The sequence below is a fragment of the Pituophis catenifer genome, unplaced genomic scaffold (genome assembly GCF_029215685.1).
Source record: "Pituophis catenifer annectens isolate HBS135680 unplaced genomic scaffold, rPitCat1.0.hap2 SCAF_5, whole genome shotgun sequence".
Classification (NCBI taxonomy): Eukaryota; Metazoa; Chordata; class Lepidosauria; order Squamata; family Colubridae; genus Pituophis; species Pituophis catenifer.
The window spans coordinates 63,836,752-64,413,467 of record NW_027256885.1 but is presented as its reverse complement, the minus strand read 5'-3'; the positions used below and the strand labels follow the sequence as shown (position 1 = coordinate 64,413,467).

Below are 576,716 nucleotides of genomic sequence, written 5' to 3'. Positions count from 1 at the left end.
TATGCTGGGATCCAGCTAAATAATAGGTAGAGATATAGAAGAGAATATGCTGCAAAACAGCCAAAACAAATATGCTGGGAAGCTGGGAATCAGCTAAACAGTATTAGGAGGTATGGAGGAGAATATGCTGTAAAACAGCCAAAACAAATATGCTGGTAATCAGCCAAACAAAAGTGGGAGGTATGGAGGAGAAATGCTGGAAATCAGCCAAAATGGAAATGCTGGTAATCAGCCAAACAATAGTTGGAGGTACGGAGGAGAAATAAATAATGGGAGATATAAAGAGGAGAAATTTATTTAATATGAAATGAGATGAATATAAAATGATTCTGTGTTAAATAGAAAATGTAATAGATGATAAATACAAGAAAATTAGATTTTAATTAATGGAGTTTAAAATTAATAGAATTGATGAAATGGGTTTAGAGATGAAGGAGGATATACAGAATGGGATTTGTAAATGGATATACAAATTGTGTTGTGTTTATCTGGAAATTAGATTAGTGGTGATAAAATAATGGTAAATGTTTAAACAATGATGCTAGAATATTTGTTAAAATTTGTGTTTTGATTTTGATATTGAAAGAAGTAATAGAAGAAGTATTGGAAAGAGCTGTTAAAGAAATTGTAAGCGATGTACCTATCAATGACCGGATCAAAACATTGTTCTCAAAAGATGTATTTTATGTTTATGTTTGTGGGAAAAATAAAAAAATATTTTACAAAAAAAAAATCACATTGAAATCTTCTACCACACAAATATTTTCATATTCTAATTCAGTAATTTTCTTATGCAATTTTTCATAAAAATTTTCTTGTTTAAAATTTGGTGCATATATTGCTACCAAAAGATATATTCTCATTGTGCCCAGAGAGAGAAATATCTGCCTCTACCCAGGATCGAACTCACAGCCTCCTGATTGTGATGCGAGAGCTCCACCTCTAGGCTACTGCACCGCTCAGACTAGAGTTCTGAATAATGGTGAAAAATGCAGTGTGAACTTTTCTACTTGCATTTCATCACTAGCAAGGCTGAAATAGATTTTTATTTTTGTATGAAAGCTGTAATGCAGCCAGCTTGCATATTGAATCTTTTGGCGGGAAAATCATGGGTGTTCCATTGCACTGTTGAAAAAAAAAGAAAAAAAGAAAAATACTTCTATTTGTCCTGGCAATTGCCAGGCGTCAATACAGAATCCAGGGGATTAAAACAAAAAGTGTTTGTGTACGACCCTCCCCTTCCCACAGAAAAGGATCGCCTGCCCAATCCTGCAATGGAGTGAGTGTTTGTATGTGTGTTTGTGTGTGTGTGAGAGAAAGAGTGAATGCTGCTGCCTGCCAACGCAGCCCCCTCCTCAGCGTCTTCATGGAGGGCCTGATCCTGGGCTGAGCATCCCGCTGCTGCTCCTGACCCTCCTACCACAGCCACCGGCCAGCACCTCCACAGCTCGGCAGAGGCCCACCCCTTGGAGCCCCGATTGGCTACTGGGAAGCATGGCTGCTTGTCCCTTGGGGAGAATCACTGGAGTACAATGGTTCCTCTGTGAAACACCTGCGATGGGGGGATGGAGGTGGAGGGCTGGGGGTCCATTGGCATTGGAGAAATGCCAGCAGAGGTCCAGCTGAGTCTGAATGCTCACTGTCAATTGGCTGTGGCTGGAGGGCAGGGGTGAAGGGGGTGCAAGCATGTGGCAGAGGCAAAAAGTCCTAGACCCATTGGAGCTTTTCTTTTACAAGAAGGGGAGAGAAAAAGCAGCCATGCACCTTCTTTTCCAGAGCCCTGACTGCCTCAGAATACAATTATGACATCTTCAATAAGGAACTCCTTGCTGTCAAATCAACGTTCCAAATCTGGAGACACTTCTTAGAAGGTGCACGCTTTCCTATAGAGGTCAACACTGACCAGAAGAATCTACACACTGTGCAAGAAACCAAACCACTTTTGCCCAAACAAATAAGATGGTGTCATGACCTCATCGGATCCTGATTCAGAGGAGGAGGAGGAGTTGGAACTGGGACCATCCGTCGGGAATGGCACCCCTCCCCTGGAATGTCTGGAGAGTATTTATTGTGGTTATTGGTTTTCTTTTTTAATTAAGTGTTGAATATTATCCCAGAAAGCTGGTTCTGCCTGGTGTGCAATGCCCAATGAAAAAACACACCGACGGGGAGATTACAAAGACTTTATTCTGTGCGGAAAAAGGACAGTGGGGGATCACTCCCACTAGGCCTCTGCAAAGGCCACTCCTTCAACAGTACAGTTTTTATAGTTACATTAAGCCAACACCTTTTAGGTCATCCTATGACCTTATCTATGTTGCCTGAATTCAGCCAATATTGCTTAGCTGGCATCAGCATTATCTAGCAGCAATCAGCACATTTGTCCCTAATTTCCAGTAACAACTAGCACATTATACCATAATTAGTACATTACCCCAAGTTCCTCTTTTCCAAAGGAGTTGTCTTATCCTATTATTGGTCTTGGGTTTCACTTGAGCAAGCATTATTCGGTGGCGGAGGTGATGTCACGGCAAGAATGGTGAGCTTTCACGGGGCTCCGTGTTAAGCCACCGTATTCTACCTGACAGGAGGTCCAGTTGGATTCAGTTGGACCCAAGCTGCCTTGGAGAGGTGGCAGAGGCAGAGGGGGAAGTTTCGTCGATCACAGGGAGCCTGCAAACTCACTGTCTGATCCCGGAAAACTCCTCATCCTGACGGGGGAAAAAGACAGCCATTAAGCTGGCCAGACCGAGGCTGTGACAGCTCCGATGAAAGAGCAATAAAGGAGAGGAGCTGAAAACAGCATGTGTGATCTGGGTAAGCTATTCGTAATTTCCAACTACTGTTGAGGAATTTACCCCAGAAATTAATTTATTTCTGAAAATGAGACTCTAAAAGAGAGGAGGTGGTCTTTATTCACCCCTCTAGAATGGCAGTGACTAAATCCATGAGCTGCTGACAGACCCAAGCGAGGGAAAAGAAAGCACTTGGTAAAAATAGACCTTTTTTTTTCCGGAATTTTTTTTATTTTTAAACAAACAATTCATCATTAATCAATCAGTGTAACATCTGGGTACAAATTTTTTTTGTGTCATCATATTCAACATTTATCATCATTTTCTTAGTACTTATTTATCTTTCCTCTTACATTTAAATTTAATGTATTACAACATATTTTCCCCATATTTCTTATTTTTACATTGCCTATTGTCTATATTCAGTCTCTATCCATTGATAAAATTGCCCCCATATGTTGTAATACTCCGATTCTTCCTTCCCTCTAATTGCTAATGTTAATCTACTCATTGTCAGCATTCCAGAAAAACCCCAATTCCAAGTAAAGACGCAGAAGCAAACATTTTCCAAAGTTCTCTTTACTAGAATAGGCAAACTGGCACATCTGGGAAAACCCAAATCTGAAAAGCCCGGGTTTTCCTTCAGTAAGTCAAAGCTTCCAAAACCATCCCCTCACACCCCAGTCGGTCACATGCTCCAATCAACGTCCGCTCCATCTCAATCCAGCCCCCTGACCACTCCTTCTCCAGATGCTGGATCGCCCTGATCTTGACCGACAGGAAGAATGCTATTATGTCTACTAACAACCCCTCTCCTTAATCCCCCCTCCTACTTTCCCACACACGAGAAGGTAGCAGCATTGGAGCTTCCGGCCTAATATGGCTTCCAAAGCTGACACTCATTTCTGCACATTCTAATATTTTCTTAATTAGCTCTCCCTTTGTAGGAATTTTTTCTGCTTTCCAATTTTGTGCAAATACCATTCTTGCTGCCATTATTACATGTATAATCAAATATATATTTTCTTTACTAAATTTCTCCGGTAAGATACCCAACAGGAGCAGCTCCAGTTTAAGATCAATATGTTGCTTCTGTGGCTTGAATAAATTTCCTCCCAAAGCCCATCTGTTGGAGCTGTAATAACATAAATCGCCAGTTCACATTATCAAAGGCTTTCTGTGCATCCAAAAACATCAGAGCCATTTGCTTCTCTGGATGTGCCTCATAGTACTCCAAAGTGTCTAGAATTATCCTCAAATTATCACTGATCTGCCTTTTTGGCAGAAATCCATTTTGATCTGGATGTATAAAATTATTTAAATATCTTTTAAGTCTTTCTGTCAATATTGTAGCAAAGATTTTATAATCTGAGTTTAGTAGAGATATAGGCCTATAGTTCTTGACTTGTTTTGGGTCGGCATCTTCCTTTGGGACAAGTAAGTAAGTAAGTAAGCTTTTACTGCGGTCAGAGACCAAATTAAAATAGACAAAGAAAGGGAGCATATTTTACAAATATGGATAGATCATGGGACAGTACACCATCTACTGCCTCAAATACAATCTGTACTGTCAATACTAGTGATCCTCTGCCGTCGGGCTTACCCGTCTCTTTTCCCGTTTTTTTCCAGCCACGACTGCAGCAAAAGATTTTGCCACCTTTAGAGTTATATTGGGGTCTGCGTCCTGGAGTAGGAAATAAAGGCTGAACATATCAGGTGAACCAGGGAATCTCTGGGAAATAGGAAAAATGAGTCTTGATCTTATATCCCGGTAGTGGGGACATACGAATGTAATATGGAACAGGGATTCCAGGGATCGGCTGTCACATGTACAATGGATGGATTTTACCCCCCCCCCCCCGAAAGCCTACTGTCGAGGACATTCGAGGGGATCACATTAAATCGTGCCTTCATAAATGCGAGCCTGTGTTTGATAGAGTGTAACGCGGAGAGGTAAGGCGGAGGGTGAGACGAGGGAACAATACCAAGGGAAAACGGTGAGCATGTTCCCAATCCATGTGCCAGATTTAGTTGTCTATCAATGTCGTCCAGCCGTTGAAAGATCAACGATTTGGCAGCATCAGGGCCTAGAGTAAAAGCTTCAATGGGGGAAATTCCGATCTTCAAAAGTTTTGTATGGATATTACGGGCCCAGGGACTATGAAAAGGGTCCCGCCATAGGCATTGGCCTAGGTAATAGCCTGGGAGTCTGGTCCACAGGGACAACCAATAGCCAATTGCACATTTCCACAAGATTGTTGCAAGTGAGGATATGCCCAGTTCCAAATGAATTGCGGCGTTACTTACGCAGGGGGGGACTCCCATCAGACGGCGTAGGAACTGGCTGTGAACAGACTCAAGAGAAGGAATGTTGGATTGGACCCAGAGGGAGGCGCCATAGGTGATAGCAGCTATCACCTTTGCCCTGTAGACTTTTAATGCTGAGGGGATGTGATGAGCTCCCTCAGTATGAAAAAAGTGCAGGAGGGCATGGTTGGAGATCTTAGCCTTATTACAGAGGGACTTAACCTGCGCAGGCCACTTGGTATTGGATTGAAAGAGGATACCTAGATATTGGAATCTGTGGACCTGTTTCACTGGGATGCCATCAAGGTTCCATTGATAGATTTTCCTGCTTCTTGCAAAAATCATGATTTTAAACTTTGAGTGGTTTATATGCAGTTGGTTAGCAGAGCAATAGGCAGAAAGGATTTTTAAGGCTCTAAGTAGGCCCACCCGGGAAAATGAAAGTATTGCAGCATCGTCAGCGTAGAGCAGGAGCGGACATCTATAATCAGCTAATCTAGGGGCATGGATGTAGACCATGTGATCCGAAAATGCCTTTCTCCAGTCACTGATATATAAATTGAAGAGAAAGGGTGCCAGAATACATCCCTGCCTAACCCCCTTGTTAACGGGGATAGCGTTAGAGAGATCCCCCTGCGGGGTAAGGCGCACTTTTGCTTCTGTTCTGTCATGCAGTTGGGAGATAAGCCAAAGTAATCTTTTGTCAATACCCCAGGCGGAAAGTTTGGCCCACAGCTTAGCTCTAGGGATGCTGTTGAAGGCAGCCTTTAGGTCTATAAAGGCAACGCAGAGACGACCCTTCCTGGGGGTGGAATATTTTACGGCAAAATGATGAAGGATCAGGGCATGGTCAATTGTAGAATGGTCTGGACGGAACCCCGCCTGCTCATATCCGAGCAGGTCGGCCTCTTCAGCCTAGCACTCCAGTTTGGACAGGAGATAACGGGCATAGAGTTTCCCCAAAATTGAAAGAAGACTGATGTTACGGAAGTTGCCGGGATCGGAATGGGCGCCTTTCTTATGTATTGGGATAATTATGGCATCCTTCCAGAGCTTGGGGATGAGGCCCGTCTGGTTGATAGCATTAAATACCTCGGTGAGAACCGGGGATCACCAGTCCTTATGGGCTAGAATGGTTTCGGCTGGGATGAGATCCGGGCCGGGAGCTTTTCGAAGTTTGAGTTGTCCGATTAGTTTGGCAATCGTGGATGGTTCCACAGGAGGCCATCTGGGAAGGTGGTTAGGGAAAGAGCCTGAGGTCAAAGAAACTGGCACGTCGGTGTCGTAAAAGACTCGGCGTAGAAAGAGTTCCCATGTGGTGGCAGAGATGGAGTGAGTGAGCCTACTAGTTGGCCTCCTGTTTAACAGACTCCAGAAATCTCGAGGGTTGTTGGATTTTGCAGCCTCTAGTAGTGCATTCCACCTTAGCCGGTGCCAGTCTTGCTTGGCTCTTGAAAGGGCTAGCTTGTATGCCTTCTTGGCCTCGAAATAAGCGGGGGGGGGGGGGCGTCGATGAACCTGTTCGTTTGTGAGCAGAATATATAAATCTCATATGGTTCCTGGCTTGTTTGCACTGTGAGTTAAACCAAGGGGCTCCCTTCCTCCGGGAAACTCTACCAGGGGTAAGAGTGGGGGGCTGAAAGGAGGCTATAGGACCACTTAAACAGTCAGTGAAGGCGGTCAGTAACACACTAGGTGTAGCCTTTGTGCCAATTAAGGCTGACAAAGTATTGGCTGCTTCTTGATGATAAAAGCGTGCGTGAAAAAGGGCCAGAGACTTTGACCATTTCGGCAACATCGGGGAGCCTCTGGGATTAGAGTCTATTGAGACAGCGTGAGCAGAATGGTCTTGAGGTCTATATAGCCATGCAACCGTAATGAGAGGAAGGTGATAACTGAAAATCCTGTCATCTACTTTAAAGGAGGAAATGTATGGCAAAAAGGCTCTCCAAACCAAGGTATAGTCTATTGTACTGTTGCCATTTTTGGCCAAGTGGGTAAATTCCCCGGGGACATCCAGGGCACATCTGCCATTAAGGGGGAAGAGGTCTAGTTTGACGGTAAGAAGAGCTAGACAAGTCCCCGCTTTGTCAACTTTCCGATCCTTGGAGACTCTCCCTTTCAAGGTATCCAGGGGGTGGTCATCCCTAGTCGGGCCTGTCCACCAACGAGAGGCAACCAGGGTTTCCCAAGTCCCCGCAGTGCGGGCGTTTAGATCCCCCGCCAGAAGAACCAGAGAATGAGGGAATCTAAGTGTGATGGTAGCGAGAAAGTCTTCCAGACTGGCCCACAGCTCATCCAAGTCCCGGTGAGAGCCCCCAGGAGGAAGATAGACATTAAACACCAGGAGCGAGAGCTTCCCGACGGATATCAAATTTGCCTGGGCATAAGGGGGAAGAGAGTCCACAGGAGTCACGTTTGCATGCAAATCCAGGGAGATACCTGTTGCAAGGCCAAGGGACAAGTGTAATATATACTTCCAACCATGAATTGGGTATTTCCATCTTCGACATTACTTCATTCATAACTTCTAACAGTGGGAGACTCAGTGAATCTTGTAAAGTCTTATAATATTCCACTGGCAAACCATCTGGGCCTGGCGCCTTTCCAATCCTTTGTTTTTTAAGTGCTTCCGTCAGTTCCATCATCATTATGTTTCCATCTAACATCATCTTGGTGTCTTTAGGAATCTGAGGTAAATTTGCCTCGAGTAGATATTGATTAACACTTTCTTCCTCTATGTTTTCTTTTTCATATAATTTTTTATAGTAATCTTGTACAATATTTTTCTTCTCTTCATTCCCAAATCTAATTTGTCCTTGATCATCTACTAAATTCATTATTTTTCTTGATTCTCTCTCTTTTTTCAATTTATATGCTAGCCATCTACCTGGTTTATTGGCTTCCTCAAAGTAGTTTTGTTTAGCATTTCTAATTTTTTGTGCTAGATCTTCTTTTTCCAATAGTCCCATTTTATGTTTAGTTATGTCCATTTTCAGTTTAATATCCTTTTTTTGTGGAAACTTCTGTAGTTCTTTTTCAAGTTCCTTATAATCATCCTCTAATGTTTTATAACTTTGCCTCTTCTTTATATTTCTTTTTCTTGTATAGTCAATTATCAGGCTTCTGGCATAAGCTTTCATAGTGTCCCACAAATTTTGCATTGATGTATCCTCTTTTCTATTTTCTTTTAAAAAAAAAATCTAGTTCTTTCTCCATTTTCTGTACAAAGTCCTTTTCTTTTAATACTGTAGTGTTTAAAGTCCATCTGAACCTTCTCCTTTGTCCTTTCCATCTCACTATCATTGGATTATGGTCTGCCCAGGTATTGGCTTCTATATCAATTTCTTCTATATTAGAGGTCAATTCCATTGTCATCCATATCATATCTATTCTAGACCATGATAAGTGTCTATTAGAATAAAAAGTATATTGTCTCTTTTTTGCATTTCTTTCCCTCCATGCGTCTTTTAAATTCATTTCCTCTGTCATCTTAAAGAAGGATTTCGGCAGAGTTTTCCTACTTTGTTTTGTTACCTTCTCTGTGTTATAGTCCATTTTCCCATCTACTATGCCATTAAAATCTCCCACCATACAAATATTTTCATAGTCCAATTCAATTAATCTCATATGTAGTTTTCTATAAAAATCTTCTTGATTGTCATTTGGAGCATATATTGCTATTAAGAGTATTTTCTTATTGTTATCTATCATTTCCACCATCAAAATTCTTCCCTCTTCATCTGCATAATTTTTTTCCGCTGGTATTGTATCTCTGATATACAGTATAAAACCACTCCTCTTTTCTTACATTACAGTAATGAAGTAAATAGTTTCCCTAGTTTTGGCTGTATCAACATTTGTACATGTTGCTTTTTAATATGCACTTCTTGTAAGCAAATTATATCCAATTTTAATTTCTCTAATTTATGAAATACCTTTCTTCTTTTAGTTGCTATATTAAGTCCATTTATGTTTATTGTTATCAATTTTTTCTCATCCATATTTATACTTTATATGAAGGATTTGCTGCTCTAGTGGATCTTGGTTCACGTTGTCCTTTATAGTCTAATATGCCCCCTACTGCACCTTCCTCCTGTTCAATCATTGCCAAACTTTCCTCTTGTAATTCAACCAATGGCTTTTCTCTTCTTAACTCTACTTCCTTCTCTCTAAGATATTCAGCGTAAAATACTTTGGCTTTATCAATTGAATCTATTTTGAATCTTTGCAATTGCCATGTAAACACCAAGCCTTCTGGTGTCAACCATCTGTAATTCACACCTTTCTGGAGCAATATTTTCATCAGAAATTGATATTCTCTTCTCATCTCTCTCGCTTTTCTCGGTATTTGCTTCAGAACCACACTTTCCTTGCCCTTGTATTTCAGTGTTTTCTCTTTTGTAATCTGCAATATTTGCATTTTAATTGATTTCTTGGTGAATCTTATATGAACTTCTCTTGGTAGTTTATTTCTCATTGCGTATCTTGTGTATACTCGATACATCTCATCAATGCCATCAAACATTTTTTTCTTTGATGATTTATAATGCTTCTGCCAGGATTTCTATCATTTTTTCTGCCAAGTTTTCTCCTTTTTCTTCTTCAACATTTTGAAATCTTAGATAAAATTCTGATTTGTCCATCTCCCATCCTATTCCACTCTTGTCACATTCAGCCTCTTCTAATCTATTGTCCATATCTCTAATTTTTTTGTCTCTTTGTTCTTCTTTTCCTTCAATTTTTTCAAGTCTGTCTTCGTACTTCTTCATCATCTGTTGTATGTTTTCCACTTTTCCATCTGTTTCCTCTGTTCTTTGTTCAATCTTTTCTATTTTTAACTTTATATCTTGTATTCCTTGCAAAATCATCTGCATTGTTGCATCCTTCTCTTTCTCACATTCCTTCTCTTTTTCCTGCTGCAACATCGCCTGTATTGATCGTTGTCCTCCTGATGGTGAAGAAGAAGGAGTCGATCCAGAAGAGCTGATAACTGCTGCATTTTTACTCATGTCTATAAAGTAGTTACAAACTATTCAAATCAAAGGATATCTTCAGGTTCTTCTCAACCCTAATTCATTTTTATGGGGGACAGATATTATCCCAAATAACCATAAGGAAAAAACCAAAGAAAACAATTTTCAGGCTCTTGTGTGCCCTAATCCAATTGAGTAGAGAAGTAAAAACCAGATTAACAAAAAATAATTTCTTCAGGCTCTTGTGTGCCTTAATCCAATTAAACAATAAAGTTTTATGAGAAGGGAAAAAGGAAAAGAAAAAAAGAAAAAAAGGAGAAGAGAAAAAAAAGAGGAGAAAGTATATTTCAAAAACTTGAAAATACTAAAAATCTTCTAAAAGCAAACATAGTCCAATTAAAAATAGTTGAAAGAGGGAGAAGTGGAATAATAAAAAATAGTGCCCACACAAAAAAGTTAAAAAAGAAATTTTTCTACCTAGTGTAAAGATCCACAACTGTGTAGTATCCAAAAGTTCTTTTATATGTCTCCCTCAGTTTTACAGCTCTCTTTCCAGAGTCGCTGCAATCTTCTTCTTTCAAGTTTAAACCGCCTGCCAATAATAGTTTCTCCGAAGAGCACCTGAATAAACAATCCTGTGCACACTCTTTGATGCTCTTCTAAATCTTATCTATAAACAGGCTCAAAGACCTTGAAGTAAAACACAGTTGCTACTTTCTTTCACCAGTGAGGAAAAAAAAAAGATACAATGTTTCAATCCACTAGATGGCAGTGTTTCCTGCTCCGTCCACTCTCCCTCTATATCCAATATACAATAAAGCTGAAGAAAAGTAAACAATTAAAATTAAAATTTAGCCAAAAAAGGAGGTAACAAAACTAATCCAAAATCTTATAAACTAAAAAGGCACCAAAAATTTAATAATTAAACAAGTCAAAAAGAGAAATCTCCCTTCCGATCCAGTCCAGTAGAATTAAAAAAAAAAAAAAACTCTCCACAAGCATCCACAAAAAAGAAATAAATTGTATTGCAGGAAAATTAACTTAAATTCAGGCTCAATTCCGCCGCTTAACTTCTTCTATCTCCAATTTCAATTATCTTTTCACTCCATGGTGTTCTTAAAATCTATTTTAAAAGTCTCCCACCAAGTCATCACACTTTCACTCATTCTCTTCCGTTCCGGAGCTGTCCCAACTTCAGCAGCTTAATGGCTGCCTCTTCACTGCCAGAAAAAAGGGCTTCTCCTGGATCAACCAGGGACTTTGCGGTGTCTCTGGGATCAACAGAATGTGCCCTCCTCTATCACTGTCTCTACAGGACAGTGAGGTCCAAACTGGACCGTCCAGTGGTGGAGATATCAATGGTGATCTCGGAGCACCGAGATCTTCCTGCTGTACCATCGCAATGTCAGCTCCTCCCCCCCCCCCCACAAGTAAGAACTATAGAAGCTATATATCTGTTCTGCCCCAGCTCCGGATTCCCAAGGATTGTGACACACACCAACAGTCCTTATCAAAGTTATAACGTACCAAGAATAAACAAAGTCTGGCAAAGGTTGGCAACCAGCCCAGAAAACAAGATACGATAAGACACTCACTCTCAAAAATGCTCTGTAATAATTACATGTTGTCTCCAGCAAGAAATTACTAACTGCATGGGACTTAAATAGGCTAAGGGAGTGGCCAATTATCCTCAAACCTTACTCTCAAGGAGACCTCCTCCTCCTGAGTAGCCACTCCTGCCTTTTGGCAGCCCTGCGTGCTCAAGCATTGAGGAGAGGCTCCTCCACTTCGCTCTCTCCACTTGAAGGAGCCTCTGGGGGTTATGAAGGCCCTGGCTGAGTCTCTGCCTGTGGCACCACATCCTCTTCAGCCTCCTCGCTGTCCAACGCGAGCGCTGGCTGCGCAGGCTGCTGGCGCGACCCCACACCAGCTTCCTTGTCATCGGGATCAGCCATGATCTGCGCAGGCCGCTGGCAGGCCACAACAATATCATAAACAAACAGCAAAAGTAATGATAAATGGAGAATTGACTGAATCTATTGAAATACAAAAAGGAATGAGACAAGGTTGTCCACTGTCACCACTGTTGTTTGTGTTAACACTAGAAGTATTAAACAGAAACATTAGAGAAGAAAAAGAAATAAAAGGAATGAAAATTCAAAATCAAGAATATAAACTGCAAGCATTTGCTGATGACCTGGTGTTTATTTTGGAAGATCCATTTGAATCAATAAATAAATTAATAGATAAAACAGGAGACTTTGGAAAGGTTGCTGGTTTGAAAATAAAGATAAAACGAAGATTTTGACAAAAAATATGCTAAATAAACAGAAAGAAGAATTGGCGAAAGTATCAAAGATGCAGGTCACAAACAAAGTTAAGTATTTAGGAATACATTTATCAGCAAGATGCAGTACACTTAAGGAGAATAATTACAATAAACTTAAACAACAAATAGTGACAGATTTGGCTAAATGGGAGAATTTGCAATTATTATTGGTAGGGAGGATATCAACTATTAAGATGAACATATTGCCTAGAATTTTGTATTTGTTCCAGACAATTCCAATTAGGTTAGGAAAAGATTATTTTGAAGATTTGAATAAAATTGTGTTAAAATATATTTGGCAGGGTAAAAAAGCGAGGATAAAATTAAAATTGTTGCAAGATGTTAGATCAAGAGGAGGTTTTGTCTTGCCGGATTGGGAATTATATTATCAAGCAATTAATTTGATGTGGATTAAAGAATGGATAAGAAATATGATAAGAAATGTTAAGAAATATTAGATTGTTGACTTTAGAAGGACATGATTTGCTGTTGGGCTGGCATGCTTTCTTATGGTACAAGAGTACAAAAACACAGGGGTATTTTAGAAGACATGTTATACGAGAGTCTTTGTTATCCAATTGGGAGAAGATTAAAAGACATTATTATTTAAAAATTCCAGTCTGGTTATCTACCATTGAAGCATTCTCATACTCAATAACATTTAGAAAGGAACAAATTGTTAGATATAGTGAATTATTGAATGAAAAGGGTGAATTTAAATAGAAGCAAGAATTAGAAGAACAAGAGATAAAGATGGATTGGGTTTCATATATGCAAATACATTCTAGATATGATAAAGAAATTAAGACAGAGGGTTTTTATAGTAATTTGACTAATCTAGATAAAATTTTAACAGGTTCTGATGACTATGTAATTAAAAAATTGTATGGTTATTTATTAGAGGTAAAATTGGAAGAAGAACAAGTTAAAGAAACAATGATTGCATCTTATTTTGGTTATGGAATTGATTTAGAGAAATGGCAAAAATTGTGGTTGCAAAATTATAAAACGACAATGTCAACAGCATATAAGGAGAATTTGTATAAGATGTTTTACAGGTGGCATTTACCCCCGACGAGAATTGCTAGAATGTTCAAGAACCTTGAACAAGAGCCTTGGTGGCGCAGCTGACTAAGTGCTGTTAAAGTAGCACCAGCTGCCTGCAATTACTGCAAGTTCAAATCTCACCAGGCTCAAGGTTGACTCAGCCTTCCATCCTTTCGAGGTAGGTAAAATGAGGACCCAGATTGTGGGGGCAATAAGCTGACTTTGTATATATATAAAAAAAGAACACCGCTTAGCGGGGGGCGAAAGCCCTACTAAGCAGGTATATACAAAAGTATGAAGGCTATTGCTTAACACATTGTAAGCCGCCCTGAGTCTCCGGAGAAGGGCGGCATATAAATCGAACCAATAAATAAATAAATAAATATAAGGAGAATTTGTATAAGATGTTTTACACGTGGCATTTACCCCCGGCGAGAATAGCAAGAATGTTCAAGAACAAATCAGAACAGTGTTGGAAATGTCATCAGACACCGGGCTCATATTACCATATGTGGTGGACATGCATAGAAGCTAAAAGATATTGGACTAAAATACACACATGGTTGGAAAAAATGACAAAGAAACACATTGACTTTAAACCAGAGATATTTTTATTAGGGATTTTACCAGAAATATATAATAGAGAACTGAGATATTTAATTGTGAATGTTTTAACAGCTGCTAGAATTGTATTTGCTAGAAATTGGAAAAAGGAGAAAATACCTACGGAAGATGAAGTTATTAAGAAAGTTATGGAATGTGCTGAAATGAGTAAATTGACATTTGAAATTAGAGAACAGGAAGACAAGCAATATTATATGGTATGGGATTTATTTTATCAATGGCTAGATAAGAAAGCATGGAAATGAAGTATGAAATATGAAATAAATGTAATAATAAAATATATGATATGATTTATTAGGGGATAAATGCCATTGTTAAATAAATGTTAAATGAGAATAATAACACAATGAGATATAATAAATTGACAAATACCGTATTTTCCGGCATATAAGACGACTGGGCGTATAAGACGACCCCCGACTTTTCCTGTTAAAATATAGGGTTTGGGCTATACTCGCCGTATAAGACTACCCCTCTTCCAACGCACACCAAATAAAAATTAAAAAACATCAACTGGCTCACCCACAATGTAAAAGCAGCTGTGCTAGACCCAAAATGGCCCCTGCAACAAGCAGGAACCTCACACAGCCACAAAAAGCCCAAAAATACAGCTTTGTGAGATTTTGTGTGTTTGTGTAGTTAGAGTGAAACACTACAGAAACACACTAAATCTCAGAAAGCTGCACAAATATTATTTTATTTTATTTTTATTTTTATATGAAAGCTAAATTTAAAACTTCCTAAACTTTAAATGGCTAGGTCTAAAAAAGAACAACTAAAAAAACCCCCAATTAACTATTTTTTTAAAGCTCCCAAAGGGGAAAAAAACTTACCCAATAGAACAGGGGTCTCCAACCTTGGCAACTTTAAGACTTGTAGACTTCAACTCCCAGAATTCCTCAGCCAGCTTTGTTTTGCTGGCTGAAGAATTCTGGGAGTTGAAGTCCACAACTCCCTGCCTGCTTGATTGCAGGCAGGGAGTGGCTTGCTGATGGAATGGATTCAGGCAAGCGAAGCAAGGCAAGCGTTGCAACTAGCAGCTAAGGTAAGCAAGCTGGAGGGGGAAAACTTTTTTTCCTTTTACATGGCTCTGGCGATCCCAGCTGAGTTGCCTGATTAGCAGGCAACTCAGCTGGGATCGTCAGAGCTTGGATCGCCAGAGCCATTTAAGGCTTGTCAGAGCTTTTCGGGCTGGTCTGCCTGGTTACAGGAGAACGACACCCGGCGTATAAGACGACCCCCGACTTTTGAGAAGATTTTCATGTGTTAAAAAGTCGTCTTATACGCCGGAAAATACGGTAATTTATAAATTTTGGATATGGGATTAAGCACAAAAGAATTGTAACCGATCGACACACTTTCTGTAATTGTAATGGATGATGGTTGTTTTTATGTTTTGTTTAAAAAAAAATTCAAAAAAAAAGATCAATATGTTGCTGTGTCATTTTCTCTAGCCATATTCGAATTTTTGCCCAATAATTTCTCGCTTCTGGACATGTCCACCACATGTGATAGTACGATTCTGATGTCTCGTGGCATTTCCAACATTTAGTTGATTTATCTTTGAACATTTTTGCCAATCTTTCCGGTGACATGTGCCATCTATAAAACATTTTATACAAATTCTCTTTATATGCTGTAGTCATTGTTAATTTGTAATTTCTTTCCCATAATTGCTGCCATTTATCTAATTCTATTGTATATCCAAAAAATTTTGCCCATGCTATCATTGTTTCTTTTACTTGTTCTAATTTAACTCCAAGTAAATAACTATAGAATTTTTTAATCATTTTCTCATCTGTTCCTGTGAGTATCTCATCCAATTCTGTCATCTCCAAATAAGAACCATATAACTTTGCATCTTTTTCATATCTCGATTGTATTTGCAGTTGTGTATACCACTCCATAACAATCCCTTGTTCTACTAGTTCTTGTTTTGTTTTCAATTCCTCCTGTTCTGAGAAAATATCTTTATATCTGATAATATTCCCCATATTAATAATATTTGGATGTACCAATGCTTCCATTGTTGAAAGCCATGTTGGTATTTTCAAATAATGTTTTTCTCTAACCTTCTCCCATACTAATAATAAAGCATTCCTTACATAATGTCTTTGAAAATAGCTATGCATCTTATTTTTTCCATACCATAAAAAATGTGAGAGGAAAAACCTCTCAGCATGTTGCTGCAATTAATTGATTGATTGGTTTGAACATTTTGAATGAGCTAATCAGAGCACAGCTTCCTGGCTCTGAGTTTCCCGCACTTTCCAATGGTCAGTTGGTCAGTATATAAGTAGCAGCAGAATTGCAGCCACCTCAGAGCTGCAGAGCTGCTGAGCTGCTGAGCTGCTGAGCTGCTGAGCTGCAGAGCTGCTGAGCTGCTGAGCTGCTGAGCTGCAGAGCTGCTGAGCTGCTGAGCTGCAGAGCTGCTGAGCTGCAGAGCAGAGCCTCTCACGCAGACTCTCACCATGAGACTCTCAGATAGAACCTCCAGAGCTGAAGTCACTACAAAGAGCTGAGTCACTGCCTTGCTCCTGAGAAGACTGACAAAGAAAACCTCCCATGCTTCGGAAGAAGACTAGAGCGAATGGACTTTGCTGAGAGGAGAATCTTTTGGGCTGTTGATGCCTTCTTGTAGGTTTTGTTTTTATGTGTTTTTATTAAAGTAGTTTCTCTAGACTTCTCAGTCAACTTCCATGCTAGTGCGTTTGTGTGCGTATTGGGCCACAGTCCATTCGTTTACAGAACCCTTTTCCTTCACAATTGGTAGCAGAGGATGGTTCGATGGACCTGATCTGTAGCACAATGCACTAGCATGCCCACAATTAAACCAATGCGACAGGATAAAGTCGAGACCCGGGCCTTTACCAAGAGTAAGCAACTCCAAGGCCGATTGATGGAAGAACAAGCCAGGATGACTTCAGCTGGATGACTTCAAGCAACGGCCAGGCAGGAGAGCGAAGAGGCTGTGAGTTTTGAAACAGACACCCCAGCTCTCGAGATGCACGTTTCAGAAGGTGATTTTCCCCCGCTTGGAGGAGCAGTAAGTGGATGGGTATCCCCTAAGACAACGAGCGGAAGATCGATGGGAGAAGATGAACTGAGGTCCATAATACTTCAAACCTTCGGTCTCCCCACAACGTCCCAGAATCCAGCTGCTGATTTCAGCTTTTTAATGCAAGCCACAACTACACAAGCAGCAGTTCGAGAAAGGACTGAAAACACCAGGCCAGTAAGAGATTTCCAAACTTCTCCTGTAACCCCCCTCGCTGGCTGTAGACCTAAGTGTTCTGTCCCCGTCTCACACACACACACAAACAGTCAGCCAGGAGTTAAATAAAACTTGCAGACAATAAATTCCTTCGATAACAGGATTGGCAGCAACCCAGTATCTGCTTGCCAAGAACTTTACTCACAGAGAACCAAAACAAATACACAAAGCCACAGAATTGTCAAGTCCAGTCCGTATTAAATCCAAGGCAGACAGATAACGTAGTTTCAGAGATACAATGCGACTCGCTAGTTGTTTAGTTTTGTCCGTCACAGAGCCTGAATGGCCATCACACCCCCTTTTATCCCCTGTGGGGTGTGGTCCAGTGACTCAGCTTAATCTCTGGCACCCCTCCTTTTCTGCTGCGTGCGCTTCTCTCTCCGACGCTGGTGTGGATCCAGCCAAGACTTATCTCTGTCACTGTCCGACTGAGACTGCTCGGCGATACCTGGCTCCTGGCCAATCTCTTCTCCTTCGGGAGACACCTGAGGCATTGCCAGAGAGGAGGGTCCTGGAGAGGGAGGCCTGGCCAACTCCTCTCCTTCATTTTCGGAGACTTCTCCCTCCGATAAGACGGGCTTGGGGGTTGGAGTCACAACACTAAGGCAGGAAACAAAGGACTGCCTATTTTAAATCTCCCGCCAAATGTAATGGCGCTATCTACTGCCCAAACTGTTTTAGATCAGCCAGTTGAAAGTTTTACCCCCCCCCCACTGCAGCATCGTTAGCTCCGGTTGCATCTCAAATGCAGCCAATGCTGCCTGGGCGGGTTACTACTCAGATGACCAATACGGTGACGGCAGGCACAGCCTTGAATGTAAGGAATTCACCTCCTGAATCCGAGGTTACGAGTGCCATTGAGACATTAACTGCGCATTTTGGAACTGATTTTCAGTTGTTCCTTGCTCAACGTGAAACTGCAACTTGTGTTAATACTTCCTCGATATCTATGACCTGTTCTTCATCTGTTGCAAATGGGGTGGGCACTCCCGTGGTCCCCCCAGTTTTTGGAGCTACTCCCAGGACTATGCCAACTGAAGTTGATGTTCCAGGAGAACGCTCAAGATTTTCTGCGGGGGGGGGCAGCCGAGGAGGTCTTTGCATTCTGCATCACAGGCACAGATGATTCCTGAGTACATACAGCCTGAGAATTTGACCCCCCCCCATTGAAGGGGGGCCACCATAGAGTGACCAATCGGCAGTTTTTAGGCCAACTGCCGTGATTCCTATGCCCTACTGCCAGTTTAAAAATTTGCGGCATCATGGAAGGCAGCATTTTTCTAATCCTATGCCTTCAAATGCAAATATTTTGCCATCCGGTTTTAAAACCTTCTTATTAGTGGAAAGAATTTAGAGGAATGGTCTAAAAATGTACAGGTTATTCTAATGAGGGAGGATGTGTTATCGTTATTGCTTGATCCCCCCCACAAACCCTGGACCATGGAAATTGATCTTTTGCATCACAAAGCATTTTGTGTTTTGCTATCAGCCATTGACCCTGCTTTGTATCCCAGTATTCCACATGGTTTAACTATATGTGAAGTTTGGCAAAAATTGTTTAAACTGTTTTGTTGCAAGAATTCAAATGCAACAAGCAGAATTTCCAGGGAATTTCATTCTGCAAAATTGAAACCTGGTATTGATATGAATGCACACCTTTGTGAACTTAATAAAATGAGAGAGGAGTTAACCTTAAGGGGACAGCATGTAGATGAACAGAGTTTGATTAGTATCATAATTAACTCCTTGGATCCTAGTTGGGATAATTTTGTGTCCCGACTAGACAACATTAGTCCTGAAAACATGTCCCTGGAAGTTCTGTCTGGTAAATTAATTGCTGAAGACAATTTGAGGAAAGATAGGGCAACTTTCCATGGGAAGGATAGGCAAATGAGAAGGTCAAAAAGCCCTGAAAAGGTTTATATTGTTGGAGAATGTTTTAATTGTGGGTCTAAGGGTCATTACAAAAGGGATTGCCCGCGTAATGCTAGAGCACACCAAAGGGCGCCCTCTGGTGGTCGGTATAGGAAAAGATCACCCACCCCACAATGGAAGCCACAAAGTAATACTTCTAGTCAGAGAAGGGGTAGATGGTCGAAGAAAGATGATAAGAAGGACAAATTTGATTTTGCTGACAACTTTGTTACTGTGATTGAGACATCTGAATCAGATCTCTCAAGGAAACAACATGCTAAACTATGGTTGTTGGATAGTGGGGCCAGCAAACATATTGTGAATAATCAAAGGCTGTTTACTGAATTAAGGGGATATAAATCTATGGTTAAGGTTGCAAATGGTAAAAGGGTAAGAGTTACTGGCATTGGTAAGGTTTTTATTCCTGGGCTTGGGGAAGTTGATGATGTTTTATATGTACCTGACATTGATCATAATTTACTCAGCACTGTGAAGATAAGTGAGAACTCTAAGATATATTGTTCACAGAGGGAACTGCTGTGGTTACCAATAATAAGCATGTGGTTGGGAAAGTGTTGAAAATCAGCGGTTTGCCCTATTATTCTCCCATCTCAAAAGCTGAGGAATCTGATGTTACTGTTGTGGCTCCGTTGCCTGAGCCTGGGCTATCAACAGATGCAGACTCTGAGAGTGCAGGGGAGGAGTTGGCAAGGCCTCCCTCTCCAGGACCCTCCTCTCTGGCAATGCCTCCGGAGGACACCGAAGGCCAAACGATAGGCTCAGAGCCAAGCATGTCCCCGCAGCCACAGGTGGACAGCGATGAGGAAAATAAGTGCTGGCTGGACCCTCGCCAGAGGCGCAGGGAGAAGCGTGCACAGCAGAGGGGAAGGCGTGCCAGAGATTAGCTGAGTCACTGGACCACACCCCACAGGCTATAAAAGGGAGTGTGGTGGCCATTCGGACTCTGTGATGGACAAAGCCAATCTCTGGCGAGGCACTTTGCACCTTCGGACACAACACCTATTTGCTGTGGATTTAATTACAAACTGGACTATTCAAACTGTGTGTATTTTTGTCTGTGTTATCGGAGGAAAAGTTCTTGGCAGGCAGCCACGGAGTTGCTGCCAAGTTCCTTATCACTGACGTTGAGTGTTTGAAGAGTTTATTTAACCCTCGGCTGGCTGGTTGGGTGTGTGTGTGGTACGGGGACAGAACAGTTACTAACTAGGTTACCACTTTTGACAGTGGTGATGATGAATCTCAATTTGATTCAGATGATGTTTTTGAAGGTACACAAGAGGAGGGGAATTTTAAAGGTAATTGTAAAAATGTTTTAAGCAGTAAGAAGTCTGTAAGTTTTAACTTAAAACAGGGAAGGAGTGAGCCTGAGAACGCCAATGCAATCTCCATTGGCAAGCCATTACATGATGAATGTGCTCATCTTATGCATCGTAGACTGGGTCATGTAAGTTTTCCAGTAGTACAAAAGGTATCTGAATGTTCAAATGGAACTAAGGTTAAAGATTGTAACGTTTTTCTGGACTGTTCTATTTGCAGAATTGCGAAGTCAAAAACAAGTCCTGCACCCAAAAAATCCCTGAGATATTCTGAACACATATTCCAGTTGGTACATATGGATCTGGTGGGTCTCCTGAAAGCTTCTTTTAGTGGAAATGGTTACTTTCTGACAATTGTGGATGACCATAGTAGGTTTGGATTTGTTTACCCTATTAAATCTAAGGATTAGACATTGTCTAAGTTTAAGGAATTCTGCCGCCTAGTGGAGAACCAGCATAAGGTCAATATTCAAAAGATTTTGACTGACAGAGGAACTGAATTTAACTCAGCACAGTTCTCTGATTGGTTAAAACGGAAAGGCGTAATACATTTACAAACCTCGCCTTATTCACCATTCCAGAATGGAATTTTAGAAAGACGGAACGGTGTACTGCAGACAATGGTAAGATATGCACTTGAAAAACTTAAGTTTTTCATATTGGGTGGAAGCTGTTTCGTATGCAAATTATACGCTCAACCGGGTATGGTCCAGTGTGGTACAAAAGACCCCATATGAGTTAATGTATGGCCATAAGCCAAAATTGGCACATCTTCATGTTTTTGGAGTAATGGCTGATGTCCACATCCCAAAAGAACTTAGAAAGAAGGGAGATAAAGTCTCAGCCAAACTGAGGTTTATGGGCTATGAGACTGGGTCTAAGGCCTTTAGGTTTGTGGACTCAAATGGCAGAATTGTAATATCCAGGTCAGCCACCTTTTATGAAGGCACTAATTGGAGCAGGATCCATGCAAATGAGATCCTAGGTCAAGATCCCCCTTGTAGTAGAAATAAAAACACAGAAAAAGTGTCTGAAGGCCTATCTACTGATAGTGACACTTCTGGTTTTGGAAATGAGGAGGACAGTACACCTCCCAAACCCTTGAAGGGAATTTTAAAGTGGAAGATGGAGACAGCATGGAAAGAAGGGCATCCCACTTTAAAGGTAAAGAATGGTGATGGTGAGGAGGACAATCTATCAGATAGTACTGAAGTGGATGAAGAACCAGTTAAAAGGCCAGTTCGATCCACTAGGGGGAAGAAGCCAAAAAGGTATGAAGGTTTTGTCACTTCTGTTGACCAGGTTTCAATCATACCCCAAAGATATGAAGATGTTTTAATGTTATCTGATAAAGAACAACAGAATTGGTGTGCTGCGATGGATACTGAATTGCAGAGTTTGAAAAAACTAGAGGTATTCACCCCAAGGGAGTTACCAATGAACAAAAAGGTAATTGGCACAAGATGGGTCTTTAAGACCCATCCGTGCCCTGAAGACCTTTCTTTTTCAGCAAGCCGAGCTGGCTTAACACATTTTTAAATGTTTTTAATAGGTTTGTTATTGTTTTTTTAATTATGGGGCCAAACGCATATATATATATTTAACTGTATTTTAATGTTTGTATTTATGTTTTTACTTTGGCTGTGCACCGCCCTGAGTCCTCCGGGAGAAGGGTGGTATATAAATCTGAGAATAAAATAAATTTTTTTTAAAAAAGCTCATTGAAGATGGGAAGTTCATTTACAAGGCGAGGTTGGTTGCACAGGGTTTCTCACAAAGATTCCCTGATGATTATGTTGACACCTTCTCGCCTACAGTGTGGCCTGAAAGTGTGAAAACCGCACTCACCATAGCTGACATACAAGGAGAGAGTGTGTATCAATTTGACGTACAAACAGCATACTTACACGCCAAGTTAGATAAGAAAATATATGTTAAAGCTCCTCAAGGTATAGATCACCAGGGAAATGATATTTGGCTTTTAAACAAAAGCCTCTATGGTCTTAAACAATCTGGCAGAAGGTGGTACGAATGCCTTACCAGTAGTTTATTTTTTTATTTTATTTTTTTAATTTTTTATTATAGTCCAACATACACAGACAAACACAGACATTTAAACAAACTATACATAAACTAACTATACAATAAAATCAAGTCCTGGGACTTGAGCTTTGAAGTAGAGTTACATCGGTAATTATATATCAATATATCTGTACATATTATACTTCATCATATATCAGTATTTATATAATGATATTTCATTTTATTTCTGTATTTGGATATAGTTGGATGGTATTTCCTTAATTCGTGTCCTTTTTTTCTAACCAGTTATACCATTTTTGCCAAATTAAGTAATAGTCTGAGTCTTCTTTTCCCTGAATTTCTTTGGTCAGTTTATCCATTTCCGCACATTCCATTGTTTTTTGTATTACTTTTTCCTCTGTTGGCGTATTTTCCAATTTCCACATCTGTGCAAAGGCGATTCTGGCAGCGGTTAGGATGTGTATAATTAGGTATTGTGTCTCTTTTTTATAATCTTTTGTGAGTATTCCTAATAAGTATGTTTCCGGTCTGAGGGGTACTTTTTGGGTGGTGATTTCTTCCAACTGACTTTGAATTGTTTTCCAAAATTTTTTAACTTTTGGACATGACCACCACATGTGGTAGTAGGTCCCCTTCTGTGTTTTGCATTTCCAGCAGTTCTGATTAGTATTGGGGAACATCTTTGCCAGCCGTGCAGGGGGGAGATGCCATCTGTAAAACATCTTATATGTATTTTCCTTATAGGGCACGGACATTGTCAGTTTAGTATTGACTTTCCACATTTTTTCCCATTTTTCTAGATTGATATTATATCCAAAATTTTTAGCCCAAATAATCATATTTTCCTTCACCACTTCTTCTTCCAGTTTGTATTTAAGCAAATAATTGTATATTTTAGTTATTAATTTATCATCTGATTGCATTATGATTTTGTCTAATTCATTTCTTTCTTTTTGGATTCCAAATTTTTTCATATCGCTTTTATATCTTGATTTTATCTGTAAATACGTCCACCAATCAATGTCCGTGCCCTGTTGTCTCAATTCCTCTGTTGTTTTTATATCTCCCTCTGTATTCAGCAATTCGTCATAGGTCTTCATTTTATTCATATCCATTGTGTTCGGGTAGATTTGTGCTTCCATGGTTGATATCCATCTTGGAATTTTATCATAATGTTTCCTTCTTATTTCAATCCAGATTTTTGCCAGTGCTCCTCTAATGTAGTGTCTCCTAAAGTGCTCATGCTGTCTGGGCTTTTCCTCCCATAGGAATGCGTGCCAACCTTTGAACAGATCGAATCCTTCTAGAGCTAATATTCGTTTGTCTTTGAGTGTCATCCAATCCTTGATCCAAGTTAGGGCTGTTGCAATGTAATATGTTTGCCAATCTGGCAATCCCAGGCCGCCTCTTTCTTTGGTATCTTGCAGGTGTTTCAATTTAATCCTGGCTCTCTTCCCCTGCCATATATATTTGGATATCATTTTATCGAGGTCTTTAAAATATGTTTTCCCCGGATTTATCGGTATTGTTCTGAATAAATATAACATTTTTGGTAGAATAGTCATTTTAATTGAAGCAATTTTGCCTAATAATGATAGTTTTAATTTACTCCATGCCTCTAAGTCCTTCTGTATCTGTTTAAGCAATTTAATGTAGTTATCTTCTTTTAATGATGATACTTTATTGGTGAGCCAAATTCCTAAATATTTTATTTTGGTTGTTGTTTGTATTCCTAATGCCTCTTCCAGCTCTTCCTCCTGGGGTTTTGTCAAATTTTTAGTTAGTAATTTAGTTTTTTGTCTATTAATTTTCAAACCTGCCACTTCGCCATATTGTTCTATCTTCCTTAATAAATTCAATCCTGAATGTTTCGGTTGCTCTAATATAAATACTACGTCATCCGCGAATGCTTGTAGTTTATATTCCTGGTTTTTGGTTCTTAATCCTTTTATTTCATTGTCATTCCTAATTTCGTTCAGTAGGGGCTCTAGTGCTAATATGTATAGTATAGGAGAGAGGGGGCATCCTTGTCTCACTCCTTTGGATATTTTAAATTGGTCTGTTGTCTCTCCATTTATCCATATTCTTGCAATTTGATCTGAATATATTGTTTTGATCATATTAAGAAATTTCTCGCCAGTTCCCATTTTTTCTAGTTGCAATATTAAGAACCCCCAGTTAAGATTGTCGAAGGCTTTCTGTGCGTCGAGAAAGAGTAAGGCCATCTTTTCATCTGATTTTTGCTCATAATATTCCAGTATATTAATTATTGTTCTTGTGTTCTTGTTAATTTGCCTATTTGGAATAAAACCATTTTGGTCTGGATGGATATAGTTCACAATAATTCTCTTCATTCTCTGAGCCATGATCGATGTAAATAATTTATAGTCTGCGTTTAGAAGTGATATGGGTCTGTAGTTTTTAGTTTGAGTTAGGTCTGAGTCTTCTTTAGGTATCAGTGTAATGATTGTCTCTATCCATGATTTAGGAATTTTCGCTTCTAAAATCGCTTCGTTCAGGACTTGTAATAGAATGTCATCCATTGGGTGATTCTCGATTTTGTAGAATTCTGCCGGGATGCCATCTGGGCCTGGTGTTTTATTGTTGTTCTGCTTCTTCTTCGCTTCAATTAATTCTAACATCGATATTGGTCTGTTCAAGAGTTCTCTTTGAGTTTCTTTTATTTCCTGGATATTGGCTTTGTTTATATATTCTTTTACTTTCTCCAATTGGATTTCTTCCTGCGTATATAGTTCCTGATAGAAATTCCTTACAATTCGCTTTTTTGCCTCATTCATATGCTGTAGTTGCCCTTGTTCGTCTTGTAGTTGGTGTATTAGTCTTTTCTCCTTTTCTTTCTTTAGTTTATATGCCAACCAACGTCCTGTTTTATTAGCGAATTCAAATTGGTTTTGCTTTGCCATTCTAATCTTCCTAGCTATTTCTGTTGTTGTTATTAAATTTATTTCATGTTTGATATGGTTTATTTTTTCCTTAATCTCTTTCCCATCTGGTCTATTCTGTAATTCTGCTTCTTGTTTTCCGAGCTCAGTCATTAGGTTATTCCTTCTTTGCTGTTTCTCTCTGTTTTTCTTCACCTTGAATGAAATTGTTAATCCTCTTATATATGCTTTTGTGGCATCCCATAGAATTTGTAATGATGTATGTTCCTTTTTGTTTATTTGAAAAAATATCTCCATCTCTTTCTTTATCATCTCTATGTATTCTTTGTCTTGGATAATTTCTCTATCCATCATCCATCTTCCTCTCTTTAACCGGCCTTTCCAGACTATTGTTATAGGACTGTGGTCCGCCCATATGTTCGGTGTGATTTCAATTTCTTTTATGCTTTCTCTTAGTTCTGCCGTCATCCAGGCCATGTCTAGTCTGGACCAAGACTGATGGGGATTTGAATAATATGTATACTGTTTTTTAGTTTTATTCAATTCTCTCCAGGCATCTTTCAGTTGTAACTCTTGAGTCATGTCCCTAAAAGTGTCCGGTAGTGTCTTTTTCTTAGATTTGTTTTTTTTGTTACTTTGGTAGTCATAGTCCATATCTACAATTGCGTTATAGTCCCCTATTATACATATGTGTTCGTAGTCTAATTCTTTAATTTTGTCGTATAGCCTTTTGAAGTATTCTTTTTGGTTCCCGTTTGGAGCGTATATTGATACTAGTAGCATATTTCGGGCCTCCGTCTTGATGTTGACCATTAATATCCTACCATCTCCGTCTGTGTAAATTTGTTTTGCCTGAATATGGTTTTTAATGTATATTGCAATGCCTCTTTTTTTTTGGTCTGATAATGAGGTAAATAATGATCCAAGTTTTCTGTTTTCTAATAATTGTTTGTGTTGTTTTTTAATATGTACTTCTTGTAAATTGATAATGTCTGTATCTAATTTTTGAAGTTTTTTAAAGGTATGTGTTCTTTTGGTTGGTAAATTAAGGCCATTTATGTTAATTGAAATTAATTTCAACTCTTGTCCCATTTCCTTTAGTTTCCCTTTGTTAGTTTGAGTTTACTTGTGTTTCTTGTTACCATTTGTGTTTTCCCCCTAGCCCCTTCTCTTTCAATCTTCTCCCTTTCCCTAGACTCCTTTTCTTCCTTTCCTTTTTTTGTTTCCCCCGTGAGGTGGTCCTGGTTTGTATTATCTGAGTCACACCTAGTTTCCTGTTCTTCTTCTATTATGAAATGTGTGTCAAAAAATTCTTGTGCCTTCTCTATCGTATCAATTTTATATTTTTTGTCATCCCAGGATATTAAAATTCCCTCTGGCACCAGCCAGCGGAACATTATTTTATGTTGGTTCAGTAGGGTTGTCAAAAAATTGTAGTTTTTCCTATATTCTCTTATTCTTCTTGGAACTTGTTTTAAAGTTATTATTTCTTTCCCTTTGTAGCATGGTTTCTCCTCTCTCATTAGTGTATAAATCTCTTCTTTTACAGTTTTACGTGCAAATCTGACATGTATTTCTCCAGGTAGTTTGTGCCTACGGGCATAATTCGTATGCACTCTATAAATTTCGTCGATTTCCCTACTAATATCATTTTTTTCCTTTTGGGAAGCCTCAACTAATATCTCTGTCATCAGGTCTCTTAGATCTTCTCCCTTTGTTTCTGCAATATTTTGAAACCGTAAAAAGAAAGATGCCTTTTCTAATTCTAAATGGGTAATTGATTCTTCAAGTTCTCTGTTTACCTCCATTTGATTTTGTTCGATGTTATCCATCTTCTTCTCCGATTGGACCATTTTGGCTTCCATATTTTGAATTCGTTCTTCGTTTTTAACTATGTTTTGTTGTATTCTTTCAATCTTATCGTCCATTTTTTTTATATTGTCGTTTATTTGTCCTACTTCTAATTTCAGTTCCTCATGATTCTTTTTTGTTTCTTCATGGTTATTCGCAATTGTTTCTTGGGTCTTATTCATCCCCTCCTGAATCATAGCCAATATAGATTGTATATTCTGTATGTTGTGTGCAGTAGCAGCTTTATCCTTGTCTGTAGTTAGCATCGTGTCTATGGTTTTTTGTTGTGCAGGTGAAGATTGTGTGGGTGCTGGTTTTTTCCCTTGTTTAGTTATTGTTATTGAGGATGTTGCCATCGTTTTTTGTATTATTTTTTTCCAAATTTTCATACACTGATTGGGGGTATTTGAAATATCGTTATATAGAAGTCAAATTGATTAATTCAGTGGGGTTAAGGGGAAATACAATGTTTTAGCAATTCATTTTCCTATTCTTATTCCTAAGCAGTATAATATCGTCAATGTTTAAATGCCAATTTATATTAATACTGAATCACATTAATGATCATACTTATTCCCAATACTTAAATTCACTTCAAGCCTAAACAATTCATGTATACCTTTATGTAATAAGCCTATGTAGTCTAAGATTCCCTATAAATCGTATAAAATATTCTATTAGGTTCTATATATATTTAAGTTATATCACAGTTGCCAATATGTAGTACTTATATTAATTATCACAATTATTATTCCTTATTATTCCTTAATATTATCTATAACAGTCTCTTTACAATGTCTATATTAATATCTAAATTTCCAATCAATACCCAATATAATTCTCTTAATCAATATATTACTATAAAATCTATTATCTTATTTCAGTGGGGTGGGGAACCATAGAATAATAAAGAAGGGAAAGAAAAAAAAAAAAGATTAATCTTAAGTCAATTGATATATATTATATTAACTTCAAAGTTGGTATTAGTATTATTTAGACAAAGTTAATTAAACTGTAGTTGGATTTTGTGATATAAATAAAATAACTATCTTTGATAATTAATGATAAAAGTTCTCCATTAAATCACTTTCAGACCAATTAGAATTACTTCCTTTCCTTCTTCCTTTGTTCTTCAGTTCGCCTTCAGTTCGCCCAGCTTTCACAGTTCTGTTGCAATAACTTCCGTTGAAACAGTAAGATAATTGTTCCGATTTGTAGCAAGTTATAACTCCTCTGCCAACAGCATCAATGTGTCCAATGTCTTATTACAAGTCCTTTATCTGTGGTTTGGATTTATTATTACTGCTGGATACAAAGTAAAAAAAAAAAAAAGAAAAAACCTCCTTCACCAAGTCCTCGATCCTCAGTCCACCTTCCACTCCGTTCAACTGATTCCCTTTTGCCCGCAACAGTCTTAAAGAGTCTTAATTCTTAAGATTCACTTTCTACTATCACTTTCTCAAATAGTCTTTGTTCTTGTTAAATCAAAACGAGTTATTTATAAAATTATAATCCACCGCTTGCTTGTAATCCTTTCCTTCCGTCTCTCGTCCTTTCGCCAGTCAAATCTGCGCTGTCACTGTGAGTGTTAGTTCCGCTCCGATCACTGTCTCTCGCCGCTTGCCTGGCGATCTTACCGCCGCTTTTAGGAGTCCTCTTTTCGCCAATGTTTTAAGTCCTTAAATCTTTATAAATATACCTTCACTTTTCAGATGGTTTAGTCCAATTACCGATGTTTCTCTCTGCAATCTTCGCTTCCACGCTTATCGGTTGACAGCGCTCCGGCCAGCCAAAATGACTGGTTTTTTCCCGGTTGGAATTAGGGGGTTTTTCTCTGAACCTTCGGGGTGATTGCTGTCACTCCGAGGTCCTAGAGAGTCCTCCTTTTTCTATCGACCTCTCCGTGGTCGATAGTGCCAAAAACGGCTTCCAATTCAAGAAATTTGGAACTTCAGAAGGTGGTACGAATGCCTTACCAGTAGTTTAAAACAGATGGGTTTTACAATCTCGTCAGCTGACGAATGTGTGTTCATTAAAAATCACCAGGGTATTAAAGAAACAGTCCTGGTTTACGTGGATGATATTTTGTATGTCTGCAAGTCTGAGGATAGATATAAGTTGTTCTCCAAGTAGTTAAGCAAGAATTTTGCCCTAAAGCCTCTGGGTTGGATCAATAAATTTCTAGGAGTCCAATTCGTGAAAACGGAGAAGGGATATGAACTCTCCCAACAGGACAAGATTATAGAATTGGTAGAAAGATGCAACATGACAGAGGCCAAACCTTGTGACGCACCCATGCAGACAGATTTCCTCAAGAATATGTATGCTGAAAGTGAACCTTTTGAACAGAGGACCCTTTATAAATCAGTGATAGGATCATTGCTGTATATTGCAAGCTGGACTAGGCCAGATATTAGTCTGATCGTAAACGTTCTGTCCAGGCATTCTGATAATCCCACCCAATACCACTGGAGCGGAATCAAAAGAGTTTTAAGGTATTTAAAGAACACTGTTAAACACTCACTTTTGTTGGAGCCAGATATATCAGATAAACTAAGTTTATGCTGTTATGCAGATGCTGATTGGGCAGGGGACATTAAGTCCAGAAAGAGTACCTCAGGTTATGTTATATTTCTGAATGGGAGTCCCATCCATTGGTACTCAGGTAAACAGAAGTTAATTACAACTTCCACTGCTGAAGCAGAATATGTGTGTTTATCAAAAGCATCTAATGATCTGGTGTGGTTTGATGATCTCCTAATAAACTTGTGGGAAGAACCAGTGTATCCTATTGACATTTATGAGAACAACACGGCTGCTATTAATATCTCACAGGCTGATGCAGTGGGACAGAGGTCACGTCACGTTGACATCAAGTACAAACATGTTAGACAATTAACTAAGATAGGTTTTGTTAGGACAGTCTTCTGCGAGAAAAAGGAACAAATAGCAGACTTGCTCACGAAGCCATTACCTAGGGATCAACATCAATATCTTTTGGATAAGATATCTATGACTAAGTAAGACTGTATTTCATACTACTGTAATGCATATGCTCATGACTTGTATGTACATGTATTTCTGTAATCAATTATTGCAGAGAAGGGGATTGTGAGAGGAAAAACCTCTCAGCATGTTGCTGCAATTAATTGATTGATTGGTTTGAACATTTTGAATGAGCCAATCAGAGCACAGCTTCCTGGCTCTGAGTTTCCTGCACTTTCCAATGGTCAGTTGGTCAGTATATAAGTAGCAGCAGAATTGCAGCCACCTCAGAGCTGCTGAGCTGCAGAGCTGCTGAACTGCAGAGCTGCTGAGCTGCAGAGCAGAGCCTCTCACACAGACTCTCACCATGAGACTCTCAGATAGAACCTCCAGAGCTGAAGTCACTACAAAGAGCTGAGTCGCTGCCTTGCTCCTGAGAAGACTGACAAAGAAAACCTCCCATGCTTCGGAAGAAGACTAGAGCGAATGGACTTTGCTGAGAGGAGAATCTTTTGGGCTGTTGATGCCTTCTTGTAGGTTTTGTTTTTATGTGTTTTTATTAAAGTAGTTTCTCTAGACTTCTCAGTCAACTTCCATGCTAGTGCGTTTGTGTGCATATCGGGCCACGGTCCATTCATTTACAGAACCCTTTTCCTTCACGAAAAAGCATGCCAACCTCGCTTTTATATGGTATAAAAATACAAAAATACAGGGTTATTTTAGAAGGCATATGATACGAGAATCTTTGTTATTAAATTGGGAGAAGATCAAACAATGTCATTAGTTAAAAATTCCAGTCTGGTTATCTCCTATTGAAGCAGTCTCACACTCAATAACATTTAGAAAGGAACAAATTGTCAGATATGGTGAATTATTAAATGAAAAGTGTGAATTTATGTCGAAGCAAGAGATTGAAATGGATTGGTTTTCATATATGCAAATACAGTCTAGATATGATAAAGATTCTAAAATGGAGGGTTTTTATAGTAATTTGACGAATTTAGATAAAATTCTAACAGGTTCTGATGACCATGTAATTAAAAAACTGTACGGTTACTTACTAGAAGTAAAACTGGCAGAAGAACAAGTTAAGGAAACAATGATTGCATGGGGGAAAAATGTTGCTCACGGGATTGATTTAGAGAAATGGGAAAAACTGTGGTCGCAGAATTATAAAATGACAATGTCAACAGCATATAAGGAGAACTTGTATAAGATGTTTTACAGGTGGCATTTACCCCCAGCGAGAATAGCAAGAATGTACAAGAACAAATCAGAACAGTGTTGGAAATGTCATCAGACACCGGGCTCATATTACCATATGTGGTGGACATGCGTAGAAGCTAAAAGATATTGGACTAAAATACACACATGGTTGGAAAAAATGACAAAGAAACACATTGACTTTAAACCAGAGATATTTTTATTAGGGATCTTACCAGAAACATACAACAGAGAATTGAGATATTTAATTGTGAATGTTTTAACGGCAGCTAGAATTGTATTTGCTAAAAACTGGAAAGGAGAGAAGATACCTACAGATGACAATGTTATTAAGAAAATTTTGGAGTGTGCTGAAATGAGTAAATTGACATTTGAAATTAGGGAACAAGAAGATAAACAATATGCGCTAGAAGACAGTTAAAGTAAAGCTGCGAACCAATTAATATATAGATTAGGAGTGGAGGAAAGCATATACTGGGTATTACGAGAGCAAGGAATAATTTTAGATTGGTGGACCTACTCTCAAGTAAAATCCAGATATCAGAGAGACAAAGAACAATACGGTTTAGAACTTGGACCAAACGGATTGGATAAAGTCCTGATGGGAACAAATAAAAAGATTCTGGCAAAACTATACAATTATTTATTAGGCGAGGGTAAGTTCGAAGATGTCACAAAGAACCAAATAATTGCATGGGAGAAAAATATAGGGCGCGATATAAATTTTGGGGAATGGGAGGAGGCATGGAACAGAAATCTTAAACTTACTAGAGCGGTGGCATATAAGGAAAACCATTACAAAATGTTGCATAGATGGTACCTAGCCCCGGCCAGACTAGCAAAGATATATCCCAATATACATCCCAACTGTTGGAAATGTGGCCATGGTCAAGGCACCTTCTTTCACATGTGGTGGACATGCCTGGAAGCGAAAGGATACTGGAATAAAATTAGGAGGTGGTTACAAGAAATAATTGACGAAGATATTGAACTAACACCAGAGATTTTCCTCCTGGGAATAATAAAGAAGCCATATAGAAAGGAAATGACACATTTAATGATCCACATAATTACAGCCGCTAGATTGGCATACGCACAGTACTGGAAAGAGAAAACTCAACCACCAGAAGAGCTTACAATTAAGAAAATACTCGAGTGCGCAGAGATGACTAAATTAACTTACGAATTAAATGATGAGAAGTCAGTTTACTATATGGTATGGGAAAGGTGGTACAAGTGGTTGCATGACAAAATGAAAGAAAGATCTAAATGTGTGTTAAATATTGGTTAAAAGTGAGTTGAAATGTCACCAAGTACTATTTATGTAAATAGTTAAAACACTGCACATCCTATACTAATTGAAAATGTTATCATACTTATGTGTTTTATGTTTTATGTTTCTGTTTGAATGTTTGTTTTTCCTTTTTCTCTTTTTTCTCTTTTTTTATTTTTTTTGTTTTGTAAAAAAAAACCTCAATAAAGTTTCTATAAAAAAAAAAAAAGAAAGCATATACTGGGTAACAGCTAAAGCTAAACTGTGAACTAGCCAAAAAATATAAAGTTAGGAGTGGAGGAGACTATACCTGGGGAACAATTGAAATATAGTTGTGAACCAGTTAAAAATAAAGGTGGGAGCGGAGGAAAGCACTGCTGGAAAGCAACTATTTAAGTTGTAAACCAGTTATAAAATAAATATAGGAGGAGTAAAGGAGAAAGGTTGGTGTGTAGTTAAAATCATACTGTGAACCAGCCAAAATAATTTAAGGTCAGGAGTGGAGGTAAGCCTTGCTGGAAAGCAGCAGATCAAGATGTGAACCAGCTAAAAAATAAAATTAGGAGGAAGTGGAAGAAACTTTACAGGAGAATAATAATATAACTGTGAACCAGTTAAATAATCAGATTGGAGATATATAAACTACTAAGAGAAAAGGGAAATTGAAGATCAGGAAGGAGACCTACAAGACGCAAGCATTTGCGGACGACGTAGCTCTAATCCTGGAAGACCCCATAGAATCGGGACCTAAAGTATTAGAGGAATTAAGTAAATATGGAGAGGTGGCAGGCTTTAAACTGAACAAAACAAAAACCAAAGTATTGATTAAGAATACAACTGAGAGCCAGAAGAACGAGATAGAAAAAGTATTAGGATTACAGGTTGCCAAAAAAATTAAATACCTAGGAATTTGGATTACATCAAGATGCTCGACCCTGAAAGACGATAATTATACTCCCCTAATTAGAAAAATGAAACAAGACCTAGATAGCTGGAAAAAAATAAGACTATCACTTCTGGGCAAGATAGCCACAATTAAGATGAACATCCTCCCTAGAATATTATTCTTATTCCAAAATATACCGATAAATTTAGATAAAAATTTTTTTTTAGAATTGGACAAAATCATCAGAGAATTTATATGGGAGGGAAAAAACCCGAGATTTTCTATTAAAATTTTAAGGGGCAAAAGAGATATAGGTGGATTTGGACTCCCGGATTGGGAAACATACTACAGGGCAGCCAAGCTAGTTTGGTTAAGAGACTGGATCACCCTGGAAAATGAGAGGATTCTCACTTTAGAAGGATATGACTTGCAAAAAGGCTGGCACGCCCACATTTGGGACACGGAAAAGAAAAGGAAGACACATTTCCATAGACATAAAATTAGAGACTCCTTGATACAAACATGGACTCAGATTAGGCAAAAATATTACAAAAAAATCCCAAATTGGCTCTCAACGATGGAGGCCCTGACCCACCCAAATAGGTGGGAGAGGGAGAAAATGGGCAGATACAAAGATATTTTAGACGAAGGAGGGAGGCTTAAATCAAATGACACCTTACGAGAGCAAGGAATAAATTTAGATTGGTGGACCTACTCACAAGTAAAATCCAGATATCAGAGAGATAAAGAACAATATGGTTTAGAACTTGGACCAAACGGATTGGATAAAGTCCTGATGGGAACAAACAAAAAGATACTGGCAAAACTATACAATTATTTATTAGGCGACGATAAGTTTGAAGACATCACAAAGAACCAAATAATTGCATGGGAGAAAAATATAGGGCGCGATATAAATTTTGGGGAATGGGAGGAGGCATGGAACAGAAATCTTAAACTCACTAGAGCGGTGGCATATAAGGAAAACCACTACAAAATGTTGCATAGATGGTACCTAGCCCCGGCCAGACTAGCAAAGATATACCCCAATATACATCCCAATTGTTGGAAATGTGGCTATGGTCAAGGCACCTTCTTTCACATGTGGTGGACATGCCTGGAAGCGAAAGAATACTGGAATAAAATTAGGAGGTGGTTACAAGAAATAATTGACGATGATATTGAACTAACACCAGAGATTTTCCTCTTGGGAATAATAAAGAAGCCATATAGAAAGGAAATGACACATTTAATGATCCACATAATTACAGCCGCTAGATTGGCATACGCACAGTATTGGAAAGAGAAAACTCAACCACCAGAAGAGCTTACAATTAAGAAAATACTCGAGTGCGCAGAGATGACTAAATTAACTTATGAATTAAATGATGAGAAGTCAGTTTATTATATGGTGTGGGAAAGGTGGTACAAGTGGTTGCATGACAAAATGAAAGAAAGATCTAAAGGTGTGTTAAATATTGGTTAAAAGTGAGCTGAAATGTCACCAAGTACTATTATGTAAATAGTTAAAACACTACACATCCGATACTAACTGAAAATGTTATTATGCTTATGTGTTTTATGTTTCTGTTTGAATGTTTGTTTTTCCTTTTTCTCTTTTTTTTATTTCCTTTTTTTTTTGTTCTGTAAAAAACCTTAATAAAGTTTCTATAAAAAAAAAAAAATTAGGAGGAAGTGGAAGAAACTTTACAGGAGAATAATAATATAACTGTGAACCAGTTAAATAATCAGATTGGAGATATATAAACTACTAAGAGAAAAGGGAAATAAATTTTTGATAAGATTTGGATATTAGTTGTGATCAAGAAGAGGTGAAATATAGATTTGGTGTAATGGGTCTTAAATTGAGAAATGTATATGAAATATTGATTGTTAAAATGATAGAGATTTAGAATGGTGTTTATAGTCTAGAATGTTGGGCAAAATAACTAAATGATAAATGTTTAGAAGAAGATTTTTTTCTTTTTTTTTAAAAAAAGATGTAATTGGATAAAAATGGGAACAAAATTGATTGTGGGAATCATAATAATTGTACTTATTATATGACGGAACAAGCAGCTGCTCTAAAAGGATGTATTTTATGTTTTGTGTTTTGAAAAATAAAAAAATTTTTGGAAAGAAGATAAACAATATTATTTGATATGGGATTTATTTTATCAATGGTTAGACAAGAAAGCATGGAAATGAAATATGAAATATGAAATGGATAAAATAATAAAACATATAAAGAGGGGTTTATTTCCCTTATGGAGGATAAGCTACTGTCAAATAATTGGTAAATGAGAATAATAATGTAATAAATTGTTAAATAAGAAAATGTTGGATTGAGGATTAGGCACAAAAGATTTGTAACCGATCAATACACTTTCTGTAATTGTAATGGATGATAATTGTTTTATGTTTTAAGTTTTGTTTAAAAATTAAAAAAAAATTCAAAAAAAAAAAAGCATGCCAACCTAATTGTAAATCGTGCCCCTCCAAAGTCAATAACCTTGTATTTCTGAATACAATCCATTCCTTCATCCATGATAGTGATGCTGCTTGATAATATAATTCCCAGTTTGGTAGTCCAAATCCTCCCCTTTGTCTTGCATCTTGTAACATTTTCATATTGATTCTCGCTTTTTTCCCCTGCCATACAAATTTCATTATCATTCTATTCAGGTCTTCAAAATATTTTTTTCCAGTTTTATCGGTATTGTTTGAAATAAAAACAACAATCTAGGTAATATATTCATCTTAATTACCGCTATTCTTCCCATTAATGATAATTGCAAATTTTTCCATCTCTCCAAATCTGTCTCGATTTGTCCTTTCAATTTATAGTAGTTATTCTCTTTAATCGTTACACACCTTGCTGTTAGTTGTATTCCTAAATACCTTACCTTTTTAGTAATCTGAATATCTAGTTTCTCCATTAAATCCCTTTTCTGTTTCTTTGTGATATTTTTCACCAATTTTTTTGTTTTATCTTTATTAATTTTCAACCCTGCTACCTCTCCATATTCTTCTATTTGTTCTATCAGTCTGGGTCCTACTTCTTGAGGTGCCTCTAAAATAAACACTAGATCATCTGCAAATGCTTGTAGTTTGTATTCTTCTTTTTTAATTTTCATCCCTTTTATCTCTTCATTTTGTCTTATATTTCTATTTAACACCTCTAATGTCAACACAAATAGCAATGGGGATAGAGGACATCCCTGCCTTGTTCCTTTCATAATAATAACCTTCTCTGTGATATCTCCATTTATTATCACCCTTGCAGATTGCTTACTATAAATTACCTCAATCATATTTATAAATCTTCCCCCAAAGTCCATAGTCTGCAATTGTTTTATCATAAATTGCCAGTTCACATTATCAAAAGCCTTCTGTGCGTCGAGAAACATCAATGCCATTTGCTTTTCTGGGTGTACTTCATAATATTCCAAAGTATTTAAGATTGTCCTCATATTGTCTCTGATCTGTCTCTTTAGTAAGAAACCATTTTGATCTGTGTGAATAAATTCATTTAACAATCTTTTCAATCTATTCGCCATTATTTTTTTTTATTATTGAAAAGTTTTACAAAAAAAACCAAAAATTTTCTTCCCCCCCATATTCCCCCCACCCTTTCCCTCCCCTCATCCCACCCTCCCCCCCAGACTTCCCAGAGCAAAATACAAGGTATTTCATTTAACAATCATAAACTAGATTAACCTATTTATCCTCAGACTACTAACTCCCCCCCGAAACCTTAACTTCACTATAGATAACATAATACTTCTAATACTTAACGTTCATTCATAAGCTATTTGATATTTTCTTGTCTGATACTTATTTTGAATATAGTCAATCCATCTTCTCCATTCCGATACATATCTTTCTTGTGTGTAGTCCTTCAAGTACGCTGAGATTTTCGCCATTTCTGCTAGGTTCGTTACTTTCAGTATCCACTCTTCAATAGTAGGCAAAGAGTCCTTCTTCCAATATTGCGCTACCAACAGCCTAGCTGCTGATATTAGATTCAAAATCAATTTAGTCTCTGATACTGTACAGTCCGTAGTTATACCCAATAGGAACAATTGAGGAGTAAATTTCAACCTTCTTTTCAGAATATTCTGCATCACCCACCAAATTTTTATCCAAAATGCCTTGATTTTCTTACAGGTCCACCATATATGATAATAGGTTGCATCATTACATTCACATCTCCAACATTTAGCTTGCAAATTAAAGTACATACATGATAATTTTTTAGGATCTAAGTGCCATCTATAAAACATTTTATAAAAATTCTCTCTCAAATTTTGTGCTTGCGTAAATTTAACATTTCTGACCCAAATCTTTTCCCACGTTTCCATTATCACTGGTTCCTGAAAGTTTTGTGCCCATTTTATCATACAATCCTTAACCAATTCCGTTTCTGAATCTATTTCCAATAATGCATTATACAACCTTTTAATATGCATCTGACTTTGATCTCTAATCTGTTTCACCAGATTTTCCTCATTTTGCATAACACCAAATTTTTGATCTTCCCTCCATCTAGCTTGAAGCTGACCATACTGAAACCAAGTATAAATTATCCCTTCTTCTTTTAATTCATCGAAAGATTTCAGTTGCAACTTACCCCTTTTCAAAAAAAGAAGCTCTTTATAAGTAATCACCTCTGTTTTTTGCTCTATACTTATATTTTCTATTGCATGTCTGGGATTTGCCCATATGGGTATCTTATAGTTTAGCTTATATTGGTACTTTTTCCAAACCCTCAACAACGCATTTCTAAGTATATGACCCTTAAACACTTTATCCACTTTTTTTTCATATAACAAATAAGCATGCCATCCATATAACAAATCATAACCTTCTATGTTTAACATTCTTTCTTCAGTTAAGTTAAACCAATCACTAATTTGTGATAAAGCAGCTGCTTCATAATACAATCTTAAGTTAGGCATTTTAAGACCTCCTCTCTCACGTATATCCTGTATAATTTTCAGTTTCACTCTTGGTTTCTTCCCAGCCCAGATGAAAGTATTAACCCCTTTCTGCCATTCCATCAAATTTCCATCTTTCTTAAGCACTGGTATCATTTGAAACAAAAATAAAAACCTAGGTAGTACATTCATTTTTATTGCTGCTATCCTTCCCAGTAATGATAGTTGTAACTTTTTCCAATTTTCCATTTCTTTCTGTACTTTTTGCCAAAGAATTTCATAATTATTTTTAAACAATTTCGTGTTTGAGGCTGCACTATATACTCCTAAATACTTAACCTTTTTAACTACTTCAAACCCCGTTATTCTCCCTAAGTCTTCTCTTTGAGTTATGGACATATTTTTAGTTATCATCTTTGTTTTATGAAGATTTACTTTAAATCCAGATACTTTGCCATATTGAGCTACTATGTCCAACATATAGGGAGCCGCTTCTATAGGTTGAGATAAAGTAAGAAACAGGTCATCTACAAACGCTCTTAATCTATAATCCTGCTGTCTAATTACAATTCCTTTTATTTTATCAGAGTCACGTAACTTATTCAACAAAACTTCTAAAGTTAAAATAAACAACAATGGCGACAAGAGACAACCCTGCCTAGTACCTTTCTCAATTTTAAACACATCTGTTAAACCTCCATTAACTATTATTTGTGCTGTTTGTTCCTGATATATTGCTCTAATTGAATGTATAAAATACTCCCCAAAATGCATTTTTTCTATTATCTTAAACAGGAATTGCCAGTTCAATCGATCAAATGCTTTCTCTTCATCCAAAAATATGAACGCTGCAGGGACCTGGTTGTTTTTTTCCAAATATTCCAATAGGTTTATAATTTGTCTAACATTATATTTCATTTGCCTCCCTTTTATAAAGCCTGATTGATCATTATGAATTGTTTGTTGCATAACTGGCATTAGTCTATTCGCTAATATCTTAGCAAAAATTTTATAATCTGTGTTCAAAAGTGAAATTGTCCTAAAATTTTCAGGTTTAGTACAAGTTTGATCTTCCTTCGGGATCAGTGAAACAAAAGCTGTTCGCCAAGAGGGTGGGACTCCTCCCCCTAATTGAATTTTACAAAATAGAACTCTAAGCGGTTCTACCATTTCAAGATGTAAATTCTTATAATAAACAGCTGTTAATCCATCTGTTCCTGGAGCTTTCCCTACTTTTAATTGCTTAATTGCATCAGTAATCTCATCAGAAGTTATTGGTTGATTCAATCCTTCCCTCTGTTCCAACGTTAATTCAGGAATATTCCCTTCCTTTAAGTATCTATCTATATCTATACCTTGTATTGAGTCACTAGCATATAACTTTGTATAAAATTCTAAAAAAGCCTTTTTGATCATATTGTGTTGGTAAACTTGCTTACCTCTAAATTCTATCTTACCAATGACTCGTGATTTCTGCTTTTTCCTCAACATGTAGGCCAACCACCTGCCTGGTTTATTGGCATTACAAAATGTATTATGTTTAGCATATTGTAAGCTAGTTGCCACCTGATCAGCCATTAACATACTAAATTGCTCTCGTAGTATATTTATTGTTTCTTTTACTTTCTTGTCTCCTGGATTAAGTATAAGTGATTGTTCTTTCTTTTTTATTTCTTCCTCTATCTCTTTCCACTTCTTTTGTTGTTTTAGTCTATGTTTATTATTCATGTGTATTAACATACCCCTCATATAAGCCTTACTAGCATCCCAGACCATTTCCATGGAAGTACCCTTATTCATATTAATTACAAAAAATTCTTTCATTTGTTTTTTAAGCTCTTTCACATTTTCTTCATATCTAAATAAATTTTCATTTAACCTCCAAGACCTCCTTTCTCCCCTCTCCTGTTCAAATTCCACCCAAACCGGGCTGTGATCAGTTAAAGTTCTTGGACATATCTTCGTCTTCTTCACCCTGGAAATAAAATCATTTGTGGTTAGTATAAAATCAATCCTGGAGAAGGATTGATGTCTATCAGAAAAAAAAGTAAAGTCTCTTTCCTCCACATTACGTTCTCTCCAAATATCTCTCAGTTCTATATCTTCCATCATATCAAAAAAAGATTTAGGTAATTTTTCACGTGTTGATATCTTTGATAAACTTTTTTTTATCTTTCTGTGTGTCTATTACTCCATTCCAGTCACCCATTAATATAAAAGATTTATAATCCCATTGTAATCTATTCGCCATTATTGATGCAAATATTTTATAATCCACATTTAACAAGGAAATCGGTCTATAATTTTTAACTTGTTGTAAGTTTGTGTCTTCTTTCGGTATAAGAGTAATATATGCCTCTATCCAATAGTTGGGTATTTTTGCATTTACTAAAAGTTCATTAAATACTTCCAACATGGTATTACTAATTACGTCCTGTAATATTTTGTACAACTCTGCTGGCAAACCATCTGGACCCGGCGTTTTACCATTCTTTTGTTTTTTAATCCCCTCTGTTAATTCCATCATCGTTATTCTTTCTTCCAAAGCCTTCTTGTATTTTTCTGGTGTTTTAGGTAATTCAGACTTTTCTAAGTATTGCTTTATCTTCTGTTCAGATATTGTCTCTTGTTTATAGAGTTTCTTATAGTATTTCTGTACTATTTTCTTCTTTTCCTCATTTTGATAGCATAAAGTGTCACAAGTAAATGCCTTATTCTCCAATATGGAAACTGTATATACTCAGGGTATTAGGGGTTAATTTATTCTTCCTCCCTTAATATATTCATATGTAACCACTCCCATACTTTACTCCGCCTTGTGAATATAAAAGAAGCTGTATGCACCTCCTCCTTGCTTCTATCTGCGATTACTCAGTGAATATAGAATGCCTACTGTAAATAAACAGTGTTATGTTTGAATACTTTATTCTTAGATCAATTATTGAGTCTGATCCTTAAAATTACGCAACAATCTGGTAGCAGAGGATGGTTGAATTGACTCAATAAAACTTTAGATATGCCTAAGAGAGAAAACTCCAGAAACAAAAGAGAAAGACCCAACACCAGGGCACACAGTAAAGAAATGGAAACGGATCAAGAAATGATCGATGAATCCACAACTGCAATATCGAGAGAATCTGAAGACTGCACTACAGACAACGAGGAGATAATGGATGAAACTGATGACCAAGAAGAGAACGAAATAGAAAACAACGAACTCAGGTCAGAGATACTGAGACTCTTGAAAAGTCAAAAGGATGACGAAAATCTCATCGCGAACCTCCAAGACATAATAAAAAACAACGGAGCAGTGAGAGAGAAACATATCGCAACAGATGAACCTAAAGAATCAAAAATGGTGAGCGAATTACCTGTAGATAAGAATATAACAAAAAAGAAGACTAACAGTCCCACACAAAATTTTGAATGGCAGCCATCTTGGTTCCAACAGACCACTAAGATGAGCGAAGCAGAGCCAATCAGAAAGCAGAATTCAAAATATCTGGCGCGAAAAGCCTTACATGATGCAAAAAACAAAAAAGAGAAAATTTACTCTTCAGAAGAATCAGACATCGAAGAAACTTCAATAGAAATGCAAATAGAATCAGCAATGAAAACGCTTTTTGCAACATTCGGTCCAAAATTAAGAATTACAAAAGAATCACCTCAACGAAAAGAAACGAGCGCCTGCTGTCACCTGGACACCCAAGATCGAATCGGAGACCAATTCATCGGAAGAGGAACGCTACGAGGGAGCTGCAGCAACGAGAACCTCTCCTGACAGCTCCAGAAGCGAAATGAGCAACGCGCATGTGCAGACCTACGCAGACAACTACGGAGGACATGAAGAGGAGAGAGAGCCATTCAGACTCGTTGCAAGCATACCCACACCATTCTGCAACTATCAACACTTGCAAGATCACGGACTACCTCCAGTTGTAAGTAATGGATCTAACAGTATTGGGAATTTGCCCAATGATTTCCCAAAACTGAGAATAGATGGTATTAATTTGCAGGAATGGTGTCAACAACTTCAGGTTGTTTTTCTAAAAGAAAACTTATTATTCTTTATTACTAACCCCCCCAAAAGACCTTGGACTCTAAAATTGGACTGCCTACACCACAGAGCATTTTACTTATTAATATCCAGTATATCTCCTGCTATGTACCATAGTATTAAGCACAATTTGACTGTCTCAGAAATTATTCAATGCATGTTTAAATTGTTTCATAGTGAAAGTGTAGCGACTACTACAAGGATGTCTAAAGATTTCTTCTCAGCTAGGATAAAGCCAGGGGTTACTATAAGTGAACATTTAATATCTTTAAACAAAATCAGAGCAGAGCTGCATTTAAGGGGAGAGATAATTTCAGATCAAACAATGAAGAGTGTTATCATTAACTCATTAGACCCATCATGGGATAACTATATATCACATTTAGACACAATTAATTTAGGATACTTATCCATAGACAATTTATCAAATAAGCTAATAGCTGAAGATAATTCAAGAAGGAGTCGCTGTAATAACCACATAGAACAGAGACAATATAAGAGAGTAGCATTCCAAGAAAAATATCGTGAATCAATTGAATGCCACAACTGTGGGTCTAAAGAACATTGTAGAAGAGATTGTCCTAAATTCCTTAGAGAAAGGCAAAAAACTGACTATAGAAGTAGATACCATAACAGACAATCATCCATTGATAGACATAGATATAGAAGCTCACCCAACTATAGAGAACATAGAGGGGGCAGGGATAATTCAAAAGATAGAAGGTCTGGTTCACTAAATGGATTAAACAAACATAATACATCTAACATACAACAGTCAGGGGACAATGATTGGCTCATTGATTCTGGGGCAACTAATCACACTACACATAACAAAAGTATATTATCTTCATTTATAGAAGATAAATTTGTAATCAAAGTAGCTAATCAAGAAAAAGTCCAAGTTATTGGTAGAGGAAATGTAAACTTACCCGGTCTAGGAAAAATAGAGGGGGTATTACTAATACCAGAAATACCTCATAACATACTTAGTGCAATAAAACTAAGTAGAGATTCTGACATAAATATAGTATTCTCAAAAGGAAAAGCAACACTAGAGAAAAACAAAACAAGCTTAGGTAGTGTGATTATCAAAGGAGGTCTACCATATTTAATCATAAAAGAAAGATGGTTACACAACATTGATTCCAACATGGATGATAACAATGACATAGATAATGGAGACAATAGCAATAGTGATAATGAGGAACATGAAACAATTCATAGTCACAAAGACACATCTATTAATGACACATCCAATAACAAAAAACCTACGATTGGAAAACCAATTCACGACGAATGTGCGCATATTTTACATAGGAAATTAGGGCATGCTAGTTTTCCTGTAGTACAAAAGATGATTGAACATGCTGAAGGTGTTAAAATAAAAAATTGTAAAAACTATTTGGAATGCTCAGTATGTAAGTCCACAAAACTCAGAACTAGCCCCAAACCAAGAAAGTCAACAAGATCAACTAATCAAATTTTTGATTTGGTACATATGGATTTGGTTGGTCCATTAACACCATCAATCACGTATAGAAAACGATACTTTCTGACTATTGTAGATGACTATAGTCGTTACGGATTTGTCTACACTTTAAAACACAAAGATGAAACCTTTCAGAAATTTAAAGAGTTTTACAAACGTGTAGAAACACAACATAATATTAAAATAAAACAAATCATGACAGATAGGGGATCTGAATTCATGTCAAAAGAATTCTCCCAATGGCTAAAAAACAAAGGGATGCTACATTTCACGTCTAGCCCTTTCTCTGCATTTCAAAATGGAGTAGTAGAGAGAAAGAACTCGACATTACAAACCATGATTAGATGCACATTAGAAGATGCTGGCTTAGGAAAACAATTCTGGTCAGAAGCATTACAATATTCCAATTATACACAAAATAGAACTTGGTCCAGCATTATAAACAAGACACCATATGAATTAATGTACAGTAGAAAACCCAAAATAGCACACATGCACATATTTGGAGTCACAGCGGATGTACACATACCAAAACAATTGAGGCGTAAAGGAGAGAACGTGTCCAGAAGACTTAGATTCATGGGATACAAAACAGGCACAAAAGGGTACAGATTTATTGATAATAATAACAAATTTATAATTTCTAGAACAGCTGTATTTCATGAACAGGCCAACTGGTCTAAAATACATCTTAATGAAATATTCCCAATCACAAATTCAGACACTGAGCATCAAGATAAAATGATAGAGAAGAATGCAATCACAACACACATAAAAACAAAAATAAAACATGGACAAACAGTCAACACAGAATAAAGACAGATTCGTTAACAAAAAAGGAGGCAAGATACTTACATGATAACGATAGTAAACCAGAAAAAACAATCAGATGTAACAGAAATCAAGTGCCAAGCAAATACAAAGATTACGTAATGTACATGGATAGTGAAACATCAACACCAAACACATACGAGGAAGTATTAAAGCTTCCCACTGAAGAAAGAAGAAAATGGGAATTAGCCATGACCAAGGAGATGGACAGTTTACGAGAGTTAAATGTATTCACACCTACACCTGCACCTAAGGATAAAACTATTATAGGCACCAGGTGGATATACAAAATTAAAAATCTAGAAGAAGGCAACACATTATACAAAGCTAGATTAGTTGCACAAGGTTATGCTCAAAAATATCCTGAGGATTACACAGACACATACTCTCCCACAGTAAGAACTGAGAGTGTCAAAACAGCTTTAGTTATAAAGGAAGAGGATGAGTATGATTGGAGTTACTCCACGGGGGTGGGAGCCTCCACCCTGAACGTGCTACGTGAGAAATTCGGTGAGGCAAGCTTCAAAGACGCCCCCTCCTGGCAGCCGTGGGCACTAGGGCAGGATGCCTGGCAGGGGCTGGGGGAGACTCGGAGCAGTACGGAGACCCGGTTCCATCTCGCCAGCCCAAAGCTCCGTATCGAGAGAGGAGTGAGCCGCCCTGGAAGGCGGGATAATCCCCCTGTTGGGTCAGCCTCGTTATCATGGGGGGGACCTTTGCATGGAACGACCGAGCACCGGCAGGGCCCCCACCTTATGGGTCCCTCAATTATCCGTAACCATTCAGGTCCGCCGGCTGGCGGGGTGGGCGCTGTCCCGGATGCTCGGGGGGCGGGGCCACCTCATTGGGGGTTGTCCGGGATGGGCCAACAGCAACTGCCCTGGGGCCCTCCCCCTATACAAGCGACCTTCGACGGCAGCGCGGATAGAGTATCCTTGTTTCTCAGTCAGATTTTGAGTTATATGGACCTCTATGGTCATTTATACCCGTCCCAGTGGGCGGTCGTGGTTGCCATCACTACTGTCCTCACAGGCGAGGCAGCGGATTGGGTCGCTGACCTTCACAGCGATCATGCAAAAGAGTTGGCAAACGTGGGGTTGTTCCTGGAAGCACTACGTGCCCGGTTCGAGGACCAGTCGAGAACACAACTTCTGGAAGGGGAGTTGGTAGCGTTAAGACAAGGAGGACGCCCTGCTAGACAATATGTTAAGGACTTTCGTACTGTGGCCGGCCGCTTACGATCTTGGCCCGAACGCCTCTTAGTTCACCAGTTCCGGATGGGGATGGATAGAGAGCTAAGACAAGCCTGTGTATACAGAGGCTTGCCACCGAAGCTGTCAGAGTGGTTTAGTGCCGCAGTAGACCTGGACGTTGGTTTAAAAGAATTTCATGCACGTGGGGTGGTTAGCTATCCGCTCCCTCCCCAACGTAACATAGAGAGGCCAGCGCCTCAGCGCGGGGTGAGCTCATCCCCGCCTCGCTCGTTAGTACCTGTTGGGAGAGGGACAATCCGTTGCTTTCGCTGTAATCAGTTAGGCCATCGAGCAGCTGACTGTCCCGCACCAGCTGTCGCGTCTACCACCACATCCCGAGTTCCATCATCGGTTGGCAGAGGACGGGAGAGAGCCCGGTCTTCGTCGGATTGGTCCAGACCAACGACGCCGACGGTGCCCGTGGTCCGCGGACGGAGCCTGAGACGCCTGCTGGGCATGAAGTGGTGCAGGAGGCTTCTGATAGCAGTGGAGAAGACGCTCCAGTAGACCCTATGGTGAGCGATCCGATACACCCTTTTGTTATCCCTATCGTACTCCGACATCCCCAAACAGGGAGGGTAGTCCAACAACACGCCTTGATAGATTCGGGCTGTACCCGCTGTCTCATCCGGGAAGCAGTAGCAAGAGAATTGGGTTTGCGGACACTAAAATTGCAGACCTCCATTAGGTTTGAACAGATGGATGGGTCCCTTTTGGGTGGTAAACCGGCGACACGAGTAACTGAGCTGGTGCGGTTAGAGATAGGCGAACATTGGGAGAGCATCCGTTTTGTGGTGGTGGATGATATGGTTGAGCCTGTTATACTAGGATTGGCATGGCTTGATAAATGGAGACCTAGAATATGGTGGGAGGGGGGTTTCCGACGGCTCCGCCTAAGCATTGGCCCGGAACCAGAGCCAGAAGCCCGTGTAGACCAAGCAGCCGTACAGTGTGAGGTTCCCGATAACCCTTCCCAGCTAGGGTATCCTGATGTATATGAGGATTTAGCGGACGTGTTTAAAGAGGAAGAATGTGAGGTGTTGCCTCCTCATAGAGCCACCGACTGTGCCATAGAGCTAAAACCGGGTGTCAAATTGCCCAAGCCGCGTATGTATGCCATGACCAGAGCAGAGTTGGAGGAACTCAGACGGTATATTGATAAGAATTTAGCTAGAGGCTTTATCCAACCGAGTCGTTCGCACTTGGCCGCTCCTGTGTTGTTTCGAGAAAAGAAGGATGGGGGCCTATGTTTGTGTGTGGACTTCCGGGGATTGAACGCTGTGTGCGTCGAGCATTTATACCCCCTGCCTCTGATGAAAGACCTGTTGTCCACCTTGTCAACTGGGAGAGTATTCACCAAACTGGACTTACGAGAGGCCTATTATAGGGTGCGGATAAAGCCCGGTGATGAGTGGAAAACTACCTTTAACTGTCCCTTGGGAAGCTATAAGTTTCGCGTGATGCCCTTCGGCTTACAGGGTGCCCCGGCCGTGTTTATGCAAGTAATAAACGAAGTGTTACACAAGCACCTATACCGAGGTGTGCTCGTTTATCTAGATGATATTCTGATTTATACCAAAACAATGGAGGAACATATAAGTTTGGTGAGACAGGTGTTAATCAAACTACTTCGTGCAAAACTGTTCGTGAAACTCTCGAAGTGTGAGTTCCATCGTACAGAACTAGATTACTTAGGGTATCGCATATCCGAGGCTGGTATAGGAGTAGACCCGAAGAAAGTGGATACGATATTAGGTTGGCAGGCTCCGAAAACACGAAAACAACTACAGAGTTTTCTCGGTTTCGCCAATTTCTACCGTCAGTTTATCCCCGCATTTGCCCATATAGCCCTTCCATTAACCGAGTTATTACATACAAAAGCAACGGGCTTAAGAGCACGACCAGGCCAGGTACTGCTCTGGACTCCGGATTGTCAGAAGGCTTTTGACGGATTGAAAACTATGTTTTCGCAAGCTCCTATATTACGACATCCCGACTTCACGTTACCATTCGTTGTGCAAGCAGACGCTAGCGACGTTGCGGTAGGTGCAGTTTTGTTGCAAAAAGATCCGAAAGGCATGTTATACCCATGTACTTATACATCTCGTAAATTTACTGTAACTGAGAGATGCTGGGCCATCTGGGAAAAAGAGGCTTTTGCGGTACGATGGGCGTTACTTACCTGGAGGCATTTGCTAGAAGGCAGCGGTATCCGATTTGAGGTGTGGACAGACCACAAGAATTTAGAGGCTCTCCAGAACCCTAGGCGGCTGTCACCTAAGCAAGTACGGTGGGCCCAGTATTTCCAATGTTTCGATTTTGATTTAAAATATGTGCTGGGAGGGAAAAACTTTTTGGCCGATGCACTGTCACGGTTACCACAATATGCTAGTAAACGAGAAGAGGTGGTGCAGGCAATGATGCCAGGAAAGCAACAAGTGGGCCGAACGTCGCAGACCAACCTGTCCTCCACATGGAAAGATGAGTTACAACGGGCCTTGGCTGCAGATGAGTGGCTGTTAAAACACCGAACTATGATCACACACCGTAACGGGTTTGCCTGGGTTGGAGATAAATTATACGTTCCCGCGTCATTGCGACAGGCCGTATTGACTAGATGTCATGATGCAAAAACAGCCGGCCATTTCGGCTTTCTCAAAATGTTACATCTAGTACGACGACAGTTTTGGTGGCCATGCATGCGGAAAGAAATCGAACGATACGTGAACAGTTGCAAGACATGTACCACGGCGAAACCATGGCCAGGAAAACCTCTCGGCCTCTTGCAGTCTGTTGCAGAACCAACAAGGCCCTGGAATGAGATCGGTATGGATTTTATTGTGGACCTTCCGGAAAGTAACGGGAATACTGTGATATGGACCGTAGTTGACCTTTTTTCTAAACAGGCCCATTTTATTCCCTGTCACGGCCTACCATCAGCTCGATGGCTGGCAAAGCTGTTCATTTGGCATATATATCGACTACATGGAGTGCCCCGACGTATCATCTCTGACAGGGGGGTTCAATTTACCGCTAGGTTTTGGAGAGAGTTTATCCGGATGATAGGGTCGTCACAGGGGCTGAGTTCAGGCTTCCATCCAAGCACTAATGGGGCAGCCGAAAGGGCTAATGCCATGGTAGAACGATACTTACGCAGTTACGTATCGTATCAACAATCCGATTGGTCGGAATTACTCCCGTTCGCTGAAGTAGCGTATAATAATGCGGTCCATGGTAGTACCGGAGCCACCCCTTTCCAGGTCGTGTCAGGAAAGGAGATTTCTGCCATTCCCGAATTAGATACACAAGATCAAGAACCGGTGTCTCCTGATACGTGGGCCCTTCGTATCGGAAACCAATGGCCACGAATAAAAGAGGCGTTAGAGAAAGCAGCCGAAGCATACAAAACGCAAGCAGATAGGAAGAGAGCAGAACACAAGCCGTTTGCTGTAGGAGATCGTGTCTATCTGTCTACGAAATACTTAAAGATGCGAGTGCCTAGTCGTAAGCTGGGACCCAAATATATAGGACCCTTTCCTGTGATAAGAGTCATTAACCCAGTAACTGTGGAGTTGAAATTACCACCACTGCTAGGCAAGGCTCACCCTGTATTCCATAGTAGCCTATTAAAACCAGTGGATAATGTTCGTGAACAGTTGGAAAGACCTGGCCCGATAAACGGAGACCAATATGAAATAGAGGAGGTGTTAGATTCTAGGTTTAGCAGAGGTAACTTACACTATCTAATCAAATGGAAAGGGTACCCATTTGAGGACGCATCCTGGGTGGGGGCTAAGGATGTACATGCTAACCGACTTCTTAAACAGTTCCACAAACGCTATCCACAGAAACCTGGTCCCTGGGGTGGGAGTCTAAACCCTTAACCAGATGTTAATATGTTCCTTTGTATCTTCCAGGAGCAGCCTTGGTAGGGGGAGCCGCCTGTCGAGATCCCCTCGACATCATGATCCGTAGCGGCATACATGACTCCCTGGCTGACGTCCAACAACACCGAAGGACCTGGCAGGGGGTGGATGGGGGGGTGATTGGCAATTTATATGCACCTTGGTGGTGGTGGGTGTTCTCCTTTAGGCGGTCAGTCACGTAAGCGGCCGGCATAGGGAGGGTCCTCTTCAACTACCTTCCGTTGATGGGGCTGCGGAGGAGACGCTGCGCGCATGCGCCCTTTATCACCACAGCCGGAAGGGCGTTATAGCGGCTGGCGCGAGTATTTAAAAAGCGTAAGGAGGCACTTGCTCCTAACGCCGACTTTGTGCTGATCGCATTTCGTACCACTTGTTACCGCTCGCTGTTCGAACAGATTAAACTACTGAAGCAATCAACTGCTGTCCATAGCATTTTCTTCTCGTTCGCTCCAAACGCAGCGGCAAGTTGACAACATGTGTTAACAGCAACCAGAATCATGTTCGCACAACTTTGGAAGGGCGAGGAAATCCCCACAGAAGAAAAGATAATAACAAAAATTTTAGAATGTGCAGAAATGAATAAAGTAACATTTGAAATTAAAGAAAAGGAAGACACTGAATATTTTGAGATATGGGATCTCTTTTATCAATGGTTAGATAAGAGAAACAGGAGTTAGAACTTCTAAAATTACAAGAGAAATAATAATTTTATTATTAAGGTTGATTACTATAACTTATTAATTTTGATTAATTTTGATTAGTATTAACAATTAATATGTATTAATATTATGAGGGAAAGACACTGTTATGAGATTACTATTAGAGAATACTATTATTATTACAATGATGAATATTACTCAGAAGAATTGTAAGCAGACAATACACTGTATATGGGTTTTGAACATGTTGTGCTTTCTATTTATATTAATAAAAAAAAAGCATTATTTATTACTTTTGTTTTTGTAAGCATTGTTTACCATTTTTGCTCACTAGCAGGCTCCTGAGGATCAAGGCCTATCTGTTTTTAGATTTTAGTTTCTTAATATAAAGATATTAGGGGAGGGGGCTTTTAGCCTTTCCTTCAAACAGGTCACATCTTAAACTTCTTTCAGCTATTAATATATTATTTATTTATTTATTTATTTATTTATTTATTTATTTATTTATTTATTTATTATTGCAATTTATATGCTGCCTTTCTCCCGAGGGACTCAAGGCGGCTTACAAAATGACAATTTCCAATACAAATCACAATAAAATTAAATTAAAATCAACAGCCCAATTAAAACAGTTTAAAATTATAACAGTGGACACCCAAACGGATCAGTTGAGTTGACGGAAGAGCCACGTCTTCAGCTCACGACGGAAGGAAAGGAGGTCGGGGGCTCTCCTGAGCTCGGTGGGCAATCCATTCCAGAGGGTCGGGGCTCCCACAGAGAACGCTCTCCCCCTGGGGGCCGTCAGACGACATTGTTTGGCCGATGGCACCCTGAGGAGACCCACTCTGTGAGAGCGCACGGGACGATGGGAGAGCGGCAGGAGATGGTCCTGCAAGTACCCTGGGCCTAAGCCATGAAGGGCTTTATAGGTAAGCACCAGCACCTTGAAATGAATCCGGAACACCACCGGCAGCCAGTGCAGCTCACACAGGAGAGGTGTTACACAGGAGTATCGAGAAGCCCCCGTAATTACCCGTGCAGCTGCATTCTGGACTAGCTGGAGCCTCCGGACGCATCCCAAGGGCAGCCCCATGTAGAGGGTGTTACAGTAGTCCAACCTAGAGTTAACGAGGGCGTGAGTGACCATGGCGAGGGCATCCCGGTCTAGAAAAGGGCGCAACTGGCGCACAAGATGCACCTGTGCGAAGGCCCCCCTGGTTATGGCTGTCAGATGGTCATCCAAGGACAGCCGAGAATCCAGGAGGACACCCAAGTTGCGAACCCTATCAGAGGGAGTAAGGGTCTCTCCCCCGATCACTAAAGATGGAACCTCCAGATCCCGGGATGCCGGCATCCACAGCCACTCAGTCTTGGAAGGGTTGAGTCTGAGTCTGTTCCTCCCCATCCAAACCCGCACCGCTTCCAGGCAGTGGGACATCACAGAAAGGGCATCCCTAGGGTGGTCAGGGGTGGAGATGTAAAGCTGGGTATCATCAGCATATTGATGATACCTCACCCCAAAACCACGAATGATCTCACCCAGCGGTTTCATGTAGATGTTAAAGAGCAGAGGGGAGAGAACCGATCCCTGAGGCACCCCACAAGTGAGGGGCCTCTGGGAGGATCCCTGACCCCCCGCCCAAACAGACTGCAAGCGACCAGAGAGGTAGGAGGAGAACCACTGTAAAACAGTGCCTCCTATCCCTATCCCCCCGAGCCGCTGCAGCAGGATACCATGGTCGATGGTATTGAAAGCCGCTGAGAGGTCAAGAAGGACCAGGATGGAGGAACAGCCCCCATCCCTGGCCCGCCAGAGATCATTTACTAGGGCGACCAATGCCGTTTCCGTGCTGTGACCACACCTGAAACCAGATTGGTAAGGATCGAGGTAGTCTGTTTCCTCCAGGAATTGAGGGAATTGCTGCGCCACCACGGACTCAACAACCTTCACTAAAAAGCGAAGGTTGGAGACTGGACGATAGTCACTGCGTTTTTGTATTTACCAGATGAGCTCATATTTTTGGATTTTCAGACTTTCCGTAGCTTGCTAAGTTTCTTATCAGTAAGCTAACTGCGCATGTCCACATTCCTTCACTTTCTTCTAAAACTTTCTTTGTTCTCCTGCCAGGAGAGGTCCGGCCAAGAAGAGGTGGCCGGGATCTTTGCCAAAATGTAACTATTTTAGATAGTAAGATGTTTTATTTTCTTTATAACAAATAAATGAGTTTTTCTTAGAAAATATCTCTTCAGGTTTATTTTCTTGTTTATTTTCTTAAGTATGCTTCAAGGGAAAAGTCTCGATCCACATCTCTAAATCAAGGTGCGATTACCCAAAAGCAGAATGGGATTAATTAGCACCCTGACATTAAGAACGTCAGGATCCAGGCTAGGCTTCTTAAGGAGGGGTCGAACCACCACCTCTTTGAGTGCAATGGGGAAGACTCCTCCCTTTAACGAAGCATTGACAACAGCCTGGATCCAGTCTCCAGTCACCTCTCTGGCTGCAGAAACTAGCCAGGAGGGACAAGGGTCCAATAAACACGTGGAGGACCCCAGCCTACCCATAATCCTGTCCACGTCATCCAACGAAACAGGCTCAAATTCAACCCAGATGTCCCCATCAAGACTAGCCCCAGTCTCCTCAGTGGACTCTGTCCAGTCAGAGTCCAACCCGGTCCGAATCTGAGTGATTTTATCTTGCAGAAACTGTGCAAAATCCTCAGCTCGGCCCTGCAAGGGGTCCTCCCTCACTCCCTGATTATATTATATATTATATATTAATATAGGTATATTAATATAATACTGGAAAAAGTCTGGTTAGTCAAATGCTCAGCACTTTTAAAAATAGAGTGTAATATACAGAAACAAATACAGGTGTGGGCATTTATTTAAACACAGATTTCACGAGTATGCTGTGCAAGAATCCTTTCATTTCCTCAGTGCAGACTTTGTAAGTCATGTTTAAGAAGTGGAAAAATAGTCTAGTGGGTAGCAAAGGGAAACAGCCATACCTTGAGACAGTCATGCCTCAATAATTACATGCATTAATGCAAGTCATTAGGGACAAGGGTAAGAACAGACAAAACAATTGGCAATTATTCAAAGAGCTTCAGAAGCTACTATATAAAAACAATTTGGTTATAATCATACACACACTCATCTGGGAGTAAGACTAATACAGTAGCTGTGTATATGCTGCATATATTCACAGAATGTCCATTAAACCATAAGGTGCATACCTCTCGCTGTTGGATGAGAAGTTTGCAAGAAATCCGAAAGAATAAGACAATCATTAGTTCCTATTGACACAGAATCAAATTGTATTCATCATCATCATCATCATCATCATCATCATCATCATCATCACAACTGACAGACTGACAGACTGACAGGCACTTGGTCCACAACACACCTGACACAACAATAGTTGAAAAGAAAAAAGTATGGTTCATTGACATTGCAATACCTGGTGATGCACGGATTGAAGATAAGCAGCAAGAAAAAATCACAAAATACCGGGACTTGAAAATTGAAGTTGAGTGACTGTGGAAAAAGAAATCATGTGTTGTCCCAATTGTAATTGGAGCCCTTGGAGCAATACCCAAAGGGCTACCTCACTATTTAGAAATTCTAAATTTACCGGACTTGAACATTTTGACTCTACAAAAAACCACTTTACTCGGAACAGCTTACATCCTCTGACGATACCTTAACAGTTCCTAGGTCCTTGGTTAGGACTCGAGCTGCTGAGTTATTAACCAGCCTCAAAGGCTGTGAATCTCACCAAAGATTATTATTATTATTATTATTATTATTATTATTATTATTATTATTATTAATAATAATAATAATAATAATAATAATAATAATAATAATTTTATTGTCATTGTACGTGTATACACAGTATACCCATACAACGAAATTCACTTAACACCCATGTCAGCTCCAGTGTGCTGTTGGCATGGAGCTGCCATTCTTGGGGGGAGGAACGTACAAACCTCGTTTCAGCCCAGCATCTGCTTCATCGAGCCTCCCAGGAACTGATAGGATTGACGGGAAGGAATAGCTGGGGGATGACATCATCATGGCCAGTCGGAAATAATAAGTGGATTAACTGTTTAGATGCTGGTTGTAAATACTCAAGAATTAAACATGTTAGGATATGGTGTAAGCCTAACAGGTTGTCCAGGCAATATATGTGTGCTATAACTTTAAATGCGTTCTGTAACTTTAAGATGTAATGCTGAGTAATTGTACTGATGAGTCATTGTAATTGACTGCTGACTGACTGCTGACTGCAATTATCCTAATTGTACTGTTGAGTCATTGCACTGCTGACTCCACTTATCTTAAGTGGATAATTACTAGTGTAAACTGTATATAAGAAGAGAGCCGAGCTATAGTCATTGTTGGTCAGAATTGGTTGAACTTGTTGGAACTGTTACTGTCGTGTGTGAAGAAGCTCTCATCGTGGATGGATTTGCTACCATCGTGATTTGTTACCAGCGTTGAATTGCTGTTTATTACCTACTGCTGTTTTTCTATGGTAAGAAGATTTCTGTAACTTCGGACTGATTTGAATAGCTAAAGACTTGGATTGATTAAAAGACTATGCAAATGTTTTTCACTACAAAGTAAAAGCTTTGTTAAACCAGTTTGTATGTATTGTATTCATTGCTCTCAGTACCGTTTCTCTGTGCACTTGCTCTGCTGGTTGGTTAACACAACAATATCCTTAACAAAACATAAGCCAACTTCCGGGTCACATGGGAGGGAGCAGCGCACGTGATTGGTTGGGTGGTGATAACTAATGGATAAATGGTGGGAAGCACAGGGCAGTAGCCCTAACAAGATTTTCATCTGTGATTGTCAGTGAGTGCCAAGAAGTGATTAAACTAAGGTAGCAGCCATCCAGGTTTGTCTCCTTTTATTTCCTTCTGTTTGGAACCTGACAACCCAAAGACCAGGTCCAACACACATAACAATCCCCAAACACACTCCCACCCACAATTCCCCACCCCTAAACCACCCAAACATCCACACAACAGACCAAGTAATGCTGTCCAACAGCTCACTGATGGTGGCCCTTTAGTTCATTGTTGAGTGCAATTATAGCTCTGGGATAAAAATTATTCAGAAAACGTGTGGTCCGAGTTTTAATTGTTCTGTATCTTCTGCCAGAAGGCAACAGTCCAAAAAGATTGTAAGCAGGATGGGAAGAGTCTCTGAGAATGTTATGCAACTTCCTCAAACAGCGAGATTTGAAGATGTCGTCCAGGGCTGGTAGCTGGAATCCGATGGTATTCTGGGCAGTTTTAATGATTCTCTGTAGAGCTTTTTTGTCCGCTACCGAGCTGGTCCCATACCATGCAAGAATGCCCTATGTCAGGACACTCTCAATGGTGCTGCGATAGTAGGACAGAAGTAGATGCTGAGATAGCCTCTTCTGTGCCTTTTTCACAATGTTAACATTCATAGTCCATGAGAGGTCCTTCAAGATATAAATGCCCAGAAATTTAAAACTACCAACCCTCTCCACTTCCTCACCATTTATGTACAATGGTAAATGTACATCTCTCTTCCTTCTGAAGTCAATTATAAGTTCTTTAGTTTTTTAGGTGTTAAGTGTAAGATTATTTTCTTTACACCACAATGTCAGCCCTTGTACTTCCTTTCTGTAAGCAGACTCATTGTTCTTATTAATGAGCCCCACCACTGTTGTGTCATCTGCAAATTTAATAATTGCGTTGGTGTTATACAATGGAGTGCAGTGTTATACAATGGAGTGCAGCAGTGGTGGGTTTCAAAAATTTTTACTACCGGTTCTGTGGGTGTGGCTTGGTGGGTGTGGCATGGCTTGGTGGGCATGGCAGGGGAAGGATACTGTAAAATCTCCATTCCCACCCCAATCAAGAGGAAGGTTACTGCAAAATCCCCATTTCCTCCCAATCAGCTGGGACTTGGGAGGCAGACAATAGATGGGGACGGGGCCAGTCAGAATTTTTACTACCGGTTCTCCGAACTACTCAAAATTTCCGCTACCGGTTCTCCAGAACTGGTCAGAACCTGCTGAAACCCACCTCTGAGGTGCAGTCATGTGTGTACAAGGAATAAAGGAAAGGGCTTAGCACACAACCCTTGGGGGGGCTCCTGTGCTTAGTATCAGAGTAGAGGAATGGTGAGATCCCATCCTTACTGACTGTGGCCTATCTGTCAGAAAATCCTTTATCCACAAACAAATCCTCTGATTTATACCCAAATTGGACATTTTAAGAAACAATTTGTTGGGTAAAATGGTGTTAAAGGCAGAGCTATAATCCACAAATAACAGCCTCGCATATGTCCCCTGTTGTTCCAAATTATTCAATACAGTATGGACAACAAGAGACATAGCATCGTCAGTTGATCTATTACTCCTATATGCAAATTGTTATGGGTCCAAAGTAGATGGAAGACTAGCCTTAATATAGTTCAACACCAGCCTCTCAAAACATTTCATGACAACAGATGTTAAAGCTACTGGACTATAATCCACGTGGCTGGCTCCAGAGGATTATAAATGCTTCTCTGAGAGAGGGTTTCTTGCCTCCCGCCTTGAAAGAGGCGGTGGTGAGGCCCCTCCTCAAAAAGCCTTCTCTGGACCCGGCCGTTTTGGCAAACTATCGTCCGGTCTCCAACCTTCGCTTTGTTGCAAAGGTTGTGGAGAGTGTGGTTGCGCGACAGCTCCCACAGTTCCTGGATGAAACCGTCTATCTAGATCCGTGCCAGTCCGGCTTCAGGCCTGGGTACAGCACGGAGACGGCATTGGTCGCATTGGTGGATGATCTCTGGAGGGCTCGGGACAGGGGTTGTTCCTCTGTTCTGGTCCTGTTAGACCTCTCAGCGGCTTTTGATACCATCGACCATGGTATCATGCTGCGCCGGCTGGAGGGACTGGGGGTGGGAGGCACCGTGTTGTGGTGGTTCTCCTCCTATCTCTCTGACCGGTCGCAGTCTGTGTTGGCAGGGGGGCAGAGGTCGACCTCGAGGCGCCTTGCTTGCGGGGTGCCGCAAGGGTCGGTCCTCTCGCCGCTCCTGTTCAACATTTATGTGAAGCCGCTGGGTGAGATCATCCGTGGTTTTGGGGTGCGATGCCATCTGTACGCTGATGACACTCAGCTGTACATTTCCACCCCAGACCACCCCAATGATGCCCTCGAAGTGATGTCCCAGTGTCTGGAGGCCGTGCGGGTCTGGATGGGGAGGAACAGGCTTCGGCTTAACCCTTCCAAGACCGAGTGGCTGTGGATGCCGGCGTCCCGGTATAGCCAGCTGGTGCCATCTCTGGCTATTGGGGGCGAGTCACTGACCCCCACAGAGGGGGCTCGCAACTTGGGCGTCCTCCTGGACACACGGCTGTCTTTAGAAGAGCATATGACGGCCGTGGCCAGGGGGGCTTTTTATCAGGTTCGCCTGATATGCCAGTTGCGCCCCTTTCTGGATCGGGACTCCTTGTGCACAGTCACTCATGCCTTGGTTACGTCACGCCTGGACTACTGTAACGCTCTCTACATGGGGCTCCCCCTGAGGAGCACCCGGAGGCTCCAGCTGGTGCAGAATGCGGCCGCGCGGGTGATTATGGGAGCGACGTGGCGCTCCCACGTAACACCTCTCCTGCGCGAGCTGCATTGGCTCCCGGTGGTCTTCCGGGTGCGCTTTAAGGTGTTGGTTCTCATCTTTAAAGCGCTCCATGGCTTAGGGCCAGGGTATTTGCGAGACCGCCTGCTGCTACCGATAACCTCCCACCGGCCAATACGCTCTCACAGAGAGGGCCTCCTCGGGGTGCCGTCGGTCAGGCAATGTTGGCTGGCGGCCCCCAGGGGGCGAGCCTTCTCTGTGGGGGCACCCGCCCTGTGGAATGAGCTGCCTCCTGGAATACGATTGATCCCGGACCTCCGGACCTTCCGTAAAGCCCTGAAGACGTTTTTATTTCATCAAGCCGGCCTAGCCTAAATGGTTTTTTAATTGGGATTTTAAATTTTATGGATTTGGGGTTTTAAATTTGGGTAGCCAATGATTTAATTCTTTTAATTATCTTAACTTTTGCATTTGTATGTTTTTTAATTTTGGCTGTTCACCGCCCTGAGTCCCTTCTGGGAGAAGGGCGGTATACAAATTAAATTAATAATAAAATAATAAAATAATAATCATTAAGGGATACCACTACTGTCTGCTTAGGGACTGGCACTTGTCTGGTGGTAGTGACAACATCAATGCAGCTTTTAATATAAAACAGTACTGTTGAAGTGTAAGTATCAATATTGTCCTCCTCAAACAGTGCCCAATCAGTGCTCCCAAAGCAATCTTGAAGTTGCTCCAATGCACCCACTGGCCACACTTGTATTTCTCTAATCGATGGTCTAATTCTGTTGACAAGAGGTCTATATGATGGGATCAAGAACACAGATATATGATCTGACTGTCCCAGGTGGGGTAAAGGCATGATGTTACTATATACCTGATCCAAGGTATTTTTCCCTCTAGTGGGACAGTCTATGTACTGATAGAACTTAGGGAGGACAGTCTTTAAATTGGCTTGATTGAAATCACCAGCAACCACCAGCACTCCATCCGGGTAGGCCTGTTGCTGTTTGCTAATAGCAGTTAACAGGTGACTCATGGCTGTGGTCGTGTTAGCATCAGGAGGTATATATACTGCAGGTGTTATTACAATGTTAAACTCACGAGGCAGATAAAAGGGGCGGCATTTCACTGCCAAGTATTCCAAATCAGGAGAACAGTGAGTGTCCATTATTTTAACATTTGTGCTCCAGTTGTTATTTATGTAAACACAAAGTCCCCCTCCTCCTGGGTGGGAGGGGCAGATATGGTGGAAGCAGGGGGCCATATCATGTTATGGGAGTGCGCTCTCGCTATCTTCGTGTGATTGCGCACTCCGGTCCCCAAGGCTTTACTCGTTCCCCAGGTAGCACAGACTCTCAGGGCCTGGGCCTTCGGCTGATGTTGTGCAATGCCAGATCCGTGGTAAATAAGGTCCCCCTCATCTACGATCTTATTCAGGAGGGGGGAGCGGATCTGGCGGGTATTACGGAGACCTGGTTGGGCCCAGAAGGGGGGGTGCCCCTGACTGAAATGTGCCCACCGGGTTTCCGGGCGTTTCATCAGCCGAGGGTCAAGGGTAAGGGCGGGGTGGTGGTGGTTATTATTAAAGAAAGTCTATGTCCGAGGGAGACCACTGTACCTCAGATAGCCGGATGTGAGTCCCTCCTTGTGAAGTGGGGTCGTGGGGTGCAGATGGGCCTGCTGCTTACGTACTTGGCTCCCTGCTGAATGGCAGCGGCCCTGTCCGAGCTGCCTGACGTGATAGCCAGGGTGGTGGTTGATACCCCCAGGCTTATGGTTATGGGGGATTTCAACCTGCCATCTGTCGGTGAAACGTCTAAGGCAGATCGGGAGTTCTTGGCTTCCATGACGGCCTTGGACCTGAGCCAAGTAGTTCAAGGCCCTACTCACATGGGGGGACACACTCTGGACTTGATTTTTGTCTCTGGTCAGTGGCAGAGTGATCTGGAAAGAGGGGATTTAGTCATCGAACCCTTGTCATGTTCTGATCACTCCCTCCTTCGCATGGACTTTCGAACCGCTACACCTCGCCTCAGGGAGACGGAACCGACCAGGTGGTTCCGTCCCAGGCGCCTGATGGACCCGGATAGGTTCCTGACGGAGCTTGGGCCATTCCCTGAGACTCTGGCTCATGGCACGACTGAAGAGCAGGTGGCTGCCTGGGATAGAGCGGCCGCCGGAGCTTTGGATCGTGTCATGCCTTTGCGGCCTCTGACCCGGTGCTGATCTCAATTGGCTCCCTGGTTCTCCGAGGAGCTGAGAGAGATGAAGCGCCGGAAAAGATGCCTGGAGAGTGATTGGAGGGCCAGTCGCTCCGAATCTGACCGAACACTGGTGAGGTCTCATATTAAGATCTACCTAGTGGCGATAAAAGCAGTGAAATTTAACTATTTTCCACTCTTATCGGGTCTGCAGAGAACCGCCCAGCAGCCCTGTTTAGGGTGACCCACTCCCTCCTTCACCTGGGAGCGAGGGAAGACCCCTTGCAGGGCGGTGCTGAGGATTTTGTGCAATTCCTACATGACAAAGTCACTCAGATTCGGGAAGGTCTGGACTCTGATTGGGTAGATCCAGATGGAGTGATGGAGGTGAATCTTGAGAATGTTATCTGGGAGTGGTTTGACCCTGTGACTCCCGAGGACATGGACAGGATTCTGGGGAGGCTTAGCACTGCCACATGTTTGTTGGATCCGTGTCCCTCCTGGTTGGTGCTGGCCTCCCGGAAGGTTACACGAGGTTGGCTCCAGGGGATTATTAACGCTTCTTTGAGTGAGGGTTACTTCCCCTCCTCTTTGAAAGAGGCGGTGGTGAGGCCTCTCCTCAAGAAGCCTTCCCTGGACCCGGCTACATTAGCGAATTATCGCCCAGTCTCCAACCTTCGCTTCGTGGCGAAGGTTGTTGAGAGTGTGGTAGTGCGACAACTGCCCCAGTACCTGGATGAAGCCGATTATCTAGACCCGTTCCAGTCGGGCTTCAGGCCAGGGCACAGCACGGAAACGGCATTGGTCGCATTGGTTGATGATCTCTGGAGGGCTCAGGACAGGGGTTGTTCCTCTGTCCTGGTCCTATTAGATCTCTCAGCGGCTTTTTGATACCATCGACCATGGTATCATGCTGCGACGATTGGAGGGGTTAGGAGTGGGGGGCACCGTGTTGCGGTGGTTCTCCTCCTTCCTCTCCAACCGCACACAGTTTGTGTTGGCAGGGGGGCAGAGGTCGACCTTGAGGAGCCTTGTGTGTGGGGTACCGCAAGGGTCTGTCCTCTCGCCTCTTCTGTTCAACATTTATGGGAAGCCGCTGGGCGAGATCATCTGTGGTTTCGGAGTGAGATTCCATCAGTACGCTGACGACACTCAGCTGTACATCTCCACTCCGAACCACCCCAATGATGCCCTTGACGTGATGTCCCGGTGCCTGGAGGCCGTGTGGATCTGGATGGGGAGAAACAGGCTCAAACTCAATCCCTCCAAGACTGAGTGGCTGTGGCTTCCGGCGTCCCGGTATAGTCAGCTGGTGCCATCGCTGAATATTGGGGGTGAGATCTTGGCCCCCACAGAGAGGGCTCGCAACTTGGGTGTTCTCCTGGATGCACGGCTGTCTTTGGAAGAGCACATGACAACCATGGCCAGGGGAGCTTTCTATCAGGTTCGCCTGATGCACCAGTTGCACCCCTTTCTGGACCAGGATGCCCTGCGCACAGTCACTCATGCCCTCGTCACATCCCGTCTGGACTACTGCAATGCTTTCTACATGGGGCTCCCCTTGAAGAGCACTCGGAGGCTCCAGCTGGTCCAGAATGTGGCTGCGCGGGTGGTTATGGGTGCGACTCAGTGTGAGCTGCACTGGCTCCCGTTGGTCTTCAAAGTGAGATTCAAGGTGTTGGTTAGTTAGTTTAGTTAGTTAGTTTATTTGATTTGTATACCGCCCTACTCCCGAAGGACTCAGGGCGGTGAACAGCCAACAATAAAATACATAAATACACAAAATTTAAAAACCCGATAAAATCAAATTAAACTTTTTGGCCCAGACAAATTAAAATACCCCAATAATTTAAAAACAGATTAAAATTTACATATTTAAAAAGGGAAGAGATCAGGCCAAGCCCGCTTGATGGAATAAAAAGGTCTTCACAGCACGGCGGAAGGAGCGCAGATCCGGGATCCTCCGTATCTCCGGGGGGAGCTCATTCCAGATGGTAGGTGCCCCCACAGAGAAGGCTCTCCCCCTAGGGGCCGCCAGTCGACACTGTTTGGCTGACGGCACCCGGAGGAGTCCCTCTCTATGAGAGCGTACTGGCCGGTGGGAGGCTATTGGTGGTAGTAGGCGGTCCCGTAAATAACCAGGCCCTAAGCCATGGAGCGCTTTAAAGGTGGTAACCAAAACCTTGAAGCGCACCCGGAAGACCACCGGGAGCCAGTGCAGCTCGCGCAGGAGAGGTGTTACATGGGAGCGCCATGTCGCTCCCATTACCACCCGCGCGGCCGCACTCTGCGCCAGTTGGAGCCTCCGGGTGCTCCTCAAGGGGAGCCCCATGTAGAGAGCATTACAATAGTCCAGGCGGGAGGTGACGAGGGCATGAGTGACCGTGCGTAATGAGTCCCGATCCAGAAAGGGACGCAACTGGCGAATCAGGCGGACCTGATAAAAAATCCTCCCGGTCACGGCCGTCAAGTGCTCTTCTAAAGACAGCCGTGAATCCAGGAGGACACCCAAGTTGCGAGCCCTCTCCGTGGGGGCCAATGATTCGCCCCCAATAGTCAGTGATGGCGTCAACTGGCTATATCGGGACGTCGGAAACCACAGCCACTCGGTCTTGGATGGGTTGAGCCTGAGCCTGTTCCTCCCCATCCAGATCCGTACGGCCTCCAGGCACCGGGACATCACTTCAAGGGCATCGTTGGGGTGATCCGGGGTGGAGATGTACAGCTGGGTGTCATCAGCGTACTGATGGTACTCCACCCCGAAACCACGGATGATCTCGCCCAGCGGCTTCACATAAATGTTGAACAGGAGAGGTGAGAGGACCGACCCTTGCGGCACCCCACATATGAGGGGCCTCGGGGTCGACCTCTGTCCCCCTGTCAACACAGACTGCGACCGGTCAGAGAGAAAGGAGAACCACCGCAACACAGTGCCTCCCACCCCTAACTCTTCCAACCGGTGCAGCATGATACCATGGTCGATGGTATCAAAAGCCGCTGAGAGATCTAACAGGACCAGGACAGAGGAGCACCCCCTGTCCCGAGCCCTCCAGAGATCATCAACCAACGCGACCAATGCCATTTCCATGCTGTACCCGGGCCTGAAGCCCGACTGGAACGGATCCAGATACGTCGTTTCATCCAGGTGCTGGGGGAGCTGTTGCGCAACCACACTCTCAACAACCTTCGCCACAAAACGAAGGTTGGAGACCGGACGATAATTTACCAACATTGCCGAGTCCAGGGAAGGCTTCTTGAGGAGAGGCCTCACCACCGCCTCTTTCAAGGCGGCAGGAAAGACACCCTCACCCAGCGAAGCATTTATAATCCCCTGGAACCAGCCTCGTGTCACCTCCCGAGAAGCCAGCACTAACCAGGAGGGACACGGGTCCAATAAACAAGTGGTCGCGTTCAGTCTACCCAGAATCCTGTCCACGTCCTCAGGGGTCACAGGATCAAACTCATCCCAGATAACATTCTCAAGACCTGCCCCAGTCCCCCCCCCTGAGACTATCCAGTCGGAGTCCAGATCTTCCCGAATCTGAGCGATTTTGTCATACAGATATTGAACAAAATCCTCGGCTCTACCCTCCAAGGGGTCCTCCCGCGCTTCCTGGTGGAGCAGGGAGCGGGTCACCCTAAACAGGGCGGCCGGGCGATTATCTGATGACGCAATAAGAGCAGCAAAATAGCTACATTTCGCTGCTTTTATCGCCACTAGGTAATTCCTAATATGAGCTCTTACCAGTGTCCGGTCAGATTCAGAAAGACTGGCCCTCCAACTACTCTCTAGGCGTCTTTTCCGGCGCTTCAACTCCCTCAGCTCCTCAGTGAACCAAGGAGCTAAATGAGATCGGCACCGGGTCAGAGGCTGCAAAGGCACGACCCGATCCAGAGCTCCAGCGGCCGCCCTATCCCAGGCGGCCACTAGGTCTCCAGTCGAGGCATGTGCCAGAGCCTCAGGGAATGGCCCAAGCTCCATCTGGAACCTATCCGGTTCCATCAGGCGCTTGGGGTGGAACCATCTTACCGGCTCCGCCTCCCTGCGGTGGGGTGTAGCGGTTCGAAGGTCGAGACGAAGGAGAGAGTGATCAGACCATGACAAGGGCTCGGTGACTATATCCCCTATCTCGAGATCACTCAACCACTGTCCAGAGACAAAAACCAGATCCAGCGTGTTTCCCCCCGTGTGGGTAGGGCCATGAATTAACTGGGTCAGGTCCATGGCTGTCATGGAAGCCATGAACTCCCGAGCCACCTCAGATGCCTCACCAACGGACGGCAAGTTGAAATCCCCCATGACCATAAGCCTAGGGGTCTCAACCGCCACCGTGGCGATGACACTGAGTAGCTCAGGCAGGGCTGCTGCCACATGGCAGGGAGCCAGGTATGTGATCAGCAAACCCATCTGAACCCCGTGGCCCCATTTCACAAGGAGGGATTCACAGCCGGCCGTCTGAGGAACAGTGGCCTCCCTCGGTCTCAGACCTTCGTTAATAATAACCGCTACCCCCCCCGCCCCTACCCTGCAACCTCGGCTGATGGAATGCGCGGAAACCTGGTGGGCACATTTCAACAAGAGGGACCCCCCCCTCTTGGCCCAACCAGGTTTCCGTAATACCTGCCAGGTCCGCTCCCCCCTCCTGAACAAGATCACAAATGAGGGGGGCTTTATTTACTACAGACCTGGCATTGCATAACATCAGACGGAGGCCAGGGCCCTGAGGATCTGCGCCACCTGGAAAACGAGTGGAGCTTTGGGGGCCGGAGCGTGCCACCGCTCGAAGACAGCGGGCGTGCGCTCCCCTAACACGATATGGCCCCCTGCTCCCGCCATATCTACCCCTCCCACCCACAGTACTGATGGTAAAAACCTTATCTGGATGAACTTTATCCCCCCTCTCGACCCCGGGCCCCCCACCCCCCATGCCGTGCTCCACAGCCTTACCTGGCCCTCCCCTTAGTGGGTTATCCCCCATACCCACGGCCTTACTTCTGATCCAACCCTCCCCCCCCCCGGAACCCCTTAAGACATTTGCTAACACTTTATATAAAAAACCCCTCAACCCCCTCTTCGCGACATGCCACCTCTCTGGGTTCCAAAGCCCTTCATCGAGGTAGGCCTTCGATAACATGGAAGGCCAGGCTTGCGAGAGGGGGGAGTCTCGCAAGGCAAAGAGCTCAGCCGGTGAATACATTCCTGCAAGTTCGCCTGGGGAAATAGAGTCAGGCTAAGGATTCAATGATGGTACATTTAAAAGTCCAGGAGAGACAGTTCACCATTTTGGCGCGGATCAGAACCGGGGCTCCACTGTCCTCTCACGGCAGTGGAGAGGAGTCTCAAGCTGATGTCCTGAGAAAACAATGACCAAGCCAGCCTCTCACGGCGGCTGGTATCGACAGGTCTAATTCAGTGGCAATAACAGCAAGGTGACTCCCTCGGTGACCACACCCAGGCTTAAGCCTCTCCTCACAGCAAGGCATTGTAAATGTGACTGGGACTGATGATATAGCCGGAAACCGGGGGTCAATTATAGTCAGGTCAGGTCAGGGGTCCAATAAGTCCAATGCAGTCCAGTGCCGGTGCAGATAAGGTCCAGATCAAATGGCCACGGCCCCGCCCACGCCCATAACCAGGCCGCGGCGGGGAGGGGAAAATGGATACAGGCCAGGGGGAGGCAGGCCAGTCGCCCAACTTTGCCAAACCCCCAGTCTCCATAGGGTCTTCTAATCCCCTTTAAGCCCCGGTCTTCAGGGGTCTTCAGAAGTCAGCAACCAGTTAGACTGCATTCTTCCCTTCCTCCCTCCGCAGTAAATAACCGACCCTGGTAAAAAGGTCTAAAGTCGGTCTGAGAACAGCCAGGATAGCGCCGTTCCACCCAGCACCGCCCCAGCGGCCGTCGTTTCATCCCCAGCCGCCGCAGCCGCCGCTCCAACCGTCGCGGCCGCTGCTGACAGCTGGGAACCATATCGGGGTGCTTTTCCGGGGGGGACGCTCCAACGAGCCGCTGTCTCCCCACACCCCTCCCCGCTCCTGCCAACACTGGGAGGGCGCCGCTGGGGGGGGCGCCGCTGGGGGGGGACGCCAAGGCAACCCGGCACCGCCCCGACCTTGCTCCAGCCTCCCGTTCACCGCCACCATAGCCTCGTGGCGTTTTTCGGCTCCAGCCGCCCACGCCGATCATCCAGGGGAGCTCAAAAGCTCGCGACAGGCCGCCCACACATTCCTCTTGCTGGGCGGGGGCCAACAGCTGATATTCGGCCCCCCGAAAGTCCTCAGTAAGCCCTACTTCTCCTCCGAGGCATCGGAGCTTCACCTACGAGCCGCCATCTTCGCGCATGCTCAGTATGATTACTGGTCACCACCTTTAAAGTGCTCCATGGCTTAGGACTGGGATACATACGAGACCACCTTCTGCCATCAACAACCTCCCACCGGCCAATACGCTCCCATAGAGAGGGGCTCCTCGGGTTGCCGTCGGCCAAACAATGCCAACTGGCGACACCCAGGGGGACGGCCTTCTCTGTGGGGGCACCAGCCCTTTGGAATGAGCTGCCCCTAGAGCTTCGTCTTAGCCCCGACCTGCGTACTTTTCGCCATGCCCTAAAGACCTTCCTGTTTCAGCAAGCCGGACTGGCCTAATATGAATTTTAAGTGGGTGTATGTGTGTTTTAATTGAGGGCTAAATTGTATATATTTGTTTTAATTGGTTTTAAATTTTATAAATTCATGTGTTTTAATGTGGCTGTACACCGCCCTGAGTCCCCTGGGAGAAGGGCGGTATAGAAATCCAATAAACTCTTAAACTCTTAAACTCTGCTCTTCCTGGAGACCATGGTTCTATCTGCTCTGTAAACTGAGTGTCCTTGTAATTCAATAGCCTCCCCTGGAATGGTAGGGTCAAGCCACGTCTCTGTAAAGACCATAACACAGCAGTCCCAAATGCTTTTCTGCAGAGAGATAGTAAGTTCCAGCTCCTCAATCTTATTAGGGAGAGATCTAACATTTGATACAAAAAGACTTGGCAGTGCAGGCTTGTGAGGATTTTTTTCTAACCTTACATGTAGTCTGGCTCTACAGCCTCGTTTCTGCCTGCGTTTTCTTCATCTCCTTCGTTTCCTTTGCTCTCTAGCAGGGAGAGTTGGAATGTGTGGGAGTAGGAACACAGACGGGAAGCCAAACTTCCAGCAGCAATGTTTATTGCAGATAATGACTCAGTAAAACCAAGATGCAATTTCCGGCTGACACCCCCTTTTAAAGGAAAACTGTCAGCCTTTAACCAATAAATTTAAAATATGCCCTGCACCTGCGTGGCAGAAGGAAAGTCTCTGCTCACGCCTGCGTGGATAAACACCCCTTCCCCTTCCTCTGGGAAACTTTGTATACCACAAACATAATCATCCAGATACATTGGTCTACGGCGGCTTCACGTCGACTGGCGGCTCTCCTATATTTTGGTTGGGCCCTCACACATCAACTGCATTCTCAACAATTCTTCAACTACATCAGATGGCTTACAAATACTCTCTGGGGGCCCCCCTGAACATATCCCTCAGTTGGAGATGGGGAAAAGCGAGACAAGCTCCGCGGCAATGGACCCTCAATAACAGGTGTTTCATTCTGCACTGGCCTCAGCCCTTCAGATACCCTTTCACTGCATTGTTGTCCCTCTCGCTCTTCTGAATTCCCACCCCAGTTTATTTCTTTCAGCTCCCTAACAGCTGTCTCCCTCACTCGGCTCCGAAGCTGATCGATATGTCGGCGCCACAGGCGCCCATCTTTGAGCTCCACCTGGTACGAATGGGGACCCGTAACATCTGTAATCTGTGCCGGCACCCATATGGGTTGACCAGTATAATTCCGGGCGTATACTAGATCACCTTGCTCAAAGGTTCTGACTGTACTTTTCCAGTCTGTGAGGGTTTCTGTCAAATAATCGGGGTGTATTCTATCTAAATTTGTTCTCAGCCGGTGACCCATAAGTAATTCGGCTGGGGTCTTTCCAGTGGCTACACAGGGAGTGGCATGTTGGTTGAACAAATACTTATCAAGTTTCTTCTGATAGTCCCCTGGACCCATTCGAGTCAAGGCCTCTTTCGTCGTTTGCACCATTCACTTCGCCTGCCCATTACTCGCAGGGTGAAATGGTGCGACCAGGGCGTGATGTATTCCTCGGTTTACTAGGAATACCTTGAATGCCGTTGCCGTAAATTGCGGCCCATTGTCCGATACCAACACGTCTGGCAACCCATGTGTCACAAACATTTTGTTTAATACTCTAACAGCAGCGTCCGTCGTGGTTGACCTCATTATGGCCACCTCCAGCCATTTGGAATAGGCACCCACAACAATTAGGAAGGACAACCCCTTTATCGGCTCTGCAAAATCAAGATGTATTCTAGACCAGGAGCCTTTTGGTGTTTCCCAGTCCCATGGTGGTGCTGCAGGAGGTGCCAGTCTCGATTCCTGGCATGCTTGACACAACACCACCCACTCCGCAATATCTCTATCTATATTTGGCCACCACAGATAACTATGGGCCAACGCCTTCATCCTTAAAATTCCGGGGTGGCCTTCGTGTAGAGTCTGTAATAATGATTTCCTTAGCCTTGAGGGTATCACTACCCGATTCCCCCACAATAGGCAACCCTTCTGCACTGAAAGTTCGTATTGCCTTGCCCGGAATGGCTTAAACTCTACACTCCCTGTCTCTTTAGGCCATCCCCTCCACACCCAGTTTAACACTTGCATGGTCGTTCAGTCTTTTCTCAACTGGGTTGCCACTTCTGCTTAGGCCATCAGCATGGCCCAGTTATTTAAATAAATAAATAAATAAATAAATAAATAAATAAATAAATAAATAAATAAAAATTCTATGCCGGGTCGATGTATAGGTCAATAACTATATGCTGCTAAGAACTCTGTCCAACGCGTCATTCTTAGGGAGAGGACCTGCGGTGTTTGCCGGTCCCCCGCGATTAGTCCCAAAAGTGGCTTATGATCTGTCACTAAATCAAATCTCCTTCCATAAACATATTTGTGAAATCTCTTAATTCCAGCCACTGCAGCCAACACCTCTTTATCAAGTTGGCTGTAGTTTCTCTCGACAGATAATGTCCTGGAAAAGAATGCTATTGGAGCCTCATGATTGTCTGGAAAGCGATGACTCAAAACTCCCCTGACTCCAAACCGGGATGCATCACATGTCAGGACTAACGGCAGACATTCATTAAACTGAACTAAGATGCTATCCAAGGAAATTAATCTTTTTACCCCCACAAATGCAGCTGCTTCTCTGCGCCCCCATACCCACGGCACCTTTTTCCCCAATAGTCGTAGTGGTTCAGCGACAGATGCCTTTTGTCGCAAAAACACACTATAGAAATTGAGGAGCCCTAAAAAGGCCTGGAGTTCCATCTTATTCCTTGGTGTTGGCGCAGCCTGGATTGCTTGTACTTTCTCCTTGGTGGGGTGCAATCCGGACGCATCAACCAGGTATCCCAGAAACTCAACTTGATTTACTGCTACTTTACACTTTTCTTCCTTTACCTTTAGTCCAGCCTCTTGAAATCTTTGTAGCACTAGTCATAGTCGTTCAAATAATTCCGTTTTATTGGTAGCAGAGATGAGCACGTCATCGAAATAGGGCACAACCCCAGGGATGCCATATAACGAACATTCCATCAGGCTTTGAAACAACCCTGGGGCTATGCTCACCCCAAAATGTAGGCGGCGGCAACAAAACACCCCCTGATGCATTATGATTGTTTGGGCTTCGTCAGTGGCATCATCTACAGGGAGCTGCTGATACGCTTGGGCAAGATCTAACTTTGCAAAGATCTTAACCCCCCCGCCCCCCCAACGAATGTAACAAGTGCTGCACCACTGGTAATGGATAAGCATTATGTTGAAGAGCCCTATTCAACATACATTTATAATCCGCGCAAATTCTGACCAACCCGTCTGGTTTCACTGGCGTCACGATAGGGGTCTCCCACTTGGCATGGTCCACTGGTTCCAGTATGCCTTGCTGAATCAATTTATCTAGTTGTTCGTCAACCTTGGGCTTTAGTGCAAATGGCACCCTCCTCGGTTTCATTCTTATTGGTGCCACCTTCAGGTCCAAACTGAAGGATATCAGGGTACCCCTATATTCTCCCAACAAGCTCCGTTTTTGTTGCGTAATTTTGAGGATCAGACTCAATAAATGATTCAGGAACGAAGTATTTAAACAAAGCACTATTTATTTACAGTAGGCATTCTATATTCTCTGAATGATCGTAGATAGAAGCACATGGGAGGTCCATACAGCCCCTTTTATATCATTGAGGCGGAGTAATGGATGGGAGTGGTTACATATGAATACATTAAGAAGGAGATATAAGTTAACCCCTGATATTCTGTGAATATACATTTTCCTCATTTGAGAATAAGGCATTTACTTGTGACAAATCCCCCTCTAAATGCCGATTCGATATACAACAATAATTGCATTCAGATTCAGAACAATATAAAACTTGTAGTTTAGAAGTTAAATATTTGTGTTGTTTAGATGGTAAAGGCTTAGTCAATATGTCAGCTATTTGTTCTGAGGTTTCGCAGTGAACGGCTTTAATAAATCCATCTTGAGATAATTGTCTTACGTGTTTGAATTTGATATCTATATGTCTGGATCTTTGACCAATAGCATCAGATCTAGATATCTCAATAGCAGCTTTGTTATCTTCATGTATGATAAATGGTAATGAAGGATTTTTCCAAACATCTGATAATAAATCATTAAACCATACAAGATTATTAGAGGCTTTAGACAAACAAACATATTCTGCCTCGGTTGTTGATGTGGCTACTAAATCTTGTTTTTCCAGTATACCAGTAGACTGGACAATTATTAAGAAAGAATATATAACCTGAGGTGCTTTTTCTGCATTTAGTATCACCTGCCCAATCCGCATCAGCGTAACAAGTGAGGATGGGCTCTTTAATATTATTGGGTTCCAGTAGTAGGCAGAAGTCTAAGCTGTGCTTTAAATACCTTAATATTCATTTAATGGCTTCCCAGTGATACATTAAGGGTTTACCAACATATCTGGATAACAGATTAAGGGGTAAAGCAATATCAGGTCTAGTCCAATTAGATATATACAAAAGGGAACCAATAACTGATCTGTAAAGTGTATTATCTTTAAATTCAGGGGATGATTCATCCATGTTTCTTAAGAAATCGGCCTGCATTGGAGTATCACAAGTTTTGGCATCATTCAAATTACATTTGTTCAGGAGTTCTATAATTTTATCTTTTTGAGAAAGTTTAAATCCTTTTTTGGTTTTACTGATTTGAACTCCAAGATATTTGTTTACTTTTCCCAATGATTTTAAAGAAAAATGTTCATTTAGTTTTGTTACAAATGTATCTCTTTTCTCTTTATGTTTACCGATATATAAAATATCATCCACATAAATTAACACAAATTCTAATGAGTCACCTTCCTTTTTAACAAAGAAACAATTGTCTGCAGTTGTGGCATTGAAATTCATAGTTTTGAGTACGTTGACTAAACATTCATACCAACGTTTGCCAGATTGCTTTAGTCCGTACAAACTTTTATTCAATAACCAAGTTTCATTTTTGTTTGTGTATTGGCTATGAGGTGCTCTTACATATATCTCTTTATCAAGCTTTGCGTGTAAATACGCGGTCTGTATGTCATATTGAAAGACATCAAGATTAAGTGCAGATGCTATAACTAAAGCTGTCTTAACACTCTCAGTCCTTACTGTGGGAGAGTATGTGTCTGTGTAATCCTCAGGATACTTTTGAGCATAACCTTGTGCAACTAATCTAGCTTTATATAATGTGTTGCCTTCTTCCAGATTTTTAATTTTGAATATCCACCTGGTGCCTATAATAGTTTTGTCCTTAGGTGCAGGAGTAGGAGTAAATACATTTAATTCTCGCAAACTGTCCATCTCTTTGGCCATGGCTAATTCCCATTTTTTTCTTTCTTCAATGGGGAGCTTTAATACTTCCTCGTATGTGTTAGGTGTTGATGTTTCATTATTCATGTACATTATGTAATCCTTGTATTTACTTGGCACCTGATTTCTGTTACATCTGATTGTTTTTTCTGGTTTGCTATCGTTATCGTGTAGATATCTTGCCTCCTTTTTTGTTAATGAATCTGTTTTTATTCTGGGGTGACTATTTGTCCATGTTTTATTTTTGTTTTCATGTGCATTGTGATTGAGTTCTTCTCTGTCTATTTTGTCTTGATGTTCAGTGTCTGTTTTTGTAGTTGGGAATATCTCATTAAGATGTATTTTAGACCAATTGGCCTGTTCATGAAATACAGCTGTTCTAGAAATTATGAATTTGTTGTTATTATCAATAAATCTGTACCCTTTTGTGCCTGTTTCGTATCCCATGAATCTAAGTCTGCTGGATACGTTCTCTCCTTTACGCCTCAATTGTTTTGGTATGTGTACATCCGCTGTGACTCCAAATATGTGCATGTGTGTTATTTTGGGTTTTCTATTATACATTAGTTCATATGGTGTTTTGTTTACGATGCTGGACCAAGTTCTGTTTTGAGTATAATTGGAATATAGTAATGCTTCTGACCAGAATTGTTTTCCTAAGCCAGCATCTTCTAATGTACATCTAATCATGGTTTGTAGTGTCGAGTTCTTTCTTTCTACCACTCCATTTTGGAATGCAGAGAAGGGGCTAGATGTGAAGTGTAGCATTCCTTTGTTTTTTAGCCATTGGGAGAATTCTTTTGACATGAATTCAGATCCCCTGTCTGTCATGATTTGTTTTATTTTAATATTATGCTGTGTTTCTACACATTTGTAAAACTCTTTAAATTTTTGAAATGTTTCATCTTTGTGTTTCAAAGTATAGACAAATCCATAACGACTATAGTCATCTACAATAGTTAGAAAATATCGTTTTCTATATGTGATTGATGGGGTTAATGGACCAACTAGATCCATATGTACCAGATCAAAAATGTGATTAGTTGATCTTGTTGCCTTTTTTGGCTTGGGATTAGTTCTGAGTTTTGAGGACTTACATACTGAGCATTCCAAATAATTTTTACAATTTTTTATTTTAACACCTTCAGCATGTTCAATCATTTTTTGTACTACAGGAAAACTAGCATGTCCCAATTTTCTATGTAATATATGTGCACATTCATCGTGGATTGGTTTTCCAATCGTAGGTTTTTTGTTATTGAGTGTGTCATTAATAGATGTGTTTTTGTGATTATGATTTGTTTCATGTTCCTCATTATCACTATTGCTATTGTCTTCATTTTCTATGTTAGTGTCATCTTCCATGTTTGAATCAATATTGTGTAGCCATTTTTCTTCTATGACCAAATATGGTAGACCCCCTTTGATAACCACACTACCCAAATTTGTTTTGTTTTTCTCTAGTGTTGCTTTTCCTTTTGAGAATACTATATTTATGTCAGAGTCTTTACTTAGTTTTATTGCACTAAGTATGTTATGAGGTATTTCTGGTATTAATAATACCCCCTCTATTTTCCCTAGACCGGGTAAGTTTACATTTCCTCTACCAATAACTTGGACTTTTTCTTGATTGGCTACCTTAATTACAAATTTATCTTCTATAAAGGAAGATAATATTTTTTTGTCATGTGTTGTGTGATTAGTTGCCCCAGAATCAATGAGCCAAGCATTATCCCTTGAATCCTGTATGTTAGTTATATTATGTTTATCTAATCCATTTAATGATCCAGACTTCCTATCTCTTGAATTATCTCTGCCCCCTCTACGCTCTCTAAAATTAGGTGAGTTTCTATATCTATGTCTATCAATAGACAATTGTCTGTTATGATATCTGCTTCTATAGTCATGTTTTTGTCTTTCTCTAAGAAATTTAGGACAATCTCTTCTACAGTGTTCTTTGGATCCACAATTATAACATTCAATAGATTCTCGATATTTTTCTTGAAATACTACTCTCTTACTTTGTCTATGTTCTATGTGTGTATTACAGCGGCTTCTTCTTAAATTATCTTCAGCTATTAGCTTATTTGATAAATTTTCTATGGATAAGTATCCCAAATTAATTGTATCTAAATGTGATATGTAGTTATCCCACGATGGGTCTAATGAATTAATGATAACACTTTTCATTGTTTGATCTGAAATTATTTTTCCCCTTAAATGCAGCTCTGCTCTGATTTTGTTTATAGATATCAAATGTTCACTTATAGTAACCCCAGGTTTTATCCTAGCTGAGAAGAAATCTTTAGACATTCTTGTAGTGGTTTCTACACTTTCACTATGAAACAATTTAAACATGCAGTGAATAATCTCTGAGACAGTCAAGTTATGCTTAATACTATGATACATAGCAGGAGATATACTAGATATTAATAAGTAGAATGCTCTGTGGTGCAGGCAGTCCAATTTTAGAGTCCAAGGCCTTTTGGGGGGGTTAGTTATAAAAAATAATAAGTTTTCTTTTAGAAAAACAACCTGAAGTTGTTGACACCATTCCTGTAAATTAATACCATCTATTCTCAGTTTTGGGAAATCATTGGGCAAGTTCCCAATATTATTTGTTCCATTACTTACAACTGGAGGTTGTCCATGATCTTGTAAATGTTGATAGTTGCAGAATGGTGTGGGTATGCTCGCAACGAGTCTGAATGGTTCTCTCTGTTCTTCATGTCCTCCGTAGTTGTCTGCGTGTGTTTGCGCATGCGCGTTGCTCATTTCGCTTCTGAAGCTGTCGGGAGAGGTTCTCGTTGCTGTAGCTCCCTCGTAGTGTTCTTCCTCCGATGACTCGGTCTCCGGTTCGATCTTGGGTGTCCAGGTGACGACTGGCGCTTGCTTCTTTTCGCTGAGGTTGTTCCTGTTGAGGTCTCTGGCCCCTGGAATCGTCTGCGGCATGGGGGAGTATTTACAGGGTTCCCTGGGCTCAGGCGTTGGTGTTCTCACCGTTTGGATAGAAGCGGGTAGATTCCGAGACGTTTGCTTGCTTGCTTGTCTTTTCTTTATTCTTTGATCGCCAGCTTTCGTTGATTCTTTTGTAATTTTTAAATTCGGGCCAAATGTTGCAAATAGAGTTTTCATTGCTGATTCTATTTGTAGTTCGATTGAAGTTTCTTCGATGTCTGTATCAGATACTTCTGAAGAGTAGATTTTTTCTTTTTTACTTTTTACACTATGTAGGGCTTTTCGCGACAGACATTTTGAATTCTGTTTTCTGATTGGCTCTGCTTCACTCATCTTAGTGGTCTGTTGAAACCAAGATGGCTGCCATTCAAAATTTTGTGCGGGACCGTTAGTCTTCCTTTTCGTTATATTCTTATCTACAGGCAATTCGCTCACCATTTTTAGTTCTTTAGATTCATCTGTTACGATGTGTTTTTCTCTCGCTGCTCCGCTGTTTTTTATGATGTCTTGGAGGTTCGCGATGAGATTTTCGTCATCTTTTTGGCTTTTCAATAGTCTCAGTATCTCTGATCTGAGTTCGTTGTTTTCTATCTCGTTCTCTTCTTGGTCATCAGTTTCATCGATTATCTCTTCGTTGTCTGTAGCGCAGTCTTCAGATTCTTTTGTTATTATAGTTGTGGATTCATCGATCATTTCTTGATCCGTTTCCATCTCTTTATTGTGTGCCCTGGTGTTGGGTCTTTCTCTTTTGTTTCTGGAGTTTTCTCTCTTAGGCATATCTAGTTTTTTATTGAGTCAGTCCAACCATCCTCTGCTACCAGATTGTTGCGTAATTTTGAGGATCAGACTCAATAAATGATTCAGGAACGAAGTATTTAAACAAAGCACTATTTATTTACAGTAGGCATTCTATATTCTCTGAATGATCGTAGATAGAAGCACATGGGAGGTCCATACAGCCCCTTTTATATCATTGAGGCGGAGTAATGGATGGGAGTGGTTACATATGAATACATTAAGAAGGAGATATAAGTTAACCCCTGATATTCTGTGAATATACATTTTCCTCATTTGAGAATAAGGCATTTACTTGTGACAGTTTTCACTGGCAGAGGCACTGCAGGCTGGTCTTTTGCTGTTTCCAGGGCAGCTCTGTGGGCCAGATCTAAGCACCCCACAGGCCGGATTCGGCCCACGGGCCTTGAGTTTGACACCCCTGGTCTAATCCTATCAGTTTGATTTAATCACTTTCGGCTTGCTTCTATTGTACTGCTGGTGCTGTACTTTCTGAGTTAATGGGGGAGGTCTGGTTTTATGAATGAAACATTGTTTCTATGAATGAAACTTAGTTTCATTCAGGCTGTTTGCTTGAGGCTGTTTCTGGAGGCAGAAGTGGAGATCGCTCTCCCACTTATTGGTGAATTCCTTTCTTAAACTTCAGACTATTTCTGGAGCTGTAAAAGAGGGATGAAGCAAAGGGGAGGTGTCTTACCACAGTATCTTGTTAAACATTTCAATATTGTCATTTTGTACATAATAGGCACTATGCATTTCAAAATCACTACACAATATAACTAGACAAATGACAGGTTTTTCATTTTTCACATCTCAGAGGCACAATTTCAGAGTAAGAAGGCTGTAAATATGAGGATATTCAAATAACTAAATACCTGACATTACATTACATTTTTATTTTTAAAATTAATGTCAATATGATTTTTTAGTTACCAGATTCTCACTTCTGTTGAATCTAGTAAGAGGACACAGCTATCTTTTATCTCATGCCATCCTGCTTTTCTAAGGAGTGATTTAAAAAAAAAACTTAGACACTTCTCCAAATTATAGGGATCTCTCTTTTTTTGGAAAAGTTTTTCAGTTTTATTTCTTATACACATAATATAAAATGTACATTTTCTTATACATAATGAATCCTACATAGCATTAAAATAAAGCATTTTAATTACATTCGGAGTTGCTCTTCTACTCTTTCTTCCCTCATTTTGCAACAACCCTTCTTCTTTTTCTTCTCCTCTTTCCCTTCCCTCCCTCCTCTCCTCTCCTACTTTCTCTTCCCTCCTCTCCTACCTCATCCTACTTCCCCTTCCTTTCCCGCACTCCTCTCTTCTTTTCCCCCTTCTCACCTTCTCTCCTACTCCTATCCCCTACCCTTCCTTCCTCTCCTTTTCCCTTTCTTCCATTCCTCTCCCTCCCTCCCTCTCCTCTTCCTACCCTCTACTCCTCTCTCCTTTCTATCTTCTTTGCTGTGGAATATTCTCCTTGTTTGGTATCCGAACAACTCCTGTATTCTAATAGTATATACTTTCTTTCAATTTCTTTTCAGACTTATTCTATCACTATTATCATCATAATTGTACACTTATTCTTATTATCTTCTTTCTTTTCCCCCCTCCCATCCCCCTTTCTCATTTCGTTTGTAGTTTTTAATATAAGGGCCAAATTTTTAAATATATTTTAAATTGTTTTTAAATTTTGTGGGTATATGTTGTTTTAATATGGCTGTACACCGCCCTGAGTCCTTCGGGAGAAGGGCGGTATAAAAATTTAATAAATGAAATGAAATGAAATTTACTCTGGTGTCATCTGAGTTTCTATTTCTTTTTTATCCTCTCCCTCGTTTAACTTTCTATTATCTAAATCATTTATCTATCCTCTTATCTTTATGTTTCTTTTCTAACCATATATAAAATCTTCCCCATGTCTTGAAATACACTGATTACTCTTTATCTCTTATTCTTAGAGTTAATCTATTCATTTCCACACAGTCTAAAATCTTTTTTATTACTTCACCTTCTGACGGATTTTTTTCTGTCTTCCAATTTTGTGCAAACACAATTCTTGCTGCTGTTATTAGATGTATAGTTAAATACACATCTTTACTATATCTCTCTGGGAGAATACCCAATAAAAAAAACCTCTGGTTTTATTTCTATAGATTTATGTAATATTTCTTCCAACCATTTCTGTATTCTAGACCAATAATTTTTTGCTTCTAAACATGACCACCACATATGATAGTATGATCCCGGCAAATGCAAATATTTCCAACATTTGGCTGATTTATCCTTAAACTTCTTTGCTAATCTTTCTGGTGGCATATGCCACCTATAAAACATTTTATATAGATTTTCTTTATGTGCAGTTGACATTGTCAATTTATAATTCCTTTCCCATAGTTGTTGCCATTTCTCTAATTCTATTGCACATCCAAAATTTTTCGCCCATGTTATCATTGTCTCTTTTACCTCTTCATCTTCCAATCTAATTTGCAACAAATAATTATACAGTCTTTTAATCATTTTTTCATCCTTTCCAATCATTATCTGATCCAACTCTGATTCCCCCAAATTAAAACCATATTGTTTCAAGTCTTTATCATATCTTGATTGTATCTGCAGCCGTGTATACCAGTCAGTCTCAATCCCTTGTTTTTCTAAATCTTGTTTCTGTTTTAATTCTCCCTTCTCTGTTAAAATGTCTTTATATCTTACAATCTTGTCCATGTTAATCATATTTGGGTGTGTCAACGCTTCTATTGTTGAAAGCCACATTGCTACTTCCATATAATGTTTTTCTTTCACTCTTTCCCATACTACCAACAAGTCATTCCTTACACAATGTCTCTGGAAATATCCGTGAATCCGATTTTTTCCATACTATAAGAAAGCATGCCATCCTAGTTGTAGGTCATGTTCTTCCAAAGTCAATAGTCTTGTATTTCTCAATAAGATCCATTCTTTAATCCAAGTTAACATCACCGCTTGATGATACAATTCCCAATTTGGTAGACCAAATCCTCCTCTAAACCTGGAGTCTTGAAGCAATTTAAGGTTAATTCTCGCTTTTTTTCCCTTGCCATATGTGTTTCCACATCATTTTATTCAAACTTTCAAAGTATTTTTTCTCCAACTTTATCAGAATTGTTTGAAAAAGAAACAACAATCTTGGCAATACATTCATTTTGATTAACGTTATTCTCCCCATTAAAGATAATTGTAAATTTTTCCATTTTTCCAAATCTGTTTCAATTGATTTCTTAATTTATAATAGTTATCTTCCTTCACTGTAATACATCTTGAGGTTAATTGGATAACCAGATATTTCACTTTTTTCACTATTTGAATATGTATCTTCTCCATTAATTGCTTCTTTTGTTTTTGAGAGAATAAGGATTATTCCTGTAAAAAGTATAACCTGAGCTACGCCATTTTAAGTGCCTTATTTTACCTTGTATAACCTGATTATATAATTTAGCTAAAAGAACATAATAAGATTTAGGAACATGAGAGAAGGAACTGTGTAATTCCTGTGTATGTTCTTAAATGCTGATGTATGTTCTTAGAATATGCTTGTTTTGCAGGAAATCTTCTGGGTCAACGTGCCCTCATTAATAAGGGAAAGTACGCATAAAATGATATCACAAGCATACTATCTGGAACGAGCTCCCCCCAGAGATACGGAGGATCACGGATCTGCGCACCTTCCGCCGCACTTTAAAGACCTTACTATTTCACCAGGCGGGCCTGGCCTAATTTTCTCCCTCTTTTATAAAAGATTTTTAATTTTTAAATATCTTTTAGTATTTTATACATTCAATTTTAAATTGGTTTTAAAAGTTTGGGGTTTTAAATTTGTCGGGGCCAAAATTATTTAATTTGATTTTATTCTACTTTTAAATTTTGTATGTATGTGTTTTATTGTTTGGCTGTGCACCGCCCTGAGTCCTTCGGGAGTAGGGCGGTATAGAAATCAAATCAAATAAATAAATAAATAAATAAGCAATATCTTTGTGTAGGGTATTTTTTACTGGAAAGGTGGGGATTTTCCGGGGGCAGAACATGTGCTAAATATGTTATATAAGATTTGAAACTGGACTCTAGGGACATACTTACATCCTGTTGTATCCTGTTGTATCAGACCTGTGTATCCTGAAAATTGTATATAAGATCTGTAAGAAGAAGGCTTAATTACTTTTCTCTTCCTGTGAGAGAGAAGTCACTTTGCAAAGTTATAATAAAAATCCTGTCTTGCATGTTCATAGTCTCTGTCTTTTCATTCTTAATAAGATAAATGCTGGTTTCCTGAATACCACAGTTTTTCTCTCATATTTTTAACTATAATTTTTGTTTTATCTTTATTTATTTTCAATCCAGCTACTTTTCCATATTCCTCTATTTGCTCAATTAACTTTGGACCCGTTTCTATTGGTTCTTCAATAATGAATACTAAATCATCTGCAAATGCTTGTAGCTTATACTCTACTTTTTTAATTCTCATCCCTTTATTTCTTTGTCTTGTCTTATTTTCCTGTTTAAAATTTCTAGGGTCAGAATAAATAATAGTGGAGATAATGGACATCCTTGTCTGGTTCCTTTTCTTATATCTACTTTCTCTGTCATTTCACCATTTATTATTACTTTAGCCGATCGGTCTTTATATAGAGTCTTAACCATATTGATAAATCTGTCCCCAAAATCCATCTTTTGTAATTGTAAAATCATAAATTGCCAATTCACATTATCAAATGCTTTCTGCACATCTAAAAATAACAATGCCATTTGTTTCTCTGAATGTGCCTCATAATATTCCAATGTATCCAAAATAATTCTTATATTGTCTCTAATTTGTCTTTTAGGCAAAAAACCATTTTGGTCTGGGTGTATAAATTCATTTAACAGCCTCTTCAATCTTTCTGCCATAATTGATGCAAATATTTTATAATCTGCATTTAATAGTGAAATTGGTCTATAATTCTTTATTTGATGTAAATCTGTTTCTTCTTTTGGTATAAGAGTTATATATGCCTCCATCCATGAGTTCGGTGCCTTGGCTTCTATTAATAAATCATTGCATACTTGTAACAATATATTACTTAGTACATCTTGCAACTTTTTATATACTACTGCTGGTAGCCCATCTGGTCCTGGGGTTTTTCCATTCTTCTGCCTTTTAATTCTCTCCATCAATTCCATCATTGTTATTCTTTCTTCTAATGCCTTTTTAAATTGTTCTGATATTTTAGGGGTCATTACCTTTTCCAAATATTGTTCTATCTTTTCTTCTGCTATCTGCTCTTGTTAATATAATTTCTTATAATATTTCTCAATTATCTTTTTCTTTTCCTCATTTCGGTAACATATCTTTCCCCCTTGATCTAATAATTGAGTTATCAGTTTCCTTTCTTTTTCCTTCTTCATCTTGTATGCCATCCACCTTCCTGGTTTATTTGCATTTTCAAAAAAGTTTTGCTTTGATGCTTTTATTTTCCTTGCCAGGTCTTCATTTTCTATTAAATTCAATTTATGTTTTCCCAATTCCATTAGGTTTTTAATTTTTTTGTCTTGTGGATTTTTTGCAATTCTTTCTCTAACTTCTTATATTCCTGCTCCAACTTCTTTTGAGTTTGTCTGTCCTCTTTGTTTCTTTTTCCTGCATATGTCATTGCCAAACCCCTTATATATGCTTTGCTAGTGTCCCATACATTTTGCAATGATGTATCTTCTTTTCTATGATTTTCATTTGGAGCATATATACCCACAAGTAATATTTTTTATAGTTCATTACAATTTCTACCATTAATACTCTTCCTTCCTCATCCTCATATATTTGTTTGGATTGTATTGTCTGTTTGATGTAAAATGCTACTCGTCTTTTGCTTTGACCAGCCAAAGTTGTATACAATGTCCCTAGTTTTATTCGCTTTCTAATATGCACTTCTTGTAAACATATAATTTCTAATTTTAACTTCTCTAATTTATTAAACATTTTTCTTCTCTTTATTGCCGAATTTAATCCATTTATATTCAATGATATTATTTTAATTTCTTCTTCCATTTCTTATTTATTTATTTGCTTTGTTGATCTAGTCATTCTTATCTCCCTTAGTTCCTTAACTTCTTTCACCCTTGCTCCTTCTCTTAACGCTCTCTCTTCTTGTTCTTTTGTTGTCTCTCTTGGCTGTTCTCCTCCTGTTGTTCATCCCCTTTTTCCCCCTCAACCTTCCTTCCTCTTGGACAGCTATGTATTGTTTATAAAATAACACTGCTTTCTCTACTGAATCTAGTCTGTATCTTTGTTCTTCCCAGTTCACCAATATTCCTTCTGGAATCAACCATCTAAAATTTATTCCTCTCAAAGAAATGTTTGCAAGTTGACAGAGGAACAGAAAGAGACATTGAATAGACCAATCTCTGAAACTGAATTTGGAATGGCAATGAAAAAACAAAAAAATAATAAGACCCCAGGCCCAGATGGATTACCAATTGAACTGTACAAAAAATATGATAGAACAGACTGGAGAACTTATGTTAGGAATATTTAATGAAGTATTGCAAGAGACAAAAACACCCAAATCCTGGTCAGAAGCTCTAATTACATTGATCCATAAGGAGGATTCAGACCCACAATTAATACAAAATTATAGGCCTATCTCTCTATTGAATTCTGATTACAAATTATTTATGTCAATAATTGCGGAAAGACTAAAGGTGATTTTGAACAAACATATACATTTGGACCAAAGTGGATTCCTGCCAGGACGGCAAATTAAAAATAATACACAGACGATAGTAGATATACTAGAGTATTACGAAGTACACACAGAGAAACAACTTTCACTGGTTTTCCTTGTTGTGCAAAAAGCCTTTGACAATTTGAACTGGAATTTCATGATACAATTAATAAAGAAATTGGATTACGGACAAAAATTTGGACAAATTATTGGAAAAATTTATTCAAAACAGACGGCAAAATCATTGGTTAATCAGGATATGACAAAAGGCTTTGAGATAACAAAAGGAGTAAGACAAGGCTGCCCACTCTCCCCACTTCTTTTTATTCTAGCACTGGAGCCACTCTTAAATAGAATTAGGGAAGACTAAGAAATAAAGGGCTTGAGAATTAAAAGTGAGGAGTATAAAGTCCAGGCATATGCAGATGATATGGTTTTTATAATTGAGGAACCGTTAGAATCTGGCCCCAAATTGATTAGAAAAATAGAAGAATTCGGTGAAGCAGCAAGTTTAAAAATTAATAAGAATAAATCGAAATTACTAACTAAAAATCTTACAAAAAATGAGGAGACAGAATTAGAAAGGATTATGAATATCCAAGTAACAAAAAAAATTAAATATTTGGGAATTTGGCTCACAGCAAGAAGTTCCTCAATTAAAAAAGAAAATTATGATAAATTAACTGAGCAAATTAGGAAAGATTTGGAAAACTGGACAAAGTTGCAGATCTCATGGATGGGAAGAGTGGCAGTGATAAAAATGAACATCTTGCCAAAAATTTTATTCCTCTTCCAGGTTATTCCGATAAAAATGGGGAAAATTTTTTCGACTTATTAAATAGATTGACCACAAAATTTATTTGGCAAGGAAAGAAACCAAGAATTAGATTAAAAGTACTACAAGATACCAGAGAGAGAGGGGGAGCTGCCTTCCCAGATTGGGAGACCTACTATCAAGCAGCAGGATTAGTTTGGATAAAGGAATGAATAGAATTGGAAAATAAAAGACTGCTAATACTAGAAGGACATGATTTAACTATAGGGTGGCATTCATATTTGTGGGGGGGGGAAACAAAATACTTATGGATACTTTAGAAGACACACAATTAGGAATTCTTTACTAATAATTTGAAATAAAATTAAAAAACAACACTATATACAAATCCTGTCTTGGATCTCTCCAGAGGAAACTTTAACACACCCAAACTTAGTAGACTGGACAAAATTAATTAGATATAGAGATATAATAAACAAGAGGGGAATATTAAAAACCAGAAATGAATTGGAACTGGACTTAGGAAGAGAAGTGCAATGGTGGACATATCTACAGATAAGTTCAAAGTATACAGAGGATATAAAAAATGATCAAGTTTGATTAGAACAAACAGAATTAGACAAAATCATATTAGGGAATGAACGAAAACTAATAAGTAGATTATACAAGTTTCTAATATGGTATAAAATGGAAGAGGAAACAGCGAAAGACACGATGATCAAATGGGCACAAAATGTTAACCATGTGATAGAATTAGAGAAGTGGGAGAAGATGTGGAAAACGAACATGAAATTGACAATCACGACAGCATACAAGGAAAACCAGATGAAAATGTTTCATAGATGGCATCTTCCACCGGCCAGAATTGTGAAAATGTTCCCCACCAATTCCCTGAAATGTTGGAAATGCAAGACTGGCTACGGAACATACTATCATCAATGGTGGACCTGCACGATGGCACAAAAATTTTGGACAAAAATTAAAACTTGGATAGTAGAAATAACTCAGAATCCAATAGAGGGAAATCCGGAACAGTTTCTGTTAGGAATTTCGATAGAAAATTATACTAAAGAAATACAGTACCTTATATTGCATATACTGACAGCAGCACGTATTGTATATGCGCAATATTAGAAGAAAGAAACCTTACCATCGGAAAAGGATTTAATTAAGAAAATCCTGGAATGTGCAGAATTAGATAAATTAATGAAAGAAATTAAGGGGAAAGAAGAATCGAAGTATTATTAGGTCTGGAGTAGATGGTATGAATGGTTGAAAAATAAGGAAATAAGATAAACGAATGAAGAAAGGAGGGGGGAAATGTGTATGATCTTTTGATAGTAAAGAAGAAATGATATAAAGTAGAAAATGAACGTCAAATAAGTTAATACTTAAATATCTGTAAATATTGATGTATAGAAAGAATAGACCGCTGTACATAGCTGAAAAGAAAAGTGATTTTTTTCTTTTTTGTTTCACTTTTTGTTCTATGTATATGTTTGATTTTTAATGTGTTTAAAATAAAAAACTTTAAAAAAATAAATAAAATTTATTCCTCTCTTTATCAAACATTTTGTGAGAAATTGATATTCTTTTCTCAAATCTCTCACTCTTCTTGGAATTTGTTTCAGTGCCACTACTTCTCTCCCTTTAAGCTTTATCATCGTGTTTCTCATCAATTGCAATATCTCTGTTCTCAGTGTTTTCTTGGTGAATCTGACATGAATTTCTCTAGGTAGATTATGTCTCATCTCCTATCTTGTGTGTACTCTGTATATCTCGTCAATTCCACTTAATATCCCTTCCTTACTTTCTTCCATTGCTTCTGCTAATATCTCTGCAATTTTCTCTGCTAAATTTTCTCCCTTTTCTTCTTCAATGTTTTGTAATCTTAGATAAAAATCAGCTTTATCCATTTCCAGGGTTATAATTGTTTTTTCCTGATTTTTATCAGTAATTGTAAGTCTATAGTCCATCTCTTCAACTTTTTTCTCCGTTGCTTTGGCTTTTTCTTCCATTTGCTGCAATCGTTGTTCATTTTTCCCTATCATTTCTTTAACTTCTTTCAATTCTCCTTCCATTTTTTCCATTCTCCCATCTACCTTCTCTAATTTTGTCTTAAGATCTTTGTATATAGTCTGTAGTATATTTTTAAATTCTATGTTTATTTTCTCTTGCTGTGGTGTGGGTTCTGTTGTTTTTTGCCCAATAGTACCAGATGCTGCAGATATTGATGGTGATGATGAATGTTGTGTTGTTTTCTTCATCCAAATATTCGATTTCTTCAAATTCAAACTGCTCACTCAGACTCTTCAGGTTCTTGCTACCCTAATCCACATAGATTTAATTCATATAGGATAAAAAAAGGTAGAAAGACTAACTGAAAAAACAACACCAAAAACAATGAAAAATCAAAAACAGCCAAGATACCCCAAAAAGGCAAAAAAAGAAAAAGAAAAAGAAAAAGAAGGAAAAAGAAAACCAAAAGAGAAAAAAGTTTTTTCAAATTTTACTACCCAGTTTTATAATCCAAATACTCAATTTCTTTAGATTCAAAATGCCCAATCAGATTCTTCAGGTTCTTGATACCCTACTCCATGTAGATTTAATCCATAAACTATACAAAAAGCCAAGTACAATCAAACAGCCCAAAAGGAAAAAAAAAAAGAAATAAAAATTCACTAGTCCAAAACTCAGGTATTTGCCCAAAATATCCAGCCAGGTGATAAAAAGATGAAAAAAAATGTATCCAGAATTTATAGCCCCATCAAACGAAAGGAAACAACAAACAGCTTTCCTTCTTCTTTTTTTCTTCTATATCTTCCCCCTTCTATTACAAAGTCACTAGACCACTTCTTATCAAAATCCTCTTGCCAGTTTCCAAAATATCCCAAGGTCACTCCCTTCTCGTCTTTTCCTTTGTCCAATTTATCTCTTTAATTTCCTCTGCAATCCAAAATAGTCTTAAAGAAAAAATAAACCCCCAGCTTCAAAACTCCAAACTCTGATTTGCAAATTACAGTTCTTTAGCCAAAAATGCCTCTTTTCCCAATCTGCTTTCAGTTTATTAAATTGCTTTTTCAGCTTTTGTTAATTAGCTTTTATTAATGGCTTCTGCTTCTTCGCCGCTGTTCCGGAAGTGGGAAGGTAGCCTGTTTCCACTCCCTCCCCTCTCTCTTTGCCAATTTTCTTGAGTAAATAGTTTTAAAAGTTCAGGAGTTAAATATATAGAGGAATCTTGTTTACAAGACCACCGTCTTACCCAGATAATCGCCTTCTTCTTTTTCCTTTATCTTCTTGCGTGTGACCGCCTGGCTTTTGGCAGCTCCTAATGGCTGCCTTCCCACGCTGCTAGGTCGAGGGCTGATGCAGACACTACAGAGAATTTGCGGCTTCTCTGTTCATGCCTGCCTGTGCCTTTGTTCTTGTTAAGGAATATGCACAGAGTAACCCTTGAGTAGCAAGGTTGTGCACATGAGAAATGGCTGAGAGTGATTGTGAATAAGCACTGTCAATACACAGACACACTGAGTTGTGATATTCTCTTACTTTTAGGAAAAAGCAAAGCAAAGTCCAATAAACAATCCAGGTCATACACAGATAAAGATAGTTAAATTGTCAATCCAGGGATATTCCAAGAACAAAGTCTTCTTACCAGTTGTTGTAGTCATATGCAATAAAACACTTCTTTTTGGAGTTGCAAACAGGAACAAGTACAGCAGTAAAACAATCAGTAAAACAGTAGAAAACAATAAGTAGCAATGAGCAAGCAGTGATCATGCAGAGAGAACAGGCAGAGAGGAGCAGAGGTAGCAATAATAATGTAATAAGAACAAGAAGCCATGATTCAAGCTTCCTCTTAAGTACGTTGGCTACAGAGCTAGCCAATCAGAATACAATATGATGCAATACAGCATTACAGTCTTAAAGCTATACATTACATTTTGACTGCAAACATGCATTGATGGTTTATATATATTGCCAACCCAACCAGTTAGGCAATAGCCATTCCCTAACAGTTCTTCACTGTTCCTCCAGAACAGCTATCATCATGAGGATCCCTTAAAGCAGCTGAGATATCAGCATTTTCCAGGAGCCCCCGGAATTTGCTGTATCGCCACTGGCCCTGGCCACACCCCTCCCCAAATTATAGGGATCTCTATCCCCTTTATAAACAAACTAGCAAGGACTCTCCAGTTTATATTTAAAACAAAAGATCTGAAGCTTGAACTTTCTGGGGTGGCTGACAAAATGACCGAGTTAGTGGATGAATTTTATAGGGTTCTGGGGTTTGGTGATTGAGATGCTCCAGGGGGTTGTACAATTTAGTGAGCCTTGTATCTTTTGCTATTCTAATTGTTCTTGTTGTTAGTCACAAAGTTATGTCTGACCCATCGCGACCCCATGGACAACATTCCTCCAGGCCTTCCTGTCCTCTACCATCCCCTGGAGTCCATTTAAGCTCACTCCGACTACTTTAGTGACTCCATCCAGCCACCTCATTCTCTGCCGTCCCCTTCTTCTTTTGCCCTCAATTGTTCCCAGCATTAGGCTCTTCTCCAGTGAGTCCTTCCTTCTCATTAGGTGGCCAAAGTATTTGAGTTTCATCTACAGGATCTGGACTTCTAAAGAGCAGTCAGGATTGATCTCCTCTAGGACTGACTTGTTTGTTCACCTTGCAGTCCAAGGGACTCGCAGGAGTCTTCTCCAGCACCATGGTTCAAAGGCCTCAATTCTTTGGTGCTCAGCCTTCCTTATGGTCCAACTTTCACAACCATACATTGCAACTGGGAAAACCATAGCCTTGACTATATGCACTTTTGTTGGTAGAGTGATGCCTCTGCTTTTTAGTATGCTTTCTAAATTTGCCATAGCTTTCCTTCCCAAAAGCAAGCATCTTTTAATTTCTTGGCTGTAGTCCCCATCTGCAGTGATCTTGGAGCCCAGTAAAATAAAATCTGTCACTACCTCCATTTCTTCCCCATCTATTTGCCAGGAATTGAGAGGGCCGGATGCCATGATCTTAGTTTTTTTAATGTTGAGTTTCAAGCCAACTTTTGCACTCTCCTTTACCCGCATCAAGAGGCTCTTTAGTTCCTCTTCACTTTCTACCATTAGAGTGGTATCATCTGCATATCTGAGGTTGTTGATATTTCTCCCGGCAATCTTAATTCCAATTTGTGATTCATCTAGCCCCGCCTTTCTCATGATGTGCTCTGCATATAAGTTAAATAGGCAGTATACAGCCTTGCTGAACTCTTTCCCGATTTTGAACCAATCAGTGGTTCCGTGTCCAGTTTTTACTGTTTCTTCTTGACCCGCATATAGGTTTCTCAAGAGACAAATAAGATGGTCTGGTACTCCCATCACTTTAAGAACTTGCCACAATTTGTTGTGATCCACACAATCAAAGGCTTTCACATAGTTAATGAAGCAGAAGTAGATGTTTTTCTGGAACTCCCTAGCTTTCTCCATGATCCAGCGTATGTTGGCAATTTGATCTCTAGTTCCTCTGCCACTTTGAAATCCTCCCTGTTCTTCTGGTAGTTCTCGATCCACATACTGCTGGAGCCTAGCTTGTAGGATTTTGAGCATAACCTTACTAGCATGTGAAATGAGTGCAATGGTGCGGTAGTTTGAACATTCTTTGGCATTGGCCTTCTTTGGAATTGGAATGTAAACTGACCTTTTCCAATCCTGTGGCCACTGTTGAATTTTCCAAATTTGCTGGCAAATTGAGTGTAGCTCTTTTACTGCATCGTCTTTTAAGATTTTTAATAGCTCAGCTGGAATACTGTCACCGCCATTAGCTTTGTTATTGCTCAGACTTCCTAAGGCCCATTTGACTTCACATTCCAGGATGTCTGGCTCAAGGTCAGTGACCACCCCAATGTAGTTATCAGGGTCATTAAGCTCGTTCTTGTATAGTTCTTCTGTGTAATTTTGCCACCTCTTCTTAATCTCTTCTGCCTCTGTTAGGTCCCTGCCATTTTGATCCTTTATCATGCCCATCTTTGCATGAAACGTTCCCTTCATATCTCCAATTTTCTTGAAGAGATCTCTGGTCCTCCCTATTCTATTGTTTTCTTCTATTTATTTGCACTGTTCATTTAAGAAGGCATTCTTATCTCTTCTAGCTATCCTCTGGAATTCTGCATTCAACTGGGTGTATCTTTCTCTTTCTCCCTTGCCTTTCGCTTCCCTTCTTTCCTCAGCTATTTGTAAAGATTCCTCAGACAACCATTTTGCTTTCTTGCCTTTCTTTTTCTTTGGGATGGTTTTAGTTGCTACCTCTTGTACAATGTTGCGAACCTCCGTCCATAGTACTTCAGGCAAACTGTCTATCAGAACTAAATCCTTAAATCTATTTGTCACCTCTACTGTATATTCATCAGGGATATGATTTAGTTCATACCTGAGTGGCCTAATGCTTTTCCCTACTTTCTTCAGTTTAAGCCTAAATTTTGCAACGAGAAGCTCATGATCTGAGCCACAGTCAGCTCCTGGTCTTGTTTGCACTGACTGTATAGAGCTTCTCCATCTTTGGCTGCAGAGCACATAGTCAATCTGATTTCTGTGTTGACCGCCTGGTGATGTCCACGTGTAGAGTCATCTCTTGGGTTGTTGGAAAAGAGTGTTTGCTATGACCATCGTATTATCTTGACAGAATTCGACCAGCCTGTGCCCTGCTTCATTTTGTACTCCAAGGCCAAACTTGCCTGTTATTCAGGTTATATTTTGGCTTCCTGCTTGAGCATTCCAATCCCCCATGATCATAAGGACATCATTTTTTGGTGTTAATTTTATAAGGTGTTGTAGGGCTTCATAGAGCTGGTCAACTTCAGCCTCTTCAGCACCAGTGGTTGGGGCATAGACTTGGACTACTGTGATGTTGAATGGTTTGCCTTGGATTCGAACTGAGATCATTCTGTCATTTTGGGGATTGTATCCCAGTACTGCTTTTCCTATTCTTTTATTGACTATGAAGACTACTCCATTTCTTCTGCGGGATTCTTGCCCACAGTAGTATACCTGATGGTCATCTGAATTAAATTCACCCATTGCTGTCCATTTTAGTTTGCTGATTCCTAAGATGTCAATGTTCAGTCTTGTCATCTCTTGTTTGACCACGTCCAGCTTGCCTTGATTCATGGATCTTACATTCCAGGTTCCTATGGAGAATAGATCTTTACAGCATTTGACTTTCCTTTCACCACCAGATTCATCCACAGCTGAGCGTCCTTTTGGCTTTGGCCCAGTCGCTTCACTCTGGCATTACTAGTACTAGCCCTCTGCTCTTCCCCAGTAGCATATTAGACAGCTTCCAACCTGAGGGGCTCATCTTCCAGCGTCATATCTTTTTGCCTTTTGGTACTGTCTGTGGGGTTTTCATGACAAAGATACTGGAGTGGGTTGCCATTTCCTTCTCCAGTGGTCACGTTTTGTCAGAGCTCTCTGCTATGACCTGTCCGTCTTGGGTGGCCCTGCACGGCATAGCTCATAGCTTCATTGAGCTATGCAAGCACCTTCCCCACAAGGCAGTGATCCATGAAAGGGGCTATTCTTTTTTTAAAAAGTTTTGTATTTTTTACAAACACATCAATGTGTGAACAGTGTGGCACCTGAGTGTCGTACATTTTAATACAAATAAAATAGTATTAATCATATTTGTTTCATTTAACAAGCTTATATAATCCTTGTAATAATACACATATTTTTATTAAATTATAATCTTTCATTATTTAATCATTCAATATTTCAATTTGTCATTTCTATGCCAATCACCCTGTTCTAAGTATCATACCTTTTAATACAAATAGAATATTATTAATCATATTTATTACTTTTAACAAGCTTATATAATTCTAATAATAGTACAAACATTTATGCTAAATTGAAATCTTCCATTATTTGCTTGTTCAATTTATAATCCTTCATTATTTAGTTATTCAATATTTCAATATGTTATTTTTATGTCAATCACCATATTCTGCATGTCATACATTTTAATACAAATAAAGTATTTTTGATCATATTTGTTACATTTAGTAAACATACACCTATTCATATTGAATTATAATCTTTCATTATTTATTCAATCAATAGTTCGCTATATTATTTTTATGCCAGTCACCATATTATTTAAGTATACTTAGTAATACCATCATTCAAATTCTAATTTCCCCTCTTACTATTACTTCTCCTTATTATATAAAAATGCGTATTTTATTAATCCCCCTCTCTCTAGTTTCCATCCCTATTCTAACTTTGATTATGCCACTACTGTATTTAAACATATTCCCTTTAACCATCATCTCTTACCCGCTTTAAAGCTTTAATTGTTCATTCCTTAGCTTGCCTTCCATATTCCTCTCTTGGATCTTTATTTCTGTCTGCTTCCACATCTTGGCTATTCATTTTAAACATTTCTCCCTTCTCTGCCCTTCTCCATTGTCCAGCTTCCAAAATATCGATTCTTGCCCCTATCTCTCTCCCATAAGAATCCTCCTGGTTCTCCGGTTCCTTTTTTAATTCCCTTAGGATACTCTCCCCTTGGCTTGTGTCATCAATCCTTATTATTTTTGTTATTATCTCCTCCTTGTCATCTTGTTTCATTTGTTTTGTCTGTTCCATTTTTTCATCTACTTTTTCAGTTAGTTCCTCCTCTTCCTGGGCATCTTGATCACTCATTGTCCTTTGTGTTATGTTTCCTAGCATTCCATCCATGCTCTCTATTCGATTCATTATTTCCTTAAAATGCCTTGTCAGTGTCTCCCTTGTACTTTGAATTGCTGACACCATCTCTTCCCAAGTTCCAGTCCTTTCTCCTTGATGAAGCATCTCGTTAAATGTTATTGCATCCCTCTTTTGTCCAATAGTCCAAAGACCATATATTCAAACCTATAGTCACTTCTCAAAAGAATTCAATATTCTTGGTTTTTGTATCCCAAAATTAATCAACCTGTTCCTCTGGATAGTCCCATAAGTTTTCCAGAACCTCCTTAGGTAACCTCCTCTATAAATTCAGTCTTGTATTGTAATCTTCAGTGGTCATTTTAATGATAAAGCCTTTTGTATTATCACATCTAACTCCCAAATAATCAAATAGTTCCAAGATTTTGGCAGTATGTTGTTCTTCCTTTCATCAGCAGGTGGCGCTCTTAGATTGGATTTCAATATTAACCAGTTTTCATTTTCCCACAATGTAAAAATAATGTTGATTTTTTTTATCTTTATTAATTATTTACAAATAAAAAAACATATAATGTAATTTTCAAACAGATATAAGTTATATATAGGTACACAACACATAAAGACAACCACAAAGATAGACTAACCGGGGGTCATATCGAACCCCCAGATACTTATTCATAGTTACATCCCGGTAAATCCTTTTGTTCAAATAGCGTTGACTATTTTAAATACCAAACGCTATCTCGTTATAACTAAGTATATATTTAATACTATGTTATTTATTCTATGTTTGTCCTCTTCTTTAGCCATGTATACCAGCGTTCCCAGTTACTGTAGTATATGGATTCTTTTTTCTCTCTTAGGATATACGTTAATTTGTCCAATTCGGCACAATTCAATATCTTATTTATTATAAGTTGATCTGATGGTGTATTTGCATTTTTCCAATGCTGGGCAAGTGCCATTCTCACTGCTGTTGTAATATGGATGAATAGGTGCCAGTCTTGTTTGCCCACGTCTTTTAGTTTGATTCCAAGTAAGTAAGAATCTGGAGTTAGGGGGAAACTTGCACCTGTTATCTTGTTCAACCATTTTTGAATCTTTTCCCAAAATTTCCTGATCTGAGGGCAGGTCCACCATTGGTGAAAGAAAGTACCCCTGGCCAAATTACACTTCCAACATTTGTCTGAAAATCCAGGGAACATTTTAGCTATCCTATCTGGTGGGAGGTACCACCTATAGATCATTTTATAACTGGGTATCCCTTTCGAGAAAACACATATTAACGGTTGAGGGATTTGATCTTCACCAAGGCTGGCATTCAGCTTTGTTGGCACAACAAGGAAAACAATCTAAATATTTTACTAACCACTATATTAGAAGAACTTTAATAAAAATATGGGAAAAGGTGAAGAAACAAACTTATACCCAAGTTCCTAAATGGGTGGTCCCATTGGAGATGGCAACCTACCCGACTGTTTATAATATAAAAAGAAATTGGACCTACAATATCCTGATGGATGGAGGAGGGAACTTAATATAATAATGTTGATTTTTAAGTAGATAACTCCAGCATTTCAAAATGCCTAGCCAAAGCTGTGCCTATCCAGTTTAAAAGTCCAATTTTCTGTATACCTGTCAGCTCTAGATGGATTCAAATCACCAGGTCCTGATGGACTACATCCCATAGTTCTGAAGGAACTGGCAGACATGATTTCAGAACCATTGAAACATATCTTTCAAAGTTCTTGGATCACTGGGGAACTACCTGAGGACTGGAAAAGAGCTGATGTGGTCCCCATCTTCAAAAAAAGGGGAAAAAAGCAGATCCAGAAAATTACAGACCAATCAGCCTGACATCAATACCTGGGAAGATCTTGGAAAAGATAATCAAGCAACAAATCTGCGGACACCTAGAAGCAAACAAGGTTATAACCAGAAGCCAGCATGGGTTCATCAAAAACAGATCATACCAAACAAATCTTATTTCATTCTTCGACAAAGTGACTAAATTAGTGGATCAGTAAAATGCTGTGGACATAGTATAGTTAGATTTCAATAAAGCATTTGATAAAGTAGACCACAACCTACTTCTTAGCAAGCTAGTAAAATGTGGGATAGACAGCACCACCACCAGGTGGATTTGTAACTGGCTGACAAATTGTACTCAATGTGTAGTCCTCAATGGAACTACATCCACATGGAGGGAAGTAACAGTGGGGTACCCCAGGTTCAGTTTTAGGCCCAGTAATCTTCAATATCTTCATAAACAATCTAGATGAGGGAATAGAAGGGGGACTCATCAAATTTGCACATGACACTAAGCTGGCAGAAATAGCCAACACCCCAGAAGACAAAGACTTGAACACTGGGCCCTATCTAACAAAATAAAATTCAATGTAGATAAAAGTAAGGTTTTACACTTAGGAAAGAAAACCCAACTGTATAAGTATAGAGTAGGTAAAACTTGGCTTAATGCCAGTAACTGTGAGCAAGATCTTGGAGTCCTAGTGGACCATCACTTAAATATGAATGAACAGTGTGTGGCAGCAACCAAGAAAGCCAATGCAATCCTAGGCTGCATTAATAGAGGAATAGCATCAAGATCACGTGAAGTTCTAGTACCACTTTACCAAGCCTTAATAAGACCACGCTTGGAATACTGCATCCAGTTCTGGTCACCATGACATAAAAAAGGTGTTGAGACTCTGGGAAGAGCAAGAGTAGGGGGTTGGAGGCTAAAACATACGAAGAACAGTTACAGAAATTGGGTATGTCTAGTCTAATAAAAAGAAGGACTAGGGGTGACATGATAGCACTGTTCCAATATTTCAGGGGCTCCTATAGAGATGGGGGGGGGGTGTCAAATTATTTTCCAAAGCACCAAAAGGCAAGACAAGAAACAATGGTTGGAAACTAACCAAGGAGAGAAGCAACCTAGAACTAAGGAGAAATTTCCTAAACATGAGAACAATTAACCAATGGAACAGCTTGCCTTTAGAAGTTGTGGGTGCTTCATCATTGGAGGTTTTTAAGAAGAGACTGGACATCTACTCTTCTCAAATTTTATAGGTTCTCCTGCTTGAGCAGGGAGTTGGGGACTAGACAACCTCTGAGGTCCCTTCCAACTCTATTATTCAATGTTCATTTCCATCAACTGTCAATTGTCACCAGCCACTTCATCAGGGAACTAAAGTGAAGCAGAGCTACCATCAACTCTGCCGAGAAGCTGTTTTAATCAGGTTTCATTATGCATCTTCTGTCACCTGGCAAGCAGAACAGAAGGACCACTCAGTGGTGAAATCCAATTATTTTTACTACCGGTTGTGTGGGCGTGGCTTGGTGGGCATGGTGTGGCTTGGTGGGCGTGGCTTGGTGGGCATGGCAGGGGAAGGATACTGCAAAATCTCCATTCCCTCCCCACTCCAGGGGAAGGATATTGTCAGGTTCCATGCTAATAATAATGAAGGACACAAGCAAACTAGGTTTGCTGCTGCCTTTTCTTTATTTCTGGCACTCGCTGACAATCCAAGAAGGAACTATTGTTAGGGCTAACAGCCCGTGCTTCCCACCAACTTTTACATGTTAATCCCCATTTAACCTCCACCCAATCATGCGTGTTGTTTCCTCTCCCTGTGACCCGGAAGTGCTGCACTTCCAGGTCTGCCCGTGCAATGCCCCTTTCTACGTCCCATCACATGCCACTCACAGGAGAGCCACCCACTGCGCTGCTCATCAGTCCTGGCAGGAAAATTCAGTCTGAAGGCAGAGAGGGCGACAGCAGCTTTTCCCGATCATGCCGATCTGCCTGATGACATCATCGGTGTGCGGCCGCCTCTCAGCTGTGCAGCGGCCATGCTACAGCCCTGTGGAGTGGAGGTATGGGTTCGGGGGATTCCGTGGCTTCCCCAGGCAGTTGGTCGCGCCACACAGAAATGTTCAGCCCTCCTGGGACTTTGGCAGGTGGGTGGTCGCCTCCCCTCCGAATGGCAGCCCTGGGCCGGCTGGAACGCTGGGGCTGACATGCAGCCCCCTCTACCACGGGGAGTCCATCTGTAACAGAAAGACACCGATGAGTCACAGGATTTTGAGACACATCCACTCCCAGTTTCCCTGGATACTTTTTGTGGAACCTAGCAACCAGTCTGGGAGCATGTACCCCATCTTCCAGAACCCATGTGGCATCAGCCAGGGGATATACTTTCCATAGGAGCAGGTATTGGAGCTTATTCCTATGCCATCGAGTATCCAGGATTTTCTTCACCTCATAATGTTGTTTGCCATTCACCATTATTGGTGGAGGGGCTGAGGGTTTGGGTTTTCTTAGTTCAGAGGGGATAGCTGGCCGTAGTAGACTGCAGTGAAAGACAGAATGTGTTTTTCCCAACAGCCGGGGCAGCTGGAGCTGTACAGACACTGGATTGATTACCCGTACCACTGGGAAAGAACCAATGTATTTGGGGCCTAGTTTTTTACTCGGAAAGCATAGTTTAAGGTATTTAGTAGACAGGAAAACCCGTTGACCCACATAGAAGGGGGCCTGAGGTTGCCGGGTTCTATTGGCCTGCCTATTGTACCTCTCGGCTGCCTGGTGTAAAATGTCCTTAACGTCCTTCCACACCTGCTGAACACGAGACATCCGCTCTTCCACGTTTGTACCCTCCACTACCTGCCTAGGGCATTCAGGAATAGGAACAAACTCCCTCCCAGTAACTATCTTAAAGGGGGTGAATCCTGTACTGTTGTGTACAGTGTTGTTATATGCCACCTCAGCAAAGGGAAGGAGGTCGGTCCAGTTGGTTTGCTGGTGGTTCACATAACAACGCAGGTACCTCTCCACCATTGCAGTCACTCGTTCAACGGCCCTGTTTGTCGCCAGATGGAATGCTGAGCTTAGCCCCTGTTTGCTTCCCACCCTGTCCAGAAAGCTCCGCCAGAACCTAGCAGTAAACTGTACCCCCCTGGTCAGATATTATTTTGTGGGGATCCCATGAAGGCAGTATACATGTGTTATAAATAACGGCAGTCCAGGACAAGCAATAAAATGTGCCTGCTTCGAAAATAAGTCAATGATCATCCAAATAATAGTATTCCCGTGACTGCTGGGAAGGTCAACTATGAAGTCCATGGCTATGTCTTGCCATAGTTGGTTAGGGTTGGCCACAGGTTGTAAGAGGCCTGGGGTTTTGCCAGGCCTGACCATGGTGGTACACACCACACAGCTATGCACATATGCTTCAATATCCTTCTGCATGTGTGGCCACCAAAACTGTTGGTTCACGAGATGCAACGTTTTCAAAACCCCGAAGTGACCGGCTGAATGAACATCATGACAACGTTGCAGCACAGTCAACCTTACTGTTTCTGGAACATACATCTTCAACCCCTTCCAGGCGAACCCCTCCCTTTGAGTCAGCCATGATTGATTCCCATGGAACCAGACATCAGTGGCGAGGGCCTCCCGAATGGCTTGTGGTATGTCTTCGTTTAGGTGGTCTGCCTTTGTGGATAATGTGGGTCGGACTGCCCATACTGGGATCAAAGCCTATATTACTTCCTCTTTGCCACTGCCATATTGCGGTTTCCTGGACAAAAGTGTCCACCAGAAAATTCCGCCCTCCTGGAATGTATTTTAACCAAAAATTGAATCTCCTAAAGTAGAGGGCCCAACGAACCTGTTTTGGTGACAACTTGCGTGGGGATTGTAAAGCCTCCAAGTTCTTATGATCTGTCCAGACCTCAAAGGGGACACTCCCCCCTTCCAACAGGTGCCTCCACGTCAACAAAGCCCAACGCACGGCAAATGCCTCCTTCTCCCAAATGGGCCAATGACACTCCATGTCATTCAACTTTTTTGAGGTGTACACACAAGGTTGGAGGGCCCCCTCCTCATTGGCCTGGAGGAGCAATGCACCCACAGCCACGTCACTGTCATTCGCCTGCACCACGAATGGGCGTGAGGGGTCCGGATGTTTTAAAACAGGCTCTCTCCTGAATAGAGATTTTAATAGCTCAAAAGCATGTTGACAAGCGGGGTCCCACTGAAGTGGACACCCTGGCTGGGGTTTTTTGTTTAAGTGTTTTGTGCATAACAAATTGGTCAGTGGAAGCGCTATCCTTTCAAAGGAGGGGATGAAGTGGCGATAAAAATTAGCAAACCCCCAAAACCTCTGCAGTTGTTTTGGGGGCTTGCCAATCCAAAACCACCTTCACTTTATTGGGGTCCATTTCCACCCCTTTTTGAGATATTCTAAAGCCAAGATAGTCCAGTGAGGTCTTATGGGACTCACACTTGGAGAGCTTTACATACAAGTGTGCGTCCAGTAATTTACAGAGTACCTTTCTCACCAGCTGGACGTGTTCTTCCATAGAGCGGGTGTAAATAAGGATATCGTCAAGATAAACAAGAACCCCCTTATATAAGTGTTCATGCAGCACCTCATTTATTAACTGCATGAACACTGCTGGGGCCCCCTGAAGCCCGAATGGCATTACGTGAAATTGGTAGCTGCCTAGGGGACAATTGAAAGCTGTCTTCCATTTGTCCCCAGCCTTAATACGCTTATTCTGTAATACGCTTCACGGAGGTCTAATTTTATGAAGTAATGGCCTTCTGACAGCCTTGCCATCATGTCTTTTAAGAGCGGTAGTGGGTACAAATGTTCAACGCATACTGCATTGATGTCCCTGAAATCAACATATAGTCGTAAACCCCCATCTTTGTTCTCTTGGAATAAGACGGGGGCTGCAATCCTAGACTGTGCGGGCTGAATAAAGCCTCGTTTGAGATTCTTCTCAATATAGGCCCTCATTTCAGTCAACTCCTGGGGGGGTCCTCGAATACATCTTAGGTTTCGGCAGCGACACCCCAGGGACAATCTTCACCCCACAGTTGGTGGGCCTGTGGGGTGGTAAGATGTCGCATTCCTTTTCACTGAATACCTACTGTAAGTCAGTATATTCCCTCGGGATGGCTAGCTCCGAACATGTTTTACATTGGATAGGACCTGTTGATTGTGGTAGGCTCTCATGGGGTGGTGGATTGGGTCCTAGGCCTATTCGGAGATGGCAGCAACCGCCACCCCACCAGATAGTTGGACCCCATTTGTCCAACCATGCTAGGCCTAAAACCACATCCTTGGTTATGCGAGGAACTACTACAAATCTCAACTCCTCCCTATGTTGACCTAGTTCCAGAGTCACTTTACTAGTGATGTGTGTTGCTGGTTTGCCCCGAGGAGGGACCCGTCCATTTGCTCAAACCTAATGGGTTGGGCTAACTTGTGCAGGCAGACTCCCAGGTTATTCGCTACCTCGAGGCTCATGAGGCATCGGGCGCACACCTGGTGTTCTCTTGGTGGCACCATCATCTGTACAGTTGGCGGCTTGGTGTCCTGGTTGACCACACCGGAAACACATCATTCCCGCTCTAGCAGGTGGGACCACAGCTGTAGGAGGCATTGGACACTGGGAAGGCTGCTCCACGGGAGTGAGACTGGCTGGCTGGGGTGCTTGTCGTTGGTCTCCGTTAGCCCATTCTTTCTTTTGTTGATTATCTCGAAACTCAACGTCCAGTTTTGTCAGGTTCCTAACAATTCTGTCAGGTTTTGGGCTAATAAGAATGAAGGACACAAGCAAACTAGGTTTGTTGCTGCCTTTTCTTTATTTCTGGCACTTGCTGACAATCCAAGAAGGAACTATTGTTAGGGCTAACAGCCAATGCTTCCCACCACCTTTTATATGTTAATCCCCGTTTAACCTCCACCCAATCATGTGTGTTGTTTCCTCCCCCTGTGACCCGGTCTGCCCATGCAATGCCCCTATCTACATCCCATCACATGCCACTCGCAGGAGAGCCACCCACTGCACTGCTCATCAATCCTGGCAGGAAAGTTCAGTCTGAAGGGAGAGAGGGCGACAGCAGCTTTTCCCAATCATGCCAATCTGCCTGATGATGTCATCAGTGCACGGCCGCCTGTCAGCTGTGCAGCGGCCACGCTACATCCCCGTGGAGCGGAGGGATGGCTTCTCCAGGCAGTTGGTCACGCCACGCAGAAATGTTCAGCCCTCCCGGGACTTCAGCAGGTGGGTGGTCGCCTCCCCTTCGAATGGCAGCCCTGGGCCGGCTAACATGTCGGAGCTGACAGATATTGCAAAATCTCCATTCCCACCCCACTCTGGGGCCAGCCAGAGGTGGTATTTGCTGGTTCTCTGAACTACTCAAAATTTCCGCTACCAGTTCTCCAGAACCTGTCAGAACCTGCTGGATTTCACCCCTGGGACCACTCCTCTATTTAAACCCTTTCCACCCCAGATGATCATCATAAGATTGTTGTATTAAGAACTAATGGTTGAATTTGCTCTTTGCTTTCCCCTCCCAATTACCTTTCCTTTTGTGTTGGATTATTTTATAGTCCAAGGTTGAGGAAGAAAATATTGGCCTTTGTAAAATGGAAAGTTTTTCTAGTTAAAGCCCAGGACAAAAATCCTGAATGTAAATACACACCAGACGCTTCCATTGATGGAACTGAATGTAAAGCATCTTAAATCAGTTTATGACATAACATAAATAATATTTTTAGGAATATCAAAAGTTGTTAATGAACTATCGGGTCTTTTTAAGGATGGTTTGATAGTTAAGATGAAAATGTACTAGTGAACACAATTTTAAATTATTACAGTAAGCAAACTAGTAATGTTCTTTTTTTTGTAATTTTATTTATGGGTTTGTTTGTTTTTCTTCAACATACTTAGTGTTGTCATACTTGTCTGAGTCAATTTTCTCTATACAAAATACTGGTAACAATAATAGTATTATTTAGATATACATAATAATAATCTTTCAGCTTCTAAGATTTACATATACAGTACATTGTAGTTATAATGTATTATATTTTGTAGCAGTATACATAGTAGTGTTATCCCAATTTCTACTTTCTGTCTCTTATTTCTAACCCCTAATACAACAATTCCTATATTAGTGGGATGTATTAAAAGTGTTATGTATCTATCCATCATCTCTTATTTTTTACTTTTTAAGCATACATAATAGTAGTCTTAACTCCTAACATTTACTTATACATAGTAACTATAGTAACTATCTATTGTGTAATAGTATGCATTATAACATTTTCCTAATTTTTAATTTCTAGCTCTATTTTCTAATCTTCAATAAAACAAATCCCATATTAAGATGTATTCTGTATCTATCCATCATCTCTTACCCTTTTTAGTATTTCAACTCCTATGTTGAAATACTAAATGTACTGCACACTGGGATCGTTCTGAGAAAAGTGAAAGTCCTGGGCCCTGTGGATAGTCCGAATGGTAGGGCTCTGTATTGATAATGTCGCCCAGCATAATGAAATTGTAGAAATTTCTGATGAGATGGAAGAATAGGTATGTGTAGGTACGCCTCCATGAGGTCTATTGATGTTAAGAAGTCGCCCTCTTGGATACTCCCCACTATTGACTGGAGGGTCTGCATTTTGAACCTTTTGTAATTTATGTGTCTGTTTAATCTTTTCAGGTCAAGGATTGCTCTCCACCCCCCGAGGTGGGAAACAATTGCAGAGCTTTTTAGGGTTCGCCAATTTCTACCATCGGTTTATTCCAGTATTTGCACAGGTGGCCCTACCACTGACTGATCTTCTCAGAACAAAAGGCATAGCTGGGAAACCCTGACCTAGTAGTCCATTGTGCTGGACTATTCAGTGCCAGCAGGCTTTTGAGCAGTTGAAAGCTCTATTTGCAAGGGAGCCGGTGTTGCATCATCCTGATCCAGCTATCCCTTTTGTAGTCCAGGCCGATACCAGCGATGTGGCAGTGGCCACAGTCCTCCTTCAAACCAACAAAGAGGGGACCCTCCAACCCTGTGCTTACACATCATGAAAATTAACAGAAACCAAGAGAAATTGGCCTATTTGGGAAAAGGAGGCATTTGCCGTCTGATGGGCATTGACTATGTGGCGACATCTGTTTGGGGGGGGGGTCTGCCATTTGAAGTGTGGACAGACCACAAAAACCTTGAGGCCCTGCAAACCCCACTCCGTTTATCACCAAAGCATGTACGATGGGCTCTCTACTTCAGAAGGTTTAATTTCACCCTGAAGTATATACCAGCAGGCAGAAATTTCCTAGCTGATGCATTGTCCAGGAAACCCCAGTATGGTGGTCCTGGTTGTGCGCAAGACCCCGGCTCCACGGGAGGAGCCCATGGAATTAGGAGCAGCCAGACCCCATATGTCAGTGACCGAGAAAAACAGATGGCACTTGGGGGGGAGTGTTTCTATTGCAGGGAACCTGGGCACATGGCCACCTCTTGCTCCAAGAAGCGACGAGGGGCATCGGCCACTGGGCCTGCCCCACAGCCACAGAAAACCCTGTCGGGAAACACCCTGAGCCCAACCTAGGAGAGACCCTGGGTCGGGCGTGCACCAACACCAAGTCACACCCAGCGGACGTGGCCCCTGGACCCCCCCGGCATGTGATCCTGGAGGCACGAGTATCTCTGTCCAGTAGTTCACAGAGGATTCTGGCACACGCCCTGGTCAAATCTGGGGCCACAATGAACTTTATGGACATGGCGTTTGCAGCCAAATATGCAGTCCCTCATTGTCTGGTGGATCCCCCTCTGCTTGTGGAGACCATTGATGGCTGGGTGCTTCTTTCTGGGCCTATTAAGGCCACCATGCAACACTTTCGCCTGGCCATCAGATCTAATGAGGAAGCTATCCAGTTTTATATTACCTGTGGCCTGCATTTCCCCATGGTCTTGGTCTTGGCTTGGCTCCAGACGCACGATCCGCAAATCTACTGGCCCCAGAACCTCAACACTTTTCCGAGCTTGCAATGTGTGGACCACACCCACCAAGTCTGCGCAGGCCAGTTGCTGAATCCACCCGGATGTCTTTTCCCTCTGACCTAGCGGAATTTGCAGACGTCTTCAGTGAGCAGGAGGCAGACCAATTGCCCCCACACCAGCCATACGACTGCCCCATTGATTTGATTCCAGATGCGCCACTCCCAGTGGGGCATTTGTACTCAATGTCGGACCCTGAGTTGGCCACGTTATGGGACTTCCTGGACAAAAATCTGGCTCGGGGTTTTATCCAGCCCTCGTCATCGCCACTGTCTGCCCTGGTCTTGTTTGTGAAGAAGAAGACCGGAGACTTGAGGCTTTGTTGAGACTACCGCAAATTAAACGCCATCATAGTACACAATTGGTATCCTCTGCCCCTTATTCACGAACTGTTGGAACAGCTTTGAGAGGCTACCGTCTTCACCAAATTGGACCTGCGTGGAGCTTTTAATCTAGTTCGGATCTGGCCTGGGGATGAATGGAAGACAGTGTTCAGCACCAGATATGGACATTTCGAGTATACCGTCATGCCGTTTGGGTTGACCAATGCCCCCGCCGTCTTCCAACATTTTATGAACAACATCTTCCGGGACTTCTTGGATCAGTTTGTTGTGATTTACCTGGATGATATTTTGATCTACTCTTCCTCTCGGGAGAGCCACCAACAGCACCTACGCCTGGTTGTGCAATGGCTCCGGGAGGACCGCTTGTATGCAAAACTGGAAAAATGCCAGTTTTTTCAGTCCACCATCAAGTTCCTGGGGCATCACATCTCTCCTGAGGGCATTGCGATGGAGCCGAGCAAGGTCGAGTCTCTGTGCAGTTGGCAACCTCTTCGGCGAGTGAAGGATGTCCAGCAACTCCTTGGGTTTGCCTTCAGAAAAAGATCCCATTCTGGTGGAGTACCCCCAAGCAACAGGTGTTCCAGGCCTTGAAGCAGGCATTCATGAAAGAGCCCATCTTGAAACATCCTGACCCCCACCGTCCGTTTGTAGTGGAAGCGGATGCATCCGATGTTGCTGTCGGAGCAGAGTTACTCCAGGCTCACGCGTCTGGTGGTACCCTCTTCCCTTGCATGTACTACTCACAGAAACTAAACACCTCCGAGCGCAATTACACCATCTGGGAGAAGGAGCTACTGGCCATTAAGGTAGCGTTTGAGACCTGGAGACATCATTTGGAGGGGGCCCGACATCCAGACGGACCACAAAATCTTGGAGTTCCTGCAGACCGCCTGGAAACTGAACCAACACCAGATTCGGTGGTCCCTCTTCTTTGCCAGGTTCAATTTCCGCGTCACCTACATTCCAACTGGTCACAACCAAAGGGTGGACATGCTCTCGCAGAAACCGAAGTACTCCCACACCAAAGACCAGCTCCCGTCCCGGACAGTTCTGCCTGTAGAGTCCTTCTCCACAGTTCAGGAGCCAGTGGACATACGGGCTCAGATACAGGAAGCACAGCGGCATGACACTTGGGTGGAGCAATGGAGGGAAGAGGTGGGGCCCGTCTCTCCATGGACGTTCACCGAGGACCTGTTGTGGTACCGAGACAGGCTATATGTGTTGGTGGGGCCGCTCCGGGGACTTATCCTCTCACAGTGCCATGATAATCCTGTGGCGGGGCACTTTGGCCTCTTCAAGACCTTGAACCTGGTTTCTTGTAACTTCTGGTGGTCCCGATTAGGACACAATGTCCAACCTTACGTCATGTGCTGTGTACAATGCCGGCAGGCCAAGTCGGCAACGGGAGCTCCCCCAGGACTGCTCCAGCCATTGCCGACATCGGAGAGACCATGGGGTGCCATTTCCTTTTTTTTTTTTTTAATCAAGTTTTATTGATTTTTTTTCTTTCACTCACACCCACGTATCTTATGAACAGAGTATTGACCATATCATATCTTATACAACTTATCATCTCCAAATACATTTTACATAGTTACAATTTCTGCCAAAATATTTTTCCATACTTTTTTATCTTGTCTTAATACTTCTATGCTTATTATATAAAAAGCATCTTCTTCCGCCCTTAAATTCTAATTTCTTCATTATTAATCATATATATTTTCTTTTCACTTTCATATTAATTCACTCTTCATCCTAATAAATTTATACATGTTCAGGATAGGCCTTTTACCATTTCATCTTTTTTATTTTACAACAATCCTTCTCCTTCTACTCTCTTTCCCTTCTCTTCCTTCTTTCATCCTTTCCTATTTTCTTCTTTCCTCCTCTCCTACTCCTTCTCTACTTCCCCTTCCTTTCTCCCCTCCTCTTTTCTTCCTCCCTTTCTAACCTTCTTTCCTACTCTTATTTCCCCTCCCCTTCTTCCTCTCCTTTTCCCTTTCTTCTATTCCTCTCTCTCCTTCCTCACTTCTCCCCTCCTTCCATCCCTCTACTCCTTCTTTCCATTCTCTCGCCATTGCTGTATTCATTTTCAATTCAATATTTTCCTCTATGGTGTCCAGGCGCCCCTGATTTTTTCAATTATTATATATATTTCTCAAAATCCTCATCCCATTTTTTAATTGTTAACAGTGTATTTCAACTTATTCCATTTTTACCATGAAAGCTTTTAACTCAATTAACCTTCCACCTCTTATTTTCTTTAATTCCTAATTTCTTATTTCCACATCAATTAATTATTTCCATTTACTAGCATTTCAATTTTATAGCACAATTTCAGTTATTTTCACATTTAAACCAATCTATCTTTCACATTGTATCTGCTAATCCATTTTACAATAAACAATATACTTCTTCTTTTTGTTTCTTACATATATCATTTACTAACATTTCACTTTTATTTTCTTAATTTCAATTAATTATTCCATTTTACTGTGATCTATATACTTCTTCTAATTTACTTCTTACATACAATTTTTACTACTAATACCATTCCTTTAAATCAACCAATAAATGCTTTAATTCCCTTTCTACTATCCAATTATTCTTCTCCTTTTAACCATTTTCTTTTGCTCTCTCCAAAATTCCATTTCTTAATATTTTTCTCCCTTTCTCCCTTTCTCTTATTTTCTTCTTTTTCTTTTTCTATTTATTGTATCTTTCCCCCTGAATCCTTTCTCTAGTTTTTAAAATTGTTACACTCTTCATTCTCCCCCTCAATCTTTTCCCATTTCCTTCTCTTCCCCTCTTTTTTGTGGAATATTCCCCCCTTTCCATTTTTATTTTATCACTGTCAATCCCAGTGTAATTGTCTATTTTTTTTATCTTCAATTGTTTTCTCTTCAATGTTATGTTCTTGCTTTTCATTTTTATTCTTTTTTCTTTTTTTCCCTTCTAACCAGTTCTCCGCTTCTTTATTTCCCTTAAATGCTTCACGCACCTTCTTAAACATCTCCATTAGTTACTCATACTCCCAATTTTCCATATTGTCAGTTCAAAGAACCAAAAAAAAAGAAAAAAAATAGTTTATGTACAGTATAGTTCAAATTCAAGTCCATGTGATGTCTCTTTTTTCTTTCCAAATAGTATCCAGTTCAAATATTTATTTGGACCATTCCAGTTTGAGGCGTTATTTTTTCCAGTTTTTTCAAAATCGTGCTCCAGCTGTTTAAACAAATACTCCTTAAACAGTTTCCCATGGTTATCTCACTCCTTTATTTCTTCAAATTTTAAAATGATTGTTGTGCTTCCTTTCCACCAGCAGATGTCTCTCTCCGATCCACAAATCTCCAGACAGCAATGTATCACTTTTAAATCCACATAGAAAGTACTTTCACTTCAATTGCTTCCCTTATTGTTAAAAAATGCTTTCACTCAGTTTTCTTTTTCTCATATTGTTTTTAATTTCCCCAAATCCAATTATAAATCCAGGTAGAAAGTTTTCCTTTTTGGGCTTTAGTCTTTTAGGTTCCTTTTTATTTTTCTCTTCACTTTAAATTCCCAAGTGCCAATTAGCCGCTTATTTCATGTTGGGACCTCTTTTAAACTTTCAAAATTTTTCTTCTTACCTGTGAGTTGGCCAATCACTCACCTGGTAATAATACTCCATTCAAACATCGCTGCTGCACAAATCTTAGTCCGGTTGCCCCAGCTTAGAGCAGTTGTTTTAATGGCTGCTACCCCCACCGCCGGATCAAAGAGATGCCTCCAACCCTTCGAGGAACTTGCCTGTTCCTCTTGGTCTTCTGAGGCACCTCTCTTTCTCCCCTGTCCCTCCAAGATGGTTCTGGTCTGAAGACACCCCCCCCCCGACAGTGGTTTGTCTGGCTGGATTTTTGCAAAGCTTGTCAGAGCTCACTATTTTCCAGCCAGTATCGCCGCAATGCTTCCGGTTCCTCCCTGGGGCTCCATTTCCATGGACTTCTTGAAAGATTTGCTTCTGTCTTCTGATATCAGCCTGGCCACTCTCCAAGCCTGATAAAGGTTGGTAATTGTGAACTATCTTGAAAGACTGGGAGAGGAAAGACTTTGCTGGAGAGGAATTCACTGTAAATTAAATAAAAGGGGTTTATCGGGACAAGGACTCGGCTTCAGGCTGCTGGGGAAGCCTAGGTCAGAACACCAGGGAGAGCAGCTCAGCCAATACTGCAATGTTTCCAGTATGGCCAAATGGGCCACTGTGAGGCCGAATGCCCAGCCCCTACTCCTCAGGCTAAAGCAGGACCTCCTGGGCCAGGGAAGACCAAGAAGTCACCTTGGAAAACCCCCAAGAAATCCAGGGTGGCACACCAAGCAGTGGTGGCCCCCACATCACCAGCAGAGGAGGGGGAGGCAACAGTGACAGGCAAGTAATAGCTGACCTCCTATGACAGCGAGGACAACAGGGAAGGAGACCCGATGGTGAGTGAGCCCATCTGCCCCTTTGTCATCCCTGTGACCATAATGGCCCTACAGCAGCGGTTCTCAACCTGGGGGTCGCGACCCCTTTGGGGGTCAAACGGCCATTTCACAGGGGTCGCCAAAGCACTCTCTCGCCCCCCCCCCACGCCTTCACTCACCCTCACCCTCTGCCTCTGTTGGATCGCCGGTCGCCAGTTCGCTTACCCCGCCCACTCCCAATCTATTACTGCCTCCTGAGTCCCAGCTGATGGCTAGAGGGAAACAAACCATTTAAATTCTTGCCACGGGGCTTCAAAGGGCCGCCCTACAGCTGATCAGTGTTAAAAGAAAACAAATGAGAAGACCGGTGCCTGCAAAAATAGCAAAAAACAGCCCCTTTCAGCTTCAGCATAGGTTAATTACCATAAGTTGATTTGATCAGCCTCCGGACTCTCAGCTGATTTGCTCTCAGCTGTTTTGCGCAGGGCTCTGTTGCTAGCTGCAAAGAGAGGAGCAGATTTTTTCCCCCCTAGCTATGCTGAAAAAACGAAACTGAAAGTAAAGCAGGGTCTTTGCTGCAACGTGACAAAATGAGGCAGAGAGAGATTTCCTTTACTTTTTCTTTTTCCTCACCAAAAAAGGTAGGTGCAAAACTGCAAACAATGGGAAATTTAGGGCAAAAGAGGAGGTTCAAGATTTTAAAACACAAAAGAAAAAAAGCTCTATTTAACTAGGGAATTGTAATAATTGAGATACTATTAATTGTATATTGTGTTGAAAGCAGAAATGGTTAAGTTGTGGTTTGGAGGAATATATGGGGGAAATTATTTGGTTTATTATTATTGGTAAATATAATTAATTGATTTGTAAGAAATTGGATTGCATGGAAATAATTGGAATATTCATGTTCATATTGATTAATATACAAAAAAGGTAGTTATATAACTATTTGATTTATATTAAAATGTTGAATTTATATTAAACAACTGTATTACATAATTACATAATTAACCAATGTGAGGATGGATATAAAAATAGATGACAATGGGAAGGGGTATAATATAGAATAGAAGGGAAAAATTGAATTTGATTAAGATTAGAGATGAGGATGAAGGGTAATATTGGTTTTTTAAAAAAACAGATGAGGAATAAATATGGCAAAAAGAAAATATAAAAATTGTAAATTTAATTGAAATGATTAAACACTGTTTAAATTTGTGAACCGGCCAAATACTCTGTTCAAAGAAAATACATTGTATGTTTGTATGTTTGTATGTGTGTTTCTAATTATTGCTATTTATTCATATTTGTTCTCTTTTATTCTTTAAAGTTTAACAATTCATTCTTTATCTTAATATCTTTATATTTGTTTGGGGTTGGTTTTCTTCCCTTTCATCTTTTTTATTGTACAGCAATCTTTCTCCTCAAACCTACCACCTCTCTCTTTTCTTTCCTTCTTACTTTCTCTTCCCCCCCTCTTCTTCTCCTTCCTACTTCCTCTTCCTTTCTCCTTCTCCTCCTCTCTTCATCCCTCTCTTACCCTCACTCCTACTCTAATTTCCCTTCCCTTCCTTCATCCCTCTCTATTGCTGTATCCTTTTATGCATATGGACTACTCCGAGGGCTGAAAAAGTTATTTTTGACTGGTCCTCGCACTTTTGACCAGTCCTCGAACTTACGACTGTCCTCACATTTTACGTTTTTGCCCTATCTTGTCACCATGGTGAAGAGAAGCAGTTGTGAAATGAGTGACACGGTTGTTAAGAATGCTACAATGGGCATGATGACCAGTCATAAGTGCGAAGACCGGTCAAAAGTGCGAGGACCTGTCAGAAATCACTTTTTTCAGCCCTCTGGGTAGTCCTTTTGTGCACATGGACTACTCAGAGGGCTGAAAAAGTTATTTTTGACTGGTCCTCGCACTTTTGACCAGTCCTCGAATTTACGACTGTCCTCACATTTTACATTTTTTGCCCTATCTTATCACCATGGTGAAGAGAAGCAGTTGTGAAATGAGTGACATGGTTGTTAAGAATGCTGCACGGGCATAAATGTGAGGATGGTCATAAGTGTGAGGACCAGTCAAAAGTGCGAGGATCTGTCAGAAATGACTTTTTTCAGCCCTCTGAGTAGTCCCTATACACATAGCCATGGCCACCCGGTCACATGACCAGCTAGCCACACCCGCCCAGTCACATGACCTCCAAGCCACGCCCACAAAATAAGCCACGCCCACAGAACCGATAGTAAAAAATTTAGAACCCACCCCTGGTTGGGGGTCACCACAACATGAGGAACTATATTAATGGGTCACGGCATTAGGAAGGTTGAGAACCACTGCCCTACAGGCTGGTCGGAGTGGCAGGTATAAGGCCTTAATTGACTCAGGGTGCACCAGGTGCTTGATCAGTTGATTGGTGGCTGCTGACCTGGGGATATGGGTTAGGGAGATGCCCAGACCCATGAGGTTTGAGCAAGTAGATGGATCTTTGTTTGGGGGGGGTCCCAGCCACCCATGTTATAGAGCAGGTGAGGTTGGAGATGGACCAACATTGGGAGATGATATGGTTCATTGTAGTACCTACAATGACCAAATCCATAATCTTGGGGTTAGCCGGGATGGACAAGTGGGGCCCCACGATATGGTGGGAAGGTGGGTATCAGAAACTGAGAATAGGAACCAGGCCCAGGCCCCCTGCACACAAACAGGCCCTAAGAGGAAGGGAGAGAGTGACGGATGATGGGGGGGTGGAACAACCCATGCGAGCCCAGACTCTGGCCCACCCCTCCTTTCTCTGGGCCTATGCAGACTTGGCAGAGGTGTTTAGCGAGAAGGAGTGCAATGTGCTGCCTTCATACCACCCAACCAATTGTGCCATCAAAATCCTCCCCGGGGCAAAACTACCAAAGCCTAAAATGCAGGGGTGAAATGCTACCGGTTCGCACCGGTTCACGTGAACCGGTAGCGGTGGCAGCGCAAAGCTCCGCCCACCCACCCGGATGTCATTTTTGACCATCTGCACATGCACAGAAGGCTTTGCGCATGCACAGAGAGTCCAAAATCGCACATGAAGCGAGCACGCACTTCCAAACCGATAGGGAAGGTAAGTAGATTTCACCCCTGCCAAAATGTATTCGATGACACCAAAAGAGATGGAGGAGCTGCAAAAGTATATAGACAAGAACTTAGCCAGGGGGTTCATCCAACCTGCCCGCTCACGGATTGCAGCCCCCATATTATTCAAGAAGAAGGATGGAACAATGCATGGAGTTCAGGGGCATCAACAGGGTGTGCGTAGAGAACATGTACCCCCTACCCCTCATGAAGGACATGTTAGCCCATTTGGCGAAAGGGAGGATCTTCACCAAGTTGGACTTGCAGGAGGCATACTACCAGGTAAGGATTAAGGAGGAGGATGAGTGGAAGACCACCTTCAACTGCCCCTTGGGGAGTTATCAATTCTGTGTGATGCCCTTCGGCCTGCAGGGTGCTCCTGTTGTGTTTATGCAGCTGATCAATGAGGTGTTGCACAAGCACCTGTATAAAGGGGTGCTTGTGTACCTCAATGATATCATCTATACCAACACCATGGCTGAGCACACTCAGCTAGTCCGGCAGGTCTTGCAGAAGCTGTTGGCTGCAAACATCTATGTGAAACTGTCGAAGTGCAAGTTCCACTGAACCCGGTTGGATTACCTGGGATATTAAATATCCAGTACCGGAGTAGAGATGGATCCTACCAAGGTTCAGGCAGGTGCCAAAAACACACAAGCAGCTGCAGAGTTTCCTAGGCTTTGCTAATTTCTACCAGCAATTTATTCACTCGTTCGCTAGCAATAGCAATAGCAATAGCACTTAGACTTATATACCGCTTCATAATGCTTTACAGCCCTCTCTAAGCGGTTTACAGAGTCAGCATATTGCCCCCAACAATCTGGGTCCTCATTTTACCAACCTCAGAAGGATGGAAGGCTGAGTCAACCTTGAGCCTGGTGAGATTTGATCTGCCAAACTGTTGGCAGCCAGTGAACAGCAGAAGTAGCCTGCAGTACTGCACGCTAACCACTGAGCCACCACAGCTCTTATAGGGTGGCTAGGATGGCTTTGCCATTAACGAACCTATTGAAAACCAAGTACACGGTGGCTAAACACTGACCAGGGTAGCTGCTCCAATGGACAGTGGAATGTCAGTGAGCCTTTGAAACACTGAAAGCATTATTCACCAAAGAGCCCATCCTTAAACACCCGGACCCTGAACAGGCTTTTGTAGTCCAGGCTGATGTCAGTGACGTGGCGGTGGCCGCTGTCCTTCTCCAGGCAAACGAACGGGACAGGTTGCAGCCCTGCACCTATACCTCCTGTAAACTCACTGAGACAGAACAGCAGTGTACCATCTGGGAGAAGGAGGCTTTCACGGTCCGGTAGGCACTAATGACATGGCAACACCTCCTGGAGGGGAATAACGTGCCGTTCGAGGTGTGGATGGACCATAAGAACCTCGAGACTCTCTACGCCCCATGGCAATTGTCACCCAAACAGGTGCGGTGGGCGCAATATTTCTAATGCTTCTGGTTCACTCTTAAGTACATCCCTGCAGGGAAAAGCTTCTTGGCAGACACCTTATCCCAGATGCCACAATACAACAGCCACCAGGAGGAGGAGGTGCATGCCATTATTCCCCCCCTCTCCACAACAAGCCACTCAGGTTTTGGCCCAGTGTCTTGCCGCAAATGCAGATGAGCTGACCCGTAACCTACAGACTGAGTTACTAGCCAACCCCTGGTTCCTAGAGCACTGGCAACTGCTTACCCAATGAGACAGGTTAGCGTGGAAAGGCAGTAAATTATACGTGCCACACACCCTGAGGCCACAGGTGCTACGGAGGTGCCATGACATCAAACAGGCCAGACACTTTGGGTTCCTCAAAACCCTACATCTAGCCAAGAGGCAATTCTGGTGGCCCTGGATGAAGCACGAAATAGAGGACTATGTCAAAAGCTGTCTGGTCTGTGTGATCATGAAACCCCGCTCATTATGAGATTGACCACGTATTGGATTCCTGGATACATAGGGGAGGTTTGCAATACCTGGTACGGTGGAAAGGATATTCCATCGCAGAGGCCTCCTGGGTGACGAGTTGTTGTGGGGCAGAACACAAGTAGGAATATTAGGGCAGCCCGACTGATAAAGAAATTCCACAAAGAACATCCCCAGAAACAGGGGAGGGACATGGGAGGTCGGGTGTGATGGCCTGCTAACATTTGTGCTTACTGCTTACTGCTTATGCTTACTGTCTTACAGGTGCAGCCCTGGTAGAGGGTAGCCACCTGTCAAAACCCGAACCCAGGGTTTGCCGTACCTGGGGGAGGGACCCCTGCAATGATGGTGGGAGACCGTCCTGACCTGAGGCTGCCGTGGCGAAGATCATGGTGCCGACAAACAGCTGATCCCAGCCAGACAAGATTCGGCCAAAGATCAGCTGTTCGGAGGGTCTGCATACAAACCAACAAGCATCTAATTATGTCTGACAACGATCAACCGATCAGGCCTGACTGAGGGCCAGTTGCTACAGCAGTGGGAGAGCGCAGCTCTAGTGCCTCTTAAAAGGCACTGGGAGGCAGAAGCTCCCAGCACTGACTTTATTCCTGTATGCCTTTTTTCCCTTTGGCTACTTGCTTGGAACTCATTGTGTGCCGAGAGTCTGACTCATTAAATCCTTTGGAACTCAAAACGTGTGGCATCTTGATACTGATTTAGGTCCAGAGCTCGGACCATTGAGAGTCATAAGGTGAAGCTGGAGGACCAATGGTATGCTGCAAGGGCATGGCTGTGAAAGTGACCAACAAACTTTCAGTTCTCTTGTCCAGGGGCACCCAGAAGAAGCAGCTGGGGCTATCAAAACAGGAATGGAATAGGCAAAATTATGCTGATCCTCCCATGGTGCATTGCACAAAAAAACCAAGGGAACTGGACCTGAGAGCATCAACCAGTCAGGGCAACAGTGTAGTGTTGAAAAATTAATAAAAGTAGTAAAAACAGTAAATGTCTGGCTCTAAGAAACTCATTATCTGACACATCCAAAAAAATAAATAAACCACCCTGTAATACATTTAGTAATGGCAGAGTCAGAAATATATAGGTGGCAGAACTGAACTTTCCTTCCCAATATAATCTTGAAAGAGGCGGTGGTGAGGCCTCTCCTCAAGAAACCTTCCCTGGACCCGGCAGTGTTGGCAAATTATCGTCCAGTCTCCAACCTTCGCTTCATTGCGAAGGTTGTTGAGAGTGTGGTAGCGCGACAGCTCCCCCAGTACCTGGATGAATCGTCGTATCTGGATCCGTTCCAGTCGGGCTTCAGGCCTGGGTACAGCACGGAAACGGCATTGGTCGCGTTGGTTGATGATCTCTGGAGGGCTCGGGACAGGGGTTGTTCCTCTGTCCTGGTCCTATTAGACCTCTCAGCGGCTTTTGATACCATCGACCATGGTATCATGCTGCACCGGCTAGAGGAGTTAGGGGTGGGGGGCACCGTCCTACGGTGGTTCTCCTCCTTTCTCTCTGACCGGTCGCAGTCTGTGTTGACAGGGGGGCAGAGGTCGACCCCGAGGCCCCTTGTATGTGGGGTGCCACAAGGGTCGGTCCTCTCGCCCCTTCTGTTCAACATTTATGTGAAGCCGCTGGGTGAGATCATCCGTGGTTTCGGGGTGAAGTACCACCAGTACGCTGACGATACTCAGCTGTACATCTCCACCCCGGACCACCCCAATGATGCCCTTGAAGTGATGTCCCGGTGCCTGGAGGCCGTGCGGATCTGGATGGGGAGGAACAGGCTCAGGCTCAACCCATCCAAGACCGAGTGGCTGTGGTTTCCGACATCCCGATATAGTCAGTTGGCGCCATCACTGACTATTGGGGGCGAGTCATTGCCCCCCACGGAGAGGGCTCGCAACTTGGGTGTCCTCCTGGACTCACGGCTGTCTTTAGAAGAGCATATGACGGCCGTGGCCAGGGGGACTTTTTATCAGGTCCGCCTGATTCGCCAGTTGCGTCCCTTTCTGGATCGGGACTCGTTAAATACGGTCACTCATGCTCTTGTTACTTCCCGCTTGGACTACTGCAATGCTCTCTACATGGGGCTCCCCTTGAGGAGCACCCGGAGGCTCCAGCTGGTCCAGAATGCGGCCGCGCGGGTGGTTATGGGAGCGACGTGGCGCTCCCATGTGACCCCCCTCCTGCGCGAGCTGCACTGGCTCCCGGTGGTCTTCCGGGTGCGCTTCAAGGTTTTGGTTACCACCTTTAGAGCGCTCCATGGCATCGGACCGGGGTATCTACGAGACCGCCTTCTGCTACCAATAGCCTCTCACCGACCAGTACGCTCCCATAGAGAGGGGCTCCTCAGGGTGCCGTCGGCCAAACAGTGTCGACTGGCGGCCCCCAGGGGGAGAGCCTTCTCTGTGGGGGCACCTACCATCTGGAACGAGCTCCCCCCAGAGATACGGAAGATCCCGGACCTGCGCACGTTTCGCCGTGCTCTCAAAACTTTTCTATTTCAGCAAGCTGGCCTGGCCTAACTCCCCTCTTTTAAATTCTTAAATTTTAAATTTTTGAATTCGTGATTTTATAAATTGGGTGTTTTAATCTGTGTTTTGGCCGAAATATTTAATAATTTTAAGGGATTTTTAATATTTGTATTGTCTGTATTTTATCTTGGCTGTTCACCGCCCTGAGTCCTTCGGGAGTAGGGCGGTATAGAAATTTGATTAATAAATAATAAATAAATAAATATAAATTTTATTTTATTTTACTTCGAATTTATATACCGCCCTTCTTCCTGGGAACTCAGGGCGGTGTACAGCCAGATAAAAACACATAATATAAACATTAAGAACAGATTAAAAGGAAATATCTCAATTTGGCCAAAAATTAAAAAACATACAAATTTAAAATCATTTAAAAGGCATTGTTAGGCCAGCCCGGCTTGTTGGAAAAGGAAAGTTTTAAGGGCACGGCGGAAGGCACGGAGGTCTTGGATTCTCCTTATCTCTGGGGGCAGCTGATTCCAGAGGGTGGGTGCCCCCACAGAGAAGGCCCTCCCCCTGGGGGTCACCAGCCTGCATTGCTTGGCTGATGGCACCCCGAGGAGGCCTTCTCTGTGGGAGCGCACGGGTCGATGGGAGGTCGTCGGTGGCAGAAGGCGGTCTCAGAGATAACTAGGTCCTATGCCATGGAGCGCTTTAAAGGTGGTAACCAACACCTTGAAGCGCACCCGGAAGACCACTGGGAGCCAGTGCAGCTCGCACAGGAGCGGTGTTATGCGGGAGCGCCATGCAGCTCCCATAATTACCCGCGCGGCCGCATTCCGGACCAGTTGGAGCCTCCGGGTGCTCTTCAAGGGGAGCCCCATGTAGAGAGCATTGCAGTAGTCCAGGCGAGAGGTGACGAGGGCATGAGTGACTGTGTCAATTGACCTTTTGTGCAGCACAAAATTCAAACAGTCTTTCAAAAGAATATCAAACTGGTGTTGAAATAACATTCAATGCTCTTTTTCATGACCAGAAAACCTACATTTAAAAGAAGCTTGTCAAGGGATATAGAAAGCATCAGTGAGGCTTCCATACACAGACACTTCTGTAAAAGCCAGGTGTTGGCTCCTGTCTGCCACTCCAGCCAAAAGGACCTTGGAAAGAATGCATCAGAAGATTCTTTCCTGTGCATGCTCGAAGATGGCGGCTCGTGGATGATTCTCTGATACCGGGGGGTAATGAAATGGCCTTTATGGATTCTTGGAGGGGCCGAATGCCAGCTTTAGGCCCTGGCCCAGCAAGATGAACATGAGGTCGGTCCGTGGAGAGCTTCTTTAGCTCTCCAGAATATTTGTGTGGCTGACTGGAGCCGAGGAACACCGTGGAGGAGCTGAGGAACGTTATGAGGCTGTGACGGCACCGGGAGATTCGATTGCGACCGGGGCAGTGTCGGACTGCTCGGCGTCCCCTCAGCGGTGGCCGGAATGGTGGAGGGGGGGGCGGTGGCGATGGTGGCTTGTTACAACATCGCTGGAAACCCCCCCCCGAAAGCTCGCGGCTGCCAGCAGCAGCGGTGGTGTTGGTCGCGGCGGCAGTGGCGAGTGAAATGGCGGCCGCTGGAGACACCACTGAGGGGAATGGCACTGCCCTGGCCGAATTCTTCGAATTTTTGACTCTTCTCGACCTTGGGTCTATTGGCAGCTGTGGAGAGGAGAGCAGTCGGTGCAGGCTAATTAATCTGGAACTGCCCGGTTGGTGGCTCTTCCGAAGGTCTGGGATTCAAGGGGGGGGGGGGTGGAAGATCTGGTTGAGACTGGTGGGACTGGGAAGGGCTGGGTGCGGGTGTGGGACTGGCCTGCCGTCCTGGCCCGTCTCCCCCTCCCCCCTCCTCCCCCCCGCAACCCAGTTGTGGGTGTGGCCGGGGTTGCTACCACCTGGACGGGATCCTGCCTGCATTTGGACTCACCTCCCCCCGGACACTATCACAGCTGATCCCCGGTTCCGGCCGTACCATCTGTTCCCATCTGCATTTGCACTTGTACCATCTGCATCTGCAATGCCTTGCTGTGAGGAGAGGTTCTTGCCTGGGCGCGGGCGCCGAGGGAGTCAATTCGTGTTGCCGCTGTCTATCAGACAGGATTCCAGCTGCTGAGACCAGTGTCGAGCCTCGGTTGGGTCTCGCCATCAATGGGGAGGACAATGAGGAGGGGGCGAGCTGCTGGACTCTCCGAGGGCGTGTCATCAGCTGTTTGAGAAGTCTTTACCACTCGCGCACAAAACGAAGCAAACGCTTTCATCGGAGATCGGGGGGGCATGGAGTATGCAGATGACGCTGCCTTGTGATGTAACAGAGGCGCGCTCCTCCTACAGGCCAGCTAGGGAAAGGAGGGATGATGTTGACTGTTTGATTGCAAATTGATTTATTGCGCTCCTCCTACAGGCCATCTAGGGGAAGGAGGGGTGATGTTAACTGTTTGATTGCCAATTGATTTCTTGCTGCGTATATAAAAGGCGCTACACTGCAATTGCGTGTAGCGCTAACTTTAAACCTTGTTTCTGGCTTGTGCCTTTCTCCTGCCTGTGTTTGCTGTGCCGAACCTAATTAAAGAAATTGCAACCGCTTTATTCCGTTCTGGTGGTGGCTTGTTTCCAGTGCAGTTGGGTGGACTTGCCGAGAACCAGTCGATGTGAGAGGGCGACTAGGTTATTGCTTCTCCGGGGGCAGCGGCCTGAGACTCCTCTCCACTACCGTGAGAGGATAGTGGAGCCTGGTTGACCCGCACCGAAATGGCAGACTCTCTCCCTAGGACCTTGTTGTTTAGACTATCACCTTTGAATCCCTGGCCTTATTCATTTCCCTGGCTGATTTGGGATGTATTCACCGGCCGAGCTCTTTGCGCTGTGAGATTCCCCCCTCTCACAGGCCTGGCCCTCTACGTTAGCAAGGGCCTACCTCAATGATGGGTTTTGGGACCCCGAGAGGTGGCATGCGGCAAGGAGGAGGGTGAGGGTTTTTTTAAAGAGGGCTTTTAATGAGTTTTTAGGGGGGTTGGGGGAGGGTGTGGGTGGGGATAAAAATGGACCTGGGGGGGTCCATGGAATTTCAGAACGACAGAGTGAGTCTGAGGGTCATGGCGGGAGGAGGGGGGGAGAGGGTTTAGAAAGGCTGCCGGGGGAAGAGGTGAAGGGCCAGTCCATTAGCACGGTGGGTGGGAGGGGTAGATATGGCGGGTGCAGGGGGCCATATTATGTTCGGGGGGTACGCACCCGCTACTTGCGAGCGGTGGCGCGCTCTGGCCCCCATGGCGCTTCCTGTAACCCCGGTTGCGCAGAGCCTCAGGGCCCAAGCCTTCGGCTGATGTTGTGCAATGTCAGGTCTGCTGTAAATAAAGCCCCCCTCATTCATGATCTAATCCAGGAGGGGGGTGCAGACCTGGCAGGGATTACGGAAACCTGGTTGGGCCAGGAAGGGGGGGTTCCCCTCATTGAGGTGTGCCCACCAGGTTTCCATGCATTTCATCAGCCGAGGGCCCAGGGGAGGGGCAGGGGGGGGTAGCGGTGATTATTAAGGAAAGTCTGGATCTGAGGGAGGCTACTGTTCCTCAGGTAGCTGGTTGTGAGTCCCTCCTTGTGAAGTGGGGTCATGGGGTACAGATGGGCCTGCTGATCACGTACCTGGCTCCCTGCCACGTGGCAGCAGCCCTGCCTGAGCTGCTCGACGTAATAGCCGGGGTGGCGGTGGAGACCCCCAGACTTATGGTCATGGGGGATTTCAACCTGCCATCCGTCAGTGAAACGTCAGAAGCAGCTCGGGAGTTCATGGCTTCCATGACGGCCATGGACCTGACCCAGTTAGTTCATGACCCCACTCACATCGGGGGACACACACTGGACTTGATTTTTTCCTCTGGTCAGTGGCTGAATGATCTTGATTTAGGGGAGTTAGTCATTAATCCCTTGTCATGGACGGATCATTCGCTCCTTCGGATAGACATTCGGGCCGCTTCCCTTCGTCGCAGGGAGATGGAACCGACCAGGTGGTTCCGTCCCAGGCGCCTGATGGACCTGGACAGGTTCCTGATGGAGCTTGGGCCATTCCCAGAGGCTCTGGCTCATGACTCGGCTGAAGAACTGGTAGCCGCCTGGGACAGGGCGGCTGCCGGAGCTTTGGACCACGTCGTGCCTTTGCGGCCTCTGACCCGGTGCCGATCTCAATTGGCTCCTTGGTTCTCCGAGGAGCTGAGAGAGATGAAGCGCCGGAAAAGACGCCTAGAGAGTGATTGGAGGGCCAGCCGCACTGAATCTGACCGGACACTGGTGAGGTCTTATATCAAGACCTACCTAGTGGCAATAAGAGTGGCGAAATCTAATTATTTTTCCACTCTTATTGCATCTGCAGAGAACCACCCAGCCGCCCTGTTTAGGGTGACCCACTCTCTACTGCAGGTGGGAGCACAGGATGATCCCTTGCAGGGTAGAGCTGAGGATTTTGTGCAATATCTGCATGATAAAATTGCTCAGATTCGGGATGGCCTGGACTCCGATTGGGTAGCCTCGGATGGGATGATGGGGCGGATCTTGAGAGTGTTATCTGGGAGGAGTTTGACCCTGTGGCTCCCGAGGACGTGGACAGGATTTTGGGGAGACTTAACACTACCACATGTTTATTGGACCTGTGTCCCTCCTGGTTGGTGTTGGCCTCCCAGGAGGTTACACAAGGCTGGTTTCAGGGGATTATAAAGGCTTCTCTGGGTGAGTGTGTCTTCCCAGCCGCCTTGAAAGAGGCGGTGGTGAGGCCCCTCCTCAAGAAGCCTTCCCTGGACCTGGCTGTATTAGCTAATTACCGTCCGGTCTCCAACCTTCGCTTTGCGGCAAAGGTTGTTGAGAGTGTGGTGGCGCGACAGCTCCCTCAATACCTGGATGAAGCTGTCTATCTAGATCCATGCCAGTCGGGCTTCAGGGCAAGATACAGCACGGAAACAGCATTGATCGCATTGGTTGATGATCTCTGGAGGGCTCGGGACAGGGGTTGTTCCTCAGTCCTGTTCCTCCTCGATCTCTCAGTGGCCTTTGATACCATCGATCATGGTATCATGCTGCGTCGGTTGGGGGCACTGGGAGTGGGAGGCACTGTGATGCGGTGGTTCTCCTCCTTTCTCTCTGACCGTACGCAGTCTGTGTTGATGGGGGGACAGAGGTCGACCTCGAGGCACCTTACTTGTGGGGTGCCGCAAGGGTCAGTCCTCTCGCCCCTCCTGTTCAACATTTATGTGAAGCCGCTGGGTGAGATCATCCATGGTTTTGGGGTGGAGTGTCAACTGTATGCAGATGACACGCAGCTGTACATTTCTACCCCAGACCACCCCAATGATGCCCTTGGCGTGACGTCCCGTTGCCTGGAGGCCGTGCGGATCTGGAAGGGGAGGAACAGGCTCAGACTCAACCCCTCCAAGACCGAGTGGCTGTGGTTTCTGGTGCCCCGATATAGCCAACTGTTACCATCGCTGGCTATTGGGGAGGAGATCTTGTCCCCCTCAGACAGGGTTCGCAACTTGGGCATCCTCCTGGATACGTGGCTGTCTTTAGATGATCATATGACGGCTGTGGCCAGGGGGGCTTTCTATCAGGTTCGCCTGATTTCCCAGTTGCGTCCCTTTCTGGATCGGGATGACTTATGCACGGTCACTCACACCCTTGTCACTTCCCGTCTGGACTACTGTAATGCTCTCTACATGGGGCTCCCCTTGAGGAGCACCCGGAGGTTCCAACTGGTCCAGAATGTGGCCGCGCGAGTGGTTATGGGAGCGACTCGTTGCTCCCAGGTAACACCTCTCTTGCGCAAGCTGCACTGGCTCCCAGTGGTCTTCCGGGTGCGTTTCAAGGTGCTTGTCACCATCTTCAAAGCGCTCCATGGCTTAGGACCGGGATACCTACAGGACCGCCTTCTACCACCGAATGCCTCCCACCGTCCGATACGCTCTCTCAGGGTGCCGTCGGCCAAGCAATGTCGGCTGGCGACCCCCAGGGGGAGAGCCTTCTCTGTGGGGGCTCCTGCTCTATGGAATAAGCTGCCCCCGGAGGTGAAAGAAAACAGCTGCTGCAGCAACAGCTGTTAGATGGGTGATTAAGTAATTCTCCTAGCCGGGACTTCCTCCTCCAGATCCACCTCTATCATTCCTTTGTAGACATGAGGCAGGGGGAGAGGCAGAGAAAAAAAGCATAGCTAGGCAAGGTGAAAGAAAACAGCTGCTGCAGCAGCAGCTGTTAGATGGGTGATTAAGTAATCCTCCTAGCTGGGACTTCTGATGGTGACGTCACAATGAAGCAGAGCAGGGAAATGGGGCTCCGTTTTTCCTGCCAGATTTTTCCTGCCAGGAGACCCAAAAAGGGCAGTGCTAACCCTGGAGGGGCAAGTAGGATAGAGGAGAAGCCTTGAAGACAGTGCGGAGAAGGGTGGTCTCCCACTGAGATAAGGGAAAGCTCCTCGGTGGTGGGGGGAAAGAAATTGGCCAATATGGCGGATCTGGAGTGATGACAGCCAGATGTGAAATAGGAAGAGAGAATGAAGAAGCAGCGTGACTATACCGGTGAGGATTTATATTTCTAAAACTTTGCAAAAAGACCATATGGACTTAGGATAGAAGCAGTGAAAGTGAAACTCCCAAAGATTGAAATAGCGGCGACTGACTGAGTGGCTGGAGCTTTTGACAGCCTTTGACAGATCGGGAGAAAAGTGCAAGAGAAATACTAAAATAGAGAGAGGAGGAAGCCTGGACTAATAGCTAGAAAATATATTTAAATATTTATCTATATCCCATTTTGGTGGATTTGCTGATTGTGACTGAGTAAAAAATTCAGGAAGAAGTTTCCTAGGAATAATATCAAGAAAGAACAAGAGCGCCATCTAGGGGTAAGAAGTACTGCTGGAATAAAGTAAAGTGACTGATGCAATACTTATAACAACTAAAGAAGGATATTAATGATATTCTGTGGACATTAAAGAGAAAAAGGGATTTTGGACAAACCTGGAGACCCCATAGATATTTGGATACAGCTGTGGAACCTGTGGGGACTTGGGCCCATATGGATTAAAAGTTTTACAAACTTGAGGATTGAGGATTGACGAAAGAGCGATAATGACAACAACGATAAATGGCAACTGTTTAAATTATATATATGCACCTGAATTGATAAACGCTGCTTACTCCATAGGTGATTATATTATATTCATAACATTTCTATACTATAGTATACAGGGGTGAAATGCTACTGGTTCGGACCAGTTCAGGAGAACCAGTAGTGGAGATTGGGGCTGGTTCGCCCAACTGGTACAAATCGCTGGCTGGCCATGCCCCTGAACCAGTCCGTGGCACGCAGCCCTGCCATGCTTGCCTGCCTTCCACGCTGCCTTCCCGGCAGTCCCCCACACCCGCTTGCCTTCTGAGGTCGACATCCAGCCCAGTCTGGCCAGTGGGTGAGCAGGCAGCCCTTGGTGGAGACACAGCTGCTGCTCTGGGGCTGAGAAGGGCAGCAGAGGTGGCGGTGGTGTTCCGCAAGGGCGAGGCTGTGGCCCTCAGCCTTACCAACCCTCCCTGTCAGAGGATCCCACCACTGGGTGGTTCTTCCCCTCCCCCTCACTCTTTGCCTGCCCTGAGAAGAGAAGGGTGACTGCGGTGGATGGAGACTCGCTCCCTATTCCAGAGCGGGAACAAAGCATCCCTCTACTTGCCTTTTTCCAGCCTCTTATCTCTCTCTTTCTCTGATCTTTCTCTTTCTCCCTCTCTCGTTTGTGCCTGTGTATGCATGCGCACGCGCGTGCGTGTTGCCTCTTGAACCATTTCCAAAAACAGGCAAGGGTTGGGTTTGTTTGGGGGTTTTTTGCTGATGTTGTTCTTTCTTCTTTGGGTGCTTTTTACCATATGATTTAAATCAAAAGTCATTTCAGGTTCCCAGATAAATGAAGCTCTTTTGTCCCCCTGCTGTGGTTCCCTGTCAGCTGGCTGCTCCCCCCCCCCTCGTCCTTCCCTCCCCCTCATTCCGTGCCTTGAGACCATACAAGAACAGGACTTAATGATGGCGTACTTGACTGAACGGTTGTTGGAGGAGGAGCAGAAATTGCTAAAGAGGAGATCAGGAAAGGGACAAGAGAGCGTTCAGCACAAACCAGCATCTGCAACAGTCCAGGATTCCGGCAGAGCAGCTGAAAGAGTTAACTGGGAGGAGTTTGACGCTGTGACTCACGATGATGTGGACAGGATTTTGGGGAGACTTAGTGCGGCCACATGTTTACTGGACCCGTGTCCCTCCTGGTTGGTACTGGCTTCCCGGGAGGTTACACGAGGCTGGCTCCAGGGTGTTATCAACGCTCCGCTGAGTGAGGGCCACTTCCCCGCTGCCTTGAAAGAGGCGGTGATGAGGCCTCTCCTCAAGAAGCTGTCCCTGGATCCTGCAATATTGGCCAACTACCATCCTGTCTCCAACCTTTGCTTCATGGCGAAGGTTGTGGAGAGTGTGGTCGCGCGACAGTTCCCACAATTCCTGGAGGAAACATCTTATCTAGATCCATTCCAGTCAGGTTTCAGGTCTGGGCACAGCACGGAAACGGCATTGGTCGCGTTGGTTGATGATCTCTGGAGGGCTCGGGACAGGGGTTGCTCCTCTGTTCTGGTCCTGTTAGATCTCTCAGCGGCTTTTGATACCATCGACCATGGTATCATGCTGCACCGGCTGGAAGAGTTGGGGGTGGGAGGCACCGTGTTGCGGTGGTTCTCCTCCTTTCTCTCTGACCGGTCGCAGTTTGTGTTGGCAGGGGGGCAGAGGTCGACCTCGAGGCCTCTCATCTGTGGAGTGCTGCAGGGATCGGTCCTCTCGCCCCTTCTGTTCAACATTTATGTAAAGCCGCTGGGCAAGATCATCCGTGGCTTCGGGGTGAGATACCACCAGTACGCTGATGACACCCAGCTATACATCTCCACCCCAGGCCACCCCAATGATGCCCTTGAAGTGATGTCCCAGTGCCTGGAGGCTGTGCGGATCTGGATGGGGAGGGACAGGCTCAGGCTCAACCCTTCCAAGACTGAGTGGCTGTGGCTCCCGGCATCCCGATATAGTCAGTTGACTCCATCACTGACTATTGGGGGCGAGTCTTTGGCCCCCACAGAAAGGGCTTGCAATCTGGGAGTCCTCCTGGATATGCAGCTGTCCTTGGAGGAACATCTGACAGCTGTAACCAGGGGGACCTTTTGTCAGGTTCGCCTGATTTGCCAGTTGCGGCCCTTTCTTGATCGGGATTACCTGTGCACAGTCACTCATGCCCTCGTCACCTCTCGCCTTGACTACTGCAACGCTCTCTACATGGGGCTCCCCTTGAAGAGCACCCAGAGGCTCCAACTGGTCTAGAATGCAGCAGCGCAGGTAGTGATGGGAGCAGCATGGCGCTCCCATGTAACACCGCTCCTGCGCGAGCTGCACTGGCTCCCAGTGGTCTTCCGGGTGCGCTTCAAGGTGCTGGTTATCACCTTTAAAGCGCTCCATGGCACCTTTAAAGCGCTCCATGGCAAACTTTGCGAAGAGATGCTACACGTGTGGTTCTACTGAACATCTCCAGAGACGCTGTCCTGAGAGGAGGAACAGAGGGGCAGCGAGACAAGGGAGTAGAATTGATCAGCGAATGTGGAGCGGTTCTCCAGCGTTGTTTTCCCTGACAGCGTCAACAACTGAACACAACAGGAATATATGGTTGTTGGACAGTGGGAAAAGCCAACATATTGTTAATGATCCTGTCAAGTATTTGCAAGCCATTGGCACATATATCATACAGACATTAGTGGAGGCAGGAAGTGCCCCCACCCCTATGTGGAGAGGAGGGGCTTACACTGAGTATAAAACCCCCTCTAACCTTTCCACCTTGCTCTCTTTTACGTTTGTTCTCCATGAGACATGATCTTTGATAGGGGTAGTCACACACGCTGTGTGCCCCCTACCCTAATGGATATTAAGACAGCCTTTGTATATAGTTAATATGTTTTGTTATATGAATAAATACATTTATCACATTTATTCATGCATCTGCCTTTGGACTCTTCTATGCTCCTGGGTGTTTTCTACGATCCCAATTTCCACAGAATGGTAGCAGAGGGAATGGTAGCAGAACTCCACTCCAGGAGCTGTTGAAAAGGCGAGATGCCCTCCAAAATAACCTGTGAGAGAAGCTCCCCTGTTGTGACCAGAGGCCTTCAACGGAGGAGAACTTCACAGCAGCCCCAGACTGAATCAACGATGGAAAACATTGAAGGGGGTTTCCATCCTGCTACACCCTGGCAGCCAGAGGCCACCCAGATGCAGCAAGAGATCCGAGGGGCCGAGCCAAGCGATGCTGGAGAAGGCTTCTTCAGCACTGACGAAGAGGGGGCAGAAGGACCAGATGAAAGCCTGGACAGGCAAGTGGCTGAGATGTCAGAAGAGGAGTGCAGAGCAGCGCTCGCCTGCCTCCTGAAGACAAGGGCAGCAGCCAGAAAGAGGCCTGAGGAGGCAGCACCAGAGATGCCTGCCATCCCGGTAAGGACTCCCCTGCCTGATCTCTCCAAGATGGCGCCTGCCGCCAGAGAGACTGCCCCCCCACCCAGTTTCCCGCCAAACAAAATGGCCGCCAGGCCACTTCCGGAGGCAACTTCCTCTAAGATGGCTGCTCCCCTGGGCACTTTGCCAGCACCACGAGCCAGGCCCTCCCCAGCCCCACAGCCCAGGCCTACAACGCCAGCCAGTCAGTTCAGCCTTCCAGTGGCCCAGAAGACCACTCCGAGCCCACAAGGCCCTTGCCAGGCCCCGCCTGCCATGGCAAACATCAAAGACGCCATAGAGGCCCTGGTCGCTGCCCTGCAACTAATGGTGCAACCACCCACTGGCTCCCCCGAGGCCCCAGACCCAGCTGCCCACTCAAGGAGGGCCCCAAATCCAACCTCCCACCCCCGGAGGAACCCAGATGGACCTGCAGCCTCCCACCCCCCACTGCAGAGGCGCTCACCATTCACTGAATGCTCCAGGGAGGCCCAGGCTGAGGCCTCCGCACCTTTCCGGCCCTGCTGGGATGATCCGGAGCTGCAATCCTGCTCCTCTGATGGAGAAGAGGAGATCCAGAGACATTTCCAGGCCTACCCAGCCCATGGACCTCATCTGATGGGCCTCCAGTCTCCAGAAAGATCTCCAGGCCTTCTTCCCACTCCTCCAAGGCTTCCCCACCACATCGCTGATGTCCGGCCCTATTCTGAGGCTCCAGCCAGACCTGACTTCAGAGCTCAGAGAGGGAGATCGGAGCTCCAACAAGAAAAGGCTTTGGAGCATGCTCCATTTCCTGCACGTGCCCAGTTGCTTCAAACTACAGAAGGACTACAAAAAGGAGCCAGACCTAAGCAATCAATCCCAGGCTTAGGGATCCCAATGCCATTCACATCAGGATCTTTTCAGCCATTTGAACAACTCCCCATGCAGTTTAATGGCAATAATTTTGTAACTTTGCCAAATAATTTTGAAAAATTACATTTAAGTGGTCAGAATTTTAAAAAATGGTGTAAAGAGATTCAGATAATTCTCTTAAGAGAAAATACTCTGGACATGATCAAAAGACCACCCCCTTTACCTTGGAGCCCTGAAATTGAGTTCCTGCATAAAAGAGCTTACACAACCCTGTTAAGTTCTATAGACACAGCTCTGTATGCCAGTCTTTCAGATGGCCTCACAGCTCAGGAAGTTTGGACTGCCCTATATAATTTGTTCCATAGTGACAATATGGCTGCAACCAGCAGATTGTCAAGAATTTTCCACAACTATAAACTCAAACCTGGTGTCAAAATGGGGGAACATTTGGCAACGCTTAAAGCCATGAGGGATGAGCTTATACAGAGGGGGGAGCCTGTTTCTGAATCCACTTTAATTAGTGTGATGTTGAACTCCCTAGACAAATCCTGGAGTCCCTTTATTATTTCTCTAGAAGGGGTTTCTAGGGAACAAAGAAATATAGAATACTTTTCTGGCCGCTTTATTGAGGAAGATTTAAGACGCAGAGATGAGGAACAACAAGAAATGAAGGAGGCATATCACAGGCCTAGGCCTCAGAGGAGGCGCCAGGACACAAGTGAAAGGATTAATACCCTTCCCACCTGCTTTGACTGTGGCATACAAGGTCACTTTAAAAGGGAGTGCCCTCGCTCTAGGGCCAACACGGCTGGACTTAAGCACAGTAAAAATAAAAGAGGCCGTGGAAGAGGGGGAGGTGGTCATAAAGGATACCAATACTGTAGTGTCACTAGTGACAATCACACCTCCCAAGTAAAGGATGCTGAGGGGCTGTGGCTTCTTGATTCAGGTGCATCAACGCATATAGCCAACACGAAGCAACGATTTAAGGTTTTACACCCACTCAAGTCCTCAGTAAAAGTTGCCACTGGGGACAAGGCAGAGGTAACTGGGGAAGGCGTGATCAATGTGCCTGGTATAGGAGATGTCACAGAGGCACTGTATGTTCCCTCAATCAAGAACAACCTTTTAAGCATCTTAAAATTGACTGAGGATAAAAATGTAAAACTGGTTTTTGAGAAGGGTGGAGGTTATGTTTTCAAAAATGGGGGTGTTGTTGGCGATATTGTAAAAATCAACAATTTGCCTTATTTTTCCCCAAAAGCACAGGTCAAAAGGCACAAGAAACCTAACAAGAGGGCTCAGGGAGCTAACGCCCAGATAGAGCAGAAAGCTTCTGTGCCAGCCCCCAGGTTGTCCAAACTCAAGGACCCTGGACCTAAAACCAATGAAGCTTTTAAACCAGCTCCTAGGACATCCAAAGCCATTAAGGCTGAGCCCATTAAGGTCACAACTCCTCAGCCAATCCTGAGGAACTCTAAGGTGACCTTTAATCCAGTGCCTACTCTCATTACTGAACAGACCAAAGCTTGTAATGGTAAGATACATAAGGTTGACAAAGTATGCATGGGTAAACCTTTACATTTGGATTGTGCTCATATATTACACCGCAGGCTTGGCCATGCCAGCTTCCCGGTTATTAAGAAAATGCAAGATTTTTCTGATGGGCTTAAGATAAAGAATTGTAATACCTATTTGGAATGTGCCATCTGTAAAGCAGCAAAATCTAAAACTGCTGCTATACCTAAGGTCTCTTCCCGTCGTGCAAGGTACCCTTATCAGCTGGTACACATGGATTTGGTTGGTCCTTTTAGACCCTCCCTTGGTAGGGGGCGTTATTTTTTAACAGTAGTAGATGATTACTCTCGTTATGGCCATGTATTTATTTTAAAGGACAAAACTGAAGTCTTTACCAACTTCAAATATCTTTACAACCAGATCCAAACGCAACACAAGGTGTGCATCGCTCAGGTGCAGAGTGATAGGGGGACTGAGTTTACATCCAAGATTTTTGAAAAGTGGATGAAGGAGAGAGGTATCCTCCATTTTAAATCATCCCCTCGAACTCCGTCCGAGAATGGTATTTCAGAAAGGAGAAATGGAGTGCTGCAGAATGTCATGAACTGCCTACTTGCAGATGCTGACATGAGCCAAGTTTTTTGGGCAGAAGCGGTCAAAATGGCTAATTATCTAGTCAACAGGACGTGGAGTAGTGCCATTAACCAAACCCCATACTTCCTGGTCCATGGAAGGAAACCTAGTCTCTCACACTTGAGAATTTTTGGTTCCTATGCCTGGGTCCATATTCCCAAGCACCTCAGAAGAAAGGGGGGCAAGGCATCAAGGAGGCTCAGATTTATAGGTTATGCAACCGGCAGCAAGGCCTCTAGGTTTGTAGACAAAAATAACCTTGTCATTGTCTCTAGATCAGCTTCCTTTGAGGAGGGGTCAAATTGGTCAAAAATTCATTCCAATGAACCCGGTTATTCCCCTATTAGAAGCGACACTGAACAAGCAGCACCACCTGAAGAGGATGAACCAACAAACTCCAAGCAACTGACCAGTGAAGATCCAGATGGTGATGAATCCCTACCTGACTCTGACGATTCAGACAAGGAATCCCTGGGTGACTTCACACCTCCTGCCTCACCTAAACGACCATATCTTCGCAGCGCCTGGGACAGAGGCCCGCCCCATTTTGATTGGAAAGATACTTCCGGCAGCTCCAATTCTGACACCGATGCTCCGGATGACAATGATGATGGTGAGTGGCAATTTCCCAGACGGTCAAAACGCTCCAATAAAGGGGTGCCACCCAAAAGGTTGGACATTGGCTGTGTTGCCTCGGTCAACAGCGTTACCATGGCCCCAAAAACGTACTCAGATGTCCTTCAGCTTCCCGAGGAAGAACAGCGCAGGTGGAGGGTGGCAATGGAGCGGGAAATGGACAGTCTCAAAAAATTGAAAGTCTTCATCCCCATGGAAGTCCCCAAAAAGAGGAAAGCAATTGGCACCCGTTGGGTCTACAAGGTCAAGCCAATGCCCAACAACAAACTCCTCTATAAGGCCCGGCTGGTAGCACAAGGCTACGCACAGCGCTACTTGCAGGACTTTGATGAAACATACTCCCCCACCGTGAGAGCGGAAAGTGTGAGGGCTGCTTTGGTCACCGCAGCAGCACATGGGGAACACATTTTTCAATTTGATGTGCAAACTGCTTATTTACACGCACATCTAAAACAAGAAATTTACGTCAGAGGTGCCCCCGGATTTCAACGGCAGGAAGGCCACACCTGGCTTCTGAAGAAAAGTTTGTACGGCCTCAAACAATCAGGCAGACTGTGGTACAAATGCCTGACTAAAACTCTCAAATCACTGGGTTTCCATCCATCTCCAGCTGATAAATGTACCTTCACAAGGGATACCAAAGGGGGGCTGGAGAAAGTCCTAGTGTATGTCGATGATCTTTTATATATAGGGCCTGACAAGGGGGGAAGTATTATATTTGCCAGGACCCTACAAAAAAAGTTCACTCTAAAGTCTTTAGGATATGTGGACAAGTACCTAGGCGTACAAATCATCACTACACCAAAAGGTTTTGCTCTCTCCCAAAAGGAAAAGATAGAGGAACTCTTGGTGAAATGTAAAATGGAAGATAGCAAGCCAACGGCTATCCCAATGCAGACCGACTATTATGGATTGGCACACAAGGATAGCCCAGAGTTCCAAAATAATACTCTATTTAGGTCAGTGATTGGCTCATTACTATATATAAGTAACTGGAGCCGTCCAGATATTGCCCTGGCCGTAAACCTGCTATCTAGACAAGTGGAACATCCTACCCAGTTCCACTGGTTGGCCATTAAAAAGCTATTAAGGTATCTCAAGACCACAGCAGATTACGTGCTTCGCTTGGAACCTGAGAATAGAGACAAGGCCCAATTAAAATGCTTCGCAGATGCGGACTGGGCCGGAGATACCAAGACACGTAGGAGTACTTCAGGCTTCTTGGTACTATTAAATGAGGCACCCATCCATTGGCATGTGGGGCAACAGAAATTTGTTTCGTGCTCCACCGCTGAGGCCGAATATGCATGCTTATCAGAGGCAGGGAACGATCTGATATGGTTTGATGCCTTAATTTCTAGCATCTGGACACCACCGACTTTGCCCATCCAAATTATAGAAGACAACACCGGGGCCATAGGCATTGCCAAAGCCTATGCGGTGGGAAAAAGGTCCAGACATATCGACATCCGCTATCAAAATGTTAGGCAACTAGTAGAGATGGGGTTTATATCTTTATCACATTGTCAGACCAAATATCAAACAGCTGATATTTTCACAAAACCTCTACCAGCAGATAGGCACAAAGATCTGTGTAAAAAGTTATGTCTCACAGGGTAAAATCTGTTGTGCATTGCATTTGTATGTTTGCATGCCATTGGCTCGCAAGGAGGGGAACTGTCAAGTATTTGCAAGCCATTGGCACATATATCATACAGACATTAGTGGAGGCAGGAAGTGCCCCCACCCCTATGTGGAGAGGAGGGGCTTACACTGAGTATAAAACCCCCTCTAACCTTTCCACCTTGCTCTCTTTTACGTTTGTTCTCCATGAGACATGATCTTTGATAGGGGTAGTCACACACGCTGTGTGCCCCCTACCCTAATGGATATTAAGACAGCCTTTGTATATAGTTAATATGTTTTGTTATATGAATAAATACATTTATCACATTTATTCATGCATCTGCCTTTGGACTCTTCTATGCTCCTGGGTGTTTTCTACGATCCCAATTTCCACAGATCCACATGTGTTTTCTGGTTTGAAACCAGCAAGGAAAATGTGGGTTAGTCTGGCTGATGGACAGAAAGCTGCTAGATCTTCCGGTTGGTGAGCTGCGGCGACATGGTGCTGAGTGAGTGATCGCTACTCCTCAACACCGCCTGTCACCACGTTTTGGGGATCCCTTCGGGGGCGCGGGACCTGGAGAGCCCCGCGGACAATAGAGGGAGTCCGGCGAGCGAGAAAGTGAAGCGCAAGCACTTCTTGCAAATCCGGGCGGCTCTGTCAAACCAGCGTGAGTGTGTCAGCCTTTTAATGGCTGACTTGAAGCTGTGGGGAGCTGACAACTAGAAGGAAGCAAGGAAGATCGGAGGTGGCAGTGGCGTGATCGAAACCTACTTACCCTGCCTATGTGGATTTAAACATCAAAAAGGGGTCGGCGTAGACGAGATTGAGGGGCTCAGAGTGGAAACGAGCGGCGCTGGAGATCAAAGAGCAGTTTGCCAAGGCACAGAGCTCGTCTAGCCGGCGCAGAAAAGTAAAGTCTGAGGGCGCTGAAACTGTCTGCGTAAAAAGAGGTTTGGTGGAGCAAGGAACACATAAGAACTCAGAAAAAAATTGTTCCTCATTTGCTGGCCATAGCAGGAAGGTGAATTAAGCTGAAGATTGGATTTTACTTGCCTGTATCGGAGAACAGGAAGTGCAGCCATTAAAGAAGCCTGACAGAGCAAAAGCTGAAAAGGACAGGCATAGAGACAATCTAGCTGCGAGATTTACCATAGAGCTTCGGCTGTGGCTAAGGAAGAATTGGAGGAGATTGGAGGAGATTGCTGACTGAGTGAAAAAAAAAAATCAAAATCAAAAAACTTCCTCTTTGTGGAAAATACCATTTGTCCCTTATTGTATCTTGATAGCCTTCCTCTTTATTCTTTTTACTCTTTATAACGCTGTCCTCAACCCCCTGACCCTCTGCATAGTAATAGTGTTATTAATAAGAACTGTTAATTTTTAGGCTATTTAAGTCTTGACTTTACTTGCCTACAAGATATACTATTATACAGTGTTATTTGATCTGCACTCATTTAATTAATTATCTAAGTATACTCACTTCTATCTATAGTAACTCTGCATATTTTATATATCAACTTATTAATATTTAGTAATATAAGAATTACAGTATTTTCTTGGTTTACAAGAGAGTATACATAATATACTCTCAAGCTATGATATTTTAAATCTTCTATATATATTCCGCTGCTTAGCATTTATAGTATTTATTAGTATTTTTATAGTATTTAAAACTGTAATTGTATTTAAAATCAAGTATTCAAAAATTTCCATTTACAGCATTTATAGTACTTTAAGCATTTAAAAGTACAATATTTAGCCAAATTAATTGCTATATTGATATATTGATTGTGACTTGTTGATTAATTGATATATTGATTGTATAGTATTGAATTGTCTAACCCATATCTACTAAGCTAGTTATATTTGTTTATAAATTTAGAAGGAAAAATTAGGTATACGAATATATATATATATATATATATATATATATATATATATATATATATATATATATATATATATATATATATATTTAAAAAAAAAAGATAATAGAGGCGCTAACTGGCGAATGAGAATTTGGAGTAACATTGATAGGATAATTAGAGAGCAAAAGAAAATTTTGAAAGAAATGACAAGCATGTCATTCACAGCGGGGAAAACAGGAAAAAAGACTCCCTCTAATCCCACTATAACGACAACCTCTCCGGTGACACAAAAATCAACAGAAAGCCTGGCAATGCAAACTCTGCAAGCATCATTAACCCTGATCCAAGAAACGATGATGGCAATGCAGGAAAAACTGTTAAATAACCATGTCGAATTAAAATCAGACATACATGCATTGGACCAGAAAATGAATGAAATCCAAACATCAATCGTTAATAATGAACAACGAATCCAAAAAGCTGAAACAAGAATTGACCAAACTGAAAAGAAATTAGATATTGTGGATCAAACATTAACAAGTCAAAATAAAGAGTTAGAAGACTCAATAATCCAATTGGAGATGGACCAGGCTTCCTTCTACTTGCGATTTCAGAATGTTGTCGAGGACAAAGAGGAAGACCTAGGTGAAAAGATGGCGGAGCTGATAGCTGATGCACTTCACCAAGACAAACAGGCGATAATTAGGGAGCTGGACGACGTATACAGGGTCCAGACTAACTACGCAAGAAGGAACAAGCTTCCTAGAGAAGTACATATCCGCTTCGCACGGAAAAAAGTTAAAGATATTCTATATAACATGGCAAGAGACGAACAGATAACATATCGAGGAAAAGAAATAATAATCCTAAAACAGATACCAAGAAGAGTCCGGGAGATGAGGAAGGGATACAGATTTTTGGCCATACAGTTGAACAAAAGAAAGATACTATTCACGTGGCTTCTCCCAGAAGGGATGCTAATAACCTGGCAAGGAAGAAAAATCAAAATAGAAAGCCTGAGTACAGCACAAGATTTCCTTGACCAGTTGAGAGGTGTGGAAGAAGAGCAGGGTAGCAAGGAAGAACTAGAAACAGCAGTAGTGGAGGAGGAAGCCCTACACCAACAGAATACGAACGAAGCAACTGCAGAGGAGAAGACAGAAGAAGAAGAAGAAGCCAAAGAGAAGAAAACAAGACCAGTAAGGGCCGTAAGAAACAAACAAGAACCAATAATCAGATAGAGGTATAGAGATGAATGACTTGAAGCTAATATCCGTAAATGTCAATGGACTAAATGATTACAAAAAGAGGAAAAGAATTTTAACAAAATTAGGTAAACAAAATGTTGATATAATGTGTTTACAAGAGGTACACGTAAAAAAAGAAGAGAGTAAATGTTTAGAATATAAAAAATTCGGTCAAACATTCGATTCGCTGGCAGAGAAAAAGAAGAGGGGGGTGGTAATTTACGTAAAAAAAGGAATTGAAGCAGAATTGAAATTCAAAGATACAAAAGGTAGAATCCTCATGATTGAAATTAAGAGAGGGAATTCCAAGGTATTATTAGTGGGCATTTATGCCCCAAATAAAAAACAGGGAGAATTTTTTAAGAAACTCCATGAACAATTAGTGAAAATGGCATATAACGAAATCTGTATGATAGGGGATTTCAATGGCATTGTGGACCCGGAGAAGGACCACAAGAGCAATAAAGAAAAAAAAATAAAACGACAAATTTACCGAGAGCTTTTTTCGAGTTAGTCGATGAATTAGATTTAATTGACATTTGGCGTACCTTGCATCCAAACGATAGGCAATATACCTTCTTTTCAAATGCACAAAAGTCGTGGTCCAGAATTGACATGGCATGGGTTAGTAAGAATTTGGGGTTAGAAATCGGAACAGCAGTAATTAACCCAAATGATTGGGCAGATCATAATCCGCTAGAAATTAGATGGAAGCTTGTTCAGAGGAAATACCAACGGGGGTGGAGGTTAAATGCTAAATTATTGGGCGACAAAGACTGTATACAAAAATTAGTTCATGCTGATCTGATTGGTCCTATGACACCCTCTTTAGGAGGTGCGAGATATGCATTAGTCATAGTGGACGATTACAGTAGATATGGATATTGTTATTTACTGAAAAATAAGACTGAGGTTTTGCAACAGTTCAGGAAATGGGTAACACTTGTAGAATGACAACATGGCTGTAATGTATGTCAGATTCAAACAGACAGGGGGACAGAGTTTATGTCTGAGAAGTTTCAAAGGTGGTTAAGCAGTCTAGGCATAAGGCATAGAAAAACAAACCCATATTCACCTTCTGTAAACTGTGTGGTTGAGAGATGAAATGGTGTACTACAGACAATAAAAGAGGCTTTGCTTGCTGATGCAGGCATGAGTAAAATAAGATATTCTGGGGAGAAGCCATATTAACAGCGAATTATATCGTTAATAGGTTATGGAGCAAGGCAATACAGGAAACACCATATTTCCTGATACATGGTAGGAAACCGTCTTTAAGCCATGTAAGAACATTCGGTAGTTATGCCTGGCTGCATATTCCGAAAGCTACTAGGAGAAAAGGTCAGACAAAGTCCAGAAAGCTTCAATTTGTTGGGTATGAGCCAGAAATGAAGGGGTACAGATTTACAGATTTACAGATCTACAGATTTACAGATGGTACTAAATGGGTTGTAATCTCAAGGTCTGCTAATTTTTCAGAGCAGAACTTGAGCAAGATACATGCTAATCATGAGATGTTCATGCCAATACAGTCTCGGAAGCTGAGACTGAATCAGATAAAGATGTAGAAGAGGATAGATTTATGATAAAAAGTGAAAGTAGAGATGACATGATATAGAAGAGGAGAAGCCTGAAACGGTTACACAGGAACACATAATTCCAAGGAGATCAGAGAGGAGTAACAAAGGTGTACCTCCTGAACGGTTCACTGCAAGTGAGGTGAGAACATACAGTGTTAAATATGAACCTCAAAGTTACCATGAAATGTTGTTTTTGAAAAATGTTACTGAAAGACATGTTCCAGTCTTTGAGGACAATGTTGCATGTATAACAATGGCAACAGGAGATTGCATTAGGAATAGAAGTAAACATGTAGACATTAAATACTGTAACGTTAGAGAAGCTGTAAAGGAGAAACTGATCAAATTTCAGCATTGTTCCAGTGATTGTAATTTAGCTGATATGTTAACCAAACTTGTATCTGTAGAAAAATATAAGAACTATGTTAAAGAGTTCGGATTATCAACTGTACAGCTTTAAATGGAAGGAGTGTCAGGGAATATAGATTTAATAGCTGTAAACTGATGTAAGGTTGTAAGCAGAGGCAACTGAAAACTGATGCAACGGGAATGATTCAGCATCTGGCATCGGCAGTTTAAGACTCTGGTGGGGTCCACACAAGACTGCTACCCTTTTAAGAGGTGTCTATATATAGGTGACCATTAGAGAGTGTATCTCTCTCGTCGTGTATCTCATTGCTCTTTCTGTGTCTGTAGCTGTATGATAAGGTATCTACCACGTATATGTCTGTATATATTTAGTTGTATATAAAACCACTGTTAATTATCTAAAGGCTCTGTGTGCTGTGTGCTGTGTTTTGCTCCTGGGTTCATCTCATAATACTAGTCACTCTGCAAAACTCTGACACCATGTCTAGTGCCAGGGTTTATGGTGCTTCCTACCTCTTCTCCCTCTCTCTCTCTCCCTCTCTCTCTCTCTCCCTTCCTTCCTCTTTCTTTCTTTCTTTCTTTCTTTCTTTCTTTCTTTCTTTCTTTCTTTCTCCTTTTTCTTTCTCTTTCTTTCTTTCTTTCTTTCTTTCTTTCTTTTTTCTTTCTTTCTTTCTTTCTTGTCTCTCTCTCCCTTCCTCTTTCTTTCTTTCTCTTTCTCTCTTTCTTTTTCTTTCTTTCTCTCTTTCTCTTTCTTTCTTTCTTTCTTTCTTTCTTTCTTTCTTTCTTGTCTCTCTCTCTCTCTTTCTTTTTTTTTCTCTCTCTCTCCCTTCCTTCCTTCCATGTGCAGCAGCCCCGGGACATCTGCCTGCCCTCCCGAAGCACCGCTGCCGCCGTTCACTTTTGTTTCACAGCGGGAGAAGGAAGAAAGTGAACAGTGGCGCCGCAGTGGTGCTCTGGGAGGGTAGGCAGATGTCCCGGGACTGCTGCACATGCGCCCCACATGTGCATCACCAGGACATCTGCCTGCCCTCCCGGAGCACTGACGCCACCGCCCCTCTCAGCCCCAGCACAGTGGCTGCATCTCCACCAAGGGCTGTCCACCCACACATTGGCCGGGCTGGGCTGGACGCTGACCTCAGAAGGCAAGCAGGCATGGGGGACCACTGGGAAGGCCATGTGGAAGGCAGGCAAGCTTGGCAGGGCTGCGGGGCAGGGTGTAGGCTGCTGGCTCCCTTCCCCATGGCTGGGCAGCCCCAACATGCTTGCCTGCCTTCCACGTGGCCTTCCACTTGCCTGCCTTCACAAGCTGGCCACGGGGACACCAGGAAAACTGCATGGAAGGCAGGGAAGCATGGCAGGGCTGCGGGCCTCAGGGAAGGGAGTAGGGGAGGCAGGCTGGGATGGTGGAGGGGGGCAGGGGCAGCTAGCTAGGCTGAGACTCACAGACTTACCTGGCAGGCAGATCAGGGCTGCTCAGTTGGGGTGTAGAACTTCAGGCAGGCAAGCTGCAGAGCAGAGACTGGGCGGGCTGGGGCAGGGTGGGGCAAGCGAGAGGGGACCTGGTGACCAGTTCGGGGGTGTTGCCAGCCAGCGGTCGCTACCAGTTCGGTGACCCAGGCCAAATGTCCACTACCGATTTGCCTGAACAGGTTGGATTTCACCCCAATCTATAACATACCATACTCATATAATTATATATTTATATACATATTTATATCAATTTACATTTACATTTATTTATACTTATATTTTTATAACATTACTATAGAACAATATAATAACAAGGTGTGGAGGAGGTACAGCAGAGAAAGTGGGGAGACTCCAAAAGGGAATTACTAATTACTGTATGTTATTGGTGAAAAATACTTTTAGATTTTTGAAGATGACAAGTACAACAACCATTACAAAAATAGGAAAGAAAACATCATTGACCCCTGCGTCAGCAACATCATCACCATCAAACCAGCATTCAATAGACAGCATGCTCAACGTGAAAAAGTCAAGTTCCGCACAAAGCATGCAGAACATGCAGACAATGTTACTTATGATACAGGAAACCATGACAAAGACCCAGGAGTCTATAACAAGAAACCACGAGGAGATGAAAAATGAGATGGGAGAGATGAAAGAAGATATTTGAAAGATGGACGATAAAAAAGGAATATCCAACAAACAATAATCAAGAATGAACAGAGAATACAAATGGTGGAATTAAGAGCTGAACAAACAGAAAAGAAGATAGAAGCAATGGAACAAAAATTCAGCCTGGCCAACAGAGATTTAGAAGAGACAATTGTCTTTCTTGAAATAGAAAAGGTAGCTTTCTTCTTGAAGTTCCAGAATATCATAGAGGATAAAGAGGAAGACCTAGTTATGGTTATGACAGACCTGCTAGCAGCCACTCTACAGAAAAACAAACAAGACACACAAGGAGATATTGATGAAGTCTATAGAATACACACAAATTACACAAGAAGACACAAATTGCCAAGAGAAGTGCACGTGAGGTTCACTAAAAAGACAATAAGAGACATAATATATAAAAGAACGAGGGAGGAACCCATGATGTACAAAGGGAGAGAAATTCAAATTCTAAAACAGGTATCTAGGAGAGTCAGGGAACAGAGGAGACAATATCAATTCTTGACCACGCAGTTGATCAAATACAATGTGATGTTTAGATGGTCGGTACCAGAAGGAATCCTGATCTCATGACAAGATAAAAAATTTAAGATCGACACACTTGACAAGGCACACAAATTTTTTGAACATCATTTTACGACGGATGAAGATCAGGAGAGTAAGAAGGAAATAGAAAGTAAGAGCCAAGAAGAACAGCAACCAGAAGAAAAGGAGGTAGAGCGAGAAGAAAGAATGAGGGTGGAAAATGACAGAGGGGAATGAGAAGGCGCAAGAACAAAAATCCAGAGAGAGACAAGAACAACTAGAAGAGAGAGACCAATATATAAATAGAAACCCCCAAATATATCCCCTGCACCCATCAGTCCATCACATGGTCTAATCACCATCCATCCCATATTGAGACATCACTCCAACCACTCCTTCTCCAGATGCAGGACTGTCATGACCTTGACCAGAAAGAAGAATGCTATTTTGTCTAACTACATTCCCTCTACTATATCCCCCCTCCTACTTTCCCACACACAAGAAGGTGGCAGCGTGGAAGCTTCCGGTGCTAATATGGCTTCCAAAGCTGACACAAACCCTGATAAAATTACAAAGATTGAATCTGGACATAGTCTGTCTCCAAGAAGTCCACATTAAGGATCAATATGGTAGCTTATTAGAATCCCCTAAAATTGGGAAGCTATGCATATCTTTAGTGCATCAAAAGAAAAGAGGAATAGTTCTGTACATCAAAGAATGGTTCAAACCCAAACAAATATACACGGATGATGAAGGAAGAATATTAATGATGGAGATATCAACAAATCAGAAACAAATGCTTCTTATTGCAATATATGCCTCAAATAACAAACAGGAAGAACTTTACAGGAGACTACATAAACAAATAATACAAACAGATGAGAGAAAAATGAATTATTCCTGTAAAAATCATAACCTAAGTAACGCCATATTTAACCTTCATATAACCTGATTTATATAACCTGTGAATAGGACATACGTAAGCATTATATTCTGGGAAGGAGAAGGGAACTGTGATGCTTGTTTTGAGGAAATAGATGTTTTGGTCCTGTCGAGTCCTGCCGGAGCTCGCCATCGATGGGGGGTGTGGGAGACGAAGGAGTGGAGATAAGCAGCTGCAGCGAACACACAAACAGTTCCTGGATAGCAGCATTCAGGGCGATGATTGATGATGTTGCCGGGCCTCTCCGATTCTGCTGTCCTCGCTGCTCTGGTGCTCGCAGCTGTTACTGTTAAGGGAGTGGGGGGTGCTTGATTGATAATCACCGGATGTATGTTTAAGGGGCTGAGTTTTTGTTAAATAGCGCTGTGGTGTGATTACACCCAGCGCTGACTTCAAACCAAAACACCGACTTGTACTTTACTTTTGACTTATCATTGCCAAAGTAAACCCTGATTCTCTGTGTGTTACTGGTGATTATTTCCTATCACAGTTCTGAACGAACGACAAGCCGAGAGAAAGTCAGCGCTTGGTTCCTTTTCGCAAGAGGTGAGGAGTCCCTGTGGCTTTGCAGCAAAGGGGGGTATGGCAGAAGGGACGGCCTTGGAAGAGCAGGAGTGTGGTGGAGATGTGGAGGGGGAGGAACCACTGATAGAGGAGGTGAAGGAGAGTGTGGAACAGTTGGCAGTGAAACCAAAAGTCAAGCAACCCAAGAGCGCCCCGCCCCGACCGGAGGAGGAGAGTTTTCCAGGACAACGGGCTCGGACGGGGGATTGGTGGCACAGCTCTGTTCTCCTCGGGCCACGGATGCCAATGCCCCCTCGCTTGGGAGCGTCTTTCCAGGGCTGGAGGGAAAGACGATGGACTGAGGAAGATGAAGGGGATTGGGGGTATCCTGCCTCATCCGGTCCCAGCACCATGGATACGCTACGTGAGCATTTTGGGGAATCTGGATTTCGTGACGCCCCATCCTGGCAGCCCTGGGTTGCAGGGCTGGAGCCTCCAGGTTCTTCTTGGCAGGATACAGGGGTGACCGCTTCGGAGACCCAATTCTGGCTCACAAGTCCTAAATTGAGGATGGAGCGGACCTCTAGACGATCCATGGACCAACCCCCTCCAGAACAAGACCAAGGTGCCTCATCAGGAGACCTTGGAGCCGGTCCTGAGCCCCAACCAACGCAATTGGCAGGGGGCTTACCTGTTGGGGGTCGCGGGGCGATGAGGGACTGACCTAGGCAAGACAGGAGAGCGACTGGAGCAGCGAGGACCCCAGGCCCCATGCCTTGGCCTCCGGGGGCCCCGCCGGGGCTGTGGGTCCCGCAGGCCGTTTGGGGACCACCTGCCCTGCAGACTTCCTTTGACGGAAACCCTGAACGAGTGGCTATTTTCTTAAGCCAGGTGATAAGCCATATGGACCAATATGGACAGTGGTATCCCTCCCAGTGGGCTATGGTGGTTGCTGTTACGGGGGTCCTGATGGGAGAAGCGGCTGAGTGGGTGGCAGGCCTCCATGCTAAACATGCAAGGGAACTCGTGGACCTGGGACGATTTCTGGAGGCCTTCGTGCCAGATTTGAAGATGAAACAAGCGCCCAGGTTGCAGAGGGGGATTTGTTTGCGCTTAAGCAATGGGGCGTACCAGCAAAGGAATATGTACAGGAGTTCCGAAAGATTGCGGCTCGGTTGGTGGGGTGGCCAGAACGTCTTCTGGTGCACCAATTCCATAAAGGACTAGACCGTGATTTACGGCAAGCCTGCGTGTACCGGGGCTTGCCCCCCAAGTTGAGTGTGTGGTACAAGGCAGCCATCGAATTGGACGTCGGTCTCCGAGAATTCCGTATACGGGGTGAAGGGGTTGCAAGTCAAGGAAAACGACCAGCAGAACGCACACAAACACCCAAGGAGACTAAACCGAATGCTGGCTCCGGCTTGGGGGAAAGGATCCAGCGGCCTGCGTTTCGTTGCTTCAGATGTAATCGCCTTGGTCATCGAGCAGCCGACTGTCCTCATCCCATGCCCCGCAACTTGGACCAAAACCCCCCTCCTAGAGCTGTGTTGAGAGGCAGAGGCCGACCAACATCCGAACGGTCCCAAATGACTCGAACATCCTGTATGGAGAGGGATCCCCTGGCTACAGATACTAAGAAAGTGGTGGCGGAAAAGTTCCCGATTGTGGCTGGGGATAGTGATGACGACGATGAGGACCCACACGACCCGATGGTGAGCGACCCCATCCGACCTTTTGTGGTACCAGTCGTACTCCGAAACCCACGGGCCACCACTGGATGCCGATATGAGGCATTGATTGATTCAGGGTGTACTCGTTGTTTAATTCGTAGGGCAATAGTTGACGAACTTGGGCTGCGGGTTGTGCGGTTGAGAACCCCTATTACCTTTGAACAAATGGATGGTTCATTGCTGGGAGGGGCACCAGTGACTCATATAACAGAAAAGGTGCACCTTGATATTGGGGAGCACACCGAAACTATTCGGTTTATTATAGTGGAGAAAATGTTAGAACCAGTGATTTTAGGATTAGCATGGTTGGACAAGTGGGCTCCTACGATATGGTGGGAAGGGGGTTTTCGCAAACTTCGATTACCGTTGGGACCTCCCCCTACCAAGGAGGAAAAGGAGCCAGCAGGGGGAATAGAAGCAGAGAGCCCACCAGCAGACACGACGTATCCTAATGTGTATAGGGATCTCGCCAGAGTCTTTAGTGAGGAGGAATGTGAGACCCTGCCCCCTCACCGGCCTACGGATTGCAGTATTGAGTTAATACCCGGGGCGAAGCTACCCAAGCCCTGGATGTATTCAATGACACAACCCGAACTAAAAGAATTACGAAAATATATAGACAAGAACTTGGCCCGGGGTTTTATCACACCTAGTCGATCAAAGATGGCTGCCCCTGTCCTGTTTCGTGGGAAGAAAGACGGGGGTTTACGCTTATGCATTGACTTCAGAGGTCTCAATGCAGTGTGTGTGGAGCCCCTCTATCCACTTCCCTTAATGAAGGACCTGTTAGCTGCCCTAGCCACCGGTCGTATCTTTACGAAACTCGACCTACGCGAAGCGTATTATAGGATACGAATCAAACCAGGGGATGAGTGGAAAACAACATTCAATTGTCCCTTGGGAAGCTATCAGTTCCAGGTCATGCCGTTCGGACTACAGGGCGCCCCTGCGGTGTTCATGCAGTTCATCAATGAAGTGCTGCATGAACATCTGTACAGGGGTGTCCTTGTATATTTGGATGACATCTTAATTTACACGCAAACTGAAGAGGAACATATATCTCTGGTCCGACAGGTCTTAGACAAATTATTAGCTGCTAAGCTGTACGTGAAACTATCCAAATGTGAGTTTCACAAAAAGAGGATAGATTATCTAGGCTATAGAATATCAGAGAGTGGGGTAGAGATGGATCCCAGAAAAGTCCAGGCAGTGCTTGAATGGCAGGCCCCTAGAACCAGAAAGCAATTACAGAGCTTTCTAGGCTTTGCAAACTTCTATCGGCAGTTCATTCCCAGATTTGCTGAAATAGCCCTACCACTAACGGATCTGTTACGGACCAAACTGGCCACGGCTAAACCAAAGCCGGGACAAGCGTTGACGTGGTCGTCAGCGTGTCAAATGGCTTTCGAGCAGTTAAAAACACTCTTTGCTCAAGAACCAGTACTCAAGCATCCAGACCCAACGCAGGCATTCGTAGTCCAAGCAGATGCTAGCGACGTGGCTGTAGGAGCAGTACTCCTACAAAGAACACAGCAGGGAGGGTTACAACCTTGTGCCTATACGTCTAAAAAGTTAACCACGACAGAGCGGGCATGGGCGATCTGGGAAAAAGAGGCATTCGCGGTCCGTTGGGCGTTGATGACATGGCGACATCTCTTGGAGGGGGCGTCTCATCCTTTTGAGGTATGGACGGACCATAAAAACTTAGAAGCCTTACAAACGCCCAGGCGACTATCTCCCAAACAGATAAGGTGGGCACAATATTTTCAGCGGTTCTCTTTCCGGTTGCGGTATGTTCCTGCTGGGAAAAACTTCCTGGCTGATGCGCTGTCCCGGATGCCACAGTATAATAGCAAGCGAGAGGAAGTGATAGAACCTCTAATTGCACCTTCCCAAACCCTATTAAGACTTACAGAAGTAGATGGTCACTTACGTACCGAGTTTAAAACAGCTTTACAACAGGATCAATGGGTAATCCAAAACCCCTCTATGGTTAGCTATAATGATGGAATAGCGTGGAGGGAGAATAGAATATATGTTCCAGAACGTTTACGGAACGTAGTGTTATGCAGGTGCCATGATGCCAAATCAGCAGGCCATTTTGGGTATTTAAAAACTCTACACCTTGTGAGGAGGCAATTCTGGTGGCCACGAATGCGTAAGGACATAGAAACATACGTAAAAGGTTGCACAACCTGTGCAACCGCCAAACCCTGGTCTGGACGACCGTTAGGACTATTGCAGACAGTCGCGAATCCTAGCAGGCCTTGGGAAGAGATCGCTATGGATTTCATAGTTGATCTCCCCCCTAGCCATGGCCACACTGTAATTTGGACGGTGGTAGATCTGTTTTCGAAACAGGCCCACTTTGTGCCATGTAAAAGCATACCATCCACGCGACAATTAACCGAACTCTTTTTGCAACATATCTATCGTCTCCATGGAGCACCTAAGAGGATTATATCCGACCGCGGTGTTCAATTCACCTCTAAGTTTTGGAGACGATTTGTCCGTTTAATTGGGTCCTCTCAAGGGTTAAGTTCAGCATTCCACCCGAGCACTAACGGGGCGGCTGAACGGGCCAATGCCATGGTCGAAAGATATATCAGATGCTACGTTTCATACCAGCAGATGAATTGGTCAGGACTCCTGCCTTTCGCCGAAGTGGCATATAACAACATACCCCACCGCAGTACTGGGTTCTCCCCTTTCCAAGTAATATATGGCCAAGAGTTTTCAGCCATTCCAGAGTTAGATCCCCCTATGACAGACGGTGACACGCCACGCAGTTGGGCCGATAAAATTAGTAATGTATGGCCAAGTGTAAAAACAGCATTACAAAAGGCAGCAGACGAGTACAAAAAATATGCAGACAAGAAAAGAGCTGATCCAAAACCATTCCGGATAGGAGACAAAGTATACTTATCTACGAAATACCTTAAACTCCGACTGCCCAGTAAAAAATTAGGACCTAAATATATAGGACCATTTCCCATAACACAAGTCATCAATCCTGTAACCGTAGCTCTTAAACTTCCCCCTCTGTTCAGTAGGATACATCCCGTATTCCATAGCAGTTTGGTGAAACCGGTGACGATAGAAAGGCCAGGTACCTCAACTACTCCACCGGGTCCCGTGCATACCAACCAATATGAGATAGACCGAATATTGGACTCCAGGGTTCGTAGGGGGATGTTACAATATCTTGTGCAGTGGAAAGGATACCCTGTAACACAGGCCTCGTGGGTGGCAGCACCCGATGTTCACGCTGCCCGATTGATACAACGGTTCCATCGGAAATACCCAGACAAACCTAATGCAGGATCGTAACAGTGACTAACATCTGTATGCTTTCTATTTATAGGTGAGCTCCTGGTAGGGGGGGCCGCCTGTCGAGTCCTGCCGGAGCTCGCCATCGATGGGGGGTGTGGGAGACGAAGGAGTGGAGATAAGCAGCCGCAGCGAACACACAAACAGTTCCTGGATAGCAGCATTCAGGGCGATGATTGATGATGTTGCCGGGCCTCTCCGATTCTGCTGTCCTCGCTGCTCTGGTGCTCGCAGCTGTTACTGTTAAGGGAGTGGGGGGTGCTTGATTGATAATCACCGGATGTATGTTTAAGGGGCTGAGTTTTTGTTAAATAGCGCTGTGGTGTGATTACACCCAGCGCTGACTTCGAACCAAAACACCGACTTGTACTTTACTTTTGACTGCAAGCTTATCATTGCCAAAGTAAACCCTGATTCTCTCTGTGTTACTGGTGATTATTTCCTATCGCAGTTCTGAACGAACGACAAGCCGAGAGGTACATTCTAAGTTGGGTCAGGCTGACCTAAACTCTATTGAAAAAGAGGAAGAGACTAAATGATCAATTAAAGAGAACAATACTAATAATGATGAAAACATATTTAAACGGTATTTTTGGAGGGTCATTTTGGAGGGGAACTCCAGGGCGGAACATGTGAAGAAAGCCAAAATGTTATATAAGACCTGAAAACAATACCATGCGTGGGCGTTTGAATTGTATTGCTGAGCATCGAAAACTGTATTTAAACCATGTAATCGAAGTGGTCTGACATTCTCTCTCTTTCATGGGAGAACCCTTTTGCAAAAGCTTGAAATGTATATATAGCTTTATACAGTATATATATTTTTACTAAATCTGCTTTTTACTTGTTCATGGTCTCTGTTTCACTTTTTATGAGGTTTGCTGGTTTTTTAAATCTCACAATTGGCGCCCGAACAGGGACTTGAAGACTTCCATCTGGAGAAGGATTATCGCGGACTGGAGGTACCATCACTGATTTTAGTGATCCGAGATGGGTAATTCTTTTCCAGAGGGACTGCTCTTCTTTAACCTGATGTGACGGGGACCTGAACAACTACTGAGCAGGGAAGTCTGAGCCATGCAGGACCAGGAATACAGTGCACTGACCCAGAGTGAGTATAAGTACGGGGTACTTATAGGGTGTCTCGCTGGGGTGGTCTGACTCCTTGAATGTCTGGTGCTGTGTGTATGTTGAGATGCATTAGACGTGATTAGTACTCACGTTGAACATGCTAACCTGAGCTTTCCTCTGCGGTTCCATTTTCTAGGCGACTGGAGTGGCCAGAGGCTAAGCGTGTTGAGTGGATATTTTTTAAGGGAAAAGGAGTTCAAGGAGGGAAGTATCGGCTTTAACTATAAATAGATAAGTAACTATGGGGTCCCGACATGGAATATTTGTTAAGGATCCTGAGAAATTTACTGAAGAAAACATAAGGAAACTCCTATGTCCCTCCTATCCCTTTTACTATGTTGATGGAGGGAATTTTGGTTGAGTTCATACACTGCACAGGATAATAATGTAATTAATTATTGTTTGAAGAGATAGAACATCCCCAGGGCAGAAACAGGTAGTCCGGTGCTTAAGGGGATGGAATAATAGGGGTAACTTTAAGTAGGAGTGAGAAGCTCACTAAAACAATTAGGGAAGAAATATCCAGTGGGAAGATTCAGATGTTGGGGCTGACTAAGGATGATTTTGCTTCATGCTGTTATGGGTGGAAGGAGTAGAAATACTGCAGTGGTATACAGATCTTTATCATTCTTGAAAGAGGCAGAAAAGGTTTATTGTTCTTCCTACCTGAGGTTAAATGGGAATAATTTGTCTTTGATTAATGTGATGTGATTTCTCTTAACCATTCTTGGGTGCATATTTATACTTGAAGTGATAGTGATATGTGTGTGCCGGCAAATTAAGTAAACTTCTTGGCTTGAGCTTGGAGCTGTGGAAAACAGGTGGTGGTTAGGGCCCAAAATCATGTTTTTGATTAGAAACCACATCCTAAGGTTTTCCACTGCTTGAAGAATAAGCTATAAGATGAAAAGGATGGAAACAAAATGGGAATCTAAAGGGATGAAACCTTCCCAGGTTTTATTCCAGGTCTACAAATGTTGTTAAATGGTATGTACATGTGAAGGCGTCTGTGTGTAATAAAAAGTTGATTAAGGAATAGAGCTTATTGGCTTGTAAAATAATAATAATAATAATAAAGCTCCCTGAAATAATTATACTGACTAGTTGGAGAAAGCATGTGTGTATGTTAGTGTACATTAAAAGGTCTGATTGCAGTACAAATGTGAGTGTGTGTGGGAAGCTCTCACACAGGAGTGATAAGGTGATCCTGACACTTGTGAATGACTGCGCGCTGAACACCCCCCCCCGAGAGATCTCCTTTTGTATAAAGAAGTGGCAAGGGTTTGTTGTTGTTGTTGTTGTTGTGAAGGCAATAGCTCTCTACATGGGGCTCCCCTTGAAGAGCACTCGGAGGCTCCAACTAGTCCAGAATGCAGCTGCACGGGTGATTATGGGGGCGACACGGCGCACCCATGTAACACCTCTCCTGTGCGAGCTGCACTGGCTCCTGGTGGTCTTCCGGGTGCGATTCAAGGTGTTGGTTACCACCTTTAAAGCGCTCCATGGCTTAGGACCTGGGTATGTACGAGATCGCCTTCTGCCACCGATAGCCTCCCACCAGCCAATACACTCCCACAGAGAGGGACTCTTCAGGGTGCCGTCAGCCAAACAATGTCTACTGGCAACACCCAGGGGGAGAGCCTTCTTTGTGGGGGCACCTGCCCTCTGGAATAAACTGCCCCCGGAGATTCGTATGATCCCTGACCTACGTACCTTTCGCCGTGCCCTTAAGACTCTTTTGTTCCAACAGGCTGGGCTGGCTTAGAAAATGAATTTTAGTTGGGGGTTTGTAGCTTTTAACATAAGGGCCAAAATTTCTATATATTTTAAATTGTTTTTAAATTTTATGGGTATATGTTTGTTTTAATATGGCTGTACACCACCCTGAGTCCTTCGGGAGAAGGGCGGTATAAAAATTTAATAATAAATAAATAAATAAATAAGTGTTTGAAGGTAATAGCAAGTGTTCAAATGAGAAAGAGAGATGAGAAAGAGAGGGATGAGAGAGATCCCACGGAGAAGTGGGAGAATTAGAAAGAGGTATTTGCGATGTTGAATGGAGAAAGAAGTATTTTTCCTCCCTGTATTTCCCCTTTCTTTTTGTCTTGGAAGAGAGAAGTAGGAAAGGGGGGGGAAGGTGCGGTTTGTTTTCCCTTTTACACATTTTTTTTTCCTTTTTCCGAGTCTGTCTGAAAGAGAGAGAGGCGGGGTGAATGGGTGACTTGATCCTGCAGCATTGCTTTTGACTGCATATGGCAGCTACGCAGATATATTTCCTGTCCTGCTCTGAATTGCGATTTTGATTTTATTTTTTTTGTGAAATGTTTGAGGTGTTTAAATAAACTTATATAATAGAGAAGGAACATTAAAGTTTGATTAAATATTTTTCGGAGTAGAGACCCGAAATACCTCCTTTAGGTGATTTTTTTTACTTTTTGAAGGAGTTCTTTTTATCACCCTCTTTTACGTCTTTATGTCTGTGCATTTTGAATGCTAAGGTGTTAAGGAGATTTCTAGGATAGCCTGGATATTGAATAGCCTGGTGAATAGTTAACTAAGATATTTTAGCTTAGTGTTGCCCAGGTAGGGAATAGATTTTGAGGATTTTAACCCAGAAGTGGTAAGGAAAGACTACTGGCATATTTTTCTAAAATGCTAGATCCTACCCTAATGGATGTTCCCTTGAGGGAAGAATTATTTACTAGTAGAAGGTAGAGATGGACTTTTGTTCTGGCTAGCTAGGAAGTTACCTGTAAGTTAGTCTGTACAGACTTGTGAATTAAATCAAGCTTTGTATTTCTCTGAAGCTTGTGGAAATAGTTTAGCTGACTTGTGATAGAGATGTGATTCCCCTGAAGTGGGGAGAGTTCAGGGGTGAAATGCTCCCGGTTCAGACCGGCTCGGGCGAGTAGGTAGCGATGGCAGCGGGCAGTTCAGAGAACTGGTAGCAAAAATCCCTGCCCCCACCCCCCATGCCCAACTGAGCCGCGCGATCATCAGAGGCTTTTTTTCTTTTAAATGGCTCTGACGATCCAAGCTCTGACGATCCCAGCTGAGTTGCCTGCTAACCGCTAGCAAAAATCCCTCCCCCCACCAGCCTCCAGCTTGCTTACCTTAGCTGCTGGTCGCAACGCCTGCCTTGCTTCGCTTGCTGTAATACCTGCAATCCATTGCATCAGCAAGCAACTGAAACTCCCTGCCTGCAATCAAGCTCATCGGTGAGCAGCTCTATCTGCCTTCCTGCCTTAAGACTTGTGGACTTCAACTCCCAGCAAAGCTGGCTGAGGAATTCTGGGAGTTGAAGTCCACAAGTCTTAAAGTTGCCAAGGTTGGAGACCCCTGTTCTATTGGGTAAGTTTTTTTCCCCTTTGGGAGCTTTAAAAAAAATAGTTAATTGGGGTTTTTTTTAGTTGTTCTTTTTTTAGACCTAGCCATTTAAAGTTTAGGAAGTGTTAGATCAGGCTCAGGAAATGAAGACGTGACCAGCTTGATACATTTAGTAACTTTATTAGATACAGTAACAAGACTGGCTGTGCGCTGCCGGAGCTCTCCTTATATTCGCTCCGGCAGACGCACCGCCCCTGACAGCAATTCAAACTTCCAGGCCGATGGCTGGCAGCCAATCCGGGCGGATGTCCTTATAAGGACATAAAACTCCTCCCCTCCTAGTTAGAAAACAGTCACTCAGTTAATGAATGTCACGTAATCGCGCAGGTACGTAGGACGCCTCGGCACCCTAGTTGACCTGCGCAGTCTCACTTCTTCGTCGATGCCGACCTGGACGGACGGGGCTCCTGTGTCTCCTGGTTCCCTCCCCGGAACCGGGCTTGGTTCGGCTGGCAAGTGTGCGGGGTCACTCCCAGCGCCTCCGGCTGAACTGTGGACCTCGGACTGCTGGTTCTGATGGTCTTCCTCCTGGCCTGCGCATCGGTCGTCTCGGTGTGGCCACTCAGTGCCGACCTGGGAAGAGCGTCTGAGTCTCGGTAAGACCCTGGTTGTCACTTGCTCCTCCCCGGTCTCCTGGGCTCTGCGGTTCGGCTGCGGTTCGGTTTCTTGTTGTCGGGGGGATGTCTCGGATCGGTGCCCTCGGGCCCGGTCTCTCGGCGGTGGGTGGTGCTGACTTTGGTCGTGGGGTCCGACCTCGCAGGGGTAGTGCAGGCCTCCTTGGTTGGGGTGGCGGAGGCCTTCCTTGCCGGGCTGCCATTGGCCTACCCCGTCGGGTCGGCGGTGGTCGTCCTGGTCGGGTTGTTGTTGTGGGGCTACCTCCGCGGGGCGGTGGAGGTCTCCCCTGCCGGGGTGGCACTGTCCTCCCTGGTCAGGGTATTGTCGGCTTTCCCTTCGCCCTAGTCCCTGGTCTACCGCCAGTCGGTGGCTGGGGTCTTCTGGGCTGGGGTGTTGTTGCTGGGCTGCCCTCTGTGCTGGGTGGAGGTCCCCCTCACCGGGGTGTTGTGTGCCATCCTCACCCATGAGCTGTGGTGTGCCCACCTCGGGTGGTCCCTGGTCTACTGCGGTCCTTGGCTGGCAGTCCTCCTTGCTCTGGGCCCGTCTGCTGCCCCAGCCGGGTGGCCGGGGTTCGCCCTGGTTGAGAAGTCCCCGGTCTACTTCTCTGGCATCCCGCTGTCCTGGTCGGTCGGGTCTTTGCTTCCCCACCTCGCCGGGGTGTTGTTGGCCTGCCTTGCTGGGGTCTGGTGGGCCGACCTCGCCGGGGTGCTGTTGGCCAGCCTCGCCGGGGTGTTGTAGGCCTACCTCGTTGGGGTGTTGTAGGCCTACCTCGTCGGGGTGTTGTAGGCCTACCTCGTCGGGGTGTTGTAGGCCTACCTCGTCGGGGTGTTGCAGGGCTACCTCGTCAGGCTGGTTTTGTCCTACTTCCCTCCACCTTTTCCGGAGCTGGTCGATGTGACGTCTACAGACCTGTCCATCTTCCAACTCCACTGTGTAGGACTTCGGGTCGGTTGAGCTTTCTATCTTCCCCTTCAGCCACTTCGGAGAGCCGTGGAAATTCAGTGTGAAAACTGGATCTCCTATGCTGAAGGCGCGGAGCGGGCAGCTGGCCGTTGCGGTCACTTCTGGGCTGTATTGTGGGTGCAGCTGGTCCAGTGGTGACCTCAGCCTTCTGCCCATCAACATCTCAGCTGGGCTCTTATGGGTGGTGGCATGCGGCGTGATGTGCTGGGTGAGGAGGAAGTTGTCAATTCTTTCCTGCCAGTCGCCTGTGCCCATCTTGGTGAGTGCCTCCTTGGTGAGTCTCACCATCCGTTCAGCCTGTCCGTTCCCAGCTGGCCTGTAAGGGGCGGACAGGGCATGGCGGATGCCCAGTCCGGCCAGGAATGCCTCCATGGCCAGGGACGTGAGTTGGGGCCCATTGTCAGAGACCAGCACATCCGGTAGTCCATGGGTGGCGAAAAGGCGGCGTAGGGCCCGGATCGTCGCTTCCGTTGTGGTAGATGCCATGGGTACCACCTCGAGCCACTTGGAGAAGGCATCGACGACGATGAGTAGGTGGCGCCCCTGCATCGGACCCGCGAAGTCGATGTGGATCCTCGACCAGGGGTTGCTGGGGGTCTCCCACTTCGCTGTTTCGGCTTGGGGTGGCGCTGGGCGTACTTCTTGGCACGGGTCACATCTGGAGACCCATTCTTCGATGTCTCTGTCCAGTGATAGCCACCAGACATAACTCCGTGCCAGGGCTTTCATGCGGACGATGCCGGGGTGCCCATTATGCAAAGTCTCCAGCGTTCTTCTTTGCAGAGTGCTGGGAATCAGCACCCTGTCTCCCCATAGCAAACAGCCTCTCATAGTGGACAGCTCCTTTTGCTTCCTGACGAATGGGCTGAATTTCTCCTCTGCCTTTTCCGTCGGCCACCCTCTGAGGATCCAGGATCTCACTTGGCGGAGTGTGGGGTCCTTTTGAGTGTGGACGGCCACATCTGCAGATGAGACTGGGCAGCTGTCGTCATTGTCGATATGGAAGAGATCGAGCGTGGGGGCTGGGTCTTCCACCGGATCCTTTGATGGGCATCTGCTCAGCGCATCGGCGTTTCCTATGGATGTGCCCAGCTGGTGCACGAGCCTGTAGGAATAGCCGGCTAGGAAGATGGCCCATCTTGTCATCTGCGGGGACATGAAGGTCGGGGTTGGTTGGTCGCCTGCGAGGAGTCCCAGGAGCGGCTTGTGGTCGGTCACTATGGTGAAGCTCCTCCCGTAGATGTACTCGTGGAACCGTCTGACCCCTGCGACGATGGCCAGAGCCTCCTTGTCCAGCTGGCTGTAGTTGCGTTCTGCGCTGGACATTGTCTTGGAAAAGTAGGCTATTGGGGCTTCTGAGCCATTAGGGAGTTCATGGCTGAGGACTGCCCCCACCCCATATGGTGATGCGTCGCAGGTGAGCTTGATTGGAAGCGTCTCGTTGTATTGTATGAGGACGCTTTTGGATGTTAAGAGTCCTTTGATGGCCCGGAATGCTGCTTCCTCCTCTTGGTCCCACTTCCAGGAAGCCGCTTTCCCCAGCAGGCGGTGGAGTGGCTCAGCAACTGTGGCTTTCTGTTTGAGGAACATGGCATAGAAGTTAAGCAATCCAAGGAATGCCTGAAGCTCCGTTTTGTTTTTTGGGCTCGGAGCTTCATGGATAGCTTTAACTTTTGATTTGGTGGGGTGGATGCCAGTGCTATCTATGAGATAGCCCAGGAACTCGACCTCCTGTACTCCTAAGATGCATTTATCTCTCCTGACTCTCAAGCCCTTGGCCTTGAAGCGCTGCAGGACGAGCCTGAGCCTTTCAAGGAGTTGTGCTTTGGACTCTCCGGAGATTAGTACATCGTCAAAGTATGGCACCACCCCAGGAACGCCTTGGAGAAGGCGTTCCATCATTGATTGGAAGATAACGGGGGCGGCGCTGACTCCAAATTGGAGACGGTTGCATTTGAAAGCCCCCCTGTGGGTGACTATTGTTTGGGCCTCCGCCGTTTTTTTGTCGACTGGCAGCTGCTGGTAAGCCTGGGCCAGGTCCAGTTTGGCAAAAATTGAGCCAGTCCCCAGAGAATGCAGCAGATGTTGCACCACTGGGACTGGGTATGCGCTCTGTGCCAACGCCTTATTGATTGTGGACTTATAGTCGGCACAGATGCGCACAGATCCATCATGCTTCATTGGGGTCACAATGGGGGTTTCCCATGAAGCATGATCGATAGGTTCCAGAATGCCCTGGGCGATCAGCTTATCTAGCTGCTCGTCTACTTTTGGCCGCAAGGCAAACGGAACCCGGCGGGGCTTCAGCCTAATTGGGGTGATTCCCTTGTCCAAATTAAAGGAGATTGGCCTCCCCACAAATTTCCCCAGCTTACCATCGAAGACTTCTTTGAACTCTTTGATGAGGTTGTCGAGTTCATCCCTCTGGATTTGATGGATGCCTCCGATCGATAACCCTAGCGGCTTGAACCACTCCACTCCTAGCAGGTTCGGTCGGCTGTGTTCCACGACTGTGATAGGAAGCTTGCCTTGGAAGTCCTTGAAGGTGATGTGGAGAGTGGTTCTGCCCAGGACTCCGATGGGGTTTCCACTGAAATCCACGAGCCTCGACCTCAGGGGTTTTAGCTGGTTCTTTTCACAGGATGGCTTCAGGCGCTTCAGCTGTTGCCAGTCCATAATGGAGTAGATGGAACCTGAATCTACCTCCATTGTGCACGGTGACCCCTCTGCCAGCAGTGTCATGTTGAACTTGGTGGCACCGTCGTCGCTTGTGTGGGCGATTGTGGTCTGGTGCACTGCTCTGCTGTGGGAATATTCATCGTCTCCGCGCCTGGACTGGTTCGAGGACCGTTTGGATGTCCTCTGGGTTTCTCTGCGGTTTTCGCGGAATCTTGGCCTGGGTGGTTCCGGGGCTGGATCTGCTGCTCTGCATGCTTCGGCTATGTGTCCCCTCTTCAGACAGCGGCGGCAGGTCGCGTCCCTCCATCTGCAGTTTGCCCTGGGGTGGTCGCCTTTGCAACTGCCGCATTGTTCCCCCCGGTCGCCATGTTGAGGATTTTCCCGCCTGGGGGGGTGGGAAACCTTGTGGACGGCCATTTCCTCCTCGGATTCCAATGGCGTGGTGGAGTCATCTGAGGAATTGGGGCCCGACTTGTGGATCTTGTGGACCCCTCTGGCCTTCACCATCACGGCGGCCGCTTTCTCGGATGTCTCGGCGGCTGTGGCTTCTTCGAGTACTTCCTTGAGCGGGATTCTCTTGCGGCTCAGGAACTTCTTCTGGAGCCCCACATCTCGCATCCCGAAGACGATCCGGTCCCGGATGGCATTATCCACATTGTCGAATTCGCAATTGGCAGCGATTTGGCAAAGCACCGCCATGAATTCTTTGATGGATTCACCTTCCCGTTGATTTCTTTGCTGGAAGGTGAATCTGTTGGCAATATGGGTGCCTGTGGGTGCGTAGTGTTCCTGCAGGACTTCCTGCAGGTCACTTCAGGACATCTCTTCAATGTCCCTGGGCGCCACGAGGTCAATGGCCATCTCCAGGATGTTGGAACCGCAGTGGGCCAGGGACAGGGCTCTCTTGCGCTCATCGTCGAGGTTCTGGTAGCCGTTCCCTCGGAGGAATTGCCGGAACCTGACCATGTATGATCTCCATTTCTCTCTTGCCGGGTCGAACGGGTTCAGCGAAGCGATCGGTGCTTGCGGGGTTGCCATTTGTGCGGTTGAGTGACTTCAGCTCGGTTAGGCGATCGTGCCACGAGTCTTGCTCAGGTTCTCTTCTCTAGTCCTTCATCACCAGTGTTAGATCAGGCGCAGGAAATGAAGACGTGACCAGCTCGATACATTTAGTAACTTTATTAGATACAGTAACAAGACTGGCTGTGCCCTGCCGGAGCTCTCCTTATATTCGCTCCGGGAGACGCACCGCCCCTGACAGCAATTCAAACTTCCCGCCCGATGGCTGGCAGCCAATCCGGGCGGATGTCCTTATAAGGACATAACAGGAAGTTTTAAACTTAGCTGCTTTTATATAAAAATAAAAATAAAATAAAATAAAATAATATTTGTGCAGCTTTGTGAGATTTTGTGTGTTTCTGTAGTGTTTCACTCTAACTACACAAACACACAAAATCTCACAAAGCTGTATGTGGAATTTTGTGTGTGTAAAGTGTGAAAGTTGGTTTTTTGGGCTTTTTGTGGCTGTGTGAGGTTCCTGCTTGTTGCAGGGGCCATTTTGGGTCTAGCACAGCTGCTTTTACATTGTGGGTGACCCAGTTGTGTTGTATTGCGTTGTGTGTGTGTAAAGTGTGAAAGTTGTTTTTTGGGGCTTTTTGTGGCTGTGTGAGGTTCCTGTTTGTTGCAGGGGCCATTTTGGGTCTAGCACAGCTGCTTTTACATTGTGGGCGAGCCAGTTGTGTTGTGTTGTGTTTTGTAGGTTAAAAAAGGGCAAAGAAGTGACATTGACTTGGCCACGCCCAGGGCCGGATTTAGATGAAAAGAGGCCCTAGGCTATTCCACTTATGAGGCCCTTTCACCAGTGGTGGGATTCAATTTTTTTAACAACAGGTTCTGTGGGAGTGGCTTAGTTGGGGGCGTGGCTTGGCAATCATGTGACTGGGTGGGCGTGGCTAGCTGGTCACGTGACTGTGTAGGCGTGGGTAGCTCGTCATGTGACCAGGTGGGCGTGGCTATGTGCATAGGGACTACTCAGAGGGCTGAAAAAAGTCATTTCTGACTGGGCCTCGCACTTTTGACCGGTCCTCACACTTATGACCATCCTCACATTTATGCCCGTGCAGCTTTCTTAACAACCATGTCACTCATTTCACAACTGCTTCTCTTCACCATGGTGACAAAATAGGGCAAAAACGTAAAATGTGAGGACAGTCGTAAGTTCGAGGACTGGTCAAAAGTGCGAGGACCAGTCAGAAATAACTTTTTCAGCCCTCTGAGTAGTCCATATGCATAAAAGGATACAGCAATAGAGAGGGATGAAGGAAGGGAGGGGAAATTAGAGTAGGAGGGAGGGTAAGAGAGGGAGGAAGAGAGGAGGAGAAGGAGAAAGGAAGAGGAAGTAGGGAGGAGAAGAAGAGGGGGAGGAAGAGAAAGTAAGAAGGAAAGAAAAGAGAGAGGTGGTAGGTTTGAGGAGAAAGATTGCTGTACAATAAAAAAGATGAAAGGGAAGAAAGCCAACCCCAAACAAATATAAAGATATTAAGATAAAGAATGAATTGTTAAACTTTAAAGAATAAAAGAGAACAAATATGAATAAATAACAATAATTAGAAACACACATACAAACATACAATGTATTTTCTTTGAACAGAGTATTTGGCCGGTTCACAAATTTAAACAGTGTTTAGTCATTTCAATTAAATTTACAATTTCTATATTTCCTTTTTGCCATATTTATTCCTCATCTATTTTTGTAAAAAACCAATATTACCCTTCATCCTCATCTCTAATCTTAATCAAATTCAATTTTTCCCTTCTATTCTATATTATACCCCTTCCCATTGTCATCTATTTTTATATCCATCCTCACATTGGTTAATTATGTAATATTAGTTGTTTAATACAAATTCAACATTTTAATATAAATCTATTAGTTATATAACTACCTTTTTTGTATATTAATCAATATGAACATGAATATTCCAATTATTTCCATGCAATCCAATTTCTTACAAATCAATTAATTATATTTACCAATAATAATAAACCAAATAATTTCCCCCATATATTCCTCCAAACCACAACTTAACCATTTCTGCTTTCAGAAATATACAATTAATAGTATCTCAATTATTACAATTCCCTAGTTAAATAGAGCTTTTTTTCTTTTGTGTTTTAAAATCCTGAACTCTCCTCTTTTTCCCTAAATTTCCCATTGTTTGCACCTACCTTTTTTGGTGAGGAAAAAGAAAAGAATTCTGCCTGCCTAATTTTCCAACCTTGCAGCAACAGCAAAGCAGTTTCAGTTTCGTTTCTCAGCATAGCTAGGGGGAAAAAATTCAGCACTCTTTGCAAGGAAGCAGAAGAGCCCTGAGCAAAACAGCTGAGACAAATCAGCTGAGAGCCGGGAGGCCAATTAGCCTATGCTGAAGCTCCGTGGGCCAATAAAATTACAAAAAAAACACCGAACCCTTTGTTAAATTGCTGGCTCCCCCGCCTCTCGCCGACCACTATTTATTGGCAATAAATAGTGGTGCGGAGGGGTGGGGCAAGCCAGCAATTTAACAAAGGGTTCGGCTGCACCACTGGCTCTAGGGCGGCCCTTTGAAGCCCCGCGGCAAGAATTTGAAGGTTTTTTTCCCTCTAGCCATCGGAGGCAGCAATAGATTGGGAGTGGGCGGGGTAAGCGAACGGCCGGCGATCCAACAGAGCAGAGAGTGAGGGTGAGTGAAGGCGTGGAAGCTGCTTTCTCCATCCTGCTCTCTTGCGTCCGGAGCCGGTGGGGAACCACGTGGCAGCCCACGTGGATCCCAGGCAGTGGAACTCAGGCTAGGGAAGGGGTGGGCAATTGTGGCTCTTTTACAACCTGTGGACTTCAACTCCCAGAATTCCTGAGACAGCCAAGCTGTCTCAGGAATTCTGGAAGTTGAAGTCCACAGGTTGTAAAAGAGCCACAATTGCCTACCCCTGGCTACAGTAGGCTGGCGCCGCGCGGTTGGGAGGCGAGGGGTGGGCGAGCCAGCAATTTAACAAAGGGTTCGGCCGAACCCACTAGAACCCCCAGAATCCCACCACTGTGTAGGCCCCTCTTGATCTTGAGGCCCTAGGCTGAAGCCTAGTTAGCCTATAGGAAAATCCGGCCCTGGCCACACCCACCCAGTCAGCTTACCACCAAGCCCCACCCACTAATTAAGCCACACCCACAGAACCCGTAGCAAAAAATTTCAGATTTCACCCCTGGGAGAGTTAAGTATTTATTGATGATACCTGTATGAGAAATCGCTGGAAGAAAAGCCATGGGAAGTTTTTGGGAAGGAAGGTGATGAAGATAGGTTTGAAGAGTTGAAGAAAGCAATGATACAGGCTCCAGTGTTGAGCTTGCCTGATTTAAGGAAAATCTTCCACCTGTCTGTAGCAGTGGAAGATGGCATAGCCAAAGGAGTGTTGGTTCACATATGGGCTGGGAAGAGGAGACCTGTAATATTTTTGTCAAAATTGATGGATCCTGTGGTGCAAGATTGGCCCTTGTGCATACAAGCTGAAGCTGCCACTGCACTTTTGGTGGAGAAGAGTAGAAAATTAACCTTTGGTGGGGCATTGGTGGTGAGTAGTTCACATCAGGAATGGACAAACCTGATGCAGATAGCCCAAAGGTGGCTCACCTATGCTAGGCTTTTGAAATATGGGATTATTTTATTGTCTCAAGAGAATTTGGTTCTCTTGACCGATACGAATTTAAATCCAGCTGAATTCCTGTCAGGGGAGAAAGAAAGGAATGGGACAATGTGGAACATAATTGTGTGGCTATTTATTGATGGGTCTTCCCGGGTGGAGAATGGGAAGAGGATGAATGGATATACAGTAGTGAATGGGGACACTGTCGAAGTACTGGAAACTGGAAGGTTACCATTTGAATGGTTAGCATAAACATGTGAAGTCTTTGCTTTATTACAAGCATTACAATTGTTAACCAATGAAGTAGGTAATATTTACACTGATTCAAAGTATGCTTTTGGTAAAATATGGATTGAACGGGAATTAATATCAAGTAGAGGGAAGGAACTAAAACAAGTTGATGTTTGCAAGGCTCGTTATTACACATGTTGAAGCACATAGAAAGGGAACATCTAAATTAATTGTGGGAAATAGGATGGCAGACAAAGCAGCAAAAGAGGCAGCGTTAGTAGGGGAGGCATTAATGATTTAATCCCTGCATTGGATTTTGATGTGAAGCCTGTATTTACAGATGACGAGGAAAAACAAATGATGGATGATGGGGTGCGTAAAGTGGATGGTAAATGGATGATTAAGGAGGGGGTGCAAGTGCTTAATAAAGCAGTTATGCGGAATGTGATTGAGAGTGTGCATGAGGGAACTCATTGGGGAACCCAAGCTCTTATTGATTTTGTTAAACAAAAATATGTTTGTAGGGGTATGTATGCAATAGCTATGCAAGTGTTACGAAAGTGTATACATTGTGTAAGGATTAATAAGAAGGTGATGTGTAAGCAGATAGTGGGAGGTAGAGATTTAGCTGTTTGGCCTTTTCAATGAATCCAAGTAGATTACATTGAAATGTCAGCAGTGTGAACATTGAAATATTTGCTGGTAATAGTGGATTATCTTACTGGATGGTTTGAAGCCTTTCCTTGTGCAAAGGCAAATGCTCAGATGACTGTTAAAATCATATTGGAACAAATAATACCCAAATATGGATTGGTTGATATTATTGATAGTGAGAGGGGTACACATTTCACTGTCCAGGTAATAAGGGTAATGGAGCAATTGGGGATTGATTGGCAATAAAAATATTGGCAATAGAAACATTAAGTGAAAAGGTTAATGTTGGAGCTCCAGGTTCTTTGGACGAAATGTTTGCCTTTATCTCTTTTCCATCTAAGGAAAAGATGTTTTACCATATGATATGATATTTGGTTTATCTTATACTGAGAGTATGGGACGGCCTAAAATAGAGCTTAAAGATGTCTTTCTTAGAAAAAATATACAGGGACTGTCCCAGTGTTTTTCTCGTTTAAGGTCTAAAGGACTACGGACACAAACTCCACCTCTTGATTTCCAAGTGCATGATTACAAAAGTGGTGACTGGGTCCTGATAAAGTTTATAAAGGAAAAGAAATTACAGCCAGTGTGGGAAGGACCATTCCAAGTGTTTCTAACCACTGAATTGGCGGTGAGAACTAAGGAACGGGGCTGGATACATTACTCCAGAGTGAAAGGACCAGTGGATTTGCCTTATGGATGGATTGTATGAATAGATGCAACAAACCTGCTTATATTAACCTTCAGAAGACAGATATCCGACAATTGATGGAGCTTTCCAATGACTGATGGAACTTTGGGCAGTTGATTTGAACATTTGGTTGGGAGTAATAAACATTTTTATTGTGTTATTGATTGTATTAAGAAAGGAGACAATTGAATGGTGTAAATCAATGCTGTGGTATCCGGTGGATGTAAGTTCCCTATGATCAGCTGAAAGACTTGAAGTCTAATGGTAAGCTTTTAAGCTTTTACACATCTAAAACATACTCTAAACAGGGGGCCTAGTCCACTAGGAAAATGGGGTTTGTTGTGGTAATATTCATTACTTTGTGGAATCTTATACTACAGGTGCAGACAGGAATGGGGACTTTGGCTGTATTGCCTAGTTGTACCATAACATGGCAGCAGCTGTGTTTCCATACCGAACTTGAGCACCAATATTCCCTGATGCAGAAGCCACTAACCCTGATAGAAACTACAGATGAAGCTGGAATTCGTATTAAATCATCTTTTGATGATGGTGTACCTTTGGGGAAATACCCCAGGTGCAACCGTACATATGCAATAGTTTCCCAGTATTATATTATTATTATTATTATTATTATTATTATTATTATTATTATTATTATTATTATTATTATTATTATTAATTAAATTTATATACCACCCTACTCCCGAAGGACTCAGGGCGGTGAACAGCCAAAAGATAAAATACACATAGTACAAATGTTAAAAAACCATTTAAAAATACATTAAATACTTTGGCCCAAAACAAATTTAAAACACCCCAATTTATAAAACAAATTTAAAAGCAATTAAAAGGGAGGTTAGGCCAGACCAGCCTGCTGGAATAAGAATGTTTTGAGGGCACAGCGGAAAGTGCGCAAATCCAGGATCCTCCGTATCTCCGGGGGGAGCTCGTTCCAGATGGCAGGTGCCCCCACAGAGAAGGCTCTCCCCCTGGGGGCCGCCAGTCGACATTGTTTGACCGACGGCACCCTGAGAAGACCCTCTCTATGGGAGCATACTGGTCGGTGAGAGGCTACTGGTGGCAGAAGGCAGTCTCGTAGGTACCCCGGTCCTAAGCCATGGAGTGCTCTAAAGGTGGTAACCAAAATCTTGAAGCGGACCCGGAAGACCACCGGGAGCCAGTGCAGCTCGCGCAGGAGGGGAGTCACATGGGAGCACCACGTCGCTCCCGTAACCACCCGCACGGCCGCATTCTGGACCAGCTGGAGCCTCCAGGTGCTCCTCAAGGGGAGCCCCATGTAGAGAGCATTACAGTAGTCCAGGCGGGAAGTGACGAGGGCATGAATGACTGTACATAACGAGTCCCGATCCAGAAAGGGACGCAACTGGGGAATCAGGCGAACCTGATAAAAAGTCCTCCCGGCCACAGCCGTCAAATGCTCTTCTAAAGACAGCCGTGAGTCCAGGAGGACACCCAAGTTGCGAGCCCTCTCCATGGGGCCAACGACTCGCCCCCAATAGTCAGTGATGGCACCAACTGACTATATCGGGATGTCGGAAACCACAGCCACTCGGTCTTGGATGGGTTGAGCCTGAGTCTGTTTCTCCCCATCCAGATCCGTACAGCCTCCAGGCACCGGGACATCACTTCAAGGGCATCATTGGGGTGATTCGGGGTGGAGATGTACAGCTGAGTGTCATCAGCATACTGATGGTATTTCACCCCGAAACCATGGATGATCTCACCCAGCGGCTTCAAATAAATGTTGAACAGAAGGGTCGAGAGGACCGACCCCTGTGGCACCCCACATACAAGGGGCCTCGGAGTCGACCTCTGCCCCCCTGTCAACACAGACTGCGACCGGTTGGAGAGAAAGGAGAACCACCATAACATGGTGCCCCCCACCCCAACTCTTCCAACCGGTGCAGCATGATACCATGGTCGATGGTATCAAAAGCCGCTGAGAGGTCTAATAGGACCAGGACAGAGGAGCAACCCCTGTCCCGAGCCCTCCAGAGATCATCAACCAATGCAACCAATGCCGTTTCCGTGCTTTATCCAGGCCTGAAGCCCGACTGGAACGGATCTAGATAAGCCGATTCATATGGATCTTTCAAATAGAATGGAATTCTTATACAATCAGTACACTGATATGGTAATTATACTCCTTCTTATAAGAAGTTTAGGATTATAGAGGAAGGGCTACATTTACCATATATTGAATTGAAAGCTCCCTCCAAACTTATGTTTTTATGTGGAAACATAGCATTGGCTAAATTACCTTTTATATGGAAGGGTAGATGCACTGTTGGCTATCTTAAAGTACCAACAAGGTATATTAGACAAGTGAGAGAGCCTAATAAGGAGGAAGGGAATATTTTTCTGGACTTGATGAAAGTAGCTCTCAATAGTTCATCCTTTTGTATACAAAGGGAGACTTCAGTCTCTGATATAATGTCAATATGTTTTGTGGGAGTGCCAGTTCCTGGGAAGTTTTTATTTGAAGAAGCACAAAATACCATAGAACCTATTAATTATAATTTATGACAAGTGATTTGGGCGTCCACAAAAGCCTACTAAATGGACTAACCAGAGGAAATTGGTAATTGAAGTGAAAACCATATTGCCAGTTTATGATTGTGTGGTATATAAACATCCTGAGAAAAATCAGGAGAAAGTAATATATGTTCCTGTGCCTACTGAGCATGTGTTTACCTGTTCTGAAGTGGAGGAAATAGATGCTACAGGCCAGGTTTTATATTTGCCTAGAGGGTGGTTTCTCTTTTGTGGATTGTATGCTTATGCTTATATACCCGCACATGCAATAGGTGGTCCTTGTACCATTGGACGTTTAACCACTGTAATGGCAGTTGCACATATAAGGGACATAAATCATAACACAGAATTCTATTATGAAATGATGAATACTAGTCTTTATCATAGTAACCGTGTTCCTCAGAAGGTGGCTACAAAGGTGATTGTATGTATACCACATGATGGTATGTTAGAAACTGTAGATGAAGCACATGGACATGAACATGGACATAAAGGAATACCTAAGCCAGAGAAAGAACCACATTTAGCTATATATGCTCCTGTAGAACCTATTAAATGGCATATAACACCAATAGAATCTTATGACCATATGGGGGATGGAGCATAAAGAGGAATATATAGGGGTAAGAGAGCTACATTACATGAAGCATTTGATGCTGGATGTAATGATGCGGTAGTGATATTAAAGAAAGTATAAGCAGGGCTTTGGGGAATGTTTCCCTGGATGGCTACACAATATAACCAGTTGCAACTTGGACATCTTGCCTGTGCTTTAGCAAAAAGTATAAATGAAACATCATTTGCTATTGCTGCACTGGCTGATGAAATGGGAGAAATCAGAAAAGCTCTATTACAAAATCATATGGCTATGTTGTTAAGGATGGGACATGGATGTGAGGAATTCCAAGGTATGTGTTGATATATCCAATAAATCACAATTTATCCAGTCTAAACTGCAAAAATTGCATAACATTACTATACATTTAACATATATAACTGAAAACACTGCTTTTAAAGGAATTTGGGATTTGCTAACTTCATGGTTACCCAATTTTGTATGGTTAAAGGAGTTGTTTGTAGGTAACATTATCATTGTAATCATGTCTTATTTCTTGTATCTGTATCAAATGTGTACCTGTATGCTGTGACTGTTGGAAACATTGTTATCGTGTGATAAAACAAAAGGAAATAACAGGAGGATCACATGGAAGATTAGGAAGACAGGAAGTATCAATAATGTTACAAGACATACGCAATTTACAGGAATAAAACTGATAAAAAGGAAAAGGGAGGATTGAGAGAAAAATGAATTATTCCTGTAAAAATCATAACCTAAGTATTTAACCTTCATATAACCTGATTTATATAACCTGTGAATAGGACATGCGTAAGCATTATATTCTGGGAAGGAGAAGGGAACTGTGACGCTTGTTTTGAGGAAATAGATGTTTTGGTACATTCTAAGTTGGGTCAGGCTGACCTAAACTCTATTGAAAAAGAGGAAGAGACTAAATGATCAATTTATTTATTTATTTATTTTATTTATTTTATCATATTTATATACCGCCCTACTCCCAGAGGGACTCAGGGCGGTGAACAGCCAAGATAAAAATACAGTAACATATAAAAGTTAAAAACGACTAAAAAAGATTAAATAATTTGGGCTCAAGAACAAATCTAAAAACATCCAATTATATAAAACATTTTAAACCCAATTTAAAAGGGAGAGTTAGGCCAGGCCAGCCTGTTGGAATAAAAACGTTTTTAGGGCGCGGCGGAAAGTGCGTAAATCTTGGATCCTCCGTATCTCCGGGGGGAGCTCGTTCCAGATGGCAGGTGCCCCCACAGAGAAGGCTCTCCCCCTGGAGGCCGCCAGTTGACATTGTTTGGCCGACAGCACCCTGAGGAGCCCCTCTCTATGGGAGCGAACTGGTCGGTGAGAGGCTACTGGTGGCAGAAGGCGGTCTCGTAAGTACCCTGGTCCTGAGCCATGGAGCACTCTAAAGGTGGTAACCAAAACCTTGAAGCACACCCGGAAGACCACTGGGAGCCAGTGCAGCTCGCGCAGGAGGGGAGTCACATGGGAGTGCCACGTCGCTCCCATCACCACCCGCGCGGCCGCATTCTGGACCAGTTGGAGCCTCCGGGTGCTCCTCAAGGGGAGCCCCATGTAGAGAGCATTACAGTAGTCCAGGCGTGAGGTGACAAGGGCATGAGTGACCATGCGTAACGAGTCCTGATCCAGAAAGGGACGCAACTGGGGAATCAGGCGAACCTGATAAAAAGTCCTCCCGGCCACGGCCATCATATGCTCTTCTAAAGACAGCCGTGAGTCCAGGAGGACACCCAAGTTGCGAACCCCATCTGTGGGGGCCAACAACTCGCCCCCAATAGTCAGTGATGGCACCAGCTGACTATACCGGGACATCGGAAACCACAGCCACTCGGTCTTGGATGGGTTGAGCCTGAGTTTGTTCCTCCCCATCCAGATCCGTACGGCCTCCAGGCACCGGGACATCACTTCGAGGGCATCATTGGGGTGGTCTGGGGTGGAGATGTACAGCTGGGTGTCATCAGCGTACTGGTGGTACTTCACCCCAAAACCATGGATGATCTCGCCCAGCGGCTTCACATAAATGTTGAACAGAAGGGGCGAGAGGACCGATCCTTGCGGCACCCCACATACAAGGGGCCTCGGAGTCGACCTCTGCCCCCTGTCAACACAGACTGCGACCGGTCGGAGATAAAGGAGGAGAACCACCATAAAACAGTGCCCCCCACCCCCAACCCTTCCAACCGGTGCAGCATGATACCATGGTCGATGGTATCAAAAGCCGCTGAGAGGTCTAATAGGACCAGGACAGAGGAGCAACCCCTGTCCCGAGCCCTCCAGAGATCATCAACCAATGCGACCAATGCCGTCTCCGTGCTGTACCCGGGCCTGAAGCCCGACTGGAACGGATCTAGATAAGTCGATTCATCCAGGTACTGAAGCAGCTGTCGCGCAACCACACTCTCAACAACCTTCGCAACAGGACGATAATTTGCTAACACAGCCGGGTCCAGGGAAGGCTTCTTGAGGAGGGGCCTCACCACCACTTCTTTCAGGGCGGCGGGAAAGACACCCTCACTCAGAGAAGCATTTATAATCTCCTGGAGCCAGCCTCGTGTAACCTCCCGGGAGGCCAGCACCAATCAGGAGGGACACGGGTCCAATAAACATGTGGCCACACTCAGTCTGCTCAGTATCCTGTCCACGCTTTCAGGAGTCACATGATGGAAAAAGAAATGAAATTCTTCTTTAAAGAAAACAGGAAAGAAGAAACAACATTGCAAAATGTGTGGGATACAGCAAAAGCATATATTCGAGGTTTAACAATAACATACATGGCAAGGAGAATCAAGAAAAAGAAACAACAGCAGAATGTCAGGGTTCCAATGAACACCCCCAACGAAATAAAGCTCTGAGGCCTGAGGTTCCTCAAAGCTCCAATTTATTAGAGATGTCATGTTGGCACATCTGGGAAAACCCAAATCTGAAAGCTTTCAGGTTTCCTCCACCCAGCTAACAGTTCACAGCCCTGCCCCACACCCACAAGTTCATCACATTGTCCAATCAACTCTTCACACTCAACTGGATACAATCTTCTGGCAGTCTCCATCAGACACAGGCAAAAGTCCTTGAATATGGAATGTTGTTATGACTAACTTTCTACCGCTCCAACAACAACCCCCTCCCAACTTCCCCAGTTAAAATATGTGGCAGTTTTTTTTTTTATTTGATTTATATGCTGCCCTTCTCCAAAGACTCAGGGTGGCTTACAATGCATTAAGCAATAGTCTTCATACATTTGTATATTTATACAAAGTCAGTTTATTGCCCCTACAATCTGGGTCCTCATTTACCTACCTTAGAAAGGATGGAAGGCTGAGTCAACCTTGAGCCTGGTGAGATTTGAAATTGCAGTAATTGCAGGCAGCTGATGTTAATAACAGTGCTTTAGTCTGCTGCGCTACCATGGCTCCAGGGTTAAGAAGCAAAAAAGAATATTGTCTTCCAAAACTGACAGGCTTCCCCCCCCTCAGGAAAGGAACACATCCTGGGACAAGACTGAAGTCAGGGGTTAACACAATTAGCACATTAACCACCTCTTCCTCCCACCCCCGGAGGACCCTTAGGCTTATCAGGGAATTTATCATGAAATTGCCTAACTAAGGTGTCTGCCTGAACATCCCAACTCTTCACCCACGTGGCTTCAGACAAGGGGTATCCCTTCCAATGAACCAAATATTGCAAACGTCCCCTCTGCAATCTAGAGTCCAAAATCTTCTTCACCTCATAATAAGTTTCACCCTGCACCACAATCGGCTTTGGGGGAGCAGCAGGTTGAGGTCTCAATTTAGATCCCACAGCAGGCTTTAACAGGCTGCAATGGAAAACAGGATGAATTTTTCCCAGTATGCAGGGGAGATTTAACTGTACAGTCACTGGGTTAATCACTTTCACTATGGGGAAGGGACCTAAATATTTTGGTCCTAACTTCTTACTCTTCAAACTCAAACATATGTATTTGGTGGAAAGATACACATGATCTCCCACCCGAAAGGGGGTTTGGAGAGATCGGTGCTTGTCTGCTTGCTTTTTGTATGCTTCGGCCTCTTCATTCAGGGCTTTTTTGGCATTCTCCCAGCCTTTCTTTAATGACTCCATCCATTCATTCAGAGTCATGGAAGAAGGCTGTTCTCTCGGCAGTTCTGGCATAGGGACAAATTCCATGCTGCTCGTAATCCGAAAAGGCGTCAGTCCTGTACTACTATGCACCACATTATTGTAAGACACTTCTGCAAAAGGAAGCAAGTCAGCCCAATTATCTTGCTGGTAATCCACATAACATCTGAAGTATCGTTCCACCATGGCATTAGTGCGTTCCACAGCTCCATTTGTACTCGGATGGAAAGCCGAGCTAAGCCCCTGAGATGACCCAATGGACCTCAGGAACTTCCTCCAGAACTTAGCGGTGAACTGAACTCCTCGATCAGAGATCACCCATTGTGGAACTCCATGCAGCCGGTGGATCTGTTTGACAAACATCTTGGCTAATCTCTTAGCTGAGGGAAGTCCAGAACAAGGAATAAAATGGGCCTGTTTGGAGAACAGGTCTATCACAGTCCATATTACAGTATTTCTGCCACTTTCTGGGAGCTCTACTATAAAGTCCATAGCTATTTCTTCCCACGGGCGGCTGAGCTCAGCTACCTGTTGAAGCAAACCGGGAGGCTTCCCCGGTCTTGTCTTATTGCTGGCACATGTGGCACAACTTTTGACATAGTCCTCCACATCAGCTTTCATCTTTGGCCACCAAAACTGCCGTCTAATCAGATGAAGGGTCTTTAGAAATCCAAAGTGACCAGCCAATCAAGGATCATGGCTACCCTGGAGCACCAGGAGTCTCATGCTGTTGGGGACGTAAATTTTTGAACCTTTCCAAGCTAGTCCATCACAGGTCGTCAAAGTGTCTCGATTGTCGGCTAGCCATGGATCAGTAGATAGTGCTGCCTTCAAGTCGGCAGTTAGCCTCCCATCAATGGGATCAGTCCACCTGCTGGCCTGACTCTGGGTAGTGACTTGTGCTGCACTCTGCGTGTCCGGGATGATGGCATGGATGACGTCCTCCCTCTGGCTGTCATATTGGGGTTTCCTTGAGAGGGCGTCTACAAGCAGGTTCTTCCCCCCTGGGATGTATTTCAGCTTGAAATCAAACCGCTTGAAGTACTGCGCCAAGTGGACCTGTTTGGGGGAAAGCCTTTGTGGGGTCTTTAAGGCTTCAAGGTTTTTATGGTCTGACCATACCTCAAAGAGGATCTTGGCTCCCTCTAGGAAGTGCCGCCATGATAGAAGAGCCCAACGAACAGCAAAGGCTTCCTTCTCCCATACTGCCCATCTCCACTTGGTGTCTGTGAGTTTTTTGGACACATATGCACAAGGAAGCAGCCGTCCTTGGGGGTCTTCCTGGAGGACCACTGATGCCACTGCAACGTCGTTGGCATCAGCCTGGACAATGAATTGCCTATCTGGGTCCGGGTGCTGAAGGATGGGCTCCTCTGCAAACAGCCGTTTCAAGTTTTCAAATGCTTTTTGACAGCTTAGCATCCAGGCTAACGGTTGCGTTGGCCGCAGCTATGCGGGGGAGGGTCCTGTCTTTAGCAGTTTGGTAAGCGCCAGAGCCACTTCCACGAAGGCTGGGATGAATTGCTGGTAGAAGTTAGCAAACCCCAGGAAACTTTGCAGTTGTTTCCTGGTGTGAGGGGGCTGCCAGTCAAGTACGGCTCGCACTTTCCCAGGATCCATCTCTATGCCTTCGTTCGACACTTGGTAGCCCAGGTAGTCCAGAGAAGTTTTGTGAAACTCACATTTGGATAGCTTCACATAAAGTTTTGTGGCTAAAAGTTTCTTTAGTACTTGTCGGACTAGTTTCACATGTTCTTCTAATGCAGTGGTTCTCAACCTTCCTAATGCGGCGACCCTTTAATACAGTTCCTCATGTTGTGGTGACCCCCAACCAGGGGTGGGTTCTAAATTTTTTTACTACCAGTTCTGTGGGCGTGGCTTATTTTGTGGGTGTGGCTTGGAGGTCATGTGACTGGGTGGGCGTGGCTAGCTGGTCATGTGACCGGGTGGCCATGGCTATGTGTATAGGGACTACTCAGAGGGCTGAAAAAAGTCATTTCTGACAGGTCCTCGCACTTTTGACTGGTCCTCACACTTATGACCATCCTCACATTTATGCCCGTGCAGCATTCTTAACAACCATGTCACTCATTTCACAACTGCTTCTTTTCACCATGGTGATAAGATAGGGCAAAAAACGTAAAATGTGAGGACAGTCGTAAGTTTGAGGACTGGTCAAAAGTGTGAGGACCAGTCAGAAATAACTTTTTCAGCCCTCTGAGTAGTCCATATGCATCAAAGGATACAGCAATAGAGAGGGATGAAGGAAGGGAAGGGAAATTAGAGTAGGAGTGAGGGTAAGAGAGGGAGGAAGAGAGGAGGAGAAGGAGAAAGGAAGAGGAAGTAGGGAGGAGAAGAAGAGGGGGAGGAAGAGAAAATAAGAAGGAAAGAAAAGAGAGAGGTGGTAGGTTTGAGGAGAAAGATTGCTGTACAATAAAAAAGATGAAAGGGAAGAAAGCCAACCCCAAACAAATAAAGATATTAAGATAAAGAATGAATTGTTAAACTTTAAAGAATAAAAGAGAACAAATATGAATAAATAGCAATAATTAGAAACACACATACAAACATACAATGTATTTTCTTTTGTAGGAAGTTAGCACCCACCCCTTTCCTGGAAGAGTGAAATATTTTAGGAAATATGAAAAAGGCAGAATATTATATTTCCCTGGGATAAGCATGTTTTGAAGCAGCTCCCATCTTCCTGCCCCCACCCTTTGTCAATGGGCCATTAAGGCCTGGGCCAGTCTATTCTACATAACAAAGATCTACCTCCTTCAGGCAGAGCCATAGTAGGAATTGCCCAAGATCCAATAAAGATAGGATTAGCCCTCTACCCATCTAGCAACAGAAACTCACCACATGTGACCTGGGAAGCACATGTGACCATCAGCCACAGCAAGGCTAGCTAAGACCCCCACCCCCTGGGAGTCTGACAACCAATCAGGATGCTCTTTCGGGGCCCCAAGAAATGCAGAGCCAGAGAGAGCATAAAAACCCGAGGATTTACTGTATCTGCCCTTTTCTGTTCAGGAACTCAAGCCATGTGAACCTGTCCACTATTAAACCATCTTTCCAAACAGTCTCCATGTTTCCAGTGTCTTTTTCCCCACTTGGAGCAGAACCTAGAAGGAGATTTCTTCCAACACTTTGAACAGAGTATTTGGCCGGTTCACAAATTTAAACAGTGTTTAGTCATTTCAATTAAATTTACAATTTCTATATTTCCTTTTCCCCATATTTATTCCTCATCTATTTTTGTAAAAAACCAATATTACCCTTCATCCTCATCTCTAATCTTAATCAAATTCAATTTTCCCCTTCTATTCTATATTATACCCCTTCCCATTGTCATCTATTTTTATATCCATCCTCACATTGGTTAATTATGTAATATTACAGTTGTTTAATATAAATTCAACATTTTAATATAAATCAATTAGTTATATAACCACCTTTTTTGTATATTAATCAATATGAACATGAATATTCCAATTATTTCCATGCAATCCAATTTCTTACAAATCAATTAATTATATTTACCAATAATAATAAACCAAATAATTTCCCCCATATATTCCTCCAAACCACAACTTAACCATTTCTGCTTTCAACACAATATACAATTAATAGTATCTCAATTATTACAATTCCCTAGTTAAATAGAGCTTTTTTTCTTTTGTGTTTTAAAATCTTGAACTCTCCTCTTTTCCCCTAAATTTCCCATTGTTTGCACCTACCTTTTTTGGTGAGGAAAAAGAAAAGAAATCTGCCTGCCTAATTTTCCAACGTTGCAGCAACAGCAAAGCCAACAGCCTGCTTTACTTTCAGTTTTGTTTTTCAGCATAGCTAGGGGGGGAAAAAACTGCTCCAGCAAGCAAACAAGCAGCAGAGCCCTGAGCAAAACAGCTGAGAGCAAATCAGCTGAGAGTTGGGAGCCGATCTAATCAAGGGCTAATTAGCCTATGCTGAAGCTCCGTGGGCCAATAAAATTACAAAAAAACACCGAACCATTTGTTAAATTGCTGGCTCGCCCGCCCCTCGCCCACCACTATTTATTGGCAATAAATAGTGGTGCGGAGGGACGGGGCAAGCCAGCAATTTAACAAACGCAGAATCTCACCACTGGCTATAGGGTGGCCCTTTGAAGCCCCACGGCAAGAATTTAAACAGTTTTTTTTCCTCTAGCCATCAGCTGGGACTCAGGAGGCAGCAATAGATTGGGAGTGGGCGGGGTAAGCGAACGGCCGGCGATCCAACAGAGCAGAGAGTGAGGGTGAGTGAAGGCGTGGGGGGGAGAGAGGGCTTTGGCGACCCCTGTGAAATGGCCGTTCGACCCCCAAAGGGGTCGCGACCCCCAGGTTGAGAACCGCTGTTCTAATGTCTCAGTGAATATGAGAATGTCGTCCAAGTAGACTAGAACCCCCTTGTATAAAAGTTCATGCAGCACTTCGTTAATCAATTGCATGAATACAGCAGGGGCTCCTTGGAGACCAAAGGGCATGACTTTGAATTGGAAGCTACCTAATGGGCAGTTGAAAGCAGTCTTCCATTCATCCCCTTCCTTTATGCACACCCTGTAGTAGGCTTCTCTCAAGTCAAGTTTAGTAAACAATTTGCCTTTTGAAAGGTAGTTCAGTAGGTCTTTCATGAGGGGAAGGGGGTAGGTGCTTTCCATGCACACCACATTTATATCATGAAAATCCACACAGAGCCTCATCCCCCCATCTTTCTTTTCCTTAAACAGCACTGGGGCGGCTACTCTGGATTTTGCAGGTTGGATGAACCCTTGGGCTAGGTTAGTATCGATGTACTTCCTCAGCTCAGCCATCTCTTTTGGGGTCATTGAGTACATCTTTGGTTTAGGGAGTTTGGCCCCAGGCTCGATCTCAATTGCAGTCAGTGTGGCGATGGGGGGGGGGGGGGGAGAAGGATGTTGCATTCCTCCTCACTGAATGCTTCAGCCAGGTCCCTGTATTCCTTGGGGACCTGGGGAGTCCCAGGTTGGACTTCGATGGCCATCATGGCCATCTCTCGTTGGTGGGGCCCCTGAGGGCTCGTCTCAGTGGGTTCGGCTTCAGGAGGGATGGGCGGCAAGGGGCCCACCCCTATCATGACTTTTCGATAGCCATGCTCCCATTTGATTGTAGGGGCCCATTTGTCTAGCCAGACAAGTCCCAGGATGATAGACTCTGCCATTTTTGGGGCTACTATGAATCGAATGAGTTCTGTGTGGATCCCTAGTTCCAATCTGACAAGCTCAGTGACCCGTGTAGCATGGGTGCCACCTATTAAGGTCCCGTCTACTTGTTGAAAGCGTATGGGGCGGCTTAAGAGGTGTGTCTTTATGCCTAGCTGCTCAACAATGGTGAAGCTAATTAAGCAACGGGTGCAGCCGGTGTCTATTATTGCTGCTACCTCTCCATGCACCCCTGTCTCTGGCACTGTCAGCTTGACTTTGACCGCAAAGAGGTGGATGGTCCCACTTACCATCGGGTCATCTTTGCCGCTGCTACTGCTGGCCAGTCCAGGCAGCAGGTCTTTAGCCGAGGTCTCTTCGCTCTCTCCAGGGGGAGGGGAAGTCTCAACTGCCTGCTGGGCAATTCTGCTGGCATCCGGGGGCTTTCATGGGTCCCTTCTGCCTCAGGCTGATGTGGTGGGGCGCGGTTGTGGAACTGGCACAGGTGCCAGACACTCCGCAGCTCGATGACCCACTTGTCTGCAATGGTAGCATTTGATTACCCCTGTAGATTGAGCAGGAGGGGTTCCAGTAGGGTTTGTCAGAGGATGTCTAGCCAAAGTTCTCCCTGGGGACCTCTCAGCTGAGGGGTTGTGGCATGGGTGAACTTCTCTATCAAGAGCTATTGACATGGTATACCAGTCTTGCAGTCGCTCTGGCACCCCCTGGATTCCACAGGCGGTTTTGACTTCTTGATCAATGGCTACTTTAAAATAATGCAGAAGTATTCTGTCTGGCCAATGTCCAAGGTTCCCCGCGACCCATCTAAAGTCCCATACAAAGTCCTTTATGGGTCAATTTCCTTGACTCATCACCTTTATCTTGGCTTCACTCTCGTTGATTCGGTCTCGGTCTTCGAATCTGGCCCAGAGCAGCTCAACAAAACCTTCAGCATCATTTAATTCAGCAACCCCCTCATTATGCAGCTGGGCTATCCAGTCAGCAGCATCTCCCTCATTCATCCCCTCTGAGATTGCAGATACTAAGTCGCGGTCTGTTTCGTATTGCTTTCCATACTGATCTATATGAGCCCATACTCGGCTGAGGAAATCGGCCACTTTGGTAGGCTTACTGTCAAACATCGCTCTAAACCGTGGTGGCGGGGCCCTTGCTGGCGGAATTGCCATGGCGACTGGAGGTGGGGCAGGGACCTGTTGGGGTGCTGCGGCAGGCAGCAGGGTGAATGCCAGCAGCTGAACTGGAACCTGCAGCAGCGGTGCTGCTGGCTGCTGGATCAGACCCCAGAGCAGTGCTGGGATCGTTGGGGCAAATTGGGTCCATGGTGATCCCATAAGAGGGGGGGCAGACAGTGCTGGCATCCACTGGCACTGGACCCACCCCTGGCCGGGATAGAATCCCCAGCCTGGGGGGATAAATTCCGCAGGGGGTAGCATGAAGGCAGGTTGACAAGGGCTGGATACAGGACGACATCCAGGCGATCGTTCTTTCGGTCCCATCTTCGGAGTTGGATCAGGCTGGTAACTTTTCCCGGAATCCATCTCCATGGACCGAGTGCCTAGGCTTTGCATCGTCTCTGCAGCTTCAAGGCCTCATGCCATGCCTTCAGAAGAAGAATACTGGGTCTTGATAAATCTTCTGGTATGTGCTCCCATGGCTCCCTCTGCCATCTCCTCTCTCCCTTCCATCTTTGCTGAATCTTCGTACCACCCAAGCTTTAGGTTGGTGCCATTCAGCCCCCTTTCGCGGTGCTGGTTAGTTATTTAGGGGATTCGGGTTAATGTCAGGGTTCCAAGGAACACCCCCAATGAAATAAAGCTCTGAGGCCTGAGGTTCCTCAAAGCTCCAATTTATTAGAGATGTCATGTTGGCACATCTGGGAAAACCTGATTCTGAAAGCTTCCAGGTTTCCTCCACCCAGCTAACAGTTCACAGCCCTGCCCCACACCCACAAGTTCATCACATTGTCCAATCAACTCTTCACACTCAACTGGATACAATCTTCCAGCAGGCTCCATTAGACGCAGGCAAAAGTCCTTGAATACGGAATGTTGTTATGACTAACTTTCTACCGCTCCAACAACAACCCCTTCCCAACTTCCCCAGCTAAAATATGTGGCAGTTAAGAAGCAAAAAAGAAAATTGTCTTCCAAAACTGACACAGAATATGTTACAGGATGAACTCAAAAAACTGGAATTAGATCCACAGAAAGAACCCCAAAAAATAAAATAAAAGAAAAAAGAGACTTAATAAAACACAGATTAAATTTAATGGAACAAGAAGAAATGGCACAAAAAGTCAAAATGGTGAAGCAAAACTTTTTTGAGTGTGCAAATAAGCCAGGGAGATGGTTAGTTTATAAACTAAAAAAGGAAAAAGAGAAGAAAATAATACACCAACTACAGGATGAGAAGGGAATCCTCCATCATCAGAATGAAGATAAAAAGAATATAACTCAGGAATTCTTTAGGAACCTATACAGTCAAGAAAATATACCAGACGATATCACCAAACAGTATCTAGAAAAAGCTGGTCTAACCAAAATATCAGATACAATGATAACGATGTTAAATGAAAGAAGAACGACAATGGAAATAACTGAGGCAATTAAGAAACAAAAAAACAATAAAACTCCTGGCCCGGACGGACTACCCGCAGAATTATACAAAACCATACAAGAACCGTTAGAATCCTTATTGTTGGAGGTATATAATGATGCACTATCAGAGGCCAAATTACCTAAATCTTGGTCAGAAGCATACATCACACTAATACCAAAAGAAGACACAAATCATCAACAGATAAAAAATTATAGGCCAATATCGCTATTAAATATTGACTATAAAATATTCACCTCCATAATCTCAGAAAGATTAAAAAGATTTCTAAATGAATTTGTGCACCCGGACCAGAATGGTTTTCTACCGAAAAGACAGCTGAAAAACAATATGAGAACTATCATGAATGTCCCGGAGTACTATGAAGCACATTTCGGAAAACAATTGGCATTAATTTTTTTATTTTTTTTAAAAAAAATAGATCTTTATTAATTATTTACAAATAAAAAAACATATAATGTAATTTTCAAACAGATATAAGTTATATATACAGGTGAAACTTGAAAAATTAGAATATCGTGCAAAAGTTCATTTATTTCAGTAATGCAACTTAAAAGGTGAAACTAATATATGAGATAGACTCATTACATGCAAAGCGAGTTAGTTCAAGCCTTGATTTGTCATAATTTTGATGATTATGGCTTACAGCTCATGAAAACCCCAAATTCACAATTTCAGAAAATTAGAATATTGTGAAAAGGTTCAATATTCTAGGCTCAAAGGGTCCCGCTCTAATCAGCTAATTAAGCCATAACACCTGCAAAGGGTTCCTGAACCTTTAAATGGTCTCTCAGTCTGGTTCAGTAGGAATCACAATCATGGGAAAGACTGCTGACCTGACAGTTGTGCAGAAAACCATCACTAACACCCTCCATAAGGAGGGAAAGCCTCAAAAGGTAATTGCAAAAGAAGTTGGATGTTCCCAAAGTGCTGTATCAAAGCACATTAATAGAAAGTTATGTGGAAGGGAAAAGTGTGGAAGAAAAAGGTGCACAAGCAGCAGGGATGACCGCAGCCTGGAGAGGATTGTCAGGAAAAGGCCATTCAAAAGTGTTGGGGACTTTCACAAGGAGTGGACAGAGGCTGGAGTCAGTGCATCAAGAGCCACCACACACAGACGGATCCTGGACATGGGCTTCAAATGTCGTATTCTTCGTCAAGCCGCTCCTGGACAACAAACAACCTCAGAAGCGTCTTACCTGGGCTAAAGAAAAAAAGAACTGGTCTGTTGCTCAGTGGTCCAAAGTCCTCTTTTCTGATGAGAGCAACTTTTGCATCTCATTTGGAAACCAAGGACCCAGAGTCTGGAGGAAGAATGGAGAGGCACACACTGCAAGATGCTTGAAGTCCAGTGTGAAATTTCCACAGTCTGTGTTGATTTGGGGAGCCATGTCATCTGCTGGTGTTGGTCCACTGTGCTTCATTAAGTCCAGGGTCAACGCAGCCGTCTACCAGGAGATTTTGGAGCACTTCATGTTTCCTTCCGCAGACGAGCTTTATGGGGATGCTGACTTCATTTTTCAGCAGGACTTGGCACCTGCCCACACTGCCAAAAGTACCAAAACCTGGTTCAATGACCATGGGATTACTGTGCTTGATTGGCCAGCAAACTCGCCTGACCTGAACCCCATAGAGAATCTATGGGGCATTGCCAAGAGAAAGATGAGAGACATGAGACCGAACAATGCAGAAGAGCTGAAGGCCGCTATTGAAGCATCCTGGTCTTCCATAACACCTCAGCAGTGCCACAGGCTGATAGCATCCATGCCACACCGCATTGAGGCAGTAATTGATGCAAAAGGGGCCCAGACCAAGCACTGAGTACATATGCATGCTTATACTTTTCAGAAGTCCGATATTGTTCTATGTACAATCCTTGTTTTATTGATTTCATGTAATATTCTAATTTTCTGAGATTGTGAATTTGGGGTTTTCATGAGCTGTAAGCCATAATCATCAAAATTATGATAAATCAAGGCTTGAACTATCTCGCTTTGCATGTAATGACTCTATCTCATATATTAGTTTCACCTTTTAACTTGCATTACTGAAATAAATGAACTTTTGCACGATATTCTAATTTTTCGAGTTTCACCTGTACTTATTCAAAGTTACATCCCGGTAAATCCTTTTGTTCAAATAGCGTTGACTATATACCAAACGCTATCTCATTATAACTAAGTATATATTTAATTTCCTGATCTGAGGGCAGGTCCACCACTGGTGAAAGAAAGTACCCCTGGCCGAATTACACTTCCAACATTTGTCTGAGGATCCAGGGAACATTTTAGCTATCCTATCTGGTGGGAGGTACCACCTATAGATCATTTTATAAAAGTTCTCCTTAAATGCCGCTGATGTTGTCAATTTCATTGATCTATTCCATATTCCCTGCCATTCTTCAAGTTGCATCGGTCTTCCTAAGTTTCTCCCCCAGGGAATCATTGTATCTTTTACTATCTCCTCAGCTGTATAGCTTGATAGCAAAAGATTATAGGCCTTAGATATAAATTTTGTTTCAACACCCAGAAGGAGTCTATCCAGCGGTTGTGTCGTTTGGTAAATACCATACTCTTGTTTGTCTTTTCTGAATGTAGCTTGAATTTGGGCATATGACCACCAATCTATATCTATTCCTTTTACTTGAAGTTCCTTTCTTGGTATTAAGTTCCCTCCTCCGTCCATCAGGATATTGTAGGTCCAATTTCATTTTATATTATAAACAGTCGGGTAGGTTGCCATCTCCAATGGGACCACCCATTTAGGAACTTGGGTATAAGTTTGTTTCTTCACCTTTTCCCATATTTTTATTAAAGTTCTTCTAATATAGTGGTTAGTAAAATATTTAGATTGTTTTCTTTGTTGTGCCCATAAAGCTGAATGCCAGCCTTGGTGAAGATCAAATCCCTCAACCGTTAATATGCGTTTTCTCGAAAGGGATATCCAGTCTCTTATCCAAAGAAGGGATGAGGCTTGGTAATATAACTCCCAATTTGGGAGCCCCAAGCCCCCCCTCGTTTTGTGTTCCTATAGCATTTTTCTCTTAATTCGTGGTTTTTTCCCTTTGCCAAATAAATTTGCTTATTGCCTGATCCAATTTCCTAAAGAAATTTTTATCCAAATTTACAGGAGCCGTTTGAAATAGAAAAATCCACTGTGGGAGGATATGGGCTTTGATTGCAGCAACTCTGCCCAAAAGTGAAAGCTGTATATTCTTCCATCTATCTAGGTCCTCTACTGTATCAGCCAATAGTTTAAAGTAATTGGTCTCTTTAATATTAGAGCATTTGTTTGTCAGCCAAATCCCTAGGTATTTTACCTTCTTCGTAAATTTAAGTCCCATGGCTTCCTGCACCTTATTTTTTTGATCCTCTGTTAAGTTTTTGGATATCATTTTAGTTTTATCTTTGTTAATTTTTAATCCTGCTACTTCTCCATATTCTTCAATTCTCCTTAGCAATATCGGACCTGAAGTTAGAGGATCTTCCAAGATGAATACAAGATCATCAGCGAAAGCTTGGAGCTTGTATTCTTCTCCCCTAATCCTTAGACCACTAATATCCTTGTCTTGCCTGATTATGTTGAGAAGTGGTTCCAAAGTTAAAACAAATAATAACGGTGAGAGAGGGCAACCCTGTCTGGTACTTTTGGAGATTTTAATCTCATCGGCAATTGTTCCATTAAATAGCAACCTGGCCGACTGTTTAGTATATATAGCCTGAATTGCATTTATAAATTTAGGGCCAAATTCCATAATTTTTAATTGTTGTGTAATAAAATTCCAATTGACCCTATCAAAGGCCTTTTGGGCATCTACAAATACCATTGCCATACCTTTGTCTGAGTGCCTTTCGTAATACTCCATTACATTTAAAATTACTCTTACGTTGTCTCGAAGTTGTCTATGAGATAGAAAGCGATTTTGGTCCTGATGGATGAAGTGGGAAAGAAATATTTTGAGTCTTTCTGCTAGTACTGTCATAAAGATCTTATAATCGACATTTAAGAGCGAGATTGGTCTGTAGTTCTGAATTAATGATCGGTCCGAGTCAGGCTTTGAAATCAATGAAATATAAGCTTCCCTCCAGGATTGAGGTATCTTGGCGTCTGTTAAGGCCTCGTTAAATACATCTTTTAGTTGAGGACTCAGCAGATCAATAATACCTTTGTATAATTCACTTGGGAGACCATCAGGCCCAGGGGTCTTTCCCCCCGCTTGCTTCTTAATAGCTCTTTCAATTTCGCCAATAGTAATCTCTTTATTTAAAGTGTGCTTAAAAGAATCGGGGATCGGTTCCAGTTGAAGTCCCTGGAGATATTCCCCAAGTTTATTTTCTTGACATCTTTCTTCTCCATATAAGGAGCCGTAGAATTCCTGGGCTATTTTTACTTTTTGATCCCTATTAACTGCCAAATTTCCGTTTTTGTCCTGTAAGTATTCTATTTTTCTTGCTTCTGCCTCTTTCTTTAGTCTATAACTTAACCATTTCCCAGGTTTGTCCGCATGTTCAAACTGTCTTTGTCTGCTTTTCCTAATTTTGTCTGCCAACTGTTTTTTATAATGATTTTAAATGCATTGTGAGCCGCCCTGAGTCTTCAGAGAGGGGCGGCATACAAATTGAATAAATAAATAAATAAATAAACTCCTTTTGGTCTATTAATGAAATCTCGTGTCTAATTAACTCTATTTTCTCTTTGGATTTAAGATTTCGTGGGTCTAATTGCAACACCTCTTCCATTTTTTCTAACTCTGATAGTAGCTCCACACTTTTTGACCTTTCTTCTTTCCACTTACGGGCTAAGTGTTTTATTACCAATCCTCGCACTACGGCCTTAGCAGTGTCCCAAGTATTTTGTAAAGAAGTGTCCTCTCTTTTGTTTTCCATAAAAAAGAATTGTAGTTCTATTTTTATCATATTAACAAAATCCTCGTCCTTCATTAATTCAGCTCTCATGGACCATCTCGCTCTTTTTTTTTTTAACCCCTGCCCATTTGATTATTATAGGATGGTGGTCTGCCCATACATTCGTACCTATCTCCAATTCTTTAATCGCCTCTTTAATCTCTGAGGTTGATCAAAACATGTCAATCCGTGACCACGACCAATGCCTGGGGGAGAAGTAGGTGTATTGTTTTTCTTTAGGATGTAGATCTCGCCATACATCTGACAGTCCTATTTCAGTTGCCAATTTGTCCCAAGTTTTTGGTAGTGTTTCCGGTGACATCAAAAGAGCTTTCGGTGACGTCACAGCAGCTGGAGCAAGCAAGGGATTCTCTCCCAAAGCTGATAGCTCCATTTGCTGCGTCTGGCGGCTGATCAAAGCCATCCTCGAGCGGGAAAAGCTCGGGGAAAGTGAGGGGAGCATTCCAGCTCCGAAGTAGAGGTGCAAGCTACTGGAAGAAGCTGAGGAACTCCCTGGGGCAGACGCATCAAGAGGATGCCTGGAATGGCATCCCAAAGCCGTGACTACATCTAAGCAGGAAGTCAGGACATCTCGGTAATCGCATTTAACTTGATTCAGTTTTAAATTGGAAGAAAAACAAGGGAACTTTGAAAGGCATTTCTACCATGAACTTTGATTTTGCTCATCATATTTAAGCTAAAATTAAGAAGGTTGGCAAAAGGGTTTTGGAGGCGAACTGAAAGAGAGAGAGTGACATTGTCTTGGATAAGATCGTAAAAGAGGAAGGCTGGACTTTGTTATTCTTAATAAAACAATTTCTTTGCTGTTCGTAAATCTGGGCTCTCTGAAGATCTGGTGAAGGGGAATACCGATTCGTTCAAGCTATTTTGGAAATTTACCCTGGAAGCTACAAGTAAGACACCATTTGCGTGAGCTGTCAATTTGGAACAGCCTTCTGAACGCGAAAGTGAACATACGTTGCTCTTCGATTGCCATCTAGTGGTCAATCCTGGGATTTACTCTACAACTAACTTAACCCTCTTTTCTTTCTGAGAAATTATTTATTGTGATTGGTCTGGTAATTATTATCTATGGGTTATTATTATTGTTGAACATTTGATAGATATTAAATGAGAATTGTTAATTATTAATTGATTACTCACCTCTTGATTGTAAAACTACAGCTTATTTGCCTTAATTAATTGCTTTTCATATTTATTATATCAAAGACAAATAGACTTTTAGAGCTATTAATTGATTATTTACTAATTAATTGTAAAACTACAGCTTATTTGTCTTAATTAATCGCTCTTCACATTTATTATATTAGACATAGATAGACTTTTAGAGTTATTGATTTCAATTCAAATATTGAGATAAAGTAGTCTTACTACCACGAAACTGAACGATAGTGACAAAGAAACGTGGCAGTGCATGATTGATTGGAGAGATCTGTTAGGCCTATCTAAAATGGCTACGACTACGACAACACTTAAGAAGAAGACGTTTACATCTTCCTCCTCCCCCTCTGATAACAATTCCACAGATGCTAAGGAAATCAGCAGAAGATGTCTCACCCTTGGGTAAATCCCCAGCTATATCCCGAGAACTGCAAGACATTCTCAAATCCATACAGGATACGGTACTCAAGAATCAAGATACACTAGTTAATAATCAAGAAAGTACTTCTAAAGTACTTGAGGAATTAAAATCGGATGTGACAACATTAACAAACGAGACAAGGCAATTCCACACAAGATTTGAAGAGATCCAGAATACCTTAATCAACCATGAAGAGAGACTACAAACTATAGAGGTTTAAATAGGTTTAAAATTGGCTTTACTAGTAATTATTTATGCTCCCAATACTGATAAAAAAAAAAAGTTTTTAAAAAACTGTATAAGAAGATAGCTGATCTCGATTATGAAAATGTATGTATTTTGGGAGATTTTAATGCAATCTCAGATGTAGGTAAGGATTATGAACCAGGGAGGGGATCCCAAAAATATGCAAAAGGACAGAGAAAAACACTACCAAAAACTTGGCATTAATTTTTTTAGATGCACAAAAAGCATTCAACAATTTGAGTTGGCAGTTCATGACATTACAACTAAAAATTATGAACTTTGGGGAGAAATTTGAAAAGATGGTGCAAGCAATATATTCTGATCAAACAGCAAAGGTGATAATAAATAGAGAGACAACAGACAAATTTAATATAAATAAAGGGGTAAGACAAGGTTGTCCCCTATCACCTCTGTTATTCATCCTAACTCTAGAAGTGCTACTTGGACAGATTCGACAAGACCAAGAAGTAAAAGGTCTAAAAATAAAAAAGAAACAATATAAAGTGCCAGCATTCGCAGATGATTTGGTTTTCATTTTGGAAGAACCATTGGAAAGAGGACCCAAATTGGTTAAGAAAATAGAAGAATTCGGTACGGTGGCTGGACTTAAAATAAATAAGGATAAGAGCAAGGTAATAACACAAAATCTTACAAATAAGCAGAATAATGAACTGAAGGGAAAAATGGGCATGCAGATAACCAAAAAAGCCCAATATTTGGGAATCTGGTTAACAGCAAGATGCTCATCAATCAAAGAGGACAACTATAACAAAGCAATACAGCAAATAAAGAGAGATCTGGACAAATGGGGAAAATTACAAATTTCATTAACTGGAAGAATAGCCATAATCAAAATGAATATTTTACCAAAAAATTATTTCTATTTCAGGTAATCACAATAAAACTAGAAAAGAAATTCTTTGAAGACTTAAATAAACTAATAACAAAATTCATTTGGCTAGAACAAAAACCATGAATCAAAGTTAAAATGTTACAAGATAGTAGAAACAAAGGAGGATTTGGGCTACCAGACTGGGAGCTGTACTACCAAGCCGCAGCTCTCACATGGATAAAAGAATGGATAAACTTAAGGAACAAAAGGATTTTGACAATAGAAGGACATGATCTACAATTGGGATGGCATGCATTTATATAGGATGGAAAAAGTAAAACACAGTTATTTTCAAAGACATTAAATTAGAAATGCTGTGTTAGTAATATGGGAAAATATCAAACAGAACCATTATAGTAAAATACTGGTCTGGTTATCAACAATGGAAGCATTAATATATCCGAATATGTTGGATCTAGATAAAATTTCAAGATACAAAGACATACTAAATGAACAAGGGGACATAAAAACAAAACAGGAATTAAAGAACCCGAGAATAGAGCTGGACTGGTGGCCCTATATGCAAATCCAGTTGAGATGTAAGAAAGATGCAGAAAGCTATGGGTTTTATAATGAACGACAAGAATTAGATAGGATATTACAGGGGACAGATGAAAAATTGATAAAAAAATAATACAGCTACTTATTGAGGTTTAAAATGGAAGAAGAAACAGTAAAGGAAAGTATGATAACTTGGGCAAAAAATGTTGGTTATACCATAGAATTAGACAAGTGGGAAAAATTGTGGGGAAAAAATTATAAATTGACAATGTCGGCAGCATATAGAGAAAACTTATACAAAATGTTTTACAGATGGCATTTAGCACCAGCACGACTAGCAAAAATGTTTCCAAATAGATCATCAGAATGCTGGAGATGCAAACAGGTACAGGGAACATACTACCACATGTGGTGGACCTGTCCTTTGGCAAAAAAATATTGGATAAGGATAAAAAAAGTAGTTAGAGGAAATGGTAAAGCAGCAGATAGAGCTAAAACCGGAATTATTTCTATTAGGCATATTAGCAGAGAAATATAGTAAAAAAAAAACCCAATATTTAATGTTACATGTAATAACGGCGGCTAGAATTGTATATGCTCAAAATTGGAAGAATGGAAATATACCCTCTGAGGAAATGGTAATAAAGAAAATATTAGAATGCGCTGAGATGGATAGGTTGACAATGGAAATAAAAGACAAAGAAGACAACACAGTTACTTTCAGAGACACTTAATTAGAGATGCATTACTACAAACATGGCAAGGGATAAAAAAGAATCATTATGATAAAATCCCAGAATGGTTATCTACAACGGAGGTGCAAATTTATCCGAATGTTCTGGACATCGACAAAATTAAAAGATACAAGGATTTATTAAATAGTCAAGGTGAATTGAAATCACAGCAAGAATTAAAAGAACAGGGTAAAGACATTGATTGGTGGCCTTACATGCAAATACAATCAAGATATAAGACAGACTTAATACAATACGGATTCCAAAAAGAAACACATGAATTAGATAAAATGCTTCAAGGCACAGAAGATAAATTGATTAAAAAATATATAATTATTTATTAAGATATAAAATGGAGGAGGAGGTAGTCAAAGAAAATATGATAATTTGGGTGAAAAATTTCGGATATAACATTGAATTAGATAAATGGGAGAAATTATGGAATAAACATTATAAACTGACAATGTCTATACCCTATAAAGAAAATATGTATAAAATGTTCTATAGGTGGCATTTGCCACCAGCACGATTGGCTGTTTCCCAATACCTTATCAACCTGTTGGAAATGCAAACAACAAAGGGGCACATACTACCACATGTGGTGGACGTGCCCCAAAGCAAAACAGTATTGGAGTAAAATTAGATTACAATTAGAAGAGATAACCAAACAACATATTGAGATGACACTGGAAACATTTTTATTAGGAATACTCCCAGGGTCTTATGAAAAAAAAATACAATATTTAATTATTCATATTATCACAGCAGCAAGAATAATATACGCACAGAATTGGAAAAACAATAACATACCGACCGAAGATAATTTGATTAGAAAAGTTTTGGAATGTGCAGAAATGGATAAACTTACAAAGGAGATACAAGAAAAAGAGGAAACAGAATATTATATAGTGTGGGAGAAATGGTACGAATGGCTAGATGAGAAAGATAAAAGGCAAGGAAAGATAAAATAAGGAAGATATAGGAGTAGAAATGTAACAACAAATAAGAGGAAACAGAAAAAATGCAGTTTGTAGAAATGAAATTGTGTACACTGTTATTTATATGTATAGATGTAAATAAATCAATATTAGACTTGTATGTATAAAGGGTACATTGAAATAAGGGAGAAAAAATGGATAAGTAAGAAATGTTTAACCATTGCAAAACTGTTGGAAAGAAACTATTGTTTAAAGAGTCTTTTTTGTTTTTTGAAAAAATGTTTAATAAAAATTATTTTTTTAAAAAAAAGACAAAGAAGAAACAGAATATCATTTAACTTGGGATATATGGTATAACTGGCTTGAGAGTCGATGCAAAGATTAGAAAATTTACAATGAAAGACAATTAATGAAATAGAAATTAGAAATAAGTATAAGGAGCCCTGTGGGGATAGTTGCTTTCTCAGTAGCTGGCAAACCACGCTGAGGAATGCAACGTCAGCACAATGATCCTTAATGATCCTTCTTTAATAAGTGTGAAACATGAGATTTGGCACGTAGGCACATCACATCACATGACCCCGACGTGATTCCCCCTGCACTCATTCGGCCGGACGAGCCCAGGTGCACCACAGCGAACTTCGCTCCCAAAAATACGTGAGTATGGGGGGGGGGGGGGAACTGTCAGCTCCGCAGAAGCTTCATGCAAAAGAGCTACAGAAAATACTTAAAAACAATGGAACAGCAGGAATTAGTTTAAGTGATTTAGAGCAGTTAGTAAATGAAATAGGTTGTCAATGCCCATGGTATCCTGAAGCAGGAACCTTAGACTTGCGGGATTGGATAAAACTTGGAATACATTTGCATTCGCCACCACGAGCACCAATACAACATTTGTTGCTGTGGCAAAAATGTAAGGAAGCAATTGAGGTTATGGGGACTCATAAACTCAAGGCACTGTCACCATCTCTCTCTTTGCTTCCTGAGGAGGGGTCTGCTTCCCCTCTGCCATATATGCAGCTGACTCTGCTGGCAGCAACTATGCTGAAGCCAGTGGAGCCTAGCTCCCTGACTGCTCCCTTACCGATCACTCTTTCACAGGAGCCATTTAGCGCAGTCAGAGCAGGGTTTCGGGAAGAGCAGCAAAAAGGAACCCTCACTGGGATAGAACTTGCAGAGGGTCTCCAAGCTTTTCCGGTCACACAGACAGCCAATCCACAAGGGCAAGCTCAATATCAGTGGAATCCCTTGCCATATCAAATTTTGAGAGAGCTGCGGAAAAGTATCACAGAGACAGGTTTGCGTTCCACCTATACTGTTGGAATGGTGGAAGGCATATCTAATGGTTATAATTTGATCCCACCAGATTGGAAGGATTTGTTTCGCATGCTTCTCACACCAGCACAGTATGTTGTTTGGGATTCAGAATACCAGAGAGAGGCAATTCATGTAGGAAACAATTCAGGAGGTTTATATATACCAGACCAACTGTACGGAGTTGGTGCTTTTACTACAATACAACAACAAGCCACAGGCACACCCCCGCTAGCCTACTCCATGATAGAGCGTTGTGTGATCAAAGCATTTAAGAGAGTGCCAGTTTCAGGCAAACCTAGCAAGTCTTTTGCAACAATTCTGCAGAGTGCTGGTGAAACATATTCTGATTTTATTGATAGATTGCAAGAACCTATTCAGTGGCAAGTAGATAATTAGGAAGCTAGCGGAGTATTAACGAAAAGACTAGCCCTATGAACATGCTAATGCTGATTGCCACCGCGCATTGCAATCCGTTGTTAATAGAGGAGATTACACCTTGGCTGATATGTTGAAAGCATGCGCTGATATAGGCACAAATGTTCATCAAATGGATGCCTTAGCAGCTGCCTTACAAAAAGGAAAGTTTGGCAAGCCCAAAGGTAACTGTTTTAATTGTAACAAACCTGGCCATTTTAAACAGCAGTGCAGAGCCCCTGGTGGTGGAGCCCACAAAGGCAATGGGCCAGGAGGAGGTCAAGTAACTAAACCAAAAACTGTTTGCCCTAAATGTAAGAAGGGGTTTCACTGGGCTAATCAGTGCAGAAGTCAGGGAAATAGTCAGGGAAACTAGAGTTCGGGCTCACGGCAAGCCCCGGCCCAATTGCCGCAACTACTATCAAAAATTCTAAAGCAGCTACGAGAGGTAGTGCAGGTATTGATTTGATTAATCAAAAAGATAAATTCATTCCTTTCCCTGGAGTTGTTACCTTAATGTCATCACAGTTGAAAGGACCATTATCTGATAACACTGTGGGATTGGTCCTCCCTCGATCCTCTGCAGGAACCAAGGGGATTTTTGTCATCCCTGGAGTCATTGACTCAGATTATGAAGGAATAATTATGATACAATTTGAAACAAATGTGCCCATGACTTTAAAACAAGGAGATTCTTGGGCACAATTGGTAATTGTTCCATATGTAGGACCAGCAGGAGGTAAGCAAATTAGTAGAGGAAGTGGAGGATTTGGTTCTACCAATCCTATCTGCTCCCTACATCCTAGCATTATGGCAGTAACACAATCAATTCGAGAAGAAAAACCAAAGCGTATATATTTGTTAAATGGCAGATCTTTTGAAGGAGTCCTCGATTCTGGCGCAGACGTCTCTGTTATAGCCACTGACAATTGGCCCACAGATTGGCCTACTACAGAATCACCCTCCGTGTGGGGAGTTGGAGGACCCCAAGCAGCCCGACGCAGCACCAAATGGCTTACGGTAACAGCTCTTGATGGCAAACGCACAGCCCAGTTAAAGCCAGTTATACTCTAAAGCCAGTTTTTGTAATAAAGAAGAAATCTGGTAAATGGAGGCTTCTTCATGATCTCAGGGCCATTAATGCAATCCTACAACCAATGGGGCCACTACAATGTGGCACCCCAAATCCAAACATGATTCCTAGGGAATATCAAGTTATGATCATTGATTTAAAGGATTGTTTCTTTACCATTCCATTGTGCAAAAAGGATAAGCCTCTCTTTGCCTTCACAGTTCCAGTATTAAATGCTGAACAACCCACAGAAAGAGATCAATGGACTGTATTACCTCAAAGCATGTTAAATAGTCCTAATCTCTGTCAGCAATTTATGCTTTGAAGCCTTTTAGGAAAAGATATCCTCAAGCACTGGAGGCAGCATTTTGTCTGTCTTTGTGCTTTTAATCAGGCTGTACACCGCCCTGAGTCCTTCGGGAGAAGGGCGGTATAGAAATAAAATAAAATAATAAAATAAAATAAAATAAAATAAAATAAAATAAAATAAAATAAAATAAAATAAAATAAAATAAAATAAAATAATAAAATAAAATAAAATAAAATAAAATAAAATAAAATAAAATAAAATAAAATAAAATAAAATAAAATAAAATAAAATAAAATAAAATAAAATAAAATAAAATAAAATAAAATAAAATAAAATAAATAAATAAAAAATATCATTATATGGATGATATCTTAGTTGCTGGACCGCAAATTCCTCCATATTAGCTAGAACATCTAACACGAGATCTGGATGCATATGGTTTGCAGATAGCACCAGAAAAAGTACAGCTACAAGAACCATTTATTTATTTAGGTCACAAGTTATTACAGACATATTCACACCCACAAATTCCTCAATTGAGGATAGGGGATAAAGTCTCCTACGTTCAATTACAGCAACTTTTGGGTTCAATTAATTGGTTGCGACCATACGTAGGCCTTCCTACTAGTATGCTTGGTCCTTTGTTTGATGCATTAAAAAATAAGAAAGATCCATTGTCAACTTGCAAAGCTTTCAAGTTGCCATGAGCAGGAGGGAGGGAGAACTGAAGTGAATTCCATACATTCTTTCTCACTGCAATCAGAAGGAGGGTGTTAGGTTTCACAACCAGCCAAAGTGGTTAATTGGAGAATGTGATTTATGACATGGCCAGAGAGGAGGGGAGAGACAGGGTCATAGGGGAACGTACATCTACGTAGGATCAGTCCTAACTGCATCCAAGTATTGCCAGAATGTTGCTCCTAAATAAATGACTATATTTCCTTTGAAGTTTGGATCATGGCTCATGAATTAATTAGGGCATCTTTTGGAAACTTGACATCCATCTGAATTGATAACAAACTCAAAAAGCGGTCTTCACAAAAATTAATGAAACATTGAAATTGGTTTGGGTGGATAGATGCCAGGAAAATATTCCCTTGATAATGATTATCATTCCAACCGCAAAACAACCTACAGCGGTATTAGCTCAGGAAATACAACAACGGAGCAAGAATAAGCCTTCATTATTAATAATTGAATGGCTATATCTCCCACATAGCCCAAGTCATACTATTAACGTACCAGCACAAATGCATGCAGAATTAATTTTTAAAGGACGAGAACGATGCAAGGTACTTATCGGTCAAGATCTTATCAATATCATAGTCCCCTTGCCATTGAAAGATTGGGAGTGTATGGTTAGCCTTTCCTCATCTTTACAAGCTGCGCTGACCGATTATGTTGGGAAACTTTCTTACCATATTCCTGCAGACCCGCGCCTGCTTGCCTTTAATCAAGTGGAAATCATAGTCCAAAATGGTATTTCATTAAAACCTTTAGTGAATGCCCTCACAGTCTTCACTGATGGGGGGCCAAAGTGGGGTGCAACTGCCTGGCTTGAACATGGACACTGGGTTGCGAAAATTACACCTCTGCAAAAGTCCGCTCAGTGTGCAGAGGTTGCAGCCGTAATTTTGGCCTTGCAAATCTTTCCAACTCAAGACCTCAATATTATTTCAGATAGCCAGTATGTCTGTCAAATTGTCACCTCCCTCCCTGGTGCATATGTTACACCATCTTTAGATGATGATCTCCTGTCCCTCTTTTTGACATTACAACAACTTTTGCAACTTAGAAAGAATCAACTTTACATCGCACATATTAGAAGTCATCAGTCTTTCCCAGGCATGTTGTCAGAAGGAAATGCTGTTGCAGATGCCGCAACAAAGCAGCATGTTCTGTCTGTTACTCCATGGGAAAGTCATTCTATGTATCATCAAAATGCCAAGGCTCTTGCAAAACAATTTCACATTCCTCTAGATCATGCTAGTGCAATCATACAACAATGCCCTCAATGTTCTCAAATCACCCCATCTCCCTCCATTGGGGTGAACCCGAGAGGTCTTAAAGCAAACAAACTTTGGCAGATGGATGTAACCCAATACCCCTCTTTTGCCCCTTGGAAATATCTTCATGTAACCATTGATACTTTTTCTCATTTTATTTGGGCTACTCCTCAGAAAGGAGAAGCCACCAAACATGTTGTTAATCATTGTATTCGAACATTTGCTGTCATGGGCCTACCTTCTACGTTAAAAACAGACAATGGCCCTGCATATTGTAGCCGCTCCTTTGCTGATTTTTGTGTCAAATGGCAAATTGAACATCTTTTTGGCATACCCTATAACTCTACAGGACAGGCCATAGTGGAGAGGGCAAATTTTACATTAAAATCTGCTTTGGATAAACATAAACAAACAGGAGGGGTTTCCATAGGTCTCTCTGGTAAACAGGAATGGTTGAATAAAGTTCTGTTTACTCTGAATAATCTTAATATCACAAATTTATCAACTCCAGTAGATAATCATTTTGGAAGTAGAATGAGTCATACCCAGCCACAGGTAATGTATAGATTATTGCCTAATCCCGAATGGCATGGACCTGTTCCTTTATTGACATGGGGATGAGGGTATGCTGCTGTGCTTGCTCCTACAGGTCCAGTGTGGATCCCTGCTCGGTGTGTGAAACCGTGGAAGGATGGCGTGGCACCAAGGACTGAAAAACCCGATCCCGAACTTCTCACTCAGCCTGCAGAACCCTCAGCAGGATCGGGACCGAGCACTTCATCAGAAACATCAAGTGACCTGGGGACAGATTAAGGCCCTCTCTGCGCAGTCTACAAAATTGTTACAGGAAAAGGACATGCCACAGACACCAGAGAACTTTTTGGTAGCGGCATTTGCTTGTTTAAATGCTAATTCTGTAACTATTATTATGTGTATTCTTTTTATGTGTATCTTTCCTCCTGGCATGGCTACAGTGACTTTGCAAGATGAAATTCCAGAGCAAGGACTTTGGGAACGAAATTCCTATATATGGGATGTGCAAAATATCTCTCGATTAGTAAACAAGACAGATTGCTGGATCTGCATGCACGTTCCCCCACAGACCAAAGGAGGACTTTTAATACATGCTATTCCTTTTAATGAAACCGGATGGAATCAACATCCTTGGATCCCTGGAGCGCTACAAAATGAAAATGTTAATTATCCTATTTTAGCTATTGGTAGCAGGCTTCAAGAAGTAGTGGCATATTGTTGGGAATTCATCAACCATACTAGGAAGGCATCTGTTGATGTTGGAAAGTATTAGTATTAGTATTTAGTATTTAGTATTTATTAAATTTTTATACCGCCCCCTCTCCCGAAGGACTCGGGGCTGTGAACAGCCAGAATTAAAAACACACAATACAAATATTAAAACACATTAAAACAAAATTAAACTATCTTTGGCTTCTCCAATTTAAAACCCCTTACCCATAAAATTTACCCAATTAAAAATTTAACCCAGCCCAGCTTGCTGAAATAAAAAAGTCTTCAGGGCCCGGCAGAAGGTCCGGAGGTCCGGGATTAGTCGTATCCCTGGGGGTAGCTCATTCCAGAGGGCGGGTGCCCCCACAGAGAAGGCTCTTCCCCGGGGGGTCACCAGCCGACATTGCCTGACAGACGGCACCCTGAGGAGGCCCTCTCTGTGGGAGCGTGTTGGCCGGTGGGAGGTTATCGGAGGCAGAAGGTGGTCTCGTAAGTAACCGGGTCCTAAGCCATGGAGCGCTTTAAAGATGAGAACCAACACCTTGAAGCGCACTCGGAAGACCACTGGAAGCCAATGCAGCTCGCGCAGGAGAGGTGTCACGTGGGAGCGCCATGTCGCCCCCATAAGTACCCGTGCGGCCGCATTCTGCACCAGTTGGAGCCTCCGAGTGCTCCTCAAGGGGAGCCCCATGTAGAGAGCGTTGCAGTAGTCGAGGCAGGAAGTAACGAGGGCATGAGTGACCGTGCATAGGGAGTCCCGATCCAGAAAGGGGCGCAACTGGCGTATCAGGCGAACCTGATAGAAAGCCCCCCTGGCCACGGCCATCATATGCTCTTCTAAAGACAGCTGTGCGTCCAGGAGGACACCCAAGTTACGCGCCCTCTCCGTGGGGGCCAATGTCTTGCCCCCAATAGTCAGGAAAGTATCCCTATTGTAACACGACATTTGTTCTTAACACCACTATTGAGAAAAATAATACCTTTTTGAATGCCACTATAATGGAACATCTTCATAACTTTACCTCTTATGGATGTACATACCAATTAACTGGGTGTCCAGTGGTGGTGAGTGGAGGGTGTCCGACAAGTGCGACCACCGGAAGTCTCTCTTTATGTAATTTGGTAAGATCAATGGTCAAACAATTAGCAGGGAGTGATAATCAAACAACTAACACATTAGGTAATGTTTGGATGTTATGTGGTAGGCGAGCATATCAGCGTATCCCTGCATGGTGGTCCGGTCATTGTACCTTGGGATATATTGCCCCCTCCATAGTGATATCTGATCATCAACCTAAAGGACGGTTACAGAATCTAGAAATATAGATGTTCAAAATCCCATTAATCATTATACTGATACCATGATAGCAAGGGGTATTATTCCTTCTTTAGGAGTAATGATGAATTATAGAGATTTACATATCTTATCAAATTGGACTACTGCTTTATTTAATGCTACCATCAAATCCTTAAAATTGATAAATGAAGAAATGTCACAAATTCAAGAGGTAGTTTTACAAAATCGTTATGTTTTAGATGTTATTTTAGCAGCCAAGGGTGGTGTATGTGCTTTAATCCATTCACAATGTTGTATATATATCACTGATTATAAAGCAAATATTTCGGCCACCATTGAACACATGGAAAACATGATTGCGGATAATCCAATTGGTTCCAATATCCCACAATCCCCATGGGAGTGGTTATGGTCTTGGCTCCCAGATTTTGGATGGGTGCGACAAATAGTGCCCATTGTTATTTTAGTTATCATTGCCTTAATTTGCTGTTGCTGCTGTGTGCAATGTTTGCCTGGTTTGTTGATGGTGTTTCGTCTTCCTGCCTGTGCGTTTTTCTTCATCACAACAACATCACCCTGGTAGCGCAGCAGACTAAAGCACTGTTATTAAGCACTGTTATTAACATCAGCTGCCTGCAATTACTGCAAGTTCAAATCTCACCAGGCTCAAGGTTGACTCAGCCTTCCATCCTTTCTAAGGTAGGTAAAATGAGGACCCAGATTGTGGGGGCAATAAACTGACTTTGTATAAATATACAAAAGTATGAAGACTATTGCTTAACGCATTGTAAGCCGCCCTGAGTCTTCGGAGAAGGGCGGCATATAAATCAAATCAAAAAAGAAAGAAAAGAAAAAAGTACAGTATAAAGCAGTGGTGAAATCCAATTTTTTTTACTACCAGTTCTGTGGGCATGGCTTGGTGGGCATGGTGTGGCTTGGTGGGTGTGGCAGGGGAAGGATACTGCAAAATCTCCATTCCCACCCCACTCTGGGGCTATCCAGAGGTGGTATTTGCCGGTTCTCCAAACTACTCAAACTTTCCGCTACCAGTTCTCCGAACTGCTCAAACTTTCCGCTACCGGTTCTCCGAACTGCTCAAACTTTCCGCTACCGGTTCTCCAGAACCTGTCAGAACCTGCTGGATTTCACCCCTGGTATAAAGAAAGATGAAGAATACTTATTGTATATAATATTAGATTACGGCAAGATGTCACAAAAAATGTAAAAAATATTTAGAATGATAAACATATAATGTAAATACAATAGTATATATCCATGATGGTGAACCTATGGCACGCGTGCCACAGGTGGCACGCAGAGCCATATCTGTGGGCATGCGAGCCATTGCCCTAGGTCAGTTCCAGCATGCATGTGTGCTCCGGCCAGCCGAAAATCAGCTGGCCCCACCCACACCACCCCTCCCAGGAGTCTCCATGCGGCCCGTTTTGGATGCCAGGTAAGTACAGGGCTCGCGTGGTGGCTCTGGGAGGGTGAAAAACAGGCCTCCCAGAAGTTTGGAAATGGGCTGTTTCTGGCCTCCGGGGGGCCGGGGGAAGCCATTTTCACCCTCCCCAGGCTCCAGGAAAGCCTCTGGAGCCTGGGGAGGGAGAAAAACAGGCCTACTGGAAGTCCGGAAATGCGCCATTTCTGGCCTCTGGAGGCTTCAGGGAGGCCTGCTAGGCCCAAAATGGGGAGGTTGCGCACACATGCGTGGGGGCAGGGCAGTGGGGGGGGTTGTGCACACACGTGCGGGGGGTGGGGTGCATGGGGGGTATTGCATTGTAGGTGTGGGCATGCGTGCGCATGCGATAGCGCACGCACGCTTTCAGCACCCAAGGAAAAAAAGGTTCGCCATTACTGGTATATATAAATGTAAAAAAAAAAAACTGTGCATACAAGCCAGTATAGAGACGTTGCAAAGTAGAAACTGTACTGTAAAACAAACAAAACAGTAATTCTCCTAGCCTTTTCTTTCCCCTCTCACTTCTTCTTGTGTCTCTGTTTGGTTTCTATTGCTCCACTCTTGGACTTTTGGGGAGGGATTTTTTTTCCGCTTGGAAGGAAGTTGAACGAAAACCAGAGGTGTTCCGGAAAACACAAATTAGGTATCGGTTCTACTGAACCGGTGCGAACTAGCTGAATCCCACCACTGCTTATCATCCTGGAGGAAGGCAGCAGTGGAAACAAGGCTAGCCCCTCTTCCTATTGTAAACAGATTTGTTAGAATGTGCTAACTCCCTTTTTCTTGTTGTGGATAAATTAGCTAGAAAAATTTACATATCAGTCTTATCAGTTAGGGACAGAGGGGTGAGGGCTGTAATGTTTTAGTAATGAACCCACCTTCTGGGAGGGCCAACCTCTATAGGGGTGTGAATACTTTGTTGCTTATTGCCTATTGCTTACTAATGATCATGTGCCTTTGTTTTCCAAAAGTGTATGAAAGCTATGCTAATTTGTGTATTGGGGCTCTTGATTTGTGATTTGTGATATAGTCCCAAGAGCACACCTCTTTACACTGTACAGAATAAACAGTTTGAAATTTCCTGCCTTGTGTGATGATTGGCTACTTCGCACCAGGGAAGAACAAATCCAGCATTTGCTTAGACCAATTCATGGATTAGCCATCAATTCTGCTGCATAATGCCTTCTGTGCGACACAGGATAAAATAATTGTGATTGGTTATTCTTTCTATTCATACATGCTAATTGTTTAGCAGTTCTTTTTCCCTCCCCCAAGGCCAGGAGTTCTGAAACTTTTTGCCATCACACCTCCCTTTATTAACACCTTAAGGTACACATCCCCCTAAAAATCCAAACACCAAAATGAAAACAAATGAACACTGCACAATGTACATTGGGAAAGGTGGATTTATTGTAACAATGTAACTAAAAGGTTCTTTGTGCCTCCCCTGGACTGTCTGCACCTCCCCACCTCATAGTTTGGGAAACCTGGCCCTAGATTTTCACATGCAAATGTTATTTGTGAGATTCAGAAATATTGGAACTGAATAGGAAACCATGATTTTGCATTCATTACAGAACAAGAAATAATCTTGCATTGCAAAAGCCTTCTCCTGAGAGTCTGTCTTGGCTGCTGCTTCTCCACAAGCGGTTCCTTTTTTCACTTTATTCCAGACACAGAACCTTCTACAGGTAAACAGAACATTCTTATACAAGACCACTCAAAAGGAAATCCTGTGTCATGGCCCCATCAGATCCCAGTTCAGATGAAGAGGAGGAGTTGGAACCGGGACCATCCAACAGGGATGACACATCTCCCCTGGAATGTCTGGAGAGTCCAGGGGCTGAGGACAATGCTGTCCCAGGTCCCTCCAGCATTGGGGGAGGTAGTTGACCGGACTGGGAGCTGCCTGCCCTCACAAACGCAGGGGAGGATCGACTGTGGACAGGCAGTGGTGATGAGAGGCAGCAGATCGCGTCTGATAAGGAACAGCTGTCTCCCCCACCTGATCCGAGGGCACGGAGAGTGGAGTGGAGGGAATGTCAAGTATTTGCAAGCCATTGGCACATATATCATACAGACACTAGTGGAGGCAGAAAGTGCCCCCACCCCTATATGGAGAGGAGGGGCTTACACTGAGTATAAAACCCCCTCTAACCTTTCCACCATGCTCTCTTTTACGTTTGTTCTCCATGAGACATGATCTTTGATAGGGGTAGTCACACACGCTGTGTGCCCCCTATCCTAATGGATATTAAGACAGCCTTTGTATATAGTTAATATGTTTTGTTATATGAATAAATACATTTATCACATTTATTCATGCATCTGCCTTTGGACTCTTCTATGCTCCTGGGTGTTTCTACGATCCCAATTTTCACAGAATGGTAGCAGAGGGAATGGTAGCAGAACTCCACTCCAGGAGCTGTTGAAAAGGCGAGATGCCCTCCAAAATAACCTGTGAGAGAAGCTCCCCTGTTGTGACCAGAGGCCTTCAACGGAGGAGAACTTCACAGCAGCCCCAGTCTGAATCAACGATGGAAAACATTGAAGGGGGTTTCCATCCAGCTACACCCTGGCAGCCAGAGGCCACCCAGATGCAGCAAGAGATCCCAGGGGCCGAGCCAGGCAATGTTGGAGAAGGCTTCTTCAGCACTGACGAAGAGGGGGCAGAAGGACCAGATGAAAGCCTGGACAGGCAAGTGGCTGAGATGTCAGAAGAGGAGTGCCGAGCAGTGCTTGCCTTCCTCCTGAAGACAAGGGCAGCAGCCAGAAAGAGGCCTGAGGAGGCAGCACCAGAGATGCCTGCCATCCCGGTAAGGACTCCCCTGCCTGATCTCTCCAAGATGGCGCCTGCCGTCAGAGAGACTCCCCACCCACCCAGTTTCCCGCCAAACAAAATGGCCATCAGGCCACTTCCGGAGGCAACTTCCTCCAAGATGGCTGCTCCCCTGGGCACTTTGCCAGAACCATGAGCCAGGCCATCCCCAGCTCCACAGCCCAGGCCTACAACGCCAGCCAGCCAGTTCAGCATTCCAGTGGCCCAGAGGACCACTCCGAACCCACAAGCCCCTTGCCAGGCCCCGCCTGCCACGGCAAACATCAAAGAGGCCATAGAGGCCCTGGTCGCTGCCCTGGAACTTATGGAGCAACCACCCACCGGCCGCCCCGAGGCCCCAGACCCAGCTGCCCACTCAAGGAGGGCCCCAAATCCAACCTCCCACCCCCGGAGGAACCCAGATGGACCTGAAGCCTCCCACCCCCCACTGCAGAGGCGCTCACCATTCACTGAATGCTCCAGGGAGGCCCAGGCTGAGGCCTCTGCACCTTTCCGGTCCTGCTGGGATGATCCGGAGCTGCAATCCTGCTCCTCTGATGGAGAAGAGGAGATCCAGAGACATTTCCAGGCCTATCCAGCCCATGGACCTCATCTGATGGGCCTCCAGTCTCCAGAAAGATCTCCAGGCCTTCTTCCTACTCCTCCAAGGTTTCCCCGCCACACCGCCGATGTCCGGGCCTATACTGAAGCTCCAGCCAGACTTGACTTCAGAGCTCAGAGAGGGAGATTGGAGCTCCAACAAGAAAAGACTTTGGAGCATGCTCCATTTCCTGCACGTGCCCAGTTGCTTCAAACTACAGAAGGACTACAAAAAGGAGCCAGACCTAAGCAATCGATCCCAGGCTTAGGGATCCCAATGCCATTCACAACAGGCTCTTTTCAGCCATTTGAACAACTCCCCATGCAGTTTAATGGCAATAATTTTGTAACTTTGCCAAATAATTTTGAAAAATTACATTTAAGTGGTCAGAATTTTAAAAAATGGTGTAAAGAGATTCAGATAATTCTCTTAAGAGAAAATACTCTGGACATGATCAAAAGACCACCCCCTTTACCTTGGAGCCCTGAAATTGAGTTCCTGCATAAAAGAGCTTACACAACCCTGTTAAGTTCTATAGACACAGCTCTTTATGCCAGTCTTTCAGATGGCCTCACAGCTCAGGAAGTTTGGACTGCCCTATATAATTTGTTCCATAGTGACAATATGGCTGCAACCAGCAGATTGTCAAGAATTTTCCACAACTATAAACTCAAACCTGGTGTCAAAATGGGGGAACATTTGGCAACGCTTAAAGCCATGAGGGATGAGCTTATACAGAGGGGGGAGCCTGTTTCTGAATCCACTTTAATTAGTGTGATGTTGAACTCCCTAGACAAATCCTGGAGTCCCTTTATTATTTCTCTAGAAGGGGTTTCTAGGGAACAAAGAAATATAGAATACTTTTCTGGCCGCTTTATTGAGGAAGATTTAAGGCGCAGAGATGAGGAACAACAAGAAATGAAGGAGGCATATCACAGGCCTAGGCCTCAGAGGAGGCGCCAGGACACAAGTGAAAGGATTAATACCCTTCCCACCTGCTTTGACTGTGGCATACAAGGTCACTTTAAAAGGGAGTGCCCTCGCTCTAGGGCCAACACGGCTGGACTTAAGCACAATAAAAATAAAAGAGGCCGTGGAAGAGGGGGAGGTGGTCATAAAGGATACCAATTCTGTAGTGTCACTAGTGACAATCACACCTCCCAGGTAAAGGATGCTGAGGGGCTGTGGCTTCTTGATTCAGGTGCATCAACGCATATAGCCAACACGAAGCAACGATTTAAGGTTTTACACCCACTCAAGTCCTCAGTAAAAGTTGCCACTGGGGACAAGGCAGAAGTAACTGGGGAAGGCATGATCAATGTGCCTGGTATAGGAGATGTCACTAGGGCACTGTATGTTCCCTCAATCAAGAACAACCTTTTAAGCATCTTAAAATTGACTGAGGATAAAAATGTAAAACTGGTTTTTGAGAAGGGTGGAGGTTATGTTTTCGAAAATGGGGGTGTTGTTGGCGATATTGTAAAAATCAACAATTTGCCTTATTTTTCCCCAAAAGCACAGGTCAAAAGGCACAAGAAACCTAACAAGAGGGCTTAGGGAGCTAACGCCCAGATAGAGCAGAAAGCTTCTGTGCCAGCCCCCAGGTTGTCCAAACTCAAGGACCCTGGACCTAAAACCAATGAAGCTTTTAAACCAGCTCCTAGGACATCCAAAGCCATTAAGGCTGAGCCCATTAAGGTCACAACTCCTCAGCCAACTCTGAGGAACTCTAAGGTGACCATTAATCCAGTGCCTACTCTCATTACTGAACAGACCAAGGCTTGTAATGGTAAGATACATAAGGTTGACAAAGTATGTATGGGTAAACCTTTACATTTGGATTGTGCTCATATATTACACCACAGGCTTGGCCATGCCAGCTTCCCGGTTATTAAGAAAATGCAAGATTTTTCTGATGGGCTTAAGATAAAGAATTGTAATACCTATTTGGAATGTGCCATCTGTAAGGCAGCAAAATCTAAAACTGCTGCTATACCTAAGGTCTCTTCCCGTCATGCAAGGTACCCTTATCAGCTGGTACACATGGATTTGGTTGGTCCTTTTAGACCCTCCCTTGGTAGGGGGCGTTATTTTTTAACAGTAGTAGATGATTACTCTCGTTATGGCCATGTATTTATTTTAAAGGACAAAACTGAAGTCTTTACCAACTTCAAATATCTTTACAACCAGATCCAAACGCAACACAAGGTGTGCATCGCTCAGGTGCAGAGTGATAGGGGGACTGAGTTTACATCCAAGACTTTCGAAAAGTGGATGAAGGAGAGAGGTATCCTCCATTTTAAATCATCCCCTCGAACTCCGTCTGAGAATGGCATTGTAGAAAGGAGAAATGGCGTGCTGCAGAATGTCATGAACTGCCTACTTGCAGATGCTGACATGAGCCAAGTTTTTTGGGCAGAAGCGGTCAAAATGGCTAATTATCTAGTCAACAGGACGTGGAGTAGTGCCATTAACCAAACCCCATACTTCCTGGTCCATGGAAGGAAACCTAGCCTCTCACACCTGAGAATTTTTGGTTCCTATACCTGGGTCCATATTCCCAAGCACCTCAGAAGAAAGGGGGGCAAGGCATCAAGGAGGCTCAGATTTATAGGTTATGCAACCGGCAGCAAGGCCTCTAGGTTTGTAGACAAAAACAACCTTGTCATTGTCTCTAGATCAGCTTCCTTTGAGGAGGGGTCAAATTGGTCAAAAATTCATTCCAATGAACCCGGTTATTCCCCTATTAGAAGCGACACTGAACAAGCAGCACCACCTGAAGAGGATGAACCAACAAACTCTAAACAACTGACCAGCGAAGATCCGGATGGTGATGAATCCCTACCTGACTCTGACGATTCAGACAAGGAATCCCTGGGTGACTTCACACCTCCTGCCTCACCTAAACGACCATATCTTCGCAGCGCCTGGGACAGAGGCCCGCCCCATTTTGATTGGAAAGATACCTCCGGCAGCTCCAATTCTGACACCGATGCTCCGGATGACAATGATGATGGTGAGTGGCAATTTCCCAGACGATCAAAACGCTCCAATAAAGGGGTGCCACCCAAAAGGTTGGACATTGGCTGTGTTGCCTCGGTCAACAGCGTTACCATGGCCCCTAAAACGTACTCAGATGTCCTCCAGCTTCCCGAGGAAGAACAGCGCAGGTGGAGGGTGGCAATGGAGCGGGAAATGGACAGTCTCAAAAAATTGAAAGTCTTCATCCCCATGGAAGTCCCCAAAAAGAGGAAAGCAATTGGCACCCATTGGGTCTACAAGGTCAAGCCAATGCCCAACAACAAACTCCTCTATAAGGCCCGGCTGGTAGCACAAGGCTACGCACAGCGCTACTTGCAGGACTTTGATGAAACATACTCCCCCACAGTGAGAGCGGAAAGTGTGAGGGCTGCTTTGGTCACCGCAGCAGCACATGGGGAACACATTTTTCAATTTGATGTGCAAACTGCTTATTTACACGCACATCTAAAACAAGAAATTTACGTCAGAGGTGCCCCCGGATTTCAATGGCAGGAAGGCCACACCTGGCTTCTGAAGAAAAGTTTGTACGGCCTCAAACAATCAGGCAGACTGTGGTACAAACGCCTGACTAAAACTCTCAAATCACTGGGTTTCCATCCATCTCCAGCTGATAAATGTACCTTCACAAGGGATACCAAAGGGGGGCTGGAGAAAGTCCTAGTGTATGTCGATGACCTTTTATATATAGGGCCTGACAAGGGGGGATGTATTATATTTGCCAGGACCCTACAAAAAAAGTTCACTCTAAAGTCTTTAGGATATGTGGACAAGTACCTAGGTGTACAAATCATCACTACACCAAAAGGTTTTGCTCTCTCCCAAAAGGAAAAGATAGAGGAACTCTTGGTGAAATGTAAAATGGAAGATAGCAAGCCAACGGCTATCCCAATGCAGACCGACTATTATGGATTGGCACACAAGGATAGCCCAGAGTTCCAAAATAATACTCTATTTAGGTCAGTGATCGGCTCATTACTATATATAAGTAACTGGAGCCGTCCAGATATTGCCCTGGCCATAAACCTGCTATCTAGACAAGTGGAACATCCTACCCAGTTCCACTGGTTGGCCATTAAAAAGCTATTAAGGTATCTCAAGACCACAGCAGATTACGTGCTTCGCTTGGAACCTGAGAATAGAGACAAGGCCCAATTAAAATGCTTCGCGGATGCGGACTGGGCCGGAGATACCAAGACACGTAGGAGTACTTCGGGCTTCTTAGTACTATTAAATGAGGCACCCATCCATTGGCATGTGGGGCAACAGAAATTTGTTTCGTGCTCCACCGCTGAGGCCGAATATGCATGCTTATCAGAGGCAGGGAACGATCTGATATGGTTTGATGCCTTAATTTCTAGCATCTGGACACCACCGACTTTGCCCATCCAAATTATAGAAGACAACACCGGGGCCATAGGCATTGCCAAAGCCTATGCGGTGGGAAAAAGGTCCAGACATATTGATATCCGCTATCAAAATGTTAGGCAACTAGTAGAGATGGGGTTTATATCTTTATCACATTGTCAGACCAAATATCAAACAGCTGATATTTTCACAAAACCTCTACCAGCAGATAGGCACAAAGATCTGTGTAAAAAGTTATGTCTCACAGGGTAAAATTTGTTGTGCATTGCATTTGTATGTTTGCATGCCATCGGCTCGCAAGGAGGGGAACTGTCAAGTATTTGCAAGCCATTGGCACATATATCATACAGACACTAGTGGAGGCAGAAAGTGCCCCCACCCCTATGTGGAGAGGAGGGGCTTACACTGAGTATAAAACCCCCTCTAACCTTTCCACCATGCTCTCTTTTACGTTTGTTCTCCATGAGACATGATCTTTGATAGGGGTAGTCACACACGCTGTGTGCCCCCTATCCTAATGGATATTAAGACAGCCTTTGTATATAGTTAATATGTTTTGTTATATGAATAAATACATTTATCACATTTATTCATGCATCTGCCTTTGGACTCTTCTATGCTCCTGGGTGTTTCTACGATCCCAATTTCCACAGGGAAGCTCAAAGGCGGTCTGTGAGGCTGCTGGTGAGGAGGCTGCCCCACCCCTCCTCACAAGAAACACCTGGTTTGAGCTGATTTAATCAGAGGCCAGGGGAGGGTGTCTTCATCAGGAACAATTGTTTTGTTTCAGCACGTACTTCCCCAGCCTTTGTAAACTCTGCTTCGGATCGTGTTTCTGCCCTGTGGACTCTGACCTTGTTTGTGGACTATGGGCCTTGCCTTGTGGACTTTGCACCTTGTTTTTGGACTACAGACTTCCTCCTTGCCTTGTGAATCAGCACTGGTGACTATTGACTTTAGTTTGTGGGACTGTATTGCATTGACTGTTGTTAGGAAATGATTTTACCTAACTTGTTGGGTTGGCAATATATAAACCATCAATATTTCTTTAAGACTGGACTTTATCCTTGGACTATTGTTTTACTATCTACTGCTTTATCTGTGTATGACCTGGACTGTTTATTGGACTGTGCCTTATTACTATTTCCTGAAAGTAAACACAACTCAGTGTATCTGTGTGTTGGCTGTGTTATTCCTAACGACTCTCAATCACTTTCATGTGTACACCCTTGCTACTCAAGGGTTGCTCTGCAAATTCCTTAACATTGGTTATGGGCCCAGGATACTGAGAGTTAGTGTAAATACACAGTACCATATTCAGACAGCTGTTTTTGTGGTTTATTTTATGAAGATGGCACAAGAAGAGTCAACCAGCATATCTCTGATAACCCGGTTGGATGGAACAAACTACATTTCCTGGTCTATGAAGTGCAGCCTACTTCTGCGTAAGGAAGGACTATGGGCTGTAGTTCATGATCCACCAGATGTAACTGCTTGGAATCCAGCAGATGATAAAGATGCAAAGAAAATAGCCAAATTTAACTGGGATAATGAAAGGGCTCTTTGTATAATCGAACTGACACTGAGTGACCAGCAGCTAGTCCATATTCGTGGTGAGGAGTCTGCTGCCAAGTGTTGGGACACTCTGAAGAGGATTTATGTTTGTGATAGTGTGGGTGCACACATACACCTTACACGTAAACTGTTTAGAGCTTGTCTTCTGAAAGGTGGAGATATGTTAGCTCATTTGGAGTTTATGAAAAGAACTTTACAAGAGCTACATGAAAAGGAGCTGATTTTCTCAGAGCTTCATCAGGTCTATATCATTCTTTCCTCTCTGGATGAAAGTTATGATGACTATGTATCTTCACTGGAAGTCCTGACCAGAGATGAACTGACATTGACTGGCATAACCGGAAGATTGTTAGAAGAGTCCAGAAGAAGGCAAGATAAAGACCAACTGAGAAAGAGACAACCACAGGAAGAAAAACTTTCTTCAACTGCCTATACTGTTAGAAAATGTTTTTCTTGTGGAGCTAAGGGTCATAACAGCTAAATTCTGTAAAAAGGGCAAGAAATTGAATAGTGGTAGTCAACAGAGAGCTAAAAAGGATGTTAGTTTAGCTATATCCAGCTCAACTACAACTGTAAACCATGATTTGTGGGTAGTTGACAGTGGAGCATCGCAGTCTATAACTAATAGTAAAGAGAGGTTTGTTAACATGACCAAGAGTAAACAACATGTATCATTAGCAAATGGATGGAAAATGAAAATATCTGGAGAAGGTACTGCATATTGTTCATGTATAAATGTGCATTTACCTATGTTGTATGTACCTAAACTAAAATTTAACCTGCTATCTGTGAAAGCATTGTTAAAAGCTGGGTTTGTAGTAACATTTAGGGGAGATAAATGTATGATAGAAAAAGATGGTACAAGTGTTACTGCAAAGTTAGAGAATGATTTGTTCTGAATGATGATCCATTAATCATGGCTAATGCTAACTCAGTTTACGATAACACGAAGCCACATGATGAATGCATTCACTTGCTTCATAGGCGTTTGGGACATGTAAACTTTAAGATGTTAAAGAAAACTGTGGAATTATCTAATGGGATAAAACTAAAACCTTGTAAAAATATTTAAACTACAATGCTTATAGTCAAGAAAAGAGTAAGGTAACTCGTGCAAACAGAATTAATGGGTTTACAACCAATGAACCTTTAGAGGTAGTATTTGCAGATATAATTGGTCCTAAAAAACCTAGTTTAGGAGGAGCCTGTTATATATTGAGCATAATAGACCATTTTTCCCGTTATGGTTTCTGTTACCTTATGAAAACCAAAGCAGAAACATTCCAGCATTTTTCAAACTGGCTGAGGTTTGCTGAGAGGAAAAAGAAACGCAAGGTTCTTTGCCTGGTAACTGACAACGGTACTGAGTTTACCAATAACAGATTTGTAACTATGTTACAGAAAGCTGGCATTGAACACAAGCGTTCTGCCCCTTATAGACTGCAACCTAATGCGTATATTGAACGCAGAGGGCAAACTTTGCAGGCTATGGCTCGAACCACGTTATCTGATTCTGGTTTGCCTGAGACACTTTGGGGTGAAGCAATAATGTGTGCTAACCATGTCTTGAATAACATAGTTAATTCAACAACTGGTGAATTACCATTCACATGTTGGCATGGTAGAAGACCAGAATTGAGTTATTTGCATACATTTGGAGCCCCAGGATGGGTTCATATCCCTTCGCAATTGAGGCAAAAGGGGCAACATAGAGCAAAGAAGCTGTTTTCTTTTTAGAGTTTTTTTTTTATTTTTTTAAAACATAAAACATAAAATACATCTTTTTAGAGCAAGGATTTGATCCGGTATAAAGTAAATACAATTACTCACATTCCCTCAACCAATTTTGTTCCAAATTTTATCCATTTACATCTTAAAAAAAGAAAAAGAAAAATCTTATTCTAAACATTTATCATTCTACTATGTCACCCTAAATTCTAAACAATTATTTCCAAATAGACATCATTCCAAATCTTTGTCATTTTAACAATCTATTTCATAGATATTCCTCATTTCTAAGACCCATTACATCGAGTCTATATTGTACCTCTTTTAAATGGCAACTAGTATCCATAATCTTGACAAAGAGTATTTTTCTCCTCTCTTAATTGTTTCTAAATCAATCAACATTTCCATCTAGAATTTGTCACTCCCAAAATACTTTATTTTAAAGTCTAATATTTAACTGATTCATAATTTAAATAGCTATTTCCCAAGAGTGTTTTCCGCCACTTCTATCTCTATTTATTTAACTGGTTCACAGTTTGGCTTAACTATTCTCCAGTATTGTCTCCTCCATTTCCTCCTGAGTTTATTTTTTGGCTGGTTCGCATCTTGATCAGTTGCTTTCCAGCGATGCTTTCCTCCACTCCTAACCTTACTTATTTGAGCTGGTTCACAGTATAATTTTAATTGCATACCAACGTTATCTCCTTCAATCCTCCTAAATCTATTATGAAACTGGTTTGCAACTAAAATAGTTGCTTCCCAGCAATGCTTTCCTCCGCTCCAACCTCTATTTTTCACTGGCTCACAACTGTATTTCAGTTGCTCTCCAGGTATATTTTCCTCCACTCCTAACTTTTTATTTTTTGGCTAGTTCACAGTTTTGCTTTAACTGTTACCTAGTGTATGCTTTCCTCCACTCCTACCTTATTTGTAAGACTAGATCACAGCTTTACTTTCACTGTTCTCCAGAATCATGCTTCCCTCCACTCCTAACTTCATTTGTTTAACTAATTCATAACATTTTATTTTAATTATTGTCCAGCTTTATGTTTTCCTCCATTTCTACATCTCTTATTCAATTATTTAACTTTAAATTTGTTGCAATATTTTCAGGATCAGACTCAATAAATTATATAAGAGTTAAGAGTTCAAATATATTTTCTTTTATTTACATAAGGCATTCTATATTCACTGAATATTCACAGATAGAAGCAAAGAAGAGAGTGTGTGCAGCTCCTTATATATACAATGGGTGGAGCTAGGTATGGGAGTGGTGAAATATGAATACATTAAGAAGTGAAGAATAAATTAACCCCTGATATCCCGTTCATATACTATTTACATATTAGAGAATAAGGCATTTACATGTGACAAATCCCCCTCTAAATGCCGATTTGATATGCTACATTTATTACATTCAGATTCAGAACAATATAATACATATAACTTGGAAGTCAAGTATTTATGTTGTTTAGATGGCAAAGGCTTTGTCAATATGTCAGCTAATTGTTCTGATGTCTCACAATGCACTGCTTTAATAAATCCATCTTGAGATAATTGTCTCACATGTTTAAATTTTATGTCTATATGTCTAGATCTCTGTCCAATGGCGTCAGATCTAGATATTTCAATGGCTGCTTTATTGTCTTCATGCATGACAAAAGGTAGGGCAGGTTTTTTCCAAACATCAGAAATTAGATCATTAAACCATACAAGGTTATTTGCTGCTTTAGATAAACAAACATATTCCGCTTCTGTCGTTGAAGTGGCCACTAAATCTTGTTTGCCAGTGTACCAGTAAACTGGACAACCGTTTAGGAGAAATAAGTAACCAGATGTACTTTTTCTGCATGAAGTGTCTCCAGCCCAATCTGCATCTGCGTAACATGTGAGTTTTGGTTCCTTGACATTATTAGGTTCTAACATTAAGCAAAAATCTAAAGTATTTTTTAAATATCTTAATATTCTTTTAACAGCTTCCCAATGATACATTGTTGGTTTGCTGACATGTCTGGACAATAAATTGAGGGGTAAAGCGATATCAGGCCTTGTCCAATTAGAAATGTAAAGAAGTGAACCTATGATTGATCTATAGAACGTGTTATCTTTGAATTCAGGGGATGATTCATCAGCATTTCTTAGGAAATCAGTTTGCATTGGAGTGTCACAGGGTTTTGCATCATTTAGATTACATTTGCTCAAAAGTTCTATGATCTTATCTTTCTGAGAAAGCTTGAATCCCCTTCTAGTTTTACTAATTTGAACACCAAGATACTTATTTACTTTACCTAAAGATTTCAATGAGAAATGTTCATTTAACTTTGTTACAAATGTTTCTCTTCTTTCCTTATGTTTACCTATATATAAAATGTCGTCCACATAGATCAATACAAATTCTATGTAATCATTACCCTTTTTAACAAAGAAACAATTATCAGCAGTAGTAGCATTGAATTCCATAGTTTTAAGTACTTTTACTAAACAATCATACCATCGTTTACCAGATTGTTTTAACCCATATAGACTTTTGTTTAATAACCAAATCTCATTCTTGTTTGTGTATTGACTGTGAGGTGCTCTTACATATATTTCCTTATCTAATTTTGCGTGTAAATACGCAGTCTGTATGTCATACTGGAATACATCGAGATTGAGTGCTGATGCTACAACTAGAGCCATTTTGACACTTTCAGTTCTTACTGTGGGGGAGTATGTGTCAGTATAGTCCTCTGGATATTTCTGTGCATAACCTTGTGCAACTAATCTAGCCTTGTATAGAGTATTGCCTCCCTCTAAATTTTTAATTTTATATATCCACCTAGTGCCAATAATTGTTTTGTCCTTTGGTGCAATTGCAGGTGTAAATACATTTAATCCTTGTAAACTTTCCATCTCTTTTGCCATTGCTAATTCCCACTTTTCTTTTTCTTTAGGAGGAAGTTTTAACACTTCCTCATATGTGTTAGGTGTCGTAGATTCTCCATCCATATGCATTATATAATCTTTGTATTTGTTTGGCATTTGGTTTCTAGTGTTTCTAATTGTTTTCTCAGGTTTACTATTATTGTCATGCAAATATCTTGCTTCCTTTTTTGTTAATGTATCTGTCTTTATTTTGTGTTGACTGTTTGTCCATGTTTTAGTTTTGTTTCTATGTTTGTTGTCATTTTGCTTTTCTACAGTTCTTTCCTATTGGGATTTTGTATCTGTGTTGTTGCTTGGGAATATTTCATTAAGATGTATTTTAGACCAGTTGGCCTGTTCATGAAACACAGCTGTTCTGGAAACTATAAATTTGTTATTATTATCAATGAATCTGTATCCTTTTGTACCTGTCTCATATCCCATAAATCTAAGTCTTCTAGACACATTTTCTCCCTTTCTTCTTAATTGTTTAGGTATGTGTATGTCTGCGGTGACTCCAAATATGTGCATGTGTGCTAATTTTGGTTTCCTATTATACATCACTTCATATGGTGTCTTATTTACAATGCTGGACCAAGTTCTGTTTTGTGTGTAATTGGAATATTGTAGGGCTTCTGACCAGAATTGTTTGCTTAAGCCAGCATCTTCCAAAGCGCATCTAATCATGGTTTGTAATGTTGAGTTCTTCCTCTCTACAATTCCGTTCTGGAACGCGGAAAATGGGCTAGATGTGTAATGTAACATTCCTTTGTCCTTCAGCCATTGGGAGAATTCCTTAGACATGAATTCACATCCCCTATCTGTCATTATTTGTTTTATTTTGATATTGTGTTGTGTTTCTACGCGTTTGTAAAACTCTTTAAATTTCTGAAAGGTTTCATCTTTGTGTTTTAATGTGTAAACAAATCCATAGCGACTATAGTCATCCACAATAGTTAAGAAGTAACGTTTTTTATAAATGATTGATGGAGTTAGTGGACCAACCAGGTCCATGTGTACTAAATCAAAAATTTTGTTAGTTGACCTTGTTGATTTTCTAGGCCTGGGACTAGTTTTTAGTTTTGTAGATTTACATACTGAGCATTCCAAATAGTTTTCACAATTTTTTATTTTAACACCTTCTGCGTGTTCAGTCATTTTCTGTACTACAGGAAAACTGGCATGTCCTAACTTCCTATGTAAGACATGAGCACACTCATCATGAATTGGCTTACCTATTTTTGGTTTTTTCTCATTATGTGCATCCTTGTTATCATGAGCTATTTTACATTCATCATTGTCACTGTTGCTAATGTTTCCATTATCTGGTTCAATACAATCTTCCATATTTGAATCAATGTTGTGTAACCATTTCTCCTTAGTTATTAAATAAGGTAGGCCTCCTTTAATCATTACTGTACCTATATCTGTTTTATTTTTCTCCAAAGTTGCTTTTCCTTTTGAAAACACAATATTAATATCAGAATCTCTGCTTAGTTTTATGGCACTTAATATGTTATGAGGTATCTCAGGTATCAGTAATACCCCCTCTATTTTTCCTAGACCAGGTAAGGTTACATTCCCTCTACCTAATACTTGGACCTTTTCTTGGTTAGCTACCTTTATTACAAATTTATCTTCTATAAATGAAGATAATATATTTTTATTATTAGTGGTATGATTGGTTGCTCCAGAATCAATAAGCCAATTATTATCCTCAGTTTGCTGTATGTTAGTGTTGTCTTGCTTGTTTAGTCCATTTAGTGAACCAGATTTTCTGTCCTTTGAATTATCTCTGCCCCCTCTATACTCTTTGTAATTTGGTGGGCTTCTATATCTATGTCTATCAATGAAAGACTGTCTATAGGTGTATTTGTTTCTGTGTTCTGACCTATGTCTTTCTTTTGTAATTTTGGGACAATCTCTTCTATTGTGTTCCCTGGATCCACAATTGTGGCATCTGAATGTTTCATTATATCTTTCTTGGAAAGCTACTTTTCTATATGGTTTGTGTTCTATGTGATTGTTAGAGCGACTCTTCCTTGAATTGTCTTCAGCTATTAACTTATTGGATAGACTTTCTATGGATAAGTATCCTAGATTGATTGTGTCTAAATGTGACATATAATTGTTCCATGATGGGTCAAGTGAGTTGATGATAACACTTTTCATTGTTTGGTCTGAAATCACCTCCCCCCTTAAATGCAGTTCAGCTCTTATTTTGTTTAAAGATATTAAATGTTCACTTATGGAAACCCCTGGTTTTATCCTAGAAGAAAAGAAATCTTTAGACATTCTTGTGGTGGTAGCTACACTATCACTGTGAAACAAATTGAACATGCATTGAATAATTTCTGAGACAGTCAGATTTTGCTTAATGCTGTGATACATGGCAGGAGATACACTAGAAATTAATAAGAAAAATGCTCTATGGTGTAAGCAGTCTAACTTTAAAGTCCAAGGTCTTTTTGGGGGATTAGTGATGAAAAACAGTAAGTTTTCTTTCATAAAGACAACCTGGAGCTGCTGATACCATTCTTGTAAATTAATGCCATCTATTCTCAGCTTTGGGAAGTCACTGGGCAAGTTTCCGACATTATTAGGTCCATTACTTACAACCGGAGGTAGTCCGTGGTCTTGTAAATGGTGGAAATTACAAAACGGCGTGGGAATGCTCGCGACGAGTCTGCAGGGTCCTTTCAGCAACTCATGTCTTCCCGGGCCGTCTGCGTAGTCTCGCGCATGCGCGTTGCTCATTTCGTTCCTGGAGTCGTCGTGAGAGGTTCTCGTCGTTGCGGCTCGCTCGTTCAGCTCCTCCTCAGATGAATTGGTCTCCGGCTCGATCTTAGGGGTTCTGACGATGGCGTTTGTTCTTTTTCTTCTCTTGAGAGCGTTGGTGCTTGCATCGGTCTGCGGTGTGGGACGGTATTTGCAGGGCTCTCTTGGTTCAGGCGTCGGTGCTCTCGTCGTCAGGATGGGAGCGGGTAGATTTTGAGACGTTGGCTTGCTCGTTCGTTTTCTGGTTGACTTTTTGGTAATTTTTAGTTTTGGTCCAAATGCAGCAAAAAGCGTCTTCATTGCTGACTTTATTTGAGTATCTGTTGAATCACCTTCACTTTCTGATTCTGATTCTTCTGAGGTGTTTGATTTTTCTTTTTCGTTTTCATTATCTAGTAGTGCCTTTCGCGCCAGAAGTTTTGAATCAAGTTTTCTGATTGGCTCTGCTTCGCTCACTCTGGAGGTCTGTTGAAACCAAGATGGCTGCCATTCAAAATTTTGCGCGGGATCACCGTTTTTCTTCTTTATAGCGTTCTTTTCTGTAGTCGTGTCACTTACTATTTTTGAGTCTTTTGACTTTTCGGTAGCGATGTGCTTCTCTCTCGCTGCTCCGCTGTTTTTCAACATGTCTTGGAGGTTCGCGATGAGGCTTTCATCGTTTTTCTGGCTCTTTAATAGTTTTAATATTTCTGACCTGAGTTCGTTGTTTTCTATTTTAATTTCCTCTCGGTCATCATCTTCATCTATTATTTCTTCGTCTTCAGTTGTGTATTCTTCAGATTCTCTCGAAATTGCATTTGTGGACTCATCTATTATTTCTTGATCCGTTTCCATTTCTTTGCTGTATGCCCTGGTGTTGGGCCTATCTCTCTTAGACATATTTAAGTTTTTATTGAGTCAATTAAACCATCCTCTGCTACCAGCTTGTTGCAATATTTTCAGGATCAGACTCAATAAATTATATAAGAGTTAAGAGTTCAAATATATTTTCTTTTATTTACATAAGGCATTCTATATTCACTGAATATTCACAGATAGAAGCAAAGAAGAGAGTGTGTGCAGCTCCTTATATATACAATGGGTGGAGCTAGGTATGGGAGTGGTGAAATATGAATACATTAAGAAGTGAAGAATAAATTAACCCCTGATATCCCGTTCATATACTATTTACATATTAGAGAATAAGGCATTTACATGTGACAAAATTAATTCACAATATATTACTCATATTCATTTTTAAATCCATTCTCCTCCATATCTTTAACTGATTTAAAATAAAAAAGTATATTGACAAATATCTTAGCTCCTATTCTCTCCTAGGCTTTCTCCTGTGCCATATTTATTTCCAGTGAATATCAACATTTTAAATCACTTTAAAATCAATTTTCCATAATTATTAAATCTGTAATTAATTCTTCTTAATATCCAGCACCTTAGAGAACATTTTCTTCTAAATTATTAGGTCTGTAAATAGAGCTTAAAAATTCCAAGTTTAAAAAGGTATTAAAACATCAAAAAATCATAATTTTCAATCATTTATACTCATTTTTTCCTAGTCAAATTGTTGTATATTCATAAAATCAACTTAGATAAAAATAATAATAAAAGAGAGAGAGAATAGTAACAATATTAATAATAGTTAAAATAAAAACAAAAGAAAAAACAAGAATAAAAATAGGAAAAAGAATAGAAATATAACAAAAGAAATTGAAAAGAGAATTTTGATGATCTTCAGTGCATGCTCAAGATGGCGACGGTTGCCGAGATCACGGCTTGAGGATGGGGACTGACCTACCCATTGGGGTCTTTTGGGGGTCGTTGTGAAGATCTACGACCCCAGGCCCGGTTAGGAGAACTCTCTGTCTACACGGAGAGGGTCTTCTCTCCTCCGGATATTGAGGCTGGGCAGAGAGAGCATCGGGTGATGTCGGGAGCAGCGGACTGCGTCAGCTGGGCAACAGCTGCGTTTTCCTCCAGCTGGAGCCCACCTGGGCGTCAGAACGGCATGGTGGCGTTTTTGCCTGGGGTGCTTGCTGCACAGCAACTTCCCAGGCCTGAGGGTTTGCCCGGAGTGCTGCGGGAGTTGCCGGGTCTCCCAGAAGATCTCTGGGATGCTGTCAGACCTTTTGGGTGTAACGGCGGCGACGGCAGCGATGGTGTGACGACGGCAGCTGTGATGGCCATGCAGAGGGCCTGGCAGGGAGGAGACCCCCCCCCACGACATTGGGGATGGGGGGAGCAACGAGGCCGGGAGATCATCCGCCTTTTGGGTTGGGTGAGGACCTGGCATGAGATGCTTTTTAGACCTTGGGAGGCCTCCATTTGGTTGTGTGGGGGCTGGGGGGCTAGAGATAACTGCCCCTGTTTCTCCCCAATGCTTCTCTACCAGGACTATGCCCACCTTGGATTGTCGGCTAGCCTACTGATTCACCTGACACCTGACGCCAAGCTTATTTCCATCTGGACTTTCCCTAACTGTGGGGAGGACTATTTAAATCTGAAATGGGGGCTGGTACATGGCTCCATCCCATCAGCTGAGGGGGCTGGGCATCAGTTTAAACCACTGTGAGAAGGTGGCTCTGATGTCGGGGCCCCTGGGGGCTGAACTGGGATGATATCAAATCTTTTTGCATTTGCCAGCAGAGGGGACTTGACCATCGGACCAACCGCCGTGAGAGGGCAGTTTGGACCTGAGCCCCGGGTGCTGTGCTGTCTGCATTGGTTCATCGCTGCCATCTCACCACAAGAGGGGGTTGACTGGCTGACCGGACCACTGTGAGAGGGTGGTTGGATCTATCCACCCCCTTGGATTGTGGTCAACCTGGAACTTGACTTTGTCCTCTGTTGTGAGGGGACAGTGGACCTGGTCTTGTGAAAATGTTTTTGAGACTCCCATGTCTCTCCCCTGGACCTTTTTTATGGACCCCTAGGATATGGTCACTCCCATCTTCTATGGTCAAGATGTATTCAGCAGCGGAGCTTCTTGGTCTGCGAGACTCCCCCCTCTCGCAGGCTTGGCCCTCCACTCTATCGAGGGCCTACCTCGATGACGGGTTTTGGAACCCCAAGAGGTGGCATGCCGCAAAGAGGGGGTTGCGGGGTTTTTTAAAATTGTCTTTTTGTAATCTTTTAAGGGGTTTAGGGCGGGGGGTGGGGAGGGAGGGGTATAGGTCAGGCTCAACACAGGGGCATGGAACGGAAGGCGGGGAGCAGGGTGTGGAGGAGCTCAGTGCTGATAGGGTGGAGGGCGATTCTATCAGGACCGTGGTTGGGAGGGGCAGATATGGCGGGAGTAGGGGGCCACATCAGGTGGTGGGGGCATGCACCCACTATCTCCAAGCGGTGGCATGCCTCGGCCCCCATGACTCTTCTCGTTTTCCCAGCTGTCCAGAGTTTCAGAGCCCAGGCCTTAGACTGATGTTGTGAAATGTCAGGTCCATGGTTAATAAGGCCCCCCTCATTTGTGAGCTAATACAGGAGGGGGGTGCGGACCTGGCAGGTATTACAGAGACCTGGTTGGGCCAAGAGGGGGGGTCCCCCTCGTAGAGATGTGCCCACCAGGTTTCCGCGCATTCCATCAGCCAAGGGCCCAGGGCAGGGGTGGGGGAGTGGCGGTCATTATAAAGGAAGGTCTTGATCCGAGGGAGGCCACTGTACCTCAGATAGCTGGATGTGAGTCTCTCCTGGTGAAGTGGGGCCATGGGATGCAGGTGGGCCTGCTGATTGCGTACATGGCTCCCTGCCACGTGACAGCGGCCCTGCCCGAGCTTCTCAACGTTATTACCGGGGTGGCGGTTGATACCCCCAGACTTTTGGTCATGGGTGATTTCAACCTGCCGTCTGCCGGTGAGGCGTCTGGGATGGCTCGGGAGTTTACGGCTTCCATGACAGCCATGGACCTGACACAACTAATTCTTGGCCCTACTCACGCGGGAGGATACACTCTGGACTTGGTTTTTATCTCTGGTCAGTGGCTGAGTGGTCTGGATATAGGGGATATAGTTATTGAACCCCTGTCATGGTTGGACCATTCTCTCCTGAGGCTGGACTTTTTGACCGCTGCACCCCACTGCAGGGAGGCGGAACCGACCAGGTGGTTCCGCCCCAGGCGCCTGATGGATACTGATAGGTTCCAGAGGGAGCTTGGGCCAGTTCCTGAAACTCTGGCTCATGACTCGGCTGAAGACCTGGTGGCTGCCTGGGATAGGATGGCCGCCAGTGCTCTGGACCGAGTCGTGCCTCTGCGGCCTCTGACCCGACGCCGAACCTGCCCGGCCCCTTGGTTCTCCGAGGAGTTGAGGGAGATGAAGCGCCGGAAAAGACGCCTAGAGAGTGGTTGGAGGGCTAGTCGCTCCGAATCTGACCGAACACTAGTTAGGTCTCATATTAAGACCTATCTAGTGGCGATAAAAGCGGCAAAGTGTAATTACTTTTCCGCTCTTATTGCATCAGCAGATAACCGCCCAGCCACCTTGTTTAGGGTGACTCGCTCCCTACTACATCAGGGAGCGCGGGAGGACCCCTTGCAAGGGCAGGCTGAGGACTTTGCACAGTATCTGCACGATAAAATCGCTCAGATTCGGGAAGGCTTGGGCTCTGACTGGGTAGATCCCGGCGGGGTGACTGAGTCCGGTCTTGAGAATGTTATCTTGGACGAGTTCGACCCTGTGACTCCTGAGGACGTGGACAGGATCCTGGGGAGGTTAAATGCAATCACATGTTTATTGGACCCGTGCCCCTCCTGGCTGGTACTGGCCACCCGGGAGGTAACACGAGGCTGGCTCCAGAGGATTATAAATGCTTCTTTGAGAGAGGGTTTCTTGCCTCCCGCCTTGAAAGAGGCGGTGGTGAGGCCCCTCCTCAAGAAGCCTTCTCTGGACCCGGCTGTTCTGGTAAACTACCATCCGGTCTCCAACCTTCGCTTCGTTGCGAAGGTTGTGGAGAGTGTGGTTGCGCGACAGCTCCCACAGTACCTGGATGAAACCATCTATCTAGATCCATGCCAGTCCGGCTTCAGGCCTGGGTACAGCACGGAGAAGGCATTGGTCGCATTGGTGGATGATCTCTGGAGGGCTCGGGACAGGGGTTGTTCCTCTGTTCTGGTCCTGTTAGACCTCTCAGCGGCTTTTGATACCATCGACCATGGTATCATGCTGCGCCGGCTGGGGGGATTGGGGGTGGGAGGCACCGTGTTGCGGTGGTTCTCCTATCTCTCTGACCGGTCGCAGTCCATGTTGGCAGGGGGGCAGAGGTCGACCTCGAGGTGCCTTGTTTGTGGGGTGCCGCAAGGGTCGGTCCTCTCGCCGCTCCTGTTCAACATTTATGTGAAGCCGCTGGGTGAGATCATCCGTGGTTTTGGGGTGCGATGCCATCTATTTATTTATTTATTTATTTATTTATTTATTTATTTATTTATTTATTTATTTAAGTTCTATACCGCCCTTCTCCCGAAGGACTCGGGGCGGTGTACAGCCTAATTAAAAACACAAGGACAGACAAAATTTAAAAATTAAAATTATTAAATAATAGGCCCAATTTATAAAACCCCAAATTTAAAATCCCATTTAAAACCAATTAAAATCTTTACATTGATAGCCCAGCCTGGCGGAACAACATGGTTTTGAGGGCACAGCGAAATACACGGAGATCAGAGATTTTACGAATTTCTGGGGGCAGTTCATTCCAAAGGGCAGGGGCTCCCACAGAGAAGGCCCTCCCCCTGGGTGTCACCAGCTGACATAATTTGGCCGATGGCACCCTGAGGAGACCCTCTCTGTGGGAGTGAACTGGCCGGTGGGAGGCTACTTGTGGCAGAAGACGGTCTCAAAGGTATCCAGGTCCAATGCCATGGAGCTCTTTAAAGGTGGTAACCAACACCTTGAATCGCACCCGGAAGACCACTGGGAGCCAGTGCAGCTCGCGCAGGAGGGGTGTCACGTGGGCACAATGAGTTGCGCCCATAACCACCCACGCGGCCGCATTCTGGACCAGTTGGAGCCTCTTGGTGCTTTTCAAGGGGAGCCCCATGTAGAGAGCATTGCAGTAGTCCAGTCGGGAGGTGACAAGGGCATGAGTGACCGTGTGCAAGGCATCGCGGTCCAGAAAGGGCTGCAACTGGCGGATCAGGCGAACCTGATAAAAAGCCCCCGTGGCCACGGCAGTCATATGTTCTTCTAAAGACAGCCGTGCATCCAGGAGGATGCCCAGATTGCGGGCCCTCTCGGGGGGGGGTAAAGACTCACCCCCAATAGTCAGCGATGGCACCAGCTGTCTATATCGCGGCGCCGGGAACCACAGCCACTCGGTCTTGGAGGGGTTGAGTCTGAGCCTATTTCTCCCCATCCAGACCCGCACGGCCTCCAGGCAGCGGGACATCACATCAAGGGCATCGTTGGGGTGGTCTGGGGTGGACATGTACAGCTGAGTATCATCAGCATACAGATGGACTCTCACCCCAAAACCACGGATGATCTCACCCAGCGGCTTCACATAAATGTTGAACAGAAGGGGCGAGAGGACCGACCCCTGCGGCACTCCCCATGCAAGGCACCTCGGTCGGAGAGGAAGGAGGAGAACCACCGCAAAATGGTGCCCCCTATTCCTAACCCCCTCAACCGCTGCAGCATGATACCATGGTCGATGGTATCAAAAGCCGCTGAAAGATCTAACAGGACCAGGATAGAGGAGCAACCCCTGTCCCGAGCCCTCCAGAGATCATCAACCAATGCGACCAATGCCATTTCTGTGCTGTACCCTTGCCTGACGCTCGACTGGTACGGGTCCAGATAGATAGCTTCATACAGGTGCCTGGGCAGGGAAGGCTTCTTGAGGAGGGGCCTCACCACCGCCTCTTTCAAGGCAGTGGGAAAGGCACCCTCACTCAGAGAAGCATTTATAATCCCCTGGAGCCAGCCTCGTGTAACCTCCCGGGAGGCCAGTACCAACCAGGAGGGACACGGGTCCAATAAACATGTGGCGGCACTAATCCTACCCAGAACCCTGTCCACATCCTCGGGAGCCACAGGATCAAACTCCTCCCAGATAATATTCTCAAGACCTACCCTCGTCTCCTCCCGTGGACTCACCCAGTCGGAGTCCAAGCCTTTCCAAGTCCGAGCGACTTTATCATGCAGGAATTGCACAAAATCCTCAGCTCGACCCTGCAAGGGATCTTCCCGCACTCCCCCCCGAAGAAGGGAGTGGGTCACCCTAAACAAGGCAGCTGGGCGGTTCTCTGCAGATGCGATAAGAGCGGAAAAATAGTTAGATTTTGCCGCTTTTATCGCCACTAGGTAGGTCTTGATATAAGACCTCACCAGTGTCCGGTTGGAATCAGATTGACTAGTCCTCCAAATGCTCTCTAGGCATCTTTTCCGATGCTTCATCTCTCTCAGCTCCTCGGAGAACGCTGTATGCTGATGACACTAAGCTGTACATCTCCACCCCAGAACACCCCAATGATGCCCTCGAAGTGATGTCCCAGTGTCTGGAGGCCGTGCGGGTCTGGATGGGGAGGAACAGGCTTCGACTCAACCCTTCCAAGACTGAGTGGCTGTGGATACTGGCGTCCCGATATAGCCAGCTGGTGCCATCGCTGGCTATTGGGGGCGAGTCACTGACCCCCACAGAGGGGGCTCACAACTTGGGTGTCCTCCTGGACATATGGATGTCTTTAGAAGAGCATATGACGGCCGTGGCCAAGGGGGCTTTTTATCAGGTCCGCTTGATATGCCAGTTGCGCCCCTTTCTGGATCGGGACTCCTTGTGCACGGTCAGTCATGCCCTCGTCACGTCACGCCTGGACTACTGCAACGCTCTCTACATGGGGCTCCCCTTGAGGAGCACCCGGAGGCTCCAGCTGGTGCAGAATGCGGCCGTGCGGGTGATTATGGGAGTGACGTGGCGCTCCCATGTAACACCTCTCCTGCGCGAGCTGCATTGGCTCCCGGTGGTCTTCCGGGTGCGCTTTAAGGTATTGGTTCTCATCTTTAAAGCACTCCATGGCTTAGGGCCAGGATAGTTGCGAGACTGCCTGCTGCTACCGATAACCTCCCACCGGCCTATACGCTCTCACAGAGAGGGCCTCCTCAGGGTGCCGTCGGTCAGGCAATGTCGGCTGGCGGCCCCCAGGGGGAGAGCCTTCTCTGTGGGGGCACCCGCCCTGTGGAACGAGCTGCCTCCTGGAATACGACTGATCCCGGACCTCCGGACCTTCCGTAAGGCCCTGAAGACTTATTTATTTCACCAAGCCAGCCTAGCCTAAATGGTTCTTAATTGGGATTTTAAAATTTTATAGACTTGGGGGTTTTAAATTGGGAAGCCAATGATTTAATTCTTTTTAATTATCTTAACTTTTGTATTGTATGTATTTTTAATTTTGGCTGTTCACCGCCCTGAGTCCCTTCTGGGAGAAGGGTGGTATACAAATTAAATAAATAAATAAAGAATTAGAAAAAATAGAGAGGGGAAAAAGGACAAAAGAGAAAAAGAAAGAAGAAAGAAAAAATAAAAATAAAATAAAATTGAGAGAGAGCCCAGAGAAGAAGGAAAGTATCTCCTAAAATTATTCAAAGATCAAACTCCCAGACACCATTACATCCATTTAATTCAAACTATAGTATTTTGTTATCTTATTACTTTATATTCCTTTTTTTTCCCTTCTCCAATCTATCTGAGTATATTTATTTTCCATTTCAATGTCCTCAAAGTTATAAGTTCTATAAAGTTAATTCTGAATTGACTATTCCATATATGGTATCATCATGTTCTTCTTTTGTTGCCACGCCCTTTTTCTCTTGTTGTCACGCTTAATAAATCAGTTTTCATTATTCCAATTAGTTTCTTCTTTCTGGTCTTCAATATCCTCCAATACACAGATTATATGTCCAAAGTCAAGCATCTTGAAATTTTTCTCAAAATAATCCGCTTTAAGTAACAGGCAACAAAGTTTCTCTTTCAAGTAACAGGCAGTCTGGAATTTACACTTTCCCTTTTCAGCTGGCAGCCATCTTTTCCATCTCCGTTTGTCTTTTATCTTTACTTTTAAAAGCATATTTATTTCCTCTTCTCCTTCCTCTCTCTCAAGCATAATCCAATCTCGTTTAGCCACAAAAAATAGCCACAAAAAATAAAAAAAGAAGACCAAATCTGTAATAAAATCATTTCCAAAAAGTCTATAATTAACGCTATCTATCAACAGGTCTTTTCTCCACCATTCATTTGAGTCTTTTTGCCCCGATGTTTCTCAGCCGCTGTTAAGGCTGGGGCACACTTTTTGTAATCCTGCATTTACGGGCAGTTCCCGCCTGGGCAGAAGTCGACTCACCCGGCTTTCAAATTCCCTGCTCTGCTCTCTGCTTCTCGCTTCTCCTCCTCTCCTCCAGCACACAATCTTTGTTCCCATTTGCCACGGTTTCGGGACAGCCGTTATGGCTGTCGTTCCACTGCCGCCAGCGTGAAGGGAAAGCCTCCGGCCCCGAGGAACCTGCCTGTTCCTCTCGGCCGCCCAAGGGGTCCCTTCTTGTCCCCCTGTCCCTTCAAGACAGGGGAGGTCCGAAGACCTGTCGGCGGCAGCTTGGCAGACGGGGTTTTGGCAGAGCTCTGCGGAGCTCGCCATTTCCCCGTCTGTATCCCCGCGGCGCCAACCAGAAGTCTCCCAAAGAAGCTGTTTTTTGTTGGTTATGAATCCAACCACAGGTCATATAGATTTTGGGCGCCAGGTACCACTAGTGTGTACTGCAGTGCTAGTGCTAAATTCCTGGAGCACGTTGGTTGGAGTAAGCTTGAGCAGGAATCCTACAAGGTAAATGATAGTGTTATTGTGGATACTCAAGTATTTGCTGATAACTCTGATAATGAGATAGTTGAAGAATCTTCTATTACTGTAAAGGAAGAAGAGGTTATAGGGGAGGTAGAAGAGGAAATACTTATAGCGAGTCCTGAGTTACCTAGACGTTCAACTAGAGAGACACGTCCACCTGATAGATATCAAGCCAGTGTTGTATGTCAGGTGAACATAGAACCATCTAACTTTAAACAAGTAAGCATGCGCAAGATGGCGGTCGCACGGTGAAACGCTGCACTCAGATGGAGGGTATTTTGGGACTCTAGGGGATACCGCAGGGGCGCTCGTTCATCAGCGACCCCTTATTTGGTTGGATGGGCCCGGGGCGAGGGTTTTGAGACCTTCCCCGCCCCTCGGTGCTTCCGGAGCCAGAAACGGCATGGAGAAACGGCAATGGAGAGCTGAGGCCAGGCCGCTTCTGACGCTGCCGAGAGCGGAGGTATGATGGCTTATCGGCGGCGGCGGCGGCAGCAGCGAGCTCCGTTGGTGGAGCTCTGGGCGAGTTTTTGGGACTCCCCTCACCCCTGGACATGCCTAGAGCAGGGGGCATTTGGCGGAGTGCTGTGGTTGTGCTGCCCCGACGTTTTTTGCTCGTCGGATGATGAAGGAGAAGGAGAAGGTGGAGGTGTGGCAGTGAGGGGGCGAGTGGCAGGCAGTCCGCTGAACTTCCATCTGCCCCACTCAGAGACTCCCCGGCGGCCCCTTGAAACTGGGAATGGCGGTTTGGACATCAGCGGGGGTGGTGAGGCCGGCCCTGATATTAAACTGGGCCGTGGCACACCCCACTGAAGTACTGGACGCTGTTTTTTCATCTCCATTGCCGGCGGAAGGGGCTTGCTGGGGGGTGAGAACTGAGAATGGAGAGGGCATAAGCGGTCTGCTGAGTCCGGAGATGAGAGACTCCTTCCTGGAAGATACTGTGGTGGCTGCAGAGGACCTGGAGGCCCCCTATGGCATCTAATGGGGGCTGGAGCTCGGAAGCAGCTTGTTATCCCGGAAGAATCTGAGGAAGATAGGGTTGGTGGGCAACGGAGGGGTTTTTCCCCTTTGTACGCATACCAACCTCCTTCCTCCTACCCCCTCCTGGGACTTTGTTTGCCAAATAAAGGGCCTGTTATCCGCCCTGACTGAAGGAGTCCGCCCCCTTCTCCACCCCGTTTTCCCTCCTTCCCCTTCCCTTCTTTTTTCTCTTTCATCGGGACTGACTAGGATACGATCTGGAGCATAAAACTTTACCAAGGATTTCTGTCTTTGCCCCTGGCGTGACTCACGGATTGACTGACTGATAAATTATCTCCCTCTGACCATGGGTCAGTTAATTGATGCAACTGCTGAGGGGTTCTTTATCACATCAGGACTTTTGCCACTGGGAGAAGTACTTTTCGATCTATGACCCTTTGAGGGTCCCGCCGTGAGAGGGCGGACTGGACGCTTTCCCATTGGCTGAAATTGTCAGAACCCTCCTACTGTCGTGGGAGGACAGTAGAGATATCAATGGTACATCATTGAACAATATGGCCCCATGATACATCTTGAGACCCCCTGATTAAGCTCCCTTCCTCCATCGCTGCACTGGGAGATGTACACGACTGCGGATTTGCTTGCGCTGCGAGATTCCCCCCTCTCGCAGATGTGGCCCTCATCGTTATCGAGGGCCCACCTCAATGACAGGCTTTGGGACCCAGAGAGGTGGCATGTGAAAACTAGGGGGTTGAGGGCTTTTTTATCAAAATTTTTAGTTAAATTTTTAAGGGGTCTCAGGGAGGGGGAGGGTCAAATTAGAACTCAGGTTGTGGGTTTGGGGGAAAACCCACAAGGGGGAGGGTCGGGGTCGGGTCTGGCTGCGAAGCACGGTGGGGGGGTGGGCCCGGGATCGAGGGGGGGGTTAGAGCTCATCCAGATAGTGTTTTGAATATCAATACTGTGGGTGGGAGGGGTAGATATGGCGAGAGCAGGGGGCCATATCGTGTTAGGGGAGCGCGCACTCGCTGTTTACGAGCGATGGCGTGCTCCGGCCCCCAAAGCTCCACCCGTTTTCCAGGTTGCACAGACCCTCAGGGCCCGGGCCTTCGGCTGATGCTGTGCAATGCCAGGTCCGTAGTAAATAAAGCCCCCCTCATTTGTGATCTTATTCAGGAGGGGGGTGTGGACCTGGCAGGTGTTACGGAGACCTGGTTGGGCCATGAGGGGGGGGTTCCCCTCATTGAAATGTGCCCTCCAGGTTTCCTTGCCTTCCATCAGCCGAGGTCACAGGGGAGGGGCGGGGGGGGTAGCGGTTATCATTAAGGAAGGTCTGAAACCGAGGGAGGTCACTGTCCCTCAGACGACCGGCTGTGAATCCCTCCTCGTGAAATGGGGCCACGGGGTTCAGATGGGTTTGCTGATCACGTACCTGGCTCCCTGCCACGTGGCAGCAGCCCTGCCCGAGCTACTCAACGTCATCGCCGTGGTGGCGGTTGATACCCCCAGGCTTATGGTCATGGGGGATTTCAACCTACCGTCCGTGGGCGAGGCTTCTGAGGTGGCTCGGGAGTTCATGGCTTCCATGACAGCTATGGACCTGACCCAGTTAATTCATGGCCCTACTCACACGGGGGGGAAACACGCTGGATCTGGTTTTTGTCCCTGGACAGTGGTTGAGTGATCTCGAGATAGGGGATATAGTCACCGAGCCCTTGTCATGGTCTGATCACTCTCTACTTCGTCTCGACCTTCGAACCGCTACACCCCGCCGCAGGGAGGCGGAGCCGGTAAGATGGTTCCGCCCCAGGCGCCTGATGGAACCTGATAGGTTCCAGATGGAGCTTGGGCCATTCCCTGAGGCTCTGGCACACGCCCCGACTGGAGACCTAGTGGCCGCCTGGGATAGGGCGGCCGCTGGAGCTCTGGACCGGGTCGTGCCTTTGCGGCCTCTGGCCCGGCGCCGATCTCATTTAGCTCCTTGGTTTACCGAGGAGCTGAGGGAGTTGAAGCGCCGGAAAAGACACCTAGAGAGTAGTTGGAGGGCCAGCCATTCTGAATCTGACCGGACACTGGTAAGATCTCATATTAGGAATTACCTAGTGGCGATAAAAGCAGCGAAATGTAGCTATTTTGCTGCTCTTATTGCGTCATCAGATAATCGCCCGGCCGCCCTGTTTAGGGTGACCCGCTCCCTGCTCCACCAGGAAGCGCGGGAGGACCCCTTGGAGGGTAGAGCCGAGGATTTTGTTCAATATCTGTTTGACAAAATCACTCAGATTCGGGAAGATCTGGACTCCGACTGGGTAGTCTCAGGAGGAGGGACAGGGGCAGGTCTTGAGAATGTTATCTGGGATGAGTTTGATCCTGTGACCCCTGAGGATGTGGACAGGATTCTGGGTAGACTGAACGCGACCACTTGTTTATTGGACCCGTGTCCCTCCTGGTTAGTGCTGGCTTCTCAGGAGGTGACACGAGGCTGGTTCCAGGGGATTATAAATGCTTCGTTGGGTGAGGGTGTCTTTCCTGCCGCCTTGAAAGAGGCGGTGGTGAGGCCTCTCCTCAAGAAGCCATCCCTGGACCCGGCAATGTTGGTAAATTATCGTCCGGTCTCCAACCTTCGTTTTGTGGCGAAGGTTGTTGAGAGTGTGGTCGCGAAACAGCTCCCCCAGCACCTGGATGAAACAACGTATCTGGATCCGTTCCAGTCGGGCTTCAGGCCCAGGTACAGCACGGAAACGGCATTGGTCGCATTGGTCGATGATCTCTGGAGGGCTCGGGACAGGGGGTGCTCCTCTGTCCTGGTCCTGTTAGATCTCTCAGCGGCTTTTGATACCATCGACCATGGTATCATGCTGCACCAGTTGGAAGAGTTAGGGGTGGGAGGCACTGTGTTGCGGTGGTTCTCCTCCTTTCTCTCTGACCGGTGGCAGTCTGTGTTGACAGGGGGACAGAGGTCGACCCCGAGGCCCCTCATATGTGGGGTGCCGCAAGGGTCGGTCCTCTCGCCTCTCCTGTTCAACATTTATGTGAAGCCGCTGGGCGAGATCATCCGTGGTTTCGGGGTGGAGTACCATCAGTACGCTGACGACACCCAGCTGTACATCTCCACCCTGGATCACCCCAACGATGCCCTTGAAGTGATGTCCTGGTGCCTGGAGGCCGTACGGATCTGGATGGGGAGGAACAGGCTCAGGCTCAACCCATCCAAGACCGAGTGGCTGTGGTTTCCGACGTCCCGATATAGTCAGTTGACGCCATCTCTGACTATTGGGGGCGAATCACTGGCCCCCACGGAGAGGGCTCGCAACTTGGGCGTCCTCCTGGATTCACGGCTGTCTTTAGAAGAGCACTTGACGGCCGTGACCGGGAGGATTTTCTATCAGGTTCGCCTGATTCGCCAGTTGCGTCCCTTTCTGGATCGGGACTCGTTACGCACAGTCACTCATGCCCTCGTCACCTCCCGCCTGGACTATTGTAATGCTCTCTACATGGGGCTCCCCTTGAGGAGCACCCGGAGGCTCCAACTGGCGCAGAGTGCGGCCGCGCGGGTGGTAATGGGAGCGTCATGGCGCTCCCATGTGACACCTCTCCTGCGCGAGCTGCACTGGCTCCCGGTGGTCTTCCGGGTGCGCTTCAAGGTTTTGGTTACCACCTTTAAAGCACTCCATGGCTTAGGACCTGGTTATCTACGGGACCGCCTACTACCACCAATAGCCTCCCACCGGCCAGTACGCTCTCATAGAGAGGGACTCCTCCGGGTGCCGTCAGCCAAACAATGTCGGCTGGCGACCCCTAGGGGGAGAGCCTTCTCTGTGGGGGCACCTACCGTCTGGAATGAGCTCCCCCCAGAGATACGGAGGATCCCGGATCTGCGCACCTTCCGCCGCGCTGTGAAGACTCTTTTATTCCATCAAGCAGGCTTGGCCTAATCTCCTCCCTCTTTTAATATATTAATATATAAATTTTAAATCTGTTCTTAAATTATTGGGGTGTTTTAATTTGTCTGGGCCAAAATGATTTAATTTGATTTTAACTGGTTTTTTAATTTTTTGTATTTATGTATTTTATTGCTTGGCTGTTCACCGCCCTGAGTCCTTCGGGAGTAGGGCGGTATACAAATCAAATAAAACATAAAACAAAACATAAACATAATGAAATTAAACTGTATCCTGAAAAGGATCAGGTAGCTTGGAAGAAAGTGATGGACAAAGAGCTGACATCATTGAAGGAGTTAGATGTTTATGAGAACGTTAGGCTACCACCAGGTGAGCATGCAATTGGTTGCAAGTGGGTTTATAAACTAAAAACTGGTGTGGATGGGACTGTTACCCATAAGGCAAGGTTAGTTGCTCAAGGATTTGCTCAGTCAGATAAGGACTATGATGAAGTGTTTGCACCTAGTCTGAGAGCAACTACTTTGCGAGCAGCATTAGTGTGGGCAGCTAAGGATAATTACAGGATAAATCATATAGATGTTGAAACTGCATATCTGCATGCGCCATTACAACATACAATCTATATGAAGAAGCCACTAGGTTTGAATACTGATGGGAAGACTGATTGTTGGAGACTGAAGAAAAGTCTTTATGGCTTAAAGCAATCAGGTTATGAGTGGAATAAATGTATTGTTAATAAGTTGGTTGATATGGGTTTTGTAGCTAGTATAGCTGATCCATGTTTGTTCAAGAAAGAGAAAGATGGTTTAATTTCTTTATTATTGCTATTTACTGACAATATAGCACTTATAACAAAATCTGAACAAGAAGCAACTGAAATTGTTTCTATGTTACAAAATAAATTCAGAATTAGGAATTTGGGAGAAATTAAGCATTATCTGGGACTTGATATAGTTAAAACTAGTAAAGGTTACAAAATTTCGCAAGCCAAGAAAATTAGTCAATTGCTTAAACGTTATAATATGGAACTCTGTAAGTCTGCTAAAACACCAATGAGTCAGGATTTTAAACACAGTAATATTCAAAGTCCTGTATTCAATAAGGAAATATATCAATTCTTAATAGTCAGTCTATCATATTTGAGTAATTGGTCTAGGCCAGATATATCTTATAGTGTGAACCAACTGGCTAAATATCATGCTGAACCTACTGAAAGGCACTGGCAAGCTGCTAAGCGAATACTTAAATATCTGAAACAAACGATTTATTATTCATTATATTTGGAGCCTAGTAGTGACCTAGTATTAACAGCATACGCTGATGCAAGTTTTGCAAATGATCTACCTACTCGTAAATCAACATCAGGTATCAACAAAGGGGAGAATGTTAGGAAATGATTTTACCTAACTTGTTGGGTTGGCAATATATAAACCATCAATATTTCTTTAAGACTGCTGTATTGCTGTATTGCATCATACTGTGTCCTGATTGGTTAGCTCTGTAGCCAATGTCCTTAAAAGGGAGCTAGAAACCTGGTTTGTTTCTCTTTGCTTCTCTTTGCTATTTGCTGTGTTTTACTACTGTTTGCAAATACAGAAGAACTGATTATTGTGTATGGCTACAACGACTGGTAAGAAGACTTTGTTATTGGATTATCCCTGGACTATTGTTTTACTATCTACTGCTTTATCTGTGTATGACCTGGACTGTTTATTGGACTGTGCCTTATTACTATTTCCTGAAAGTAAACACAACTCAGTGTATCTGTGTGTTGGCTGTGTTATTCCTAACTACTCTCAATCACTTTCATGTGTACACCCTTGCTACTCAAGTGTTGCTCTGCAAATTCCTTAACAACTGTGAGTGGCTGCTTTTGGGAAAGTTTGGGGTGGAGCTTTATCAGCCATTGTAGGGACATTTGTTGTGGGATAGCAAAGCAATAAAGGACTTAATTGAATCTGCCTAGGAGACCTGGGTCATAGGAACCCACTGCTCCCCAGAGGAGTCATTCCGAGGTAAATAGGCATACTACTGCAGCCAGGATAAATTCCTGATTGTTAAAACTTGGAATCCCAGATTGTGGCAGAATTAGAATAAAAGAACGCAAACTGGAGTCAAGATGGAGAAGTAAAATGGAGAAAACATAATTCAGCCAATCAAAGAAGCCTCTCACATATTCCTATTTTAATCATTCAATGAATAGAAATCCCAGAAGTCTAAAGCTGCCGTAGACTTTAAGGCCATTTCTGATGGTCCAAAAGAACTTTAAAAACTTAACATCAAGTGAAACTTAAGAGCAGGAAGCCCACACTAAATATGGAGGGAATGTAAAACTGGCTGCCCAAAGCCTGTAACCATAGAAATCTGAACATTTGCATTAACATAACCACTATTCTGTGCTAAGGGCACATGTGCAAGGTTTATTAACTAACTTTCCAAAGCTGGGGCAGGGGTGTAGTTATACCTTTTTCCTGACTTTGCTGAGCAAGGGGTTCATGTGTAACCACATGGCTCATGATGCAGGTGTTCTGACCCAGCTCCCTAAACATGACAAACCCTCTGAAGTTAACTCAAAGATTCCTTTATTAGGAGCACCAGCAGCCCCGTCAAAAAGTTTCTCTCTCACCGCAGGTTAACAAGTCCGGCCGGCTGGGAGATGAATAGTTGTCTGCCACATCTATTCATCTCCACCCCCTGCCTTTTATCCCCAGAGCTAGGGTGGGGCTTCACTAGCAGCGGTGGCTCTTCCTTCCCAAGGATCGGCCCATGGATTTCCACTGCTCTCCTCTCCTCTGCCTTCTGTGCATCCGCACATCAGGCACTGGACCCAGCTGTTCCGCCTCTTCTTCATCAGCCACCTCCAGACCTCGGGGCTGTTGACTCTCCATCTGAGGGCTGACAGACAGCCCAGGTTCCACCTCTGTCTCTCTTTCTGCCAGCTCCATTCCCTCTTCCCCCTCAGAGCTCTCAGGTTGCCTTGATGCTGACCCTGACTCCCATGCCTCCTCCTCCTCTGATTTGGCTGCTGGAGTGGCCAGCGGCCAACAGGCCACAACAGCAGGGCTTGCCTGCCATCCCCCAGGAGGTTAGTAACTCCCTTGCAGGTGAACATGCCCTTCGCAGCTGGGAGGGAATTGCTAAAAGCGGTGGTGAGACTAGGGAGCACTTTGCTAGAGCAAGTGTGCTACAGCTACAGGAGAGTAAGGAAAGAAGAGGGAGGGTAAATCTGACACGCAATGGAGAAGTGACTTCTGGATCAGAAGTGATTGCTTTTTTTCAAAGGGAAGCCAAAGATCTAAACTTGAGAATTTTGTTTTCCAAGTGTTATAATAAAGAGAAGGGGGACTCCATAAGGAGGTCATCAAGGAACTTAGCTTAGAGGGCTTCTGGTTGCCATCACGGCTAGATTGGACACGAGGAGCAGGTCTCCACTCTCCCGTGCTGAGTTATCCCCATTGGTGGGCTCCGAAAGGAGCCAAAGCCACCCTGTAGGGGTGGTGAAGCAAAGAGGGGTGCCCTGTGAGTTCGCGGAGAGTTGTAATTCTCCTGTCTGACCTGGGGTTCTTTTTTCCTCTCAGCCATGATGAGAAGAAGAGGCAGCCTAAAGGTGGCTGCCACAAAGCTGGGACAATTGAGAAACAACACAGACTGGTGCTGGAGCGAAGTAGGTGAACAGTGACTGGAACTGGGGGAGAGGATTCCTTTTCACATAAAACCTAACCCCAAGGAATAATTTAGAACTACTTGCTCAGAATTATTTGTTAAAGCGGCGATTAAGAATTCTGGAAAAAAATACCAGACCAGAAGGAAAAGATTTAAAGAGAGAAAAACAATAAATCTCTAAAAATACAGAAAATTGGACTCTTAAACTGGGTGTCAGCTTTGGAAGCCATATTAGCACCAGATGCTTCTCCACTGCCAACTTCTTGCGCTTGGGAAAGTGGAAGGGGGGATTTAGAGGAGTGATTGTAGTTAGACATAATAGCATTCTTCCCTTCGGTCAAGGTCATGATGTTTATGCATCTAGAGGAGGAGTGGTTGCAGGGATGGCTCTAGTTGGGACGGATGGTGATTGGGCCATGTGACAGACTGATGGGTTCAGGGGCTGGATTTGGGGTTTTGATTTATTGAGGGAAAACCTGGAACTCTCAGATTCGGGTTTTCCCAGATGTGCCAGTTTACCTTCTCTAATAAATGGAACTTTGAGAAATGCTTGTCTCAGAGTTTTAATTGGAGTTGGGGACTTTCCTGGAACGCTGACACATAAAATACAATGTTGCCATTCATAAAAATGCCTGCCTCTGAGTTTTTACTTGGAGTTGGGGACTTTCTGGATTGCTGACATTAACCCAAATCCCTAAAATGAGTAACAGCACCCTGAAAGGGGGCTGTCAGCGGTGCTGAGCCCCAGCATCAACCTAAACCTCGGATGGTGCAAAGACTCAGTGAAGATGGAGAAGGAAGAGGAGATCGCAGAGGGAGCTGTGGGGACTGATACCAGAGGATTTATCGAGACCCGGCATTCTCCTTCTGAAGAAATAGTGTGAGCCATTGAAGCTGCAGAGGCGATGCAAAGGCTGGGCGCTCGGCCCAAGGAGTTGGATTCCTGGAAAAGTTGCCAGTCTGATCCAACTTCAGAAAGGGGACAGGAGGAAAGACTGCCTGAATCCCATGCCACACCCAGCCCAATGAAGTCACCCCACAAATCAGAATGGAGAGATGTGACAGCTTTAGGATCAGGGGATTCCCGAGACTGGAACCTGTTGCCTCCATCATGAAGCCAATCCTTAACTGGACTGCCGGAGCATTTTGAATGGATGGAAGTGGAAAGTTATGTCCCCCCACACAACCTCCTCAAGTGAGATGGAGCTTAACGCAACCCACTTTCACTTTTCCTGATCTAGGACCGGGCAGAGGAATTAGTGGCCAGCAGGCACCTTTCTATCCAGCTGGACATGACAGGAGGAGTGGCTCTGCACAGCCGGGCAAAGCAGCATTTGGGAAACAGCAGACACAGCAGGCATGGGGAATGCCACCCCCCTGCTGCCCCCCTTCACCAGCTTGCTTTTGCACTTCCCCCTGCAGAATGTATTCCCCCAGGCTGGGGATTCTATCCTAGCCAGGGGTGGGTCAGGTGCCAGTGGTCACCAGTACCTTCTGCTCCAATTTTCCAGGGAAGCCCAGGGGCCCAATTTGCCCCAACGATCTTGATACATCAGTGGGGGATAATCCAGCAGAGGGTGGGCTCTGCAGGCCAACAAAAACTGCAGCGGCCAGCCCCTGTCCTGCCTGGAGCCGCAATCCAACAACCAGCTGAAGCTCTGCTACAGATTCCAGCTCAGCCGCCCACCCCCGCCCCACCGGCCACTGGGGCGCATCAGCAGCTCCCAGCCCCACCACCCGTCACCGGGGCCAATCCACCTGCAAGACCACCTCCACCCCGTTTTAGGGCCACCTTCGATGGTAAGCCTTCCAAACTGGCTTACTTCCTCAGCCGAATTTAGGCCCACATAAATCAGTATGGGGAACAATACAAAACTGATCACGACCTAGTATCCACAATTTCAGAGGGGATGAATGAAGGAGATGCTTCAGACTGGATAGCCCAGCTGCACAACGAGGGAGAGGCTGAACTAAATGATGCTGAAGGGTTTGTTGAGCTGCTCCGGGCCCAATTTGATGACCCTGACCAGATCAATGAGAATGAAGCCACAATAAAAGAGATGAAGCAAGGTAATTGACCCATAAAAGACTTTGTATGGGACTTTAGACGGGTCGCAGGGAGCCTTATCCATTGGCTGGACCACATACTCCTACACTATTTTAAAGAAGCCATTGACCAAGAAGTCAGGAAAGCATGTGGCATCCAAGGGGTGCCAGAGCAACTGCACGACTGGTATACCATGTTTAACAATTGGGAATAAAAACAAAAGCCTTAAAGTGCCCAATTAAGTTTGAACAGGTGGATGGGACATTAATTGGGGGAATCCCAGCCACCCAAATCACCGAACTGGTTAGATTGGAATTTGGGAGACATCGTGAGCTTATACGATTTATAGTAGCACCAAAGATGTCAGGATCTGTCATATTGGGCCTTGCTTGGCTTGACAAGTGGGCCCCCACCATCAAATGGGAGGATGGATACCGGAAAATCATAATTGGCGTCGGCCCACTGTCCCCCATCCCTCCTCCCAAGAGATTGCCAAACTATGGAAGCCAAATGCCAGAAGCCACAACAGCTGCTTCAGACTGCCCTCCAGGTGAGCCCCAGATTCCCAAGGAATATAAAGACCTGGCCGAGGCATTTAGTAAGGAGGAATGTAATATCTTTCCCTCTCATTGAGCCACTGACTGTGCCATCGAATTAGAACCTGGGGCCAAGTTACCAAAACCCAGAATGTACTCCATGACTCCTGCGGAAATGACCAAGTTGAGAAAGTACATCAATACCAACCTAGCCAGAGGATTCATTGAGACTGCAAAATCTAAAGTGGCAGCCCCCATCTTGTTTAAAGAGAAGAAAGATGGGGGGCTGAGGTTATGTGTTGATTTTCGAAACATCAATGCTGTTTGCATACAAAACACCTACCCCCTACCCCTAATGAAAGACTTGTTGAACCACTTATCTAAAGGCAAAATCTTCACCAAGCTAGATCTAAGAGAAGCCTACTACCGAGTCTGCATAAAGGAGGGGGACGAATGGAAAACGGTGTTTAATTGCCCGCTGGGCAGCTTCCAATTATGAGTCATGCCTTTTGGGCTTCAAGGGGCCCCTGCAGTGTTCATGCAGCTGATGTCAGGTTCCAGGCTAAGGAGGATAAAGGACACAAACAAACCTGGTATGTTGCTACCTTTTTATTTCTGACACTCACTGACAATCCAAAAGAAACTATTGTTAGGCCTATCAGCCCGTGCTTCCCACTGCCTTTTAAACTTTAGTCACTGCCCACCCATCACCCAATAACACGCACAATCCCCTCCCATGTGATCCGGAAGTATTTACAATATTCAATAGCCAGCATCTGCCTGGCCTATCCCATGTCCCTCAGGCTGCTTGGCCACACCCGCTAGGAAAGGGAGCCAGCCGCTGCGCTGCTCATCAGTCTATGACAGTCAAGGGAAGATGCAGAGTTAGAATTGCTGCCAGGAGAGTCCGAGTAAGATGCAGGGAGATTTGAGGTGTTTCCTCCTGCTTTTGCCAGTCTCCTTGCTGACATCATCGCTGCGCAACCGCCTCTTACCTGTTTGGCGGCCGTGCGAATCCCCCGTGGAAAGGCAGACCTCTGGAAACAGTTTGGAGTCCTGCCATTGCTCCCACAGGTACCAGGCAGCACAGCACCATAGTGTGCATCCCCCTTGGTTCCTCGTACAGTTGGGTGGTCACTCCCCCCCAAATGGCAGCTCTGGGCCGGCTGGCATGCCAGAGCTGACAGCTGATCAATGAGGTTCTGCATGAACACCTGTATAAGGGGTGCTTGTTTGGATGACATTCTTATATTCAGCAAAAATATGGAACAGCATGTCAAACTATTCAGAAAGGTGCTGAAAAAACTCCTAGCAGCCAAACTTTATGCAAAGCTGTCAAAATGCGAGTTCCATAAGGAGTCCTTGAACTACCTGGGTTACCAGGTGTCTAATCAAGGAATCGAAATGGACCCAGGAAAGGTGAAGGCTGTGCTGGACTGGCAACCCCCACGAACACGTAAGCAGCTTCATAGCTTCCTGGGGTTTGCAAATGTTTACAGACAATTCATCCCTTCCTTTGCTGAGGTTGTGCTCCCTTTCACAGAATTACTAAAAACCGGTCCTTCTCCGACGAAGCCAAAACCTAGCCAGCCCATAGCTTGGACAATGGACTGTGAGCTAAAACAATGGTTTGCGGTGGAGCTGATCCTCCAACACCCTGACCCAGACAAACCCTTCATAGTCCAAGACGATGCCAGTGACATGGCAGTTGCAGCCGTCCTACTGCAGAGGAACACCCAAAACAAATTAAGGCATTGTGCATATGTGTCCATAAAACTAATGGACACGGAACACAGGTGGGTGGTGTGGGAGAAGGAAGCTTTTGCAGTGCAATGGGCTCTCCTATCCTGGAGACACTTCCTAGAGGAGGCTAAGGAGCCTTTTGAGGTATGGACTGATCATAAAAACCTCGAGGCGCTAAAGACACCTCAGAAGCTTTCCCCCAAGCAAGTTCACTGGGCTCAGTATTTTAAATGCTTTAACTTCAAGCTAAAATACATTCCGGGGGGGAGAAACCTACTGACCAATGAGCTTTCCAGGAAACCCCAATTTGACAGCTGACGAGAAGAGGTAGTACATGCCATGATCTCCGAAGCTCAGCCAGCTGCCCTAGTGTGCACTAGGGCACAAACCAGACTCCATTCCAACCTCCCTGATGACAAGTTGACGGCAGAGTTAAAAGCTGTGCTATCCGACGATGCCTGGTTCAAAGAAACCCAACTGGACTTAACGTTGCAGGAGGGACTGGCTTGGAAAGGGAGTAAGATTTATGTGCCCCGCTCCATGGGACTGCTAAGTGCTGAAAGGTAGCCATGACTCCTGACTAAGGGGCCACTTTGGGTTCTTAAAAACCCTCCATTTAGTTAGAAGGCAATTCTGGTGGCCAAAGATGAAAACCGATGTAGAGGACTATGTTAGAAGCTGCGCTACCTGTGCCACCATGAAATCCCAACCAGGGAAACCCCCTGGTCTTCTCCAGCAACTGGCAGAACCTACGCAACCATGGGAGGAGATTGCCATGGACTTCATTGTCAAACTGCCAGAGAGCGGAGGAAAAATCGTGATTTGGACTGTCATTGATTTATTCTCCAAACAAGCACACTTCACTGCCTGTAACGGACTACCCTCTGCCAGAAAGCTGGTGAAATTTTTCATGAAGCACATCTACAGGCTACATGGGGTCCCTCGGAGAATAATATCAGATCGAGAGGACCAATTTACTGCTAAGTTCTGGAAGGAGTTCCTAAAGTCCATAGGGTCATCACAGGGGCTTAGCTCAGCATTCCATCCTTCGACTAATGGATCCACTGAAAAGTGAATGCCATGGTGGAACAATACATTAGATGTTATGTAAATTATCAACAAGAAAACTGGATGGATTGATTATCGTTCTCAGAAGTGGCTTACAATAATACAGTACACAGTAGCACAGGGTTGACTTCTTTACTAATAACTACTGGCATGGATTTTGTGCCTATGCCTGAATTCCCTAGAGCAGTGGTCCCCAACCTTTTTATCGCCGCGGACCAATCAGCCTTTGATAATTTTACCGTGGTCCGCTGAGCGCGCGCAGGGGTGGGGGCTTTGGGCCACACGTGCGTACCTGCGCAGGGCTCTCTTCCCTGGAGCCTTTGCGCACGGCCCAGGAGCTTTTGCGCACGGCCCAGGAGCTTTTGCGCACGGCCCAGGAGCTTTTGCGCACGGCCCAGGAGCCTTTGCGCTGCAGCGTTCATGTCCCCCGGCCGCTGCGCGGCCCGGTGCCAGGTACTCCACGGCCCAGCACCGGTCCGCGGACCGGGGGTTGGGGACCACTGCCCTAGAGTACCACCCACTTCCATGTCCCTAACAGAATGGATGACCTCCTTGAAAAAGGGTTGGGAGAATACTAAGAAGGCCCTAGCAGAAGCAGCTGAGAAATATAAAACCCAGGCAGACAAACACAGCTCTCCAGCTGCCTTTTCAAATAGGAGATAAGGTGTATTTGTCAACTAAGTACATAAGATTGAGGCTACCTAGCAAGAAATTTGGACCCAAATTCATTGGTCCCTTCCCTATAGTGAAAGTGATTAACCCTGTAACAGTCCATCTTAACCTCCCTCAAATCCTGGGAAAAATCCATCCCGTATTTCACAACAGCCTTTTAAAACCAGCAGTGGGCTCTACCTTGAGACCCTTACCAGCTGTTCCCCCTGCACCTTTGATAGTACAATGTGAAACCCATTACAAAGTCAAGAAGATTCTTGACTTTAGATTGCAACGAGGTCGGTTACAATATTTAGTACACTGGAAAGGCTACATGGGTCGAAAGTTGGGATCTGAAGACTGATAGACTAGTGAAACAATTTCATGATAAGTTCCCTGACAAACCAAAGGGTCCTCCAGGAGGGGGGAGAGGAGTTTAAGTGGTTTTATGAACAACGTGCTAACCCTCTTTTTTTGTAATTTGTCCATTTTATTTTCCAGAGCATGGTCTTTCCAGCAGGGGGGATGCCTGTCAGCTTTGGAAGCCATATTAGTACCAGATGCTTCCCCACTGCCAACTTCTTACGCTTGGGAAAGTGGGAGGGGGGATTTAGAGGAGTGATTGTAGTTAGACATAATAGCATTCTTCCCTTCGGTCAAGGTCATGGTGTTTATGCATCTAGAGGAGGAGTGGTTGCAGGGATGGCTCTAGTTGGGACGGATGGTGATTGGGCCATGTGACAGACTGACGGGTGCAGGGGCTGGATTTGAGGTTTTGATTTACTGAGGGAAAACCGGAACTCTCAGATTCAGGTTTTCCTAGATGTGCCAGAGAGAAATGCCTGCCTCGGGGTTTTTTCTTGGAGTTGGGGACTTTCTGGAATGCTGACACTGGGAAGACGTGGTAATGGGAAGGCATTTTAAAACACTGGAATTATTTATTTAAAAAACTTATTCTGCTTCTATAATTGAATTACAAATAAGATTACTATCAAAATAACTAAAATTAGACTGACTAGTGGCAACACTGAAATTAAAGTTGAGAGCATCACCTGCTGACGAAAGGAAAATATACAAGTCTGGAAATACTTATATGAAGGATTGTGAAAATATTTACTGGGTTATATCTAACTACCCCATGACTACTGGAGACTCAAATATGAGAACAAGGAAGTTATTTAATTAAAGTGACCCCTGAATGTTATGCTAGAAGATGGAACCTGTAAAGGGGACGTAGAGGCTTTTGATAACTTCTGGGACTATTCAAATGGAACTGATTGATTACCTATGGGATACAAAGAACTGTGATTAGTGTACTTCTTGAAGGGCAATTTTTGGTCTGAATAAATGGTTCTTGGACTACTGGACAAAAGTGGGTTTTTAAAAAAACAAAATAAGAGGCTTCATAAGGAAGAAATGAGTGGAACTTTGAAGGATATGGCATTGATTTTCCAATGCACAAATGACATCATGGAGAAAGGATTCAAGGAGATTATGGAAAGTACTATACAAGGGATGATGAGTAAAGTGTTGTGGCCCACCGGCGGCCAGAGGAGCTGGCAGCAGAGTCGGACAGTAAGGAGGTTGGGGAGGAACTTGGGCCAGTCCTGGGGGCTGGGGAAAGCTCAGATGAGGGCTCTGCATCAGAGGCTGAGAGGGGGCCAAGTCCATCTGATAGTTATGTGCTGCCTCCAGAGTCTCTGGAGCCTCCGGAGTCTGACATCAGCGAGGGAGAAGAACAGCGGAAGCCTGTTCCCAGTGTGTGCATGTGCAGAGCTTCCAGAAGACGACTTGGGAGTAAGGCTTGGAGATGATTGGCCCCTCCCATAAGACATAAAAGAGGAGCAAACGGGATGTGAGCTTTTGCAGGAAGCAATTAGTTCATCTGGTCGGTTCAAGCTTTAAAAAGTTCTGTTTGACTCTGTGCCAAGTTTGGCCTTGCCCTGCATTTGGCAGTTAGTTCTCTGGCAGCATTCCAAGGGAGATAAGGTGGGTGTTTATAAACATTCCCCTGAAAGACTGTTTGTGAAACCTTGAGGACTGTGAATGACAGTAATTCACAGCTGTGAGAAATAAAGAAATTAGGATTATTCCTGTAAAACCGTATAGCCTAAGTTACGCCATTTTAATATCATGTCAAGGCTTTATTTTTTCTGTATAAACTGATTATATAATTCAGCTGACAGTTTAAGGAACATGGGAAAGGAATTGTGTGGTTCCTGTGTTCTTGAGAAAGTGTTTATCTAGCAGGAAGTATGCTTCAGGTCAACTTGCCCTCATTAAGAAGGGGAATGTTGCGTAATTTTAAGGATCAGACTCAATAATTGATTTAAGAATAAAGTATTCAAACATAACACTGTTTATTTACAGTAGGCATTCTATATTCACTGAGTAATCGCAGATAGAAGCAAGGAGGAGGTGCATACAGCTCCTTTTATATTCACAAGGCGGAGTAAAGTATGGGAGTGGTTACATATGAATATATTAAGGGAGGAAGAATAAATTAACCCCTAATACCCCGAGTATATACAGTTTCCATATTAGAGAATAAGGCATTTACTTGTGACAGGGAAGTACGCATATGCTGATATTACACGTATAAGCAATATTTTTAAGTAGGGTATTTTTATATATTGGAGTTATGGGGACTTTCCATAAAGGGGATATCATGTGTTTATGAGTTTATTTGTTATATAAGGTCTGAAATTGTATTCAAGGGACATGCTTGTATCCTGTAAGGTGTAACCTGAAATTGTATAAAAGACGGTGAGAACAAATGGTAAATTGCTCCCTCACTTTGAGGGGGACCTTTGCAAAGAAATAATTAATAAATTTTATTCTTGTCTTATCTCTCAACTCTCTGTCAATTATTTTCTGGGTGACAGGCATTTCCTGTATATCACAATTGGCGCTGAACAGGGACCTGAGGACCTTTCGTCGGGTAAGCAAATAAATCTACAAAAAGCATGCTAAACACTGTTTTGGTGTTAAGGTTTGTTTTCTTGCCAGACGGGAGCAGCTTCTCTAACAACCCTGGGACGGAGACTTGGACGTTAAGACAGGAAACAAGAGGAACGTTCCGGGGGACTGCACTGGGAGTGAGTATTCTTTTTCTCTCTGGGGTTATTATTAGGTGTGCTTAGTGTGTGTGTGAATGTGACAGTATGGGGCTTTCTTGGAGTAAACGTAGTAATAATACTAACAATGAAATACCCTCTATCCCTCCGATATCACCTTTAGGGGAGTTGTTAACTCAGTGGACAGAGGATTGGTTGAAGGTTTATACCAAACAGTTGGATAAAGTAGCTATGATTAATTATTGTACTAGGGAGTGGCCGACATTTATATTGATAAAGCCTTATTATAGGTGGAGTAAGTTTGGGGAGTCTGACCCGTATTGGATTAATGCCTTGAAGAAGGTATTGGAAGGCAAGAAACTTATTTCTCAGTTGCCATATGTTGAACCGTGGTTTCATGTTCAATGGTTTGACCCGTTTCCCCCCAGAGATTCTAGAGTGTTGTATGGGGAAGAGGAAGAAGAGAAAAGGTGGGACCCTTTGGCTTATGCTACATGCCCACCTTTACCTCCTCCATATAACCAGAATGCTGCTGGGGCAGTGGGTGGCTTAGCTGCGGCAGCTGCTGCTGGGAGCAGTGGGAGAGTACCTTCAGCGGTTCGGCAATATCCACAGATAAAGAGGGAGTCGGAGGAATTGCCAGTACCTGTAAGACCTCCTTCCCCTCGTAGGACACGTTTAGAAACTAAGAAAATGTTGCCTTTAAGGGAGATGCCAAATGGTTTAACTGGTGCAGGCCTCCCAGTGACAACGTTCGTAAATGTGCCTTTAACATCTTCAGATTTGAGAAATTACAAGAGTAATATGCCGTCTTTGCTAGCGGATCCAATTAAGTTGTCAGAATCGTTGGATCTGTTCTTAGGGCCCAATTTGTATACATATGCTGAGTTACAGCATATATTGGGTTATCTGTTCTCCCCTGAGGAGAGGTCACAAATACAGAAAGCGGCTATGGCCTATTGGGATAAGACCCAGGTCGGGGCTGCTCAACCCGTGGCTGCAGAGACAAAGTTTCCATTAGCAGATCCTGGTTGGAATAATAACAATGTAGCTGACCGGGGGCAAATGGAGGACCTGAAGAGAATTATACTTCAGGGAGTTAAGACAGCTGTACCTCAAGGAAAGAATTTAACTAAAGCTTTTGAGGTGGAACAGCTGCGAGATGAAACACCTTCAGTGTTTCTGGAACGTATTAAGGACAATTTAAATAAGTATTCTGGTCTTTCTCCTGAAACACCAGCTTATGAGTCCTTAATGAAAATGCAGTTTGTGACAAAGGCATGGCCAGACATCAAGAAGAAAATACAAAAAATTGATGACTGGGCTGGGTCTGATATTACCGCTCTGTTGAAGGAGGCTCAAAAAGTGTATGTAAATAGAGAGGAAGCAAAGACTAGGCAAAAGAGTCAGATGATGGTGTCGGTAATGAAGGCTGCAAATAAGCCAGCAGACAGGAAAGAAGTGATAGGGCGAGGAAGAAGTTTTGGAAAAAATCCATCTACTGTATTGAAACAGCGTACAGGAGTAGGGAGAGGGTTTCCCCAGTTGAGAAGGCCTGGAGTTAGTGGCCAGGAAAGTAGGAAATGTTTTGCGTGTGGCAAGGAGGGGCATTTCGCTAGAAATTGTCCAGAGAAGAGGAGGTCCCAGAGGATGGAACCTCGCCTCTATACCCTTATGGGAGAAGAGGATGATTAGTGGGGTCAGGGGCTTTTGATAGGGGGATCCCACCAAGAGCCCTTGATAAATTTGTTAGTGGGACCAGAAGAAGAGGAATATGTGTTTTTGATAGACACGGGAGCAACCAGAACTTCTATTTGTAAAATACCTAATGGAGTGCATCAAACAGGTGCAACCATTAAGATAAGGGGTGTTCAAGGAATACCTTTTGAAGTGCCATTATTGAATAATATGACTTTAGGCTGTGGAAAGCGAAAAATCTATCTAGATGTTATATTTGTACCAGAAGCTGGCATTAATTTGCTTGGGAGAGATGCGTTATCACTTCTTGGTTGTGAGTTAAAATTCTCCTGTAATGATTCTATAGTTAATGTGTTGACTGAAGAACAGGAAAGGAATATTGACCCTATTGTGTGGGAACAGGAAGGTAATAGGGGTGTTTTAGATATTCCCCCATTGAAAGTGACTTTGAAGGAAGGGACAGTTCCTGTGAAGGTTAAGCAGTACAATATTCCTATAGATTTGAGGAGAGAGTTAAAGCCAGTGATTGAGAAATTGTTAGCTGATGGATTGATTGAACCTACTATGTCCCAATATAATTCACCTATATTACCTGTTAGGAAGCCTGATGGGTCGATCAGAATAGTTAATGATCTGAGAAAGATAAATTTATTGGTTGCCAATAGACATTCAATAGTGGGAAATCCTTATACGTTGTTAGGGAGAATACCACATAGTCATAAATATTTTAGTGTGATAGATTTGAAGGATGCGTTTTGGACATGTCCTTTAGATGAAGAGTCAAGAGATATTTTTGCTTTTGAATGGGCTGATCCAGATACTCATAGGAACTAGCAATATCGATGGTGTGTTTTGCCACAGGGATTTTCTGAAAGTCCGAACTTGTTTGGACAGATGTTGGAACAAGTGTTGGAAAGATTTTGTATTCCTTCTGGACTGCAAGTGTTACAATATGTAGATGATTTGTTGTTATCTGGAGAGAAAAAGGTTGAGGTTGAAAAAGGAACAAATGCATTGTTGAATTTTCTGGGAAGAAGTGGCTTGCGGGTGTCAAAAAGGAAGCTTCAGTATGTGGAGTTAGAAGTTAAATATTTAGGTCATTTAATAAGCCAGGGAAGTAAACGGATAAATCCTGAGAGAGTAGAAGGAATAATAACTCAGCCTTTGCCAAAAACTAAGAAGGAAGTTAGGAAATTGCTTGGTTTGGTGGGTTATTGTAGATTGTGGATCGATGATTATACGGACAAGGTGCGGTTTTTATATGATAAGTTAATAGAGGAAGAACCTTGGACAGTTGTATGGAAGGAAGATGATGAGTCTAAATTGAAGGAATTGAAAAGATCTTTGATGCAGGCTCCGGTTTTGAGTTTACCAGATTTGAAGAAACCGTTTCATCTGTTTGTGGCAGTAGAAGATGGAATCGCAAAAGGGGTGCTTGCTCAAACTTGGGCGGGAAAGAAAAAACCTATAGCTTTTTTGTCAAAATTAATGGATCCTGTAGTACGAGGGTGGCCGTTGTGTGTGCAGGCAGTGGCAGCAACTGCCTTATTGGTGGAAGAGAGTAGAAAATTGACATTTGGGGATGCATTAGTTGTGAGTAGCCCACATCAGGTTAGAACTATCTTGATGCAGAAGGCGCATAGGTGGTTAACTAATGCAAGACTTTTGAAGTATGAGGTTATTTTATTGTCTCAGGAAAATTTGGTTCTTTCTACAGATAGGAATTTGAATCCGGCAGAATTCTTGTCAGGAGAAAGACAGGAGTGGGATTCTATAGAGCATAACTGTGTGGAAGTAATTGATTTGCAAACCAAGGTTAGGGAAGATTTAGAGGATAGTCCATTAGAGGGCGGTATTAACTTATTTATTGATGGTTCTTCTCGAGTTGAGGGCGGAAAGAGATTAAACGGCTATGCTGTTGTGAATGGGGATACTTCAGAGATTTTAGAAGCGGGGAAGTTACCGTCTGAATGGTCGGCACAAACGTGTGAGGTTTTTGCTTTATTGCAAGCTTTGCATATGTTGGCTAATGAAGTGGGAAATATTTATACAGATTCAAAATATGCTTATGATATTTTAAATACTTTTGGAAAAATCTGGATGGAGCGGGGATTGATCTCCACTAAGGGAAAAGAACTTAAACAAGTTGATCTTATAACCGCTGTTTTAAAAGCAGCTGAGGGTCCTACTAAGCTTGCTGTTATACATGTTGAAGCTCATAAAAAGGGAACTTCAAAATTGATAGTGGGAAATAGGTTGGCAGATGAAGCAGCTAAGGAAGCAGCTTTAGGGGAAGAAGCTATTATGATTTTAGTCCCGGCTTTGACTGTTGACGTGACGCCAGTATTTACTAATGATGAAGAACAACAAATGATAAATGAGGGTGTGCGTCAGGTGAATGGTAAATGGATAAATAAAAATGGGGTGCAAGTTTTGAATAAAGCAATGATGAGGAATGTACTTGAACGTGTGCATGAGGGAACTCATTGGGGAACACAAGCTCTTATTGATTTTGTTAAACATACATATGTGTGTAGGGGAATGTATACAATAGCTATGCAAATATTACAGAAGTGTATACATTGTGTAAGAATTAATAAAAAGATTATGAGAAAACAACTTATGGGAGGTAGAGAGTTGGCTGTCTGGCCTTTTCAATGAATCCAAGTGGATTATACTGAAATGCCAGCGGTCGGAACTCTTAAGTACTTATTGGTTATAGTGGATCATTTGACGGGATGGGTTGAAGCTTTTCCTTGTGCTAGGGCAAATGCTCAAATGACTGTTAAAATTATATTGGAACAATTGATACCACGTTATGGGTTAATTGAATCAATAGATAGTGATAGAGGTACACATTTTATGGCCCAGGTAGTAAAGCAAGTAATGAATCAATTGGGAATTGATTGGCAGTTTCATTTAAGTCATTTAGCTAGTTCCTCTGGACGTGTGGAAAGAGCTAATCAGACTATAAAATCTGCGTTAAAAAAATTAATGCTAGAATTGAAACTGCCTTGGACGAAATGTTTGCCTTTAGCTCTATTGAGGATAAGAACAAGTCCGGGAAAGGATATAGGAATATCTCCATACGAGATGATGTTTGGATTGCCGTATACAGGAAAAGTTGGAATGCCCAGGATAGAATTGAAGGATGTTTTTCTAAGAAAATATATACAAGGACTGTCCCAGTGTTTTTCTTTTTTAAGGTCTAAAGGATTATTGGCGCAAACCCCACCGCTTGATTTTCAAGTCCATGAATATAAGAGTGGAGACTGGGTCCTGATCAAAGCACTTAAGGAGAAAAAGTTGCAGCCGGTGTGGGAAGGACCGTTCCAAGTTTTGCTGACTACTGAATCGGCTGTGAGAACAAAGGAACGAGGTTGGGTGCATTATTCCAGAGTAAAGGGACCGGTGTCTTCGCCATATGGATGGACGGTGGATGCGAAATCTACAGATCCGCTTAAACTGACCTTTCGTCGACAACCCTTAGATGATTGATGACCAACGGATGGAAGAAAAGTTCTATGAAGAATTTTGTATTTGGCTAGGAGTGATATTAATTTTTGTTATATTTTTGATTGTATTAAGAAAAGATATAATTGATTGGTGTAAATCTATGCTTTGGTATCCAGTGGATGTAGGTTCACCTCGACAGTTTGATACTTTGGTGGTAAGATAATAATATTTTATCTTTCTGGAAGCTATATTGAAGAGGGGGATTAGTCCACTAGGAAGATGGGGTATATGGTGTTTCTGTTTATTCTTTTGGAGGTGCAGATAGGGATGGAAAAAGAGATGTTGGATGTGTTACATGATTATCCAATAACATGGCAGCAGTTATGTTTCCATACTGAACTCGAGCACCAATATTCTTTAATAGAGACACTGACCCTGATAGAAGGTGCTGAAGAAGCTGATATATGTATAAGATCATCTTTTGTAGATGATATACCCTTGGGCAGATATGCCAGTTGTAATAATACATATGACATTACCCCTAAATACACTGATTTGTCAGAAAGAATGGAGTTTTTATATAATCAATGTACTGATCTTTATGGTAATCATACTCCTTCATATAAGATGTTCCGTATTTTGGAGGAGGGATTCCATTTTCCATATTTTGAAATAAAAGCCCCTTTGAAGTTAATGTTTCTATGTGGAAATTTGGCTTTGCCTAAATTGCCTTATTTCTGGAAGGGAAGATGTGCTGTTGGTTATCTTAAGGCACCTTTACGATATACCAGAAGTATTGCTGAACGGAGAACGAGAGAAGGCAATATATTTCTGGATTTAATGAAGGTAGCTTTAAACAGTACTTCCTTTTGTATCAGGGGTGAGACAACTGTCTCTGATATAATGGCTACATGCTTTGTGGGGGTACCAGTACCGGGGAAGTTTTTGTTTGAAGAAGCAAATATTATAATAGAACCAAATAATCTTAATTTGTCACATATTATAACATTATTTGGGAGTCCACAAAAGCCAACTAAGTGGACTAATCAGAAGAAACTGGTGATTGAAGTTAAAACGATATTGCCAGCATATGATTGTGTAATATATAAACATCCTGAGAAACGACCAGAGAAGGTAATATATGTTCCTGTGCCAACTAAAAAGGTTTTTCACTGCTCAGAGACGGAGGAAGTGGAAGCTATAAATCAGGTTCTATATTTGCCTAAAGGTTGGTTTCTCTTTTGTGGATTGTATGCTTATGCATATATTCCGGCACATGCCGTAGGTGGTCCTTGTACTATTGGCCGTTTAACTACTGTTATGGCTGTTGCACATTTCAAAGATATAAACTATAAAACACAGTTTTATTATGAAATGATGAATGCAAGTCTGTATCATACTGACCGTGTTCAGAAGAAAGTGATGACTAAGGTAACTACGCATGAAGGTGTTGAAAATGTAGAGGGACATGGAGATGGAGAAATTCCTAGGCCTGAAAGAGAACCTCATTTAATTATATATGCTCCTAAAGATCCTACTAAATGGCATATTACTCCAATAGAATCATATGACCATGTTGAAGAAGGAACATATAAGGGGATTTATAGAGGTAAAAGAGATGTTACACATTTGGAGTTTGATGCTAACTGTAATGATGAAGTGTTAGTACTGAATAAGGTTCAGGCTGGACTTTTGGGAATGTTTCCATGGATGTCTACACAATATAGTCAGAATCAACTTGGGCACCTAGCTTGTGCTTTAGCTAAGAGTATAAATGAAACATCGTCTGCTATTGCTGCATTAGCTGATGAGATGGGAGAAATAAGACAATCATTATTACAAAATAGAGTGGCTATAGATTATATGCTATTAAGAATGGGTCATGGGTGTGAGGAATTCCACGGCCTTTGTTGTTTCAATATATCCGATCGATCTCAATTTATAGAATCTAAGATAAAAACATTACATAATATTACTACACATCTAACACATGTAACTGAGAATACAGCTTTTAGGGGAGTTTGGGATATATTAACTTCATGGTTACCTAGCTTTGCATGGTTAAGGGAATTGTTTGTAGGCATATTATTAATTATAGTTATATGTCTTATTTCTTGTCTTTGTATTAAATGCATACCTATTTGCTGTAATGTTTGGAAGTGTTGCTGCCGAATAAAGAAGCAAAAGAAATTAGTTGGGGATTTGCATGGTGGCCTAGGGAGAAGAAAGGTTTCTATAATGTTGCAAGATATACATAGTTTACAGCAATAAAAGGTGATGAAGAGGAGAAGGGGGGATCCTGTGAGAAAGAAAGAAATTAGCATTATTCCTGTAAAACCGTATAGCCTAAGTTACGCCATTTTAATATCATGTCAAGGCTTTATTTTTTCTGTATAAACTGATTATATAATTCAGCTGACAGTTTAAGGAACATGGGAAAGGAATTGTGTGGTTCCTGTGTTCTTGAGAAAGTGTTTATCTAGCAGGAAGTATGCTTCAGGTCAACTTGCCCTCATTAAGAAGGGGAAGTACGCATATGCTGATATTACACGTATAAGCAATATTTTTAAGTAGGGTATTTTTATATATTGGAGTTATGGGGACTTTCCATAAAGGGGATATCATGTGTTTATGAGTTTATTTGTTATATAAGGTCTGAAATTGTACTCAAGGGACATGCTTGTATCCTGTAAAGTGTAACCTGAAATTGTATAAAAGACGGCGAGAACGAATGGTAAATTGCTCCCTCACTTTGAGGGGGACCTTTGCAAAGAAATAATTAATAAATTTTATTCTTGTCTTATCTCTCAACTCTCTGTCAATTATTTTCTGGGTGACAGGCATTTCCTGTATATCACAACAGCCGTGTAAATAAAAGAGGTTTTGCCGGGACTAAGATTGTGCTTTATACTTTCTAAGGAAGCCTAGGTCAGAACATAAAGATCTAGACACTCAGAAAAGGGAGGAGCTAAAAGAAGGAATGGAGGAAAAGATAGAACCAAAGAACCAGTGAACAAAAGAAGAAGACAAGGAGGAAATAATAATAAAAACAACAGTGATTGATGAATTAAACCAGGGGGAAATATTTTAAGAGAGTTGAAAAGAGAATTGGAGATACAGGAAGATACTTTTGAATGGGAGATAGGGGTTTGGGCAGATACTTTGGAAGCTAGGCAGTGGAAGAGGGTAGAGATGGGAAAAATACTTAGATTGAATAGCCAAGAAGTAGATGCAGACACAGATAAAGATCCAAGAGAGGAATATGGGAGGCAAGTCAAAAAAAGCATAGCAACTAAAGTACTGAAGCGGGCAAGAGTTGATGGATAGAAAGGAAAGGGTTTCTCTCTTTTTTTATATATTTTTAATATAATTTTATTTCTTTAAAAAAGTACAAACAGAAGATTTATCGACAAACAGATCACGGTGGGAACATTACACAGTACATACCATTCAATCTAAATAAACAGATAAAAAATAAAAGTCTAATCTAGCATTGTCCTCTTTTTATTCTATTATCTAACCAAGCATACCATAGGTCCCAACATTGGAAATATGCAAAGTCTTTTTGGTCTCTTAAAAGTTTAGTTAGCCTATCGGCTTCTGCACATTCCATGATTTTCCCTATAATCATATCTTCAGATGGTAGATCTTTACCCTTCCAGTTTTGGGCGAGGCATATTCTAGCCTCAGTTGTGATATACAGTAAACAATTAGATACCATTTGCTAGTGCCTATTTTATCTGGCCTGATGTTTAATAAGTAAAATTCAGGTTTCAATTGTAGTTTGTAGCCAGTAATTTCTAACAACCACCTCTGAATGAGTTTCCAAAATTCAATTACTCTGGAGCAAGTCCACCATACATGGAAATAGGTACCTAACTCCCCACACTTCCAGCAATTTGGGGAGAGTCCAGGAAAACATTTTGGATAGTCAGGCGGGAGGGAGGTGCCACCTGTATACCATCTTGTACAAGTTTTCCTTATAAGTAGTTGCCATCAAAAATTTCAATTGTCTAGACCAAATTTCTTTCCATTTCACCAAATCGATTGAGTGGCCAATATTCCTTCCCCAGGCAATCATCGAGTCTTTGACGATCTCGTCACCCTGGGCGGGCGAGCCAGCAATTTAACAAACGGTTCGGTGTTTTTTTGCAATTTTATTGGCCCGCGGAGCTTCAGCATAGGCTAATTAGCCCTTTGATTAGATCGGCCTCCCGACTCTCAGCTGATTTGCTCTCAGCTGTTTTGCAGAGGGCTCTGCTGTTTGCTTGCAAAGAGTGCTGGAGCAAATTTTTTTTCCCCTATCTATGCTGAAAAACGAAACTGAAAGTAAACCAGAGTGTTGGCTTTGCTGTTGCTGCAACGTTGGAAAATTAGGCAGGCAGATTTTTTTCCTTTTTCCTCACCAAAATGGTAGATGCAAACAATGGGAAATTTAGGGAAAAAGAGGAGAGTTCAAGATTTTAAAACACAAAAGAAAAAAAGCTCTATTTAACTAAGGAATTGTAATAATTGAGATACTATTAATTGTATATTGTGTTGAAAGCAGAAATGGTTAAGTTGTGGTTTGGAGGAATATATGGGGGAAGTTATTTGGTTTATTATTATTGGTAAATATAATTAATTGATTTGTAAGAAATTGGATTGCATGGAAATCATTGGAATATTCATGTTCATATTGATTAATATACAAAAAAGATAGTTATATAACTAATTGATTTATATTAAAATGTTGAATTTATATTAAACAACTGTAATATTACATAATTAACCAATGTGAAGATGGATATAAAAATAGATGACAATGGGAAGGGGTATAATATAGAATAGAAGGGAAAAATTGAATTTGATTAAGATTAGAGATGAGGATGAAGGGCAATATTGGTTTTTTAAAAAAATAGATAAGGAATAAATATGGCAAAAAGGAAATATAGAAATTGTAAATTTAATTGAAATGACTAAACACTGTTTAAATTTGTGAACCGGCCAAATACTCTGTTCAAAGAAAATAAATTGTATGTTTGTATGTGTGTTTCTAATTATTGCTATTTATTCATATTTGTTCTCTTTTATTCTTTAAAGTTTAACAATTCATTCTTTATCTTAATATCTTTATATTTGTTTGGGGTTGCCTTTCTTCCATTTCATCTTTTTTACTGTACAGCAATCTTTCTCCTCAAACCTACCACCTCTCTCTTTTCTTTCCTTCTTACTTTCTTTCCCCCCCTTCTTCTCCTCCCTACTTCCTCTTCCTTTCTCCTTCTCCTCCTCTCTTCCTTCCTCTCTTACCCTCACTCCTACTCTAATTTCCCTTCCCTTCCTTCTTCCCTTCTCTTCCTTCCTTCCCTCTCTCTCCTTCTTTCTTCCATCTCTCTTCTCCTTCCTTCATCCCTCTCTATTGCTGTATCCTTTTGTGCATATGGATTATTCAGAGGGCTGAAAAAGTTATTTTTGACTGGTCCTCGCACTTTTGACCACTCCTCGAACTTACAACTGTCCTCACATTTTACGTTTTTCACCCTATCTTGTCACCATGGTGAAGAGAAGCAGTTGTGAAATGAGTGACACGGTTGTTAAGAATGCTACAATGGGCATAAATGATGACCAGTCATAAGGGTGAGGACCGGTCAAAAGTGCGAAGACCTGTCAGAAATCACTTTTTTCAGCCCTCTGGGTAGTCCTTTTGTGCATATGGACTACTCAGAGGGCTGAAAAAGTTATTTTTGACTGGTCCTCGCACTTTTGACCAGTCCTCGAACTTATGACTGTCCTCACATTTTAAGTTTTACGTTCTTGTCACCATGGTGAAGAGAAGTAGTGGTGAAATGACTGACACGGTTGTTAAGAATGCCGCAACGGGCATAAATGTGAGGATGGTAAAATAAGTGTGAGGACCAGTCAGAAATGACTTTTTTCAGCCCTCTGAGTAGTCCCTATGCACATAGCCACGCCCACCTGGTCACATGACCAGCTAGCCACGCCCACCCAGTCACATGACCACTAAGCCACACCCCCAACTAAGTCACACCCACAGAACCGGTTGTTAAAAAAATTGAATCCCACCACTGATCGTATGATATTATCCAGCAAATAACTGTGGATTTTCTTCCTGCTCCCCGATAAGTATATTCTGCTGGGTAGTCGCCCCATGTGGAACCATTAAGGTTTAAACGTACAGTCATCTGTCTTACACACAAACCTGCCCAATTTGCTTTAGGGTCTTTAAATTGTCTGGAATGCAGGGGTTCTCCTGGTACATTCTCATCATAATGGATCTTAAATTGATTAAATAATGCTTGATCATTTGGGCCCATCCTAGTGTTTAAGTCCCCCACCCTATAATTATTGCTGCTGTGTGGTATTTGTCTGAGCAGCCAAGGATAAAATCTTCTATGCTGTCTCAAATCTTGTTGATCAAATTATTCTTATTAAGTGGAGGAATATAGATATTGAAAAGCAAAATCTCCACCTGTTTAATTAAGAGTAAGGTAGTCACTACCCATGGCTGAAAAGGTGGCAGTGATACACATTTAAATTGCAGGGATGTATTAACTAATGTCACAATACCCCCTTTAGCTCTCCCACCCACCTTACTTGGGACAGCCGGGATAGACTTAGCCCAATAACCATCTAACTGTATCTCTGCGGAGGCCCAGGTTTCCTGTAAGAAGAGGGTGTCAAATTGTGATATATAGTCAAAAAAGAGTTGGTCTTTTGATGGAACAGTCCAACCCGCTATATTCCAGGTTATAAGGGAAAGAGGGTCATCTTTTGCAGCTCATCAGGAAATTTGATTTATACAAAGGGAAGTTGTAGGGTTGTTGCAATGGATTGAGGTGTTGTCATCAGGGGTGGGTTCTACTTACCTTTACTACCGGTTCGCAACGGGGCCGCACACGCACACTTGCTTCGCTCTTCTGTGCATGCACAGAAGCATTTTGGTGATATTGGGGTCAGTGGGCAGGGTCTCCCGCCGGTTTTACTACCAGTTCTATAGAACTGGTGCGAACCGGGGGCAACCCACCACTGGTTGTCATGCACGAAATTGGCCTTCTCTAAAAGGGGGGGAGTCCCATCTAAGTCCTGTGTAGACTCCTGAGGAACTTGTTCAGAGTAAGAGGTTTTAGCACCGGCTAACAGAGCTTGCCATTCTGGTGCCTCTTCTCTAGGTGTAGGGCAAGGAGTTATTAGGTCATGCTTCATTTGACTTTGAGATGATGGCACTGACATGGGTCCTCTCTCAATCTCTTGGTTTGGTGCTGAAGGTATCATAGGATATTCACATAAGGACGATAGCATCTCCATCTCTACTGGGACCTCTAATGGCTCCTGTGGATCTTGGCTTCTGTTTTCTATGATCTCATATTCATTTAATTTAATTTAATTAATTAATTTAATTAATTCAATTTATATGCCGCCCCTCTCCGAAGACTCAGGGCGGCTGATTCATGCAATCCCTTGCCCTCTGGGGGAGAAGTAAGAGACTCAATTATTGGGGAGACCAGGTCTATAAGTGGCTCAGCTGTGTCAATTGTGGCCAACAAGGATTTCTTTAAATTTTCTAACTTGAATAGTATGTTGTCTTGTTCTTTCCTTGGGAGAGTGCCAAAAGCATTAATGAGGGCAGTTTCTGTGCTGTTAAGTACATCTTCACCAAACAAGGCTGGCTGACTCCCACTTTCTTTTTCTTCCTTTCCCAAGGTTGAAAATGAGGAAGAGACAGCAACCTTGGGAGCTTGCATGTTAACAATTAAGAGTTTAACCAATTCCTCACAGAAGACTCTGATGGGAAAGATTTGAAAGGAGGCTAAATGTGCCTTTATCTTAAATAGCATCAGCGGTATGGTCGGCTGTTTGAAAGACAGAAGTATTTGCTTCCAATTTGGGGCCTCAGGAAGCCACTCCACAGCAGAGATCAATCTGCCCCCAGTGGCAGTGAAGAAGCTGGCTTAGGGAATTTAGTATAGCACTCTTGGTATTCCAATGTCTGTAATTAAGTCTAGTCATATGGATTCTAAGAGCAATCTGTTGTGTTTGTAGTGAGTGATGTGATTGATGTAATTGATGTAATTGGAGGGGAGATGCTTTACTGGCTTCCAGTGAAACTTCTCTATTAATACATCCCCCTCTCGTTGCCTTGTCTGGAGAAGGCCTGTTTTTCTTAGTGGGCTACCACTTTTTAGCAGGTTCTTTAACTGTTTCCCTGGCTCTTTGCTCTTTTTCCTCTTCCTTATCCTGAGTATGGGATTTAACCAAGTCTGCTGTAAGGACTTTAGTGGTGGTGCATGGAGCCCAATATTGTGCTTGAAGAAAAACAGCTATATCTTTTCTCAATGTCTCTAAATCATGTTGAAAGACTTTTAGTTGTTCAAATATTGAAACAACCATTTGCGCTGTGAGAAGGCATTGCTTTGCCATAAACTCTGTTGTATTTTCCCATGGTAAACTCTCCATACTCTGAATTAGATTGTTGTTCTTAGCCTTTTTAGCCTTTATCTCAGACTCCATACAGGATGTAACTGGACTAGTTGTTTGTGAGAACATCTGGCTGTCAGTTTGCTCCACCACCACCACCACCCAGATCGGGAAAGTCTAGTAGCTGTTGTTTTGTCAAATCTCTTTGCAGGTCCCGTTCTAACCTCTCAAGATTGTTGGAAATGGAGCGGGGGTGGGGGGTAGATTTACTTACAGATCTCTTACCAGCAAAGTGCTCCTCAATTCTTGGTTGTTTTGCAGTTTTCACTGGTGGGAGAGATCCCGGGCTGGTGCCACGGCGTTTCTTTCTTTTTCCCATGTCTTATTAGTCCCCGGCAAAAACAAAAACTTTTGTCTGTATTATGGTCTACACTGTTATCTCCTCTGAAAAATATTAGTTAAATAAAAAAGGATCCAATGGGAGTACTAAAAATTGATAAAATAAAACCAAGAGGTGCTACTTGTCGGCAGCGGATTGTCGGTAGCGGCAGCAGCAAAGGTGAAGGCGAAGGCGGCAGTGTGGTGGTGAGTGGCAGGCAGCCCATTGAATTCTGTCTGCCCACTCGGAAACCTCCTCAGCGGCCCTTTGGAACCAGGAATGGTGGCGTTGGCATCAGTGGGGGTGGCGCGGTTGGCCCTGACATTAATTTGGGCCGCGGCACACCCCATTGAAGTACTGACGCTGTTTCCAAACTCTATTGCCGGCAAAAGGGGCTTGCTGGGGGCGAGACTGAGAGGGGCACAAGCGGTTTGTTTTCGGGACTGCAGATGAGAGACCCCTTACCAGAGGATCTTTGGCGGCTGCAGAAGACCTGGAGGCCCCCTGTGGCATTCAATGGAGGCTGGGGTCTGGAAGCTGGTTGTTATCCTGGAAGAACTGAGGAGAATAGGGCTGGTGGGTGATGGAGGGATTTCCCCGTTGCATGGATACCAACCCTTTCTCTCCTCCCCCCTCCCGGGTACTGTGTACGCCAAAAATGGGCTTATTATCTGCCCTTGACTGAAGGGGTTCTCTCTCCCCCATTCCCTCTTTTTCCCCTTCCCTTTTCCCTTTTTCATCAGGATTTACTCGGATACGATCTTTGAGTATAAGACTACACCAAGGACTTCCATCTTTGCCCCCGGCGTGACTCACGGACTGACAGACTGATAGACTTCTCCCTCCGACCATGGGTCAGCCAAATGATGCAACTGCTGAGGGGGCCTTTATTACATCATGATTTTGCCATTGGGAGAAGTACTTTTTCGATCCATGGCTGCTTGAGGGTCCCGCCGTGAGAGGGCGGGCCGGATGTCATTCCCATTGGATGAAATCGTCAGGACCCCCCCCTACTGTCGTGGGAGGACAGTAGAGATACCAGTGGTACATCATTGAACAATGGCTCCATGCTACATCTTTTTTGAGACCCCTGATTATGCTCTGTGCCTCCATCCCTGCACTCGGAGATGTACATGACAGCGGATCTTCTTGCGCTGCGAGATTCCCCCCTCTCGCAGATGTGGCCCTCGTCACTATCGAGGGCCCACCTCAATGATGGGTTTTGGGACCCAGAGAGGTGGCATGTGAAAACCAGGGGGTTGAGGGGTTTTTTATCGAAATTTTTAGTTAAACTTTTAAGGGGTCCCAGGGAGGGGGAGGGTCAGATTGGAATTCAGGCTGTGGGTATGGGGGATAACCCACAAGGGGGAGGGTCGGGTCTGGCCGTGAAGCGCGGCATGGGGGGTGGGGGACCCAGGGTTGAGGGGGGGTCAGAGCTCATCTGGATAGTGTTTCGAACATCAATACAGTGGGTGGGAGGGGTAGATACGGCGGGAGCAGGGGGCCATATCATATTAGGTGAGTGCGCACTCGTTGTCTATGAGCGGTGGCGTACTCCGTCCCCCAAGGCTCCACTTGTTCCCCAGGTCACACAGACCCTAAGGGCCCGGGCCTTTGGCTGATGCTATGCAATGCCAGGTCCATAGTAAATAAAGCCCCCCTCATTTGTGATCTTATTCAGGAGGGGGAACCGGACCTGGCAGGTATTACGGAGACCTGGTTGGGCCAGGAGGGGGGGTTTCCCCTCGTTGAAATGTGCCCACCAGATTTCCACGCATTCCATCAGCCGAGGTCACAGGGGAGGGGCGGGGGAGTAGCGGTTATCATTAAAGAAGGTCTGAGACCGAAGGAGGCCACTGTTCCTCAGACGGCCGGATGTGAATCCCTCCTTGTGAAATGGGGTCACGGGGTTCAGATGGGTTTGCTGCCACGTGGCACAGCCCTGCCCGAGCTACTCAACGTCATCGCCGCGGTGGCGGTTGACACCCCTAGACTTATGGTCATGGGTGATTTCAACCTGCCGTCCGTGGGTGAGACGTCTGAGGTGGCTCGGGGGTTCATGGCTTCCATGACAGCTATGGACCTGACCCAGTTAATTCATGCCCCTACCCACATGGGGGGAAACACGCTGGATCTGGTTTTTGTCTCTGGACAGTGGTTGAGATAGGGGATATAGTTACCGAGCCCTTGTCATGGTCAGATCACTCTCTCCTTCGTCTCAACCTTTGAACCGCTGCACCCCGCCACAGGGAGGCGGAGCTGGTAAGATGGTTCCACCCCAGGCGCCTGATGGAACCTGACAGGTTCCAGATGGAGCTTGGGCCATTTCCTGAGGCTCTGGCACATGCCTCGACTGGAGACCTAGTGGCCGCCTGGGATAGGGCGGCCGCTGGAGCTCTGGATCGGGTCGTGCCTTTGCGGCCTCTGACCCGGCGCCGATCTCATTTGGCTCCTTGGTTTACTGAGGAGCTGAGGGAGTTGAAGTGCCGGAAAAGACGCCTAGATGCCTAGAGAGTAGTTGGAGGGCCAGTCTTTCTGAATCGGACCGGACACTGGTAAGATCTCATATTAGGAATTACCTAGTGGCAATAAAACAAATAAAGCAAATAACTCCTTAAGAGGTTCTACCATTTCTAATTGAAAATTTTTATAATACACTGCTGTCAAACCATCTGTGCCAGGAGCCTTTCCACTTTTTAATTGTTTAATTGCCAAAAGAATTTCCTCAGTGGTTATTAATACATTCAATCTTTCCCTTTGTTCATCAGTAATTGCAGGAATATTCTCCTTGTGCAAATTTCTCTCTATATCATTACCTTGTATATTATCACCAGCATATAACCTCGTATAAAAATCTAAAAATGCTTTTTTAATCATATTCTGTTGATATACCTCTTTACCTTTATACTCTATGTTTTCTATTGTACAAGATTTTTGTTTTTTCCTTAACATATATGCTAACCACCTGCCTGGTTTATTTGCATTACAAAAAGTATTATGTTTAGCATATTGCAAGTTTGTTGCAACTTGATCTGACATCAACATATTAAACTGTCCTCGTAATATTGTAATGGCTTCTTTTATATTCTTATCATCTGGTTTATCCACTAACGCCTGTTCCTTCTTTTTTATTTCCTCTTCCAATTCCCTCCGTTTTTTCCCCTGTCTACGTCTGTAGGAATTATTCAAATTTATTAAAACTCCTCTCATATATGCTTTACTTGCATCCCATACCATTTCCACAGGTGTACCCTTATGCATATTTAAAACAAAAAATTCTTTCATTAACTTTTTACATTCTATCACATTTGGCTCATATCGAAATAAGTTTTCATTCAGTCTCCAAGATCTCCTAGACCCCTCCCCAGACTCTAATTCCATCCACACCGGATTATGGTCTGTTAAGGTTCTTGGACATATCTTTGTCTTCTTTACCCTGGAAAGAAAATCATTTGTAATTAGTATAAAATCAATTCTAGAAAAAGATTGGTGCCTATCAGAAAAAAAAGTAAAATCCTGTTCTTTAAAATTTCGTTCACGCCATATAGCTCTCAACTCCATATCATCCATCATGTCAAAAAAAGATTTAGGCAATTTAGCCCGTGTTTGAATATTTGGCAAAAGGGTCTTTTTGTCTTTTTTAGTGTCCAATACACCATTCCAATCACCCATCAATATACATGATTTGTAATCCATTTTTATTAATTTTTTATGCAAAAGTTTATAAAAGTTCTCTTGTTGATTAGGTGCATATACTCCCACTAAAAGTATTTTCTTCCCTTCTATTAATAATTCAATCATTATATATCTTCCTTGTGGATCTGCTTCAAGTAATTTAGCCATTAAATCTGTTCTTAGGTATATAACTATACCATTTTTCTTCTCAGGAGCTGATGCAACAAAATGATTGCCCAGTCTAGCATTTATTAGGTATTTCTGATCACTTGTTCTAATATCTGTTTCTTGCAAGCAAATTACATCATTTTTAAACTGTTTCAAATAGTGAAATATTTTCTTTCTCTTTTGTGGTGAGTTTAGGCCATTAACATTCCAAGTCAAAAATTTATTTGCCATCCTTGGCCCCTGAAAGCTTATGGAGCACCGACTGGAAGTCCTCCTGGAATTTCCTCTTCAGTCTAGCTCCTCCCACAGCTTCCATATTTGTAGTTGCAATTTCTTGGGTTATTATCTGACTTTGTTGCTTCTTTAATTCTTGTTCTTTACGTTTGGTTGCTGCTCGAGTTTGTCTTTGATCCTTGGGGTCTTCCATTTTTCCAAATAAATCCAAAAGTTGAACATCCTCTGAAAGTTGCAATAATTCTTGTTGAGTAGTCAAAACACCTCCTTGAGCTTGTGCCTGCATAATTTCCTTTTCCCCCTTTCTGGCCTCTCCTGGTTCTTTCCTTCTTCTGGCTTCTGGAGATGGTGGGTTTCCAGCCTTTAGTATGGTAGTGTAAAAGTCTTCCTGTCGAGAGCCCTCGACACATCGGCGAATAGCAGCGATCCTGACCTCGATCTCTGGATCCGCAGCCGGGCTCGTGCACTCTCCAGCGGCACAACGGGGGGGCCGTGGGCGGCGTTGTATAGTCACGGTGGTGAAGGGGGGTGTTAATTCAGGCACACAGGCGGCCGGTCACCCCTGCGGCCGGGATAGGGATGTGACTTTAAAACGCTCCGCTCCTGCGGAGCTGTGGCGCATGCACCTTAGCCGCCCAACCTGGAAGGGCGTTTACTCTGACGGCGCGAATGTTTAAATTGCGTTGGGAGGCAGCCGCTCCCAACGCCGACTTTGTGCCCAGCGCACTATTGTCACCCGCCGTTGCCGTTGTGACCTGATCGGATTAAAGACTACATGCACACAAGAACTGGTATCCGAGTCGTCGTTTCCTTTTGGGTGAAACAGCGAACGGGGGGTGTGACAGAAAAGTCGGCGTTTGCCTTTATCCGGTACGAGCGGCTGGAGCGTGTTGAGCATGGCGGAAGGCACGACAGTCGGTTTGCCGGGGATAGACGACGTTGCGGCAGAAGACGTGATGCCGAGCCCTGCAACGGACAGTCAGGAGGCAGTGGCAGAGTTGCCGGCGGTTAGACCCAAGGAGAAGCCACAGCAGTTGGGGGCGGTGGATGCGGAGGTGGCTGCCCCGAATACTGGACGGCTCGAAAAGGGGGAGTGGTGGCAGAGCCCCGCCGTTACCGGGGCCAGACAGCTAACACCCCAAACCAGCGAGCCTTCCTTCCAGGGTTGGAGGGAGAGGCGCTGGCTGGAGGAGGATGAGGCAGAAAGAAGCCATTCTACAGGACTGGGGGCTTCTACTTTGGATGTACTCCATGAGAAGTTTGGCGAGGGGAGCTTTAGGGACGCCCATTCGTGGCAGCCATGGGTGCCTGCACAGGACACCTGGCAGGGGAGGGGGCAGTCTCGGAGTAACGCTGACTCCCGCTTCCGTCTAGCCAGCCCAAAGCTTAGACTCGATAGTAGAGGACCGTCATTGCCCAGTTCAGAGTCTTCCCAAGGGGGGGACCAGTTAGCTCCTCGGCGTCGGGGTCATGCCCAGACGGGTCAGGCCCAGACGGAACTCCGTGGTCAGCCAGGACAATACCAGGGGGGAGTCGCCTCTGGAGCAGACCAAGACGCTCGATCTGGGGCCCTGGCTCCTATTTGGGCACCCGCAGTAGGCCAAACCCACCAACGGTTTTGGGGCCCTCCTCCTCTACAAGCGGCCTTTGATGGAAGCGCAGACAGAGTGTCCCTGTTCCTGAGCCAGGTCCTAAGTTACATAGATTTATATGGCCATTTATACCCGTCACAATGGGCCATTGTAGTTGCTATTACCTCTGTCTTGACGGGTGAAGCAGCGGATTGGGTCGCTGATCTTCACAGCGACCATGCCAACGAATTGACGGACGTAGGGCTTTTCCTGGAAGCATTGCGCTCGCGTTTTGAGGACCAGTTGAGAACACAGTTGTTAGAAGGGGAGCTAGTGGCTTTACGTCAGGGTGGACGGCCTGCAAGACAGTACGTCAAGGAATTCCGCACTGTAGCTGGCTTGGGCTGAACGGTTATTAGTGCATCAATTCCGCCTAGGTCTAGATAGAGACCTCAGGCAAGCCTGTGTGTATAGGGGATTGGGCCCCAAGCTATCGGACTGGTTCCATGCAGCAGTGGATTTAGACGTCGGGTTGAGAGAGTTTCGGACCCGTGGGGTGGCCAATTATCCCCCACCAGCACGGCGTAGTGCGGACAAGCCGCTAGGTCTTCCGGCAGTCGGGGTGTCAGCCCCTCGCTCTCTAGTACCTGTGGGACGGGGCTCGATTCGGTGTTTTCGCTGTAACCAATTAGGCCATCGGGCAGCCGAATGCCCTTTACCAGCAATACCATCTACCAAAAGTACACCAGCAGTAGCCAGAGGACGAGAACGAGCTCGTTCTTCGTCAGACTGGTCTAGAGCCACAACACCAAGCACAACCCGAGGGCCTCGAATGGAAGCTGAGAAGTCCCACGAGCAGGTTGCCATCCCGGAGGTCTCTGACAGCAGCGATGACGACGCTCCTGTTGACTCTATGGTGAGTGATCCAATACAGCCGTTTGTTATCCCTATTACACTCAAACATCCCCACACCCGAAAGACAGTCCAACAGGGCGCTCTAATAGACTCCGGGTGTACTCGGTGCCTTATTCGGGAGGCCGTAGCCAAGGAACTGGGTCTCCGCATACTAAAACTGCCCAACCCCATTCGCTTTGAACAAATGGATGGGTCTTTATTAGGTGGGAAACCAGCAACCCGAATTACTGAATTAGTCACATTAGGCATTGGAGAACATTGGGAGACCATTCGGTTTATAGTAGTGGATACTATAGTAGAACCCGTAATATTAGGTCTCGCGTGGTTGGATAAATGGAGGCCTACTATATGGTGGGAAGGGGGGTTTCGGTGAATTCGATTGAGTGTAGGACCAGAGCCGGAGCCAGAGGCACCAGTGGGCCAGAGAAAACCACAGGTGGGGGGGTTAGCCAGTGCGACGCCAACGGCATACCCGGATGAGTATAAAGATCTGGAGGCAGTATTTAAGGAAGAAGAATGCGAAGTGTTACCACCCCATAGACCTACTGACTGCGCTATAGAGTTAAAACCAGGTGTTACCCTTCCTAAACCACGGATGTATGCCATGACGAGACCAGAATTAGAAGAGTTAAGACGTTACATTGATAAAAATCTGGCAAGAGGCTTTATTCAGCCCAGCCGTTCCCACTTGGCTGCGCCGGTGTTATTCCGGGAAAAGAAGGACGGGGGGCTCCATCTATGTGTGGACTTCCGGGACCTAAACGCTGTTTGTGTCGAGCATCTATACCCCCTTCCATTGATGAAGGATCTTTTAGCTACTCTGTCAACGGGGAAGATATTTACAAAACTAGATCTTCGTGAGGCCTATTATAGAGTACGAATAAGGCCTGGCGATGAGTGGAAAACAACGTTCAACTGCCCGTTAGGGAGTTATAAGTTTCGCGTTATGCCTTTTGGTTTACAAGGGGCCCCAGCTGTGTTTATGCAGGTCATAAATGAGGTGTTGCATGAGCATTTATATCGGGGGGTCCTTGTTTACCTCGACGATATCCTGATATACACCAAAACAATGGAGGAACACGTTGCGTTGGTGCGCCAAGTGTTATCAAAACTGCTTCGAGCCAAATTGTTTGTTAAGCTGTCGAAGTGCGAGTTTCACCGGAGAAAACTCGACTATCTGGGATATCGCATCTCCGAGACTGGGGTGGAGATGGACCCAAAGAAGGTGAGCACGGTTCTAGAGTGGCAAGCACCCACGACAAGAAAACAGTTACAGAGTTTCCTTGGGTTCGCTAATTTTTATCGGCAGTTCATCCCTGCCTTTGCACACATCGCTCTTCCATTGACCGACCTGTTGCGGACAAAAGAATCGGGGGTGAAGGCAAGGCCGGGCCAAGTGCTCTGTTGGACTCCAGATTGTCATAGGGCGTTTGAGGTGTTGAAAACATTGTTCGCACAGGCGCCTATATTGCGGCATCCAGACCCCACTTTACCATTCGTCGTGCAAGCAGACGCGAGTGACGTGGCAGTAGGCGCGGTTCTTTTACAAAAAATCCCAGAAGGGGAGTTGCATCCATGCGCCTATACGTCACGCAAGTTTTCCGTTACTGAAAGACGTTGGGCGATCTGGGAGAAGGAGGCTTTTGCGGTACGATGGGCATTACTTACGTGGCGACATTTGTTAGAAGGTAGTGGTATTACATTCGAAGTATGGACGGACCATAAAAATCTAGAGGCCATGCAAAATCCCAGACGATTGTCTCCGAAACAAGTTCGGTGGGCACAATATTTTCAACGTTTTGACTTCCGGTTACGATACATTCCGGGAGGACGGAACTTTCTGGCAGACGCTCTATCCCGTCTGCCACAATATGACAGTAAAAGAGAGGAAGTGGTACAGGCGATATTACCAGACAAACAACGAGCATGCCAAACGTTCTATACTGGGTTAGATTCCACCTGGAAGGAGGAGCTGCAAAAGCAGCTAACCACGGATGCTTGGTGTAGGGACAACCAACAAAAGTTAACCCAACGGGATGGACTTGTTTGGGTGGGGGATAAACTATATGTTCCCGAGGCTCTGCGACAATCCGTTTTATACAGGTGTCATGATACTAAAGTAGCTGGTCACTTTGGCTTTCAAAAAACGTTACATCTGGTGCGCCGCCAATTCTGGTGGCCACGTTTTAGGAGGGACGTTGAACAGTATGTAAGAAGCTGTAAGACGTGTGCTGTCACCAAACCCCGCACAGGAAAACCTCTCGGCCTCCTACAACCTGTAGCTGAGCCCACACGACCCTGGGATGAGATCGCAATGGATTTCATTGTCGACCTCCCAGAAAGTAATGGTAACACAGTAATATGGACTGTTGTGGACCTTTTCTCGAAGCAGGCCCACTTCATTCCGTGTTCCGGACTGCCGTCTGCTCGCAAGTTAGCCAGAATGTTTATATGGCACATCTATCGATTACACGGGCCTCCTCAACGTATTATATCAGATAGGGGTGTTCAATTCACTTCAAAATTTTGGCGTATGTTTGTAAAATTGATAGGGTCGTCACAAGGATTGAGTTCAGGGTTCCATCCGTGTACCAACGGAGCAGCTGAAAGGGCCAATGCGCTAGTAGAACGATACCTACGCTGTTACGTGTCCTATCAACAATCTGACTGGTCCGAGTTGCTCCCCTTTGCTGAAATAGCTTACAATAATGCTGTTCACGGAAGCACTGGGTATACCCCTTTCAAAATAGTGTCAGGGAAAGAGTTTCCCGCAATACCCGAGCTAGAGGTCCAAAACCAGAACCAGCTAGCACCAGATAGGTGGGCTACCCACATCTGGAAACAATGGCCACATATACGAGCAGCTCTAAATAAAGCAACAGAGATGTACAAACGTCAAGCAGATAAAAAAAGGGCCGGTCACAAACCATTTGTAGTAGGGGAGCAAGTCTTCTTGTCTACAAAGTACCTCAAACCGCGTATACCTAGCAAAAAACTGGGCCCGAAATACCTAGGCCCGTTTCCCATAGTACGGGTCATCAACCCTGTTACCGTAGAACTAAAACTACCACCATTACTGGGTAAGGTCCACCCGGTCTTTCATAGTAGCCTTTTAAAACTGCTTGATGCTATCCGGGACAATCTACCCAGACCTGGACCAGTGGATGGAAACCGCTACGAAATAGAGGAACTCCTGGACTCCCGACATAGGGGGGGCACGATACAGTATTTAGTTAAATGGAAGGGGTACCCATTCGAGGATGCCTCATGGGTCAAGGCTGATAACGTACAGGCCAGCCGTCTGATTAAACAATTCCATACGCACTATCCACATAAACCCAGGCCGTAGGGGGAGGGTATCTGTATCTCAGTACTTTTATTAATACTTCCATTTCTATGTTCCAGGAGCAGCCCTGGTAGGGGGAGCCGCCTGTCGAGAGCCCTCGACACATCGGCGAATAGCAGCGATCCTGACCTCGATCTCTGGATCCGCAGCCGGGCTCGTGCACTCTCCAGCGGCACAACGGGGGGGGCCGTTGGCAGCGTTGTATAGTCACGGTGGTGAAGGGGGGTGTTAATTCAGGCACACAGGCAGCCGGTCACCCCTGCGGCCGGGATAGGGATGTGACTTTAAAACGCTCCGCTCCTGCGGAGCTGTGGCGCATGCGCCTTAGCTGCCCAACCCGGAAGGGCGTTTACTCTGACGGCGCGAATGTTTAAATTGCGTTGGGAGGCAGCCGCTCCCAACGCTGACTTTGTGCCCAGCGCACTATTGTCACCCACCGTTGCCGTTGTGACCTGATCGGATTAAAGACTACATGCACACAAGAACTGGTATCCGAGTCGTCGTTTCCTTTTGGGTGAAACAGCGAACGGGGGGTGTGACACTTCCAAACTGAGTTGAGACGATGTCTCTCACCCAAATAATTCACCACTAATCCGGCTGGAGCTTCCCATCTGTACTGTAACTGACACCTTCTAAGTTCATCAACTAAAAATGCATAGTCCTTTCGAGATCTCAACATTTTGGGGGGAATTTCCTTCATTACTAAAACCTCCTGTCCTGCCACTTGAAGTTTCTTCTTATAAGAAACTTGTAAAACTCCATTTCTTGTTCTCCTTGTAACAAAGTAGATCACAATATCTCTTGGTAGTTGTCTCTGTCTGGCAATCCATGAATTAACGCGATAAATTTTGTCTATTTGCCAGTCACACTCTGCTTTAGATTCTCCAGTAAACTGAGCAAGGGCTTCTGCAAAAATCTCTCTGAGATTTTCCTGGTTATTTTCTTTCAAGCCTCTGACCCTCACTGCCCATTCCATCGCTCTGTATTGTGTCATTATGAGTTCTGCTTCCGCCTTTTCCATCTTGTTTTGAGCCTCTCCCAATTTAGCTTCCACATTCAAATTAAACTGATCAATTTCATCCACCCTTTCTTCCAATGATGTAACATGGCCCACCAGTCCCTTAAATGCTTCCACAATATCTTCTCTTATTGCATCATTTTGGGTTTGAATTGTTTCTTTAATTTCAAGCAGTTCCTCAGACACTTCTTTAATTTTTTCCTCAAAACGGAGTGTGATTTTTTCTTCCAAATCAGTAGACAGTTTCTTTAAAGCTCCCTGAAGAACTTCTAGTGTCAGTGTTTGTGTATCTGGTGGGGCTAACAAAGACTGCATTTTTGATGTTTGAGCTCGAGAAGTCCCTGCACTTTTAGTCACAACAGTTTTTATTTGCTTCGCAGCCATCTCCAAACTGCACTTTCCCACCAGCCACTCAGCAGAACCAACAGGTCTTCTTAATCTCAGTCCTTAATAATTATTATGGCTTATTGATAAATCAATATTGTATTCTTTAATTCCAATCCTCAAAATTCCCCAACAAAGTCTTTTAAAAGGTACTGACAGCGTTAACGAGCGTTAATGAGCGTTAACAAGCACTTTCTCTTTTAACTTTTGTTTTCATGCCCTTAAGCAACTCAGCGCCATCTTTTTTAAGCTTTCTCCCATCTCAAGCTCCGAAGGAAGTAGTAGTTTATTAGAGTTAAAGTTTAGTACTTGCAGTTGTGATTTCTCCTGTCTTTGCTCTGCCTGCTTTAAAGTCCAATTGATGTGAAATCATTTAGTTCACAGGGGTGGTCGCGGCGCCTTGTTCTGTTTAAAACAGAAACATCCCGGATCCGGAGCTTCTTCAGGTGCTTGGGGAGCTCTCACCCTCCGCGCCCCAGGATTAATCCTGGGGGTCTTGGGGAGCTCTACCCACACCTGCCTGCTCGCCTTCCCCTCTTCTCCCGAGGGGAAAGTTCCAAGCCGCTAGAACAGCTGATTTTCGCTGCTCTAGCGGCTTTACGAGATCGCGGGGGTTAGCACTCCCAAAGGAGCTGCCGCCGATGCCTGCGGTGCCACCGGAAGACCAGGGCATGCAAGTTTTAACGTGTTGAGGAAAATGCCAAACATAGCTGAGGGACTGAAATTAAAGAAATGTAATGCATATTTGGATTGTTCTGTATGTAAAGAATCAAAAGCTAAAATGTATCCTGTAAGTAAGAAAAGTGCTAGAACTACAAACAGGGTATTACAATTAGTTCATGCTGATCTGATTGGTCCTATGACACCCTCTTTAGGAGGTGCGAGATATGCATTAGTCATAGTGTACGATTACAGTAGATATGGATATTGTTATTTACTGAAAAATAAGACTGAGGTTTTGCAACAGTTCAGGAAATGGGTAACACTTGTAGAACGACAGCATGGATGTAATGTATGTCAGATTCAAACAGACAGGGGGACAGAGTTTATGTCTGAGAAGTTTCAAAGGTGGTTAAGCAGTCTAGGCATAAGGCATAGAAAAACAAACCCATATTCACCTTCTGTAAACTGTGTGGTTGAGAGATGAAATGGTGTACTACAGACAATAAAAGAGGCTTTGCTTGCTGATGCAGGCATGAGTAAGATATTCTGGGGAAAAGCCATATTAACAGCGAATTATATCGTTAATAGGTTATGGAGCAAGGCAATACAGGAAATACCATATTTCCTGATGCATGGTAGGAAACCGTCTTTAAACCATGTAAGAACATTCGGTAGTTATGCCTGGCTGCATATTCCAAAAGCTACTAGGAGAAAAGGTCAGATAAAGGCCAGAAAGCTTTGATTTGTTGGGAATGAGCCAGGAACAAAGGGGTACAGATTTACAGATGGTACTAAACGAGTTGTAATCTCAAGGTCTGCTAGTTTTACAGAGCGGAACTGGAACAAGATACACACTAATCATGAGATGTTCATGCCAATACAGAGTTCTAATCTATTGGAAGCTGAGACAGAGTCAGTTAAAGATTTAGAGCAGGATAGCATTATGATAAAACGTGAAAATACAGATGACATAGGTATAGAGGAGGATAGGCCTGAAACAGTAACACAGGAACACATGATTCGAAGGAGATCAGAGAGGAGTAACAAAGGTGTACCTCCTGAAAGGTTCACTGCAAGTGAGGTGAGAACATACAGTGTTAGATATGAACCTCAAAGCTACCATGAAATGTTTGTTGCAATATTTTCAGGATCAGACTCAATAAAACTAGTAAGAGTTGAAAGTTCAAATATATCTCTCTTTATTTACACTAGGCATTCTATATTCACTGAATATTCACAGATAGAAGCAAGGAATGGGTGTTTGCAGCTCCTTATATATACAATGGGTGGAGCTAGGTATGGGAGTGGTAAAGTATGAATACATTAAGAAGTGAAGAATAAATTAACCCCTGATATCCCGTTCATATACTATTTACATATTAGAGAATAAGGCATTTACATGTGACAAATCCCCCTCTAAATGCCGATTCGATATGCTGCACCAATTACATTCAGATTCAGGACAATACAAAACATATAACTTGGAAGTCAAGTATTTATGCTGCTTAAATGGCAAAGGCTTTGTCAATATGTCAGCTAATTGTTCTGATGTCTCACAATGCACCGCTTTAATAAATCCATCCTGAGATAATTGTCTCACATGTTTAAATTTTATGTCTATATGTCTGGACCTTTGTCCAATGGCGTCAGATCTAGATATTTCGATAGCCGCTTTATTATCTTCATGCATGACAAAAGGTAAGGCAGGTTTTTTCCAAACATCAGAAATTAAATCATTAAACCATACAAGGTTATTTGCTGCTTTAGATAAACAAACATATTCTGCTTCTGTCGTTGAAGTGGCCACTAAATCTTGTTTGCCAGTGTACCAGTAAACTGGACAATCATTTAGGAGGAATACATAACCAGATGTACTTTTTCTGCATGAAGTGTCTCCAGCCCAATCTGCATCTGCGTAACATGTGAGGTTTGGCTCCTTAACATTATTAGGCTCTAATATCAAACAAAAATCTAAGGTATTCTTCAAATATCTTAATATCCTTTTAACAGCTTCCCAATGGTACATTGTTGGTTTGCTGACATGTCTGGACAATAAATTGAGGGGTAAAGCGATATCAGGTCTAGTCCAATTGGAAATGTAAAGAAGGGAACCTATGATAGACCTATAGAATGTATTATCTTTGAATTCAGGGGATGATTCATCTGCATTTCTTAGGAAGTCTGTCTGCATAGGAGTGTCACAGGGTTTGGCATCGCTTAGATTGCATTTGTTCAAGAGTTCTACGATCTTATCTCTCTGAGTAAGTTTGAATCCTCTTTTAGTTTTATTAATTTGAACACCAAGATACTTATTTACTTTGCCTAAAGATTTCAATGAGAAATGTTCATTTAGCTTAGTTACAAATGTTTCTCTTCTTTCTTTATGTTTACCTATGTACAAAATGTCATCCACATAGATCAATACAAATTCTATGTAATCATCACCCTTTTTAACAAAGAAACAGTTATCAGCAGTAGTAGCATTGAAATCCATAGTTTTAAGTACTTTTACTAAACAATCATACCATCGTTTACCAGATTGTTTTAACCCGTATAAACTCTTGTTTAATAACCAAGTCTCATTCTTGTTTGTGTATTGACTGTGAGGTGCTCTTACATATATTTCCTTATCTAGTTTTGCGTGTAAATACGCAGTCTGTATGTCATATTGGAATACATCGAGATTGAGTGCTGATGATACAACTAGAGCTGTTTTGACACTCTCAGTTCTTACTGTGGGGGAGTATGTGTCAGTATAGTCCTCCGGATATTTCTGTGCATAACCCTGTGCAACTAATCTAGCCTTGTATAGAGTATTGCCTCCCTCTAAATTTTTAATTTTATATATCCACCTAGTGCCAATAATGGTTTTGTCCTTTGGTGCAACTGCAGGTGTAAATACATTTAATCCTTGTAAACTTTCCATTTCTTTCTTCATTGCTAATTCCCATTTTTCTTTTTCTTTACGAGGAAGTTTTAACACTTCCTCATACGTATTAGGTGTTGTTGATTCTCCATCCATATGCATTATATAATCTTTGTATTTATTTGGCATTTGGTTTCTGGTGTTTCTAATTGTTTTTTCAGGTTTACTATTATTATCATGCAAATATCTTGCTTCCTTTTTTGTTAGTGTATCTGTCTTTATTTTGTGTTGACTATTTGTCCATGTTTTGGTTTTGTTTCTATGTTTGTTGTCATTTTGCTTTTCTATAGTCCCTTTCTCTTGGGGTTTTGTATCTTTCTTGTTACTTGGGAATATTTCATTAAGATGTATTTTAGACCAGTTGGCCTGTTCATGGAACACAGCTGTTCTGGAAACTATAAATTTGTTATTATTATCAATGAATCTGTATCCTTTCGTGCCTGTCTCATATCCCATAAATCTGAGTCTTCTAGACACATTTTCTCCCTTTCTTCTTAATTGTTTAGGTATGTGTACGTCTGCAGTGACTCCAAATATGTGCATGTGTGCTAATTTTGGTTTCCTATTATACATCACTTCATATGGTGTCTTATTTACAATGCTGGACCAGGTTCTATTCTGTGTGTAATTGGAATAATGTAGGGCTTCTGACCAGAATTGTTTGCTTAAGCCAGCATCTTCCAATGTGCATCTAATCATGGTTTGTAATGTTGAGTTCTTCCTCTCTACAATTCCGTTCTGGAACGCAGAAAATGGGCTAGATGTGTAATGTAACATTCCTTTGTCCTTCAGCCATTGGGAGAATTCCTTAGACATGAATTCACATCCCCTATCTGTCATGATTTGTTTTATTTTGATATTGTGTTGTGTTTCTACGCGTTTATAAAATTCTTTAAATTTCTGAAAAGTTTCATCTTTGTGTTTTAATGTATATACAAATCCATAGCGACTATAATCGTCCACTATGGTTAAGAAGTAACGTTTTCTATAAGTGATTGATGGAGTTAGTGGACCAACCAGGTCCATGTGTACTAAATCAAAAATTTTGTTGGTTGACCTTGTTGATTTTCTAGGCCTGGGACTAGTTTTTAATTTTGTAGATTTACATACTGAGCATTCCAAATAGTTTTCACAATTTTTTATTTTAACACCTTCTGCGTGTTCAGTCATTTTTTGTACTACAGGAAAACTGGCATGTCCTAACTTCCTATGCAAAATATGAGCACACTCATCATGAATTGGCTTTCCTATTTTTGGTTTTTTTTCATTATGTGCATCCTTGTGATCATGAGCTACTTTACATTCATCATTGTCACTGTTGCTAATGTTTCCATCATCTAGCTCAATACAATCTTCCATATTTGAATCAATGTTGTATAACCATTTCTCCTTTGTTATTAAATAAGGTAGGCCTGCTTTAATCATTACTGTACCTATATCTATTTTATTTTTCTCCAAGGTCGCTTTTCCTTTTGAAAAAACAATATTAATATCAGAATCTCTGCTTAGTTTTATGGCACTTAGTATGTTATGAGGTATTTCAGGTATTAGTAATACCCCCTCTATTTTTCCTAGGCCAGGTAAGGTTACATTCCCTCTACCTAATACTTGAACCTTTTCTTGGTTAGCTACCTTTATTACAAATTTATCTTCTACAAATGAAGATAATATACTTTTGTTATTAGTGGTGTGATTAGTTGCTCCAGAATCAATAAGCCAATTATTGTTCTGAGTTTGCTGTATGTTAGTGTTGTCTTGTTTGTTTAGTCCATTCAGTGAACCAGATTTTCTATCCTTTGAATTATCTCTGCCCCCTCTATGCTCTTTGTAATTTGGTGGGCTTCTATATCTATGTCTATCAATGGAAGACTGTCTATAATTGTATTTATTTCTGTGTTCTGACCTATGTCTTTCTTTTGATATTTTGGGGCAATCTCTTCTATTGTGTTCCCTGGATCCACAGTTGTGGCATCTAAATGTTTCATTATATCTTTCTTGAAAAGCTACTTTTCTATATGGTTTGTGTTCTATGTGTTTGTTAGAGCGACTCCTCCTTGAATTGTCTTCAGCTATTAACTTATTGGATAGACTTTCTATGGATAAGTATCCTAGATTGATTGTGTCTAAATGTGACATATAATTATCCCATGATGGGTCAAGTGAGTTGATGATAACACTTTTCATCGTTTGATCTGAAATCACCTCCCCCCTTAAATGCAGTTCAGCTCTTATTTTGTTTAAAGATATTAAATGTTCACTTATGGAAACCCCTGGTTTTATCCTAGAGGAAAAGAAATCTTTAGACATTCTTGTGGTAGTAGCTACACTGTCACTGTGAAATAAATTGAACATGCATTGAATAATTTCTGAAACAGTCAGATTTTGCTTAATGCTGTGATACATAGCAGGAGATACACTAGAAATTAATAAGAAAAATGCTCTATGGTGTAAGCAGTCTAATTTTAGAGTCCAAGGTCTTTTTGGGGGATTAGTGATAAAAAACAGTAAGTTTTCTTTCATAAAGACAACCTGGAGCTGCTGATACCATTCTTGTAAATTAATGCCATCTATCCTCAGCTTTGGGAAGTCACTGGGCAAGTTTCCGACATTATTGGGTCCATTACTTACAACCGGAGGTAGTCCGTGGTCTCGTAAATGCTGGAAATTACAATATGGCGTGGGAATGCTCGCAACGAGCCTGCACGATCCTTTCAGCAACTCATGTCTTCCTGGGCCGTCTGCGTGGTCTAGCGCATGCGCGTTGTTTATTTCGTCCCTGGAGTCGTCGTGAGAGGTTCTCGTCGTTGCGGCTCGCTCGTTCTGCTCCTCCTCAGATGAATCGGTCTCTGGCTCGATCTTGGGAGTCCTGACGATGGCGGTTGTTCTTTTTCTTCTCTTGAGAGCATTGGTGCTTGCATCGGTCTGCGGCGTGGGGCGGTATCTGCAGGGCTCTCTGGGTTCAGGCGTCGGTCCTCTCGTCGTCAGGATGGGAGCGGGTAGATTTTGAGGCGTTGGCTTGCTCGCTTGCTTTCTAGTTGACTTTTTGGTAATTTTTAGTTTCGGTCCAAATGCAGCAAAAAGCGTTTTCATTGCTGATTTTATCTGAGTATCTGTTGAATCACCTTCACTTTCCGATTCTGATTCTTCTGAGGTGTTTGACTTTTCTTTTTCGTTTTCATTATCTAGTAATGTCTTTCGCGCCAGAAATTTTGAATCGAGTTTTCTGATTGGCTCTGCTTCGCTCATTCTGGAGGTCTGTTGAAACCAAGATGGCTGCCATTCAAAATTTTGCGCGGGATCACCGTTCTTCTTCTTCATAGTGTTTTTTTCTGTAATCGTATCACTCACTATTTTTGAATCTTTTGGCTTTTCAGTAGCGACGTGCTTCTCTCTCGCTGCTCCGCTGTTTTTCAGCATATCTTGGAGGTTCGCGATGAGGCTTTCATCGTTCTTCTGGCTTTTTAATAGTTTTAATATCTCTGACCTGAGTTCGTTGTTTTCTATTTTGATTTCCTCTCGGTCATCGTTTTCATTTATTATTTCTTCGTCTTCAGTGGTGTATTCTTCGGATTCTCTCGAAATCGCGTTTGTGGATTCATCGATTATTTCTTGATCCGTTTCCATTTCTTTGCTGTATGCCCTGGTGTTGGGCCTATCTCTCTTAGACATATTTAAATTTTTTTATTGAGTCAATTAACCATCCTCTGCTACCAGCTTGTTGCAATATTTTCAGGATCAGACTCAATAAAACTAGTAAGAGTTGAAAGTTCAAATATATCTCTCTTTATTTACACTAGGCATTCTATATTCACTGAATATTCACAGATAGAAGCAAGGAATGGGTGTTTGCAGCTCCTTATATATACAATGGGTGGAGCTAGGTATGGGAGTGGTAAAGTATGAATACATTAAGAAGTGAAGAATAAATTAACCCCTGATATCCCGTTCATATACTATTTACATATTAGAGAATAAGGCATTTACATGTGACAATGTTGTTATTGTCCAAAAGTAGAACAAAAGAAATGGAAGGATGCTATGGATGAGGAAATGAAATCTATGGATGTGCATCAGGTGTTTACTCCCATAAGACTGCCAGAAGGGAAAAAAACAGTAGGGTGCAAATGGGTTTACAAGAAAAAAGTGTTACACAATAATGAACTACAAAGCTATTTTTGTATAAAGCGAGATTAGTTGCACAGGGATTCACAGAAAGAAAGAACATTCATTATGATGACGTTTTTGCACCTACTGTGAAAAGTGAGACAATAAGGCTTGCAATAGCGTTAGCAGCTTCATATAAATATTTTATATATCATTATGATATTTCTACAGCTTATTTGAATGCTGACTTAAAAGAGGAGATATATATGGCTCAGGCTCCAAGTTATGAGAGTGCAAAACCTGGTTATCTATATATAGAGTGAATAAGGCCATATACGGATTGAAATAATCAGCCAGGAATTGGAACCAATGCTTGGATACTGCTCTTAAGAACCTAGGATTTAGGAGTAGCAAAGCGGATCCATGTTTATACATGACACAATATGAAGGAGAAACGTGTTTCCTGTTAGCATACATAGATGATATATGTTGGGTTTTTTTGTAAACAGCATGCACAGGCTTATGGTTTTGCTAAACAATTGGAAAATGAATTCAGACTAAAAAGCCTAGGGGAAGTTAAGAACTATCTAGGTGTAGAGGTAAGCAAAATGCAGCAAGGAGGATATGTAATAAAGCAAACAAAGAAAATAAAACAGTTACTGGAGACATACAATATGTCAGACTGCAACAGTGTATCAACCCCTATGTTGTCTAACTTTCAGAACACTGTGGTAACAGAAAATGACACAGAATGTGATAAGGAAATATACCAATCTACTATAGGCAGTTTATTATATCTGTCACAGTGGTCAAGGCCTGATATCACCAATGTGGTTAGTATATTAAGCAGGTACACAGCGGCACCAAAGCAATACCACTGGCTAGCAGTAAAGAGAATATTATGGTATCTGAAAGGAACAATAGATTTAGGATTATGGATACAGCCATCCGATGATATCAGTTTAAAATGCTGTGTGGATAGTGACTGTGCAAATAATGTGCAAGATAGGAAGTCTACTACAGGGTTTGTAGTGTTGTTTGCTGACACCGAAATCCAGAAAACAACCATCCGTGGCACTTTCAACCGCTGAGGCAGAATTCATAGCCTTATCTGAGGTTTGTTCAGAGATAATATGATATGTGCAATTACTGAAAGATATGAATGTGCTGTTTAGATAGTATATTAGTTACTTTAAGAATTAAGAGCTGTCTCCTTAAGAGATTGCATTGTGGGAGATGTAGACAGAGATTGCATTATGGGAAATGTAGTCCATGACATGTGACCACATCTGTGTGTCTGATTGGCCACTGAGACTCTCTACCTGGGTGTAGAACAAAGCCCCGGCCATTACAAATTGCCACGGAGGAGAGAAACATGCTGTCAGCATTCCAGAACCCCCCCCCCCCAACTCCAAGTAAAAACTCTGAAGCAAGCATTTTTCAAAGTTCTATTTACTTGAATAGGTAAACTGGCACATCTGGGAAAACCTGAATCTGAGAGGTCCGGGTTTTCCCTCAGTAAATCAAAACCCCCAAAACCATCCCCTCACTCCTCAGTCGATCACATGCTCCACTCACCATCCATCCCATCTCGAGACATCACTCCGACCACTCTTTCTCCAGATGCAGGATCGGCCTGACCTTGACCGACAGGAAGAATGCTATTATGTATACAGACAACCCCTCTACTAAATCCCCCCTCCTACTTTCCCACACATGAGAAGGTGGCAGCATGGAAGCCTCCGGCCTAATATGGCTTCCAAAGCTGACACATGCTTTCTGAACAGGGGGACAGATCTACCTTCCTTTTACACCAGGAAATGGGACAGATTATGAATATATGGATGAATCTAGTCTTGATTGTAAGTCTTTGATTTGAGAATGCCCAATAATAAACTTGATCTGTATGAAAACCTGTTTGCTAGAGTTAACTGGCCTCTTCAGGCTAATCATAAAGTCTGGAGCGGAACAGTAAAAGGACGGAGACTGGATACCCCCCTTTTTTTCTTGAAACTGTTGGATTGGGGGAAAGGCTTGTCTTCCCCTACCCCGAGGATTCGAATTTCCCGGCTGGGAGAGCGTTCTGGCGCCGCGCAAAACCGCGAGAGAAGCAAGCTGCGTGAAAGCAAGTTTTCTTTATTTTTCAGGAAGTCAGATCGAGCGACTGCACAGACCAGCGTTCCTGGGTGAGCTGACATCTTTACCAGGTAAGCATGCATTCTTATACCCTTTTGATCAAAGGGAATCCTTTGTTTTCTATTGTTACTTTTGTCTATGTTTCCTTTGTGTGTGTGCTCTGTTTTTCTTATTCTGATCGTTTCCTACTTCAGACTAGGTGGTATTTGTGTTATCTGATTTGGTATTCTTTTGTTTTCTCCTGATTCATTATTTGCTTCCTCCCTTAAGATGATCATGTTATTATTTGGTAAGCCCTTACCCCCGGTTTGACTCTTATCATATTGCTTTGGGTTATTGATTAAATCTTTTCCTTGGTTAATCCCCTGCCATACCTTTTGTTTTATTCTGCTGTTAATAGTTTCTTTCCTGATCTTGTCTAGAGTCTTTGTGTATCGTTTCCTGGGATTTCCTTTTTAATTCTATCTGACTCTGATATCTATGTGTTCTATTTTGGGAAGGTCATTTCCTTATGTCTGGGTTTTCCCCTTCATGAGTTGATGAGGTTTTGACACTGTCTTGGTGGTGTTCCCTTCCTACAATCCCCACTTCTTTTTCTCTCTTTTCTGTGTGTGTGCATGTGTTAAATGGGTGTCTCTTCGTCTTCTGTTCCTTGGGTTACTTCTGAATCGGAGTAGATCTGGTACTCCTGATCAATCTGGACCATCATGAGGGCTGTTTGATTATGCCCTGTTTTCCTCTGCAAAAGGTCCGGCTTACATGCCCTTATGCAGTGGAGGCAAGGGGGAATGCAATGGCAGAGACAACACAGAAAGCCTCCCAATACGCAGATAGTGATAATGCTGGTGAAAGCAATTTTTAACCAGGATAGGTCGGGTAACCATGAGAAGAGCCACGAGAAGTCTAGAGATGACTGGTTATGGCCGATGTTCTGGGCCAGTTCCTCGAGGTGCTTGACTTCTGTGTCTACAATTTTTGAATTTTGCTCCAAGTCAAAACAGCACAACCCTCTAAATTCTTCGCAGCCGTGGTGATGTTTTAGTAATAAATAATCGATCGCTGCTCTATTTTCAAGGGTGGCTTCCCTGACTTGTCTCAATTCTCTATTGAGTGCGTCTAATGCATGGGAGGTCGAATTCAAACTTTTGGCTAGGGTACATGCCAAGCTATTTAGGTTTCTCTAATTTCGAACAGCTAGTCCTGGCACTCCCACTAGAGAGACGGCTAATGAGACATATTCTGTTTTGGTGAGTAAGCTTACTCGAGAGTCACAATCTGCTTCCAAAGAGTGAAAAGCCCTTCTGTGTCATCTCTGTAATGATGGCATTAACATGGTTAGCTTCCCTAAGGTGCATGGCCCTCCTGTTGAGTTGGCTGGCAGGTATGAATAGGCTTGAAGTCCACATAGTATGAACCAGCCGTGAGGCAGCCTTAGATAACTGTAAGAAAAGGGAATCTGCTCTGTCTTGTTGCATGTCAATTCTGTATTATTTAAATTGAGGCAGTTCCCTTTTGTCGATTCGTGGCACCCATAGACTTCAAAGCACCAAGGTGAAGCAGAGACGGCAGCTATGTGGAGAGTGTACATGTCTAGGTTTTTCGACGTGGAGATGTTTCCCCACTCGTAAATGGTTGAATATGGATGTGTGATGGGAAAGTGTTTAAGCCATGTGTGGTTAATTAAGGCCTGCGGTCCCATTGCTACCCCCATTAAGCATGTTTTTAGAATATCTTTCACTGAGTTTCCTCCTGTTAGACAGAATTCTGTAGTATTCAATATTTCCCTCGCTAGATACTCCCATATGTTGCCTTTGTCTGGGATGAGGTTTGGTTCTAAGAATGTAGTTACCTGGTTTACAATCAATAATATACAATAGAGATTACATATCATGCTTACAATCAATTTCCGTTTCCCCATTGTACAGTTTGATTCCCCCCCCCTTTTTAAACAATTATAAAAAGAAAAAGAAAAGAAAAAGAAAAAAGGTTAGTAGATATATCCCGGTGGTCCGGAAAAGGTGTCAATAAAAGGTGTTAGTGGTCGGGTTCGTTGTTTTCAAAAAATGCTTGCAAGGTCCATTCGTCTGTGTCCGGATTTTTCGTCAATTTTATTGGAGGGACTGCTGGGCTATGGTCCACCACTGCAGGCTTGGCGTGTGTCCAGTGTAGCCAACAGTCTCTTTCCGCGATTCGGATGGCCGTCTGGGTAGTCAGTAGAACTTGGTACGGTCCTGTCCACCTGGGTTGTAATGGTGAAGTTCTCGTGAAGGACTTTATCCACACCCAATCACCTGGCTCGAACGGATGTAAGTTCTCCTCCAGGGGCAGCGTTTGCGTCAAGGCGCTCTGTGTCCACAGCTCCTGTAATCTTTTGTGCAAAGCTGAAAGGTAGGAAGAAAGGACCATATCCCCCCTGTCTAGGCTGAGGGATTGTGGGTCGAGACCGTGTAGTGTGTCGGGTGGGCGGCCAAACAAAATTTCAAAAGGAGAGATTCCCATATCCCGTCTAGGTCATGTTCTTATATAAAATAGGGCGATGGGCAGGACTTGGGGCCAAGAAAGGTGTGTTTCCTGGCAAAGTTTAGCTAGCAATGTTTTTACCTCGCGATTCGCACGTTCAGTCCCGGAACACGAACGTGGAGAGTAAGGACAATGGAGGTTCTGGGTTATGCCCAGGGCTTGGTAAACATATTCAAGGACCTGCGCAATAAAGTGTTTTCCCCTATCTGTGTCTAGTATTCGTGGTACTCCAAATCTGGGTACAATGTCTTTAATGAGATGTCTAGCTGTCTCCAAGGCTGTAGCATGGCGACAGGGAAAAGCCTCAATCCAGTGTGTCAGCTGATCCCTACAGACGAGAGCATATTGATATCCATTCGCCTTGGGCAGTTGTATATAATCCAATTGTATAGCTTCAAATGGTCGCTGCACCCATGGTCTGCCTCCCTCATAGATTGCCTTTCTAGATGTGCTGTTGTTGGCTTGGCATGTCTGGCAACTGCTGGTTACTCTGGTTGCCTCTGTGTATATACCTGGTGCATGCCATACTCTCCTAGCAGCATCCACTATAGCCTGGGTCCCACAGTGACCTTTTGCATGTAGCCTCTGACAGATTAATCGTACAAGGCGTCGCGGGGCAATGGGTCTGCCGTCCGGGACTTTCCAAAACCCATCTGAAAACGTTGCCCCTAATTTATCCTCCCACATTTCCGCTTCCCCCTGTTCTAGGAACTCCTTATACTTTATTTCTGGATCGACCCTCATTATTGGGGCTGTGATATTAAAGGGTAAAGGTTTCGTAGCAATCCATTTGGCCGTTGTATCTGCATAGTGATTCCCTTTCGTTACTGCAGAATCATCCGTTTGATGAGCTTTACAGTGGATGACTGCGATTGTTTTTGGTAACTGAATGGCATGTAATAATTGGGAGACCTGGGCGGCATGTGCAATCCGTTTCCCAGATGATGTGAGAAATCCCCTTTGTTTCCATAGGGCTCCAGTAGCGTGGCAGATTCCAAAAGCGTATTTTGAGTCAGTGAATATGTTAACTGTTAGGTCTTTTGCCGCTTCGCAAGCTTTCGTTAAGGCTATGAGCTCTGCAGCTTGGGCGCTAAGGGAGGGAGAAAGTGGTTCGGCCCAAATGATCTCATAAAGAGACACTACTGCTGCTCCCGCAACCCTGTCTCCCTCATGGATGAAAGAGGACCCATCTGTGAAGAGTTCCAGATCTGGGTTGTGTAAGGGGGTGTCAGTTAAGTCTGGTCGTGGGATTTCTGCGTCCTGTATCAGGTGGAGGCAGTTATGTAGGGGCTCATCTGTTTGATCAGTGGGTAATAGGGTGGCGGGGTTTAAAGTGCTACACCTTTCGAATGTTATATGGTCTGAAGTAAACAGTTCAGCCTCGTATTGTGCTAAGCGTTGTTGCGTGAAGGCTTGGGTCTGTGATTTTAGAAGAATGGCAAAAACCTCATGAGGCACTTTTAATGTCAGAGGTTGCCCTAGAACGAGATCTTTGGTTCTTTTTACTATTTCAACGGTTGCCGCTACTGCTCTTAAGCATGGGAGTGTCCCTTGGGCTACCGGGTCTAGTCTAACAGAATAGTATGCAACTGGTCTCTGCCCCGGACCGAAGCGCTGGGTCAGGACTCCAGACGCGATGCCTAGTTTTTCGTGAATGAATAGGGTGAAAGGCTTGTTGTAGTCCGGGAGACCTAGCGTGGGAGCCGAAGCCAGGGTCTTTTTAATTCTTGAGAGGTTTTGCTCTAGAGATTTAGTCCATGTTATGGGGTCTGGCATGTCCTGTTTTGTTAATTGTATTAAAGGTTTTGCCATTTCCCCAAAAGACGGGATCCAGGGGCGGCAGAATCCCAGAACCCCCAGGAGTGCTCTGACTTGTCGTTTAGTGTGGGGGCGTTTCATTGATAATATGGTTTCTACTCGGCTTGGAGCCAATTTCCTCACCCCCGGGCCAATGATATAACCTAAGTATGTTACTTCCTTTTTTAGGTATTGTAGTTTTGAGGGAGAGGCTTTGTGTCCCCTCTCAGCCAGGGATTTCAGCAAGTGAAAGGTGTCAATTTTACATGCCTGTTCACTGTTAGAGGCTAGCAGGAGATCATCTACGTATTGGACTAAGGTTGATCCTTCTGGCAGGATGATGGAAGAGAGGTCTGCCTTCAGGATCTGGGAAAATAGGGTGGGGGATTCTGTGTAGCCCTGAGGGAGGCGGGTCCATGTGTACTGCTGTTCTTCCCAGGTAAAAGCAAAAAGGTACTGGGAAGCGTGGTCCACTGGAATACTGAAGAAAGCGGAGCATAAATCTACAACAGTAAAATGGGTAGCTGAAGCCGGCACCTCCGTAATTATCGTGGCCGGGTTCGGTACGATCGGCGCTCGGGGAATTATATGCAAATTAATTAGCCTTAGATCGTGAACAAATCTGAATATTGGGTTTCCATCTTTGTCCACTGTGGATTTCTTTACAGGAAAAATTGGGGTATTGCATGGGGAGGTGCATTTGCGCAAAACTCCCTGCTCCAAATAGGCGTTTATCAGCTTGCGTATGGGCTGGATGGCTTCAGCCTGAATTTTATACTGTGGTATGCAGGGGGGTGGTCCTGGTTTTACTCTGATCGTAACTGGTGTGGCTCCTTTAAGGAGTCCTACCTCTGTCGCATCCCATCCCCATAAAGAGGAAGGTAGGGTTGCCAAATCTGCATGTAATAGTGTGCTTTGAGTGGCTAGTAGAAAGGTTTTTCTTCCCGGTATGTCTAAGGCAAGGCCCCCTTTCCCACACCTGATGGTTGCTCCTAATTTACATAGGAGGTCCCTTCCAAGGAGAGAGACTGGAGATTGGGGGCATATGGTGAAAGAATGTTTCAATGAAAAGGGACCTACTTCAACTGTTACATCGTTTGTGTATTCTACCGGGATAGCTGTTCCTCCCACTCCCATTATTTTATCATGAGCTCCAGGTTTTACTGAGTTTCTGTGTGGTGGTTTGACAATTAAGGAGGCAGTAGCCCCAGTGTCCACCAAACAGTCATATTCTTTCCCTTCTATGAATAGAGAAATCATGGGTTCTCCCTCTGGGCCGTTCCTTAAGGGAATCGCGAGCCCTTGAAAGGTGGCTGTAAAATCCTGATCCTCTTTTCCTAGTCACAGATCGCACGGGTCTCTTTCTGGTTCCCAGTTGGGGTTAACTGGTCCATTTCGTTGGGCGCGATGGTGTGGGTTTGTGTCTGGGAATGGGGCTGTTGGTGGTTCTGTGTGGTAGTTATTCCTCCGCTCATTGGTGTTGAAAGTGTTGCTCCTTTGCCTAAAGTGTCTGGGCTGTTCCTGATATCGGGGATGTGGTTTAAAACAGTTCCAACTTACATGCCCTACTTCTCCACATCTAAAACAGTGTCGGCACATGCGGGGGTTCTTAGTCCTTTCACATTGCCGGCATTGACGCCTGACAGGATCTGATTGTCTCTGCAGGGATCTTGTGTCATGGTGCATGGCCGCGAATATCTGCAGCTCCTCGTGTCTTTCTAATTTCCTTCTCCTATCCCTCTCATTCTCTTTTTCCGTTTCTTTCCTCTCCTTCTCTTCCTCTCTCAGTTTCTCCCTCTGGTCGTAAATGAAGTTGGCGATTCGGCGCAACTCCGATATCTCCAACGAGGACCAGTTAGAGACTATTTTATGGAAATGGTCTTTAATATCTCGGGCGGATTGATCCACAAAAGCCGAGGCCAAAATTCTTTGGTCCTTCTGGCAGTTCACATCAAGGTGGGCATAGGTTGTGGCTGCCTCTGAAAGCCGGACCCAAAAGGCATCCGGATTCTCATTGTCCCTTTGGGTGACTCGTTGGAACTCTGACCAATTAAGGGGTTTTTTCCCTATTTCTTCCAGGGCTTCCATTAAGTTTTGCTTTGCCCTGGTATAAGTGGTCCAGTGGGCAGCATCGTTATAATCCCAGTCTGGACTCTCAAGGGGCCATGCTACCCTGCGTTGGGTGGTTTGACCTGGGACTCTTATGATTGGTTGTTTTGCAATCTGGTCCGTTTTTTCAAAAAGTTTTAATAATTCGTCTTTGGTTAAAAAGACGTGTAGTAATTGGTTCATGTCCCCCCATGATGGATTATGGCTATCTATTATGGCTTTTAAGGTTCTAATTACCGTTTGGGGGTCTGCCCTGAAGGTAGGGGCATCTTTTTTCCAGATTACCAGGTCAGAGGCTGAGAAGGGTGTGTGGGTTAAAACATAGTCGGGCTGGCCCCTCTGTCTCCCTGGTACAGGTCTGCTTATTAAGGGGGCCATTATCTTTGCCTCTTTATCATTTTCTATCTTAGGTATGTTGGTTTCTACTAAGGATTCCTTTTTCCTAGCGAGTTCGGCCCAGCAATACCAGTATGGCATGTGGCTGGGCTTCAATCTCTGTCTAAGTGCTTTTAAAGTGTTAATATCAAAAGTACCGCTGTCAGGCCAAATTTGTCTCCCGGTGCTATCCTTAAGCATTGCCCATTTATTACACAGTTTCCTGGCTTTTCTTTTACTCATGCCAGGTAACACTGGTATCTGCCTGGCGTCCCAGGCCCCAACCAATTCTCTCAGGGGATTTCCATCTACCCTCGAGCTACTGCTTCCCATGTTCCTTGAAATGTAAGGATCACTTTGTCAATAGCCGGATACCACTCCTACGGTTTTCAGAAAAAAAAAAAAGGTTCTGGGAAGGACTTCGATTCCCTGACGAAGTACGGGCCCCTTCCTTTAGGGAATTCGTCTAGGTTTTCGGATCAAAAAGGGATCCGGGAGGACCTCACTGCCCCTACAGTAGTACTAGCACCTCCCCACTCCAATACTCAATATTCACATATATACTGGGCTGCTTTCCTTGGAACACCGGGGACTCCCTTTACTTTCTTCTTTTACCCCCCCTTTTCACTTTCTCCTTACGTTCGCTCAGCTTTCGTTCCTTTTCAACAGAAAGTCCTACTTTTGGCGATCCCCCCTTGCTTTCTCTATCTTACCGGTCACGGCTCGGTGGAGCTAGCAGTAAGTAGAGGTGCGGCTAGGGATCGTTCAAAGGGGTAGGATCAGGCTGCTGTCCAGGTGAAATCCCTCATTCATGCACTCATCCACGCACTCTCATACACCCCGTATTCTAGGGATCTCTTTTTTTAAAAAAAAAAAAATTTTTTTTAAAGCGGTACTTACCTGCTTTCAAGCAGCTAGTTGAGGCAATGGCTCAAAACTCCCTTTACTACCCGACGCCTCCCGGGCAGGGTCCGTGGATTGTTCCCCGGACAAAAGTGGTCCGTGCCGGCTGGGATGAATCTTCGGGCCCCGTCCGGTGGCTGGGTTGGCCGGGAATCCTTCGTTGGTCGCCAATTGTTGGATTGGGGGAAAGGCTTGTCTTCCCCTACCCCGAGGATTCGAATTTCCCGGCTGGGAGAGCGTTCTGGCGCCGCGCAAAACCGCGAGAGAAGCAAGCTGCGTGAAAGCAAGTTTTCTTTATTTTTCAGGAAGTCAGATCGAGCGACTGCACAGACCAGCGTTCCTGGGTGAGCTGACATCTTTACCAGGTAAGCATGCATTCTTATACCCTTTTGATCAAAGGGAATCCTTTGTTTTCTATTGTTACTTTTGTCTATGTTTCCTTTGTGTGTGTGCTCTGTTTTTCTTATTCTGATCGTTTCCTACTTCAGACTAGGTGGTATTTGTGTTATCTGATTTGGTATTCTTTTGTTTTCTCCTGATTCATTATTTGCTTCCTCCTGTAGGAAGGGAACACCACCAAGACAGTGCCAGGATCAGAAAGGTACAAACAAACTTAGAAAGGCAAAAGGCCACAGGCATAGGGAAATGACCTTCCCAAAATAGAACACATGAACATCAGGACCATTTAGAAACAAAAGAGGACATAGGGAAATGACACACACAAAAGACTCAGGACATGCCAGAAAAGGAACTATCAAGACAGCAGAAACTAGGAGAGCAAAACAAAAGGAATGGCAGAGGATTAGCAAAAGGAAAAGATTTAATCAATAGCCCAAGCAATCTGATAAGAGTCAAGCCGGGGGTAAGGGCTTACTTGATAACAACGTGATCAGCTTAAGGCAAGGAGCAAATAATAAGAACAGAAGGAAACAAAAGAACATGAGACCAGATAGCCCAGACACCACCCAGTTTCAAGTAGGGAAAAACTAGAATAAGAAAACAGGGCAATCCAAGAACACACACACAAAGGGAAGACCCACAAAAGTAACAAAAGAAACAAAGAATTTCCTTTGTATCAAAAAGTATAAGAATGCATGCTTACCTTGTAACGATGTCAGCTCACCCAGGAACGCTGGTCTGCGACATCGCTCGATCTGACTTCCTGAAAAATAAAGAAAACTTGCTTTCACGCAGCTTGCTTCTCTCGCGATTTTGCGCAGCGCCGGAACGCTCTCCCAGCCGGGAAATTCGAATCCTCGGGGGGGAAACCTCTCCTCCCTTCTAACAATTGGCGACCACGAAGAATTCCCAGCCAACCCAGCCACCGGACGGGGCCTGGAGATTCATCCCAGCCGGCACGGACCACTTTGTCCGGGGAAAAATCCACGGACCCTGCCCGGAGGTGTCGGGTAGTAAAGGGAGTTTTGAGCCTTTGCCTCAACAGCTGCTTGAAAGCAGGTAAGTACCGCTTTAAATTACAATAAAATCCCTAGAATACGGGGCGTATGAGAGTGTGTGAGTGAGTGTGTGCATGTGGGATTTCACCTGGACAGCAGCCTGATCCTACCCCTTTGAACGATCCCTAGCCGCACCTCTGCCTACTGCTAGCTCCACCGAGCCGTGACCGGTAGAACAGAGAAAGCAAGGGGGGATCGCCAAACGTAGGACTTTCTGCCTAACAGGGAACGAAAGCCAAGCGAATAGAAGCGCGTGGAAGGGGGAAATAAATTGCGAGAGGGAATCCCAGTGTACATCTCAGAAGGTGCAAAGCCCAGACACGGAGATAGTGTGAGGAGGGGCCAGTACTCACTGCTGGGGTCAGCAGGTCCTCCCAGATCCCCTTTTTGGATCTGAAAACTGTGGCGAGTTCCCTACGGAAGGGGCCCGTACTTCGTAAGGGAATCGAAGTCCTTCCCAGAGCTTTTTCTCTGCAAACTTGAGGCGGGCCACCCGGCTAAGCTGAAGTGATCCTTCAGGCAAAAAGACAGGGTCATGGGTAGCGGTAGTTCACGGGTGGCAGGAACCCCGATTGGAGAGTTGCTCGAGGCCTGGGACGCCAGGCGGATGCCCATTTTAAATGGCATGGATCGAAAACGAGCGGAAAAATTGTGTCAAAAGTGGGCTTTGCTTAGAGATGAAAACGGGAAACAAATTTGGCCTGATAGCGGTACCTTCGATATAAAAATCCTAAAAGCACTTAGACCCAGACTAAAGCCCAGCCACATACCCTATTGGTATTGCTGGGCCGAACTAGCTAGGAATAAGGAATCCTTCATAGAAAATAACACACCTAAGATAGAAACAGATAGAGAAGCGAAGATAATGGCCCCCTTAATAAGCAGACCCGTACCAGGGAGACAGAGGGGCGAAACTGACTACATTCTAACACACACACCCTTTTCGGCCTCAGATTTAGTAATCTGGAAGAAAGATGCCCCAACCTTCAGAGCAGACCCCCAAACAGTGATCAGGACCCTAAAAACCATTATAGATAGCCACAATCCATCATGGGGGGACATGAACCAACTACTGCATGTTTTTTTGACAAAAGATGAGTTGTTAAAACTTTTTGAAAAAACGGATCAGATTGCTAAACAACCGGTCATAAGGGTCCCGGGTCAGGCTACCCGCCCCAGGGTCGCCTGGCCCCTTGAGAACCCAGAATGGGACTATAACGATGACACCCACTGGGGCACTTATACCAGGGCAAAACAAAACCTACTGGAAGCCCTGGAACAGATCGGGAAAAAACCCCTGAATTGGTCAGAATTCCAGCGAGTTACCCAGAGGGACCAAGAGAACCCCGATGCCTTCTGGGTCAGGCTTATAGAGGCAGCCACAACTTATGCCCACCTGGATGTGAACTGCCAGAAGGACCAGAGGATTTTAGCCTCGGCCTTCGTTGACCAATCTGCCCGAGATATTAAAGAACACTTTCACAGAATAGTCTCTAACTGGTCCACCTTAGATATCTCGGAATTGCGCAGAATTGCGAATTTCGTTTATGACCAGAGAGACAGACTCAAGGAGGAAGAAAGGGAAAGGAAAGAATTAGAGAAAGAAAGAAGGAAAAGGACAGAAAGACAGGAAGAAATGCAGATATTCGCTGCCATACACAGTAACAACAGGCAAACACAAGGGCGGTTTCCCAGTAATTGGCAACGATGTATTAGGTGCGAGAAGACAGGATGCCCAGCGTATAAATGCCGCCACTGTTTCCGATGCGGGGAATTAGGACATTCAAGCAGGGACTGTAACCAGCCCCCTCCCCGCCGACAAACAGGACCCCTCCGAGACTTTAGACATAGGGACAACCCATTTAATCAAGACAGCCAGAGAAACCATTACCGCAGGGAACCACCAACGGCACCCCTACCTCCAAACACCTCATTTTATCACAAAGAACGAACTAATCCGAACAATAATCATTGGGAGATAGAAAGGGAAAACAACCCTCAAGCTTCATGACTAGGAACAAACGAGGGTGAATTCTCAGCTACCCTCCAAGGGCTTGCAATTCCCCTAAGGAATGGTCCGGAGGGAGAGCCCATGATTTCCCTCCTCATAGGGGGAAAAGAATATGACTGTTTGGTAGACACCGGGGCCACTGCCTCTTTAATTGTCAAACCACCACACAGAAACTCAGTAAAACCTGGAGCTCATGATAAAATAATGGGAGTGGGAGGAACAGCTATCCCGGTAGAATACACAAACGATGTAACAGTTGAAGTAGGTCCCTTTTCATTGAAACATTCTTTCACCATATGCCCCCAATCTCCAGTCTCTCTTCTTGGAAGGGACCTCCTATGTAAATTAGGAGCAACCATCAGGTGTGGGAAAGGGGGCCTTGCCTTAGACATACCAGGAAGGAAAACCTTTCTACTAGCCACTCAAAGCACACTATTACATGCAGATTTGGCAACCCTACCTTCCTCTTTATGGGGATGGGATGCGACAGAGGTAGGACTCCTTAAAGGAGCCACACCAGTTACGATCAGAGTAAAACCAGGACCACCCCCCTGTATGCCACAGTATAAAATCCCCACTGAAGCCATTGAACCCATACGCAAATTAATAAAAGCCTACTTGGAACAAGGAGTTCTGCGCAAGTGCACTTCTCCGTGTAATACCCCGATATTCCCGGTAAAGAAACCCAAGGTAGACAAGGACGGCAACCCAGTTTACCGTTTTGTTCACGATCTTCGCCTCATTAACAATCACGTGATACCCCGAGCGCCAATCGTACCGAATCCCGCCACAATAATTACGGAAGTGCCGGCTTCGGCTACACATTTTACTGTCATAGACTTGTGTTCCGCTTTTTTTAGTATTCCCGTGGATCACGCTTCCCAATACCTTTTTGCCTTCACTTGGGAAGACCAGCAGTATACCTGGACCCGCCTGCCTCAGGGCTACACGGAATCTCCCACTCTATTTTCCCAGATCCTAAAGGGAGACTTATCCTCCGTCACTCTGCCAGAAGGATCCACTTTAATCCAATACGTGGACGATCTCTTACTGGCCTCAAAGAGCGAACAGTCATGCAGGACTGACACTTTTCATCTCTTAAAATCACTAGCAGAGAAGGGACACAAAGCCTCCCCCTCAAAACTACAATATCTGAAACAGGAGGTAACATACTTAGGATACATTATTGGTCCCGGAGTAAGGAAATTGGCTCCAAGCCGGGTAGAAACCATCCTGTCAATGAAGAGTCCTCGAACTAAAAGGCAGGTCAGGGCGCTTTTGGGAGTCCTGGGATTCTGCCGCCCCTGGATCCCATCTTTTGGGGAACTGGCGAACCCCTTAATACAACTAACAAGACAGGACATGCCAGACCCCGTAACATGGACAAAATCCCTAGAACAGAACTTCTTAACAATTAAAAAGACACTGGCTTCAGCTCCCACGCTAGGTCTTCCTGATTACACTAAGCCTTTCACCTTATTCATCCACGAAAAATTAGGCACCGCGTCTGGGGTCCTGACCCAGCGTTTCGGTCCAGGACATAGACCAATAGCATATTATTCTGTTAAACTAGATCCAGTGGCCCAAGGGACACTGCCATGCTTACGAGCAGTAGCAGCAACTGTTGAAATAGTAAAGAGAACTAGGGACCTAGTTCTGGGGCGACCTCTAACGTTAAAGGTACCTCATGAGGTTTTCGCCATTCTCCTCAAATCCCAGACCCAAGCCTTCACGCAACAACGCTTAGCGCAATACGAGGCTGAATTGTTTACTTCCGACCACATAACATTTGAGAGATGTAGCACCTTAAATCCCGCTACATTGCTACCCACAGATCAAACAGATGATCCATTGCATGACTGCCTCCACTTAATACAAGACGCAGAACTACCCCGCCCGGACCTAACAGACACCCCTTTGCAAAACCCGGATTTGGAAGTTTTTACTGATGGCTCCTCTTTTATCCATGAAGGGAACAGAGCCGCTGGGGCTGCAGTAGTATCCCTCTATGAGATCATTTGGGCAGAACCACTCTCCCCTTCCCTTAGCGCCCAGGCTGCTGAACTCATAGCTCTAACAAAAGCTTGTGAAGCAGCTAGGGGCCTATCTGTTAATATATATACAGACTCCAAATACGCATTTGGAGTCTGCCACGCTACCGGAGCCTTATGGAAACAGAGGGGATTCCTTACATCAGCAGGGAAACGAATCGCGAATGCCACCCAAGTATCCCAATTATTACTAGCCATCCAGTTACCAAGAGCTATCGCAGTCATCCATTGTAAGGCCCACCAAACGGATGACTCCGCAGTCACAAAAGGAAACCATTATGCTGATGCAACTGCCAAATGGGTAGCTACAGAACCTTTTCCTCGCAACATCACTGTCCCAGCTATGAGAGTTGATCCTGAGATTCAGTATAGGGACTTCTTGGAACAGGGGGAAACACAGATGTGGGAGGATAAATTAGGGGCAACGTTTTCAGACGGGTTTTGGAGAGTCCCGGACGGCAGACCCATTGCCCCGCGACGCCTTATACGATTAATCTGTCAGAGGCTACATGCAAAAGGTCACTGTGGGACCCAGGCTATAGTGGATGCTGCTAGGAGAGTATGGCATGCACCAGGTATATACACAGAGGCAACCAGAGTAACCAGCAGTTGCCAGACATGCCAAGCCAACAACAGCACATCTAGAAAGGCAATCTATGAGGGAGGCAGACCATGGGCGCAGCGACCATTTGAAGCTATACAATTGGATTATATCCAACTGCCCAAGGCTAATGGATATCAATATGCTCTCGTCTGTAGGGATCAGCTGACACACTGGATTGAGGCTTTTCCCTGTCGCCATGCTACAGCCTTGGAGACAGCTAAACATCTCATTAAAGACATTGTACCCAGATTTGGAGTACCACAAATACTAGACACAGATAGGGGAAAACACTTTATTGCGCAGGTCCTTGAAAATGTTTACCAAGCTCTGGGCATAACCCAAAACCTCCATTGTCCTTATTCTCCACGTTCGTGTTCCGGGACGGAACGTGCGAATCGCGAGATAAAAACATTGCTAGCTAAACTTTGCCAAGAAACACACCTTTCTTGGCCCCAAGTCCTGCCCATCGCCCTATTTTATATAAGAACACGACCTAGACGGGATATGGGAATCTCTCCTTTTGAAATTTTGTTTGGCCGCCCACCCGACACACTACACGGTCTCGACCCAGAATCCCTCAGCCTAGACAGGGGGGATATGGTCCTTTCTTCCTACCTTTCAGCTTTACACAAAAGATTACAGGAGCTGTGGACACAGAGCGCCTTGACGCAAACGCTGCCCCTGGAGGAGAACTTACATCCGTTCGAGCCAGGTGATTGGGTGTGGATAAAGTCCTTCACGAGAACTTCACCATTACAACCCAGGTGGACAGGACCGTACCAAGTTCTACTGACTACCCAGACGGCCATCCGGATCGCGGAAAAAGACTGTTGGCTACACTGGACACACGCCAAGCCTGCAGTGGTGGACCATAGCCCAGCAGTCCCTCCAATAAGATTGACGAAAAATCCGGACACAGACGAATGGACCTTGCAAGCATTTTTTGAAAACAACGAACCCGAGCACTAACACCATTTATTGACACTTTTTCCGGACCACCGGGATATATCTACTAACCTTTTTTTCTTCTTTTGTTTTTTTTCCTTTTATAATTGTTTCAAAAAAAAAAAAAAAAAAAAAGGGGGGGGGGAATCAAACTGTACAATGGGGAAACGGAAACTGATTGTAAGCATCATATGTAATCTCTATTGTATATTATTGATTGTAAACCAGGTAACTACATTCTTAGAACCAAACCTCATCCCAGACAAAGGCAACATATGGGAGTACCTAGCGAGGGAAATATTGAACACTACAGAATTCTGCCTAACAGGAGGAAACTCAGTGAAAGATATTCTAAAAACATGCTTAATGGGGGTAGCAATGGGACCGCAGGCCTTAATTAACCACACATGGCTTAAACACTTTCCCATCACACACCCATATTCAACCATTTACGAGTGGGGAAACATCTCCACGTTGAAAAACCTAGACATGTACACTCTCCACATAACTGCTGTCTCGGCTTCACCTTGGTGCTTTGAAGTCTATGGGTGCCACGAATCAACAAAAGGGAACTGCCTCAATTTAAATAATACAGAATTGACATGCAATAAGACAGAGCAGATTCCCTTTTCTTACAGTTATCTAAGGCTGCCTCATGGCTGGTTCATATTATGTGGACTTCAAGCCTATTCATATCTGCCAGCCAACTCAACAGGAGGGCCATGCACCTTAGGGAAACTGACCATGCTAATGCCATCCCTACAGAGACGACACAGGAGAGCTTTTTACTCCCTAGAGGCAGACTGTGACTCTCAAGTAAGTTTACTCACTAAAGCAGAATATGTTTCATTGGCTGTTTCGCTAGTGGGAGTGCCAGGACTAGCAGTCCGAAATTCCAGAAACCTAAATAGCTTGGCATGTACCCTAGCAAAAAGTTTAAATTCGACTTCCCACGCATTGGATGCCCTAAACAGAGAATTGAGACAAGTCAGGGAGGCCACCCTTGAGAATCGCGCAGCGATTGATTATTTATTACTAAAACACCATCATGGCTGCGAAGAATTTAAAGGGTTGTGCTGTTTTGACTTGGAACAAAACTCAAAAATTGTAGACACAGAAGTCAACCACCTAGAGGAACTGGCACAAAACATTGGCCATAGCCATCCATCCATAGATCTTTCTTGGCTTTTTTCTTGGTTACCAGACTTCTCTTGGCTCAAAATCGCCCTAACAGGTGCGGTCACTATCTGTGTACTGGGAGGCCTTTTGTGTTGTCTCTGTCATTGCATCCCTCCCTGCCTTAGCTGCATAAGGGCATGTAAGCCAGATCTCCCCCAGAGAAAGGCAGGACATAATCAAACAGCCCTCATGATGGTCCAAATTGACCACGAGTATCAAATTTATTCAGACCTAGATCCTGCCAAAGAAAAGGAGGATGAAGAAACATCTATTTAACGCTGGCATGCACACACACACACACACACACACACACACACACACACACAACAAAAAAAAAAAAAAAAAAAAATGGGGGATTGTAGGAAGGGAACACCACCAAGACAGTGCCAGGATCAGAAAGGTACAAACAAACTTAGAAAGGCAAAAGGCCACAGGCATAGGGAAATGACCTTCCCAAAATAGAACACATGAACATCAGGACCATTTAGGAACAAAAGAGGACATAGGGAAATGACACACACAAAAGACTCAGGACATGCCAGAAAAGGAACTATCAAGACAGCAGAAACTAGGAGAGCAAAACAAAAGGAATGGCAGAGGATTAGCAAAAGGAAAAGATTTAATCAATAGCCCAAGCAATCTGATAAGAGTCAAGCCGGGGGTAAGGGCTTACTTGATAACAACGTGATCAGCTTAAGGCAAGGAGCAAATAATAAGAACAGAAGGAAACAAAAGAACATGAGACCAGATAGCCCAGACACCACCCAGTTTCAAGTAGGGAAAAACTAGAATAAGAAAACAGGGCAATCCAAGAACACACACACAAAGGGAAGACCCACAAAAGTAACAAAAGAAACAAAGAATTTCCTTTGTATCAAAAAGTATAAGAATGCATGCTTACCTTGTAACGATGTCAGCTCACCCAGGAACGCTGGTCTGCGACATCGCTCGATCTGACTTCCTGAAAAATAAAGAAAACTTGCTTTCACGCAGCTTGCTTCTCTCGCGATTTTGCGCAGCGCCGGAACGCTCTCCCAGCCGGGAAATTCGAATCCTCGGGGGGGAAACCTCTCCTCCCTTCTAACACTCCCTTAAGATGATCATGTTATTATTTGGTAAGCCCTTACCCCCGGTTTGACTCTTATCATATTGCTTTGGGTTATTGATTAAATCTTTTCCTTGGTTAATCCCCTGCCATACCTTTTGTTTTATTCTGCTGTTAATAGTTTCTTTCCTGATCTTGTCTAGAGTCTTTGTGTATCGTTTCCTGGGATTTCCTTTTTAATTCTATCTGACTCTGATATCTATGTGTTCTATTTTGGGAAGGTCATTTCCTTATGTCTGGGTTTTCCCCTTCATGAGTTGATGAGGTTTTGACACTGTCTTGGTGGTGTTCCCTTCCTACAAAACAAAGAGAGACATCCTGTTTGAGTGAGAAGAGCGATGTTTGCATGCCTTCTCTTTGCATCCCAAACTCCGTTTGAATTTAACTAAGAGCAGCTGCCCTGGCAGAGAAATTAAAAGATGCTACTTCTCTCCTTACAAAAGACTTTGTTTAAGTAAAGAGTTAAAAGTTCTCCTTGCCTCAAAAGAGGAAGTCTTTGTTGTGTTAACTAAGAAGATTGCCATGCTAAAAAGGGCCCCCCGGGAACTGCATGTTTGAATCTCTTTTGGAAAGATTTTGTGTGTATGTTTTCTGAGACGCTTACCTTGGCAGTAAAAGGAAAAGGAAAGCTTTTTCTGCACAAAGCAAGTAGACTCTTATGGCTAGGAGTGGTTTCCATGGAGATAGAATTTGCATGATAAAAGCAGCTCCTACAGCCCAGCCTGGCCAGTTCATTTACATCATAAAGGCAGAAGGAATAGCTTTACAATGCTAACAAGCGAGGCTAAGAAAACCCCCAGTTTTGCAGAGAATCTGAGTTACTAATTTAGCTGTTTTCTTTGACTCTTGTCAAAAATACTGGAAAGGCTAAATCCCCTTTATAGGGCAAGCAATTGAAGTCCAAAGGAACCTAAGTTCGAGGAAAGCCTCTTAGGGTTTCCAAATCGGACATTTGCTTTGCAGCTCTATACAAAGGAACAGGCTAAAACCAGTTTAACCCAAGCATTAGTTAGGTTACAGCGCCCTCTGGTGGCTCATCTGCAAACTACAAACCAGCATTAAAGCTATGCAAGCAGCGCACCCTAGTGGCCAAAAAGTGAACTGCAACGCCTCCTCCTAAGGTTTGCAACACACCCTAGTGGTCAAAAAGCAACCTGCATTGACACCTTCTAAAGTTTGCAACTCACTCTAGTGGCCAAAAGTGAATTGCAGTGACTTATCTTCAATTGTCCAGAACATTCTCTTTGCCAACCCTACCGCATGCAGCACATCCTAGTGGTCAAAAAGTGAATTGCATTGCCATTTCTAAAAGTGTTCAGGAAATTCTCTTGACTCTTCCTAGCCATGGCAGAGGCCCCTGACGCGACAAAAGAGCTGGTACTCCCAACTGATTTTGACATGAAGAACCTGATGTCATGGAGTCTTCTCCAATCATGACAGAAGCACCTGATTTACCAGGAATGCCGATCCTCTCCCTGCCTAACCTCGATACAAACTCAGAATTGGACTTCCAAATTTCAAAAGAGGCAGAGGCACCTCAGAAAACCTATGACCTGAGGCCACGTAGAAAGATTACCGAAGCCAAGTGGTTGAGCCTGTTGGAGGAATGGGATAAGCACTATCTACACCATCAAAGATCCTGGAAGAAATTGATACATTTTTATGACACCCCCAAAGAGGCGCTCTCCCCCGGGTGCATCTGCATATTGGAGAAAGATAAGGAGAAGATGTATTTACAATGGAAGGATTGTGAACGCCACCTCATCTTCATCCAGACGAAGTTAGAAGACCAGGGGCTCCAGGAGAACATACAACACCTCCAGCTGCTAAACAGAGAGCAAGAGAAGCTCCTTCTAAGCAAAAAAGACTTTCCCCAAGTCGATCTTCAGCCTCAAGCCGATCTTCAGATGAAGGACACAATGAGCAAGAAGGCCAAATCCGAGGTATCCCATCAGTAGCATGTGCCATCCCAGCAGCCACATGAGGCCTCCACTCACTCTTCTAAGAAAGCCTCCTCACCCCAACGCTCACACCCGTCTGCTGCTCATTCTTCCAAGAAAGCTGCAAACAAGAAGGCCGAGTCCAAAGCAACCCATCGTTCGCATACACCATCCCATCAGTCACACGTGGCACCCCCTCACAAGTCATCCCATTCTGGGATGGGTAGCAGCATTTCACAGCAAGTTTCCATTTCAGGCTCCTACCATTCATCCAAAGCATCTTCTCATCATAGCCAGAGGTCCAGGGCCTCGATAGCAGAGAATCTAGCCACTAAAGATGCAAAGGCACGAGTCGAAGCTGTGGCGGCCAAGACAACCTTAAGTGTGGCAAAAGAAGAGCAATTGCAGAAAGAAGAACTGGCCAAAGCTCAGGCCACACAAACGGAGGAAATGGCCAAAGTTCAGGCCAGACTTGATTATTTGAAGCACAAACGGGAGGCAAAGGGAAAGGTAGCCTGCTTTACAGGCAGAGGCTAACCAAGCTTCGTTCTGCTTCAATCCCGGACAGTTGGAGAAGGAGAACTCATACGAGCATGTCAGGGCTTACGTGGATGGCCAGAACTCCCCACAGCAGGGACAAGGAGGAGAACCTCAATTACCGGGTCTACAAACTACTCACACGGCTGATATCGTATGATCCGGATCACGAGACTCCTCCCTTGGAAGTAGACAACTTACCCCGAAAAACCAAGAAACACGGGGCAACCAGAATACTCCTCAGCAGGACAGTACACAGGTAGCCTCAATTCACAGCCTCAATGTTGGTCCAATGAACACGGTCAGTCTGCCTGTCAGCAAGGTGTACAACCCTTCTCTGTATCATGGAAAGATAACCTCCTCATGAAGTACTCTACAGGAAAACACCAGCCATCTTTGGCACATGCCCCTGTCACCTCCTTGGAGAGTAGGTAACCACCTCCAGAATACGACGATTCTGAAGCCCAGAGGAATCCTACAAGAAGAAATGTAGAACAGTCACCCTGATGGGGAAAGTTGGATTTGGCAGCTAGTGGTGTGCAGAAATTCTCGGACAACCCGGAAAAAGGTTACTTGCTATGGAAGCTCATTTTCACGAGTACCATCCGTGATGAAGGGTTGCGTCCAGCCGAAGAGCTCAAGCATATGTTGGCATGGCTGGGACCAGACTCTGCAGAAATAGTAAGAGATGTCTACGCAGCCCACCTAAGCAGCCCAGTCACCGCCCTTAAGTGAGCTTGGAAAATGCTCGACTGACAGTATGGCGTATCTACATTAACAGAGTCCTCGCTCTTGGCTCGTGTCAACAACTTCCCTGACATCAGCAGCAGAGAACCGCACATGCTGTGGAAATTCTCTGTCCTCACACAGCCGAGGACAGCACAAGAGGACCCCAACTTGCCGGGACTTACCTGCCTAGACCAGTATCTGATGCAAAAGCCTGTTGTCCAAAAACTGCCATGAGAGCTAGGTGTAGAATGGGTCCAACTAGCTGCTGCTTACAAGGCAAAGGACTCAGGAAAAAAAATCCTTCGCTATTCTTGAAGAATTTGTTGACTACCAAACGGAGCTATACACTGACCCTGAAAGCTTTGGCATTAGAGAAAAATGGTTTCCAGCTACCAAAAAGGCCAGCCAGACCTTTGGTTCGACCAAGAGCCCAGAGCAGACTGCAAAAGGAAAAATCTCCATGTCTGTGCATAAAACACAGGTCGCCACCTTGCCCACAAGGAACTCAGATGAGGAACCTTCGAAGAAAGTTCAACATGAACCTCTGACAACAAATGGAAATCTATTATGTCCATTACACAAGACCTCGCACACTCTGAATAGGTGCAGGGGATTCCGCCAGAAGCCCCTGGACAAAAGAAAGGATTTGATCAATCCAGAGTTTGCTTCAAGTGCTGTGAATCTAAGGATCACGTGGCCAAAGATTGCACAGCAAAGGTGCGTTGTTACCTGTGCCAAAGCAACCAGCACCCAACCGCCCTGCATCCAGACTATGAGTCAACACCAAGGCCGACTCCTACCCCTCCTCTGACTAAGGAGTCTCAGCACAGCAAAAAAGCACACCCAGATATGGCAACGAGTGTCAACTGCACGTCAGTATGCGGTGACTCACCATCCCCTTGCTCATGCCACCAGATCTGCCTAGCTAAAGTCTATCCAGCTGGACGCCCAGAAGAAGCCATGAAGATGTATGTGATAATGGACACGCAAAGCAATCAATTGTTAGCCAGGTCAGCATTCTTCGACCGCTTTGACATCCAAGGAAATGCACTTCATGATATCAACATGCACTCGGTTACAGCACATGGCGGGGAGGAAAGGCACTGGATTCTCCATAGAATCAATAGATGGGAGTGCAAAATTCACATTGCCACCATTGCTAGAATAGGACGCTTTACCAGATAATCGCAGTCATATTGCAACACCAGAGGTAGCAAGCAATATACCTCACCTGAGACACATGGCTAATCTCTTTCCTGCCCTAGACCTGAAGCCAAAATCCTGCTCTTGTTGGGAGTGGACGCCCCCGAAGCTTTCCCTCACCATGCAGTGGTCAAACGCCCAGCAGGCTCTCCATTTGCCCTCAGGACAGAACTCGGATGGGCCATCTTAGGAACGGTTTATGTCAACCAGCTGCATGCCCCAAACCAGGTGAATATCCTTGCAACCTCCATTCTCAGTAATGGGAGAGCATCCCACTTGAAGCCATGCCACTAACATTTCACGACTTTAACAAACAACCCTGTCTTAGGAGCAACAGTGTTGCAGACCAGCAAAGAGCCTAACCTCGAATAAGGAGACCTTGTCTTGTTAAAAGACAAGGATGCGCATCGGAACTCATGGCCCATGAGACTTGTGCACCAAGTCTTACCCAGCTCTGATGGACTAGTTCACCAAGTCGAAGTTCAGATCACAAAGCCTCAAGAGTCAGGCTATGACCCGCTGACTTCCACCAAGAAGCTCTACACCAGGCCAATCACCGACCTGGTACTGCTGCGAAGGAAGACCGAATTTAAAGACTTAAAGATTGAACCTCAAGCTTTGCATGCTTTGTGTCTACCTCATTGTTTGCATTGTTTGATGCTATGCCTTTGTTTACTTTAGTCAATTCATTGGCATCCTTCAGTCTCAAGAGACTATGATATCGTGCTCTAGAAAGAGGTCCTAAAACAGCATCTAGTGTGACTAAAAAGGCCAATTTGAGAGTGGCAATCCCTTCCACACTGAGGACATATACATTCTGTCCCCTGCCCAGCCCCCAGATTTCGCTGGTTCCGGGACTGCCTCTTTGCCTCAGCCTGCCAAACAAGTGTCTCTTTGAATTGGAGAAGGCCATGCTGCGTCTTTAGCCTCCAAGCTGAACGATCAAGGTCAAGGTTTCCCAGTTGTTAATGTCCATTCCCAGGGCCTTTTGGTTCCTCTTGCAGATATCCTTATATCGCAGCTGTGGTCTCCCTCTGAGGTGCTTTCCCTGCACTAGTTCTCCATACAGGAGATCTTTCGGAATCCGACCATCAGCCATTCTCACGACATGCCCAAGCCAGCATAGACGTCGCTGTTTCAATAGTGTATACATGCTAGAAATTCCAGCACGTTCCAAGACTGTGCTATTTGGAACTTTGTCCTGCCAGGTGATGCCAAGAATTCGTCGGAGACAGCGCATATGAAAGGTGTTCAACTTTCTCTCCTGCCGTGTGTAAAGGGTCCACGACTCACTGCAGTACAAGAGTGTGCTCAGGACGCAGTCTCTATAGACCTGGATCTTTGTATGTTCCGTCAGCTTCTTATTAAGCCATACTCTCTTTGTAAGTCTGGAAAATGTGGTGGCTGCTTTACCAATATGTTTATTCAGCTCAGTATCTAAAGAGAGAGTGTCAGAGATAGTTGAGCCGAGGTACACAAAGTCATGGACGACCTCCAGTTCTTGTGCAGAGATTGTAATACAGGGAGATGAATCCATGTCCTGACCCATGACTTGTGTTTTTTTCAGGCTGATTGTTAGTCCAAAGTCTTGGCAGGCCTTGCTAAAACTGTCCATAAATTGTTGAAAGTCTTCAGCAGTGAGCAGTGACAGCAGCAGCAGCAGCGAAGAGGAAATTCCGTAAGCATTTCAGCTGGACTTTAGACTTTGCTCTCAATCCAGAGAGATTAAAGAGTTTTCTGTCTGATCTGGTCCGGAGGTAAATACCCTCTGTTGCAGTTCCAAAAGCATGTTTCAGCATGACAGCAAAAAAGATCCCGAATAAAGTTGGTGCGAGGACACAGCCCGGCTTCACTCCACTTCGAATATCAAAAGAATCTGAAGTTAAGCCATCAAAAACTACAGTGCCCTTCATTTCCTCATGAAAGGACCTGATGATGTTGAGGAGCTGAGGTGGACATCCAATCTTGGGGAGAATTTTATAAAGGCTGTCCCTGCTAACCAAGTCAAAAGCCTTCGTAAGATCTATGAAGGCTATGAAAAGTGGCTGTCTTTGTTCCCTGCATTTCTCCTGCAACTGTCTAAGGGAAAATACCATGTCAGTAGTGGACCTGTTGGCTCGAAATCCACACTGTGATTCTGGATAGACTCTCTCTGCAAGCACCTGGAGCCTCTTCAGTACGACACGGACAAGCAGCTTCCCTACAACACTAAGAAGAGAGATGCCGCGGTAGTTGTTACAGTCACCCGTGTCACCTTTGTTCTTGTACAGTGTGACAATATTTGCATCCTTCGTGTCCTGTGGTACTTCACCTTCCCTCCAACAAAGACAGAAGATTTCATGCAGTTCAATGGGGATGTTCTCTTTGCAGCACTTCAGAACTTGGACAGGAATGTTACCTTTCCTGGGTGCCTTGCCAGAGGCAAGGGAGTCCAGTTCTTCTAAAGTTGGTTCACTGTCAAGCTCCTCCAAGACAGGTAGGCACTCAATGTTATTTAATGCTTCTTCAGTTACCACATTTTATCTGGAATATAACTCAGAGTAGTGCTGCACCCAGCGTGCCATCTGCTGTGCTCGGTCCTGGATAACCTCACCTGTAGCACACTTCAGAGGGGCAGATTTCTTCTGTGTTGGACCTAAGACCTGCTTGATGCCATCATACATCCCCTTGATGTTGCCTGTGTCAGCTGCTATCTGGATCCGAGAGCAAAGCTGCAGCCAATAATCGTTAGCACATCTCCTGGTGGTCTGTTGGACTTTGCTATGAGCAGCTCGCAGAACCTGTAGGTTGCACTCACTGGAACAGGCTTTATATGCAATTAGAGCTCTCCTTTTTTCCTCGATGGATGGTGTCAACTCCTCCGAATGGGCTTCAAACCAATCTGCTGTCTTTCTGATCTCTTTTGCAAATACTGACAAGGCAGTGTTATAAACAGCATTCTTGAAATATTCCCATCGTTCAGATGCATTTACTTCAGCTGGGCCTGGGAGAGTTTCCTTGAGTGCTTGTGCAAATTCCTGCACTTTGCCCTGATTGCGGGTCTTGTTGATGTCAATTCATGGTCTTCCTTCCTTCTTCGAGTGATGCAATCTCTTTGTTTGCAGTTTTATTCTGCTGCACACCAAGGAGTGGTCTGTATCGCAATCAACACCCTGATAGCTGCGTGTGATTGTAATATTGGGGAGGTTGGAGCGCCTGGTAAGAATCAAGTAGAGCTGGTGCCAATGCTTCGATCTTGGATGTCTCCAAGAGACTCTGTGTTGAGGCTTTGTTTTAAAGTATGTATTACTAATGCAAAGTCCATAGTAGCAGCAAAACTCCAGCAGTCGTTGGCCATTTTCGTTCATCTTTCCGACGCCGAACTGACCTAAACAAGTGGGCCAAGAACTACTGTATAATCAGCTCCAACTCTGGCATTAAAATTGCCAAGGATAAACAGTGGTTCTTTCTCAGGGATTTTCTTGATAGTAGCAGCCAGATCGTCATAGAATTTGTCTTTGGATTCTACTGAAGATGATAGTGTCGGAGCATATGCGCTAATAAGAGTAACCAGCCCTGCTGGATACGTGGAGCTGCAAGGACAGAATTCTTTCACTTCCTGCAGCAGGTGGAGTAATGGATCCTAGTAGGGTGTTTCTGACCGCGAAGCCAACCCCATTTTCCCTAGACTCGTTTGATGGTTTTCCCTGCCAGAAGAATGAAAAGTTTTTCTCCTTAATAGATCCTGAGTCTAACAGTCTTGTCTCTTGAAGGGCAATGATGTCCATCTGCAGTCTGCTCAACTCCATGTCAATGGCAGCTGTCTTACGTACATCATCTATCTCTTGTAAATCGTCAGAAAGGGGGGAAATTTTTTCTTTGTAAAACTTTTCAATAATAATAAAAAAAAACAGTTAACCATCTTCTCCTGTAACCCTGGATAGGGACCCTTACGAGGTACTACCAGCCGGGCCAGCTGGACCAAGGTTTTTTTTAGAGAGGTATTACTCCTCTAGCACTCCTCCTCACTCCAGGACTCCTACTCCAGGTTTTGCCTCGAGGTTGACTCCTGAAGACTTTCCCATAGATGGGTATAGCCACAAGGCAGTGGAGGTTTGAGATCGGAGTTTTCCTTCTCCTACATAAGTTGCCTTCCAAGGCTAGCGGACACCATCTAACCGGTTTTTCCCACGCACACAGCTAACAAGACTTCCCACTTACACTCAATCAAACAGCCACTCTTCCCTCCCCCTAGAAACAAGCAGATTCATTCATGAGGTAACTTTGTTTACTTTAGTCAATTATATAGTTAAGTTTGTCTTGTTTTATGCTATGCCTTTGTTTAACTCAGCTAATTTGTTAGTTAATAGTGGAATTTTATAATTCCAGGTGGGGAGTGTGCTGTTTAGATAGTAAATTAGTTACTTTAAGAATTAAGAACTGTCTCCTTAAGTGATTGCATTGTGGGAGATGTAGAGAGAGATTGCATTATGGGAAACGTAGTCCATGACATGTGACCATATCTGTGTGTCTGATTGGCCACTGAGGCACTCTGCCTGGGTGTAGAACAAAGCCCCAGCCATTACAAATTGCCACGGAGGAGAGAAACATGCTTTCTGAACAGGGGGACAGATCTACCGTCCTTTTACACTAGGAAATGGGACAGATTATGAATATATGGATGAATCTCGTCTTGATTGTAAGTCTTTGATTTGAGAATGCCCAATAATAAACTTGATCTGTATGAAAACCTGTTTGCTAGAGTTAACTGGCCTCTTCAGGCTAATCACAAAGTCCAGAGCGGAACAGTAAAAGGGGAGCGGAACAATGAATGTAAATGTAAAAGATGCTGTTCCAGTATTTGAGGACAATGCTGCATGTATAACAATGGTGACAGGAGATCGTATTAGGAATAGAAGTAAACATGTAGACATTAAATACTGTAACGTTAGAGAAGCTGTAAAGGAGAAACTGATCAAATTACAACATTGTTCCAGTGAATGTAATTTAGCAGATATGTTAACTAAACCTGTATCTGTAAAAAAAATATAAGAACTATGTTAAAGTGTTCGGGTTATCAGCTGTACAGCTTTAAATGGGAGGAGTGTCAGGGTATGTAGATTTAATAGCTGTAAGCTGATGAGAGGTTGTAAGAGGAGGCAACCGGAAGCTGATGCAATGGGAATGAGGCAGCAGGGTTACTGCCACTTTAAGAAGCTGGGTAACATTGTCTATATAAGGGAAGCCATTAGAGGGCGTCTCTCTTCTCCTCATGTTCTCTCTTGTCGTGTATCTCATTGCTCTCCTTGTGTCAGTAGCTGTATGATAAGGTATTTACCACGTATAAGTCTGTATATATTTAGCTGTATATAAACCACTGTTATTCATCTAAAGACTCTGTTGTCAGGCTTCGGTGCTATCTTAAATAAACTTCATTCTCGAACGCAAAGTCTCTAATAAAACTCTTTTATTTAAGAATAGAAAAAACACGACATGCCTAAACTCTGGTTGCAGCCAAACTGGCCCCTCCTTCCAACAACCTCCCCTTCCGCTCTCCAACCCCAATATCCCATTGGCCATCATGCAGATCCATCTCTTCATCTCGGCACGTTCTTTTCACAGGAATTTGCCCCCACCCTCTGTCACCCAGGTAACACTATCTATTGCATGCAGAAAACTAGGTAAAAGTTCATCTCAGCAATAAATCACCGCTTCTGCTCTCTGTTTCATTTCATTCATGTCAGTGCTGGAAGAGAGCCTAACTTGGAACGCTGACATCCGGCCCCTCTCCCTTCACTTCTGCGACGTAACCTACCCCATAGGGAAAAGCACAACAAGATAAGTATCATTAGCCCCTCCTTGGCTGCGCACCCCCCCTCCCGGCTTTCCCGGGTGGTCTGCATGGAATTTTGCTATAAGGCGGTCAGCTTGGATGTTTGTGCTCTTCACCCAGGAAGCCTCTGACAACGGGTAGCCCTTCCATTTAATTAAGTACTGGAGGCGCCCCCTGTGCCATCTTGAATCAAGAATTCGCTGCACTTCGTAGTGTGTTTGGCCCCCAACAACCAGGGGCCCAGGGGGTTCATGTGGCGTCGGCCTTAAAGTAGACCCCACTACAGGTTTTAGAAGGCTACTGTGAAAAACGGGGTGAATTTTCCCCAAAAGCCGTGGCAACTGCAATTGCACTGTAACAGGGTTGATTATTTTTATTATAGGAAATGGTCCTATAAATTTTGGACCCAGTTTCTTGCTCGAGAGTCTAAGTCTCAAGTACTTGGTGGAAAGGTAAACTTTCTCTCCCAACTGAAATGGTCTTTGGGGAGTTCGGTGCTTGTCTGCTTGTTCCTTATAAGATTGAGCCGCCTTTGCCAGCGCCCTCTTAACATTCTCCCAAGTTTCTCTCAACATTGCCATCCAGTCGGTCAAACTGACTGAGGAAGGGGGCTCCCTCGGGTACTCTGGCATGGGGACAAAATCCATGCCACTCACTACTTTGAACGGGGTTAGCCCCGTGCTGCTGTGGACAGCATTATTATATGCAACTTCCACAAAAGATAGGAGGTCTGCCCAATTGGATTGCTGGTAGTCGACGTAGCATCTTAAGTACTGTTCTATCATAGCGTTCAGTCTTTCTACCCCCCCCATTGGTGCTTGGGTGAAATGCTGAGCTGAGGCCTTGGGATGACCCTATGGATCGTAGAAACTCCCTCCAGAACTTTGCTGTGAACTGGACCCCTCGGTCGGAGATGATTCTCCTGGGGACTCCATGTAGGCGGTAGATGTGTTTCAGGAACAGTTTGGATAACTGGCGGGCTGAAGGCAGTCCACTACAAGGAATGAAGTGTGCCTGTTTGGAGAATAAGTCTATTACAGTCCAGATCACTGTATTTCCACTGCTCCTCGGTAGGTCTACTATAAAGTCCATTGCAATCTCCTCCCATGGTCTTGTTGGCTCAGCTACTGGTTGCAACAGTCCAGGTGGGCACCCTGGTCTTGTCTTCATTGTGGCACAAATGGTGCAGCTTTTTACATAACTGTCTACGTCCTTTCTCATGTGGGGCCACCAGAACTGCCTTCGTACTAGGTGCAGTGTCTTTAGGAACCTGAAGTGTCCCGCTGGTTTAACGTCGTGGCTCCTTTTGAGAATCAGGATGCGTAAAGTCTGTGGGACATAGAGCTTTGTCCCCCTCCATGCTAGGTCATCTCTTTTTGTCAAGAGATGTTGATTGTCCCGATACCAGGGGTCTGTCAGCGTTTCATTTTTTAATTTTGCAGTTAAGTCACTTGCAAGTCTGCCTTGCTGGTCACGTTGTTGCCGTCTGGTGATCACTTGAGCCGCAGCTTGGGTGGAGGGGATGATGGCATTCACTACCTGCTCCCGCTCACTGTTGTATTGGGGCATCCGGGAGAGGGCGTCAGCCAGGAAATTTCTCCCTCCTGGGATGTGCTTTAGCTCAAAATTGAAACGATTGAAATATTGTGCCCACCATACTTGCCTGGGTGACAGTTTCCGTGGGGTTTTTAGGGCCTCTAGGTTTTTATGATCAGTCCAGACTTCAAATGGTTTCTGGCCTCCCTCTAGTAGGTGCCGCCAGGTCAACAAGGCCCATCTTACTGCGAACGCTTCCTTCTCCCACGCCGCCCATCGCCTTTCTGTATCGGTGAGTTTGCGGGAGGTGTAGGCGCAGGGTTGTAGATCACCTTGGTTGTTCTTTTGGAGTAACACGACTCCTACTGCCACATCACTTGCGTCTGCTTGGATGACAAAAGGCTGTTCCGGATCCGGGTGTTTTAAGACGGGTTCTTTCGCGAACATCCCTTTCAGCGTCTCGAATGCCTGTTGGCAGGTCAGGTCCCACTGTAGGGGTTGTCCCGGGTGAGGTTTCATCACTGGGCTTCCTGTCTTTAGGAGGTCCATCAAAGGTTTGGCAATCTTCGCGAACGCGGGGATGAATTGTCTGTAGAAGTTCGCAAAGCCTAGAAAACTTTGCAGTTGTCTGCGGGTGCGAGGGGGCTGCCATTGTAGAACTGATTGGACCTTGGCTGGGTCCATCTCTATCCCCTCATTTGATACTCGGTAGCCCAGGTAGTCTAGCTGTGATTGGTGGAAATCGCATTTTGACAGTTTGACATATAGGTTTGCCCTTAGCAGTTTTTTCAGTACTTGGTGGACGAGGGGTATATGTTCATCTATGGTCTCTGTGTAGATAAGAATATCGTCCAGGTAGACGAGGACCCCTTTGTAAAGGTGTTCATGTAAGACTTCATTTATTAACTGCATGAACACTGCTGGGGCTCCTTGCAATCCAAAGGGCATTACTTTAAACTGGAAACTACCCAGGGGGCAGTTGAATGCTGTTTTCCATTCATCTCCTGCCTTTATGCGTACTCGGTAATAAGTGATCTGTCCCCATCCACACACACACACAAACACAGCCAGCCGAGGGTTAAGGAAGCACTTGGCACACACCCAGGTCTTTATCTCCAACTTGGCAGCGATATACACACTGTCTGCCAAGTGCTTTTATTTCCAAAGAAACAGAAAGATAATATACTCAGCGTACAAGAGTCCAACAGAAAATAATATTCCTCTCCGCAGTTTCGGACGATGCTTTAGTGACTATCCAAGGTTTATTTTTGTTCGTCACAGGGATCACTGGCCACCACCCTCTATTATATAGTCTCTGGGGTATGGTCCAGTGACTCAGTTCTAATCCCTAGCACGCCTCCTGAGCTGCTGCAATCGTTTATCACGCCTTCGGAGGCATGCGTCCAGGAATGATGTCTCTCCTTCACTCTCATCCGAGACACCTGTCTCCCTGCTAATCTCCTCTCCCTTGGCCGGCATCTGAGACAGTGCCAGAGGGGAGGGGCCTGGAGAGGGAGGCCTGGCTGACTCCCCTTCCTCATGCTCGGAGCTTTCTTCCTCCGATGGGATAGGCTCAGAGGGCGGGGCCACAACAATAAGCTTCTCGAAGGTCTAGTTTGGTGAAAATCTTCCCTTTAGCTAGGTGGGCTAGCATGTCTTTCATGTGGGGGAGGGGGTACAAGTCGTGTACGCAAACAGCGTTGATACTTCGAAAGTCGACCACCAGTCTCATGGAGCCGTCCTTTTTCTCTTTAAACATGACCGGCGCTGCTACCCTTGGTTTTACTGGCTCAATAAATCCCCTTTGTAAGTTTTTGTCTATGTAGTCCCGCATTTCCTGCATTTCTCGGGGCGTCATGGCATACATTTTAGGTTTGGGTAGTTTAGCTCCTGGGAAAATCTCGATGGCACAATCGGTCTCGTGGTGGGGGGGCAGAATGTCACACTCGGCCTCGCTGAATACCTCTGCAAGGTCTTGGTATTCCCCTGGGATCTGATCTGCATTACAGGCGGTGGTGGGTGCGGCTGCCAATTGCTTTGCTGTACCTTCTGGGAGGGACCCTTGTGTTGGTGGTGTTTTGTTTTGTGGTGGAGGGCTGCTTTGGGGTCTCAGCGTGGGAGGGAATTCTTCTGGTCGGGGCGGCAGGGGTTGGGGCCCCTTTGCTATTCTCAGTCTGCGGGTCCCCTCTTGCCACCAAATGATTGGGCCCCATTTGTCCAGCCACGAGAGTCCCAATATGACTGGTTCTGTCATCTTGGGGGCTATTATAAAGCGGATCGTCTCCCAGTGATCTGCTAGTTCTAGTCTCACGGGTTCAGTCAAGTGTGTGGCGTACGCTCCCCCCACTAGGGACCCATCAACTTGCTCAAAACGAATTGGTTGTTTGAGTTGTTTAGCTCGGATTCCCAATTTCAGGACTGTGGGTAGGTTGATTAGGCACCATGTGCTACCAGAGTCTATTAGGGCTTGGAAAGTCTCTTGGGCCCCTGTTTTGGGGGCTGTCAGACATATGGGGAAAAGAAAAGGATGGACAGGTCCACTCACCATCGGGTCATCTTCGCCTTCGTCCTCCGTGTCATAGGGTTCGGGGAACTGATCTCCCTCCTCTGGGGTTCCTCTGGTTTCGGTCAGGTGAGCGAAAAACTCCGGGATTTGGGGAGCTCCCCGCAGTACGTGGGTGGTGCGCTTGGGCCCTCGTTCCGGTCATGCTTTGGGCGGTGGAGCTGGTCCCGGTCTAGGCGTTCCACATCTTGCTGCTATGTGGCCGCTCCCCCCACATCGGTAGCATTTCAGTGGGCTCCGTGGGGCAGTTGGTCTGTGGAAGGGCTGTGATGTTGGGGTTTCTTGTCTGTCGAGTGGCCCCTGGTCTGGTCGGCCTCTCTCCTTTCCCTCTGGTGGTTTCGACGGGTCGCTCGCCCGTAACCCTCTGTCAACTTTTATCGCTACCCGGAACCATTCAGAGAGTCAGTTTGGGATGTCATGATAAGCAGTCACTTGGGAAACTCTCTTATCCAGGCTTGTTCTAAAAAAATACACCAGCAATCGCTCTGGTAGGGGAGGCAGTGTCCCAATAACTCTCCTGAATTCACGGATATGCTCTCTGATGTGCTTCCCCTTCTGCATTAGGTTTTTGAGCTCGTCTTCCACATAGGGGTGCTCCTCCTCCTCCTCATAACAGGCTCTCAATAGTTGCAAGAACCCATCCGCATCTTGCAGCTGGGGGCCCCTGTTTTTATAGAGGGATGCTGACCACCTCTTTGCTTCTCCCTCCAGCCCTTCCGAAATAGCATTCACTAGGGCTCTGGGGAAAGGGTAAAGGTGTCCAAAACGCTCTATGTATATCTCAGCTGAATCGAGGAATTGGGCGAGGTTGTCTGGGTCACCATCAAACTTCCCTCTGAACTGGGGTGGCTCCTCCCTCTCTGCCCTCTCCTCTCTGTGCTGAGCTCTGTAGGGCCGGCCTCGGTGTTGATAGTCCTCTGCCTCGTCTCTCATCCTGGGGTAGGGAGGCGCTGCCTCATCTAGGCTTTGCTGCTTGCTGGGAGGGGGGGGACCCATGGATGCGTCGTTGGGCTCCTCCTTCTCCTGCTGTGGAGGGGGGAAGGGCTGCGCCTTGGCCTACGGCCCCTCAGGTCAACAGCCCAGACTGGTTCTCTCTTTTCTTTGGGTCTGCAGGATGGCCCCTCCCCCTGAAGGGTGGCACGGTCAAATTTCTCTTTCAACTCATCTATGGGGCTTTCGAGTGGCTTCCTTAGAATTTCTTGGCACTTAGTTTGTTTTCTGGCTTGTTCCCATTCCCATAGCCAGGATGCCCTGCCCAATTCACTTAGGGGTTTTCCCTTGTCTTTTACGTTCGGAAAGGGAAATTCAGCCTCGGAGGCTTTTGGCACAGTCCCCGGGTACTTATCTGGTTCACGCTTCTTTGTTTGAAGTTTTACCGAGGGAGAAGGCGGGGAGAGTTGAGCCTTCGTACTTTCCAAACTGGCTGGGATCACGACCACTTCTCCTCCACTCGTTGCTTGAAGCAGGCTTTCCTCTGAGAGCTTCGCTTCAGCCATAACGTCGGGGGGGGGGAGGGAACGGGATGATTTAAACTCAGCCAGCCTGGCTTTGAGGGAGTTTGGCTGTCTGTCAGGCTTCGGTGCTATCTTAAATAAACTTCATTCTCGAACGCAAAGTCTCTAATGAAACTCTTTTATTTAAGAATAGAAAAAACACGACATGCCTAAACTCTGGTTGCAGCCAAACTGGCCCCTCCTTCCAACAACCTCCCCTTCCGCTCTCCAACCCCAATATCCCATTGGCCATCATGCAGATCCATCTCTTCGTCTCGGCACGTTCTTTTCACAGGAATTTGCCCCCACCCTCTGTCACCCAGGTAACACTATCTATTGCATGCAGAAAACTAGGTAAAAGTTCATCTCAGCAATAAATCACCGCTTCTGCTCTCTGTTTCATTTCATTCATGTCAGCGCTGGAAGAGAGCCTAACTTGGAACACTGACATCTGTGTGTTGTGTGCTGTGTCTATGCTCCTGGGTTTATCTCATAATACTAGTTACGCTGCCTAAACTCTGACATGAATACAGCAGAAGTTAGGCAAGATCTGGAGCAAAACCGCACGAAGCATCAAATTGAAACAAACCCTAGGGCCCACCCCCCCTTGTAGCTAGGCAACCAAAGTTCAATCATCAGCCAGAAGATGTTTTGGGAAAGTCACTGAGTTAGGTGCATCGTCTCTGTTTTTTGTAATCTGAAATGACCTTGAAGAGATAAGCAAAGTCCGAACTGGCTACTGAAAAGCTTCATGAAAAATTTCCACTGTCTCCACCTGCACGCCTCCCCTCTCAAAGGCTCCCCCCTTCCCCCCATTGCTATGGCAGCTGACAACGAACAAGTGAAATTGGAGGCTGACAGTGTCCTTTGATGTTTACATTTTTGCTTACTTTTTCATACATCTTAAAAAAGATTGTTCTGCATTGTATTTCCTGTGTTGCACATTATACCAGACTGAAAGTCTTCTAGTTTTTTAAAAAATATATTTCCTTTTGTCAACTATATTCTTTCAAGTGAAACAAAATCCCATTTCTATTGGTGATTCTAGTTTGTATTTATGCCAGCACTAAATCTCTATCTTAAGTTTGACTGAAATTCTCTACCCATGTATAAGGAAATGTACCCTTCTAAAGTTACTAAGTGGACTTGTATAATATTACTTATTAAATAGCTTGATTTGCCCCAAATTCCATTACACTGAAGTTTCATTCAAATATACATGACCTTTGAACACTTTGCTTAAATATTAGATTATTACATGAATTGTCTTAACAAAGAACTAACTACATTAAATATGTTAAATGACCAGTGAATGAGTTGGATGTCTGTGCATCCACAGTAGTTGTTAGAAATATTGTAACAGCTGAAACATGAACTGAGGCTATAGTTTCTTTAAAACATGAAATAATTATTACATGCCAAATAAGTCTTGATCAGTTACATCTCAACCAACAGTTATACTGTTGGTTGAAAGACTGCTTGAATGTATTTTTTAAAAAGTATTTATAGCTCTGGCAAGATGTGTTTATGTCAGCTTTTCAAGAATGCCTTCCTGGTGCCAATAGAAATAGACCTAATTTCCATACTCTTTAATGCCATTTAAACATTAGGGTTACACATGCTTCAAAAATTATTTTAAAAAAGTGTTTGGTAAACCCTGCACCTAGTCATGAAGGCAAGCCTGAAACAAATGTTGCTGTTTCTAACAAGTGACTCTTAAAGCAGTGGCACCTTCTTTCCAGATGTGAATCGAAAACATTGGACTGTTGTAATGAATAGCAGAAGGGTGTTGTGTTTATGTGGGATCTGAGGCACTTCTCATTTGTAATCATTTTTAAGTGTGCTGTAATGCAACCCCCCCAGCCCCAAGTTGAGTTCAGCTCCTCTTGACTACATGGACATGTCTGTATCTTTTTCCCAGCAACCAGAAGGAAGTACCTTTTTTCAGAATGTTTCTGATTTCCCAGTCTAGTTTACAGTCTTTGATGTCTCCTATCCAAGAACTAACTGGGCCTGCTTAGCTTTTTGTTAGATTAACAGAGTGTAGAAAGTTAGCACCCACCCCTCTCCTAGAAGAATGAAATATTTTGAGGAATATTTTAAAAAGGCAGGATAAAATATTTCCCCTGAAAGAGAAATTAAAAAAATCTTAAGGGACACAGAAACTCAGAGCCCCAGCTCCCTGCCCTCAGCACATATTTTGTGCCGGAACTGAACCAGATGGATATTTCTTCCAACAAGAGGTTACCCAGGAACTGCTATGTCTTGTGATTGTGACTTGTTTAGTTTAGTTTAGTTTAGACTTGTTTATTGAATGAAGCAAAATTGGCTAGATACATACAACAAGCTATCCTATTAACCATGGTATACAAACTACAATTTTTGGTTTTGTGTAATAAATATGAACTAACCATATTATATTTTAGTTTGATATGTGAACCCACTCTGTATCAGAAGAGATCTTGCTCATTCTGAGACTACTGTATATGGTTGTAATGTACCTGCTAAAGAATAAGTATAATTTTAAATGTGTATGTATGTGTGTATAATATATATATATATATAATCACACTGTATGATGGGTCTTAAGAGAAGCTGTTGTTTGCATTAACTGTCCAACTGTCTCATGTGGGGGGACACACGCCTGATCTGGTTTTTATCTCGGAGCAGTGGCATAGTGAGTTCGGTGGGGGTATGCCAGTTATCTACCCCCTGTCATAGACCGATCACTATCTCCTTTGGCTGGGCTTCCATTACGCCACCCCCCACCGCCGGGAGTCGGAACCGACCATCTGGTTCCACCCCAGGCGCCTGATGGACCCCGAGCGGTTCCAGACGGAGCTTGGGGATATCCCTGTCTCGCTTTCCCACGCCCTGGTCGAGACCCTGGTGGATGCCTGGGAAAAGGCGGCTGCCGGGGCTCTTGACCGGGTCGTGCCTTTGCAGCCTCTGACTCGACGTAGATCCCGGTTGGCTCCTTGGTTTACAGAGGAGCTCCGGGAGATGAAACGCTGGAGGAGAGGCCTAGAGAGCAGTTGGAGGTCCAGCCGTTCCGAGTCTGACCGAGCCCAGTTGAGATCCTTTTTACGGTCTTATCTGGTGGCAATGGAGGCAGCGAAGCGCTCTTACTTTGCTGCCCTCATCGCGTCCACAGATAATCGCCCAGCCGCCCTGTTTAGGGTCTCCCGCTCTCTTTTGAATCGGAGGGAGGGGGAGGACCCTATGCAGGGACGGGCCGAGGAGTATAGTCAATATCTGTCGGACAAGATCGCTCAGATTCGGGACGGGCTGGACTCCGACTGTGCGGGGTCGATCGGAGAGGTGGTGATGGGTCTGGTTGTTTGGGACGAGTTCGATCCTGTTACTCCCAAGGAAGTGGACAGGATCATGGGGAAGCTGAGCACCACCACGTGTTTGTTGGACCTGTGTCCCTCCTGGCTTGTTTATTCGGCCAGGGAGGTTACACGTAGCTGGATCCAGGCAGTGGTCACTGCGTCATTGGCTGAGGGGAGTTTCCCTGCCGCCTTGAAGGAGGCGGTGGTGAGGCCTCTCCTCAAGAAGCCCACCTTGGATCCAGTTATTTTAAACAATTTTCATCCTGTCTCCAACCTTCGCTTTATTGCAAAGGTTGTTGAGAGCGTGGTGGTACGTCAGCTCCCGCTGGTCCTGGATGAAGCATCATACCTAGACCCGTACCAGTCGGGCTTCAGGCCCAGGTACAGCACGTAGACAGCATTGGTCGCACTGGTGGATGATCTCTGGAGGGCTAGGGACACAGGATATTCCTCTGCCCTGGTCCTGTTAGATCTCTCGGTGGCTTTTGATACCATCGACCATGGTATCTTGCTGCGGCGCCTTGAGGGGTTGGGAGTGGGAGGCACTGTTTTATGGTGGTTCTCCTCCTACCTCTCTGGACGCTCGCAAGCGGTGTTGGCGGGGGGGCAGAGGTCGACCCCGAGGCCCCTCACATGTGGGGTTCCCCAGGGGTCGGTTCTCTCTCCCCTGCTGTTTAACATCTATATGAAGCCGGTGGGGGAGATCATCCGTGGTTTTGGGGTGAGGTATCATCAGTATGCTGATGATACCCAACTTTTTATATCCACCCCGAATCAGCCCAGTGATGCCCTCGATGTGATGTCCTGATGCCTGGAGGCAGTGAGGCTCTGGATGGGGAGGAACAGGCTCTGACTCAACCCTGCCAAGACGGAGTGGCTGTGGGTACCGGCGTCTCGGTTCCAAGGGAATATTCCATCTTTGGTCATAGGGGGAGAGGAGTTGCCCCCTGTGGATAGCGTGTGCAATTTAGGCGTCCTCCTGGATGCATGGTTGACCTTAGAAGACCATGTCACGACCGTGACCAGGGGGGCATTTGCCCAGATTCGTCTGGTGTGCCAGTTGTGCCCCTACCTGGACCGAGATGCCTTACGCACGGTCACCCATGCACTCGTCACCTCCCAGATCGACTATTGCAACGCTCTCTACATGGGGCTGCCCTTGAAAACCACTCAGAGGCTGGTGCAGAATGCGGCCGTGCGGGTAGTGATGGGAGTGTCCCGATGCTCCCATGTCACACCCCTCCTGCGTGACCTGCATTGGCTACCAGTTGCCCTCCGGGTGAGGTTCAAGGTGTTGGTGATTACCTATAAAGCCCTACGTGGCTTAGGCCTGGGGTATCTGGCGGATCACCTGCAGCCAGCAACAGCTCCCCATCGCCCGGTGCGCTCACACAGAGAGGGCCTACTTGGGGTTCCGTCGGCCAAGCAATGTCGGCTGACGGCCCCTAGAGAGCGAGCCTTCTCTGTAGGCACACCTACCCTCTGGAATCAGCTCCCCTTGGAGCTCCAGGTGGCCCCCAACCTTCGCTCTTTCCGCCGTGACCTTAAAACATGGTTGTTTCACCAGGCTGGCCTGGACTGAAGGGGTTTTAATGGGAATTTTAGATTCTTTTATTGTTTGAATTTTAATTTGGACTTGTTGTTGCTTATTGCTGTGAGCCGCCCTGAGTCCTTGTGGAGAAAGGGCAGCATATAAGTCCAATAAATAAATAAATAAATAAATAAATAAATAAACAAACTAACTAACTAACTAACTAACTTTTTCTGGGTAGAGTGTTCTATTATCTGGCTGTTAACATCACATTGAGATAGTTTTAATCAGTAATTCTCAACCTTGGCAACTTTAAGAACCGTGGACTTCAACTCACAGAATTCCCCAGCCAGCATGGGGAATTCTGGGAGTTGAAGTCCATACATCTTAACATTAATATGGTTGTGAAACAGTGATCAAAATAAACAGATGTATAAACTTTAACTGCAAAGGACAAAAGGAACACAGTACTAAAGTCATGGGCATCCCTTCTGGCTTTTCTGTGTATTGCTACTGACTTGGTCTTATTAATATGACTAATTGGCCTAAGACGTAAGGAGAAATGAATGAATTTGTTTTCTCCTGATAAATCACAAGTTGAAAACAAGCTAAAAATCCTCATGATAAATGATTGAAATAAGTCTTCAGACTTATGTTGCAAGACTAATTTTTGCAAGACATAAACTTTCCAAACGGTAGGCCAGTTGGGTACCTGTTTTCCCCAAATCTCCCCCCACCCCATATTTCTTATCAGTATTATGCTAGATGTGTATTTATGGAAATTGACTGATAATGAGAAACTTGAACAGAAAAAGTTACAAAGGGAACAATGAATGAAATCTTAACTTAAGTTACTACATAGTAACTTAACCCGATGAGACTGGCCTACCCCACCCACGCCAGAAGAGGGGACACACTGTGAATCCTGCCAGTCAAGGAATTTTGGCTGGTGGGGTCCAGGACAAGAGCTTTCTCTGCCATGGCTCCTGCCCTTTGAAACATCCTACCCCCTGAGGTGAGATTGGCTCCCACCCTTCTGACCTTCTGCAAGAGCATTAAGACTTGGCTCTGCTAGATGGGTTGGGGCCCCAACAGGGGAGTAGCACAGTGGAGGTGGTTGATTAATTAAGAGCTAATCTCTCACCCGCCCCCTGCATCTAGCTATCCCCCTTCCCCATCTTGGGAACATGATTTTACTTTGTATCGTGTAACCAAAATTTTTAGCCCATACTATCATTGTCTCCTTTACTTGCTCTCCTTCCATTTTAATACTCAATAGATAACTATATTTTTTAAAATTAGTTTTTCATCTGTCCCTGTTAATATCTGGTCTAGTTCTGTTGGTTCTTTATAAAAACCATACATTTTAGCATCTTTCTCATATCGAGATTGTATCTGCACTTGTGGCCACCATGCTATATCAATCCCTTGACTGTTCAGTTTTTGCTTAGTTTTGAACTCCCCCTCTTCATTCAAAATATCTTTGTCAACTTGTGAAGCATTCCTGACCTGCTCTCGAGTTGCCATAGGCAGGGGGATGGGGAATCGAGCCTCACAGCTGCATCGAGGAACTTGCATTTCAGTCAAAACAAAGCACATTCCAGCGGCAACATCATGGTCACGGTCTAATAAATAACTGGATTTCTTTTGAAGCTTGGCTTGAGGCTCATGATTTAATTAGGGCATCGGTCGGAACCCTGACAGCAAGCCAACTCTCCCAAAACTAATCAAAATGACCAGGATTCCTGAGTCCCGGGCTCTCCATTTGCTCCCCAACACCTGGGGTGCGTGGAGAGAAACTCAGGCTACCATGGCAGAGGGCGGATTATCCGAAGAGAGCCTTCTGCAGGCGACCCAGAGCAGGGCAGAACTTGCCCCCACCCAGGGAACTCCAGGAACCAGTAGCCCAATTGAAACCTGTGAGGGATCTCACGAAGAATGATGGTTCGTTGAGGGCGCTTCCAAGAAAAGGTCAGCACACAAGGATGCAATCAAATTAAGTCTTTATTTAGAAGTAAAAGTGGAGTAAAATAAGGTCCCAGGCATGGAGGCATCCATGCCTGGATTGAGCCCATGGGTCAGTCCCATAGGAGACTAGAACAAGAGCAGGCAAAAGGGAAAGAGTAAAAAGGGCAAAAAAGGGAGGGGCAGCCCCTGTGCAGGGGTTATCTCCCTTACAAGGTGTCTGAGGGGGCCGGAGGGCCATTAACTTTCCCCAATGGGGCTGCAGGGGCCAGAGCCACTTGACCCACCAGTGGGATCAAAGGTGCCTCTTTGCCCCCATCTGGTGGCCTTTGAAGAGACTGCCATGGCTGGCACAAAACACCTAACAAAACCAAATTGCAGCCCTCTCTGGACATCAAGGCCAAGACAGCCAAGATGCCCGCCCCAGCAACCAAAACGAAAAGGGATGAGTATTGGTGGGAAAAAGTCCCTAAAGCGGCTGAGGTTGAGCTCCCCCACCCTAGTGCCCAGGGCTGGGGGAAAACCCTGAGCAAGCTAGGAAGAGTAGAATGGATGAGGGACTGGGAACAAGCCAGACTCCCAAAAACTCTGATGGAACCCTTGGGAGGATCCTTAGAACAGCTGAGGGAGAAATTTGACCAAACCACCCTTTGTGATGAGGGGCTGTCGTGCCATCCAAAAGAGAGGGGGATTGCAACTGAGTCCTTTGAAGTGAGGAGACACAACAGGCAAGCCACCCAAGGTGGGCGCTTCCCTCCTCTCTATGAACTAGAGCCGAGGAAGACCACCAAACACACCAAGCACAGGGATACGGGGGCCAACATGATGAGGGAGGAGCAGTGCTGAACGAACTGCCCCGATTCAGGGGGAAATTTGATGGGGACTCAGATCAACTGGCTCTATTCCTTGACTGCTAGAGTTCACCTAGAGCGCTACGGACACCTTTACGCATCACACAGAGCCATGGTGAATACCATCGCCAAGGGGCTAGAGGGAGAAGCAAAGGAATGGCTAGCAGCCCTCCATAAGAGGAGAGCCCCCCAGCTGCAAGACGTCAACAACTTCCTACAAAAGCTAGAAGCCAGATTTGAGGAGGTGGAGGAGGATCAGTATGTGGAGGATGAGCTTTGAAACCTAAAGCAGAGGGGGTGACCCATTAAGGAACAAATCCCTGAATTCAGGAGAGTCATGGGGAAACTACCCCCTTTGCCGGAGCGGCTATTAGTTCACTTTTTCAGAATGATCCTGGACAAGCAAATTGCCCAAGTAACCGCCTATCAGGACATTCCAAACCAGCTCTCTGAGTGGTTCCAAGTACCCATAAAAGTTTACTGTGGATTGCATGCCAATGACATGCAAAAGCAACCGGATACCAAGGAGAGAGGACAATCAGACTGGAGACCATCCAGCCGACGGGAGGCCACAGCAGCACAGCCGGCTCCAAGGCCAACCCTCCCAAGAGAGCCAGTTGAAATGCTACATATGCTGAGGGATGGGCCACATTGCATCGGCATCCGCGACCCCAGCTCCGAAACCCAAGCCAGACCCACCACCCAGGTGTGACTGGAACGAGGCCCCAGGCGTGCTGCCGACATGTCCCGAAAAGCCCTCCAGGCTGTAGAGGTCCCTCCCCACCCAGCCAAATGGGGGGGGGGGAGAACTCCAGCCAACGATGACCAATTGCCGGATCCCTATGACAGTGAGGACAAAGGTGAAAATGACTTGATGGTGAGCAAACTGATCCACCCCTTCATCCTCCCAATACACCTCACAGCCCCCAAAACAGGGACCCAGAGTACTTTTCAAGCCCTAATAGACTCAGGCTATACTAGATGCTTGATTAATCTAACCACGGTCCTGAAACTGGGGATTAGAGTGAAGAGACTAGCCCAACCAATCAGATTCGAACAGGTTGATGAGTCCCTATTGGGAGGAGCCTATGCCACCCACCTGACTGAACCAGTGAGGCTAGAGCTAGCAGACCACTGGGAAGCAATTCAATTCATAATAACCCCCAGAATGACAGATGCGGTCATACTGGGGCTCTTTTGGCTAGACAAGTGGGGCCTGACAATCTGGTGGCAAGGGGGCACCTGGAGGCTGAGGATAGCAAAGAGGACCCCAACCCCTTCTGCACCAGCAAATAGAAGCATTGCCCACGCAGGAAAAAAACCCGAAGGCCCCACCAGAACAATTGGCAGCCACCTCCGACAAAACCCCAGAGGTTGAATAGTGTTCTGTCCCCAACCACACGCACACACACCAACAGACATTCAAGAGTTAAAGACCAAACCAGCCGGCAAAATCCTTTTCCTTAAAATAACGGAACTTGGCAACAACCTAGTGGCTGCCTGCCAAGAGTTTATTATTTACGAAGAGGAGAGATAACTTCTCCCCACTTCTGATACATCAAAAGAAACAGCTCAACAATCAAGTCCAGAGATAATCCAGTCTATAGCAAAAGTCTGGCAATGCAGAATGGCTTTCAGCTTTGTTTGTCACAAGGTTTGACTGGCCACCACGCTCCCTTTTATATCCTGTGGGGTGTGGTCCAGTGACTCAGCCTAATCTCAGGCACGCCTTTTCTTCTGTTGCGCGCGCTTATCTCTGCGACGCTGGCGTGGATGCAGCCAAGACTCATTACCCTCATCACTGTCCATCTGTGGCTGCGTGGACGTGCTTGGCCCCGGCCCTATCTCTTGCTCTTCGGCGGACACCGAAGGCATTGCCAGAGAGGAGGGTCCTGGAGAGGGAGGCCTTGCCAACTCCTCTCCTTCATTCTCGGAGTCCTCTCCTGCCGATGACACAGGCTCAGGTAACGGAGCCACAACAAATAGATCCCCAAAGAATATCAGGACCTTGTGAAAGTGTTCAGCAAGGCTGAGTGAGACGTCCTACCCCCCCACTGCAAGACAGACTGCGCCATCTAAATCATCCCCGAGGCAAAACTACCCAAACCCAAACTGTACTCCATGATGTCCCGGGAAATGCAAGAAATGTGTAAATACATAGACAAAAACCTAGCAAAGGGGGTTCATTGAGCCAGCCAAGCCACGGGTCTCAGCCCCAGTCCTATTTAAAGAAAAAAAAGAGGAACTATGAGATTATGCATGGATTTTAGGGATATAAACTGTTTGTGTGTACACAACCTATACCCCCTCCCTCTCATGAAGGACATGCTGTCCCACCTAGCCAAGGGAAAAGTCTTTACTAAATTAGACCTCAGAGAAGCATACTACCGAGTCTGCATCAGGGAGGAGGATGAATGGAAAACAGCATTCAACTGTCCCCTAGGGAGCTTCCAATTCAAAGTAATGCCTTTCGACTGCAGGGCCCCCTGGCAGTGTTCATGCAGTTAATAAACAAGGTGCTGCATGAGCACCTCTATAAGGGGGTCCTCATCTACCTGTACAACATCCTCATCTACACTGAGAACATGGAGGACCACATACTCCTAGTCCGCCAGGTACTGGAAAAACTTCTGCCAGCAAACCTGTACATCAAGCTGTCAAAATGCGAATTTCACCGCACATGGCTAGACTACCTGGGCTACCAAGTGTCAAATGAGGGCATAGAGATGGACCCAGCCAAAGTACAATCCGTCCTAGGCTGGTAACCCCCTCGCGCCCGCAGACAGCTACAAAGCTTCCCTCTCATGAAGGACATGCTGTCCCACCTAGCCAAGGGAAAAGTCTTAGACCTCAGAGAAGCATACTACCAAGTCCATATCAGGGAGGGAGATGAATGGAAAACAGCATTCAACTGCCCCCTAGGGAGCTTCCAATTCAAAGTAATGCCTTTCGGACTGCAGGGGCCCCCGGCAGTGTTCATGCAGTTAATAAAGGAGGTGCTGCATGAGCACCTCTATAAGGTGGTCCTCGTCTACCTGGACAACATCCTCATCAACTCTGAGACCACTACCCTGTGAGCCCCCGGACCCAGTGGTCATAGGGGGCCAAACCCATTATGAGGTACAACACATCCTCGACTCGAGGTAGCACAAGAGACAGCTCCAATACCTAATCAAGTGGAAGGGCTACCCCTTATCAGAGGCGTCTTGGGTAAAGAGCAAAAACATCCAAGCTGACCGCCTCATAGCTAAATTCCATGAAGATAACCCAACAAAGCTGGAGCGGGGGGGGGAGTGTTACACCCCTAAAATCTATACCTATACTCAAACTGTTCTTGCTTTGCACAGGTCGCCTTCAGGAAGTAAGGGAAGCTGAATTGACATTGAATGAATGCTTCACTCACGAAGCATTCCTGACCTGCTCTCGAGTTGCCATAGGCAGGGGGATGGGGAATTGAGCCTCGCAGCTGCATTGAGGAACTTGCATTTTAGTCAAAACAAAGCACATTCCATCCAGCAACGTCAAGGTCATCTCCAGGGTGGACTTCCGGTTGATGTCACAGCAGGAATGGACTGGAAAATACTGGGCTCTGATGAGCCGCGTGAAATCCAGCTGGACGAACTGCTGCTGGGAGGCTTTCGAGCCATAGCCATCTTGTAGGGACAGTGAAGAAAGGAGAGGCGTTTTGTGGACCGCGAGGAATTGGCAATTTCCTTGCTGGAACAGAAACAGCTCTCCCAAAGCGGCAGCGGGGGCGGCGGCCATCTTATGGCGGCCGCTTTGAAGCTGGGACAACCTGACTGAAGAATTGAGCAGGAGTGACGTTTGGACGGAGTGCCAGAACTGGGTGAGACAACTGCCAATTTAAACTAAGAAAAACGGGAATTGAAGTCTTAAATTCGGGGCCAAAATTATTTAATTTAATTTTATTCTACTTTTAAATTTTGTATGTATGTGTTTTATTGTTTGGCTGTGCACCGCCCTGAGTCCTTCGGGAGTAGGGAGGTATAGAAATCAAATAAAATAAATTAAATAAAATAAAAATGAATCCCTGAATTTGGACTAGCAGCTATCTGGCATTTGGGGAGAAAAAACACAAACACGGAAAAAAGAGAAAGCGTGGACTGTAACACAAAGAATCTAAGAGGAAGTCTTGGATTTGGAAAATTGGGGAAAAGCAAAATATTTTAAAAAGGGAATAAATGATTTTCAGAAGAAAGACAACAAATTATAAGAGGTTTTGAAAAATTACTGAATATTTTGATAAACAATTGGATTTAAAAGACTATTTTGTAACATGTAGAAACAGAGAGTGCCATCTGCTGGAGAAAAAAAAAGTACTGTGATACTGTATTCAAATAGACAAAACAATAAGCAGCTGTTTGAAGAACAAAGGAATATTTTAAGAAGAGAAGAAGAAAAGAAGAGGAGATATAAGAAAATTACATAGATTTTAAATTTTGGCTAAGTGAAAACGTTTAAGGAGTGACTGTATTTTACATCTGGGTGGTTGTTTTATTTCCCGTCTCTTCTGGAAGATAGCTTCATAATGGGATTTGACTGTTGCTGAATTTGGATAGTAATGAATAATTGAGAAGAACATTTTAATTTTAAAGAACAAAAGGAATAATCGAAGAAGGAAAGAAGAAAAGAAGCAGAGATACAAGAAAACTATATAGACTTTAAATTCTGGTTAAATTTAAGGTATTAATTTGTTACAAAATAGAGTTTGTTTATTTATTTATTAGTTTGATTTATATGCCGCCCTTCTCTGGAGACAGGAGTTGGAAGAGGAAAATTTAAATGAGAAACAAGAAATTAATAATGTTGAAGAGAAAGTATTAAAAAATAGAAATCAGAAATCTCCAAAGTTAATAATCTTTTATGCTTCAAACTAATCCATTCTTTCACCCATGTAAGTATCGAAGCCTGATAGTATAATTCCTAGTCTGGCAACCCAAAACCCCCATTGTTTTTAGAGTCTTGCAGCATTTTCAGACTTATTCTTGCTTTTTTCCCTTGCCAGATATATCTTGACATTGTTTTATGTTCCAGTTCCACGGGCTGGAACTGGAAGGTAAGGCCAACATTTTTGGCCTGCAGAGTGCTTCTGGAGGCGGGGGAAGTGAAAAACAGGGTTAGGGTTAGGGTCCTCCCCCGCCTCCAGAAGATAGACAGAGAAAGAGAGAGAAAGAGAGATAGAGAGAGAAAGAAAGAAAGATAGATAGATAGACAGAAAGAGAGAGAGGGAGTGAGGGAAAGAGGGAAAGAGAGAGAGGGAGGGAAAGAGAGAGACAGAGAGAGGGAGAGACTTGTTGATTGTAAACTCCTTGGGGATGAGAAGAATTGCTGCAAAACTGAGTTTCCTGAAGTGGACCACTAGACTCCTAAACAACTGAAAAAATGATCTAGTAAAAAGAAAAGTCATCCAAAAGAGCAACATGAAAACAAAAGCAAATAAAACACCCCCAGGAGCAAAACAAATTAAAGTTTAATTGTGTGCATTGTTTAATGGACTGCTAAATTGGCCATGCCCACTGTCACGAGTGTTTCCAGGATTGCTGTGGCTAGCTGCCTACTCACAAACAGTATGGTCTTAATCAAGCCATCTGCTGTTGGCAATTACCTGCAAGCCTTCCCCGCCCTAGTTAATTGCAGGTTAACTCCCTATATAAGCAAGGACCTTTTGCTTGCTACTTGGGCCTAGTCTTCTAGGCCTAAAAGCACAGCTCCTGCAGGAAGCTTGGTGCCATGCCGCAGATGGGAGAAGAATGCAGATAAGGACTCCAGATGTTAGAGAGACTCCCACGGATGCTTGCCTTTTGCTGTTTTATAGCACGCAAGCTATCATCGGGACTGCTGTTGCTGGATCTTCTTCCTCCCACAAGCTTCAAGCAATGTTTGCTGTTTGAACTGATTTTATTTCAGGTGACTTTCAGCTGTGAAGCTCGTGCTGCTCCCACCATGATGGCCTTGATGATGTATCGACGCCGAAGCTGCTTACCTTCATGCTAGCTTTATTCTTTTGTGAACTGTTTCGGTATTGTGGAGAGGGATCTAGGGAGATAGCCTTGCTTCGCATACCCAGATAAGATTTTGTTTTTAATGTGTTTTCTTAAAGACATAGTGCTTTTTAAATGTTTTAAAGTAAATTATATTTTTACACAAGACGCCTCTGTCAGAATCATTTCAGTCTCAGTGTGTTTACTCATGAGCTGGTTCACAGTCCGGGGTACCCCTCAACCCCATTTCGTCACACCCACCTAGTCACATGACCTCCTAGCCACACCCAGCCAGCCAGTCCTGACCCCCCAACAGTCTGAGGGACCATGAATTGGCCACCTGTTTTAAAAGTTTTGCACATCTTGCTGTTAGCTGAATTCCTAAGTATTTTAATTTCTTGACTATCTGTCTTCTTCATTAAATATTTTTTCTGTTTATCTATAAGGTTTTTAACTAGTACCTTAGTTTTTTCTTTATTTATTTTCAATCCTGCAACTTCACCATAATCTTCTATTTTTTTTTAATTAATTTGGGTCCAGTTTCTTGTGGGTCTTCTAATATGAAGACCAAGACATCTGTGAACGCCTGTAGCTTATATTTTTCTTTTTTTTATTTCCATACCTTTTATTTCTATATCTTGTCTAATATTTCTATTTAGCACTTCCAATGTCAATATGAATAGTAGAGGGGACAATGGACATCCTTGTCTTGTGCCTTTTTTTATATTAAAGTTCTCTGTCATGTTCCCATTTACAACCACCTTTGCCATTTGTTTATGATTTATTGCCTTAATCATATTAATGAATCGCTCACCAAAGTCCATATAATTTAATTGTAATAACATGAATTGCCAATTTACATTGTCAAATGCTTTCTGTGCATCTAAAAAGATCAACGCCATTTGTTTTCCAGGATGTGCTTCATAGTACTCCAATGTGTTTAGAATCATTCTCGTATTATTTTTAATTTGTCTCTTAGGCAAAAGTCCATTCTGGTCTGGATGTATAAATTCATTCAAAAATCTTTTTAGTCTCTCTGCTATTATTGAAGCATATATTTTATAATCAGCATTCAATAGAAATATTGGCCTGTAGTTTTTTATCTGCATTAAGTCTGACTCTTCTTTCAGTATAAGAGTATATAATCTTTTATAAAAGATTTTTAAAATTTTAAATATCTTTTAGTATTTTATATATTCAATTTTAAATTGGTTTTAAAAGTTTGGGGTTTTAAATTTGTCGGGGCCAAAATTATTTAATTTGATTTTATTCTATTTTAAATTTTGTATGTATGTGTTTTTATTGTTTGGCTGTGCACCGCCCTGAGTCCTTCGGGAGTAGGGCGGTATAGAAATCTAATAAAATAAATAAATAAATAAATAAATAAGAGTAATGTTTGTTTCCATCCATGTATTTGGTACCTTCGCTTCTAACAATACTTCATTATAAACTTCCAACATTGATGGACCTAAAGTGTCTTGTAAATGCTTATAAAATTCTGCTGGTAACCCATCTGGTCCTGGTGTTTTATTATTCTTTTGTCTCTTAATCGCCTCTGTTAGTTCCAACAACTGTGAGATGCAGTTGTTTGGAATGATCCTAGGTATAATTTTAAGGAAAAGTAAAGACAAATGGGAAGGAGTTATTTTTACTATTAAGAATCAATCAATGGTATTTGATCCTGGACAGATCAGAGACAATGGTTATAGTGGGTTTATGAGAGATTAGAAGCCACTTGTAGACTTTCTGCAAGTTAAATACAATAATAGATTGTTAATAGAGGGCTTTAAAGCTTAGTTTTGCTGTTGGGATTACCTGTTAACTGTTTTTTTACAGTAGATAGATGGTAGGTCAAATTTGTTGATTGATAATAGATTTTCATATATTTGATACTTTTAATGTTATATACTAATTTAGCAAATATAGATGTAGTAGTTTATAAATTGTGGACCTGTTTTGCAAGGGGGGGGGTGTCATTTTATGTGTATGTTTGACAATTTGTCTTAAACACATTTTTTTTCCTTTTTTCTTTCTTTTTTTGGACTTTGTATTTTAACTTTGGAAATAAATAAAAACATGTTAAAAAAGAAAAAAAAAGAAAAAAAACATGCAATGTTCTTAAAACTTGAAAACACTCACCATATCCTCCTTTTCCTTTCCTGCAGCTACACACAAGAATTTCCTGAAAGTAATGTATTTTTCGGAGTATAAAACGCACCGGAGTATAAGACGCACCTTAGTTTTTGGGGAGGAAAATAAGAAAAAAGCTGATTGGTGGGTGGATCAGCCTCCTGGAATACCCCCAATCAGCTGTTCCCAGAGGTGAATTTTAGCAACAGTTTCGTTGGTTGTGAGCTCTGTGCCTTGCTTTTTTTTCTGCCTCTGAAACTTCTGAAACTCTGTTTCAGAAAAAACTTTTTTTTCTGCCTCTGAAGGCCTCCGAAACAGAGCTTCAGAAAAAAAGGCTTTTTTTCTGAAGCTTCTTTCAGAGGCTTTTTTTCTGAAGGACTATCTGTACTCTGTTCAATCTCCTTTCTTTGGTATTGGTATGTAGATTAACCTCTTCCGATCTGTTGGTTATTGTGTCGTTCTCCAGATTTGTTAACATAGTTTGGTTAGAACAGTGGTTCTCAACCTTACTAATGCCGCGACCCTTTAATACAGTTCCTCATGTTGTGGTGACCCCCAACCAGGGGTGGCTTGGAGGTCATGTGACCGAGTGGGCGTGGCTAGCTGGTCATGTGACCGGGTGGCCATGGCTATGTGTATAGGGACTACTCAGAGGGCTGAAAAAAAGTCATTTCTGACAGGTCCTCGCACTTTTGACTGGTCCTCACACTTATGACCATCCTCACATTTATGCCTGTGCAGCATTCTTAACAACCATGTCACTCATTTCACAACTGCTTCTCTTCAACATGGTATAAGATAGGGCAAAAAACGTAAAATGTGAGGACAGTCGTAAATTCGAGGACTGGTCAAAAGTGCGAGGACCAGTCAAAAATAACTTTTTCAGCCCTCTGAGTAGTCCATGTGCACAAAAGGACTACCCAGAGGGCTGAAAAATGTGATTTCTGACAGGTCCTCGCACTTTTGACCGGTCTTCGCAGTTATGACTGGTCATCATTTATGCCCATTGTAGCATTCTTAACAACCATGTCACTCATTTCACAACTGCTTCTCTTCACCATGGTGACAAGATAGGGCAAAAACGTAAAATGTGAGGACAGTCATAAATTTGAGGACTGGTCAAAAGTGCGAGGACCAGTCAAAAATAACTTTTTCAGCCCTCTGAGTAGTCCATATGCATAAAAGGATACAGCAATAGAGAGGGATGAAGGAAGGGAAGGGAAATTAGAATAGGAATGAAGGTAAGAGAGGGAGGAAGAGAGGAGGAGAAGGAGAAAGAGGAAGTAGGGAGAAGAAGAAGAGGGGGGAAGAGAAAGTAAGTAAGAAAGAAAAGACAAAGGTGGTAGGTTTGAGGAGAAAGATTGCTGTACAATAAAAAAGATGAAAGGGAAGAAAGCCAACCCCAAACAAATATAAAGATATTAAGATAAAGAATGAATTGTTAAACTTTAAAGAATAAAAGAGAACAAATAGGAATAAATAGCAATAATTAGAAACACACATACAAACATACAACATATTTTCTTTGAACAGAGTATTTGGCCGGTCCACAAATTTAAACAGTTGTAGGAGGTTAGCAGCCACCCCTTTCCTAGAAGAATGAAATATTTTGGGAAATATTAAAAAGGCAGAATATTATATTTCCCTGGATGAGAAATGGAGAAGCATATTTTACAGACAAAGCAGCTCCCACCTTCCTGCCCCCCACCCTTTGTTAATGGGCCAGAGGCAGAAAGTCAATCCTTTGTCAAAGGACATTTGCAACACAATAGCAACAGAAACTAACACAATGGGCCCCATCAAGCCATGTGATCCTGTCCACCATTAAACCATCTTTCCAAGCAGTCTCCATGTTTCCAGTGTCTTTTTCCCCACTTGGAGCAGTACCCAGAAGGATATTTCTTCCAACACAGTATTTAGTCATTTCAATTAAATTTACAATTTCTATATTTCCTTTTTACCATATTTATTCCTCAACTATTTTTTAAAAAAAACAATATTACCCTTCATCCTCATCTCTAATCTTAATCAAATTCAATTTTTCCCTTCTATTCTATATTATACCCCTTTGCATTGTCATCTATTTTTATATCCATCCTCACATTGGTTAATTATGTAATACAGTTGTTTAATACAAATTCAACATTTTAATATAAATCAATTAGTTATATAACTATCTTTTTTGTATATTTATCAATATGAACATGAATATTCCAATTATTTCCATGCAATCCAATTTCTTACAAATCAATTAATTATATTTACCAATAATAATAAACCAAATAATTTCCCCCATATATTCCTCCAAACCACAACTTAACCATTTCTGCTTTCAACACAATATACAATTAATAGTATCTCAATTATTACAATTCCCTAGTTAAATAGAGCTTTTTTTCTTTTGAAAAAAAGAAACCTCCTCTTGCCCTAAATTTCCCATTGTTTGCAGTTTTGTACCTACCTTTTTTGGTGAGGAAAAAGAAAAAGAAACCTCTCTGCCTCATTTTGTCACGTTGCAGCTAAGACCCTGCTTTCTCTTTCTCTTTCCAGTATAGCTAGGGGGAAAAAAACTTGCTCCAGGAATTTACCTCTTTGCAGCTAGCTCTTTGAAGCCCCGCGGCAAGAATTTAAAGTTTTTTTCCCTCTAGCCATCAGCTGGGACTCCGGAGCAGCAATAGATTGGGAGTGGGCGGGGTAAGCGAACGGCGACCGGGCGATCCAACAGAGGCAGAGGGTGAGTGAAGGCGGGGGGGGGGGCGAGAGAGGGCTTTGGCGACCCCTGGGAAATGGCCGTTCGACCCCCAAAGGGGTCGCGACCCCCAGGTTGAGAACCGCTGGGTTAGAACCTTTACTGATTCTTCTTTTGTTGTTTGCCATATTATTTTAGATAAAAGCCTTTCAGAGGCTTTTTTTCTGAAGCTTCTTTCAGAGGCTTCTTTCAGCCTCTGAAATCTCCGTTTGCGAGGCTGGGCAGGGCTACATTCGGAGTATAAGACGCACCCAGATTTTCACCCTCTTTTTTTGGGGAAAAAGGTGCGTCTTATACTCCGAAAAATATGGTAGTTAAACGTACAGTTTTTCATTTGCATGTGGCTTAAATATTTTTTATTATTGCTGAGCTTCCAAACTGAGCTTAAGTGCATTCAATTTCCTTCTGAAAATTCAAACTGTGCCAGTGGTGAAATGTAAAATTTGTTACTACTGGTTCTGTGGGCGTGGCTTGGTGGGGGTGGGTAATGTGACTGGGTGGGCGTGGCCAACTTTTTATTATTATTATTTTTAAAACCATTTTTTCTACAACCTCTTCGGCCGAAGAGGTTGTAAAAAATGCTTTTAAAAGCCTCTGACGATCAGGCAATTCAACTGGGATTGTCAGAGGCTTTTAAAAGCATTTTTTTCTACAACCTCTTCAGCTGAAGAGGTTGCAGAAAAAATGCTTTTAAAAGCCTCTGACGATCCGAGCTGAGTTGCCTGATCGTCAGAGGCTTTTTTTTTTACTTTTAAAAGCATTTTTTTGGTGGAAGAGATTGTAGAAAAAATGCTTTTAAAAATTAAAAAGCTTCTGATGATTGTACGGCTCAGCTGGGCATGGGGGGACGGCAGGGATGTTTGCTACCGGTTCTCTGAACCACCCGCTGCCATTGCTACCAGATCGGGCGATCTAGTCCGAACCGGGAGCATTTCATCCCTGAACTGTGCACATATGGCATGGCTGAGTATGCTGGCTCCCACTTTTGGGGAAAAAATGGAAAGCTTTCCATTTCCTTTTTTAAAATAGAAGTTTTGCTGCTTTTATAAAACAAAAAGGCACACTATCCAAGAACTAAACATTGGGAGGAAAAAAACATTGCAAAGGAAATCACCAGCTATTGGCATTGACAGTGGCTTAAAAAAGCTTTCTAACGTGAATTCTAAATTAAGTGAAAGTGTTTAAAATATACTTCACTTTGACTTTTCATGATGCTCTACTTACTCATATTTTGGAAAGGAAAATTCAGAGAAGTCCCTTATAACAATTGATTATTCCTTTGCTGGACAAATGCAGCAAAATCCTAAAGTCACAATACTGCCCCTTTTACAGAGATATTAGAAGCAGACAGTGGTGGGATTCAGATAATTTAACAACTGGTTCTCTGCCCTAATGACCGGCTGGGTAGGCATGGCTGGGTGGGCATGTGACTGGGTGGGCATGGCCAATTTGATGTCATTCACACTGAGGGATGCCTCGCCACCCGGGTGATCTTGAGATAGGGGATATAGCAATTGAACCCTTGTCATGGTCAGATCACTCCCTCCTTCGCCTGGACCTTCGAACCGCTGCACCCCGCCGCAGGGAGGCGGAACCGACCAGGTGGTTCCGCCCCAGGCGCCTGATGGATCCTGATAGGTTCCAGATGGAGCTTGGGCCATTTCCTGAGGTTCTGGCACACGACTCGGCTGAGGACTTAGTAGCCGCCTGAGATAGGGCGGCTGCTGGGGCTTTGGACCGAGTCGTGCCTTTGCGGCCTCTGACCCGGCGCCGGTCTCACCTGGCTCCTTGGTATACTGAGGAGCTGAGGGAGATGAAGCACCGGAAAAGACGCCTAGAGAGCAGTTGGAGGGCTAGTCGTTCTGAATCCGACCAGACACTGGTAAGATCTCATATTAAGAATTACCTAGTGGCGATAAAAGTAGAGAAGAGTAACTACTTTTCTGCTCTTATTGCATCATCAGATAATCGCCCAGCCACCCTGTTTAGGGTGACCCGCTCCCTGCTCCACCAGGGGGCGCAGGAGGACCCCTTGGAGGGTAGAGCTGAGGATTTTGTACAATATCTGTATGACAAAATCGCTCAGATTCGGGAACAGCTGGACTCTGACTGGGTAGATCCAGGGGAGATGACAGGGGCAGGTCCTGAGAATATTATATGGGAAGAGTTTGATCCTGTGACTCCCGAAAGCGTGGACAGGATACTGAGCAGACTGAGTGCAGCCACATGTTTATTGGACCCGTGTCCCTCCTGGTTGGTACTGGCTTCCCGGGAGATGACGCAAGGCTGGCTCCAGGGGATTATAAATGCTTCTTTGAGTGAGGGTGTCTTTCCCGCCGCCTTGAAAGAAGCGGTGGTGAGGCCCCTCCTCAAGAAGCCCTCCCTGGACCCGGCTGTGTTACCAAATTATCGTCCTGTCTCCAACCTTCGCTTTGTTGCGAAGGTTGTTGAGAGTGTGGTTGCACAACAGCTGCCTCAGTACCTGGATGAATCGACTTATCTAGATCTGTTCCAGTCAGGCTTCAGGCCCGGGTACAGCACAGAGACGGCATTGGTCGCATTGGTTGATGATCTCTGGAGGGCTCGGGACAGGGGTTGCTCCTCTGTCCTGGTCCTATTAGACCTCTCAGCGGCTTTTGATACCATTGACCATGGTATCATGCTGCACCGGTTGGAAGGGTTAGGGGTGGGGGGCACTGTTTTACAGTGGTTCTCCTCCTTTCTCTCCGACCGGTCGCAGTCTGTGTTGACAGGGGGGCAGAGGTCGACCCCGAGGCCCCTTGTATGTGGGGTGCCACAAGGATCGGTCCTCTCGCCCCTTCTGTTCAACATTTATGTGAAGCCGCTGGGTGAGATCATCCATGGTTTTGGGGTGAAGTACCATCAGTACGCTGATGACACCCAGCTGTACATCTCCACCCCAGACCACCCCAATGATGCCCTCGAGGTGATGTCCCGGTGCCTGGAGGCCGTACGGATCTGGATGGGGAGGAACAGGCTCAGGCTCAACCCATCCAAGACCGAGTGGCTGTGGTTTCCGACGTCCCGATATAGTCAGTTGGCGCCATCTCTGACTATTGGGGGCAAGTCGTTGGCCCCCACAGATGGGGTTCGCAACTTGGGCATCCTCCTGGACTCACAGCTGTCTTTAGAAGAGCATATGGCGGCCGTGGCCAGGAGGACTTTTTATCAGGTTCACCTGATTCACCAGTTGCGTTCCTTTCTGGATCGGGACTCGTTACGCACGGTCACTCACGCCCTTGTCACCTCACGCCTGGATTATTGCAATGCTCTCTACATGGGGCTCCCCTTGAGGAGCACCCGGAGGCTCCAACTGGTCCAGAATGCGGCCGCGCGGGTGGTGACGGGAGCGATGTGGTGCTCCCATGTGACCCCCCTCCTGCACGAGCTGCACTGGCTCCCAGTGGTCTTCCGGGTGCGCTTCAAGGTTCTGGTTACCACCTTTAGAGTGCTCCATGGCTTAGGACCAGGGTACTTACGAGACCGCCTTCTGCCACCAGTAGCCTCTCACCGACCAGTTCGCTCCCATAGAGAGGGGCTCCTCAGGGTGCCGTCGGCCAAACAATGTCGACTGGCGGCCCCCAGGGGGAGAGCCTTCTCTGTGGGGGCACCTGCCATCTGGAACAAGCTCCCCCCGGAGATACGGAGGATCCAAGACTTACGCATCTTCCGCCGCGCCCTAAAAACGTTTTTATTCCAACAGGCTGGTCTGGCCTAACTCTCCCTTTTAAATTGGCTTTTAAATTGGGTTTTAAATGTTTTTTAGATAAATTGGATGTCTTAATTTGTTCTTTGAGCCTAAATTATTTAATCTGTTTTTAATAGTTTTTTTAACTTTTGTATGTCTTTGTATTTTATTTTGGCTGTTCACCGCCCTGAGTCCTTCGGGAGTAGGGCGGTATACAAATATAATAAAATAAATAAATAAATAAGTAAATATGTCTGTGTGTGTGTCGGGTGTTTGTGTGTGTGTGAAAAGATATTTCTTCAGCCAGAAAGAGCTAGTGAGAGCATTATATGGGATGCACTCCTAATTCAGGGAGCTCTTATCCATTGAAGGCGCTGTACATATAAACCTACTTTAATCTTTGTGATGCTAAAGAACCTGTAGCCCACTTGACATACCACTGTTTTACATAAGATGCTTTTAAGATAAAATAAAATGTAATAAAATAAAAATAAAGGAACTCTGGTCGAGATGACACCGCTGCTTCTTGTTGTTTTTCCCTTCAGTGGGAATGTTCAGGGGGAGGCAACTTTTAACAGCCTGTCTCAACTACTGCACATTTTAGTTACCCTAGAGGAGAAAAGCTCATCCACCCAGAATTAAACGAGCTCATGTGAAACCAAGGGAAAACTGGAGAAAGAGGAGGGCAAAGGGCACATGCCGGCCCTCGTGGCCGACATTTAAAGAAAAGGATGTTTTTGGCGCATGGAGGTGTTGTCATCGGGAGGGTGAATCACCTGTGGAAATGACTTAACTACAACCCTGCGAGACACTTGGGAGTGAGGGTCGGGGGTCCCCCTGCTCCAAATAAGGTTCCTTTTAAACCTAAGCCCTTTTTCCTCAACCGTTGCTTCCACGCTTGTCCTTCCTACAACCCCGCCTGCCTCTTGGGCTCACTCACCTTCAAGTGCCCGTTACTCCCAGTACCGCTGTTGGGGATTCCCGCTTCTTCTTTGTCTCTGGTGGAGAGCTCCACGATGCTCCGAAGCCTGCCGCCATTGCCTCCTCCCTTGCAGAGAGGCTGAGATGCGGCAGCTGGAGGGCTGAGGGTGCCATTGTGTGTGTTTCCTCCCCCCAGCGCCATGGGTAGACCATGAAGTCACTGAAGCTTGGGCTGATAGGGATGACTGGCTGACGGCAGCATGGCCACACGGGTGGGATCCTTGCTGCTGGCGAGCAGCATCTTCACTGGGGTTGTTTTAATGACTGAACCAGCAAACATGTGGAAAACTCTTAAAAATATCACTGGCTACAGCAAACCTCCTTCCCAGGCTGAAGGAAATCAACAACTGGCAGATGACCTGAACGTGTTTTACTGCAGGTTTGAAAGGAAACTACAGCCACCTATCTCCACAACCCCCATCTCAGACACACCAACAACAGCCAAGCCTCCTACAACTGACCCCATCCCATTGGGTTCACAACCCCTAGTGATCACAGAAAAGGAAGTGTAAGACCTATTTCACAGACAAAAGCCAGGAAAAGCTCCAGGCCCAGACAAGATAACTCCTTCTTGCTTAAAAGTCTGTGCTGACCAATTGGCCACCATCTTCACCTGTATCTTCAATAAATTGCTAGAGATGTGCTATGTTCCTTCTTGTTTCAAACGCTCTACTATCATCCCAGTGCCAAAGAAGCCCACCATCAAGGAACTGAATGATTACAGACCAGTTGCTCTAACATCTGTAGTCATGAAAACCTTTGAAAGGCTAGGACTTCCGGTTGGCGCCGCAGGGATACAGACGGGGAATTAGCGGGCTCTTCAGAGCCCCACAAAACCCCCATCTGTCAAGCCCCCACCGGTAGGTCTTTGGACCTACCCTGTCCTGTAGGGACAGGGGGATAGAGAGGGACCCTCGGACGGCCGAGAGGAATGGGCAGGTTCCTTGGGGCCGGAGGCTTGCCCTCTGCGCTGGCGGCGGTGGAACGGCGGCCATGGCAGCTGCCCTGAGACTGCGGCAACCGGGATACAAGAATGTGCAGGAGGAGAGGTGGAGAAGCGGAGAGCGGAGCCGGGAATTTGTATGCCGGGTGAGTGGACATCAACCCAGGCAGGAACTGCCCACAAACGCTGAATTACAATTAGTCTGCCCCAGCCTTAACAGAGGCTGAGAACTATTGGGGCACAAAGACAAAAGACCTGTTGGTGGATAATATAAATTACTGACTTTTTGGAAATGTTTGACTACAGATCTGGATATATTTTTTCTTTACTTTTTGGTGGATAAATGAGATTGGACTATGTTTGGGAGAGAGGAAGGAGAAGAGGAAATAATTATGCCTTCAAAAGCAAAGGGAAAAGACAAACAGAGATGGATAAAAATGGTTGCCAGCTGAAAAGGGAAAGTGAATTCCAGGTTGCTTGTTACTTGAAAAGAGAAACTTTGTTGCTTGTTATTTAAACTTGACTATTTTGAGGAAAAGACTCAGAGAACTTGACTTAGGATACATGTTAAGGATATTGTTGTGTTACCAACCAGCAGAGTAAGTGCACAGAGAAACGGTACTGAGAGCAATGAATACAATACATACAAACTGGTTTAACAAAGCTTTTACTTTGTAGTGAAAAACAGTTGCAGTCTTTTAGTCAATCCAAGTCTTTAGCCATTCAAATCAATCCGAAGTTACAGATATCTTCTTACCAGACAAACAGCAGTTGGTAATAAACAGCAATTCAACACTGGTAACAAATCACGATGGTAACAGATCCATCCACTTCTTCACACACGACAGTAACAGTTTCAACCAGCAAGTCAAGCAGCAAGTCAAGCAATGATGAGAGCAGGTCCAACAATGACTATAGCTCGGCTTCCTTCTTATATGCAGTTTACACTAGTAATTATCCACTTAAGATAATTGAAGTCAGCAGTGCAATGACTCAATAGTACAATTATGATAATTGCAGTCAGCATTCAGTCAACAGTCATTAGTCATTACAATGACTCAGCAGTACAATTACTCAGCATTACATTTAAAGTTACAGAATACATTTAAAGTTATAGAACACATATATTGCCTGGACAACTTGTTAGACTTACACCATATCCTAACAATACATAATCTGTTCACTGGAGGATTTATTGAAGATTAGAAAGAAGAAATTAAATGGAACAATGAAAACTGAACTAATAAACTAATAAAAGAAGGGTGTGGCAATAGAAGAAGGACATGATACCATATATGGAATAGCTTCAGAATTAACTTTGTAGAACTCATAACTTTGATGATATTGAAATGGAAAAGATACATATTTGGAGAGACTGGAGAAAGGAATAATGGAATATATTATGTAACAAGACAACAAAATATCATATTTTGATTTAAATGAATGTAACAGTTTCTGGGTGGTTGAATAATGCTAGGACAGTGATGACGAACCTTTTTCCCGTTGCGTGCTGGAAGTGTGTGTGTACGTGCATGATAACACGTGCGCGTGCCAGCACCCATAATGCAATGCGACCCCCCCACCCATGCGCATGCGCACATGACACCCCACGCATGCGCCCCGTATTGCGCACACCTCCATGCATGCATTCTGCATTGCGCATGTGCAGTCCCCCACATGCGTTTTGTTTCCCCCCCCCCGGCAGCCTGTTTTGGGCCTGAGAAGGGAATGGATTGAAGTCCCGGCCCCCTCCTTCTGGCAGCACAAGAACCGCCGTTGCCGGGTGGAAGGGGGTGGGGGTGGGAAGGATCCGTTTTCTGGGGCTTCCCTGTCAGCACCGGAGCAGGCTGTCCAGGGAAAGAGATTGAATCCTGTGGCCATTCTTTCTGGCAGCGCAAGAACCACCGTTGCCGGCTGGAAGGGGGTGGGGGTGGGAAGGATCCGTTTTCTGGGGCTTCCCTGTCAGCACTGGAGCAGGCTGTCCAGGGAAAGAGATTGAATCCTGTGGCCATTCCTTCTGGTAGCGCAAGAACCGCCGTTGCCGGCTGGAAGGGGGTGGGGGGTGAGAAGGATCCATTGTTTGGGGCTTCCCTGTCAGCACCGGAGCAGGCTGTCCAGGGAAAGAGATTGAATCCTGTGGCCATTCTTTCTGGCAGCGCAAGAACCACCGTTGCCGGCTGGAAGGGGGTGGGGGTGGGAAGGATCCGTTTTCTGGGGCTTCCCTGTCAGCACTGGAGCAGGCTGTCCAGGGAAAGAGATTGAATCCTGTGGCCATTCCTTCTGGTAGCGCAAGAACCGCCATTGCCAGCTGGAAGGGGGTGGGGGGGTGAGAAGGATCCATTGTTTGGGGCTTCTGTTATGTCCTTATAAGGACATCCGCCCGGATTGGCTGCCAGCCATCGGGCGGGAAAGTTTGAATCACTGTCAGGGGCGGTGCGACTGCCGGAGCGAATATAAGGAGAGCTCCGGCAGCGTGCAGCCAGTCTTGTTCTCTGTTCTAAATAAAGTTACTAATGTAACGAGCTGGTTGCGTCTTCCTTTTCCTGCGCCGATCTAACACTGGCGACGAAGGACTAGAGCAAGAGACGAACCTCGTGGCGCCAAGCCAACAAGACCAAGACACCGGCACCTGGAACCACCGTAGGCATTTCCGTAGGCATGGCATCCGCTGAAGTCACTTTGCCAGCCCTTGCTCCTTTCCGCCCAGGGAAGGACAAGTGGAAATCCTACGTGGTCAAATTTCAGCAATACCTGAGAGGCAACAACATCAGGGATGCCGACGATGACCGAAAAAAGGGCACTTTCCTGGCTAACTGCGGCTCCGAAGTCCTGGACATGGCAATCGACCTCGTAGCACCACGAGACATCGAAGAAGTGCCATGGACGGACCTGCTGCAGATCCTGGAGGACCACTATGCCCCAACTGGAACACCAGTGGCGAACCGTTTCACCTTCCATCAGAGGGACCAGAAGGAAGGTGAGACCATCAAAGAATTCGTGGCCGCCCTGCACCAAATCGCAGCCAGCTGTGAGTTTGACCACGTGGACAACGCCATCGCTGACCGCGTGGTTTTCGGCATGAGGGACAGAGGCCTGCAAAAGAAATTCCTGAGCAGGAAGAAACTCGTGCTCAAGGATGTGGTGGAGGAAGCCACCGCATCCGAAATCTCGGAGAAAGCGGCAGCCGCAGTAAGCAGAGCGAAGGGAATCCACAAGATTCGCTCCACGAAACAATCGTCGACTGAGGATTCCACAGCTGGATCGGAATCGGAGGAGGAGTCCACCGTCCACAAAGTATCCAGACCCCCAAGGCGGGAAACTGCCCAAAGAAGTTACAAGGGGGAGCGCTGTGCCAGCTGCAGAGGGGACCATGCCAGGGCAACCTGCAAGTGGAGAGATGCGACCTGCAGACGCTGCAACAGAAGGGGTCACATCGCCGAAGCTTGCAGAGCCGAGGAACCAGCCCCAGAACCCTCCAGCCACCGTCCCCGCGAAAATCGGAGAGAGTACCAGAGATCATCCAAACGGTCCTCTGGCCCATCCAGACGCAGAGACGATGAATTTCCCCGGAGCGGAGCGGTCCACCAGACGACCATCGCCCACACAAACTCGGACAATGCCACCAAGTTCCACGTGACCATCCACGTGGAAGGTTCACCCTGCTCAATGGAGGTAGACTCGGGCTCAGTCTACTCCATTATGGATTGGCACCAGCTGAAGCACCTGCAACCCAGCATCAGCAAGCGAGACCTGAAGCCACTACACTCCAAGCTCGTCGACTTTGGGGGAAACCCCATCGGAGTCTTAGGAAGAGCCAACATCTGAGTCTCCTACAACGAGTTCCAAGGCAAGCTTCCCATAACAGTCATGGAGAACAGCCGACCGAACCTGCTAGGAGTGGAGTGGTTTAAGCCGCTGGGGCTATCCATCGGAGGCATCCACCAAATTCGCAGGGATGAACTCGACAACCTCATCGAAGAGTTCAAAGAAGTCTTCGATGGTAAGCTGGGGAAATTTGTGGGAAGGCCAATCTCATTTAATCTGGACAAGGGAATCACCCCAATTAGGATGAAGCCCTGCTGGGTTCCATTTGCTCTGCGGCCTAAAGTAGACGAGCAGCTGGATAAGCTGATCGCCCAGGGCATCCTGGAACCGATCGATCATGCCTCATGGGAGACCCCCATTGTGACCCCACTGAAGCATGATGAGTCTGTGCGCATCTGCGCCGACTATCGTTGTACCATCAACAAGGCGTTGGCACAGAGCGCATACCCAGTCCCAGTGGTGCAACATCTGCTGCATTCCCTGGGAACTGGCTCAATTTTTGCAAAACTGGACCTGGCCCAGGTTTACCAGCAACTGCCAGTGGACGAAAAAACGGCGGAGGCACAAACAATTGTCACGCACAGGGGGGCATTCAAATGCAACCGCCTCCAATTTGGAGTCAGCGCTGCCCCCGGCATTTTCCAATCTATGATGGAACGCCTCCTCCAAGGCGTTCCAGGGGTGGTGCCTTACTTTGACGATGTACTAATCTCCGGAGAGTCACAGGCACAACTCCTTGAAAGGCTCAGGCTTGTCCTGCAGTGATTCAAGGCCAAGGGCTTGAGAGTCAGGAGAGATAAATGCATCCTAGGAGTACAGGAAGTCGAGTTCCTGGGCTATCTCATAGATAGCACTGGCATCCACCCCACCAAATCAAAAGTGAAAGCAATCCATGAAGCTCCAAGCCCAAAAAACAAAACGGAACTTCAGGCATTCCTTGGATTGCTTAACTTCTATGCCATGTTTCTCAAACAGAAAGCCACAGTTACTGAGCCACTCCACTGCCTGCTGGGGAAAGCGGCTTCCTGGAAGTGGGGCCAAGAAGAGGAAGCAGCATTCCGAGCTGTAAAAGGACTCTTAACTTCCAAAAGCGTCCTCATCCAATACAATGAGACGCTCCCCATCAAGCTGACCTGCGATGCGTCGCCATACGGGGTGGGGGCAGTCCTCAGCCACGAACTGCCCAACGGCTCCGAAGCCCCAATAGCATACTTCTCTAAAACCATGTCCGGCGCGGAACGCAACTACAGTCAGCTGGACAAAGAAGCCCTGGCCATCGTTGCAGGAGTGAAACGATTCCACGAGTATCTCTACGGGAGGAGTTTCACCATAGTCACCGATCACAAGCCGCTCCTGGGGCTCCTCGCAGGCGACCAACCCACCCCGACCTTCATGTCCCCACGGATGACGAGATGGGCCATCTTCCTAGCCGGCTACGCCTACAGGCTCGTGCACCAGCCAGGCACAGCCATAGGAAACGCCGACGCACTGAGCAGATGCCCATTGAAGGATCCTGTAGAAGACCCAGCCCCCATGCTCCACCTTTTCCACATAGATGACGACGCCAGCTGTCCAGTCTCGTCCGCAGATGTGGCCGTCCACACCCAAAAGGACTCCACACTCCGCCAAGTGAAGTCCTGGATCCTCAGGGGGTGGCCATCTGAGAAGACGGAGGAGAAGTTCAGCCCATTCGCCAGGAAGCAGAAGGAGCTGTCCACCATGAAGGGCTGTTTGCTATGGGGAGACAGGGTGCTGATTCCAAGCACTCTGCAACGGCGGGCACTAGAGACTTTACATAAAGGGCACCCAGGCATCGTCCGCATGAAGGCCCTGGCACGGAGTTACGTCTGGTGGCCCTCACTGGACAGAGACATCAAAGAATGGGTCTCCAGATGTGACCCGTGCCAAGAAGTATGCCCAGCGCTGCCACAAGCTGAAACAGCGAAGTGGGAGACCCCCAGCAACCCCTGGTCGAGGATCCATATCGACTTCGTGGGTCCGATGCAAGGACGCCACCTCCTCATCGTCGTAGATGCCTTCTCCAAGTGGCTTGAGGTGGTACCCATGGCATCTACCACAACGGAAGCGACGATCCGGGCCCTGCGCCGCCTTTTCGCCACCCAGGGACTACCGGATGTGCTGGTCTCCGACAACGGCCCCCAACTCACATCCCTGGCCATGGAGGCATTCCTGGCAGGACTGGGCATCCGCCATGCCCTGTCCGCCCCGTACAGGCTGGCTGGGAACGGACAAGCGGAACGAATGGTGAGACTCACCAAGGAGGCACTCACCAAGATGGGCACGGGAGACTGGCAGGAAAGAATAGACAACTTCCTCCTCACCCAGCACATCACGCCGCATGCCACCACCCACAAGAGCCCGGCCGAGCTGTTGATGGGCAGAAGGTTGAGGTCACCATTGGACCGGCTGCACCCCCAATACAGCCCAGAAGTGACCGCAACGGCCAGCCGCCCGCTTCGCGCCTTCAGCAAGGGAGATTCGGTTTTCGCGCTAAACTTCAACGGCTCTCCTAAGTGGCTGAAGGGGAAGATAGACAACACAACCGGCCCAAAGTCCTACACCGTGGAGCTGGAAGATGGACAGGTCTGTAGACGTCACATCGACCAGCTCCGGAAAAGGTGGGGGGAGCGCAAAAAAACCAGCCTGACGAGGGAGGCCTACAACACCCCGAAGAGGTAGGCCTGCAACACCCCGACGAGGTAGGCCTGCAACACCCCGACGAGGTAGGCCTACAACACCCCTGCGAGGTAGGCCTACGACACCCCGACGAGGTAGGCCTACCACACCCCGGCGAGGCAGACCACCGCCACCCCGACGAGGCCGGCCAAGCACACTACCAGGCGCTAACACACTGACAGTCCAGAGCAGTAGACCGGGGCCAGCCGCATGGGGGATGGCAACACCAACCCAGTGAGGTGGGCACCCGGCACAACAGGGCGAGGGACTACCAAACCAGCCCACGAGTAGACCGGGACCTGCCCAGAGTGGAAGCATCGCACCCACCCGGCAAAGGCAATCAGCGACAGCCCTGCCAGGGAGACCTCCACCACAGGCGAGTAGACCGGGGACCATCCGAGGTGGGCACACCACAGTCCAGGGGTGAGAGTGGCACACAACTCCCCGGCAAGAGGGACCCCGCCCAGCACAGAAGACAACCCGGCAACAACAACCCAGCCCAGATGACCCCAGCCACCAACCCGCGGTAGACCAGGGACTAGGGCGAAGGGAAAGCCGACAACAACCCGGCCAGGGAGGCCTGCGCCACCCTGGCAGGGGAGACCTCCACCGACCCGCGGAGGTAGCCCCACAACGACACCCCAACCAGGTCGACCACCGCCGACCCGACGGGGTAGGCCAACACCAGCCCAACCAGGGGGACCTGCGCCACCCCTGCAAGGTCAGACAGCACGACACGACCCAACACCATCCACCGCTGGCAGACAGGACCCGAGGGCACCAATCCGAACCACCCCCCAGACGACAACGAGCCGAACCGCAGCCGAACCGCAGCGCCCGGGAGACCGGGGAGGACCAAGTGACAGCCTGGGACTTACCGAGACTCAGACGCTCTTCCCGGGTCGGAACCGAGCAGCCTCGACGAGACGATAGATCCACAGGCCAGGAGGAAGACCACCAGAACCAGCCATCCAAGGTCTGTGGTCGGGCCGGAGGCGCTGAGGGTGACCCCGCACACTCGCCAGCCGAACCGAGCCCGGTTCCGGGGAGGGAACCAGGAGACACAGGAGCCCCATCCGTCCAGGCCGGGGACGAGGAAGAAGTGAGACTGCGCAGGTCAACTAGGGTGCCGAGGCGTCCTACGTACCTGCGTGATTACGTGACTTTTATTGATGAACGTTGACTGTTTCCGGACTAAGAGGGGAGGAGTGTTATGTCCTTATAAGGACATCCGCCCGGATTGGCTGCCAGCCATCGGGCGGGAAAGTTTGAATCACTGTCAGGGGCGGTGCGACTGCCGGAGCGAATATAAGGAGAGCTCCGGCAGCGCGCAGCCAGTCTTGTTCTCTGTTCTAAATAAAGTTACTAATGTAACGAGCTGGTCGCGTCTTCCTTTTCCTGCGCCGATCTAACAGCTTCCCTGTCAGCACCGGAGCAGGCTGTCCAGGGAAAGAGATTGAATCCCGTGGCCTGCCAGAGGCTGCGAAGACTGATCGCCGGCGAGGCACCCAACCCAAAGAGCTGGCACCCTGGCAGATCGCTCAACTGGAGCCTTCCCAATGGGGCGAAGCCGTGGGAGTTACATCGGCTCAAGAGTTGGCAATCGGGGCAATGCTTCAAGAGCCTCAGATCACATTGGGCAGAGTGAATCATGCTCGGGTCTTCAAATGGAGAATGATGAGGCCGCCTGAGCCCAGCAACTCTAGGGAATGGGGTCTCCTGCCGCTGTCCTGAAGCCAGTCGCTAGCGGGTCTCCTGGAATGGTTTGAGCAACTCAGTGTGGGCAGCATCACCCAGCCTCCCCCAACCAGCCAACTCAGCTGGGTCCTGGCCCAACCCATGTTCACCTTCCTGGAACAAGGAGTCATGACCATCCAGAGTGGAGCATTGGCTTTGTTTCACTCAGCATAAAGTGGATCGCGCCTTAGCCTTCCTTGCCACCAGGATGACAGCTTATGCGGGAATAGTCACCGTGCAGCAGCAAGGGCCTCTAGGCCAGTCCAGCCCAGGATTGCGAGAGGAAATGTTGGGGCAGCCGCGACCCAACACCCCCCCTTGCCAGCTGCCCTTCAGGCAGTTTCCCACTGACGAAATCCCTCCTGGCTGGGCCTTTTACCCCAGCCAGAGGTGGGTACAGTACCAATGGATGCCAGCTCTGGCCCCACCACCTATACCGGCCCTGCAACCTGCTCTGCCAGTCGCCCCTCCCCCATGGTTCAGGGTGACGTTTGACAGAACCTCGGGAAAGCTGGCATACTTCCTGAACTGGATTTGGTCCCACCTCGACCGCTAGTACCAGACTGATCAGGACATAGTCTTGGCAATTGCTGACAACATGATGGAGGGAGAGGCAGCGGACTGGATAGCCCAATTACATGATGAAGGAGCCCCAGAATTAGAAGATGCCGATTAATTTGTGCCACTGCTTCAGGTTCAATTTGAAGACACAGCCCACAGAGAGGAAGCTGAAGCAGAAATAAAAAACCTGAAACAAGGGAACCTACCCCCAAAAGAATTTGTCTGGGAATTCCAAAGGCTGGCCGGAAAACTGAGAGACTGGCCTGAATGCCTTTTCGTCTACCACTTCAAAGAGACACTGGACCAGGACCTCAAACAAGTCCCGGACCGCATACAGGACTGGTACCGAATGGCCATAGCCATAGAGCTAGAGATCCACCCACACCACAAGCCCACCATGGAGAAACCAGCTAAGAGAGCCTTGGGTCACCGAGCCTCTATAAAACCAGCTGAAGCACCACAACCAGCACGGCCAGGAACTCGTTCATCTGAGTGCCTGGCTCCAGCCCCCATTGCCCAACCCCACATGCCATCTGGGCCCCAGGAAAGGAAAACCCCGAGGAAACCACCAGACAAGGGAAGGATTGCCCAACAAGCTGTTGAGGTTCATTCCCTGTCTGCTGGGGGGGACTCCAGCTTCAGGACCCCCTCTGGGGTCTGCCAGCGAGAGCAGTGGGGAAGAGGACCTGATGGTAAATGAAGCCATCTGCCCCTTCTCCATTAAGTCCTGGATAGTAGTGCCAAGAACTGGGGCCCAAGGGGACGTAGAGGCCATCATAGACACCAGCTGCACCAGGTGCCTAATCAGCATCCCAATTGTTCAACAGCTAGGGATATTCTCACAAAATGAGAATAAGACAGGGAAAAGAGGATAGGAGACAAGAGGATGCTACAGGAGAGAGAAATACACAACAAAAAGAAGAGGAAAGAGACCTGGAGGAGATAGCGAAAAGAGAAGGAGCGAAGGCAAAAGTACCAAGAGAGATAAGAGCGGCTAGAACAACAAAACCCATCTATAAGTAAAAATATGGAAGAAGAAATAAAACTACTGTTAATTAATATAAATGGACTGAACTCTGCAATAAAAAGGAAAAGGATTTTCAGTAAATTGGAAACCTTAAAGTTGGGTATAATTTGTTTGCAAGAAGTTCATATTAAAAAAACAACAGAACAAAATATTGGAATATCTTAAAATTGGGAAGTTATACACTTCTTTATCACAACAAAAGAGAGGAATAGCTCTTTATGTAAAAGAAACAATAAATGTCAAGCAAATTTTTACGGATGAGGAAGGTAGGATTTTGATGGTGGGGATAACAATGAATTATAAACAGATACTGTTGGTAGCAATGTATGCACCAACTAGCAATCAAGAGGACTTTTATGATAAACTTTATAAGAAAATAATAGAATTGGAGTATGAAAATGTTAAGTTGGGTGAATGAGGACACAGCAAGCCAGAGTAGTTAGTGACAACAGCTCTTTATTATATGGTGAGACTCCAGCAACTGACCCAGGGAGCCAGCTCCCTTTATATACCTTGCAGCTGTGGTGGTCAGCCAATCAGCTGATGGTCAGTTAATTCGAACTTCCCGCCAAACAAACCTATTTACATAACACTCCTCCCCTCCCAGAAGTCACTTGGGGTGTTATTTACATACAAAGTCTCTCAGGTGACTAGGGCATGTTCGAGTCCTAGTTGACCTGCGCAGTTCAGTCGGAGGGGCGGCGTCGAGCAGGTCAGAGGGACTTTCTGTTTCTCCCTGCTCCGCCAATGAGGCCTCCGGGACCTCCTCGTGGGCGGCGACTTCTCCGGCTGTTTGGACTACCTCGATGGGGCGGCGCTGGATACCAGATTCCACAGCTAAGTCCTCCGCTCCACTCGGGCTTGTAGTTTGTGTTTCTGGTTGGTAGTTGTGGTCAGAGATGGGGTCGTCTAATTTGTCGTCGGTGTCTGTGGTGATTCGTTTTCTTAATTGGTCAATATGTCTGCGCCAAACTCTCCCGTCCCCCATGTCTACCCTGTATGATTTGGGCCCCGTGATTTCTGTGATTGTCCCGGCCTCCCAGAGCGGGCCCTGTCCATAGTTCCTAGCGTGTACCGGTGTTCCTATGGTGAACTCTCTAAGCTTTCTCCCCCCCCACCTTGAAGACCTCTGGGGAGTAATTGGGGTTGAGCCTATCTAGTATTCCTCGGAGTTTCCGCCCCATTAATAGTTCTGCCGGACTTCGGCCTGTGGCTGTACAGGGTGTGGAGTGCTGAGCTATTAGAAACTTGTCTATCCTTTCCTGCCAGTCTCCGGGACTTAAACGTGAAAGGGCTTCCTTTGCTGACCTCACAAATCTCTCAGTCTGTCCGTTACTAGCCGGATGAAACGGAGCCGAAAGGACATGTCTGATCCCAAGCCCCGTTAAGTAACCCTCGAACTGTGTTGCGGTGAATTGTGGCCCGTTATCTGACACTAGGATGTCCGGTAACCCATGGGTGGCGAATAACTGTCTTAGCTCCCTGATGGTTGCGTCGGTGGTAGTGGCCTTCATTAGCTTGATCTCCAACCATTTGGAGAATGCGTCTACTACGACCATGAAGGTCTGTCTGTGAAATGGGCCTGCAAAGTCAATGTGTATCCTGGACCAGGGTCCCTGGGGCTTTTCCCACTCCCTCACGGGTGCTGTTGGTGGATCTGATCTGGACTCTTGGCAGGGTTGGCATCTCCCCACCCACTCAGTAATGTCTGCATCCATGCTGGGCCACCAGACGTAGCTCCTGGCTAGCCCCTTCATTCTTACAATTCCCGGGTGCCCCTCATGCAACAATGTTAAGACTTTTTCCCGTAAATGTAAAGGAATAACAACCCGATCGCCCCATAGCAAACAACCCCCTTGCATTGTCAATTCGTCCCGTTTTCCCGCAAACGGTTTAAATTCCCCGCTCCCAATCTTTTCCGGCCACCCCCTCATGACCCAACTTGCGACTGTCCGGATCACGTGGTCTTTGGTTGAGGCTCTTGCAACCTCGGCTGATGTTATGGGCCCAGAGTCCAAGACGTCTATCAGCAAGATGGGGATGCCAGGTGTGGGGTCTTCTAGGCTGTCGGGTAGTGGGCATCGGCTGAGTGCGTCCGCGTTGCCCATGTCCGCCCCTGGCCGATGTACCAGGCGATAGGAGTACGCTGCGAGGAAAATGGCCCAGCGTGTCATCCTGGGCGATAGTGCTGCCGGTGTTGGTCGATCTCCCGCGAGGAGACCCAGGAGCGGTCGATGGTCGGTGATTAGTTCAAAATCCCTCCCGAACAAGTACTCGTGGAATTTCTTTACTCCCGAAACGGCGGCGAGGGCCTCCTTGTCGAGCTGGCTATAATTTCGCTCGGCGCTTGATAGAGTTCGGGAGTAGTATGCGATGGGTGCTTCTAGGCCATTCGGGAGTCTATGGCTCAGGACAGCTCCCACCCCGAACGGGGACGCGTCACATGCTAAAAACAGGGGAAGCGTTGCATTGTACTGTATTAGAAAGCTTTCAGCTGATAACAGCTTTTTAACACCGGCGAATGCCCTGTCTTCTGCCTTCCCCCATTTCCAAGTGGCTTTCTTGGTTAACAGTCTATGTAGGGGTTCTGCCACTGTTGCCTTGTCTTTTAGGAAAATGGCGTAAAAGTTTAATAGTCCCAGGAAGGCCTGTAACTCTGCCTTGTCTTTGGGGGTGGGTGCTTCTCTGATTGCCCTGATCTTGCTCTCTGTTGGGTGTATGCCGGTGCCATCTACCCTGTATCCTAGGAATTCAACTGAAGGGACTGCGATCATGCATTTATTTCGTTTCACTCTGTCAGGGCGTTTATTAATCCCATGTTTGGCTCTGGGACTAATTACCCTGGTTTAGAGTAGATGAATCGAGGCTTATCCTTGTTTGCAATAATCTGAAAAGAAACGCGAGAAAGGTTTCTAATAAAACTCATTTATTTGTTATAAAGAAAATAAAACACCTCACTAACTAAGAAAAGTTAATTGTTACATTTTTGAAAGTAATTCTCCTGCCGGTCCAAGACGGACCTTGCTGGCAGGAGAACAAAGGAAAGAGAGTGTGAAGCAAGTGAAGGAATGTGGGTGGATACGGAAACACGTAGCTTACTGATAAGAAATTGGCTAAGCTACGGAGAGTCTGACAGTCCAGAAATAATGAGCTCAGCTGGTAAATAAAATAACGCAGTGACATTCCCCTTCTTTTGCCAGTTGAGCGAATATCAGTACATCATCAAATAAGGCACATCTTCTTACGCAGATACTCATGTTGAGCTGCCGGAAGTGGTTTGTTGAGCATATCAGCAATTTGATCATGTGTAGATACGTATTGCATTTTGACAAAACCTTTTTTCACTAAATGCTTTATGTTTTGATAACGAATGTCAATGTGTCTGGACCTAGAACCTGTAAAATGAGATTCAGAAATATAAACCACCGATTCATTGTCTTCCATCACGGTGATCGCTCGGATCGGGTGTGTCCAGATATCTGTGACTAAAGCATCAAACCAAGTTAGGGAATTACATGCATCTGAAACACAAGCATATTCAGCTTCAGTAGATGAACAAGAAACAAAATTCTGTTTACGTACTTGCCAATAAACAGGACATCCATTTAAGAACATCATATAACCTGAAGTACTTTTACGTGATTTCTTATCACTTGCCCAATCAGAATCTGCATAACAACATAATTCTGCATAATCAGTATGTGTTGGTTCTAACAATAACTTCATGTGTTTAGTGTATTTTAGGTATCTCAATAATTTCTTAATACATGTCCAATGAAACTGTTTTGCCTTACCTACGTGTCGAGATAAGAGATTAACACTAAGTGCAATGTCGGGTCTGGTCCAACTACTAATGTACAATAGTGACCCAATGACTGAACGATAAAGTGTTTGATCCTCGAACAGACTTTCTTCTTGTGTCAAGTTGTGAAAATCTGTTTGCATGGGTGTCTTTGTTGTGTTAGCATCTTTCATGTTGCAATGATGCAAAATTTGTTCAATTTTATCTTCTTGTGAAAGACTAAACCCCTTCTGTGTCTTTTCAATCTGAACACCTAAATAAGTGCTAATATGACCTAATGATTTCAATGTGAAGTATCTCTGTAAAGCTTTGGCAAAAATTTCACTCATTTGCTTATTTGGACCAATATAAACAATATCATCAACATAAACAAGAACTATCTCATATGCATTGTTAGATCTTTTTGTGAACACGCACTCATCAGTTTCGGACTTAATAAAGCCCATTGAATTTAGTTTGTCAGTAAGACATAAATACCACATTAAACCAGATTGTTTCAGACCATAGAGACTTTTGTTTAGGAACCAGGTATCCCCTTCTTGCTGTCGGAATCCTGGAGGACTTCTAAACCAAGGATAGTTGCAGTTGCTAAAGCAATTTTTACACTCTCAGTTCTGACTGTCGGTGAGTAAGTATTTGTGTAGTCCTCAGGATAACGTTGAGCGAAACCCTGAGCTACAAGTCTGGCCTTGTACAATGACTCACCATTTGGCTTCTTTTTTGATTCTGTAGACCCATCGAGTGCCAATGACCTTTTTGTTTGCTGGAGGTTTTGCAGGTGTAAATACTTTAAGTTTCTTTAGACTGTCCATTTCAGCCTGCATTGCCTCATACCATTTGTCTTGCTCTGAATCAGGGAGCTGCTTGATTTGTGTGAAATTATCAGGTGGAAGTGTAACATTGCAAATCAAAGGCAAGGGTGCTTTTGTCAGTTGCCAAGAATATCGTTGTGGAGGGATCCCTTTTGTGGCCCTCTTGGAACGTCTCGGAACAACTGTCCAGTCTTCTTCTTCTTCGTCCTCGTCCTCACTTTCGTCGCTAGCGTCAGCATCCGCGGCTTGCGAAGACGGAACATCGGGTTGAGAAGAATTAGTGGAATCTTGATCATCAATCTGCGTAGCATCAGCAGTATCATCTCTGGGAAAATAAACTCCAGGATCATTGGAATGAATCCTGGACCAGTCAATATCTTCCTCAAAATTAGCAGATTGGGAAATCACAATTGCATGTTTAGAGTCAATAAATCTGCTCCATTTTGAATTATCATCAATACCCATAAATCTCAGTCTCTTTGCTGCTGGACTTCCTTTTCTTCTTTGAGCTAAGGGAATGTTCACCATAGCATATGAACCAAAAATATGAATGTTTTTAAGATCGGGCTTGTAGCCATACAACATGAAGAAAGGAGTCTGATTTGTTACACTGCTCCAAGTACGATTAACAATGTAATTTGCATACTTGATAGCTTCACCCCAGTATATCTTACCAAGGTTGGCGTCTTCTAGGAGACAACGCATCATGGTTTGCAGTACCCCTTGTCTTCGTTCTACGACTCCATTATGAGCCGGTGTGTAAGGGGCCGAAGTCTGATGAATAATTCCATTCTTACGCATCCAGTCCTGGAAACGCTGAGACATGAACTCGGCACCACGATCACTCTGGATTCTGGCGATGCGAACTTGGTGTTGGGTAGAAACAAGGGTTGCAAAGTCTTTAAAGATCTGAAAAGTCTCTGATTTTTCTTTCATAGGATATACATATCCATATCTAGAGTAATTATCAACAATTGTTAGAAAATATTTTCTACCACCAAATGATGGCGGGAATGGACCAACTATGTCAATGTGAACCAAATCAAAAATGCGCGTTGACAGGCATGTAGCGTGTTTGGGAATGGCTGCTGCTTTGGATTTGGCCTTCTTGCATACAGCACAATCCAAAAACACCTTACACCCCTTTAGATCCAAACCTTTTGTGAACTCCGGCATCTTCCTAAGAACACGGAAACTGGCATGCCCCAATCTTCTATGCCATTTGTGGATACACCTGGAATGCAAAGGTTTACCTGTTAGTGAATTCTCAACATTAACATTTTTATGCGGAACCTCAGGCTTGCTCTGAGCAACCTGTTTACCAATTCTCTTTTTGTTGGCTTTAGGAGCCTTTGGAATAGCAACAGGATCTCTCACTGGAGCATCTCTCTCTGGGCCTGTACTGTCCCCTTTTGGAGTTTGCATACTTGCCTGTGTTTGTGTTTTAGGCTTTGGCTTTAAGTAATAAACACCACCAATTAATATGGTTTCAGCAACAATATCTCCATCTTTAACTATGTAACTTGCTTTTTCAAGGTGGTGAACTTGGAACTTTAACATTCTAGACAAGTGATACTGACTAAGCAAATTACTGGTTGCTGTTGGTATGTAATAAACATCAGGAATGAATGCATCGAGCTCTTCAACATAAACAGTTCCTTTTCCTTTGACCTGGCAAGAATGATTTGAAAAAGAATAAAGTTCATGTAGCTCAGGTTCAGGCTCGTGCATCTCTGTGAAAAGTTCCTTTCTGTAGGTAACATGCAATGCTGCACCACTGTCCAAAGTCCACAGGAGTCGTCTGTCGTACTCTGGTTGAGGTTGTGGATCATTGGTTAAAGCCAATGTGGCGAGTGGAGTTTGTGGATCACGCCGGGGACCACGACGACCTTGTCTTCCGCCTCTGCCTCTGCCTCTGGAATCTGTTCCTCTGGGCTGGTACGTGACGGGAGCTGGAACTCGTTGGGGACAATCCCGGGTGGCATGTCCCACACGATTGCAGGTGTTGCATCTTGGCATCCTTGGAGCGTAGGTCCTTCCTCGGAAGGGGCGCCTAGCTGGAGCTCTTGATGCGGGTGGTCCTCTCAAATGTAGCGTGGCCAACATGAATGCCTCTTCTTCAATTAAAAGTCTACAAACATTGTCCACTGTGCGTTGAGCAATTGGGACTTGGTTAATTTTTGTAACAGCATCTTTCCATTCATAATTCAAAGAGTTAATAATGATGCTGATCATTTGAATATCTTCAATGTTATGGCCTCTTTCTCTCAATTCTGTTCTCAGACCTTTCAGTTTGGTCAAATGTCCTCCAATTTGTTCACCAGGTTTCAATCTCGAACCGTGGAGTTCAGACATGAGTAAACATGAAGATTCAATTGAGATAGGCCTGTAGCAATTTTCCAATTCAGCCCAAATTTGTCGGGCTGTTGTATTTGGTGGAAAAGTGACCTGCAGTTCAGTATCCATGGACATCAATAATGTTGTGCGAGCCCTTATCTCTAAATCTCTTATTGCATAAGTCCAAGGTTGAGCAGGTGGGTTAAATACCATACAGTGCGTGCCTTCTCTAAGAAGCAATAGTGTAATCTCACTGACCCAGGCTTTGTAATTATGTCCTGACATTTTTAGTTTTGACTCACCAGTTAGTGGAGAGACAGAAAATGCCTGGTGAGGAGCCTGCACTTGGTATGCTGGCTGTGCTGGCAGGAATGCCTGTGGTATTTGCTGTGCCTGTTGTGGACCTAAAAATGGTCTTGGTTGTGCCATTGGAGGCGGGCCAGGAGGTGGCCCTATTTGCACTTGTGGCTGGGGTACATATGCAGGCATTTGTAGCTGCTGTGGCTGATGCACTGGAATCTGCTGTATTCCAGTTGCCATTTGTGCTTGATCTGCAATATTGGCATGACCTGCTGGAGATGCAGTCATTTGCCTTTGCTGTGTTCCATCTAAAAGGACACCAACACCGCCAGGGGGTGTTTGAGTTTGGGCCTGTGGAAACACTTGTGGCATTTCAGCTTCCTGTAGTAAATTACTTTTGCCAGCAGATGGTCCTGCACCTTTAGCTTCGGGCAGCTTTGCATACGGGGCATTGTATGCTTTAGAGTAGGAGTGGTTATGTAAGACATGTGTAACTTGATCAGGGAGACTTTCATGTGACGTATGCAGTGCTCTTTGCCTTAATTGGCCTGACACAGAATCCACCAGGGGGAGTGTCTTTGGCTCTGAGCAAGAAGACAATATGGCGCTTTTTGAAAAATTTAAGTTATCTCCCATATCTTGCTCAAGCATAGATATAGCCATTTTTGCCTGGGATAGCTGCTGTTCATAGAGTTTTATACGGTCACGATAGTGCTTTAGCCTTGCATTGAGCATTACAAATTCAGAAGGTTCTGGGAAGACTTTTTCAGAGCTTGGAAGATCAGAAGAAAATGTTACTGACCTCAGTCGTAAATCATCATCTTCAAAAACAGCTTCTGTCTTATCTCCGTCCATTTCTGTTCCCACGGCTTCTTCTCGTTCCAGGCGTGTGGCTGTAGTAAGGGGCTGGAAATCTGGAAACCTCCTTTCTGCCACCTTCTCAGCAAAATACATTTTGTATTTGTTTTACTTCTGTTTTGGCATCTCAGCAATATAATTAGCATACCTCAGTAGCTAAAAACTAATTGCCTATGCGCTCTTATCAGAAATAACAAAAACAAGGAAAAAGCCATAAATCAGACCATCCTCGTGCTACCAGTATGTCAGGGCGTTTATTAATCCCATGTTTGGCTTTGGGACTAATTACCCTGGTTTAGAGTAGATGAATCGAGGCTTATCCTTGTTTGCAATAATCTGAAAAGAAACGCGAGAAAGGTTTCTAATAAAACTCATTTATTTGTTATAAAGAAAATAAAACACCTCACTAACTAAGAAAAGTTAATTGTTACATTTTTGAAAGTAATTCTCCTGCCGGTCCAAGACGGACCTTGCTGGCAGGAGAACAAAGGAAAGAGAGTGTGAAGCAAGTGAAGGAACGTGGGTGGATACGGAAACACGTAGCTTACTGATAAGAAATTGGCTAAGCTACGGAGAGTCTGACAGTCCAGAAATAATGAGCTCAGCTGGTAAATAAAATAACGCAGTGACACACTCTGAGTCCTGCGTCCCTGAATTTCCTTAGGACTTCCCTCAGCCTTTCTCTTAGTTGTTGCTCATTGTCGGCAGTAATGAGCACGTCATCAAAATAGGGCACCACCCCGGGGATACCCTGTAGTAGCCGCTCCATGGTACTTTGGAAAAGTCCAGGGGCTACGCTTACTCCGAATTGCAAGCGGGTGCACTTGAAGGCCCCTCTGTGGGTTACGATAGTCTGTGCCTCTGCGGTAGCGCCATCTACTGGCAGCTGCTGGTACGCCTGCGCAAGATCGAGTTTTGCGAAGATCTTGCCGGGGCCCAGGGAATGCAACAAATGGTGGACGATGGGCACTGGATAGGCGCTCTGCTGCAGGGCCTTATTAATTGTGCATTTATAATCAGCGCATATGCGCACTGATCCGTCTGGCTTTACCGGTGTCACAATTGGGGTCTCCCATTTGGCGTGGTCAACTGGAACGAGCACCCCTTGTTTGATTAATTTGTCCAGTTCAATGTCAATTTTGGGCTTCAGGGCGAACGGTACCCACCTAGGCTTTAAACGGATGGGTGCAATATTGGGGTTGAGATTAAACAAAATTGGGGTCCCCACATACTTGCCAAGCCTTTCGTCGAACACGTCCTGGAACTCTTGCATCAGGTCCTCCTTCAGGGTGCTTCGAACGTTCCTTACTCCGGTGAACCCCATGCCTAGGGCTCTAAACCAGTCCATGCCCAGGAGGCTTGGGAGGTTGTCGCTGACGATGGTGAGGGGCAGTTTCTCGGTAAACTCCCCGTACTGTACTTGGAACTCACCTCTTCCTTCGATGGGTATGCGGTTCCCCTGGTAGTCCTTCAATCTGCGTTGCTGTGGCTGGAGCTGTCGCTTGCGTGCGCTGGGGATGACTTTCTTTAGGTTCTCCCAAGACATGATGGATATTGGTGATCCCGTGTCGATCTCCATCTGGCACTCCCGTCCCTCGATCTCGACCGTGGTGTAGGTCTTTTCTCCGGGCGAGGTGCAGGTCTGTGCAATGCGTATGGTGTAGGCCCCAGCGTCTTCAAATTTCGCGCCCTTCCAGTTTCCGCCATCTCTGTTGGGCCTTCGGTGTGGCGCCGGCTCTGATTGGAAGGGTTGGCCACGTGGTTTGTAGCTCTGGTGTGTCTTGGATCTGCAGACCTGAGCGATGTGGCCCCTCTTCTCACAGGAACGGCAAACGGCGTCCCTGAACTTACAGTTTTGTCGTGAGTGGGACCCTCCGCAGCTGGCGCATCTGTCTCTGGGCTCCCTGCGGGCTGTGCGGGACTGCTCGGTGCGGTAGACCTCTTCTTCAGACTCATGCTCATGGCCTCTCGGTGCACTGGCGCCGTCTTTTGCATTGTTCTGGTTAGGTGGGAGCTCTTTAGTCTCTCTGCAGCCTTTACTGACGACTCTTGTGCCCTGGCCTCGTCTAGCGCGATGAGTAGGGTCAGTTTTGACCTCGCAAGCAGCCTTCTCTGGAGCCGGCTATCTCTCACTCCGCAAATTAGTTGCTCTAGGAGCATCTCATCCAGGTCTCGGTACTCACATTGGGTTGCGGCCTTACGCAGGGTGGCGACGTATTCACTGATCGATTCGCCCTCCTGCTGGAGCCGTTGCCGGAAATCATAGCGCTGGACGTACTTCGATGGCGTTGGTGCATAGTGGTCTTTTAGCAGGGTCTGTAGCGTCGACCAGGAAATGTTGTGGACCGAATTCGGCTCCGACAATGCTTCGGCTGTGTCGAAGACCCTAGGCCCGCAGTGGCTCAGGAACAGGGCTTTCTTTCGAACGTCCGGTAGCCCTTGCATGTCGTTTGCCACCATGAAGCACTCGAACCGAGACATGTAGGATCCCCACTTCTCTTCCTTGGGGTCGAAAGGCGCTGGCGGGGTATAGGCAGACATCGTTTCGGGATTCTCCTGTGCTCCGCTCGCTCTCCTGGCTGGATTCGGATGCGGTCTCCGGTCCCCTTCTCCGAACGTGGCTTCAGCTCTTTTTCCTCGAGTGTGGCTTCAGCTCTCCTCTGCTTCTGGCCTCAAAATCCCACCTTCGTCGCCAATGTTAAGTTGGGTGAATGAGGATGCAGCAAGCCAGAGTAGTTAGTGACAACAGCTCTTTATTATATGGTGAGACTCCAGCAACTGACCCAGGGAGCCAGCTCCCTTTATATACCTTGCAGCTGTGGTGGTCAGCCAATCAGCTGATGGTTAGTTAATTCGAACTTCCCGCCAAACAAACCTATTTACATAACAGAAAATATATGTATAGTAGGAGATTTTAATGCAATTGTGGATGTGGAACTAGACTATAAAACTAGAAAAGTAAATACAAAAGCTAGGAAAACACTTCCAAAAGCTTTCTTCAAAATGGTGGAAGAACTAGGTATTCAAGATGTATAGCGAGAGATGCATCCTAAGTATAATCAATATTCATTTTATTCAAACAGACATATGTCTTGGTCAAGAATAGATATGATATGGATGTCAGCAGAGGTAAAATCTAATGTGCAAGAAATAAATATAGAAACAAGCAATTGGGCAGATCACAATCCGATAAAAGTTATATGGAAGGGACAAAAAAGGAAATCAAGATGGACATTGAACCAATCAATATTAAAAGAAAATTAATTCATCCAATGTCAGCTTTGGAAGCCATATTAGGCCGGAAACTTCCATGCTGCCACCTTCTCATGTGTGGGAAAGTAGGAGGGGGGATTTAGTAGAGGGGTTGTCTGTATACATAATAGCATTCTTCCTGTTGGTCAAGGTCAGGGCAATCCTGAATCTGGAGAAGGAGTGGTTGGAGTGAGGTCTCGAGATGGGATGGCAGTTGATTGGAGCATGTGATCGACTGAGGAGTGAGGGGATGGTTTGGGGGTTTTTGATTTACTGAGGGAAAACCCGGATCTCTCAGATTTGGGTTTTCCCAGATGTGCCAGTTTACCTATTCTAGTAAATAGAACTTTCAAAAATGCTTGCTTCAGAGTCTTTACTTGGAGCTGGGTTTTTTTCTGGAATGCTGATAACCAATTTATGGAAAGAGAATTGGACTTTTTCTTTAAAGAGAATAGAAAAGAAGAGACTTCACTACAAAATGTATGGGACACAGCTAAGGCATATATTAGAGGATTAACTATAACATATATGGGAAAGAAAAATAAAAAGAAGAGGCAAAACCAAAAGAAATTAGAAGAAGAATATACTGTAAGAGATTAGAGATAGAACTACAAAAAGAACCACAATTTTTTTTAAAAAAAAAAATCAAATGGAATTAATAAAACATAAGATGAACTTAATAGATAAAGAAGAACTAGCACAAAAAATTAAAAGTGCAAAACAAAACTTCTTTGAAAATGCAAATAAACCAGGAAGATGGTTGGCATATAAATTGAAAAAGGAGAAAGAAAAGAAACTGATACACCAATTAATGGATGATGAAGGAATTTTTCACCACCAAAATGATGACAAAAAGAAAGTGATTAAAAACTATATGATCAAGAGACAATTTCAAAAGATAAAATAAAACAATATTTAGAAAAAGTGGAATTACCTAAAGTACCTGAAACAGTGAAAGCTATGTTAGATGAATGCATAACAATGATGGAATTAACAGAAGCAATTAAGAGACAAAAGAATGGCAAAACACCGGGTCTGGATGGTCTACCAGCAGAACTCTACAAAGACTTACAAAACACCTTAAGTATACCAATGTTGGAAGTATTTAATGAATTATTGCTAGAGGCGAAAGTACCAAATTCATGGATGGAAGCATATATTACTCTCATACCGAAAGAAGATTCTGATCTACAACAGATAAAAAACTATAGACCGATATCCTTATTGAATGCTGATTATAAAATATATGCCTCAATAATTGCAGAAAGACTAAAAAGATTCTTAAATCAATTTATACATTCAGATCAAAATGGTTTTTCACCTAAGAGACAAATTAAAGACAATATGAGAATAATTTTAAATACATTTAAATACATATGAAGCACACTCAGAGAAGCAAATGGTGTTGATTTTCCTAGACGCACAAAAAGCATTTGACAATGTGAATTGGCAATTTATGCTAGCACAATTAGAAGACATGGACTTTGGGGAGAGATTTATTAGTATGATTAAGGCGATATATTATAAGCAAACTGCAAAGGTGATGGTAAATGGAGATATGATTGAGAAGGTTAGCATTAAAAAAGGTGCAAGACGAGGATGTCCCTTGTCTCCCCTGTTATTTATATTGACACTGGAAGTATTAAATAGAAATATTAGACAAGATACAGAGATAAAAGGTATAGAAATAAAAAAGGAAAAGTATAAGTTACAGGCATTTGCAGATTATTTAGTTTTCATTCTGGAAGATCCACAAGAAACAGGGCCTAAATTAATAAAAAAAAAAAGAAGAATATGGCAAAGTAGCAGGATTGAAAATAAATAAAGAGAAAACTAAGATTTTAGTGAAAAATATGACAGATAAAGAGAAAAAATAATTAATGAAGAGAATAGATATTCAGATTACTAAGAAAGTAAAATACTTAAGGATTCAGCTGACAGCAAGATGTGTAATGATTAAGGAGGATGACTGCTAAAAACTGATGCAACAAATTAAAGTAGATCTGGAAAAATGGAAAAATCTGCAACTATCGTTGATAGGAAGAATAGCTACAATTAAAATGAATATATTGCCGAGATTATTATACTTATTTCAAACTCCAATAAAATTGGGGAAAAAATACTTTGAGGAGCTTAATAAAATAATATCAAAATATATTTGGCAAGGGAAAAAAGCAAGAATTAGCTTAAAAATGCTGCAGGATTCAAGAAATAGAAGAGGCTTTGGATTACCAAATTGGGAATTGTATTATCAGGCCACGGTATTAACATGGATGAAAGAATGGATTATACTGAGGCATACAAGACTACTGACTTTGGAGGGACATGATTTGCAATTGGGTTGGCATGTGTTTTTGTCAAGTATTTGCAAGCCATTGGCACATATATCATACAGACACTAGTGGAGGCAGAAAGTGCCCCCACCCCATGTGGAGAGGAGGGGCTTACACTGAGTATAAAAACCCCCTCTAACCTTTCCACCAAGCTCTCTTTTACGTTTGTTCTCCATGAGACATGATCTTTGATAGGGGTAGTCACACACGCTGTGTGCCCCCTATCCTAATGGATATTAAGACAGCCTTTGTATATAGTTAATATGTTTTGTTATATGAATAAATACATTTATCACATTTATTCATGCATCTGCCTTTGGACTCTTCTATGCTCCTGGGTGTTTCTACGATCCCAATTTCCACAGAATGGTAGCAGAGGGAATGGTAGCAGAACTCCACTCCAGGAGCTGTTGAAAAGGCGAGATGCCCTCCAAAATAACCTGTGAGAGAAGCTCCCCTGTTGTGACCAGAGGCCTTCAACGGAGGAGAACTTCACAGCAGCCCCAGACTGAATCAACGATGGAAAACATTGAAGGGGGTTTCCATCCAGCTACACCCTGGCAGCCAGAGGCCACCCAGATGCAGCAAGAGATCCCAGGGGCCGAGCCAGGCAATGCTGGAGAAGACTTCTTCAGCACTGACGAAGGGGGGGCAGAAGGACCAGATGAAAGCCTGGACAGGCAAGTGGCTGAGATGTCAGAAGAGGAATGCAGAGCAGCGCTCGCCTCCCTCCTGAAGACAAGGGCAGCAGCCAGAAAGAGGCCTGAGGAGGCAGCACCAGAGATGCCTGCCATCCCGGTAAGGACTCCCCTGCCTGATCTCTCCAAGATGGCGCCTGCCGCCAGAGAGACTGCCCCCCCACCCAGTTTCCCGCCAAACAAAATGGCCGCCAGGCCACTTCCGGAGGCAACTTCCTCCAAGATGGCTGCTCCCCTGGGCACTTTGCCAGCACCACGAGCCAGGCCCTCCCCAGCTCCACAGCCCAGGCCTACAACGCCAGCCAGTCAGTTCAGCCTTCCAGCGGCCCAGAGGACCACTCCGAACCCACAAGCCCCTTGCCAGGCCCCGCCTGCCATGGCAAACATCAAAGAGGCCATAGAGGCCCTGGTCGCTGCCCTGCAACTTATGGAGCAACCACCCACCGGCCCCCCCGAGGCCCCAGACCCAGCTGCCCACTCAAGGAGGGCCCCAAATCCAACCTCCCACCCCCGGAGGAACCCAGATGGACCTGCAGCCTCCCACCCCCCACTGCAGAGGCGCTCACCATTCACTGAATGCTCCAGGGAGGCCCAGGCTGAGGCCTCCGCACCTTTCCGGCCCTGCTGGGATGATCCGGAGCTGCAATCCTGCTCCTCTGATGGAGAAGAGGAGATCCAGAGACATTTCCAGGCCTATCCAGCCCATGGACCTCATCTGATGGGCCTCCAGTCTCCAGAAAGATCTCCAGGAATTCTTCCCACTCCTCCAAGGCTTCCCCGCCACATCGCTGATGTCCGGCCCTATATTGAAGCTCCAGCCAGACCTGACTTCAGAGCTCAGAGAGGGAGATCGGAGCTCCAACAAGAAAAGGCTTTGGAGCATGCTCCATTTCCTGCACGTGCCCAGTTGCTTCAAACTACAGAAGGACTACAAAAAGGAGCCAGACCTAAGCAATCGATCCCAGGCTTAGGGATCCCAATGCCATTCACAACAGGCTCTTTTCAGCCATTTGAACAACTCCCCATGCAGTTTAATGGCAATAATTTTGTAACTTTGCCAAATAATTTTGAAAAATTACATTTAAGTGGTCAGAATTTTAAAAAATGGTGTAAAGAGATTCAGATAATTCTCTTAAGAGAAAATACTCTGGACATGATCAAAAGACCACCCCCTTTACCTTGGAGCCCTGAAATTGAGTTCCTGCATAAAAGAGCTTACACAACCCTGTTAAGTTCTATAGACACAGCTCTTTATGCCAGTCTTTCAGATGGCCTCACAGCTCAGGAAGTTTGGACTGCCCTATATAATTTGTTCCATAGTGACAATATGGCTGCAACCAGCAGATTGTCAAGAATTTTCCACAACTATAAACTCAAACCTGGTGTCAAAATGGGGGAACATTTGGCAACGCTTAAAGCCATGAGGGATGAGCTTATACAGAGGGGGGAGCCTGTTTCTGAATCCACTTTAATTAGTGTGATGTTGAACTCCCTAGACAAATCCTGGAGTCCCTTTATTATTTCTCTAGAAGGGGTTTCTAGGGAACAAAGAAATATAGAATACTTTTCTGGCCGCTTTATTGAGGAAGATTTAAGGCGCAGAGATGAGGAACAACAAGAAATGAAGGAGGCATATCACAGGCCTAGGCCTCAGAGGAGGCGCCAGGACACAAGTGAAAGGATTAATACCCTTCCCACCTGCTTTGACTGTGGCATACAAGGTCACTTTAAAAGGGAGTGCCCTCGCTCTAGGGCCAACACGGCTGGACTTAAGCACAATAAAAATAAAAGAGGCCGTGGAAGAGGGGGAGGTGGTCATAAAGGATACCAATTCTGTAGTATCACTAGTGACAATCACACCTCCCAGGTAAAGGATGCTGAGGGGCTGTGGCTTCTTGATTCAGGTGCATCAACGCATATAGCCAACACGAAGCCACGATTTAAGGTTTTACACCCACTCAAGTCCTCAGTAAAAGTTGCCACTGGGGACAAGGCAGAGGTAACTGGGGAAGGCGTGATCAATGTGCCTGGTATAGGAGATGTCACAGGGGCACTGTATGTTCCCTCAATCAAGAACAACCTTTTAAGCATCTTAAAATTGACTGAGGATAAAAATGTAAAACTGGTTTTTGAGAAGGGTGGAGGTTATGTTTCCGAAAATGGGGGTGTTGTTGGCGATATTGTAAAAATCAACAATTTGCCTTATTTTTCCCCAAAAGCACAGGTCAAAAGGCACAAGAAACCTAACAAGAGGGCTCAGGGAGCTAACGCCCAGATAGAGCAGAAAGCTTCTGTGCCAGCCCCCAGGTTGTCCAAACTCAAGGACCCTGGACCTAAAACCAATGAAGCTTTTAAACCAGCTCCTAGGACATCCAAAGCCATTAAGGCTGAGCCCATTAAGGTCACAACTCCTCAGCCAACCCTGAGGAACTCTAAGGTGACCATTAATCCAGTGCCTACTCTCATTACTGAACAGACCAAGGCTTGTAATGGTAAGATACATAAGGTTGACAAAGTATGCATGGGTAAACCTTTACATTTGGATTGTGCTCATATATTACACCGCAGGCTTGGCCATGCCAGCTTCCCGGTTATTAAGAAAATGCAAGATTTTTCTGATGGGCTTAAGATAAAGAATTGTAATACCTATTTGGAATGTGCCATCTGTAAGACAGCAAAATCTAAAACTGCTGCTATACCTAAGGTCTCTTCCCATCGTGCAAGGTACCCTTATCAGCTGGTACACATGGATTTGGTTGGTCCTTTTAGACCCTCCCTTGGTAGGGGGCGTTATTTTTTAACGGTAGTAGATGATTACTCTCGTTATGGCCATGTATTTATTTTAAAGGACAAAACTGAAGTCTTTACCAACTTCAAATATCTTTACAACCAGATCCAAACGCAACACAAGGTGTGCATCGCTCAGGTGCAGAGTGATAGGGGGACTGAGTTTACATCCAAGATTTTTGAAAAGTGGATGAAGGAGAGAGGTATCCTCCATTTTAAATCATCCCCTCGAACTCCGTCTGAGAATGGTATTGTAGAAAGGAGAAATGGCGTGCTGCAGAATGTCATGAACTGCCTACTTGCAGATGCTGACATGAGCCAAGTTTTTTGGGCAGAAGCGGTCAAAATGGCTAATTATCTAGTCAACAGGACGTGGAGTAGTGCCATTAACCAAACCCCATACTTCCTGGTCCATGGAAGGAAACCTAGCCTCTCACACCTGAGAATTTTTGGTTCCTATGCCTGGGTCCATATTCCCAAGCACCTCAGAAGAAAGGGGGGCAAGGCATCAAGGAGGCTCAGATTTATAGGTTATGCAAAGGCCTCTAGGTTTGTAGACAAAAATAACCTTGTCATTGTCTCTAGATCAGCTTCCTTTGAGGAGGGGTCAAATTGGTCAAAAATTCATTCCAATGAACCCGGTTATTCTCCTATTAGAAGCGACACTGAACAAGCAGCACCACCTGAAGAGGATGAACCAACAAACTCCAAGCAACTGACCAGCGAAGATCCAGATGGTGATGAATCCCTACCTGACTCTGACGATTCAGACAAGGAATCCCTGGGTGACTTCACACCTCCTGCCTCACCTAAACGACCATATCTTCGCAGCGCCTGGGACAGAGGCCCGCCCCATTTTGATTGGAAAGATACCTCCGGCAGCTCCAATTCTGACACCGATGCTCCGGATGACAATGATGATGGTGAGTGGCAATTTCCCAGACGGTCAAAACGCTCCAATAAAGGGGTGCCACCCAAAAGGTTGGACATTGGCTGTGTTGCCTCGATCAACAGCGTTACCATGGCCCCTAAAACGTACTCAGATGTCCTTCAGCTTCCCGAGGAAGAACAGCGCAGGTGGAGGGTGGCAATGGAGCGGGAAATGGACAGTCTCAAAAAATTGAAAGTCTTCATCCCCATGGAAGTCCCCAAAAAGAGGAAAGCAATTGGCACCCGTTGGGTCTACAAGGTCAAGCCAATGCCCAACAACAAACTCCTCTATAAGGCCCGGCTGGTAGCACAAGGCTACGCACAGCGCTACTTGCAGGACTTTGATGAAACATACTCCCCCACCGTGAGAGCGGAAAGTGTGAGGACTGCTTTGGTCACCGCAGCAGCACATGGGGAACACATTTTTCAATTTGATGTGCAAACTGCTTATTTACACGCACATCTAAAACAAGAAATTTACGTCAGAGGTGCCCCCGGATTTCAACGGCAGGAAGGCCACACCTGGCTTCTGAAGAAAAGTTTGTACGGCCTCAAACAATCAGGCAGACTGTGGTACAAATGCCTGACCAAAACTCTCAAATCACTGGGTTTCCATCCATCTCCAGCTGATAAATGTACCTTCACAAGGGATACCAAAGGGGGGCTGGAGAAAGTCCTAGTGTATGTCGATGACCTTTTATATATAGGGCCTGACAAGGGGGGAAGTATTATATTTGCCAGGACCCTACAAAAAAAGTTCACTCTAAAGTCTTTAGGATATGTGGACAAGTACCTAGGCGTACAAATCATCACTACACCAAAAGGTTTTGCTCTCTCCCAAAAGGAAAAGATAGAGGAACTCTTGGTGAAATGTAAAATGGAAGATAGCAAGCCAACGGCTATCCCAATGCAGACCGACTATTATGGATTGGCACACAAGGATAGCCCAGAGTTCCAAAATAATACTCTATTTAGGTCAGTGATCGGCTCATTACTATATATAAGTAACTGGAGCCGTCCAGATATTGCCCTGGCCGTAAACCTGCTATCTAGACAAGTGGAACATCCTACCCAGTTCCACTGGTTGGCCATTAAAAAGCTATTAAGGTATCTCAAGACCACAGCAGATTACGTGCTTCGCTTGGAACCTGAGAATAGAGACAAGGCCCAATTAAAATGCTTCGCGGATGCGGACTGGGCCGGAGATACCAAGACACGTAGGAGTACTTCAGGCTTCTTGGTACTATTAAATGAGGCACCCATCCATTGGCATGTGGGGCAACAGAAATTTGTTTCGTGCTCCACCGCTGAGGCCGAATATGCATGCTTATCAGAGGCAGGGAACGATCTGATATGGTTTGATGCCTTAATTTCTAGCATCTGGACACCACCGACTTTGCCCATCCAAATTATAGAAGACAACACCGGGGCCATAGGCATTGCCAAAGCCTATGCGGTGGGAAAAAGGTCCAGACATATTGATATCCGCTATCAAAATGTTAGGCAACTAGTAGAGATGGGGTTTATATCTTTATCACATTGTCAGACCAAATATCAAACAGCTGATATTTTCACAAAACCTCTACCAGCAGATAGGCACAAAGATCTGTGTAAAAAGTTATGTCTCACAGGGTAAAATCTGTTGTGCATTGCATTTGTATGTTTGCATGCCATTGGCTCGCAAGGAGGGGAACTGTCAAGTATTTGCAAGCCATTGGCACATATATCATACAGACACTAGTGGAGGCAGAAAGTGCCCCCACCCCATGTGGAGAGGAGGGGCTTACACTGAGTATAAAAACCCCCTCTAACCTTTCCACCAAGCTCTCTTTTACGTTTGTTCTCCATGAGACATGATCTTTGATAGGGGTAGTCACACACGCTGTGTGCCCCCTATCCTAATGGATATTAAGACAGCCTTTGTATATAGTTTTTTTTTTTTTTTTTTTTTTTTAATTTGATTTATATGCCGCCCTTCTCCGGAGACTCAGGGCGGCTTACAATGCGTTAAGCAATAGCCTTCATTCTTTTGTATATATTTTTATACAAAGTCAGCTTATTGCCCCCACAAACTGGGTCCTCATTTCACCTACCTTAGAAAGGATGGAAGGCTGAGTCAACCTTGAGCCTTGGAGAGATTCGAACCAGCAGAAATTGCAGGCAGCTGTGTTAATAACAGGGTACATTAACCACTGTACCATCAAGGCTCTCTAGTTAATATGTTTTGTTATATGAATAAATACATTTATCACATTTATTCATGCATCTGCCTTTGGACTCTTCTATGCTCCTGGGTGTTTCTACGATCCCAATTTCCACAGTTTTTGTGGTATGGGAAAAGTAAGATACATGGATATGTGGTGGACATGTGTCGAAGCAAAAAAATACTGGACAAAAATACATACATGGCTGGAAAAGATGATAAAACAACACATTGACTTAAAACCAGAAATATTTTTGTTGGGGATTTTACCTGAAACCTATAGTAAGGGGAATGCATATCTAATTATTCATGTATTAACTGCAGCTAGAATTGTATTTGCACAAAACTGGAAAAGTGAAGAGATCCCTACTGATGAAAATGTGATCAGGAAAATATTAGAATGTGCAGAAATGAATAGATTAACACTTGCAATTAAGGAGAAAGAACAAACTGAATATTATATAACATGGGAACTATTTTATCGATGGTTAGAGAATAAAAACGGAAGTTAAAAATAGGGAAACAAAAGAGGAAGATCAGCGAAATATAGAAAATATGTTAAGAGATGGACTTTAAATAACACAATATTAAAAGAGAAAGACTTTGTACAGAAAATGGAGAGAGAATTGGCTTTTTTTTTCAAGGAGAATAAGAAAGAAAATACATCGACACAAAATCTTTGGGCCTATGCCAGGGGTCTAATAATGGATTATATAAGGAAAAGAAATATTGGTCAGCTGACGCCGCAGCAACACATTCAGGGATTTCTGAGCTCCAGAAACCCCCGCCAACAGCCCTGATCCCAGACGGTTCCTTCAGGACCCCGCAGTCTAGTTTTGACTGCGGTAGTGTAGAGCACATTCCTGTGATCTCAGGGGTACCGCAAACCCCTGATTGATCCAGGGAAAGCTCTTTTTCCGGTGTTGTTTGTTTGTTTGTTTGTTTGTTTGTTTGTTTGTTTGTTTATTAAATTTGTATACCGCCCTACTCCCGAAGGACTCAGGGCAGTGAACAGCCATAAAATAAAACATATAAATACAAAATTTAAAATAGAGATAAAACAAATTAAATAAATTTGGCTGAACCATTTTAAAACCCCAATAATTTAAAACCAAATTTAAAATTCCCATTTAAAAAGAGGAAAAGTTTAGGTCAGGCCAGCTTGATGGAATAGGAACGTCTTAAGCGCGCGGCGGAAGGTACGCAGATCCGGAATCCTCCGTATCTCGGGGGGGAGCTCGTTCCAGATTGTAGGTGCCCCCACAGAGAAGGCTCTCCCCCTGGGGGCTGCCAGTCGACATTGTTTGGCCGACGGCACCCGGAGGAGCCCCTCTCTATGGGAGCGTACTGGTCGGTGGGAGGCTATTGGTGGTAGCAGGCAGTCCCGCAAATAGCCAGGTCCTAAGCCATGGAGTGCTCTGAAGGTGATAACCAAAACCTTGAAGCGCACTCGGAAGACCACCGGGAGCCAGTGCAGCTCGCGCAGGAGAGGCGTTACATGGGAGCGCCACGTCGCTCCCATTACCACCCGCGCGGCCGCACTCTGCGCCAGTTGGAGCCTCTGAGTGCTCCTCAAGGGGAGCCCCATGTAGAGAGAGTTACAATAGTCCAGACGGGAGGTGACGAGGGCATGAGTGACCGTGCGTAACGAGTCCCGATCCAGAAAGGGACGCAACTGGCGGATCAGGCGGACCTGATGAAAAATCCTCCCGGTCACGGCCGTCAAGTGCTCTTCTAAAGACAGCCATGAATCCAGGAGGACACCCAAGTTGCGAGCCCTTTCCGTGGGGGCCAATGCTTCGCCCCCAATAGTTAGCGATGGCACCAGCTGACTATATCGGGACGTCGGAAACCACAGCCACTCGGTCTTGGATGGGTTGAGCCTGAGTCTGTTTCTCCCCATCTAGATCCGCACAGCCTCCAGGCACCGGGACATCACTTCAAGGGCATCGTTGGGGTGGTCCGGGGTGGAGATGTACAGCTGGGTGTCGTCAGTGTACTGATGGTACTCCACCCCAAAACCACGGATGATCTCGCCCAGCGGCTTCACATAAATGTTGAACAAAAGGGGCGAGAGGACCGATCCTTGTGGCACCCCACATATAAGGGGCCTCGGTGTCGACCTCTGCCCCCCTGTCAACACAGACTGCGACTGGTCGGAGAGAAAGGAGGAGAACCACCATAATACGGTGCCTCCCACCCCCAACTCTTCCAACCGGTGCAGCATGATACCATGATCGATGGTATCAAAAGCCGCTGAGAGATCTAATAGGACCAGGACGAGGAACAACCTCTGTCCCGAGCCCTCCAGAGATCATCCACCAACGCGACCAATGCTGTTTCCGTGCTGTACCCAGGCCTGAAACCCGACTGGAACGGATCAGGATACGTCGTTTCATCCAGGTACTGGGGAAACTGTCGTGCCACCACACTCTCAACAACCTTCGCCACAAAGCAAAGGTTGGAGACTGGACGATAATTAGCCAATATTGCTGGGTCCAGGGAAGGCTTCTTGAGGAGAGGTCTCACCACCGCCTCTTTCAAGGCGGCGGGAAAGACACCCTCGCCCAATGAAGCATTTATAATCCCCTGGAGCCAGTCTCGCGTCACCTCCCAGGAAGCCAGCACTAACCAGGAGGGGCACGGGTCCAACAAACATGTGGTCGCATTCAGTCTACCCAGAATCCTGTCCACGTCCTCAGGGGTCACAGAATCAAACTCATCCCAGATAACATTCTCAGGACCTGCCTCCGTCATCCTCGCTGGATCTACCCAGTCGGAGTCCAGATCTTCCCGAATCTGAGTGATTTTGTCATACAGATACTGAACAAAATCCTCGGCTCTTCCCTCCAAGGGGTCCTCCCTCGGTTCCTGGTGGAGCAGGAAGCGGGTCACCCTAAACAGGGCGGCCAGGTGGTTATCTGATGACGCAATAAGAGCAGCAAGATAAGTGCATTTCGCTGCTTTTATCGCCACTAGATAATTCTTAATATGAGATCTTACCAGTGTCCGGTCAGATTCAGTACGACTGGCCCTCCAACTACTCTCTAGGCGTCTTTTCCGGCGCTTCATCTCCCTCAGCACCTCAGTAAACCAAGGAGCCAGGTGAGATTGGCACCGGGTCAGAGGCCGCAAAGGCACGACTCGATCCAGAGCTCCAGCGGCCGCCCTATCCCAGGCGGCCACTAGGTCTCCAGTCGAGGCGTGAGCCAGGACCTCAGGGATTGGCCCAAGCTCCATCTGGAACCTATCAGGTTCCATCAGGCGACTGGGGCGGTACCATCTTATTGGTTCCGCCTCCCTGCGGCGGGGTGCAGCGGTTCGAAGGTCAAGGCGAAGGAGAGAGTGATCCGACCATGACAAGGGCTCGATGACTATGTCCCCTATCTCAAGATCACTCAGCCACTGTCCAGAGACAAAAATCAAGTCCAGTGTGTTTCCCCCCATGTGCGTAGGGCCATGAATTAGCTGGGTCAGATCCATAGCCGTCATGGAAGCCATGAACTCCCGAGCCACCTCAGACGTCTCACCCACGGACGGCAGGTTGAAATCCCCCATGACCATAAGTCTGGGGGTATCAACCGCCACCGCGGCGATAACGTTGAGTAGCTCGGGCAGGGCTGCTGCCACGTGGCAGGGAGCCAGGTACGTGATCAGCAAACCCATCTGAACCCCATGACCCCATTTCACAAGGAGGGTCTCACAACCGGCCGTCTGAGGAACAGTGGCCTCCCTCGGCCTGAAACCTTCTCTAATAATAACCGCTACTCCCCCGCCCCTCCCCTGTGACCTCGGCTGATGGAATGCGTGGAAGCCTGGTGGTCACATTTCTACCAGAGGGACCCCTCCCTCCAGGCCCAACCAGGTCTCTGTAATACCCGCCAGGTCTGCTCCCCCCTCCTGAACAAGATCACAAATGAGGGGGGCTTTATTTACTACAGACCTGGCGTTGCACAACATCAGCCGAAGGCCCGGGCCCTGAGGGTCTGTGCAACCTGGAGAACGAGCTGAGCCTTGGGGGCCGGAGCACGCTACCGCTTGAAGACAGCGGATGCGCGCTCCCTTAACATGATATGGCCCCCTGCTCCCGCCATATCTACCCCTCCCCCTCACAGTACCGATGGTGAAAACACGATCTGGACAAGCTCGACACCCCCCCCATTTCCTCCGGAACTCCCCCCCCCGCCGCGCATAGTGGCCAGGCCCGACCTTCCCCTTGGTGGGTTATACCCCGAACCCACAACCCTAGTTCCAATTTTACCTCCCCCCCCCGGGACCCCTTAAAAATTTATTCAGAAATTTACATAAAAAACCCCTCAACCCCCTCTTCGCCGCATGCCACCTCTCTGGGTTCCAAGACCTGTCATTGAGGTAGGTCCTCGATAACGTGGAGGGCCAGGCTTGCTAGAGGGGGGAGTCTCGCAATGCAAGAAGCTGTGCCCTTAAGTACATCTAAGCTCTGAGGTAGTGATAAGGTATGGCCCAGGGCTCCATGATAATCCAAATTGTCCTGAAAAAAGGCAGGTTGACCATAAGCGGGAGAGTCTCCACTGTCCTCTCACGGCAGTGGGGGAGTCCAATGTTTCAACCAATTCGAGGGTAATCGTCCAACCAGCCTCTCACGATGTTTGGCCAACTAGCCATGGGGGAGATGGTACATCCCATCGGTAGTGAAACAATGATAGAAACCGGCTCTGTTCGTCCTCCCGTAAGCTGCCATTTTTCATACAGCCAGCGTGCTAGATAACAAACGGAGCCAGGTCCAAAGTCTCCAGAAGAAAGTAAGCTGTCCACAATATTCATACAGGTAGCGTATAGATGGATAGTACAGGCAAGCGGATAGATGGAAAATAGGTGGGAGCCACCTCCATCAAGCAGAAACCGGCAGGGCAAGCATGTTAGTCATAGGGCCTGATAATGGCCCAGTTAGGACGGAGGGGGGGGAAGAGGGTTAACCAGGGCTGCGCAGTAACTCCAACAGCCCCTCCACCCTCGTTAACCCCCCCGAGTCTTCCAGGTCTTCCAACCATCCTATATGCCCAGTCCTAGCCCCCCAAGATGGCTATAAAGGAGGCCTCACCATGGGAGCTAAAATTTGGGAATTACCCCAGAGCCCCATGGCGGCCCGAAGTTGCCAAGATTTAAAAATTCAGAGATGGAGGCTCCCCCCTCGTGTTCTTCCTCGGCTACACAACTCCAGCCATCCCAACAGCTGCTGCAACGGCGTCGGCGGAGGCGCTGGCATCATCGCGGGCACCACCAACAGCCACATCTTCCATTCGCCCTCGCCTCCTTTGACGCCCGCTTCCTTCCCCTGACGTCTACCTCCGCTGCTCCGACACGGGGGGGGGTGCAGTCTGCGACGACGCCAGCGTCCCCACTGCAGCCGCCGCACCAACCATCCAGACATAGCCGAAAGCCGGCCGTTTCTATTTCCTCCGCTGCCGCCGCCGCCACCGCCGCCCATAGATCACGAACGCCGCCCTTCTCGTGGCGGCCTCGGAACAGCTGTTCGTTGGAGCGTCGGTGCCACGCTGTTATCGGCACCTTAGAGAGCCCAAAAAGCTCTCAGTCAACCGGCTACAAGCAACGCCTGCCGGGCAGGGGGTCCCAGGTGGTCAAAACGACCCCCGGAGACCGTCACAAGCCAAACACCCCATCTCTATCACAGCGAGTCTAGGGCCGGGTCGCCATCTTGGAGCATGCGCAGGAGGTTGTATCAGAATTGGATGTTGGGGTAGCAGCCATTCATGGCTGCCAAGGCTGGGACAGCTTGACAAAGGAGCGAGAGAAAGTGACAGCGTATCGGATCAGTGAGATCTTTCTATTACTAAATAATACAGAGAACACCCTGAAGGCAAATGGCTTTGAAGATTGTATCTAAGATGAGATAAGCGGCAAAGTTAAAGAAGGAAAAAAAAATTCTTTTTACCCTATTTGGCTATTTAGCTAAAGGACTTAATTGTTTAATTGCTTCACTTTCACTATTGACTGAGACCGGGACTGAATTGAAAGAGAGAAGCTTAGTAGGACTTGTAATTTTTGTCTGTTTTTTTCTTTTTTAAAGAGAAGAATTGGTGGATATTGGCTGGAGTATTTGATTGCATTTGAAGTTTTTTCTTTCTTTTATTCCTTTTAAAACTTTTTTTTTTCTCTTGGTAATCTTTTTTAGTAGAAAGACAGGAGAGTGTACTGCCATCTGCTAGAGAAACTCGTTTTTATGTTTATTCAAGTTGACAGCTAAGAGATACAGTGTAGACAAAATAAAGAGGCTGTATGCGAAGTTGATAAGACCTGTGAACAGTTGGAGAATGTGGTTTATTTGCACTGTTTAAGCAGGTGCTTTGGTTGGTTCTTATGGAAACAGAAGCCTTGAAATAAGATACAAAGTCACTGTGCTCTGTAGAGCTGCTACTTGTTATTTATTTTTTTCTCTGAACTATTGCTCTTAATATTGTGGCTTGACTAAAGTATCACTCTCTGAATGCTTTCTCTTTTTTCCCTTTGATTCTCATATTTTTGAGTTTTCTCTCTTTTTTTTCTTTTTTCTTTTTTTTCTCCGCCCCTTCTCACAATTTGGAAATAATTGTATTGGATTAAGGTAATCAAGTGCCTGAAGAACTTCTGGTTTTTGTTTTAGGTTTTTGTAATTGGTACTCTTATTTTTATTCTTTATATTTTATTTTATTTTTTTGGCTTTTTATGGTTTATTTTTCTTTTTTACCTTTTTTAGCTGGATCTCTTTTTTTTGCTTTTTCTATTTTCCTTTTTTTCTCTTTTCCTTTTTAATATCTAAAGGATTATGGTTTGGAAGAACCAGAAGACCTTGATTTGATCAATTTTTTGTTTTGTTTTTTTTTTTGTCCTTGATTTTTACCGCTTTATTTTTTCTTCCCTTTTTTCTCCCTCTTCTTTGGATTTTTTTTCTTTTTCCCCCCTTTTTCTCCTTTTTCTTCACTTGATTGGATTACAAAATGAGCAGAAAAGTAGCAACAGTGGGATCTGCTGCAACTATGCCTGCATCATCACCATCTGGTGGGCAAAGATCTATCCAGACAATGTTGCAACAAGAAAAAGATAAAGATAAAGAATTGCCAATACAAACAATTCTACAAACAGTACAAAGAATGGAACAACAACTGACTAAAGTGGAACAACACCTATCCAAGACAGATGAAAAAGTTCAAAGGACGGAACAACAGCTACTTAAAACAGATGAAAAAGTTCAAAGGATGGAACAACAGCTACTTAAGACAGATGAAAAAGTGGATAATATTCAGCAAACAATGGTGAATTATGAAGATAGACTGTCAAAACTAGAGAAGAAGGAAGACCAAAAGGAAGAGAAAATAAAAGAAATTGAGAATAGACTGGGAGTTGTGGAACTAGAAGCAAGTGGATTAATCGGATGGGAAATAGAAAAAGCAGAATTTTATTTAAGATTTCAAAATGTGGAAGAAGAAAAAGGAGAAAAACTTCCAGATGTGATGATTGGGTTGCTGTCTGAAGCCTTAGAAACTACTAAAGAGAAGGTGATGGAAGGAGTTGATGAGATTTACCGAGTTTACACTAGATATGCAATACGTAATAAACTCCCAAGAGAGGTACATATAAGATTTACTAAGAAATCGATTAAAGCACAAATTCTTCAAGCAGCAAGAGAAAAAACCTTGAAATACAAAGAAAAAGAAGTGGTAGTCTTGAGACAAATACCAAGGAAAGTAAGAGAGTTGAGAAGAGAGTACCAGTTTTTGATGAAAATATTGATGCAAAAAGGAATTAACTACAGATGGTTGACCCCAGAAGGACTAACTTTTGTATGGCAACTTCAAAGATACAGACTGAACACAATTGATAAAGCAAGAGCTTTCTATGACCAATTTCTTAGAGAAAAAGAAAAGGAAATGCAATTTGAAATCCAACCTGTAGTCCCAATAAAATTTACAGAGGAAGAATTGGCAATACTCGAGTCGACAGAGGGAGCAGTTGGGGGAGCTATTCAACAAAAGGAACAACGTGAAGTAAGATCTTCTAGAGCAATAAAACCTACATATAAAGTATGAATATGGAAGAAAGGAAATTAATTTCAATAAATATAAATGGACTTAATTTGGCTATTAAAAGAAAGAAAGTATTTCACAAATTAGAGAAACTAAAAGCTGATATAATTTGCTTACAAGAAGTACATATTAAAAAACAACATGAATACTTATTGACACAACCAAAACTTGGGAAAACCTTTTTATCCCTATCGCAAAGCAAAAAAAGAGGAGTCGTATTATATATTAAAAATGCAATAGTGGCAGAACAAAAATATTCAGACTTAGAAGGTAGAATTTTGATGGTTGAAATAATTGATAACAATATGAAAATTCTTTTAATAGCAATATATGCTCCAAATGAAAATCAAAATGACTTCTATAGAAGATTACATAATAAAATAATTGAAATGGAATACGATAATATATGTATGATGGGGGACTTCAATGGAATTATGGATGAAAATTTGGATTACAAAACGAATAAGGCAACAAAACATACTAGAAAGATACTACCAAGATCCTTCTTTAAGATGATGGAGGAAACAAATATGAAAGATACATGGAGAGAAAGAAACAGAGAAAACAAACAATATACTTTCTACTCTGACAGACATTCATCTTGGTCCAGATTAGATATGATATGGACAACAATGGATTTGTTGCTGAATATAGACTATGTGGAAATAGAAGCCAATTTATGGGCGGACCATAATCCTGTGATAATAACCAGGAAAGGACAAACAAGAAGATCTAGATGGACTTTAAATAATACAATATTAAAAGAGCAAGATTTTGTGCAGAAAATGGAAAGCGACCTGGCTTTCTTTTTTAAAGAAAATAAGAAAGAAGAGACATCGATACAAAACCGCTGGGATACAATGAAGGCATATGCCAGAGGAATAATTATAGACTACACAAGGAAAAGGAATACAAAAAAAAGGCTAACTTCGAAATTATTAACTGATGATTACAAAAGGTTCGAAAAGGAACTCCAGAAAGATCCACACAAGAAGGATATGAAAATCAAAATGGATACAATAAAGCATAAAATGGATCTATTGGAGAAAGAAGAATTAGCCCAAAAAAGAAGAAGTGCCAAACAAAACTACTTTGAAAATCCGAATAAACCAGGCAGATGGTTAGCTTATAAATTGAAAAAGGAAAGAGAATCGAGGAAAATAACACAGTTGATGCACAAGGGCAAAGTAAATTTGGAAATAAAGAGATGGGGAAGATAATACAAGAGTTTTATAGACAATTATATAAAAGAGAGACAATAGAGGAGGAAAAAGTGCTAAAGTATCTACAAGAAGCAAAACTACCTCGGATTGGTAAAGATGTGGAGGAGATGTTGGAAAGAAATATAACGATGATGGAGTTAACAGAAGCAATCAAGAAGCAAAAGAATGGGAAGGCGCCAGGGCCAGACGGTCTACCAGTTGAATACTACAGGACACTACAAGAATCTTTGACCCTTCCACTATTGGAGGTGATGAATGAAGTGATGACAAAGAAGCAAATACCTAAATCATGGACTGAGGTGTATATTACATTGATTCACAAAGAAGACACAGACCCACAACAAATCAAAAACTACAGGCCTATATCCTTGCTAAATTCGGACTATATAATTTTTGCTTCAATATTGGCGGAGAGACTTAAGAGATATTTGAATAATTCTATACATGCAGATCAAAATGGATTCCTACCAAAAAGACAAATTAGAGATAATATAAGAATAATTTTGGATACTTTAGAGTATTATGAAGCACATCCTGAAAAACAGATGTCTTTGGTATTTTTAGATGCACAAAAAGCTTTTGACAATGTTAATTGGCGATTTATGATACTTCAAATGGAAAAGATGGGCTTTGGTAGGAAATTTATACAGGCAATTGAAGCTATTTATTTTAAACAGACGGCAAAAGTAATGATAAATGGAGAACTGACTGATCCCATTGAAATAGAAAAAGGCACTAGACAAGGATGCCCGCTGTCCCCATTGTTGTTTATATTGACTTTAGAAGTTTTAAATAGACTCATCAGAGAAGAAAAAGAGATAAAAGGCATGAAAATTCGAAAAGAAAAATATAAACTCCAAGCCTTTGCAGATGATTTGGTCTTTATCATTGAAGAACCATTAACAATAAATAAATTGATAGAAACTGTTGGAGAATTTGGCAAAGTAGCTGGCTTGAAAATTAATAAAGATAAAATGAAGATAATGACTAGAAATGTGTTGAAAAAGCAAAAAGAAGAATTGATGGAGGTTTCAAAAATGCAGGTTACAAACAAAGTAAAATATTTGGGGATATATTTAACACCAAGGTGCAGTGCACTCAAAGAAAATAACTATAATAAGCTTAAACAACAGATAGGGCAAGACTTGGTGAAATGGGGTAATTTGCAGTTATCTTTGATTGGTAGGATCTCAACTATTAAGATGAATATTTTGCCCAGAATTTTGTACCTATTTCAGACAATTCCAATCAAGTTGGGGAAGGAATTTTTTGTAGATTTAAACAAAATGATACTGAAATATATTTGGCAAGGAAAAAAGGCGAGAATAAAATTAAAACTGTTACAAGATGGTAAAGTCAGGGGTGGTTTTGGTTTGCCTAATTTTGAATTGTATTATCAAGCAGCAAGTTTAATGTGGACTAAAGAATAGATAACTTTGAGAAATTCTAGATTATTGAATTTGGAGGGACACGATTTGTTGATGGGGTGGCATGCCTTTTTATGGTACAAAGGCACAAAAATACAAGGGTATTTTAGAAGACATCAGATACATGAAGCTTTATGGTTGAATTGGGAGAAGGTAAAAAAATACCATTATTTGAAGATTCCAACCTGGATATCTACAACTGAAGCTTTTTCATATCCAGTAATACTCAAAAGTGAACAAATTATTAGGTATAGTGAATTGTTGGATGAAAAGGGTGAACTTAAATTAAAGCAGGAATTAGAAGACCAGGGATATAAAATGGATTGGTTTTCATATATGCAAATATTTTCTAGATATAGAGAAGATCTCAAACAAGAAGGTTTTTATAATGTCTTGACTAATTTAGATAAGATTTTAATGGGCTCTGATGATCATATAATTAAAAAGTTGTATGGATATTTGTTAGAAGTAAAACTGGAAGAAGAACAAGTTAAAGAAACAATGATAGCGTGGGGGGGAAATTATGGTTACGGTATTGATTTAGAGAAATGGCAAAAATTGTGGTCACATAATTATAAAATGACAATGTCTACAGCTTATAAGGAGAATTTGTATAAGATGTTTTACAGGTGGCATTTACCCCCGATGAGGATAGCCAGAATATTCTAGAATAAATCGGAGAAGTGTTGGAAGTGTCATCAGACTCCAGGATCCTATTACCACATGTGGTGGACATGCAGAGATCCAAAGAGATATTGGACTAAGATACACACGTGGTTGGAAAAAATGACTAAGAGACATATTGATTTTGAACCAGAGATATTTTTATTAGGGATCTTACCAGAGACATATAATAAAGAATTGCAATATTTAATTGTGAACCTTTTAACAGCAGCTAGAATTGTATTTGCAAAAAATTGGAAAGAAGAAAGGACACCTACTGATGAAGAAATTATTAAGAAAATGATGGACTGTGCTGAAATGAGTAAATTGACATTTGAAATAAGAGAGCAGGAAGATAAACAATATTATTTGATATGGGATTTATTTTATCAATGGATGGACAATAAGAAATGGAGATAAATATATAATACGTGGATGTTGAGATAAATTAAGTGGAATATTTTTTATGAAAATAAGCTTTGGATGTATAGTGATATTTTGAAGAGAAGAGGGAGCACAAAAGGATGTTAACCAATCGATACACTGTAATTATTTGGGAATGATGATGTTTTTATGTTTTAGTTTTGTTTTAAAATAAAAAAAAATTGTGAAAAAAAAATATGAAGAAAAGACAAACTTCTAAAATATTAATTGATGAATATAAGAGATTTGAAAAGGAGCTCCAGAAAGATCCATATAAGAAAGATGTAAAAATGAAAATGGATATAATAAAGCACAAAATGGAGTTACTGGAGAAAGAAGAACTAGCCCAAAAAATAAGAAGCGCTAAACAGAATTATTTTGAAAATGCGAATAAACCAGGAAGATGGCTACCATATAAACTGAAAAAAGAAAGAGAATCAAGAAAAATAACACAATTAATTGATGATCAAGGGCAAACTAAATTTGGAAATAAAGAGATGGGAAAAATAATACAAGAATGTTAGGATTTGATGGATCTAGCCCAATAACACTCCAGACAGAGTAATATCCTTTAAGAATTCTTTATTGGAGGCCTGGATTATTCCTAGGCCCATTCATCTAGCAGCAACTGACCTTTTATCTTTCTCTTGCAGGCACACATCTGGAACTGCTGGATGGCCTCGTGGTGAGACCTCTTATACCCAGGGGGAGGAGTCAGAGGTAAGGTGGGGTGATGGGATGTGTGGTTGTGTTAACCCTTGCAGGACTATGATGAGTTGTGACATGAATGAGTTAGACATTTAACCTGACAAAACCCCCTCTAAATGTCTAACTGATGGCTGGTATATGATGTTTACATACACACGTTACATGCACAAGATTACATGATTTACATATAGACACATATTTTTGACGTGAGGTACGCGTGTTGTTTGTGAGGTAAAGGTTTGGTAAGTATATCAGCAGTTTGCTCCTCAGTGTCACAGTGTATGGCCTTAATGAAACCAATCTCCGAGAATTGTCTGACATGTTTACACTTAATGTCAATGTGTCTTGATCTCTGTCCCATGGCATCAGCCTTTGATATTTCTATGGCTGCCTTATTATTTTCATGGATAATTATTGGGTATGATGGTTCGGTCCAAATATCACTGAGTAAGTCATCAAACCATATTAGGTTGTTTGCGGCTTTGGATAAACAGATGAATTCTGCCTCAGTGGTAGATGTGGCTACTAGTTTTTGTTTCCCCGAGTACCAATGTATGGGGCTATTGTTGAGGAAAAGTATGTACCCGGAAGTGCTTTTCCTACTTTTGACATCTCCCACCCAGTCAGCGTCTGCATAACAGGTTAATTTTGGTTTCATGGACATGTCTGGTTCAAGACATAATTGGGCATCAATACTGTATTTTAGGTACCTGAGTAACCTTTTGATGGCATCCCAATGTAGAGTTGTTGGCTTACTCACGTGTCTGGATAGCAGGTTGACAGCTAAAGCGATGTCTGGCCTTGTCCAATTGGCTATGTAGAGTAGTGACCCTATGGTAGACCTGTACAGTTTGTTGTCAGTGAATGTTGCAGCTTCATTATACATATTTTTTAGAAAATCTGGTTGCATTTATTTATTTATTTATTTATTTTAAATTTATATACCGCCCTTCTCCCTGAGGACTCAGGGAGGTGTACAGCCAGAATTAAAAAACATAAAATACAAATACAAATATTAAATATTTGTAAAATACAAATATTAAAAAACAATTAAAATATATATAAATTTGGCCCAAAATTAAAAATACAAACCAATTAAAACATTTAAAATTTCTTCTTAAGCCAGCCCGGCTTGCTGGAAAAAGTGGGTTTTAAGGGCACGGCGGAAGGCACTAAGGTCTTGGATTCTCCTTATCTCTGGGGGCAACTGATTCCAGAGGGTAGGTGCCCCCACAGAGAAGGCCCTCCCCCTGGGGGTCACCAGCCTACATTGATTGGCTGATGGCACCCTGAGGAGGCCCTCTCTGTGGGAGCGCACGGGACGATGGGAGGTCGTCGGTAGCAGCAGGCGGTCTCGAAGATAGCTAGGCCCGATGCCATGGAGTGCTTTAAAGGTGATAACCAGCACCTTGAAGCGCACCCGGAAGACCACTGGGAGCCAGTGCAGCTCGCGCAGGAGCGGTGTTACATGGGAGCGCCATGCTGCTCCCGTCACTACCCGCGCTGCTGCATTCTGGACCAGTTGGAGCCTCTGGGTGCTCTTCAAGGGGAGCCCCATGTAGAGAGCGTTGCAGTAGTCAAGGCGAGAGGTGACGAGGGCATGAGTGACGGTGCACAGGGAATCCCGATCAAGAAAGGGCCGCAACTGGCGGATCAGGCAAACCTGACAAAAGGTCCCCCTGGTTACAGCTGTCACATGTTCCTCCAAGGACAGCTGCATATCCAGGAGGACTCCCAGATTGCGAGCCCTTTCTGTGGGGGCCAAAGACTCGCCCCCAATAGTCAGTGATGGAGTCAACTGACTATATCGGGATGCCGGGAGCCACAGCCACTCAGTCTTGGAAGGGTTGAGCTTGAGCCTGTTCCTCCCCATCCAGATCCGCACAGCCTCCAGGCACTGGGACATCACTTCAAGGGCATCATTGGGGTGGCCTGGGGTGGAGATGTACAGCTGGGTGTCATCAGCGTACTGGTGGTATCTCACCCCGAAGCCATGGATGATCTCGCCCAGCGAGGGGGTCTCTCTGGGTTTTGCCTCAGACATATTACGTTTTGATAATAGCTCTATGATTTTTTCTTTTTGCGAGAGTCGGAAGCCTTTGTCAGTTTTGGTTACTTGGACCCCTAAGTATTTGTCTATTTTCCCTAGTGATTTTAATGAGAAATGACTCCCTAATTCAGCGGCAAACCTATCACATTTGGTTTTTTGTTTCCCTATGTATAATATATCGTCCACATAGACAAGGATGCCTTCAAATGATTCCTTTTCTCGCTTTGTGAAGAAGCACTTATCCGCTGAAGTGGCGGTGAAGCCCATAGAGTTGAGGGCCTTGGCTAGACAATCGTACCACCTTTTACCTGACTGTTTAAGTCCATATAAACTTTTATTCAAAAGCCACGTTTTGTTTTCTCCTTCATTGTATCCTGGTGGGGCCCTGACGTAAATTTCCTTATCCAATTCTGCATGGAGATATGCAGGTTGCACATCGAATTGAAATACTTCTAGTCCCAGGATGGTGGCTACTACTAGGGCGCTCTTGACACTCTCAGCCCTGACCGTGGGCGAGTAGGTGTCAGTATAGTCCTCTGGGTACTTCTGGGCGAAGCCTTGTGTGACTAGCCTCGCTTTGTACAATACTTTATTGTTTTCTAGTGTTTTGACCTTGAACACCCACTTGGTCCCTATTGGTTTTTTGTTCTCTGGTGCTTGAGCTGGTGAGTATATTCGAAGGTCCCTAAGGCTCTCCATTTTGCTTTCCATGGCTTGTTTCCACTTTTCTCTCTCTTCCTGGGGAAGGTCGAGTATCTCTTCATAGGAATTGGGCGTGGTATTGCCTGTGTTTATAGACATGACGTAATCCTCAAGTCTCTTTGGTATCTTGTTCCTATTCACCCTGACTGGTCTGTCAGGAGGTGTGTTTGTTTCATGCAGGTGCTCGGCTTCTTTGTTAGTGAGGCTATCTAAGTTCAGAGTGGGGTGCCCTTCCTTCCATTCCTTGGCCTTTGGTTCGTGGTGTTTGGGTCTGTGTGTTATGGTTTCTTTTGCCTTTTCAGTGGTTGGTTCCTCATCCCTTTGTTTATGCGAGCGCACGTCCTTGCCAAGGAAAATGTCGTTGGAATGAAGCCTTGACCAATTTAAGTGTTCATGAAAGTCCGCAAATCTGGACACAATGAACTTGTTGTTGCAGTCCACGAACCTGTAACCCTTTGTTCCTGGTTCATACCCCATGAATCTTAGTCTTTTGGATATTTTTTCTCCTTTCTTTCTTAATTGTCTGGGGATATGAACGTCCGCTGGGACACCAAATATATGCAGGTGGGCTAGGTTAGGTTTTCTCTTATACATTATCTCATATGGGGTTTTATTAATTGAACTTGACCACAATCTGTTCAGCGTGTAGTTGGAGTAATGCAATGCCTCTGACCAGAATGATTGGCTCATCCCTGCGTCTTCTAGGACACATCTTACCATTGTTTGGAGCATGCCGTTTTTACGTTCTACGACTCCATTTTGAAAGGGGGAAAAGGGTGAAGAGGTGAAGTGTAATATGTCCCTTTCCCTTAACCATTTTGTAAAGTCTCTGGCCATGAACTCTGTACCTCGGTCAGTCATTACCTGTCTAATTTTGGTGCCATGTTGTAGTTCCACTCTTTTATAGAACTCCGTGAATTTTTGGAATGTTTCATTTTTGTGTCTGAGTGAGTATACATAACCGTATCTACTATAATCATCCACTATGGTTAGAAAAAATATTTTTCTATGTCTAATGGATGGCTTCAATGGTCCCACTAGGTCCATGTGTACTAGTTGAAAGGTAGAGTCAGTAGTCCGCTCCGATTTCTTAGGCCTCGCTTTGACCTTAATCTTTGAGCATTTACACACGGAACACTCTAAATAATTCTCACAATCTTTTACTTTTAAACTCTCGGTACAGTCCAACATTTTCTTAACAACTGGGAAACTGATATGCTCTAGTCTTTTGTGGAGAAGGTGTGCACAATTATCGGAGATGGGCTTTCCCATAGATACCGTGTTTTTACCTGGTGACATGCTATTGGTTTTCCTCTGGTGAGTCCCTCCTGTTTCTGTGTTTCCCTTTTCTTCATTGGCAGTGTTTGTGTTTACACTCCCTTCGTTATTCTCGTTAGGTGTAAAATAAGGTAGAGCATCGTGTATGGTTACCTTCCCAACCTTTCTCCCTTGATTGGATAAGAATACTCTGCCTTCTTTGAACATTATTTGTTTGTATCTGTTGTGAGTTTAGTGGTAGCTAGCACGTTATAGGGTATTTCTGGCACATATAGCACCCCCTCTATTTTCCCTATTCCTGGGATATGCACACTTCCCTTTCCTATTACCTTGGCAATGCTTTGGTTGGCCACTCTGATCTCAAAATCTGTCTCTATGAGGGAAATGAATAAATTTGGGTTATGTGTGGTGTGATTAGTGGCTCCTGAGTCTAAGAGTCACATGTTCTTGCTTATTTTCTGTTTGGAATCTGGCTTCTCATGTCTGAACCTATACGTGGACCCGGGGTTACTGTCCCTGGAACTGTCCCTACGCTCACTGTCTCGCCTGGGGTTGGGGGACCACCTGCACCCTCGTTCCCTAAAAGGCTTGCGGTCTGGTGATTGTCTCCCTCTGCGATCATTGTATCCCCTGTCCCTATTGTTTCTGGGGCAATCCCTCTTTAAATGGCTCTTGGAACCGCAAGAAAAGCATTCTGGAGTACCTTTTGCCCTATCCTGGAATTCAACCCTCTTGGTGGGCCTAGGATCTCTCCTGGATAGATGGTGGTCCCTCCTTAGGTTATCCTCTGCAATTAGGCGGTTGGTGAGTATGTCTAAGGACAAGTGTTCTAGACTGAGAATGTCCAGTTGTGTCACAAAGTTGTCCCAGCTATTGTCTAATGAGTTTATGACTATACTCATCATACTCTCCTTGGTGATTGCTTCCCCTCTCTGCATTAATTCAGCCCTGGTAGCATTTAGCTTCAACAGGTGCTCGCTCATGGGAACCCCTGGCCTGAGCCTGGCAGAGTGAAAATCCCTGGATATCTTAGTGGTGGTGGCTCTACTTCTGCTGTAAAATAGGCTATAAAGTTTTTGCATGACCTCATGTACCATCATGTGATCACCTATGCTTGGGTACATAGTGGGTGAGATGCTGGTTAACAATATACAAAAAGCTCTGTGATGAATACAGTCAATTTAAAATGTCCAAGGTTTCTGGGGTGGGTTTGAAATTAGAAAAAGCATGTTTTCTTTCATAAATGTTATTTGCAGTTGCTGACTCCATTCTAAAAGGTTTCTCCCATCTACCTGTAGTTTAGGAAAGTCAGCAGGTAATGTTCTAGAGTTATTTGGGTAATTACTTACTGGAGGCAGCTGTCCATGGTCCTGGATGTTAGTGAATTCGCAGTAAGGCAATGGCATACTTGAGCTTAGGTTAAAAAAATTGCTAGACACTTTTTTTTCCTTTCTCCCTGCAGGTGAAGACTGGGCATGCGGGAAGCTCATTTCGTGCTGGAAGTCGTCGGGTGAGGAGCTCGTGGCCCCGGCTCCTAGGCCTAGGCCTAGGCCTGCCAGGGGGAGGTTGGACTCACCCCTGCCGTATCTGGACTCCACGCTGGGCGTCGGAACCTGTTGCTGGACAGCTGGATCCCCTGCGAACATCGATGGAAGGCGTGGGGACATAGCGGTCATTGGTCGAGGATTTCCGAAGTCCGGCGGCAGCAGTGGCAGCGGCAGGTCCCAATCCTCGGATGCCGGCTCCTGGGTGAGCGGAGAAGCCCGGAGGAGGTCGTGGAGCAGGTGAGTAGCTGGCTTGGTTCCCTTCCCTTGGGTCTCGCGTCGATAGTTGGAGGGGTGGTGAGTTCGAGTTCTGCCTTGGGGTCAGTCCGTAGGCGGTCGATGTTCTTTGCTCGTCACGGAAATGAGTCGTTTTCCTGGGGAGCGGCAGGGTCGGTGTTTCGGTGCTGGTGGTCACTCTGAGGTCCCTTTGGGTCCCAGGGGCTTCCTCGCGGTTCGTGCTTGCTGCGGGAGGTTTGAAAGCGGAGCCGAAGGCTGCATCAAGGGTCTCCATTGCTTTCTCGATCTCGAGCTCAGTAGGTGAGCTCCTGGATTTTTTATTTTTATTTTTATCGTTATTTTTGGATGGGTCTTCATTTGTTTTAGGGCTTGGGCAGGTTCGCGCCAATGGATTTGAATCCGGGCTTCCCATTGGTTGCTGGCCATTCCAAGATGGCCACCGGGAAAAAGGCACGAAAACGGATTCTGCCATCTCTAGCTCGTCCGGTTGGGGTGGTGTTTCCCTTACCGGGTCTGCGCCCTCGCAGGTCGGTCCTTTCTCCTCATTCGCTGTTCTGTGGTTCCTCAGCAGTCTCTGGAGGTTCGCGACGAGGTCTTCGTCTGTGGCGGGTAGCTCCATGATCCTCAATACAGCTGCCTTGAGGTCATTGTTTCTGAGTGGGGTGGTTCTGGAACCATTCCCTTCATCTCACCTGCGTGGCTCAGCCCTGGATGGGATGCGTGGATTGTCCATCTGCTCTTCCCCAGCTGAGGTGGTCTTCGGGGTGGCTCCAGATGGGGACAGTTGTGCAGCCATTTGTCTGGTGAAGGCTCTGGTGTTCACTCTGTTTTTCTTTGTAGATTGTTCAGCTGGCTCAGTCATTTCTTGTGTTTTAATGGGCAAACATCCTCTGCTACCATATTTGTTAGGATTTGATGGATCTAGCCCAATAATACTCCAGACAGAGTAATATCCTTTAAGAATTCTTTATTGGAGGCCTGGATTATTCCTAGGCCCATTCATCTAGCAGCAACTGAACTTTTATCTTTCTCTTGCAGGCACACATCTGGAACTGCTGGATGGCCTTGTGGTGAGACCTCTTATACCCAGGGGGAGGAGTCAGAGGTAAGGCAGGGTGATGGGATGTGTGGTTGTGTTAAACCTTGCAGGACTATGATGAGTTGTGACATGAATGAGTTAGACATTTAACCTGACAAAGAATATTATAGACAACTTTACAAGAGAGAGACGATAGAGGAGGAAAAAGTGGCAAGGTACTTACAAGAAGCAAAATTACCTCGGATTCCCAAAGATATTGAGGAGATGTTGGAGGGGAATATAACGATGATGGAATTGACAGAAGCAATTAAGAAGCAAAAGAATGGAAAGGCACCTGGGCCAGATGGTTTACCTGTTGAATATTATAGGACATTACAAGAATCTTTATCTCTCACATTATTGGAAGTTATGAATGAAGTGATGACAAAGAAGAAAATACCCAAATCATGGACTGAGGCATATTATTATTATTATTATTATTATTATTATTATTATTATTATTATTATTATTATTATTACTATTATTTATTGGATTTATATGCCGTCCTCTCTCCGAAGGACTCAGGGCGGCTCACATCAACGAAACAATCCCAATAAATACAAATTAAAACAGACTAAAATGGACTAAAAACCAATTTAAAACAGTAGACCCCATCAGTCCTGGCTAGGGCGTTTAAACAGCCAGGTCTTAAGCTCATGGCGGAAGGTACGAAGGTCGGGGGCCAGCCGAAGACCCACGGGAAGTTGATTCCAAAGGGTGGGCACGGCCACAGAGAAGGCTCTACCCCTGGGGGTCGCCAGCCGACATTGTCTAGCCGAGGGCACCCTGAGTAGGCCCTCTCTGTGGGAATGCACTGGGCAATGGGAAATTGATGCTGGTTGCAGGTGGTCCGACAGATATCCTGGGCCTAAACCATGAAGGGCTTTATAGGTTAACACCAGCACCTTGATTCTCACCCAGAGGGCAACTGGCAACCAATGCAAGTCGTGCAGGAGAGGTGTAACATGGGAGTATCGGGATCCTCCCATCACAACCTGTGCGGCCACATTCTGCACCAGCTGAAGCCTCCGAGTGGTCTTCAAGGGCAGCCCCAGGTAGAGAGCATTGCAGTAGTCAATCCAGGAGGTGACTAACGCATGAGTGACTGTGCATAGGGCATCACGGTCCAAATATGGGCACAACTGGCGCACCTGAGCAAACGCCCCCCTGGTAACGGCTGTTATATGCTCCTCCAAACCCAGCTGTGAATCCAGAAGGACACCCAAGTTGCGCACCCTGTCTACAGGGGGCAACACCTCACCCCCTATAGTAAGAGATGGAACCTCTCGTTCGGTCCGTGATGCCGGTATCCACAGCCACTCGGTCTTGGTCAGGTTGAGTCGAAGCCTGTTCCTCCCCATCCAGACCCGTACCGCTTCCAGGCACCGGGCCATCACGTCGAGGGCATCACTGGGCTGGTTTGGGGTGGATATAAAAAGTTGAGTATCATCAGCGTACTGGTGATACCCCACCCCCAAACCACGGATGATCTCTGTGGGAATAGTTGTATAGAAATATACTTGTATATTAGAATTATCTGTAGGCCTTGCCACAGCAGGGAAATAGGATGTTGACATCATCTGGAAAGTCCCGACTGCTCAGGCAAGAAATACCTACATGATTATTCTCGTACCAGCCTGGGAAGGATCGTACCAGCCTGAGAAGGGTCTACGTAACTAATATAATATGAGTGTATGCAACCCGATCATGTAACCACCCCCAATCCCACCTTGCTATGATGCTGTATAATGAGCTTGATGAATTTCTAATAAAAGAGGGTCACGGAGTCAGCTCTTGGCTCCCATCCCGAGATACCTGTCTGCGTGTCTCATTTTTCTCATGGGAGACCACCACAGATCTCTCCTAGCGGCTTCATGTAAATGTTGAACAGAAGGGGCGAGAGGATCGACCCCTGAGGCACCCCACAAGTGAGAGGCCTCAAGGCCGACCTCTGCCCTCCTGCCAACACCGCTTGCATACGACCCGAGAAGTAGGAGGCGAACCACCGTAAAACGGTGCCGCCCACTCCCAACCCCTCGAGGCGTCGCAGCATGATACCATGGTCGATGGTATCAAAAGCCACCGAGAGATCTAATAGGACCAGGACCGAGGAATGACCCCTGTCCCGAGCCCTCCAGAGATCATCCACCAGCGCGACCAATGCCGTCTCCGTGCTGTATCTGGGCCTGAAACCCTATTGGTACAGATCTAGATAATCTGCTTCATCCAGAGCCACTGTGAACTGACGTGCCACCATGCTCTCAACAACCTTCGCCACAAAGCGGAGGTTGGAGACCGGACAAAAGTTGCCTAAAATGGTCGGATCCAAGGCAGATTTCTTGAGGAGGGGCCTAACCACCACCTCCTTCAAGGCGGAGGGAAAGCTCCCCTCATCCAAAGATGCAGTTATCACTGCCTGGATCCAGCCACGTGTCACCTCCCGCGCTGAATAGACCAGCCAGCAAGCAAGTGGTCGCACTCAGTTTCCTCATGATCCTGTCCACTTCCTCAGGGGTAACAGGGTCAAACTCTTCCCAGACCACAAGACCAGATGCCTCCCCACCATCTGACCCTGCCCAGTCGGAGTTCAAGCCGTCCCGAATCTGAGCGATCTTGTCCGACAGATGTTGACTAAACTCCTCGGCCCACCCTCGCAAAGGGTCCTCCCCTGCCCTCTGGTTCAGGAGGGAGCGGGAGACCCTAAGCAGGGCAGCCGGGCGATTATCTGCGGACGCGATGAGGGCGGAGAAGTAACGATGCTTCACCGCCGCCATCTCCACCAGGTAAGAACGCGTAAACGTTCTTAGCTGTGCATGGTCAGATTCGGAACGACTGGCCCTCCAACAGCTCTCTAGGCCTCTCCTCCGATGCTTCATCCCCCGGAGCTCCTCAGTAAACCAAGGGGCCAACCAAGATCTGCGTCGAGTGAGAGGCCGCATAGGAATGACACGATCGAGAGCCCCGGCAGCTGCCTCATCCCAGGCTTCCACCAGGGTCTCGATTGAGGCATGGGAGAGAGACAGAGTGTGGAGATAGGGATCGTAGAAACACCCAGGAGCATAGAAGAGTCCAAAGGCAGATGCATGAATAAATGTGATAAATGTATTTATTCATATAACAAAACATATTAACTATATACAAAGGCTGTCTTAATATCCATTAGGATAGGGGGCACACAGCGTGTGTGACTACCCCTATCAAAGATCATGTCTCATGGAGAACAAACGTAAAAGAGAGCATGGTGGAAAGGTTAGAGGGGGTTTTATACTCAGTGTAAGCCCCTCCTCTCCACATAGGGGTGGGGGCACTTTCTGCCTCCACTAGTGTCTGTATGATATATGTGCCAATGGCTTGCAAATACTTGACAGTTCCCCTCCTTGCGAGCCGATGGCATGCAAACATACAAATGCAATGCACAACAAATTTTACCCTGTGAGACATAACTTTTTACACAGATCTTTGTGCCTATCTGCTGGTAGAGGTTTTGTGAAAATATCAGCTGTTTGATATTTGGTCTGACAATGTGATAAAGATATAAACCCCATCTCTACTAGTTGCCTAACATTTTGATAGCGGATATCAATATGTCTGGACCTTTTTCCCACCGCATAGGCTTTGGCAATGCCTATGGCCCCGGTGTTGTCTTCTATAATTTGGATGGGCAAAGTCGGTGGTGTCCAGATGCTAGAAATTAAGGCATCAAACCATATCAGATCGTTCCCTGCCTCTGATAAGCATGCATATTCGGCCTCAGCGGTGGAGCACGAAACAAATTTCTGTTGCCCCACATGCCAATGGATGGGTGCCTCATTTAATAGTACTAAGAAGCCCGAAGTACTCCTACGTGTCTTGGTATCTCCGGCCCAGTCCGCATCCGCGAAGCATTTTAATTGGGCCTTGTCTCTATTCTCAGGTTCCAAGCGAAGCACGTAATCTGCTGTGGTCTTGAGATACCTTAATAGCTTTTTAATGGCCAACCAGTGGAACTGGGTAGGATGTTCCACTTGTCTAGATAGCAGGTTTACGGCCAGGGCAATATCTGGACGGCTCCAGTTACTTATATATAGTAATGAGCCGATCACTGACCTAAATAGAGTATTATTTTGGAACTCTGGGCTATCCTTGTGTGCCAATCCATAATAGTCGGTCTGCATTGGGATAGCCGTTGGCTTGCTATCTTCCATTTTACGTTTCACCAAGAGTTCCTCTATCTTTTCCTTTTGGGAGAGAGCAAAACCTTTTGGTGTAGTGATGATTTGTACACCTAGGTACTTGTCCACATATCCTAAAGACTTTAGAGTGAACTTTTTTTGTAGGGTCCTGGCAAATATAATACATCCCCCCTTGTCAGGCCCTATATATAAAAGGTCATCGACATACACTAGGACTTTCTCCAGCCCCCCTTTGGTATCCCTTGTGAAGGTACATTTATCAGCTGGAGATGGATGGAAACCCAGTGATTTGAGAGTTTTAGTCAGGCGTTTGTACCACAGTCTGCCTGATTGTTTGAGGCCGTACAAACTTTTCTTCAGAAGCCAGGTGTGGCCTTCCTGCCATTGAAATCCGGGGGCACCTCTGACGTAAATTTCTTGTTTTAGATGTGCGTGTAAATAAGCAGTTTGCACATCAAATTGAAAAATGTGTTCCCCATGTGCTGCTGCGGTGACCAAAGCAGCCCTCACACTTTCCGCTCTCACGGTGGGGGAGTATGTTTCATCAAAGTCCTGCAAGTAGCGCTGTGCGTAGCCTTGTGCTACCAGCCGGGCCTTATAGAGGAGTTTGTTGTTGGGCATTGGCTTGACCTTGTAGACCCAACGGGTGCCAATTGCTTTCCTCTTTTTGGGGACTTCCATGGGGATGAAGACTTTCAATTTTTTGAGACTGTCCATTTCCCGCTCCATTGCCACCCTCCACCTGCGCTGTTCTTCCTCGGGAAGCTGGAGGACATCTGAGTACGTTTTAGGAGCCATGGTAACGCTGTTGACCGAGGCAACACAGCCAATGTCCAACCTTTTGGGTGGCACCCCTTTATTGGAGCGTTTTGATCGTCTGGGAAATTGCCACTCACCATCATCATTGTCATCCGGAGCATCGGTGTCAGAATTGGAGCTGCCGGAGGTATCTTTCCAATCAAAATGGGGCGGGCCTCTGTCCCAGGCGCTGCGAAGATATGGTCGTTTAGGTGAGGCAGGAGGTGTGAAGTCACCCAGGGATTCCTTGTCTGAATCGTCAGAGTCAGGTAGGGATTCATCACCATCCGGATCTTCGCTGGTCAGTTGTTTAGAGTTTGTTGGTTCATCCTCTTCAGGTGGTGCTGCTTGTTCAGTGTCGCTTCTAATAGGGGAATAACCGGATTCATTGGAATGAATTTTTGACCAATTTGACCCCTCCTCAAAGGAAGCTGATCTAGAGACAATGACAAGGTTGTTTTTGTCTACAAACCTAGAGGCCTTGCTGCCGGTTGCATAACCTATAAATCTGAGCCTCCTTGATGCCTTGCCCCCCTTTCTTCTGAGGTGCTTGGGAATATGGACCCAGGTATAGGAACCAAAAATTCTCAGGTGTGAGAGGCTAGGTTTCCTTCCATGGACCAGGAAGTATGGGGTTTGGTTAATGGCACTACTCCACGTCCTGTTGACTAGATAATTAGCCATTTTGACCGCTTCTGCCCAAAAAACTTGGCTCATGTCAGCATCTGCAAGTAGGCAGTTCATGACATTCTGCAGCACGCCATTTCTCCTTTCTACAATGCCATTCTCAGACGGAGTTCGAGGGGATGATTTAAAATGGAGGATACCTCTCCCCTTCATCCACTTTTCGAAAGTCTTGGATGTAAACTCAGTCCCCCTATCACTCTGCACCTGAGCGATGCACACCTTGTGTTGCATTTGGATCTGGTTGTAAAGATATTTGAAGTTGGTAAAGACTTCAGTTTTGTCCTTTAAAATAAATACATGGCCATAACGAGAGTAATCATCTACTACTGTTAAAAAATAACGCCCCCTACCAAGGGAGGGTCTAAAAGGACCAACCAAATCCATGTGTACCAGCTGATAAGGGTACCTTGCACGACGGGAAGAGACCTTAGGTATAGCAGCAGTTTTAGATTTTGCTGCCTTACAGATGGCACATTCCAAATAGGTATTACAATTCTTTATCTTAAGCCCATCAGAAAAATCTTGCATTTTCTTAATAACCGGGAAGCTGGCATGGCCAAGCCTGTGGTGTAATATATGAGCACAATCCAAATGTAAAGGTTTACCCATACATACTTTGTCAACCTTATGTATCTTACCATTACAAGCCTTGGTCTGTTCAGTAATGAGAGTAGGCACTGGATTAATGGTCACCTTAGAGTTCCTCAGAGTTGGCTGAGGAGTTGTGACCTTAATGGGCTCAGCCTTAATGGCTTTGGATGTCCTAGGAGCTGGTTTAAAAGCTTCATTGGTTTTAGGTCCAGGGTCCTTGAGTTTGGACAACCTGGGGGCTGGCACAGAAGCTTTCTGCTCTATCTGGGCGTTAGCTCCCTGAGCCCTCTTGTTAGGTTTCTTGTGCCTTTTGACCTGTGCTTTTGGGGAAAAATAAGGCAAATTGTTGATTTTTACAATATCGCCAACAACACCCCCATTTTCGAAAACATAACCTCCACCCTTCTCAAAAACCAGTTTTACATTTTTATCCTCAGTCAATTTTAAGATGCTTAAAAGGTTGTTCTTGATTGAGGGAACATACAGTGCCCCAGTGACATCTCCTATACCAGGCACATTGATCACGCCTTCCCCAGTTACTTCTGCCTTGTCCCCAGTGGCAACTTTTACTGAGGACTTGAGTGGGTGTAAAACCTTAAATCGTTGCTTCGTGTTGGCTATATGCGTTGATGCACCTGAATCAAGAAGCCACAGCCCCTCAGCATCCTTTACCTGGGAGGTGTGATTGTCACTAGTGACACTACAGAATTGGTATCCTTTATGACCACCTCCCCCTCTTCCACGGCCTCTTTTATTTTTATTGTGCTTAAGTCCAGCCGTGTTGGCCCTAGAGCGAGGGCACTCCCTTTTAAAGTGACCTTGTATGCCACAGTCAAAGCAGGTGGGAAGGGTATTAATCCTTTCACTTGTGTCCTGGCGCCTCCTCTGAGGCCTAGGCCTGTGATATGCCTCCTTCATTTCTTGTTGTTCCTCATCTCTGCGCCTTAAATCTTCCTCAATAAAGCGGCCAGAAAAGTATTCTATATTTCTTTGTTCCCTAGAAACCCCTTCTAGAGAAATAATAAAGGGACTCCAGGATTTGTCTAGGGAGTTCAACATCACACTAATTAAAGTGGATTCAGAAACAGGCTCCCCCCTCTGTATAAGCTCATCCCTCATGGCTTTAAGCGTTGCCAAATGTTCCCCCATTTTGACACCAGGTTTGAGTTTATAGTTGTGGAAAATTCTTGACAATCTGCTGGTTGCAGCCATATTGTCACTATGGAACAAATTATATAGGGCAGTCCAAACTTCCTGAGCTGTGAGGCCGTCTGAAAGACTGGCATACAGAGCTGTGTCTATAGAACTTGTCATGAATAAATGCCTTGCCTCTGATCCAGAACTAGAGGCAGGGGGGCTGGGCAAGCCAGCCTCCAAGGTCCACCCTAACCCAATAACCCCTCCTTACCTTAGCCACGCCCTGGGGGTACTTAAGGGTCAGCCATGCGGTCCTGCTTCACTTCCAGACTTGTACCTGTAACGATAAGATGTATATTTAATAAATAGTAATTGATCTAATGAGAACCTGTCTATGGAGTTATTGGGCACGATCCTCGAACACATTTAACAATATGGTAGCAGAGGATGGTTGGATAGCCCAATCCTAAAACTCCACAGCATGCAAAGGACCACAACAGACAGGGTGAATACCAGAGTATTCACCAAGAAGATGGCAGAACGATCTGCCCAACCCGAAACCACGCAAGGAGAGGCACCCGAGATGAGCGGCCTACTCCACCACCCATCCACCCTGGCCAGAAGCAACGAGGGGTGGACGAAACACGAAACCCCAAAAGAAGAGATGCACGACCTAAAAGGAAAACTCATGGAGCTGATAGATTCGTCACAAAGCAACACCGACCTCATCGCGGAACTCCGAAGCCTGATCAAAGGCTGCGAAGCAGCGAGTGAGGAAGATGAAGATGAATCCGATTACAGCGACGAAGACCCGGTAAGGGAAGATTTCCCCCACAAAAAACCTACCGCAAAGGCCGAAGGAGACTTCGCGCCCTTTTTACGGTGGCCATCTTGGGAGGCGGCGTCATCAAAGATGGCCGACCATCCACCAATAGACTCCCGAGATTTAAATCCCACGGCGGGAATCGGGGCCTACTCAAAAATGACCGAACAAAAATACTACAAAAAACACAAAAGCCCAAAACTCAAACCTACAGACTCGCCTACCGAGCCCGAGGTCAATAAAGCCATCGAACTAATCGCCGCGGCCCTAGGGGACAAGGTGAAAATACCGACCATACACCCCGGTGCCAGGCCAAAAAGCAAAGGGGACCCCAGCGTGAGGAGGGCCGGCACCGACGCCCACCCTGGGAAGCTAGCCACCATCGCATGGACCCAGGGCCACCCAGAGCCCCTAAGGAACCTACCCACAAAAACGGGACACCAAGGGCGATGGGATTACTCACCGGACCGACGACCGGGACCAGATCCGTGGGTCACGAGGCCATCCGCAGGCAGGGGACGTCCATCGGCGGGCAGGGGGCTCGGCCCGACACCCACAGGCGACATCCGCACGAGACCGGGCCATCCGGGACCATTCGCGGCCCCAGCGGGACTCCCAGCATCTACCGGCGATCCGCACCGCTTTCCGAGGCTCCAGACGACGATCTGCGATGATCCCGAACAAGTAAGGCCGACCGGAGAGGAACTGAAGGCCCATCCGGAAGATTGGGGCCTTCACCCGGGAGCGGCATGGACAAGCTCCTCACTCCACGGCGACTGGGGAGAAATGAACCTCACGCATGCGCAGCACGCCCCTGCAAGAGAAACGGAACAGGACATAGAGCTACACCGACGCAGACACATAGAGACAAGTCAGTTCAGACTTGCCACAGTCGTCCCTCTGCCTTATTGCGAGTATCCTTATGTGAGAAACCATGGACAGCGACATAATGTAAGTAATTTAACTTACAATTCAGGGACTTTGCCCAGTGACTTTCCCAAACTAAGGCTAGATGGGGAGAATTTCCTGGACTGGAATCAACAACTCCAGGCCACCCTGCTAAAGGAAGACCTATTGTCTATGGTTACAGACCCCCCAGAAAAACCCTGGACTTTTGAATTGGATTGCATTCACCACAAGGCATATTGTATTGTCATTGCCAGTATTACCCCCAGTATTTACCCCAGCATTAGCCACCACCTAACAGCTCTAGAAATAATACAGAGAATGCACAAACTATTTTATTGCCAAAGCGTTGCCAGCACCACCAGGTTGTCAAGAGAATTTTATGCCACAAAACTCAAGGCAGGGACTCCAATGAGCGAGCATTTACTATCATTAAATAACACCAGGGCCCAGCTGACACAAAGGGGGGAGGTCATAAGCGAGAGGACCATGATAAGTATCATAGTAAATTCCCTAGACCCCAGTTGGGACACCTTCATTACGCAGATAGACAACCTAGGGACAGGGAGGCTCTCACTGGACTTACTGACTAGCAAACTAATATCCGAAGATAGCATCAGAAAGGACCGCTCCCTAAGCCGCAGGGAGCAAAGGCCCAGCAGGAAGGTTGAGCCACAAGGTAGAAACCACAGCAACACAGAGTGTTATATATGTGGGTCAAGAAACCATTACAAAAGGGACTGCCCTAAAAATACAGGGGACAGGATACATAGAAGAGATAGGCCAGAACAAAGGGCAAGACATACCAGCGGACGCTCACCAGAGGTCAGACACAGGCGTAGGGATTCCCCTAGCCCTAGGGACAGGAGAGACCACAGGGACAGTTCCAGGGAGAGACACACCGGATCATTGTATGGCATAGGGGATCAAGAACGACACATAGGCCAGGACAAGGAGGAAGGCACATGGCTACTGGACTCAGGAGCCACAAACCACACCACACATGACCGCAATCTACTAACCTCCTTTACAGCAGAAAGTTTCGTAGTAAAAGTGGCTAACCAGAACAACGTACAAGTAACAGGCAAAGGTAACTCATACGTACCAGGAATAGGTGTAGTACAGGGAGTACTTTTAGTGCCAAATATACCATATAATATCCTTGCCACCCTAAAACTGAGCAAGGATAACAATGTCGAGGTGACTTTCAAAGAAGGAAAGGCACAGGTAACTAGAGGGGGTAAAAGGATAGGGAAAGTAGTAGTCAGTGGGGAACTACCATTCTTCCACCCAACCAAGGACAAACAGCCAGAAGTAAACAATCACCAAGGGGTTAGTCCTAACAGCCCAGACAACACAAGTAGGGAAGTAGAGGGGGTTAGGCACGCACACACCACCAATGATCTCAGTGAGCAGGGGGCACCCAGGAAGGAGAAACCAGCGATAGGGAAACTGATGCATGACAACTGTGCCCACCTATTACACAGAAAACTAGGACACATTAGCTTTCCCGTGGTGCAGAAAATGTTGGGATGTTCTGAAGGTATAAAAATAAAGGATTGTGAGAACTATCTCGAGTGTTCTATTTGTAAGGGCTTCAAATTAAAAACCAAACCTAGACCCAAGAAGTCAGTGCGCACAACTAATTCAATCTTCCAACTCGTACATATGGACCTAGTGGGACCACTAAGGCCCTCCATCAAGTACAGGAAAAGGTACTTCCTGACCATAGTGGATGATTTCAGTCGCTATGGCTTCGTGTACACCCTAAAACACAAGAATGAGGTATTCCAAAAATTTAAGGAATTCTATGCGAGGGTGGAGACACAGCACAACACCAAAATTAGGCAAATAATGACAGACCGGGGGTCTGAATTTTTATCAAGCGACTTCTCGCGATGGTTAAAGGCACGTGGGATGATCCATTACACAACTTCTCCTTTTTCCGCCTTTCAAAATGGCGTGGCAGAACGAAAAAACGGAACGCTACAGACCATGATGAGGTGCGCGCTAGAGGATGCCGGCCTAGGGCAGCATTTCTGGTCCGAAGCACTCATTTATTCAAATTATACTTTAAACAGGCTATGGTCAAGTGTACTGAATAAAACTCCATACGAGTTAATGTACCAAAGGAAACCACAGGTGTCACACTTACACATATTCGGGGTCACAGCAGATGTGCACATCCCCAAACAACTCAGACGCAAGGGAGACAGGGTATCCAGGAGACTGAGGTTCATGGGCTATGAGCCAGGGATGAAGGGATACAGGTTCATAGACAACAGCAACAATTTCGTGATATCACGAACAGCTGTCTTTCACGAAAACTCTAACTGGTCCAAAATACATCTCAACGAGGTGTCCCTTAACAAGGATGGACCAGGGGATGATCAAAAGGAAATAAAGCAACAAGCAGGAAGGGACACTGAACAGGGAAAGAATAAATGCAAAGGGCAGGAAATACCAGTGAAGGGATGGAAGGAAAACCACCCACACATCAAAGTGGACTCACTCACCGAGAGAGAAGCTAGGTACATGCATGACACAGAGACACCTCCCGATAGACCAGTCAGGGCAAACAGGGGCAAAAGGCCAGAAAGGTTAGGGGACTACGTATTATCCCTACACACTAACCAACTAACCCCCAACACATATGAAGACGTATTGAGGTTACCGGATGAGGAGAAAGAAAAGTGGGAACAGGCCATGGAAAGGGAAATGGACAGCCTGAGGGAACTAAACGTATACACTCCCTCTAAAGTCCCAATAGGAAAAACGACCATAGGCACTAGGTGGGTCTACAAAGTTAAAACACTGGAGGGAAACAAAGCACTCTACAAAGCTAGACTGGTGGCACAGGGGTTCGCCCAGAAATACCCTGATGACTACACGGAAACGTACTCCCCCACAGTCAGGGCTGAGAGCGTGAAGTGTGCGCTGGTAATCGCATCACTGCTAGGGTTAGAAGTGCATCAATTCGACGTGCAAACCGCTTACCTGCACGCTGAGCTCGACAAAGAGATATACGTGAGAGCGCCACCTAGCCAAAACACCAAGAAGGGAGAAACCTGGATCCTAAACCTAAGCTTGTATGGACTCAAACAATCGGGGAAACGTTGGTATGAGTGTCTATCCAGGACATTGAAATCCATGGGATTCTCAGCCACCTCAGCCGACAACTGCTTCTTCACCAAGAAGTCAGACAGCTCCCCCGAATATGTTTTGATATACGTAGACGATATATTGTATATCGGTGATCAAGCTAGCAAATGTAATAACTTCGCCAATGAGCTGGGGAAACACTTTACACTAAAAATATTGGGTAAGGTAGATAAATACTTGGGGGTGCAAATCACAAAAACAGGCAAGGGTTTCCAACTGTCACAGAAAGATAAAATTTTGGAACTAATACATAAATGCAATATGACAAACGCCAAGGGGTGTGAAACACCAATGCAACCAGATTTTTTGAAGGACATGTATAATGAGGCTGAGGCGTTCAAAGATAACACATTATACAGATCTACCATAGGCTCCCTACTATACATTGCGAACTGGACCAGGCCAGACATCGCCCTACCAGTTAACTTGCTGTCAAGGCATGTGGGTAAGCCTACTGTGTACCATTGGGAAGCCATCAAAAGGGTATTAAGGTACCTAAAACAAACCTCCGAGGCTTGCCTATCATTAGAGCCCGAGAACACCAAAACACCCACACTCACGTGCTATGCAGACGCTGACTGGGCTGGGGACGTGAAATGCAGAAAGAGCACTTCGGGTTACGTATTCTTTCTAAACAACAGCCCAGTTCATTGGTATACAGGCAAGCAAGACTTGGTAGCTACATCCACCACCGAAGCCGAGTATATCTGTTTGTCCAAAGCCGCCAACAACCTGGTCTGGTTTGATGACCTACTCGCTGACATATGGGCCGAACCGAACTACCCCATCATCATGCGTGAGGACAATAAAGCAGCCATGGAAATATCTAAGGCTGAAGCAGTGGGTCAAAGGTCGAGGCATATCGATATAAAGTACAAGCACGTTAGACAGTTTGCGAATATAGGATTCGTAAAAGTTATACATTGTGATACGGAAGAACAAACAGCAGACATCCTAACAAAGCCATTGCAAAACAAACAACACATGTACCTCACATCAAAATTAAGCGTCCTCTTGAAAAGGACACCTCAGGTACATACCACACAAAGATATCTCGGCCAGGCATTTAGAGGGGGTTTTGTCATGAATGAATGCCTTGCCTCTGATCCAGAACTAGAGGCAGGGGGGCTGGGCAAGCCAGCCTCCAAGGTCCACCCTAACCCAATAACCCCTCCTTACCTTAGCCACGCCCTGGGGGTACTTAAGGGTCAGCCATGCGGTCCTGCTTCACTTCCAGACTTGTACCTGTAACGATAAGATGTATATTTAATAAATAGTAATTGATCTAATGAGAACCTGTCTATGGAGTTATTGGGCACGATCCTCGAACACATTTAACAGAACTTAACAGGGTTGTGTAAGCTCTTTTATGCAGGAACTCAATTTCAGGGCTCCAAGGTAAAGTGGGTGGTCTTTTGATCATGTCCAGAGTATTTTCTCTTAAGAGAATTATCTGAATCTCTTTACACCATTTTTTAAAATTCTGACCACTTAAATGTAATTTTTCAAAATTATTTGGCAAAGTTACAAAATTATTGCCATTAAACTGCATGGGGAGTTGTTCAAATGGTTGAAAAGAGCCTGTTGTGAATGGCATTGGGATCCCTAAGCCTGGGATCGATTGCTTAGGTCTGGCTCCTTTTTGTAGTCCTTCTGTAGTTTGAAGCAACTGGGCACGTGCAGGAAATGGAGCATGCTCCAAAGCCTTTTCTTGTTGGAGCTCTGATCTCCCTCTCTGAGCTCTGAAGTCAGGTCTGGCTGGAGCTTCAGGGTAGGCCCGAACATCATCTGGGTGGCGGGGAAACCTTGGAGGAGTGGGTAGAAGGCCTGGAGATCTTTCTGGAGACTGGAGGCCCATCAGATGAGGTCCATGGGCTGGGTAGGCCTGGAAATGTCTCTGGATCTCCGCTTCTCCATCAGAGGAGCAGGATTGCAGCTCCGGATCATCCCAGCAGGGCCGGAAAGGTGCGGAGGCCTCAGCCTGGGCCTCCCTGGAGCATTCAGTGAATGGTGAGCGCCTCTGCAGTGGGGGGTGGGAGGCTGCAGGTCCATCTGGGTTCCTCCGGGGGTGGGAGGTTGGATTTGGGGCCCTCCTTGAGTGGGCAGCTGGGTCTGGGACCTCGGGGGGGCCGGTGGGTGGTTGCTCCATAAGTTGCAGGGCAGCGACCAGGGCCTCTATGGCCTCTTTGATGTTTGCCATGGCAGGCGGGGCCTGGCAAGGGGCTTGTGGGTTCAGAGTGGTCCTCTGGGCCGCTGGAATGCTGAACTGACTGGCTGGCATTGTAGGCCTGGGCTGTGGAGCTGGGGATGGCCTGGCTTGTGGTTCTGGCAAAGTGCCCAGGGGAGCAGCCATCTTGGAGGAAGTTGCCTCCGGAAGTGGCCTGGCGGCCATTTTGTTTGGCGAGAAACTGGGTGGGGGGGCAGTCTCTCTGGCGGCAGGCGCCATCTTGGAGAGATCAGGCAGGGGAGTCCTTACCGGGATGGCAGGCATCTCTGGTGCTGCCTCCTCAGGCCTCTTTCTGGCTGCTGCCCTTGTCTTCAGGAGGGAGGCGAGCGCTGCTCTGCACTCCTCTTCTGACATCTCAGCCACTTGCCTGTCCAGGCTTTCATCTGGTCCTTCTGCCCCCTCTTCGTCAGTGCTGAAGAAGCCTTCTCCAGCATTGCTTGGCTCAGCCCCTGGGATCTCTTGTTGCATCTGGGTGGCCTCTGGCTGCCAGGGTGTAGCTGGATGGAAACCCCCTTCAATGTTTTCCATCGTTGATTCAGACTGGGGCGGCTGTGAAGTTCTCCTCCGTTGAAGGCCTCTGGTCACAACAGGGGAGCTTCTCTCACAGGTTATTTTGGAGGGCATCTCGCCTTTTCAACAGCTCCTGGAGTGGAGTTCTGCTACCATTCCCTCTGCGTGGAGGGATGGAGATTGGGATCGTAGAAACACCCAGGAGTGGAGATTGGGATCGTAGAAACACCCAGGAGCATAGAAGAGTCCAAAGGCAGATGCATGAATAAATGTGATAAATGTATTTATTCATATAACAAAACATATTAACTATGTACAAAGGCTGTCTTAATATCCATTAGGATAGGGGGCACACAGCGTGTGTGACTACCCCTATCAAAGATCATGTCTCCTGGAGAACAAACGTAAAAAGAGAGCAAGGTGGAAAGGTTAGAGGGGGTTTTATACTCAGTGTAAGCCCCTCCTCTCCACATAGGGGTGGGGGCACTTTCTGCCTCCACTAGTGTCCGTATGATACACGTGCCAATGGCTTGCAAATACTTGACACAGAGAGAGGAATCGTCCCAAGCTCCGTCTGGAACCTGTCCGGGTCCATCAGGCCCCTGGGGCGGAACCAGGTGGTAGGTTCCGCATCCCAGCGAGGAGAGGTGGCATACTGGAAGCCCAGCTGCAGGAGATAGTGATCGGACCATGAAAGGGGACAAGCAGCAGGTAATCCCCCCCGAACTCACCATGCCACTGTTCAGAGATGAAAACAAGATCGGGTGCGTGCCCTCCTTCATGAGTAGGGCCCGGAATAATCTGAGTCAGGTCCATGAACTCCCGAGCCACCCCCAACCCTCTGCCCAGGGATGGCAGATTAAAGTCCCCCAGCACAATAAGTCTGGGGAATTCCACCACCAGCCCCGACAGAGCGTCGAGCAGGCCGGGCAAGGTGGTTGCTACGCAGCTGGGAGACAGGTACATAATCAACAGGCCCAACTGTCCCTGAGGGCCCCATCTCATGAAGAGGGTTTCGCATCCGTCTATCTGAGGAACAGTGACCTCCCGTGGTCTTAGGGTCTCCCTAACAACAACCGCCACCACCCTCCCCTCCCCTGGGCCCTTGGCCGATGCAGCACATGGAAACCTGGTGGGCAAAGTTCAGTCAGAGGGACACCTCCCTCCGGGCCCAACCAGGTTTCCATAATGCAGGCCAGGTCCGTGTTTTCCTCCTCGATCAAATCCCGAATGAGGAGAACTTTGTTGACCACTGACCTGGCATTAAAATAGACCAGTCAGAGCCCAGAGGGCCTCCATCTCAAACCCCCAGGAAGTCGGGTGAAACCAGGAGGGTCGGAGCACGGCACTGCTCGGAGATAGCAGAGACGAGCTCCCAAATGCCAATACGGCCCTCCGTTTATCCACCTGCCTCCATTCCCAATCACAACCGGAATCAAAGCTCCCACCCTATCCCCTAGGGTCCTTGGAGGACCCCATCCCTCTTCCCCACCGTCGCTCCCCATCCCCAGCCAGGACTGCAACTGACCCGGAGGACCCTCCCCCAGCAACCTTCCGGCAATCACAACCCACCCCCCTCCCCAAACCCCTTAAAAATCTCATTAAAAAACAATATAGCACCCTCTTACTATGTCCCCTAAAACCCTTAAAACCCTTGTGCCACCTCTCAGGGTCCCAGGACCCGTCATTAAGGTAGATCTTTGCAAGGCCCACTGGCCACACCCAGGAATGGGGGGAATTTCTCAGGGCGACCAAGTCCACGGTTGTATATGTTCGTAAAGTCATCCTCAGGCATAGAGATGGGAATGTCCATGGTAACGGGGCATATCAAGATCACAGGTCAGCAGTCCAAGGTCCAAAGTCCAAAGTCCACCCCAGCAATAGGGGCCTGCATTCCCAGACGCCCTCTCACAGCAGTAGGAAAATAACAGGCGATGGTAATCCTCACCGCCCTCTCACCGCAGCAAGGTTCCTAGGCCAGGTGGAAATCATCCGGGTGGGATCCACTGGTCGTTGATGCTCTCCCACCGCAACACAGCTTGGTCACACAGCAAGTCCACAGCCACCCTCTCACGGTGGCGGGCAACCACACCCAAGGGACTGACCATTATAGGGCTGGAGAAAAAGAAGGGCAAGGGCTCTTGATGCTATAACCAGTCCAGGCGGTTGCAGCAGAGACAGTCAGGGGGCTAAGGCAGCAGAGATGGACCATCCAGGCAAAGCCTTCAACCGCCTGTGTCCCCCCTCCCAGCCCAACCAGCTTGGACGGTATAAAGAGGCCTCCAGAATACCTTCCCTCCACAGGTGGGCCAGCGAACTCTGGTCTGCAACTCCACGGGCCCCATGGCGCTATGGTCCCACAGCGAGGGGGGGAGACTCCCCTAGCTGCAGGCAAGCGGAGCCTGGCCTCGGTGCGCAGCTCCCCTCGTCTCCCTTGGCTTGGCCTCTCCTCCACCAAGCCGCATCTGGGACGCGGTCGCCCCATGGCCGACAGTCCTCCATACACGTCACCGGCAGCCTCCTCACATTCAGCGGCCCGCCAGCTGACTCCATGCAGACCGTCGCCCGAGAGGCTCCGCAGCGATCCAACCGGACCTCGCTCAATTGAGGTCCATGGGGGGGGGCCTCCACCTCACCGCAACTCGCCGCCGCGCCGCCACACTGCCCAGCTGACCCACGGTGAAGACCGCAGCGAAGAGAAACCGCCGTCCGAGTGGCCTCATGGAGCAGCGACTTCAGATCATTTGGCGTCTCCTGGGAGCCTCCGAAGGTATACTTGGACCTGCCGAGCCCCAGGTGCTCCCCTTATCAGCCCATACCGGGGGACATAGCCGAAGTCCCCCTAGAGCATCCGCATTCCATCAAGGACGCCCCATCCCCAGCGGAGCTCAAAAAACTGTGGCGGCCATTTTAGTAGCCAGCACTACTCTATATATTATATATTACATTTATTCACAAAGAAGATACAGACCCACAACAAATCAAAAATTATAGGCCTATATCCCTGCTAAATTCAGATTATAAAATCTTTGCTTCAATATTGGCAGAAAGACTTAAGAGATATTTAAATAATTTCATACATACAGATCAAAATGGATTTCTTCCAAAAAGACAAATTAGAGACAATATTAGAATAATTCTGGATACTTTAGAATATTATGAAGCACATCCTGAAAAACAGATGGCCTTGATATTCTTAGATGCACAAAAAGCTTTTGACAATGTAAATTGGCGATTTATGATGCTCCAAATGGAAGAGATGGGCTTTGGCAGGAAATTTATTCAGGCAATTGAAGCTATATACTTTAAGCAGACGGCAAAAGTAATGATAAATGGAGAATTGACTGATTCTATCGAGATAGAAAAAGGTACTAGACAAGGATGCCCGTTGTCCCCACTGTTGTTTATATTGACTTTAGAAGTTTTAAATAGAAATATTAGAGAAGAAAAAGATATAAAAGGTATGAAAATTCGAAAAGAAGAATATAAATTGCAAGCCTTTGCAGATGACCTGGTCTTTATTATTGAAGAACCATTAACAACAATAAATAAATTGATAGAAAATATTGGAGAGTTTGGCAAAGTAGCTGGCTTGAAAATTAATAAAGATAAAACGAAGATAGTGACTAAAAAGATGTTGAAACAGCAAAAAGAAGAATTGATGGAGATTTCAAAGATGCAGGTCACAAATAAGGTAAAATACTTGGGGATATATTTGACAGCAAGATGTAGCGCACTTAAAGAAAATATATATATAACAAGCTTAAGCAACAGATAGGACAAGATTTGGTGAAATGGGGAAATTTGCAGCTATCTTTGATTGGTAGGATCTCAACTATCAAGATGAATATTCTGCCTAGAATTTTGTATTTATTCCAGACAATTCCAATTAAATTGGGTAAGGAATTCTTTGAAGATTTGAATAAAATGATACTGAAATATATTTGGCAGGGAAAGAAGGTGAGCATAAAATTAAAGTTGTTACAAGATGCAAAAATGAGGGGTGGTTTTGGCCTGCCTAACTTTGAACTTTATTACCAAGCAACAAGTTTGATGTGGATTAAAGAATGGATAACTTTGAGAAACACCAGATTATTGAATTTAGAGGGACATGATTTGTTGATGGGGTGGCTGTCAGGGTGCTAATTAATCCCATTCTGCTTTTGGGTAATCGCACCTTGATTTAGAGACGTGGATCGAGACTTTTCCCTTTTTTTTTTTTTTATTGAAAAAGTTTTTCAAATACAATTTTTCCCCCTTTTTTCACACACCCCTCCCTAACCCCCCCTCCCCCTCCCCTCCCCCCATGGCTTCTGCAAGATGAAATCCAAATTAATATCACATTATATAATACTTTACCACCCTTTTACACCACCCCTTATGTGCTAAACATTTCTTTCTAACATTATTATTATGTCCCCCGTATACTATACATTTCAAAACAACATTCGGCTATAAAACTATATAATAGATCCTAATTTGGCATTTATTCTACTCATAATCTACCCATTTCCTTCACCCCCATACATATATCTCTTAATTCAAATCTTTTAAGTATATTAACATCTAAACATAACATCCCTTTTCCTAAACTAAGCAATCAGTAACGTTACCTATCACCTTGTACCATATCAATTTTGTTTCACCCACTTTCCTACAGGTCTACCATACATAATATATTTAATATCTTTATTCTTCTGCCCGTATCACTAAAAGATATTTCCATATATAAATAAAACCCTCAAATGACTTTAAATTTGTATTCCATATAGTATCTTCTGTAATGTCTTTCAACTAGATTGTTAATTCCATCGACCATGTTAGGGTAACATCAAGTCCTGCTTCCAACAGTATATTCAGTATCTTCAATTACCATCTGCCCCCATCATTAATAAGTATTTCTGTATATAACCCCCCCCGAGTGACTTTATATTTATATTCCATATGGTATCTTCTGTAATGTCTTTTGTCTAGATTATTAATTCCAACAACCACGTTAGGGTAACAGCCAGATCATCTGCATGCCCCAGTTCCATAGTTCTCTTGCCTTATAGCTCAACATATACATAATCCATTTTTCAGAGAGTCCAAAATAGAAAGTTCCAATCCGCTCAATCACAGGCCATCTTCCACATCCCAAAAACACCAGCACTGCAGAGATCTGTTATTCTTCTCAAAATAATATAAGTCTGTAATTTGCCTCAGCTATATTTTCATGTATCAGCCTTCTATAAATCCCGCTTATTATATTTAATCATCTCTTAAATAACTGGCATTAATCTGTTGGCTAAAAGAGAATTGTAGTTTAAATTTTTTTAGTTTTGTAGAACCTGCTTCTTCTTTTCTTAACTTGTTGTGGTTTAGATCTCCACCCTGGTTGTCTTTCTAGGACTTGTATATCAGCTGATTGAATTACATGCTGGTTTTTAACTTGATAAGACATCAAATCGAGATCCAAAGCCGCCTCTCTTGTATTTATAGGTGATCCAGCTATAGCCTCTGAAGGAGAATCCAAAAGCAGCTCATCCAAAAAGCCCTCTATAACTTGTCGTTTTTCCATTACCTCCATCTCCATCTGCTTGGCCTGAGTTTCAATCTCTTGTTCATTTTGCTTTTCTTTATCCCCCACCTGTATTCCTGACACTGATGACATACGTGGAGATGTTGGGCCCATTTTAAAAACCTTGTAGTAAAATTCTTCCGCTTTTTCAACAGTGTTTAATTGATATCTTTCTCCTTGATATCTCAATATTATACCAACTGGAGCATCCCACCTAAATGGGATGTTTTGTTTCTTTAGCTCAGTCACCAAAAATCCAAAGTCCTTTCTATCTTTTAACATCTTGGACGGCAACTCTTTATATATCCAGATCTTCATTCCATTCATTTCTAGAGTGGAGTTAAAAGACTTTTGCACAATATCATTTCTTATTCCTTTATCAGTAAAATAAATCACCACATCTCTAGGCAATCGTCTTTGCTTTGCCACCCAAGAATTTATTCTGTAGACCTTATCAATCTTACAGAATACTTCTTCAGAGCTGACCTTTAAAATCACAGCCAGAACTTCAGCAGACATCTTTCTCAAGTCCTCTCTGTTATTTTCCTGTATTCCCCTCATTCTGATCGCAAATTCCATGGATCTGAATTGCATCATTGTAACTTCATTTTCAAACCTTTGCTTTATATTATCTACATTGTAAATCTTGTGATCAGCTTCCTTTATTTTAGACTCTACTTCTGAGCTATTTTCTTGAATCATTGTCAAATCATTTTCAATTCTTTCTATTTTATTATCCAGATTATGAATTTTATAATCAGCTTCCTTCATTTTAGACTCTATTTCTAAATTGATATCTTTATCCATCTGTACAATTACTTCTGAAAAGCTTTTCAAAGCTGTTACAATATAGTGCTTCAGGTTATCATACTTTTGTTGAACCAGCTCTTTAATTTCCTGTCTAAATTTTTCAAGATTCTGGTTCATAATCTCATCATGTCTTGCCAACTCCTCCACAACAAATTCCTTTAAATCTTTAAAACCATTTTTCTGCATCTGCAAGCTCAAAAATTGCTCTTGTGATTTATAAATGGGGGAGCCCCCCCCACAGCTTGATTGTCTAGCTTTGTCAGTTTTAACGCCATCCTGCCACACAAACAAACTCTTTTTAAAGAAAAAGTCTTCTCTCCACACAATATCAATATCAAGTCTCTAAGAAGGAAGAAGCATGAAACAGAAATTTTTCTCTTCTCTTGTAGCCAGCGCTATTGCTTCAAATACTTTGTAACATATTAAGCCATTCAAACGGAAAGACTCTCGCTTTCAGCTTTCTTCTCAAGCCTCAGCCAGCCGCCATTTTAAACTTTTTTTCCCTTTTCACTCTTTCTTCATTCTTAAAATCAATCATAGGGTTGTTACAAATACTTGCGATTTAGAGTCCCAAATCCGGATTTCATCCTGCTTATTCAAGCAATCTGTTAGTTTTCACTGAATAGGTTGGTCACATCGTCTAGCTTTGCAAAGCGCAGGGTTCTCCCGCAGTGGCGAGCTGGATAGGGAGCCTCATCCTGCTTCCTCCCCAAGAGTAAAAAAAAAAAACTCTGGGGACTTCGCAGAGGGCTCTACCTGCTCTCGCCAGCTCTCCTCACATTTCCTTAAAGAAACAGAGTTTTTCGAGCCGCCTCTCAGCTGTAAAGGCGGCTCTTTACGGGCGGCGGGGGTGTCGATCCCAAAAGACCGTCTAGCGACGATGGAAGCCAAACCGGAAGCCCACTCGAGACTTTTCCCTTGAAGGATACTTTAAGAAAATAAACCCGAAGATATATTTTTCTAAAAAAAAAAAAAACTCATTTATTTGTTATAAAGAAAATAAAACATCTCACTAATCTAATTAATTAAATTTTGGCAATGTTCCTGCCAGCCACCTCTCTGCGGCCGGACCTCTTGGCAGGAGAACAAAGAAAGTTAGAAGAAAGTGAAGGAATGTGGACATGCGTAGTTAGCTTACTGATAAGAAACTTGGCAAGCTACGGAAAGTCTTAAAGTCCAAAAATATGAGCTCATCTGGTAAATACAAAAACGCAGTGACAACCCCTTCTTTTGCCAGTTGAGCGAATATCAGGTACATCATCAAATAAGGCATATCTTCTTACGCAGATACTCGTGTTGAGCTGCTGAAAACGGTTTGTTGAGCATGTCTGCAATCTGATCATGTGTAGATACATACTGCAATTTAATAAAACCTTTTTTCACTAATTGTTTTATGTTTTGATAACGGATGTCAATGTGTCTGGACCTAGAACCTGTGAAATGTGATTCAGAAATATAAACCACCGATTCATTGTCTTCCATCACTGTGATCAGTCTGATCGGACGTGTCCAGATATCTGTGACCAAAGCATCAAACCAAGTTAGGGAATTACATGCATCTGAAACACAAGCATATTCAGCTTCAGTAGATGAACAAGAAACAAAATTCTGTTTACGCACTTGCCAATAAACAGGACATCCATTTAAGAACATCATATAACCTGAAGTACTTTTACGTGATTTCTTATCACTTGCCCAATCAGAATCTGCATAACAACATAATTCTGCATAATCAGTATGTGTTGGTTCTAACAATAACTTCATATGTTTAGTGTGCTTTAGGTATTTCAATAATTTCTTAACACATGACCCAATGAAACTGTTTTGCCTTACCTACGTGTCGAGATAAGAGATTAACACTAAGTACAATGTCGGGTGTGGTCCAACTACTAATGTACAACAGTGACCCAAATAACTGAACGATAAAGTGTTTGATCCTCGAACTCGGGACTTGCTTCATGTGTCAAGTTGTGAAAATCTGTTTGCATGGGTGTCTTTGTTGTGTTAGCATCCTTCATGTTGCAATGATGCAAAATTTGTTCAATTTTATCCTCTTGTGAAAGACTAAACCCCTTCTGTGTTTTGTCAATCTGAACACCTAAATAAGTGCTAATGTGACCTAAAGATTTCAATGTGAAGTATCTCTGCAAAGCTTTGGCAAAAATTTCACTCATTTTCTTATTTGGACCAATATAAACAATGTCATCAACATAAACAAGAACTATCTCATATGCATTGTTAGATCTTTTTGTGAACACGCACTCATCAGTTTCGGACTTAATAAAGCCCATTGAATTTAGTTTGTCAGTAAGACATAAGTACCACATTAAACCAGACTGTTTCAGACCATAAAGACTTTTGTTTAGAAACCAGGTATCCCCTTCTTGCTGTCGGAACCCTGGAGGACCTCTCACGTAGATCTCTTCATCTAGGTCTGCATGTAGATAAGCCGTGTCAACATCGAACTGGAAAACTTCTAAACCAAGAATAGTTGCAGTTGCTAAAGCAATTTTTACACTCTCAATTCAGACTGTCGGTGAGTAGGTATTTGTGTAGTCTTCAGGATAACATTGAGCGAAACCCTGAGCTACAAGTCTGGCCTTGTACAGTGACTCACCATTTGGCTTCTTTTTGATTCTGTAGACCCATCGAGTGCCAATGACCTTTTTATTTGCTGGAGGTTTTGCAGGCGTAAACACTTTAAGTTTCTTTAGACTGTCCATTTCAATCTGCATTGCCTCATACCATTTGTCTTGCTCTGAATCAGGAAGATGTTTGATTTGCGTGAACGTATCAGGTGGAAGTGTAACACTGCAAATCAAAGGCAAGGGTGCTTTTGTCAGTTGCCAAAAATATCGTTGTGGAGGGATTCCTTTTGTGACCCTCTTGGAACGTCTCGGGACAACTGTCCGGTCTTCTTCTGCTTCGTCCTCGTCCTCACTTTCGTCGCTAGCGTCAGCATCCGCGGCTTGCGAAGACGGAACATCAGGTTGAGAAGAACCAGTGGAATCTTGATCATCAATCTGCGCAGCACCAGCAGTATCATCTCTAGGAAAGTAAACTCCAGGATCATTGGAATGAATCCTGGACCAGTCAACATCTTCCTCAAAATTAGCAGATTGGGAAATCACAATTACATGTTTAGAGTCAATAAATTTGCTCCATTTTGAATTATCATCAATGCCCATAAATCTCAGTCTCTTTGCTGCTGGACCTCCTTTTCTTCTTTGAGCTAAGGGAATGTTCACCATAGCGTATGAACCAAAAATATGGATGTTTTTGAGTTCGGGCTTGTAGCCATACAACATGAAGAAAGGAGTCTGATTTATTACACTGCTCCAAGTACAGTTGACAATGTAATTTGCATATTTTATAGCTTCACCCCAGTATGGTATACTAAGGTTGGCGTCTTCTAGGAGACAACGCATCATGGTTTGCAGTACCCCTTGTCGTCTCTCTACGACTCTGTTATGAGCCAGTGTGTAAGGAGCCGACGTCTGACGAAGAATTCCATTCTTACGCATCCAGTCCTGGAAACGCTGAGACATGAATTCAGCACCACGATCACTCTGGATTCTGGCGATGCGAACTTGGTGTTGGGTAGAAACAAGAGCAGCAAAGTCTTTAAAGATCTGAAAAGTCTCAGATTTTTCTTTCATAGGATATACATATCCATATCTAGAATAATTATCAACAATTGGCTCCCGGTCTGGCTTCCGTCGCCGCCAGACGGTCCTCTGAGACCGCCAGCCCCGTTGCCTGTAAAGAGCCGCCTTTACATCTGAAAGGCGGCTTGAAAAACTCCATTTCCTGAAGGAAATGTGAGACAGAGCAGGCGAGGGCAGGTAGGGCCCTCTGCGAAGTCCCCAGAGTTCTTTTTTTTACTCTTGGGGATGAGCAGGTTGTGGCTCCCTATTTCCGCTCGCCGCTGCTCCGGGCTTCAGGAGAACTCTGCCTTTTTGGAGAGCCAGGCGCTGGGACCGGACCAATCAACGAAATTAACAGAACATCTGAATAAGCAGGATGAAATTCGGATCGGGGATCCTAAACTGCAAGTATTCTAACCCCAAGACTGATTTTAAAGTTAAAGAAGAGTGAAAGGAGGAAAAAGGAGAGTTTAAAATGGCGACTGGCTGAGGCTTGAAAAAAGCTGAAAGTGAAAGTCCTTCCGTTTGAATAGCTTATAATGTTACAAAGTTACAAAGTTACAAAGTATCTAGCAAAAGTGCTGGTTAGAAGTGAAGAGAGAAAATTCTTATTTCATGTTTCTTCCTTCTTAGAGACTTGTTATTGATATTGTTTGGAGAGAAGTCTTTTTCTTTAAAAGGAAAAAGGGAAAAAAAAGAATCTTTTGTGTGGCAGGATGGCGCTAAAACTGACAAAGCCAGATAACCAAGCCAGGGGTGGGGGCTCTCCCATTTATAAATCGCATGAACAAGTTGAGAGTTTGCAGATGCAGAAGAATGGCTTCATAGATCTAAATAAATTTTTACTGGAGGAGATGGCAAGACATGATAAGACTGTGAATCTGAATCTTGAAAATTTTAGACAGGAAATTAAAGAGTTGATTCAACAAAAGTATGATATTCTGAAGCAACATATGAAAAGTTTTATAGAAATAATTCTGAAGATGGATGAAATTATAAATTCGAAAATAGACACTAAGGAAGTTGATGATAAGATTTATAATTTGGATAATAAAATACAAAGAATTGAAAATGATTTAATAAGGATTCAAGAAAAAAGCTCAGAAGTAGAGTTTAAAAAATAAAGGAAGCTGACTATAAGACTTACAATGTAGATAATATAAAACAAAGGATTGAAAATGAAACCACAATAATGCAATTCAGACTCATGGAATTTGCGGTTAGAATTAGGGGAATACAGGAAGATAAAAGACAAGATTTGAGAAAGATGTCTGCTGAAGTTCTGGCTAGGATTTTAAAGGTTAGCCCTGAAGATGTATCCTGCAAGATTGATAAGGCCTACAGAGTTAATTCTTGGGTGGCAAAGCAAAGGCAGTTGCCTAGAGATGTGGTGATTTACTTTACTGATAAAGAAATAAGAAATGATATTGTGCAAAAGTCTTTCAACTCCACTCTTGAAATGCACGGAAGGAAGATTTGGATATTTAAAGAACTACCGCCTAAGATGTTAAAAGATAGAAAAGATTTTGGATTTTTGGTGACTGAACTAAAGAAACAAAACATCCCATTCAGGTGGGATGTCCCAGTTGGTATAATATTGAGATATCAAGGAGAACGATATCAATTAAATACTGTTGAAAAAGCGGAAGAATTTTACTATAAGGTTTTTAAAATGGGTTTAACATCTCCACGTATAATACACGAGGGGAATAAAGAAAAGCAAAATCAACAAGAGATTGAAATTCAGGCTAAGCAGATGGAGGTGGAGGTAACGGAAAAACAACAAGTTACAGAGGCTTTTGTGGATGAGCCGCTTCTGGATTCTCCTTTGGAGGCTATAGTTGGATTACCTATAAATACTAGAGAGGCGGCTTTGGATTCTAATGTGATGACTTATCAAGCTACAGACCAGCATGGAAACCAAACAGTTGATATACAACTCATAGAAAGGAAACCAGGATGGAGATCTAAGCCACAAAAAGTTAAGAAAAGAAGAAGCAGGTCCTACAAAAATAAAAACTTTTAGACCAAACAACAGTGTAATGCCAGTTACTTAAGAGACGATTGAATATTTAGAAATTTAGTTGAGGCAAAGTATTGGTTTATATTATCCTGAGGAGAGTGACAGATCTCTGTAGTGCTGTACTCTTGGGATGTGAAGATGGCCATAAATTGAGTGGATTGGAATTTTCTATTTTGGATTCTTTGACAAATGGATTACGTTTATGCTGAGCTATAAGGCAAGAGAACTATGGGATTGGGGCATGCAGAAGATCTGGCTGTTACCCCAACACGGTGGTTGGAATTAATAATCTAGATGAAAGACATTACAGAAGACATTATATGGAATATAAATATAAAGTCACTCGGGTGGGTTTTTTTATATATGAAAATATTTACTATTGATGGGGGCAGATGGTAATTGAAGATACCGAACATACTGTTGGAATTAGGATGTGATGTTACCCTAACATGGGTAATGGAATTAACAATCCAGCTGAGAGACATTACAGAAGATATCATATGGATTACAAACTTAAAGTCAATTGAGGATTTTATATATATATGTAAATAAATTTTTTTTTAGTGGAATGGGCAGAAGAATAAAGATATTGAAAATATTATGTATGTAGACCTGTAGGAAAGTGGGCGGAGATAGGTTAGTTTACTGATTGTTTAGTTTAGGAGAAGGGATGTTATGTTATATCAATATATGTAAAAGATTTGAATTAAGAGATATATGTATGGGGGAGGAGGAAATGGATAGATTATGAGTTGAAACTGCTAAATTAGGATTTATTATATAGTTTTACAGCTGAAAGTTGCTTTGAATGTTGCTTTGAAATGTATAGTATAAGGGGGATATAATGATATTGTTAGAAGGATAGATTATGAGTTGAATAGATGAAATTGCTAAATTAGAATTTATTATATAATTTTACAGTTGAATGTTGTTTCTGAAATGTATAGTATAAGGGGGATATAATAATATTGTTAGAAAGAAAGGGTTAGTATATGGGGGGTGGTACAAAAGGATGGTAAAGTATTATATAATCTGTTATTAATTTGGGTTTTATTTTGGAGAAGCCACAGGCAGAGGGGAGGGGGAGGGGGGGGTTAGGGTGGAGGGGGGGGAAAAGGGGGAAAAATTTGTATTTGAAAAACTTTTTTAATAAAAAAAAAAACAATTGTTAGAAAATATTTTCTACCACCAAATGATGGCGGGAAAGGACCAACTATGTCAATGTGAACCAAATCAAAAATGCGTGTTGACAGGCGTGTAGCGTGTTTGGGAATGGCTGCTGCTTTGGATTTGGCCTTTTTGCATACAGCACAATCCAAAAACACCTTACACCCCTTTAGATCCAAACCTTTTGCGAACTCCGGCATCTTCCTAAGAACACGGAAACCGGCATGCCCCAATCTTCTATGCCATTTGTGGATACACCTAGAATGCAAAGGTTTACCAGTTAGTGAATTCTCAACATTAACATTTTTATGCGGAACCTCAGGCTTGCTCTGAGCAACCTGTTTACCAACTCTCTTTTTGTTGGCTTTAGGAGCCTTAGGGGTAGCAACAGGATCTCTCTCTGGAGCATCTCTCTCTGGGCCTGTGCTCTCCCTTTTTGGAGTTTTTATACTTGCCTGTGTTTGCGATTTAGGCTTTGGCTTTAAGTAATAAACACCACCAATTAACATGGTTTCAGCAATAATATTTCCATCTTTAACTATGTAACTTGCTTTTTCAAGGTGGTGAACCTGGAACTTTAACATTCTAGACAAGTGACTCTGACTAAGCAAATTACTAGTTGCTGTTGGTATATAATAAACATCAGGAATGAATGCATCAAGCTCTTCAACATAAACAGTTCCTTTTCCTTTGACCTGACAAGGATGATTTGAAAAAGAATAAAGTTCACGTAGTTCAGGTTCAGGCTCGTGCATCTCTGTGAAAAGTTCCTTTCTGTAGGTAACATGCAACGCTGCACCACTGTCCAAAGTCCACAGGAGTCGTCTGTCGTACTCTGGTTGAGGTTGTGGATCATTGGTTAAAGTCAATGTGGCGAGTGGAGCTTGCGAATCACGTCGGGGACCACGACGACCTTGTCTACCGCCTCTGCCTCTGCCTCTGGAGTCTGTTCCTCTTGGCTGGTACGTGACGGGAGCTGGAACTCGTTGGGGACAATCCCGGGTGGCATGTCCCACACGATTACAGATGTAGCATCTTGGCATCCTTGGAGAGTAGGTCCTTCCTCGGAAGGGGTTCCTAGCTGGAGCTCTTGATGCAGGTGGTCCTCTCAAGTGTGGAGTAGCTAACATAAGTGCTTCTTCTTCAATTAAAAGTCTGCATACATTGTCCACTGTGTGTTGAGCAATAGGCACTTGGTTAATCTTTGTAATGGCATCTTTCCATTCATAATTCAATGAGTTAATAATAATGCTGATCATTTGAATATCATCAATATTATAGCCTCTTTCTCTCAATTCTCTTCTGATTCCTTTCAGTTTGGTCAAATGTCCTCCAATTTGTTCACCAGGTTTCAATCTCGAACCATGGAACTCAGACATGAGCAAACATGAAGATTCAATTGAAACAGGCCTGTAGCAATTTTCCAATTGGACCCAAATTTGTTGGGCTGTTGCATCAGGCAGAAAAGTAACCTGCAGTTCAGTATCCATGGACATCAATAATGTTGTGCAAGCTTTAGTCTCTAAGTCTCTTATTGCAGGAGTCCATGGCTGAGCAGGAGGATTAAAGATCATACAGTGAGTACCTTCTCTGCGAAGTAACAATCCAGTCTCACTGACCCAGGCCTTATAGTTCTGTCCTGACATATTTAATTTCGACTCACCAGCCAGCGGAGCAACAGAAAATGCCTGGTGAGGAACATGCATTTGGTATGCTGGCTGTGCCGGTAAAAACACCTGTGGTATTTGCTGTGCTTGTTGTGCTGGAGGTGGACCAGGAATTGGCCCTGGTTGTACAGCTGGAGGCACGTGTGCATGCATTTGTGGTTGAGGCTGTTGCATTTGAGCTGCAATATTAACATGGCCTGCTGGAGACGCAGTCATTTGCCTTTGCTGCATTAAGCTTTGTTGTGTTCCATCTAAAAGGACACCAGCACCACCAGGGGGTGCTGAAGATTGAGCCTTTGGAGACACTTGTGGCATTGCAGCCTGAATATCTGAGTGAGTTAAGGACATCTCTGATAAAGTCTTCTGCAACAATTGTAAACGCTCTCTCAAACTGCGATGCATTTCAGCTTTCTCTAGTAAATTACTTTCGCCAGCAGATGGTGCTGCAACTTTAGTTTTAGGCAGCTCAGGTAATCTTTCTGCATATGTAGCATTTGTAATTTGAGAAGACACCAGATCACAAGGCAAATGTGATGTGAGTATAGCTCTCTGTTCTGATTGGTCTGACACAAAATCCACCAGGGGGTGTGTCTTTGGCTCCGAAGGAGAAGGCAAAATGGCGTTTTCAGAGATTTTAAAAACACGAGACTCTCTCTTATCTTGCTCAAACATAGATAAAGTCATTTTTGCCTGGGATAGCTCATGTTCAAAAAATTTTATATGGTCATGATAGGCTTTTATAGTTTGCTCATCCAGGGTGAGCTCAGAGCTGCGAGAAGAATAATAAATTATTTCTCTCTCTGCATGGGAGTAAAAATGCTCAGCAGTTTGTAGAAACTCTGGCCCTGCACCAAGCATTTCAAAAACAAAAGGTTCTGGGGAGACTGTTTGAGAGCATGCATAATTGGAAGGGGGCGTCACCGACCTCGGTCGTAGCACATTACCTTCAAAAGCAGCTCTTCCGTTATCTTCCTCCTGAAGCCTTTTTAAAATTCTTTTCGCTTCTTCATTAGAGAGAGCAGAGATATCTATATCTTCGGCAAAATGCATTCTGTATTTGTTTTACTTCTTCGGCATATTTGCAAAAATAATTAGCTTACCTCAGTAGCTAAAAACTAATTGCCTATGCGTTTATCATCAAAAGTAACAAGCAAGGAAAAAGCCATAAATCAACCATCCTCTGCTACCAGGTGTCAGGGTGCTAATTAATCCCATTCTGCTTTTGGGTAATCGCACCTTGATTTAGAGACGTGGATCGAGACTTTTCCCTTGAAGCATACTTTAAGAAAATAAACCCGAAGATATATTTTTCTAAAAAAAAAAAAAAAAACTCATTTATTTGTTATAAAGAAAATAAAACATCTCACTAATCTAATTAATTACATTTTGGCAATGTTCCTGCCGGCCACCTCTCTGCGGCCGGACCTCTTGGCAGGAGAACAAAGAAAGTTAGAAGAAAGTGAAGGAATGTGGACATGCGTAGTTAGCTTACTGATAAGAAACTTGGCAAGCTACAGAAAGTCTTAAAGTCCAAAAATATGAGCTCATCTGGTAAATACAAAAACGCAGTGACAGTGGCATGCCTTTTTATGGTAAAAAGGAACAAAAATACAGGGGTACTTTAGAAGGCACCAGATATGAGAAGCTTTATTGTTGAACTGGGAGAAGGTCAAAAAACATTATTATTTGAAGATTCCAGTCTGGGTATCTACAATTGTAGCCTTTCCATATTCAGTAGTATTTAAAAGGGAAAAAATTGTTAGATATAGTGAATTATTGGATGAAAAGGGTGAACTTAAATTAAAGCAAGAATTAGAAGATCAGTGATGCAAGATGGATTGGTTTTCATACATGCAAATACGCTCTAGATATGAAGAAGATCTCAAACAAGAAGGTTTTTATAATGTTTTGACTAATTTAGATAAGATTTTAATGGGTTCTGATGATCATGTAATTAAAAAGTTATATGGATACTTGTTAGAGGTAAAATTGGAAGAAGAACAAGTTAAAGAATCAATGATAGCGTGGGGGAAAAATTTTGGTCATGGTATTGATTTAGAGAAATGGCAAAAATTGTGGTCGCATAACTATAAAATGACAATGTCTATAGCATATAAGGAGAATTTGTATAAGATGTTTTACAGGTGGCATTTACCCCCGACGAGGATAGCCAGAATGTTCCAGAATAAATCGGAGAAATGTTGGAAGTGTCATCAGACTCCAGGATCTTATTACCATATGTGGTGGACATGTGTAGAAGCCAAGAGATATTGGACTAAGATACACACGTGGTTGGAAATAATGATAAAGAGACAAATTGACTTTAAACCAGGGATGTTTTTATTAGGGATCTTACCAGAGACATATAATAGAGAATTGCAATATTTAATTGTGAATGTTTTAACAGCGGCCAGAATTGTATTTGCTAAAAACTGGAAAGGAGAGAAGATACTTACAGATGAAGAAGTTATTAAGAAAATGATGGACTGTGCTGAAATGAGTAAATTGACATTTGAAATAAGAGAGCAGGAAGATAAACAATATTATTTGATATGGGATTTATTTTATCAATGGTTAGATAATAAAACATGGAGATAAAATATGAAATATGAAGTGGAAGTTAAGATAACCAATCGGGTTACAGGCCCGATTACAGCACGGAGACGGCATTGGTCACACTGGTGGATGCTCTCTGGAGGGCTCGGGACAGGGGTCATTCCTCGGTCCTGGTCCTATTAGATCTCTCGGCGGCTTTTGATACCATCGACCATGGTATCATGCTGCGACGCCTCGAGGGGTTGGGAGTGGGCGGCACCGTTTTACGGTGGTTCACCTCCTACCTCTCGGGTCGTATGCAAGCGGTGTTGGCAGGGGGGCAGAGGTCAGCCATGAGGCCCCTCACTTGTGGGGTGCCCCAGGGGTCGGTCCTCTCGCCCCTTCTGTTTAACATTTACATGAAGCCGCTAGGAGAGATCATCCGTGGTTTTGGGGTGGGGTATCATCAGTACGCTGATGATACCCAGCTTTTTATATCCACCCCGAACCAGCCCAGTGATGCCCTCGACGTGATGTCCCGGTGCCTGGAAGCGGTACTGATCTAGATGGGGATGAACAGGCTTCGACTCAACCCGGCCAAGACCGAGTGGCTGTGGATACCGGCATCTCGGGCTGAGCAAGAAGTTCCAATGCTGTCTATTGGGGGCGAGGTGTTGCCCCCTGTAGACAGGGCGTGCAACTTGGGCGTCCTCTTGGATTCACGGCTGAGTTTGGAGGGTCATATCACGGCTGTGACCAGGGGGGTGTTTGCTCAGGTTCACCTGGTGTGCCAGTTGTGCCCATACTTGGACCGAGATGCCCTACACACAGTCACTCATGCGCTAGTCACCTCCTGGATCAACTACTGCAATGCTCTCTACCTGGGGCTGCCCGTGAAGACCACCCAGAGGCTTCAGCTGGTACAGAATGCGGTCGCGAGGGTTGTTGCGAGAGGGACCCGATACTCCCATATTACACCACTCCTGCGCGGCTTGCATCGGTTGCCGGTTGCCCTCCGGGTGAGATTCAAGGTGCTGGTGTTAACCTATAAAGCCCTTCATGGCTTAGGCCCAGGCTATTTGTCGGACCACCTGCAACCAGTGTCAACTTCCCATTGCCTGGTGCGCTCTCACAGAGAGGGCCTACTCAGGGTGCCGTCGGCTACACAATGTCAGCTGGCGACCCCCAGGGGTAGAGACTTCTCTGTGAGCGCCCCCACCATTTGGAATCAACTTCCCTTGGGGCTCCGGTTGGCCCCTGACCTTCGCACCTTCTGCCGTGAATTGAAAACCTGGCTATTTATGTCCCCTGGCCTGGACTGATGGGGTAGTATATTTTAAATTTTTTTAAAAAAAAATTATTCTTTTATGTATATTTGTTGTTTTAACAGTCGCTTGGTCGATTGTTGTTGTGAGCCGCCCTGAGTCCTCGGAGATAGGGCGGCATACAAATTTTATAAAGAAATAAAGAAATAAATAATAAAATATGTGAAATTCTTCTTTATGAAAACAAGCTTTGGTCATATATTGATATTTTGAAGATGGGATTGAGCACAAAAGGATGTTAACCGATCGATACACTGTCCGTAATTATTTGGAATGATGATGGTTTTATGTTTTATTTTTGGATTTAAAATAAAAAAATGTTTTTTAAAAAAAACAACATTGATGATGTTATCTAGTTGGGTGATGCAACATCTGCAAAAAACCCCATCAAACTCAGAGAACATCAAGGACTTCACGGCATATACGTTTAAAAATAAAAATAAATAAAATAAAATAAAAACTGGTTTTATGTGTTAATAATAATAATAAAAAAAGAAAAAAAGAGAGAAACTTCCGGTTTGGCGCCACGGCGATTCAGTCGGGGAAATAGCGGGGCTCTGATGAGCCGCGCAAAACCCCCGACAGTCGAACCGCCGCTGACAGGTCTGCAGACCGAACCTGTCCTGTAGGGACAGGGGAAAGAGAGGGACACCTTGGACGGCTGAGAGGAACGGGCAAGTTCCTCGGAGGCCGGAGGAAACCCTCTGAGCCAGTGGCGGGGGTGCGGCAGCCATGGCGGCTGCCTCGAAGCCGGGGCAAACCGGAGAAGCACTGTGCAGGAGGAAGAAAGGAGAAAAGAGCGAAGTGTTTGGAAGCCAGGTGAGTGACACCAACCCAGGCGAGAGCAGCGCTTAGAACATGGATTTTTACAATTAAGCCCCTAGCCTTAAATAGCAGCTACGGATCAGTGGGGCAAGAAGATTTAGTAAAATAGCTTGCAGGAGGAAAAGACTCATTAAGGAGCTTAGTTTACTACTGACCAATTTGGAATAATTGTCTATTGAAAAAAGTCAGAAAATTGAGAAACTTTTAAAAATTGGAATAGATTACTTTTGGAGAAAGAAAAAAGAAAAAAGCGATAATAGGAACCTGACAACTTTAAAAGCTAAAAGAAAAGAGACAAGCGGATGACCATATAATTGACAAAATGGAGAACTGCCGTGACTAAGTGAAAGTGTGAATTGTAGATTGCTTTTGGCTGAAAGAGAAACAATGTGTTCTACTACTTAAATTGGATTACTTTGAAAATAACCAAGAGTGTTTGACTTTGGAGATTCCCAATCTGTCTATTGGTGGTTTTATTGGTGGAAAGAAAGAAGAAAAAAAACAGAACTATTAAAATTGAAACTAGCAGGCGCAGGAACAAAAGAAAATGGTGCAGCAACAAAAGAAGGGAAGAAAATGGACTTTATATGGAATAGATGCTACGAAAGAACTTTAAAAAAGTTTTTTTTTATTATTTTTTTAAAGAGCTTTAAATTTGACAACACTGAATTTGAAAGGGAATATTTATGGACAGACGGGGAAAGGAAGAAATAGAATACATTTGGTTGTGAGATAAGAACATGAAAGAATTTGATTAAAAAGGGAAATGTAATGTTTAAATGTTTAAATGAAGTTTGAATATTGATAAGAGGTGTTTTTCTTCTTTTTTTCTTTTTTTTTTCCCTTTTAAATTTGGCAATATTGAATTTGAAATGGAATATTTATGGTTTAAAAAAAAGTGTTTTAAATGCTTAAATGAATTTGGAATATCAACAGGAGGTGCTTGTGGATTAATAAATATAGAAAACTGATCCTAAAGTGGATAAAAATGATGTTTTTATAGAAAAATAAGAATATGTATGTATATGGCATAAATTCAAGAAAAATTTATAGCCCAGGAGAGAATATCTGGAAAATATATTTGATGTAACACATTTCTATTCTAAACTGGTGGGAGACATGGAGGAGAATATGCTGAAAAATAGCCTACGCAATATGCCGTGAATCAGCCAGAATATGCTGGAAATCAGCGGGAGGAATGGAGGAGATTATGCTGGAAAACAGCCAAAATAAAAATGCTGTGAACCAGCCACAAAACAGAGTTAGGAGTGGAGGAGAATATGCTGGTAATCAGCGGGAGGAATGGAGGAGATTATGCTGGAAAACAGCCAAAATAAAAATGCTGTGAATCAGCCAAACAATAGACTCAGGAGTGGAGGAGGATATGCTGGAAACCAGCCAAAATAAAAGTATACTGGGAACCAGACAAAATAAATGGATGGAGATGTGGAGGAGAATAGGATGGAAAACAGCCTAAAGATAAAAATGTTGGAAATTAATTGGGGTGAAAAAGAAGACGATGAATGATAATTAAATGATGTGAACTGATTTTGAAATGATTCTATGTAAAATGAGAAGTGTAATTGGTGATAAACCTAAGAAAATTAGATGTATATCAATAGAGGTTAAGATAGAGATTTGATGAAATGGGTCTTGAGATTAAGGAATATATACGGAATTTTGATTTGTAAAATGATATAAAAATTAGAATTGTGTTTATTTGGAAACTAAAGATGGTATATAAAAATGAGCTGTGTCTATTTGGGAATTAAGATTTATGGTGATACAATAGAATGCTAAATGTTTAGATTAAGATGTTAGAATTTGTGTTAAAAAATTTGTGGTTTGACTTTAATTTTAAAGATGTAAACGAGTGAAACTTGGAATCAAATTTGTTAAAGAAGTGCAAGCAATTGTACCTACCTATGACCGGACCAAACCTTTGCTCTCAAAAGATGTATTTTATGTTTAAGAGTTTTTTGTTGGAAAAATAAAAAAAATTGTTTTTAAAAAAATAATAAATAATAATAAAAAGAAACTATGTTAAGAGAGACATAAACACTATGATTTTTTTATTTCTTTTTTTTATTGAAAAGTTTTAAAGAAAAACAACAATTTTCCCCAACCCCTTTTCCCACCCCCCCAACCAACCCCCATCCACCCCCCGACTTCCCAGAGCAAAATACAAGGTATTTCAATTAACAATTAAACTAACCAACCCCCCCTTAACCCTTAACTCCACCATAAGTAACATAACTTTAAGATTTAACATTCACTCATAAGCTATTTGATATTTTCTAGTCTGATACTTATTTTGAATATAATCAATCCATCTGCTCCATTCCAACATATATCTTTCTTGAGTATAATCCTTCAAATATGCTGAAATTTTTGCCATTTCAGCTAAATTAGCAACTTTCAATATCCACTCCTCAATAGTAGGCAAAAAGTCTTTCTTCCAATATTGCGCTATCAACAGTCTTGCTGCTGTTATTAGATTCAAAATCAGTTTAGTCTCTGATACTGTACAGTCCATTGTTATACCCAATAGAAACAATTGCGGAGTAAATTTCAATCTTCTTTTCAGGATATTCTGCATCACCCACCAAATCTTTATCCAAAATGCTTTGATTTTCTTACAAGTCCACCATATATGATAATAAGTTGCATCATCACAGTCACATCTCCAACATTTAGCTTTCACATTAGGATACATACATGATAACTTTTTAGGATCTAAATGCCATCTGTAAAACATTTTATAAAAATTTTCCCTTAAGTTTTGTGCTTGTGTAAATTTGACATTTCTAACCCATATCTTTTCCCATGTATCCATCATCACTGGTTCCTGAAAGTTTTGTGCCCATTTTATCATACAATCCTTAATCAATTCCGTTTCTGAATCTATTTGACGGCCATGACTGGGAGGATTTTTCATCAGGTTCGCCTGATCCGCCAGTTGCGTCCCTTTCTGGATCGGGACTCGTTACGCACGGTCACTCATGCCCTCGTCACCTCCCGCCTGGACTATTGCAATGCTCTCTACATGGGGCTCCCCTTGAGGAGCACCCGGAGGCTCCAACTGGCGCAGAGTGCGGCCGCGCGGGTGGTAATGGGAGCGACGTGGCGCTCCCATGTGACACCTCTCCTGCGCGAGCTGCACTGGCTCCCGGTGGTCTTCCGGGTGCGCTTCAAGGTTTTGGTTACCACCTTTAAAGCGCTCCATGGCTTAGGACCTGGTTATCTACGGGACCGCCTACTACCACCAATAGCCTCCCACCGGCCAGTTCGCTCTCATAGAGAGGGACTCCTCCGGGTGCCGTCAGCCAAACAATGTCGGCTGGCGACCCCTAGGGGGAGAGCCTTCTCTGTGGGGACACCTACCGTCTGGAATGAGCTCCCCCCGGAGATACGGAGGATCCCGGATCTGCGCACCTTCCGCCGCGCTGTGAAGACCTTTTTATTCCAGCAGGCGGGCTTGGCCTAATCTCAGACAGAGCGGTTCAATTCACTGCTAAATTCTGGAGGGAATTGTTGTGGCCCGCCAACAGCCTGTGCAGCTGGTAGCTGATTCCGACAGCGAGGAGGCTGGTGTGGTGATTCGCCAGCAGCCTGTGCAGCTGGCACCCGAGTCAGACAATGAGGAGGCTGGAGAAGATTTGGTGCCAGAGGCGGGGATTCAGCCAGGGCCTTCAGAACCTCCAGAAGCTCCCATAAGTGAAGAGGAAGAAGAGGAGGAGCCTCTTCTCAATGCACGGGTGCACAGAGCTGCCAAAAGGCAGGAATGGGTCCTCAGGAGGAGGTCTCCTTGAGAGTAAGGCTTGGGGCTAATTGGCCACTCCCCTAGCCTATTTAAGGAATGACGACGACTGAGGCAATTTTCAGAAAACAACTTCGTTCATATTCCTTCGCGTATTGACTCCAGAAACGTCTGATCAGCTCTCGCTTCTCTCTTGCCATTTTTCCTGCAAAATGTTTCTGGGCATTCTGCCAACCACAGTAAGATGACGGTTATCTGAAAGACTGTGCCTCAGAATTGACTTATTATTCCTTGGACTCTTGTCGACTGTTAATGAAGTCAAATTAACAGCCTTTGTTCAGAAAAGACTGATTTAAACTGTACTTGTGTTTGAACAACTACTAAGAAAGCTCATTAGTAGTCCTTAATTAATAAACTAAGGTTTGTACAGACTTTGTGTGTGCTGCGTTCTTTGTGGTCCGTAGCTGGGGCAGAACAGGAATTCCTGAGATCCATCAGGTCGACTCAAGAATTTAGCTCGGCTTTTCAACTGAGCATGAACGGGGCCGCGGAACATACAAACACCATGGTAGAGCAGTACATAAGATGCTATGTGGATTACCAACAAGAGAACTGGGCACATCTACTGCCTTTCGCGGAAGTGGCGTACAACAACGCAGTGCATAGCAGCACCGGACTGACCCCCTTTCAATTCACTAGCGGCATGGAATTCGTCCCCATGCCCGAGTTGCCATGGGAGCCACCCTCATCTATGACTCTAGCCGAGTGGATGGAGTCGCTCAAGCGGTTGGGAGAATACCAAGAAAGCACTAGCGGAAGCAGCAGAAGTGTACAAAAAACAAGCAGATAAACGGCAATATCTCCAACCCCCCTTTCGCATGGGAGATCACGTTTACCTGTCCACCAAATACATTAAACTGAAATTGCCCAGCAAAAAACTAGTGTCAGCACTTCAAGCTGCATTTACTCTAGTGCTGACATAAGAAGGAGAAGCGGAGGCGTCTGGAAAGGGACGTTTGACTTTTCACCTACTTATTTTCCCTGGAGATAATATCCCCTAGGAGATGGGATGGGAGGGGGAAAATTCCTTTGAGCTGGAGCAGTAGATTAGGGGTAGAGTGACTTGGAAGATGGCCAATGAGTGCAGAGGAGTGGGGAATGGAAAGGGAGGGTTTTGGGTCTGGAAGTCAGTGTTGGCTGCGATGGAGTCGGAGTTAGAATGTCGTGCTTAATAAATGGGAGTTTTTCATCAAAGACTTTGTTTGAAATGCAATTTATTTGAGACGACCTCGAAACCGGACAACTAGAGCCTAAGTTCTTAGGGCCATTTTCCATAGTGAAAGTAATTAACCCAGTAACAGTTCAACTTAACCTCCCGCGCCTTTACTGAAACCTGCTGTTAGCTCAAGTGTCAGCTTTGGAAACCATATTAGGCTTCCATGTTGCCACCTTCTCATGTGTGGGAAAGTAGGAGGGGGGATTTAGTAGAGGGGTTGTCTTTCTTCCTGTTGGTCAAGGTCAGGCCGATCCTGCATCTGGAGAAGGAGTGGTCATAGTGATATCTCGAGATGGGACGGATGGTGATTGGAGCATGTGATCAAATGAGGAGTGAGGGGATGGTTTTGACTTTTTGACTTCCGGTGGCTCCGCGGACGTCAAGGACGGTCTCCATTGACCGCCAGCCACCCGATCTGTAAAAACCGCCCTGACAGCGTTAAACTGCTGTCCGGCAGTTTGAAAAAACTCTCCTTTGGGCAAAGAAGGAGAGGAGAGTCGGAGGGGGTGGGTAGAGCTCCCCGAAAGTCCTTGGATTAATTCTAGGGACTCGGAGGGTGAGAGCTCCCCAGTTCAGCCCTCCCATTGCTCCGGATCGCTGGTGCCTCTGTTAATCAGAGCTAGACATCTGCATCCAATTCTGCCGGCAAACAGTGAGTTCTAATGATTTTCAACAAGGCAGACAGAGCGGAAGCAAGAGTGCAAGCTTTTTAAAAGAAACAGAACTTAACTCCGTGAATACATTGTTGTAAATGGAGCTTTCCTGAGCTGGAGGCTGGAAGGAAGCCTTTGTTGTGGGCGGAAGGGAAAGTGAAAGTTAAAGGGAAATTGCTTGTTAAGAGTCTTCTGCCTGAAGAGAAAATTGCTGGGGATTGAGAATAGCTTGAAGAGAGGACTGTTTATTTTGAAAAAACTCTGAAATAGACATTGTAAGACTGTTTATAAGACTTTGTGGCTGTAAAAGGAAAAAACTCATTTTAAAATAAAATGGCTGCTAAACAACTAAAGCCACCAACTTCTAAAGGGGGAAGAGGTTCCCCTGTAGTGACTCAAAAACAACAACTTCCGGCTGATACACAGTCACAAGACCTTAAAGAATTTATAATGGGTGCCCTGAACAATCAGGCAGAAATGATGAAAGAATTTTCAGAGGAGTTAAAGAAAATTAAAGATGTGGTGGAGGAAAAACATGATGCAATAAGAGATGACATTGTTTTTGCAGTTTCAGGACTGGCTAATCATATGTTAAAGATTGAGGAGAGAGTACGGGAAATTGATGATGCTAACTTGGAGCTTGCAACTAAATTAGGAGAGGTTATGATACAAACAGAGAAAGTGGATGATGAAATGGTTATGTTACAATACAGGTCAATGGAATTTGCCCTGAGGCTGAGAGGTTTGAAAGAAAAGAGTGGTGAAAATTTAAAAGATATTTGTTCCAATGCTTTAGCAGAGCTGATTTCAGAAAGGCCAGAAGATGTGGCAATTCAAATGGACAAAATCTATAGGGTTAACTCCTGGCTGGCAAAACAAAAGCAGCTACCAAGAGATGTGGTGATTTATTTCACAACAAGGAGAATTAGAAATGATATTCTGCAAGCTTCTTACAGAAACAAGATTAAAGTGGATGGACAAGAGCTGGTGGTCCTGAAAGAGCTTCCTCCTAAAATGTTAAGAGACAGAAAGCAGTTTGGTTTTTTGGTGAATGAATTAAGAAACCAGCAGCTCCAGTACAGATGGGATGTCCCATTTGGGATAATAGTGACATACGCTGGGCAAAGATATCGCTTAAACACAGTTGGAAAGGCAAAAGATTTTTACGCCAATGTTTTAAAGGCTGGACGGCCACCCTCACCAGGGGGTGCTAGAAAGCAATTGGAAATGATACAACAAGAGAAAGATGGAGGGCAACCACAAACCTATGCTCAAGCTTTAGCTGGAGGAGTTAATTTGGAAGAAGATTTATTGTTGAGTGGGGGTCCACCACCAACCCTTGAGCCATTAAAGATGATAGAGTTGCCAAAAGATCAACGATTGACAAGAGCCACTTACAAACAACATCTGGCACGACAGCCTCTAGATTCAACCCAACAAGTCCAAAAAACACAAGCAGTGGGAGGAGCTAGGCCGAAGTCCAAAATGGCAGAGGAGGTTCAGCTGATGCTCTCAAAGCTTGGAGGGCCCAGAGATGGCAAATAAATTTTTATCTTGGAATGTCAACGGTTTAAATTCTCCACAAAAAAGAAAGAAAATATTTCACTACTTGAAGCAATTTCAGAATGATGTTATTTGTTTGCAAGAAACGCATATTAAATCTTCAGATCAAAAATACTTGATAAATTCGAAATTAGGTACACATTTTGTGGCATCAGCACCAGAGAAGAAAAATGGCCTAGTTATATATGTTAAAAGAGGCTTATTGGCCAATTTAATTGAGGCTGACACTCAAGGTAGATATATTGCAATCGAATTAATAACACAGAATGGGAAGCTACTTGTAATTGGAGTATATGCACCTAATCAACAACAAGACAAATTTTATAAACTTTTACATACTAAAATACTACAATGGGACTATAGATCTTTACTTTTAATGGGTGATTGGAATGGGGTAATAAATACCCAGAAAGATAAAAAAAGTCTTTCCAAGATACCCATGCGTGCTAAGTTGCCTAAATCTTTTTTTGATATTTTGGAGGATATGGAGCTTAGAGACATTTGGAGAGAAAGGAACGTATTGGAAAGTGATTTTACTTTTTTTTCAGATAGGCATCAATCTTTTTCTAGGATTGATTTTATATTAACTACAAATGATCTTTTTTCTAGGGTGAAGAATACGAAGATATGTCCAAGAACTTTAACTGATCATAGCCCGGTTTGGGTGGAACTAGAGCAGGAAAGAGGGGAAAGGAGGTCTTGGAGGTTAAATGAGAATTTATTTAGATATGAAGATAACTTGAGTGAACTTAAAAAACAAATGAAAGAATTTTTTGTTAATAATATGAATAAAGGTACCTCGATGGAGATGGTATGGGATGCGAGTAAGGCATATATGAGAGGAACATTAATTTTTTTGAACAATAAATATAGACTAAAACAACAAAACAGATGGAAAGAGATAGAGGAGGAAATTAAAAAGAAAGGACAATTGCTTATAACTAACCCGGGAGACAAAAAGGCAAAAGATATGATCAATATCCTAAGAGAGCAATTTAATATGTTAATGGCTGGGCAAGTAGCAACCAGCATACAATATGCCAGACACAATACATTCTGTAATGCTAATAAACCTGGGAGATGCTTGGCTTACACGATGAGAAAAAAACAAAAATCACGTGTTATAGACAAGATAGAATTTAGAGGTAAGGAGATTTACCAACAGAATTTAATAAAAAAGGCTTTTTTGGAGTTCTATACAAAGTTATATGCTAAAGATGTAATTCAAGATGTTGATATTGATAGATATTTAAAGATAGATATATCTGAATTAACGCTGGAACAGAGAGAGAGATTGAATCAGCCAATAACTTCCGAGGAAATTCTTGGGGTAATTAAACAATTAAAAATAGGTAAGGCTCTGGGAACAGATGGATTAACAGCTGTTTATTATAAACATTTACAATTTGAAATGTTAGAACCACTCAAAATTTTATTTAATAAAATACAGGTAGGAGGAGGAGTACCACCTTCTTGGAAAACAGCTTTTGTCTCACTAATTCCAAAGGAGGATCAAAATTCCATCAAACCTGAGAATTTTAGGCCAATTTCACTTTTGAATACTGATTACAAGATTTTTGCTAAGATACTAGCTAATAGATTAATGCCAGTTATGCAACAAATAATTCATAATGACCAATCAGGGTTTATAAAAGGGAGACAAATGAAATATAATGTTAGACAAATTGTAAACTTATTGGAATATTTGGAAAAAAATAATCAAGTCCCTGCAGCGTTTATATTTTTGGATGCAGAGAAGGCATTTGATCGCTTGAACTGGCAATTTTTGTTTAAAATAATAGAGAAAATGCACTTTGGGGAATATTTTACACAATCAATTAGAGCGATATACCAGCAGCAAACAGCACAGATTATAGTTAATGGAGGTTTAACAGAGGCTTTTAGAATTGAGAAAGGAACAAGGCAGGGGTGTCCTCTGTCCCCATTGCTGTTTATTTTGACTTTGGAAGTGCTATTGAATAAGATACGTGACTCAGAAAAATTGAAGGGTATTGTAATTAGACATCAAGATTATAGATTAAGAGCATTTGCAGAGGATTTGGTTGTCACCTTATCCCAACCTATAGAGTCGGCTCCATATATATTGGATATAATTGATCAATACGGGAAAGTATCAGGATTTAAAGTTAATTCACATAAGACAAAGATGATAATTAAAAATATGTCTATACTTGAAAGAGATGAACTAGCAAGAATAACAGATTTTGAAATAGCTAAAAAGGTTAAATATCTAGGAGTGCACATAGCAGCTTCAAATACAAAATTATACAAAAATAACTATGAGGTTCTTTGGCAGAAGGTACAGAAGGATATGGAGAATTGGAAAAAATTACAGTTGTCTTTATTGGGAAGAATTGCAGCAATTAAAATGAATGTGTTACCTAGATTTTTATTTTTGTTCCAAATGATACCTGTGCTTAAGAAAGATGAAAATCTGAGAGAATGGCAGAAAGGTGTTAATACTTTCATTTGGGCTGGGGAAAAAACCAGAATAAAAATGAAAATTATACAAGATACACGTGAAAGAGGGGGTCTCAAAATGCCTAATTTAAGATTATATTATGAAGCAGCGGTCTTATCACAAATTAGTGACTGGTTTAACTTAACTGAGGGGAGAATTTTGAATCTAGAAGGTTATGATTTGTTATATGGATGGCATGCCTATTTGTTATATGACAAAAAAGTGGATAAAGTATTTAAGGCCCATATACTTAGAAATGCTTTGTTGAGGGTTTGGAAAAAATATCAATATAAGTTAAATGGCAGAAAGGTGTTAATACTTTCATTTGGGCTGGGGAAAAAACCAGAATAAAAATGAAAATTATACAAGATACACGTGAAAGAGGGGGTCTCAAAATGCCTAATTTAAGATTATATTATGAAGCAGCGGTCTTATCACAAATTAGTGACTGGTTTAACTTAACTGAGGGGAGAATTTTGAATCTAGAAGGTTATGATTTGTTATATGGATGGCATGCCTATTTGTTATATGACAAAAAAGTGGATAAAGTATTTAAGGCCCATATACTTAGAAATGCTTTGTTGAGGGTTTGGAAAAAATATCAATATAAGTTAAATTATAAGATACCTGTATGGGCAAATCCTAGACATGCAATAGAAAATATAAGTATAGAACAAAAACAGGAGGTGATTACCTATAAAGAGCTTCTTATTATGGAAAGGGGGGTAATGTATTTGAAATCTTTAGATACATTGAGAGAAGAAGGTATAATTTATACATGGTTTCAGTACGGTCAACTTCAAGCTAGATGGAAGGAAGACCAAAAAACTGGCTTCGTGCAAAATGAGGAGAATTTGGCAAAACAAATTAGAGATCAAAAACAAATGCATATTAAAAGGTTGTATAATGCTTTATTGGAAATAGACTCTGAGACGGAATTGGTTAAAGACTGTATGATTAAATGGGCACAAAATTTTCAAGAGCCAGTAATGATGGAGACTTGGGAAAAGATTTGGATTAGAAATGTGAAATTTACACAAGCACAAAATTTAAGAGAAAACTTTTATAAAATGTTTTATAGATGGAGGACTTCCAGCAGTGACATCATCACGAACGGGTGAGGAAACGGAGGCTCCGTCTCTGAAACCCAAATTTCCTCATTAATTGCTCTTTAAGGGCATTCCCGAACTTGGAGGGATCGGGAAACGAAAGAGGAATTCGCGAAGCCCCCTGGTGTTGCGCTGTCATCAGGGAGGTCGAGCGATCAACCTCTTAAATTGGTGGAGAAGAAGTCGGCCTTATCGGTGGACAGGAGTGATGGCGCCTGCCTAGATCGAAGCAAAAAGTGGAAGCAAATCCGAGTGACTGTCAGATAGATCACCTACAATAGAGACGGCAAACAGGACGCGCGATCGAATCAGAGGAAGACAAGTGAGTTATAACAGCGGCGATACAAGAGGAGAAGGAAAAAAGGGGGAATAACTACAGCGCGGAAGACAGAAACCCATAGAATGACTAAGCAAATATAAGAAAAGGAGAAATAGCGCTCGAAGCGGTTTGACTGCGGACTTTTACAGTTGATCAAAGGGAGCAGCCTGTGGACTCTGTGGATATAGACAAGCCGTTTGAACTTGGGAATTATAACTAATTCAAACCCCAAACATCGGAAACCGAGTGCAGAGACTGAAATACCGGACTAAGTGGTGAATTTCACGGATACAGAAGATCTGTCTGGATTTCGAACTCTGGATTTACAAATAACTTTGGATATTTTACGTACTTATTTATGTACTTTAAATTAATCTTTTGGATAATAAGAACTCAAGTTTAAAAAAAAGATTTGAAAACTGATGCAGAGATCCGATTACTGGGAGAAGAAATTAAAAAAAAGACTGAGACGACACAGATCACGTTTTTTATGATTGTGAAAGAACAGACTGAGAGAGGTAAAGCAAGAAGACAATAAGGACTAAAGAAAATAAAAATTAAGTGAATTATTAATTTTGAACTGTTTAATTAGTTAATAAGTTTAATATTTGAAAGAAATATATAAGTTGTCAATATTTTTATAGCTATAAATTGTATTGTGAAATTGTAGTTAGACAAGGAATTATTGTTAAAGTGAAAGACTGATTTTTATACAAAATAACAGATGAGTTGATTGTATCTCTCAGATAGACTGATTGAAAAAGGGGGTAATTGAAAAGATTGCTAATTAGAAAATTAAGAAAATTAAATTTAAATCTTGATTGATAAGTAAATAGATTTATACTGTGAATAAGAATTAATTGCTCAATTGGGATAACTGGCAATATAATATAATATAACTATATATAAGTTGTGCGGTGTATAAGTAGTATTCGGAGGGGAAAAGAGATATTAAGGAATAACTTAATAATTGATGTTAAGGTTGGAAAGCTTTACACGAATATTAAAAATGTCTACAACATCCACCATAACAAAGACAGGGAAAAAACCTACAACCAATACGTTAGTAATGACTCCTTCCCCCTCACAACAAAAAACAATAGATAGCATGATGGGGAAAGAAAAAGAAAAACTGGAAATGGCACCTAATGTAATACAAGATATGTTTCAAAAGATCCAGGAAACACTGTTTCAAACACAAGAAAAAATAGCTGAAAATCAGGAAGAAATGAGAACGTTCCATGCAGAGATCAGAAATGAATTAGGAGAAGTTAAGGAAGATATCAAGACCATGAAGGATAAAATTGGGGGCATTCAAAATTCTATAGAAGAAAATGAATTAAGAATTAGGAAAACAGAAACAAAAATAGATCATGTGGAATTAAAAGTAGAAGCAATGGAACAAAAAACCCTACAACTAAACAAAGAAATGTCAGATTCCTTGGCCATGCTCGAAATGGAAAAGGCCTCATACGTCTTGCGTTTTCAAAATGTTCCAGAAGAAAAAAATGAGGATTTAGAAGGAAAGATGGTGGAGATTATTGCAGGAATGATACAAAAAGAGCCAGAAGAAATAAAAGGACAATTGGAAGAAACTTACCGTGTACAAACAAATTATATAAGAAGACACAGATTGGCGAGAGAAGTCCATGTTAAATTTTTAAAAAAATCAATCCGAGATGAAGCCTATAAGAAATCTAGAGAAGAAACGGTGATCTATAATGAAAAAGAAATTATAATTTTAAAACAGATACCCCGAAGAGTAAGAAATCTACGACAACAATATCAGTTTTTAACACAACTATTGATCAAATACAAGATAATGTATAGATGGCTGCCAATAGAGGGGATCTTAATTACGTGGGAAGACAAAAAATATAAAATAGACACTCTAGAAAAGGCAAGAGAATTTCATAACACACATTTTAGACTAGAAGTAGAACAGGGAAGCAAGGAGGAAACAGATAGTAAAAGTCAAGAAGAAGAACCAATAGAAACAAATGAAGAAAAAGAAATAAGACAGAGGCAAGAAAAAGAGAGAGAACAGAGAGAAGGTGCAAAACCTAGGGAACGGATGGAAACAAGAAACACAAAAAAACAGATACAATAGGCAATGGATGAACAGATCAAACTCTTTTCGGTAAACATTAATGGCTTAAATGCCCCAAAGAAAAGGAATCAAATTTTCACAAAATTACGAAAATTAGAAGCAGATGTGATATGTCTGCAAGAAGTACACATTCAAAAAGATTATCAAAAAATCCTAGAAAACCCCAAATTAGGAAAACTATATTTATCTCTGGCCCAAAAAAAGAAAAAAGGAGTAGTGATTTACGTAAAAGAAAAAATACAATCTAAACTAGTCTATACCAATGAGCAAGGTAGAGTGGTGATGGTTGAATTAGAAATAGGAAAGAGGAAAATGTTAATTGTAGGGATTTATGCACCTAACCAAAAACTACAGGTTTTTTTTAAAGACCTACATATAAAATTAGCAGAATTAGAATATGATGATATTTGTGTAATAGGGGATTATAATGCAATAGTAAATGCAAAGAAAGACTACAAAACTGGGGAAAAAAAACAAAAGAAAAAAGAAATACTTCCAAAAGAATTTTTTACTATGGCTGAAGAACTAAACTTGGCAGACGTATGGAGGGAAACACATGAAGAAGAGGCCCAATACACCTTTTACTCCCATCTGCATAACTCCTGGTCAAGACTGGACATGGCATGGATGACCCCAAATATCAAAATAGAAGTAGAAAAAATTGAGATAGGCACAAACCAATGGGCAGACCACAATCCACTATTCATAAACTGGAAAGGGGAAAGAAGACGTAAGAGATGGACAATGAACCAAAGATTATGTAAAGAAAAAGAATTTAATTTGATGTTAGAAAAGGAAGTAAAAATATTCTTTCAGATAAATAAAATAGAGGAAACCTCTTTACAAAACACATGGGATACTTTAAAAGCATACATAAGGGGCCTAGTAATAGCATATACGAGGAAAAAGAATAAAGAGAAGAAAAAACAATTAGATAATTTAGAGAAAGATCTAAAACAAATAGAACAAAAACTCCAGGAAAAGCCCCAGAACAAAACAATAAGAGAAGAATGGGAAATGATTAAGCATAAATTGAATTTGATAAACCAAATAGAACTAGCCCAAAAAATAAAAATGGCGAAACAAAACTATTTCGAACACGCAAATAAAACGGGCAGATGGCTAGCCTATAAATTGAAAAAAGAACAGAAAAAAAGAATGATATACCAATTGAAAGATGATAAAGGAGAAATTCAACATAGTAAAGAGGCCAAAAAAGAAATTATTAAGAAATTTTATGCGAACCTATATAATCAGGGGAAAATAGAGGAAGATAACATAAAACAGTACATAGGGAAATCAGGAATGCCAAAAATCACAGAAGAACAAAGAATTACTCTCAATAGGCCAATAACTAAATTAGAATTAGATGAAGTACTGAAAAAGCAAAAAACAATAAAACACCAGGACCCGATGGATTACCGGTAGAAATATATAAAACAATGCAAGAAGTATTGGGAGAGAATATGTTGCGATTATATAATGAAGCTATGGAGAAAGCCAAAATACCAAATTCATGGACAGAAGCCATAATAACAATCATTCCAAAAGAAGACACAGATCTCCAGTTAATACAAAACTATAGACCTATTTCATTATTGAATGCCGATTACAAAATATTTGCAGCAATCTTGGCAGAAAGGATTAAATTAGTATTAAATACATATATACACCCAGACCAAAATGGATTTCTGCCGGGACGCCAAATAAAGAACAATATGAGAATAATACTTAATGCTTTAGAATATTATGAATCACACCCGGAGAAGCAGGCAGCGTTGGTTTTTCTTGACGCCCAAAAGGCCTTCGATAACCAAAATTGGAAATTTATGATTGAACAACTACAAAATATGCAAATTGGGGAAAAATTTGGGAAAATTATAGCAGAAATCTATACCAAGCAATCAGCAAGGATAATTATGAATGATGACATAACAGACAAATTTAATATAACAAAAGGAGTCAGACAAGGCTGTCCACTTTCTCCCTTACTATATATTCTATCATTGGAAATCCTGTTGAAAAAAATTAGAGAAGACCAAGGAATAGAAGGTTTAAGGATTAATAGAGAAGAATACAAAGTTCAAGCCTTTGCTGATGACTTAGTGTTTTTGACAGAAAATCCTATGGAATCTATACCTAATTTGTTCCAAAAAATAGAAGAATTTGGAGAAGTGGCCGGACTAAAAATCAATAAAAGTAAATCGAAGCTAATTGTTAAAAACCTTATGGAAATTCAAACAAAAGATTTGATAGATAACATACAAATTCAAACAACAAAAAAAATAAAATATCTAGGAATCTGCTTATCTACAAGAACATCAGCAATTAAAGAAAACAATTATGATAAATTACTAGAACAAACAAAGAAAGACTTAGAAAAATGGGAAAATTTATACATTTCATTCCTAGGAAGAATTTCGGCCATCAAAATGACTATATTACCTAAATTTTTATATTTGTTCCAGGTTACCCCAATTAAAATAGATAAACCGTTTTTTGAAAAGCTGAATAAAATTACATCTAAATTTATATGGCAAGGGAAAAGGCCACGAATAAAATTTAAACTGCTTCAGGACACAAAAGATAGAGGAGGAGCTGCACTCCCTGACTGGGAGATATACTATCAAGCAGCAGTACTATCGTGGGTCAAAGATTGGATAGAATTAAAGGACTCTAGAATTTTAACAATTGAGGGACACGAACTTCAAACTGGCTGGCACTCCTTTATGTGGGATGAGAAATACAAAACACATTCATATTTTAAAACACATACAATAAGGAACTCACTATTACAAACTTGGCTTAAAATTAAAAAACAACATTATATGAAGATACCAAATTGGCTAGCACCGGCTGAATCAATTAGGCACCCAAATTTAACAGATAAGACAAAAATAATTAGGTATAAAGATATAATTGACTATCAAGGCAAACTAAAGACAAAACAACAATTGGAGACAGATTTACACAGAGGAATAGACTGGTGGACTTACACTCAAATATAATCCAAATATAGAGAACATATAAAAACATATGAAATTTACAATCAAAAACAAGAAATAGATAAAATTATATTAGATTCAGAAAATAAATTAATTAGTAGAATTTATAAATTTCTCCTACGCTATAAATTGGAAGAAGAGACAGTCAAAGAAACGATGATCAAGTGGGCTCAAAATATCAAACACACAATACCTTTGGAAAAATGGGAAAAGTTCTGGCAGGTAAACCTAAAGTTAACGAAAGCAACGGCGTACAAGGAAAATCAACTGAAAATGTTTTATCGGTGGCATATGTCTCCAACCAGATTGGCAAAAATACAACCTAAAAATAGCCCAATTTGTTGGAAGTGCAAAAAGGCACAAGGGACTTTCTATCATTTATGGTGGATGTGCCCGGCAGCAAAGAAATTTTGGTCTAACATTAAAAAATGGTTGGAACAAATAACAAAAACACAGATTGAAAAAGAACCAGAAACATTTTTATTAGGAATATTTAACAAATCATACCCTAAGGATATCAAATATCTTACAATCCACATATTAACTGCTGCAAGAATAACCTACGCAAGAAATTGGAAACAAGAAAAAATACCAAGTGAAACAGAAGTAATAGGGAAAATTTTAGAATGCGCTGAAATGGATAGGCTAACCAAAGAATTACAAGAAAAAGAAGAATCAGATTATTATAAAATATGGAATAATTGGTATAATTGGTTAAAAATTAGAAATATACAAAAAATATAGGGGATATATTACCGATTGATACATATATATGTAATAAAAAAATATTATTAGACTAAAGAGAGGTGAAGTAGAATTGTAGAACGTCACTCTGAAAAAAATGCTTAAGAAGAAACTACACTCTTTTTGTGTATATGTTGTGTAAATGTTTGTTGTGTATATGTTACGTATGTCTTTTTTAATATCTATATTCAATAAAAACTATTTTAAAAAAAATGTTTTATAGATGGCACTTAGATCCCAAAAAATTATCATGTATGTATCCTAATGTGCAAGCTAAATGTTGGAGATGTGACTGTGATGATGCAACTTATTATCATATATGGTGGACTTGTAGAAAAATCAAAGCATTTTGGATAAAGATTTGGTGGGTGATGCAGAACATTTTTAAAAAAAGACTGAAATTTACTCCACAGTTGTTTTTACTGGGTATAACTACGGACTGTACAGTTGCAGAGACTAAACTGATCTTGAACCTGATAACAGCAGCAAGATTGCTGATAGCACAACATTGGAAGAAGGATTTTTTGCCTACTATTGATGACTGGATATTGAAAGTAACTAATTTAGCTGAAATGGCTAAAATTTCAGCATATTTGAAGGATCACACACAAGAAAGGTATATACAGGACTGGGGAAGATGGATTGATTATATTCAAAATAAGTATCAGACCAAAAAATATCAAATAGCTTATGAATGATTTCTTTTAACTGTATAAGCGTTATATAAGTGACATTAGAAGTTTTATGTCTAAGAAGTAGGATTTTATCTATGGGGGGTTAAGAATTTGTTTTAGGGGGTGTTAGTTTAATGATTGGTTAAGCAATTTAGTTTATTGTTTAAAGTTAATAGAAATACCTTGTGTTCTGCTCTGGGAAGTCGGGGAGGGGGAGGGGGGGTTGGGTGGGAGGGTTGTGGGGAAATTGTGTTTGTTTGTTCTAAAACTTTTTCAATAATAATAATAAAAAAAAGAAACCTGACAACTAGAGCCTAAGTTCTTAGGGCCATTTTCCATAGTGAAAGTAATTAACCCAGTAACAGTTCAACTTAACCTCCCGCGCCTTTACTGAAACCTGCTGTTAGCTCAAGTGTCAGCTTTGGAAACCATATTAGGCTTCCATGTTGCCACCTTCTCATGTGTGGGAAAGTAGGAGGGGGGATTTAGTAGAGGGGTTGTCTTTCTTCCTGTTGGTCAAGGTCAGGCCGATCCTGCATCTGGAGAAGGAGTGGTCATAGTGATGTCTCGAGATGGGACGGATGGTGATTGGAGCATGTGATCAAATGAGGAGTGAGGGGATGGTTTTGGGGGTTTTGATTTACTGAGGGAAAACCCGGATCTCTCAGATTCGGGTTTTCCCAGATGTGCCAGTCTACCTATTCTAGTTAATAGAACTTTGAGAAATGCTTGCTTCAGAGTTTTTACTTGGAGTTGGGGGGGGTGTTCTGGAATGCTGACATCAAGACTGAGACCGCAAGTCCATCCAGCGCCTAAACCGATGGTAGTGCAAAGGGAAATCCATTATGAAGTTAAGAAAAATTTGTACTCTAAATTGTATAGGGGTCATTTGCAGTATTTAGTCCATTGGAAAGGATACCCTTTGTCTGAAGCTACCTGGGTTAAGAGCTGGGATGTGAAAGCAGATAGGTTGGTAAAACAATTTTACGATAAATTCCCTAATAAGCCAAAGGTTCCTCCTTGGGGGGCGGGGGGGAGGCGGTTAGGGACAACTGGACTAACCTCCTACACTTATCTCATTTCAGGACATGCTCATCGCCTGAGGGGAGACAGCCTGTCAGCCCTGGAGGCCATCTTTTACTTTGGATCTTCAGGGCTGCAAATTTGGTGGATGGGCATGCTGTAGGAAATGGGAGGGGGTTGGATGGAGACAGGGTGAGATGTATAGCTATAACAACATTCTCTTCCCTGGGAGTCAAGGATGTTCAGCCTGCACCTGGAGAGTCATGACTGGAAAACAACTCTAGTCGGGACGGTGACCTGATTGGACCATGTGATGGACATATGGGTGCAGGGGAAGGGACTTTGACTTTCCTTTGGATGTGGAAAACCCAGGGGCCTTTCAGTTTCAGGTTTTCCCAGATGTGACAATATGACATCTCTAATAAAATGGAACTTTGAGGAAGGTGCCTGCCTTGGAGTTTTATTTCTGTTGGGGGTGTTACTTGGAACCCTGACACTTGCTTCTCGATCTGCGGTTGCTCTGCTCCACCGGGGCTGCCTGCGAAGATAAGGCCAATGGCGGGGGGGGGGATGCCTGAGAGCAAGCGCCTAGTCCGGGCACATAGCCCTCCATGATGGAGCCCTTCCTGGGAAGCAAAGCCTTGGGTGACCTGATCCATCCCAAAAGGCAGGGTGCTTGGGCCAGCAGAGGTGCATGGAAACTCTGGAACCCCTCGAGGCCATCAGGACGGATCAGGTCATCCAAGGCTTTGCTCCATGGTGCGGCGAGGTGCGAGCATGCAGCCCCAGGACAGCCACCCACCCATGAGCCAGGAGCTGGCTCCATTGGGGTCTGAAGAGCAGGGCGCTCTGGCTGGCAGAAGCACGTGGAAATTCTGGAGCCCCTCGAGGCCTTCGGGATGGATCAGGTCATGCAAGGCTTTGCTCCCTGGGAAAGGCTGTGTGCCCGGACCAGGCACTTTCTCTCAGGCCTCGCAGAAGCTGAGAGCTGAACCCAAAAGGCAGCTGAGCCTCGCCGTGTCGTCCCCCCAAGGCACCTTTTGGACGAGTGCAGTGGGCCCAGGGCAGGTCTTCCTCCCCCGTCATTGGCCTTACTGTCAGGACCGAGTTGCGCGTTGGTGTGGGAAGGCACGAAGAAGCACACACGACCACCTCTTGCTGTAAATAGTTTAATCGCAAGACCTACTTTACGCTGCACGGCAAACTGACGGTATGGAGATACACAAAGTCGGCGTTGGGAGCGGCTGCCTCCCAACGCCTTTTAAACAGCGCGCCAGGGAAGGACAGATACCACCGCCCTTCCGGAATTCATTGCGCACGCGCTGCCGAGCCACCGCCCCGTAGGAACGTTGACAGCAAAGAAGAAAAACGGTCCCTTTCACCGACCGCCCCCGTGACCGGCCGCCTACGTTTAGGCTAGCACCCCCCCATCACCAGTGACATCAAGAAACAGGAAACAAAAGCGTCCGACGGCCCGTCGTAAGCCCCTCGCAAGCCCCCCCGGCCGTAGCAGCTCCCACGGTGGTCTCAGTGGGTCTTTGATCCCAGCAATCAGGTGAAGTGTTGCGGGGATCGCGACACTTACTTTCCAGACCGCGGGGCTCACACCGCTCTGCTCACCGTGTAAGGCCAACGGTGACCTGCGCCCGGAGTGTGGCCTTGGCCTAGGACACAGGAAAAAGGCCCCGATCTTTACACAGGAGAAAGGTAAGGGAAGGTTTTTCAGTGCAGGAGCGTCGCTCGAGCATGCCCCTCACTGCCCATCTCTGCCCGTTCATGGCAGAGCAACTCCTCCCTCGCTGGGCAAAAATGCACGGTTAGGAACCCAGCCAGGGCTTGCTGTCTGGTTTGGGTGAACTGGTGCGAACCAGCTGAATATCACCACTGGTTTGATGGGACATTTGGAGCATTAAAGGGGAGTTTGAACTCTCAACTGACTGTGTGACGTTCATGCCTTGTCCCGGGTCATCACAGCCTTCTTCCGATCTGCTTGTTTCTTCTGTGATTCTCCCACTTTCACTAAAGCTTTCTGCACATTTCCCCAAGCGTTTCTTAGGATGTTCATCCGCTCCATTAGCGTTACAGAGGAGAGAGACTCCCTTGGGAATTCAGGCACGGGTACAAACTCCATCCCTGTGGCCACATTGAATGGGGTAAACCCAGTGCATTCAATCAACCACCTACAGCATAACACACCCCTATTGGGACCCCAAGCCAACCGGCAGTGCAAGATTTTAACACTCTTCCATAATGCCAGAAGGGTGGGTGCTGATCTCACCTCGGGAGGTAAGATGTTGCAGAGGGTGGGGACACATCAGAGAAGACTCTTCTCCTTGACCCTGCCAGCTGAAATTCCTTAGCTGACAGTGTCCAAAAGAGGCCATTTCTGCCAGTGGGACTAGCCTGTCCCATTGGGACCAGAAGGTTCTTGAGATAACCTGGTCCCATGCCGTGAAGGGGTTTAAAGGTGATAACCAACACCTTGAATTGGCTGCAGAAGCAAACTGGTAACCAATGCACCTCACACAACAGTGCTATGTGTGCCATCCTAGAGGTCTTCAGAACTGTCTGAGCCACTGCATTATATACCAGCTTTAACTTCCAAATACTCTTCATGGCTAGTCCCATGTAAAGCACATTGCAGTAATGCAATCAAGAGATGAACAGGGCATGAGTGACTTGAGTGCAGGACCTCATGCTCCTGGAAAGGGCTTAGCTGGTACACAACAAGCAGTTGTGTGAAGGCTCACCTAGCCACGACTGCCATATGCTCTTTGAGCAGGAGTTATGAGTCTAGGAGTACCCCCAGGTTGTGCACATGGTCTGTTTGGGGTAATGTGACCCCATCCAGGACCAAGGATGATAAACCCCAGATCCTGAGGCACCATGAACCCATGGCCACTCCATCTTGCCAGGCTTCAGATGAAGCCTGTTGTCCCTCATCCAGACCCCCACAGTCTCTAGGCACCATGCAAAGGCAGCCAGAGCAAAACTTGGATTACCCGGAATGGAGATGTAAAGTTGAGTATCTGTCAGCATTCCAGAAAAACCTGTGCTCCAATTAAAAACTCTGAGGCAAGTATTTTCTCAAAGTTCCATTTATTAGAGTAGGTATACTGGCACTGTGGAAATTGGGATTGTAGAAACACCCAGGAGCATAGAAGAGTCCAAAGGCAGATGCATGAATAAATGTGATAAATGTATTTATTCATATAACAAAACATATTAACTATATACAAAGGCTGTCTTAATATCCATTAGGATAGGGGGCACACAGCGTGTGTGACTACCCTTATCAAAGATCATGTCTCATGGAGAACAAACGTAAAAGAGAGCATGGTGGAAAGGTTAGAGGGGGTTTTATACTCAGTGTAAGCCCCTCCTCTCCACATAGGGGTGGGGGCACTTTCTGCCTCCACTAGTGTCCGTATGATACACGTGCCAATGGCTTGCAAATACTTGACAGGCACTGTCACTGCGTTTTTGTATTTACCAGCAGAGCTCATTATTTCTGGACTGTCAGGCTTTCCGTAGCTTGCCAAAAGTTCTTATCAGTAAGCTACGTGTATCCGCGTTCCTTTCTTTCTACTTCACACTTTTCTTTCTTCTCTTGCCAAGAAGTCCGACCACAGAGAGGTGGCTGGCGCAAACGTTTGCAAAAATGTAACAATTAATTTTTTTAGATAGTTAGATGTTTTATTTTCTAACAAATAAATGAGTTTTCTTAGAAGATATATCTTCCGGTTTGTTTTCTTAAAGTATGCTGGCAAGGAAAGGTCTCGATCCGCCCCTCTTAATCAAGGTGTGATTATCCCAAAGGCAGAATGGGATTAATCAGCGCCCTTGGGAATCTGAGAGTTCCGGGTTTTCCCTCAGTAAATCAAAACCCCCAAAACCATCCCCTCACTCATCAGTCAATCACATGCTCCAATCACCATCCGTTCCATCTCGAGACAACACTCCAACCACTCCTTCTCCAGATGCAGGCTCATCCTGACCTTGACCGACGGGAAGAATGCTATGCTATTTTGCCTAAACACAAACCCTCAAATAAATCCCCCCTCCTACTTTCCCATACATGAGAAGGTGGCAGCTTGGAAGCTTCCGGCCTAATATGGCTTCCAAAGCTGACAGGCGTCCCCCCCGCCCCGGAGAAAAAAACACACCCTGGAAAATAAAATAGACAAAACACAAAAGAAGGGGTTAACACATTGTACATAATCCCGCTTAACCCCCTCTCCCCCCTCCAGGAGGACCCCTTGGTTTCTCTGGAAATTTATCATGGAATTGTTTCACTAGTCTATCAGCTTTCACATTCCAACTTTTCACCCAAGTAGCTTCAGACAATGGGTACCCTTTCCAGTGTACCAAATACTGTAACTGACCCCTGTATAGTCTAGAGTCCAGGATCTTCTTAACTTCATAATGAGTCTCCTCTTTTACTAGCAAAGGAGTGGGGGGGAAGCAGCTGGTAAGGGTCTTAAATTAGATCCTCTTGCTGGGTTCAATAAACTACTGTGAAACACTGGGTGCACTTTTCCTAATATGCAAGGGAGGCTAAGTTGGACAGTCACTGGGTTAATCACTTTCACTATAGGGAAGGGACCTATGAATTTGGGTCCAAACTTTTTGCTAGGTAACCTCAATCTTAGGTATTTGGTTGACAAATACACTTTATCTTCCATTATGTACACTGAGAGCATATGCACCAAGACAAATTCCTTGTGTGTCCAATCACACTCGGACAATAAAAAATTCTATTCTATTCTATTCTTATCCCCTATTCAAAAAGGTTGTTGGAGAGACCTGTCTTTGTCAGCCTGGGCCTTATATTTCTCCACTGCTTCAGCTAAAGCTTTTTTAGTATTCTCCCAACCCTTTTTTAATCAGTTTATCCATTCTGTTAGGGACATGGAAATGGGTGGCTCTCTAGGCAACTCAGGCATTGGCACAAAATCCATGCCAGTAGTTATTTGAAAAGGAGTCAACCTGGTACTACTGTGTACTGCATTATTATAAGCCATTTCTGCGAATGGTAATAACTCTGCCCAGTTTTCTTGTTGATAATTTACATAACATCTAATATATTGTTCTACCATGGTGTTCATTTTTTCAGCGGATCCGTTAGTAGATGGGTGGAAAGCTGAGCTAAGTCCCTGGGATGACCCAATGGACCTCAGGAACTCCTTCCAGAATTTAGCAGTGAATTGGACCCCTCGATCTGATATTATTCTCCTTGTGACCCCATGTAGTCTGCAGATATGCTTCATGAAGTTTTGCCAGCTTCTTGGCCAAGGGTAGTCCGTTACAGGCAGTGAAGTGTGCTTGTTTGGAGAATAAATCAATGACAGTCCAAATCACCTTATTTCCCCTGCTTTCAGGGAGTTCAATGATAAAGTCCATTGCAATCTCCTCCCAGGGTTTTGTGGGTTCAGCCATGGTCTGGAGAAGCCCAGGGGGCTTCCCTGGTCTGGACTTCATGGTGGCACAGGTGGCGTAGCTTCTAACATAGTCCTCTACGTTGGTTTTCATTCTTGGCCACCAGAATTGTCTTCTAGTCAAATGGAGGGTTTTTAAAAATCCAAAGTGGACCCCTAGTCGAGAGTCATGGCTACGCTTTAGCACCAGGAGCCGCATGCAGATGGGCACATAAATCTTACTCCCCTTCCAAGCCAATCCCTCCCTTAAGGTTAAGTCCGTCTGGTTTTCCTCGAACCAGGCATCAGTTGAGAGTGCCGCCTTTAGGTCTTCTGTCAACTTGTCTTCAGGGAGGTCGGAACCATGGCGTGTTTGTGCTCTAGTGCACTGGTCCCCAACCTTTTGGACCTCAGGGACCACTAAATTCATAATTTTAAATCCCACGGATCACTAATATGATCTGCCTAATGGCTGGGCGGGCGTGGCAAGGTGGTCATGTGACTGGGTGGGCATGGGCAACTTGATGTCATATCGAGGGGAGCCTTGGTGGCTTCTACTCACCCCTCCCCTCCCAGCCACTCCTCACCTGCCTGCCCGGGCTCCTTAGGCCCCAACAGGAAGCAGTTTTTGGAGATATGCATCCACCACGAGAAAAAGTTGGCAAAACAGCTGGCTCAGTTCAAATTGGACCTGACTGAGAAGGAGGCTCAGCAGAAGCACCTCACTGAGGACTACGAGCATAGGCTTTCCAAGCAGAGGGAAGACCTGTGGGAGTGCAAGGCCAGGTACCGGCACCTGGAGGCTCAGCGGGCTGAGATGGTCAGCCAGTTCCAGGCCATGATGCAGTCCCACTGGAACAAGGCCCTCTGGCTCTTTGCCACCAGCGGCACTTCCCTCCAGCCTCCAGCCTCCAGCCTTCACCCAAAACCCCACACCAGGAGGCTGAAGCAGACTCCAAGTTGGAATTTCTGCCCCCCTCCTACCCACACAAAAAGACCCCAAAGGGGGTGCCACTGCGTTATGTGTTTGTCAGCTGAGCATCCATTCTGAGTGTTACGGTAGCCTGCCAGAGAACTTCATCATGTATCTATAGCAACAGAGATAAGACTAGTCTTGTGAAACATTGAGCTACTGCGCATGTCTACATTCTTTCTTTTCTAACTTCCTGATTTATACTTCCTTTGTTCATCTGTGTGATAAGCTGCCGGTAAAGATGTAGTTAGCTAGTTTTTCTATTTTTATAATAAAATCCTTATTAGAATATATATATTTCGGTTTTTCTTTCTTTAAAGTATACAGCATGGAAAACAAGATCCATCCATCTCTAATTAAGTGCAATTACCCCGGGGGAAAATGAGGCTGATTTACGCTTCGACAGGGGGAGACTCTGCAGCAACACAAGCGTTCATTGCACGTATCTGGCCAGGGGACGTAGTTTGAGGACCCCTGATTTAGTGCAATATAAAAAATGCAAATAATTTTTCTGCGGACCACCAAAATTTTCTCGCAGACCACCAGTGGTCCATGGACCACCAGTTGGTGACCGCTGCTCTAGTGCATGCTTGGGCTGCTGGTTGCGTTTCAGAGATCATGGCATGAACTACTTCTTCCCGTCGGCGGTCAAACTGGAGCTTCCTAGACAAAGCATCAGATAATAGGTTCCCCCCCAGAAGGTATTTCAGGTTGAAGTTAAAGCGTTTGAAATACTGAGCCCAGCGAACTTGGGGGAAAGCTTCTGAGGGGTCTTCAGAGCCTTGAGGTTTTTGTGGTCAGTCCACACTTCGAAAGGCTCCTTAACCCCCTCTAGAAAGTGTCTCCAGGATAAGGAGAGCCCATTGCACCACAAAAGCCTCCTTCTCCCATACCGCCCATCTGCGCTCAGTGTCTGTTAACCTTTTTGATACGTAAGCACAAGGCATTAGTTCATTTTGAGTGTTCCTTTGCAGTAGAATAGCCGCTACCACCACATCACTAGCATCAGCCTGGACTACAAATGGTTTATTTGGGTCAGGGTGCTGTAGGATCGGCTCCACCACAAATAATTTAATTTAATATTTAAATTTATATACCGCCCTTCTCCCGAAGGACTCAGGGCGGTGAACAGCCAGAAGTAAAAACATCAAATACAAAATTTAAAAACAATTTAAAAATAAATTAAACATTTTGGCCCGACAGTTAAAATCCCCCATTAAAAATCCAAATTAAAATACACAATTGGAGAGATTAGGCCATCCCGACTTAATGAAATAAAAAGGTTTTGAGGGCCCGACGGAAAGTACGTAAGTCCGGAATTGTCCGTATCTCCAGGGGGAGCTCGTTCCAGAGGGCAGGTGCTCCCACAGAGAAAGCTCTCCCCCTGGGGGCCACCAGGCGGCATTGTTTGGCCAACAGCACCCAGAGGAGCCCCTCTCTGTGGGAGTGTACTGGCTGGTGGGAGGCTCTTGGTGGCAGAAGGCGGTCCCGTAAATATCCAGACCCTAAGCCATGGAGCGCTCTAAAGGTGGTCACCAACACCTTGAATCGCACCCGGAGGACCACCAGGAGCCAGTGCAGCTCACGCAGGAGAGGTGTTACATGGGAGCGCCATGACACTCCCATAATCACCCGCGCAGCTGCATTCTGGACCAGTTGGAGCCTCCGGGTGCTCTGCAAGGGGAGCCCCATGTAGACAGCATTGCAGTAGTCCAGGCAGGTAGTGACGAGGGCATGAGTGACCGTGCATAAGGAGTCCCGATCCAGAAAGGGACACAACTGGCGAATCAGGCAAACCTGATAAAAATCCCCCCTGGCCACGGCCGTCACATGCTCTTCTAAAGACAGCCGTGCATCCAGGAGGACACCCAAGTTGTGAGCCCTCTCTGTGGGGGCCAACGACTCGCCCCCAATAGTCAGAGATGGCAGCAACTGACTATATCGGGACGCCGGAAGCCACAGCCACTCGGTCTTGGATGGGTTGAGCTTGAGCCTGTTTCTCCCCATCCAGATCCGTACAGCCTCCAGACACCAGGACATCAGGTCAAGGGCATCATTGGGGTGGTCCGGGGTGGAGATGTACAGCTGAGTGTCATCAGCATACTGATGGTACTTCACCCCGAAACCACAGATGATCTCACCCAGCGGCTTCACATAAATGTTGAACAGAAGGGGCGAGAGGACCAACCCCTGCGGCACCCCACATACAAGGCGCCTCGGGGTCGACCTCTGGCCCCCCCGTCAACACAAACTGCAACTGGTCAGAGAGGAAGGAGGAGAACCACCGCAACACGGTGCCCCCCACCCCTAACCCCTCCAACCGGCGCAGTATGATACCATGGTCAATGGTATCAAAAGCCGCTGGGAGATCTAACAGGACCAGGACAGAGGAACAGCCCCTGTCCTGAGCCCTCCAGAGACCATCAACCAATGCGACCAATGCTGTTTCCGTGCTGTGCCTAGGCCTGAAGCCCGACTGGAACGGATCTAGATAGATAGACTGCTTCATCCAGGTACTGGGGAAACTGTCGCGCCACCACACTCTCAACAACCTTCGCCAGAAAATGAAGGTTGGAGACTGGACGATAATTTGCTAAAACAGCTGGGTCCAGGGAGGGCTTCTTGAGGAGGGGCCTCACCACCGCCTCTTTCAAGGCAGCTGGAAAGTAGCCCTCTCTCAAAGAAGCATTAACAACCCCCTGGAGCCAGCCTCGTGTAACCTCCCGGGAAGCCAGCACCAACCAGGAGGGACACAGGTCCAATAAACAAGTGGCCATGCTAAGTCTACCCAGAATCCTGTCCACGTCTTCAGGGGTCACTGGGTCAAATTCCTCCCAGATAACGCTCTCAAGACCTGTCTCCATCACCCCGCCTGTATCTACCAAGTCAGAGCTCCGGAGTCCGCACATCACTCCCAGATGGCCCTGGCCGCATCTCTGCCTCTGACGCAGAGCCCTCATCCAGGCCTTCCTCAGCCTCCAGGACTGGCCCATGTTCTTCCTCAGCCTCCTCACTGTCCGACTCCGCTGCCAACTCCACAGGCTGCTAGCAGACCACAAGGGGTGAAATGCTCCTGGTTCGGACTGGATCGCCCAATCCGGTAGTGATGACGGCAGGTGGTTCGGAGAACCGGTAGCAAAAATCCCTGCGCCCCCCCCCCCCACATGCCCAGCTGAGCCGTGCAATCATCAGAGGCATTTTTTTTACTTTTAAAAGCATTTTTTCTTTGGCCAAAAAAATGCTTTTAAAAGTAAAAAAAAAGCCTCTGACGATCAGGCAACTCAGCTGGGATCATCAGAGCCTTTTAAAAGCATTTTTACAACCTCTTTGGCCGAAGAGGTTGTAGAAAAAATGCTTTTAAAAGGCTCTGATGATCCCAGCTGAGTTGCCTGATCGTCAGAGGCTTTTTTTCTGTTAAAAGCAAAAAAAAATGCTTTTAAAAGAAAACAAAAGCCTTTGACGATCAGGCAACTCAGCTGGGATTGTCAGAGCCTTTTAAAAGCATTTTGTATCAACCTCTTCGGCCAAAGAGGTTGTAGAAAAAATGTTTTTATTTATTTATTTATTTATTTATTTTTGAATTTGTATACCGCCCTTCTCCCTAAGGACTCAGGGTGGTGTACAGCCACGTAAAAACATAGACTACAAATATTAAAATACCATTAAAAGATATATATAAATTTGGCCCCATAATTAAAAACAGAACAAACCAATTAAAACATTTAAAAAGTGTTAGGCCAGCCCGGCTTGCTGGAAAAACAAAGTTTTAAGGGCACAGTGGAAGGCACCGAGGTCTTGGATTCTCCTTATCTCTGGGGGCAGCTGATTCCAGAGGGTAGGTGCCCCCACAGAGAAGGCCCTCCCCCTAGGGGTCACCAGCCTACATTGTTTGGCTGATGGCACCCCGAGGAGGCCCTCTCTATGGGAGCGCACAGGTCGATGGGAGGCCATTGGTAGCAGCAGGCGGTCTCGAAGATAACTAGGTCCTATGCCATGGAGCGCTTTAAAGGTGATAACCAACACCTTGAAGCGCACCCGGAAGACCACTGGGAGCCAGTGCAGCTCACGCAGGAGAGGTGTTATATGGGAGCGCCAGGTAGTTCCTGTGACTACCCGCGCGGCCGCATTCTGGACCAGTTGGAGCCTCCGGGTGCCCTTCAAAGGGAGCCCCATGTAGAGAGCGTTGCAGTAGTCCAGGTGAGAGGTGACGAGGGCATGAGTGACTCTGCACAGGGAATCCCGATCAAGAAAGGGCCGCAACTGGCGGATCAGGGGAACCTGACAAAAAGTCCCCCTGGCAACAGCCGTCAGATGTTCCTCCAAGGACAGCTGCGTATCCAGGAGGACTCCCAGATTGCGAGCCCTCTCCGAAGGGGCCAAAGACTCGCCCCCGATAGTCAGTGATGGAGTCAACTGACTATATCGGGATGCTGGGTACCACAGCCACTCAGTCTTGGAAGGGTTGAGCTTGAGCCTGTTTCTCCCCATCCCGATCCGCACAGCCTCCAGGCATCGGGACATCACTTCAAGGGCATCGTTGGGGTGGCCTGAGGTGGAGATGTACAGCTGGGTGTCATCAGCGTACTGATGGTACTTCACCCCAAAGCCACGGATGATCTCACCCAGCGGCTTCACATAAATGTTGAACAGAAGGGGCGAGAGGACCGATCCCTGAGGCACTCCACATATAAGAGGCCTCGGGGAGCCAGGTACGTAAGCAACAAGCCCATCTGAACCCCATGACCCCATCTCACAAAGAGGGACTCACATCCGGCAATCTGTGGCACAGTGGTCTCCCTCGGACCGAGACCTTCTTTAATAATAACCGCCACTCCCCCCCGCCCCTCCCCTGGGCTCTCGGCTGATGGAATGCTCTGAAGCCTGGTGGGCACATCTCAACTAGAGGGACCCCTCCCTCTGGGCCCAACCAGGTCTCCGTAATACCTGCCAGGTCCGCTCCCCCCTCTTGAATAAGATCGTAAATGAGGGGGGCCTTATTTACCATGGACCTGGCATTGCACAGCATCAGCTGGATGCCCAGGTCCTGAGTAACTGTGCCACCTAGTATCTGAGAGGAGCCTTGGGGACCGGGGCACGCAATTGCTCTCAAGTAGCGAGTGCGCACCCCCGACACATGATATGGTCCCCTGCTCCCGCCATATCTGCCCCTCCCATCCACCGTGCTGATGGTACATCCCTCATTAAGATAGCCCGCCATCCCCTCCCCAATCCCTCGTCCAGCACCCTCCAAACCGTTACCCCCGTGCCGGGCTCGGCCCCGACCTTGGTGGATTACCCCCCCATCCTCCTTGGTCACCCTCCCAGTTCCCCTTAAAAAATTATTAAAAGCCCTAATTAAAAAACCCCTCAATCCCCGCTTGGAAACATGCCACCTCTCCGGGTCCCAAAACCCGTCCTTGAGGTAGGCCCTCGATAATGTGGAGGGCCACATCTGCAAGAGGGGGGCATCTCGCAGTGCAATTAGCTCAGCCGCCAAATGCATCCACTAAGAAGACCAAATGGAACTGGAATCCGGGTGGGGTCCAATAAAGTTCTATAATAAAGATGGTAAAGGAGATGGTAGAACCATGTGGAAAGAACAGCTGGCCTCCACTGTTCTCTCACCACAGTGGGAGGAGTCCCAGGCCTTTGAGCACCTCTGCAGGATCAATGTCCCAATCACCCTCTCACGGCGATAGTCAGATGGTCATAATTTGGAGGATTTGTTGGTCCACCTCCAGTCTTACAGCAGTAACCAGTGCCGAAAGGCCGTCTCCCTCAGCACCCACATGTCCAGACCAACTCGGTGTATGGGCAATAAGGATGTAATAACAGAATGGAATAAAATAACAATTTATAGAGACAGGTCGATGATGATCCATGGGCGGGGGATGTTCCGCAAACCGGGAGTAAATCCCCAGTAATACAATCCATGGGCAGCATCTAAAAAGTCCAAACCAGGCTGAAAAAAGAAAAGGGGGGGGAGAAAGAGATGCCGCCCAAGGCAGCCAGTCCACAGGCCCGCCTCCGGCAACTTTACTTTTTTTTTTAAGTAAAAAAAAAAAAAGTTGGCCACACCCACCTAGTCACATTACCCACCCACCCCAAGCCATGCCCACAGAACCGGTAGTAACAAATTTTACATTTCACCATTGGCTGCTCCCATCTGTTGGATGAATTGGGGTTAGAGCAGTTAGGTTATCTTGAGCTAGTCATTCATTGTGTGGTGATTTTAAAAGTTAATTTCTCACACTTTCTTTCTCTATCCTCCCATACCCTTGCAGGAACACTGACATATGAAGCAATGAATTGCAAAAGATGCCTACCAGCGGCAACATATTGCTTGTCACTAAGTCAGTGTTTCAGGCATGCTTCCTTTCAACACTCAAGAAAGAAAAACCCCGACTCCATTTTCATAGAGAAAGGTACTTTTACTGAGTGAGAACTGAATGCAACCAAAGAAAAGCAAGGTCTGAAGCAAAGGCGCGAAAATCACATATAGAAAGCATCCTCCCCAACTGTTCAGCGTAAATCATCCAATCCACAGGTTCTCCAGGGGTCATGTGGGTGCAAATGTCTGGCAGTGTCATCCTCTTGCTATGCCATGACCGTTGACCTTGAGACATTATCAGCTTCAAAGAAAATGCTGCAGCAAAGTTTTTCTTTCCTTCTCCTCCAGCTCACTTCCCCCCTCCCAAGAATTCCAATAGCTCCCCCCTCCCCCCGTTTCATGGCAGCCGAGCAAGTAAGCAATGAAAGAGTGGAGGCTGACATTCAGCCTTCCTGCAGAAGAGACATTATTCCTACAAGAAACCAAAATGATATAAAACAGATGAACACAGAAATAAAGCATGACATAAAAACAGATTAAGGTTTATCAGGATATTTGGAGTGAAACAATTGTACTTTCCTTGGAGCTCGAACATCTCGTTTATTCACCCATTCAGCCTTAGATAATGGGAAATGTTTCCAGACCACCAAATACTGCACTTTACCACGATGCTTTCTAGAGTCTAAGATTTCCTTGACCTCAAAATGCTGTTCCCCCTCAATTAGTATGGGGACAGGAGGAGGTTCTTGGTCTGGACGTAAAGGGGACGAATGCTCCGGTTTCAGCAAACTGACATGAAACACCAGATGAATTCACCACAAATTTTTTGGTAACTCCAATTGTACTGTGACTGGGTTAATGATCCGAACTATCGGAAAAGGACCCACATACTTGGGTCCAAGCTTTTTAGACTTTTGGGTAGTTTGCAAGTATTTGGTGGAAAGGTAAACCATATCACCAACTTTATAAGTTATAACTTATAACTTTATAAGTCCGTCCTTGAACCCTCTTCTTATTGGCCTGGGCTTTATGAGCCCAATGTGCTTCATCCAGTGCCTTGCGCGTTACTGACCAAATGCCACGTAACTGTTCGATCCAATCAACCAAGGAGGGGATTTTTGGATTTTCCTGAGGCAACTCTGGAATGGGCACAAAATCTTGGCCAGAGGCCACCTTGAAAGGGGTAAACCCCGTGCTGCTATGTATGGAGTTATTATAGGCCACCTCTGCAAACGGCAGTAAATCTGCCCAGTTATCTTGCTAATAATTTATGTAACATCTCAGATATTGTTCTAATACGGAATTGGTTCTCTCACAAGCCCCATTAGTCTGGGGGTGGTGGGCAGAGCTTAACCCTTGGGCGGAGCCTAACAACCCTAGGAATGCTTTCCAAAAATGGGAGGTAAATTGAACTCCTGTATCCGAAATTATCCGCTCTGGAGCTCCATGTAACCTGTATACATGTTGGACAAACATTTTGCAAGTGTTTTTGCAGAAGGGATCTTGGGACATGGGATGAAATGCACTTGTTTAGAAAATGAATCAGTAACCATCCAAATAACTGTGTTCCCCCACTTTCGGGCAATTCTACAATAAAATCCATGGAAATTTCCTTCCATGGGGCACCCGGTCTGGCAACACTCTGAAGCAATCTGGGTGGCTTCCCAGGAGGTCTCTTGGCCGAAGCACACACGGGACAGCTGGCCACATATGCCTCTATGTCCTTTTTTAGTGCGGGCCACCAGAACTGCCGCTTAACTAGATGTAATGTCTTCACGAACCCAAAATGCCGGGCAACTTTGGCATCATGGGCGTGCTGTAAAATTGTCGCTGTCAGACTGGCAGGAACATACAGCTTGGCTCCCACCCAAGTCCTTCCTGAAGTGTACACTCATTTGAATGGGCTAGAAACCACTCATCAGTCTTTAGAGCTTCTCGTAGCTGCTTAGTCAAGTTGTCCGACAAAGTTGGATCTGCTTTTGCCTGGGCTCTAGTAACTACTGGTGCCGCCAGTTGTATTGAGGGGATAATCGGCTGAATCACCTCCTCTTTAACACTATTGTATTGCGGCAGTCTCGAAAGGGCATCTGCCATGAAGTTCTTCCCTCTAGGAAAGTAGCGCAAGGAGAAATTAAATCGTTTGAAGTGTTGAGCCCAGCAGACTTGTTTTGGGGACAGTTTTTGTGGTGTTTTCAAAGCTTCTAAGTTTTTGTGGTCAGTCCACACCTCAAATGGGTGTTTAGCTCCTTCAAGGAATTGTCTCCACGTTAACAGCGCCCAGAGTCAGCTGACGCCACGGGAACATGGACAGGGATTTCTGAGCTCCAGAAACCCCCGCTGACAGCCCCGATTCCAGATGGTCCCTTTGGGACCCCGCAGTCTAGTTTTGACTGCGGTAGTGGAGAGCACATCCCTGTGATCTCAGGGGTACCGCAAACCCCCTGATTGATCCAGGGAAAGCTCTTTTTCTGGTGTCGGGGGTAGCAGCCATTAATGACTGCCAAGGCTGGGGCAGCTTGAAGAGTGAGAGAAAGTGACAGTGTATCGGATCGGTGAGAGCTTTCAATTTTTAAATAATACAGAGAACACCCTGAGGGCAAATGGTTTTGAAGATTGCATCTAAGATGAGATAAGCGGTGAATTTAAAGAAGGGGAAAAAAATTCTTTTTACCCTATTCGGCTATTTAGCTAAAGGACTTAATTGTTTAATTGCTTCACTTTCACTATTGACTGAGACCGGGACTGAATTGAAAGAGAGAAGCTTAGTAGGACTTGTAATTTTTGTCTGTTTTATTTTTAAAGAGAAGAATTGGTGGATATTGGCTGGAGTATTTGATTGGATTTGAAGTTTTTTCTTTCTTTTATTCCTTTTAAAACTTTTAAAACTTTTTTTTCTCTTGGTAATCTTTTTTAGTACTGAAGCGGGAAAACCCACTTTCCCAAATGCAGGAGACAAGACCACAAAAGTTGGAGAACACAGGTTTATTTGCTAGCAAAGGTTCGGAGCATTCACATGTCAGATTCCAAACCCGGGCTACGCCCGAGGTGTACCTTTTATACATTTTGCAATTCTAGCCACACCAGAGGCATTACGCCTCTGACTCTATTTCCATATATGGGTACACCATCTGTTACTTTCCATGAACACTTCTGGTAATATGTTTCTTAATATAAGTTTGTTACAGGGATGATATAGAACATAGGTCATTAAGCTCCTCAGTACATTTAACAAGTTCCTTATTTCTGTTCCTTGTACTTTCCTGAAGTTTGCAACATAACTTCCGCTCCAACGTCAGTACCTCCGAAAACAATATAATACTGTGCATGATACAATACTTAGATTAATATAGGTATAGTATAAGACCCTTCTGTCTCAGTAGAAAGACAGGAGAGTGTACTGCCATCTGCTGGAGAAACTCGTTTTTATGTTTATTCAAGTTGACAGCTAAGAGCTACAGTGTAGATAAAACAAAGAGGCTGTATGTGAAGTTGATAAGACCTGTGAATAGCTGGAGAATGTGGTTTATCTGCATTGTTTAAACAGGTGCTTTGGCTGGTTCTTATTGAAACAGAAGCCTCGAAATAATATACAAGGTCACTGTGCTCCGTAGAACTGCTACTTGTTATTTATTTATTTATATTTTTCAGAACTATTGCTCTCAATATTGTGGCTTGGCTAAAGTATCACTCTCTGAATGCTTTCTCTTTTTTCCTTTTGAGTCTTATATTTTTGAGTTTTCTCTCTCTTTTTTTTCTGCCCCTTCTCACACTTTTAAAATTTGGATATAATTGTATTGGATTAAGGTAATCAAGTGCCTGAAGAATTTCTGGTTTTTGTTTTTTGTTTTTGTAATTGGTACCCTTATTTTTATTTTTTATTTTTTATTTTACCTTTCATTTTTCTTTTCTTTTTTTTACCCTTTTTTGCTGGATCCCCCTTTTTTTTCTTTCTTTTTCTCTTTTTCTCTTTTCCTTTTTAATATCTAAAGGATTATGGTTTGGAAGAACCAGAAGAGCTTGATTCGATCAATTTTTTGTCTTTTTTCGGTTCTTGTTCTTTCCTCCTTTATTTTTTCTCCCCTTTTTCCTCCCTCTTTTTGGGATTTTTCTTTTTCTTTTCTTTTTTTTCCCTTTTTTCTTCACTTGATTGGATTACAAAATTAGCAGAAAAGTAGCAACAGTGGGATCTGCTGCAACTACGCCTGCATCATCACCATCTGGTGGGCAAAGATCTATTCAGACAATGTTGCAACAAGAAAAAGACAAAGATAAAGAATCACCAATACAAACAATTCTACAAACAGTACAAAGAATGGAACAACAACTGACTAAAGTGGAACAACAACTATTTAAGACAGATGAAAAAGTCCAAAGGATGGAACAACAGCTACTTAAGACAGATGAAAAAGTGGACAATATCCAGCAAACAATGGTGAATTATGAAGAGAGACTGTCAAAACTAGAGAAGAAGGAAGACCAAAAAGAAGAGAAAATGAAAGAAATCGAGAATAGATTGGGAGACGTGGAGCTAGAAGCAAGTGGATTAATCGGATGGGAAATAGACAAAGCAGAATTTTATTTAAGATTTCAAAATGTGGAAGAAGAAAAAGGAGAAAACCTTGCAGATGTGATGATTGGGTTGCTGTCTGAAGCCTTAGAAACTACTAAAGAGAAGATGATGGAAGGCGTTGACGAGATTTACTGAGTTTACCCCCTCCCTAACCCCCCCTCCCCACCCATCCCCCCCTGTGACTTCTTCGTAACAAAAAAACCCTAATTCATAACAGATTACTTACTCCCTCCTCAAAATACTGACCTTTACTTACTAAAAATATTATAAATATTATAACATCCCCCTTTATCCATACATTTCAGAAAAGAAGAGAAAAAAAAAACATTATACTATAACTATTATAAAATAACTTCTAATTTAACATAATAGTGTTTTATATCTATATATTATTACAACAATTCAAAACCACCTTCCACTTTAAAACTATACGATAAATCCTACTTTAATATTTAATCTTCTATATATATTACTATAACATTTCAAAGCGGCCTCCCCATAAAATCTAATTTAACATTTATTCCACTCTATCCATTTCCTCCACTCCCCTAAATATATCACTTAAAAATCCCTTTTCTTAAACTAATCAGTCTGTAGCTAGCTTATTCACCCACTGTCCTGCAAATTTACCATACACAACAATTCTTAATATCTTTAATTCACTGCCCACACTACTTAAAAATATATATATATATATTCCATTATATCTAAATAAAAAAAAAAAGGAAAAGACAATAACTTTAAATTTATAGTCCATATAATATCTTCTTTAAGGTCTTTCCACTGGATTGTTAAAACCAACATCCATAATAGGGTAACATAGCTTGCTGATGCAACAGTTTATTCAAGATCTTCAATCATATCTGCCCCCATCAGTAGTAAATATCTTCTTATATGTATAAAAGTAAAAACAACCACCCGAGTGACATTATAATTATATTCCATATAATAATAATTGTGGGTTTCATCAGGATTATTGATTTCCATCATCGTAATGGGTAACAACCGGATCTTCTGCATGCCCCAGCATGATTCTCTTGCCTTATGATTCAAGATAATTATAATATATTTATCAACACAAAAAGAAATTTCATAGTGGATAATTCAAATCCATCAGTTTGAGGCTCTTTCCACGTCCCAAAATTACGGCAATGCAGAGATCTGCCACTATCCTCAGGATGATATTGACCAATATGTCGCCTCCTCTATGTTTTCACATAATCATTCATATTTTAAAGTCACTAGCTTCACTGTTGCTTGAATTAGAAATTTCTATTTTTATACAACCTATTTCTTTTTTTGTTTTCTTTTTGTGGGTTTGACTTCCATCCTGGTTTCCTTTCTACAGATTGTATGTCAACTGGTCGGTTTTCATTCTGCTTTGTAGATTGGTCGTGTTGATTTTGTTTTTGTGTCTCATGTTTCTTTTTTATCCCTTGTATATCCCCTAATTGGTTTCCATGCTTGTCCTTGCCTTGATAAGTCATCACATTAAAATCAAATGGCACTTCTCTCAAATTTGTAGATAATCCAGCTGGGGTATCCGATAAATCCAAAGGCAATTTATCTGGTACAGTCTCTGTAATTTGATATTTTCCCTTTATTTCCAGCTCCTTCTGCTTATCCTGTATTATACCTGAAGATGTTAAATTCATGTTCAACCTATTTTGATAAAATTCTTCTGCTCTTTCAATAGTATTTAACTGATATCTTTCTCCTTGATGTCTCAGTATAATACCAACTGGGGCGTTCCACCTATATGAGATATTTCTCTTTTTTAACTCAGACACCAGAAAACCAAATTTCTTCCTTTCTGTTAATATCTTAGGTGGGAGTTCCTTGTAGATCCATATCTTTCTTCCATACAATTGCAAATTAGAATTGAAGGAATTTTGCACAATATTATTCCTAATTTCCTTGTCCGTAAAATAAATCACCACATCTCTAGGCAGTTGCCTTTGCTTAGCAATCCAGGAATTTATTCTGAAAACTCTGTCAATCCTACAAAACACTTCCTCAGGTTGAACCTTTAAAATCCCAGCTAGAATTTCAGAAGATATTTTCCTTAAATCATCTCTATTATTTTCCTGCAAACCTCTCAGTCTTATCGCATATTCTGTAAAATTATATTGTACCATTAGAACCTCTTTTTCAATCCTCTGTTGCAGATTTTCTACATTACCAGACTTTTGGTCAGCATCCATTTTAGGTTTTTCTTCTGAGCTATTATCCTGAGTGTTTATCAAATCATTTTCAATTTTTTGAATTCTATTGTCCAATTTATCTTGAATTTCATCCATTTTAGACTCTAGTAAATTAGTATTTGTATCCAACTGTATCATAAATTCTGAAAAACCATTAACCACTTTTAAAATTTTTCGCTCCAAAAAATCAAACTTAGATTTTACCAATTCTTTAATTTCCTGCTTAAATTTTTCAAGATGCTGATTCACAATCTCATCCCTTCTTTCAATCTCCTCTAAGAGAAATTCTATTATATTAAAATCAGGTTTCTGAGACTGAAGAGTTAAAACTTGTTCCTTTAAATTGTTGGTAGGGGAATCCCCCCCCCCTTCTTGTTTATCTGACTTTATGAGTCTCAGTGCCATGTTTCCGCCCAGGCAGGCTTTGTTAAAAAGAAAAAAAAAAAAAACAAGAAAAAAGACTTCTTTCCAGTCAACAACAATATCAAGTCTCCAGGAAAAAAAAGAAAGAAAAACACAGGAGCGAAGTTTTGTCTACAAATGTAGCCAGTGGTATTTATTCCGCTACATTGTAATAATAGAAAACGGAAGGACTTTTCCTTTCTGCCTCTTCTCCAGCTGCTGCAAGCGCCATTTTAAAAGGCTTTTTTCCCCCCCTTTCCTTTCCTCTTTTCTCTTAAGTAATTTTTTTAAAAGATAAGTAAAATACTTGCGGTTCAGTATTACAGATCCAGCTCACATTTTCTTTGAGTAATCTGTTAGATTCACAGGCTTGCTCTTGACGCCTGGCTCTGCATTAGCAGAGGTCTCCCAAAGCCCGGAGCAACGGCTGGGGATATGGGGCATCTCATCCGCTCCGTCCCAAAAGAAAAAGAAAAACTTTTGGGACTCTGCAGAGAGTTCTACCCACCCCTGCCGGCTCTATCTCCGTTTCCTCATGGAAACGGAGTTTTTTTGAGCCGCCGTTCCGTTGTGAAGGCGGCTCTGACAGGCAGTGGAAGCTGACGATCCCAAAGGAACGTCTGGCGGTGGCCAGCAGCAAACAGGAAGTCCGTTTTTGACAAAAATCTTGATGCAAAAAGGAATTAACTACAGATGGTTGACCCCAGAAGGACTAACTTTTGTATGGCAACTTCAAAGATACAGACTGAACACAATTGATAAAGCAAGAGCTTTCTATGATCAATTTCTTAGAGAAAAAGAAACAGAAATGCAATTTGAAACCCAACCTGTAGTTCCAATAAAATTTACAGAGGAAGAATTGGCAATGCTCGAGTCGACAGAGGGAGCAGTTGGGGGAGTTATCCAACAAAAGGAACAACATGAAGTAAGATCTACTAGAGCAATAAAACCTACATATAAAGTATGAATATGGAAGAAAGGAAATTAATTTCAATAAATATAAATGGACTTAATTCGGCTATTAAAAGAAAGAAAGTATTCCACAAATTAGAGAAACTAAAAGCTGATATAATTTGCTTACAAGAAGTACATATTAAAAAACAACATGAATACTTATTGACACAACCAAAACTTGGAAAAACCTTTTTATCCCTATCGCAAAGTAAAAAAAGAGGAGTCATATTATATATTAAAAATGCAATAGTGGCGGAACAAAAATATTCAGACTTAGAAGGTAGATGTCAGGTTTCGGTTCTGTCTTAAATGAGTTCCATTATCAAGCGCAGAGTCTCTAATAAATCACTTTTTATTAAGAACAGAAATAGCCGACATTCCTGACTCTAATTGCTGCCAAACTGGCTCCTCCTCCCAACCCCCTTCTCTTCCGCTCTCCAGCCCGATGTCCCATTGGCCATCATGCAGATCCATCTCTACGTCCCGGCACGTACTTCTCACAGGAATGTGGCCCCCACCCTCGTTCCCCAGGAAACCCTATCTGTTGCATGCAGAAAACTAGGTAAAAGTTCATCTCAGCAATAAATCAGCGCTTCTGGTCTTTGCTTCATGTCTTCATGTCAGAACTGGAAGAGAGCCTAATTTGGAATGCTGACATCCGGCCCCTCTCCCTTCACTTCTGCGACATCACCTATCCCATAGGGAAAACACAAGAAGATTAGTCCCATCAGCCCGTCCCTGGCTGTGCACCCCCCCTCCCGGCTTTCCCGGGTGGTCTGCATGGAATTTTGCTATAAGGCGATCAGCTTGGATGTTTGCACTCTTCACCCAGGAAGCCTCTGACAATGGGTAACCCTTCCATTTAATTAAGTACTGAAGGCGCCCCCTGTGCCATCTTGAATCAAGAATCCGCTGCACTTCGTAGTGCGTTTGGCCCCCAACAACCAGGGGTCCAGGGGGTTCACGTGGTGTTGGCCTTAAAGTAGACCCCACTACAGGCTTTAGAAGGCTACTGTGAAAAACGGGGTGAATTTTCCCCAAAAGCCGTGGCAACTGCAATTGCACTGTAACGGGGTTAATTATTTTTATTATAGGAAATGGTCCTATAAATTTTGGGCCCAATTTCCTGCTCGGGAGTCTAAGTCTCAAGTACTTGGTGGAGAGGTAAACTTTCTCTCCCAGCTGAAATGGTCTTTGGGGAGTTCGGTGCTTGTCTGCTTGGTCCTTATAGGATTGAGCCGCTTTTGCCAGCGCCCTCTTAACATTTTCCCAAGTTTGTCTCAACATTGCCATCCAGTCGGTCAAACTGACTGAGGAAGGGGGCTCCCTCGGGTATTCTGGCATGGGAACAAAATCCATGCCACTCACTATTTTGAACGGGGTTAGCCCCGTGCTGCTGTGGACAGCATTATTATATGCAACCTCCGCAAAAGATAGGAGGTCTGCCCAATTGGACTGCTGGTAGTCGACGTAGCATCTTAAATACTGTTCTATCATAGCGTTCAGTCTTTCTACCCCCCCATTGGTGCTCGGGTGAAAAGCTGAGCTGAGCCCTTGGGATGAACCTATGGATCGTAGAAACTCCCTCCAGAACTTTGCTGTGAACTGGACCCCTCTGTCGGAAATGATTCTCCTGGGGACTCCATGTAGGCGGTAAATGTGCTTCAGGAACAGTTTGGATAACTGACGGGCTGAAGGCAGTCCACTACAAGGAATGAAATGTGCCTGTTTGGAGAATAAGTCTATTACAGTCCAGATCACTGTATTTCCACTGCTCCTCGGTAGGTCTACTATAAAGTCCTCCCATGGTCTTGTTGGCTCAGCTACTGGTTGCAACAATCCAGGCGGGCACCCTGGCCTTGTCTTCATTGTGGCACAAATGGTGCAGCTTTTTACATAACTGTCTATGTCCTTTCTCATATGTGGCCACCAGAACTGCCTTCGTACTAGGTGCAAAGTCTTTAGGAACCCGAAGTGTCCTGCTGGTTTAACATCATGGCTCCTCTTGAGAATCAGGATGCGTAAACTTTGTGGGACATAGAGCTTTGTCCCCCTCCATGCTAGTTCATCTCTTTTTGTTAAGAGATGTTGATTGTCCCGATACCAGGGGTCTGTCAGCATTTCATTTTTTAATTTTGCAGTTAAGTCGCTAGCAAGTTGGCCTTGCTGGTCACGTCGTTGCCGTCTGGTGATCACTTGGGCTGCAGCTTGGGTGGAGGGGATGATGGCATTCACTACCTGCTCCCGCTCACTGTTGTATTGGGGCATCCGGGAGAGGGCGTCAGCCAGGAAATTTCTCCCTCCTGGGATGTGCTTAAGCTCGAAATTGAAACGATTGAAGTATTGTGCCCACCGCACTTGCCTGGGTGACAGTTTCCGTGGGGTTTTTAGGGCCTCTAGGTTTTTATGATCAGTCCAGACTTCAAATGGTTTCTGGCCTCCCTCTAGTAGGTGCCGCCAGGTCAACAAGGCCCATCTTACTGCAAACGTTTCCTTCTCCCACGCAGCCCATCGCCTCTCCGTATCGGTGAGTTTGCGGGAGGAGTAGGCGCAGGGTTGTAGATCACCTTGGTTGTTCTTTTGGAGTAACACGGCTCCTACTGCCACATCACTTGCGTCTGCTTGGATGACAAAAGGCTGTTCCAGATCCGGGTGTTTTAAGACAGGTTCTTTCGCGAACAGTCCTTTTAGTGTCTCGAACGCCTGTTGGCAGGTCAGGTCCCACTGTAAGGGTTGTCCCGGGCGAGGTTTCATCGCTGAACTTCCTGTCTTTAGGAGGTCCGTCAAAGGTTTGGCAATCTTCGCGAATGAGGGGATGAATTGTCTGTAGAAATTTGCAAAGCCTAGAAAACTTTGCAGTTGTCTGCGGGTGCGAGGGGGTTGCCATTGTAGAACTGATTGGACCTTGGCTGGGTCCATCTCTATCCCCTCGTTTGATACTCGGTAGCCCAGGTAGTCTAGCCGTGATTGGTGGAAATCGCATTTTGACAGTTTGACATATAGGTTTGCCTGTAGCAGTTTTTTCAGTACTTGGCGGACGAGGGGTATATGTTCGTCTATGGTCTCCGTGTAGATAAGAATATCGTCCAGGTAGACGAGGACCCCTTTGTAAAGGTGTTCACGTAAAACTTCATTTATTAACTGCATGAATACTGCTGGGGCTCCTTGCAAACCAAAGGGCATTACTTTAAACTGGAAACTACCCAGGGGGCAGTTGAACGCTGTTTTCCATTCATCCCCTGCCTTTATGCGTACCCGGTAATAAGCTTCTCGAAGGTCTAGTTTGGTGAAAATCTTCCCTTTGGCTAGGTGGGCTAGCATGTCTTTCATGAGGGGGAGGGGGTACAAGTTTTGTACGCATACAGCGTTGATACTTCGAAAGTCGACCACCAATCTCATGGAGCCGTCCTTTTTCTCTTTAAACATGACCGGCGCCGCTACTCTTGGTTTTACTGGCTCAATAAATCCCCTTTGTAAGTTTTTGTCTATGTAGTGCCGCATTTCCTGCATTTCTCGGGGCGTCATGGCATACATTTTTGGTTTGGGTAGTTTCGCTCCCGGGATAATCTCGATGGCACAATCGGTCTCGCGGTGTGGGGGCAGAATGTCACAGTCGGCCTCGCTGAATACTTCGGCAAGGTCTTGGTACTCCCCTGGGATCTGATCTGCATTACAAGCGGTGGTGGGTGCGGCTGCTAATTGCTTTACTGTACCTTCTGGGAGGGACCCTTGTGTTGGTGGTGTTTTGTTTTGTGGTGGGGGGCTGCTTTGGGGTCTCAGCGTGGGAGGGAATTCTTCTGGTCGGGGCGGCAGGGGTTGGGGCCCCTTTGCTATTCTCAATCTGCGGGTCCCCTCTTGCCACCAAATGATTGGACCCCATTTGTCCAACCACGAGAGTCCCAATATGACTGGTTCTGTCATCTTGGGGGCTATTACGAAGCGGATCGTCTCCCAGTGATCTGCTAGTTCTAGTCTCACGGGTTCGGTCAAGTGTGTGGCGTACGCTCCCCCCACTAGGGACCCATCAACTTGCTCAAAACGAATTGGTTGTTTGAGCTGTTTAGCTCGGATTCCTAATTTCAGAACTGTGGGTAGGTTGATTAGGCACCGTGTGCTACCAGAGTCTATTAGGGCTTGGAAAGTCTCTTGGGCCCCTGTTTTGGGGGCTGTTAGGCGTATGGGGAAAAGAAAAGGATGGACAGGTCCACTCACCATCGGGTCGTCTTCGTCTTCGTCCTCTGTGTCGTAGAGTTCGGGGAACTGATCTCCCTCATCTGGGGTTCCTCTGGTTTCGGTCAGGTGAGCGAAAAACTCCGGGCTTTGGGGGTTTTCCCGCGATACGTGGGTGGCGCACTTGGGCCCTCGTTCCGGTCGTGCTTTGGGCGGTGGAGCTGGTCCCGGTCTAGGCGTTCCACATCTTGCTGCTATGTGGCCGCTCCCCCCACATCGGTAGCATTTCAGTGAGCTCCGTGGGGCAGTTGGTCTGTGGGAGGGCTGTGATGTTGGGGGTTCCCGTCTGTTGAGTGGCCCTTGGTCTGATCGACCTCTCTCCTTTCCCTCGGGTGGTTTCGGCGTGTCGCTCGCCCGCAACCCTCTGTCGACTTTTATCGCTACCCGGAACCATTCAGAGAGTCGGTTTGGGATGTCATGATAAGCAGTCACTTGGGAAATTCTCTTATCTAGGCTTGTCCTAAAAAAGTACACCAGCAATCGCTCGGGTAGGGGAGGTAGTGTCCCAACGACTCTCCTGAATTCACGGATATGCTCTTTGATGGGCTTCCCCTTCTGCATTAGGTTTCTGAGCTCATCTTCCACATAGGGGTCGTCCTCCTCCTCCTCATAATGGTTTCTCAATAGTTGCAAGAACCCATCCGCATCTTGCAGCTGGGGGGCCCTGTTTTTATAGAGGGATGCTGACCACCTCTTTGCTTCTCCCTCCAGCCCTTCCGAAATGGCATTCACTAGGGCTCTAGGGAAAGAGAAAAGGTGTCCATAACGCTCTATGTATATCTCAGCTGAATCGAGAAATTGGGCGAGGTTGTCTGGGTCACCGTCGAACTTCCCTCTGAACTGGGGTGGCTCCTCCCTGTCTACCCTCTCCTCTCTGTGCTGAGCTGTGTAGGGCCCCCCTCGGTGTTGAAAGTCTTCTGCCTCGCCTCTCATCCTGGGGTAGGGAGGTGCTGCCTCATCTAGGCTTTGCTGCTTTCTGGGAGGGGGGGGGACCCATGGATGCATCGTTGGGCTCCTTCTCCTCCTGCTGTGAAGGGGGGAAGGGCTGCGCCTTGGCCTACGTCCTCTCGGGTCCACAGCCCAGACTGGTTCTCTCTTTTCTTTGGGTCTGCAGGATGGTTCCTCCCCCTGAAGGGTGGCACGGTCAAATTTTTCTTTCAACTCATCTATGGGGCTTTCGAGTGGCTTCCTTAGAATTTCTTGGCGCTTACTTTGTTTTCTGGCTTGTTCCCACTCCCATAGCCAGGAAGCTCTGCCCAATTCACTAAGAGGTTTTCCCTTATCTCTCACGTTGGGAAAGGGGAATTCCGCCTCTGAAGCTTTTGGCACAGTCCCCGGGTACTTATCTGATTCAGGCTTCTTTGTTTGGGGTTTTTCCGAGAAGGAAGGCGGGGAGAGTTGAGCCTTTGTAGTTTCCAAACTGGCTGGAGTCACGACCGCTTCTCCTCCACTCGTTGCTTGAAGCAGGCTTTCCTCCGAGAGCTTCGCTTCAGCCATAGTGTCGGGGGATAACCTCCAATCCGACCATACGTCTGGGAGGGAACGGGATGATTTAAACTCAGCCAGCCTGGCTTTGAGAGAGTTTGGCAGTCTGTCAGGTTTCGGTTCTGTCTTAAATGAGTTCCATTATCAAGCGCAGAGTCTCTAATAAATCACTTCTTTTTTTTTTTTATTGCAAAAGTTTTACAATTACATTTTCACCCCTTTTTCCCCCCCCACCACCCACCCCAAACTTCCCAACCTCCCTAACCCTCCCTAACCCTCCCCTCCCCCCAGACTTCCCTATATTATACTCATATCTGGTAAAAAAAATAAAAAAAACCCTTAATATAAAACTTGTGTAAAAACTTGAACCCCTCCCTCCCCTTTATAATTTTTCTTTTTACCCTCATTACATTAAAATATTTCTAATACATTATTTTCAAATAAAAGCTATTTAATACTTTCTAGTTTGATATTTGTTCTGAACATATTCTATCCACTTTTTCCATTCCCATTCATAAGTCTCTTGTGAACAATCTTTTAAGTATGCTGAAATCTTCGCCATCTCTGCAAAACTGGCCATCTTCAAAGTCCATTCCTCAATAGTGGGCAAGGCTTCATTTTTCCAATATTTACCTATCAACAATCTTGCTGCTGTTATCATATACAATATCAGTTTTGTTTCACCCAATGTAAAACCCTTAACTATGCCCAATAAAAACAATTGTGGAGAGAATTGAATTTTTTTCTTCAAAACATTCTGCATGACCCACCAAATTTTTATCCAAAAAGCCTTGACTTTCGTACAGGTCCACCAAACATGATAATACGTAGCATCCAAACATTCACATCTCCAACATTTTGGCTGAACATTAGGGTACATACATGACAACTTTTTGGGATCTAAATGCCATCTATAAAACATTTTATAGAAATTTTCCCTCAAATTCTGCGACTGTGTAAATTTAACATTCTGAACCCAAATTTTTTCCCATGTTTCCAACATCACTGGTTCTTCAAAATTTTGTGCCCACTTAATCATACAATCTTTAACTAATTCAGTTTCTGAATCCCTTTCTACCAAAACATTATAAAGCCTTTTGATATGCATTGGACCTTTCTCTTTTATATGTCTAACCAATTCTTCCTCGTGCAACATAATACCAGTTTTTTGGTCCTCTTTCCATCTCAATTGTAATTGATTATATTGTAACCAAGTTAGATTAATCCCTTCGTCCAACAGTGTCTGCAATGTCTTCAGCTGCCATCTGCCCGCATCTGTAAAAAGAACCTCTTTGTATAAAAACCCCCCGAGTGACATTATATTTGTATTCCACAAAATATGACCAAGATCCAGCCATAGCGGTATTTTATAATCCCATTTGGATCGGTGCTTCTTCCAAACTCTCATCAAAGAGTCTCTAAGTATATGGCTTTTAAATACTTTATCAACTTTGTCATCATAAAATAAGTAGGCATGCCATCCAAATTCAAGATCAAAACTTTCTGCATTCAATATTCCAGCCTTTTTCCTTCCAAACCAATCACTTGTTAAAGTTAAAGCTGCTGCATCATAATATAACTGTAGGTTTGGAAGTTTAAGACCTCCTCTTTCTGGAACATCTTGCATAATTTTCAATTTCACTCTCGGCTTTTTCTCGTTCCAGACGAACTTATTCACTCCAGTTTGCCAAACTTTCAATTGTTTATCACTTTTAAGCACCGGAATCATTTGAAACAAAAAAAGAAATCTTGGCAAAATGTTCATCTTAACTGCTGCTATTCTTCCAAGTAGAGACAGCTGCAGTTTTTTCCAAGTCTCCATGTCTTTCTGCACCTCTCGCCACAACACCTCATAATTATTTTGAAACAATTTCATGTTTGATTCTGCAACCTGAACTCCTAGATATTTTACCTTTGGTACAATCTCAAAACCTGCCCTCCTTTCAAGCTCATGTTTACGATCTTGTGTCATGTTTTTAGCTATCATTTTAGTCTTTTTTGGATTCAATCTAAAACCTGAAACTTTACCATAGTCTTGTATAATGTCCTTCATCAAGATTATTGATTCCATTGGCTGTGATAGGGTAACAACCAGATCATCTGCAAATGCCTTTATTCTGTAATCCTCTTGCCTAATCATTATACCTTTCAAGATATTAGAGTCCCGTATTGTATTTAACAAGACTTCTAGTGTTAAGATAAATAAAAGTGGGGACAGCGGACATCCCTGTCTTGTTCCTTTTTCAATTTTGAACTCTGTTGTCAAACTTCCATTAATAATAATCTGTGCCTTTTGCTCTTGGTAAATTGCTGAAATCGCCTGTATAAATTGATCCCCAAAGTCCATCTTTTTTAGAGTCTTTAGTAGAAAATTCCAATCCACTCTATCAAAGGCCTTCTCTGCATCCAAAAAGACCAGCACTGCAGGAATCTGTTTATTCTTCTCAAGATATTCCAATAAATCTATTACTTGCCTTACATTATCCTTCATATATCTGCCCTCGATAAATCCCGCTTGATCATCATGAATCACCTTTTGGATTACTGGCATCAACCTGTTGGCTAATACTTTCGCATAAATTTTATAGTCTGTATTCAAAAGAGATATTGGTCTGTAATTCTCTGGTTTTTTAGGACCGACTTGTTCTTTTGGTATCAAAGATATATAAGCTGTTGTCCACGATGGGGGTATTTTACCCCCTTGTTGAATATTGCAAAATAAATCTCTAAGTTGTTCCACCATTTCAGCTTGCAAAGTTTTATAATACACTGCGGTCAAACCATCCGTGCCAGGAGCTTTGGCTGTTTTTAACTGTTTAATTGCTACTATTATCTCCTCCTCTGTTATAGGATAATTCATTCTTTCCTTTTGTTGATCAGTAATTTTTGTAACTCTTTTATCATTTAAATATTTTTCGAATGTCATCCGAAAGCTTCGATCCTGCTCCCCCCATGGCTCCAGTCTCTTGTGCAGTACTCTTAACTGCCTTCTTGTCTTGTCTTTCCTGTTGTTGTTGTTGCTTTTGTTTAAGTAACTTAGATTGAGCTCGAGTTATACGTTGATCCTTAACTTTGATCATCCGAACCGGGTCCAAGATTGGAGAAGATTCCAGCAAAGGCTCATCCAGAAAACCTCCTTCTGCGCCTTGCATTTCCTCTAGTTCCTGCTTAGACTGTTCTTGCAATTCTCGTTGAGGTTGCTTCTCATCACTCTCCTTAATCTCCAAAACTGTCTGAGTCTGTATCTGTTGTTCAGGGGGAGGCTGTGCTTTATGTGTGGGAGATCCACCTCCTGTTGCCTTCGCTTCCTGCTTCTTTGAGGCCATCCTGCCACGTAAGCTAGTTTTACTAAAAAAGGAAGTTCTTCTTCCTCTCCCACCTCCACAAAGACTTCTGAAAAAGTCCCCCAGATTTATTCAAATAAAAAGTAAAGTAAAGCAAAGTCCAGTATTGAAAAAGGAGAAATTTCTCTCTTATTCTCTTATTACCAGCAAGGCAACTTCGTAACAGTTTAAAAGCTTTGTAACAAAGCAAGATAAGTTCAGCAATCCACACTCGCCAGTTCATTAACTCTAAGGCTAAGCGCCATGTTTTTACAGTTCACTTTCACTCATCCGCATTCTTTCGTTCAGTTTAGAAAGCCAGAAAACTCTAATACTTGCGATTCCGAGTTTCAGGGTTCAAGTAAAAATATACTGCTTGTTGAAGCTGGTTCCTTTCCTTTAAATTTGAAGTTTCCTGTAGCCGGCTTGTTCTGCAAAAGCAGACTTGTCCCACGCCGCCCGGAGTCCAGCAGGTTGAACGGGAGCCACTCCTGTTCCCTCCCCTATTCCCCGGGGGGGTTGCAGGGGCTCAACCTGTGCCCTGCGATCTCTCTTCAAAAATCCTAAGGTTTTTGAAGTTTTCGAGCCGCTTCTTAGTCGCAAAGCGGCTCTACAAGCGGCGGGGCTGGTGGAGCTTCAAAAGGCACCGCCGCCGCCGAAGACGAGGAAACCGGAAGTCACTAATAAATCACTTTTTATTAAGAACAGAAATAGCCGACATTCCTGACTCTAATTGCTGCCAAACTGGCTCCTCCTCCCAACCCCCTCCTCTTCCGCTCTCCAGCCCGATGTCCCATTGGCCATCATGCAGATCCATCTCTACGTCCCGGCACGTACTTCTCACAGGAATGTGGCCCCCACCCTCGTTCCCCAGGAAACCCTATCTGTTGCATGCAGAAAACTAGGTAAAAGTTCATCTCAGCAATAAATCAGCGCTTCTGGTCTTTGCTTCATGTCTTCATGTCAGAACTGGAAGAGAGCCTAATTTGGAATGCTGACAGTAGAATTTTGATGGTTGAAATAATTGATAACAATATGAAAATTCTTTTAATAGCAATATATGCTCCAAATGAAAATCAAAGTGACTTTTATAGAAGATTACATAATAAAATAATTGAAATGGAATATGATAATATATGTATGATGGGGGACTTTAATGGAATTATGGATGAAAATTTGGATTATAAAACGAATAAGGCAACAAAACATACCAGAAAGATATTACCAAGATCCTTCTTTAAGATGATGGAGGAAATAAATATGAAAGATACATGGAGAGAAAGAAACAGAGAAAATAAACAATATACTTTTTACTCTGACAGACATTTATCTTGGTCCAGATTAGATATGATATGGACAACAATGGATTTGTTGTTGAATATAGATTATGTGGAAATAGAAACTAATTTATGGGCGGACCATAATCCTGTGATAATAACCTGGAAAGGACAAACAAGAAGATCTAGATGGACTTTAAATAATACAATATTAAAAGAGCAAGATTTTGTGCAGAAAATGGAAAGAGATCTAGCTTTCTTTTTTAAAGAAAATAAGAAAGAAGAGACATTGATACAAAACCGCTGGGATACAATGAAGGCATATGCCAGAGGACTAATTATAGACTACACAAGGAAAAGGAATGCAAAAAAAGGCTAACTTTGAAATTATTAACCGATGATTACAAAAGGTTCGAAAAGGAACTCCAGAAAGATCCACATAAGAAGGATATCAAAATCAAAATGGATACAATAAAGCATAAAATGGATCTATTGGAGAAAGAAGAATTAGCTCAAAAAATAAGAAGTGCCAAACAAAACTACTTCGAAAATGCGAATAAACCAGGCAGATGGTTAGCTTATAAATTGAAAAAAGACAGAGAATCAAGGAAAATAACACACTTAGTCGATGCACAAGGGCAAAGTAAATTTGGAAATAAAGAGATGGGGAAGATAATACAAGAGTTTTACAGACAACTATATAAAAGAGAGACAATAGAGGAGGAAAAAGTGCTAAAGTATCTACAAGAAGCAAAACTACCTCAGATTGGTAAAGATGTGGAGGAGATGTTGGAAAGAAACATAACGATGATGGAGTTAACAGAAGCAATCAAGAAGCAAAAGAAACTTCCGGTTTTTGCTGGCTCCGGTGAAGACGGTGCCTTTTTAAGGACCGCCAGCCCCGCCGTTTGTAGAGCCGCTTCGATCGTGAGAAGCGGCTTGGAAACTCCAGAATCTGCAAGATTTGAAGGAGAGAGTAAGCAAGGTGCAGGTTGAGCCCCTGTGAGCCCCCAGAAGTTTGCTATTGGGGGGGAAACAGGCACGGCTCCCTCCCAACTTGCGAAGACTCCGAGCGGCGTGGGACGACTCTGCTTTCTGCAGAGCAAGCCGGCAGCAGCAAACACGAAAATCGAATGAAACTAACTTTACCAACTAAAAAAAACCCTGAACCCTGAAACCAAGGAACTGCAAGTATTCTTTCTCTTTGTGATTTCCCGATTTGACTAAAAACTAACACGAGCGGAAGCGGCTTGAAAAGATGGCACCGCTCCAGCGTTAACAAGTTAACAAGCTGAAAGGGAGAGTGATTTCCTAAAGCTATTCCAACAAGTTACATTGTTGCGCTGTTTGTAGCAAGCACAGGAGAAGAGGGGGGAAAAATCCCTTTTTAAAACAAGTTGATCTTACAGTCTAATTCTACTTCTAATTTACCTAAAACTGGGGGACTTTTTTAGAGGACTTTGTGGTGTTGGAAGAGGAAAAAGGATTTCCCTTTTTAGAAAATCTAACCTACGTGGCAAAATGGCTTCTAAAAAACAGGAAAGCAAGGCAGCAGGGGGGGATCCCCCACACACAAGCCTGAAGAGCAGTTTGATTTTGAAAATTTAAAAAAAATTATCACTCAGGCTTTGGATGATAATTTTCAAAAATCTCAACAGGAAATGGATGATAAATTTCAAAAATCTCAACAAGAAATTAAGCAGGAAATTAGTGAAATGAAAAACTTGGTGAAAGAGAATTATGATAAGGTGACTGATAAATTATCAAATGTGGTTTCTGGCCTGTCAGAAATTATTATTAAAGTGGATTCTAAATTGGAAGAATTTAAATCAGAAGTGAATGTCAAAATAAAGGATACTGATTTTAAAATTGCTGATGTGGATAATAAAATGCAGAGAGTTGAAGACGAAATCACGATGATGCAATTCCGGTCCATGGAATTTGCTATAAGAATTAGAGGTATCAAGGAGAGTGACCGGCAAGATCTGAGACAGGTTTGTGCTGATGCCTTGGCTGTGTTGTTAAAAATTAATTCTGATGAGATTTTTTACAAAATAGATAAAATTTACAGAGTGAATTCGTGGGTGGCCAGACAAAGACAATTACCAAGAGATGTGGTGATATATTTCACAGATAGAAGAATGAGAAATGATATTTTGCAAAAATCTTTTCTTTCCTCTGTGCAAGTTGAGGGAACTCAAGTTGGAATTTATAAAGAATTACCGCCAAAGATGCTGAAAGATAGAAAAGATTTTGGTTTTTTAGTAAAGGAATTAAACAAATTAGAGATTCCATTCCGGTGGGATGCCCCAACGGGTATAATTTTGAAGTATCATGGGGAAAGATATCGACTGAATACTGTTGAAAAAGCGGAACACTTTTACCATACTGTTTTTAAGGAGAGATCACCATCTCCATGTTCATCTACTGTATTGGAGATAAAGGAGAGTGATAAGGAGAAGCAACCCCAGCAAGAGTTGGAAGTGCAGCTTAAGCAGGTTGAATTAGATCCAATAGAAGCGCAGGGTGCTGTAGGAGGTTTTCTGGAGGAGCCCCTGCTAGAATCCTCTCCAATTTTGACTACAAGAGATGTGGCTTTGGACCTAGCTCGTATGGCTGAAGCTAAAGACCAGCGAATAACTCGTGCGGTTTCAAAACAACTCAAAGAAAAACAACTGCAAGAAAGAGCTAAGGTACAACAATATAAAAAAGGAGCTAAGAGTACTACAGAACACAGTGAAGCCATGGGGAGAGCAAAGTCGGTGGCCTCGGAAGACATCCGGCAATTCTGCTCGTCGCTTCAAAAAAGTATACATGATGGTTAAGTTTTTGTCTTGGAATGTGAATGGACTGAACTCACCACAGAAAAGAAAGAAAATATTTACATATTTGCAACAATTCAATAATGACATAATTTGTCTACAAGAAACTCATATCAGAACGCAAGATCAAAAATACTTGATAAACTCCAAATTAGGATCACACTTTATAGCCTCAAACTTGGAAAAAAAGAATGGTGTGGTTATTTATATAAATAAAAGATTATCAGCTAAAATTATAGAAGCGGACGAAGGTGGTAGGTTTGTAGCAATTGAACTGTATACTGTACATGGTCAAATTCTTGTGATTGGAATTTATGCTCCTAACCAACAACAGGATCACTTTTATAAAATTTTGCATACTAAAATATTGCAATGGGATTATAGATCTATTTTGATTATGGGAGACTGGAATGGAATAATTGATTCTAAATTAGATAAAAAAAGTCTGGCGAAGTCTAGGATTAGACTACCACAAACTTTTTTTGATTTGAAAGAAGATTTGGAATTAAAAGATGTTTGGAGAATATACAATTCAAAAGACTTGGACTATACTTTTTTTTCTGATAGACATAGATCCTTTTCAAGGATTGATTTTATTTTATTATCAAATGATTTACTTGTTAAAACAAAAAGAACTAAAATCTTTCCAAGAATTCTATCCGATCACAGCTCAGTATGGATAGAAATTGAAATAGGAAAAATTGAGAGAAGATCATGGAGATTAAATGAAAATTTGTTTAGATATGAAAAAAATATAATAGAATTTAAGAAGCAGATGAAAGAATTTTTTGAAATTAATTTGAACAAGGGTACCCCTATTGAAATTGTCTGGGATGCAAGTAAAGCGTATATGAGAGGGGTACTCATTTATATGAACTCTAAACATAAACTGAATAGACAAAAGAAAAGATTAGAAATTGAAGCAGAAATAAAGAAAAAAGAACAGTTAATTATCAAAAATCCAGCAGATGAAAGAATACGTGGTGCTATAAAACTTTTGAAAGATCAATTCCAAATGCTTATGGCGGATCAAGTTGCAACAAATTTACAATATGCAAAGCATAATACATTCTGTAATGCCAATAAACCGGGCAGATGGCTGGCTTATACATTAAGGAAGAAACAGAGTATGCGGACTATCGACTGTATTGATATTGGAGGGAAAGAAATTTATCAACAAAAATTAATTAAAGAAGCTTTTGTAGATTATTATACTAAACTATATGCTAAAGATGATATACAGAATGGACTTATAGAAAAATATTTAGAAAATAAAAGAGTTACAAAAGTTACTAATCAACAAAAGGAAAGAATGAATCACCCTATAACAGTGGAGGAAATAATTGCAGCAATTAAACAACTGAAAACTGCCAAAGCTCCGGGAACAGATGGCTTGACTGCAGTGTATTATAAAACTTTGCAAGCAGAAATGGTGGAACAACTTAGAGACTTATTTTGTAACATACAACAAGGGGGTAAAATATCCCCATCATGGAAAACAGCTTATATTTCTTTGATACCAAAAGAGCAAGCAGGTCCTAAAAAACTGGAGAACTATAGACCAATATCTCTTCTGAATAATGATTATAAAATTTATGCAAAAGTACTAGCCAACAGGTTGATGCCAGTAATTCAAGAGGTGATTCATGATGATCAAGCGGGATTTATAGAGGGTAGATATATGAAGGACAATGTAAGGCAAGTTATAGATTTATTGGAATATCTTGAGAAGAATAAACAGATCCCTGCAGTGCTGGTTTTTTTGGATGCGGAGAAGGCCTTTGATAGAGTGGATTGGAATTTTCTATTAAAGACTTTGAAAAAGATGGACTTTGGGGATCAATTTATACAAGCGGTTTCAGCAATTTACCAAGAGCAAAAGGCACAGATTATTATTAATGGAAATTTAACAACAGATTTTAATATTGAAAAAGGAACAAGACAAGGTTGTCCGTTATCCCCTTTGTTATTTATTTTAACACTAGAAGTCTTGCTGAATACAATACGGGATTCGAACAGCTTGAAAGGTATAGTGATAAGGCAAGAGGATTACAGAATAAGGGCATTTGCAGATGACCTGGTTGTTACCCTTTCACAGCCGATGGAATCAATAATCCAGATGAAAGACATTATAAAAGATTATGGTACAGTATCAGGATTTAGACTGAATCAGAAAAAAACTAAGATGATAGTTAAAAATATGACACAAGATCGAAAACACGAACTTGAAAGGAGGGCAGGTTTTGAGATTGTACCAAAGGTTAAATATCTAGGAATTCAGGTTGCAGAATCAAATATGAAACTATTTCAAAACAATTATGAGGTGTTATGGCGAGATGTACGAAAAGATATGGAGACTTGGAAAAAGCTGCAGCTGTCGTTACTTGGAAGAATAGCAGCAGTTAAGATGAATATTTTGCCAAGATTTCTTTTTTTGTTTCAAATGATTCCGGTGCTTAAAAGTGATAAACAACTGAAAGAATGGCAAAGTGGAGTGAATAAGTTTGTTTGGAACGAGAAAAAACCGAGAGTGAAACTAAAAATTATGCAAGATGCTCCAGAAAGGGGAGGCCTTAAACTTCCAAACCTACAGATATATTATGAAGCAGCAGCTTTGACTCAAGCAAGCGATTAGTTTGGAAGGAAAAAGTCTGGAATATTGAATATAGAAAGCTTTGACCTTGATCTTGGTTGGCACGCTTACTTATTTTATGAAAACAAAGTGGATAAAGTATTTAAAAGCCACATACTTAGAGATTCGTTGATGAGAGTTTGGAAGAAGCACCGATTCAAATGGGATTACAAAATACCGCTATGGCTGGATCTTGGTCATATTATGTGGAATACAAATATAATGTCACTCGGGGGGGTTTTATATAAAGAAGTTCTTTTTACAGATGCGGGCAGATGGCAACTAAAGACATTAGAGACACTGTTGGACGAAGGGATTAACTTAACTTGGTTACAGTATAATCAACTTCAATTGAGATGGAAAGAGGACCAAAAAACTGGTATTATGTTGCATGAGGAAGAATTGGTTAGACATATAAAAGAGAAAGGTCCAATGCATATTAAAAGGCTTTACAATGTTTTGTTAGAAAGGGATTCAGAAACTGAATTGGTTAAAGATTGTATGATTAAATGGGCACAGAATTTTGCAGAACCAGTAATGTTGGAAACATGGGAGAAAATATGGGTTCAGAACGTTAAATTTACACAATCGCAGAATTTGAGGGAAAATTTCTATAAAATGTTTTACAGATGGCATTTAGATCCCAAGAAATTATCCTGTATGTATCCTAATGTTCAGCCAAAATGTTGGAGATGTGATAGTTTAGATGCTACATATTATCATGTTTGGTGGAATTGCAAGAAAGTTAAGGCTTTTTGGATAAAAATATGGTGGGTTATGCAGAATGTTTTGAAGAAAAAAATTCAATTTTCTCCACAACTGTTTTTATTGGGTATAGTAAAGGGTTTTACATTGGATGAAACTAAGTTGATATTGTACATGATAACAGCAGCGAGATTATTGATAGGTAAATATTGGAAAAATGAAGCCTTACCCACCATTGAAGAATGGACTTTCAAGATGGCCAGTTTTGCGGAGATGGCGAAGATTTCAGCATATTTAAAAGATCGCTCACAAGAGACTTATGAATGGGAATGGAAAAAATGGATAGATTATGTGCAGAAAAAATACCAAGTTAGGAAGTATCAAATTGTTTTTCACTGAAAGTTATATAAAAATAGAAATGTATGAATTGTGAAGAGAGAAAAAAATATAAGGGGGCTTGAGGGGTTCAAGTTTTTATAAAAAAAGGGGATTTTGATGTGATTATATTCTGTGGAAGTCAGAGGGGGAGGGTTAGGGGGGGTTGGGGGGGTTAGGGTGGGGAGTGAGGGGTGGGTTGGGGGGGAAGTGGGGTGAAAATGTAATTGTAAAACTTTTGCAATAAAAAAAAAAAGAAGCAAAAGAATGGGAAGGTGCCAGGGCCAGACGGTCTACCAGTTGAATACTATAGGATGCTACAAGAACCTTTGACCCTTCCACTATTGGAGGTGATGAATGAAGTGATGACTAAGAAGGCAATACCTAAATCATGGACTGAGGCATATATTACACTGATGCACAAAGAAGATACAGACCCACAACAAATCAAAAACTATAGGCTTATATCCTTGCTAAATTCAGATTACAAAATTTTTGCATCAATATTGGCGGAAAGACTTAAGAGATATTTGAACATTATACATGCGGATTGTCACTGCGTTTTTTTATTTGCCAGCTGAACTCATTATTTCTGGACTATCAGACTTTCCATACCTTGCCAAGAATTGTTATCAAAAGTTACTACGCATGTCTGCATTCTTTCACTTGCTTCACACACTCTTTCCTTTGTTCTCTTGCCAGGAGTGCCGGTTGCTGGAAAGCAACTGGCCCGAAGTATTTCAAAATGTAACAATTATCTTTCTTAGTTAGTGAGGTGTTTTATTTTCTTTATAACAAATAAATGAGTTTTATTAGAAACTTTTCTTCGCGTTTCTTTTCAGAATATTGCAATAAGGAATAAGCCACGATCCATCCTCTAAACCAGGGTGATTTTTCCCAGAGCCAATAATGGGATTAATCAACGCCCTGACATCTGGTAGCTCGGACGGTTGATTTATGGCTTTTTCCTTGTTTTGTTATTTCTGATAAGAGCGCATAGGCAATTAGTTTTTAGCTACTGAGGTACGCTAATTATTTTGCTAAGATGCCGAAACAGAAGAAAAACAAATACAAAATGTATTTTGCTGAGAAGGTGGCAGAAAGGAGGTTTTCAGATTTCCAGCCCCTTGCTAAAGCCACACGCCTGGAAAAAGAAGAAGCCGTGGGAGAAGGAACGAAGGGAGATAACAAAGAAATTGCTTTTGAAGATAACATACTGGAACTGAGGTCAGTGACGTCTTCTGAATATGCATGCTCTCAAAAAGTCCTCCTAGAACCTTCTGAATTTGTAACACTCGGTGCAAGGCCAAAGCAAACTGCCGAGCAAAATTACTCCCACGCAGAGAGAGAAACAATTCATTATTCTCCTCGAAGCTCTAAGCTCACCCTGGATGAGCTGGCTATGAAAGCCTATCGTGACCGTACAAAACGTAAGTAATTTACTACAGGAAGCTGAAATGCCACAAGTGTTTCCACAGGCCCAAACTCAAACACCCCCTGGTGGTGTTGGTGTCTTTTTAGATGGAACACAGCCACGCTTAGTGCAGCAAAGGCAAATGACTGCATCCCCAGCAGGTCATGCCAATATTGCAGATCAAGCACAAATGGCAACTGGAATACAGCAGATTCCAGTGCATCAGCCACAGCAGCTACAAATGCCTGCATATGTGCCCCAGCCACAAGTGCAAATAGGGCCAGCTCCTGGTCCACCTCCAATGGCACAACCAAGACCATTTTTAGGTCCACAACAGGCACAGCAAATACCACAGACATTTCTGCCAGCACAGCCAGCATATCAAATGCAGGCTCCTCACCAGGCATTTTCTGTCTCTCCACTAACTGGTGAGTCAAAACTAAAAATGTCAGGACACAATTACAAAGCCTGGGTCAGTGAGATTACACTATTGCTTCTTAGAGAAGGCACTCACTGCATGATTTTTAATCCTCCTGGACCACCTTGGACTTTTGCAATAAGAGATTTAGAGATAAGGGCTCGCACAACATTATTGATGTCCATGGATACTGAACTGCAGGTCACTTTTCCACCAAATACAACAGCCCGACAAATTTGGGCTGAATTGGAAAATTGCTACAGGCCTGTCTCAATTGAATCTTCATGTTTACTCATGTCTGAACTCCACGGTTCGAGATTGAAACCCGGTGAACAAATTGGAGGGCATTTGACCAAACTGAGAGGAATCAGAACAGAATTGAGAGAAAGAGGCCATAATATTGAAGATATTCAAATGATCAGCATCATCATTAACTCTTTGAATTATGAATGGAAAGATGCTGTTACAAAAATTAACCAAGTCCCAATTGCTCAACGCACAGTGGACAATGTCTGTAGACTTTTAATTGAAGAAGAGGCATTCATGTTGGCCACGCTACATTTGAGAGGACCACCCGCATCAAGAGCTCCAGCTAGGCGCCCCTTCCGAGGAAGGACCTACGCTCCAAGGATGCCAAGATGCAACACCTGCAATCGTGTGGGACATGCCACCCGGGATTGTCCCCAACGAGTTCCAGCTCCCGTCACGTACCAGCCCAGAGGAACAGACTCCAGAGGCAGAGGCTGAGGCGGAAGACAAGGTCGTCGTGGTCCTCGGCGTGATCCACAAACTCCACTCGCCACATTGGCTTTAACCAATGATCCACAACCTCAACCAGAGTACGACAGACGACTCCTGTGGACTTTGGACAGTGGTGCAGCATTACATGTTACCTACAGAAAGGAACCTTTCACAGAAATGCACGAGCCTGAACCAGAACTACGTGAACTTTATTCTTTTTCAAATCATCCTTGTCAGGTCAAAGGAAAAGGAACTGTTTATGTTGAAGAGCTCGATGCATTCATTCCTGATGTTTATTACATACCAACAGCAACCAGTAATTTGCTTAGTCAGAGTCACTTGTCTAGAATGTTAAAATTCCAGGTTCACCACCTTGAAAATGCAAGTTACATAGTTAAAGATGGAGATATTGTTGCTGGAACCATATTAATTGGTGGTGTTTATTACTTAAAGCCAAAGCCTAAAACACAAACACAGGCAAGTATAAAAACTCCAAAAAGGGAGAGCACAGGCCCAGAGAGAGATGCTCCAGAGAGAGATCCTGTTGCTATTCCGAAGGGTCCTAAAGCCAACAAAAAGAGAATTGGTAAACAGGTTGCTCAGAGCAAGCCTGAGGTTCCGCATAAAAATGTTAATGTTGAGAATTCACTAACTGGTAAACCTTTGCATTCCAGGTGTATCCACAAATGGCATAGAAGATTGGGGCATGCCAGTTTCTGTGTTCTTAGGAAGATGCCAGAGTTCGCAAAAGGTTTGGATCTAAAGGGGTGTAAGGTGTTTTTGGATTGTGCTGTCTGCAAAAAGGCCAAATCCAAAGCAGCAGCCATTCCCAAACGCGCTACACGCCTGTCAACACGCATTTTTGATTTGGTTCACATTGACATAGTTGGTCCTTTCCCGCCATCATTTGGTGGTAGAAAATATTTTCTAACAATTGTTGATAATTACTCTAGATATGGATATGGATATCCTATGAAAGAAAAATCAGAGACCTTTCAGATCTTTAAAGACTTTGCAGCCCTTGTTTCTACCCAACACCAAGTTCGCATCGCCAGAATCCAGAGTGATCGTGGTGCCGAATTCATGTCTCAGCGTTTCCAGGACTGGATGCATAAGAATGGAATTATTCATCAGACTTCGGCCCCTTACACACCGGCTCATAATGGACTCGTAGAACGAAGACAAGGAGTACTGCAAACCATGATGCGTTGTCTCCTAGAACAGTGGTCCCCAACCTTTTTATCGCCGCGGACCAATCAGCCTTTGATAATTTTACCGTGGCCCGCTGAGCGCGCGCAGGGGTGGGGGCTTTGGGCCACACGTGCGTACCTGCGCGGGGCTCTCTTCCCTGGAGCCTTTGCGCACGGCCCAGGAGCTTTTGCGCACGGCCCAGGAGCCTTTGCGCTGCAGCGTTCATGTCCCCCGGCCGCTGCGCGGCCCGGTGCCAGGTACTCCATGGCCCGGCACCGGTCCGCAGACCGGGGGTTGGGGACCACTGTCCTAGAAGACGCCAACCTTGGTAAGATATACTGGGGTGAAGCTATCAAGTACGCAAATTACATTGTCAACCGTACTTGGAGCAGTGTAACAAATCAGACTCCTTTCTTCATGTTGTATGGCTACAAACCCGATCTTAAAAACATTCATATTTTTGGTTCATACGCTATGGTGAACATTCCCTTAGCTCAAAGAAGAAAAGGAAGTCCAGCAGCAAAGAGACTGAGATTTATGGGTATTGATGATAACTCAAAATGTAGCAGATTTATTGACTCTAAACATGCAATTGTGATTTCCCAATCTGCTAATTTTGAAGAAGATATTGACTGGTCCAGGATTCATTCCAATGATCCTGGAGTTTACTTTCCCAGAGATGATACTGCTGATGCTACACAGATTGATGATCAAGATTCCACTGATTCTTCTCAACCTGATGTTCCGTCTTCGCAAGCCACGGATGCTGACGCTAGCGACGAAAGTGAGGACGAGGACGAAGCAGAAGAAGACCGGACAGTTGTCCCGAGACGTTCCAAGAGGGCCACAAAAGGGATCCCTCCACAACGATATTCTTGGCAACTGACAAAAGCACCCTTGCCTTTGATTTGCAATGTTACACTTCCACCTGATAATTTCACACAAATCAAGCAGCTCCCTGATTCACAGCAAGACAAATGGTATGAAGCAATGCAGGTTGAAATGGACAGTCTAAAGAAACTTAAAGTATTTACACCTGCAAAACCTCCAGCAAACAAAAAGGTCATTGGAACTCGATGGGTCTACAGAATCAAAAAGAAACCAAATGGTGAGTCATTGTACAAAGCCAGACTTGTAGCTCAGGGTTTCGCTCAACGTTATCCTGAGGACTACACAAATACTTACTCACCGACAGTCAGAACTGAGAGTGTAAAAATTGCTTTAGCAACTGCAACTATCCTTGGTTTAGAAGTTTTCCAGTTTGATGTTGACACGGCTTATCTACATGCAGACCTAGATGAAGAGATCTACGTGAGAAGTCCTCCAGGATTCCGACAGCAAGAAGGGGATACCTGGTTCCTAAACAAAAGTCTTTATGGTCTGAAACAATCTGGTTTAATGTGGTATTTATGTCTTACTGACAAACTAAATTCAATGGGCTTTATTAAGTCCGAAACTGATGAGTGCGTGTTCACAAAAAGATCTAACAATGCATATGAGATAGTTCTTGTTTATGTTGATGATATTGTTTATATTGGTCCAAATAAGCAAATGAGTGAAATTTTTGCCGAAGCTTTGCAAAGATACTTCACATTGAAATCATTGGGTCATATTAGCACTTATTTAGGTGTTCAGATTGAAAAAACACAGAAGGGGTTTAGTCTTTCTCAAGAAGATAAAATTGAACAAGTTTTGCATCATTGCAACATGAAAGATGCTAACACAACAAAGACACCCATGCAAACAGATTTTCACAACTTGACACAAGAAGCAAGTCCTGAGTTCGAGGATCAAACACTTTATCGTTCAGTCATTGGGTCACTGTTATACATTAGTAGTTGGACCAGACCTGACATTGCACTTAGTGTTAATCTCTTGTCTCGACACATAGGTAAGGCAAAACAGTTTCATTGGACATGTATTAAGAAATTATTGAGATACCTAAAATACACTAAACATTTGAAGTTATTGTTAGAACCAACACATACTGATTATGCAGAATTAAGTTGTTATGCAGATTCTGATTGGGCAAGTGATAAGAAATCACGTAAAAGTACTTCAGGTTATATGATGTTCTTAAATGGATGTCCTGTTTATTGGCAAGTACGTAAACAGAATTTTGTTTCTTGTTCATCTACTGAAGCTGAATATGCTTGTGTTTCAGATGCATGTAATTCTCTAACCTGGTTTGATGCTTTAGTCACAGATATCCGGACACACCCGATCCGACCGATCACCGTGATGGAAGACAATGAATCGGTGGTTTATATTTCTGAATCTCATTTCACAGGTTCTAGGTCTAGACACATTGACATTCGTTATCAAAATATAAAACATTTAGTGAAAAAAGGTTTTGTTAAAATGCAATATGTATCTACACATGATCAAATTGCTGATATGCTCAACAAACCACTTCCAGCAGCTCAACATGAGTATCTGCGTAAGAAGATGTGCCTTATTTGATGATGTACTGATATTCGCTCAACTGGCAAAGAAGGGGAATGTCACTGCGTTTTTTTATTTGCCAGCTGAACTCATTATTTCTGGACTATCAGACTTTCCGTACCTTGCCAAGAATTGTTATCAAAAGTTACTACGCATGTCTGCATTCTTTCACTTGCTTCACACACTCTTTCCTTTGTTCTCTTGCCAGGAGTGCTGGTTGCTGGAAAGCAACTGGCCCGAAGTATTTCAAAATGTAACAATTATCTTTCTTAGTTAGTGAGGTGTTTTATTTTCTTTATAACAAATAAATGAGTTTTATTAGAAACTTTTCTTCGCGTTTCTTTTCAGAATATTGCAACAAGGAATAAGCCACGATCCATCCTCTAAACCAGGGTGATTTTTCCCAGAGCCAAAAATGGGATTAATCAACGCCCTGACATGGATCAAAATGGATTCCTACCAAAAAGACAAATTAGAGATAATATAAGAATAATTTTGGACACTTTAGAGTATTATGAAGCACATCCTGAAAAACAGATGGCTTTGTTATTTTTAGACGCACAAAAAGCTTTTGATAATGTTAATTGGCGATTTATGACACTCCAAATGGAAAAGATGGGCTTTGGTAAGAAATTTATACAGGCAATTGAAGCTATTTATTTTAAACAGACGGCAAAAGTAATGATAAATGGAGAATTGACTGATCCTACTGAAATAGAAAAAGGCACTAGACAAGGATGCCCGCTGTCCCCATTGTTGTTTATAATGACTTTAGAAGTTTTAAATAGATGCATCAGTGAAGAAAAAGAGATAAAAGGCATGAAAATCCGAAAAGAAGAATATAAACTTCAAGCCTTTGCAGATGATTTGGTTTTTATCATTGAAGAACCATTAACAACAATAAATAAATTGATAGAACCTGTTGGAGAATTTGGGAAAGTAGCTGGCTTGAAAATTAATAAAGATAAAATGAAGATAATGACTAGAAATATGTTGAAACAGCAAAAAGAAGAACTGATGGAGGTTTTAAAAATGCAGGTTACAAACAAAGTAAAGTATTTGGGGATATATTTAACACCAAGGTGTAGTGCACTGTGGGAATGCGGTGGCCATAGTACATGTATAGACCAGTTTAACTGGTTGGACACATGTATGGAGCTTAGCACTGAAATAATCTGACTATGAAAAGCGGGTTCATATGGATACTCTCTGAAGGGCCCTATTCGTTCTCTCTTTGTTAATAACATAGGCTGTGCCTGCATAAGCAGAGACATCTCCTTGTAGAATGGGGCCTCTCTGTTGGCAGGTGATGGGATGCTGGGAACAAAGCCAGATATGATAACACAGCCAGAGTTAAGTTTTGTTTTGCACCTTAAATATTGCTTTCCTAGAATTCACGTGATTTACTGTAATTGGTAAGAATGTGAAACTTATATGGAGAATATATGGATGCTTTTCTATTTTGTGTATGTAATATGAGATGTGTAGCCATAATAACGCCTTCTGATGACGCTGTATTTGGATAACTAATAAAAGAGATGGCAGCCTTTTGTTTGCTGCTCTCTCATCACGAGAAACACCTGTCCTTGTGCTTTCTCTAATCTGGACTACTCATGAGAAGCCCACCAGAATGAATGCAACAGTGCACTTAAAGAAAATAACTATAATAAGCTTAAACAACAGATAGGGCAAGACTTGGTGAAATGGGGTAATTTGCAGTTATCTTTTTTTTTTTTTATTGCAAAAGTTTTACAATTACATTTTCACCCCTTTTCCCCCCCCACCTCCCCCCCAAACTTCCCAACCTCCCTAACCCCCCCTAACCCTCCCCAACCCCCAGACTTCCCTATAATATACTCATACTCATAAAAAACCCTTATATATAAACTTAAACCCCTCCCTCCCCTGTATAGTTTTTCTCTTTACCTCATTACATTAAAATATATCCTATACATTATTTTCAAATAAAAGCTATTTGATACTTTCTAGTTTGATATTTGTTCTGAACATATTCTATCCACCTTTTCCATTCCCATTCGTAAGTCTCTTGTGAACAATCTTTTAAATATGCTGAAATCTTCGCCATCTCTGCAAAACTGGCCATCTTCAAAGTCCATTCCTCAATCGTGGGCAAAACTTCATTCTTCCAGTATTTACCTATCAACAATCTTGCTGCTGTTATCATATACAATATCAATTTTGTTTCACCCAATGTAAAACCCTTAACTATACCCAATAAAAACAGTTGTGGAGAAAATTGAATTTTTTTCTTCAAAACATTCTGCATGACCCACCAAATTTTTATCCAAAAAACCTTAACTTTCCTACAGGTCCACCAAACATGATAATACGTAGCATCCAAACATTCACATCTCCAACATTTTGGCTGAACATTAGGGTACATACATGACAACTTTTTGGGATCTAAATGCCATCTATAAAACATTTTGTAGAAATTTTCCCTCAGGTTCTGCGACTGTGTAAATTTAACATTCTGAACCCAAATTTTTTCCCATGTTTCCAACATCACTGGTTCTTCAAAATTCTGTGCCCACTTAATCATACAGTCTTTAACTAATTCAGTTTCTGAATCTCTTTCTAGGAAAACATTATAAAGCCTTTTGATATGCATTGGACCTTTCTCTCTTATATGTCTAACCAATTCTTCCTCATGCAACATAATACCAGTTTTTTGGTCCTCTTTCCATCTCAGTTGTAATTGATTATATTGTAACCAAGTTAAATTAATCCCTTCATCCAACAGTGTCTGCAATGTCTTCAGCTGCCATCTGCCCGCATCTGTAAAAAGAACCTCTTTATATAAAAACCCCCCGAGTGACATTATATTTGTATTCCACAAAGTATGACCAAGATCCAGCCATAGCGGTATTTTATAATCCCATTTGAGTCGGTGCTTCTTCCAAACTCTCATCAAAGAATCTCTAAGTATATGACTTTTAAATACTTTATCTACTTTGTCGTCGTAGAATAAGTAAGCATGCCATCCAAATTCAAGATCAAAACTTTCTGCATTCAATATTCCAGTCTTTTTCCTTCCAAACCAATCACTTGTTAAAGTTAAAGCTGCTGCATCATAATATAGCTGTAGGTTTGGAAGTTTAAGACCTCCTCTTTCTGGAACATCTTGCATAATTTTCAATTTCACTCTCGGCTTCTTCTCGTTCCAGACAAACTTATTCACTCCAGATTGCCAAACTTTCAATTGTTTATCACTTTTAAGCACTGGAATCATTTGAAACAAAAAAAGAAATCTTGGCAAAATGTTCATCTTAACTGCTGCTATTCTTCCAAGTAGAGACAGCTGCAGTTTTTTCCAAGTCTCCATGTCTTTCTGCACCTCTCGCCACAACACCTCATAGTTATTTTGAAACAATTTCATGTTTGATTCTGCAACCTGAACTCCTAGATATTTTACCTTAGGTACAGTCTCAAAACCTGCCCTCCTTTCAAGCTCATGTTTACGATCTTGTGTCATGTTTTTAACTATCATTTTAGTCTTTTTTGGATTCAGTCTAAAACCTGAAACTTTACCATAGTCTTGTATAATGTCCTTCATCAGGATTATTGATTCCATTGGTTGTGATAGGGTAACAACCAGATCATCTGCAAATGCCTTTATTCTGTAATCCTCTTGCCTAATCTTTATACCTTTCAAGATATTAGAGTCCCTTATTGTATTTAACAAGACTTCTAGTGTTAAAATAAATAAAAGTGGAGACAACGGACATCCCTGTCTTGTTCCTTTTTCAATTTTAAACTCTGTTGTCAGACTTCCATTAATAATGATCTGTGCCTTTTGCTCTTGATAAATTGCTGAAATCGCCTGTATAAATTGATCCCCAAAGTCCATCTTTTTTAAAGTCTTTAGTAGAAAATTCCAATCCACTCTATCAAAGGCCTTCTCTGCGTCCAAGAAGACCAGCACTGCAGGAATCTGTTTATTCTTCTCAAGATATTCCAATAAATCTATTACTTGCCTTACATTGTCCTTCATGTATCTGCCCTCGATAAATCCCGCTTGATCATCATGAATCACCTTTTGAATTACTGGCATCAACCTGTTGGCTAGTACTTTCGCAAAGATTTTATAATCTGTATTCAAAAGAGATATTGGTCTATAGTTCTCTGGTTTTTTAGGACCAATTTGTTCTTTTGGTATCAAAGATATATGAGCTGTTGTCCACGATGGGGGTATTTTACCCCCTTGCTGAATATTGCAAAATAAATCTCTAAGTTGTTCCACCATTTCAGCTTGCAAAGTTTTGTAATACACTGCAGTCAAACCATCCGTGCCAGGAGCTTTGGCTGTTTTTAACTGTTTAATTGCTACTATTATCTCCTCCTCTGTTATAGGATAATTCATTCTTTCTTTTTGTTGATCAGTAATTTTTGTAACTCTTTTATCGTTTAAATATTTTTCTATAAGTCCATTCTGCACCTCCTCTTTAGCATATAATTTAGTATAATAGTCCACAAAAGCTTCTTTAATTAATTTTTGTTGAAAAATTTCTTTCCCTCCAATATCAATACTATCAATAGTCCGTATACTTTGTTTTTTCCTCAATGTGTAAGCCAACCATCTGCCCGGTTTATTAGCGTTACAAAATGTGTTATGCTTCGCATATTGTAAGTTTGTTGCAACTTGTTCCGCCATGAGCAATTGAAATTGGTCTTTCAACAGTTTTATAGCACTGCGTATTCTTTCATCTGTTGGATTTTTAATAAGTAACTGTTCTTTATTCTTTATTTCTATTTCCAAATCAGATCTTTTCTTTTGTCGGAACAGTCTATGTTTAGAATTCATGTAAATAAGTACCCCTCTCATATAAGCTTTACTTGCGTCCCACACAATTTCAATTGGGGTACCTTTATTCAAATTTATTTCAAAAAATTCTTTCAAATGCTTTTTAAGTTCTGTTATATTTTTTTCATATCTAAACAAATTTTCATTTAGTCTCCAAGAACGTCTCTCAACCTTATCCATCTCGATTTCTATCCATACTGGGCTATGGTCAGTCAGAGTTCTTGGAAAAATCTTTGTTCTTTTTTTCTTAACAAGTAAGTCATCTGTCAACAAAATGAAGTCAATCCTAGAGAAGGATCTGTGTCTGTCAGAAAAAAAAGTGTAGTCCAATTCTTTTGAATTATGTATTCTCCAAACATCTTTTAGTTCCATATCTTCTTTCATGTCAAAAAAGGTCTGTGGTAATCTGATCCTAGACTTTGCCAAACTCTTTTTATCTAATTTAGAGTCAATTACTCCATTCCAGTCTCCCATAATTAAAATAGATCTGTAATCCCATTGCAATATTTTGGTATGTAACATCTTGTAGAAATAGTCCTGTTGTTGATTGGGAGCATAAATTCCAATCAAAAGAATTTGGCCATTTGCCGTAAGCAATTCAATTGCTACAAACCTACCATCTTCATCTGTTTCTATAACTTTAGCTGTTAACTTTTTATTTACATAGATAACCACACCATTCTTTTTTTTGCGAAGTTGAAGATATAAAATGTGTTCCTAGTTTGGAGTTTATCAAATATTTTTGATCTTGAGTTGTGATATGCGTTTCTTGTAAACAAATTATATCATTATTAAATTGTTTCAAATATGTAAATAATTTCTTCCTTTTCTGTGCTGAATTCAACCCATTAACATTCCAAGATAAACACTTAAAGGTCATCAGCCTCTTTCTGGAGCAAAGAGCAAAATACTTGAAGATCATCCGAAAGCTTCGATCTCGCTCCTCCCATAGCTCCAATCTCTTGTGCAGTACTCTTAACTGCCTCCTTGTCTTGTCTTTCCTGTTGTTGTTGTTGCTTTTGTTTAAGTAACTTAGATTGAGCTCTAGTTATACGTTGATCCTTAACTTCAATCATCCGAACCGAGTCCAAAATTGGAGAAGATTCCAGCAAGGGCTCATCCAGAAAACCTCCTTCTGCACCTTGCACTTCCTCTAATTCCTGCTTGGACTGTTCTTGCAATTCTCGTTGAGGTTGCTTCTCTTCACTCTCTTTAATCTCCAAAACTGTAGATGTACGTGGAGATGGTGTTCTTTCCTTAAGAATAGTAGTATAAAAGTGTTGTGCCTTCTCCACGGTATTCAAACGGCATCTTTCTCCCTTGTATCTGAAAATTATACCAACTGGTGCGTCCCACTGGAAAGGTATCTGTAAATTTTGCAATTCCTTGACAAGAAAGCCAAATTCTTTTCTAGCTTTCAGCATTTTAGGAGGCAATTCTTTATAAATTCCAATTCGTGAGCCCCCCACTTGTACAGAAGTGTAAAAGGATTTTTGCAGGATATCATTTCTTATTTCTCTATCTGTAAAATATATGACCACATCTCTAGGTAATTGTCTTTGTCTGGCCACCCAAGAGTTCACTCTGTAAATTTTGTCTATTTTGTGAAAAACCACATCAGGATTAACTTGTAGAATCTTGGCCAGGGCCTCAGAACAAACTTGTCTCAAATCCTGTCTTTCCTCCTCTCGAATTCCCCGAAGCCGTATAGCGAACTCCATTGCCCTGAATTGTATCATAACAATCTCGTTTTCAACTCTCTGCATTTTATTGTCAACATCAGCAATTTTATAATCATTGTCTTTCATCTTAACATTAACTTCTGATTTAAGTTCTTCAACTTTAAAATCAACTTTCCCAATAAATTCTGCCAGGCCAGATGCCACTTCTGATATTTTTTTGGTCACCTTGTTTTGGTTCTGTTTCACCATATCTTTAACTTCATTAATTTCCTGCATAAATTCCTGATGTGATTTTTGAAGTTTATCATCTATCCCCTGATGTGATTTTTGAAGTTTATCATCTATCTCCTGTTGAGATTTTTGAAATTTATCATCCAAAGTTTTAGAAATAAATTCTTTTAAATCTCCCACATCAAATTCTTTTTTCTGAGTTTGTAGCTGTTGAGCAGGGGGAAGTTGCGTTTCATGTTTGTGTGTGGGGGATCCCCCCCCGTTGCCTTCCCTTCCTGCTTCTTTGAAGCCATCCTGCCACGTGATCTAGTTTTTCTAAAGAGGGAAGTTCCTTTTCCTTTCCCTCCTGCACAAAGACTTCTAAAAAAGTCCCCCAGATTTGATCAAATAAAGGTTGAAGTAAAGCAAAGTCAAATATTGAAAGGGAGAAATTTTCCAGTTGTTTCTCTTATAACAAGCAAGACAACTTTGTAGCAACTTGGAAACTTTGTAACAAAGCAAAATAACTTCACCAATCCACACTCGCTGGCTCGTTAACTCTGAGGCTAAGCGCCATGTTTTTTCAAAGCACTTTCACTCATTCGCATTTTCTCAGATTGAAAAGTCAACAAAGCGCTAATACTTGCGTTTCCAAGTTTCAGGATTCAGGTAGTTTTGCTGTTTATTAAAGTTGGTTCTTTCGCTTTAAGTTTCCTGCAGCCGGCTTGTTCTGCAAAGGCAGAATCGTCCCACGTCGCCCGGAGTTTCAGCAGGTTGGAAGGGAGCCACGCCTGTTCTCTCCCCAGAAACTTCCCTGGGGGGTTACAGGGGCTCGACCTGTGCCCTGCGATCTCTCCTTCTTCAATCCTATGGATTTAGAAGTTTTCGAGCCGCTTCTTCGTCTCGAAGCGGCTCTACAGGCGGCGGGGCTGGCGGAGCTTCAAAAGGCGCCGCCGTCGCCGAAGACAAGGAAACCGGAAGTCCAATTTGCAGTTATCTTTGATTGGTAGGATCTCAACTATCAAGATGAATATTCTACCTAGAATTATGTACCTATTTCAGACAATTCCTATCAAGTTGGGTAAGGAATGTTTCGTAGATTTAAATAAAATGATACTGAAATATATTTGGCAAGGAAAAAAGGTGAGAATAAAACTAAAACTGTTACAAGATGCTAAAGCTATGGGTGGTTTTGGTTTGCCTAATTTTGAATTGTATTATCAAGCAGCAAGTTTAATGTGGATTAAAGAATGGATAACTTTGAGAAATACCAGATTGAATTTGGAGGGACATGATTTGTTGATGGGGTGGCATGCCTTTTTATAGTACAAAGGCACAAAAATACAAGGGTATTTTAGAAGACATCAGATACGTGAAGCTTTATGGTTGAACTGTGAGAAGGTCAAAAAACATCATTATTTGAAGATTCCAATTTGGGTATCTACAATTGAAGCTTTTTCATATTCAGTAATATTTAAAAGGGAACAAATCATTAGGTATAGTGAATTGTTGGATGAAAAGGGTGAACTTAAATTAAAGCAGGAATTAGAAGATCAGGGATATAAGATGGACTGGTTTTCATATATGCAAATATTTTCTAGATATCGAGAAGATCTCAAACAAGAAGGTTTATATAATGTCTTGACTAATTTAGACAAGATTTTAATGGGCTCTGATGATCATATAATTAAAAAGTTGTATGGATATTTGTTAGAAGTAAAACTAGAAGAAGAACAAGTTAAAGAATCAATGATAGCGTGGGGGAAAAATTTTGGTTATGGTATTGATTTAGAGAAATGGCAAAAATTGTGGTCACATAATTATAAAATGACAATGTCTACAGCATATAAGGAGAATTTGTATAAGATGTTTTACAGGTGGCATTTACCCCCGATGAGGATAGCCAGAATGTTCCAGAATAAATCGGAGAAGTGTTGGAAGTGTCATCAGACGCCAGGATCCTATTACCACATGTGGTGGACATGCAGAGATGCAAAGAGATATTGGACCAAGATACACACGTGGTTGTAAAAAATGACTGAGACATTGATTTTAAACCAGAGATATTTTTATTAGGGATCTTATCAGAGACATACAATAAAGAATTGCAATATTTAATTGTGAACCTTTTAACAGCAGCTAGAATTGTATTTGCAAAAAATTGGAAAGAAGAAAGGACACCTACTGATGAAGAAATTATTAAGAAAATGATGGACTGTGCTGAAATGAGTAAATTGACATTTGAAATAAGAGAGCAGGAAGATAAACAATATTATTTGATATGGGATTTATTTTATCAATGGATGAACAATAAGAAATGGAGATAAATATGAAATATGTGGATGCTGAGACAAATTAAGTGATTTTTTTTAATGAAATTAACCTTGGGATGTATAGTGATATTTTGAAGAGAGGAGGGAGCATAAAAGGATGCAAACCGATCGATATACTGTCTGTAACTGTTTGGAATGATGATGCTTTTATGTTTTATTTTTTTTTAAATAAAAAAATGATTTAAAAAAAGTGGAGGGCTCGGGACAGGGGTTGTTCCTCTGTCCTGGTCCTATTAGACCTCTCAGCGGCTTTTGATACCATCGACCATGGTATCATGCTGCACCGGCTAGAGGAGTTAGGGGTGGGGGGCACCGTCCTACAGTGGTTCTCCTCCTTTCTCTCTGACCGGTCACAGCCCGTGTTGACAGGGGGGCAGAGGTCGACCCCGAGGCCCCTTGTATGTGGGGTGCCACAAGGGTCGGTCCTCTCGCCCCTTCTGTTCAACATTTATGTGAAGCCGGTGGGTGAGATCATCCGTGGTTTTGGGGTGAAGTACCACCAGTACGCTGACGACACTCAGCTGTACATCTCCACCCCGGACCACCCCAACGATGCCCTTGAAGTGATGTCCCGGTGCCTGGAGGCTGTGCGGATCTAGATGGGGAGAAACAGACTCAGGCTCAACCCATCCAAGACTGAGTGGCTGTGGTTTCCGACATCACGATATAGTCAGTTGGTGCCATCACTGACTATTGGGGGCGAATCATTGGCCCCCACGGAGAGGGCTCGCAACCTGGGTGTCCTTCTGGACTCATGGCTGTCTTTGGAAGAGCACTTGACAGCTGTGGCCAGGGGGACTTTTTATCAGGTCCGCCTGATTCACCAGTTGCGCCCCTTTCTGGATCGGGACTCGTTAAATACGGTCACTCATGCTCTCGTTATTTCCCTCCTGGACTACTGCAATGCTCTCTACATGGGGCTCCCCTTGAGGAGCACCCGGAGGATCCAGCTGGTCCAGAATGCGGCCACGCGGGTAGTTATGGGAGCGACGTGGCGCTCCCATGTAACATCTCTCCTGCGCGAGCTGCACTGGCTCCCGGTGGTCTTCCGGGTGTGCTTCAAGGTTTTGGTTACCACCTTTAGAGCGCTCCATGGCATCGGACCGGGGTATTTACGAGACCGCCTTCTGCTACCAATAGCCTCTCACCGACCAGTACGCTCCCATAGAGGGGCTTCTCAGGGTGCCGTCGGCCAAACAGTGTCGACTGGCGGCCCCCAGGGGGAGAGCCTTCTCTGTGGGGGCACCTACTATCTGGAACGAGCTCCCCCCGGAGATACAGAGGATCCCAGATCTGCACACGTTTTGCCGTGCTCTCAAAACATTTTTATTTCAGCAGGCTGGCCTGGCCTAACTCTCCCTTTTAAATTTTTAAATCATTTAATCTGTTTTACAAATTGGGTGTTTTAAATTTGTTTTCAGCCAAAATATTTAATAATTTTAATGGATTTTTAATGTTTGTATTATCTGTATTTTATCTTGGCTGTTCACCGCCTTGAGTCCTTCGGGAGTAGGGCGGTATAGAAATTTAATAAATAAATAAATAATAAATAAAAACAGTGCCCAACGAACCGCAAAAGCCTCCTTCTCCCATATGGCCCATCTCCTCTCGGTCTCCGATAGCTTACGAGAGGTATAGGCACAGGGTTGCAGCTTTCCTTCTGCGTTCGCTTGTAGTAACACTGCCCTGATGGCTACGTCGCTGGCGTTAGCCTGTACAACAAAAGGGGCTTCCATGTCAGGATGTTTAAGGACCGGTTCGGCAGCAAACAGCCGTTTTAGTTTCTCAAACGCTGCCTGACAGTCCATAGGCCATTCGAGAGGCCGGGAGGGCTTTGGTCTCACTTCTCCTTTCGTTTTCAGAAGATTTGTAATTGGTAATGTGATTTTGGCGAACGAGGGGATGAACTGTCTATAGAAGTTAGCAAATCCCAGGAAGCTCTGTAGTTGTTTGTGGGTGTGTGGTGGGGCCCATTCCAAAACTGCCCGGACCTTTTCTGGATCCATCTCTATTCCCTCATGTGAGATGCGGTACCCCAGATAGTCAATTTTGTTTTGGTGGAATTCGCACTTTGATAGTTTGGCATACAGTTCAGCAGCCCTAAGTTTTTTCAGCACAGTCCTCACCAACTTTACATGGTCGTCCATGTTCTCGGTGTAGATAAGAATGTCATTCAAGTAGACCAGCACCCCGTTGTACAGGTGTTCATGCAGCACTTCGTTAATTAATTGCATGAACACAGCAGGGGCTCCTTGCAGTCCGAAAGGGAGTACCCAAAACTGGAAACATCCCAGCGGGCAGTTAAAAGCCATTTTCCATTCATCCCCTTCCTTAATCCGAACTCTATAATAGGCCTCCCGTAAATCCAGTTTGATGAAAATTTTCCCCTTGCCTAGGTGGGCTAGCATGTCCTTCATGAGTGGCAGGGGGTAGACATTTTCTATGCAAATGGCGTTAAGGTTTTTGTAGTCAACCACCAAGTGAAAGGACCCATCCTTCTTCTCCCGGAAAAGTACCGGCGCTGCCACCCGCGGCCTAGCCGGTTGGATAAAACCCCGTTTTAGGTTTTTGTCAATAAAGTCTCGTAGTTCCCCCAGCTCCCGTGGGGTCATGGGGTAGATTTTTGGCTTAGCGTGTTTTACTCCAGGAAGTATTTCAATGGTACAGTCAGTTGGCCGATGGGGGGGTAGCACGTCTGATGCCTTCTCACTGAACACCCCCTGGAGGTTCCAATACTCCTTTGGGATCTTTTCCTCCCCCGCAATGTGGTCTGTTGCCATTGCTGCCACCTCGTTTCCCACTCCATCCACGAAGTGGGGTTCCTCCTCTTCCTTCCCTGCTTTTTTGGAGCGGATGCGCAAAACTCCCATTCTCCAGCTTATGCGCAGGTTCCATTTACGGAGCCAAGGCAGTCCAAGTATGAGGGGCCGTTCCATGCCCGGGGTCACAATAAAACTAAGAGTCTCCAGGTGATCCCCCATTTGCATCTCGATTGGCTCGGTCACAAAATGGGCTGGGCCCCCTCCTGCCACCGATCCGTCTAGCTGACAGAACACGATGGGCCTTTTCATTGCTTTTAGTCTTAGACCCATCTGTTCAACCATGTCTGGGCTGATTACGCACCTGGTGCATCCAGAATCTAGGAGAGCTGGCATCTGGCCATGGGCCCCGGTGGATGGTACCCTTAGTTCTACTGGGATGGTCATGGGGCCCCCTTTCTGACTCACCAGGTCGTCGTCGGAATCGGTGTCGGTCTCACTGTCACCAGTGATGGTCGGAGTTCCCAACTCACCATTTCAGGGGAGCGAACTCAATGACTTCTCCTTTCAGGGCGGTCTCACGGGCTTTCGCGGGTGTTTTATCAGCCTTCCTTCCTTCCTCCGGTAGAGGTCGCCTTGGGCACTGGCTTGGAGAAGCACTCAGCAGCTCGGTGCCCCTCCTTCCCACATTTGAAACACGCAGAGGATTTTGGCTTGGGCCCTGCCTTCCCCACTGCTGTCTTTGGTGCCCCCTTGTGGAATGAGGAGGGTGGCTAATCCCAAGTGCTCCCACCACGGAGACGGCTTCGGGCCAGGTCGATCTCCACGTCTGCTGCCAATACATACCAGCTCTGCAGGTCGTCAGGGGCCCCCCATGAACGGCAATCTTTGTAGATGTCCTCATTCAACCCATCTTTATAATTCTCTAGTAGGGCCACTTCTGACCACCCTCTCATGTAGGGTGCCAACTCACGGAACTCCTGGGTGTACTCCGCCACCAATCTCCAGCCCTGGTGAATGCCCTTCATTCTGATTCTCACTTTTCGCTCGGCTAAGGGGTCCTCAAACCACGTTCTGAGGGCTGTCATAAATTGATCATAATTTCTCAGGAAGGGGGAGTTATTATTGTGAAGTCCCACCATCCATTCAGCTGCTACCCCCTCTAGGGCTTTGGTAACACACCTCACGCGTGTGGCATCTAAGAGGAAGTCCTCACCCCAGTCCTGCATATGGTTCCACACTTGGGTCAGGAAAAATCCCAATTTCTTCAGGTCTCCTCCGAACTTTTCTGATATTGGGGGAAAATTTGGCTTTCTTTGCCTCTGGGGTGGTGCCTGTCTTGCCGGGGGGCCCTGGGCTGCTGCCTCACCCGCCTGAGTTCCAGAGGCTTGAGCTGTTCCTTCCCCAGCTTGCTCTCTCTCTCCCCCACAAGCAGCAGCCTCCGGTTCATCCCTGGGGCATTCCACCCCCTTCTCAGCAGGGTAGGCATACCTTTCCCAGCTTCTACGGCTCTCCTCAGCTTCTCTCAGAAGTTGCATGCGTGAGGTGCATTACCAAAGCCCTAGAGGGGGTAGCAGCTGAATGGATGGTGGGACTTTGGTAAGTAAAGTTGGAATTTAAAGTAGTCCTCATTTCCGGACTTCCGGTTTGGTTCCTGTCATCACCAGACGGTCTTTTTTCGGACCGCCAGCCCCGTCGCCTGTAAAGAGCCGCTTCGAGAAAGGAGAAGCGGCTTGGAAAACTCCGAATTCCAAAGGAATCGTGAGGAGAGCCGGCGAGAACAGGTAGAGCCCCTGTGAAGCCCCCAGATTGCTTTTTTCTGCTCCTGGGGAGGAAACAGGCGAGGCTCCCTATCCAGCTCGCCGAGGCTCCGGACCTCGGGGACAATTCTACACTTTGTAGAACTAGACGGCATGACCAACCTTACCAGTGAAAACAAAGAGAATTTTCTAAACGAACAGGGTGAAATCGGGACTTGGACTTCAAAACAGCAAGTATTTGTGCTAGCCCTGTGTTTAAAGTTAAGTGAAAGATTGAAAGTCTCCTGAAAATGGCGCCCGGCTTCAGCGCTAGGGAAAGCTGAAAGCAAAAGTGGATTTGCATAGTTATTTCAATACGCTACAAAGTAACATTATCATGGAGAGTAAATGAAAGCTTGTTTAGATATGAAAAGAATGTGAATGAACTCAAAAAGCAAATGAAAGAATTTTTTGAAATGAATTTGAATAAGGGTACCCCTATTGAAATTGTGTGGGATGCGAGTAAGGCATATATGAGAGGGGTACTCATTTATATGAATTCTAAACATAAATTAAATTGACAAAAGAAAAGACTTGAAATAGAAGCAGAGATAAAGAAAAAAGAACAGTTACTTATAAAAAATCCAACAGACGAAAGAATACGAGGAGCCATAAAACTTTTGAAAGATCAATTTCATATCCTTATGGCGGAACAAACAGCAATTAATTTACAATTTGCGAAACATAATACATTTTGCAATGCTAATAAACCAGGCAGATGGTTGGCTTACACATTGAGGAAGCGACAGAGCACACGGGTTATTGGCAGCATTGAGAGTGGAGGGAAGAAAATTTTCCAACAAAAACTAATTAAAGAAGCTTTCTTAGATTATTATATCAAATTATATGCTAAAGATGATATAAAGACTGGATTTATAGACAAATATTTAGAAGAAAGACGAGTCATGAAAATTTCTAGTGATCAAAAAGAAAGACTGAGTCAACTTATAACAGTGGAGGAGATTACTGCCGCAATTAAACAATTGAAAACAGCTAAAGCGCCAGGGACGGATGGTTTAACTGCGGTGTATTATAAAACTTTACAAGCAGAAATGATTGAACATCTCAAAGATTTATTTTGTAGTATACAACAAGGGGGTAAAATACCTCCTTCATGGAAAGCAGCTTATATTTCATTGATACCGAAAGAACAAGCAGGTCCTAAAAAACCTGAGAATTTTAGACCAATATCTCTTCTGAATAATGACTATAAAATTTTTGCAAAAGTATTAACCAACAGGTTAATGCCAGTTATCCAAGAGGTGATTCATCATGATCAAGCAGGATTTATAGAAGGCAGATACATGAAGGATAATGTAAGGCAAATAATAGACTTATTGGAATATCTTGAGAAGAATAAACAGATCTCTGCAGTGCTGGTGTTTTTGGATGCGGAGAAGGCCTTTGATAGAGTGGATTGGAACTTTCTACTAAAGACTTTAAGAAAAATGGACTTTGGGGATCAGTTTATACAGGCGGTTTCAGCAATTTATCAAGAACAAACGGCACAAATTATTATTAATGGAAGTTTAGCTACAAATTTCAGTATTGAAAAAGGAACAAGACAAGGTTGTCCGCTATCCCCATTGTTGTTTATTTTAAGATTAGAAGTCTTGTTGAATACAATACGGGACTCAAATACTTTGAAGGGAATAGTGATAAGGCAAGAGGATTATAGAACAAGGGCATTTGCAGATGATCTGGTTGTTACCCTAACACAGCCGATGGAATCAATAATCCAGATGAAAGACATTATAGAAGAATATGGTATGGTATCAGGATTTAGACTGAACCAGAAAAAAACTAAGATGATAGTCAAAAATATGACACAAGATCGAAAACAGGAACTTGAAAGTAAGGCAGGCTTTGAAATAGTATCAAAGGTTAAATATCTAGGAGTTCAAGTTGCAGATTCAAATATAAAATTGTTCCAAAATAATTATGAAGTGTTGTGGCGAGAGGTACAAAAGGATATGGAAACTTGGAAAAAACTGCAGCTGTCTTTACTTGGAAGAATAGCAGCAGTTAAGATGAACGTTCTACCTAGATTTCTTTTTTTGTTTCAAATGATTCCGGTGCTTAAAAGTGATAAACAACTGACAGAATGGCAAAGAGGAGTGAACAAATTTGTTTGGAATGAGAAAAAGCCGAGAGTTAAACTGAAAATTATGCAAGATGTTCCAGAAAGGGGTGGCCTTAAACTTCCAAACCTACAATTGTATTATGAAGCAGCAGCCTTGACGCAAGCAAATGATTGGTTTGGAAGGATAAAGACTGGAATATTGAATATAGAAAGTCATGATCTTGAATTTGGTTGGCATGCATATTTATTCTATGAGAACAAAGTGGATAAAGTATTCAAAAGCCACATACTTAGGAACTCTTTGATGAGAGTCTGGAAGAAGCACCGATTCAAATGGGATTATAAAATACCGTTATGGCTGGATCTTGGTCATATTATGTGGAATACAAATATAATGTCACTCGGGGGGTTGTTATACAAAGAAGTTCTTTTTATGGATGGGGGCAGATGGCAACTAAAGACATTAGAAATACTGTTGGAAGAAGGGATTAATTTAACTTGGTTACAGTATAATCAACTTCAACTGAGATGGAAAGAAGATCAAAAAACTGGTATAATGATGCACGAAGAAGAACTGGTTAGACATACAAAAGAGAAAGGCCCAATGCATATCAAGAGGGTTTATAATGTTTTGTTAGAAAGAGATTCGGAAAATGAATTGGTTAAAGATTGCATGATAAAGTGGGCGCAAAATTTTGCAGAACCAGTGATGTTGGAAACATGGGAAAAACTATGGGTCCAGAATGTCAAATTTACACAGTCACAGAATTTGAGGGAAAATTTTTATAAAATGTTTTATAGGTGGCATTTAGATCCTAAGAAACTGTCGTGCATGTATCCTAATGTCCAACCAAAATGTTGGAGATGTGATTGTTTAGATGCTACATATTATCATATTTGGTGGACTTGCAAGAAAGTGAAGGCTTTTTGGATAAAAATTTGGTGGGTTATGCAAAATGTTTTGAAGAAAAAAATTCAATTTTTTCCTCAATTGTTTTTACTGGGTATAGTTAAGGGCTTTTCAGTGGGTGAAACAAAATTGATATTGTATATGGTGACAGCAGCTAGGTTACTGATCGGTCAATATTGGAAAAGGGATGTTATGCCTACAATTCAAGAATGGACTTTGAAGATGGCCAGTTTTGCAGAAATGGCGAAGATATCAGCATATCTAAAAGATCGGACTCAAGAGACTTATGTATGGGAGTGGAAGAAATGGATAGATTATGTACAGAATAAATATCAAACTAGGAAATATCAGATAGCTTTTAGCTGAATGTATTATATAGGGACAGAATAACTGAATGTTATTTACGAAGAAATGAATAGTACACAGGGGGTGGAACAGTTAGGGGTTATAGTATTATAAAATGTGATTTTGATTTGGATTTCATCTTGAGGAAGTCATGGGGGGAGGGGAGGGTTAGGGAGGGTTTGGGGGGGGGAAATTGGGGTGAAAATGTATTTGTAAAACTTTTTAAATTAAAAAAAAAAAGTCCTCATTTCCCAACTGCAATTTGGACAGCAACTCCATCACTAAGTGAAGCAATCGTAAAGTGAAATATCACATGAATATACTGATTTACGTCAGTTCCAGCTGCAGATTGACCAAATCACTCAGTTATTAAGTGCAACGTCACATGACTGAACATCACATGACTGTGACTCTCAACTTCCTGGCGCACGCCTTTTCTGTGCTTTGGCCGAGCCCGGCCGCTCACTTGAGGAGGGTCTCCCTGCTCCTGCTCACCCTCCCGGCTCTGCCATAGCCAGCCAGGGGGTCGCAAGAGGAGAAGGAGGGGGAGGAGGAGGAGGGTCGCCCGAAGGGAAGCCTTCACTGCGGATCATGCTCGTTCCTCAGACAGCCCGGATTTCCAAAAAGTTGCCAAGAAGAAAGAAAAGGAGCAGCAAAGAGCCCCAAGGAGAGCTTGCTGGATTGGCCCAGCCTTGGCTTTCCAAGAGAGAGAGAGAAGAGAGAGAGAGAGAGAAAGAGAGAGAGAGTCTCAGCCGGTCTAGGACTGCCCTGGCTAGGAACAAAGAGAGCCAAGAGACACGGCAAAATGTGGCAAAACTCAGCTTTATTCCCCACAAACAGGCCAGAGCCTCAGAACGCAATGAGTAGGAAATGAGTCCCATGCAAAGTCAGCGCTGGGAGCGTTTGCCTCCCAGCGCTCTTTAAGGTCTCCAGGCCCCACCCTTGGGCCATCCAGCCGGCCACACCCACCAGGAACCACCATCTGGCAGCCGGCGGTGCGGCTGCGCATGTCTGGCTGCTGCAGTATCTGCCCTGACCAACACCCATCTGGCGGCACCCAGGCACTCCTCTTTGCCGCCTGGAATGGCCAGCCGGGTAGCACGTGGCTGCTGTGGACGGCTGCTGAGCCCGATCAGCTGGGCGTCACGGAGCCAGCGGGGAACATCTCAGCTGTTTGGTGCTGTCAGGACTCAGAATGTCACCGGCGAGCCACTGCCTCAGGAGTCGCTCCCGTCACTCCCGCTGCATCCCCCCCAGGTATGGCGAGCCACAAGCCAGGGCTTGGCAGGTGGCTCCCCCCTACCAGGGGCCCACCTGGAAGACAGGAGACAGAGGTGTTAGACATGGTACTACGACATTAATCCCCCCCTCCGGTTTGTGGGGATACCATCGGTGGAACTGTCGCAGCAAGTGGGCAGCCCTTACGTCTCGCTCTGCCACCCACGATGCCTCAGTGGAGGGGTATCCCTTCCACCGTAACAGTTATTGGAGTTTCCCTCTGTGTAACCATGAGTCTAGTACCCAGTCTATCTCATACTGGTCTGTTGCCACTGGACCTGGTGGCTCAGGAAGGGGGCGGATGTCAGTGGCTTCCACAGGTTTTAATAGGCTGCTGTGGAACACAGGATGCACCCTCCCCAGCAAGGGCGGGTGCTTTAGTTCCACTGTCACGGGATTGATTACCCAAATGATAGGGAAAGGCCCTAAGTACTTCAGTCCCAGCTTCCTGCATGGCACTCTCAATTTAAGGTATTTAGTGGAGAGATATACCTGGTTCCCCAGCATAAAGGGTTGTGGGATGCTCGTTTTTTGTCAGCCTGGACCTTATGGGTCTTGGCCACCTTCTTTAGTGCCACTTTTACAGCCCCACAGGTGTCTTGTATCTTATCTGCCCATTCTTCTGGGGTTCCCGGGGCCTGGAGGTCTTGGGTCCATTTGGGAATAGGCACAAATTCCATCCCATTCACCACCTGAAAGGGGGCGAACCTGGTGCTACTGTGCACTGCGTTTTTGTATGCCACCTCGGCAAATGGAAGGAGGCTTGCCCAGTCCTTTTGTTGATATGAGACATAACACCTCAGATAGCGTTCCACCATGGCGTTCACTCTTTCGACTGCCTTATTGGTGCTGGGGTGGAACGCTGAGCTTAGGTCTTGGGAGGAACCTATCAGGTGCACGAAGTCACACCAGAATTTGGTGGTGAACTGCACCCCCCTATCTGAAATGATACATCGGGGTACTGCGTGGAGTCTGTATACATGTCCAATAAATAGTTTGGCTAGCCGTTGCACCGACGGTAACCCAGCGCAAGGCACAAAATGGGCCTGTTTGGAGAACAGGTCAATGACTGCCCAGATCATGGTGTGCCCGTTGCTCTCTGGCAGTTCTACTGTGAAGTCCATGGTGATCTCCTCCCATGGCCGGATGGGATCAGCCACAGTCTGTAAGATGCCCAGCGATTTTCCAGGCTGTGATTTTGTCGAGGCACAGACCGGGCAGCTTTTTACATAGCTCTCTATCTCTGACCTCATGCGAGGCCACCAGAACTGCCGTTTTGCCAGGTGTAGGGTTTTGAGGAACCCAAAATGACTGGCTTGCTTGATGTCATGGCACCGCCGTAATACTGTGGGTTTTAGGGTAGGTGGTATATACAGTTTGTCACTCTTCCACACCAACCCGTCCCTGTGAGTGAGCAGTGCTCTGTTCTCCAACAGCCAGGAGTCGTTTAGCAATGCAGTCTGTAGCTCCTCCATCAAGTCATCCCCTAGGCCTTCGCCTGTCACCTGAGCCACCGGCTGGCCAGGTAGTATGATGGCCTGAACTACATCTTCCCGGTGACTGTTGTATTTGGGCATTCGCAACAGGGCATTGGCTAGGAAGTTCTTCCCCACTGGGACATACTGTATTTTAGGGTGAAGTTAAACAGTTGGAAGTATTGTGCCCACCAGACCTGCTTCGGGGATAACCATTGTGGGGCTTGTAGGGCTTCACAGTTCTTGTGGTCTGTCCAAACCTCGAACTGCTCCTGGGCCCCCCTCTAATAGATGTTGCCATGTTAGCAATTTCATTTTCATTTTCATTTTATTAAATTTGTATACCGCCCTACTCCCGAAGGACTCAGGGCGGTGAACAGCCATAAAATAAAACATATAAATACAAAATTTAAAATAGAGATAAAACAAATTAAATAAATTTGGCTGAACTGTTTTAAAACCCCAATAATTTAAAACCAAATTTAAAATTCCCATTTAAAAGAGGAAAAGTTTAGGTCAGGCCGGCTTGCTGGAATAGGAACGTCTTAAGCGTGCGACGGAAGGTACGCATATCCGGAATCCTCCGTATCTCGGGGGGGAGCTCGTTCCAGATAGTAGGTGCCCCCACAGAGAAGGCTCTCCCCCTGGGGGCCGCCAGTCGACATTGTTTGGCCGACGGCACCCGGAGGAGCCCCTCTCTATGGGAGCGTACTGGTCGGTGGGAGGCTATTGGTGGTAGCAGGCGGTCCCGTAAATAACCAGGCCCTAAGCCATGGAGCGCTCTAAAGGTGATGACCAAAACCTTGAAGCGCACTCGGAAGACCACCGGGAGCCAGTGCAGCTCGCGCAGGAGAGGCGTTACATGGGAGCGCCACGTCGCTCCCATCACCACCCGCGCGGCCGCACTCTGCGCCAGTTGGAGCCTCCGAGTGCTCCTCAAGGGGAGCCCCATGTAGAGAGCGTTACAATAGTCCAGACGGTAGGTGACGAGGGCATGAGTGACCGTGCGTAACGAGTCCCGATCCAGAAAGGGACGCAACTGGCGGATCAGGCGAACCTGATGAAAAATCCTCCCGGTCATGGCCGTCAAGTGCTCTTCTAAAGACAGCTGTGAATCCAGGAGGACACCCAAGTTGCGAGCCCTCTCCGTGGGGGCCAATGCTTTGCCCCCAATAGTCAGCGATGGCACCAGCTGACTATATCGGGACGTCGGAAACCACAGCCACTCGGTCTTGGATGGGTTGAGTCTGAGCCTGTTTCTCCCCATCCAGATCCGTACGGCCTCCAGGCACCGGGACATTACTTCAAGGGCATCGTTGGGGTGGTCTGGGGTGGAGATGTAGAGCTGGGTGTCGTCAGCGTACTGATGGTACTCCACCCCGAAACCACGGATGATCTCGCCCAACGGCTTCACATAAAGGTTGAACAAAAGGGGCGAGAGGACCGATCCTTGTGGCACCCCACATATAAGGGGCCTTGGGGTCGACCTCTGCCCCCCTGTCAACACAGACTGCAACCGGTCAGAGAGAAAGGAGGAGAACCACCGTAATACGGTGCCTCCCACCCCCAACCCTTCCAACCAGTGCAGCATGATACCATGGTCGATGGTATCAAAAGCCGCTGAGAGATCTAATAGGACCAGGATAGAGGAACAACCTCTGTCCCGAGCCCTCCAGAGATCATCCACCAACGTGACCAATGCCGTTTCCATGCTGTACCCAGGCCTGAAGCCCGACTGGAACGGATCTAGATACGTCGTTTCATCCAGGTACCGGGGAAACTGTCGTGCCACCACACTCTCAACAACCTTCGCCACAAAGCAAAGGTTGGAGACTGGACGATAATTAGCCAATATTGCCGGGTCCAGGGAAGGCTTCTTGAGGAGAGGTCTCACCACCGCCTCTTTCAAGGCGGCGGGAAAGACACCCTCACTCAATGAAGCATTTATAATCCCCTGGAGCCAGCCTCGCGTCACCTCCCGGGAAGCCAGCACTAACCAGGAGGGGCACGGGTCCAACAAACATGTGGTCGCATTCAGTCTACCCAGAATCCTGTCCACGTCCTCAGGGGTCACAGAGTCAAACCCATCCCAGATAACATTCTCAGGACCTGCCTCCGTCATCCCCACTGGATCTACCCAGTCGGAGTCCAGATCTTCCCGAATCTGAGTGATTTTGTCATACAGATACTGAACAAAGTCCTCGGCTCTTCCCTCCAAGGGGTCCTCCCTCGCTTCCTGGCAGAGCAGGGAGCGGGTCACCCTAAACAGGGCGGCCAGGCGGTTATCTGATGACGCAATAAGAGCAGCAAGATGAGTACATTTCGCTGCTTTTATCGCCACTAGGTAATTCTTAATATGAGATCTTACCAGTGTCCGGTCAGATTCAGTGCGACTGGCCCTCCAACTACTCTCTAGGCGTCTTTTCCGGCGCTTCATCTCCCTCAGCTCCTCAGTAAACCAAGGAGCCAGGTGAGATCGGCGCCGGGTCAGAGGCCGCAAAGGCACGACTCGATCCAGAGCTCCAGCGGCCGCCCTATCCCAGGCGGCCACTAAGTCTCCAGTCGAGGCATGAGCCAGGACCTCAGGCATTGGCCCAAGCTCTGTCTGGAACCTATCAGGTTCCATCAGGCGCCTGGGGCGGTACCATCTTATTGGTTCCGCCTCCCTGCGGCGGGGAGCAGTGGTTCGAAGATCAAGGCGAAGGAGAGAGTGATCCGACCATGACAAGGGCTCGATGACTATGTCCCCTATCTCGAGATCACTCAGCCACTGTCCAGAGACAAAAATCAAGTCCAGTGTGTTTCCCCCCATGTGCGTAGGGCCATGAATTAGCTGGGTCAGATCCATAGCCGTCATGGAAGCCATGAACTCCCGAGCCACCTCAGACGTCTCACCCACGGACGGCAGGTTGAAATCCCCCATGACCATAAGTCTGGGGGTATCAACCGCCACCGCGGCGATAACGTTGAGTAGCTCGGGCAGGGCTGCTGCCACGTGGCAGGGAGCCAGGTACGTGATCAGCAAACCCATCTGAACCCCATGACCCCACTTCACAAGGAGGGTCTCACAACCGGCCGTCTGAGGAACAGTGGCCTCCCTCGGCCTAAAACCTTCTCTAATAATAACCGCTACTCCCCCGCCCCTCCCCTGAGACCTCGGTTGATGGAATGCGTGGAAGCCTGGTGGGCACATTTCTACCAGAGGGACCCCTCCCTCCAGGCCCAACCAGGTCTCCGTAATACCTGCCAGGTCTGCTCCCCCCTCCTGAACAAGATCACAAATGAGGGGGGCTTTATTTACTGCGGACCTGGCATTGCACAACATCAGCCGAAGGCCCGGGCCCTGAGGGTCTGTGCAACCTGGAGAACGAGTGGAGCCTTGGGGGCCGGAGCACGCTACCGCATGGAGACAGCGGGTGCGCGCTCCCTTAACATGATATGGCCCCCTGCTCCCGCCATATCTACCCCTCCCCCTCACAGTACCGATGGTAAAAACACAATCTGGACAAGCTCGACCCCCCCCATTTCCTCCGGAACTCCCACCCCCCCCGCTGCGTATAGTGGCCAGGCCTGACCTTCCCCTTGGTGGGTTATCCCCCGAACCCACTACCCTAGTTCCAATTTTACCTCCCCCCCCGGGACCCCTTAAAAATTTTTCCAAAAATTTACATAAAAAACCCCTCAACCCCCTCTTCGCCGCATGCCACCTCTCTGGGTTCCAAGACCCGTCATTGAGGTAGGCCCTCGATAACGTGGAGGGCCAGGTTTGCGAGAGGGGGGAGTCTCGCAATGCAAGAAGCTGTGCCCTTCGGTACATCTAAGCTCTGAGGTAGTGATAAGGTATGGCCCAGGGCTCCATGATAGTCCAAATTGTCCTGAAAAAGGCAGGTTGACCATAAGCGGAAGAGTCTCCACTGTCCTCTCACGGCAGTGGGGGAGTCCAATGTTTCAACCAATTCGAGGGTAATCGTCCAACCAGCCTCTCACGATGGTTAGCCAACTAGCCATGGGGAAGATGGTACATCCCATCGGTAGTGAAACAATGATAGAAACCGGCTCCATTCGTCCTCCTGTAAGCTGCCATTTTTCATACAGCCAGCGTGCTAGATAACAAACAGAGCCAGGTCCAAAGTCTCCAGAAGAAAGTAAGCTGTCCACAATATTCATACAGGTAGCGTATAGATGGATAATACAGGCAAGCAGATAGAGGAAAATAAGTGGGAGCCGCCTCCATCGAGCAGAAACCGGCAGGGCAAGCATGTTAATCATAGGGCCTGATAATGGCCCAACTAGGATGGGGGGGAGGGGGGGGAGAGAGGGTTAACCAGGGCTGCGCAGTAACTCCAACAGCCCCTCCACCCTCATTAAACCCCCCCTCGAGTCTTCCAGGTCTTCCAACCATCCTATATGCCCAGTCCTAGCCCCCCGAGATGGTTATGAAGGAGGCCTCGCCATGGGAGCTAAAATTTGGGAATTACCCCAGAGCCCCATGGTGGCCCAAAGTTGCCAAGGTTTAAAATTCAGAGATGGAGGCTCCCCCCTCGCGTTCTTCTTTGGCTACACGACTCCAACCGTCCCAATGGCTGCTACAACGGCGTCGGCGGAGGCGCTGGCATCATCGCGGGCACCACCAACATCTTCCATTCACCCTCACCTCCTTCGACATCCACTTCCTTCCCCTGACGTCTACCTCCACTGCTCCGACGCGGGGGGGGTGCAATCTGCGACGACGCCAGCGTCCCCACCGCAGCCGTCGCACCAACCATCCAAACATAGCCGAAGCCTGGCCGTTTCTGTTCCTCCATCGCCGCCGCTGCCGCCGCCGCCCATGGATCACAAACGCCGCCCTTCTTATGGCGGCCTCGGAACAGCTGTTCGTCGGAGCGTTGGAGCGTCGGTGCCACGCTGTTATCGGCACCTTAGAGAGCCCAAAAAGCTCTCAATCGACCGGTTAGAAGCACGCCTGCCGGGCAGGGGGGGTCCCAGATGGTCAAACGACCCCCCCAGAGACCCTCACAAACCAAGACCCCATCTCTATCACAGCGAGCCTAGAGCCGGGTCGCCATCCTGGAGCATGCGCAGAGGAGTAGAAGACTTGCTCACTGCACCACAAAGGCCTCCTTTTCCCATATCACCCAACCACGTTCCGTTTTCGTGAGTTTACGGGAGGTGTAGGCACAGGGTTGCATCTGGCCTTGTTCGTTTCTTTGCAAAAGGATGGCCCCAATGGCCACATCGCTGGTGTTGGCCTGCACAACGAATGGCCATCCAGGGTTGGGGTGTTTCAGGACTGGCTCTCTGGCAAAGAGAACTTTCAGCGCCTCAAATGCCCTTTGACAGTCCAGCATCCAAAGGAGAGGTTGTCCAGGTTGGGGTTTTACCGAGGCATGTTTTGTTTGCAGCAGGTCAGTCAACAGTAATGCAATCTTGGTGAACGAGGGGACGAACTGTTGATAGAAGTTGGCAAAGACAAGGAAACTCTGCAATTGTCTACGCGTCTTTGGGGCCTGCCACTCCAATATGGTTTGGACCTTATCTGGATCCATTTCCACCCCATCACTTGATATCCGGTAGTCTAGGTAATCCAGCCATGTTTGGCGGAACTCACATTTCGAGAGTCTCACATATAGCTTTGCCGCTAATAGTTTCTATAGCACCTGCCGCACCAACTGGGTGTGCTCTTCCATGGTGGTGGTGTAGATGAGGATGTCATTCAGGTATACAAGGACCCCCTGGTACAGGTGTTCATGCAACACTTCATTGATAAGCTGCATGAACACAGCTGGGGCTCCCTGTAACCCGAACAGCATCACCTGGAACTGGTAGCTCCCCAGGGGACAGTTGAACGTAGTCTTCCACTCATCCCCCAGTCTAATCTGGACCCAGTAGTAAGCATCCCATAGATCTAATTTCGTGAAGAACCGCCCCTTCACCAAGGTCACAAGCATGTCTTTCATAAGGGGCAGGGGGTATAGGTTTTCCACACATACCCTGTTAAGTCCCTGGAAGTCGACACATAAGTGCAGAGTCCCATCCTTCTCTCTGAACAGTACTGGGGCCGCCACCCGCAACCAGCCTGGCTGGATAACCCCTCCGAGCCAAGCTCTTATTGATGTACCACCGTAACTCCCCCATCTCCTTCGGTGCCATTGAATACATCTTTGGCTTGGGTAGTTTCACTCTGGGTATCAGTTCTATGGCACAGTCGGTAGGGTGGTGAGGGGGTAGTGGCTCACATTCCTTCTCACTAAACACCTCCACCAGGTCTGCAAAGGGGAGAGAAAGAGAGACATAGAGAAAGACACAGAGAGAGATACAGAGAGAGGGGGAGAGAGAGACAGAGAGGGGGAGATACAGAGAGAGGGGGAGAGGGGGGAAGATAGGGAGAGGGGGAGAGAGATAGAGCCTGTAGTACAGTGGACTAAATACTGTTATTAACATCTGCTGTTTGCAATTACTGCAAGTTCAAATCTCACCAGGCTCAAGGTTGACTCAGCCTTCCATCCTTTCTAAGGTAGGTGAAATGAGGACCCAGATTGTGGGGGCAATGAGCTGACTTTGTATAAATATACAAAAGTATGAAGGCTATTGCTTAACGCATTGTAAGCCGCCCTGAGTCTCTGGAGAAGGGTGACATATAAATTAAAGCAAAAAAAAAAAAAAAAGATACAGAGAGAGGGGGGAGAGAAATGGAGAGATACAGAGAGAGAGGGGAGAGAGAGAGAGACAGAGAGATACAGAGGGGGGGAGAGAGGGAGAGAGAGTGACATAGAGAGATACAGAGGGGGGAGAGGGGAAGAGGGAGAGGGAGAGGGAGAGGGAGAGGGAGAGGGAGAGAGATGTCAAAAGGGTTTTGTGGTTCCTGGTGTTTTTTAACAACCGGTTCTATGCCCTAATGACTGCCTGGGTAGGCGTGGCTAGGGGGGTCATGTCACTGGGTGGACGAGAGTGACGTTGAGTTGGCCATGCCCAGCCAGGTTTTGTGGCTCCTGGTGTTTTCTTTTCTGTGGGAAACAGGTCCAAAGGTTGCAGACAGCTGCCCTAACCCAGTGGTGGTGAACCTTTTACTCACCGAGTGCCAAACAGGTATGCGCTTCACTTATGCACGGCTCCTCCCCGTGCGCTGCACGCGTAACCACACCATCTGCACAGGCGCACATCTTTTGTGCACGCCCCATGCGCTGCACGTGCAACTGCACCATCTGTGCATGTGCATGGCTTTTACACATGCAATGAACGCATGCGCACATGTGCGCATGTGCACAGTGCGCACAGGTACTTGCGTGTACATGTGCAAATGCACGCGCATGCACAGGAGAGCTCTGAAGACCAGCTGGGTCTCCGGAATTGCATCCATGTGTACTGGCGGTCCGAACACCAGCTGGGGCGCACGCGCATGCACAGCTGCAGGTGAGTTGGGCGTGCCCAGAAAGATGGCTCTGCATGCCAACTCGGGCACGCATGCCATAGGTTCGCCATCACGGCCCTAACTCCTGCAATTTACCCCAATCAGGCCCACATATGCCGATCTCAGTCAGACCATTTTAGTCAGAAATTGTGCTGTATTAAATGTCGTTTTCAGATTCTGGCCACACATGAGGTATGTTGTTTTAATATGGGCCTCCCACTGGGCCATATGTTTAATATGTGGATCAAGGTACTTTTCTCTCGCCCCCTTATACAAACAGCAATCGAATAATATATGAGTCAGATCTTCTACCTCTTCCGCTCCACAGATACATGTATGTTCATTGTATGGGATAGAATGGAATCTCCCAAATCTAACCATTGTATCAAGCTGTTCGAATCTTGCTCAGGTAAATGTCTCCCTGAGATGTTTTGGCAGTTGTAATTTTAAATAGTTGTCCATTTGGAAGGTGTGTTTATATTTGCTCAGCCATTTCAGGCTACCAGCCTTACTAGGTGTGGCTATGTCGTTTTGAGCTTCTATATCCATGATTCTTTGGACATCTCTTTTTTTTTTTGTTCTCCTGTTACACAGCGGGCAGGGAGACCACAGCTCTTTATATAATTTGTCAATTTAGTAATCCAGACAGTTTGTAATTGCAATTTTATCTGCTCCAGTAGACATAGTTTAGGGAGTCTATCTGTCTCCATTTCATTAATTTTGAGCCAGTAGTTGTAAGCTCTAATTTTAGACAGTGCATGAATTGTGTAGATTCCCAGTTCCTCTCTGACTGCTGCAGCAGATATCTTAGGGTCCACACCCAAAATACATCTTAGGTGCTGAGTCTGTGCTTGCTCTAAAGGTGTAATGGGGTGTAAACCCCAAACCTCAGCTCTGTATAGGAGCATAGGGATTACCTTAGCTTTATATACTTTGATTAGTGGTACTAGGGAGCCTGGGTAACTGTGATTCTTTAATCTGAGTAATAGATTCAAGCGAACTTTTGCTCTAAGAGTGCTCCGTTGGTGGTTACAAGCCCAAGATCCAGTCTTGGAAAAAGTTATGCCCAAGTATATGAAGGTGCTAACTGACCTGTTCAATGTCTCTGGTTATGTTTACCAAACACCATAATTTTTTATTTGGATTTGCTAATAATTAGAGAGTTATCCTGACAGTAGTAGCTAAATCTCTTTAGTAGCCTACGCAATCCTACTTATGAGTACGATAATAGGATCATATCATCAGCATAGAGCAAGGTGTTGCAATTTCTATTTAGGATCATTGGCATATGCATCATAGGATCTTTCATTAATCCTGGCAAGTCATTGATGTATAAATTAAATAGTAATGGGGCTAAAATGCACCCTTGCCTTACCTCTTTGCTTGTGTGAATCCTATTAATCAGGGCTCCATTAACCCCATACCACACTTTCAAACAAGTATTTGTATATAGGGCTTTAATTAGGATTAGTAGTCTAGGTTCAATTTTAAGAGCTGTCAGTTTAAGCCGTAGTACATCTCTATTTACCATATCAAATACGGCTGTAAGATCTATAAAGGCTGCATATAGGGTTCTCCTCTTATAGGCATATTTAGCAGTTAAATGGTTCAGAACAAAGCAGTTGTCAATGGTAGATCGGCTTTGTCTAAAGCCTGCTTGTTCTTCTACGAGAATATGATTTTCCTCTGCCCAGATTTCCATTTTGTTCAGAAGGAACCTCGCATATATTTTTGCTACGATATTGATCAGGCTGATGGGTCTATAATTACTAGGATCCTTTTTATTCCCTTTTTTGTATATGGGGACCACTATTGCTAGATTCCAGCTGACTGGAATATAGCAGGTATTATTTATATGTGTGACTAGACCTGCCAATAATGGACTCCACCAATCAGCGAAGTTCTTAATTAGCATCAACGAGCCCCGGGAACATGCAGACAGCCAGTTTCCAGGGACTCACCAGGAATTGGTGAACATTCAGAAAACCTCCAACCCCACCAGGATTTTCCCTCCTTTCCTGAAGATTTGCTTAGTAAGCCGAGACTGAGCGACCAGGATTGTCCCTCCTAAAGAGAGCGAAGTAGAAAGGCTCAGCACACCATGAGTAAAATATAAATAGAAATCTAAAGGCTCAGCATGGCGTGAGAGAGACAGAGAGGACAGGAGCAAAAGAAAGAGACTGGGCGCCCCAAGATGTGAGTGAGTGCCCGCTACCTTTACGCTCCTCAGAAGACCCCCGCCCACCATCTTTGCTCTCCCTTACTCTGAGCTGGTATTTTTGTCTTACTGCTAGGCTAGACGTGCCTCAATTGGAGCAGCTTCTAGAGACACAGCAGTAGCCACAAGTAAAGAAGATAAACCTACCCAAGATCATAAAAGGCAAACTGAATCCAACAAACTGTGCTCAGCTGCACAATTAAAAATAAACAATCAAACAAATAAATAAATATACAAATAAACACTCAAACAAATAAATAAACAAAAAATCCTTCCTCACAAACTGCACCAGTGCCTCCACAACAAACCTACCATGCCATCCAAAAAACACTCCAAAAAGAAGGTGATCTCTACTGATGACCCACACAACTCCTGCATATGCTTCATCTGTACAGAAGCCTTCGAGGAGGACGAGAGTACCACGAAGTGCACACTTTGCGACATGTATGCCCACAAGTGCTTGGGTTTAAACAAAAGCTTAGACCAGTTCCTACAATCAGCTTCACTTAAAACCTCCAAATTTGAATTACCACTTTTCTGCACTTCATGCAGACCCAGACTGGACAAATTTATTGTCCTATTTGAAAGGGTTGACATCATTGAAGTGCGATTTGAAGCACGATTAGCATCCCTCGAAAAAAATTATATAACTCAGAAAAGTGAAGCTCCATCCCGAAATCTTATCCCAACTCAACAACCACAACCACAGAAAACCACTAACCTGGCAAGTAACATCTCCAACCTCGTCAAAGATGACAACCCTGTGAGTAACATCTCCATCCTTGTAAAAGACGCGATTGAACGCGAACAGAAGCATCCCAACGCTATCTTATTTGGACTTGAGGATACCAATGAATCAGATGATATCACAAAGGTCCACAATATCATCAGCAACTTTCAAACATCGACCATCTCTCCTGATGAAATCCTTGACGTTTCCCACAATGGCCCTGAGTTCAAGAACAGCGATGGCTCGGTGGCCCCATGCTTCTGCAGAATCGTTTGCAAGAGTGAAACCAGCAAACGCAAATTAATCTACACAATAAACTCACTAACAAAAAGCAGTACTAACCATAAGAAACTTCGCTCATGGCCCGACCTATCAATACTACAAAGTGCCCACGCCCACGAGTTCCGCTCTGAGCTTAAAAGATGCCAGGACCAAGGAGAGACCAACCTATACATTGACTACCACGCTGACTGTATCAAATGTAAGACCAGCATCACACGTCCCAACAACCACCCCCCTAACAACCAAAACTAGGCAAACACGCCCCCAACTTCTTCCAGGTCCACCACTACAGACCTTAAATGCAAGCTACTAAACGCAAGAAGCCTTGCAAACAAAATACCTGAATTCCTCTTACTACTAAATGCGGCCCTTTTCAAACTTATCTTTGTCTGTGAGACGTGGTTGAATGTATCCTTTACAGACTCCATTATCACAGTACGTGACTATCATATTTTCCAATCTGACCATGAAAACCATAGAGGAGGTGGCGTTGCCATCTTCTATAAAAAGTCCCTAGATCTGAAAAAGATTCAAGTTACACAGGAACTTGCTCTTCCTGAGACCATTGTCTGTGAACTGTCCCTAAATACCAAACTTCACTTCTTACTATGTTACAGAGCCACTGATTATGACCTCGTCCATGCAAACAAGCTAACTGCACTACTAATGTGGGCAGCCTCCTGCTCACACCCTATTATCTTTCTTGGTGACCTCAATTAACTCCAATTAATTGGACCCTAAATGAATGTACAACTGAACCTATACATGCAACCCTGTACAATACCGTTACTACTCTGGGACAGGATCAACTAGTATCAAACAACACTAGACTCAACAACGGCCTTGATCTCATCTTCTGCAACAGTTTAAACTCAATTGATGGTCTACAAATAAAAGAACCTTTTTCCAACAGTGACCACAGCATGATTGACTTTTGTCTCAATTTTCATCCTTGCAAAGAGGATCATAATGATGGGATTCCAAATTATAACTTTAAAAAAGCCAACTATGATCTCATAGCTGCTGACCTCTCATCTCTTGATTGGCACATTCTGTTCACTGGCTGTAATACTGGTGAAGACCATTATAAAACTTTTTTGTTCGAAGTCAAAAGAGTCATTAAACTGGGGGCTTCCGGTTTGCTCTTCGTAGCCACCAGACGGTCTCTCGGGACCGCCAGCCCCTTCGCCTGTAAGAGCCGTCTGTACAGCGCAAAGGCGGCTCGAAAAACCCCATTTCCAGGAGGAAATGTGGGATAGAGCAGGTGAGTGTAGGTAGAGCTCTCCGTAGCCCCCAGGGTTTTTTTTTTACTCTTGGGGGCGGGCGGAGGAAGCTCCCTATAGCACTCGCCGCCCGCTCCGGGCGTTGGGAGACTTCTGCCTTTTTGCAGAACAAGGCTACGAAGACAAGCTTCTTAAGATATTTAACAGATTAACTAAAGATGATGAGATCTGGATCTGGACCTGTGACCCTAAATTGCAAGTATTAATACTTATTTCGCAAGGGATATTCAACAAAGTAAAAAAGACCTTTTAAAATGGCGATTGCCGAAACTGGAGCAGGGAAGCTGAAAAGAGAAAGTCCTTCCGTTTCTTATTAAGTTACAAAGTAGCAGAATAAATGCTCCTGGTTACATTTGAAGGGATTTGAGCTGGACCTGTGACCCTGAATTGCAAGTATCTCACTTATTTTATAACAATTATTGAAGAAGGAAAAGGAAAAGGAAAAAAGAATCTTTAAAAAGGGCGATTGCCGAGGCTTGAGAAGGGGCTGAAAGGGAGAGTCCTTCCGTTTCCTATTGAGATACAAAGTAGCTGAATAAATATTTTTGGCTACACTTGAAAATAAAGCTCTACTTTTGTGTTTTTTCTCTTCCTGGAGATTTGATATTGATCTTGGTTGGAAAGAAGTTTTTTTTTTTTTTCTCTGCTGCCTCTCTTTTCTTTTTTTTAAAAAAAATAGTTTGTCTGTGTTGAAACATGGCATTAAAGCCGGACAAACAAGCAATGGGGGGGGATTCCCCCATTAACAAATTACGTGACCAAGTTTTAAAGCTCCAGTCTCAGAAAACTGATTTCAATATAATTGAATTTCTTTTGGAGGAGATTGTAAGAAGGGATGAGATTGTGAATCAGAACTTTGAAAAATTTAAGCAGGAAATTAAAGAATTAGTGCAATTAAAGTTTGATATTCTGGATCGAAAGATTATAAAAATGGCTAATGGTTTTGTAGGATTTATGATTAAGTTGGATGAAAATACTAACTTATTAGAGTCTAAAGTGGAAGAAATTGAGGACAATTTGGATAATAAAATACAAAAAATTGAAAATGATTTGACAAACATTCAAGACAATAGCTCAGAAGAAAAACCTAAAATGGAGGTTGAACAAAAGTCTTGTAATGCAGAAAATTTACAACAACGGATTGAAAGAGAGGTCCTAATGGTGCATTACAATTTTACAGAATATGCGATCAGACTCAGAGGTTTGCAGGAAAATAATAGAGATGATTTAAGGAAAATATCTTCTGAAATTCTGGCTGGGATTTTAAAGGTTCAACCTGAGGAAGTGTTTTGTAGGATTGACAGAGTGTACAGAATAAACTGCTGGATTGCAAAGCAAAGGCAATTGCCTAGAGATGTGGTGATTTATTTTACAGATAAAGAAATTAGGAATAATATTGTGCAAAATTCCTTCAATTCTACTTTGCAATTGTATGGAAGAAAGATATGGATCTACAAAGAGCTCCCCCCCAAGATGTTAATGGAAAGGAAGAAATTTGGTTTTCTGGTGACTGAGTTAAAATACAGAAATATTCCATTTAGGTGGGATGCCCCAGTTGGCATAATATTGAGATATCAAGGAGAAAGATACCAATTAGATACTGTTGAAAAAGCGGAAGAATTTTATCAAAAAATTTTGAAAATGAACTTAACATCTATAGGCACAACACAGGATAAGCAGAAGGAGTTGGAAATAAAGGGAAAACATCGAATTACAGAGGTTGCGGTAGACAAATTGTCTTTGGATTCTCTCGATACTCCAGCTGGATTATCTACAAATATGAGAGAAGCGGCATCTGATTTCAACGTGATGATTCACCAAGTTAAAGACAAGTATGGAAATCAATTAGCTGATATGCGATTGGCAAAAAAGAAATATGAGATACAAAAACAAAACCAACAAGATCAACTTATAAAGCAGAATGAAAACCGATCAGTTGATATACAACTTGTAGAAAGGAAAACAGGATGGAAATTAAACCCACAAAAAGAAAAGAAAAAAAGAAATAGGTCTCATAAAAACAGAAATTTCTAAATTAAGCAACGGTGAAGCCAGTGATTTTAAAAAAATGAATGAATATGTGAAAAGATAGTGGAGGCGAAGTATTGGTTAATATCATCCTGAGGACAGTGACAGACCTCTGCAATGCCGTAATTTTGGGATGTGAAAAGAGCCTTAAACTGTTGGATTTGAATTATCTATTTTGGATTTTTTTCTTGTATTGATAAATATATTATAACTATTCTGAGCTACAAGGCAAGAGAGCTACGTTGGGGCATGCAGAAGATCTGGTTGTTACCCATTACGATGATGGGAATTAATAATCCTGATGAAAGCCACAATTACAACTATATGGAATACAATCATAATGTCACTCGGGTGGTTGTTTTTACTTTTATATATATATGAGGATATTCATTACTGATGGGGGCAGATGATGACTGAAGACTTTGAACAAACTGTTGCACCAGGATGCTACGTTACCCAATTATGGATGAGGGACTCAACAATCCAGTGGAAAGACATCAAAGAAGATATTATATGGATTATAAATTTAAAGTTATTGTCTTTTTTTTTTTTAAATAACGGAATATATACATATATATATATATATATATTAGCAGAGTGGGCAGTGGATTGAAGATATTAAGAATTGTTGTGCATGGTAATTTTGTAGGAAAGTGGGTGGAAATATGTTAGTCTACTGATGGATTAGCTTAAGAAAAGGGATGTTTAAGTGATATATTTAGGGTAGTGGAGGAAATGGATAGAGTTGAATAAATGTTAAATTAGGATTTATGGGGAAGGCTGCTTTGAAATGTTATATTAATATACACAAAGAATAAATGTTAAAGTAGGATCTATTATACAGTCTTAAAGTGGAAGGTTGCTTTGAAATGTTGTAATAATACATAGATATAAGTTTTGGGGAGGACAAAAAGGGCAGATTATTGCTAAATTGGGAGTTATAATAATATTATGCTAAACTAGAAGTTATCATACAATGTTATAGCAGACTGCTTTTTTTTTTGAAATGTATGGTAAAAGGGGAAAGTAACAATATTAATAATATTTTTAGTAAGTAAGGGTCAGTATATAGAGGAGGGAGTAAAGCGATGGTAAAATATTATGTAATCTGTTATGAATTAAGTTTTTGGTGTGAAGAAGTCACGGGGGGGATGGGTGGCGAGGGGGGGTTAGGGAGGAGGGGGGAAGGAAAAAAGGGGGAAAAATTTGTATTTGAAAACTTTTTCAATAAAAAAAAAAAAAAAAAAGTCATTAAACTATACGTACCAATAGTAACCCCCAAAGCCAGAAAAAACAAATTACCCATAACAATAAGGACGCTCCAATCCAAAAAAAAAAATTTCTTTGGCAAAAAAGCAAAACTGGCTACATAGCTAACTTTAAAAGCCGCTATAAAACCTTATGCCATCAGATAAAGGCAGAATGCACCAATTACTACTGCAAACAAAAGGAAAAGCTGTTACACACAAAATCCACCCGTGCCTTCTATAATTTCGTAAATAACAAACTTAAAGACTCGAAAACCATGCCACCCCTAAAAGGGCCTAACGGGAAAGACTGTAATGATGAAGCCATAAGGCCAATCTCTTCAACACATTCTTCAGTTCAGTCTTTGTCAACAGCAATGGCTCATGCCCTACATTTCCTAGTTGTATCATAACTAATTGCAATGATCTGCTACATATTGATTTTACAGAAGATAACGTTGAAAAGGCACTACGCAACCTAAAACCATCTCTATCTATTGGCCCTGATGGATTATGTGCCTACGTCTTGAAAAACCTTTTCACTGCCATAGCCGAACCACTAAGCACAATCTACGAGATATCTTTTAGAACCAGCTCCTTGCTCAACCTATGGTCATTAGCCACAGTCATTCCTATCTTCAAAAAGGGAGACAGAAACATTTGGACTACACAACTCGACCAGGGTAAAGCAACAGACGCAATTTACATAGACTTCTGCAAAGCCTTTGGTTCAGTGGTACACAACAAACTACTGTTAAAACTATGCTCTTACAGCACTTCCAGATCACTGCACAAATGGATAGCTGCATTCCTGTCAAACAGGCAACAAGTAGTCAAAATAAAGAGCGCCCTATCAAACCCTGCACCAGTTAACAGTGGTGTCCCCCAAGGCAGCATTCTAGGACCCACTCTCTTTCTAATATACATAAATGACCTTTGCAATCATATTATAAGCAACTGCGTCCTCTTCCCTGATGACATAAAACTATTTAACACCACCAACAATACTGCTGTCCTACAAAGCGACCTAGACTATGTGTCAGAATGGTCGAACAATTGGCAACTTCAAATCTCAACCAACAAATACTGTGTCGAGAGCCCCTCGACAACTCACCACATAGCAGCCTGGTCTCAACTTCCTGGACATTCGGCTGGGGCTTGCTACACGTCAGCGGCAAAGAACGGGGGGCGGGCTGGGTGACAATGCAAACGCACGCTGGTGAAGGGGGGTGTTAGGTTAGCACAGGCGGCCGGTCACGCAGCGGCCGGGATAGGGACTGCTGGACTCTGACGCTTTTTGCCCGCTTTCAGCGCCATGGCGAGGATCCTGCCCTGTGCGCATGCGCTGTGGCCGCACTACCAGGAAGGGCGTATATTTCAGTGGCGCGAGGGTTTAAAAGGCGTTGGGAGGCAGCCGCTCCCAACGCCGACTTTGTGCATGTTGCACTAATGTCACCCACCAATACCATTGTAAACTGGATGGATTAAACGATTCATGCACTAAGAAGCTGGCATTCGAGTTCTTATTCTGTCCGGAGCGTTGCAGCGTGCGGAGGTTTGACAGGAAAGTCGGCGTTCTCCCATCAGTCCGGTACAAGCGGCTGGGGCATGCTAAGCATGGCGGAAGGCACGACAGTCGGTTTACCGGGGGTAGACGATACGGCAGAAGACGTTGAAGCAGGGCCTGTGGTAGATGCCCAGGAGGACAAAGGGGAGCTGCCGGCGGTTCGTCCAAAGGAAAAACCGCCACAGTCGGTGGTGGCAGAAGCAGAGGCGGCTGGTCCCAGCGCTGGGAGGCTCGAAAAAGGGGAGTGGTGGCAAAGCCCCGCTATTACTGAGACCAGACAATTGACACCCCAGACGAGCGAGCCCTCTTTCCAGGGGTGGAGAGAGAGGCGATGGCTAGAAGAGGATGAAACAAGTTATTCCACAGGACTGGGGGCCTCCACATTGGACGTCCTGCATGAGAAGTTCGGTGAGGCGAGCTTTAGAGACGCTCATTCATGGCAGCCATGGGTGCCTGCACAGGACACCTGGCAAGGGGGGGGGGGGAGGCCCGGAGTAGCACTGAGTCCCGCTTCCGGTTGGCCAGCCCAAAATTTAGGCTCGACAGTAGGGGCTCTCCACTACCTGGACCACCGCCAACATCCTCACAGGGGGAAACCAGTCAGCTCCCCAGCAGCAAAGACAGGCCCAGGGGGGGCAGGCAGATAACCGTGGTCGGCCCGGCCAACAACAAAGGGGGCAAAAGATATGATCAATATCCTAAGAGAGCAATTTAATATGTTAATGGCTGGGCAAGTAGCAACCAGCATACAATATGCCAGACATAACACATTTTGTAATGCTAATAAACCTGGGAGATGGTTGGCTTACACGATGAGGAAAAAACAGAAATCACGTGTTATAGACAAGATAGAATTTAGAGGTAAAGAGATTTATCAACAGAATTTAATAAAAAAGGCTTTTTTGGAGTTCTATACAAAATTATATGCTAAAAATGCAATTCAAGATGCTGATATTGATAGATATTTAAAGATGGAGATTCCTGAATTAACGTTGAAACAGAGAGAGAGATTGAATCAGCCAATAACTTCCGAGGAAATTGTTGGGGCAATTAAACAATTAAAAATAGGTAAGGCTCCGGGAACAGATGGACTAACAGCTGTTTATTATAAACATTTACAATCTGAAGCAGTTTAAATTTTATTCGTGGCCTTTTCCCTTGCCATATAAATTTAGATGTAATTTTATTCAGCTTTTCAAAAAACGGTTTATCTATTTTAATTGGGGTAACCTGGAACAAATATAAAAATTTAGGTAATATAGTCATTTTGATGGCCGAAATTCTTCCTAGGAATGAAATGTATAAATTTTCCCATTTTTCTAAGTCTTTCTTTGTTTGTTCTAGTAATTTATCATAATTGTTTTCTTTAATTGCTGATGTTCTTGTAGATAAGCAGATTCCTAGATATTTTATTTTTTTTGTTGTTTGAATTTGTATGTTATCTATCAAATCTTTTGTTTGAATTTCCATAAGGTTTTTAACAATTAGCTTCGATTTACTTTTATTGATTTTTAGTCCGGCCACTTCTCCAAATTCTTCTATTTTTTGGAACAAATTAGGTATAGATTCCATAGGATTTTCTGTCAAAAACACTAAGTCATCAGCAAAGGCTTGAACTTTGTATTCTTCTCTATTAATCCTTAAACCTTCTATTCCTTGGTCTTCTCTAATTTTTTTCAACAGGATTTCCAATGATAGAATATATAGTAAGGGAGAAAGTGGACAGCCTTGTCTGACTCCTTTTGTTATATTAAATTTGTCTGTTATGTCATCATTCATAATTATCCTTGCTGATTGCTTGGTATAGATTTCTGCTATAATTTTCCCAAATTTTTCCCCAATTTGCATATTTTGTAGTTGTTCAATCATAAATTTCCAATTTTGGTTATCGAAGGCCTTTTGGGCGTCAAGAAAAACCAACGCTGCCTGCTTCTCCGGGTGTGATTCATAATATTCTAAAGCATTAAGTATTATTCTCATATTGTTCTTTATTTGGCGTCCCGGCAGAAATCCATTTTGGTCTGGGTGTATATATGTATTTAATACTAATTTAATCCTTTCTGCCAAGATTGCTGCAAATATTTTGTAATCGGCATTCAATAATGAAATAGGTCTATAGTTTTGTATTAACTGGAGATCTGTGTCTTCTTTTGGAATGATTGTTATTATGGCTTCTGTCCATGAATTTGGTATTTTGGCTTTCTCCATAGCTTCATTATATAATCGCAACATATTCTCTCCCAATACTTCTTGCATTGTTTTATATATTTCTACCGGTAATCCATCGGGTCCTGGTGTTTTATTGTTTTTTGCTTTTTCAGTACTTCATCTAATTCTAATTTAGTTATTGGCCTATTGAGAGTAATTCTTTGTTCTTCTGTGATTTTTGGCATTCCTGATTTCCCTATGTACTGTTTTATGTTATCTTCCTCTATTTTCCCCTGATTATATAGGTTCGCATAAAATTTCTTAATAATTTCTTTTTTGGCCTCTTTACTATGTTGAATTTCTCCTTTATCATCTTTCAATTGGTATATCATTCTTTTTTTCTGTTCTTTTTTCAATTTATAGGCTAGCCATCTGCCCGTTTTATTTGCGTGTTCGAAATAGTTTTGTTTCGCCATTTTTATTTTTTGGGCTAGTTCTATTTGGTTTATCAAATTCAATTTATGCTTAATCATTTCCCATTCTTCTCTTATTGTTTTGTTCTGGGGCTTTTCCTGGAGTTTTTGTTCTATTTGTTTTAGATCTTTCTCTAAATTATCTAATTGTTTTTTCTTCTCTTTATTCTTTTTCCTCGTATATGCTATTACTAGGCCCCTTATGTATGCTTTTAAAGTATCCCATGTGTTTTGTAAAGAGGTTTCCTCTATTTTATTTATCTGAAAGAATATTTTTACTTCCTTTTCTAACATCAAATTAAATTCTTTTTCTTTACATAATCTTTGGTTCATTGTCCATCTCTTACATCTTCTTTCCCCTTTCCAGTTTATGAATAGTGGATTGTGGTCTGCCCATTGGTTTGTGCCTATCTCAATTTTTTCTACTTCTATTTTGATATTTGGGGTCATCCATGCCATGTCCAGTCTTGACCAGGAGTTATGCAGATGGGAGTAAAAGGTGTATTGGGCCTCTTCTTCATGTGTTTCCCTCCATACGTCTGCCAAGTTTAGTTCTTCAGCCATAGTAAAAAATTCTTTTGGAAGTATTTCTTTTTTCTTTTGTTTTTTTTCCCCAGTTTTGTAGTCTTTCTTTGCATTTACTATTGCATTATAATCCCCTATTACACAAATATCATCATATTCTAATTCTGCTAATTTTATATGTAGGTCTTTAAAAAAAACCTGTAGTTTTTGGTTAGGTGCATAAATCCCTACAATTAACATTTTCCTCTTTCCTATTTCTAATTCAACCATCACCACTCTACCTTGCTCATTGGTATAGACTAGTTTAGATTGTATTTTTTCTTTTACGTAAATCACTACTCCTTTTTTCTTTTTTTGGGCCAGAGATAAATATAGTTTTCCTAATTTGGGGTTTTCTAGGATTTTTTGATAATCTTTTTGAATGTGTACTTCTTGCAGACATATCACATCTGCTTCTAATTTTCGTAATTTTGTGAAAATTTGATTCCTTTTCTTTGGGGCATTTAAGCCATTAATGTTTACCGAAAAGAGTTTGATCTGTTCATCCATTGCCTATTGTATCTGTTTTTTTGTGTTTCTTGTTTCCATCCGTTCCCTAGGTTTTGCACCTTCTCTCTGTTCTCTCTCTTTTTCTTGCCTCTGTCTTATTTCTTTTTCTTCATTTGTTTCTATTGGTTCTTCTTCTTGACTTTTACTATCTGTTTCCTCCTTGCTTCCCTGTTCTACTTCTAGTCTAAAATGTGTGTTATGAAATTCTCTTGCCTTTTCTAGAGTGTCTATTTTATATTTTTTGTCTTCCCACGTAATTAAGATCCCCTCTATTGGCAGCCATCTATACATTATCTTGTATTTGATCAATAGTTGTGTTAAAAACTGATATTGTTGTCGTAGATTTCTTACTCTTCGGGGTATCTGTTTTAAAATTATAATTTCTTTTTCATTATAGATCACCGTTTCTTCTCTAGATTTCTTATAGGCTTCATCTCGGATTGATTTTTTTAAAAATTTAACATGGACTTCTCTCGCCAATCTGTGTCTTCTTATATAATTTGTTTGTACACGGTAAGTTTCTTCCAATTGTCCTTTTATTTCTTCTGGCTCTTTTTGTATCATTCCTGCAATAATCTCCACCATCTTTCCTTCTAAATCCTCATTTTTTTCTTCTGGAACATTTTGAAAACGCAAGACGTATGAGGCCTTTTCCATTTCGAGCATGGCCAAGGAATCTGACATTTCTTTGTTTAGTTGTAGGGTTTTTTGTTCCATTGCTTCTACTTTTAATTCCACATGATCTATTTTTGTTTCTGTTTTCCTAATTCTTAATTCATTTTCTTCTATAGAATTTTGAATGCCCCCAATTTTATCCTTCATGGTCTTGATATCTTCCTTAACTTCTCCTAATTCATTTCTGATCTCTGCATGGAACGTTCTCATTTCTTCCTGATTTTCAGCTATTTTTTCTTGTGTTTGAAACAGTGTTTCCTGGATCTTTTGAAACATATCTTGTATTACATTAGGTGCCATTTCCAGTTTTTCTTTTTCTTTCCCCATCATGCTATCTATTGTTTTTTGTTGTGAGGGGGAAGGAGTCATTACTAACGTATTGGTTGTAGGTTTTTTCCCTGTCTTTGTTATGGTGGATGTTGTAGACATTTTTAATATTCGTGTAAAGCTTTCCAACCTTAACATCAATTATTAAGTTATTCCTTAATATCTCTTTTCCCCTCCGAATACTACTTATACACCGCACAACTTATATATAGTTATATTATATTATATTGCCAGTTATCCCAATTGAGCAATTAATTCTTATTCACAGTATAAATCTATTTACTTATCAATCAAGATTTAAATTTAATTTTCTTAATTTTCTAATTAGCAATCTTTTCAATTACCCCCTTTTTCAATCAGTCTATCTGAGAGATACAATCAACTCATCTGTTATTTTGTATAAAAATCAGTCTTTCACTTTAACAATAATTCCTTGTCTAACTACAATTTCACAATACAATTTATAGCTATAAAAATATTGACAACTTATATATTTCTTTCAAATATTAAACTTATTAACTAATTAAACAGTTCAAAATTAATAATTCACTTAATTTTTATTTTCTTTAGTCCTTATTGTCTTCTTGCTTTACCTCTCTCAGTCTGTTCTTTCACAATCATAAAAAACGTGATCTGTGTCGTCTCAGTCTTTTTTTTAATTTCTTCTCCCAGTAATCGGATCTCTGCATCAGTTTTCAAATCTTTTTTTTAAACTTGAGTTCTTATTATCCAAAAGATTAATTTAAAGTACATAAATAAGTACGTAAAATATCCAAAGTTATTTGTAAATCCAGAGTTCGAAATCCAGACAGATCTTCTGTATCCGTGAAATTCACCACTTAGTCCGGTATTTCAGTCTCTGCACTCGGTTTCCGATGTTTGGGGTTTGAATTAGTTATAATTCCCAAGTTCAAACGGCTTGTCTATATCCACAGAGTCCACAGGCTGCTCCCTTTGATCAACTGTAAAAGTCCGCAGTCAAACCGCTTCGAGCGCTATTTCTCCTTTTCTTATATTTGCTTAGTCATTCTATGGGTTTCTGTCTTCCGCGCTGTAGTTATTCCCCCTTTTTTCCTTCTCCTCTTGTATCGCCGCTGTTATAACTCACTTGTCTTCCTCTGATTCGATCGCGCGTCCTGTTTGCCGTCTCTATTGTAGGTGATCTATCTGACAGTCACTCGGATTTGCTTCCACTTTTTGCTTCGATCTAGGCAGGCGCCATCACTCCTGTCCACCGATAAGGCCGACTTCTTCTCCACCAATTTAAGAGGTTGATCGCTCGACCTCCCTGATGACAGCGCAACACCAGGGGGCTTCGCGAATTCCTCTTTCGTTTCCCGATCCCTCCAAGTTCGGGAATGCCCTTAAAGAGCAATTAATGAGGAAATTTGGGTTTCAGAGACGGAGCCTCCGTTTCCTCACCCGTTCGTGATGATGTCACTGCTGGAAGTCCTCCATCTATAAAACATTTTATAAAAGTTTTCTCTTAAATTTTGTGCTTGTGTAAATTTCACATTTCTAATCCAAATCTTTTCCCAAGTCTCCATCATTACTGGCTCTTGAAAATTTTGTGCCCATTTAATCATACAGTCTTTAACCAATTCCGTCTCAGAGTCTATTTCCAATAAAGCATTATACAACCTTTTAATATGCATTTGTTTTTGATCTCTAATTTGTTTTGCCAAATTCTCCTCATTTTGCACGAAGCCAGTTTTTGGGTCTTCCTTCCATCTAGCTTGAAGTTGACCGTACTGAAACCATGTATAAATTATACCTTCTTCTCTCAATGTATCTAAAGATTTCAAATACATTACCCCCCTTTCCATAATAAGAAGCTCTTTATAGGTAATCACCTCCTGTTTTTGTTCTATACTTATATTTTCTATTGCATGTCTAGGATTTGCCCATACAGGTATCTTATAATTTAACTTATATTGATATTTTTTCCAAACCCTCAACAAAGCATTTCTAAGTATATGGGCCTTAAATACTTTATCCACTTTTTTGTCATATAACAAATAGGCATGCCATCCATATAACAAATCATAACCTTCTAGATTCAAAATTCTCCCCTCAGTTAAGTTAAACCAGTCACTAATTTGTGATAAGACCGCTGCTTCATAATATAATCTTAAATTAGGCATTTTGAGACCCCCTCTTTCACATGTATCTTGTATAATTTTCATTTTTATTCTGGTTTTTTCCCCAGCCCAAATGAAAGTATTAACACCTTTCTGCCATTCTCTCAGATTTTCATCTTTCTTAAGCACAGGTATCATTTGGAACAAAAATAAAAATCTAGGTAACACATTCATTTTAATTGCTGCAATTCTTCCCAATAAAGACAACTGTAATTTTTTCCAATTCTCCATATCCTTCTGTACCTTCTGCCAAAGAACCTCATAGTTATTTTTGTATAATTTTGTATTTGAAGCTGCTATGTGCACTCCTAGATATTTAACCTTTTTAGCTATTTCAAAATCTGTTATTCTTGCTAGTTCATCTCTTTCAAGTATAGACATATTTTTAATTATCATCTTTGTCTTATGTGAATTAACTTTAAATCCTGATACTTTCCCGTATTGATCAATTATATCCAATATATATGGAGCCGACTCTATAGGTTGGGATAAGGTGACAACCAAATCCTCTGCAAATGCTCTTAATCTATAATCTTGATGTCTAATTACAATACCCTTCAATTTTTCTGAGTCACGTATCTTATTCAATAGCACTTCCAAAGTCAAAATAAACAGCAATGGGGACAGAGGACACCCCTGCCTTGTTCCTTTCTCAATTCTAAAAGCCTCTGTTAAACCTCCATTAACTATAATCTGTGCTGTTTGCTGCTGGTATATCGCTCTAATTGATTGTGTAAAATATTCCCCAAAGTGCATTTTCTCTATTATTTTAAACAAAAATTGCCAGTTCAAGCGATCAAATGCCTTCTCTGCATCCAAAAATATAAACGCTGCAGGGACTTGATTATTTTTTTCCAAATATTCCAATAAGTTTACAATTTGTCTAACATTATATTTCATTTGTCTCCCTTTTATAAACCCTGATTGGTCATTATGAATTATTTGTTGCATAACTGGCATTAATCTATTAGCTAGTATCTTAGCAAAAATCTTGTAATCAGTATTCAAAAGTGAAATTGGCCTAAAATTCTCAGGTTTGATGGAATTTTGATCCTCCTTTGGAATTAGTGAGACAAAAGCTGTTTTCCAAGAAGGTGGTACTCCTCCTCCTACCTGTATTTTATTAAATAAAATTTTGAGTGGTTCTAACATTTCAAATTGTAAATGTTTATAATAAACAGCTGTTAATCCATCTGTTCCCAGAGCCTTACCTATTTTTAATTGTTTAATTACCCCAAGAATTTCCTCGGAAGTTATTGGCTGATTCAATCTCTCTCTCTGTTCCAGCGTTAATTCAGGAATATCTATCTTTAAATATCTATCAATATCAACATCTTGAATTACATCTTTAGCATATAACTTTGTATAGAACTCCAAAAAAGCCTTTTTTATTAAATTCTGTTGGTAAATCTCCTTACCTCTAAATTCTATCTTGTCTATAACACGTGATTTTTGTTTTTTTCTCATCGTGTAAGCCAAGCATCTCCCAGGTTTATTAGCATTACAGAATGTATTGTGTCTGGCATATTGTATGCTGGTTGCTACTTGCCCAGCCATTAACATATTAAATTGCTCTCTTAGGATATTGATCATATCTTTTGCCTTTTTGTCTCCCGGGTTAGTTATAAGCAATTGTCCTTTCTTTTTAATTTCCTCCTCTATCTCTTTCCATCTGTTTTGTTGTTTTAGTCTATATTTATTGTTCAAAAAAATTAATGTTCCTCTCATATATGCCTTACTCGCATCCCATACCATCTCCATCGAGGTACCTTTATTCATATTATTAACAAAAAATTCTTTCATTTGTTTTTTAAGTTCACTCAAGTTATCTTCATATCTAAATAAATTCTCATTTAACCTCCAAGACCTCCTTTCCCCTCTTTCCTGCTCTAGTTCCACCCAAACCGGGCTATGATCAGTTAAAGTTCTTGGACATATCTTCGTATTCTTCACCCTAGAAAAAAGATCATTTGTAGTTAATATAAAATCAATCCTAGAAAAAGATTGATGCCTATCTGAAAAAAAAGTAAAATCACTTTCCAATACGTTCCTTTCTCTCCAAATGTCTCTAAGCTCCATATCCTCCAAAATATCAAAAAAAGATTTAGGCAACTTAGCACGCATGGGTATCTTGGAAAGACTTTTTTTATCTTTCTGGGTATTTATTACCCCATTCCAATCACCCATTAAAAGTAAAGATCTATAGTCCCATTGTAGTATTTTAGTATGTAAAAGTTTATAAAATTTGTCTTGTTGTTGATTAGGTGCATATACTCCAATTACAAGTAGCTTCCCATTCTGTGTTATTAATTCGATTGCAATATATCTACCTTGAGTGTCAGCCTCAATTAAATTGGCCAATAAGCCTCTTTTAACATATATAACTAGGCCATTTTTCTTCTCTGGTGCTGATGCCACAAAATGTGTACCTAATTTCGAATTTATCAAGTATTTTTGATCTGAAGATTTAATATGCGTTTCTTGCAAACAAATAACATCATTCTGAAATTGCTTCAAGTAGTGAAATATTTTCTTTCTTTTTTGTGGAGAATTTAAACCGTTGACATTCCAAGATAAAAATTTATTTGCCATCTCTGGGCCCTCCAAGCTTTGAGAGCATCAGCTGAACCTCCTCTGCCATTTTGGACTTCGGCCTAGCTCCTCCCACTGCTTGTGTTTTTTGGACTTGTTGGGTTGAATCTTGAGGCTGTCGTGCCAGATGTTGTTTGTAAGTGGCTCTTGTCAATCGTTGATCTTTTGGCAACTCTATCATCTTTAATGGCTCAAGGGTTGGTGGTGGACCCCCACTCAACAATAAATCTTCTTCCAAATTAACTCCTCCAGCTAAAGCTTGAGCATAGGTTTGTGGTTGCCCTCCATCTTTCTCTTGTTGTATCATTTCCAATTGCTTTCTAGCACCCCCTGGTGAGGGTGGCCGTCCAGCCTTTAAAACATTGGCGTAAAAATCTTTTGCCTTTCCAACTGTGTTTAAGCGATATCTTTGCCCAGCGTATGTCACTATTATCCCAAATGGGACATCCCATCTGTACTGGAGCTGCTGGTTTCTTAATTCATTCACCAAAAAACCAAACTGCTTTCTGTCTCTTAACATTTTAGGAGGAAGCTCTTTCAGGACCACCAGCTCTTGTCCATCCACTTTAATCTTGTTTCTGTAAGAAGCTTGCAGAATATCATTTCTAATTCTCCTTGTTGTGAAATAAATCACCACATCTCTTGGTAGCTGCTTTTGTTTTGCCAGCCAGGAGTTAACCCTATAGATTTTGTCCATTTGAATTGCCACATCTTCTGGCCTTTCTGAAATCAGCTCTGCTAAAGCATTGGAACAAATATCTTTTAAATTTTCACCACTCTTTTCTTTCAAACCTCTCAGCCTCAGGGCAAATTCCATTGACCTGTATTGTAACATAACCATTTCATCATCCACTTTCTCTGTTTGTATCATAACCTCTCCTAATTTAGTTGCAAGCTCCAAGTTAGCATCATCAATTTCCCGTACTCTCTCCTCAATCTTTAACATATGATTAGCCAGTCCTGAAACTGCAAAAACAATGTCATCTCTTATTGCATCATGTTTTTCCTCCACCACATCTTTAATTTTCTTTAACTCCTCTGAAAATTCTTTCATCATTTCTGCCTGATTGTTCAGGGCACCCATTATAAATTCTTTAAGGTCTTGTGACTGTGTATCAGCCGGAAGTTGTTGTTTTTGAGTCACTACAGGGGAACCTCCTCCCCCTTTAGAAGTTGGTGGCTTTAGTTGTTTAGCAGCCATTTTATTTTAAAATGAGTTTTTTCCTTTTACAGCCACAAAGTCTTATAAACAGTCTTACAATGTCTATTTCAGAGTTTTTTCAAAATAAACAGTCCTCTCTTCAAGCTATTCTCAATCCCCAGCAATTTTCTCTTCAGGCAGAAGACTCTTAACAAGCAATTTCCCTTTAACTTTCACTTTCCCTTCCGCCCACAACAAAGGCTTCCTTCCAGCCTCCAGCTCAGGAAAGGTCCGTTTGCAACAATGTATTCACGGAGTTAAGTTCTGTTTCTTTTAAAAAGCTTGCACTCTTGCTTCCGCTCTGTCTGCCTTGTTGAAAATCATTAGAACTCACTGTTTGCTGGCAGAATTGGACGCAGATGTCTAGCTCTGATTAACAGAGGCACCAGCGATCCGGAGCAATGGGAGGGCTGAACTGGGGAGCTCTCACCCTCCGAGTCCCTAGAATTAATCCAGGGACTTTCGGGGAGCTCTACCCACCCCCTCTGACTCTCCTCTCCTTCTTTGCCCGAAGGAGAGTTTTTTCAAACTGCCGGACAGCAGTTTAACGCTGTCAGGGCGGTTTTTACAGATCGGGTGGCTGGCGGTCAATGGAGACCATCCTCGACGTCTGCGGAGCCACCGGAAGTCTCCCTGCCAGACCAATTCTTGAATACAGCTCCTCTGCCTGGAATCCACACTGTATATCGGACATTAATACAATTGAACGAGTCCAGAGGTATTTCACGAGAAGAGTACTCCACTCCTCTTCTCGCAATAGAATACCTTATGCCACCAGGCTTGAAATTTTGGGCCTGGACAACCTAAAACTACACCACCTACAGTCTGACCTAAGCTTAGTACACAAAATTATCTGCTACAACGTCCTACCTGTCAATGACTACTTCAGCTTCAACCACAATAATACACGGGCAAATAATAGATACAAACTCATAGTAAACCGCTCCAAACTCGATTGCAGAAAATACAACTTCAGCAACAGAGTGGTCAATGCCTGGAATGCACTACCTGACTCTGCTGTTACATCCTCAAACCTCCATAACTTTAACCTTAAACTGTCTGCCGTGGACCTCACCCCATTCCTAAGAGGTCTGTAAGGGGGTGTGCATAAGCACACCAGCGTGCCTACCATCCCTGTCCTACTGTTCCCATTTATCCGTACTCATTTCTTATGTTTATACCTGTTCATACTTATATGTTTATATGTTTATATGTTATGTTTATACTTATACTTATTTTCTCATACATGCTTGACAAATAAATAAAATAAATTTAAAAATAAATAAATATTTCTGCTGGTAGAAAATCCTCACCTGAGGCTTTATTGCTCTTTAGACATTTAATAATAGATTGTATCTCTTTTAGAGAGACCGGCGGCCAAGGGGGAAGGGTTTCAGGGGGTGCTTGTTCACTGCTTAGAGGCAATTTCTCTACATATTCAGTCGAGGCAAACAGACTTTGATGGTAGTTCTCCCATTCTTCAGCGGAGATTGGTATATCAAATGCAAATCTCCGTTCCTTTAGAACTCCTGCTACTGAATGCCAGAATATTGCTGTGTTATGACTTTTAGCAGCCAATTCAAGTACTGGCCAAATTAAGGTGGTGGAACTTTTTTCTTTAATTTTATAATTTTTTTATATTCTCTTCTTGCATGCAACATCTCAGCTTGTATATGAGCAGTAGCATTCCTCTGGGCGAGCCTCGTGGCTGCCTTCAATTTCTTTTTCAGCCACTGGCATTCAGGATCAAACCAACGGGGTCTACCCACTCAGGCTCTCTTTGTAGCAGGTTTAGTTGTTAGGTGTTTCTTCAGGATATTACAAAGATTAGAGAATGTGTCGAAGGCTGACAGCCAGTCAGTAGTAGATGACTGGATTGTTCTTGCCCAGTTGGTAGCATTCTCTGCTTTAAGGCAGTCTGATATTGCCTTAGTATCAACTTTAGCTCAAATTAACTTTTTATTTTGGGTCACCTCTACCTTTTTGGTGAGGCATCTGTCAGCCATGTTATAGGGTCTTAAATCTGAGCGGCCTCACAATGTCATGCTTACAGGCTGATGATCGCTATTGTCACTAAAGTGTACCATAACCTCCGAGAAGAGTTCTCTAGACACACAAAAGAGATACAGCACACTGCTTGAATGGGCCGAGTGGTATGTGTAACAGTGGTGGTATTCAAATTTTTTTCCTACCGGTTCTGTGGGCATGGCTTGGTGGTGGGATCATGTGACTGAGCGGGCATGTCCAACTTAACATCACTCACGGCCATGTCCACTCAGTCACATCATCCCCCCCACCAAGCCACGCCCACAGAACCGGTAGGAACAAAAATTGAACTTACAGCTATTGCAGTCTTTCTTTCTACCTATTTTCTGCCCAGGCCTGGCCTAATCTTTCAAAGGCCTCCTCCTGCATGCCGCCCACTCTCCCTTCGCCAGTCACACGCGTCACCCCATTTCTCCTCCTTCAGAGGCCCCAGCCCTAGCCCTGCTTCCTCCCCCACAACCGCCTCTTTCTTTGGGCTTACCTTCCTCCCGCAGCAGCTGATGGCAGAGGGGAAGGCAAGCCAGGGCTGAGCCATCGCCGCTGGGCTCCCTGCCAGGCCACATCTTGCCCCCCTTGTCGCGAGATGCCTGCGCAGCCATCGCCTCTTTTTTTCAGTGCGAGAAGCCTCCCAGCCGCTGCCTCTTTCCCAGCCGGAACCGAGCCAGCAGCAGTGAAAAACGGACTTCCAGAGTCACCGTGTTCCCGTAAGGGGTGAAGCTACCATTAGGGTACAATTTAGAGAGTTCAAGGGTCCCCTCAGCGTAGTGGTCATAGAGGGGCCATGCACCAGCCTCATAGTACTGGACTGGTTTGAGGCCCTGGGCATCAGGGTAACGGGCATTCATTGAACCCAAATAGCCGATCTAGAAGCAGTATGCCAACAATACACTGATGTATTCAGCGCTGAGCTGGGACAATACATAGGGGCACCCATTTCACTCAACTTTGATCCAGCAGTAACTCCAATCCGATTAAAATCACACAGGGTTCCCTTTGCATTGAAGCCTAAAATTGATGCGGAACTAGACAAGCTGGTACAGCAGGGGGTGCTCCAACCTGTGGACTGTAGTCATTGGGAGACTCCAGGGGTGGGTTCTAACCGGCTTTACTACTGGTTCTCTTTGTGTGCGCGCTTTGCGTGCGAGCGCCTCTTTGCGAATCTGCCCAGCTCAGGTGCTCTGCCGCACCTCTCAGCTGGGCAAAAAAAGAAGAAATATAAGGTCGGAATAACACGGGGGCGGGCAGGAGGGCCCAGCTCCCAAAGAAAGAGAACCGGTTCAGTGACGTAATAGAACCGGGCCGAACCGGGAGCAACCCACCACTGGGAGACTCCCATAGTGACCTCAGTTAAGCCTAATAGGGACGTTTGCATCTGCGCAGACTATAAGTGCACCATAAACAAGGCACTATAGCAGCATGCTTACCCTGTACCAGTGGTAAGCCACATCGTCGCCTTGCTCCAGGGAGGCCGAATCTTCACTAAGCTAGACCTTGCCCAGGCCTTCCAGCAGCTACCGGTTGATGACACTACCGCAGAAGCACAAACAATAGTCACACACACAGGTGCATTCCAAGTGTGCCGCTTGCAGTTTGGAGTAAGTGTAGCACCAGGGTTGTTCCAAAGTATTATGGAACGAACACTGAAGAACATTTCCAGTGTCTGCCGGTACTTTGATGATGTCCTGATCGCGGGGGAATCAGTGGCAGTCCTGGTGGAACATCTCCACACAGTACTGCAACGTTTCCGCGAGGCAGACCTAAAACTCAAGAGGGAAAAGTGCCAGTCCGGCGTGGAATCCACAGAATTCCTGGGTTTCTGCATCGACACTGCAGGAATCCACCCATCTGAAGCAAAGCTAAAGGCAATTCAGCAAGCCCCACACCAAAATCCAAGGGGGAGCTTCATGCATTCCTGGGCTTGCTCAATTTTTACCACTCCTTCTTACCGCATAAGGCTGCCCTGGTAGAACCACTACACCGCCTACTGGACAAAAAAGCACCCTGGGTCTGGTTGAGCACTCAAGACAAAGCGTTCAAGGCAGTAAAATAATTGCTATCCTTGGACTCCGTCCTAGCTCATTTCAATGAAACCCTACCAGTAACACTAATCTGTGACGCTTCGCCATATGGCATTGGGGCAGTACTAAGCCACAGGATGCCAGATGGTAAAGAGGCCCCCATCGCATACTGTTCTAGAAAGTTATCATCAGCTGAAAGGAACTATGCCCAGATAGACAAGGAAGCCCTCGCCATAGTGGCAGGCATTAAGAAGTTCCACGACTTCTTATATGGATGAACCTTCACCATCTTTACAGACCACAAACCTCTGCTTGGTCTCTTCACAGCTGACAAACACCACAGATCCTGTCGCCACGAATGCTACGATGGTCCATTTTCATGGCTGCATACTCGTATCGGCTAGTCCACAAGCCAGGCAAGGAAATGGGCCACGCTGACACTCTCAGCTATCTGCCTCTACTGCAGACTGAGCCGGAGCTGGTTGTCGTATTCTGGCAATCCAGGACCTGCCTGAAGCATCCCTACATGCAGGGGATGTGGCAGCTGAAACCACCATGGACACCAACGCTTAGCCGCGTTCTCAACTGGATGTTAAGGGGATGGCCAGAGGCCCGGCCAGGCCCTGAGTTCCAGCACTATGCTTCTCAGAAAAATGAACTGTCGGCCCACAAGGGATGTGTGCTGTGGGGCAGCAGGGTCATCTTTCCGCCCAATCTTTGCTCCAAGGTGCTGAATTCCCTACACGAGGGGCACCCACGGAATTGTTTGGATGAAGGCTCTAGCCAGGAGCTACTTGTGGTGGCCAGGCCAGGCCAGGACAAAGACATTAAGAATCAAGAAGGAGTTGCCAGGCCTGCCAAGAAACCCGACCGAAGATGCCACAAGCACCAGTGCACTGCTGGGAGACCACACACGCACCATGGTCTTGTGTGCACATTGACTTTGCGGGCCCTTTCCAGGGGCAGGTGTTCCTGATAGCAGTGGACAGTTATTCCAAGTGGTTGGAAGTGGCACCGGTCTCATCGATGACAATGACTAGAGTCATCCGAGAGTTACGCCGGCTGTTCGCCACACATGGTCTGCCAGATGTGATCATGTCTGACAATGGGGCACAATTCACAGCAGAAGTGTTTCAACCTTTCCTCAACGCCAACATGATTCGGCACATAACATCTGCTCCATTCCACCCTGTGACCAACGGTCAGGTCGAACAAATGGTCAGGACCACAAAGGAGGCGCTCAAGTGGATGACGACTGGGGACTGGCATCACTGCCTGGTGAACTTCCTCCTGTGTCAACACACGTCTCCCTGTACAACAACAGGTCGCAGCCCAGTGGAGCTGAGGTGGGGTCGCTGGCTCACCACGAAGCTTGACCAACTTCACCCAGGCAGAGTAGCAGCAGAGACGGCTCAGCCAATCCCCCCCCCCCGGAGCTTACAGCCAGGTGACTTGGTCTGGGCCAGGAACTATGGGAGGGGGGCACCGTGGGTGGCAGCTAGAGTAACTAAGGTAACAGGTCCCTTGTCATACAAGGTTACTCTGGGGGATGATTGTACAATCAGATGCCACATTGATCAGTTATGGCGTCAGCAGGCCGGGCCAGTCCCGGATGAGGATCCCGAGGTTTTATCAGACCCACAAGAAAACTGTTGTCCTCCAAGTCTGCCTACACCACCCGTGGCTGCCTCAGGAGAAACGGAGGTACCAAGGGCCATAGAGCTGCTGCCACTCATGGGTGACCAAAACGGCCATCAAGACTTTGTCTAATTGGAGATGGACAATACTCTACTTCAATGGGACTCTCCAGTAACATTGTGGCAGTCCACCAGGATCCGTGGGCCCCCAGCCTATCTCAAAGACTATGAATGTTGAACAGACTGAGGATAAGAACTATCCTAAGGGGGAGGGGTGTTATGTATTGAATGTATATACTTGTGTTAAGCCCTGCTAAAGTGAAACTAACCTTTAGATGACCCTCACTGTTAGCTCCAACTGTTTTGGAGGGAAACGTTGAACATTCATATTTGGGCAGGTTTTTCAAACATTATGATTGGTTAAGACCCTGTGGGCCCAGAGTATAAATTACAGGCATTTTCCTGCTGTTCCTCAGTTCCAGTTTTGAGTCAATAAATGCTGTTGTAGCTATGCTGCTCTGGTTCTTGCCTACTGAAGCCCACTACACAATAACCTTCGTGCCTTGTCCCGGGTCATCACAAAAATTAACTATAGGCTCAAAGCAGTTTCATGCGGACACCATATAAAAAATGGTTAACAGGGCACAATGATGCTGTACTTACAAGCAGATAAGGAAGATTTTTAAACATTTGAAGATTTATAATGCACAATGTACATAATTTTTTTTCACACAGTTATTGTTGCAAGGAGGGTTTTGAGGCACCCTAATATATCTGTCTGACCACATTAAAAGATTGCAATTCTTCAGGTCTGAACAAACTACTTTATAATGCTTTTTGATGTTCAAAGGATTCTATACTATATTATCTGATAATATTATACATCAATCCTGCAAGAGGGGCACTATTATTCCCATGTTGGAGTAACAAATCCAGAACCTTCCTGATATTGTTGAACTCCTATTCCCAGCACTGCTTACAATATTTTGTTTAGTGACCATTTGAAGTTACAATGCCACTTATTACCGTTGTTCACACTTACTGTATGACTGTTGCGGCATCCCTATGGTTATGTGATCAAAATTCAGATGTTTGGCAACTGACTCATATTTATGGCGGTTTCAGTATCCTGCAGTCATCTTTTGCAAACTTCTGACAAGCAAAGTCAATGGGGAAGACAGATTCACTTAACACCTGTGTTACTAATTTACCAACTGCAGAGATTCATTTAACAACTGTGACAAGAAAGGTCATAACATGGAGCAAAACCCATTTAACAGCTGTCTTGCTTAGCAACAGAAATTTTGGGCTCAATTGTGGTCCTATGTTAAGGGCTACTTGTATGTACCTGATGTAGTTCAGCCACATTTGAAGGAGGTCCAGATTATCTAATTAACTCCTACAGGTATCCAATTCAGGTCAGAAAAACCTCTTCTGTTGCAGACCTCCTGTCTCTCTTGCTTATTATTTAGATTAGCCTTTGTGTCTTGACACAAGTTTCTTCTTTCTGGGGCTAAACCTGAACTATATGCTTTTGCAGAAATCTCTGCCTTCCATTTTGGAAGCATGAGGAGCTCTGAAGGGTAGAGAAGAAATAAATGAGGGTTGCTTGGAGTAGAAGTTTAGCCCTGGGAAGGAGAAGTGGCTGCACTTTGCTGTTTTGAATCCAAATCTGGGTTCTTTATCTTTAGTTGATAACCAGGACCGCCTGGCCCTTCGCTTCGGGGAACCCAGACATCGTTCGAACTGGAGTTACCATTGTGTATGGGCGGAGTGTTGTTCCTGGTAATCATGGGCGTGTAAGTATTGCAAACAGCCTGCAGTTCTCTTAGAAAGCAATTTTTGGTTTAAAGGTTTAAAACTTTCTTCCATACCAAAGGTGATACAAATAACTACACCTCATGAAAAATTTTGAGAGTCATTAATTCCGCCTTTCTTTTAGGATTATCGTGTACTGGGAAAGTCAGCTCTATCAGTATGTTTAGATGTGATCTACCCCTTCCTCACTCCTAAGTGACATCTGCTGACTGAGATGCACTTAGACCTTCAGAGTGTGAAGCCTGACCAGCCCATCACAACCTTCAAGACACTTTTGTTCACAGATTGTGTTAGATTAGGCGCAGGGAATGAAGATGTGACCAGCTCGATACATTTAGTAACTTTATTGGCTACAGTAACAAGACTGACTGCGCGCTGCCGGAGCTCTCCTTATATTCGCTCCGGCAGTCGCACCGCCCCTGACAGTGATTCAAACTTTCCCGCCCGATGGCTGGCAGCCAATCCGGGCGGATGTCCTTATAAGGACATAACACTCCTCCCCTCTTAGTCCGGAAACAGTCAATGTTCATCAATAAAAGTCACGTAATCACGCAGGTACGTAGGACGCCTCGGCACCCTAGTTGACCTGCGCAGTCTCACTTCTTCCTCGTCCCCGACCCGGACGGACGGGGCTCCTGTGTCTCCTGGTTCCCTCCCCGGAACCAGGCTCGGTTCGGCTGGCGAGTGTGCAGGGTCACCCTCAGCGCCTCCGGCCGGACCGCAGACCTTGGATGGCTGGTTCTGGTGGTCTTCCTCCTGGCCTGTGGATCTATCGTCTCGTCGAGGTTGCTCGGTTCCGACCCGGGAAGAGCGTTTGAGTCTCGGTAAGTCCCAGGCTGTCACTTGCTCCTCCCCGGTCTCCCGGGTGCTGCGGTTCGGCTGCGGTTCGGCTCGTTGTCATCTGGGGGGTGGTTTGGATCGGTGCCCTCGGGTCCGGTCTGCCAGCGGTGGGTGGTGTTGGCTTGTGTCATGCTGTCCGACCTCGCAGGGGTGGCGCAGGTCCCCTTGGTCAGGCTGGCGTTGGCCTACCCCGTCGGGTCGGCGGTGGTCGACCTGGTCGGGATGTCGTTGTGGGGCTACCTCTGCAGGTCGGCGGAGGTCTCCCCTGCCGGGGTGGCGCAGGCCTCCCTGGCCGGGTTGTTGTCGGCTTCCCCTTCGCCCTAGTCCCTGGTCTACCGCCGGTTGGTGGCTGGGGTCATCTGGGCTGGGTTGTTGTTGCCGGGTTGTCTTCTGTGCTGGGTGGGGGTCCCTCTCGCCGGGGAGTCGTGTGCCACCCTCACCCATGGGCTGTGGTGTGCCCATCTTGGATGGTTCCCGGTCTACTCGCCTGGAGTGGAGGTCTCCCTGGCAGGGCTGACGTGGGTTGCCTTCGCTGGCGGGGTGCGATGCTTCCACTCTGGGCAGGTCCCGGTCTACTCGTGGGCTGGTTTGGTAGTCCCTCGCCCTGTCGTGCCGGGTGCCCACCTCGCTGGGTTGGTGTTGCCATCCCCCATGCGGCTGGCCCCGGTCTACTGCTCTGGACTGTCGGTGTGATAGTGCCTGGTAGTGTGCTTGGCCGGCCTCGTCGGGGTGGCGGTGGTCTGCCTCGGCGGGGTGTGGTAGGCCTACCTCGGCGGGGTGTCGTAGGCCTACCTCGCAGGGGTGTTGTAGGCCTACCTCGCAGGGGTGTTGTAGGCCTACCTTGTCGGGGGTGTTGTAGGCCTACCTCGTCGGGGTGTTGCAGGCCTACCTCGTCGGGGTGTTGCAGGCCTACCTCTTCGGGGTGTTGTAGGCCTCCCTCGTCAGGCTGGTTTTCTTGCGCTCCCCCCCACCTTTTCCGGAGCTGGTCGATGTGACGTCTACAGACCTGTCCATCTTCCAGCTCCACGGTGTAGGACTTTGGGCCGGTTGTGTTGTCTATCTTCCCCTTCAGCCACTTAGGAGAGCCATTGAAGTTTAGCGCGAAAACCGAATCTCCCTTGCTGAAGGCGCGAAGCGGGCAGCTGGCCGTTGCGGTCACTTCTGGGCTGTATTGGGGGTGCAGCCGGTCCAATGGTGACCTCAACCTTCTGCCCATCAACAGCTCGGCCGGGCTCTTGTGGGTGGTGGCATGCGGCATGATGTGCTGGGTGAGGAGGAAGTTGTCTATTCTTTCCTGCCAGTCTCCCGTGCCCGTTTCGGCTTGTGGCAGCGCTGGGCGTACTTCTTGGCACGGGTCACATCTGGAGACCCATTCTTCGATGTCTCTGTCCAGTGAGGGCCACCAGACGTAACTCCGTGCCAGGGCCTTCATGCGGATGATGCCTGGGTGCCCTTTATGTAAAGTCTCTAGCGTCCGCCGTTGCAGAGTGCTTGGGATCAGCACCCTGTCTCCCCATAGCAAACAGCCCTTCATGGTGGACAGCTCCTTCTTCTTCCTGGCGAATGGGCTGAACTTCTCCTCCGTCTTCTCAGATGGCCACCCCCTGAGGATCCAGGACTTCACTTGGCGGAGTGTGGAGTCCTTTTGGGTGTGGACGGCCACATCTGCAGACGAGACTGGACAGCTGGCGTCGTCATCTATATGGAATAGGTGGAGCGTGGGGGCTGGGTCTTCTACAGGATCCTTCAATGGGCATCTGCTCAGCGTGTCGGCGTTTCCTATGGCTGTGCCTGGCTGGTGCACGAGCCTGTAGGAGTAGCCGGCTAGGAAGATGGCCCATCTCGTCATCCGCGGGGACATGAAGGTCGGGGTGGGTTGGTCGCCTGCGAGGAGCCCCAGGAGTGGCTTGTGATCGGTGACTATGGTGAAACTCCTCCCGTAGAGATACTCGTGGAATCGTTTCACTCCTGCAACGATGGCCAGGGCTTCTTTGTCCAGCTGACTGTAGTTGTGTTCCGCGCCGGACATGGTTTTAGAGAAGTATGCTATTGGGGCTTCGGAGCCGTTGGGCAGTTCGTGGCTGAGGACTGCCCCCACCCCGTATGGCGACGCATCGCAAGTCAGCTTGATGGGGAGCGTCTCATTGTACTGGATGAGGACGCTTTTGGAAGTTAAGAGTCCTTTTACAGCTCGGAATGCTGCTTCCTCTTCTTGCCCCCACTTCCAGGAAGCCGCTTTCCCCAGCAGGCGGTGGAATGGCTCAGCAACTGTGGCTTTCTGTTTGAGAAATATGGCATAGAAGTTAAGCAACCCAAGGAATGCCTGAAGTTCCGTTTTGTTTTTTGGGCTCGGAGCTTCATGGATTGCTTTCACTTTTGATTTGGTGGGGTGGATGCCAGTGCTATCTATGAGATAGCCCAGGAACTCGACTTCCTGTACTCCTAGGATGCATTTATCTCTCCTGACTCTCAAGCCCTTGGCCTTGAATCGCTGCAGGACAAGCCTGAGCCTTTCAAGGAGTTGTGCCTGTGACTCTCCGGAGATTAGTACATCGTCAAAGTAAGGCACCACCCCTGGAACGCCTTGGAGGAGGCGTTCCATCATAGATTGGAAAATGCCGGGGGCAGCGCTGACTCCAAATTGGAGGCAGTTGCATTTGAATGCCCCCCTGTGCGTGACAATTGTTTGTGCCTCCGCCGTTTTTTCGTCCACTGGCAGTTGCTGGTAAGCCTGGGCCAGGTCCAGTTTCGCAAAAATTGAGCCAGTTCCCAGGGAATGCAGCAGATGTTGCACCACTGGGACTGGGTATGCGCTCTGTGCCAACGCCTTGTTGATGGTACAACGATAGTCGGCGCAGATGCGCACAGACCCATCATGCTTCAGTGGGGTCACAATGGGGGTCTCCCATGAGGCATGATCGATCGGTTCCAGGACGCCCTGGGCGATCAGCTTATCCAGCTGCTCGTCTACTTTAGGCTGCAGAGCAAATGGAACCCGGCGGGGCTTCAACCTAATTGGGGTGATTCCCTTGTCCAGATTAAATGAGATTGGCCTTCCCACAAATTTCCCCAGCTTACCATCGAAGACTTCTTTGAACTCTTCGATGAGGTTGTCGAGTTCATCCCTGTGAATTTGGTGGATGCCTCCGATGGATAGCCCCAGCGGCTTAAACCACTCCACTCCTAGCAGGTTCAGTCGGCTGTTCTCCACGACTGTGATGGGAAGCTTGCCTTGGAATTCCTTGAAGGTGATGTGGAGGGTGGTTCTGCCCAGGACTCCGATGGGGTTTCCGCTGAAATCCACGAGCCTCGACTTCAGGGGTTTTAGCTGGGTCTTTTCGCAGGATGGCTTTAGGCGCTTCAGATGCTGCCAGTCCATGATGGAGTAGATGGACCCGGAGTCTACTTCCATTTTGCACGGTGACCCTTCTGCCAGCAGCGTCACATTGAACTTGGTGGCTCCCTCGTCGTTTGTGTGGGCGATGGTAGTCTGGTGCACTGCTCTGCTGTGGGAATATTCCTCGTCTCCGTGCCTGGACTGGTTCGAGGACCGTTTGGATGTCCTCTGGGTTTCTCTGCGGTTTTCGCGGAATCTTGGCCTGGGTGGTTCCGGGGCTGGATCTGCTGCTCTGCATGCCTCGGCGATGTGTCCCCTCTTCAGACAGCGGCGGCAGGTTGCGTCCCTCCATCTGCAGGTTGCCCTGGGGTGGTCGCCTTTGCAGCTGCCGCAGCATTCCCCCCGGTCGCCATGTTGGGGGTTTTCCCGCCTGGGAGGGCAGGAAACCTTGTGGACGGCCATTTCCTCATCGGACTCTGATGGCGTGGTCGAGTCATCTGATGAGTTCGGGCCGGACTTGTGGATCTTGTGGATCCCTCTGGCCTTTACCATCGCGGTGGCTGCTTTTTCGGAAGTCTCGGCGGCTGTGGCTTCTTCGAGGACTTCCTTGAGTGGGATCCTCTTGCGGCTCAGGAACTTCTTCTGGAGACCCACATCACGCATTCCGAAAACAATGCGGTCCCGGATGGCATTGTCCACGTTGTCGAATTCGCAATTGGCAGCGATTTGGCGAAGCGCTGCCACGAATTCTTTGATGGATTCACCTTCCCGTTGATTCCTCTGTTGGAATGTGAATCTGTTGGCGATCGGGGTGCCTGTGGGTGCGTAGTGTTCCTGTAGGACTTCCTGCAAGTCATTCCAGGACATCTCCTCAATGTCCCTGGGCGCCACGAGGTCAATGGCCATTTCCAGGACGTCGGACCCGCAGTGAGCCAGGAATAGGGCTCTCTTGCGCTCATCGTCGAGGTTCTGGTATCCGTTCCCTCGGAGGAATTGCCGGAATCTGACCATGTACGACCTCCATTTCTCTCGTGCCGGGTCGAATGGGTTCAGCGAGGCAATCGGTGCTTGCGGGTTTGCCATTCTGAAGGCAGCTGCGGTTGAGTGACTTCAGCTCGGTTTGGGCGATCATGCCACGAGTCTTGCTCAGGTTCTCTTCTCTAGTCCTTCGTCGCCAGTGTTAGATTAGGCGCAGGGAATGAAGACGTGACCAGCTCAATACATTTAGTAACTTTATTGGCTACAGTAACAAGACTGACTGCGCGCTGCCGGAGCTCTCCTTATATTCGCTCCGGCAGTCGCACCGCCCCTGACAGTGATTCAAACTTTCCCGCCCGATGGCTGGCAGCCAATCCGGGCGGATGTCCTTATAAGGACATAACAGATTGGTATTCCCACATATTTTGTCTTCTGATCCTCTTCCCCGTGCTTCCCCGTAATAAACACAAATCTCTTTGTGATTGCAAACTTACTCCATAGTTTAAAAAGAGTGATTCTAGTCTGCTCAAAAAATGACAGATGTTCTTCTCTGTACAAATGGATTTCTTTTATTTAGGCTTGTCAACTGAAGATCAAGAATACTTTGAATGAAGAAAAGTCACTGAAATGGCCTTCTGAATCTGGCCTATATATGCAATTAATAGCCCAAAGATTTTAGCAGCATGCGCTTCCTGTACTTGAAACACACCATGTACCTGGAAGTAAGGAAATGTGGTGAGGAGAGAGGGAGGATTCTTAGATTTGATGGACCTGAACTGAGTTCGAATCTACATATAACAACAGACAAAGCTGGTGGTAAATTATACTATTCTGCTTTACAGGTCATCCTCAATTTACAACTATTCGTAGTAATGGTAGTAACTACAGTAGCATTGACATGACTGGTCCTCGCACTTACATTACAGCATCCCCATAGTCATGTGATCATAATTTGGGGGCTTGGCAAAAGGCATGCATTTACAGCAGTTGCAAAGTCCTGGGATCATGTGATCACCGTTTGCAATCTTCAGCTTCCAAGAAGCGAAGTCAATGGGGGAAGTCAGATTTACTTAACAACTGTGTGATTCACTTAACAACTGTGGTGATTCACTTAACAATTGTTGCAAAATATGGCAAAACTCAACAACCATCTTGCTTAGCAACAGAAATTCTGATCTCAATTGTGGTCATCAATTGAGAACCCCCTTTATAAACAAATAAAATAAACTACATAAATTCTTGACCAATAAAAAATAAAGGGAGAAGGTTCCGTCCAAACCTTTCAGATTTCTGTTTGCTTTCTTTCTACCATATTTTCATATTGCCTACATATACCACAGGATGATCCTGCTCATCAATGTTGTGGCCAAAAAGCATAACACAAGTATACATATCAGGGAAAGTGACAAAATAGTCATACCTATGAAGGCATTCCTATTTTTTTGTTCTACAATGTTTTTCAACCTTGGCAGCTTTAAGATGTGTGGACTTCAACTCCCAGAATTCATGCTGGCTAGGGAATTCTGGGAGCTGAAATCCATACATCTTAAAGCTGCCAAAATTGAGAAAATGTGCTTTGGAACTCTTGCTTTTTTACTTTTTTAAAAAAGATCAAGGTTTTCATTTTATAAATTTTAATTCTGTGCTTGTATAGAAACTCTTCCAGGGATGCATGGAATAGGGAGAGTGTCCAGATCCTTTAGGAGGTAAGCATAATCATCAGATTTACAAGAAAATCCATTTCACTAACACCGCTGAGAGATCTAATAGGAATAGGACAGAGGAGCAACCCCTGTCCCGAGTCCTCCAGAGATCATCCACCAACGCGACCAATGCTGTTTCTGTGCTGTACCCCTGCCTGAAGCCCGACTGGTATGGGTCCAGATAGATAGCTTCATCCAGGTGCCGGGGAAGCTGTCATGCCACCACGCTCTCAACAACCTTCGCCACAAAACAAAGGTTGGAGACCGGACAGTAGTTGGCTAATTCAGCCGGGTCCAGGGAAGGCTTCTTGAGGAGGGGCCTCACTACCGCCTCTTTCAAGGCAGCAGGAAAGGCACCCTCACTCAGAGACGCACTTATAATTCCCTGGAGCCAGCCTCGTGTAACCTCCCGGGAGGCCAGTACCAACCAGGAGGGACACGGGTCCAATAAACACGTGGTGGCACTAATCTTACCCAGTACCCTGTCCACATCCTCGGGAGCCACAGGATCAAACTCCTCCCAGATAACATTCTCAAGACCTACCCTCGTCTCCTCCCCTGGACTCATCCAATCGGAGTCCAAGCCATCCCGAATCCGAGCGACTTTATTATGCAGGAATTGCACAAAATCCTCAGCACAACCCTGCAAGGGATCTTCCTTCACTCCCCCCCGAAGAAGTGAGTGGGTCACCCTGAACAGGGCGGCTGGGCGGTTCTCTGCAGATGCGATAAGAGCGGAAAAATTGTTAGATTTTGCCACTTTTATCGCCACTAGGTAGGTCTTGATATAAGACCTCACCTGTGTCCAGTCGGAATCAGATTGACTAGCCCTCCAAATGCTCTCTAGGCGTCTTTTCCGACGCTTCATCTCTCTCAGCTCCTCAGAGAACCAAGGAGCCAATTGAGATCGGCATCGGGTCAGAGGCCGCATTGGTACGACGCGGTCCAAAGCTCCGGCAGCCGCACTCTCCCAGGCGGCCACCAGCTCTTCAGTCGAGTCGTGTGCCAGAGTCTCAGGAAACGGCCCAAGCTCCGTCAGGAACCTTTTGGGGTTCATCAGGCACCTGGGACGGAACCATCTGGTCGGTTCCATCTCCCTGCTGCGGGGGAAAGCGGTAGGAAAGTCCAAGTGGAGAAGCGAATGATCTGTCCATGACAAGGGTTTGATATCTAGGTCCCCTCTACCAAGATCATTCAACCACTGACCAGAGACAAAAATCAAGTCCAGAGTGTGTCCCCCTATGTGAGTGGGGCCTTGAACTAACTGGGTCAGGTCCATGGCCATCATGGAAGCCATGAACTCCCGAGCCACCTCAGATGCCTCACCTGCAGATGGAAGGTTGAAATCCCCCATGACAATAAGTCTGGGGGTATCAACTGCCACCCCGGCAATGACTTCGAGTAGCTCGGGCAGGGTCGCTGCCACGTGGCAGGGAGCCAGGTATGTAGTCAGCAAACCCATCTGCACCCCGCGGCCCCACTTCACAAAAAAGGACTCACATCCGGCTATCTGAGGAACAGTGGTCTCCCTCGGACAAAGACTTTCCCTAATAATCACCGCCACTCCTCCACCCCTCCCCTGGGCCCTTGGCTGATGAAATGCACGGAAACCTGGTGGGCTCATTTCAATGAGAGGGATCCCCCCTTTTGGCCCAACCAGGTCTCCATAATACCTGCCAGGTCCGCACCCCCCTCCAAAATAAGAAAACAAATGAGGGGGGCTTTATTAACAACCGACCTGGCATTACAGAACATCAGCCGCGGACCCTGGGCCTGAGACTCTGCACAACCCAGGACATGAGTCGTGTATTGGGGGCCGGAGTGCGTAATTGCTCGTAAACAGCATGTTTACAAGCAATTAAACTTCTATGTTTATTAACAAAATTTCTTCCAACCAACTCTTTATCAGATTCCAATATTTTTTTTGCCTTTGGGCATTCCCACCACATATGATAGAAGTTCCCCGGAGCCCAGGTATTTGTCATTATTTCTACCTCTTCTACTTCTTTTCTGAGTTTTGTCGTCATCCAAACCATGTCTATTCTAGACCATGATTGATGTGGGCTAGAATAGAATGTATACTGTTTTTTCTCTTTATTGACCTCCCTCCATACATCTTGGAGACATAGTTACTGTATCATCTCTTTAAACATATCTGGAAGTGTCTTTTTCTTAGTTTTATTTTTCTTATTACTCTGATAATCTTTTTTCATGTCCGTGATTGCATTGAAGTCACCTATAATACAAATATTCTCATATTCCAAATCCTTTACTATATCATGTACATTTTTTAAAAAAACATTTTGATTTCCATTTGGTGCATAGATCGAAATCAGTAATATTGTTTTTTGTTCTGTTCGTATCTCAATCATTAAGACCCTTCCATCTTCGTCCGTGTATATTTGTTTTGTTTTTAGATGTTTTTTGATATAAACTGTGACTCCTCTCTTTTTTTGTTCTGCTAATGAAGTATATAAATTTCCTAGTCTTGGATTCTCTAGCATCTTTTGGTGTTGTTTTTTGATATGGACTTCCTGTAAATTTATAATGTCCATCTCCAATTTTTGTAATTTTCTAAATGTCTGGATTCTCTTGGCTGGTGCATTTAGTCCATTTATGTTAATTGAAATCATTTTTATTTCTTGTTCCATTTTTGTTCTTATCTATTCGTTGTCCTTAGTCTTCTTGTGTTTCTTGTTACTATTTGTGTTTTTTCCCTTGCTCCCTCTCTCTCCATTCTTTTTCTTTCCAATCTTCTCTTTTCCTCTTGTTCTCCTTCTGTTTCTTCTGTGGGATGTTTTTCTTGGCTTTTATTCTCTGCTTCCTCTCTACTACCTTGGTCTTCCTCCAAGACGAAATGGTGTTCAAAAAACTCCTGGGCTTTTTCCAAATTGTCTATCCTGAATTTCCTCTCTTGCCAAGAGATTAGAATGCCCTCCGGTATCAGCCAACGAAACATTACTTTATATTTGTTTAACTGTGATGTGAGAAAATTGTAGTTTTTCCTCTGGTCCCTTACTCATCTTGGGATTTGTTTGAGTGTTATTATCTCCTTCCCTTTGTACAAAATTGCTTCTCTCATCTTTTTGTAGATTTCTTCCCTTATTGTTTTTTGGGTGAATCTGACGTGCACTTCCTTTGGCAGTTTGTGCCCGTGCGCATAATTTGTATGCACCCTATAGACCTCGTCAATGTCCCTCCGCATATCCTCCTCATCTCTCTGTGTTGTTTCTGCCAGGATCTCAGTCATTTTCTCTCCTAGGTCTTCATCTTTACTTTCCATTATGTTCTGGAACCTAAGATAAAAAGATGTCTTCTCCATTTCCAGATATGTAATCGATTCTTCCAGTTCCCTGTTAGTTGACATCTGCTTTTGCTCCAACGTCTCTATCTTCTCCCAGCATGGTTTCTATCGACCTTTGCTGTGCTGGGGATGCTGTAAGAGATGTCTGATTCGAGGATATTTTCTTATTTATTTTGGTTATGGTTGTTGTGCCTGTGCTTGTCATTTTTACTCTTTGTTGCAGATTTTCCCAAAATTTCATACAATGACTTACTTTTGATATCTTTAAGTTTGTTGCCTATAATAGTATTTAACTTTACTCTATATCTTTTTTTAAAAAAAATAGTCTTTATTAAATATTTACAATAAAATTAACACACAATAATGGTTGAAAAGCAATATAGGAAGCAAAACATAGAAACACCTAAACACAGGACTAAAACCAAACAACATACAAGACTAACTGAGAGTTAAGCTCACTCTCCAATTAATATTAACTAATATCATCCTAGCCAAACATTTCAATGCAATCAGGTTATTTTTACTAACTACAAAACAATTGGTCTGTTTTTATCACAATTGTAAAGAGTTATAAAGCCTAGTAAATATCTAGTTAATCTAATTAGACGATCTTATCACCCTTCTCCTAAATTTAACCTTTTTTTGAGCCAAACAAAACATCTGTCCCAACTTCTATTATATACTGAATCTTTCTTGTCTTTTAAGATATACATTAGCCTGTCCATCTCAGCACATCGAAGAATCTTGTTTATTATCAGATGGTCAGGGGGCGTATCTGCATCTTTCCACAGTTAAGCAAATGCCATTCTCGCCGCTGTTGAGACATGGACAAATATATACCAATCCTTCTTATCGATGTTGTCCGGTCTTATTCCGAGTAAGTAGAGGTCTGGGTGAAGAGGGAAACTCACACCTGTTATTTCCAACAGCCACTGCTGTATTTTCTCCCAATAGCGTCTAGCTGATGGACAGATCCACCACTGATGGAAGAAAGTACCCTTGGCCAACCCACATTTCCAACATCTGTCTGAGGATCCTGGGGACATCTTAGCAATTCTGGCAGGGGGGAGGTACCAACGATAAATCATTTTGTAAAAATTTTCTTTGAATGGGGAAGAAAGGGTCAGTTTCATAGTTTTGTTCCATACATCTTGCCATGCATCAAGCTGAATTGTTGTTCCAATATTTCTCCCCCAGGCAATCATCGTGTCCTTTACAATCTCATCTGCCATAAAATTGGACAGAAGAAGATTGTAAACGTTGGAAATAAATTTCCTTCGGCCACCTAGGAAAAGCTTGTCAAACGTTTGTAAATGAAGGGAAATACCATATTCCTGTTTATCCCTAGCGAATCTAGTTTGAATTTTCACATAGGACCACCAGTCTATGTCTAATCCTCTAGTTTGGAGATCGGCTCTAGATCTAAGACTCCCGACTTCATCCAACAAGTCACCATAAACCCAGTTCCTCTTTATATTGTGCACAGTCGGAAGGGTCACTGCCTTTAACGGAGACACCCACTTAGGAATCTGTGTGTAAACTTTCTTCTTCACCATTTCCCAAACCCTTAATAAAATTCCTCTAATATAATGATTAGTGAAATGTTTGGATTGTTTGTCTTTCTGAGACCACAAGAAGGAATGCCATCCCTGCTGCAAATCATATCCTTCAATTGCCAAAATGCGCTTTCTTGAGAGGATCACCCAATCTTTTATCCAAACCAGGGATGAGGCTTGGTAATAAAGCTCCCACATAGGGAGCCCCAAGCCACCCCTTGTTTTGTGCTTTTGCAGCATTTTTCTTTTTATACGGGGTTTTTTACTGTGCCAGATAAATTTACTTAGAATTTGGTCTAATTTCCTAAAAAAGTTTTTATCCAATCTTGCAGGAGCCGTTTGGAATAAAAAGATCCATTTCGGTAAAACATGGGCTTTTATCACGGCAATTCTACCCAAAAATGAGATCTGAATATGCTGCCATCTCTCCACTTCATTCGCTGTGTCTATTAATAATTTGGAATAATTGAGCTCCTTGATAGAAGAACATCTATTTGTAAGCCAAATACCTAAGTATTTAAGTTTTTTGACACAATTAATCCCCATAATATTTTGGATCTGTTCCTTTTGGGCACCTGACAAATTTTTTGTTAACATTTTGGTTTTATCCTTATTGATTTTTAATCCCACTACCTCCCCGTATTCATCTAATTTAGTAAGTAATTTTGGTCCCGTAATAAGGGGATCTTCTAATATGAAAACCAAATCGTCAGCGAATGCTTGGAGTTTATATTCTTCCCCTTTAACTTTTAAGTCCTTAATTTCCAAATCCTGCCTGATCATCTTAAGAAGTGGTTCAAGTGTTAAAATAAAAAGCAGCAGTGAAAGAGGGCATCCTTGTCTGGTACCTTTATAAATCTGTATCTCATCTGATAGTGATCCATTAAACAGTAACCTTGCCGACTGTTTAGAATAGATGGCTTGAACTGCCCTTGTAAATTGAGACCCAAAACCCATCACTTCCAATTGTTGTATTACAAAATTCTAGTTGACTCTGTCAAAAGCCTTTTGGGCATCCAGAAAAATCATTACCATTGGTTTATCAGGGTGTGTCTCATAGTATTCTAAGGTATTCAATACTACCCTTACGTTATCTCTTAGGTGCCTATGAGGTAGGAAACCATTCTGATCTTGGTGGATAAATCGGGACAGGAACACCCGGAGTCTCTCAACTAGTATTGTCGCAAAAATCTTGTAATCCACATTCAGGAGCGAGATTGGCCTATAGTTCTAGATCAGAGTTTTATCTGTATCGGGTTTCGGGATTAGGGAAATGTAGGCTTCCGTCCAGGACCGGGGTATCCTAGAGTGTAATAAAACCTCATTAAATAGAACTTTGAAGTACAAACTAAGTGAGTCAAAGACTCCTTTATAAAATTCACTAGGAATCCCATCCGGTCCCGGAGTCTTGCCATTGGCTTGTTTCTTGATAGCTACTGCTATTTCCCCAACTGTAATTTCTGCATTTAAAATTTCTTTACAGTAATCCGGGATCATCTCCAATTGTAGGTTCTGGAGATAACTCTTGAGTTTATCTTCCTGATGAATTTCTTGGCTATATAAGGAGGTATAAAAATCTTGGGCCACCTTTGTTTTTTGCTCTGTAGGACCTACCAAATTTCCCATAGAGTCCTGTAAAAATTCAATCTTTCTAGATTCTGCCTCTTTTCTTAATCTGTATGACAACCACCGGCCCAGCTTATTAGCATGCTCAAATTGGTTTTGTCGACATTTCCGAATTTTATTCACCAAATCGTTTTGATCTAGGATAGATAACTCATGCCTAATCAAATCAATTTTCTCCTTAATCAAATTATTATGCAGATCTAAACGCAGCTCTCCTTCAGCTTTCTCCAATTCAGCCATTAACTCAATCCATTTGTCCTTCTCCTTTCTCCATTTGGTAGCTGTATATTTTATTACCAGTCCCCTAACTACTGCTTTGGCAGTATCCCGAGTATTTTGAAGGGAAGTATCTTCTCTTGTTTTCGGTAAAAAAAATGATCTAATTCTTTTTTAATCATATTTATAAATCCCTCAACTTTCATGATCTCAGCCCTCATAGACCATCTCGCTTTACTCTATATCATACAAATCCTTAAATGACAATCTATATTTATAATATTGTAAATTTATCTGTATAAATACTCTTATCACTCTAGTAAATATGTAACCACTGTATAAGGCGATATATGTTACTATATATCTTTCTGTGTACTTATTTAGGGTTTTATAAGTTTTAACTTGTATATACACTTATACACTTATATAAAGGAGAAGGGAAGTAAAAGGAGGGAAGTGAGGGAAAAAATTAAGATTCTAAAAGTTCATTACTTTGTTCTTAATATAGTTAGCGCAATATATATAATCAACTATAATGATAAGTAAAACTAGGCGTTACTGCAATTAATAACAATATCAATAGTCCAACTTGTCTCAGTCGTTGAGCACTAATTACCAATCAATAGTCAACAGTCAGCAATTATTGATTAATAATAATAATAATAATAATAATAATAATAATAATAATAATAATAATAATAATTTTATTTCTATACCGCCCTTCTCCCGAAGGACTCAGGGCAGTGTACAGCCAATTTAAAAACACAAGACACAACAATGATTAAAATTTAAAATAATTAAATAGATTTGGCCAGTCTAAAACCCCAAAAATTTAAAATACCCCAATTTAAAATCATTATGTTGATAGCCCGGCCTGGCGGAACAACAGGGTCTTCAATGCGCAATGAAACACCCGGAGGTCGGAGATCTTACGTATTTCCGGGGGCAGTTCATTCCACAGGGCTGGGGCTCCCACAGAGAAGGCCCTCCCCCTGGGTGTTGCCAGCCGACATAACTTGGCCGATGGCACCCTGAGGAGACCCTCTCTGTGGGAGCGAACTGGCCGGTGGGAGGCTATTGGTGGCAGAAGTCGGTCTCGAAGGTACCCGGGTCCTATGCCATGGAGCGCTTTAAAAGTGGTAACCAGCACCTTGAATCGCACTCGGAAGACCACTGGGAGCCAGTGCAGCTTGCGCAGGAGGGGTGTCACACGGGCACAACGAGTTGCGCCCATAACCACCCGCGCGGCCACATTCTGGACCAGTTGGAGCCTCCGAGTGCTCTTCAAGGGGAGCCCCATGTAGAATTAATAATTAATTCTACTCAAATTAATCAATTATGTATATAATTTGTTATTCTTCTCTCCTACAATCCTCTTTCACTCTTGCATCATTTTCTGCTCGATCATCTGTACAGTTCTTTTTTCCAACTCTTTTGGAGTATAATTTTTAATGTCTCTCACCAGAAATGTCCAAGTATCCAAATGTCCAGATTCAACACTTTTAAGTAGCAAGTTCAAAATTTGTTGTTTTCCAAGCCTATTCTATCTATGGTTCCATTAAGGTCACCACTTCCCCGATCGCCGTTCCAGTTCCACCACTCACTCTCACTCTCCAATCCGTAATGGCTTCCGTCAATCTCACAGATCTAATCCAAAGCACTGTCTTCCAGCAAATCTGTTTATTTTGTAATCCACACCTCTTTCAAGTCAAAATCCAAATGTATCCGTTAAAAGTTTCTTCCTCGTCTCCAATGCTCTCTCGCCTTTCGCACAGTCACTACCTGTCAAAGTTCCTTCTTTCTTCCGTCGCTCGTTATCTCTTCCGCTCTCTAAAGGCTTTCATCAATCTCACAATTCTAGTCCAAATCACCTTCCTCCAGTCGATCTGCTTATTTTGTAATCCACACCTCTTTCAAGTCAAAGTCAAAGTCATAATATATCCGTTGGAGTTTCCTCTTTTCCACAACACTTTCTCCTTTCGCGCAGTCACTACCTGTCAAAGTTCCTTCTTCCGCTCCTCTCCCTTTTCATCGCCGCTTTTATCTGGCTGCCAATCTGCCGCTTGCTTCGGAGCCTCGATCTCTCTGCTCTCTTCTTCCGCTATATAACTGTACCTCACTTGATATATTTTTTCCCTCGTTTCTCGTACCGTTGCGATCTATTGTTTCAATTTTCGCTTCCTACTCCTCGGCTGTCAGTACTTTGGGCCAGCCAAAATGGCTGTTTTTTTCCCCACCGGAATTAAGAGGTTTCTCCTGAACCTTCAGGACAACTGCTTTTCCCTCCAAGGTCCTTGAAGACTCCTCTTTTTTCTATTGATCTCTCCGGGATCAATAGTGCTTAAATCGGTTTCCTGGTTGGGAATATTGGAACTTCAAGAATGGAGCCCCGTTCTCTCATTCCAAACACACTGACGTCACCGCCGGAAGACCCCGGCATAACCCGGTAAAAGTAATATGGAAAGGACAACGGAGAAGGAAAAGATGGATGATGAACAAGGAAATATTAAAGGATAAAGAATACGTACAGATTATGGAAAAAGAAATGAATATATTCTTCAAGATAAACACAAAAGAGCAAACCTCACTTCAAAATTTATGGGACACAGAGAAAGCGTATATAAGAGGCCTGACAATTGCATACATGGTAAAGAAAAATAAAGATAAACAACAAATACGAGATAACCTGTTAAAAGAGCTTAAAAAATATGAATTCGAGTTACAGAAGGAACCCCAAAATAAAATGATCAAAGGAAAAATAAATTTTATAAAGCACAAAATTAATTTGATTACGCAAACAGAAATAGCAAGAAAAATTAAATCAGCAAAACAAAATCACTTTGAACATGCAAATAAAACAGGACGATGGTTGGCTTATAAATTGAAAAAAGAAAAGGAGAAAAGAACAATACACCAACTACAAGATGACATAGGAGACATACATTATAGAAATGAGGATAAAAAAAATATAGCGAAAACCTTTTTTCAAAAATTATATCAGCAAGAGGAGATATTGGAAGAAGATATCAAACAATACTTAAATAAATCAGATGTAAAAAGACTAGAAGAATCACATAGGGAACTACTGAACAGGCCAATTAATATGATAGAACTAATAGAGGCAAGAAAAAAACAGAAAAATAATAAAACTCCAGGACCAGATGGCATACCGGCAGAATTCTACAAAACATGTCACTACCCAATAGATTAAATTTTACTTTAAACCTTTAACGATGCACTCCTGAAAGCCACAATTCCCAAATCTTAGACCAAAGCTATTATTACACTTATTCCAAAAGAGGAGACAGACCAAACACAAATCAAAAATTATAGACCGATATCATCATTAAATGTAGATTACAAATTATTTACACTGATTATCGTAGAAAGACTAAAAAAAGTAATAAATGAATACATCCACCCTGATCAGAATGGCTTCCTCCCAAAAAGACAAATAAAAAACAATATGAGATTAATAATTGATGTACTGGAATACTATGAAAAAAATTCAGATAAACAAATGGCATTAATTTTCTTGGATGCACAGAAGGCCTTTGACAATCTAAATTGGAAATTTCTCATACTACAATTGGAAAATATGAAATTCAGCAATAAATTTGTAAACATGATAAAGAAAATTTACTCTTCCCAAACCGCAAAAATAACAATAAATGGAGATACGACGGAACAATTCACAATATCAAAAGGAGTGAGACAGGGGTGTCCTCTATCCCCCTTGTTGTTCATATTATCTTTAGAGACATTACTAAATGAAATTAGAAAAGACAAAGAAATTAAAGGATTGAAAGTTAAAAAAGAGAAGTATAAACTTCAAGCTTTCGCCGATGATATGGTTTTTATTATAGACCATCCAACATTAACAGGACCTAAACTATTAGCAAGAATAGAAGAATATGGGAGAATAGCTGGACTTAAAATTAACAAGCAAAAAACAAAGGCATTAATGAAAAATCTTACAAAACAGCAAGAGAAGGAATTAGAAGATAAAATGGGGAAACAAATGACAAAAAAGGTAAAATACTTAGGAATATGGCTTACTAACAAAGGATCATCAATTAGAGAAGATAACTACAACAAACTAACAAGCCAGATAAAAAAAGATTTAGAAATTTGGAGTAAATTACAATTATCATTCCTTGGAAAGATAGCCTCGATTAAAATGAACGTGTTACCCAGAATGCTATACTTATTTCAAGTGATTCTGATAAAACCGGGGAAGAACTTTTTAAAAGACTTCAACAAATTGATCGCAAACTACATCTGGCAGGGGAAGAAAGCAAGGATCAAAATAAAACACTTACAAGGACTTCCTGTTTGCTCTCTGTCGCTGCCAGACGGTCCCTCGGGACTGCCAGCCCCGTCGCCTGTAAAGAGCCGCCTTTACATCTGAAAGGCGGCTCGAAAAACTCCATTTCCATAAGGAAATGTGAGACAGAGCAGGTGAGGGCAGGTAGAGCTCTCTGCGAAGCCCCGAGAGTTTTTTTTTTACTCTTGGGGGTGAAGCAGATGAGGCTCCCTATTTCCCTCGCCACTGCTCCGGGCTTTGGGAGACCTCTGCCTTTTTGCAGAGCCAGGCGACGAGAACAAGCCTTTTAAAGAAAATTAACAGACTAAGTAAAGAGGATGAGATCTGGACCTGTGACCCTAAATCGCAAGTATTTTTATTTACTTTGTAAAAGATATTGAAGAAAGCAAAAAAGAATTTTTAAAATGGCGACTGCCAAGGCTTGAGCAGGGAAAGCTGAAAAGCTGAAAAGGGAAAGTCCTTCCGTTTCTTATTAAGCCACAAAGTAGCGGAATAAATACTCCTGGCTACAATTGAAGAAAAAGCTCCACTTTTGTGTTTTCTCTTTCCTGGAGATTTGATATTGATCTTGTTTGGAAAGAAGCTTTTTTTTTTTTTCTTTTTTCTTTTCTAAAGTTTGTCTGTGTGGAAATATGGTGTTTAGACTAACAAAGCCAGACAAACAAGCAGTGGGGGGGGGATTCCCCCATTTACAAACTATATGAACAAGTTCTAAACCTACAGACTCAGAAAACTGATTTTAATATAATTGAATTTCTCTTGGAGGAGATTGTAAGAAGGGATGAGATTATGAACCAGAACTTTGAAAAATTTAAGCAGGAAATTAAAGAATTGGTGCAATTAAAGTTTGATACTTTGCAACGAAAGATTGTAAAAGTGACTAATGGTTTTTCAGAAATTGCTATGAAGTTGGATACAAATATTAATTTATTAGAGTCTAAAATGGAGGAAATTGAGGATAATTTGGACAATAAAATACAAAGAATTGAAAATGATTTGATAAACACTCAAGACAATAGCTTAGAAGAAAAACCTAAAATGGAAGCTGATCATGAGACTTGTAATGCTGAAAATATAAAACAACGGATTGAAAAAGAAGTTTTAATGATGCAACATAATCTCACAGAATATGTGATTAGACTGAGAGGAATACAGGAAAACAATAGAGATGACTTAAGGAAAATATATTCTGAAATTCTGGCTGGGATCTTAAAGGTTCATCCTGAGGAAGTATTTTGTAGGATTGACAGAGTCTATAGAATAAATTCCTGGATTGCAAAGCAAAGGCAACTGCCTAGAGATGTGGTGATTTATTTTACAGATAAAGAAATAAGAAATAATATTGTGCAAAAATCTTTTAATTCTACTTTGCAATTGTTTGGAAGAAAGATTTGGATATATAAAGAATTACCGCCTAAGATGTAATTGGAAAGAAAGAAATTTGGATTTCTGGTGACTGAGCTTAAAAAACAAAATATTTTATTTAGATGGGATGTTCCAGTTGGTATAATATTGAGATATCAAGGAGAAAGATACCAATTAAATACTGTTGAAAAAGTGGAAGAATTTCACCAAAAATTTTTGAAAATGAGCTCAACATTTTTATGCACAACACAAGATAAGCAGAAGGAGTTGGAAATAAAGGAAAAATATCGAGCTACAGAGGCCTCTGTAGATGAATCGCCTTTGGATTCTTTAGATGCCTCAGTTGGATCATCTATAAATAAGAGAGACGTGGCATCGGACTCTAACGTGATGACTCATCAAGTCACAGACAAGCATGGAAATCAATTAGTTGATACACAACTTATAGAAAAGAAATATGAGCCACAAAAGCAAAACCAACAAGACCAAGTCATAAATCAGAATGAAAATCGACCAGTTGATATACAACTCGTAGAAAGGAAATTAGGATGGAGATCAAACCCACAAAAATTCAAGAAAAAAAGAAATAGATCTCACAAAAATAAAAATTTCTAAATTAGGCAACAGTGAAGCCAGTTATTTAAAAATTGACTGAATACATGAAAAGATAGTTGAGGTGAAGTATTGGTTAATATTATCCTGAGGAGAGTGACAGACCTCTGCAATGCCGTAATTTTGGGATGTGAAAAGGGCCTTAAATTGTTGGATTGGAATTATCTATTTTGGATTTTTTTGATAAATGTATTATGTTTATACTGAGCTATATGGCAAGAGAGCTATGCTGGAGCATGCAGAAGATCTGGTTGTTACGCCATTATGACGGTGGGAATTAATAATCCTGAAGAAAGCCACTACTACAGATATTATATGGAATACAATTACAATGTCACTCGGGTGGTTGTTTTCTTTTTTTATATATATGAAGATATTCATTACTGATGGGGGCAGATGATAAATGAGGATTTTGAACATTTTGTTGCAATCAGGATGTTACGTTACCCTAATATGGGTGATGGAGTTAACAATCCAGTGGAAAGACATCAAAGAAGACATTATATGGACCATAAGTTTAAAGTCATTGATTTTATTTATATAAGGGAATATTTTTTTTAGTAGGGTGGGTAGAAGAATAAAGATATTAAGAATTGTTATGTATGGTAATTTTGTAGTAAAGTGGGTGGAGACAGGCTAGTTTATTGATTGTTTAGTTTAAGAAAAGGGATGTTTAAGAGATATATTGGAGTGGAGGAAATGGATAGAGTTGAATAAATGTCAAATTAGGATTTATTATATAGTTTTATAGGGGAAGGCTGCTTCGAAATGTTATATTAATATACACAAAAGATTAAATGTTAAATTAGGATTTATTATATAGTCTTAAAGTGGAAGGTTGTTTTGAAATGTTATATTAATATACAGATATATGTATGGGGGAGGAGAAAAAGGGCAGATTATTGCTAAATTGGGAGTTATAATAATATTACTATGCTAAATCAGAAGTTATTATACAATGTTATAGTAGAATGTTATTTTGAAATGTATGGTAAAAGGGGGATGTAATAATATTATTAGAAAGAAAGGGTCAGTATTTGGGGGATGGAGTAAGGGGATGGTAAAATATTATATAATCTGTTATGAATTTGGATCTTACTTTGTAGAAGTCACAGGGGGACGGGTGGTGAGGGGGGGTTAGGGAGGAGGGGGGGAGAAAAAAGGGGGAAAAATCTGTATTTGAAAAACTTTTTCAATAAAAATAAAACACTTACAAGATACAAGGGAGAGAGGAGGACTAGCACTACCGGACTGGGAAACATACTATAAAGCATCTTCACTGATTTGGATTAAGGACTGGATAGAACTTAAAAACAAAAGAATACTGACATTAGAAGGATTTGATCTACAAAGAGGATGGCATGTCTTCCTGTGGGAGGGAAAAAATAGGCAACATGGATACTTCCAAAGACAAGTTATCAGAGAAGCATTGTTCCAGACATGGCAGGGGATAAAAAGGACACACTACGATAAAATTCCGGAATGGCTATCTACTATGGAGGCTCAGATATACCCTAATGCTATGGATACTGCCAAAATGAAAACCTACAAAGACCTGCTGAACAACCAAGGCGAACTAAGATCAAGACAAGAGCTGAAAGAACTGGGTACAGACATTGATTGGTGGCCATACATGCAAATAAAATCTAGATATAGGACAGATTCGGCACAATTTGGATTTCAAAAAGGACCATATGAATTAGATAAAATTTTACAGGGAACAGACGACAAATTGATTAAAAAAAACCTTATAATTACCTATTAAGATATAAATTAGAAGAAGAAGTGGTCAAAGAAAACATGATAACTTGGGCGAAAAATTTCGGATATAATATTGAATTAGAAAAATGGGAAAAATTATGGAATACAAATTATAAACTAACAATGTCTGTACCCTATAAAGAAAACATGTACAAAATGTTTTATAGGTGGCACCTTCTGCCTGCCAGACTAGCAAAGATGTTCCCGAACACCTCCCCAATATGCTGGAAATGCAAACACCAAAAAGGAACCTATTACCACATGTGGTGGTCCTGCCAGAAAGCAAAACAATTTTGGAAAACAATTAGAATACATATAGAAGAAATTAAAAACAAAAAATAGAAATGAGGCCAGAAACCTTCTTATTAGTAATAATTACCGGACAATATGAAAAAGAAATAATTTTTTTTTTATTGAAAAAGTTTTTCAAATACAGATTTTTCCCCATTTTTCCCCCCTCCACCCTAACCCCCCCCTCCCCCTCCCCTCCCCCCATGGCTTCGCCAAAATAAAATCCAAATTAACATCAAATTATATAATACTTTACCATCCTTTTATACCACCCCCCATATGCTAACCATTTCTTTCTAACATTATTATTATATCCCCCCTATACTATACTATACATTTCAAAACAACCTTCAGCTATAAAACTATATAATAAATCCTGATTTAGCATTTATTCAACTCATAGTCCTCCACCCCCAAACATATATCTCTTAATTCAAATCTTTTGCATATATTTATATCTAAACATAACATCTCTTTTCCTAAACTAAACAATCAATAACCTATCTCCACCCATTTTCCTACAGGTCTAACATACATAATATTTTTAATATCTTTGTTCTTCTGCCCACACCACACCACTAAAAGATATTTCCATATATAAATAAAATCCTCAAATGACTTTAAATTTGTAATCCATATAATATCTTCTGTAATGTCTTTCAACTGGATTATTAATTCCATCACCCATGTTAGGGTAATATCAGGTTCAGCCTCCAACAGTATATTCAGTATCTTCAATTACCATCTGCCCCCATCAATAATAAGTATTTTCATATATAAAAAACCACCCGAGTGACTTTATATTTATATTCCATGTAGTATCTTCTGTAGCGTCATTTATCTAGATTGTTAATTCCAACCACCACATTGGGGTAACAACCAGATCTTCTGCATGCCCCAATCCCATAGATCTCTTGCCACATAACTCAACATATACGTAATCCATTTTTCAAAGAGTTCAAGATAGAAAGTTCCGATCCACTCAATCAGAGGCCACCTTCCACATCCCAAAAGCACCAGCATTGCAGAGATCTGTTATTCTTCTCAAAATAGTATAAGTCAATAATTTGCCTCAGTTATGTTTTTATGTATCAGCCTTCTATAAATCCCGCTTATTATATTTAATCGTCTCTTAAGTAACTGGCATTAGACTGTTGTTTAGTTTAAAATTTTTTAGTTTTGTAGGACCTGCTTCTTCTTTTCTTGGCCTTTGGTGGTTTAGATCTCCATCCTAGTTGCCTTTCTAGAACTTGCATATCAGCTGATTGATTTCCATGCTGGTCTGTAACTTGATAAGACATCACATTAAAATCCAAAGCCGCCTCTCTTGTATTTATAGGTAATCCAGCTATAACCTCTGAAGGAGAATCCAAAAGCGGCTCATCCAAAAGGGCCTCTGTAACTTGTTGTTTTTCCATTGCCTCCATCGCCATCTGCTTAACCTGAGTTTCAATCTCTTGTTCATATTGTTTTTCTTTATTCCCCTCCTGTATTCCTAACACTGATGGATCCATTTTAAAAACCTTGTGGTAAAATTCTTCCGCTTTTTCAACAGTATTTAGTTGATATCTTTCTCCTTGATATCTCAATATTATACCAACTGGAGCATCCCACCTAAATGGGATGTTTTGTTTCTTTAGCTCAGTCACCAAAAATCCAAAATCTTTTCTATCTTTTAACATCTTGGGCGGCAGCTCTTTATATATCCAAATCTTCCTTCCGTTCCTTTCCAAAGTGGAGTTAAAAGACTTTTGCACAATATCATTTCTTATTACTCTATCAGTAAAGTAAATCACCACATCTCTAGGCAACTGCCTTTGCTTTGCCACCCAAGAATTCACTCTGTAGACCTTATCAATCCTACAGGATACCTCTTCAGGACTAACCTTTAAAATCCCAGCCAGAACTTCAGCAGACATCTTTCTCAAATCATCTCTGTTATTTTCCTGTATTCCCCTCATTCTGACCGCAAATTCCATGGACCTGTATTGCATCATTATGACTTCTTTTTCAATCCTTTATTTTATATTGTCTGCATTGTAAATCTTGTGGTCAGCTTCCTTTATTTTAGACTTTACTTCTGAGCTATTGTCTTGAATATTTATCAAATCATTTTCAATTCTTTGTATTTTATTGTCCAAATTATAAAACTTATTATCAGCTTCCTTCATTTTAGACTCTAATTCTAGGTTGGTATCGTTATCCATCTTTATAACTATTTCTGAAAAAGTTTTCAAAGCTGTTACAATCTGTTGTTTCAAGTTGGCATATTTTCGTTGCACCAACTCTTTAATTTCCTGCCTAAATTTTTCAAGATTCTGGTTCACAATCTCATCATGTCTTGCCATCTCCTCCAAAACAAATTCCTTTAGGTCTTTAAAGCCATTCTTCTGAATCTGCAAGCTCAAAACTTGTTCATATGATTTGTAAATGGGGGAGCCCCCCCCCCCCCCCGCTGCTTGTTTGTCTGGCTTTGTCATTTTTAACGCCATCCTGCCACACAGATAAACTCTTTTTTAAAAAAAAAGACTTCTCTCCAAACAGTATCAATATCAAGTCTCTGAGAAGGAAGAAACATAAAGTAGAAATTTTTCTCTTCAATTCTAGCCAGCGCTATTATTTCAGATACTTTGTAACGTATTGAACTATTCAGGCGGAAGGACTTTCCGTGCTCCTTTCCTTGAGGAGCACCCGGAGGCTCCAACTGGCGCAGAGTGCGGCCGCACGGGTGGTAATGGGAGCGACATGGCGCTCCCATGTAACACCTCTCCTGCGCGAGCTGCACTGGCTCCTGGTGGTCTTCCGGGTGCGCTTCAAGGTTTTGGTTACCACCTTTAAAGCGCTCCATGGCTTAGGGCCTGGTTATTTACGGGACCGCCTACTACCACCAATAGCCTCCCACCGGCCAGTACGCTCTCATAGAGAGGGACTCCTCCGGGTGCCGTCAGCCAAACAGTGTCGACTGGCGGCCCCTAGGGGGAGAGCCTTCTCTGTGGGGGCACCTACCATCTGGAATGAGCTCCCCCCGGAGATACGGAGGATCCCGGATCTGCGCTCCTTCCGCCGTGCTGTGAAGACCTTTTTATTCCATCAAGCGGGCTTGGCCTGATCTCTTCCCTTTTTAAATATGTAAATTTTAATCTGTTTTTAAATTATTGGGGTATTTTAATTTGTCTGGGCCAAAAAGTTTAATTTGATTTTATCGGGTTTTTAAATTTTGTGTATTTATGTATTTTATTGTTGGCTGTTCACCGCCCTGAGTCCTTCGGGAGTAGGGCGGTATACAAATCAAATAAACTAAACTAAACTAAACTAAACTAAACTTTCACTTTCAGCTTTCTTCTTCTCAAGCCTCAGCCAGTCGCCATTTTAAACTTTTTTTCTTCGCTTTTAAAATCACTTATAAAATTGTTAGAAATACTTGCGATTTAGGGTCCCAAATCCGGATTTCATCCTGTTTGTTTGGACAATCTGTTAGTTTACATTAATTGGATTGGTCCCTTCACCTGGCTCTGCAAAAAGCAGAGTTCCCTTGAAGCCCGGAGCAGCAGCGAGCTGTATAGGGAGCCACATTCTGCTTCCTCCCCAAGAGTAATAAAAAACTCTGGGGAGTTCGCAAAGGGCTCTACCTGTTCTCGCCGGCTCTATCTCACGTCTCCTCAAGGAGACAGAGTTTTTCGAGCCGTCTCTCAGCTGTAGAGATGGCTTTTTACAGGCAGCGAGGCTGGCGGTCCCGAAAGACCGTCTGGCGGCGACGGAAGCCAAACCGGAAGCCCAAAGAAATAAAATATTTAACCATCCACATATTGACAGCTGCACGAATAGTCTTCGCCCAAAATTGGAAAAATAACGATATACCAACGGAAGATAAAGTGATTAGTAAAATTATGGAATGTGCGGAAATGGACAAGCTTACAAAGGAGATACAAGAAAAGGATGAAACAGATTACTGTTTAGTTTGGGAGAAATGGTACAATTGGTTGGAGGAGAAAAAGGAAAAAAGATATGGAAATAAATGAGAAGATATAAATTACGGATAGGAAATTAAGTACCAACTTAGGTTAATAGTAAATCAAACATTGTGAGAAAAATAAGAATTATTCCTGTAAAAGCATAACCTGAGTTACGCCATTTTAAAATCATGTTAAGGTTTTGTTTTACCTTGTATAACCTGATTATATAATTTAGCTGACATTTAAGAACATGAGAAAGGAAGTGTGTAATTCCTGTGTTTTTGAGGATGTTTATCTTGCAGGAAATATGCTCTTGGGTTAATTTGCCCTCATTAATTAAAGGAAGTACGCAATTGATGTTTTTGAGGGGTATTTCTGTTGGGAATTGGGGAATTTCCAGGGTGGATTATGTACTGTATATGTTATATAAGATGTTATGTAAGATCTGAAACTGATTCCCAAGGTACTTTATTGACGTGTATTCTGATGTTCCTGAAGACTATAAAAACTCGTGTAAATTGTTTTATTTCCGTCTTTCTCTATTCCAGAGAGAAAGGCCCTTTGCAAAGTAAATAAAAACTCTGTCACAGGATTATTTTAGTCTCTGTCTCTTTAAAACGATAATGGGGTTTACCTGTCGACCACAAACATGTAGATGAAGAGATCACATAGAGACGAGGTATTAGGAATATAGGTATGAGAGATATGTTAAAATAAGAAAGAGAGAATGTATAATTTTGAATATAGCTTACCATTGCGACAAGTTGAAAAGAAGATGTAAAGATGGATTTTTGTTTATTTGTTTGTGTGTTGTGTTGTTGTTTGTATGTTGGTTTGTTCTCTTTTTTTTGTTTTAAAAAAAATGTTTAATAAAATATATTGGCCTAATCTCCCCCCTCTTTTAATATGTAAATTTTAATCTGTTTTTAAATTATTGGGGTGTTTTAATCTGTCTGGGCCAAAATGATTTAATTTGATTTTATCTGGTTTTAAATTTTGTGTATTTATGTATTTTATTGCTTGGCTGTTCACCGCCCTGAGTCCTTCGGGAGTAGGGCGGTATACAAATCAATAAATAAATAAATAAATAAATAAATAAAATATTAAAAATTAAAAAAAAAGAATTTCCCCGGAGCCACCTCGCACTTCCAACATGCCGAAGAATTTCCCTTATTGATTCGTGCTAATCTTGTGGGGGGAGGTGCCACCTATAAAACATCTTATATAAATTTTCCTTATATGAAGTTGAAATTTTTAATTTTTTTTCCCAGAGAGTTTGCCAATTGTCCAAATCAATACTATGCCCAAAATATTTACTCTAAATTATCATCATTTCTTTGACTTGTTCCTCAATCATGTCTTGTTCCAATAAATAGCAATATAATTTACTTATGGTCCTGCCCTCCCTGCTTAATAAAATCTTATCTAATTGTGATAATTCTTGCTTTATACCCCATTCCTTTTTGTCTTTGCTAAATTTAGATTGTATTTGGAGGTATGCCCACCATTCATGTGACCAAACTTTGAGTGTTCAGCAACAAAGCCGTATTTACAGCTGTTTGCACTGTCCCACAATTGTATTTTACAATGGTTTTACCAAAAACTGCACTTACTTCTGGTTTTTGGCAAAAGGGGCTTCTTATTTTGTATCGGGGGGGGGGTCGCCTTACCTATGCATATCAGATTAAAGAATCTTGCTAACATTTATGGCTAACAATATGTTAATGTATCTGGAGATGGGAAGACTATTTCAAAAGGCAATGAGTTGAGACACAGAATAAATAAAAAAATCACCCTTCCCTTTCTCCATACATACCGCCACAGACTTCTCCATCAAAACACTGTGTGGTGATACGCAGGCATGTCCAGCAGTCCAGAATAGGTCCTTCTATTAATGTGAATAAAATAGGAATCATACAGAGTCAGATACATGAGCTCTAAAGGACCCTCTCTATTCACATTATTATAAGAGAAAAACTGCTTAGCTATATGAACTCTAAGAGACCCTCTCTATTCACATTATTATAAGATAGAAAAGTGCTTGCTTGGAGATTATATTAAAAATCAGCTAAACCCCATTTTAGTTTTGAGACTAGAGAGAAATGCAGAGGGTTGTGTTGTTGAAAGGATGCTGAGAGGCAAAAGGAGATGATAATTCTATGTAGTTTAAACATTTTTTTTTCCTCTCCCTGTATTCCGGACCCCCCCCTCCTTTGGAGGAGAAAAGCAGGAAAAGGGTGGGCTGCGGGCTTTTGTTCTTTTCACCATTTTTTTCTCTCTGCTGAACCAGCCTGAGAAAGGCGTGATATCTGATACCTGCCTCTGCAGTTTCACTGTTTTTGGCTCGGAATGCAGTTTATTTATTTGTTTGTTTGTTTGCTTGTTTGTTTGTTAGCAGCAAAGTTGTTGTTCCTTTCGAAGAAGGAGCTAATTTGTTTATAGAGGGATATACAATAGTAGAAGGGAGAAAGGAAGTTTTAGTGGAAGCCAGAAAGTTGCCTTTAAGTTGGTCTGCACAGACTTGTGCTGACTTGGAAGTCAGGATAGCAGTGGTAGGAGGAATTGAATGTTTTATAAGAAGAAGGAGTTAGAGAAAGTAGAATTGATGGAAGGGAGAAGGTATGTGATTTGTTTTTGGAAGGTTTGGATGTTGTGGATTGCATAACCTTTGGACGGGGAAGGAAGAAAGGAATGTGAGGGTGGAACCAAGTGATAATGGGAAGAGGAAGTGGTGTTTTTAATTGACAGAGATCAGATTAAGTGGACAAAGCATTAGAATACACTTAATTAGTGAAGGGAGTAGGAAAATCACTCCTGATAGAATAGAAGGGGTGGCATCTCAGCCTCTATCTATAAACAAGCAAGAAGTAAGGTAATTCTTAGGTTTGGTTGGATATTGCAGACTCTGGATTGATGGGTATGCTGATTTTACCAAACCCCTGTATGCAAAATTAATTGAATCTGGACCTTGGAGTTTGAAATGGGAGGGACACGAAAGAGGAAGCCTTGAAAATTTGAAACAAGCTTTAACCAAGGCTCCTGTATTAAGTTTACCAAATTTGGAAAAGCCATTCAATCTCTTTGTAAACACAGAAAATTGAATTGCACAAGGGGTGTTGGCTCAGAAAGTAGGAAATTGACCTTTGGGGGAGCCCTTATTGTAAGCACCCCACATCAAGTCAGAATCATCCTTCAGCAAAAAGCGGGGCGGTGGTTAACTGATTCCAGAATTCTAAACAAAAATGAAACAATTTTAATGCAGCAGACAGACTTCATTTTAACTACAGATCACAATTTGAATCAAGCACAGTTCTTAGCCAACACCAGATCAATGGATCAGTTTGGATTAGAACATTATTGTGCTGAAGTAATTGATTTACATACAAAAATAAGACCTGATTTGGAGGAACACCCCCTGGAGAAAGGAGAAGCAATTTTTATAAATGGTTCCTCTAGGATGGAGGAGGGAGTACGGAAAAACGGATATGCTATTATAAAAGGACACACTAAAGAGATCCTGGAAGCAAGGGGTTTGCCTCGAAATTGGTCTGCTCAAACCTGTGAATTGTATGCATTAAATTAAGCTCTATGGATAGGGAGCCTGGATAGCTCAGTAGACAAATGCATTGTAATTTAACTCCAGCTGTCTGTAATTAGTAAGTTCGAATTTCACCAGGCTCAAGGTTGACTCAGCCTTCCATCCTTTCTAAGGTAGGTAAATTGAGGACCCAGTTTGTGGGGGCAATAAGCTGACTTTGTAAAATATACAAAAGTATGAAAGCTATTGCTTAACGCATTGTAACCCTGAGTCTCCGGAGAAGGGCGGCATATAAATCAAATTAAAAAAAAAAAAGGCTCTATGCATCTTGGAAGGAAAAATAGGTAGATTCCAAGTATGCATTTGGGATAGTGCAGACATTTGGCAAAATATGGGTGGAGTCATTGGGGAATTCAAGCTATTGTAGATGAACTTTTAAAATGCTATGGTTGTATTGGGATATATCCTTTAGTAACATCAATTATAAACAAATGTTTGATTTGTAAAAAGGTGAATAAACAAGCTGTCAGGAAACAACAGATGGGTGGGAGACCACCAGCTTTAAGACCATTTCAATGTATTCATGTGGATTTTACAGAATTACCAAAAGTGGGGAGAGTAAAATATTTATTGGTCATAGTGGACCACCTCACAGGGTGGGTTGAAGCTTTTCCCTGCAGTAATGCTACAGCAACAGTGGTGTCAAGAGTTTTATTAGACCCAACTTAGAAAGATTATCATCATATGAACTGTTGTTTGGAGTAGTTTTCACTACAGGAAGCATATGCATTGATTCCCTGGAAACCAGAGACAAAGTATTGAAACAATATGTGTATAAACTGTCCAGATATTTTGAAGTTCTTAGGAAACAAGGACTATTAGCCCAAACACCACCTTTGAAGTTTCCAGTCCACAAATTCCACCACGATGATTGGATGTTGATCCGGAGCTGGAAGGAAGTTAAACCCCAAGTGAAAGGGCCCGTGCCAGCCCCAAAGGAGTGGAAGGTGGAATCTCACCAAGGAGATCCATTGAAGTTGACGATCCAAAGAACCCAATGGACTGGTGGGCAGTAACCAGTGGGAATAGCGTTCTTCATCATCTGGACTATTTTTGTATTTTTCTTTCTTAGGATTGAGTGGTTGCCTATGCTGTCTCCCCAACTGAAGAGGACTACAACTGATCAGATTCCTTTGCGCGCTCTCCCAGATGTATTGGTTTTGTAATTGTGCTTTTAAGACCTTAGAAGGAAGATCTTGGGTCCACTGGACGAGACTGAAGCCCGCAGACCAGAGTGATCCGGTCACATACCAGGTAACAAAAACTGACAGGCCATTGGTGCTGAAGTTCAAGAAGAATACAACCTGCTGAGTCCTACCGGCAACGGATTCTCAACGCACGGTGGTGATCGTCAGCCTTGCTGAACCACCCCGGAAGCTGGTTCCCCGCGCACGGCCGAAGCTTGGAACAGAGGAAGATAACATTCCATGACTGTAATTTGTAATGTAAAATCCATTAACTGTGATAGAATCCAGTGAGCACTACTTAAAGACACTCATGCTAGAGGAAGATTGGGTGTGGTGACTCTGGGCAACAGCTACTTTAGCCCTTCTGTTGGTATTGTTTTAATACGATTGATATTGCCCTCTCCCAAGTTACGCATACCCCTAACCCTCTTCCTGACATGGTGAATTTGTAAACTACGGGTCTTGCGCTCTTAAGGCCTTGTGAGTGTAGGAATTAGGTCATTATGATTTATTTATGGCTTTGGGTACTATTAGCTAAAAGGTCTAGTGAGGGATACTATCTTGAACAGTAGTTCCCAATGTTGCGTCAGTGTCCAAGAAATCCCCCTTGTCCCTGTGGAAGGATTTGAAGATGTCAAGAATCCCAGGGGACCTAGCAGCATCAGGACACTGAATGGGGACACTTTGGGTCAAGTCCACTCCCGCCAACAATGTGGCATCAGAAGGTGGAGTGAGTACCTTAGTCCTAAACCAACCCCTAGACCTGAGGTTAAGAGTTTGACAATCCCGGTAAAGGGGGGAATACAAGAACAAAGAGAGAACGGGCCCCTGCAACAATTGAGAAGAGGGGACTACATATCAAGGATACTGGAATTGGGTCAAAACCTTGTTAATCAGTATGACCCTACCCTAGGTCAAAACTGCTGGTTGTGTTTATCTGCTAGTCCTTCATCTTATCATGCTGTCCCAGTAGAGCAAGATCTCTGGGAAAGGACAAAGGCTACAATAGTCCTTGAAAAAGATAGTAGAAACAAAAGCACCAGTATCTCTGTTACAAGGAGTTTTTTATAAGGCATTCCAACGGCTGGGAAAAAGCCGCCTCCCTATTGCCGGCCCAATAGCCATAGGTGTGGAACTCATAGGGTCACCTTCCCTGTGTATAAAGAGACATCAGAAACCTGGTAGGCCTGTAGGATCCCTGACAAAAGAACAATATCCATCAGAAGTGTACCTTGGTCCTAGAATGAACCTTAGGGATGTAAAACTAACCAAAGATCTTTTTCCTTCTGCACACCACTCATTCACTTTCTCATTACCACCAACTGCCATCATCACAAGATGGGGAGGATGGAAGGGGTCCTGGAATGTATCCAAGGAAAGGTGCCCCAGTCTATTCCAGCCCCCTCGCTTCCCTATCTGGCTTTCCATTAGGTCCAGCACAGGTTTATGTGTCTTCTTTCCCCCTGGGAATACTACCTCCCAGTATCTTTTTGAAGGTCCAATCCTCAGAGATAAGCAAAAGGACCCTTCACTAGAAGTCCCATTACAGAAACCGGCTAGAATGTTTGTGGCAGGGACTTTGGGGATCTGTACTAATTAAAAGAACCATTGGACCCATGCTTTCTCCATGAACATAGGCGTGTGTGTAGGGGAAAAAGGAGTATTCTTCTTCTGCGGGAAGGATGCGTATTTATGTTTGCCAACAAATTGGACCAGAACATGCACACTAGCACACCTTTTTCCTAAAATAGGTGTTGTCAGTGGAGAACATACCATCCCTGTTCCTCTCATGGGACATGTTCAGAAACGGGTACCAACCCTAGTCCCACTATTAGTAATCATGGGGATAGGAACTGCAGTTGGAACAGGTGTAGGTGGAATAACACACTCAGTAATACAGTTTCGGCAATTATCAGAGGAGCTCCAAGAAAGCCTGAACCAAATTGCTGGAACCCTGGTAGAAGTCCAAGACCAGATAGATTCATTGGCAGCAGTGGTCCTACAAAATCAACGTGTCTTAGACTTCCTAACTGCAGAGAGAGGAGGTGTGTGTGTATTTCTGGGAGAAGACTGTTGTTTCTATATGAATAAATCAGGTGTGGTCAGGGAAGTTGCCAAGGAATTGCAGGATAGGGCATCCAAGATAAGTCAGAGGTTACAAACAACTGACAGGTGGTTTTCTTGGTTGCCTGGATCCAGCTGGATTAAACAAATGTTATTCTTGTTGATATGGCTGTGGCAGGCCTAGCTTTTATTCCTTGTGCAATCCCTGTGCTGAAACAGCTATCTATCAGAGCAGTGAAAGAGATACAGACTGCGAAGGAGTTAATTTTGACAGACGCTTTCTTGAAAATAAAGACTCTGAAACAGACACATATGTAGAAATGGAGTCTGGGAAAGAATGGAGGGAGTACCTCCAAAGATTAAGAGAGTGAAGATCAAGAAATACCTATCTCTTGCCTAGGTTAGTCATATTTTGTTAGATATTATATGTTAGCTTTGTTTATCCAAAGGAATGGAATGATATTTACTAAAGAGTTGAACATGTAAGGAATGGTGAAAGTTTCTGCATGGAAAAACTTTGAAAGGGGGGAATAATGTGAATAAAATAGGAATCATACAGAGTCAGATACATGAGCTCTAAAGGACCCTCTCTATTCACATTATTATAAGAGAAAAACTGCTTAGCTATATGAACTCTAAGAGACCCTCTCTATTCACATTATTATAAGATAGAAAAGTGCTTGCTTGGAGATTATATTAAAAATCAGCTAAACCCCATTAAGTGGTAATATATCTTCGGATGAGACCTAGATGTCACGGAAGGACAGCCATATGGAAAACATTTAAATGACCTCACTGTGAATGACACAAGGATATATATGTTACAAAGAGTTACTTAATCCGATAAATTTACCCAAGGACAGCAGTAAATTTCCCATTAGCAACCACAGCACTTAAGAAAGGTTGTCTAGCTAAAGATAATCTTATAAAACTAGCAAGTAATGGTTTAGTAATTAGGAAGTGTGTCAATTATCATATAACAAGTGTATTGTATGTTAACCATATATGGAAAATGCATGATCTCACGTTAACCATATATGGAAAATGCATGATCTCACCGAATCCTTTGTCTTAGAAATATATAAAAACAGATGTATCACAGCTTTTTCCTTGTTCAAAGTTTCAGGTACAAATCTGGCTCTGAACCTTGCGCAATAAAAACTGTCTCTGGCTGACCCAGGAATGTTGTTTGGCCCCTTCATTCGATAACACTATCACTGCTGCAAAAGAAGAATGTCAGGGTTGGACTTCAAAAAAGCAATCCTCAAAGCATGCATAGTCTAACACTAGTTTTGTGTTCCCTTTAGTTGTTTGAGCAGTGTATAAACTACTGTATGTAAAGAACAAAGTATTTAATAAGGCTATTTCATTCATTCAGATCTCGGATGTCTTCTGCTTGTGTTCCCTTTATTTTTTTGAGCAGTGTATTTCAAACTGATGGGTGAATGCAAACCTAAGCTAGAGTACTAAGGAAGGGCACTGAATGATACATGGGATATTTTGGATTTTGGACAGAAATAAACTCCAACTCTTCCCACCACCACCCCAGCTCCAAGGCACTGAGGAACTCTACATAAATCTTGCTTCATTGATGACAAAGGCCCACAATTTCCACAAGGAAAACGCCACGTTTCTTTCTGCCACAAAAGTGTAGGAAGGGAACACCACCAAGACAGTGCCAAGACCAGGGAGACATAGCAAAACCTCATAACACAGGATCAACTCAGGAAGGGAAAAGCATAGGAAGATGACCTTCCCAAAATAGAACACATAAGCATCAGGGCCATTTAAGAATAAAAGAAGACCCCGGAAAATGACACACACAAAGACACAAGACATGCCAGGGAAAAAACTATCGAAACAGCAGAATAAAACAAAAGGGACAACAGAGGATTAGCTGAGGAAAAGATTTAATCAATAGCCCCAGCAATCTGATAAGAGCCAAGCCGGGAGTAAGGGCTTAATTGATAACAACATGATCAGCTTAAGGCAAAGGGAAAATAATAAGAGCAGAAGGAAACAAAAGGACACGAAATCAAATAACTAAGACAGCACCCAATTTCAAGTAGGAAAAGATTCAGAATAAGAAAACACAGGGCGATCCACGAACTCACACACAAAAGACAGACACACAAAAGTAACAAAAGAAACAAAGAATTTCCTTTGTACAGAAAAGTATAAAAATGTATGCTTACCTTGTAACGATGTCAGCTCACCCAGGAACACTGGGTCGTGTGCTTGGCGGATCCGTCTTCCTGAAAAAGAATAAAGGAATCCTGTTTTCACGCAGCTCGCTTCACTTGTTAATCGGCTCATCGTGCCTGGGACGTTCTCCCAGCCGGGAAATTTGAACCCTTTCGGGGGAAAACCCCTACGGAGATTCAACAAAAGGAGAGTAAAATTCAAGATGGTGAAGGGATATAATAATAGAATTAGTTTAACTTGCTATTTTGCTTTTGTAAGAATTGCTTTGCTTCTGTAAGAATTGCTCCTGCTATTAATCTGACTTCTGCTATCTTGTTTTTCTGTACAACCCTGTGCCTGGTGCATGTCTCAAACAAGAAGTGGGGTATGTCATGGCCTGGCAGGGTTCAGACACTGGGCAAATACCTGTGTTGCTAAGCACCCAGCCCCCGTTTCTTGCTGCACTGGCGAAGGAGAGCACGGACACGCAGGGCTACAAGGATAAGATAAGAAAGGCATGGACAGGGCAAGAACAAGGAAGGCTCAATAGATAAGATGAACACACAAAGAACAAGAAACTACTGTGGGTTGGGTCAAAGGCTATTTTCTCTTATTGTCTCTGATTGGTTACCTGCATGTATGTTAGTCACACTCTCCCTAGGTGTGGCTCTTCCTTTGCATGCTTGCTGCCTGTATGCTTTGGGATTGTTCACCCAGCTATTTATTTTGTTACTTTTTTCAAGCCTCTGCTTAAGTCTCTCTTTGGCACCTTGATGACTTGAGTGCATTTTTGAACCTTACAATGGCAGCTATAGTTGCAGACATCATTTGAACTTCTTCAACATATATCCACCGACCCCCAGCAGATACCCCAACTTTCCTGGCATGATAGTATCAAGGAACTCTGAGAAGGGAGGACAGGTTCAAAAGGACACACAACTTTCTCTGCATTTCCATCCCAAGACAGCCACAGCCGCCTTCCCATCTGCTGTTGGGAAGGCGATGCTTGTGGCAGATGGGAGGGCGGCTAAGGTTGACTTGGGATGGAAATGCAGAGAAACGCGCGGCGAAGCAACTGCCTTTCCTCTCCGACTTCTGTTAGCAGAGAGAAGGAAGAGGCGGCAGTGGCAGCGGAAGGAAAGGGGCCGATCGCAGCCGGCATGGTTCCCTTGGCTCCCTTCACCTGGCTCGCCTCAGCCTGCCAAACACACACACAAGGAGGTCTCCTTCGAGAGGTTTCAGAGGCCGAGCCTTTTTTTCTTTTCCCTCTCCTGCAGCCGCCTCAAGGGCTTTGCGGCGTGGAGGATGCTTCTTCCACAGGCCGTGAGCGGCCGCCTCCCAAGATTTGGGGAGGGAAGCGGAGCGCATTAAAGAAAAGTAAAAGAGAAGCGGGGTGGAGGGGTGGGGGAGAGAGACGGCCCGCCTTTAATTTGCTTCGTGTGATGCTGGTGCGGTGGGGTGGGGCGGGAATGAGCCACCACTTAGCGCAGTCCTGGGGAGGGGAAAGAGAAAGCATCCCTGAGCGAACGTGACGTTTCGGCGAGACCTTGCTGGACCTCTGTGGGGTAAGGGCAGGAGCAGCCAAGGTGACGGGCGCTGTTTGTTGTTCCTCGCCACGTTGTGAAAAGCAACCCTTGCCCCAAAGAAGTAGCGGTCTGATGAAAATAAGAGGCTTATCCGGCATTCAGCACTGGAGATAGCCGCTCCAGCATCTGTCGGAGGCTGGAGGCTCTTTTTTTTCATTCGCTCCGTGTTCTTCCTTCATGCAAAAAGAAAAAAAAAAAGCCCGATCTAATCTGGAGCCGAATGTGATTAGAAGCAATGCTGTCCGTCTGGAGCATTTCATTTCAGTCTTTAAGTGGGCGATGAATTGAACCTCTTCCCCTAAAACAGATGTGACGTGGATTGGTTTTTTTGGTTTTTTTAGCGACTTGGATTGTTCCCCTAGGCCAGGGGTCTCCAACCTTGGCAACTTTAAGACTTAAAGTCTTAAAGGAAGGGAGAGAGAGAGGAAAGAAAGAGGAAGGAAAGAAAGAAAGAAAGAAAAAGAGAGAAAGAAAGAGGAAGGTAGAGAGAGACAAGAAAGAAAGAAAGAAAAAGAGAAAGAAAGAAAGGAAGGAAGGAAAGAAAGAAAGACAAAGAAAGAGGAAGGAAGGGGGAGAGAGAGAGAGAGAGAGAAAGAAGAGGAAGGAAGGACCACAAACCCTGGCACTAGACATGGTTTCAGAAGATGCTTTGAAACAGGATAGCAATCTAGGGCTGGAAGGGACCTTGGAGGCCATCTAGTCCAACCCCCTGCTCCAGCAGGAAACCTTATATCGTCTGGATTATTTTGGTGCCTCTAACAGGGAGGAAAATTGCCAGAAAGGAGAAGGCGTTTACTAGGACAAGGCTGCCATGCAGAGGAAGGCAGAGATAGTCCTTGATTTATGACCACAATTGAGCCCAAAATTTTGGTTGCTAAGCAAGAGTGTTGTTAAGTGAGTTTCACCACATTTTACTCAATCCATGACCTCTCTGGCTCTAAACAGTCATGTGCAAGCTAGGGAAGAACATCTGAAGGTGTGTGTAATGTTCTAAATGTACAGAAGTTATAGTTAAATGTGTGGCAGAAAGTGGACTCTGGGTGTGTTTTTCCAAATGTAGTAAGTGAGGTTGAATGTGTATAGTTTTAGAAGAGCTGTGTGTGCGTACATACACATACAGTATATATAGTAGATAATGCATCTTTTTGTGTGCCTATACACACTCTATACTATGTAATATGTATGTACACATATGGCATATGTACATAGGATTAAATAGTATATTTTGGATGTTAAGTAGTAGTAAATAAATAGACAGGGAAATTGTATCTCATTGAGGCCTTTGAGGCAAGGAGAGACCAGGCACCCTAACCCTAACCCTAACCTTTGACCCGAGTGATGTCAAGTTGGCCTTGCCCACCCAGTCACATGATCACCCAGCTACGCCCACCCAGTCAAATGAACACAAAGCCACGCCCACCCAGTCAAATGAACACAAAGCCACGCCCACCCAGTCACATGACCAATCCCTGCCCAGACAGTCACATGACCATCAAGCCACACCCACAAAATAAGCCACACCCACAGAACCAGTAGTAAAAAAATTTTGGAACCCACCACTGAAGCAGATGGTGCTGCTTCAAGGAATTCAATCCCAGAATTTAGCACAACTCTTAAAGCAATGACACCTTTTGCTATGTTTGTGTAGAAATTTGAGGGAAAACCCAGCTGCTTTAATAAGAGACAGGTGCTTCCTTCAGGATAGCTCTGAAGCCTTTCTGAATGACTTTTGATTCAGGCATAGCCTTTTAAATTCAGATTCCTTGGTTCTAATTTCATTATGACCAACCTGAGTTAAGAGCTGTAGGGAAAATGGCTTTTTTTCCTCTCCAGCAAGACTATTGAACACAGGTGTGCAGCAGTGTTGGAAGAAAATTTCCTGAGTTCGTTCCCAGCTGGGAAGCAGTCACCGATGCTGAGAAGAAATGACACAGAAGCAAGATGCCAGAAAGCAAGGTTCTTTAATTCAGGAAGGAGCATTCTTGGCTTCCAAGCAAACTTGGAAGTGGAAGTATGACTCTGAGCCTTTAATGCTTAATTCCCCTTTGAAGCTCCTGCAGTTTGATGGGTTTTGATGTGTTTCTGATTGCCCTGGGTTTTGTTTTCCTGGGTTAATCTTGGTCCCAGGTCTTGTGTTTTTTCTGTCCTGGGAGTTAATCCTGTCAGGGAGGCAGGAAAAAGGGAGTTTCGGTTTACCTTGGAGAGTTTATTTTTAGCCTGATTCCCCTTATCTTAATGGCTCTACTTAAGTGTTCCTTTCAGCTGGTGCTTTTGCCTGGGGTTTTCTTAAAGGAGGAAGGGCTGGCTTGAGTCTCTTGGCACTGTTTTCTGAGGTTTCTGGTGCTGTCCTTTTGGGGTATACTTCCCACAAGAGGATCTACAAACTACATTTTCAGCAGAATAGTTTTTGACAATTGTTGGTGGGGAGAAAGGGTGAAATTAATAACAGGGACAGGTGCATTAAATATCTACTTGGCTTCATAGCATGGTATGGTGGTTAAGGTTTTGATCTAAGATCTTCAAAACAAGGGTCAGGTGGACACAAAATATGGTGGGGACCAATGGAGGCTTCTGATTTGAGATTGATATCTACAGAAACTAAGTTGTCAATCCCTCTCTTACTGTGTTATGAGAACAGAACCAATTGTGTTCTGTTTAGTAAACTGTGTTTAAAAATACTATGCATTGATGCTGTCTTTGAATCCATTCATTTAATGGAGGCAATGCCTGAGGCCACAAGATTTAAGACAAGATTAAGAGTGGAATTTTCCTAGTTACTTCAAGTTTCCAACATCCCTCACTAGTGACAGGTTGACTTGTAGATGCCAGAAGATGTAATGCAGCAATATAGATGGTGAGTTCCTTCTTACTGCCTTAAGGCATGAAAGCTGGCCTGATGACTTTGGACCAATCACCTTCAGCCCAACCTACCTCACAGGATTGTTGTGGGGAAAATAGGAGAAGGAAGGTGTATTAGGTATCTTTAGCACCTTGAGTTATTTATAAAAATAATAAAGGCAGGAAATTATATATATAAATATATATATATGTTTTATATTGTTGGAAGAAATTTCCTGAGTTTGTTCCCAGCTGGGACACACCACAGACACTGAGAAGAAATGGATGTTGTACTTCTGGTGGCATCGGAGGCGAGGACCTCGCTCCAAGCTCTCCCTGTCGGAGGGCTCCAAAAGGAGCCATAGCCACCCTGTAGGGGTGGTGAAGCAAAAGGGGGGCAGGGCGCCTTGCAGGTCGAGGAGAGCCACATCTCTCCTCCCTGACTTGGAAAATCCCCCTCATCCGAAGTCGAGGAGCAGCAACAGTCAAAATGGATGCCACAAAGCAGGGGACAGCCAGAACACCTAAGAAAGTGCAGGAGCGAAGAGAACAGTGAACATAGATTGTTTCTGGGTGAGATGATTCTTCTTTTACTTAAAAATTAACCCCTATCTGTTATAGTTTGAGACAGCCCTGCCGGGTTGCTCTGTGTTTGGTCAGGACTGACTATGCCTTCACAGGCTGAGTCTGCATGCTCAGGAGTGGGGGGAGGGTGCCATTGGTCTCTGCTCCCTGATGGGAAGCCGTCTCTGCTCATCCTGCAGGGTCTTTCCTGGTGTCTCAATGCCGGGTAGGCCGGTGGCAGTTCAATATGTCTATTGATGGAATTGTTATTGGAGAACCAAGCTTCTTTTAGTAGGCATCCTCCTTTAGTCCTATCATGGGCAATAACTTCAGCTTCTTGAAAGTCGAATGTGTGGTTGTACTCCTTCATATGCGTCCAGATCTGGGAGCGCTGTTCCTTGCGTCGGACAGCCAGTTCATGTTCGTGTACTCTGGTCTGTAGTCGCTTGGCCATTTCCCCTATGTAATTGCTTGCACAATTACTACAATTGATGCGGTAAACTATCGAAGATGTCTCCTCCTTAGGTAATGTTTCCTTTGGGCGCATCACTCTCATTCTCAGTGTTTGGTCCAGCTTATGCGCCACTTTGACTCCATGTGCCAAGAGGATGCATGCGGCAGTTTCATATAACCCCCGTACATATGGGAGCACCCTCCACATAGCAGTTCCACTGGCACCCTTTTTTTTTGGGTGGGGGGGGAAGTTTTTCAATTTTATTTCTTATACACATAATATAAAATGTACATTTTCTTATACATAATTAATCATACATATGCATGTTTTCCTTAAAGAAAGCATTAAAATAAGGCTTTTTAATTACATTCGGAGTTGCTCTTCTACCCTTTCTTCCCTCTGCTTTCTCTACTGAGTCTAATCTGTATCTTTCTTCTTGCCAGTTCACCAATATTCCTTCTGGAATCAACCATCTAAAATTTATTCCTCTCTTTATCAAACATTTCGTGAGAAATTGATATTCTTTTCGCAGATCTCTCACTCTTCTTGGAATTTGTTTCAGTGCCACTACTTCTCTCCCTTTGTGCTTTATCGTCATGTTTCTCATCAATTGCAATATCTCTGTTCTCAGTGTTTTCTTGGTGAATCTGACATGAATTTCTCTAGGTAGATCATGTCTCATTGCATATCTTGTGTGCACTCTGTATATCTCGTCGATTCCACTTAATATCCCTTCCTTACTTTTTTCCATTGCTTCTGCTAGTATCTCTGCAATTTTCTCTGCTAAATTTTCTCCCTTTTCTTCTTCAATGTTTTGAAATCTTAAATAAAAATCAGCTTTATCTATCTCCAGGGTTATAATTGTTTTTTCCTGATTTTTATCAGTAATTGTAAGTCTATAGTCCATCTCTTTAACTTTTTTCTCCGTTGCTTCTGCTTTTTCTTCCATTTGCTGCAATCATTGTTCATTTTTCCCTATCATTTCTTTAACTTCTTTCAATTCTCCTTCCATTTTTTTCCATATTTCCTTCCATTTTTTCCATTCTCCCATCTACCTTGTCTAATCTTGTCTTAAGATCTTCATATATAGTCTGTAGCATATTTTTAAATTCTGTGTTGACTTTCTCTTGCTGTGATGCAATTTCTGTTGTCTTTTGCCCTGTACTACCAGGCATTGTTGATATTGATGGTGATGATAGATGTTGTGTTTTTTTCTTCATCTTTTTTAAAAAAATCTTACTACCCAATTTTATAATCCAAATACCAAATCAGGTTCTTGATACCCTAATCCACATAGATTTGATCCATAAACCATACAAAAAGCCAAGAACAATCAAACAGCCCAAAAGGGCAAAAATAGAGGAAAAAAATAGAAAGAAAGAGTAAGAAAGAAAAAAAAGGAAAGAAAGAGAGAGAGAAAAGAAAAGATAAAACCAGATCAGCGCAAAAATAAAAATTCACTAGTCCAAAACCCAGGTGTTTGCCCAAAATATCCAACCAGGCAATAAAACGATGAATATATATATATATATATCCCCCCCAAAAAAATTAAAAAATAGGGGGGAAAAAACCCTGCCAATTAACTCTTTTAAGTCCAGGAAGAGGGAATTTCTACAAGGAAAAAGAAAAAGGAAAAGGCACAAAAAGAGAAAAACCAGAAAGCAAAAATAATATTCCAAAATCTTACAAAATTTATAACTCCATCAAGCAAAAGGAAAAAAAACAGCTTTCTTTCTTCTTCTTTCTTTTTTCTTCTATATCTTCCCCCTTCTGTTACAAAATCACAAGACCACTTCTTATCAAAATCTTCTTGCCAGTTTCCAAAACATCCCAAGGTCACACCCTTCTCATCTTTTCCTTTGTCCAATATATCTCTTTAATTTCCTCTGCAATCCAAAATAGTCTTAAAAGAGAAAAAAAAAATAAACCCCCAGCTTCAAAACTCCAAATTCAACTTTTCAAATTACAGTTCTTTATCCAAAAATGCCTCTTTTCCCAATCTGCTTTCAGTTTGTTAAATTACTTTTTCAGCTTTTGTTAATTAGCTTTTATTAATGGCTTCCGCTTCTTCACAGCTGTTCTGGAGATGGGGAGGTAGCCTTTTTCCACTCCCTCCCCTCTCTCTTTGCCAATTTTCTCAAGTAAAATAGTTTTAAAAGTTCAGGAGTTAAATATATAAAGGAATCTTGTTTCCAAGACCACAGTTTCTCACCCAGATGATCACCTCGTTCTTTTTTCCTTTTCTTCTTGCGTGTGGCCACCCGGCTTTTTTTTTTTAATATTTTTTTATTTTTAAGACAAAAACATAAAACACATCTTTTCAAAACGAAGCTTTTGCTCTGGTCACATATTAAAGCAAATCATTAACAAATCTTATTTTTCTTTTTCTTTTTTTTTTAATTTTAAAAACAAACTTTATTCGTATTTAAAAAAACATTTAAAACAAATATAAGAAAAACAAACAAGTTTCTCTTAATCAAAAACACAAATTACATATACATATACAGTGCATATACAGTACTCAACTTCATCTATTGACTACTTTCTATTATTATATATAGATATATACAGTGGCTTATTTCCTTTTGTATCTCTCTGACAGTGCAGTTGTTTATTTATATTGATTTTTTCTAAATTTCATCTTTAACCATTCCCCCTCCTCTGATTTATCCACTGGTACCAGCTATTCCATATTTTGAAGTATTTTGAGTCTTCCTTATCCTGTAATTCTAGAGTTAGTTTGTCCATCTCTGCGCATATATAAATTTTTTGTATTAATTCCTGGTCCGTTGGCAAGCGATCTATTTTCCAAAGTTGTGCTAACGCTATTCTAGCTGCCGTTATAATGTGGAGTATTAAGTATTTTATATCATTTCTAATATTCTTATTAATCATGCCTAGTAAAAAGACTTCAGGTTTTAATTCAATTTTGTAATTTGTTATTTCTAATATCCATGTTTTTATTTTGTTCCAATATCTCTTAATTTCTGGGCAAAGCCACCAAGCATGGTAAAAAGTTCCCTGTGTTTTTTTACATTTCCAACAGGCCGGATTTACATTCGGATACATTTTTGCTTGTCACTGCGTTATTTTATTTACCGACAAATTTGGGCTGAATTGGAAGATTGCTACAGGCCTATCTCAATTGAATCTTCATGTTTACTCATGTCTGAACTCCACGGTTCGAGATTGAAACCTGGTGAACAAATTGGAGGACATTTGACCAAACTGAAAGGTCTGAGAACAGAATTGAGAGAAAGAGGCCATAACATTGAAGATATTCAAATGATCAGCATCATTATTAACTCTTTGAATTATGAATGGAAAGATGCTGTTACAAAAATTAACCAAGTCCCAATTGCTCAACGCACAGTGGATAATGTTTGTAGACTTTTAATTGAAGAAGAGGCATTCATGTTGGCCACGCCACACTTGAGAGGACCACCCGCATCAACAGCTCCAGCTAGGCGCCCCTTCCGAGGAAGGACCCATGCTCCAAGGATGCCAAGATGCTACACCAGCAATCGTGTGGGACATGCCACCCGGGATTGTCCCCAACGAGTTCCAG

General features: G+C 43.6%; 1 long non-coding RNA gene across 1 annotated transcript; it reads right to left on the bottom strand.

The window, feature by feature from the left end:
• Positions 1-283,180: 283,180 nt before the first annotated feature.
• Positions 283,181-567,745, bottom strand: LOC139317500 (uncharacterized). The gene is made up of 3 exons (XR_011600459.1): positions 567,718-567,745; positions 291,228-291,287; positions 283,181-283,241 (listed from the first exon to the last, which is right to left on the bottom strand). It is a non-coding gene; the product is annotated as an uncharacterized lncRNA (long non-coding RNA).
• Between the last annotated feature and the right edge of the window lie 8,971 nt (positions 567,746-576,716).